The sequence below is a fragment of the Cucurbita pepo genome, chromosome 6 (genome assembly GCF_057944985.1).
Source record: "Cucurbita pepo subsp. pepo isolate OVF chromosome 6, ASM5794498v1, whole genome shotgun sequence".
NCBI classification, from domain to species: Eukaryota; Viridiplantae; Streptophyta; class Magnoliopsida; order Cucurbitales; family Cucurbitaceae; genus Cucurbita; species Cucurbita pepo.
In genome coordinates this window covers 1,436,648-1,923,819 of record NC_141803.1, presented here as the reverse complement: position 1 = coordinate 1,923,819, position 487,172 = coordinate 1,436,648, and the positions used below count along the sequence as shown (strand labels likewise).

At 36.1% G+C, this 487,172-nt stretch overlaps 77 protein-coding genes, 8 long non-coding RNA genes, 6 other non-coding genes and 1 pseudogene across 186 annotated transcripts; 44 read left to right on the top strand and 48 right to left on the bottom strand.

Moving 5' to 3' along the window:
- Positions 1 to 530: 530 nt before the first annotated feature.
- Positions 531 to 6,293, top strand: LOC111796487 (putative transporter C405.03c). The gene is made up of 8 exons (XM_023679126.2): positions 531 to 967; positions 2,523 to 2,912; positions 3,518 to 3,735; positions 4,005 to 4,072; positions 4,151 to 4,252; positions 5,184 to 5,301; positions 5,389 to 5,524; positions 5,907 to 6,293. The coding sequence occupies exons 1-8, from the start codon at positions 887 to 889 to the stop codon at positions 5,967 to 5,969; spliced, it is 1,176 nt and encodes a 391-aa protein (XP_023534894.2). The 5' UTR covers positions 531 to 886; the 3' UTR covers positions 5,970 to 6,293.
- Positions 6,294 to 7,105: 812 nt separating this feature from the next.
- LOC111796579 (ER membrane protein complex subunit 7 homolog) lies at positions 7,106 to 10,649 on the top strand. The gene is made up of 7 exons (XM_023679266.2): positions 7,106 to 7,331; positions 7,494 to 7,537; positions 8,435 to 8,543; positions 8,831 to 8,894; positions 8,987 to 9,103; positions 9,230 to 9,338; positions 10,262 to 10,649. The coding sequence occupies exons 1-7, from the start codon at positions 7,249 to 7,251 to the stop codon at positions 10,354 to 10,356; spliced, it is 621 nt and encodes a 206-aa protein (XP_023535034.2). The 5' UTR covers positions 7,106 to 7,248; the 3' UTR covers positions 10,357 to 10,649.
- Positions 10,650 to 11,294: 645 nt separating this feature from the next.
- LOC111797590 (cysteine--tRNA ligase, chloroplastic/mitochondrial-like) lies at positions 11,295 to 15,956 on the top strand. The gene is made up of 9 exons (XM_023680640.2): positions 11,295 to 11,730; positions 11,923 to 11,986; positions 12,804 to 12,965; positions 13,191 to 13,361; positions 13,593 to 13,874; positions 13,961 to 14,086; positions 14,265 to 14,468; positions 15,210 to 15,311; positions 15,556 to 15,956. The coding sequence occupies exons 1-9, from the start codon at positions 11,348 to 11,350 to the stop codon at positions 15,781 to 15,783; spliced, it is 1,722 nt and encodes a 573-aa protein (XP_023536408.2). The 5' UTR covers positions 11,295 to 11,347; the 3' UTR covers positions 15,784 to 15,956.
- A 355-nt stretch (positions 15,957 to 16,311) lies between these two features.
- Positions 16,312 to 22,144, bottom strand: LOC111796514 (uncharacterized). 4 transcript variants are annotated; one of them, XR_002815366.2, is made up of 6 exons: positions 21,930 to 22,144; positions 21,104 to 21,447; positions 20,344 to 20,581; positions 20,209 to 20,281; positions 20,073 to 20,139; positions 16,312 to 16,674 (listed from the first exon to the last, which is right to left on the bottom strand). It is a non-coding gene; the product is annotated as an uncharacterized LOC111796514 (long non-coding RNA). The 4 variants fall into 4 exon arrangements; XR_015421299.1 differs by having other exon boundaries at positions 20,073 to 20,133; XR_015421298.1 differs by lacking the exon at positions 16,312 to 16,674 and having other exon boundaries at positions 20,058 to 20,133.
- On the top strand, positions 20,018 to 20,662 carry LOC111796512 (TPD1 protein homolog 1). The gene is made up of 2 exons (XM_023679165.2): positions 20,018 to 20,158; positions 20,266 to 20,662. Exons 1-2 carry the CDS (start codon positions 20,095 to 20,097, stop codon positions 20,583 to 20,585), a joined length of 384 nt encoding a protein of 127 aa, XP_023534933.1. The 5' UTR covers positions 20,018 to 20,094; the 3' UTR covers positions 20,586 to 20,662.
- Positions 22,145 to 26,483: 4,339 nt separating the features above from the next.
- On the top strand, positions 26,484 to 27,704 carry LOC111797616 (serine-rich protein-like protein). The gene has a single exon (XM_023680672.2). It carries the CDS (start codon positions 26,609 to 26,611, stop codon positions 27,254 to 27,256), a length of 648 nt encoding a protein of 215 aa, XP_023536440.2. The 5' UTR covers positions 26,484 to 26,608; the 3' UTR covers positions 27,257 to 27,704.
- A 4,739-nt stretch (positions 27,705 to 32,443) lies between these two features.
- Positions 32,444 to 35,944, top strand: LOC111797162 (protein PHOX1). 4 transcript variants are annotated; one of them, XR_002815488.2, is made up of 4 exons: positions 32,445 to 32,688; positions 32,852 to 35,043; positions 35,117 to 35,373; positions 35,588 to 35,944. XR_002815488.2 is itself a non-coding variant. In XM_023680093.2 (3 exons), exons 2-3 carry the CDS (start codon positions 32,961 to 32,963, stop codon positions 35,263 to 35,265), a joined length of 2,232 nt encoding a protein of 743 aa, XP_023535861.2. In that variant the 5' UTR covers positions 32,444 to 32,688; positions 32,801 to 32,960; the 3' UTR covers positions 35,266 to 35,944. The 4 variants fall into 4 exon arrangements, 1 of the variants encoding a protein (XP_023535861.2); XR_002815486.2 differs by having other exon boundaries at positions 32,801 to 35,043; XM_023680093.2 differs by having other exon boundaries at positions 32,444 to 32,688; positions 32,801 to 35,043; positions 35,117 to 35,944.
- Positions 35,945 to 36,204: 260 nt separating this feature from the next.
- LOC147792138 (uncharacterized) lies at positions 36,205 to 41,405 on the top strand. 17 transcript variants are annotated; one of them, XR_015421466.1, is made up of 7 exons: positions 36,423 to 36,773; positions 38,414 to 38,494; positions 39,300 to 39,418; positions 39,582 to 39,643; positions 39,997 to 40,060; positions 40,495 to 40,569; positions 41,257 to 41,405. It is a non-coding gene; the product is annotated as an uncharacterized LOC147792138 (long non-coding RNA). The 17 variants fall into 17 exon arrangements; XR_015421464.1 differs by having other exon boundaries at positions 36,443 to 36,725; XR_015421476.1 differs by having other exon boundaries at positions 36,467 to 36,725; positions 39,582 to 39,690.
- On the bottom strand, positions 40,300 to 48,140 carry LOC111797347 (neurochondrin family protein). 3 transcript variants are annotated; one of them, XM_023680332.2, is made up of 19 exons: positions 47,973 to 48,140; positions 47,698 to 47,890; positions 47,418 to 47,580; positions 46,846 to 46,982; positions 46,621 to 46,724; positions 46,393 to 46,485; positions 46,026 to 46,119; positions 45,182 to 45,302; positions 44,903 to 45,099; positions 43,956 to 44,047; positions 43,820 to 43,875; positions 43,140 to 43,229; positions 42,947 to 43,046; positions 42,704 to 42,808; positions 42,549 to 42,621; positions 42,297 to 42,460; positions 41,708 to 41,765; positions 41,410 to 41,480; positions 40,300 to 41,313 (listed from the first exon to the last, which is right to left on the bottom strand). In XM_023680332.2, the coding sequence occupies exons 1-18, from the start codon at positions 47,973 to 47,975 to the stop codon at positions 41,416 to 41,418; spliced, it is 1,908 nt and encodes a 635-aa protein (XP_023536100.2). In that variant the 5' UTR covers positions 47,976 to 48,140; the 3' UTR covers positions 40,300 to 41,313; positions 41,410 to 41,415. The 3 variants fall into 3 exon arrangements, with proteins under 3 accessions (XP_023536100.2, XP_023536101.2, XP_086981002.1); XM_023680333.2 differs by having other exon boundaries at positions 41,708 to 41,762; XM_087124876.1 differs by lacking the exons at positions 47,698 to 47,890; positions 47,973 to 48,140 and having other exon boundaries at positions 46,846 to 46,977; positions 47,418 to 47,559.
- A 4,023-nt stretch (positions 48,141 to 52,163) lies between these two features.
- Positions 52,164 to 56,963, bottom strand: LOC111797477 (homeobox protein knotted-1-like 3). 3 transcript variants are annotated; one of them, XM_023680484.2, is made up of 6 exons: positions 56,044 to 56,963; positions 54,924 to 55,044; positions 53,961 to 54,154; positions 53,755 to 53,886; positions 52,748 to 52,884; positions 52,164 to 52,661 (listed from the first exon to the last, which is right to left on the bottom strand). In XM_023680484.2, the coding sequence occupies exons 1-6, from the start codon at positions 56,827 to 56,829 to the stop codon at positions 52,622 to 52,624; spliced, it is 1,410 nt and encodes a 469-aa protein (XP_023536252.2). In that variant the 5' UTR covers positions 56,830 to 56,963; the 3' UTR covers positions 52,164 to 52,621. The 3 variants fall into 3 exon arrangements, with proteins under 3 accessions (XP_023536252.2, XP_023536253.2, XP_023536254.2); XM_023680485.2 differs by having other exon boundaries at positions 52,164 to 52,658; XM_023680486.2 differs by having other exon boundaries at positions 52,164 to 52,650; positions 56,044 to 56,962.
- Positions 56,964 to 64,576: 7,613 nt separating this feature from the next.
- LOC147792137 (uncharacterized) lies at positions 64,577 to 67,494 on the bottom strand. The gene is made up of 2 exons (XR_015421378.1): positions 67,326 to 67,494; positions 64,577 to 64,825 (listed from the first exon to the last, which is right to left on the bottom strand). It is a non-coding gene; the product is annotated as an uncharacterized LOC147792137 (long non-coding RNA).
- Positions 67,495 to 68,471: 977 nt separating this feature from the next.
- Positions 68,472 to 76,927, bottom strand: TRS120 (transport protein TRS120). Its single transcript, XM_023679583.2, has 11 exons — positions 76,292 to 76,927; positions 75,904 to 76,110; positions 75,543 to 75,725; positions 74,583 to 74,692; positions 73,734 to 73,793; positions 73,076 to 73,364; positions 72,202 to 72,497; positions 71,232 to 72,109; positions 69,977 to 70,915; positions 69,594 to 69,810; positions 68,472 to 68,891 (listed from the first exon to the last, which is right to left on the bottom strand). Exons 1-11 carry the CDS (start codon positions 76,700 to 76,702, stop codon positions 68,867 to 68,869), a joined length of 3,615 nt encoding a protein of 1,204 aa, XP_023535351.2. The 5' UTR covers positions 76,703 to 76,927; the 3' UTR covers positions 68,472 to 68,866.
- Positions 76,928 to 78,524: 1,597 nt separating this feature from the next.
- On the bottom strand, positions 78,525 to 81,954 carry LOC111797733 (uncharacterized). Its single transcript, XM_023680843.2, has 5 exons — positions 81,418 to 81,954; positions 80,065 to 80,124; positions 79,886 to 79,948; positions 79,230 to 79,298; positions 78,525 to 79,084 (listed from the first exon to the last, which is right to left on the bottom strand). Exons 1-5 carry the CDS (start codon positions 81,778 to 81,780, stop codon positions 78,839 to 78,841), a joined length of 801 nt encoding a protein of 266 aa, XP_023536611.2. The 5' UTR covers positions 81,781 to 81,954; the 3' UTR covers positions 78,525 to 78,838.
- A 3,217-nt stretch (positions 81,955 to 85,171) lies between these two features.
- On the bottom strand, positions 85,172 to 85,821 carry LOC111797294 (large ribosomal subunit protein eL39). Its single transcript, XM_023680273.2, has 3 exons — positions 85,700 to 85,821; positions 85,474 to 85,577; positions 85,172 to 85,396 (listed from the first exon to the last, which is right to left on the bottom strand). The coding sequence occupies exons 1-3, from the start codon at positions 85,700 to 85,702 to the stop codon at positions 85,348 to 85,350; spliced, it is 156 nt and encodes a 51-aa protein (XP_023536041.1). The 5' UTR covers positions 85,703 to 85,821; the 3' UTR covers positions 85,172 to 85,347.
- Positions 85,822 to 87,579: 1,758 nt separating this feature from the next.
- Positions 87,580 to 89,009, top strand: LOC111797382 (uncharacterized). The gene has a single exon (XM_023680366.2). The coding sequence runs from the start codon at positions 87,605 to 87,607 to the stop codon at positions 88,628 to 88,630; it is 1,026 nt and encodes a 341-aa protein (XP_023536134.2). The 5' UTR covers positions 87,580 to 87,604; the 3' UTR covers positions 88,631 to 89,009.
- Positions 89,010 to 90,296: 1,287 nt separating this feature from the next.
- Positions 90,297 to 92,384, bottom strand: LOC111796543 (deSI-like protein At4g17486). The gene is made up of 4 exons (XM_023679209.2): positions 92,234 to 92,384; positions 91,863 to 92,032; positions 91,000 to 91,287; positions 90,297 to 90,731 (listed from the first exon to the last, which is right to left on the bottom strand). The coding sequence occupies exons 2-4, from the start codon at positions 91,999 to 92,001 to the stop codon at positions 90,475 to 90,477; spliced, it is 684 nt and encodes a 227-aa protein (XP_023534977.1). The 5' UTR covers positions 92,002 to 92,032; positions 92,234 to 92,384; the 3' UTR covers positions 90,297 to 90,474.
- A 2,634-nt stretch (positions 92,385 to 95,018) lies between these two features.
- Positions 95,019 to 98,680, top strand: LOC111796544 (mitochondrial acidic protein mam33). Of its 5 annotated transcripts, none has more exons than XM_023679214.2 (4): positions 95,019 to 95,367; positions 95,502 to 95,833; positions 96,642 to 96,849; positions 98,515 to 98,680. In XM_023679214.2, the coding sequence occupies exons 1-3, from the start codon at positions 95,131 to 95,133 to the stop codon at positions 96,799 to 96,801; spliced, it is 729 nt and encodes a 242-aa protein (XP_023534982.2). In that variant the 5' UTR covers positions 95,019 to 95,130; the 3' UTR covers positions 96,802 to 96,849; positions 98,515 to 98,680. The 5 variants fall into 5 exon arrangements, with proteins under 5 accessions (XP_023534982.2, XP_023534981.2, XP_023534979.2 ...); XM_023679213.2 differs by having other exon boundaries at positions 98,120 to 98,680; XM_023679211.2 differs by having other exon boundaries at positions 96,937 to 98,680.
- Positions 98,681 to 100,104: 1,424 nt separating this feature from the next.
- LOC111797600 (zinc finger protein 1) lies at positions 100,105 to 100,862 on the bottom strand. Its single transcript, XM_023680656.2, has one exon. It carries the CDS (start codon positions 100,771 to 100,773, stop codon positions 100,165 to 100,167), a length of 609 nt encoding a protein of 202 aa, XP_023536424.2. The 5' UTR covers positions 100,774 to 100,862; the 3' UTR covers positions 100,105 to 100,164.
- Positions 100,863 to 106,694: 5,832 nt separating this feature from the next.
- On the top strand, positions 106,695 to 110,918 carry LOC111797227 (two-component response regulator ARR12). The gene is made up of 6 exons (XM_023680177.2): positions 106,695 to 107,149; positions 107,611 to 107,763; positions 107,955 to 108,335; positions 108,419 to 108,495; positions 108,572 to 109,828; positions 110,581 to 110,918. Exons 1-6 carry the CDS (start codon positions 107,020 to 107,022, stop codon positions 110,650 to 110,652), a joined length of 2,070 nt encoding a protein of 689 aa, XP_023535945.1. The 5' UTR covers positions 106,695 to 107,019; the 3' UTR covers positions 110,653 to 110,918.
- A 140-nt stretch (positions 110,919 to 111,058) lies between these two features.
- Positions 111,059 to 113,963, bottom strand: LOC111797228 (brassinosteroid-related acyltransferase 1-like). The gene is made up of 3 exons (XM_023680178.2): positions 113,476 to 113,963; positions 112,552 to 112,992; positions 111,059 to 111,556 (listed from the first exon to the last, which is right to left on the bottom strand). Exons 1-3 carry the CDS (start codon positions 113,905 to 113,907, stop codon positions 111,059 to 111,061), a joined length of 1,371 nt encoding a protein of 456 aa, XP_023535946.2. The 5' UTR covers positions 113,908 to 113,963.
- Positions 113,964 to 117,866: 3,903 nt separating this feature from the next.
- On the top strand, positions 117,867 to 120,815 carry LOC111796731 (stromal cell-derived factor 2-like protein). Its single transcript, XM_023679475.2, has 6 exons — positions 117,867 to 118,238; positions 118,802 to 118,942; positions 119,042 to 119,182; positions 120,123 to 120,172; positions 120,260 to 120,389; positions 120,497 to 120,815. Exons 1-6 carry the CDS (start codon positions 118,134 to 118,136, stop codon positions 120,578 to 120,580), a joined length of 651 nt encoding a protein of 216 aa, XP_023535243.1. The 5' UTR covers positions 117,867 to 118,133; the 3' UTR covers positions 120,581 to 120,815.
- Positions 120,816 to 121,499: 684 nt separating this feature from the next.
- Positions 121,500 to 126,913, bottom strand: LOC111796730 (U-box domain-containing protein 4). 3 transcript variants are annotated; one of them, XR_015421305.1, is made up of 3 exons: positions 126,111 to 126,913; positions 123,117 to 125,291; positions 121,500 to 121,890 (listed from the first exon to the last, which is right to left on the bottom strand). XR_015421305.1 is itself a non-coding variant. In XM_087124509.1 (2 exons), the coding sequence occupies exons 1-2, from the start codon at positions 126,683 to 126,685 to the stop codon at positions 124,370 to 124,372; spliced, it is 1,497 nt and encodes a 498-aa protein (XP_086980635.1). In that variant the 5' UTR covers positions 126,686 to 126,913; the 3' UTR covers positions 123,065 to 124,369. The 3 variants fall into 3 exon arrangements, 1 of the variants encoding a protein (XP_086980635.1); XR_015421306.1 differs by having other exon boundaries at positions 123,121 to 125,291; XM_087124509.1 differs by lacking the exon at positions 121,500 to 121,890 and having other exon boundaries at positions 123,065 to 125,291.
- A 2,042-nt stretch (positions 126,914 to 128,955) lies between these two features.
- On the bottom strand, positions 128,956 to 134,949 carry CLPB4 (casein lytic proteinase B4). The gene is made up of 10 exons (XM_023679473.2): positions 134,532 to 134,949; positions 133,874 to 134,092; positions 132,813 to 133,050; positions 132,515 to 132,710; positions 132,383 to 132,437; positions 132,043 to 132,193; positions 131,568 to 131,876; positions 131,127 to 131,392; positions 129,468 to 130,397; positions 128,956 to 129,390 (listed from the first exon to the last, which is right to left on the bottom strand). Exons 1-10 carry the CDS (start codon positions 134,814 to 134,816, stop codon positions 129,079 to 129,081), a joined length of 2,961 nt encoding a protein of 986 aa, XP_023535241.2. The 5' UTR covers positions 134,817 to 134,949; the 3' UTR covers positions 128,956 to 129,078.
- Positions 134,950 to 139,886: 4,937 nt separating this feature from the next.
- On the top strand, positions 139,887 to 142,700 carry LOC111797220 (uncharacterized). Of its 6 annotated transcripts, none has more exons than XR_015421552.1 (6): positions 139,892 to 140,005; positions 140,719 to 140,799; positions 140,981 to 141,100; positions 141,640 to 141,769; positions 141,851 to 141,933; positions 142,154 to 142,700. It is a non-coding gene; the product is annotated as an uncharacterized LOC111797220 (long non-coding RNA). The 6 variants fall into 6 exon arrangements; XR_015421553.1 differs by having other exon boundaries at positions 139,893 to 140,005; positions 140,724 to 140,799; XR_002815500.2 differs by having other exon boundaries at positions 139,887 to 140,005; positions 140,724 to 141,100.
- LOC147792136 (uncharacterized) lies at positions 141,612 to 142,256 on the bottom strand. The gene is made up of 2 exons (XR_015421554.1): positions 142,120 to 142,256; positions 141,612 to 141,974 (listed from the first exon to the last, which is right to left on the bottom strand). It is a non-coding gene; the product is annotated as an uncharacterized LOC147792136 (long non-coding RNA).
- Positions 142,701 to 142,865: 165 nt separating the features above from the next.
- Positions 142,866 to 149,770, bottom strand: TAF5 (TBP-associated factor 5). The gene is made up of 19 exons (XM_023680170.2): positions 149,469 to 149,770; positions 148,203 to 148,284; positions 148,035 to 148,113; positions 147,851 to 147,948; positions 147,700 to 147,756; positions 147,455 to 147,542; positions 147,244 to 147,353; positions 146,809 to 146,916; positions 146,504 to 146,655; positions 146,263 to 146,373; positions 146,102 to 146,171; positions 145,984 to 146,023; positions 145,148 to 145,312; positions 144,982 to 145,058; positions 144,202 to 144,318; positions 143,574 to 143,839; positions 143,389 to 143,484; positions 143,228 to 143,303; positions 142,866 to 143,137 (listed from the first exon to the last, which is right to left on the bottom strand). Exons 1-19 carry the CDS (start codon positions 149,636 to 149,638, stop codon positions 143,075 to 143,077), a joined length of 2,025 nt encoding a protein of 674 aa, XP_023535938.2. The 5' UTR covers positions 149,639 to 149,770; the 3' UTR covers positions 142,866 to 143,074.
- A 4,411-nt stretch (positions 149,771 to 154,181) lies between these two features.
- LOC111797305 (CBL-interacting serine/threonine-protein kinase 5) lies at positions 154,182 to 155,970 on the top strand. Its single transcript, XM_087125077.1, has one exon. The coding sequence runs from the start codon at positions 154,521 to 154,523 to the stop codon at positions 155,850 to 155,852; it is 1,332 nt and encodes a 443-aa protein (XP_086981203.1). The 5' UTR covers positions 154,182 to 154,520; the 3' UTR covers positions 155,853 to 155,970.
- Positions 155,971 to 159,847: 3,877 nt separating this feature from the next.
- Positions 159,848 to 161,982, top strand: LOC111797242 (putative WRKY transcription factor 40). Its single transcript, XM_023680199.2, has 5 exons — positions 159,848 to 160,006; positions 160,078 to 160,146; positions 160,424 to 160,777; positions 161,255 to 161,371; positions 161,474 to 161,982. The coding sequence occupies exons 1-5, from the start codon at positions 159,926 to 159,928 to the stop codon at positions 161,840 to 161,842; spliced, it is 990 nt and encodes a 329-aa protein (XP_023535967.2). The 5' UTR covers positions 159,848 to 159,925; the 3' UTR covers positions 161,843 to 161,982.
- A 1,878-nt stretch (positions 161,983 to 163,860) lies between these two features.
- On the bottom strand, positions 163,861 to 172,568 carry LOC111797345 (formin-like protein 18). 8 transcript variants are annotated; one of them, XM_023680327.2, is made up of 17 exons: positions 171,965 to 172,564; positions 170,943 to 171,643; positions 170,249 to 170,470; positions 168,315 to 170,164; positions 168,107 to 168,236; positions 167,701 to 167,772; positions 167,458 to 167,556; positions 167,244 to 167,285; positions 166,587 to 166,667; positions 166,444 to 166,494; positions 166,265 to 166,346; positions 165,746 to 165,840; positions 165,122 to 165,193; positions 164,918 to 165,034; positions 164,727 to 164,795; positions 164,577 to 164,643; positions 163,861 to 164,492 (listed from the first exon to the last, which is right to left on the bottom strand). In XM_023680327.2, the coding sequence occupies exons 1-17, from the start codon at positions 172,035 to 172,037 to the stop codon at positions 164,320 to 164,322; spliced, it is 3,996 nt and encodes a 1,331-aa protein (XP_023536095.2). In that variant the 5' UTR covers positions 172,038 to 172,564; the 3' UTR covers positions 163,861 to 164,319. The 8 variants fall into 8 exon arrangements, 4 of the variants coding, with proteins under 4 accessions (XP_023536095.2, XP_086981016.1, XP_086981015.1 ...); XR_015421483.1 differs by lacking the exons at positions 163,861 to 164,492; positions 164,577 to 164,643; positions 164,727 to 164,795; positions 164,918 to 165,034 and having other exon boundaries at positions 165,122 to 165,215; positions 166,265 to 166,341; positions 171,965 to 172,568; XR_015421482.1 differs by lacking the exons at positions 163,861 to 164,492; positions 164,577 to 164,643; positions 164,727 to 164,795; positions 164,918 to 165,034 and having other exon boundaries at positions 166,265 to 166,341; positions 171,965 to 172,568.
- Positions 172,569 to 178,281: 5,713 nt separating this feature from the next.
- LOC111797067 (eukaryotic translation initiation factor 5A-4) lies at positions 178,282 to 180,514 on the top strand. The gene is made up of 5 exons (XM_023679958.2): positions 178,282 to 178,509; positions 179,247 to 179,369; positions 179,455 to 179,511; positions 179,887 to 179,961; positions 180,152 to 180,514. Exons 1-5 carry the CDS (start codon positions 178,387 to 178,389, stop codon positions 180,254 to 180,256), a joined length of 483 nt encoding a protein of 160 aa, XP_023535726.1. The 5' UTR covers positions 178,282 to 178,386; the 3' UTR covers positions 180,257 to 180,514.
- Positions 180,515 to 181,004: 490 nt separating this feature from the next.
- On the top strand, positions 181,005 to 184,517 carry LOC111797066 (chorismate mutase 2). Of its 4 annotated transcripts, XM_023679956.2 has the most exons (7): positions 181,014 to 181,149; positions 181,255 to 181,393; positions 181,683 to 181,917; positions 182,819 to 182,905; positions 182,986 to 183,129; positions 183,968 to 184,060; positions 184,160 to 184,517. In XM_023679956.2, the coding sequence occupies exons 3-7, from the start codon at positions 181,690 to 181,692 to the stop codon at positions 184,388 to 184,390; spliced, it is 783 nt and encodes a 260-aa protein (XP_023535724.2). In that variant the 5' UTR covers positions 181,014 to 181,149; positions 181,255 to 181,393; positions 181,683 to 181,689; the 3' UTR covers positions 184,391 to 184,517. The 4 variants fall into 4 exon arrangements, with proteins under 4 accessions (XP_023535725.2, XP_023535723.2, XP_023535724.2 ...); XM_023679957.2 differs by having other exon boundaries at positions 181,005 to 181,393; positions 181,688 to 181,917; XM_023679955.2 differs by having other exon boundaries at positions 181,005 to 181,393.
- An 828-nt stretch (positions 184,518 to 185,345) lies between these two features.
- On the top strand, positions 185,346 to 190,366 carry LOC111797381 (DNA-directed RNA polymerase D subunit 2b-like). 4 transcript variants are annotated; one of them, XM_087124795.1, is made up of 7 exons: positions 185,346 to 185,663; positions 186,250 to 186,605; positions 186,756 to 186,962; positions 187,637 to 188,195; positions 188,315 to 188,430; positions 188,647 to 188,765; positions 189,069 to 190,366. In XM_087124795.1, exons 5-7 carry the CDS (start codon positions 188,338 to 188,340, stop codon positions 189,283 to 189,285), a joined length of 429 nt encoding a protein of 142 aa, XP_086980921.1. In that variant the 5' UTR covers positions 185,346 to 185,663; positions 186,250 to 186,605; positions 186,756 to 186,962; positions 187,637 to 188,195; positions 188,315 to 188,337; the 3' UTR covers positions 189,286 to 190,366. The 4 variants fall into 4 exon arrangements, with proteins under 4 accessions (XP_086980921.1, XP_086980920.1, XP_086980923.1 ...); XM_087124794.1 differs by having other exon boundaries at positions 185,349 to 185,663; positions 187,637 to 188,430; positions 189,069 to 190,360; XM_087124797.1 differs by having other exon boundaries at positions 185,352 to 185,663; positions 187,637 to 188,430; positions 189,103 to 190,366.
- Positions 190,367 to 190,611: 245 nt separating this feature from the next.
- Positions 190,612 to 200,644, bottom strand: LOC111796778 (uncharacterized). 9 transcript variants are annotated; one of them, XR_015421448.1, is made up of 12 exons: positions 200,302 to 200,643; positions 200,057 to 200,178; positions 199,633 to 199,924; positions 199,243 to 199,400; positions 193,638 to 193,717; positions 193,528 to 193,546; positions 193,350 to 193,443; positions 192,471 to 192,627; positions 192,075 to 192,137; positions 191,826 to 191,981; positions 191,641 to 191,737; positions 190,621 to 191,332 (listed from the first exon to the last, which is right to left on the bottom strand). It is a non-coding gene; the product is annotated as an uncharacterized LOC111796778 (long non-coding RNA). The 9 variants fall into 9 exon arrangements; XR_002815425.2 differs by having other exon boundaries at positions 190,635 to 191,332; positions 191,826 to 191,911; positions 200,302 to 200,642; XR_015421453.1 differs by having other exon boundaries at positions 190,612 to 191,332; positions 191,826 to 192,137; positions 199,243 to 199,365; positions 200,302 to 200,644.
- Positions 200,645 to 201,295: 651 nt separating this feature from the next.
- Positions 201,296 to 206,228, bottom strand: LOC111797613 (uncharacterized). The gene is made up of 7 exons (XM_023680667.2): positions 205,999 to 206,228; positions 205,662 to 205,866; positions 204,832 to 205,033; positions 204,319 to 204,512; positions 204,067 to 204,220; positions 203,297 to 203,461; positions 201,296 to 201,975 (listed from the first exon to the last, which is right to left on the bottom strand). Exons 1-7 carry the CDS (start codon positions 206,174 to 206,176, stop codon positions 201,514 to 201,516), a joined length of 1,560 nt encoding a protein of 519 aa, XP_023536435.2. The 5' UTR covers positions 206,177 to 206,228; the 3' UTR covers positions 201,296 to 201,513.
- A 1,945-nt stretch (positions 206,229 to 208,173) lies between these two features.
- Positions 208,174 to 211,722, top strand: LOC111797022 (transmembrane 9 superfamily member 8). Its single transcript, XM_023679871.2, has 7 exons — positions 208,174 to 208,376; positions 209,124 to 209,288; positions 209,379 to 209,488; positions 209,590 to 209,695; positions 209,782 to 209,894; positions 210,004 to 210,157; positions 210,380 to 211,722. The coding sequence occupies exons 1-7, from the start codon at positions 208,257 to 208,259 to the stop codon at positions 211,535 to 211,537; spliced, it is 1,926 nt and encodes a 641-aa protein (XP_023535639.1). The 5' UTR covers positions 208,174 to 208,256; the 3' UTR covers positions 211,538 to 211,722.
- A 749-nt stretch (positions 211,723 to 212,471) lies between these two features.
- LOC111796525 (uncharacterized) lies at positions 212,472 to 214,370 on the bottom strand. Its single transcript, XM_023679183.2, has 6 exons — positions 213,904 to 214,370; positions 213,764 to 213,819; positions 213,624 to 213,678; positions 213,446 to 213,526; positions 213,108 to 213,356; positions 212,472 to 212,890 (listed from the first exon to the last, which is right to left on the bottom strand). Exons 1-5 carry the CDS (start codon positions 214,109 to 214,111, stop codon positions 213,124 to 213,126), a joined length of 633 nt encoding a protein of 210 aa, XP_023534951.2. The 5' UTR covers positions 214,112 to 214,370; the 3' UTR covers positions 212,472 to 212,890; positions 213,108 to 213,123.
- A 515-nt stretch (positions 214,371 to 214,885) lies between these two features.
- Positions 214,886 to 219,137, top strand: PGR3 (proton gradient regulation 3). Its single transcript, XM_023680651.2, has one exon. The coding sequence runs from the start codon at positions 215,228 to 215,230 to the stop codon at positions 218,570 to 218,572; it is 3,345 nt and encodes a 1,114-aa protein (XP_023536419.2). The 5' UTR covers positions 214,886 to 215,227; the 3' UTR covers positions 218,573 to 219,137.
- A 638-nt stretch (positions 219,138 to 219,775) lies between these two features.
- On the bottom strand, positions 219,776 to 225,134 carry LOC111796946 (eukaryotic translation initiation factor). 2 transcript variants are annotated; one of them, XM_023679762.2, is made up of 9 exons: positions 224,719 to 225,134; positions 223,571 to 223,642; positions 223,284 to 223,379; positions 222,887 to 223,066; positions 222,501 to 222,598; positions 222,327 to 222,414; positions 221,884 to 222,234; positions 221,546 to 221,788; positions 219,776 to 221,187 (listed from the first exon to the last, which is right to left on the bottom strand). In XM_023679762.2, the coding sequence occupies exons 1-9, from the start codon at positions 224,863 to 224,865 to the stop codon at positions 220,150 to 220,152; spliced, it is 2,313 nt and encodes a 770-aa protein (XP_023535530.2). In that variant the 5' UTR covers positions 224,866 to 225,134; the 3' UTR covers positions 219,776 to 220,149. The 2 variants fall into 2 exon arrangements, with proteins under 2 accessions (XP_023535530.2, XP_023535531.2); XM_023679763.2 differs by having other exon boundaries at positions 222,887 to 223,063.
- On the bottom strand, positions 224,185 to 224,290 carry LOC111797796 (small nucleolar RNA snoR103). Its single transcript, XR_002815621.1, has one exon. It is a non-coding gene; the product is annotated as a small nucleolar RNA snoR103 (small nucleolar RNA).
- A 1,173-nt stretch (positions 225,135 to 226,307) lies between the features above and the next one.
- Positions 226,308 to 229,308, top strand: LOC111797053 (putative phospholipid hydroperoxide glutathione peroxidase). The gene is made up of 6 exons (XM_023679930.2): positions 226,308 to 226,703; positions 226,967 to 227,043; positions 227,152 to 227,213; positions 227,992 to 228,110; positions 228,193 to 228,360; positions 229,059 to 229,308. Exons 1-6 carry the CDS (start codon positions 226,434 to 226,436, stop codon positions 229,086 to 229,088), a joined length of 726 nt encoding a protein of 241 aa, XP_023535698.1. The 5' UTR covers positions 226,308 to 226,433; the 3' UTR covers positions 229,089 to 229,308.
- Positions 229,120 to 234,596, bottom strand: LOC111797052 (Myb/SANT-like DNA-binding domain protein). 3 transcript variants are annotated; one of them, XM_023679927.2, is made up of 9 exons: positions 234,450 to 234,596; positions 232,818 to 233,158; positions 232,586 to 232,736; positions 232,157 to 232,491; positions 231,934 to 232,084; positions 230,932 to 231,308; positions 230,692 to 230,842; positions 230,257 to 230,594; positions 229,120 to 230,163 (listed from the first exon to the last, which is right to left on the bottom strand). In XM_023679927.2, exons 2-9 carry the CDS (start codon positions 233,148 to 233,150, stop codon positions 229,648 to 229,650), a joined length of 2,352 nt encoding a protein of 783 aa, XP_023535695.2. In that variant the 5' UTR covers positions 233,151 to 233,158; positions 234,450 to 234,596; the 3' UTR covers positions 229,120 to 229,647. The 3 variants fall into 3 exon arrangements, with proteins under 3 accessions (XP_023535695.2, XP_023535696.2, XP_086980740.1); XM_023679928.2 differs by having other exon boundaries at positions 230,932 to 231,261; positions 231,944 to 232,084; XM_087124614.1 differs by having other exon boundaries at positions 232,839 to 233,158.
- A 600-nt stretch (positions 234,597 to 235,196) lies between these two features.
- UBP22 (ubiquitin-specific protease 22) lies at positions 235,197 to 238,607 on the bottom strand. The gene is made up of 3 exons (XM_023680758.2): positions 237,561 to 238,607; positions 237,074 to 237,192; positions 235,197 to 236,373 (listed from the first exon to the last, which is right to left on the bottom strand). The coding sequence occupies exons 1-3, from the start codon at positions 238,310 to 238,312 to the stop codon at positions 235,595 to 235,597; spliced, it is 1,650 nt and encodes a 549-aa protein (XP_023536526.2). The 5' UTR covers positions 238,313 to 238,607; the 3' UTR covers positions 235,197 to 235,594.
- Positions 238,608 to 239,521: 914 nt separating this feature from the next.
- Positions 239,522 to 242,927, bottom strand: LOC111796567 (uncharacterized). Its single transcript, XM_023679241.2, has 5 exons — positions 242,579 to 242,927; positions 242,040 to 242,193; positions 240,957 to 241,054; positions 240,802 to 240,867; positions 239,522 to 239,867 (listed from the first exon to the last, which is right to left on the bottom strand). The coding sequence occupies exons 1-5, from the start codon at positions 242,762 to 242,764 to the stop codon at positions 239,829 to 239,831; spliced, it is 543 nt and encodes a 180-aa protein (XP_023535009.1). The 5' UTR covers positions 242,765 to 242,927; the 3' UTR covers positions 239,522 to 239,828.
- A 4,241-nt stretch (positions 242,928 to 247,168) lies between these two features.
- Positions 247,169 to 247,853, bottom strand: LOC111797541 (VQ motif-containing protein 11-like). Its single transcript, XM_023680574.2, has one exon. The coding sequence runs from the start codon at positions 247,793 to 247,795 to the stop codon at positions 247,274 to 247,276; it is 522 nt and encodes a 173-aa protein (XP_023536342.2). The 5' UTR covers positions 247,796 to 247,853; the 3' UTR covers positions 247,169 to 247,273.
- Positions 247,854 to 249,126: 1,273 nt separating this feature from the next.
- LOC111796478 (DnaJ/Hsp40 cysteine-rich domain superfamily protein) lies at positions 249,127 to 252,552 on the top strand. Its single transcript, XM_023679112.2, has 3 exons — positions 249,127 to 249,567; positions 250,288 to 250,437; positions 252,068 to 252,552. Exons 1-3 carry the CDS (start codon positions 249,334 to 249,336, stop codon positions 252,143 to 252,145), a joined length of 462 nt encoding a protein of 153 aa, XP_023534880.2. The 5' UTR covers positions 249,127 to 249,333; the 3' UTR covers positions 252,146 to 252,552.
- On the bottom strand, positions 252,245 to 257,220 carry LOC111796477 (spindle/kinetochore-associated protein). Of its 2 annotated transcripts, none has more exons than XM_023679111.2 (6): positions 256,997 to 257,220; positions 255,259 to 255,354; positions 254,419 to 254,544; positions 254,048 to 254,087; positions 253,508 to 253,591; positions 252,245 to 252,513 (listed from the first exon to the last, which is right to left on the bottom strand). In XM_023679111.2, exons 1-5 carry the CDS (start codon positions 257,129 to 257,131, stop codon positions 253,524 to 253,526), a joined length of 465 nt encoding a protein of 154 aa, XP_023534879.2. In that variant the 5' UTR covers positions 257,132 to 257,220; the 3' UTR covers positions 252,245 to 252,513; positions 253,508 to 253,523. The 2 variants fall into 2 exon arrangements, with proteins under 2 accessions (XP_023534879.2, XP_023534877.2); XM_023679109.2 differs by having other exon boundaries at positions 253,508 to 253,597; positions 256,997 to 257,218.
- Positions 257,221 to 258,126: 906 nt separating this feature from the next.
- TIC55-II (translocon at the inner envelope membrane of chloroplasts 55-II) lies at positions 258,127 to 260,459 on the bottom strand. Its single transcript, XM_023680825.2, has 3 exons — positions 259,869 to 260,459; positions 259,514 to 259,616; positions 258,127 to 259,395 (listed from the first exon to the last, which is right to left on the bottom strand). Exons 1-3 carry the CDS (start codon positions 260,291 to 260,293, stop codon positions 258,277 to 258,279), a joined length of 1,647 nt encoding a protein of 548 aa, XP_023536593.2. The 5' UTR covers positions 260,294 to 260,459; the 3' UTR covers positions 258,127 to 258,276.
- Positions 260,460 to 260,911: 452 nt separating this feature from the next.
- TRNAI-AAU (transfer RNA isoleucine (anticodon AAU)) lies at positions 260,912 to 260,985 on the top strand. The gene has a single exon. It is a non-coding gene; the product is annotated as a tRNA-Ile (tRNA).
- Positions 260,986 to 261,839: 854 nt separating this feature from the next.
- On the top strand, positions 261,840 to 263,827 carry LOC111797430 (peroxidase 46). Its single transcript, XM_023680417.2, has 3 exons — positions 261,840 to 262,182; positions 262,409 to 262,588; positions 263,059 to 263,827. Exons 1-3 carry the CDS (start codon positions 261,895 to 261,897, stop codon positions 263,638 to 263,640), a joined length of 1,050 nt encoding a protein of 349 aa, XP_023536185.2. The 5' UTR covers positions 261,840 to 261,894; the 3' UTR covers positions 263,641 to 263,827.
- On the top strand, positions 262,274 to 262,347 carry TRNAI-AAU (transfer RNA isoleucine (anticodon AAU)). Its single transcript has one exon. It is a non-coding gene; the product is annotated as a tRNA-Ile (tRNA).
- Positions 263,828 to 268,541: 4,714 nt separating the features above from the next.
- Positions 268,542 to 271,596, top strand: LOC111797105 (aspartyl protease family protein At5g10770). The gene is made up of 3 exons (XM_023680006.2): positions 268,542 to 268,774; positions 269,951 to 270,394; positions 270,475 to 271,596. The coding sequence occupies exons 1-3, from the start codon at positions 268,624 to 268,626 to the stop codon at positions 271,299 to 271,301; spliced, it is 1,422 nt and encodes a 473-aa protein (XP_023535774.2). The 5' UTR covers positions 268,542 to 268,623; the 3' UTR covers positions 271,302 to 271,596.
- A 1,323-nt stretch (positions 271,597 to 272,919) lies between these two features.
- LOC111796680 (protein ENHANCED DISEASE RESISTANCE 2-like) lies at positions 272,920 to 274,232 on the top strand. Its single transcript, XM_023679408.2, has one exon. The coding sequence runs from the start codon at positions 273,137 to 273,139 to the stop codon at positions 274,070 to 274,072; it is 936 nt and encodes a 311-aa protein (XP_023535176.2). The 5' UTR covers positions 272,920 to 273,136; the 3' UTR covers positions 274,073 to 274,232.
- On the bottom strand, positions 273,860 to 276,956 carry LOC111796681 (uncharacterized). Of its 4 annotated transcripts, none has more exons than XM_023679410.2 (4): positions 276,797 to 276,956; positions 276,584 to 276,712; positions 276,393 to 276,487; positions 273,860 to 273,998 (listed from the first exon to the last, which is right to left on the bottom strand). In XM_023679410.2, exons 2-3 carry the CDS (start codon positions 276,677 to 276,679, stop codon positions 276,428 to 276,430), a joined length of 156 nt encoding a protein of 51 aa, XP_023535178.2. In that variant the 5' UTR covers positions 276,680 to 276,712; positions 276,797 to 276,956; the 3' UTR covers positions 273,860 to 273,998; positions 276,393 to 276,427. The 4 variants fall into 4 exon arrangements, with proteins under 4 accessions (XP_023535178.2, XP_023535179.2, XP_086980654.1 ...); XM_023679411.2 differs by lacking the exon at positions 273,860 to 273,998 and adding an exon at positions 275,331 to 275,703; XM_087124528.1 differs by lacking the exon at positions 273,860 to 273,998 and adding an exon at positions 276,011 to 276,286.
- A 1,732-nt stretch (positions 276,957 to 278,688) lies between these two features.
- Positions 278,689 to 282,558, top strand: LOC111797692 (putative protein phosphatase 2C 59). 3 transcript variants are annotated; one of them, XM_087125042.1, is made up of 10 exons: positions 278,689 to 278,833; positions 279,114 to 279,357; positions 279,609 to 279,751; positions 279,948 to 280,075; positions 280,675 to 280,773; positions 280,848 to 281,006; positions 281,623 to 281,709; positions 281,790 to 281,881; positions 281,957 to 282,031; positions 282,189 to 282,558. In XM_087125042.1, exons 4-10 carry the CDS (start codon positions 280,003 to 280,005, stop codon positions 282,333 to 282,335), a joined length of 732 nt encoding a protein of 243 aa, XP_086981168.1. In that variant the 5' UTR covers positions 278,689 to 278,833; positions 279,114 to 279,357; positions 279,609 to 279,751; positions 279,948 to 280,002; the 3' UTR covers positions 282,336 to 282,558. The 3 variants fall into 3 exon arrangements, with proteins under 3 accessions (XP_086981168.1, XP_023536554.2, XP_023536555.2); XM_023680786.2 differs by lacking the exon at positions 279,609 to 279,751; XM_023680787.2 differs by lacking the exon at positions 279,609 to 279,751 and having other exon boundaries at positions 278,692 to 278,833; positions 279,240 to 279,357.
- Positions 282,559 to 284,181: 1,623 nt separating this feature from the next.
- On the bottom strand, positions 284,182 to 284,960 carry GDU4 (glutamine dumper 4). The gene has a single exon (XM_023680554.2). It carries the CDS (start codon positions 284,838 to 284,840, stop codon positions 284,364 to 284,366), a length of 477 nt encoding a protein of 158 aa, XP_023536322.2. The 5' UTR covers positions 284,841 to 284,960; the 3' UTR covers positions 284,182 to 284,363.
- Positions 284,961 to 289,718: 4,758 nt separating this feature from the next.
- Positions 289,719 to 294,274, top strand: LOC111796712 (uncharacterized). 2 transcript variants are annotated; one of them, XR_002815406.2, is made up of 6 exons: positions 289,719 to 289,861; positions 290,175 to 290,334; positions 290,409 to 290,594; positions 291,510 to 291,574; positions 293,075 to 293,354; positions 294,136 to 294,274. It is a non-coding gene; the product is annotated as an uncharacterized LOC111796712 (long non-coding RNA). The 2 variants fall into 2 exon arrangements; XR_015421287.1 differs by having other exon boundaries at positions 294,104 to 294,235.
- LOC111796711 (histidine kinase 5) lies at positions 292,985 to 301,864 on the bottom strand. The gene is made up of 14 exons (XM_023679452.2): positions 301,589 to 301,864; positions 301,273 to 301,437; positions 299,676 to 300,594; positions 299,157 to 299,213; positions 298,750 to 298,977; positions 298,484 to 298,577; positions 298,184 to 298,390; positions 297,680 to 297,810; positions 297,230 to 297,279; positions 296,319 to 296,659; positions 296,125 to 296,228; positions 295,219 to 296,004; positions 294,178 to 294,330; positions 292,985 to 293,348 (listed from the first exon to the last, which is right to left on the bottom strand). The coding sequence occupies exons 3-14, from the start codon at positions 300,393 to 300,395 to the stop codon at positions 293,214 to 293,216; spliced, it is 3,006 nt and encodes a 1,001-aa protein (XP_023535220.2). The 5' UTR covers positions 300,396 to 300,594; positions 301,273 to 301,437; positions 301,589 to 301,864; the 3' UTR covers positions 292,985 to 293,213.
- Positions 301,865 to 310,396: 8,532 nt separating this feature from the next.
- On the top strand, positions 310,397 to 316,517 carry LOC111797035 (ubiquitin carboxyl-terminal hydrolase 18). Of its 2 annotated transcripts, XM_023679902.2 has the most exons (11): positions 310,397 to 311,106; positions 312,155 to 312,359; positions 312,455 to 312,543; positions 312,652 to 312,737; positions 312,826 to 312,988; positions 313,099 to 313,222; positions 313,310 to 313,467; positions 313,982 to 314,066; positions 314,506 to 314,718; positions 315,183 to 315,244; positions 315,347 to 316,517. In XM_023679902.2, exons 1-11 carry the CDS (start codon positions 310,814 to 310,816, stop codon positions 316,110 to 316,112), a joined length of 2,244 nt encoding a protein of 747 aa, XP_023535670.2. In that variant the 5' UTR covers positions 310,397 to 310,813; the 3' UTR covers positions 316,113 to 316,517. The 2 variants fall into 2 exon arrangements, with proteins under 2 accessions (XP_023535670.2, XP_086980919.1); XM_087124793.1 differs by lacking the exon at positions 314,506 to 314,718.
- Positions 316,518 to 318,865: 2,348 nt separating this feature from the next.
- Positions 318,866 to 321,094, top strand: LOC111797036 (F-box only protein 13). Its single transcript, XM_023679903.2, has 2 exons — positions 318,866 to 319,175; positions 319,641 to 321,094. Exon 2 carries the CDS (start codon positions 319,665 to 319,667, stop codon positions 320,904 to 320,906), a length of 1,242 nt encoding a protein of 413 aa, XP_023535671.2. The 5' UTR covers positions 318,866 to 319,175; positions 319,641 to 319,664; the 3' UTR covers positions 320,907 to 321,094.
- Positions 321,095 to 321,948: 854 nt separating this feature from the next.
- Positions 321,949 to 326,853, top strand: LOC111796698 (uncharacterized). 6 transcript variants are annotated; one of them, XM_087124622.1, is made up of 8 exons: positions 321,950 to 322,292; positions 322,473 to 322,541; positions 322,621 to 322,678; positions 322,860 to 322,893; positions 323,621 to 323,683; positions 324,602 to 324,773; positions 326,398 to 326,579; positions 326,703 to 326,853. In XM_087124622.1, the coding sequence occupies exons 1-6, from the start codon at positions 322,109 to 322,111 to the stop codon at positions 324,746 to 324,748; spliced, it is 555 nt and encodes a 184-aa protein (XP_086980748.1). In that variant the 5' UTR covers positions 321,950 to 322,108; the 3' UTR covers positions 324,749 to 324,773; positions 326,398 to 326,579; positions 326,703 to 326,853. The 6 variants fall into 6 exon arrangements, with proteins under 6 accessions (XP_086980751.1, XP_086980750.1, XP_086980749.1 ...); XM_087124626.1 differs by having other exon boundaries at positions 322,154 to 322,292; positions 322,388 to 322,541; XM_087124625.1 differs by lacking the exons at positions 326,398 to 326,579; positions 326,703 to 326,853 and adding an exon at positions 322,996 to 323,084 and having other exon boundaries at positions 321,949 to 322,292; positions 324,602 to 324,689.
- Positions 326,854 to 326,892: 39 nt separating this feature from the next.
- Positions 326,893 to 330,857, bottom strand: LOC111796697 (3-ketoacyl-CoA synthase 10). Its single transcript, XM_023679438.2, has 3 exons — positions 330,395 to 330,857; positions 328,983 to 329,611; positions 326,893 to 327,641 (listed from the first exon to the last, which is right to left on the bottom strand). The coding sequence occupies exons 1-3, from the start codon at positions 330,803 to 330,805 to the stop codon at positions 327,080 to 327,082; spliced, it is 1,602 nt and encodes a 533-aa protein (XP_023535206.2). The 5' UTR covers positions 330,806 to 330,857; the 3' UTR covers positions 326,893 to 327,079.
- Positions 330,858 to 333,043: 2,186 nt separating this feature from the next.
- On the bottom strand, positions 333,044 to 335,368 carry LOC111796452 (Ubiquitin carboxyl-terminal hydrolase family protein). Of its 2 annotated transcripts, XM_023679059.2 has the most exons (3): positions 335,216 to 335,367; positions 333,670 to 335,146; positions 333,044 to 333,326 (listed from the first exon to the last, which is right to left on the bottom strand). In XM_023679059.2, the coding sequence occupies exons 1-2, from the start codon at positions 335,266 to 335,268 to the stop codon at positions 333,898 to 333,900; spliced, it is 1,302 nt and encodes a 433-aa protein (XP_023534827.1). In that variant the 5' UTR covers positions 335,269 to 335,367; the 3' UTR covers positions 333,044 to 333,326; positions 333,670 to 333,897. The 2 variants fall into 2 exon arrangements, with proteins under 2 accessions (XP_023534827.1, XP_023534823.1); XM_023679055.2 differs by having other exon boundaries at positions 333,670 to 335,368.
- A 1,996-nt stretch (positions 335,369 to 337,364) lies between these two features.
- On the top strand, positions 337,365 to 338,058 carry LOC111797736 (uncharacterized). The gene has a single exon (XM_023680846.2). The coding sequence runs from the start codon at positions 337,425 to 337,427 to the stop codon at positions 338,025 to 338,027; it is 603 nt and encodes a 200-aa protein (XP_023536614.1). The 5' UTR covers positions 337,365 to 337,424; the 3' UTR covers positions 338,028 to 338,058.
- A 1,307-nt stretch (positions 338,059 to 339,365) lies between these two features.
- Positions 339,366 to 345,631, bottom strand: LOC111797749 (uncharacterized). The gene is made up of 11 exons (XM_023680871.2): positions 344,548 to 345,631; positions 344,039 to 344,209; positions 343,379 to 343,780; positions 343,066 to 343,129; positions 341,829 to 342,046; positions 341,627 to 341,740; positions 340,975 to 341,080; positions 340,585 to 340,796; positions 340,349 to 340,452; positions 339,664 to 339,923; positions 339,366 to 339,571 (listed from the first exon to the last, which is right to left on the bottom strand). The coding sequence occupies exons 1-10, from the start codon at positions 345,370 to 345,372 to the stop codon at positions 339,779 to 339,781; spliced, it is 2,361 nt and encodes a 786-aa protein (XP_023536639.2). The 5' UTR covers positions 345,373 to 345,631; the 3' UTR covers positions 339,366 to 339,571; positions 339,664 to 339,778.
- Positions 345,632 to 345,747: 116 nt separating this feature from the next.
- Positions 345,748 to 349,001, bottom strand: LOC147792135 (Tetratricopeptide repeat (TPR)-like superfamily protein). Its single transcript, XM_087124667.1, has one exon. The coding sequence runs from the start codon at positions 348,816 to 348,818 to the stop codon at positions 345,825 to 345,827; it is 2,994 nt and encodes a 997-aa protein (XP_086980793.1). The 5' UTR covers positions 348,819 to 349,001; the 3' UTR covers positions 345,748 to 345,824.
- Positions 349,002 to 349,141: 140 nt separating this feature from the next.
- On the bottom strand, positions 349,142 to 353,146 carry LOC111797380 (polyadenylate-binding protein-interacting protein 7). 2 transcript variants are annotated; one of them, XM_087124669.1, is made up of 7 exons: positions 352,868 to 353,146; positions 352,541 to 352,635; positions 351,420 to 352,300; positions 350,484 to 350,934; positions 350,338 to 350,408; positions 350,128 to 350,252; positions 349,142 to 349,806 (listed from the first exon to the last, which is right to left on the bottom strand). In XM_087124669.1, exons 3-7 carry the CDS (start codon positions 352,206 to 352,208, stop codon positions 349,503 to 349,505), a joined length of 1,740 nt encoding a protein of 579 aa, XP_086980795.1. In that variant the 5' UTR covers positions 352,209 to 352,300; positions 352,541 to 352,635; positions 352,868 to 353,146; the 3' UTR covers positions 349,142 to 349,502. The 2 variants fall into 2 exon arrangements, with proteins under 2 accessions (XP_086980795.1, XP_086980794.1); XM_087124668.1 differs by lacking the exon at positions 352,541 to 352,635.
- Positions 353,147 to 356,565: 3,419 nt separating this feature from the next.
- LOC111797685 (uncharacterized) lies at positions 356,566 to 357,703 on the top strand. Of its 3 annotated transcripts, none has more exons than XM_023680783.2 (2): positions 356,566 to 356,919; positions 357,051 to 357,703. In XM_023680783.2, the coding sequence occupies exon 2, from the start codon at positions 357,072 to 357,074 to the stop codon at positions 357,516 to 357,518; it is 447 nt and encodes a 148-aa protein (XP_023536551.1). In that variant the 5' UTR covers positions 356,566 to 356,919; positions 357,051 to 357,071; the 3' UTR covers positions 357,519 to 357,703. The 3 variants fall into 3 exon arrangements, with proteins under 3 accessions (XP_023536551.1, XP_086980872.1, XP_023536550.1); XM_087124746.1 differs by having other exon boundaries at positions 357,000 to 357,703; XM_023680782.2 differs by having other exon boundaries at positions 356,567 to 356,919; positions 357,039 to 357,703.
- A 3,142-nt stretch (positions 357,704 to 360,845) lies between these two features.
- Positions 360,846 to 365,484, bottom strand: GCR1 (G-protein-coupled receptor 1). Of its 2 annotated transcripts, XR_002815560.2 has the most exons (10): positions 365,130 to 365,483; positions 364,245 to 364,276; positions 363,992 to 364,161; positions 363,679 to 363,773; positions 363,147 to 363,248; positions 363,007 to 363,063; positions 362,486 to 362,629; positions 362,145 to 362,215; positions 361,304 to 361,522; positions 360,846 to 361,214 (listed from the first exon to the last, which is right to left on the bottom strand). XR_002815560.2 is itself a non-coding variant. In XM_023680647.2 (9 exons), the coding sequence occupies exons 1-9, from the start codon at positions 365,307 to 365,309 to the stop codon at positions 361,417 to 361,419; spliced, it is 957 nt and encodes a 318-aa protein (XP_023536415.1). In that variant the 5' UTR covers positions 365,310 to 365,484; the 3' UTR covers positions 360,846 to 361,416. The 2 variants fall into 2 exon arrangements, 1 of the variants encoding a protein (XP_023536415.1); XM_023680647.2 differs by having other exon boundaries at positions 360,846 to 361,522; positions 365,130 to 365,484.
- An 899-nt stretch (positions 365,485 to 366,383) lies between these two features.
- Positions 366,384 to 368,303, bottom strand: LOC111797154 (serine/threonine-protein kinase RIPK). The gene is made up of 5 exons (XM_023680076.2): positions 367,786 to 368,303; positions 367,569 to 367,704; positions 367,347 to 367,483; positions 367,133 to 367,256; positions 366,384 to 367,054 (listed from the first exon to the last, which is right to left on the bottom strand). The coding sequence occupies exons 1-5, from the start codon at positions 368,188 to 368,190 to the stop codon at positions 366,594 to 366,596; spliced, it is 1,263 nt and encodes a 420-aa protein (XP_023535844.2). The 5' UTR covers positions 368,191 to 368,303; the 3' UTR covers positions 366,384 to 366,593.
- A 5,706-nt stretch (positions 368,304 to 374,009) lies between these two features.
- LOC111796505 (guanine nucleotide-binding protein alpha-1 subunit) lies at positions 374,010 to 379,170 on the top strand. 4 transcript variants are annotated; one of them, XM_023679154.2, is made up of 14 exons: positions 374,010 to 374,288; positions 374,573 to 374,765; positions 374,849 to 374,921; positions 375,586 to 375,623; positions 375,717 to 375,806; positions 376,046 to 376,123; positions 376,241 to 376,348; positions 376,861 to 376,962; positions 377,168 to 377,223; positions 377,304 to 377,438; positions 378,325 to 378,418; positions 378,515 to 378,574; positions 378,664 to 378,743; positions 378,828 to 379,170. In XM_023679154.2, exons 2-14 carry the CDS (start codon positions 374,679 to 374,681, stop codon positions 379,003 to 379,005), a joined length of 1,179 nt encoding a protein of 392 aa, XP_023534922.1. In that variant the 5' UTR covers positions 374,010 to 374,288; positions 374,573 to 374,678; the 3' UTR covers positions 379,006 to 379,170. The 4 variants fall into 4 exon arrangements, with proteins under 4 accessions (XP_023534922.1, XP_023534919.1, XP_023534921.1 ...); XM_023679151.2 differs by having other exon boundaries at positions 374,010 to 374,349; XM_023679153.2 differs by having other exon boundaries at positions 374,010 to 374,353.
- Positions 379,171 to 381,020: 1,850 nt separating this feature from the next.
- On the top strand, positions 381,021 to 384,786 carry LOC111796503 (hybrid signal transduction histidine kinase M-like protein). Of its 2 annotated transcripts, XM_087124686.1 has the most exons (3): positions 381,021 to 381,153; positions 382,931 to 383,230; positions 384,127 to 384,786. In XM_087124686.1, the coding sequence occupies exons 2-3, from the start codon at positions 382,989 to 382,991 to the stop codon at positions 384,599 to 384,601; spliced, it is 717 nt and encodes a 238-aa protein (XP_086980812.1). In that variant the 5' UTR covers positions 381,021 to 381,153; positions 382,931 to 382,988; the 3' UTR covers positions 384,602 to 384,786. The 2 variants fall into 2 exon arrangements, with proteins under 2 accessions (XP_086980812.1, XP_086980811.1); XM_087124685.1 differs by lacking the exon at positions 381,021 to 381,153 and having other exon boundaries at positions 382,824 to 383,230.
- An 819-nt stretch (positions 384,787 to 385,605) lies between these two features.
- On the bottom strand, positions 385,606 to 392,325 carry LOC111796501 (LRR receptor-like serine/threonine-protein kinase ERECTA). Its single transcript, XM_023679142.2, has 27 exons — positions 391,805 to 392,325; positions 391,402 to 391,540; positions 391,258 to 391,329; positions 391,098 to 391,169; positions 390,952 to 391,023; positions 390,810 to 390,881; positions 390,655 to 390,726; positions 390,497 to 390,568; positions 390,324 to 390,395; positions 390,167 to 390,235; positions 390,007 to 390,078; positions 389,803 to 389,874; positions 389,600 to 389,671; positions 389,440 to 389,511; positions 389,291 to 389,362; positions 389,140 to 389,211; positions 388,978 to 389,049; positions 388,836 to 388,907; positions 388,674 to 388,745; positions 388,509 to 388,580; positions 388,222 to 388,290; positions 388,062 to 388,133; positions 387,509 to 387,588; positions 387,192 to 387,320; positions 386,771 to 387,118; positions 386,294 to 386,670; positions 385,606 to 386,191 (listed from the first exon to the last, which is right to left on the bottom strand). The coding sequence occupies exons 1-27, from the start codon at positions 391,878 to 391,880 to the stop codon at positions 385,832 to 385,834; spliced, it is 2,943 nt and encodes a 980-aa protein (XP_023534910.2). The 5' UTR covers positions 391,881 to 392,325; the 3' UTR covers positions 385,606 to 385,831.
- Positions 392,326 to 395,488: 3,163 nt separating this feature from the next.
- On the bottom strand, positions 395,489 to 405,528 carry LOC111796502 (copper-transporting ATPase PAA2, chloroplastic). Of its 2 annotated transcripts, XR_002815361.2 has the most exons (18): positions 404,709 to 405,528; positions 404,356 to 404,433; positions 403,923 to 404,020; positions 403,756 to 403,809; positions 403,514 to 403,600; positions 402,545 to 402,709; positions 402,240 to 402,350; positions 402,039 to 402,107; positions 401,405 to 401,514; positions 401,037 to 401,142; positions 399,751 to 399,817; positions 399,115 to 399,194; positions 398,495 to 398,946; positions 398,006 to 398,180; positions 397,471 to 397,602; positions 396,811 to 396,961; positions 396,499 to 396,673; positions 395,489 to 395,853 (listed from the first exon to the last, which is right to left on the bottom strand). XR_002815361.2 is itself a non-coding variant. In XM_023679143.2 (17 exons), the coding sequence occupies exons 1-17, from the start codon at positions 405,376 to 405,378 to the stop codon at positions 396,582 to 396,584; spliced, it is 2,697 nt and encodes an 898-aa protein (XP_023534911.2). In that variant the 5' UTR covers positions 405,379 to 405,528; the 3' UTR covers positions 396,072 to 396,581. The 2 variants fall into 2 exon arrangements, 1 of the variants encoding a protein (XP_023534911.2); XM_023679143.2 differs by lacking the exon at positions 395,489 to 395,853 and having other exon boundaries at positions 396,072 to 396,673.
- A 779-nt stretch (positions 405,529 to 406,307) lies between these two features.
- LOC111796500 (uncharacterized) lies at positions 406,308 to 407,034 on the top strand. The gene has a single exon (XM_023679141.2). It carries the CDS (start codon positions 406,562 to 406,564, stop codon positions 406,919 to 406,921), a length of 360 nt encoding a protein of 119 aa, XP_023534909.1. The 5' UTR covers positions 406,308 to 406,561; the 3' UTR covers positions 406,922 to 407,034.
- Positions 407,035 to 408,434: 1,400 nt separating this feature from the next.
- Positions 408,435 to 410,018, bottom strand: LOC111796499 (uncharacterized). The gene is made up of 2 exons (XM_023679140.2): positions 409,656 to 410,018; positions 408,435 to 409,277 (listed from the first exon to the last, which is right to left on the bottom strand). Exons 1-2 carry the CDS (start codon positions 409,723 to 409,725, stop codon positions 408,673 to 408,675), a joined length of 675 nt encoding a protein of 224 aa, XP_023534908.1. The 5' UTR covers positions 409,726 to 410,018; the 3' UTR covers positions 408,435 to 408,672.
- A 260-nt stretch (positions 410,019 to 410,278) lies between these two features.
- Positions 410,279 to 417,949, bottom strand: LOC111796498 (F-box/LRR-repeat protein 15). Of its 2 annotated transcripts, none has more exons than XM_023679139.2 (17): positions 417,819 to 417,949; positions 415,303 to 415,555; positions 415,075 to 415,207; positions 414,383 to 414,482; positions 414,055 to 414,252; positions 413,692 to 413,962; positions 413,495 to 413,593; positions 413,316 to 413,404; positions 413,090 to 413,189; positions 412,825 to 412,995; positions 412,551 to 412,703; positions 412,292 to 412,452; positions 412,008 to 412,206; positions 411,427 to 411,890; positions 411,274 to 411,337; positions 410,749 to 410,835; positions 410,279 to 410,669 (listed from the first exon to the last, which is right to left on the bottom strand). In XM_023679139.2, the coding sequence occupies exons 1-17, from the start codon at positions 417,917 to 417,919 to the stop codon at positions 410,589 to 410,591; spliced, it is 2,724 nt and encodes a 907-aa protein (XP_023534907.2). In that variant the 5' UTR covers positions 417,920 to 417,949; the 3' UTR covers positions 410,279 to 410,588. The 2 variants fall into 2 exon arrangements, with proteins under 2 accessions (XP_023534907.2, XP_023534905.2); XM_023679137.2 differs by having other exon boundaries at positions 417,030 to 417,912.
- Positions 417,950 to 420,000: 2,051 nt separating this feature from the next.
- CKX7 (cytokinin oxidase 7) lies at positions 420,001 to 423,630 on the bottom strand. Of its 2 annotated transcripts, none has more exons than XM_023679451.2 (4): positions 422,836 to 423,628; positions 422,440 to 422,715; positions 421,353 to 421,615; positions 420,001 to 420,602 (listed from the first exon to the last, which is right to left on the bottom strand). In XM_023679451.2, exons 1-4 carry the CDS (start codon positions 423,529 to 423,531, stop codon positions 420,260 to 420,262), a joined length of 1,578 nt encoding a protein of 525 aa, XP_023535219.2. In that variant the 5' UTR covers positions 423,532 to 423,628; the 3' UTR covers positions 420,001 to 420,259. The 2 variants fall into 2 exon arrangements, 1 of the variants encoding a protein (XP_023535219.2); XR_015421303.1 differs by having other exon boundaries at positions 420,468 to 420,602; positions 421,047 to 421,615; positions 422,836 to 423,630.
- A 3,001-nt stretch (positions 423,631 to 426,631) lies between these two features.
- TRNAD-GUC (transfer RNA aspartic acid (anticodon GUC)) lies at positions 426,632 to 426,703 on the top strand. The gene has a single exon. It is a non-coding gene; the product is annotated as a tRNA-Asp (tRNA).
- Positions 426,704 to 426,935: 232 nt separating this feature from the next.
- On the top strand, positions 426,936 to 427,007 carry TRNAD-GUC (transfer RNA aspartic acid (anticodon GUC)). Its single transcript has one exon. It is a non-coding gene; the product is annotated as a tRNA-Asp (tRNA).
- Positions 427,008 to 427,244: 237 nt separating this feature from the next.
- TRNAD-GUC (transfer RNA aspartic acid (anticodon GUC)) lies at positions 427,245 to 427,316 on the top strand. The gene has a single exon. It is a non-coding gene; the product is annotated as a tRNA-Asp (tRNA).
- Positions 427,317 to 427,389: 73 nt separating this feature from the next.
- On the top strand, positions 427,390 to 432,122 carry LOC111796990 (peroxisome biogenesis factor 10). Of its 2 annotated transcripts, XM_023679833.2 has the most exons (12): positions 427,390 to 427,712; positions 428,081 to 428,112; positions 428,326 to 428,415; positions 428,794 to 428,888; positions 428,999 to 429,188; positions 429,474 to 429,543; positions 429,640 to 429,718; positions 429,957 to 430,090; positions 430,551 to 430,642; positions 431,331 to 431,422; positions 431,517 to 431,638; positions 431,983 to 432,122. In XM_023679833.2, exons 1-11 carry the CDS (start codon positions 427,526 to 427,528, stop codon positions 431,617 to 431,619), a joined length of 1,164 nt encoding a protein of 387 aa, XP_023535601.1. In that variant the 5' UTR covers positions 427,390 to 427,525; the 3' UTR covers positions 431,620 to 431,638; positions 431,983 to 432,122. The 2 variants fall into 2 exon arrangements, with proteins under 2 accessions (XP_023535601.1, XP_023535600.1); XM_023679832.2 differs by lacking the exon at positions 431,983 to 432,122 and having other exon boundaries at positions 427,392 to 427,712; positions 431,517 to 431,865.
- On the bottom strand, positions 432,047 to 435,452 carry LOC111796987 (serine/threonine-protein kinase CTR1). 2 transcript variants are annotated; one of them, XM_023679829.2, is made up of 6 exons: positions 435,232 to 435,452; positions 434,360 to 434,742; positions 433,621 to 433,914; positions 432,963 to 433,473; positions 432,694 to 432,836; positions 432,047 to 432,214 (listed from the first exon to the last, which is right to left on the bottom strand). In XM_023679829.2, the coding sequence occupies exons 2-6, from the start codon at positions 434,558 to 434,560 to the stop codon at positions 432,047 to 432,049; spliced, it is 1,317 nt and encodes a 438-aa protein (XP_023535597.1). In that variant the 5' UTR covers positions 434,561 to 434,742; positions 435,232 to 435,452. The 2 variants fall into 2 exon arrangements, with proteins under 2 accessions (XP_023535597.1, XP_023535596.1); XM_023679828.2 differs by having other exon boundaries at positions 434,360 to 434,680.
- Positions 435,453 to 437,334: 1,882 nt separating this feature from the next.
- On the bottom strand, positions 437,335 to 443,782 carry LOC111796989 (protein BIG GRAIN 1-like A). The gene is made up of 4 exons (XM_023679831.2): positions 443,504 to 443,782; positions 440,485 to 440,536; positions 440,241 to 440,329; positions 437,335 to 439,280 (listed from the first exon to the last, which is right to left on the bottom strand). Exon 4 carries the CDS (start codon positions 439,062 to 439,064, stop codon positions 437,748 to 437,750), a length of 1,317 nt encoding a protein of 438 aa, XP_023535599.1. The 5' UTR covers positions 439,065 to 439,280; positions 440,241 to 440,329; positions 440,485 to 440,536; positions 443,504 to 443,782; the 3' UTR covers positions 437,335 to 437,747.
- Positions 443,783 to 444,465: 683 nt separating this feature from the next.
- LOC111796991 (omega-amidase, chloroplastic) lies at positions 444,466 to 449,542 on the bottom strand. Its single transcript, XM_023679834.2, has 11 exons — positions 449,402 to 449,542; positions 447,984 to 448,346; positions 447,780 to 447,896; positions 447,431 to 447,655; positions 446,987 to 447,080; positions 446,770 to 446,844; positions 446,171 to 446,249; positions 445,588 to 445,603; positions 445,113 to 445,193; positions 444,910 to 444,992; positions 444,466 to 444,830 (listed from the first exon to the last, which is right to left on the bottom strand). Exons 2-11 carry the CDS (start codon positions 448,260 to 448,262, stop codon positions 444,752 to 444,754), a joined length of 1,128 nt encoding a protein of 375 aa, XP_023535602.1. The 5' UTR covers positions 448,263 to 448,346; positions 449,402 to 449,542; the 3' UTR covers positions 444,466 to 444,751.
- On the bottom strand, positions 449,254 to 458,199 carry LOC111796985 (25S rRNA (cytosine-C(5))-methyltransferase NSUN5). 2 transcript variants are annotated; one of them, XM_087124598.1, is made up of 14 exons: positions 457,859 to 458,199; positions 456,927 to 456,985; positions 456,750 to 456,800; positions 456,207 to 456,342; positions 455,852 to 455,937; positions 455,478 to 455,576; positions 455,312 to 455,365; positions 454,875 to 455,019; positions 454,560 to 454,621; positions 454,178 to 454,265; positions 453,991 to 454,071; positions 453,740 to 453,901; positions 451,222 to 453,642; positions 449,254 to 449,657 (listed from the first exon to the last, which is right to left on the bottom strand). In XM_087124598.1, the coding sequence occupies exons 1-13, from the start codon at positions 458,103 to 458,105 to the stop codon at positions 453,380 to 453,382; spliced, it is 1,533 nt and encodes a 510-aa protein (XP_086980724.1). In that variant the 5' UTR covers positions 458,106 to 458,199; the 3' UTR covers positions 449,254 to 449,657; positions 451,222 to 453,379. The 2 variants fall into 2 exon arrangements, with proteins under 2 accessions (XP_086980724.1, XP_023535594.2); XM_023679826.2 differs by having other exon boundaries at positions 453,325 to 453,642.
- On the bottom strand, positions 449,682 to 451,224 carry LOC111796992 (uncharacterized). Its single transcript, XM_023679836.2, has one exon. It carries the CDS (start codon positions 450,982 to 450,984, stop codon positions 449,938 to 449,940), a length of 1,047 nt encoding a protein of 348 aa, XP_023535604.1. The 5' UTR covers positions 450,985 to 451,224; the 3' UTR covers positions 449,682 to 449,937.
- On the top strand, positions 452,552 to 453,220 carry LOC111796993 (17.9 kDa class II heat shock protein-like). Its single transcript, XM_023679837.2, has one exon. The coding sequence runs from the start codon at positions 452,552 to 452,554 to the stop codon at positions 453,020 to 453,022; it is 471 nt and encodes a 156-aa protein (XP_023535605.1). The 3' UTR covers positions 453,023 to 453,220.
- Positions 458,200 to 458,960: 761 nt separating the features above from the next.
- Positions 458,961 to 462,837, top strand: LOC111796994 (nuclear speckle RNA-binding protein B-like; annotated as a pseudogene). Its single transcript, XR_015421330.1, has 8 exons — positions 458,961 to 459,111; positions 459,827 to 459,943; positions 460,009 to 460,326; positions 460,579 to 460,640; positions 460,867 to 460,948; positions 461,370 to 461,693; positions 461,786 to 462,098; positions 462,504 to 462,837. The product of XR_015421330.1 is annotated as a nuclear speckle RNA-binding protein B-like (transcript).
- On the bottom strand, positions 462,668 to 464,649 carry LOC111796986 (protein ANTAGONIST OF LIKE HETEROCHROMATIN PROTEIN 1). The gene has a single exon (XM_023679827.2). It carries the CDS (start codon positions 464,395 to 464,397, stop codon positions 462,922 to 462,924), a length of 1,476 nt encoding a protein of 491 aa, XP_023535595.1. The 5' UTR covers positions 464,398 to 464,649; the 3' UTR covers positions 462,668 to 462,921.
- A 2,394-nt stretch (positions 464,650 to 467,043) lies between these two features.
- LOC111797379 (uncharacterized) lies at positions 467,044 to 471,812 on the bottom strand. 5 transcript variants are annotated; one of them, XR_015421310.1, is made up of 6 exons: positions 471,450 to 471,812; positions 470,725 to 470,902; positions 470,604 to 470,648; positions 469,209 to 469,346; positions 468,653 to 468,826; positions 467,044 to 468,575 (listed from the first exon to the last, which is right to left on the bottom strand). It is a non-coding gene; the product is annotated as an uncharacterized LOC111797379 (long non-coding RNA). The 5 variants fall into 5 exon arrangements; XR_015421311.1 differs by having other exon boundaries at positions 471,494 to 471,812; XR_015421313.1 differs by having other exon boundaries at positions 470,725 to 470,836; positions 471,494 to 471,812.
- A 255-nt stretch (positions 471,813 to 472,067) lies between these two features.
- LOC111797081 (conserved oligomeric Golgi complex subunit 8) lies at positions 472,068 to 477,293 on the top strand. The gene is made up of 12 exons (XM_023679977.2): positions 472,068 to 472,365; positions 472,549 to 472,701; positions 473,195 to 473,343; positions 473,946 to 474,023; positions 474,114 to 474,207; positions 474,292 to 474,366; positions 474,511 to 474,807; positions 475,131 to 475,198; positions 475,293 to 475,347; positions 475,491 to 475,629; positions 476,478 to 476,662; positions 476,751 to 477,293. The coding sequence occupies exons 1-12, from the start codon at positions 472,240 to 472,242 to the stop codon at positions 477,042 to 477,044; spliced, it is 1,713 nt and encodes a 570-aa protein (XP_023535745.1). The 5' UTR covers positions 472,068 to 472,239; the 3' UTR covers positions 477,045 to 477,293.
- A 357-nt stretch (positions 477,294 to 477,650) lies between these two features.
- Positions 477,651 to 482,126, top strand: LOC111797082 (S-adenosyl-L-methionine-dependent methyltransferases superfamily protein). 2 transcript variants are annotated; one of them, XM_023679978.2, is made up of 13 exons: positions 477,651 to 477,807; positions 478,156 to 478,271; positions 478,356 to 478,417; positions 478,683 to 478,754; positions 478,835 to 478,861; positions 478,993 to 479,097; positions 479,269 to 479,376; positions 479,500 to 479,571; positions 479,676 to 479,726; positions 480,113 to 480,175; positions 480,258 to 480,382; positions 480,842 to 481,043; positions 481,186 to 482,126. In XM_023679978.2, exons 2-13 carry the CDS (start codon positions 478,172 to 478,174, stop codon positions 481,888 to 481,890), a joined length of 1,692 nt encoding a protein of 563 aa, XP_023535746.1. In that variant the 5' UTR covers positions 477,651 to 477,807; positions 478,156 to 478,171; the 3' UTR covers positions 481,891 to 482,126. The 2 variants fall into 2 exon arrangements, with proteins under 2 accessions (XP_023535746.1, XP_023535747.1); XM_023679979.2 differs by having other exon boundaries at positions 477,652 to 477,807; positions 478,683 to 478,733.
- The last annotated feature ends 5,046 nt before the right edge of the window (positions 482,127 to 487,172 follow it).

Sequence of the window (487,172 nt, the reverse complement as noted above, 5' to 3'; positions counted from 1 at the left end):
AATATATGAGAGGTGGATGGATGATTTTTGTCTATATATTGACGATAAAAACATTTTTAAACTTTTTTTTTTATAGAGGTTAAGGGTAATCTACGTTTCAAATTTTATGTGTATTTTTTTAAAACTTAAAATTACCCATAAACATATTTTGAATTTTTTAAAAATAAAGTATTAATAATTTTTCTCCAAAACTAAGAAAAAGATATTTCGAGAATCTTTTAATGTTTAAAGGTATAATTAAAAGTTTTAAAAATTTATCAGCTTTTCTAGAACGACATAACTAAAATTCTCCTATTTTAATTAAAGATATTATTGAAAATTTTAAAAATTAATGATATTTTTTTTAAGATAAAATATAAAATCTAAGGAAATTTTAATTAATTTATCCGAAAATTAATTAATCATTGCGAATATTTATTAAACTGAGATAAAAAGAAAAGGTATGATTTCGCTTTATATTATAATACCAAATAAAGGAAGAAAAAAAAAAAAAAAAAAAAAAAGCTAGAAACGCGGAATTGAATGATCGCCGGTTTTTTGGTGCTGACGAAACTACAATTAAAAGCCGGGACAGGTTGGCGGAACGGCGACCGAGCGAGCTAAGAGAGGGATAAACCGGAAGTAACCACCGATAAATTAGTTCATAAATCAAATCTTTTCTTCATTCTTCAACAATCCATCCATTAGAACTTCAACCTTCACCCTCTTCAGGCCCTCATTATTCTTCTCACCAACCCATAACACTTTCCCCACATCCTAGATCCGTTTATTTCACGTTTTCCGATTCTTCATCACTTAATTTGAATCGAGCTCGGAGATCTGCAAGAAGGTCGCGGATCCCTTTTCGAATTTCGTGGTTTTTCTATCTGGATTTTGTGTTTTTCGAATGGGTTGGAGGTATAAGGCTGGATTGTTCCTCATAGTGACTGTTGTGATTATATGGGTAACCTCTGCCGAAGTGACTCAGGTTTGTGTTCGCTCCCTTTTTTCGTTTTGGTTTTGTACTCGAGTTAGAAGTGCAAGATCTTGAGTTGTTTGCAGCTTAGTTGGGTTTTGTAATTGTGAGGTGGTTTCGTTTTGATTCTTAGCTTGGAACTCTGTTCTGCATTTTCTTTTGGGATTCTGTTTTTATTAAGTATTTAGAGCTTGTTTGCGGAATGGTTTGTTGTTGGTTGGGGTTTCCATTTACTCTGTTGTAGCTAAGAGACTTGGACGTGTTTTCAATGATTTGTTGACCTGCTTTGGAGATTCTGAAATCAGGACACTCCTCAGGTCTTGATATTCTCTGCTAGGACTTCCATTTGGAAGGTGATAACATATTGTTGGTGGACTTTTAATTTTTTAAGGAGTTCTTATATGGTTATTTCGAATAGTTCATTTGTGAGATTTCTCGTCGGTTGGAGAGGGGAATGAAGGATTCTTTGTAAGGGTGTGGAAACTTCTCCCTCAGTGAGGACACTAGGGCTCGAAGGGGGGTGGATTGTGAGATCCCACGTCGATTGGAGAGAGGAACGAGTGTCAATGAGGACGTTGGTCTCGAAGGGGGTGGATTGTGAGATCCCACATCGGTTGGAGAAGGGAACGAAGCATTCTTTATAAGAGTGTGGAAACTTCTCCCTCAGCGAGGACACTAGGACCTAAAGGGAGTGAGATCCTACATCGATTGGAGGAACAAGTGTTAGCGAGGATGCTGGTCCCGAAGAGTGGTAGATTGTGAGATCCTACATCGGTTGGAGAGGGGAACGAAATATTTTTTATAAGGGTGTGGAAACCTCTCCCTCAGCAAGGATACTAGGCCCCGAAGGGGGTGAGATCCTACATCGATTGGAGAGAGGAACGAGTGCCAGCGAGGACGTTGGTCTCGAAGGGAGTGGATTGTGAGATCCCACATCGGTTGGAGAAGGGAACGAAGCATTCTTTATAAGAGTGTGGAAACTTCTCCCTCAGCAAGGACACTAGGCCCTAAAGGGGGTGAGATCCCACATCAGTTGGAGAGAGGAACGAGTGCTAGTGAGGACGTTGGTCCCGAAGGGTGGTAGATTGTGAGATCCCACATCAGTTGGAGAGGGGAACGAAGCATTTTTTATAAGGGTGTGGAAACCTCTCCATCAGCGAGGGGGTGAGATCCCACATCGATTGGAGAAAGGAATGAGTGCACTAGCGAGAACGCTGGTCCCGAAGGGGGTAGATTGTGAGATACCACATTGGTTGGAGATGGGAACGAAACATTCTTTATAAAGGTGTGGAAGCCTCTCCCTAGCAGAGGCGTTTTAAAAACCTTAAGGAGAAGCTCGAAAGGAAAAGCCAAAGAGGACAATATTTCCTAGCGTTGGGCTTGGGCCGTTACATCATTGATGTTAGTTAGCTGGTGATTCAATAGTGAAATTTGAGGCATGAAGCCGTTCAATGTTTCTAAAACTTGATCAACTTTTGTTATTCTGCACTAATCTGCGTGTATGCAGGCTAGGACCAAGGCTTTACTTTTGTTTATTTTCTTACTTTTCGTTTCCCTTTTATTGCAGGACATTTTTACCGCTTATAAGCAGCCTTTTGCCATAACATACCTCGGAGCTTCTCTCATGGTAGTTTACCTCCCAATAGCATTCCTTAAGGATTGGTTTTGTAATTTGGTAAAAAACCACTCTTCTAAAAGTGGTAAAAATGCAGAAAGCTTCGGTGAGACTTGTGCTCTAAAACACAGTGGAGCGGACACAAACTTGGATGTGGAACTTCAGGGGAGTTTCACTAGAAAAGACAGTGATGCTGATTTTTCAACTCATGCTGAAGAAGAAAGCCCCCTGGTTTCTAGAAACAAAGATGATCCATATATATTGAAACAAGAGAAAGAGCTTACTAACAAGGAAATTGCTGCATATGGATTTTACATTGCCCCCATCTGGTTTGTAACCGAGGCAAGTTAACATACAACTCTAGCTTTTTTTTAAAACGCGTCTGCTAGGGAGAGGTTTCCACACCCTTATAAAAAATGTTTCGTTCCCCTCTTCAATCGATGTGAGATCTCACCATCCACCCCCCTTCGAGGCTCAGCGTCCTCGCTGGTCCACTGTCCAGTGTCTGTCTCTGATACCATTTGTACATCCCAAACCCACCGCAAGCAGATATTGTCCTCTTTGGGCTTTCCCTTCCGGTTTTCACTCAAGGTTTCAAAACGCGTCTGCTAGGGAGAGGTTTCCACGCCCTTATAAAGAATGTTTCGTTCCCTTTTCTAACTGACGTGGGATCTCACAATCCACCCCCTTTGGGGCCTAGTGTCCTCGTTGGCACTCGTTCCCCTCTCCAATCGATGTGGGATCTCACAGATGATGTAGTGGAATCTTATTTGGGAAACCTCAAATTAACATGGGATAATGTCAATCTCGGACTGAGCCGTGTGGAGGCATTGGCATTAATCATTTATGTTTCTTGCATTTGCATCCTTAACGCATTTGTAATGCATAAATCTCTGCAATCACAATAAGAATCTTCAATGGTAAGTCCTAACACTCTCTTTTTGCAGTATCTATCAAATGCTGCACTTGCACGGACGAGTGTCGCCAGTACAACAGTTTTATCCTCTACTTCTGGACTTTTTACTCTGTTCATTGGTGCTGCTCTTGGCCAAGATTCATTAAATATGATCAAAGTCGTTGCTGTCTTTGTCAGTATGGCTGGTGTTGTTATGACAACTCTCGGTAAAACTTGGGCTGCTGATGAGTCACAACTAACTGCTTCCGAGTATGTATCCGATCTTTCTTTCGTGTAATTTTGTCTCATTGCTCCTCACTTGAAATATATAGCTATGATTCATTGGTAAAGCATGAGGCATTTAAAATTTTGTAACATTTACCTAAGAAATTACACCATCCTTATAACCATTGCTTGGTAGTGGAGTCGAGCTAGAGCCTCTGTCATCGATAACTCGAGATATCTCGTTTCTGATGAATTTATTAGCCTTGTTATGTGAGGAACTTCTTTCATCCTTGATGGTTAATATTGTGGTGCAGCAACGAACACTCTCTCATTGGAGATCTTTTTGGTTTACTCTCGGCTGTGTCGTATGGGCTATTTACCGGTAATAAATGCGTATACTTCTCGCTATGTTTCAGATTGGCGTATAACTATTGATTCGACTACTTCATTTCTTCTGTAGTGCTTCTCAAGAAGTTTGCTGGTGAAGAAGGAGAAAGGGTTGATGTGCAAAAATTGTTTGGATACATTGGTCTTTTCACACTCGTTACACTTTGGTGGCTAGGTAAGTAAGTTTATTGATATTCTTTCTATAATCCATTAAGTAGATTGCATAAATTTATGTCATGTTCTCGTTTCCACTGTGCCATTTAAGATAGAAAACTTGGATTTTGTCGTATTGGATTCGGAAAGATCCTTTAGCATTCTTTAAATGTTGGCTCATTAGATTGTGTGAGATCCCACGTCAGCTAGAGAGGGGAACGAAACATTTCTTATAAGGGTGTGGAAACCTCTCCCTAGTTGACGCATTTTAAAATCGTGAGGCTGATGTTGATACGTAACGGGCTGAAACGGACAATATCTGTTAGCAGTGGGGCTTGGACTGTTACAAATGGTATCAGATCCAAGTTCCGGGCAGTGTGCCAACGAGGACGCTGGGTCACCAAGGGGGTTGATTGTGAGATCCCACATCAATTGGAGAGAAGAATTGAGCATTCCTCATAAGGGTATAGAAACCTCTCCCTAGTATACGCATTTTAAAATCTTGAGGCTGATGTCGATATGTAACGGGCTGAAACAGACAATATCTACTAGCGATGGGCTTCGGTTGTTATAAATGGTATTAGAGCCAGACTCCGGGCGGTATGCCAGCAAGGACGCTGGCCCCCAAGGGGGTGGATTGTGAGATCTCATATCAGTTGGAGAGGGGAACGAAGCATTCCTTATTAAGGGTGTGAGAACCTCTCCCTAGTAGGCGTATTTTAAAACCGTGAGGCTGACGACAATACGTAATAGGCTGAAGCGAACAATATCTACTAGCAGGGGGCTTGGGGACATAGCGTCTTTCATTGAGCCACAAATGGCTGAATCAAGCATTGTATCTTTGAAACTTTTACTAACAATCATTTGATACGTTATTCAAGCAATCTGATTTGAGACAATGTGTTCAATTGAGGTTCCTTCGTTCATGTCTTTTTTCTTCAACTTTGTTTCAGTTTGGCCATTGACAGCCTTGGGAATAGAACCCAAGTTTTCGATTCCTCACTCTCTTAGAACAGAAGAAGTCGTTCTCGCTAACGGGTTTATCGGAAGCGTACTTTCTGATTACTTCTGGTATGTCGAATCAAGTTAAGCCTACCAAAGTGTTATATTCACTTGTCACAATGGATCCTCACACCGAACCTGTTCTATTGTATCCAGGGCACTCTGCGTCGTTTGGACTACACCACTGGTGGCAACGTTGGGCATGTCGCTCACCATACCGCTTGCGATGTTGGCTGACATGTTGATCCATGGTCGTCACTACTCAGCGGTTTACATCCTTGGCTCGACCCAGGTAACTACCTACCTTTATGATCTTACCATTGATGTACCAATAGATTAGCATCTGTAAACGTCGAGGTTCTCGAGTTCTATAAAATGACTGTCTTTGAGTCATGTCACGATATATTCACTACTTTTGGGATCTCTCGAACTAAAAGAATCGTTACAATCAAATCTTCAAATAGTGTAGGGATCTGGTATTATCTTGTATCGATATCGTGTGGAAATGAGTTATTGTATATGTAACAGCCCAAGTCCACTGTTAGCAGATATTGTCCTCTTTGGGCTTCCCCTTTCGGGATTCCTCTCAGGATTTTTAAAACGCGTCTTATAAAGAATAGTTTGTTCTCCTTTTCAACCTATATGGGATCTCACAATATACTTCTGGTTTGCAGGTATTTGCAGGATTTGTTATCGCCAATCTTTCGGGATGGTTCTCAAAGAAGCTGGGGTTGTAGCATTTGACAATGATCATCGTCTTGGCGTTCTCAACACGGAAAAGTAAGATTCTTTCATGAGTGATATGAAATCCTCTCTCCTTCATCAATTGAATTGCAATGTAAATTCTGATTGAAACCTGTAAAATCTGCAATTTTGGGTCAAGAAAATAGCATTTGCATAAACCATAGATGATTGAATTCTACTTGTGTTTTATTTTACCAATGGTTGTGTAAATTAAGTTGAAATTTGGCTCTTTTTGGTCTTATTTGGGTATTGAGCCCTTGATGTAATAAGAATGTTTCTTTGCTTTAATTCAAAATTTATGTCATTAATTTCCTCAATGTAATCTTTACCTTTAACCAATTGATATTGCTCGTCTTTTTTAGCTTTATGTGCTCTTTTTTGAGCTCAACTCATAAATTATTTTTTTGTTGAATATCGGGCGAAAAAGATAATATAGATGAAGTTCGGGGTCTATTCAGTAAACAACGAAAGATTTAAACATTTGATCTTTTGATATATATCAGACGTTGAAATTTCTTATATATATCATTGAAAGTAAATGTCATTTAATCTTTTTATTCTATTATAAATTTAAATTTATATATTAATCTTTTTATTCTATTATAAATTTAAATTTATATATATTAGCTTCTAAGCTTCAATATTTAGTCTATTTATTATTTAATAATCTTAAAATATCAATTTAGTCTTATAAAGTTTGATTCTGCTAAATTTAAATTATAGAAACTAAATTTTAATAAATAATTTTATTTTTCATTATATTTGTTAAATTTTTTCAAAAAAGTCACTTAAAAAAAACAAATCTTTTAATAAGCAAAAGGTTAAATTGTAGGTATGTTTTGAACTTTTAATGGTGATTCATATATCATTGAATTTTTAAAAAAATATTTAATAAATCTTTAAATATATAATTTAAAATTATTTAATTGATATATTTTTTTAAATATATGACCCTATTTAATAAAAAAATAATAATAACATATGAGATATTTGAATTTTAAACTTTTTGATGGAGATTATAATATTTTAATGTTTAATAACTTGAATTATTGTTTTATTATCATGGTAAAATATAATTAAATACAAAATTATATATATAATTAAAAGTTAAATTAATTTATCCCTCAAAATAAAATCAGATGGGATCGAGAGGGAGAGGGATGGAGTAAAATCAGGTATCCGTTCTTTCTTTCTACAACACTCGGCAAAGAACAAGAAGAACCGCGAGATCTTCCCTGTTCCGAAGCTCCCGCCATTGCAGAATCTTCAATAATGCGATCTCAAGTTTTCATTCTCTTGCTTTCACTCCAATTATTCTTCTCTCTGTTATCTCCGTCGCATGCGATTTCCCCTGGGTAGGTCTCAGTCCTTTGTCTTTAATTCACCGTGACTTTGTGCTCGACTCGTCAGGAACATTAATTGATGAAGATTGAAACTAATGATCGACGATTCCGTGGAACTAGAATGCGTCATTATTACTTTCTATTGTCTTTTAATCTCGTTGTTGCATTTCGCAGGTCCGGCGATGGATACACTATCTATGGTCGGGTGAAAATTTCAAGTACGTTGCTTCTTTTTCTTATTCTACAAGTTGTGAATGTATTTTGATATTCAGCTTCGAGGTAGTTGTAGATTTGTTACTTCTTTTTTTAACTTAAAGAAAGTTATTCATTGGAAAACGAGAATTACAGAAGCGAAGTGAAGTGAAGATATCTGAACCTAATATGGAGGAGATTAAAAAGATTCTTCCGTTGGTATTGATAATTACCAGAAGTACTTCTTAGTTTGGCAATGGAAGAAATATTATCTTACGACTGACCAAAATTCTACAAGTTTTGAATAATTACCAGAATCTTTTTCCTAATGAGCTAAATTTAAATTACTCTGAATCTTTCCTGCTATAGATTACAAAAGTCCTTACTGCTAGGGTCTCCTGGAAGGTTAAGGTATAAGTTGTGAGCCAAGAATTGCAGCATGACCATAGGACTAAGCAATGTGGATCCTTTATCCTTAATATAAATTATTTCCCTCCACCATGTACTCAAGGTCTCCACATGAAAATAGTGATGCTGCTTTGATAATTCTGGAATATATTATCTGCATCTGGGTGTCGTGTTAGCATAGATTTGAAACGAGGAAAAAAGATTTGCAGACCCCTACCTTACTATTGTAGGTCCTCATAAAGCTCTCCTTTTGGAGGAGAGGCAACACAACTATGTTTCTTCACCCCTTCACATGAGGCATGTACGCACCTACTTTTTACTTAGCATTTTCCTCTTACTTTTGTCCATATTGAATCCCTAGGGGTGACTAGTATGTTAGAAAAATCTATCCGCTTTACAGTTCTGCATTGCGAAGATGAAAATGTTCAAAATGAATGTTATATTTGCTTGAGATTCTATGTTTAGATGATTGTCGTTGTACTATGAACTAATGCATACTGTTGAATTTTTGGCAGGGAACGCACTTAAAGAATATGGACTTCCTGGAAAAATATCAAACATTAAAGTCATACTTAATGGTGGACAAAGAGTTACCTTCCTGAGGCCCGATGGATACTTTTCATTGTATCCTCTTTATGTTTTTAGTTAATTTAAAATGCTTGAAGTTAATGAGTTTTATTACTTTTAGGCTTGTTTCCGCGCAGGATTTCATTTTCTGCTTTGCTCTTTTTGGGACTCGAATGATCTGCTCGGATCATTTATACAATCCTCAACTGGATGTAGCATTTGATTTTATTTTGTTCTTTGCTTCCTAGTGGTTAGTGTTATTATTATTTTGGATAGTTAAGCTAAAAAATTTGGCTTTCCAATTTTCTGAGGTTTCTGTAATTCCTTAACTTCAGTTCTTAAAGCTATAATGTGCCAGCAGGAACCCATCTGCTTGAAGTGGCTGCATTGGGCTATTTCTTTTCTCCCGTGGGTTTTCTTTATCATCCATCGGGTATCAGTTTTTCTACAAATCTGGTTTCATGTGACTTTTTTTTTTTCCTTTTCTATTTATTCCTTAGGTTCGAGTTGATGTGAGTGCCAGAAACCCAGGTAAGGTTCAGGCAGCCCTAACAGAGAACAGGCGGGCATTGAGTGAGCTTGTTTTAGAGTCTTTAAGGGATGAAGAGTATTATGAGGTTGGTTTAACATAAGCTTCTCTTTTTTTTTTTTTTTTTTTCCTTTTTAATCCACTTTTTAAGGACTATAAGTTATTGAATTTTATCTTCGATCTCACATTATTACTCAATCTCTTTGTATTATAGATTCGGGAACCGTTCTCCATAATGTCTGTTGTGAAAAGTCCTATGGGTCTGATGGTGGGATTCATGCTAATTGTTGTATTCCTGATGCCCAAGTTAATGGAGAACATAGGTACGTACTCATTTGCTCATCCTATTTATGCCTCTAAACCTTTTACTGGCTGTTGAATGGCAAATTCTTGTGCTGCTAATAGTTCTTTCTTCCTTTATGTTATTATGAACTTTTTTGGTGTTCATTTGGTCCCTAAATTTTCAAAAGTGTTTAATAGTCAAAACTTTCATTTAATGTCGGTAGGAACCTAAGTTATCAATTTTGTATCGAGTAGATTCATGGATTTCAAAAAATATTAAATAGGTCAATTACCTATTAAGCACAATTTTAAATTTAAGGATCAATTGGACACAAAATTGAAGTTCAAGGATATTATTAAATACTTTTTAGAGTTAAGGATCTTGGTGGACACAAAATTGAAATTTCATGGATTTATTAAATACTTTTGAAAATTTAGATACCAATAGATAGATACAGACTTGAAAGTTTCGGGACTAATCTCGTCATTTAACCTATTATCGTGTTCTTATTCTATCTTGGGAATGTATAGGGTAAGCTGTATTATTTTCATATACAAAGGGTTCTATGTCAATTCTCTCTTTGAAATTTCTTTGGCAATGTGTTGATGAAAAATTCTTCCAACGTTTCCACTTTGCACGAGACTTGGCAATGCCATTTCAATTTTATTACTTTAATGGATGAGATTTTCTCATGCCAAATCTGTTGGTGGAAGTTATGTTGCTCTAATTGCTTGCCCTCTCGATGAAATTGCAACTTCATTCGATTCATCATAAGAAATCAAATGGGGAAAGTTCATATTATTGGTTCCACTCCCCAATCCATTAAACTTCCAAATAGAAATGTCTTGATCGAATTCTCAATTCTTTCATAAATGAATGATTGTCTTTCTGCCCCCCAAACCCCCCAAAATAAAGGATGATTCTGTCTCTAACTGCGTGATTTTGCGATATTCTGATGATCAGATCCTGAAGAAATGAGGAGAGCACAAGAAGAAATGAGGAACCAAGGCGTCCCAACCTTATCAAGCTTGCTACCTGGGGCTGGCCAGAGCAGCTAAAAGGATCGATTTCGATATCGATATCGACTACATCCCCAGCTCAAACGCATCTAACTCCTGAAGGGACTCGGGATTTCTAACAGTTGAAGCAAATGAGCGTAATGTTCTAGTTTCTCTGATGTTGCCATTCTGAGAAATCATTTCTATTAGGTATTACTTTGATCTGGATTTCATTATTATTCTTAACGAGTCTCTTAGCAGAGTTATGTAAACGACCATCATATTTGTTACCCAATTGGGACTAAACATTATTTTGATAGTTCAGTTGTAATATTTCTTCATATTTCACCTTATCCAAACACAGCCAATCTCTCTTGATGTTTATCGTGTCTGCCGGTTACAACCCCAGATAGTTTACGTTATGGTCGTCAAACTCGTGAAACGCTAGATCCCAGTTGGTCTATTGTTTATCGAATTGAATGATTCAACTCGTTCCAACCCAAAATATAAGGGATGAGGTGAATTAAATTGTCCTCTATAATCGAGTTACTCATTCTCCTAACTTGACCCGACTCAAGTGCGTTCCAACCCAAAATATAAGGGATGAGTTGAATTAAGTTGTCCTCTATAATCGAGTTACTCATTCTCCTATCCTAACCCAACTCAAGAGAATCCATGTGTTCCAACTCAAAATATAATGGATGAGTTGAATCAAGTTGTTCTCTATAATCGAGTTACTCATTCTCTTAACCTGACACGACTCAAGAGGATCCATGTAAAAAAGTGAGTCGGGATCCAATGTAAAAAAAAGGTGAATATATTCGATCATAAAAAATAAAAAAATAAAATAAAAAATAAAAGTCAACACTAATTAATTAAAGGTGTTAAATAAAAATAAAAGTTCCATGAAGAAAAGGCGAACCTCAGAAATGTGGGAGTCAACTCGTGAGTTGAAAGTCCGAGTTCACAATTGCGGATAACGTATTAAACCCGCGCCGGAACCAGAAGAAAGGCATACGGGGCAGCGACAAAATCCAATAACTCACCAAAAATGGCTTCCCTCCTTAAGTTCTACAACCCATTATCGTTCACTCGATTCTCCCCAGTTTCAATCTCTCAGGCGATTTTCCGCAGAGCTCACCGCCATTCTCATTTTCCATTCTTCAAGCCTGCGAGATGTTTCGCTTGTTTCACTTCTTCTCCGAGCTCATCTCAGCCCCCGGTCAGTGCGCAGAACCACAAGGAAATCGGCGGCGTTAGACATGAGAGTTCCTCGTCGGAACTGTGGCTGCACAATACAATGAGTAGGAAGAAGGAGGTGTTCAAGCCCAAGGTAGAAGGCAAAGTAGGCATGTACGTGTGCGGTGTCACTGCCTATGATCTCAGCCATATCGGCCATGCGCGTGTTTATGTTACATTCGATGTTCTCTACAGGTAGTTTCTCTTTCTAGGTTTTGCCTGATTTTTTTTTTTTTTTTTTTTTCCCTCAATTATAGACACTCGTGACTGCTGAGAGAACAGACTGGTAAACTAATTTACCATTTTATTTGTCTGGATATGATGAATTAATGTTCTTTTTTTCCCGTTTTTGTAATGATTTGGTAGTCTGTGTTGAATTGTAACCAGATATTTGAGGCATTTGGGATACGAAGTTCTTTATGTTCGCAATTTCACCGATGTGGATGACAAAGTGAGTGAATTTGCTAAAATGGTGCCATTTATGTAACAAACTGCATTTTTCCTTGCTTAAATTGTTGCCGCCCTTGCACATACTTTGCCTCTTCCTTCTAGGGAGTGAGATTAATAATACCAAGAAGACCGAGAACGAAATTGGGTTGAACTTCTTTTTCCCCTTTCAATTACTTTTTGCTTGATTCTGTAATTTGTTAGGCACATCTGCTGTAGCGATGGCTTTCCTTTTCTTTGCTCATATATAGTTAACGGGTGTGTCTCTCTAGATGAGGTTATTGAATACTGCAATTGGTTGCTGAATTGGAGTGCCTAATGAAGTTTAATTTTCAGGAAGAACATATATGTAAATAATGATCAAGGTACAAAATTTATGGGATTAAGTCTCTGCTTTGTGATGGTGAATGAAAATACATTATGAATTTGAGCTACTTTCTATGGTTTCTTTCATTGTTGCTATCACATGGCTCCTAGTTTCATAAGCAGTCGTTCGCTACATAATTGCACCATCCTTTAGTAAAGAGGGCTAAATTTCTCAGCTTAGAGTATACCTTGGGCACCATTTCCATGATATTCCTCCATTGCGTAAGTGTTTTCTCGTCAAATGTAACTTGTTTTAGTCTATCTTCCTCGTTGCTAAATCCTACATCTTAGGAGATAGATTCCCATTGTCACTTTTGTTCCATGTAGCCAACTGGAACCTTTTTCCCTTGTTTAATACTTGTTCGTATGATGTTTTTTCTTTTTAAATGTTGGTACCAACTTTTTTTCACAATGCTATGACAGGATCCTGAGTCTGCACTTTTCAAATTCTGTAGATAATTGCTAGAGCAAATGAGTTGGGGGAAGATCCGCTTGATTTAAGTAGACGTTACTGTGAAGAATTCTGTCAGGATATGAGGTATCTTCATTGCGTGTCTCCTTCAGTTGAACCCCGAGTTTCGGACCACATGCCCCAGATCATTGACATGATAAAGCAGGTAAATTTTTTGTTGATTGGTCGTCCTCATTTGATAGAAGCTATCAGGCAATCATATTATCTTGATTTTCGCCATAAAACCATCTTTTGTTTTAATAAGTATATCTTGTTCACTTATTGGCTTCTTTTATGCTCTGTGTGTCTTTCTTGTCTTACACTTGATTCTGGAAGGGGAGGCAGGTGTGTGTGTGACAAGCCATTAAGTGTTTCTCTTGTGTCTTGACAGATTCTTGATAATGGGTATGCCTATCGTGTCGATGGTGATGTGTACTTTAATGTGGACAAATTTCCAGAATATGGCCTATTGTCTGGGCGAAAATTAGAGGATAATCGAGCTGGAGAGCGGGTTGCTGTGGACTCCAGGAAGAAAAACCCGGCTGATTTTGCTTTATGGAAGGTCAATCTGGTTGCTTTGTATTATTGTTAAGTGTTGCATGCATAGCATCAATCAATGAGATTCACTAAATGAAAGGGTTGGATGAATCTTAGGTACAGTTCAATTGCCTCATCGGTGTAACCGAAAAAGATAAACACAAAACTTTAAAATTTTAGGATAGTTCGCCTTACGTATCGCTCACAAATGTGTCCTGTTTATGTATTATTGTTGAAGTCCTGTGATATCATGCAGTCTGCAAAGGAGGGGGAGCCATTTTGGGCGAGTCCCTGGGGTCCTGGGAGGCCTGGATGGCATATAGAGTGCAGTGCCATGAGTGCAGCTTATCTAGGGTATTCTTTTGATATACATGGTGGAGGGATGGATCTTGTCTTTCCCCACCATGAAAACGAAATAGCTCAGAGCTGTGCCGCTTGCAGAACGAGTAATATAAGCTACTGGGTCCATAATGGTTTTGTGACTATTGACTCGGAGAAAATGTCTAAATCTCTTGGGAACTTCTTCACCATTCGGCAGGTAGACCTCGAATTTTTTTTCATTTAGACTCCCCCTTCTATCACGTATTTCGTAATCGGGTCCATAACATAACTATAAATTTCCAGGTCATAGATCTTTACCATCCACTGGCTTTGAGGCTTTTTTTGTTGGGGACACATTATCGTTCTCCAATCAACTACTCTGATTTACTGCTCGAAAGTGCTTCGGATCGCATTTTTTACATCTATCAGGTACTACAGCATACAGTTTTCCATGATGAGAAATTATAGTTATACAGCCGTTGCCACTGCTATCATGACTAAGTAGAAGCTTCCAAGAACAGGCGTAGCCAATGCACATAGATGCTCAAATGTCTTTTATCTTAGAAATCAATATCTTTTTAATTTCACTGAATTTGAATGGTTGCAGACTCTTGATGACTGTAGAACTGTTATTAGCCAGCAAAATGAATCAAGTTTGAAGAGTTCCATCCCTCCGAGTTTGGTGGAAGAAATCAACAAATTCTACAACGTTTTCCTGACCTCGATGTCCGATGATATTCACACGCCTGTGGTTTTAGCAGCGTTATCGGATCCGTTGAAAATTATCAATGATTTGTTACATACTCGCAAGGTATTGGATATAAGTGTAGCTCAATTTAATCTGATAATGTCAATGGTTAGCTTTATGAGTATATAGTACAGCTTCTCGTATAGAAAACTTGCTTATCTTAGGCTTCAGCGAACCTGTGTTTCATTCAACATTATCTTTTGGTTGACGTTGCGGTATGTAATGGTCCAAGCCCACCGCTGACAGATATTGTCCTTTTTGAGTTTTCCTTTTCGAGCTTCCCCTCAAGATTTTTTAAAATGCGTCTGCTAGGGAGAGGTTTCCACACCCCTATAAAAAATGTTTCGTTCTCCTCCCCAACCGAGGTGGGATCTCACAATCCACTCCCTTCGGGGCCCAGCGTCCTCGTTGGCACTCATTACCTTCTCCAATCGATGTGGGACCTCCCAATCCACCTCCCTTCGGGACCCAGTGTCCTTGCTGGCACACCGCCTCATGTCCACCCTCCTTCGGGGTTCAGCCTTCTCGCTGGCACATTGCTCCATGTTGATATCATTTGTAACAGCCCAAGCCCACCGCTAGCATATATTGTCCTTTTTGGATTTTCCCTTTTGGTTTTCTCTCAAATTTTTAGAACGCGTCTGCTAGTGGGAGGTTTCTACATTGTTGTCATCTATTCACTTATTTATTTTATTTATCTAAAAAAATTTTGAGCCTGAAAGCAAAACGGTTAATATACACTGACGATGCTGCTTTGACATATGTTTCTATTCTTTGTAACATGTGTAATTCAAATCCATACAGGGAAAGAAGCAGGAATTTCGAATGGAATCTCTTGCAGCTCTGGAGAAGATGATAGGAAATGTGTTGTCCATCTTAGGGCTGATGCCTGCAAGTTACTCCATGGTAGAAACCGATTGGTGTCACTGTAATTCAATCTTGTGAACTTCAATATATAGTTAAATCTCTTACAACAAGCGGGTAGCGAGTGGCGGGTGGCGGGTGGAGATTTGAATCTCCGACCCCAAGTGAAAGAGTAGATCTCACCCTTCAGAAACTGATAACTTAACAGAAACTTCTTGCCTTATCACTCTCTAGCTGGCTTTGGTACGTTTATTTGGAAACGAACTGAACAATTTTGTTGGCACAGGCTCTGCAACAGCTGAAGGAAAAGGCCTTAACGCGCGCAAAGATGACGAACGAACAAGTTGTACAGAAGATAGAAGAAAGGAACGCAGCAAGAAAGAATAAGGAGTATGAAAAGTCTGATACAATCAGGACTGATCTAGCTGCTGTTGGAATTGCTCTAATGGATGGCCCTAATGGAACAACTTGGAGACCAACTGTTCCTCTTGCACTTCAAGACCAGCAGCTTTAGTTTCACTAATTCTCTTAATTTAGTTCAAATTGAACCGAACCGATATGATGATGTTATTTTGTTCTTAAAAAAGCTCTTACCTTTTAGGTTGTGTACGATTCCAAAACTCGAGTGAGATGAGACATTATGCCAAGTTTCTTATTGGAGTAGTTGACATTGTTCTCTTTTCCTTTGGTCGGAAGTTCAAATCTCTATATCTCTACATTTGTTGAACTAAAATCAATAAAATCAAATATTTCCTCGTACAAGTAAATATGGTAGAAAATATAGTTTATCGGTGACTATAAATTTACTTCGGTCTAATAATGTCATTAATGAAAATATTGGCGTTTCGTCTCATCTAGAGGTGCTAGACTATTTTATACAAGGCTAAAGTCAAAGAAATTGATACGTGTGCGTGACCCACTTGAATTCAATATATTCTTGACAAGTTAATAAGGTTAAATTTTTTATATGCTCAAGTACAACAAAGACATGGGATGACGAAATTTAAAATTTTTAGTCAAAAATATATTATAGACTAAGATATATATTATAAACTAGTTGAGCTATATTTAAATTGACAATAAAATACACATCACATTGTAATATTTCGTCTAACAATTTCAATAGAAAATCTAAACATCTATGTTTAATAAACAAAAAAAAAAAGTGAAAAGATTCAACTCATAGCTTCAAGACTCCCTCCCTCTTAAATAGAAAACGTTGATCGTCTTAGGGCCAAGTAGCGGCCTCACCCCGAATGACCATAGCATGTTGAAATGGCTGCCTCCATCAATGGTCAGCCAATGCCTTTCCTTTCACTTATGCTTTGGACAATGCCTTTCCTTTCAAGCCTTTTACCTCTCAAATTCCCTGTTCTTGAACTTCTCCTTCCACTTCTCAAACTCTCTTTATGTAAAGAGTGATGATCAAAGTCTATTGTTTTTCTTTTTTTTTCATGTTTATGAAATGAATTGAGTAAGATATATTCTTTCGACAAAAAGTTTAGGTTGACTCTACTGTCATATTCTTGTTGACTTTTCTCCTCAATATAATCTCTACTTATTGTCATTGAATTCGAGAAGAAAAGAAAAAAAAACCTCAATGTTTAATGTATATTGAGTAGTTATAAATAATGGAAATTGGTTGAGTGTTCCTTTCACCATAGATAAAATTAAGAGATCTACTTACTATATATATTTCTGTGTATTTATTCTTTTCCCTTTCCTCAGAAAATAATAACTTATTTCTTAAAAGGAGAGGAAGAAAAAATAAATTCCCTGTAAATGGCTGTCAGCTTCTTCTCTCTCCTTTCCAAAGGTATAACAAAATGATTCTCTTCCACAAACTTACATCTTTTTCAGCCAAAATCATAAATTTTAAAAAGCTTTTAAAATAATATTCTCAAGAAAAGAAAAGAAAAGAAAATTTTGATGGTTCTTTACGTCTCTACTCTTTTGCCTATCTTTTCTTCTTCTTGATTGAGTGATCCTTTAATCCATTATTCCTTTGAAAAAAATAAATAAATAAAGCATCCTAATCCAAATATATAAGGAATTGATTTGACAATAATTTTAGTTTCGACTTTATTTCTACTTTTCAAATGCTCAAAAAAAAAAAAAAAAAATTAAGCATTAAAACGGCTTTTAAACACTTAAAAAGTCATTTTATACCAGCTGAAGCAAACAGAAAACGCTTTAGAAAAAGGTTTTTTTGTTATCCAAACCAACAAAAGCTTCAAAAGTTGAAAAAGAAAGGTTATAGGGTTCACTAGTTTAATTAGTGGGAGGTAGCTTTTTCAAGGCTTTATGTCACCACCTATTAATACTAGCATCAACCTCCACACCTCCACACATAGCCTTCCAGACTTTTCTACCCATGTTTTCATTTATTTTTTATATGAACCAAGACACATCAATCATACAATATACTTCAATCAATATGTGAACAAAATATCGTAGAAATTATCAAAAGATATTTCAATTCATGCCATATTGGAAAATAATGAAGTTTCATGTTATAAATTTTGGGTGGATTAGTTCCAATATCTTCTTGTCTGTCATTTCTCCCCCACTTCCTCGCTCGCTTTTTTTAAGAAACAAAAAGGAGCCGGAGTTCAGTTCGTTCAGTTTCATCTGGCTTTAGGCTTTCTTCTGATTCTTTCATTCTCGTCAGGGGGAATATCGGAAAAGAAGAATACAATTTAGAGTAATTTAGAGTTATTGTATTTCATTAATGTATTTTAAGACTTTTTATTTTTTATTTAATTTAAGTTACAATTACATAATTGTTAATTATGGTCATTAAGTATGAATGTTACAACTCTTCGGATGTCTTTAATAGTTTCATTTTGAGGCTATATAAAGCCATGTATGTTGTATTTTTAAGTAGACTTGGAAAATATGTGTTTTTCTTTAGCCAACGACTAAGTTTCTTTTCAATTCTATATAGTTTAGGTTGCATGTAGAATCATTCAAGCTTGATATGATCGATCTTGCTTGTGGAGTGATCCGAATCTCAAACAAGTGTCCTTGCCTTGAGATATTTGATCAACAAGAATCATTCAAGCTAGACATGATCGATCTTGTTTATGGAGTGATTCGAATCTCAAACAATGTTCTTGCCTTGAGATATTCAATCAACAAGGTAATTCGAATCTTGCTCCCCTTGTAGTGATTTCCACGTATCATTTTTCATTTTAACAAATTTTTATTGTGAATTAATTCATTTATTTAAATAATAATTACCCAAAAAGAAAGTTAAAAAATATTTAAGAAAACAAAACCCAAATTGTAGAATCAAGGGAGTTTGAAATGCTCTATGTATGGCAATGGCAAAAAAGAAGGGAGAGTTACAGAATCAGGAATGAATGCCAAAATTGCACTCAGGTGGGTTAGTCATCAAACCCACCAGCTTAGCTTAGCTTAGCCAAGTTGGGGGATCAATGTGTGTGGTTAATGGTGGCTTTCCAATCTATTATGTTGTTCCCCCTTATGCATGGGATGGGACCCTTTCATTTAAGTTCAACCCTTTCTTCAACCAAGTTGCTTGTTCCTACTTACTTACCCACCGTCTTTGCTTTCTCTTTTCTCCAACTTACTCCTTTTACAAGCTATGAGTCGAGGTTTAAGTCTTATTTTGGTCTTATTTTATGAGTTAAGTTGGTCGAGGCCGGGTAATGTCGAGGTCTGGCTAATCCTGATTCCAACTTTCAATAGGAAATATCATTAAAAACGGATTTTGTTCAAGTAACTCGACAATTGGTCTGAATTTACTGATGGTCTATTGGGTATTACAAAGAGTGTGGGAGATAGAGGGAAAGGAAAAAGAGTAGAGACATGCATGCAAGAGATAAAAAGAATGTGGGTCTTACATGTTAAAAGAGAAACAGAGAAAGATTTGGTTGTTGCATGTGAGGAAGAGAGGAAAGAAGGATGGACATGATTGGTGCATGTTACAAAGGAAAGAAAGAGCACTGAAAACTAATGGAAGAGAGAGAGGAAAATGGAGACGAGAAAATAAATCCACCCCTAGTAGATATTATCTGTTTTAGTCCGTTACGTATCGTCATCAGCCTCATAGTTTTTAACATGCATCTATTAAGAAGAGGTTTTCATGTCCTAAGAAATGTTTTGTTCCCCTCTCCAACCAACCGGAATCTCACAATAACAAAAGGTCAAGGATAATAAAGGAAGAGAGAGATTGGATGTGACATATTCTCTAACTAAACAAGGGGTTAGTTTTCGTTATGGATTTGAACGGTTTTAATCTTTTAACAAGACTCACCTACTTCTTGTAACCATACCCCTCAAAGTTACAAAATTGTAGCAATTAACTCGAACTATTTAGTAAACTAGAACTTAAATTTTGATGGCTCGGGGATAATTACGGGAAGTTTACGGATGCAATTACAACAAATTAGAAGATTTTACTAAGAAACTAAATGCCCAAAGAGAACTTAAATGCAGAATCAATTAGATGCAAAAAAAAAAAGAAAAGAAAAAGTAACAAAAAAATCCCATCACGATTTGCATCTTCCTATTTTTGTTCTCAACTACATAGTGTTCAAAAACAGTCAACCCAAATGAAACATTATGTTGACAGCACATCACACTTAAGACTTGCGTGAGAGTCTTGAATTAATTTTCTTTTTCTTCTAGACCATTATTAATTTAATAATTATTGCCATAATAAACCAATGAGCAAAGCCGTTCAAAATACAGATATGAAGACAGACACTAGCAAACCATAATTTCCAAGAACAAGAAATCATAAAAACAGAGAATTTGGTTTCTAAACTCACTTACCTCAAAAGCACTCCCTTCTGCTATGATCAACCTCTCCGCCATGATTGCAGCAATCCTCATCCTATTCCTAAGTTTCATCAATGAAGGTAACAGTATTTGATTAAAAAAAACGAAGTCAAAATCAAGAAATCTCTACCTTTAGAGCTTTCTTTCTCTCCCCTTTCTGGGTTTGAGTTGGTGGATTTTGTTGCAGGGTTTGGTGCTGGAAGCTGCAGTTTGGACACCATTAACATAGGAACACAGAGAAGTGGAAGGGTGATTGGGGGCCAACCTGAATGGAACGTGCAAGTGATTAACAACTGCGATTGTCCTCAGAAGCAGATCGTCTTGTCCTGCCCAGGGTTTCAGACTGTTGAGCCTGTTGATCCATCGATTGTGTCAAAGCAAGGGGACGCTTGCCTGCTCATAAATGGAGGAATTGTTCAGCCTGGTTCTTCAGTTCAATTTTCCTATGCTTGGGATCCCCCTTTCATCTTGTTCCCTCGTTTCTCTGTTTCTCAGTGTCATACCTGAAGCAACAACAAACAATATTACAAAGTTGTCAATTTAGTCTGAGTTAATCGTGAAGTTGAGGAAAAATTTGAAGATAATCGTTCTTTTTTGAGTTCGTTTGCTTCGCCTGATTGATATGTTAAAGATGGGATGAAACAGCTTCTAATTATTTGGTACAAGGCAGAAATTTTGCATATATTGCTAACCCTGCTTGAATTTGACAATAGAATCTTCCTTTTGAAAGATTGATAGATATGAGCAGCTTGTATAGCTTGCACAGTTTGATTTCCCATTCAGGGTCTGTGCCTGTTGGAAAGATGGAGTGTTGTGGGCACAGATAATATAAGCAATTGCAATATTCGAGCATTATCATCTTAAGCTACACACTCATTTTGGCTCACATGAACATGAACATGAACAATTTGTTTTTCGTTAACCTTAGTTAATGGAGAACTACAAAACAGAACAAGATTGGTTTCATGATCCTAATGAAAGCAAAACACATACACAATCATAAATGTAAATCTTGCGCAACTAACCCTTTTGTAACAACCTAATCCCACCGTTAGCAGATATTGTCCGTCGTTCGTGCTTCGTTCTCTTCTCCAATCAACGTGGGATCTCACAATCCACTCCCTTGGAGGCCCAGTGTCCTGCTAGCACACCGCCTGGTGTCTAGCTCTAATAACAACTTGTAACATCCGCTCATGGACCGCTTGATTCACATAATGTTTTGTTTTATGACTGGTTTCCAAAGCAAAATATCTATGTCAATGGTAACTCCTGTGAATCGAGCTATCGATGAGCGGGTTTTACAAGTTTAAACTTGTCAATTGACATGTAGAATGGGCAGTGCACCAATTCCTTTAGGAGCAGCTTCAATCTGTAAACCCAAACTATATGTTAGACTTAAACAGTAAGTAAAGAGAGAAAAAACTTTGGAAGTAGATTGTAATCTTGAATATAGAATTAGAAAACAGCAGGAAACGACTACATACAGAACTTTCAATCTCCATCCATGGTGTACGGATGGTTGCATATAAAGAGGAAGATTTCAATTAGTTTAAGATAAAATGAATAACACAAAAACACAAAAGGAACCAAACGGAATCGTTATAAAGAATCTCCAGAGGCCAAAATCAAAACAGTAACTCGGTTATCAAAACAGAACGCATTCCAAAATGTACCAAATCAAGGAGCCAAGAGAATCCAAATAAAGCTTCACAGCGGGAAATTCAAAAACACAGTGAATAAGCTGAAGAAGAACCATTCGAACTACATTAAGTTAAAACAACAGTGACTACACCATTAATAAGAAGAATACAACGAATGCTGGAGAATCAACGGCCGTCTGAATCGACTCACCATTAATAAGTAGTACGGCGGAGATTTTGCGATGCAGCGTCGCCGGAGAAGTGACGGAAGAATCGATCATCTATACGTTCAACAAAAGATTATGCCATTTGAACTCCAAAAATGCAAAATAGTTCCGATCAGACTCTACAGTTGCAGAGTGAAGAGTAAAAAATCGTAGGCATTTTTGCTCCGTGTTCTGATGTGTTCTTCGTTTTTTTCCCTCCATTAAGTGGCAGATTCTATCTGTCGGTAATTCTGAAAATTCCTGAAAAAGGGAAAAACAATGATCCTACGTCTTGGGCCGAACCTGAAAACTTTGTGCTAATGGGCTCGCAATTAGGCCCATTTAACGGATACACGTGTAATTATGAGAATAAAAAAAGTCAAAATATAGTTCATCTGAAGTTTTTAGCAGAATCTTGTAATTTTATTAGGACGAAAATGCCCTCGGGTGAATATATATTATAAATTATTCAAAATAAATATTTAAAATATAATATAGAAAAACAGTCTTTTTAAGTCTTAAATATTTATTTTGAATAATTAATATATATTCATCCAAGGGTATTTTCGTCCTAATAAAATTAAAACCCAATGTTGTTATTAAAAACATTTTAAGATAAAAATTCGAAGGTAGTGAAATCCAAACGGTATTTTACGAAGCTTGAAGGTAAGACCCGTGTCGAGAGTCCACCGGTTATAACTTAAAAGTGAATGATAAGTGGGGGTCGAGATTGGAGGTGGCCCCAAATTTTGAGCTATAAATGCTACCTTCTCCGACCACCCTTTTCACCCCTCTTTCATCGTTCCTTCGCCTATAATAAACACCGTCCACGGTAGTCATATAATGACGTTGGAGCTACCTTCGTGAATTTACTCCTATTTATTCCACTTGATTATTATTATAATTAATCAACTTAGGACATGATTAAACTAATTATTATTATTTTTTTTTTTTTTTTTTTTTTTTTTTTTTTTTTGTATGCAGCTAAAATACTACATTGTAAATATTTTAAATCGCAATAAATATAAATATTTGCATGGCAATTTCTCCAGCGAATTATAATTGGGCCTCGATGGGAACATTAATTGGGTCAAATTGGATCCGTACCCGACAAAAGGCCCATTAGTAAACCTTTTAATGGGCCTCTCTTCGTTGGCCATGAGGCCCACAAACACGATACATGCGTGGGGTCCACCAACCGAAAAGTCAAAGACAAAAAGTTTGAAAATCAAAGACTAGAGACGTCCCATTAAAAGAACTAATAAACAGTATTTATTTAAAATTTAATTGTCTATAATTAATGGAATTTAATTTATTTTAATTTTGTATTGAAATTTCTCTATCTTATTTTAAGAAAATAAAAATCAATTTGTTGACTAATGGACGCGTTGAAAATTAAAATTATGAGTTTAGACGGTTACATAAGTATTAAGTATTAATGAAAAATTCAATGGCTCGGGTACATTGGGCCCACATTAATTATGTTTTAACATTTTTTAAATAAGATATAAATTCGATAGTAAAATAATTAATGCTTTTACGTATTTTTAATTCTCGTAGGGTAATATTTTAATTCTTATACTTTAAAATTGAGAGAATTCCAACATGATAAAGTACTCGTTTTTATTTTAGGGGTGGTTGATTGGATTCTTCACTCCTCATTATTAAACTAAAAAGATCGAGACGTTTGCAAAAGAATAAACATTTTAGGCTTTTATCTATGTGATTCCTCTCAAGGTTTGAAAATGTGTCTAATATGGAGAGGTTTCTGCACTTTACACGATATGTTTTGTGATATAGGATCTCACAATAGATTTGTTTTAAAATCGTGACGCTTATGACAATACGTAACGGGCCAAAGCGAAAAATATCTACTGGCGGTGGATCTTGAGCGGTTACAAATGGTATTAGAGCCAATCACCAGATGCTACGAGCCACTTGTCGCAATAGGGCTAGACACTGTCCGACATGTTTAAAAACCTTGAGAGAAAGCTCACAAGGGAAAGCCAAAAATAAGATAATATCTAGTAGTGATGGCTTGAGCTGTCCAAATGGTATCAAAGCCAGACACAAGACAGTGTGGCAAAAAATAAGATAATATCTACTAGCGATGGCTTAGGTTGTCACAAATGGTATCAAAGCGAGACATTAGGTGGTGTGCTAGCAATGACGTTTGGTCCCAAATGGGGTGGATTGTGAGATCACACATCGGTTGAAGAGAGAACGAAACATTCAGCGAATGTCCAAAAAGACAATATTAAATGAAATAGACGTGTCATAATGAATTGGTTCGGTATGAGGTGCAAAAGTTAGAGTGGTTCCGTCCTTTTGGATAAGCCAATTGGGGTATGACAACATTTTGCTTCCCAATCACCCTACCACTCTTTTAATATCTCCAACTTCCATCCCATGTGATTTGTTCTCTAATCATTTTCATCCCCCTCCCCTATCCACTTTTCTCCCAATCTTTCCCTTATAACATGAATCAATACTATATATTTATAATAAAGTTTAGACCTTAATCAATCATATATATTTTAATTTAAATTACTTATGCGTATTTTCGATATTTTTTTTTAATTTTAATTTTAAATAAGTATAATATATATAGGGGTAGCCTTTGGGGAAATCAAGGGCCAATATTAATTTTTATTTACAAATATAAATATTTTTGTGTCTTAAGACTTCCAATATACAAATAATTACAATTATTGTAATTATAATAATGTAATGTTTGTATTGACAATATGAATGTCAATATATTGTAAAATACTATGCTGTTTAATTAAGTTGTTAATTTTAAGTACGGGCCCACTTTATTTATTTATTTTTTTTAATTTATAAAAAGAGCATTGATTTACCTCTTTAGATTTTATATTATACTTTTATTTAATTTATATAGTTTGTGACATTGATAAAATGCTAATATGATGCATACGTTTATTTTATTTAAATAATTTAATAAAAAAATTAAAGTTGATGATCGAGAAGTCAGTGTATATTAATACCACTATTCGCTTTAACTCTAAAATAGCATAGATTTGTATTTAGTCATACTTTAAATGAAATAAATAAATGTAATATTTATGAGAGTTATTGATTTAAACTTAAAATTTTATAAAATAATTTGGAGTTATTTTTTCGATTTTAATTAATATAAACTCAACTCAAATTAACTAAATAAAATATTTACAAAATTATAAAGCTTAAATTGGTTAATTTATACCATTTTAATTAATATAATTTAAGAATATAAATTATTCTCAATAAAAATAAAAAAAATGAAAGAGTTATTAAAAACATATAATTAAATTAGACAGCTGTCAATCCACCATCTTTAATTAATTACGGATTTCCCGCCTCTCTTGGATTTGTCAACTTTTTCTTTCTTCAAATCCCACTTCTGCATCCTTACCTTTATTTCCCCTTTTTCGAACTTCCGATATGTCGTACGAAATGCTCTAGCCGGCAAATAGCGACCAACGACTCAATCAATAAATGTTCGTCAACAATTGCAGCTGAGCCGACGGATCGTTTCAAGTTTACCGCGTTTTTCAACGAATTTCAAAGCCTTTTTACCAAATCTCCCTCTACCAAAGCTTCTAGATTTTTTTTATTAGAAGTAATTTCAAGCTTCTAGATTAAAAGTAAAAACACTAGTAACTTTTTTTTTTACCGTGAGTATATTAAGTATTGTCTGTTCTGCTACGTACAGTTTTAGCTTCACGATCTTAAAATGTGTCTACTAGAGAGAAGTTTTCACACTGTTATAAAAAATGTTTCATTATAGTTTGCAACCGATGTGGGATCATTGTCTATTATTGTGTCTCTTTTTTGTATATTAAATCAAAATGCAGTATCTCATATTTAGCTATTATTGGAACCGTATTGAGTTTTAAAGGTTATTTCGTGACATCCTTATTTTATTTACTCGTTATAATATATACTTTAATTGTCTCGCTATAAATGAAAATAGTTGGATTTATTTATTGGCTAATTAAATACGAAAATATAAATAAGGAATAATATCTATATTTTTACTAGCATTTTTTATTTTTTTTGAAACTAAAAAGAAAATAAAATTGAAAAACGATGATATTTACATTACAGTTTGGTCGTCACCAATCACAAGCAAGAGAAATCTTTACAGTTACACTACGTGGAGTTCACGCAATGGATACCGTGGTCACAACGCATGTGGCTCCACCATATCCTCATCCGATGGCAAATTGTAATTAAAGATTCTGGACCTGGTTTTTTCGTACTTTCATACTTTTTTCCTGTCAGAAGCATCTTAACACGTGGCAGATTCTGCCTCTCCTTAAAGTTAGATAAACGGCTCCCATTTTCGTCTTCTTCCTTCGCAAATTCCCCCTTCAGCCGTTAGATCAAGAATCCCAACGCTCCTTTAACCCAACCCTACCCTTAAAACCCTAAGCACTCTTTAACCCTACCATGGTTAAGTCAACTGACTCCACTCTTTCCATAATTGCCCCTGGTTATCCTCGTAATTACGATCTGATCCCTTTTTCTCTTATCTATAAAATCGGCCTTTGAGAATCGTTAGGTTTGCCAAACTAACGCCTCGAGGGGCCCCTTGGAGGGAACGCAACGCCGAAGCCTTTTTTTGTTCTTCGCTCTCTTTCTCTCTCTCTGACTCCTCTTTCTCTCTCTTCTATAACAAATGGTGACTTCTTCTTCTTCCTCGAAAACCAGATCCAGCGGCCCGGTGCTCCGATCACACTCGCCGGGCGGCCGGTTCTGCAACTCTTCTTCCTTGTCTTCTTCTATGTCCGCGTTTGCTTCATCTACAAGTTCAAACTTTTACTCGTCTACTTCTACTTTTCGTGATGATGACCATCGTGGTTTTCGTAGCCATCATCATCAACCTCGATCCACCTCTCCTAGCCGTGTCAATGTTTATTCATCTCCTTCTCTTACTCCTTCTGTCCGTTTCTTCATTGATAACCGTTCGAGTTCACCAAATCGATCGGCTATCGTTTCCAGGAAGAATCGACCGGTGTCTAATGTCAAGAGGACTTGTATGTGCTCTCCGACGACACATCCAGGCTCGTTCCGGTGCAGTCTTCATAAGAACGTCTCGAGCAGCGGCAGCCATAGCCAGTCGTCGTCGTTTCCTTCAACCAGGTTGAATATGTGGAGATCGGCCATGGCGAACTCGATCGTTCGAATCGGCGGCGTGGAAGGAGAATTGGTGAAACGAGCATTGACGACTCTGATTCGACCTTCTTCACACCAGCAGAGGAGGAGAGCGTCATTTCAACCTAGATCTAGTCGGCTCTCGGTCATGTCCAAAGCGGACGATGCTTGAAATCGCAGCAGAAGGTACGGTGATGTCTAAAACTTTACGATCTCAGGTTCGATGAAGAGCATCGGTTTGTGAACGTTTCTGGTTAAGATTTATTGCGAAAAAATACAGCACGCATAGTTCATATTCTTCAAGGCGGTACCGGAGGTGAAGTCTAGTAGATTTACAATTCAGATCGTGTTTGTTGTTTGCTGAGTTTGTGATTCGTGATGAGTTCAGCTCATGATTTCGAAGCGCGGGGGACTGAATCGGCTCGCCGAGTTTTGTACGCAGAGAAGAGAAGGTTCTCGAAATGCCTCACTGTGACAGAGGATCGAAGAAGCTAAACCCAACCATTTTACTCCCTTTGTACATATACATCATTTGCTGTGGAAGGAGAATTTCGGACATTTTTATTTTGAATTTGGACCAAACGAAAAGAAAAATAAAAAGATCATAATTCGAAGATTAATTTCAAGACGAAGTAATCTGTAACTGCCATCAATTTGCAATCGGTTCATAACGCCGTTGGATGAGAATTACGTCCCGTTCAAATCCGTCGTGTGCAGCGTTGGGATTCCGTCTGTGCCGTCGTCGGCTCCGTTCGTCGTGATTCTCGTCCCCGTCGTTTCACGTGTTCCGTTTACTCCGTCCCGTTCATTCCGGGTCCAGGTATTTTTTTAATTTTATTTTCCATCCGTATCAGTTTATTTATTTATTTATTTATTATTTATTTTGGTGCAGAGTGCAGGACGTGCCGCCTGGTGATTATTATGCCGTCATGGTTCTTTGGCTGAGTTTCTTTGAATTCTGAGATGAAATCTGAAACCCATGAAACTTTGACCTATGACTTTCTTGCTGGTGATTAACTGTGACCGAACTTACTGGGCCCGGGTCGGGCCCATTGGACCTTATTACTCTGAGGGGACTTTTAGAAATAAATAAATTAATTAGGATAAAATATTATTATTAAAAGAAAGTTGATGGTGATTAAGGGAAGCTCGAAGAAGGAAAGCCTGAATAAATTTGACAGCACAGAAATAGGGTGGAAAATAATTAAGCGTGGAGGTATAAAGAGAAACTAACCAAAGGGGAAACCATAATAAGGAATTTTTTTTAAAAAAAAATATAAATAATAGGAATTAAAAAAAGGAAAAAATGGGACCATTTTGTGCTGGATATGAGTGTGATGGTTGAACGGACAAAATAGAAATGGTGGGGTACACTTAATATGGGAAATGAGTGGGACCCACCCAACTATAAGGCGGTGCCCCCAAGATTCTTGTGACCCTAATGGGAGCAACTTTGTGGATCTGTTCAAAATTTTATTAATTAAAAAAATATTCTAATTATTTTCATTTTAAGAGAGAATTTTGTAGATACATATATTATATATGTACATTTATGATTTGCTGTTGGGAGTTGGGTTTGGTAAAAATAACATAAACCCAATGAAGGTGAGGTTTAGGATTGTTTGAGAAATGCGAGATTACACGTTAGTTGGAGAGAGTAACGAAGTATTCTTTATAACGATGTAGAAACTTCTCCTTAATAGATATGATACTGACGGCCATACGTAAAAGAGCAAGCGGACAATAATTGCTAGTGGTGGACTTTGACGGTTACAATTGGTATCAGAGCCAGACACCGGACTGTGTGCGAGTGAGAACATTGAGTCTCTATGATGTGGATTGTGAGAATCCACGTTGATTAGAGAGGGGAATAATGGGTCCGTAGAGGTGGATTGTGAGATCTCACGTCGATTAAAAAGGGAGAATAAAGCGTCCCTATAGGTGAATTGTGAGATCCCAGAAGTTGGAGAGGGGAATGAAGCATTTATGTGTAAAATTGTGAGGCTAACTGTGATACTGTAATCGGTCAAAGTGAGCAATATTTACTAGTAGTGTGACTAGACCCTCGAAGAAATGGATTATGAGATCCTACATCGATGAAAAGGAGAACAAAGTATAGTTAAAGAGAGGAACGAAACATTTCTTATGATACTGTAGTATCACGGGATTATAAAGTGGTTGAAACTTGATTTTAGAATCCGAGCCTTACAGTATTTATTTATGTTTGTTTCATACAAGTAAATACAAACTTTTTTTTATCTATAAATTTAATCCATAAAAAACACCCTATAAACAATATTTTGAGAAAAAAATTAAAGCAACGATTATTGCATTATTTGAGTGGAAAAAAAAGTAATGACGTGGAAAAGAAAGGAATAATAATAGGGAAATTAAAGTGATAATAAGGAAATAATAATTGAAGAATAGCATGCGTTAGTTTGTATACAATGGGCGGCATTTCAATTCCAAATCAACGCGCTTTCGCTGAAATCCCACCCAGCTGGCATCTCTATTTCATCTCAAATAAATATAAAATTTTAAAAAATTAATGTTAAACATAATAAAAGCACTTAATTCATCTCCAGCTGTCCCCTCCTTTTCTTTTATGGAATTAGGTCTACAACTTACTACAACACTTTCGTGTAAGCTCAATTATACATATCTTTTTTAACTTAATTTCCTCAAAAATAAATAAATAGATAAATAAAAAACCTCTGCCAAAAATAATAATAATAATAATAATAATAATACTGTTAAAATTTTATGAATATATTTTTTTTTAAGTATAGTACGAGTTTTAATTTAAAAGTTAAAAGAGCATTTTTTTTTTTTTAAGTTTAATGATATTTTCTAATTATTTATATTATAAAAAAAATTAATTTAAATATATTATTGAAATATTTGAAAGTATATATATAATTTATTAATTTAATTTTATAATTAATAAGTTAAAAAAAAAAAAACAACATGCAATGAACTCTACAACAGACACTTTAAAGTTTTATATATTAAATACACAATTTATATAATTAATACATTTAATATTACGATTATATTTAAAAAACTAACGAACCTAACCCCTCTAAATAATTTAATGCTTTTTTAAAAGAGTAAGTTATTAAATACGTCTATTTTTCTCTTTCTTTTTACCATAACTCACGAAACCCGACTCTAATTATTTAATAATTAAATTAGGTCACTCAACTCCTAAACCAAATTTATTTTAAAATTATATATATATATATGAAAAAAGTGGATTACAAATAATATTTATTTATTGTGTATATAATAATATTTATGTTATATTTCGTAAACTACGCATTTAATTCGTGGGCTGGGCCGAATGTTATCATAGTTAAGTCCAACAATTTCTGGCCCACAACTAATTATTAGTTATTTTATTACTTTTGCTAATTTATTTCTCCATATGCACCCGAGATGTCGATTTTACCTGCGAGGTGAACATGTCTGTTCGAGAGTTCATATTGGAAAACATATTTTTAAAGGAAATTTGATTGTCGCAAAAATAAATAAAAATTTTGAAAAAATTGAGAATGAAATAGGAGGGAGGGATTTACTCGCTCCACCTTGTCTTGTCTTGTGAACATCTCTACTCTACCGTCATCTTAAAAAAAGTCGACAAAATTAAATGTTTAATTTTAATTACAAATTTATAAAATTAAATGTTTAAGATTAAAAAGTGTCACATGTTTAGTTGTATTATTGTTTAAATTAATAAATTCTCGTAAGTGCGCAGACAAGGTACGGCAAATCAGGATCATATTCCATTTAAATTATAAAATATTATTCCCATTCTCCCACGTGTCTTGGGACAGCCATTCTTAATAAGAAACTACCACAAAAATTAAAATTATATAAAACACTTATTATTATTTTAAATATATACTATTTTAATTTTTCTTTTATATTTCCAAAAATTAACTTTGAAAACAATATTTATATTATGATTTTTTTGTGACGACCCACGCCTATGATTTGAAATATGTATTCGACAATCGACACTTTATGGTCCAAACATTTTCTTGCATATTCTCGACATGATTATGTTCTTATTCTTCTTTCTAGGGTGAAAATTATCCTTACAGACAGACATGAGTTATCCGTTGTTTTTATTCATATATGGTATTGAATGCAAATACATTTTATTTATTCGAGAATGACATTTTTATTCAATAATAAATATTGTTTTTATTTTACAAAATTTAAGTTTAATATTTATTTAGAGTGAATGAAATGAAATGACTAAATAATAAAGTGAATAAAATATTATTCTAACTAAATTATATTCTTTTTAAAAACCAACTGTAAATATAGCATAAAGTAAGGAAAATCCTGACTCGTGATCTTTCAAGAATCATTATATTCTCCATAAAGAAAAAAATAGTGATATTCAATACTTAAATAAAAAATCAACTACTTTATTAGTGTATAAATTAAATTCAATCAATAAAATACTTTATTTATTTATTGTTAAATAAATAAAAATAATAATTACTACAAAAACCAATGTTGTGTTCATTCAGCAATTATTTAACCAATAACATTAGGTAATAATATATATATATATATATATTTTAAAAGAAGATTGACTTGTTGAGTAGTTCCAGGTTGGAAACTCCAATCATGGGCCAACCCGACCCGTGTATGTCGCTGTTTTTAATATTAAGAAAAAGGTTAAATTTATCAAGTTTTAAAAATTAAAAGGCCTAATGATTTATTAAATTTAATTCAAAAAAATTTATTAAAATTTAAAATTTTAGTTCTAGAATATTATATTATCGACTCAATATAAATATATACACCTTACGTTGATGACTTATTAAACATTTTCAAATTTGAAGGTTTGTGATAAAATTAATTAAAAATTGAAGAGATAATTATATATTTTTTAATTAACACGTGGAATAAATCAAGCATAATCTATTTCATTACTAATAATAATAATAATAATAATAATAAAAATATATATATAATATAATTTTCTCAATATATTTTGGGTTTTTGGTATATGTAATTTAGTTGTCAAATTTTAATTTTTGTATTTTAATAATTATTGCATTTATTTAATTTACTACTAATAAAATAATAAATAAATTTTAAAACTATTTTAAAGATTTAATATAAGTAATAAAAATGTAATTAAAAAACGAAAATAGTATTTAAAAAAAAAAGTTTTTTTCTTATTTCCAATGTTATTGGGTCGGTCAACCTGTGTTTGTGCGCGCGCGTGTTTTGGCGCGTACATATAAGTTATGTGTACGAAGAAGGAAAGTTCCGCTACGCGCGGAACGACAATTTGGGATTGACAGGATCATTTGAAAAGTTGACCTGACATTCCCGTAACCCTAGAAGAATAGCCATTTTCCCTCTCAAAGGCTCCTTTTCTTGTCCTTTCCTTTCTGGCTTCCTCCTCCTCTCCTCCTACTGTTCCTGAAATTATCGCCTCACCAATTGGATATCGATTGGCTCCAATTTCTTTCCATTTCGTTTCGTTTTCGAATCCGAATTTTCAAGTCCGGAGCAGTCGAGAGGAAGCCAGATTGATTGAACGGTTCTTCGTTTTTTTCATTTGTTGTTCGTCAAGTAAGATTTGAATGAGTTTTGTAATTTCGATCTTGAAGTTGTGAGACGTGTTTGATTGAGATTTCCATTTCTTAATTCAGCTTTTGTTCTTGTTTTCTCTGGCTCTCTGCAGTTTGTATGCTTTTGATTTGTATTCTGTTTTCGACGAATTTGAAATTTCCAGGCACGGATTTCGATGCAGTTTTATGTGGTTTGAGGATTAGAGAGGAAGAGGAGCGAGGATTTGATTTGAATATTGAACCAACAACTTTGTGATTTTTTGAGTTATTTCAATGGGGAAGCCTACGGGAAAGAAGAAGGAAAATGTTGGCGAGAAGCCTGGAAATGCTAATTCGAAGCCGGCTCGGCCGTCCGAGCGGAACACGAAAGCGTTCGATGAAGACACGGCGATCTTCATAAACATGTCTCATGAGCTCAAGGAGGAAGGCAATCGGCTATTCCAGAAGCGAGATCATGAAGGCGCGATGTTGAAATATGAGAAAGCTCTGAAGCTTTTGCCGAGAAATCACATCGATGTTGCTCATCTCCATAGCAACATGGCTACCTGTTATATGCAGTTAGGGTTGGGCGAGTATCCGCGGGCGATTAACGAGTGCAATTTGGCGTTGGAGGCTCATCCGAGGTATAGCAAGGCGCTGCTGAAGAGAGCAAGGTGTTACGAGGCTTTGAACCGGTTTGATTTGGCATTGCAAGATGTGAATACCGTTTTGAGCTTAGAGCCTAATAATCTCTCTGCGTTGGAGGTTTTGGATAGTGTCAAGAACACAATGAAGGAAAAAGGCGTCGATATCGACGATAAAGAAATCGGTCTGGCCAGCGTGAAGCTGCGCCCTGCAGAGCGTCTGCAAAAGGTAGTTAGAGAGAAACTAAGGAAGAAGAAGAATAAGAAAGTTGAAGCAAAGACAGATGATAAGCTGGTTGTGGAGGAGAAGCCTGATCAGCTGGTTCATGTTGAACAGGTCGAACAGGTTGAACAGGTTGAACAGGTTGATCAGGTTGAACAGGTTGAACAGGTTGATCAGGTTGAACAGGTTGATCAGGTTGATCCAGTTGAAGATAAGGAAGTTACAAAAGTCACCATTGAGGAGGACAAATTGTTCGTTCAACCGATCGAGGATAAACCGGTGTCGAAGACGGTGAAGTTGGTATTTGGAGAAGACATAAGATGGGCGCAGTTACCTACAAACTGCAGCCTGCAATTGGTGAGCCAGATTGTTCGAGACAGATTTCCAAGCTTGAAGGGTGTTCTTGTGAAGTACAGAGATCAAGAGGGTGATTTGGTTACAATTACCACAACAGAGGAGTTGAGGTTGGTTGAATCATCATGTCAGCTGCAGGCTTCACTTAGACTGTATATTACAGAGGTCAGTCCTGATCAGGAACCCATCTACAAGGAAACTGATAATGATGAGAGGCATCCAAAGCTTGATAAAAGAAGAAGTACAGTGGTGGTGAATGATAAAGAGGTTACAAGGGGTATGACTACCGTTGAGGATTGGATAGTTCAGTTTGCACGATTGTTCAAGAACCATGTCGGGGTCGATGCCGATTCATACTTGGATCTTCACGAGCTGGGAATGAAACTGTACTCGGAAGCGATGGAGGACACCGTAACTGGAGACAGTGCACAGGAGATTTTTGAAATTGCTGCAGAAAAGTTTCAAGAAATGGCAGCTCTGGCATTCTTCAACTGGGGCAATGTTCACATGTCCAGAGCAAGGAAGCAGGTTTTCTTCCCCGAAGACGGTTTGAGGGAAACGTTACTTCTTCGGATTAAGGACGCATATGAATGGGCACGAAAAGAATACAAGAAAGCTGAAATGAGATACGAAGAAGCTCTTAGTGTAAAACCAGATTTCTATGAAGGTTTCCTTGCACTTGGGCAGCAGCAGTTTGAGCAAGCTAAGCTTTGTTGGTATTATGCAATTGCTAGCGGTAGCCAAATCGGTTTGCTATCGAGCTTTTCGTCGGAGGTCTTACAGCTTTATAACAAGGCTGAGGACAGCATGGAGAAGGGGATGTTGATGTGGGAAGAAATGGAGGAGCAGCGTCTGAATGGTCTCTCCAAAAGTGAAAAATACAGATCTGAATTGAAAAAAATTGGATTGGAAAGCCTGTTTAGTGAGATTCCTGCTGATGAAGCTGCAGAGCTGGCTTCAAACATGAGATCTCAGATATATCTTTTATGGGGTACCTTATTGTACGAGCGTTCTGTCGTGGAGTATAAGATCGAGCTTCCGACATGGGAGGAATGTTTGGAGGTATCAGTCGAGAAGTTCGAACTTGCAGGTGCTTCCCAAACAGATATTGCTGTTATGATCAAGAATCATTGTTCCAATGAAACTGCACTGGAAGGTAAACTACAAGCAGCCTCTTGGTGTTCCATCTTTTCACAATGTTTTTGTGTTATTAATGGAGTATCTTGCAGGGTTCGTCTTCAAAATCGACGAGATCGTTCAGGCATGGAACGAAATGTACGACGCCAAAAGGTGGCAGTTTGGTGTTCCATCTTTCCGCCTCGAGCCTTTGTTTCGACGCCGGGCTCCTAAACTTCACTTCACTTTGGAGCATTTTTGAGAGTTTTGTTGTTGATGGATGGGGCATTCTTTTTAGACGCATTTAAGCATTATTTCAGTTCTCTTTGCATCAAATTTTCTGGTGTTCTGCTTCCCTCATACACAAAAGGTAAAAGAGCCTCTTAGTTATAAGCTTTCCATATGACTTGTTTATAATACAATCTATATGAACTTCAATTCTTGGACCTCCTTCAGAGTTTTGGAGCGAAGAACGCCGTCTCGGTTTCTCCCAAACTCGATCCTTGCAACTTTCAGCAGCATGTTTCGTGTTTTCCTTTCGATTAAACTTACTCATGTTGTGTTCTTTCTTTTTCTGGTTGCAGCATTGTACACCAGCCGTTACAGTTTCAATTCAATTCGTCGTTTGCTTGGTCAGAGTGTAAGTTTGTTTATACTATGATTCTTTCTTTCATTCAAGAGAAGATTGGCCATTCAAGAACAAAGATATAGTTATATAGATTTATTCATTATTCATCAATGATTATCATTTATAGGGTGGAGGAAGAAAATAAATTCATTTTCAATTCCATTTATGAGATTGAATAGAGAGAATTTATTGTGTTGTGAATTTTGAAGAGCTGTTTGGTTATGTTGTTATAGTGATTCTCAAATTGATTGTTTTGGACTTTGAAGATTGATGGGATGAATTATTATAGAATTACACCCAATTATTTTTGTTATATTCCTCTCCTAATTTTCTCTATATAAGTATATATATATATATATATATATATATATGTATGTATATGTTTGTTAGATCTTCTTCTACGATTAGCCCTTAAAATATTACTGATATTTATTGCAAATCGATCAATTTTATAATTTGAATCTTAAATTTTTGACATCTATATATTATAATCTTATATTTTAAGATTAATTAATTAATTATTGCGGAACTTCAAATTTCTATCTTTTAATTGCAAAAAAGAAAAAAAAGAAAAAAAAAGGGGACAGTGGGACACGAGGTGAGAATAATAAGATAAGGGAGTCATTTTCCCTATCGATGCGGTACGTTACCTGTTATACTCGAACGGGATAGATGTTGGCCATTACCCAAACACCAGTCTTTTAGTGGGCCCCACGTAAGTTAGTTTCATAAAAACCAATAAGAACCGAACACGTGTTAGATTGTTGGCGGGAGCGACCCAAACACCCGTCTTTTAGTGGGCCCCACATAAGTTAGTTTCATAAAAACCAATAAGAACCAAACACGTGTTAGGTTGTTGGCGGGAGAGCCAAAAGCATTTCCCTGTTTTTATTTTATACGCTGCATATATGCTCCGCCTTCGTCTTTTTCTCTTGTCGAATCAAACGCTTTGGAAAAACCTTTCCCGATCCATCATCGTCTCGAAGAAAGTGATCACTGATTCTTGATCGAAAAGACTTGCTCGGATCGTCCTCGATCAATGTTCGCTGATTCTCTCTTTTTCTCTGCGGTTTATCGATGCCTTCCGGCTTGCGGTACGATTCTTCTTCGTGTACATTGCTGGAATACATTCCTCGATCTATGTAATTACCTATTCGAAGTCGTTTTACATTTAGGAATCCGTTTTTGGAATTTCTGAAATTGTTTATTGTGTTCTACTCTCAATGCTTCTTCTTCTTCTCTATATTTTTGTTTGTTTTTGATACTCGCATTGCTTTTCTAGTTAGACATTGTTGTCATATTCAGTACAGTGTTGAAGGATCCTCTACGGTGTCGGAGTTTCCGGCGGTTGAAATAGGTTCTCGTTTGTTTTTTCTTCCTCGCTATTTATGGCGTCTATTTTCCTCTTCTTGATTCGGACTGTGTTCCGGATCGAGGAATCTGTAATACCAGAATGTGACTACCTATTCGATGTCATTTTACATTTAGGAATCCGATTTTGGAATTTCTGAAATTGTTGACTGTGTTCAACTCTCAATGCTTCTTCTTCTCTATATTTTTGTTTGTTTTTTATGCATGATGCTTGAATCAGTAGGTTTTGCTTTACTAAGGTGGAAGAATGGTTTTAGAAGTTTTAAGTGATGGATTACTACTCGCATTGCTTTTCTAGTTAGACATTGTTGTCATAAGCAGTACAGCGTTGAAGGATCCTCTACGGTGTCGGAGTTTCCGGCGGTTGAAATAGGTTCGCGTTTGTTTTTTCTTCCTCACTATTTATGGCGTCTATTTTCGTCTTCTTGATTCGGACTGTGTTCCGGATCGAGGAATCTGTGATACCAGAATGTGCATTATTGAGAATGATGATTGATCGGCTCCTTCGTATTTGTCTTATGGATAATGTGTTTTCCTTTAGGTATTGAGTAGTGTCTTGTTCGTATGAAGTTTCTCCCTGTGAATTAATTGTGGCACTGGAGCTTGGATGCCTCTATTGCCCTCTGACTGCTTTACGTTGATCTGACCCTGTTTGGTCATGCAGTTAGCTCGCTGTGTGTAAAGCTATGGAGAATCTACCAAACTATCAATATGCGTGTTTTTTTTTTTATGGTTGGGAGCTATCATGTTTTGATGTCGTGTATTTCTAATTACAGTCCAAGCTGTTTTAATTGACTTTAGATCTCTTTGGTTCTGTTTTGATATATGTTCAATTTTCTAAACTCAGATCAATAATTAGGCTGCACGCAAGAAATATTGATCATGTCTTTGAAATATTGCAATTTGGCTTAAAGTAAAAACATGCAACTAGTCAAATATACTACTGGATGATTGGTTGAAATTATTTTACTTAAACCACGTTTCATGTTTCAAATTTTAAATGCTTCCCTAGCCTTCTCTTGCATCCTGACCAGTTTCTGTTTTGTTTTGTCCTACATTCTCTTTTTTTGTTTATTGTTTTTTAAGAATAATACTTACCTACTACGCGTTTACCTTCTCTTTCTCTGCTTTTTGTATTACTCTCCTCTAATCAAACCTTAGTTAGTGAGTATTATTCATTTTTGTGTATCCAAGTATAGGTTATGAATTAGACATCCATTATCATCTAATGATTAATGATTCAATCTACGACTCTACCATTGTTAAACTCAAAAAATAAGTACTTAGGATTTATATAGGTTAAAAAGATAGTTATTAGTACCTTTGCACTGTAGCATATAACCTCACGTTGGTGCACGTAAAATGCGGTTTTCTTATATTACTCTCTTCTCTCTTTAATTTGGATTGCAAGGTCTTCTTATATGCCCTTTTAGATGGACGGAGGTGATACCCGCCTTCCATGCCCGTGTACCAGCGGCCGATCCACATAGAGGTACGTGCCCTCCTTCAACTTCAAGAGTATATAATATTAGTTTACCTTAGCTGATTCTTTAACAAGTTTGATGTTTGGTTTGTTGGAAATTATCCTATTCTACTCTAGAGTGCCCCTTACCTGATCCTTGCTCCGATTCCAATCATCAAGACATTTCCATTATTTTTAAGTTTTCTCCTGGCTGCAGTCCCCTCAAATAATTGTTATTTTATATGTTATCTTTTGTTTCAGCTTAGTTTTCATTACAAGTTCTTTGTTTGGTTGAAGAGGCTTAAATTACCTCATCGAGCTTCATTTCAAAATGAGAGAAGTGCAATTTTTTTTATTAAATTTTAATTTTCTAATTTTGCAGCACGTTTATTTTTATATTATATTAAAAAAAATATGAATACTCTGTAAATTTTAGTTGATTACTGTCATCTTCAAACTTCAGGTTCATACTTGCTGCATTTTTTTAAAACTCAGATCAAGATTGTTTACAAGGATATTTGTTACAAACATTGGTTCTGGTTCTTTCTTCCGAATTTCAAGAGAACGATCGTTATCTTGTGTTTCACTGCAGTCTAGAACCCAGTGCATCCACTGCCAGAACTTTTTTTTGAACATTTTAAGACACCCTTTTTCAACCTGTGGACCAGCTCCATCGGTTGAGAATTAATTTCTGATCTGACTTGGTCTTTGATAAGAGAAGAGTGCATGGCTGTCGGTTCTTGAAACAACGCAAATATTTGCTTACACAGACTAATTATGTTGGCATGCATGATCTTAATATTACTTGGCCACTCAAAGTTGCTCTTTGGTTCAGGCTTTTGCTCTCTGTGGTTATGGAGGTAGAGCAAAGACCAGAGCTTTAATAAGCCAAACAACTTTAAGAAAGTGAAAGCTTTCGAGATGGACAAAGCTTCCGTTTCCGAACGCACAACTGTGAGATCATTAAATATCAATTTACTTGTTTCCTTTTCGGTATAAAAGAAAAGATATTCATTGAGCAAAACGAATATGCACAATGTGTTGAATGTTGCATGTGGTTCTGTTTATGTTAATAATTTAGAACATGAACTGGCTGATTCAAGTGTAACTGGTGCAGGACTCATATCTCGACTTTGGACTCCTCAGACGGTCATTACGAAGGGTGGCTTCCACAAAAATGTAACGTGCCTCACGAACGTCGATTCATATTAATGTCATGAAATCGGGTAAACTTTCCATTAGAATTTTATTGTCGGTTGTGTGTGAAGTTCTAATAGTGGCAGTTAGTCCGGTTTGATTGTTACTCGAAGAAAAAGAAAAAAAAGAGGAAACTCAATAATGAGTGTTCAAACTGGATAAACCGTCAATATTAGAACTACGAACACAACCCAAGATTATATTCTAAAGCCGAAGTTTACTTAGACAATAGGATGCTGGATGTTTCAAATGTAGGGCTTGATACTATTTTGATGTTGCACTTTTCCTGATTTGGATTTTAATTCATTTTAAACCATGTATTTCTTTTACCGCAGCTGCAGGAATTTATGGACTTTTTCTAAACCAAATTGCTCGATTCATTCAACATTCGTGTTAAAGGTATTTTCCTTGTGTGAATACTTCACAACTATTATTTTTCCATAGTTTTTGTTTTGGTTACTAAATTTTTAATCTTTTGTTTTTGTGTTAGTTTATAAATTTTAGACACGTCAAATAAGTATTTTTATTAGACACAAAACATATAATAAATTAGACACTTCTAAATATTAAAGTTTAATAAGACCCAAAATTGAAAAAATAAAAATATAAACTCAACTTATAATTTACTATAAAAACTTTTTAAAATTGCAAATAGAAGGATAGGTACATGCAAGCAAAATTTGAATAACTGTTGCTAAACATTTGGAATCACCAATGATATTGTTCTAATACACTAAAAATATAAGCTTCTGGTACATTTTCTTAGTTTAGTTTTCATTATTTTTTTCCAATTGCTCAACTTTCATGATCCCGCAACTTAATTGGGAATTTAGTTCTTGATTTCTACAATGTGCATACTACAAAGGTACCCGCCGGCCTTCGTGGACGCAACTTTCCTATTACCTCTGGTAAGGTTCACATCCTCTTTTAAGAAAGATTTTGGAATTCTTTTTTGGTAAGCTTTCGACTAAAAAATAATTATGTTTTCCTATTTGACTTACCTATGACAAATTTGACTACGTTATATTATAGTTTTATGACTACATACTTCTTAACCTTTGAATTTAGATTATAATTTTAAAACTTTTGAAGTAAAAAATATAATTAATTAATTTTAACCTTTCTATATTTCATCTAAATGAAATTCTATAAAAAAAAAAAAAATTTGCCTCTAGCAAACCTAACTAAACTCGTTTAGATCTCCAATCTTCTATAAATATAATATAAAATCATTGTTTTTTTTTTCTTTCAAAACCAATAAAAAATTTTACAACAGTTACCGAGAATAAAAAAGAATGTTGATAAGTTCTAAATAATGTGCCAAATTATGTAAGAAATGAATGGATGTGAGTACTAAAGGATTTCTCGCCTCAAATATCTCTATACTTTATCTCCATTTGTTTTCTAACATGTGCATCTTTTATACTAACTAATTTTTAATTGTAGTTAAGACTTTAAATTTGTTTATTTCTCCCTACCTTTATCCTGATTCTCTAACTTCTTTTTAAAACACATCTAAGTCTTACCTTTTTAATAATATTTAAAATTTGTGTACATTATCAACACCATATAATTAAACTTCACTTGTGGTGCAGACTACACTTACTCCAATTAATGGCGTGCAGAAAGGAGGGTTCTTTTCCTGATTACATCTGTATTCCAAAAAATTCGAAAGTCAACGAAAAGGAAAAGCCTAATTAAAAAGTGGTAAAAAAAGCAATTACAGGATTTTCTTATTTATTCATTACCGATAATCACAATGGTGCAATCCCGATTGCCTTTTGAACACGCGGGAACCTATCTCCCCATCGAGAATATCCTGCCCATCAAAATTAATCGCCTTTTTCAACGGTTCCAAATAAGTATATAAGGAAACAACCCTCATCATTCTACTTTTAAACGTATATATAACTTTCTTTTCTAGGCAGCCAGCCATGTTAAGAATGATGCAAGTACACAATACTTATTTATTTTAAATATTATAGTTGAGTATGAAATTACCAAAAAAAAAGGAGTGATATAATTTACGTATGAGTATGCACAAACCTGCCGCGATAATCTCGTAAAGATCCATCTGTGCCATTTCATCATCGTTCATGCTCTGCTGCAATCCACATAAATTTAACATTCTCTCAATTTTATATTTGTTTCCAATAAATCAAAGATGTTTAATAAATCTTTAGACTTTTAGTCTTAGTCCTAATAAGTTTCCAGTAATATTTAAGAGATTTGGAATAAACGGATTCATTGGACAAAGCAAGAATTGTAAAAACTAATATTCTTATTATAAACAATAACTAATTTAATATATAAATCTATTAAATAGATTCTAAATAATTAGAAAGACAAAATAAAAAAAAAAGAAAAAAATAATAAATAAACTATGTTGTGCAATTTTTTTTTTTTTTTTTCGAAGAATGAATCATCTTATAATGCCCTTTATTTAAATTTGATTCCAACTAATTAAATTTAAAATATCAGATATGTGAATTTGAAAAAATATTGAGTAGGTTCCTTTCAAGTTTAGAAATACTTTTTAAAATTTAGAGACCTTCAACAAGGACCATGCTTTCAACAAGGACCATGCTTCTAATTTAAGAGGGAAAGAAAAAGAAAACTTTTCTGAAGAACGTACCTGTTCGGACAAAGCGAAGATTCTTGAAAAGAGTCGGCATAACTTATCGAGAGATTTATCAGCAAAATTCGGATTGCTTAGAAGAGCATTCTCTGACGTGTAATCAAATACTAAGGCACATATGCTGGCAGCCATCATTATAACAGATGGCTCATGGGCATCCTCTACAACCATCATGAACAATTTAAATTAGAAAAGGTCAAGAATTTGATAAAAAAAAATGAAGTGTGATACAAAGAAACGTAAACATACCAGTTGAATTTGCAATTGCTTCCAAAAGGTGAACAAAAGATGATTCCCCACATAGAAGTCCAGCTAGCTCTTTCTGCAACGAAGAAGTCCAACTACACCTTAGCAATAAACTAACCAACACAACTTGATACTCTTGTAGATGACAAGATGAATACCTTCAGAAGCACATTCAAGATGGTATCACAAGCCAAGAAAATGGATCCATCATTGTCAACCCACCCACCGTGCTTGTGAATCAAATTTATAAGGCATTTCACAACCTGAATGCAAACCCAAATGCTAAATGATTAAGAACTTTAGCTTCGCAAAAGTACTAAGAACGTAGAGCGCTTCAGTGTATGATAAGTGTCCACAAAGGCCATTTATATATAAGAAAATTCGAGATTGCAATTACTTACAGCTGCAAGACCTCCAGAAGAAACCAAAGTTTTACATCCTTCAACATTCATTGTTATTTGACATAGCATGGGAAGCAAGAAGCACACAGAGTTGAAGGGGCTGTCGTTCGTAAACAAATATAGAAACAAAATCAGGTATTTCATGAATGTTTAATGAATATACCATATTGTCAATAACTGGGAGCTGACAAACCTTTGTTCATCTTCTCCTTCAACAGAGAGCATATAGTCCAAGAGTTCCTTGACTTTTTCCGTCCATGCATCGGGGGTTTGTGCGAGAAAGCTGGAATGAGAAAGAATAATGTTGACCAGAGGCAATCTAAGTAAACATAGAACTCTAGTCTAGTTTAGGGAGACCAAATCATAAACGATCCACTGTTCCAAAAATCAGAGTACCCCAGACCGTCAAACACTATCCGTGCATGAAGGAAGCGTGATTCACACATTTCACAAACACGTTATACTAACTGAATGAAGAAACTTCACGTTTAATGTATTTTGATAGTCCTTGTAAAGGAATATCGTTCATTGTTATAAAGTAAACACCTAGACACTCCTCAATTATCAAGCAATTCACTGCAAAGGCACAGGACATTGAAGACGTTCTACGTTCTTATGACGTTTATATCTAGCATCGAAAAATATGCAACCACAATATTAATTGTTCAAAATTCTAATTCTAAGCTTCTAACAAAGTACATATTCATAAAAGAACAGATAAGGAGTGTTTCGCTGTATTTAAAAAAACGTATATATTTTAAGAATGATCGAATAGTTCTTTCAAATGCGTTCTGTTGTTTTAAATTTGACAACTACTATAAAACTTGGCAGCCGTCTCACCAAAGGATTTAATATTAATAATGAATATCTTACCTCCCAATAACCCGTACGGATGCTAAGATATCATCTCCTTTTCTTTGTCCATGCTCCTGTAGAATCATAAATCAAAATTCTAGATAAGGAACAGTAACGCCATATCTTATCACAGCTATGAGATGCCCATAATTACCTTTGCATCTTGCAAATATTCTAGCACAACACCAGTAGTCTCATTTAGTCCTCTAAACACTTTCATCAGTGTGTTTTCATCGATAAGATCACCTACAAATAATTTCAACCAGGTATTCAAGATATTATTTGAGTATGAAATAATTAAAAGGGCAATAACTCGGCATTGCTGAATATATTGGCCGAAGGCCAACATTGAAGCACAACATCATATCAAGGTTAATATACGTTAAAATAAGTGCTGCATTCACACAAGACCAATCAAGCCAAAAAGCAGTAGCAATATCGAGAAGCTAATAATCCTACCATGTGTGCCCCGAAATGTCACAGAAAGACCAACTACTTCACAAACACAAGAAGCAACATATATGTCCAAGACTCAATGCTTCATCAACCTTCTTCAAATTTTATGTAATTCTATTAAGATGAATTCAAATTTCCCTTTTACTAGAGCAAACCACTTCGATGCTTTTATGGTATCCAAATTGTACAAAATCTGAATTTACTCGAGAATAATCTAAAATTGGAAACTGTTAAATTTTAACCAAATATAGAAAAGCCAATTCATATCGTTGGTAGGGTAAGTCATCGATTTCATCTAACTAAGCATTTATCATCAGAATTAATTAACTATCCGAGTGATTCTATCAAGTAAGCTAAATGGGATAGACTCTTAAACCTACAATTAGAAACATGGAGAATGCCTATGGAATAAGGAAAACCTCAGCAAGAGGATGCTACTGCCCTATATCATCCTGCCCCATCATGGCCCTTACTCTAACTACCGGGCCCCATGCAAAAACAATGAAAAAAACTACCCTTCACATGTCCCCCTATTTTTCACATGCTTACATTCATAAAATTTTGTAATTTGGGGCCTATAAATCTCAATGTCAATAAACGAAATGCAAGACTTAGCAAATAATTGACATCAAATAAGTTATCCACCTTGATCTTCACCGACATTTGATACTAACTTAATTATCTTTTCCACCAAAGAGAAGGCAGTTGCTACATTCCGCTGCTTTACAATGATATCCTCCTTCAAGGAAGAATTCTTGGAAGCTTCATATTTTGCATAGGCCAGTTCATTCAGCATCACAGCAATCTCAACTCTTGACTGCTCTAAGACAAGTATTAGACACCTGAGATCAAGATGGAAGAGAAAAATGAAAAATATAATGAGAAGTTAATAAAGCAACATTACTGGTAGCAATCACTAAATACCTGTCAGATGGAATAGCATCTTGAACATCAGGTAATTCTATTTCGCCTATCAGCCAACCTTCTCCTCTAATAGATACCATAGACTCGGCCAAACTAAGAGCCTGAAGCTTTTCGGCAGGCGCTGCATAATGGACAGCAAAGCAAGAGATTCAATAAGTAGCGTCGAACAGATTCTTGTGCACTAGTGACTACGAGGATAACTAAAGTAAAGAGAATATACTTGAAACGTTTTCCTCTAATTTTTCACTTTTCCATTGCAAGAGCAAATGAACATCTAAATCTCAATCGAAAGAAAAAGAATAATCTCGCCATATAAATCTGAATATGTATGATTATCTAAATAAACCCAACGGAATCAGTTTGCTTTTAAAGGAAAATGAAAGGTTTTCCAACATATACTGCATTCAAGCCCTAACATATACTTCATTTTATCTTCACGCCCAAAAGAAGATAGAAGAGGGCTAAAGTGCAAGTATCCTTTCAACTATCCTTAATGTCTCCTTCTATGCCACCAACTCGCAAACCAAGTTTCACCAGCCTACTAACATAAGATTGCTGCTTTCATAATCAATCAAACCTTTCTTGTGCCTTCTACTCAAATGAACTTGTAGATTGTAAACACCAAAAATAATCAACACACACACACACAAGCACAACACCCAGTAATTTGACTATATGTCAAACACATTATAATCAAGCCAAGTAGAATACTGATAATATGGTATTTTAGAGCCAAATTGATTAACGGTGACATGGAGGGAAAAAATACAGCTACATGTTGATTGCCAGAAAATGGAAAAGAAAGGGTAATGTTCGGCTTTGAAGAAAATGCAGCTCAGGATACCTGTACGGTTATGAAGAATAGCTGAAACTCCATTACGCATGTGTTTTGACCAAACATCAGAAGGCACTTGACGAAGGGCATCATAAAGTGGTGTCTGAAAATGAAACATCATTGGCAAAACATACAATGCATCAGCTAAACAATAACTGTGATTATGACAGATCCAAGAACTAACAAGACTGAAAATTCTGTAAGCAGTGAAGGATAATTAAAACTAAAAAAGAATGTCTAACTGGATAAATTAACCTACAATTGATGCATTAGTCAAGACTAGGCAGTACGCAGCCTTTGACAGAGGAAAACACATCCTAACACTTGCAAAAAATTACTAAAGTAATCTTTCCTGATGGCACCATTAATTGCCTACCAAATTTGAGGACAGGATGGCAGAAAGCAGGTGAAGTGCTTCAAACTTCATAGCATCGTGGGACACTCCAAATTCCCTCGCAATATCAACAACCTGATTTGATAGCATTTACTCAATTATGGTGGGAAGTAGAATTCTTGGTCTCCCTATAAGAATATGTGGTTGAAACGAACCAAAACGATTGAGTTCTCCTATTAGATAGAAAATAAAACAGAAAATTTAACTCACAATATCAGTTAGTTCAGGCAAACAGTCGATGATGATGATGTCCAGAGAAATCTTACTAATGATCAATTGAACAAGTTGCATGGAAATCTTCATTGGATGGGAACCTGCATACAAAAGCTTATACTGAGATATTTACTGACCATAATTTGAAAACACAGCAAGATTCAGATTAACCGCCAACAGCAAGGTAATCAATGAGATTAGACAAACAATGAGAAATGCTACCATCTGCCAACTTTGACATCCAAGAAGCTATAATTTTAAGGCTTCCAGATTTATATAGAACCGTAACACCAGCATCAGAAGTAGTTGATACCAGATACAGAAATTCAAGACACTCCTCCAAAACAGATGATCCTGACCTTGCATAGACAACAAAAGAAACATCGACCAAAGATATTAGAACAGAAAGAAAACATAATGTACATAGCTATTTAGAAAATCCAGTCCATGATGCAATTAACTCTTTCTTAATGGTAAGAATCTAAATCTTCAGAACACAAGCAATTTCAAGAATGAATTAGGAGTATGAATAAATTTATGTATTGCAATCTGAAAGATAGTCGAGTAAGTACTTGTACTGCAAATCTGAAGTCATGTTTTAAGATCAATCTCTAAATCTCCTCAACAGAACATCAAGAATAAAAGGAGTAAGAAGAATACAAGTGAACAAAGATATTTTCCTTCAATGTCATCTCGTTCTATTAAAGGATAACTCGTCATTCTAATTCGTATCGATAATCAACTGATTGATGTAGAAATGTAAGAAATAAAAAGTTAACCGATAGCGGACGCACTGGTTGGATAAGATTTCCAGTATCAGTGGAATCTTCGAGATCATCTCTTCTGAAGCAGCAATATCAGGAACGTGACAAAACGCAACCAGAATCCTAACCGAAAGCTGCAAATACGCATCGCGATTTTCCTCTCCAGGTCTACTAACAGTTCCTTTGCCCATGCCTAGAAGTTTAAACACATTTTCAGAGTACATACATAAACACTAAGCATGTACGTCTCAAACTGTTCTAGTTCAACTAATAAGTTTCCAGTGATCGCGAAGTGTTAAAAAAAACATACCAGTTCTCAGAAGCCGATCAAGAAATTTCGCTCCAACCGCATTGTAAACTCTAGTAAGCGAGGCAATATCATCCACCTTGCAAATTTTAGTAACCAAGAAAAGGCCAGCGAGACGCTGCTCGTCCTTCTCTCCTTTCAAGAGCTTCAAGCAATCTTCTATGGATACCGACGGAGTTTGCTCCTGCTGTAACTCCTACAAAAACAAATATGCGTACAATGAGAATACTAAGAAAAGCAATATTGAGATCATGAAGAAAGGAGAAGAAGATATTCACCATGAAAGCGGAGGACTCGAGACTGGAGAATGAACTTGAAAAATCGAATAGAGAAGATGATTCGTAAGCCTTTTCTTGCCTTCGGTTTCGCGGCTTCTCTCTGATGATGCTTGTTTGAGGTTATGGCTTCCAGAAATGGATGCTTCGAGAGGGCTCCCGCCTTCAATTCCGAAGCCCCAAAAAGTGAACACTGTAGCAGAGCCCACCTATTTATACTTGAGCCGGCCCATTACCTGTTTTCATTATTTATTTGGGCCCAACATAATCGAGACGACCGAGTGGTGGTCGGGGTTTAGAGCAAGTATACGTGCACAACCAAACAGCACAAATCGAAACTTTGAAAACCCCGACCCGACCCGACCCGACCCGAGTGGAAATTTCAATTTTTTCGGCTTACAAAATTCATTTTAACTATTAATAAAATCGAAAAATGAGCCATTAGGCAAAAAGCAAAACCCTAAAAAATTTATTTTTTAAATTATCCGGTTTGATGTACAACAGTACTTTTAAAGTTTAAGAATCTATTAGTTATAAAATCTGTGTAGAAATCTCTCCATAGTAAACTGTGTTTTAAAAATTTTGGGAGAAACCCGAAGGGAAAAGTCTAAAAAAGACAATATCTGTTAGCAGTGAGTTTGAGCCGTTACAAAATAAACAATATCTGTTAGACACTGAGTGGTGTGTCAGTGAGGACGTTGGGGACCCAAGGGGGTGGATTGTAAGATCCCACATCGGTTGGAGAAGAGAACGAAACATTTCTTATAAAAGTGTGGAAACCTCTCCCTAGTAAAATAATACCTGCTAGCAGGGAGCTTTGATCGTTACAATGTACTTAATTCATTCACTCTGTAGCAAAAATAAATATTCCTATCTTTACTGTTGTAAAAATAAATATTTTTAATATAAAAAATAGGATGAAATTTGAACCACAAAATTTAAATAAAAGATCTACATTATCAAATTTGAACACTAAAAAAAGGGAGTATTTGTCACACTCCAAGTGTATTAAATTGGATTCATGAACCTTTCGAGTATAACAGGCTGCCTTTTTTATTCATTAATTTATTTAATACTATTATGATTAATTAATGAACTATTAACAAACTGTATATCAACAGTCGGTTTTGAGTACACACCTATGAAAGCCTCAACTAACGGTTGCCTAAAGATATTTATTCATATTAATGCCAAAAAAAATTAAAATTAAGACCGCACGTTAGTTTAACAAGGAAATGAAGTATTTTCTTATCAAGGTGTGAAAGCTTCTCTCTAGCAAACGCGTGTTGAAACTGTAAGGCTGACGACATACGTAACGAGCCAAAACAGACCATATCTACTAACGATGGCCTCGAGGTGTTACAAATGGTATCAGAGCAAAACACCGAAGAGTGTGCCAACGGAGGACACTACACACACCCAAATGAGTGAATTGTGAGATGTTATATCGATTGGAGAGGAGAACGCTTCACCATTTCATGTCACGATTTTGTTCGATATTTTTACTGTAACGCTAAACGCCCTATATTCAAGAATCAAATCAGAATTTGGATTCACATTTCTAGCGACTAGACATATTATCGGTTTGGAATTCAAATTTAGCACCACATACCCCTCGCTGATATTCTGCTACAACATGACCACGTTAACTGCTTGTTGCTTTTAAGAGTGAATACTACTCTACATACAAACTAACACCGGTCATTTTAGCATTAATGTAATAAATTGCTAAAATAAAAACACACTTAACTTTGGAGTTTCTATATTTAAGTCTGTTAGATAAACACAACTCTCCACAATGGTATGATATTGTCAACTTTGAGCATAAACTCTCGTGACTTTGCTTTAGGTTTCTCCAAAAGGCCTCAAACCAATGGAGACAGTATTGGTTGATTATAAACTCATGATCATTTCCTAAATTAGCGAAGGTGGACTTTCATCATCCAACAAAGCCCACGGTAAATATAGGCAATAACTTCAACTAATTTAAATCATTTTTAACCGTCTTATCTCCAATATCACTTTCATTCAAATGTAATCTCGGTTCATTTATATGTCCTTTTCGGAGACATAAATTTTATAAAGTTTATAAAAGAAAGAATATTATTCATAGTTTAGTTATACTCTATAAATCCTTTATTTACTGCAAGTGGGAACGGGAACTTGGAGTTCGAACCACAAATGGTCGGCGGGTGGTGGTTGGTCACGTGCACTACAGAGAAAAATATAAAATTATTTAAAGACAAAAGGTGACGCGTGTCGAGCTCCGATTGGCATATTCTGCGGAGATTTACAAATACCTTCCTTCAATGTCAAAAGGCCAAAATAGTCCAATTATAAAGCATTGATGCATTGCATTTGTAGGCTTCCAATGAAAATGCTTATGCCTATGCCGAATTGGGACTTGTGTTGACTGTATCCATTGACACGTAACTCGGGTTATTGGAGCGTTATAGCTATATAGCTCTCGTTTGATCTCGATGTTTATTTTTTAAAAATCGATTAAATTTATTATTAAAAAAAGAAAAAGACTTACAAATAATTATACCGGAGGGAGGAGGGAGGAGGGTTCAGTTAGATGAAGATTAGTTGCTTGATTAAGGACTCGTGAGTGTGTTCTCTCGAACTATAGGACTAATCACAAATTACATAAAGGTTACCCTTTTTCACGGGGATTTACCCATCACAAAAATGACTAGAAAACATGTAACAGCCCAGATCCACCGCTAGCAGATATTGTCTTCTTTGGGCTTCTCCTCACGGCTTTAAAGGGCTTCTCCTCACGGCTTTAAAAGACGTCTGTTTCGGAAAGATTTCCAAACCTATAAATGTAGTTTTTTGTTCTCCTTCCCAACTAATGTGGGACATCACAAAACATAATTAACTTATCGTATTTCTTTTCTAGTCGACTCATAAATAAAATGAGACGTTATTCCATATCATTCTCGAGCAAATAAGTCATGTAACGGCTTCTATAGACTTAATTTTTTATTTATGAAAGTTAAAAGTTAATAAATAATTTTATTTATTTATTTTATTATAGAATGATTTTCAAAATTTTATGTTGATAAGGGGATGCCACGTAGGTCACACGCTTTCCCCGCTCCTTCCTAACCCACTTTGGACAGCCCAACAGCCGCAAAGCTCTCTTCCGTCTTATCCGTCTTTTCATTCTTCTTCTTCTTCCCACAAATCTCTATATATATCTCTTCCATTTCCCTCGCTCAGCATCATCACTTCTCAGTTCTCACTCATCTCTCTCTCTCTCTCTCTCTCTAAAATCACTCAAATCAATGGCGCCAGAGCTCCCCAAGCTCCGAGGACTTTGCCGGAATCTCGTTGCTAGGATCGGCAGGAGTTGCCGACGGTACCATCACTCAACTGATTTCCGTTATGATCCTTCGAGCTATGCCCTTAATTTCGAGGACGAACAGGTTCGCGACGATGATGAGTGTCCAATTAGGGATTTCGCTTCCAGATTGCCGCCGTCGCCGCCGGCTTCTCAGAGATTTATGGCGGCAAAATGAGTTGTAGCGATTGGTATAAATCTCTTGCGATTTTGAAGCGACGGGATTGAGATTCTCCAGAGTGACTCTATCCATTGATTGTAACTGTATAAGGTAATTTGATATGGCGTTCTTGTCGAGCAAAATGTATAAATATCTAAAGCTCGATAATTATTCATTCTATTAGAAGAAAATGAACAAAGTTGGCTGATTATCTCATCTCGTTTGATTTCGATAAACTTGAATTCAAATTTGTTTGCTAGAACTTAGATTGTTACGTGCATCTATTGTCGGGTGGGTTAAGAAAAACTCGACACAACCTCACCCACTCCTGTAAGGGATTACGCACTCCATGGAGTGAAATTATGAACTCCGAACCACCAAGGGTTGGTAGGCTAAAAAACTCAACCCAACTTCACTTACTTCTCTCCCCAAACGCCTCTACCTGATTTGATTATATTATGTTAGAGATTATTCATATGGCACTCTACGGAGTGAAAATTATGAACTCCGAACCAAACCAGGGGTCAGAGGGTTAAAAAAACTTGACCCAACCTCACCCACTCCTCTCCCCGAACACCACGAACGCCACAACATGATTATATCATGCAAGGAATTATTCATATTTCTACTCGACATCAACTAAATCAAATAAATTAAAAGGGGATCATAATAAATATATATATATATATATATATATATATATATAAAAGGGAGCTATAATGAGATGTATTATATATTGTAAGGAACAATGCACAGATTATTAAAACTGTACACCCATCTTATTCACATACATGAAGAAGCTTAAACAAAAATTACAACTCCATTCCATGTGGAGTATCCAATTCATTTCCACTAATATACTCCTAATATCAACTTCTAATCATATCATAAAAAACCCTTAACACATTCTTCATATTTTTAAGTCGAAAGCACGTTTTCGACGCGACACAGCATATATTCCTCCATCCCCGTCCCCGTCCTCGTCCCGTTTTCTCATCCCTAACTTCTTTGGTCAAAGCAATAACTACGTACGTTGGTTTTGCAAGCTTAAAATGAATACCTTCAATGCTCGTAAAATAATCAGTATGGGGTTTATATGCTGCTGCAGCAAAGTGTTGAGAACATGATTTTGTTGGAAACAAGTCATTTGAAACGGTCGCTGCTGTTTTCACCTGCATTACTTCTTTCAAATTAAGGTCAACTATAAAGAAAATCAGCACACAAACAGACAGACATGTTTTTTTTTAAGGAATTTATGTTATATTATACCTTTTGCGTTTGCTTTTCAAGTTGGTAGAACTTGAAGGATTGTTGTGCCAGTTACGCTTCCTTTGGTTGATGAACCAATTGTTTATCTGTTTCAGCTGCAGACCAGTTTCTTGCACTAACCTTGCCTTGTCTTCCTCCTGATCATGATCATGATCCAAAGAAGGATTAAAGCTTGGACCAGCTTTGAAATTTGTCGTAAATTATTATTACGTGTACATAATTGTAACAGCCCAAGCCTACCGCTATTAGATATTGCCTACTTTGGCCCCTTACGTATTGTCGTTAGTCTCACGGTTTTAAAACGTGTATGCTAGGGAGAGGTTTCCACACCTTTATAAGGAATGCTTCGTTCCCCTCTCCAATCGACGTGATCTCACAATTATTGTCCTCTAAGAAATATTTTATTAGTACTAACGGAAAGATGACGTGACGTAAGGTAAAAAGAGTAAAGAATAAACAGTAGCTCGATGTGATTGTGTAACAGCCCAGATTGTCCTCATTGGATTTTTCCTTTTGGACTTCACCTCAAGGTTTTGATTGTGTAATATCTCAAACCCACCACTAGCAGATGTTGTCTTCTTTGTCCTTTTAAAATGCTCAAGCCCACCACCAAGCCCTCAAGGTTTTCCCTTTAAAACGTGTTTGTTAGAGAGAGGTTTGATATTGTTCTCTTTGGGCTTTTCCTTTCGGTCTTTCCCTTAAAGTTTTTGAAATTCGTTCGCTAGGGAGAAGTTTGGTATTGTCCTATTTGGGTTTTCCGTTTCGGAATTCCACTTAAGGTTTTTAAAACGCGTCTAGAAAGAGGTTTCAACACCCTTATAAAGAGTGCTTTGTTCCCCTCTCCAACTGATGTGGGATCTCACAGATTATTTATCTCGACGTTTTCATGGGAAAGCCGACTCTAGCCATGTTAATGTTTCAATAGTGGGTCTTGTAGAGATATCAAATAAGTGAATAATTGAGAATGACTTTTAAGTAATAGCATGAGGACAAAACCCCCAACATACCGTAGGATAAGGCCACTTTGAATGTGATTGCCACCATTGTTTGAGGACAGAGGTGGTGTCACCAGGGAGTTTTCCAGCTCTCCTCTTTCTCAGAATTTCTTCCCTAATATCCACAATTTTCTCCTTGTAACCCTGTCGGAAAAAGCTTCAGTGACAGAACATGTCCATTATAAAACAAAAAACACTGCAAATGTTACATCCATTACCGATTTTAGCTCATGCTTCAGCTCTTGCCTGACCCTCTCCATCAAGGACCTCTCACTCTCTGTGGGAATAAGAGGGCCAAAACCCATAGTGTCTGGACCCTCTAAACTCCCATCAAATAAATTTGCATCGCTGTCGACCTGGTCGTCTTCGTCGTCCGACATTGTTGCTCCCGTACCTTCACCGGGCGAAACTCCTGGAATAGAAAAAAGGATGCAACTTTGTTCTTAATATGATCACTTGCTACCCAACTTCAAAGAAAAATGCAAAATACGAGCTCCATTTAATAACTAGTTTGGTAAGATCATGCTCGTTTTCTCGTAATTTCTTAACTATAGTTTTCATTTTTTCAAAAATTTAAAATTTTAGCCAAATTTTAAAAATAAAATCGAAATCGACTTTAGACTAGTTTTACATTATAAAATATCCACGGAACAAGCTTCCTCAATGGTCCGTGGCTCTCCCAATGGACTTGCACACATTTGCCTTCCTCTCACTAATGGGCTATTGGGCCCTTCCTTTTTGTTGTTGCCAGAGCTTTCCCAGGCCCGGAAAGAAAAGAAGCGGGCATTTATGCTTTCAGACACAATCTCATGACCTCGAGACAGTTTCGCGCCACAAAGCTTAGGGGAGTTCGGTCAAGGGGCACAGAAGGGAGAGTGGACCGGGTTTCAAGCCTGGTTATGGAGGAAGAAAAAGCGGTTCACCAGCCACTACATCTATAGATCAACGGATCAAGGCCAGTTCATTCGAGGAAGCAAACATTTGATCAAATCACAACTGGTTCACTCTTCAGTTAAAAAACACTTTAATTTTCAAATATAAAAGACCAGTGGTGCACTCAAAGTATTTGACAAGGCAAGTTCTCTAAAACTTGGCTATAATTGGCTAAAGCTAAAGTTCCATGAATATAATAACAGAACACAATTGGTCAGAAAGATCAGCACACAAGGCTACAACAATACCTGTTAAGCTTTGAAGGGACTGCTCAATGTCCCAGCAAGCCATTACAGCTTCCATTGCATGGACACGAACATGTTGTTGGAGTTGTTCTTTGAAAGAACAAAGCAAAAGAACATAATGCGTCTGCAACACGACCACATAGAACACATTAAGATTTAGAAAGGAAAATCAAAAGAAAAAAAGAGGGATGCAGAGTGTACAGCAAACTTCGCAGCAGAATTCCAGGTAAAATTATTCCTTTAGTTAACTTTTTATGTATTTAAAACGCTTTTAAAAGCTTCAAAACCATAACAAAACTTTGAAATTTCATCCATAAACAAGAACAACTCAGAAAATGGCTTTAATATGGTTGAAAACAAAATAAGAACCATTTAAGCTTACATCACATCTACAGTACCCTTTGTCCCAATTCTCAGCCATTTAAATGTCCAAATAAATGTCAATAAATCAATATCAGTATATGAGAACAGATTGAAAGACAAAATCTATGGCGACTGTTTCATTCCAAGAGAGTCCAGAAACCAGACAGGGCAGCCTTTTCTCAGCTGCACTGCAAACAACATAAATTTTCTCGACCCAAACAGCAGGACTGTACGACTGAAAGAAAATAGACCAAGTGACAACCGACATAAAGATATATATATATATATATATATATAATTGTCTTGAAAATTTGTCCATACGTTGTAAAAACTAAAAAGCCTGGAAGCACAATTAAACGCAGATTCTAGTTTATTTATTATTACCATATCTTGGCTTACTAATTATGGCAGTACTCAAATTTGCAAGCAAATACATAAAATGTCTACCCACAAGTGAAATGATGAAGACATTTATTTAAGAAACAAGGAACTACTCAATATCCAATACCCAACTCAAATTACCTACAAACACATAGCATTTCATTACCCAATTAACTGAAGCAAGCCAGAAAGATTGAACAATTTCTGGGAAAAAGAAAGGAAAGAAAACCATTGGATGATGGGAGAAAAGGAAAGCATTCATATAGATTGATAGCAATAGCAATGAAATTTCAGCTCCCTAAATAGCTAATCCAATAGGAACAGATTTGGAAATATGGTAAAAAGAAGAAGAAATTGGAAGGATTATGGAGGAATATACCATGAATTGATCGAGCTCTTTGTCATCGCCAACCATGGGCGGTGGAGCGGTGTGGGTTAAAGCGGAGTATTTAGCGACGACATTCTGAGATTGAGCGAGCTGGGCGTCGATCCTCGGTAATTGATCGACGGGTGTTGCGATGCGAAGGCAAGCGACATGAGCGGAGAGAAGCTGCTCGTAAAGAGGATGAGTGAGAATCTCGGCTTTATAACGAGCATTATGCCAATTCAAAACCCCCTCTCCACCGGCGCTAGGTTCCATCACCATACCCTCGCTCTTGTTCATTCCATCGCCGCTATTAGCGTCGTTCTTCATCTCACCGGAATCGTGAGAGAGCGCGGCGGTCGCGGCACCGATCATAGCATCACCGGCGGAGGCGGTGACATCGTCGATGACATCGCTATGGTTGCGGTGGAGGATCGGACGGGAGAGCCATTGGTTTGAGGAGTGAGAGACGGTGGAATCCGATGCAGTGGTGTGAAGGTTGAGGAAATTGGTATTGGCGGCTGCGGCAGCGGCGGCTGTGGTGACGGTGTCGGTAGAGTAGTGAGAATGGGGGTTTTGGTTGCGTAGCAGTGCGTTGTTGAGCCAATTCGGCGCTGTCTGCAGCGGATGATGGTGGTGATGATGGTGGGACTTGGGGTCCGGCGAGGAGTGACCGCCGGCAAGCTGGTCCGGCAGAATGGTACGCAGAGAGGTATCAGAGAGAGGCTGATTTTGGTGGTGTTGTTGGTGGTCAGAAAAGTGGAGGGGAAGGTCCTGTGAGAGGTGATTGTGATACGCCATGGAAGCCCACAGAGATGGAGAGAAGAGAGAGAAAGGAAGATAGAGAGAGAAAGAAGATGATATGATTATGAGGTTCTACTTCTAGTCTTCTACTATAACCATTATAGGACTCGATTCTTTAAGAGAGAGAAGCTACAATTTCTTGTTCACAAAATTATTAACCAAAATCACACCCTATCTTATAATATTATAATTACTTCCCCATATAAATTTTATAAATATATTCATTATAATATATTCTTTTAAGTCTTATTTTTACGAACTAATCATAAATATAATTTTTTTTTAAGAATTTCAGATAAAAATTTTGTAGTGTTAGAGTGGGAAGAAGGCCCCTGTCTAGGGTGCACGAGCCATTAGCGAGATACCACTCTGGAAAAGCTAGAATGCTAACCTTGAGTCAGGACTTACGGGTCAAGGGAGAGTCTCACATAGACAGATCGGTGCAGGAATTCAAAAGCCCTTTCTAGGGTGCACGAGCCATTAGCGAAATACCACTCTAGAAAAGCTAGAATTCTAACTTTGTGTTAGGACTTACAGCCCAAGAGACAGTCTCAAATAAACAGATCGGTACACTGATTCAAAATTTTGGTCAATCATAACTTAGCTTCTGTCTAAAAATTGAAAGATTATTTAATATCGAAAGGAATAATTTATAAAATTAAAAGATATTATTTGATGATTGGATTAAAATTTGTATTTTTTTTTTTTTTTATCAAATATGTAATTATTTTTATATCTGTAAATAAATAATTAGTTATTATTTTTTTTTTAATTGGAGACGAAAAATATTTACCGAGAAATAACTGAATCCGAGCCATTATTCTTCCGGATTATCGCAATTCACGGTCATTGACTTGAAAATATTAAATCAATAAAAAAAGACATTAATTTAAACAAAACAGTTGACGTGGACCAATAGGAATCACGTGTTAATGGAAGCGAATCCAACGGTGGAAAATCGTCAACGTTGCATAAAACGCTTGAATTCAACGGAGAGGATCGAGAATTTAGAGCGCGTAGCAGACGGACACTCGCGCGTGGTACATGTCGCAGTTCCGCGGTACAAATCGTTATGTTAGCTCAGACAGGAGAAGAAAACCGAACGGCCACGGAGAAAAGCGCGTGACATACTGTTCCTTTCGGTCACCTTTTTTAAAAATACAATAAATAAATAAATAAATAAATAAATAAATAAATAAATAAATAAATAAATAAATAAAACAATACCCTCCCCGGCTTCTCACTGCAACATCTGGTCGTTGATTAAAATAATATTTTTTATATTATTATTTTAATTATACTAAAAATATAAATAAATAAATAAATAAAGTGGTTGAAGAAAAGGGAAGATTTTTGGGTTGGATTTAATAGTTGTAAAATAATCGTGTGCGCTACGTGTTTTGAAGATACCCAACAGCCACCTACGGATTAATTAATTATTTATTTATTTTAAAAAAATTGGAATCTTGGTTTGCTTTTTTTTCCAAATGGGTGCATTACTTTTTATTCCAACTTTGTTAAGCTTAGTCCTAAATTTATTTAATTTTTATTATAAGCTATTAATCTCCCTTTAATTTGTCACACCCATCAAACTATATACTTATTCTTTATTTAACATAAAGTTGTATGATTATAATAAAAATAAATGTGTTTCATGAAAGCGATGTTTATAGGTTAACTTTAGTTTTTAATTCATGTTGGTAGTTATTTAATTGTGTTGTACAAATATGTATTAGGTTGTCTATATGGAAGTCGCATTCGTGGGTAAAAATGTCATCTAATTTTGGTGTATTTTTTTTTAAAAATTCAATAATTGCCGTCCGTAAAGTGTGAGATCGAATTATTGAACTTTGGAATGATAATAAATATATATGGTTGATCGAGCTATGGTCAAATTGGCTTTAAATTGTAGTTATTGTTGTAATTTTGTCTATGAATCTATCATACTGAAAGCTAACTGTAATAGTTCAAACCCACTGTTTTTGTTCTTGTTAGTCTTACGTTTTTAAAACGCGTATACTAAGGAGAGGTTTCTACACCATGTTTCGTTCTTTCTCTTCAACCGATGTGGAATCTCACAATCCACTATCTTGGAAGTCCAACGTTATAACCATGATACCATTTGTTATAGCCAAAACCTACGGTTAGCAAATATTGTCTGATTTTGTCTGTTATATACCGCTGTCAACCGTACAGTTTTAAAACATGTCTACTAGGGAGATGTTTCTACGAGGAAATGAAAAGCAACACGTGGGAGGTTAAAAGCAATTATTATGGGAAAATCACGGATTAAACATAATTATTTTAAGATTAAATTAAGTTAAAATAATGATAAGAAAAAAAAAAAAGGGTTTAGTAAAAGTAGTTCCCATTCCATAATAAAAGTGGACAGTGTGTACTAGAAGGAGGCAGTGGAAATTCGTTAATGTCAGCCCCCATGTCTTGGAGCGTGGTCTCCACGTCATCTACTCTGGCGTGAGTGACCGAACAAACCCATAAATAAAATAAAATAAAATAAAATAAAAAGAATTTAACGACCCATGTAAGCAAAAATATCGTTGATTGACCTAATTTTACCCTACCCGTTCCACCTGCTACCGGTTGAGGGCGGTGGACAGTGGCCGGTTTTCACGTTAGATAAAGTGACCGGCAGAACCGGTGACAAAGGAGAGAGAGAGGGAAAAATAAAAAAAAGGTGTAGGGGACCATTGATTACGTCGGTTCTCTCTCCGCCACTCGCAAGACAACGACCGGTTGACACGCGTCGCGCTGTGCTGGTTTGGACCACTTGTGGGGACCGCCAAGCAAGCACGCTTGAGAAAAACGAATAAGAAGAGGACACGTGGAGGAAGGAGAACTGGGGACCACGAAAGAGGGAATTCCTTGATCAATCTGACAGCCGCCGGCTTAAATGAATGCGAACCGTGAGGTGGTCCCCACTTCGGGACGCTCTGCCTAGACGGGGCCCATGCGTGAAGATTGGAGGCACAAACAATAGGTGGGGCCCCACTAACTAGGCCCCCCCCCAACTCCTAAATAATTGTTTTTTTAAAGCGATACCGTTCGGTTTTAATGACGGTCTACGTGACAAAACCATGGTCCCCCACAACTCCGTTTACCCACACTTAAAAGATCGTCTCCATCCAATTATATATATATATATATTTAAAATTATATTTACTAATTTAAATATATATTTAAATATTTATGTTATTTATTTATTTATTACAGTATTCGGGCAGTAGAGTCGGGCCAAACTCAGGGCAGCCTAGAGAGAGAAAGAGAGGAGGAGAGAGATAAGAAAGTGGTCCACACCATTAGGTGAATTAAATGTGCGGTTATTTTCTTTTACCTTTTTTTTACTTTTTAACCTCGCGGATTAATTAATAGCATTGGCGTTGAATTTCCCGCAAGGTTTGGAAGAGTCTTGCCGGCAAGTTTACTTTATTATTATTGTTATTATATATATATATATATTTTAATGTAATATAATTTTCAAAGTCTTCGGGGGTGTGGGGAATATAGCACTTTTTCTAATGTCCTTTCCTTGAGAAAATTGGGAATTCTTCTAATTAATATATCTATATAATAATGCCAACGAGGGTGGAACTCTCTGTACCCATCTAAACTACATCCACTTGGGATATTTCCACGTGGAATTCGGATAAGGCTATTTAAATTTATCTTTTTTTCAATTAAAACTATTTATCTCTAAACCAAGAGAGAATAAGTCTCAAAATATAAAATATAACTGTATATATTTTTTTTTTAAGTTTTCATAATATAAATAAATCTTAAATTCATATAAATTTTATTAAAATTGATTAAATAATAATTATAATTTTCATGCAAGAGAAAATATTGTATGAATATGTTAAAAATCATAAATATATATATAACAATTTAAGTCTATCACTAGCCAATATTGTTCTTTTTAGATTTTATCTTCTCGACTTTTCCTTAAGTTTTTATCTTCTCAACTTTTTCTTGTGATTTTAAAATGCATTTACTAGAGAGGGGTTTTCGGAATGCTTCGTTTTCCTCTTCCCTATGCAAGGGACAGTCTCAGGTAGACAGTTTCTATGGGGCATAGGCCTCCCAAAAAGTAACGGAGGCGTGCAAAGGTTTCCTCGAGCCAGACAGAGATTGGCCCTCGAGTGCAAAGGCAGAAGGGAGCTTGCCTGCAAGACCCACTCGTCGAGCAGAGACGAAGGTCGGCCTTAGTTATCTTACGGTGCCGAGTGGAAGGCCGTCGCTCAATGGATAAAAGTTACTCTAGGGATAACAGGCTGATATTCCCCAAGAGCTCACATCAACGGGAAGGTTTGGCACCTCGATGTCGGCTCTTCGCCACCTAGGGTTGTAGTATGTTTCAAGAGTTGGGCTGAACCGATGTGGGATCTCACAATCCATCTCTTTTGGGGGCCTAATGTTCTCGCTGGCATACTGTCAGTTGTCCGACTCTAATACCATTTGTAACTATTATTGTCATTTTTGAAGTTGAATCTTAAAAAAAAAAAAAAAAAATATATATATATATATATATATATATATATATATATATATTTATTGGAAGAATTTATTAAATTAAAATTGAATGAAAAGACATTTAAAAATTGGGAAGAGGAAAGAGAACAAAAAGGGAGGAGGCAGAAGGAAGAGCAGAGTTGGGAATTGGAATTTTGAAAATCCTAATGAAAAAAGGATAAAAAAAAAGAAAAAAGAAAAAAAAAAAAGAAAAAGAAAAAAGAAAGAGGGCGATGGGACATTGTTTTAGAGTTTCTGATTCTCTTCGGGATTGGGATTGGGAAATAATTGTCTATTTTTTTTTTTCCTTTCCTAATTTCTTATTTGCAAAATTATACATTTCATCATCATTATTATTACAATTATAATTTAAAAGGATTATTAAATACTTTAATCCATCAAAATAAATAGCTAAAAAAATCAAGTAGTAAATAAAAAACAGAATAAATAAATAAATATCCATAAAAAAAAAAGGCGAGAGTGACGTGTGAAAATAGAACACTTAAAAAAAAAAAAAAAAAAAAAAAAAAAGAAATGGAGGAAAGGGTTTCGTAGGGCATCCGCCACCCTCTTGGCTTTGGTAATTAAAAAAAAAAAAAAAAAACGACCGAGTTTTTTTCGCTCTATTTGTGTATGTCACCGTCCACCAATCACGCTCCGCCAACTATCGTCCCTTCCACGCTACTGTTGGCCCCACACGTTTCACACGAGCTAAACACAAAATTCTTCTCCCTCCCATTTTCCTCCAAACTATTCATTATTCATTAATTTCTCATCCGCAACAATTCAATGCCCTAAGCTATAAAACCATGGGGGTTATTCGATAGCTTCATATGCCCGACCCTATCCTCCTCCTACACTTCTAAATTAACGGTATTCTATAAACCTCTTCGATGTAAAAAGACTGTTCAAATTACATGCGAATATTGTATAATATAAGAGATTAGAAGGGATTCTTTTGAGTGGACAACTTTGGTTTGATTTATGAATATATCGAAGAAAGCAAGCATATATCTATCCCCGTCAACCCACTTGTGCAAAAAGGAAAAGGAAAATCATTATCGTATACCACATGATATGATATGAATTTTATCGAGATGTACATATTTTTTTTTTTTACGACTTGAATTATAAATCGACGGAAGTGGGTGCGATGATTGATTTGTCTTTATTGCTAACACCATTATTAATGGTATATTCGTGGTCTTTGGTGCGCAACTTTAGATGTACGGTAGGATGAAATAAACGATGGTAATCCATCATTAATAGAATAACCTAAGATGTCGAGTACATATAGATATAGGTTTGGTCAAAGATGATTTCAACTATGATTCGAACTCGATAGAAATGAGGCGAGAATGCTAAGGGGAGGAAAATATGTGATAATTTTGTAGGGATAAGAAGTAGGGTAGCATTCCAAATGGAAGAGGCCTTTTCAAAAGAGATCACTAAGGTAAGAAAGAAAAGCAGATGAAATAAAAGGCTCTCTCTCTCTCTCACCCATGCTTCAAAGCGCGCCCACACACACACACACACACACACACACCTCTTTGAATTCCCATCTCATCAACATTGCATTATTGACACTCCTTCCTTTTCAACTTTGACCAAACCAAAATGATTTCACTTGCTCTCTCAAGGTTTTCTCACTTTTTTCAGCCCCCACTCCTCCACAACAAAAGCAATCTATATCCAAATTGGTTTATATTTTATTCGTTTAGTCTAAGATCTAACGTGGCTGGATACGGAAACAAAGCGTTTCTAATAAGAGTGTGGAAACCTCTCCTTAATAGACGCATTTTAAAACCGTGAGGTTAACGGCAATATGTACCAAGTCAATATCTACTAGTGATGGGCATGGGGCCGTTACATTTAAGCTAGTTAGGAAACACCTTAACTAATCTCATAAGACAACTTGCCTGACTCTAAAACATTTGAGTGTCAAACAAACTCGAAGGATATTAAATCCTCAATATGAGTAGCCACGAACCCATTCCTCCTAAACCATTTATTTATCATCTTGTCTTATTTGAAGAGTTCGAAAGACAATTCCTACCTTTCAAACCAGTGTAGAACATTTGAATGTTCGACTCGATTTGACTCGACTCGACTTGACTGGTCAACAACAATTAGTAATGGGGAAAAGAAAAGAAACGATGTAAGAGTTGTTGGGTAAGAGGGGTAAGGACAATGAAAATGAGTAATTGGTGAAATGAATGCAAGGGAGGGATATAGGTAGGTGGGTGTTGACCATTGCCAATGGACAAAGGCTCCAAACCCCACCACTCTCTCTTTCCTGAAGACCCAAAGGAGAAAGGACAAAGGGGCAGTAGAGAGTACACAACATTTAGAAGGGTGTGCGTGGTGTGTGATTAAGTAAACCATGGGAAGGAAGGCATATCAATTGGGGTTTTCTGCAATGAACAGTAGTGTTGATTTGTTGTGTGTTTGATGAGTTTGTCTTTATAGCCCACATCCATTCATCTTCTTCCTATGTCTTCCACACATATGTTTCCCCCCTTTGCGCTCCAAATTAGGACCACTGCATCACTAAGACACCAAAGCCACCATTTTGAATGGACCACACAGACCCACTTATCTATCAGTTTTTGTGATTCCACACGCAAAAAGCTTTCAAACTTAGGACCCCAAAAATGATGTCCTTCAGGAACTTCAACGCTACTTTCATCTATGGCTTACTCAAATTATAAGATATTTTGTATGAATTAACTTTCACTTTTTTAATTTTTTTAATTAATGGTTTTTGGAAGTTAGTTAGCAACCAAGTATGTTAATTCAAGAGAGGGTAAAGACAAAATAATGACTAGAGGTTGATCCATGTGGCAAGGTATCGTTGGTCATTATAAGCATGCTTGGCTGCTTTTTCCCGTTTGGTAGCTAGTTGAATGGAATGAACTAGGAAATCTTAGACTCACCATTTAGTCCATACGATTTGATAAGATAGACTCCTCGTAAATAGCCTCAAATTCAAACTTTTAAATTCACATGGATTAACTTTTAGCTTTTAATTTAACAAAAAATTAATCGGTAGCAGGTATTCTCCACTTTGGCCCGTATTGTCGTTAGTCTCATGGTTTTAAAACGTGTCTGCTAGGAAGAGGTTTACACCCTTGGAAGGAATGTTTCGTTTCACTCTCCAACTAATGTGGGATCTAACGTATGAGAAATGGGGTTTCAAATGGAAGGAGAAGCAAAATGCAAACAATTTTGGCTTGAACAATTACCTATAACGAACGTCCTCCATCACAATTGATCCTATATGTCTTCAAATGGCGAGAAAGACAGAGACAGAAAACAAGATCATAAACAAAACAAAACCTCACTTGGATGTCGCTAAAAACTGTTGAGCAAAACCCTCAGTGGCAGATCCAAAGCTTGAAGAACTGTTAAAAGAAGAGAGGAAAAAAGGGGCCAGAATGGGCAAAAAGTAGTCCATTCTTTCCAGCTGCCCCACCATTTAATGTAGGCGATAAGAAAGATGAGGAAAAAAAAGGGAAATAAAGGACGTATGCTATGAACAAACATGGCCTTGATGTTGCGTTTTCATTGCTATTCTTAAGCGGTGTCAAACCAATCTGCTCCATCACACCCCCCCCCCCCCCCCCCCCCCCCCCCACACACACACACATTATTGGTGGGGCCATCATAACATTTGAAATTAAAAAAATTTATAAAGACAAACACTAGAAGAAGAGAAGCATATTTCCCCAATGCATGACATAGATTGCACTACACATGGAAAAAGAACTAAGAAGGATGTTGGCATCATTCTATGAAGCTTGGATAGCAGCCTCCAAAGCCATACACTCAATCCACTATGGGACAGAACTGTTCAATAATTCAAGGCAACCAGAGAATATTGGTCTAAGTGTTTTTCATTACTTTGCAAAGATTCAGTGTATAAATGGTTTGGGGATTGTGAACAAGGTGAGATGAATAAGGAATTCTAGGATGGGAGTGATGTACCCAAAGGGCAGAAAAAGAACACCCATATGTTTATATTCATAGTTCTTTACGCCCCAACAACAAAAGAAAGAAGAATAAATCTTGATGAGGTTAAAGAAAACAAGGATTGATTGTGAAAGGACTTCACATCATTATACAGAGAAGCCCGCCGTGTGCGTTACTGTATAAACCAAATATCAAAGAGGTATAGGACCACATCTTGTCATCCTCAGAGTGGAGTGACTAAGATATGTCCTAAACAGGGGAAATCAACTTGTTTAAACCTCATATCTTACTCTATTTGTTCCATAACCTATTTCTAATCTTCAAGTAACTTGTAGGATTGGAGAGATGGAATACACATAACAATGCATTTTTAGGTACTTGAAAATGTTGAAAATGAAGACAATACTATTACATTTGACATTTCATTAAGATTTCAAAATTACCTCTTCCTTTTAGAATTTCAAATGGGGACTGATATCTGAAATCGTGAAATTCTACGTCGGTTGGAGAGGAGAACGAAACATTTTTTATAAGGGTGTGGAAACCTCTTCTTAGCAGACGTGTTTTACAACCTTGAGAGTAAGCTCGAAAAGGAAAGCACAAAGAGGACAACATCTATTAGCGGTGGGTTTGGGCTGTTACAAATTGTATCAGAGACAGACATCGGGAGATGTGCCTGCGAGGAAACTGAGCCCCAAAGGGAGTGGACACGAGGCGGTGTGCCAGTAAGGACGCTAGGCCCTAGAGGAGGGTGGATTGTGGGGTCCCACATCAATTGGAGAAGGGAACGAGTGCTAACGAGGACACTGGGCCCCGAAGGAGGGTGGATTGTGAGATCACACATCGATTGGGGAGGAGAACGAAACATTTTTTATAAGGGTGTGAAAACCTCTCCCTAGCAAACACGAGGAAAAGTCTGAAAGGAAAAGTCCAAATAGGATAATATCTACTAACAGTGAGTTTCGGCTGTTACAGAAACGGTGTGGCAGTGACTAGAATGGAGTGACGATCTAACTTTCCATTCTAAGTAGCCACTCCATTCCCAAGTCTCAATTTCCATAAGAAATTCTAAAGGATTCCAAGTCAAGAGTAGTTTTTAAACATTTCCGAAGAGATCAGAAATGAATTAAAATATGAAAAGGTGGGTATCGACAATCATTGTCACAAATGTGCTTGGAGCCCTTACATTTGCCCACCATTTGATTCCAATTTCATTTTCAATACAGTGAATTGTTTCCATTTTTTCCATTCCCAACTCTGTAATCAGAGAGCGACAATGTCCCAAAGCTTTCCAACTACCTACTACTACCACTATTACCCCACCACCAGCCATTATAACAACACCCCCCCCCCCCCCCCCCCCCCCCCTCCTCTTCTTTGTTTTCAAGATACAGTCCCTTGACTTCAAGCCAAATACAGTATTAGGTAGACAAGAATAATTGGAGACAAAAAAGACTTAAGCAAGAGGGAAACAAAAAAGAAAAGAAGTAATAATAAAACCTAGGCTCTTTCTCCTTATCATAGTCACATGCTGTCTACATTAAGGGATGTTTTTAGTATCAAATTGGTGCACACAAAGCAAAGCAAAAGCAGTCGACCAAATTAAATTATTGGTCGGAATAACAACGAATCGTTTTCAGATGTCGCAATTTTAAGAACCTAATGTCCAAATGCCTTACTTATCTCTGTTGATTTCTTCCTGGACCCAAAAGGAAAATTCAAGCCACCGACACGACTCCCAAAGTACAATCGTCCAATGAACAGGAAAACAACAAGAAAAAAAACTAAAATAACGAAAGTAGAAAGATGAGTGGAGATGAAATGTGGCAACATCAAGAATCAAGAGGTCAATTATTGAACGATAAAGCTATTTTTTACAGCTTTTAGATAATTATGAAGAAATGCTTGCATTCTTCATCACTCAATTCGCCCACTTCCGCAAAAGTAAAAGAATGTCAAAGCTTTTAGAAGAACAATTGAAGCATCTGGCGTACCTGGCAGAGCAGATTTCCAGAGCCGTCGAGAGAAAATATCAGCGGAATCTGTTGATCTTTTGGAGGGGAATTTCAATTTTTCCGCGGAACGATCGATGCTTTCGTTTGTTGGAAGAGCGCGAAGGGCTCTTCTTTTTGTGTGTTCGGCCCAATCAAACTAAGCCCATCAATCACCGTTGATTACCTTTGCAAATTACTTTTGAAATTATTAAATATATATTCTTACAGAGACTATCTGTAGAGGAACACGACTCTCTACAATCATGTGACATTGTCCACTTTGAGCATAAGCTTTCATGGCTTTGCTTTGGGCTTACCCAAAAGGCCTCATACGAATGAAGTTAGTATTCTTCACTTATAAACTCATGATCATTTCCTAAATTAGCGGATGTGGGACTTTCATCATCCAACAATTACAAGTTTTTGAAAGTAATAATTTTAATTAAAAAATATTTTTAAAAAAAATCAAAAGTACTTTTTAAATATTTGTAATTTTCTAATTTTTACATTTTGAATAATGGGTAGAGAAGATCGAAACTCGTTTAAACTATTCATATAAGTTTTCACCAGGATCATAATAATTCGTGAGTGTACGCTTTATCTCTAAAATAGGAAAACAAAAATTGATTTCGAGGGTCGGAAAAAAGAGGAAGCATATTTTAAAGTAACGAAAAGAAAAAAGGATTGAAAGTCGAGAAATGGAAAGATTACGATTTGCAAGAATACAACCGATTCAGTCGAACAATGATGGTCCATTGGAATCGACATCTTATGGAGTTAAAAGGTTATATGGGGTATTCCTGTCACAAAAAATGTCTCAATCCCATTATGGAGAATGGAAATATATAGAGAAAATTAAATTAAAAAAAATTAAAAGAATATTGCATTTATTTGATATAATGTTTTTTTTTTTAATATAAATTAATATTTAAAATGGTAATTTTAATACATGAGATAATTAAAAAAAAAAAAATTATGGAAGTGATAGTCGAATAATTCCTCTTCACTTCAATGTACTTTATGTCAATATTGACTTAAAGGGTACAAAACATGTAAAAAGAATAATATACATTCCTTTCCTTTTTAGTTCTTATCCAATTCTTCGTTTTTTTTTAAATAAATAAATATTATATTATTAATAATATATTTAAAAAAATAAATGATAACCCATTGTACTATTTTTAAATGAACTTCGATTTCAAATATGTCAAGTCAAGTATTCAATATTTTAACAATCAAGCTCGAAAGGAAAAGCCTTAGAAAAACTTAAAAGAACAATATTTGCTAGCGGTGAGCTTGAGTGATTACAAATGATATCAGAGCTTGAGTGGTTACAAATGATATCAGAGCAAGACACTGGGCGGATATACCAACAAGGACTGAGCCTCAAAGGGTGTAAACACCGGATAGTGTGCCAACGAAGGTGTTCGGACCAGAGCCCAGAAGGGTGGATTGTGAAATCCCACATCGAATTGAGAGAAATGAGTGCCAGCAAAGACGTTGGGCCCCAAAGGAGGTGGATTGTGTGAACCAACATTTCTTTATAAAGGGTATGAAAACATCTCCCTAGCAGAACATTTCAAAAACTGTAAGGTCTTTTGGAAAAACCAAAAGCAAAACCATGAGAGTTTATACCCAAAATGGATAATATCATATCATTGTAGAGGTATGTGGTTTCTAAGTCGAACCATGAATTTTTACCACGATAATAGCTAATATAACGATATTTTGGCATAATTCTACACAAAATGAATGTTAAATATCACAAATACAATGGGTTATAACCTATTTTGGCATGCAACCATTAACCTATTTATATGCCATTTGGTGATTTCAGTCAAGTACATATCTGCTAAGATGATGAAATCAAGAACATGAATCAGTTTGTACAGCAAAACAAAACTAGGCGTCAAATTGAACAAATATTAAAGCATTAAGACAACTCAAAGTGTTTCTTTTTGGAGTGATCCTCTCAATAACAAAGATAGTTGAGAAACTGATATGATGCAAGTGTAAACTAATCACAGCCCCATCCCACAAATCAAGAAGATTGGACAGGTTTTCCTTTTTCTTTTTTCCCATCTTTTTGCAGAGCACAAAGGTAACCAATAGAAGAAGAATGAAAAAGAATTGTCGACGTACTCGTGTTCCTTACCGAATAAAAGCTCAGGTCCTGTACTTTCGAGAGACGAATCCCCACAAAAAACTGATGTGCTAAATGAGCTAACTAACCCGTTGATAGAGATGAAAGAAGAAGAAGAAACTCACGTAGTCCCGTTAACGCAGAGGTGGTATGGAGGTCCACAGCAGATAATTGGTTCATCAGGTGAGCTAGTTCTCGCACGCGCTCGGAGGATGTCGGTAGCATCATCGATAATTGCAGCAGCAGACAGTGTGTATTCGCCGGGAATAAGGAAATACAATGAGAAAGAATGTGTGGTTTCTTCAAGCGGAGGCACTTCCAGGGTAATCCCACTTAACACACCTACCAGAAAGTAACCAAAATTTTACATTGTTAGACAGGATGGAGCATGCAGAAGAAGCATAGCATAAGGCATGAAGAAGGCGTCCGAGTAATATATATTAAATTTACCGTAACGTATCAGCTTAAGCTTTTAGGTTCAGCGATGATTTTAAGACAAGTAACTTACCGTTCCATAAGACAGTTGATTTCGGACCCTCGATGCAAGTCTCACCAGCGACGTCTCTGCACGTTATGTTAAGACTCATTTTGATAATTTCCTTGGTGTTGTTACGGACAATAACTTCCAAAGGAGTCATTTCATGAGCTTCCAGAGAGCTGTGGGAAGATCCAGTGTGAAGATTCTGAGTTGGTTCTTTATCTTCTGAACTATTGCTAACTGTTCTGAACCCAAAAGTCAATGGATCTGGCAACAATACATCCATCATTGACGATTGCAAGGCTGCAAGAACAGCATCCTTGATGTTTAATTCTCCAAAGCTATTCCGTCCAGATTGCCACTTGACCTTAATTCTAGATGTTAAATTCTTGATCGAAGCATTTAGTTCAGCTTTCGTAGTCTTTTCCGAGAAGCTTAAGTTTCGGAAATTCACCGTTCCATCTGCTGCAACGTTTTTCCCAAAGAACGAACCATCAAGAACAGGCAATTTACAGTGTTCTAAGGGTATCAGCACTCTTGCAGAGAAATCTCTGTCTATTCTTGTTTTATGATAACTATATTCTGTAACGCTTTGGTCAGCAGATGCATTTTCCTCCCGGCCAGAATTTTCGACCTGGACAGAAACACTAATTTCAAACAATATGTCGGTTGGATTCGACAACTCAAGTTCAAGAAACCGAAGACCCCAACTTCCCCGGAATGGATCAATCTTCACCAATCTGTCAATTTTGCTTTGAGTCTCAACGGGTTGGTCTGTAGAATTATTATCAATTTCAGCTGGTTTAGGAAGGTCTTCACCCACATGTGCTGGAATTTCCATTGAAAGAAATTGTGCTTTCACAAAAGATAAACCCTGTAAAACACAAATTTGCAGCGGAATAACCAGGCGTCGACCAGGGGGTATAGCAGAACCATTGGGGAGAACGCCTTCAGTATTCGCCATAGGCCCTAGAAAGAAAAATAATGGCTGAGAATATGGACAATACGTAGCCTTAAAACGTCGCACAACAGAAGAACAGGGGGAAAAAACCAATGCTTGGACTGATATTTATGAGTTTGAGCGTTATGCAAGGCATTAAATTTAATTTGATCATGAACTTCACTAAAGGAATTAATTACAAATCAAGGGCGTAAACCAACGCAACGTAAACGATCCCACCAGAATTACGAAGTAGAAGTTGAAAAGGAATATCCGAGTTCTATAATTTTGTGAAACATTGGTTATCATCATTAGAGGAAAGAAAGAAATATGAGAAGTAAATACCTGCATAATGTATAAAGAAAGTAGGGCTGCTGCCATCCTTGGAATGCCTCAACATGATTGGAGATGAACTCCTGCCACTAACTGTATCAGAATCGAGTACTCCAAGCTGCCAAGCTTTTAAGGTCACAGGTATGATCACTTCAGCACCAGGCTTCAAAGGAAGAGCAGATTTTAAAGTTTCAAAAGCAATGGAGATAACGGAATCTTGGTGTTTTCCAGATAATGATATGTGTGCCTGCTCGACTGGGATTGTACCTGCATTAGCCAGATGTATCCATATATCACGAATTTCACCTTCATAGAGAATAATGGCACCATTACCACCAACAACGTGTGAAACTAACAACGGCAATGGCGATATCACAGATATATTTGGAACCGATACATTCCTCAACTTCATGGACCCACAGCTCCTGAATGGGTCAGAAAGAACAAGTCCTTGAGCTACTCCATTGAGTAGATTGTCAACATCCTTGAAAAGGTGTTCAGTTATTGCACCAAAGCAATGTACAATACACCCAGGAATTCTCACTGGCCCAACTGAAGTTGGAATCCCAGACAAAGTAACCACCTTCGATGAATTGGGAGGAAGATTCACAGAAACAGGAAAAGCATCAAAATTTCCCGAATGCACAGAAAGGTATATACTATCAACCCTCAACTCAAAGCCGCATGGATTGGCTAACTCCACCAGGACCTGCACTGGTTCTCCAACAACCCAAACCAGTTCCTGCTTGCTGTTATTCGACGTGTCTCCTTTGCTGAATGGAGTATAAATGAAAGGTCCAGAAGGGGCAGATCCGGCCCACCAGTCTTCCTTATCGGGATTGCGTTTTACAATGTCCAATTGTGAAGGATGGAGAGGAAAAGAATGCAACCTAGAAAGACCAGTTAATCATTAACAAACTCCCAAAAAGTACTCAAATTTGAAAGGGCATTGGAAAGTATGAATATTAAAATGGCTAGTCACCTTATGAAAGGTAAGGCGGGATCGGCACAGCGAACACCTGATGGTAACCTCTCTGCTGAATTTGAAAGGGCACTTGCCAAGCCATTTTGGCCCGCTGGTGTTATTAAAGGATAATAAGATCTAAGTAGCCGTGCTGCAGCACTCCACGCAGCAAGAGGATCACCAGCACGGACAGCAGACAGTAAAATCTCCCTTAACACGACCATTTGCAAAGTACTCCATTGAGACTCAAATAAAGATACTAATGACTGATGGTGCATTTTTCCAGAATCAGAGTTACTCAGGCCAGCCTTATTCTTTAAGGATAAAAAAGAAGAAAAATTCGGTTAAACGAACAAAACATCTAAAAAAGGATATAAGGGAGGAAAAAAGAAGGAAAGAAAAAGAAACTGGCAAGATTAGTTGATCAATATGAAAACTGAATAGAGAATTTTAAGTAAGGTCATATCCATGGAAAATTAAATTGACAAAAAAAAAAAAAAAAAAAAAAGAAAAGAAGTTAATCTCCATAGCGCTTGAAGTTGGAAATGACAACTGCAGAGGACAATTCAATTGTATTAAGAGACAGAATTTTCAGCAGCTAGAAACAAACAAGTACATCACCATCAGCCATCGTAGCAAATGGCAGGGTTTATATCTGTTAGGCCCCCATTTCTTACAATATCCTTCACGAGTCAAATAATCGAATAGCGTTTGTACTAAATGCATAACATTATTTAGAAGGAAAAAAATATCTGAACATACAACCGGGGCACGGTGTCTTTTTCTCTTCTTTCCTTTTAAAATACGAAAGAAAGTTGCATTAAAAAAGTTGAAACACAAAGGCAAAAGCCAGAGGAGTTAGGAACTAGATCTTTATCATCTAGCTACTCACATGGGAGAAAGAATGATCAGTCTCGGATGATCGACTTTGAACACGATAAGCTTTTGTTGTCAGGGCCAAGACTTGCAAGGCGCTAACAGCAGCATGTCTATTTTCCTGTTGCATGTATAACTGAGCAACCTGCCTTGAAAAGAAAGCAGCTTTCCGCTGGTAACCAAGAGAACCAAATAAACGAGCTATTTCAACATATAATATTAATCTATCACTGGCATCAATCAAAGATTTAGCACCATCTGCTGCACTGGTTAACAACTCTGCAACCTCTTTAGCCAGCTCTCTCCTGTGAATCAAACCCCCCTCGAAAGAGTAGATAAAGTTATTTATTGCATAACCAAAAGTCAGAAATATGAGTTAATATATATGTATTCATCACTCAAATTAGAAAAAAAAAAAATCTATACTAAAATGCAAACTAATTTTTTTTTACTGTAAATTCTATCTTAGTGAACTACTAACTTTCAAAACAATAGAGATGCATCTTCTGGAAGAGATTCACGCATACAGATTCGCACAAATAAACTGATGACCAATGTACTACTTGTAATCAGAGAACATATTATCTTGTCTCTTCTCCTTCAAATCAACCACATGGTCACCTATACACAGTAAAATATATTCAGTATTCAAGTACACAAATCATAAAATATACCTGCAAAGAAATCTAGCCAACTTCAAAGTAGCCTCGAGTTCAAAACTTAGGGGTGAAACCCTATTGAGGAGAAAAAAATGAAAGAAAGAATGTTAAAGGGGAAAATATATGAAACAACATAAGAATGTTAAAGGGGAAAATATATGAAACAACATATCAGAGATAGGTAAAATGAACAGCACATGCAAGCACTCGTATATATTAATTGGTTTGCAAAAAGTGAATTTCGATCAAGAACAACAAAATATTTTTCCAAAGAAACACAATTTCGTTTTACTTGTCCTATCAAAAACATAGTTTTTATCATGACAATCCACAATCAAACACGTAAGAGAAAGTCTGTAGTCCAACTTACACACGTTTTAGCTAATCTCAGGGAGCAATTGTCTAATCTTACTAAATTTGGTTATAAAAAAACTTGTAGAATTTTATTAAATCATAGGTAAGCGACCATGTGTGCTAAAACTTCATTCTCTCAAAAACCATTTATTGCCCCAATACCACTAGGCAAACTCAATGGTGGGAAATTGTTTCTTTCTTAAGAACTAGCTATGTTAATATTTTAAATAATTGCTTAAAATTGATGTCATGCTTCTCTTTAGGTTAATTTAACTTTAGGCCTTATTTTGCTTGATTTTAGTCCTTTTCTGGGTTAATTGGGTTCCTCTTGGGGTATTTTCTTGCATTTATTCTCAATGATAGCTTGGTTTTTAACCAAAAAAGGCTATTGTATGAATAAATTATAAGAGATGAAACTATTTTTAACAATATCAAACTTAAGCACTTTACTTTCAAATGATTTGCTACAATATTTATTATTATTTTTAAACAGAAAAACCCGAACACTACCTTTGGGTGTTATCTTGTATAAATGACTTCCTGTAATGCAAAATAACACTATTGTATCGGTATCTGACTTCTTCCTCCAGAATTGCATCCGTTTGACCCATGCGATCAATCTGATATTCAGAAGTATAAAGTAAACCAATTAAACAAAAATACGTCAAGACATACACACCACCAAAAGTATAGAAGTATGCCATGAATACCAACAAGTTTCAAAGACTCATGATTTAGGCTACTTTATTTCTCGAGAAGAATGAGAAAATAAAGGATTTTGTTATATGTATAACTGTTAGAAACTTAAACAAATTTTCTGTTGACTCAATAATAAAGTCCAGTAGATGGGGATCTCAAAAAGACCCCTTACTCTCCCTCAAATCAACAAATTTCAAGCTGCCTCGTTTATATGATATATCACGTATTTCTCATCCTTGCTAACTATGTTCCGACTTAAGTCAGTATTCCAGGGATCGATACTCTGCCGTAAGTAAGAACTTCCGTTATTCTAATTATTTCTCGACTACTACTCTCTTAACCCCCTGCAAAAAGTAAAATACAAGGGGATCGCAGCATTTATGGGAATGCTCCGACCATCTTTATCCATGGTGGTCAATTGGCAGAACTAATACCATAGTGATGTTTTGAAATCAACAAAGAAGTGAATCTAATGATGATATTCCAATTATGAAACTATCCCTCGTATGGTAGCACCATACACAATGCCTTGACATGGAGTTTCGGTAAAAATTAGGTGTATATATATATTCTAAGCCGCCTCAAACCTGGAAGTTATAGCTGTCTTTGATCATAGAAAATAGCTACTTAAACTATGTGGACAGAACCGGAAATCACGAAGAACATCATCAAATGAAATTTCTAGTTCTGGATGCAGATTATTTTACTAAAGAAACTAATACTGTATCCTAGGGGGAGGGGATTAAGGAAATGCTAGAGAGAGGAAGGTACCAGTAAGGCACAGACACTTCCCTCCAAAGCCCCCGCGTACCAAAAATAGTCCCCGGTTAACCGAGCAAGATCGATTGCAGTAGAATAGTGAGCGTTGGCATCAACTGGCGATGCTGCCAGCAGACAATAGTCACCAATTGTCTTCTGTGCACGCCCAAGCCTTCTCTTTTTGGCTTTAATAACCTGCATTTTTCATCAGTTACAAACTATTAAGTTGCAGTGTTTAGAACATCCTTTCGCAGTGTACTTACAGTTCTCCATTAAATGTGAGATGCGAGCCGTATCTAGATAAGAAATGACATAACAGCAACGATTGTAATAAGAAAACTAAATCAATTAATTAGGACACCTAAATATAAACCTCCTCTGAGCTGAGACTTGCTTGAGAATCTAAAGGCGTTTTCAAAATAGTTCCAGCAGACTCCGCTTGAAGGACCCATTTCTCAAATTCCATCAACAAAGAAGCTGCAATATCTTGCATCATTGTGTTCAGATGAAATTCCTGAGTTTGCCGGTCAGCTGGAGGAAACAACCTCAGATTACCTCCTTTTTTGCTGCCTTCTTCTAGCTGCAACAAATTCCAAGAAAGAGAGAAAAAAATTAGATGCTCAAAAGCTTTAATTGATCATAAATAACTATTTGCAAGTCTTACGACTTAACATTCACGAAGATCATGGATATGCGTTTTTTTTTTTTCAGGTGAGCATGGTCAAATCAAAGTTAACAAAGAGCACAAAGCAATTCCCTGCCTGAGAATCATCGGGGCAAAAGGCGAAACAACGTTCGACGAGCGCCGAAGTGTAACCCTTGCAGGCGGCATTGAACTGCTCAGTAGCAGAATCAAGATCGGGGGAAGAAGGACAGTGACAGATACCAATAACAGCAAGGATCTTGCGGTTGGATTGGAAGTCTTCCCAAGGGCTAGGCGGATCTCCACCGAGAATAAACTTGAAACGAAGACTACCAGAGTCCCAAGGCTGATGAGCAAACGGCGATTTCTGGTGCTCCGTGTAGAACGAACTTATGGCGGAAAGTGGAATCAATTGGTGCCGCAGAAGCATCGACAAGTAGTCCCGCAGTTGAGTCGGCGGAACCGAACCGATCGGCAGCACCGCCACTCTGATCATGGAGCTCGTTTCGATGCTCACATCGGGCTCCATTGTGGGATCTGGAGCTGACCGTGAGGCGCAATGCGACGAACACAGCAGGGAGAGGCGAATTGAATCAGTTCTAAGCCGTCGAAAACTGTAATCGAAGGAGGAAGACGATCAAGATTTTGGTGCGATCGTTGGTTGAGCTTCGAGGACAGTGGAGAGGTCTGTTTGGCTTCGGCGTTATGCTGCTCCGTCCAAGTCCTGTAATTATCCTCTCCAATCCTCCATTATAATTCTTCAACTAATTAAAATTCCTCGCCGTAAAAATATTATTTATAATGTAATAAATGATGAATTTATCCATGGATTTTTTTTTTTATTTTTCACTTCAAAAAGAAAAAAAAAAGTTTAAATTATTAGCTCATATATAATAAATCTTAAATTTGTTGATTTTCCTAAAATATTTTTTTTAAGTTTTAAGAATATATTCATAAATTGACCAAAAAAATGTTTGAAATATTAAATTTAACATTTAAAAATTATATAATTTTAAAATTTTTATGTCGGGTTACTCTCAAATCTTATATTTTATTATTATTAATTATTTAAGTTTACTTCAACCAAAATTGTCTTCAATTTAGAGATTATTTTGACAATATTTAATGTCAATAAAGATTTTGTGACTAATAAATTATTATTATTATTATTATTATTGTTAGAAATATAATTAGGTTTAAAATTAGAATAGAATTTGTAAATTCGGAGCGTGCATATAAATATTCGGACCGGGAAGATCCGTTCGGAAGAGATTACATCTTGGCCTGTCGAGGCGACCAATACTCCGCCGCGCCGGAGAAGAGGCACGACGGCCTGAAACTTTGAACCGCCAGCGGGCAACAGCAAACAACTCGTATTATTATCAGAAGGCCGATTATCACTGTATATCTAAACTTATTACTAGAACATATGGATTCTTAATTTTTAATGACTATATTGATGATTGTGAATAATTATCAAAATCCATGGAATAGGAAACACAAACTATACTGGAGTTTTGTTGAAGAGCAATTTGCAGAAGTCGTATAACGAATGGCTTCTACCACTCCGAACGCTAGCGACGGGGATAATGTTGGAAATCAAGACCGACTATGATCAAATTACAGTGGACATGGAGTGTGCCTTCAACCCAGTCAAGCTCGTATTATATCATTGCATCGAGCTTGTTGAAAGAGAAGTTGAGATGAATCTTAAGAACTACTGGAGACTGTTGGAGAGATGGTGTCCAACAGTCTTCATTTCTTCTACACACAATGCTTCATGAGTTAAAAAATGAAAACAAAGGACACTCACTTGGGAAGCCCATTTCCCAGTTTTGAATCACTTTCTACGTTCCCACGTTCTTCCGTTCTCCCAGGGATTTTTTTAGACCAACCCAACTCGAAATGCTAATCCAACCTAACCCAATCCAACCCAACTCCTATAGTTCGAGTTTGGTTGGTCTGGATTGTCAAGTCGAATGTACACCCCTAATATATATAATATAGTAAAATGGTTACTTAATATCAAAGTTTAAAAGATGTTCGATGCATATAAACTTATAAACTTATGTTAATTCTTTTCTAAAGTACTCCCAAAATGAGTATAAGGATCGAACAAGCTAGCAGTTAAACCAATATTCGAAATTCAAACTATATTGATAAATCTAATACACATTCTTCTCAGGTTTGAATTTTACAGCTAGAACCAAACTAGCTGTGATTCAACACTTATTGTAATCAAACTATGCCGCTGCTACCCATTATGGCACTTTTGAATGAACATCATGAGTAAGAACGCATTAACAAAAGGAAGGAAGGCGCGGTAAAAAGAAATATTAAGATCAAAGTCATGATGACAAACAAATTCATTGATTATGTAACTATTATAATAAACGCTACAACGAATGAATCAAACCCTACACCATTCTAGAGGGATTCAACAATTGGTTTTACCCACAGGATTACAGCCTGAAGAGCTAATAAAAGTCTGGTTGGTTGGGCCTACACTACAAGACGGCAAACTTTCTTTGCCATCACCAAGTTGTAGGGTCATAGGGCTCATGACCTTACCAGTGACTGCCAGGTTTAATCCCACATAATCCTTTAACCATTATCATATTAGAGAGAGAGAGAGAAAGAGAGAGTCAATGTATTTTCACCTTAGTCAATAATCCTCTGAGGGTGTCATATTCAAATCTGGTAGTAAAAAGACAGAGTCTTCTTCGGTTGATTTGCTCTTCTTTTGTGATTGAGCCTCGGAAGAACCTGATCCAGTGAATGGTAATGTAGGATGACTTGTTTCAATGTTATTAGAGCTTTCCCTTTGATGGGTAAGTGTTGATGAAGATTCCTCCGGCATCATATTGGAGTTTGTACTGAATTTCTCTGGGTATTTCAAGTTGAAATCAACCTGCATAACGTAAGATTGTTTACTAAGTTATGGATTTGAGTCAAGGGCAAGTGGAGAATCTTGGTTTTGAAACGTCAACATCTTTGAAACTCTCATTCTTGAAAGAGTCAAAGGCATTCATGGAAGAAGAAGAAGGCAGAGTTACCTTCATTTTCTTCAAACTCTCATTCTTGGCTCTTTGTTCTTCGAAGCTTGCCTGTAGAGTGGCCAGTTCCTGTTCATAAAAGTCATCAAAAACAGGATAGTGCGGACAATAAATAAAAGGCATCTTCCCCTAATCTGACCCCATTTCAAATTGAATTCTACGTCCAAAGAAGACATGATCCCAATCGGATACTTGACATGTACCCTCTCTTCCCGGCCCATCACAAGGAAAACGAAAACCAAGATTTTCTTTATCCAGTATCAAACACGAGCTATGAGAAAATAGAACAACTTTCAGGAGTATCAATATCGTACATGAATCGTAAATGCATGAATATAATGTACCAAGAAAATCTGCAATTCCCAACGTAGGTAACAAAGCAACTTTGCCGCCCACGGCCATTAAATCACCACCCCCCAAGTCAAACTAGTGCCTGTTGTTGCACTAGGGGCCGTTATACTAGGTACTAAAGCATGGGTATTTTGTATCCATTGAGCAAAGACGGACTGTAATTGTATAAGAAAACATAGCTTGGAGACACCCTAAAGCACTCATGATATCATTACGAATGTGCAAACCCAAAATGGAAAGAGTTGTGTATATATATACATATATAGATATGAAGCTTGATCAAACTTTTTAGACGAATATCATACCATTTTTAGATGAAGTTTCTCCTTCAAAAGCGTGTTTTCCTCTTCCTTAAGCTCAGCAAATGTCTGGAATACAAACAAAGAAGAGAATACATTCTTCAAGAACAAGGCAAGCCAACAACTGAATTAAAGTCAGCAATAAACAAATGCATGATTGATTTTCTTTTCCCTACAAGAATTACCTTCTTTCGTCTCAATCTCTTTGTAGTGGTACACGCCGGCGACTCATTAGCAACAGCACCCTGAAAAACTAATCCCAAAACATATTAATAAGAATCAATAGGATCAAACAGAACATGAACAAGAATGAATCAGGATTACATGATAAGCAAAACAGCAACAAATTTTGAACAGTAACAGGCCCGCCACGTCATGACGTCCACGTGGTCACTTTAAGAATGTGACCGTGACCACACCCAAACGATTTCCTGTTATGGTCACGTGGATCTTCCTTTTCCTCTTCTCAGCCCAACGACTTGCAGGCAATTCTTCATTTATTTATTTATTTATTGAAAATATTTCAGAAAGCAAACACAGGAACCAACCATGTACCATCGCCACACCTGATAATTACTCCAAGTCTGCATCAAACCTAACGCAGACCTATCTCTTGCGACCTGATCCGAATTGGGCCCTCACTTTGTAGCATCGTCGATGGTCGTATCAGGGCCCCGGTTCGACCAGACCGGCTCTGAATTTTTGCATGTGACCGGAATACCCTCGCGATTTACGCGTCAAAGAGGGGGAAATGAGAGAAAAATGGCTGTAGGGAAGTTTCGAGGTAAACCGACGGCGATGGAAGAGAGTTTGTGTTGGAAAAATCTCGTGCGTGACGAAACAGCGACTCGGCGGTACGATTTGGAAAGCGTTGGAATCTAGTGAGGGATTTGAAGGGCGTTTTGGTCAATTTGGAGAAATAAGGGATTTGGAATCGTAGACGAGGTGAAAAGAGGCGAGAAGAAAACGCGAAGTATTTTCAACCAGTGTTCATTCTCTAACAGTGAACGTGAAAATTTTGGAGAATCTAGGAGTATACCGGGGATTTGATGAATTAAAGAGCAGTTTCTCGTCGGTGATTTGTTAGGATTGTCCGCCATTGACGGAGAGAAGATGAAACTGTTTGGTGAAGTACAGAGCGGTTATGGAATTGAGAGATTTGCGGTTGTGTGAGTTCTGACTTCTGAGAGAGGAACTCTGTTTCGCTAAGCGGATGAAGAAATGAGAACATCGGAAGAGATTTCACGATACGGAATCAGATTCTTGGAAAAACAAATGGAGAAATGGTGACGATTCAATATACGAGGCTTCTCGAGATAAGAATGTTCTATCTGAGAATCCACGGTGCCACCGACCGCCTGAAATCCGCAGCCGACACCACCGCCGAGAGAAAACGCAATTAAGAACGCCGGCGTTAAGATTTGAGAAATCGTGGAGAAAAAAAAAACGGACGCACAGCCGATATAAGAGACGAAACTACAAAAATCCGAAACAGACGAAACAGAGAATGAGACGAGAGGAGAGAAAGAGTCGAGAACCTTAAATCTGGAAGCAACGTGCAAGAGAGTAGCGTGACGGCTAGACGCTTCATAACCATCAAGCGTAGCGGAAGGAGAAGCACCGCCGCTCCAGGAAAGCGGCGTCGTAGGACTGCATCTGGTGGAGTCAACATCCTTATTATTCCTCTGCAAGACAACATCGCCACATCTCACAACCACCGCAGCCATGGCTGCCGCCGTCCTGGACCTCGGTTGCCTAACCCCCCAATTAAACGGCAGCTTCATGGGACGAGGAGATTTGGAAGGCGACGCAGCCTGCGACTGCTTCAACCGCACCAATAAGTCAGCCACCACGCTGTCCTCGGCCATGGCGGCCGTAAGCCATTCGTCCTCCACCATCATCGCTGCAGAGAAAAGGGGAAACAGGGGAGAAAAAGGAATCAAAAGAGATGAATGGAGAGAGAGAGATGGGGTGAAAAGATTGATAGAGAGAGAGAGGGAGAGAGGGTGGCGGAGAGAGAGTAAAGGAGAGTATAAATATTGGGAATTAAGATTAGACAGAGAGAGGGAGAGAGAAGTGGGGTTTATAGGTGGTGCTTCTTCAGGTTCCTTGTTCCACTTCCTTTGTCAGCTTTCTTTTTCCTTTTTTTTCTTTTTTTTTTTTTTAATTTCAATTAAGTCTTGGATATGTGGGCCATACGAGTGACAGCTCCCATTTCTGTTTCCAATTTTTTAAATTTAAGATTCCAATTTAATTTGGTTATTGTTTTCTTCTCGAGATTTGAAATTAGTTTTATTTGCTTTTTCTAATATTTTAAAACGTTTTTTTATTTCTAATTTCTCTCTAAATTTTAAATTATTTTTTAATTGATCACAAAATTAAATTTAAATTTTTGTGTGTGTTTATTTATAAGTTTGAATATATTTGACATGCATATTTGTCTCGAGTAGGCAAAGGAAGATTGTAATATTTGATGTCCAGTAAAGGTCAATCCTCTGCATCAGTAAAGGTCAATTCTGTGCATTGATCAGATCCACATTTAGTGCCCAAATCAAGTAAAGGTCAATTATATGCATTGATCAGGTCCACATTTAGTGCCCAAATCAAGGTTAGATCAAATATGTGATCCTTTCAAGTCAATGTAGGTAAGGCATATGAGTAGGGGCTTGAGAGAAATTCTCGTGCTCACAGCTCTAGTACCCTATTACACTCGATTTTTTCTCAACACATTGGCTACAATTCACTATATAATAGAATCAGCTTATTAATACTCTTAAAATCTTATAAAAAAAATAATAATAAAAAAAAAAATAATAAAGTAAATCCAATAAAATTGATTGAGTCATACTTTACAAAATTTAAATAGGACAAAATGGATTGAAAATAACCTTCCAAAATTGATTTTGAAAGTAGTGTAGAAATTAAATATTTAATTTGATTAATTATAGATTTTTTTAGTATAAGAACGAAATTGGGTAGCATCCTTACCTTAGTCCTCCACTTAACCAACTTGTTGCCCAATCACCAAAGTCCTCCAATCACAGACTGCCACGTTGTGAGTAGGATGAAACGCATGTCAGGTTGTGGTATTGAAGAATTAATTAGCCAATGACCACTTCCCATTTAAAGATGGGCCTAACAATTGGGGAAAAAAACACCTAAAATACCTCGTAATTTCAATACCATCCCCAAATTTCATTCAAATTAATTTACGGTCAAAAAATATCTCCCTTCTTACACGCAAGACCCGAGCGATTTAAAAATATCCTAAATTTATTTAACCAAAATATATAGTTTTTTAAACTAAAAAAATTAAATGTAAACATAAAACTATATTATATTATTATTCCGTCATCTAAGTATATTCATTTTGGTGGTCACGGGGATCCAACCGCAACATTTATGAGAATATCAATATTGGCAGCAACTAATATTGTCGTACTTAATTCAACTCACTTTATTGCTCAATTAAAATTCCATAAAACCATTACGATGCATTTATGATTTTTTTTTTTTTGCTTTTTGTCTTTAATTTTAATATATAGATGTAGACAATATTTGACAAAGGGTATGATATATTATGCTATTTTATGAAGTCTCCACTATTCTTATCCGTTTCTTCTTTTTTTTTATTTTTTATTTAATTTTAATGATCTAAAATTTGTAAACTGAATTTTCCTTTCCCAAGTGGAAAATGTGAGATATTTTCAAATTTTATCACATGGTTTTTAAGTTTAAAAATATTATATTTTTACCCTGAATTTCACTTATGATCACTTCTGATCATCAATTAATTAATTTAAAATAATTACAACGTAACATTTTTTTTTTATTAATTTTAATAGCGATGAAAAATGAGTAAAACCTAAATTGATTATCATTAATTATTTAATAGGCATTATCATTAAGAACAGAAAGTGACTATTTAGTGAATGAATAAATAAAAAAAAACAAGGGCATAAGCATAAATTTTGAAACCTGAAAACCAAATGAAAGTTAAACTCAGGAACTGAAAGGTGAAATTGTCACAATATGAAACCGAAACTCCACTAGGCCCAAAAGAGCATTTGCAAATTAATTCTAAATTATCTCCTATCATTACTATTTAGCTCATATAATTAATTCTATGTATAAATTTATTCAAAATAACTGACTAAATAAATAAACCCAAATTCTAATGTTATCTTTATAATTTTAAATTCAAGCCGGAAATAGGACCTTCCTTCCACACTGCAAATCCAAATCATCTCCTTAGTTGAAACAGAGACGAATTCTTCGTACTTTAAACTCCCTCCTCTCGACAACCAAACCATACTATTGAAGCCTTCAATGTTTGCTTTACACTACATGGAAATTCCCTCAAAGAAGGTTCATCTGCGAGCTCGAAATGGTTCTAAGAAGATAGCCATACCTAACCGACCTAACAAACGCAGTCTAGACAAAGAAGAGGTTTGGTTAATATGCAGTGATTAGTAAGCTAAACGGGTGATTAGTCTACTCAACCATGTCGTCTGGCGTCTTCCACCATCAAGTAAACTACCTCTACCGACTTTCTAGACGAGACTAGTCTGTTTAGATCAACTAAAGTTGTAGATGCTATGGAATTCAATGACACAGCTGTAGAACCTTAGAACATTTAGATCAGTTCTTGTTGAAGGTCGAAATGATATTAACAAGTATTCTACAGAAGGGAATCTCAAAGAATTTTCTCTCCGGAACCATCAACAAAGTCAAAATGATCAACTAAAGTTCTTTTCGGAACCATCGACCAAGTTCTCTACCTCTACCGACTTTCTAGACGAAGACTATTCTGTTTAGATCAACTAAAGTTGCAAGTGCTTCAGAATTCAATGACACAGATGTAGAACCTTAGAAAATATAGATTGGTTCTTGTTCAAGGTCAAAATGATAGTAACAAGTATTCTACAGACGGAATCTCAAAGAATTTCTCTTCAAACTCGGATAAGCTAGTTGGATCTACTATATTATCTTTCACTGTAAATGAAGGTCAGTATGAATTCTAAGTATATTTTGGCCTCAGAGTTTTATGAATTGGTTCAACCCAAACTACTCAGATTTATCAGATTAATCGATAAAACGAGTACAAAGCTAAATCCTAAAATAATTATAACGTTGCTAGGAAGTGGAAAATGGTTATTTGTTGATTTGAATAGTTTTCAAGAATCTCTAGACTTCGATCAGTTTCCCAAAGAATGCCTATCGATCACGTTTAAATCCTTGGAGAACAGGAGCAAGCAAATGCCATTAAGGTTTATACCACAGACAACCATCGACAGTAAATTCACTCCATTCGAAAGCACTTCAAACTTGAGTGTAGTGATGATTAAACAAAAATATCAGATGAACTAGATTTCAGTTGCTCAACTACAAAAATTGTACGAAAATTCAAGTTCTCAATCTTAAAAAAGTCAAGGTAAATGAACATTGAAAATTAAATCGAAAGCACCTCAGAACCCTAGCTTGGTGCGACGCCAGTGCCTGCGCTTCGCATTGTATCTGTAATCCGATCGAAAGTAGAAATGGAGAGAGATTAGAATGAAATTAAGCAGATTCAAATAAATTAGGTTTAATACCTGATCGTGTTGTCAGTTCTCAGGCGGATCCAGTGCGGGATTGGCCTGTTCTGCCTCATCTTCTTCGCGAGCTTCTTCTTGATTCTGAAAGTCTTGTGAGACGGCTGCGAATTGGAAGAGAAGAGAAAATCAAATCACAGACACAATTTCAATCATCCATTAGAAAACAATGATATCACCAAGTTAAAACGGAAAAACATTTAGAGAGTCGAATAACAACGCGTACCATTTTCGAGTTCCGGCAATCGGCGGCGAGCTTGGAAGCAGATGGCGGGATTATAAAAACCCTATTAGCAGCGAACAAGCTTTATACGCTCTACTGAGAAGGGTAATCGAGATTTGCCCGCGGGCAGCCCAGCCAGATGTTTACTTTCAGTAAATGGGCCTTCAAAGTTAAAAAGAAATTGGGCCCACCTTTAAAACTCATGGCCCAAAGGTTAGGGCCAAGCCCACTAATTATTTTATTTTATTTTTTCCTTTTTATTTTCTTTTACAAAATTCTTTTCATTATACTTATAATTTTTGAAATACAACAAAAGAAAATAATATTATTGTGAACATCTAATTTATGTCTTAAAATTTTTCTCATACATCTAGTTTTTATGTATATGATAATTAATTTTAAAGTTTTAATTAATACAAAGAATTTTTTATTTTAATATATTAAAAAAACTTTAAATAGTAAAAATCATTTAATAAATTTTATGTGACATGACGTATGATTGTGATTGATTGAATGCAAAACATTAAATTTCCGTGTTGACATGACGTAAGTGTTGAACTATAAATACATTTAAAAATAAAAGCACAGAGAAATAATAAGTCAAAGCGGGCAATATCTACTAACTAGGTTTGGGTCGTTACAAATGGCATCAAAGTCTGACATCGAGCGGAGTGCCAACAACGACGTTGACCCCAAAAAAGGAGTGGATTGTGAGATCCCACATTGGTTTGAAACGGAAACGAAACATTCATTATATGTGTGGAAACCTCTCCCTAAAATACGTGTTTTTAAAACCGTGTACGTAAAGTATCAAATAAACAATATTTACTAGTGGTGTGCTTGAGCTGTTACTGCTACAATTATATGTTTTATTGTTCTTTGAAACTTTGATATGAATTTTCGTGTTATATTATATAGTTAATTAATTAATTAATTTTGAATAGAAGGTATAGTCCCTGAACTTTTCTGTATTGCATCATTCAACATTAAACTATATTGTTAGTCAATTATTTTAATTAATAATATTACTATAATGTTTTAACATGACATGTGAAATGTGTATCATATTGTATAAATTTTGACCAAGTTGGTAGATTATGACAGATAATAGATTATACTAAAGCAAGTGGGTAACCAAATAAAATTAAGGTTTAAATGTCGTCAATTTTTAGAGATTAAGATAATTTAGCACGAAGAGATTCAAAAAAATATAAATTAAATTTATAATTTAATAAATACGAGCTTAGAAGCCCATTATAGCATTCACTCATTTCCATCCGACCTAGACGCCAGTGTCCTCGTTGACACACCGCTCTGTCTCGAGCTCTAGTACAATTTTTTAACAACCCAACTCCCCTGCTAGCAGATGTTATATATTACCATCAGTCTCACGATCTTAAGACCTGTATTAGGGAGAGTTTTTCACACTCTTATAAGGAATGTTTCGTTTTCCGTCCAATCGATATGGGATCTAACACAATTACTAGAGGATATACAGACATCGTGACGTGGGTTGCAAAACTGATCGAGATGGGATCATGATTTTCTTGGAAACGAGCATTATTTATATATATTATAGGATATGTTCTTACGCGTTTATTGTTGGTTTCTTTTAAGGCCTTTTCCAATAGGAATCCAATTTCTATTATTCTATGCCTTTTCCCTTCCTTGACTTCCTTAGTTTTATTCCTATAAAAAAAAATGTAATATATGTTACATTAATAAGGTTTTATATCATTTTAATTTTAAATTTATAAATTATCAACTTTATAATAATAATAATAATAATAATAAAATAACTAAGTTTAAAATGTCCATCGGAGGCCATGGTCTAATAAGGCGAGTCATATTGGAAGGGGATTTCGTTTACAAATCTCTGCAAATTTCAGTTCTCAATTTCCCCCTCCAATGTCCGCCTGCTTCCGCCCATCATCCGCCAATCGCCGCCACTCTCCGCCGCCAGATTCTGGCTTCCCCAATCTCACCACCTGCATTTACCACACTAATTTCGCTCTCTTTACCCTCTCATGGTCTCAATCCCTCTTCTCTCACTCCCTTCTCCTTAACTTTCACCGAAACCTTAATCCCTTTGATTCACCTCCAAATCCTTCTTCTTCTTCTTCTTCTTCTTCTTCAATCTCTTTTCGTCTCCTTATCAGAGCTTTGAATCCATGGAAGAAACATGGCTGTGAGAAGCTTTCAGATTGTATCCATGTCTTTTGGGATCTCCGGCGAGCACGTTTCTCGTCGTCGCCGGAACCCTATTCCGGATTCTTCATCGCGGTGGTTGTGGAAGGAGAAATGACGCTTCTCGTCGGCGATATGATCAAAGAAGCCTCTGCGAAAACCAGAGCGGCGAAATCCGAAATCCCCCAAACCCTAATTCTCAAAAGGGAACATGTGATTGCGAACAAAATCTACACTACGAAGGCGAAATTCGGCGGTCAAATCCGAGAAATCGAAATAGACTGCGGCTTATTCGAAGGAAACGACGACGAATTAGGGCTGTCGTTCAGTGTTGACCGGAAAATGGTTTTGGAAATCAAACGGCTGAAATGGAAATTTAGGGGAAACGAAAGAATCGAAGTGGAAGGGATTCCGGTGGATGTGTATTGGGATGTTTACAGCTGGATTTTCGAATCGGAGAAAGAAAACAGAGGAAATGCGGTGTTTATGTTCCGATTCGAAGCGGAAGAACAGAGCAATCCGGCGGCGCGACAGCAGAATCTAAACCTGGGATTGAACGAATTGGAGTGGAGGAGGATGAGAAGTAGCTTGTCGTCGTCATCGGTGTCGGTATCGGCGTCGACGTCGTCGGTCGGATCATCCGCCGGAGCTAGTTCATCGGTGATGGAATGGGCTAACGGCGAAGATAGCGATGTAATCGGAGCTCCGTCGGGATTTTGTCTACTGATTTACGCTTGGAGAAGATGAAATTGAGAACCCAATTTCTAATCTGTTAGATAAAACGTCACAATCGTCCATTATCGATTATCTGGTTTGAGAGCAGAGGAGAAAGTGGGAGATGGGTCTGTGTCGTCTTCCCGTTTGAAAGGGGGACAGGGGTAAAATGGGTAATGAAACTGAAGCTGAAAAAGGATGGACGCCATTAAAGCTCCGTCCGTTGGGAACAGTGAAGAAGAAGATGATGAGGTTGTGGAGAATTCTTTTGGGAAATGATGAAATTTAACCCCACACCACAAAATGGGGGCGAAATTAAAAGTTTTATAATTTCATTTCATTTCTCTTCGTTACTAATTTCTGTAATTATTAGAATATAAATTATTATTATTATTATTATTATTATTATTATCTCCCTTTCTAAATTTTTTAAATCTTTTTATCTAATAAATAAATAAATTCACAATCGCAAGTAAGAGAGGAGCAACAACGGCTCTCGGGAGAAGTTGCGATTGATATATATATATATATAATTAATTTGAAACTAGTTGAATTATATTGTAGTTGGAAACATCGAATATAAATAATCTAATATAATAGTTGAAAAACGAGAACGACCAAAATGGACCGAAAACCAACCGATTTAAAACCTTAGAAAATTCCATTCATGGACGTACAAATAAATTTTAATTTAAAGTATTTGATAAATTTAGTCGTCAATTTTAATTTGACAACCATTTTCAATCACACAAATAATACTTTCTCGATTGTGTCGTGTGTATATATATATATATATTAAATTCCTACCAATATTTGACTCCAGGACTCTTTCGATGTAAGTTCACATTTGAAAAAGTTGGCCCTAAACAAAAGTATTTTTCTTCTACTTCTACATTTACCTAACATCACTTAATACCTTGATGGCCACAATTGTGTCTATTAGTTAGGTTAGATTTGAATAATCGAACGTTAGGAAGTTCAACTATAAAAACAACTTTATTCTTCTACTTCTAGTCTTACCTAATATCGGGTCGTGTTATAGATGAACAGCCACAATTGCAACTCCGAGTTAGGTTATAATATAAATATCACATATCCTAACGATGGATAACACAAATTAAGAACTCGTACACTTCATACAAACGACACAAACACCAATTTCTATAATCAATATGTGAGATCATACATTGGTCGAAGAAGAGAACGAAACATTCATTATAAAGGTGTGGAAACCATTTCCTAACAGATGCGTTTTAAAACCATGAGTCTGATAACAATACGTAACGGGCGAAAACGGACAATATCTGCTAGAAGTAGGCTTGAACTGTTACACAATACTTTTGAACAATTCAAATATCGATAAGGCACCTTCGACCTTTCAAACCCATAAGCTTCGTAAATCTCGAGCCAAACCGAATAGGACGAGAGGTGGAAAAGAGGAAGGGTGTCATTTCAGCTTGGTTTTTACCACCGACATTGAAAGATGTATACATATTTGAGAGAAGACTTTGGGTCCATAAGAAGTGAATGGAGGAGGAGGGAGGCTCCACCAGCCAATCCCCACCATACCCACTTCCATTAATGCCATCTCCACTTGAGTTGACATCTTTCCATACAATCCTTCTTCTTTACATCCTTCTCCAACTTCCCAAGAACACCATTTTTTTTTCAATCTATAAACCATTTCAATGATAAAATCTCAATCAAACTGCACAAACGTACACTGCATTTCAACACAAAACTGCTCCACCACAACTTTTCTTTCTTTCTATGGGATTAGTAGAAGCAGAAGACCAGTGGAAAGGCAAAAAAAAATCATGTTATTTTGCCTGCCTTCTGTTAATTAAGCTCTTAAATGGCCTATAAAACAGTCACTATTACAGCTTTACAGCTTGGGTTGTGGACGGTGAAGAATGAATCACCGTTGACGATGGCGGGATACATCGTTTTTGTCTACTTACTTTGACGGTTGAAGTTGGAGGATTGGAAACAGAAGAAGGTTTATCATTATACCTACTTGGTTGGCTTTTCAATTTCTTCTTTGCACCATTGTTGTTGAGCTTATCTCCCGGGCGTACTTGCCGAACCTTCGCTTCGTGCAAACTCGCTGGAAGAACGCAGTTGCAGAAAAGACCTGAAAAACGTATCAAAATAACATCACAAATTGTTGCAAGTTCCAATCTCAGAGGGAATAAATGAAGCGCTCGTAACATTATCATTCAGATAATTAACGTCTCATGAGTCATGTCGTGCTCCTAATTATGCAAGGGAAGACAAAAGTTTCATAAGATCAGGCATAGAAACACAAGTTTGTTTGTAAACTAGGATTCTATGTCACAGCAAGAACAAGCAGGATTATGGAAAAGAAAACAGTCAGCTGGGAGTATAATCGACGATCTTACCAAGTCGAGCAAGACGGTTAACCCAGCTAGGGATTGGTTTCCCTACCAACCTTAAGCATACATCATTGCAAAAATGGTTGCAATTTTTCGTTATGAGATGATAAGTGTTCCCGGAGTATTCTTCGGCTACTTTCTCCATAAACGAGCGAACATCTTTCTGATCTAGATTCGTTCTTCCGATACAAATTGATTTCCTAAACGTAAAACCAGGACATTGTCTTGGTTCTACCTCAAATATCCCTGAAGTAGCACGTTCATGTGCTCCAAATGCATATTCAACTCCATGAACTGCAAAAAAGGTTCACCCCAATGAGATATTTGAGCTTTGAACAGCCTGTTCTTGATAAAATACATTAAAAAAACTGGATTCACTAACATTGACTGCTTAAGTCATCAAAAAAACTCTGAAAATGCCAAACACAAACGATATAGATGTCAATAGAAAATCATTTAAGCAATCAGAAACAAAGAAATATGCAGGAACTCATCAATTTCTCAGCCAAATCAAGCTAGCCATTACAGAATCATCTTTCCATAAACTGAACAATTAGCTCATAGAGATAAATACACAACCAGAAACAGAAAATTTCACAGCACAGCCATAATACAATCCTCATGTTCCTCCAGTTTCTCAAGTAGCACAAATTTCAGCCAAAAACAAAACGAATTCAACCTCAGATCTGAAGGGGAAAAAACGCAATGAAGAATCAAGAAAAAAAAGGAAACAACGATTTGAAAAAACCTTCGGTTTATATGACAATCATTTACAAAAAAACCTAAATCCTCGTCGCCTCTGCTAACAACATACTAAAAATGGAAGAAGAAGAAGAAGAAACACAGAAAAACGCCATAAATTGTCTAACCTTGCACGCCGGAGTGGTAAACCCCAAGACCGAGCCAATACGCATAGCCATTGATCGGCGTTAAATCATACACATTCAAATAAACCGGCACGGTTCCGCTCTTCTTCTTCTTCGACATCAAAGTAATTTTGCAGAACATTTTCCCCAAATCCACCTCTTCTTCTTCTTCTCTGAAATCGAAATCACATAACACATAAGATTCACTCCGAAGAAATTTGGTTAAAGAGAACGAAGATTAAGAAATCCAAAGGAAGAAATGGAAAATCAATCATCAGTGAATTGAGAACAAATTTCAACAAAAATCCAAAAGAGATTAAAAAAAAAAAGGTTCTCCGGTGGGATTCGGGACGTAGAATTATCGAGCAACGAACCTTGGATTTCACCGGCGGCCGAGAGAATCTTCTTACGCCGATCCTCGTCCTGCACCAATTCCTTTTGCCCCTTCTTTATAATACATTCATGTTAATGGAATTTAATTAATTGTTTTTTAAAATTAATCCATTTATTTATTATTATTATTATTTTTTTAATTTGGGATTTGTGATTGTCATGTGGATAATGGATAGATGACCCCCAACTAATAAACAACTGAAAAAAGAATGCCTCCAAAAATCTCAATTTCGCCTGTCAATTAATTGGAAAAAAACTATATTTTATCCATTTCGTTTTAAAATTCTAAATTTATAATTTTTTTAAGGAAAATAACAGATGTATTTTTTGTAATTATTATTAGAATAATTAATGTTTAATAATAATAATTATTATTCTCTTTAATTTAATTATAATTTTTTAATTTTCACGTCACTTTCTCAAAATTCTAGTATACATACAATTTTTTAATAAACTAATTATATCAATGATTTAACATAGTATGCAATTTGGACCATATGGTATTTTTGCGTGACATTAAATATAATATATAGTTTATTATTATTATTATTATTATTATTAGTGCCTATTGGAATCCAAATTTGGTGATGGAATAAAGTGAATAAATATTTTAAAGGTGGAATATGAAGGTGTGTGAAAGGAGCCACCTTAAATTGCATTAATATAATATATTTCATTTATTTATTTGTTTATTATTCAAATTTTCCGACCTATAAAGTATACTCGGGTGACCCTTTTGTTACCAAAATCACGACAAACCGAAAAAAAGACCTTGAGAACTGAGTTTGACTATGAAATTTATCTGGGTTTCACTGAGTTGAGCTCGAGTTGGTTCGGAGATTAGTTAGAACCGAGTTCAATCAATTTAGTTTCGTTTAGTCTTTGCTCGAGTCAAATTTTTTTTATTAGAATCATCGGGACAAACTTTCAACTCGTTTTTGCATCAACAATCAAACCGAATTCAACCCGGTCGAGTCGAGAATAAAATACGCCACGTTTGAGTAAGAAAAAAACAGCTTTTTTTTTTTTTTTTTTAAATATTATATATATTTTTTTCCCCCAAATGGTGCAAAAAAAAGGGGTCAATTTGCCTGTGAAGGAGTTAACAAATGGCCTTTTCTTGCGGTGTCTGGCCGTTTGATACCCTTAAAATTTGGCCCTTTTATTTTCCTTCCAATTAAAAAAAAATTAATTTTAATAATTCGATTAAAAAGTTATTAAATTTTTAATAAATTTATGAATTTTAATTTAAAATTAAAGGTTCAAGAGAAATAAAAATTGAAAAGTTGAGGGGTAAAATTGTAATTTAATGAATAAAAAACAAGGCCATTTATTTTGGTATGAGGTGTCCATATTACTTTGAGTTTCGTAGCCGCTTCCATTTAATATTATTTAATTTTGTTGTGCTTTTTATTTGTGGTGGTTTGTTTTGTTGCTAAAGTAATCTTGGATCTTGTGTTCGAGTCTTCATTTGTTATGGTGTGAAATTTTTGGATGTGTGTGGATGGAGTCACTTGGATGCCTATGAGATGACACCCGTTTTGAGGCTGTTGTTTCGTGAGAATGGTCGGTTTTTTATTTTATTTTTTATTATGTACGTTATAACATCAGTAGCTACGCTACATCGATTTAAAATTTTGATAGCCACTAAATTTAAAAAATTCGATGATACAAGAAACTCGATTAACCCAACCCAATTCGTATGGTTTGAGTTGGTTCTGTTGGATGATGAAAGTCCCTCGGCTAATTTAGGGAATGTTCATGGGTTTATAAACAAACAATACTATCTCTATTGTTATAAGGCCTTTTGGAAAGCCCAAAGCAAAGCCATGAGAGCTTATGCTCAAAGTGGACAATATCATACTATTGTGGAGAGTCGTGTTCGTCTAACATGGTATCAAATGTTGAACAAAAGACTCCAAAAGAAAAGGAGTCAAGCATCCTCGAAGGCAGTAAAAAATGACTAAGACTCCAAAGGAGTCGAGCCTCAATTAAGGGAAGGTGTTGCATGATGAAAGTCCCACATCGGCTAATTTAGGGAATGATTGTGAGTTTATAAACAAATAATACTATCTCCATTGGTATGAGTCCAAGCCATGAGAGTTTATGCTCAAAGTAGACAATATCATACCATTGTGGAGAGTCGTGTTCATCTAACATGGTCGGGTTGGATCTAACATGTTCATTTTATAGAATTATTTAGTCCTTATTTCATATCGACATACGGCCTTGTCTATGCTCGAGCACATATGTGTATACATATCGGGATTGTGAAGTTAAATGTGAACACGACATGCCACGTGGCATGGATGTTGCTATTGGTTGTTGGGTAGCATGCCATTCATCATCTCCTCAAGGTTAAAATTTTTTACTGCGAACATTCTCCTTTTTTAACCTCACCACTTTCACTCCTTATTTGTCTTACTTACCCAACTCTTGTTATTATTATTATTATTTAATCAATAATGTAACTGAAAATAGAATGATGGGAAATAAAATATTTATTGAAATTAAAAAATTATTTAATGCTTCTAATTTCTTTATTGGGCTTCGTTTTGATAGTCTGGGCCGGCCCAACCCCAAAGGAAGTTTGGGCTAATGTGTGTTTACACAAGGCCCATATCCACAGTTTAGATATGGGCCGTGAATTAAAGAGATTAGATCCAAATAAAAGTTTCAAATATCCGAATTTTAAGATTTTAAGTTATAAATTTTTATTTTTATTTTAAAAAAATGTCTAATGCATCTTAATATTTCTAATAAATCTCTAAACGACGTCGTACACGGGAGCCGAGAGACTAAACCCTGTTCCGTCGATTGGTTCCAACTCTGACCGAAGCTCAGAAACTGAATATTTTTACCGCCAGAATCTCTATTCATGGCGGGCGTTTTCCGATCAGCTCACCGGCGGATTCGATCATCCTACAGTAAAATCCTTACTCGTCGATTATGGCGGCGCCATTGTTCGCCTTCACAAAGCACCATAATCTCAACATCGCTCTTCACCAGGTCATTTGTTTCCGCTGCCAATCCCAAATCTCCCTTCGATGCCATCACTCTCAGAATACTTCGTAACGAGATCGAGTACCAGTCCGATTACGCTCCTCCCCATCTGGTTCGCCGACTCGTTTTCTTCTTTATTTTGATCCATTTCCTCGTACTACTTTTTGCAATTTGTTTCACCTAATTTGAGATTTGGATTATCGTTTAGAATGTTTGCTTTAATTTTTCTGCTGCGGAATTTTACAGCCTGCAATGAGGTTCAATTCATTTTCTGTTGAAGACCGACCGGGAATGCAGTGGATTACATTGAAAGGAAAATTTGGTGACACTGAAGATATTAAAATTGAAGCGACGATGTTTGATGGCTGCAAATCTGTTCCTAAACTTGGAGACGATAGCGATGGTGAAGAAGACCTTCGTCTTCACAGTAGCGTGCTTGTTGACATTTCGAAGAGGGATGGTTCGGACTATTTGGAGTTCGTGTGCTCGGCATGGCCTGATTCGTTGGAGATTCAGAAACTATATGTTCTTAAACGAGATAGAATGCTTTCAAGACCCTATATGGGGCCTGATTTTAGGTATCGCTCATCTCAAATTCAAAGCTACTTGTCATTTATGTGAATTTGTTGCTACCTTGGCCACTTTTGTTGGTTAATTACAGATTACTGCCCATTTTGGTCTGGATTTGGATGCTATAATATGTTGCCTCTAATAAGTGATCCATGCTAAGTGCAAGTTCAAAATCTATCTGCTCTTTTCATCTACTCCATATAGGCTTGAAATATAGTTTTAAAATTTTTCTAACTTACATTCACCGGTATTGAATTGTCAGCCACATAGTTGTAATCCCTCAAATGATTTCTCCAATATCGGTAAGTGCTTCAAAACACTTTTTTCTTACGGTTATAAACACTTTTTCAGGACTTAGAAAGTCATTCCAAACCAATAATTTGAGGTGACCAAGGTGCGCGCCTCCTGCAAGGCGATGCTGCCTAGGGTCACCTCGCCTCTGTCTAAGTCAGGGCAAGCGTCTTCAAGAAGGCACTCGCCCTACTGTGCCTTCACGTGCCTGTTGGCGCCTTTGTCACACACCGGATTACATTGAATGTTTCTGATGTTTTAATGTTTTTCTATTTAGTATCAATCTTCAAAGCTTTGAAATTTGGATGTTTTTACAATGTATGGTCTCAATATATAATTTTACGCCTCGCCGTTTTGTCACCTCTCCCCTTGAGGCGATCGAGGGGTTTGTTGCCTTGAGGTTCACCTTGCACTTTGAAAATAGTTCCAAACAGGCCATAAGTTAACTAAAGTTGAGGATTAAGCTTGTTGTGCTTTAACTCCTGTTGTCTACAAATGGTCTTTTTGGGTTTTTGTTGATTTCAGGAAATTGAGTGGCGAAATTCAGACGGAATTTCGGGAGTTCTTAGCAGAAAGGAGGATAGATAAGGAGCTTGCTGTATTTTTGCATGAATATATGATGAACAAGGACAGATGTGAACTTATTCGATGGTTGGCAACTGTCAAGACCTTTGTGGAAAGATAAATCATACGCTTCTTTGGCACCATCAAACATGGTTGTTACCATTTTAAGGTATTCAAGGATTATGTTTTTCTTCCTTTTTATAATCAATTGCTATCCATAGTTCATCAATCATGATTAGTTTTAACATATGTACAGTTGTTTTCTCTTTATGGGGTCATCAGTGAGATTGTGTTAATGGAAAAAAGAGGTGACAAAAAGGTAAAGGAAAATTAGACAGTCGAGTGATTACAAACAGGTAGAACTTAGTGTCTATGGTAAATTTCAAATGCTTTCTACCAGTTGGCCAAGAACACCCCGAAAAGGGAAAAGCATGGTTACAACTTAAAAAAAAAGTCTTGAAAATTGGTCCTAGTATAATCATTGCAAGAAATTACTGCACTATTGTTTGTTTCCTCAGATTACTACTGATTATATGGTGCAAACTATGTGGTTTTCTGCCTGTGATGTTTGTTATCAATGTTGTTTGACTACTATTGCTTTGCTGCAATTATTATATGTTTGAAACAAAAATCATGTTAAGGATTTAGGGTCAAGATTTTTTAGGCTCATCTGAAAACCTGTAACGTTTATGGTTTTTGAAAATTAAGCTGTTGAACACTACTCTCATTCATGAGCTTTGTTGATTTGTTATCCACTTTTGACAAATGATTTCAAAGTTCGAACTAAAAAATAGTTTTTTACGAACTTGTTCCTGTTTTTTCAGAATTTGACTAAGAATTCAAATGTTTCTTTAAGAAACGTTTAGAATTTTCAGAATGTCAGTCACTTTGAAAACGAAAACTAAAACAGCTCACATTTTGGGAATGGCAACCGTTAAAGGGTGTGGCCAAGTTTCTCTAGCTAGTGCTACTCATAATAATGTCGAGTTAGAAAGAAAACCCTTTTTGAAAAAAGGTGAGACTTGTAGAAATCAGTTCTCAAATAACAATTAGAGACAAAAACTGATGTCCTGTTTCCTTTTCTTTTGATTCACACGGCTTTCCTCATCCCATGTCCTTCTATGTATGCGAAGGGGTGTTATTTTCACTGCTTCAGCATGCTTTTCAAAAGCTAAATGTCTAAAATAATTATGTGAAACTAAGTAAAATCATGATTTTGATTTTGATTTTGATCCTGTTCACATCTGTAGCTTTTGGCTTCTGTTCTTCCTCGCATGTGGCATCATAATTGAATAACCATCCCAATGTTTATTTTCTTGCTTTTATGATTTCTCCCTCATCTTCAACATCAGTTCTCAAACTTGAATGTAAAATGCGCTTTATTGTTCTTTCTTTCTTACATTTAAAGCCTGAGTTTCTTCCTGCTTTCAAATTGGCAGAGATTTGAAAGGTGGCTTTGTTAGTTCTGTTGCTTTCACATCTGGGCTTATGATTTAGGTTTGTCTAGTGCTGACTTTGCTGTCTGCATGAATGTTAACGTGTTTTTGAAGTCATGACATGGTCTGGATCTGACTGTTCTTCCAAGATTTACCGCCCATATGCTTTGTGTTTCTGCTATGGAATTATGCTCATAATCAAACCCTTTTCTTTCTTTTTTTTTATTGAAAGTAACTTGCATTGTTAATTATGCAGGAGGCAGCAACAGCAAAATGAATTTCAATATATTTTAAACTAATTCTAATTTAGACGCATTTATAAATCATTACGTGTGAAACTTATGCTCTTCGGTAAGGTAACTTTTTCGGGAGTATTTAACTTCATTGTTAATTTATAGGATATGGGGCATAAAGTTGAGTGAAGTTTAGTGCAACGAGGTATTTTTATATCCCCTTTGTCAACTAGACATGTTCGTATTGATGTCGATAGAGAGTTTATGAGATTGTTGAAATTGAGATGAATGCATAGTAGAATGCACAAATCATTTATGAATTACTTGTAAATTCTCGAGCCTTATGATAGATACAAAGATGGACTATAAGTATGCATGAACTCAGTTTTACATATTTAATATTTGACCTAGCTTGTCATTTATACACTTGGAACTCTCTCGACAAAATAGTTGCGTCATCCTACTTATTTAAAGTTCTAGAGTATATTGTCGTTACTCTTGAAAATTTAATGATCAAATATACACGTTGTTCGATGTTTATGAACGAAGTTGGATTAATTTAATACATTTAATTTCAATTGAAAAGATATTATTATAATTCAACAAGAATAAATATGATCCAAATATCTTATTTAGCTTTTGGTGGCACATAAGGGCATAACCGACTCAACCAAGTGTGAGTTTATTATATTAAACAATACAAAAAAGCAGATCCTCCTTGGATTTTGTTTTTCCAATGGAAAGCGACACATTACACGCTATTTCTACTTCAAATATGACAATTTTACCCTTTTAACTTCCCATTATTACTTTTTACTATAGGGAATAACCCTTCTAGTTTAATATATTCCTAAATTTCATTAATATATTTAAATTTTTCAATATTCTATTTCTTAAACTATGAATTTTAAAAAATTTCTTATAGGAATTTTAATTTTTTATTTTCTATCTGATAACATTAAAAAATATATATATATTAGATATATTAAAAATTTTAAAAATAAAATAATAAATTTTTAATTTTAAAAAAATAAAAATACTAAATGAATGACTTTCCAACCAAACCCAAATATTTTTTATTAAACAAAAATTATAAAATGCAATTAAATGTGCGCAAGTGGCGTGCTTGCCTTCTAATTATATCTTATCGTCATTCTACAACCTTAATTAAAATAATTAAAATCTAAACACATTCATTAGCGTGGGCCATTTCTGATCTGTCCATGTTAATAAATGATAATCAAATCAATCAATTAATCTAATTGGTTAATTACCCTCCAATTAATGTAATTAATGCAACAGATAAAAAAAAAATTAAAATCTTTCCATCTCTAATTACTTTTATATACATATTAATAAAAAAAGTTAAATTAATCTAATTTTTTCTTCAACTCCTTTCCTTCTATTTAATGATTATAAATTTAATATATAAATACATTTCTCCACTTTATTTACATTTAATTTTCATTTGTATAAATTTTTTTTTAGCACAAAATAGAATATTAAAATTTATTGCTTAGCTATGTTCATAAAGGCGCGTAATTAATTCTTTATTGAAATAAATTAAATAAGAAAAATTATCAATCCCGTCATTGTATTGTGTCATATTTATTCTAAATTCTTTGATTTAACGATTAATGTTCATGAATTTGTATTTTTTTTTATCTTACACCCAAAATAAAGATTAAATAAAGAAATTTATATGTGATTAAATAGATAAATCCTCAAAAAAAAAAATAATAATAATAAGAGCAATTTAACCTAATAATAATAATAATAATAATAATAATAATAACAACAATATTTTGCTTAAGGTTAGAGCTTGAGAGACAAGTCAAGGAAATTGGTCTGATCCTGATCCTGTTTGGTCTGAGAATGAACAATACTAACATTATTGCTACGCTCGTTACCGGCGTTTGAGCTTCCAATCGCCGGCCACCCAGTCACATCATCAAATCTTCCAAAATTCCGGCCGCCCAACTCCGGCGTCAGGCGCCCCACCGCCGGCTGTTGACCCATAAACAACGGCCTCGGCCACAGCTGAGAAGTAGGCCCAGGTCCACTAAAAAACCCAACAGGCTTCTGAATTTGCTGAGAGTGGGCGTGAATTCCCAAGGACCGTCGATCAAACGCGCCGCCGTGAAGTGGAATCGCCGCCCCCCAATCGAATCTCTGAACCCGCTTGGCCAAAGTCCTCTCCCGTTTATGGGCATTTTGATGCCCTCCCAAAGCTTGGGAGCTGAAGAATTTTCTTTGGCAATAATTGCATGAGAAAACTCTGGGCTTTGTTGTGGCGTCGGAGGAGTTGGATGAGAGTTGAAGATCCAGAAGGGTGCTCCGGTCGTCGGAAAGCTCCGCAGGCTCCCTCTCGTCGTCTTCCTCGCCGTCGCCGGAAAGTGGGTTCCGGTCGGTGAGGGGTTCCATGGGAAGATTGGTTTTTTTTTTTTTGTTTTTTGTTGGTGAAAAAAAAAAAAAAAAAAGAAGGGAGTTTTAGTATAAATGGATAATGGATTGGATTGGATGTTGGAAGAACATTGAAAGTGGACATAAAAAGGCTGAAACTGTACTGTTCATTACCCAAACAAAACAACTTGAGGCTGTCTTCAATAAAAGCATTATCATCACGTTTTTGTTCATGACGTACCTTGTTTTTTTCAAATTTTCAAACAAAGATCTTACCTTTTTTTTTTTTTTTTTTTTTTCTTCCTCACTTTCTTCTACTCTTCATTTACCGCTTCTAAAGCGTTCTCGATTGTTATTTAACTATAGATTAACGTGTAATAGTCCAAGCTCACGGTGAGTAGATATTGTTCACTTTGGCTCGTTACGTATTGTTGTTAGCCTCATAGTTTTAAAACGTGTCTACTCATAAGAGATTTGCATAGTCTTATAAGGAATGTTTTGTTCCTCTCTCCAATGAATGTGGAATCTTACTGTGATGTCCCACATTTGTTGGAGAGGAGGACGAAACACCCTTTATAAGGGTGTGGAAACCTCTCATTAGCAGACGCGTTTTAAAGCCTTGAGGGAAGCTCGAAAGGAAAAGCCCAAAGAGAACAATATTTGCTAGCGGTGGGCCTGGGCTGTTACACTCACGATCCACCCCCTTTTGGGCCAGCGTGCTCGTTGGCGCACCGCTCGGTGTCTGGCTCTGATACTATTTGTAATACCTAAAGGCCATCGCTAGTTGATATTGCCTATTTTTGGCATACCATCGTCAGCCTCACAGTTTTAAAACGTGTCTATCATGAGAGATTTCCACACCCATATAAGGAATGTTTTGTTTCTCTCTACAATCGAGTGGGATCTCATAATTCACCCCCGTAGGGGCCAGCATTCTCGTTAACCCACCACTTGGTGTATGACTCTGATACCATTTGTAATAGCCCAAGCTCACCACTAATAGATATTGTCTGCTTTGGCCCGTTACGTATTACCGTCAGCCTCACGATTTTAAAACGCGTCTACTAGGGAGAGATTTTCACACCCACATAAGAAATATTTCAGATCTCACATAACAACTTCAATCTCAAGTGAAAAGTTGTACTCATGTTAAATTGTGCCCTCATAAACGAAGAGCTCCCGTTAAAAATCTTTATTTAACGACCCAGTTGAGCCCGACTCAAATGGGGTGAAAAATCTTCGTGTGTATACCGGAATAAGAAAATATCTCTCTCAGTTAGTGGGAGACGAGAATAATAATAATAAAAGCTTTGAGAAGACGGTGTGAGGCAGAAGTGACCTAGTTCTTCAGGTGGGTTATTGATAATTGATGATAGAGGAAACAATATGGGACCCTAGTCAAACAACTACGCCCATGTACTTGCAAACTTATGTACCTATTAAGCCCACCCTCTCCTTAACTCTTTCTATCTGTGGGGTACCCCTCAAAACTTCGGACCTTTCTGTTCTCAGGCTTCTACTCCATGCCTATTATCTTGCTACCTGCCCTACAAACACCCGACCTTTCCTACCTGCCCTACAAACACCCGGCCTTTACACTTATTCACTCTCACCGCCCTTTCTAAGAGTCTAAGTCCACCGCTACTAAATATTGTCTTTTTAAAACCTTTTCATCTATCATCCCTCAAGCTAACTTGTACATAGCCAATAGTTAAAATATAGCGAATTTTCCAATCAAAATTGTAAGATCTCTTGTCGGTTGGAGATGGGAACGAAACATTTTTTATAACGGTGAGCTGATCGTAGGTCTGGACGGTTACAAAATGTCCCTAAGCTATTCTATGTCGAACCTATTTAATATTTTAAATAAATAGACGTAGCAATTATTCAAAGAATAATTACTAAAAAAGAAATGTGGGCTATTTCTCTCTATCATTTATATGGGTATTTAATAAAAGAGAGTTAGGGTTGAATTTTATGAATTATAAATAGGAGAAAAATATATAATAATAATAATAATAATAAATAATAAATAAAATATTGAAATTGAACTCAAATGGTGTTATCCAAAGGGACACATCATGTGATTGCATGAATCATTTACTTTATTTATTATATTGAAACTAAATCTCTTTTTCAGATTTCTTTGTCCTTCTACCATTTCAATATCTATTTTTTATTAAAAGAAACTCCACTATTTTTATTTTATTTTATTTCATTTTATATTCCACTTCATCACTTCCAATATTTTTTTATTTTTATTTTATTTTATACGGTGTATACTCGATACAAAGCCAATCCAATCGGGTTGTCGGGATTATTTTTCTAATAATATTTTATTATATTAATAATTAAAATTTCATAAAATTCAAATATCGATTACAGAAGACATTGTAACTCGTTGGTTGGATTGACTTAACAAAACAAAGTCAACCATAATTTTTACTTTTTAAAAAAATTAAAATCTCATAGTTTCCCGATGGGCCATAGTCCTTTGGTTGGCCCATAGGCCCATAAGCCCTCACATTGGGCTTGGGCTTAATATTGGGCCTCCACGTATTATTATAAAATAAAATTAAAATAAAGCTATTTATTTGCTAAATTCAATGAATAATTAATTAAGACATGTCGATTCCTTAAATATATTTTAATTAGATGAACTAATTTTAATAATATTATTGGTCACTGGCAGACAACTAGGCCTATTTCAGCACATGTGAGAGAACTAATTTATTTATACATATAAAATAATAATAATAATAATAATAATAATAATAATAATAATAATAATAATAAATAAAAATAATTATTGAGACTCAAAGTCTGAAGTGCATGCATTTAAAAAAAAAAAAGTAGAAGGCAATTAATGTAAGTGGGAAGGCACAAAATCTGAGCAAATATGGTTTTGGCTACAACAACACAAGAAGGTGGGAGGAAGCTACTTCTAATTATTTTTATTTTTTATTTTTCATTTTAAATATTATTCTATTTTTTTTTAAATTTAAAATTATTAATATTAAGAATATTTGATATTGGTAACCGATGTTAGTGATGCATCATAACTTGTAAATGTTTGATATTTAAGTTATGCGAAATTTTAGTTATTGTTGTATCGTGGATAAATAAGATTTTTTTTTTTATATAAAAAAAGCCGAAAAAATAGAGGGTTGGGTTGGATTGGGTTGGATTGGGTTGAATGATGACCTCTGTTCACGTTGTTCAATTTACCAATCCAATCAACCCGAAAGTTTGTATTAGTTTAAAATGTTTCTCCAACCCGACCCAACTCAATCCCATTTATATACACCTTTTAAATAATAATAATAATAATAATAATAATAATTCATCGTCAATTATTGACTAGCTAATTAAAAAATAATATGTAACTATATAATAATAATATTTTTTTTTTGTCTATTCCATCTATACCCCTATTTCATTGCACTAGAAATGATCTAAAATTGAATTCAACCACATGTATATTTTTTTTTGACCCTCAACAAACAAGGGCAAATATGTAAAAACCATATCACATATAGAAAACATAAATCAACCATATCATTAAATTTAAATATACATGTCTTATCAGTGTCTGTTCGAATCACTGTTAATTTTTGACAAGACCCGAGAACAAATTCACTGACGTATGGCTGATTAACGATTACTAACAATTCCAACATCATGCATGCAAGTTTACAACCTATAATCTAAACTGAGGACGAGTTTTGGAGTTAGCTCACCCTCATATAATCATGACCTGTTGTTCCAACTATTGTAGCACGTGTGCTGCCCGCGACATATTTACTATAAAATAATTATAATACCTTGTAAAATTCCATAAAAATCACGAGAAAAACGAACAAAACTCTAATTAATTACTATATACTTTCGATAAACTTTCTAGAAATAGAATAGTATAATTTTACCACCACAAAATAAAAATTATAAATGGCTAAGAAAAAAAAAAAAATGATATGATAAGAATCTTTGATTTACAATATAGTATCCTCTCCACACCCACTAATATATATGAGAAAAAAAAACATATAGTATAAAAATGTAACATCACCATATCTAGGAATATCTATTTAATTTACAAAAATATTTTAGGCGCAATTTCCAATTAAACCCCTCACTCACCCCTTATAAGGCCCCAACCTTTTTGTCTTTTTCTTAAATTCCAAGACCTCCTTAGGGGTAATAATGTCAATTTAGAGAGAGAAAATAAAAATAAATTAGATTAGTTAGAGAGAGATTTAAGAAGAAAAAAACAAAAAGATTCCAATCACATCAAGTAATGATTTTAATGTTTTTTTTTTAATAAGTGACATCCAAAATCAGCATGCACAAACAAAAATTCCCATTTTTACCCTTTTTTTTTTATTTATTAAAAAATTTATATATTAATAATATATTATTACTATTAGTATTATAATAGTCAATGTCTTTTTTATTCTCATATAATATGTGAATTAAAATAAGGAATTGAATGAAAAATTATTTGAGTTTTTTTTTTTTATTATTAAAATGAATGAAAATTACATATTTTATTTTTACTAAAGTTAATAAAAACATATTTTACTTTTACCGTAAGGTCATTTATCAAAATATATATATATATATATATATATATATATATATATATATATATATATATATATATATATATATATATTTAGATTTGACATAAAGATGGTGGATTTTTCAAATCTTTTACCTAAGTCACTACAAAATTCAAAAGTTCAAGTTAAAAAGATTAATATTTTTGATATTATTACCACCTTAATTTTTTAATGGATTACATTGTAAAGTAGACAAACTTTAATATGAAATCATTTTATTTTGGCCTATTCAATTGATGTTCGGTTCAAAAAGCATTTCGAATAATAATTTGAAATGCAAAATCTCCTACCTTCATATTTAAGAAAAAATATATATTATTTTCATGTAAAACGTGGAGTTAAACCAGCTTTTAACTTAAAGTAAAAGTTTGCACGCTAATAAATCATTTTAAAATTTGAAATCGATCGAAACCCGTCAAACGGAGTTAGGTTTTGGTTGAACGGGACATGATTTCTTGGTCTTGGAGAGTCAAAATGCACACTTGAGTTGGGTTTTCCAAGACCATAACCCCTTCAAAATTACTCAAAACTTTGGTCTCAAAAGCATATCCCTTTCCCACTTTATAAAAGATAAAGCTGTTAAAAGGCTTAAGCTTTTTTAGGGTTTTTTTTTTTTAGATTGTACCCTCATCAACGGCAATGATCGTGACACGTGTCTCCCATTGCAGACTTGCCGTGCTTCTGACTGCAGACGATCCTGGCCTTCGGAATCTTATACCTTATTCCTTGTTTGGGAATCTGCCAATAAAACGGTTTTTATTCCCACGGTTTTTAAAGGAATTGAATTTGATGCCGATCTGTAGGCTCATTGGTTGGCTCATGTTTTATTCTTCTTTTTTTAATACAATTTTAAGGTAATCTAAAAAATTAAATCCAAAATAATTAGAAATTTTGCATTAAAAAATTAATTAATTTCTAGACCTTTCCACAATGGTATGATATTGTCCACTTTGATCATAAGCTCTCATGACTTTGTTTTGGCTTCCTACAACTCTCATTCCAATAGACAGAGTATTCTTTGTTTATAAATCCATGATTATTATCATCGTGTCTTAATTTTTTGGTTTGAGTTTTTTTTTTTAAGGTTTTAGAATTAAAAATTTGAAAATTATTTATTATATACTATCAATTATAATTTTTACTTTTTTTTAGTTGAATAATATGGAGTAGAATTAATAGGAGTCTAAATTCGGGCTATAATGTAAAATAATGGCCAATAATTTTAATGGAAATAAAAAAGGAAAAAAAGAAAAATTGGAGGGTCAACCCCTAGTGTTGGCGTATAAGACACGCGCCAGAATTCCAAATCGCAGAAACGAAATTCCATTTCTTTTCGCATCCGCATCGAAAGGAGAGTGAGAGTGAGAGGTTCCATTTTCAGGGAAGCCTACAGAGACCCTCTGCTCCCAGAGCCCGCGTGCTAGTTCTTTCTCTCTCTCTCTCTCGCTTTCATCTCTGTTCGTAGATAATTTCAGATTCCAATTCTTGTTTCTCTCTCTCCTTCCCTTCACAGAGACAAATTTTGTGCAGAGATTCGTTAATTACGCAATTTTCAATCTCTTTCCCCCAATTCTATGTTTTAAACTCACTCAACTGATCAAATCCTTCCCCCAATCGAAGTTTTTGTCTGTTTGAAGTTGAAACGATGACGGTTGAGCCTAGAATCGATGATCCAAATGACCAATTTCCGATTGGAATGCGTGTTCTCGCCGTTGACGATGATCCTACTTGTCTTTTGATCTTGGAGACTTTGCTTCGTCGATGCCAGTATCATGGTATGGACTCCTCCTCTCGGTGTTTAATGTTTGTGGTTCGTGGATCTCTGTTCTGTTTGTAAAGATTTTGCCTCTCCATTTTGATTTTTGCTCTTCATTTTGTTGAGATCTTTTCTTGGATTGTCAAATTATTCGATCCGTTGACTTGATTGAATGCTTGGGAATAAGTTTGATATTGAACTTTAATTTGGAATTTCGGATTCCCTTCTTATTCCAACACACTTTTATTATGATGTCCGATAATTTGATTTTCATTTATGTGTTGCTTGAGATTGGTTCTTGAATTCGGTTCTGGGATGTTCATGTCTTGGTCGCATTTATATTTGGTACATATTTTTGGAAATTTTTTTCTCAGCCAAATCAGATTGGTACATTCCATTCTGGAACTTTCCATTGGTTGGTCTATAGTTGAATGATGAACTTGTAAATTGTAAGTGTATTGTTTTCATTGGATGTTGCAGTGACTACAACTAATCAGGCTATTATGGCACTCAAGTTACTGAGAGAAAACAAGAACAAGTTTGATGTGGTTATCAGTGATGTCCACATGCCTGACATGGATGGATTTAAGCTGCTAGAGCTTGTTGGACTGGAGATGGACCTGCCTGTTATTAGTAAGTCTTTCCCCTATAATCATGCCCGGAAGCTTCAATGAAAATTTTAAGGTCTATTTTGAAGATACTCTTAGTTACTTCTCTGCAGTTTTCTTACTAAAAGTGGTCTATTATGCACTTCAAATTTAAGGTAAAACGACAGGATACTTATCTGTTGTTTGTTTCAATTTGATCTGTCAATGTGTTTTTAGTGCTCTCTGCAAATGGAGATCCCAAACTTGTTATGAAAGGAATTACTCATGGAGCGTGCGATTACTTGTTGAAACCTGTTCGCATCGAGGAGCTAAGGAACATTTGGCAGCATGTAATCAGGAGAAAGAAATTCGATCCGAAGGACCGAATGAATTCTGGCAATCAGGACAAGGTTGATTCTGAGAATGGTGAAGAAGCAGCAGATCCAAATGGGAAATTTAATAAAAAAAGGAAGGACCAGAACTATAATGATGATGATGACCAGGACTATAATGAGCAAGAGAATGACGACGCGTCGACCCAGAAGAAGCCTCGTGTTGTTTGGTCCGTGGAGCTGCATAGGAAGTTTGTCAATGCTGTTAACCAGTTGGGCATAGACAGTGAGTTCTCGTCCTCTCTCCTTCTATAGTTATGTTGATTTCTTTCCCTTATGTTCTTTCTCTGCCCATCTTTTTCGATACAGAGGCAGTGCCTAAAAAGATTTTGGATTTGATGAACGTCGAAAAGCTCACAAGAGAAAACGTAGCTAGTCATCTCCAGGTAAATGGTCCGGTGAATTGATTATCGATGTCGATCATTACTTATAGAAGCCTAATATTAGTTCTATGGTTCACAGAAATACAGGCTTTATCTAAAGAGAATCAGCTGTGTGGCAAACCAGCAGGCTAACATGGTGACTGCATTGAGCAGCGGAGATCCTTCTTATTTGAGAATCGGTTCTCTTAGCGGAATTGGGAATTTCCATTCTTTGACTGGACCTCCGCAGTTTCCGAACACTGCTTATAGATCCATCCCAACGACTGGGATGCTCGGTCGATTGAATACTCCTGCTTGTATGGGTATGCACGGCCTTTCGTCCCCAGGAACAGTTAAACTGGGTAATATGAACAATTCAAACAATGATCAATCCACATTTCAGCCAATCATGCTTTCTGGAAACCGCAGTGGGAATATTTTCCAGGGAATTCCTGAGCCATCAGAACTTGATCAACTACAACATGTTAAGCACGGGACCCATGTGGACAATCTCTCTTCTGCTTTTGATGAGAGAACAGTATTTCCTGCTTCCATTGGCCTACCAAATGCAAACATGTCTTCTGGAACTTTGAGTAATCCTCTTTTAGGATTAGCTAATGATCCCATGATTTCAGAAGTTCAGCATCATGAAGTGAATGTTGGCAGAAAATTTGGATCTCAATCATCGATTTCGGTACTATCTTCAACTTCCGAAAGCTCACGTCCTTCGCTCGATAATCTTAGATGCACTGGTGAGAATTGGCCGAAAGCTGTTCATTCATCTCGGGTCCACTTGAATACAATTCCATCTAGCAACCTCTCGAATATTGCTACTTCCTACCATAGTCAGTTGAGAGACAATACTACCAGTGCATTGCATATAGGAAATTGTCTTTCTGACATTTCGTCTATTACTTCAATATCTACTCCGTCCCATGATTCGAGAACCGATTCTCAACGACAAGGAGCCACAACTAGCAACAGATATAATCAAATGATCTCGAAGGTTCCTATTCAAGATTGGAATGATCATAAACAGGATGCCTATTGCCACACAACTATGGCCCGTAGTTCATCAAATTCTTTGATACCAGTGAATGGTGCTGCAGAGACTTTGCCCAAGCATTTGGAAAATCAGAACACCTTCTCTGGTAGCAAGGATTTCAATGTGACTAATCAAGCAATCGTTCTTGATCATGCAATGATGGAACATGATAGATTCAAGAAATCCACAATGGAGACATCGCTCATGTTGAAACAAGGTTACCTGTACGATCATCAGCAAAAGATGCAACCCAGATTCTCTTCAAGTAACTGTGGCTCCTTGGAAGACATAGCTTGTGCCATGATGAAAGAGGTAACTTCTTTCCCTTTTGTCTTGTTAGTGTTTTTAGGCTTCATTCATTGAACTTATTGTCTTCAAGTGTGAGATTCTACATCGGTTGGAGAGGGGAACGAAGCATTTTTTATAACAGTGTGAAAACCTCTCCCTAGCAGACGTCTTTTAAAACTGTGGGGCTGACGGTTATACGTAACGAGCTAAAGCGGACAATATCTGCTAGCGGTGACTTGGTCTATTACAAATGGTATCAAAGCCAGACACTGTGCGGTGTGCCAGCGATAACGCTGAGTCCCTCAGGGGGATGTATTGTGAGATTCCACATCAGTTGGAGAGAGGAACGAAACATTCCTTATAAGGGTGTGGAAACCTGTCCCTAGTAGACGCGTTTTAAAACCGTGAAGCCGATGACAATACGTAATGGGCTAAAATGAACAATATCTGCTAGCAGTGGCTTGAATTGTTACATCAAAGTTCAGTAGTGCTCTGCTGAAAAGGAGAAAGAGTGACAACTCTTTTCCTGCGTATCCTACAATTTCTTTCCCCTTATGTGATTGTATCTGATGAAGTAGGTATCATTTCCCATTTGATATGATTATCTGAATATCCTAGAATTGCATGGAAGGGTATTTCCTTATCAATATTTAGTCTTTTTTTTTTTTTCATTTTCGATGTTGATCAAAACTCAATACTGTCAATGTTATTTTCATCCGAGCTTCATTTATGCGAAGTATTGGCGTTCGTTACAGTAACAATACGATACTCTACAGGAACAAGATGATGGAAAATTATTGGAAGGGGACTTTGGATGTGATAATTATCCCATTGGAACATGCATGTGAAGCCCAACCTACCTGAAAAACGAATTCTCGAGTCGACAGCGAGCGTTATCTAGTTTTGCCTCAAGCAGATTTTAATGTATTTACTTCCTGCAGGTTTAGCTCTCTGACCATGTTCTTATTTAGCTTCCTACATAAGCTGTTAAGGAAGTCTCTGTTTCTCATTTTGATTCCATGACTGTTTATTTCTATTGATGTTGGCCAACAATTGTACATTGTAATTCATATGGGTAAAGATTTTGCTTCGCTATACTATAAGTGATTTGTTTCGTCTTTTGTTGACTTTCGGATCGATATCTAGTTCGGATTAGATCAGAAAAGCTCGCTCGGGCTCTCTTATTCTATGCAGAAATGACATTGTTCTTCATGGTAATGAACAAACCCTTATGCTATTCAAACTTTGTGAAGCTTACTGCATGCTAGTCAAAAAGTAGGTTGAAAAAGCATCAAGAGTTTGCGAGAGCAAAGTGACCCGAACATCGATCGCTTGGCTATCTGTGGGGTTCTGCAGAAAGTAAGCGACGTCGAGGATCGGTGGCTTCAAAGGAGATGCATAGGCGGCTTCTCCATGTAAGAACTCAATCTTATGGAATGGCATTCTGGTCCAATCTGATATGACAGTGAGCTCCTTGAGAGGAGGAAGTGAAGCTTGAGGGCCATCAAGGCCGAGTTGGTATGCATTGACATAGTCGTCGTCGACCTGAGACTTGGCGTCTCGAATCATCTCGATTATTGTTTTGTAGCTTTCTTCCTCTAATTGTTTTGCAGGTAAGGCCACAGAAGCGAGCACAAAGGAGTTGCCGCTGAAGCCTTTGGGCAGAGGAGGCTTCAGCTTGTTCCTGGCGTCCACTGCGAATTGTAAGCACACCATCTTTTCTTTGCTTACAGACAGAGCCTTGGTCCTTGCCTGTACTCACAATAATAGACATCAAAATCTCCAACCAATTTGCCTAAATTAATTCCAAATAACAACAAATCCATGCAAACACACATTAATTAACTTCAAATGATACCCTCCACAATCAATTTGAGAATAACTTACGGTGGACAAGGAGAATGAAGCATTCTCCGTAAGGGTGTGGAAATCTCTCATTGACAGACGTGTCTTAAAAACCTTGAGGGAAAACTCAAATAGGACAATATTGACTAACAGTGAGCTTGGACTGTTATAAATGGTATCAAAACTAGACACCAAGCGATGTGCCAGCGTGGAGGTTGAGCCCCGAAGGGGATGGCACAAGGCGGTGTGCCTTGGAGCGGATTGTGAGATCCCACATCGGTTGAGGAGGAGAATGAAGCACTCTTCATAAGGGTGTGAAAACCTCTCCCTAGCATAGCTGTTTTTAAAGCGTGGAGGTTGAGCCCCGAAGGGGGTGGACACAAGGCGGTGTGCCTTGGAGCGGATTGTGAGATCCCACATCGGTTGAGGAGGAGAACGAAACATTCTTCGTAAGGGTGTGAAAACCTCTACCTAGCATAGCTGTTTTAAAAACATTGAGAAGAAGTCTGAAAGGGAAAAAGTAAGACAATATTTGCTAGCGGGGGCTTGAGTTGTTATAAATGGTATCAGAACCAGACACTGGGCGATGTGCCAGCGTGGAGGCTGAGCTCCGAAGGGAGGTGGACACGAGGCGGTGTGCCAGCAAAGACGTTGGGCCCAAAAGGGGGTGGACATGAGACAGTGTGTCTGCAAGGACGCTGGGCCACGAAGGGGGTGGACATGAGACAATATGTCAGCGAGGATCCTGGGCCTCAAAGAGGTAGATTGTGAGATCCCACGTAAGTTGAGGAAAAGAACGAAACATTTTTATAAAAGTGTGAAAACCTTCCGTGACAGACATGTTTTAAAAACCTTAGTTTGTAGGAACTTTCCCACTAGTTTTGAAAATAAGTTAGAAGTACCTTCCATAGATGAGCAGCAATAACATCAAATGAAGAACAAGGAAAGCCACCATTTTCCCGAAAAGCCTTCTTCTTCAACGTCTCAATCATCCCTCTGCTCACTCGAAGTGTTCTACAACCATACTCCTTTTTCTCCATTTCCTCATTCCCCATGGCACTTTGCATTATCAACTTGTACAAATGATCGATTGCCACCGCCCCCGCTCCCGACCCAGCTGCTGATCGCTTCCCCGAGCACCGATTCGGGACGCTTCCCATCAAAAGCCTCCCCCTCTCATGCACGGGCTTCTGCAACTCAACCCCATATTGCTCCTTGTCGTCCTTGAAAATGGCCGACTTTGTCGCCCATGCACTTAGAAACTCGTATGCAGCTGGTCCATCGAATAATGAATGGCTTATTCCAGTTCCAATGGAGTATCCTCCACACCCAAATCTTGTCACCTGCTTTTAATATATGAATCAAACCTTGAGTACCATATTTCAAAAATACATTACAAATTTTCACAACAGTAGGAAGATACCAGGATTTTGACCGTGTGCCTGTTGAAGAATGAGCTGGCACTAACGCTTTAAAAGATACAAGAGTATTAATAAAACATTTTTTTTTTGTAAGATTCAAACGTATTTTTGAAACAAAATACTAACGTTCCCATTCAAAACTAACGGTAAAAATATTTTGAAACTTTTTTTTTCCAAACGCTTATATTTTTAAAACTACAAAAGATTCGGTGTTTTTATTAATTTAGCTAAATTTTTAATGCAATATTATTAAAAATAATTGGCCTTTACAGACTGTGGAATGTGTTCATTGTGTAATCCAAAGGTTGTCTCTTTGTCTCTTTGTTCCATACAATAAAATCTGACCAATAAAAACCATGTTTTTAAGGTAAAATTTAACAACAAAAAATTTAAACAGCCTCTCACCTGAGCCACAACCAAAGGGAACTCACAAAAATCCCCATCCAAAACAGGTTTATGAACCAACTCCTCAAAGAACTCATTATAATTTGAGAGATCCCCAAGTTCTGATATCTTCACATCCGTGACCGCCTGAGCTAGAATCGCACCGCGGTTGTCACACCGGAGGTTCAGCTTGCCATCCGCCGGGTTCGGCTCCAACCGACCAGCCGCCGGGGACCAGACCGACAACGTTTCTTCTAGACCAATCTTCAGTTTGGTGAACACTGAATCAAGTGATGAGTTAGTGTAAATAGAAGAAGGATTGTAGAAGAAAATAAGGTACATATGTAAAGGACACTGCCTGTCTAAATTTGAGAGCTCCAAAAGTTTCGAGGGGTTTAAGGTTTTGGGGAAGACAGCGAGAGACTGTGTCAGAGAAACATGGGGAGTGGCCATTTATGGTGCTGTTTTATTTGAAGGGCTTTGTCTTTGTGTGTGGAGAAGAGAAGAGGAGTTTGTTGGGTAATTATAAGGAGTTTGGGGTTTCCCCTAAACTTGTAATTTAATTTGTGAATTCTTTTCATTAACTTAGGTGCTACGTTATCGTTGGTAATTAACAATTATAAAATTCTTTTTTATTTATTTTATTTTATTTTATTTTATTAATGATATCTATACACCTATTCCGAATAAATGTATACAATACGTAAAAAGTAGGTTGTATATATCAACGGCTAAGAATTCTAGGGTTCGTATAGCTTTTACTCGTCCGTTAAATACTTTTTTCGTGAGAATAGAGGGATTTGAATCTTTGATCGGTAGAGTTTAGGGTTTACGGTTAATAAATCCAATTTTGTAATAAATGTAAAAAGTAGGTTACGTATGTCAACGACCTGGAATTCTAGGGTTTGTATAGAAAGATTTGCATTTTTAATCGGTAGAATTTAGGGTTTAGGGTTAATAAATCCAACTGACAATGTAGGTTGTATACGTCAACGACTAGGAATTCTAGGGTTTATATAGCTTTTACTTATCCGTCAAATACTTTTCCGTGGGAATAGAAAGATTTGAGTATTCGATACGGAGAATTTAGGGTTTAGGGTTAATGGATCCAACTTTATAAGAATACATGTACGTAATACGTAAAACGTAGGTTTTATATGTCAACGACCAGGAATTCTAGGGTTTGTATAGTTTTTACTTATCCGTCATATACCCTTTCGTGAGAATAGAGAGATTTGAACCTTTGATAAGTAGAATTTCGAGTATTGGGTTAATAATGTCTTATTAATATCGAGCTTCGTTATCGACATGTTAACCTATAAATTGTATTCGAACCATAAAAACACAATGCATTAGAATAATGCGGTTATAAGTTAAAGTTTAGAGACTAAATCATTAAATTTATGAAAGTTTAGGGACCAAAATGTTAACGTGCACTTTAGTACGTTGGAAAAACAGGTTGGATGGGCACATAATGCATAAAATATTGGTAGAGAAGAAAGAAAGAAAGAAAGCAGAGTGATTTTGTCTAATTGATGTCTCCAACTTTGGCAACACTTAGCCTTATATTCTGCTCTTTACCTAATGATAATAATTCCCCAATCTTTTGCTTCAATCTTCTATTGGCTCATAATGTATTGTTTTGCCTAAGATTCCACACCCTCCACTTCCCCTATTCTATGCCAAATCACTATATATAATCAACAATTTCTTGTGTTTATATGCAGCTAAGCAAGCAAATTAATGGCTTTACACATACCCATTTGGTAGATGGAAGACTAGTTTGCTCGAACTTTATGGTTTATTCGGGTGAATTATACGTAAAAAGTTCATTTTTACGCACACCCACATGACAAAATGAAGATAATTCGTTGGTATTCTATAAAAAGATAAGAACTTTTGGTTTATTCCGGTGAATTATGCTTAAAAAGTTCGTTTTTACATACACCCACATGATAAAATGAAGATAATTCGTTGGTATTCTATAAAAAGATGAGAACTTTTGGTTTATTCTGGTGAATTATACGTAAAAAGTTCGTTTTTACGCACACCCACATGATAAAATGAAGAGGATTCATTGGTATTTTGGAAGAAGATGATAAGTTTTTGGTTTATTCCGGAGAATTATATGTAAAAAAAGTTCATTTTTACGCACATCCACCAACAAAATGAAGATGATTCGTTAGTATTTTCGTAGAAGATGATAACTTTTTGGCTTATTCCGATGAATTATATGTAAAAAATGTTCATTTTTACGCACACCCATATGATCAAATGAAGATGATTTGTTGATATTTTCGAAGAAGATGAAAACTTTTAGATTTATTCCGATGAATTATGTAAAAAAGTTCATTTTTACGGTACACCTAGATGACAAAATGAAGACATAATGAAGACAAAATGTGACAAAATGAAGACAAAATGAAGACAAAATGAAGATGATTCATCAAAAAAGACGATGAATAGGGTTTTTGAGGGTTGTCATCATAATTTGTTGATTAATAACAATAAGCCAAACCGACCAGACATTTGTTTAGTGGAATTAATATGAGTGGTGGAGGAGCTTTAGAAAAGGTATATCCATCTTTTGTTTTTGGGTTTGGAAACTGTCGGGAAGGCTAAGTGGAAGAGAAAGGGTGTTGCCTCCATTATACCCTAATTCTTAAAGCTTAATGCATGCATTAAACAATTAATGCCTATCTTTAGTGTAATTACTATCACATTAACCTTAATCAAACTGAATTACTCAAGTACACACTCGAGTTTCTTAGTAGGCGTAATAGTTCAAGCCCACCACTAGTAGATATTGTCTGCTTTGGTCCGTCGCGTCTATTAGAGAGAGGTTTCCACACCCTTATAAGAAATGTTTGGAATGTTTCGTTCCCTTCTCCAACCGACGTGGGATCTCACAATCCATCTCCCTTGGGGGCCAGAGTCCTCACTAGCATATTGCTCGGTGTCTGGCTTTGATACCATTTGTAATAGTCCAAGCCCCAGCATTCTAGTTGGTACACCGTTCAGTGTCTGGCTTTGATACCATTTGTAACCGCCCAAGCCTCAGGCACACCGATGAGTGTCTAGCTCTGATACCATTTGTAACAGCTCAAGCCACACTGCTCAGTGTCCGGCTCTGATACTATTTGTAACAGCCCAAGTCCTAGCGTCCATACTGGCACATTGCTTAGTGTCTGGCTCTGATAACATTTGTAATGGCTCAAGCCCACCGCTAACAGATATTGTCTACTTTGACCCGTTACGTATCGCCATCAGCCTTACAATCTTAAAACATGTCTATTAAGCAGAGTTTTCCACACCCTGATAAGGAATGCTTCGCTCCCCTCTCCAACCGATGTGGGATCTCACAATCCACCCCTTTAAGGGCCAACGTCCTGCTGGCACACTGCTCCGTGTCTAGCTCTAATATCATTTGTAATAGCCCAAGCCATCGCTAGTAGATATTGTCCGCTTTGGCACATTACTTATCGCCGTCAGTCTCAAAGTTTTAAAACGCATCTATTAGGGAGAGGTTTTCACACCTTTATAAAAAATGTTTCATTCTCGTCTCTAATCTACGTGAGATCTCACCGTTATACATGGAAGTAATATATGTATAGTAGTTAATTGTAAATAATCGATAACGTCTGATCACGTTTGTTCTCGAGTTGAGAGATGTCCATATCAACTTCTAGATTTGTCCATATCGCACGTTTTACACTTAGTGCATTAATCGTTAGTTATAAATAAACGATCGTGTTTGTTATTGGGTTAAGCGATGCTTTGGATTGACATAATTATCCGAGTCGTACATTTGTTGGATTCAGATGTTTCTCGTTAGCTTCATAAATTCGCTCCCGCACTGAGAAAACTCTCACTCGGTTATTCTATACTCTTAGTTGGACTCGATTGATTTTTAGGGTTTCGTGCTTAACTCTCACTCGTTTGTTTTTTTTATATATATATAAATGTTTTTTATTTGACAAACAAACACAAATTTAAAAAATAAAAAATAAGATTGTTATCAAATATAATTTCAATTTTTAATTTAATTTTTATAATTTTTTTAATAAATTCATTATTGATTTTTTCTAATAAAATAAAAGGTGCAAGTTTAAAATTTTTAATCCATTAAATTGGAAATACTAAATCACATAAATAAAATTAAAAAAAAAAAAGGCCTACGTGGAAATAAAAATAGAGATTAAAAATTATAATTTAACACTGAACGACACGTGTTGTGTGGACCCAGTTTACCAGAGAAAGACTCCTTGCATCCAATAAAAAAGCAGCCACCTCATTGAATGACACGTGTACAGTTCGGATTAGTTCAGACTCAGTATTCTTACGTGTCATCCAAACCACGCCGAAATCCCAAATTCACTCTAATTTCCGCGACTTCATAAACAAAAAAACAAATTGGACTATTTCTTTAAATCCAATTCTCAGTTCTACCGGTCGAACTCAGAAGTGAAATCGCAAAATCGCCGTCGGGTTTTGGCGAATTCTTCCGATCAACCGTGGCTTCGTCAGGATCCTCAGGTCTGTCTCGGAGAAAACAATCGGCTTCCGCTTCTACTCCGCCGTCAGCGCCGACGAGGATCGTCTACAGAGAGAGAGTTTCGCCGTCGCATCCCGATTTGCCTTTCTGGCAGCGTAACTGGTTCATTGCCTTGCTTTTCGTTATGGCCATCGGTTTCTTCTCTCTTGCGCTTTTGCTCTTCCTCGGTCTCGATCTTCACCAGGGCTCCCCGTCGTCCGCATCTGCTGCGTCCTCCGAGGGCGTTGAGGTTTGAATCTGTTTACCTTGTTTATGTGCTTTGTTCGAGTTCGCATTTGAGCCATTCGCGCTGGATTCTCTGATATAGATAGATTATTGGCGAAGAAACGATCAAATGAAATGAATTAGGTAACGTTATGATTTACGTGTGAGGAAGTGGACAGTTTTGATTTGATCCGAACTTAGGACCATAAAAGATGAAAGAAACTCACTTAAACACTGGTGGATCGTACATTGAAAATCCATTGAACTTTTCAACCTCGTATTCATTTACTGTAAAACACTCGTGAAGCCATCTCTTAAGAATATTTGAATTTTCTTTCTGGAAACTCTCTGCTTGGCTTAGAACTGATCAAATTAAACGAAATTCGAAATTATCTTATAAGCATGAAGTTGAAGGAATCTGATCAAACGCAGTTAGATAATTCGATGGAAATCGCATAATCTCTTCAATCTTGTGCATGAATCTATCTCTTAAGCAGATTTTGGTTTACTATTCAGTAATTTCATAATTGAGCAACTGAATCCTACGATTGGAATCGTGATGTTGATTGGTGTTTTTGTTGAGGACAGATTACTTATGGAACAGTTCTAAAGCTAATGCACGAGAAAACTAAATTCCGTTTGCATTCCCATGACGTGCCTTATGGTTCTGGAAGTGGGCAACAGTCGGTCACCGGGTATCCAAATGTTGATGATGCCAATAGCTACTGGGTAAATCTCTCCCCTTTTGAGTTCTTACTCTTTTTACATTTCCGTGTGGAACAAATGTTGTTATCTGGTTTGCAATTGTAATGAGTCTATCATTGGCAGATAGTAAGACCTGAACTTGGGACATCAGCGAAACAGGGCGACCCCATTAAAAGTGGGACAATTATCAGATTGCAACACATGGGAACAAGGAAATGGCTCCACAGCCACTTGCATGCATCCCCAATATCGGGAAATCTAGAGGTCATTGAATCACATTCATATTTAACAAAAAAATTTTATTGGATAATCTCATGATCATATGTCCATTGCATTGCAACACTTTGCGTTGTCTGCTGGCTGCTTTGATGTTCCTCTCGTGTTGAATTTTGTTAGTTGCTGGTGTTGACTTCATGATGATTGAAATCATAAAAAAATTTCAACTCTGCCATTGTTCAAGAGCATTCATCGAGCCAATATTGTTTGCATATAGTGGAACTTGGGATTATATTACTTAAAATTCAGTTATTAGTTACCAAAAGGAAGCTATATGGACCGTGATGTCCCACATTAGTTGGGGAGGAGAACAAAATACTAGTTATAAGGGTGTGGAAACCTTCCCCTAGCATTTCAAAGCCTTGAGGGGAAGCCCGAAAGGGAAATTCCAAAGAGGACAATATATGCTAGTGGTGGATTTGGGCGGTTACAACATGCTTGATATTGTTTCTTATTCATTTTTTTTTTACTTGCACGAACTTTTCTAGCATATGAACTTATCCACGGAATGTTTAGTTCATTTAGATGAACATATACCAAATTTCTGGCATTCACAAACTCCAAAGATTGTGTTGGTTGAGCAATTTTATTCCGCTATTAGAAATGTTTGCCTGCGCTAGATTTCTGTTATTGAATATCTCAAATAAACCAAGTTTGGATTGTTGACCGTAATATTGTAAAAGACAATTCATTTCCTTTCTTCTTCTTACAAAACGTCAGTTCGTGCAATGAGTATCCACTGACAATTACAAAATCACCATTTCTATTAGTGGACATGAGGATTTTCTTCTGCTATTGGTGGTTAAGGGATATGAGGATTTTGCTTCCAAATTATGGCCATGGTTTCCAACTCTCCATGCTTGCTAATGATTCCTAAATCTAATTATGCTTTCTATGCTTGCTAATGATTCCAGACTCCTTGGTGCAGGTTAGTTGCTTTGGCGATGATTCGAACTCCGACACTGGTGATTACTGGAAGTGAGGAACCATTTACTTTTAAAAAATGTACAATTACGCATCTTGATTCATATGTATTAGTTGCTTCTCACCTGCAAAGTTGTACAGGCTTGTGATTGAAGGGAGCGGGAAGACATGGAAGCAAGAACAGAGGGTTCGGCTTCAGCACGTCGATACGGGTGGCTACCTACATAGTCATAACAAGAAGTACAGCCGCACAGCCGGAGGGCAGCAGGAGGTGAGAACTATGAGCAACAAATCTCAATAAACCAGAAAATGTAAACATGGTATGCTTAGTTATTTGTAAGTGACAATTTCGTAACCATTTTCTTTATACCTTGGCAGGTCTGTGGAGTCCGGGAAAAGCGAGCTGACAATGTCTGGCTGGCCGCGGAAGGTGTTTACCTCCCTGTTACGGAGTCAAAGTAGAGGTAACCGTGTATTTAACTTTCAAGATTAGGTTACTAGGTTTTTGAAATATTGATAAATTTTTTAAATTTTTTACCGTTGAGTTGATTATTTAACTTAAGAAAACTTAAGAACGGTCGATGAAGTCACGACCTTACTTCAACAGGATCTGTTCTATAGGTTGTATAAGGTTGTATAACGTTGTTCTTAAGTTTTTATAGAACGACCATAGCTACTTTTGTTTTCCCTGCAACAATATAGCGTGAATCCAGGTCGTCACTAATTCCAATTACGGTAGATTTATTATTGCCACCAGTAGGACCGACCTTCATCTTAATGCACCTAGTGACCAAATGGATTGATATCATCAACATGATTATCTTCCTCCCAAGCCTCATTACAACAATAAGTTTGAGAGCCTTATCCTCTGAAAATAGAGAAAAAAAGAATAATATAAAAAAATTTAAAAGATGAAATAAATGATATTTTGGTTCTCAATGTTTCTCCATGCCCAACGAGATGTGTCAACCTCGGGATGTTTTACTCTTAATCCCACAAGGTTTCAAGATGGAGCTTAACCTGAGTCTCGATTAAAAATGGCGATGATCTACGTTTCACATGACACACGATTCTATGAATAGTTTCCTTCGAGATTGTGATGGAAGACATAGCTTCAAATGACACACAATTCTATGAATAGTTTCATTCGAGATTGTGATGGAAGACATAGCTTACGATCATCGGCTTTGATCATGTCACTAAAAGAAAAAGAAAAATTTTTATATTATTTGAAAGAAGTTTTCAATTGCAAAATTTACCTTGGAAATGAATTCTAATTTTTTATTTACTTCATTTATCTTTTAAATGATTCTTTTTTAACTAGGATTTCACTATTTAAGTTTGTAGCGTTTATTGATTTTGCCATAACCCCCTCTTAAGATTCACCAATTCTTTTGAGTTTCATTCTTGCAAATGTACTCTCCAAATAGGATACTTAAAGTGTTAGCTACAGTAATGCACGACCATTGCTGAGCAATCTAGACTCTATCGGGAGCAGAGAATAAAATGTCAAAGAAGAAAAGAAAATTAAATCCTAAAGCGAAGCAAAATAGGAGCGTGGTGGTGTGAGAAAATATACATGGTCTTACAATGAAGGTAATAGTCAACCATTTTTCATCAAAACTACTTTAACTTTAGAGATATACCCCAACTTCTCATATTATTGCAAATCCCATCAACTTTTGACTTCAACACCAAGAACTTCCAGTGTGCGAGTAAAATATATACTCAAGCCTTTGGGAAAAGCCTGCACTTCATTATGTGCTGAAGACCTGTAATAGCTAAAGTTATAAGGAAAAGAAAGAATGAAGCTTTTTCGCAGACCAACTTTAAATATGTTGGCAATTGTAGGCTTCAAATTCAATAAAAACAGCCCCTCATTGCATTAAAAGAAGCACTGTTTTAATAATGCTACATTTGCAGTATCCATGTTCTCTCCTCAGCCCACACAATAATTTACAAACAAAACTGCATCTTATTTTATTTCATTTTTGGATTGTAGAGACTGAAAATTGAACTATCATCATGCTTTGAGAGGCTTATAGTGAACGAAAATGATTTTGGGACAATTTCAATCTGTTCCTAATGATTTTGAAGTTTTGACTGATACACATGCTTTGTAGAGATGGATATGGGCTCTACTTATAGATACTTAATGCCAAAAAAAAAGCAACAAAAGAAAGATCAGTCAACAGAAGCCTTAAAAGCAGTAGAGAGTAGGAAATGGAAGAGCATTGAATTACAAATACATGGCAGGCCGCAGGTGAAGTAAATTTAAAGCCATAAATGCCTTCATCTACCTCGTGGAGTGAGCTCAGTTCTTTCTTTTTTTTCAAAAAAAAAAAAAAAAAAAAAAAAAAAGAAGAAAAGATCTAAACATTACTAACATATTTATGATGTGAGAGTTAAATAGCAAGAGAAAAGGGAGGGATCCATACTTTTCCAAAATCAAACTATATAACGTCAATCTCAAGTAGGTAGTAGGTTGGGAGGAGAACGAAAATTCTTTATAATGATGGAGGGATCCATACTTTTCCAAAATCAAACTATATAACGTAGTTTTGTGAGGTCAATCTCAAGTAGGTTGGGAGGAGAACGAAAATTCTTTATAATGACGTGGAAACCACTTTCTAGTAGACACGTTTTCCACGAGGAGAAACTCGAAAGGAAAAATCTAAAAAGGATAATATCTGTTAACGGTGGATTTAAGCCGTTACAAGTTTAGTCCCTAAACTTTTAAAATTGGACAAACTTTTGTATTCTAGTATTGAATTGAACAAACTTGTTCAATAATATACTATAGATTTCACCTACCCTAATCTTTAAAGTCAACATCATGTTCACTCTCTAGTCAATCGGAAATAAAATCGAGGGTTTAGCTCAGATACCTATTCAAACACTTCAAAATTAGAAGCTAAATCAATACAACCCTAAACTTTACATAAAAGTTATAATTTAACCATATATTCAAATATAAACAGAGCAGAAGAAGACATACCCACGTTGATGCGGTTAATTGCAAGAAGTAAAGTCTATCCATTGCAGTTTTAGAGATCCAAAGAACTGCAGAGAGTAAAATATTAGAGAGCCACATGTTATGAAATCATAAAAGTAAAAGATTCCGAGACAAGAATCGGCAGTGAGGCAGTCACAGTTTGAACAAAGCCTTCCAATTTCAAAGAACACTAAAATAGATAAATATCTTTCTCTGGTTTCCTTCTTTCTAGGAGGAAAAAGGAAAAGAAAAAGTGTGACCGACAGTGTTTGAGACAGAAATATGTGGCGTGTAAATATTAAATTCTATAGGGGCCTGCATCAGAGACAAAGGGTACCAGTAATTTATTACAATACTTGGATCTCGAAGCCTTCCATTATTTTCTATCACTAACTCATCCACAGAGGTTTCCAGATCCTATGGTACGAACTACTGCTGATTCGACTGTGGGATTTCGTGGATCCCATTACTTTTGGTTATCAAATCTTGTTCTTCACTTGGATTTTGGATTTCATAATCTAAAAGATTTTTCTTTTTAACTTCACAATTGTCCCGTGGGGGAATCGAACATCGACTTTCGGGAGGGTAAATGGTAACTATCAATTGAATTATGCTTGGCTTTAGGTGGCTTTAAGATTTTTGTTTTTTAAGTGGCTTTATGTGAGATCCCACATCCGTTGAAGAGGGAAACGAACCATGAAGCTAATAGCGATACGTAACAAGCCAAAGCGGACAATAGGGTTTGAGTTGTTACAATGGTATAAGAGCTCAACACTGGGCGGTGTGCCAGCGAGGACGCGGGCCCCGCAATGGGATGGATTGTGAGATCCCACATTGGTTGGAGAGGGGAACGAACATTCCTCGTAGGGTGTGAAAACCTCTCCCTAGCAGACGCGTTTTAAAACTGTGAAGTTAACGCAATACATAACATATCAAAACAGACAATATATGTTAGTGGTGGCTTAGATGGTGGTGAGTTGGATTGTTACCTATTGATAAGGGTTGAAAGAGACTCAATTGAAACTGAGGGATTAAATTGCAAAAATACAATAGGAACTAACATATATTTGACCCAATCTACCAAACAAATCTTTAATATATTTGTAATATTTTAACTTTATGATAAACAATAAAGGCCAATTGATCAACCACCAAGGTTAAAGAAAAAAAATCAAGATACACAATATAGATGGATTTATGAAGGGAGACTAACTTGAGAATCTTCAATAACACCACGACTCCCTGTAGTTGAGCATTCAAAATGGCAAGCTCTTTGAAGTGGAGCTTGACGTGAGCGACTTGAAATGATCAGAAGGCACAAAATCCTGAGGCAAATTGGCTCTCTTCACAATTCTCCTCATGTTGTTTTGCAAACTCTGCCGCACCAATTGCTTCACAGCCTTCTTCTCTTCACTCACCAAATCATCCAATCCTTCCAAACCTTCAGCAGAACCTAGAATTGGATTAGTAAAAGAAGATGAAGAGGAACCACAAATTGGAGCAGAAGAATTTCCCCCAAAATGATCAGGGATGTGTTTTCCTTTATCAACCCTCAAACATTCCAAAATCCTAGAGGCCCTCTTCTGAGCCAATGTACTGCCCAAAAGAGTTAGTTCCAACAAAGCTGATGAAATCCCAGCTTCAATCATTGCCTGTTTATCACGGTAAGATTTGTGCGCCATAACCATCAAAATGTAGGATGCTTTCTCTTGACTGCCAGGAGAATCAGCCCAATTCAAGACATCAATCAGTATTGGAAATGAATTAGGGAAAGTGCTTATGGCCTTTCGACCTTCTGGGGTTGATACCACATTGCTTAGAATTGAGAGGGCTCTTTCACTTACTTCCATGTCTCCCAACGCGTTTAGAAGAAATGGGATCAACTTAGTTTCTAAGATAAATGGAACATTTGAGGGGAAAATAGAGAGGTTATAAAGCGCACGTAGAGCGTCTTGCTTGACTTGTGAACTACTTTTATGATCTGGGTCGTGTAAGTTCTTTACCAAGAATGGAATTGCACCCGATGACCCAATTACCAGTTTGTTGGTATCCAATGCACTCAAGCCGAGGAAATTCGCAACAATGGCTTCTGAAACAGATGGATTTGGGGAATTATCAGATTCGATCAGCTTAAGCATTTTGTGTACAGTACCCGCTTTAACAATGGCCGCCTTGTTCCTGAAAACAGAGTGAAAAATTAACCAAAATCCGAAGAACTAATAACTCCGGAAATAAATATATCAATCAATGCACGTAAATTGGACAGAAAAAAAGGGATCATCATGTGGCAAGAATAAAAATTTCTAGACGGACCAAAATAGGGATCTCTAAAATGATAGTCACAGGTTGAAATTTTCGTTTTAGTTCAATGCACAAATTTACATATGAAGTTCAAGCAGGGTGAGTAATATTATAATTTTTATTTTTATAATTGTAACCCATTTTTAATCGTTGCTGTATCTTCTCATTATTTCTGGTAGCGAAAAGGAATTAGAATAGTGAGTACATAAAAGAGGACCCAACTACCCAATGCCTTCAGGACATTTCATATAATTTCACCATCCTTCCTTTTCATTTTTTCTGTCTCGTTTTGAGAGGGAGGGAGGGGGTGGAAGTGTGGTGAGGTAGAGACAAAACAAGGACATAGACATATCAATCACTGGAAAAAAGAGCACAATGGAATCAGAAATTAATAGAACTTGGAATTGGAATAGAAAACAATAAAACAAAAAAAATCGGTGCAACAACAAATTAGCGGAATGAAAATGACTTGCGAGTACCATTCCCGCACCAAAAAAAAAAAGAAAAAAAAAAAAGGAAAACGGGAGGATCACAAACCTAACGCAAAATGAAGAACAAATAGAGATTACGAAAAAAACAACTGATACCAAAAAATGCGAATTAAGTAATAAACCATGTCAAGAACAAGCAAACAGAGAGAACAGAAAGCAAGAAAAAACAATTCATAGTCGAAGGATTGGAAGGAAAAAAACCTACAAATCGTTTCCAATTCCAAGATTGAGCAATGCATAGAGCGAGGCGATCTTAGATTCATCGTCTTCCAAATCAAGCATTTCAACTAGCGGCGGAATGGCTCCCAGCATTGCAAGCATTCCTCTCGCTTCTGCATCCTCTTTTGCAAGCAACCTTACTCGACTCGCAGCCGTTCTCCTCTCCGCCAAATTTTCATCCTGCAATTTTTTCACTACGCATTTGAACTCTTCCAGCACCTCCTCCTTCTTCTTTGACTCCGGCTCCGCTTCCGGCGACGACTCCAGTCTAAGAAGATCGAATAGCTTCTCCGACTTGGCATTGGACCGTTTCGGTCTCACTTCCTCCTGTTCCTTCACAATCTCGGACATCGACCTAATCGCCGAGGAAACAGTACCATCGCCGTCGTGGTGATAGCGATAGCGTGAACTTCCACCACAACTTACAGCATCAAAAAATCTCCTACGGAATGAAGCAGTGGAGAAGGAAGTACAGAGACGGAAATGTCCGGCGGCGGCAGTGGAAGTGGAGACTCGGTCAAAAACTACAGATCCAACGTCGTTTCTTTGACACTTGGCCATATCGGAAACTGCAAACGGCTTTGGAAACTAAATTGCAGGGAAAAGAACAGCACGAGGAATCTCCGGTGCAAGAAGAAGAAAATGGCGATTCATCATTGATTCGATTTCGCTCTGTTCTTCAATCTCTTGGAAAAAGAAGTTTTCGTTTGGTTTCACAGAGCTTCACACTACAAACTCAAAAGCAGAGTGAGTGTTTAAGTTTAGCGGCAAAAACGATGGCTTACTTTCCACTCTACCCTTCTTTATATTCAATTATTTTTATAATTATTATTCAATTTTTTATATACTTTATATTTAAAAAAATCAATTTCATTTAAAATTTTAAAATCGGCCAACATTTTCATATTTTTAAACTAATTTAATTTCTTTTTATTTTGTGACTATTTATTACAAAAATGTTTAATAAATATTTAAATTTTCAATTTTGTCAAATTTTTAAAAAATCTTTACTAATTTTTTAAAATTTTTAATTTTATTTTATGTAATAATTCAATTAGTTTTTATAAATTTTTAAAACACAAATTTAATAATATAAAATTTTATTATATACAAAATTAAAATTTTAATTTAGCTAACATTTTCAATAAAAATCAATATAATAAAGTTTTAAAACTATGTAATAAGTCTTCGTGTTTAATTAATTTTTAAAATTTTAATTTTGTGTCTAATAAGCTTTTAAAAAATTAATAATTTAAAATATTGAAAAAAAACACATGATTAAAATTTTCTTTCTATAACCTTAAATAATTATTTTTAGTAATTTTTTTATTAAAATATTATATTATTATTATTATTATTTATAAAGATGTTCACATCTGAATTTTTTCTAAATACAAAATTGTAATAAATATTAAACACGATTCAAAAATAATTTAAACCCATACTTATAAATTTAGTTAAGTTAAAAAATAATTACTATGGTCTCTTCAATTAGTAAAAAAATTATTACTGTGTGGAAAGAAACAAAAGTAAACTTTGTCAAAAAAATAAAAAATAAAAAATAAAATCGGAGGCCCCCACTTCAATGTGACTCCCATTCCTCAATAGTATACTGCTTGGCTGTGGGATGTGACAACGCCCATTGCTATTCTTCCATTTAGACCAAAGTATTTGACTTTACTAAATGAATTATTTAATTTACTTTATAAATAGCTTATTAGGTTCGTGTATTTCATTATATAATTCTATTCAATGGAAACCCTAACCAATTTCGATAACGCGATATTGAATTTATACAAGCAGTTACGAAATGTCTCAATTATTTATTCATTTCAATAGACGCCTAAGTAATAGAGGAGTATATGAATGAATTCAGACCACATCTAAACGAAGTAATTATGAAGATATGATGGTTAAAAAATACTTAAAAGAAATTGTGAGATAGAGAGGAGAACGGAACATTCTTTGTAAGGATGTGAAAATTTCTCCCTAATAGACATGTGAAAACTTCTCCCTAATAGACATGTTATAAATTCGCAAAGTGTAACAAACCAAAATAGATAATATCTACCAGCGATGAATTACTATTTATACTAACAGATATATCTTTCTTTTCTGTGGCGATATCATAAAAACTTTAAAATTAAACCTGAAAATTAAACCTGCTTGACTTTTAGTAATTTTATGTTGAATGACCTTCAACTTGCAATACAGTAATTTTAAGAGATTACCGGATTATCGAACAAGATGTCACCAAAAGTATGTAAAGTTGGTCAAATTTTGCGTCGGTGTGTTGCCAGCACCAACCACAATAAGACAGTTCCCACCAAACTTTCATAAAATATCTGAAAGCAAAGGACAATGTGGCCATCCGTCCCTAGCAAAGGACACTCATATCAACGTCTGGTTGTTGATTGCCTGCATTTTGCTGCTCAAGAATCATACACTAAATCTTATTTAAACTAACGAATAAAATGATACCCAAAGAGGGATTCATTTCATGTACCTTACAGTCTTTGATCATAACAATTCACAATTGTTTGCCAAAATGGATGGATTTCATGGTTGATATGTTCTTGAGAAGCAACCATTCATGTTTTGGTGCGGAAATGACGATCATGGACATATTATTCAAGACAACGGAGACGGTTTTTACATTACTCTCTAGACGTTCTCAATACCGAACTCTTTTTTGCATGGCTGACTTACTTCACTATCACATCTAGTAAGATATTATTAGCGGAGACGAGAGATCAAGTGAGAAACATATGGTTACTAGCTTAATGTCGGTATTGACGTTTATTTTTACGACCCAAAAATTTCAAAATTCTAGCTCCAAACATATTATTTTCATTCACACAAAATCATTATTGCAATTTCTAAACAGTTTCTTATAATATAAAGAAATCAACAAAAACCAAACTATCACCTACATACATAGTTTGTACCTGAAATCAGTCGTGGGCAACCATAGCCTCCGAGTTAGAATCGCTATCTATCTTCTTGATGCACAGTCTCTTTTGGGGAGGCAAGTCCTTGGCAAACGACGATCTATCGACGTCGAGAATGATCGAGTCATCTTCTTGAAAGTCGCCTCTCAAAACTAGCATTGCAATCTCGTTTTCTACTAGTTGTTGTATTACTCTCTTAACTGGCCTTGCTCCATAATTGGGGTCAAATCCCAACGTCCCTAAAAGCTCAAGAGCTTCTTTGGTATAATGGAGATTAATGTTCTTCTGTTTAAGTCTATCACGTAACCGTCCGATCTGAAACACGAACACAAAAACCATACGCTAAAACTAAATCTAACTCGACGTAACAAAAACCAAAGTGTAGAAATTACCTGTATCTCAACAATCTTGCATATTTGGGTGGCATCCAAAGGCTGGAAGACGATATATTCATCTATACGGTTCATAAATTCAGGTCGAAAAGTTTGCCTTGCCAATCCTATAACTTGTTTTTTCATCAAGTCATAGACTGCATCTTTACTATCTGTTGTATTACTGAGAGTTTCAAGGATGTAGTGAGAACCAATATTCGACGTCATTATCATGACGCAGTTCGTGAAACTAACGGTTCGGCCCTGAGAATCAGTTATTCTTCCATCATCCAGCAATTGAAGCAAAATGTTGAAGACGTCGTGATGTGCCTTTTCAATCTCATCAAAAAGTACCACAGAGTAGGGTCTTCGGCGAATAACTTCAGTCAACTGACCGCCTTCTTCATACCCGACGTAGCCAGGTGGTGCCCCTACCAAACGAGAAACTGCATGTTTCTCCATGTATTCACTCATATCAATCCTAACAAGAGCATTTTCAGTGTTGAAAAGATATCCAGCCAAAGCTTTTGCAAGCTCGGTTTTTCCAACACCAGTCGGACCCATAAACATGAAGCTGGCTATGGGTCGGTTGGGGTCGGAGAGTCCTGCTCTCGAACGTCGAATGGCATCTGCAACTGATTTTACTGCAATATCTTGACCAACTATCCTTTGATGGAGGACTTGTTCAAGTGAAACCAGTTTATCTCTTTCGGATTGTTGGAGGTTGGCCAATGGTATGCCAGTCCATTTGCTTACAATCTCTGCAATATCAAGATCTGTGACCTCCTCACGAAGCAAAGAAATTCCGGACTTTCGAAAGTCTTGAAGATTGTTTTCAGCCTCTTCTAATTGGCGGTTAAGGGATATTAGAGTTCCATACTTGAGCTCAGCAGCACGATTCAAATCAAATTCTCTTTCAGCTGCTTCCATCTCAAGGTTAACTCTATCAATCTACCAATGAAAAAAGACACGGTTGGAAATTACCATAATTTTCTAAATTAAAAACAATAGGTTAAAAATCACGAATATGATATTGTCCACTTTGAGCTCGTGACTTTGCTTTGGGCTTCCCCAAAAGGCCTCATACCAATCGAGATGTATTCCTTACTTATAAACCCATGATCATTCCCTAAATTAGCCAATGTGGGACTCCCTCCCAACGATCCTCCCCTCGAACAAAGTACACCATAGAGCCTCTCTGGAGGCCTATGTAGTCCTCGAACAGTCTCTCCTTAATCGAGGCTCAACTCCTTTCTCTAGAGCCCTCGAACAAAGTATACCCTTTGTTTGACACTCTAGTCACTTTTGACTACACCTTCGAGGCTCACAACTTCTTTGTTCGATATTTAAGGATTCTATTGACATGGCTAAGCTAAGGGCATGGCTCTGATACCATGTTAGGAATTACAGGTCTCCACAATTGTATATATTGTTCACTTTGAGAATAAGCTCTCATGGCTTTGATTTGGACTTTCCTAAAAGGCCTCTTACTTATAATCCCATTGATTTGGGCTTTTCCAAAAGGCCTCTTACTTATAATCCTATGATCATTCCCTAAATTAGCGAATGTGGGACTCTCTCCCAACAATCCTCAACACAATAAGGCCATTGAAACTTAGGAGGGATTAGAAAAGAACATGATATGGAAATGCACATCAAATTTAAGTAATTTAAAACTACCTCTTCCTTGATCGATCGTATACGAGTCATGAAAGACTTCTCTCGATCCCATTGTTCAGTCAATTCTTTCTGCTTTTGTTTAAGTGAGCTCAGATCTTGCTCTAATTTGCTTAACCTTTCTTTGCTGGCTTTATCCGTGTCGTTTTTTAAGGAGAGCTTCTCCATCTCCAACTTCAAGACCGCTCTATCAATCTCGTCCAACTCGGTAGGCTTAGAAGTAATCTCCATCTTCAACTTTGCAGCAGCTTCATCAACAAGATCAATGGCTGCAAAGAAAATTGACCTTCATGAACTCAAGGGAACAGCGCAAGAATTTTAACTATTTTTCTAGTAAATTGTGTATCCTACTTTAAAAAGCAATCAAACCATCCATAAAAAAATATGAAGGCTTTGGTTGGTTTTTCGTTCATAAACCAAACTTAGTGTTAAAATTTTAGTAACCTTTGTCAGGCAAAAACCGTTCAGTGATGTATCTGTCTGCTAGAACTGCTGCTGAAACAAGTGCACTATCAGATATCTTTACACCATGATGTAGCTCATATCGCTCACGTAACCCTCGAAGAATAGAGATCGTATCTTCAACGGATGGTTGGCCACAAAACACTTGTTGAAATCTACGTTCAAGCGCAGCATCTTTCTCAATGTATTTTCTATACTCCTTCAATGTAGTTGCACCGATGCATCGTAGTTCACCGCGACCAAGCATCGGTTTCAAGAGGTTGCCAGCATCCATTGCACCACCAGTAGCTCCTGGATGAAAATCATTAGCCAACTATGAGAATTCATGATCTGACCATCGACATCACCACGACAGCTTCATAAACACAATAATGAGATGAATACAGGACAGTGATAAATAGATTGGCCAAATGAATCGGAAAAAAATGCTTGAAGTTCAATAGAAACAAGAAAAAACCTGCACCAACAACTGTATGAATCTCATCTATGAACAAGATAATTTGCCCATTTGAAGCAGTGACTTCCTTTAGCACAGCCTTCAATCTTTCCTCGAAATCCCCTCGGTATTTCGCACCAGCAACCAGTGAACCCATGTCCAGAGATATCAACTACAAATGCAATCAAAAGAAAAATAAATAGTGAATCGACATCTAAAGTACATCATTTATTCTATACTCGAGAACAATTGGCCCCGAGAGAACTTGGAGCAGCCATAGTGAGACATGGAGCACAAACTTTATAGAAAATTTATATGAATATAATTAAACATGAGTTCTAATATTGGTTAAATAAGTAACCCTTCTATTCAACAATGGTTCTGGAACATCGCCGCGAACAATTCGTTGAGCTAATCTGCAAGAAGAAGAGTTCAATTACCATATCAATAAACAACTCAAAGCTCAGATTTCTTAATATGGGCAGTAACATACCCTTCAGCGATTGCAGTTTTTCCAACACCGGGTTCACCAATGATCACGGGATTGTTTTTTGTTCTCCTTGATAGAATTTGAATGCATCGTCGTATTTCATCATCTCTACCTATGACGGGATCGAGCTTACCGCGTCTAGCAAATTCAGTTAAGTCAGTCCCATACTTGTCAAGAGCCTCAAATTTTCCTTCAGGATCTTTGTTCAAAAGAAAAGACAAAGATACAATCAAATGAAAAGAATGAACAAACAAATAGAACACGAAATATGTGACAAACGACGTTCAACTTGAATTTTTACTTTGATCGGTCACCCTCTGATTTCCACGAACAGCCTGAACAGCATCCTTCAAATCTTTTTCACTTAGTTGCAAATTCTTAAACAGTTGCTGCCCAAATCTCTTATCTGAATGGAAGGCTAACACAAAATGTTCCACAGATAGAAAATCGTCTCCCATTTCTTTTTTATATTTTCGAGCATTGTCAAGGATCAAACCAAGATGTGTGCCTATTATTGGACCACTAGTTTCGCCCATTACCTGTTATAAGATTGATATGAACCAAGAGACATCAATAATACAATATACTTCAATGAAGATGTGAAGAAAATGTTGTCAAAATTATCAAGCAATTCATGCCACATTGAAGAGGAATGAAGTTTGATTGTTATAAATCTTGGGTGGGTTACAATTTAGAGTTATTGTATTTCATTATTGTATTTTAAGACTTTTAATTTAGTTTAGGTTACAATTACATAATGGTTAATTATGACCATTAAGTATGAATGTTACAAACTCTTGGAATGTCTTTAGTAGTTTCATTTTGAGGCTATATAAAGCCATGTATGTTGTATTTGTAAGCAGACTTGGAAAATATATTAAAAGAAGCATTTGTGCTTTCTTTAGCCAATGGCTAAGTTTCTTTGCAATTCTATGTAGTTTAGAACTTGCATGTAGAGTCATTCAAGTGGTAATGATCAAACCTCTTGTGGAGTGATTCGAATCACGAGTTCAGAAACGAGTTTTCTTTACTCTTGATCTTGATCATCAAGGTAATCCGTTCCATACTTTCCCTTGGGTTAATTAACCATTATGTAATTGTAACCTAAACTAAATTAAAAGTCTTAAAATACAATAATGAAATACAATAACTCTAAATTGTAACCCACCCAAGATTTATAACAATCAAACTTCATTCCTCTTCAATGTGGCATGAATTGCTTGATAATTTTGACAACATTTTCTTCACATCTTCATTGAAGTATATTGTATTATTGATGTCTCTTGGTTCATATCAAAGATACATGATTATGTATTGTTTTTTAACTTAGAAAATAGGTACATCTGTATAATCTAGATGTACCTTTGGTTGTTGAGATATAAAATCAACTGTAGCCTGCAAAACTGACGAATTGTCGAGTCCGGCCTTCGAAAATATTCTTCTTGCCAAACCATCCTTCTGTTCAAGAAGAGCTTTCATTAAATGCTCACTCTCCACAACTTGTTGCTTATTCATCCGTGCAGTATCAACTGCACCAACTATGCCTTCCCATGCCATCTCAGTGAAATCTGTCGGATTTATCTGCTTAAAAAGAACATTCATCAACTTAACATACATTGACATTTTCTAATTGATCATAAAAATGGATGAAAAAAAAAAGAGTTCCCTACTAGATTTCAAGTATCTCTCATGAATGATTTCCTCGTCAAAACGGAAACATTTTGAATTGACAGTGATTTCCATTTTTCAATTTTCAAAACTTCGATTAAGTTTGAAAACACTCCTAAACTAGATAATCGAACAAAGAAATCAATGAGCGAAGCTGAAGGTGTGTTGATTTGCTCTCTTTGTGTATAAAATTTTGCGATACTTACAGCAACAGAAAAGCTAAAACAGACTAGAAAGAGATTGATTTACAAATAAACAAGCAGATAGATAGATGGATGATAAACAATTAATTAGGTATCTTATTTTTTTCACTTTCAATCAATGCCGAAATTCAAAAATCGCAAAATCAAACCTGAGAGGAAGCTGTAGCAGAGTAATTAGAAGGAGGCGTAGAGTGGAAATTTCGAGTGAAAATCGTAGCCAAATACTTGGCCGACGCCATGGCACCACCATTAACTTGTCTGGAGCAGAAAAAATTGTGCACAGAAAAGGGAGCAAAGGAGTTACCGACGAGAGAAGATGAACAACGCCAAGACGCAGGCCAACGAGAGGAAACCGAGGGAGAATAAGAAATCCTGTACGCTTTAGCAGTTGCTAAAGCCGATGAGGTGAGCTTGGAAACTCTTCTAGTAGCCATTGTTACGATCAAAGCGAAGAAATTGTTCCGATTAAAGAGGAGCAGGAGAGAAAGAGGGCGGGACAAGATGATATACGGCTATGAACCATTAGAATGAAATTTTTAGAAGCTTCCCGTGCTTCTTGAAACTTCGAACTCACGGAATTAAAATTCGGAAATATTTTATAATATTTATAAAAATATTTTTTAATGGTTAACCTAAAAAATATGATAAAAGGGAAATGGGCTATTGGGCGGGTAAGGTACATTATTTGGGCTTAGCCCACCAAAAAAATGGTCCAAAAGGTCAACTTTAAATATATTATTTATTATTTATTAGTGTTTTTTTTTAATGGATATTTTGGTCGGGATTCGTTGACTTTGAATGTTTGTACTAAATTGACTTTGGATTGTTCCCACAAATATTGCTTCTTTACAATTTGCTGTCCTTCATGCTCCACTAAACAATGTCACCACTTACTTCTTTGACAATAAAAAGGTTTTAGTTGGAGGGTTAGTGGCCAAATCCGAACCCGAATAAGTAGTAAAAGTAATACCTCGAAACTAAATAAAAAGAAACGTGTCTAAGAACAGCTAATCTCGTCCTTATAGGTCTAAATTAGCCAATGTGGAACTCACTCCCTCTCAACAATCCTCATCTCTATCAAAGTACACTATAGAGTCTCTCCTGAGGCCTATGAAACCCTCGAACAAAGTTTCATTCTCATGGTTTTGCTGTAATCTCGCCCTCTTGAATTGACATGCATAAGCTCTCATGGTTTTGCTCTGGGCTTCCCAAAAGACCTCGTACCAATGGAGATGTATTCATTACTTATAAACCCATGATCATTCCCTAAATTAGCCAATGTGGGACTCCCTCCCAATAATCCTCAACGATGGTCTATCAACCTGTCGAGAAAATAAATCTCATCAAAGTTACAAGAAGGTCTGTGAACCTAACCTCTTGACAAAAACAAGCATGTCTAAAAACAGTTAATCTCGTCTCCACAAAAATGCGTTTAAATCCAGCAACAAATGTCTAGATGGCCTAGTTGAAAAGCCTCCAACATGTCGAGAGGACAAATCCCGTCAAAGTTACAAGAACGTCTATAAACCCAACCTCTTGATCGAGTCGGGAGAATAATATCTAAAACTAACCCTAAATATGTATTTTTAATAATGAAAGGTAAGGATGAAGATCATTTTGTCTATACCAAAAGGGTAATATAAGAGAGAGATGAATAGGACACCCCATAATTGATAGTGCTACAAATACTTTACTCTCCACTTCAATTCAAAGTACTTGTTTGGAGACCATGTGCTTCTCTTTCTGCCTTTCAATTTAAGATTCCCATATCACTCTCATCACTCAAAAAAAAAAAAAAAAAAAAAAAAAATATTAATACTTTGGTTTTGTTTAATTAATTAAATATTAATTACAGTTGACTTCACATACTTCAAAATTAATTTTAAAAATGTAAATTTGAATAAAAAATTATATATGACAACATTATTTTTTATAATTAAATTATTTATTTTTGTAGGGTCAACTTTTGGTCAAAGGTGGGTGGTAGGTGGAAGCTGATGTCACATAGCATTAAGGAGAGAGAAAGGAAGTTAAAGGTAGGGTTGGGGAAGAAGGTTTGGCTCTAAATGACATATATATATATATATATATATATATATATATATATATATATATATATATATATATATATATAATCGATATTTTAATCTTTTTATTTGGTATAATAATTATGAATTTAAAAAATTTATAAGAAAAAAAATTATCTAACATCATTAAAATAATCTATTTAGGAGCATTTTTATTTTAAGTGCTTTTGATTTGTAAGAACATTTTTACAGTAAATTTCAAACACGACCACTTCTAAAAATATTTACTGTATGGGTCGAGATTAAATTATTGACCTTTGATTTGAAATGATATAATAAGTAATTTTTGTGGACGGATTTAAACGATATTTCGAAATTTACGAAATGGTTAAAAGATGGGAAAGAAAAAAGGGAAAGTAAATATATAATGTTAAGGTTTATGATGTTGGAGGCATGATCCGACACATTCTCACATGGGGTTTGCCGATCCAATTCATTTCTCTTCCCACTTGTGAAGATTCCTAGACAAAGGATCCCATGGCCATGGACACCTCAAAATATTTTTTTAAATCTCAAATCATTTTTATATCGAATCAAATTAAAACCAAACATTATTACGACATATATATAGGGATAGAAACTCGAACCTATGACTTTTGCGAGGATGCTGACGTTTAAATTTAGAGTTCGACAATCTTTTTTGACATAGGCGAAAAGTATTCCCGAGATAAATATTGTGAGATTTCACATCGGTTGGAGGGGGAACGAAACATTCTTTATAAGGGTGTAGAAACCTCTCCCTAACAGATATGCTTTAAAACCGTGAGGCTAACGACCATACGTAACGAGTCAAAACGGATAATATATGCTAGTAGTAGACTTGAGCTATTACGAATATATTTCTCACTAACCCCTTAATGTCTTTTCACACGTCTATTAGATTTGAACGTTGTTTGAATTAAGATGAGTATTAACCTTAAAAGATTGGTGTTGTGATGTCCGAGGGGAAGTGTAACGGCCCAGATCCACTGCTAGCAGATATTGTCCTCTTTGGGCTTTCCCTTTCGGGCTTTTTCTCAAGGCTTTAAAACGTGTATGTTAGGGGAAGGTTTCCACACCCTTATAAATGGTGGTTTGTTCTCCTCCCCAACCAATGTGGGACATCACAATCCACCCCCTTTGGGACCCAACGTCCTCGCTGACACTCTTTCCTTCCTCCAATCGATGTGGGACCGCCTCCAAATCCACCCGCTTTGGGGTCCAGCGTCCTTACTGGCACACCGCCTCGTGTCTACCCCTCTTCGGGGAACAGCGAGAAGGTTGGCACATCGTCCAGTGTCTAGCTCTGATACCATTTGTAACAACCCAGATCCACCGCTATAAATGGTGATTTGTTCTCCTCTCCAACCAATGTGAGACATCACAGAAACTCGAAAGGGAAAGCCCAAAAAGACAATATCGACTAGCGGTGGATTTGGATTTGTGCAGTTACACGTGTATGTATGAAACACGTGAGAGAGAGAGAAATTTAGTTTGGTGACATAAAATGAATTGAGTAATAAAGGAGTGGTCCATGCATGGCAACCAACACTTAGTCCCTTAATAGAAAAGTGGGACTCAATGGGAATTAATAAAGGCTTTTATTTTTATTTTTATTTTTATTTTTATTTTTTTAATTCAACATAATATAATATTTTAATTTGTCCCTAGGAATAACCCTAAACCCAAAGGACTAACCTTTAAAGGTTGGAAAGGGCAAGAGAAGATGGGAGGGGAGGTTCCCTTAGCCATACATAGCCATTACCAAACACTTTCCTTCTCTTTCTTTCTTTAATTTCTTTATTCATCATAACAAAAGTGCCCTTGCTTTTAACCTTACCAAATTAAACATTGGTCCCCAAACCCTACTCTTTTTTTTCTTTTTTCTCGAGAATAGTTCTATTCAACGGTTTGAAAAGATACGGTGACCTCAAGAATTCGATCAACGTAATCGTCTAAGCCCACCACTACCTTTAGCTCGTTACATATCGTCATCAGCCTCACCGATGTAGATATTTTTCACACCCTTCTAAACAATGTTTCATTCCCATCTCCAACCGACGTAGGATCTCACAATGTTATCAATTTATTTGAATTGGGTTTGTTCAAACAAATGAAAACTTTATGAATTAGGTTGGTTAGTTTGACCGCTTTGGCTCGTTACGTATCGTCGTCAACCTCATGGTCTTAAAACGCATCCAGAAAAGAGAGGTTTCCACACCCTTATAAGGAATGTTTCGTTCCCCTCTCCAACCGATGTGAGATCTCACAAGGTTATCAACTTATTTGAAGTGGGTTTTGTTCAAATAAATGAAAACTTTATAAATTTGGCCGGTTCATAAATTCCTCGAAACACAGTTGACCGTTTTGGCCCATTACGTATCGTCGTCAGTCTCACGAGGAGAGGCTTCCACATATTTATAAGGAATGTTTCGTTCTCCTCTCCCACTGAGGTGGGATCTCACAAGGTTATCAACTTATTTGAAGTGGGTTTTGTTCAAATAAATGAAAACTTTATGAATTAGGTCGGTTCATAAATTCCTCCCCGTTACGGATCGTCGTGAGTCTCACGAGGAGAGGTTTCCACGTACTTATAAGGAATGTTTCGTTCTCCTCTCCAACCGATATGGGATCTCACAAAGTTATCAACTTATTTGAAGTGGGTTTTGTTCAAATAAATGAAAACTTTATGAGTTCGGTCGGTTTATAGATTTCTCAGAAGATAGTTCGGGTCAAACCGAATCAACTCAAATTCATCTTATCCCGCGCTTTCTCTTCTCTCTCTATCACTCTCCCAATGGAGGGAGGCAATGAGCATCACAATTTGTTGTCAGGGAAATGAAGGTTGAGGAACCCATTTCATCCACACACACACACACAAAAAGCACCAACAAAATAGAAACACAACAAAAGAATACCCTAAAACAAAGAAAGAAGGAAACTGACTTCTCTCTTGACGCAGTCCCATCGAGCCCAATTCCCAACAAGACATAAAAACTCTCTAATGGTACAACCAAAATCCAACGGCAGGGATTCATTATCCATCTCTTACTCTCATTTCTTGTACCTTTTAAAGGACAACGCTGGCTCGAACATGAAAATTTGAACATCTAACGTTGTTCAAAAGATAAATAACAATCAAATTTTTAATAATGGTGAGCCGAGATTCGTGACCGGTGTGTATTGGTAAGACGTTTTTTAGACCTATAAATGCATGATATGAAAATTTGAACTTCTGACCTTAAATGATTGACGGGCTTCTTTAGGCCCTTTAAATGGATGATATGAAAATTTGAACTTTTGACGTGAAACGAGAGCGGTTTATACCATATGGGTAAATGAAAAAGCTTTTTAAAAAGATAAATAGTTATCAAATTGTTAATGATGATGAGTCGAGATTGGTGACAGACTTAACCCTTAAATGCATGATCCAACCACAACTTTTAGAAAGCTTTAAAATTTCTCTCTCCCCTCTCTTTGTATGAACTGATTGAATGCTTTGAAGAACATCAAGAACACAGTGTGATTGATAAGATGGCCAAAGCCCAAAGCTTTGTGTACTTTCTCTCATCTCAAAAGCTTTCATTTTTTTTTTTTTTTTTTTTGTTTCTGTTTCTGTTTATGTTCTTCCAATGACCATTTTATGGCGAAATGTTGTATCTGCTTCATGTTTGTGACCATAATTATGCAAAAAAGAAGAAGAAAAGTTTGCTTTTTTGGTCATCTTTTTACCCAAAACCCTAATTTATTAAGAACATCCATATGGGTGTGTGAGAATTTTGATACTTTTTGACATTTTTGGCAAATTTCCTCATCTGGGTTTCTAGATTTTAGTGATTTGATTGGACCCATTTGGCCAAAATTTGATCTTTGATGTTGTTGTTGTTGTTCTTGAGGAATGGTGTTTGTAGAATCGAAGTTGACAGAAGAGAGTGAGCACACAGAGGCTTTTGGTATAACAATATGCCATTGCTCTTGCGTGCTCACTTCTCTGTCTGTCAGCTTCCATCGCCAATTCCTTCTTTTTTCCTCCCCAAATACTCAATTTTCTTCCTTTTTTTTTGTCTAATTTTTGTTCATTGTTCATATATGCTTCAATTATGATGGTTCATGTGAGAATTGAGATGGGTTTTGTGATGTTGAGATGTAAATCAAATTTTTGGGCTCAATAATTCTCATTCAATTGGTTTTGATCTGAAAGTGGAAACCTAAGTCCATGTCTTGTTGTTGTTGTTCTTGTTCTTCTTTGGTTCTTTTGTTTGAGGTTTAGAACAGAAGCTAATGGGGGAGGATCTACAAAAGAAAAGCACAAGATGATTCATTTATGCAGGTTTTGTCAACAATGAAACTGGTAATTTTAAATGTTTTATGTTTTAAGACAGCCGTACGTCAATTGCAGTGACAAAAAAATATTATTAGTGGGATCTTTTTTTTTTTTCTTGCTTAATTTTGGAAATTAATTATGACTTCATTGACTGCTTATATATCTCCTTTTGTTTTGGTCTTGTTCATCATTTTCATTTTGGTTGGAGGTTGAATCTCGGACACATCGAGCTTGAATAACTATAGATTATATAAGTCAGGTCGTTTGAGAGATTGGCGTTTGTGGTATATATTACTAGTTACAGTCTACAAGCTTGTGCAAGCTCGAGGTATGTGATAAGCCTTCTCTATCAATGAAATAATGAACGATATTTTTTTTTTTTTTTTTTTAGTTCAATAAGTATGAAGCAAGAGATCGAACATTCAACCGTACGGAATGTTTAATGTGCATCTTATTCATGTTGAAGAATGTTTTTCTGAACGTAAGTCAGAGTGATTTTTCATTTGAGCTTTATCCATCATCTTAAATAATAATCTTCGATAAATTAAGTATTAAACATTTCTTGAGCTATTGAGGTTTATCCTTGCTTATTCATAGTCTTTCATCACAAGAAAATCAAGTACTTGAAAGATCTTGTGTGAAAGTTTGTTCTTCAATGGTGGATGATTTTATGAATATATTGCTTATGCCGCAGTTGAATCAATATTTCTTGCTAAAATATTTTGTTATTAAGAAAGTTCTAATAATTTATTTGGGTATAACTCGAAGAGTTCAATTGGTTGAATACTCACTTCCAGTTTGATTTGAAAGTCAAACACACTACCATTGCATCACAGATCTCATGATAATGGCATTTTCTTGATTCAGACTTATATGGTGGATAAGTAAGGACAATGAAATATCGATCCCTGAATAACGGATGGAGGTCGTCTCAAAGCCCATCGCCCCATCTCAACGAGGATGAAACTGAAGGAGACAGGAATTAGTACATCAAATGGTAGAATCATACGACAAACACATTCTACGGATAAACCTTGAGAAAGGGTTCAATGAACTGATGTCTACTCTTCTAATGCAGGGCATTGAGTTGAGCATTCATCTAAAAAGGACTATTGGTTTTTGGACTTCCACACTCAGATAAGTAGCATTTGATCATAAAATGTAAGCCAACAACTTCCTTTGCCAGTTGCCTGTTGTGGATTCTGTGATGATCATAAAACGAAATATATTAGCATCCGACTCGGATAATGTCAAGGTAATTGTAACATCCCAAGTAGATCAGTTCTCATCTAAAAACAACAATTCCAGTCAACAATTCGTCATTATAAGAATTCATGTTAGACATACATATATCTTTTGGTTGAATAATGGTGTGCTGCAGCCTGCCAAGGAGGAGCTCAAGAACCGAGAAGACGATGGAAGAACACGTAATCTCATCGGTTCGTGCTAACATAATCACAGACATTAGAAGTATGGATGAAATTGCAGTATAAACAACCAATGAGAGTGAAGTTTGAAGCTCCAAACAAGAGAATAAGATGTGTAAACATATGATGTAATGTATGAAAATGGCCTATAAGTAGTAGGGCATCCAAAAGTGCACTGCTTTATACTTTATACTTACTGAGCTTTAGCAGTAAATGTGCACTGCCATCTCCAACCCTGATAAACAGTTAACATGAGAATCATTTCTTAGCTTGCCTCTACCAAGTCAGAATCTACTGTTCTAGATGGGCTTCCATGAACAGTTCAATTTTTCATGAATGCCAAATGAAGAACAAGACTAAAAGATACAGTACAATTTGAAACTGAAATGGCAGAAGTAGTAAAACAGATGCCATCAATTCAGGTATAATACTGTACTCTACCTTTATCAGCCTGTTCACTACCCTGAGTAACAGTGAAAGCTTGGCACTTTCTTATCTGTACTTACACTTTCTCGTCGTCTTTTATCTATGCACTTGTTTTTCCCCCTTTTCAAAGACCCTATTGAACAAACAGTTCATATCCTTTTACACTTTTCTTATCTCAAAATTCTTTTTAGCTGCAAATTTTCTCGTCTTTATTCCCATTAACAGTACAATCATTTGAGGTGAGGTAAGCCCTGCAGGTACGAGTCATTTCACTTCAAAATTTGGAATGAACAGAATAATTCTTACATGGATAAGATAATGTCAAGACGTCCTTTTGCACAAAAAGTTTGGCTGGAAATGATACACTATTAAATTGCCAATAAATGGAACGTTAGAAAAGAGATCTTATCAGGAAAAGTTTATTAAATATGGACTACAAAGGAAGAGTGTCAAGCCGTTGATGCACTTTTGGAGAGAGCCCCAGCTGCAAATAAGAGATTCCTCCGAGAGAACTGAATCAGAAAGAAGATATAATTATTTAGGGAAATGTTATGGGAAGAAATAAATTTTAAAAAATGCTAGTTTAGTCTGTCGATTGATACCCGCAAACTGTAAACTGGAGTTGATTTGGTTGGTAGAGTCTTCAAGGATCTAAGTCTATTGGCAGTTCCACTTTTGCTGTTAACGAGAACAGAGACGTTTAATATGCAAATGTTAAATAATTATAACTGAAACATCTTAAACTATTTTAGGAAGAACTCACTTTTCATCTGTTCTAGCTGGCTTTGTGCTTGAAGTTACGTCCCATAATTTCACTGTGCAATCGGCAGAGCCAGAGGCAAGGAGAGAGCCCTCACAACTGAAATGGAATATACATCAAATATTGGATAATTACTTGCGTGGATATTGGGTGAGGTGGAGAGGGGGTGGAATTTTTCTTTTATGTACCTGAAAGCAAGGCTCCAAACGCATGATGTGTGTCCAATCAAAGGTGTAACACAGCGACCAGTTGATAGGTCCCACATCATAATCGTACCATCTTCATCACCGGATGCCATGAACCGACCATCAGGTGACATTGCCAAAGACAGGATCATGCTCCTGTGACCGATGAAAATTCGAACACATTCCCCACTCTGGACATCCCACAATCTAACCGTTTTGTCACTCGACCCAGTTGCAATGTAGTTGCAGTTGGCATGCCATTGAACACACTGAAGATGTAAGATTTGTCATGGATCATATTATACCAGAAACACTAGGATCAGACAACAAAAAAGAGTTGATCTGGAAAAGCTTAAATATTTAATTCTTGAAGATGAGGTTTTAAACTACGGAAATCAGTGTAAAAACTTCCATCATTAAAGAGAGAGGGACCGATACAGAAGAAAACTAGTTACAAATAAGAACACAACTGTACGCAGGGAGAGAATAATGCTTAAATTTGAGGGGGAAAAGACAACACAGGTAGGAAGAAAAATGGTACTACTGTCTGCTCGAATATTCTAACGACCGCTCCCAACTTTATATATAAGCAATTAAAGATCAGAGAAGGAATAAAGAATGAACTGCTCACATCCACATCGGATAGATGTCCTGCCATGATCCTTAGAGGTTGAATTCTGTCCATAGACCAGATCCTTGCAGTTCGATCATGTGAACAACTAGCAAAATAATGTCCAACCGGACTAAACTGCACCAGGAAATTAAATATAACGACGAAATCTTTCACATTGCACAAAATATCTAAAAGTAGAAAAGTCCAAGTACCACATGCAAATTAAAATGAAGTATAAACAGAAAAGTCTACTGAAGCTTGAGAAAAAAAAAAAAAAGAGTGAGCAACCTCTCTACTCATAAGAATTAAGAAACTAGAATTTGAAAACAAACAACAAAAGCGATAAGTAATGACATTAGAAATACAGGCACGACACCTTGAACAGACGGGACCAGCATTTGAAGGAATAAGTAGCAAGACAAAACTCTTTTAGATACGGTGTCATCCCAGTAATAAACCATGTACTGACCCAAGCAAAGCAAATGCCATTCACTTCAACTCATATATCTTAGAAATATATATATATATATATAATGAACATTTTCTTGCTCTGTCCAAGACTTGATCGTTTAGAAAAATGCATCTGTGTTTCTTTGCTTGTGTTGTGACTTTTTCACCTAGTGCTTTGGTTTTTTTCTTTAAATACTAGAAAAAGAAGTCAGAATCCAACCATAATCAAAAGTTGTGGGTATGTGTAGAGGCATTGCCAGACATTCCTTCTTCCTCTAACTAATACAGGTAACCTACATACCAGTTAACCTACGCCACAACCATAGATATCTGATATAAAATGTTTACCTGAACATCCCATACTGGGTAATTGTGACCTTTGTAGCAAACAAGACTGGCATTTAGTTTTGTGCTCCACAATCGAACTGCAGCAGGAAAACAGAAACTTTCAAAATCTAAAAAAAGAAAATCATAACCAAACTTCAAAGAAAATAGAGGGCCAGTACGATCATACTAGTTGTGTCTGCAGAGGATGAAAGAACAAAGTCCCCAATGGGACTGAAAGTGGCAGAGTGAACAGGCCCAGAATGACCTTGAAATAATGTATAAGACCTCTTCCCACTTGTATGCCCTGTAACTGGATCACTAGTAGACATGTCGTTTTCATCCTGCAAAACAGCTGATAGACGTGATAGTGAAAGTCAAATTCTCTTCTCAAATGTCTGAGCAAAGGAATTTATTAGAAAAAACAATTCATGATGATGATTAGTGTGACACCAAGAGGAAGCAAGCTGTTCTATTTGATAATGAAATCTGGGAAGGGGGAATGCTAAACAATTGGTGACTTAGCTCAAAGCTGGAATAATGAAACGACGAATCAATTCTCATGAAGTAGGAGATAAGAAATTCCTCAAGAATTAAGGAAAAGGGTGGAGGGAAAATCAGAAGCACTATAAAATTTTATACAACTTCAGTACATATTATGAAAAACCAGAAAGATCTCTACTGGCATTCCTTTACATAAAGAGTACACATGAAATAACAATAACATGATATCTTTAGTAATGAGTATAAACTTGACATTTGAGCATGAGTTTATATTCATAAATCTACACCAATTTACTAGGATAAACACAAATGCCTTGAAATAACCAAACCTAATCTGTGTTCCAGAGCCCCTGGCTATTGTTATATCACATGAATATTGAAATGAGCACCAACATACATGAAAAGGTTTTTATATATAATTTTTCTTAAAAGCATAAGATATTAACAGTATGATAATAAAAACTAAAACCCAGAAACAGAAAAGACCGCCCATGGCAGCTCAACTTATTTTAACAGACTTACTATTGCCAGCTTGTTGTCCCAGCTTTGCCATGTCCCAAACCTGCAGAGAACCACCAAGATTTTTTAGGTGAGCAAATAATAATTAGGCCACCCTAAGAAACTTAAAAAGAAGACCTACCTTCAAAGAAGAGTCTGAAAATCCACCAGCAACTAAAGCTCCATCATGAGATATTGATGAACAGTTTAAACTACATCAGAATAAATGATATCAACTGCATGCGCATTGAGACTGAATAAACTGTTGACATAGCAGAAACAGAAAGAAAACTTGATGGATACCCGTTGTGTGTATTAATGAAGGTATAAAAGCTGACTGATGGCAGAGCAACAGAGCTCAACTGCACACGGTTTCTCAAGTCTTCAAGAATAGATTGTTCCACCTCTGTTGTACTGGAAGCAATCAACACGACAAATCAATAGCAAGGAAGAGCAGTGTGGCTGTAGTAGTACAGTAATCACTTAGCTAAGAGCTATATTTTATGACTGTAGCAACAAAATAACATAAGATTCAAGAAAATACATTATAGGTAAAGCAAGCTCTGGCTTCACTCGTGGCGCCATAGATGCAGAATTAGCTTCAGCCCTCAGAGTTTTCCCAGGTGCACCGGCAGTCTTGTCCTTCTTGACCTTCTTAATTGAAGCACCTTGCTTTCCTCCCTCGGTTGTTCTTTTCTAAACAAGCAAATGAGGACATGCAACTCATGAGATTTTACAATAAACAATAATACGATGCAGATTTATAAAATAGTAGCAATTTAATAACAACTTATAGATAAAAGACAGTATATCCGCTAAAGATAAGAAGCACAGAATCACCACAGGTACCTTATTCTCATCCACATCACCATCCTTGGTTTCTACCTCAGCCTTCTCAGAATCTGAAAGCAAACCAGCAGCTTTCTCCAAGCGTTCTTCTAAAGAATCTTCAAGTAACTATTACCAACATAAATTTAAATATAACAATCAAGGAATTTGAAATTGAAGAGGATGTCAAATCAGAAAAAATTAAAATGAAAGAAAGGAAGAAGAGAGAAAAGAAAACCCATAAACAGCACATACAGATTGTTGCCGTAATTTACATTTTGACATAATTTTTAATTCTTTTAGAGAAAACTTCTACATTTTAAATTGAGAAAAGGACCAAAGATGTCACAGCTTATCAACAAAATAATAATAGAAAAAACCACAACCAAGCATAATAATAAACAACCCAAAGATCAGAACGTATAGGCTAAGTAAGTTGGTAGTTTGCCCACCCACCCCCCATTGGACTTCTTTTTTATTTATCTGATTGGCAGTCTCCTGGGTGCTTCCCGAGAGTGTCACAAGTTCAGCATCATCAGATATTGAGCTAGGCTGACCAGGGGAAACTGCAAAACCAGATGAAGCTTATAATAGAAGCAGAAGATAAAACACTTACAACTTGCATAAAAACTAGACGATCTGAAGCAAGTGTTAAAAGGAAACAGACCTTGGAAGTTGATACGCTCATTGATAATCCCAAGTATCACTGTGGTTTGGGTCTTATGAAGATATTGGAGTAGCATCTCATAGGAGTACTAAACAACATAATTGGAAAATAAAACCTTTCAGAAAATATAGTTTGATTAGTTCAGTTCTGTTCATGAGAGATCTAAAATGACCGATAGATAATCGAGCAAATGAATGATAATCATGAACATGATACTAAATAATGATTGAAAACCTAGTGATTACCTGGCATATTTTTATGTTAACTTTGCTCTGCCTTAGAGAATGAGCAAATTCCATCTCCTAGAATATATTATCATCGTAATGTCAAAACCAGTGTCATCGCCACAAAACAATGACAGGAACATAAGAAAGTCATTACTGGTTAACAACAAACCTCCAAATGAGAAGGAGATAGTACGCCTTCCAACTTTTGTAGATCTCGTAGGTGCAACATTTCATGGTCTTCACGGAACCTATTGAAAAAGGTTCGAGCTGGAAGATAACAAGCAAAATAATAAAAAATTAATCATAGGTATCTCCATTACATGAGATTATAAAAGAAAGATTAGTTTGCAAACCTTCTTGAATATGTCCTTTAGCCACAAGATCCATGAAGCAATGGATAAACACAGGATATAGCACACGAAGCAACTCATGCTGAAATGCAAGAATTAAAGTTCTCATTATCGGAAGGAAAAGTTTAGAATGAATCATAAATTCAAGGAAAAAATTAAACAACTACTTACCTTGTACAAATCTAGCGAGTTGTAAGCCCAGGACCTAAGCTTGCTATATCCTTCAAGGTATCTGGCTGGAATATTCTCTACTCTGGAAACAAAAACAATAAAGAGCAAAAAAAAACTCTATAAATACTTCTGTTCAATAAAATACAATATGTTAATGAAAGAAGCAAATAAACAAGAATGAGGATGGCAACCATGATATTATTGCTATCCTTCTAAACCAAAAGCCAAGAGAGATCTCAAAGAAAATTTCTAAGTTACATAAATGAAAACATGTGTAATGAGAGTGTGTGTAGACTATGTTACATATTCTAAGTGATTTTGAATTGGCTGCTTTAGATCTGGCTGTAGACTATGTTTGGCTTTCAACCTATTTATCTTTTTGGCAGCTTGTGATAGAGAGAGCTCAACATAGAAACATATTTCCATATCAAAAGGAGGTAGGTACACTCTTATACAAGCTACCCTTTCTAGCATGCCTCCATACTACCTTAGTTTAAATTACCATCAAAGGTGGCAACATCTTTGGACAAATTCATTCCACATTCCTCTTGGAAAGGTTCAAAAGGAGATTTTGGCTTGCATAACGTCAGTTGGGAGATGAACCAATTATCCCATCTCTTGGGAGGCTTTGAGATTGGAAATTTCTGTTTGAAATTCAGCACTCTTGGCTAAATGGATTTGGAGGTTTTGCATGGTTTGTGAAACAAAATAATATGGAAATATGTGGAATCATCCTATATTATTTTAGCTAAATGGATATGGAGATTTGGAGGTCCCACGAAGTTTATTAAAAAAAAAAGTCCAAATTCCAGGCTCCATCATGGACTCTCTCTAACTGTTACTAAACAGTAATCTTTTGTAATTTGCTTCTAAATGAAGTGGTTTCTTGTAAGCTCCTAATCCTCCGGAAAAGTACACGTCAATTGATAATACGCTACCCCACAAGATATGATCAGCATTTTCGAGTAAGTAGCTCTCAAGGGATGAACATTAGCTAGGGTACAAGTCTAGTCGTTATAATCAAAAGCATTTAAAATCAATTCATCCTACAAGAAACCATTCGCTCTATTTCTTAAACCCATCGTCCGTAACACTCCACAGAAAATTCTACTTAGATCCTTAAAAAATACATTTCAAACTTTTTAATTTCTCAACATACAAAACAAACAAAGGTTCGACTGATTCAAAAGTTCGCACAACATAAGAACTAACAAAATGCAAATGAAAGTTCGGAATCGAGATGAATTACAAGGGGAGAGAAATTACTCGGAGAAGGAGAGCAAGCGCTTAGCGAAGTCGAGGTCAATGGAAGAGGCTGAAGAGGATGAATTAGTCTTGTTATGGCGTAGCTCATCCTGAAAAGCTTGTTCCGTTTCTTTGAAACCCTTCTTCTTCAAGTACGCTGACACAAAATTCGCTATCTGTTCTTCGTCCATTCTGCAACGTTCTGCAATTCACCTTCTCGCTCCACAAATTTGCCCCTTCCCGCACTTCTCCACGTCTCTCTCTCTCTCTCTCTCTCTCTCTCTCTCTCTCTCTCTCTCTCTCTGGAAGGAAGCTGGGAGAGGAGGGAACTGTAACTGGACTGGGCGCGGGCTATGAGTTTTATTAATGGGCCTGAAAATATCGGAAATTCTGAAAAATATCAAATATATTATGTAAAAATTAAAATTAGTTGAGATAATATATTGGATAAAAAAATTCTTAAAGTTTAAAACATTATGGAGTAATGTGAAATTACCAAAATCCTCTGATTAAAATTCATAACTACGAAAGTAGAATCTTAAATTCGTAATAGTGTAATTAAAAACAAATAAAAATACATTGGAGTTGGAGCTCAATGGACCTATCTCGGCCCATTTTTTATGGGCTTCACTGTTCCAAATTTCGTTGGGCCCATCTAAGCCCACTCAAATACTCCAATAATTATTATAAATAATGAAAAGGGAATATATATATATATTTTATTTTTTTTAAATATATCAGATTTGAGTATATAATAAGAATAATATTGCAGTTTTTTTTAAATAATATGACAGTAATTTTGAAGGGTAGTTTTCGGATTTTAACCTGAAAAAGGGTAAATTAGTAATTTTCTTAGATAAATAGCTTTTTCCATCTTAAATCATAGTAATTTTTTAATTTTAAATATTTTTAAAATTAAAAGACATATTAAGTGGAAGCTTGAAAATTTTCAATTTTGTAATTAAAAATAAAAACTAGACACTCAGCGGGTGATCAATAGGTTAGAGGTTTGAATCTCTAAATTATCCGCTAAGAATCATTTACATGAACTCGAGAAGCTTAGCTGGGCCAACTCTACATAAGCTCGAAAAATTTAGGTAGGCCGACTTTCCTCCATCCAAACATTAAATGACGAATTTATTGTGAAACATAAGTTAACGATACTAAACAACACATATCAAACATAAACTCAACTTCAACCTAACGGGTACCTGCAAAATCTTGTATCTATCATTGGAGTGGCACATGGGGTGATGTATGGGTCGAAAGCAATGGAAAAAATGTCATTGTAGCTTAAAAGATGAATTATTGGTAGTGGTGACGATGACGTGGCAATCATGCCCACTGTCTTTGCCCATGAAAAAATTGTCCAGCTGGATTTTAACTGGGCCACGTCGACACGCTCAACAGAAACAAAATTCTCAGGTCCCTACGTGGCTTGCCAAATATTCAAAACTAATATATATATTTCAAATCCAAATAATGGCTTATCATATCGTTTTCCCTGTATGTGGGGCCACCCAAATATGCTCTAGCACTCTAAACGAATTAAAATTTTATTTGATAACAATTATTTATAAATAAATAAATAAAAGTAATGATTTATCTGCTTTTTTGTTTTTTAATATGTTTTTAAAATATTTTTTAAACTATAGCTCAATTTGAAAAATAGGAGTAAATTCACTTACTAGAATATTCCTCACAAAATAATATAATTTTTGTATTTATTAAATAAAATAATAATATAAATAATATGACTGCGTTCTATAATTATTTTATATGTTTTAAAATAATAAAAAATTCATAATTATAATTTTGTTTCTCTTCGTATTTTTTTTTTTAAACATAAAAATCAATAAAACCAATAAAAATTATCAAGTTATTTTCTTGGGACCCATTTGAGGATATATTTGAAATTACACTATTCTTTGAGGATCAAATTGAAATAAAAATAAATAAATTATTTTTAATTAAAAAGAAAGAAAGGTGGGGGTTGTAGTACGTGGCTCGACACGAATGGAAGCTTTCACACCAACCATTACCAAGCAAAAATGAGGTGTGGTGCGAAACCATTGGCTAGAAGGTCGCTGCCCATGCCCTGCCCTTTAAGTTGCGTGGCTAGGTTATCATGACTAACTTTTATGGGACCGTCTTAATTAACTTTAAAACCCTTAATTATTGGTGTAATGGAAATAGAGTTTAACCTAAATTATTAATTTCCTTAGCTAATTAAGTAGTTGGAGCTGCCTCCCACTAAAAAGGCAGAAATTCCTCGCGATAATATATTTTTTTTGGAAATAAATAAACCAATCAAAACTCGCCATGTGGATTATTATTGGAAACATCTCAATTTTAAATTTTGAATTTGGCATGTATTTAATTATTTTTTATTATCATTATTTTCCGTATAATATAATTTTGCTCCCCTCAGAAATAAAATAATACAATGATTAATAATAATAATCTTTTAAAAATTTTAAAAAATTGAGCAGCCGCTAATGGAGCGGCTAAGCGCCGGGTAATCTTTATCAAAGTGAGCCGCGCCAGCGGGACCTGATTTATTTATTTTTATTTTATTCCAATGATGCCCCTTGGAGGCAACGGGGGCGCTTTACTTTGCTTTGTCCTCGTTTCTCATAAGGAAAAGTTCCAAAATGAAAATGAAAATAAATAAAATATTACATTTAAACTTTAATTATAAATAAAATAATTAATAGCTTGACACAATCGCACTTTTAATGACAGCAGACTTGCGATTGTGTGGCACACACTTCCCAGCAAGAAATTAGTTAAGTCAATTCGTTCTTGCGTCGCCTACGGCCAAACGACGTATGTTCGAGCCTCTAGCCCCGATTCAAGAAAAAAAATTTAGAAAACGAGTAGAGAGATTTCGAAAGGGAGTTGCAAGCAAAAAGATAACATCAACCGCTTACAGGTAAGTGCATATTTGCCATTTTTTTAATTTTTCAAACAAATAAAAAAGCCACGACATTACCAATAATTAGTTTTATATAATAAAAATAAATATAATTTAATCCTATAAAATTATAATAATATTTTTATGTAGACTAATTTTATTTTACGTGTTATTTTAAAATATATTTTAATTACCATATATCTATTAATTCTGAAATTAAATGAGACGTAAGAGAATAATAAAAAAATTTAAGACTAAATAATCCGCGTCGGCAAACCCCCATGCTCCGGTCGGGATTACCGCCGGTTGTTTCGAGACAATGCTTGATTTCCAAGTCCCACGCGCTCTTGACTTTTTCCATAAAAGAATTTGCTTCCGACAAGCTGGTGGGGTCCATCGCGTCTAAATTAAGTGGAAAAAAAAAAAAAAAACAAACAAATCAATCAAATCGATAAATTGAAAAATAAAATTTAAATTCCAATATTCAAAATGTATTTATAACCTTACCAAATCAAATAATTTTTGCACTTTCAACAGAAAAGTGCAAAAATTAATTATTATTTTTTTTGTTAGTTTCAAATTAATTTATCCAATTATAAAAGGTACATTAATAATCTTTAAAAAGAAATTTACATAAACATTTATTTTTTAGCCTAAATTAACTATGTATCGAAACTATACAGCTAGAATATAGTATGTTCTAAAATACACGATGAATTTTTATATATATATATTTTAATAAGTTCAATTTTCGAGCTATTTAATATTAATTAAAAAAAAGTAATGAAATTGTAATTTGATAAGTATTATTTTTAAATAAAATTTATATAATTTAGTAACTATATGATTTTAAAGTTACAAAGGAATTCTATTTACAAACATTAAATTTTATAAATTTGAATTATCCAAATTGCAAAATAATAATTTAAAAAACAATAATAAAAATATTTTTTTATTTCCCCTTTGAGTTGATTTCGAAATTATATGGTAAACTTTATTTAAATTATTCAATCACAAAACCAACAAATTAATTATAATAAAAAAAACTTATCAAATATATTAAATTCTAAGATACCCACAATTATATTTTTATTTAATAACGTAAATCTATTGTTCATTATAGTCAATTGCGAGCTAAGTTAGGAGTATGACTCTCACGGGTGTTTTAGACAGCTTTTAAACTTTCTTTTAGATTTTGTTTAGTATCAATATAGTGTTTAAGAAATCTTAAAACGCTATTATAAGGACTAACCCGTCACAATCAACCAATTTTTTATATAAAAATAAATTAAATGATAATTTAAATTAATAGATGACAATTAAATAATGTTTGTATAATAAATATATTGGTTAATGGTTGCTAGACATCATTGCTAGCAGCCAAATTACAAAGGGTTGATTAAACCAAACTTCCAAAAAAATAAAAATAAAAAAGAGATTAGTTAGGGGAAAAGCCAAGTGGGCAAAGATATTTGATGGTTTATAATTATATTATAAAAATATTAATTTTAGGTTAATATTCACATTTTTTTAAATAAATAAATTTATACACATACAATTTATTTTTAATTATAAAATTTAAAAAATGTCGTTAATAATATTTTTTATAAATAAAAATTTTTAAATTTTAACACTTTTATATATATTTATAAAATTATTTAGTTTATTAAATACTAAATTAAAATTTTAATTTAATAGGTATTTTTTAAATTTTAGAGAGGGACTTATTTTAAGAATTTAAGATTATTTATATTTTTGTCCTATTATAATACAGGTAGTGTATATGCCTACTTTTGGGGCTCATGGGCTTCTCCTCCATGTACAAAAACCACGGTAAGGAATCCTTTCTGTGTGCTCAAGAACCAGGAATCGCGGCGGTTCCCAGTTTTTACCTATTTCTCTCTTCTTCAGTCAACTATCTCTCCCAGTTTCAAGCCTTGATTCTTATAATTTCACACACCATCTCTAGATTTCCCCGATGGAATCCGTCGGAATCGGTATCTACGCTGTCCTTTCCTCGATTCCGTCGCTGTATTTTTCCACGATTGTAAGTGAATTTCTGATCTAGATTTGGAATTGGCCTTGATTCAAATTTGTGTGTGTGTGTTTGTGTGTGTGTGTGTGTGTGTGTGTGTGTTTGGGGATTCTCTGTTTTAATGGAGGAGAGGCATGTTCTGTTTGGTAAATATGAGATTGGGAGGTTGCTTGGGAAGGGCACTTTTGCTAAGGTCTATTATGGAAAAGAATTGGAGTCTGGAGAAAGTGTAGCGATTAAGGTTTTAAACAAGGATCAGGTCAAGAAGGAAGGGATGATGGAGCAGATCAAGCGCGAGATCTCCGTTATGCGTCTTGTTCGTCATCCAAACATTGTTGAGTTGAAGGAAGTAATGGCGACGAAGACGAAGATCTTCTTCGTTATGGATTATGTTCGCGGTGGTGAGCTTTTTGCCAAAGTTGCAAGAGGAAGACTCAAGGAAGATGTGGCTCGGAAGTATTTCCAGCAGTTAATCAGTGCCGTCGATTACTGTCATAGTCGTGGAGTTTCTCACCGCGATTTGAAGCCGGAGAATCTTTTGCTGGATGAGAACGAAGATCTCAAGATCTCCGACTTTGGACTCTCCGCTCTACCGGAACAGCTTCGGAACGATGGTCTTCTCCACACGCAGTGCGGGACTCCGGCCTACGTCGCACCGGAAGTACTAAGAAGAAAGGGCTACGATGGAGCCAAAGCCGATATCTGGTCTTGCGGTGTGATTTTGTATGTTTTGTTAGCAGGATTTCTTCCATTTCAGGATGAGAACATCATGACTATGTATAAGAAGGTTTTCAAAGCCGAATTCGAATGTCCGCCATGGTTCTCCGCTGAAGCGAAGCGTTTGATTTCAAAAATCCTCGTCGTAGATCCAGAAAGACGAATCACAATCGGAGCAATCACGCGAGTTCCTTGGTTCCGCAAAGATTTCTCGAGATCGCTCTCGTTCACGATGAAAGAATTGGTCACCGCGAAAACAGAGGATTCCGATTCCGAGAGTCCAAAACTATCGACGCCAAAATTCTTCAATGCGTTCGAGTTCATATCGACGATGTCATCGGGATTCGATCTATCGAGCTTATTCGAAAACAAAAGGAAGACGGGATCCATATTCACATCGAGATGCTCAGTGTCGACGATCATGGAGAAAATCGAGACGGTGGCGAAGAGACTGAGCTTCAAGGTCTCGGAAGTGAAAGACTTCAAGCTCCGGCTGCAAGGTCCAGGGGAGGGGCGAAAAGGAAAGCTATCTGTGACGGCGGAGGTGTTCGAAATAGCGCCGGAAGTTGCCATAGTGGAATTTTCAAAGTCGGCCGGGGATACTCTGGAATATTCGAAGTTCTGTGAAGAAGACGTTCGGCCGGCGTTGAAGGACATCGTTTGGACGTGGCAAGGTGATTGTGTCCCTACCGGTGACGGACGTCACGGCCAACTTGACGGCGACGGCTTTTTGTGAAAAAAGGGAGATAGATGGTGACAGCGTGTGTGAAGATTGGTTTCTGTTACAAGTTTTAACTGCTTTTTCTTAAACACAAATAGCCTTTTGGAGGGAAAAGAGTGCTTTTTTGCTGCGAGTTTTTGTGAATACTAACTTTACCAAATACAATTATAAAAACAACATCTAAACAGTAACAAAATTTAAAATACAAATACCAAAATTATATTTTAATTAAATATGATATGGGTGATTTTGTACTACACAGTTAATTGGCTACTTGAATTTCAATTATCATTCACTGAAAATTTGATGGACTTCGACGTTATACTCGGCCCAAATTGAATTCGTGTTCGGCCCATTTATTACTCGGCCCATATTGAATTCGTTTGTTCGGCCCATTTTCACTGTCAGGCCTAGGGGCCCAAAACCAGATTCGAAGCAAGTTGCAAATATTTAAATATATATATTTTTTTTTAAAATCAAAACTTCCATCATAATTTATTTGAAATTATTAAATTATTATATATATATATATATAACTGGCAGGTTCAAATATATCACTAATATTTTTAATAAGTGATTTTGAAATTTAACATATATTTTAATAAAGTTTCCGAAGGCAACATTCTTCCTTTTTTTATTCCTTTTGATACACAAAATAATAGCAATCACTTAATTATTGCATGCCAGCACATTAATATTTTAGAATATGATTCTTTTTAAGAAAACATTAGTGGACGATAATATTAAACTGCTGACGTGTGAGCCATTTTTTTCTCAATAAATAAATAATCTTCAATTTGAGTTGAAATTCATTGTAATAATATCTTTTATTCATTTAAAAAAAAACTAATTTAATATTTGAAATTGAAGTTTATCACATTAGTGAAAGGATTTATCAGTTTAAAATTTGATTTTTATGATTTTTGTAATTAAATAAAACAAATTCATATGATTTTTGGAAAGGTAGATCTGGAACTGAATTTATCACAGTTGTCTAAAACTAAATTCAAAACTATTATAATTTAGAATAAATGCAATCACAGTTTTCTCGATTATAAAAATATTTATTTCTAAAATAATTTAATTAAAGAAAAAAAAAAAAAGCAACAGCATATGATTCTGATTCAGAAGAAAAAATTGTAATAATAATAATAAAAAAAAAGGTATAAGATAGAATGAAAAAGAATATGAACTAAATATCAAATCGTCATTCTTACTGAGTTTGACTAAAAAAATTGAGGAGAGAGAAAGAAATTTGAATTTTTTTTCTAATTTTCCACTTTTTTTTTTTTTTTTTTTTTTTTTTTTTTTTTTTTTTTCAATTCGGTCCAACTTAAAATATTATTTATCTCATTTATTTTATTTATAAATATTTTCAAAATTTAAGTTATATATTTTTACAGCTTAAAATTAAATTATTTTTATTATTTTTCCAATAAATTGAATCCATTTTCTTTAAATGTGAAAACATGATGGAGGAGTAAGCCATTCTTTAATATAATATATTTTGGAGGTGCAAATAATTTCATAAAAAATATATAATAAATTATTATTATTATTATTATTATTATTATTATTATATATAAATATAATTTCTATATAATGATTTTATTTTATAATTGGCGTGAATCGTTTTAAATCATACAAATTGGTTAAAATATTAGTTACTTTTTTAAAAAAATGAATCTAAAATTTATTAATAATAATTATTAAAATTAATAAACGATTTATAAGTTCAAAACTAATTTTTTAATTAAAATTTTAAAATAAATATACACAATTTAAAATCAATCCAAAATTCATAATTATCCACAAAGTGTACATGTAAACTTTTTCGAAGTATTAAAAATTAAATATGTTAAATATATATATTTTTTTGTTTAAATTGGGACCTCGACAAATCGAATCGAGCATATTGGTGCAAAACGAAAAACTAAGAACCAAATCGTTATAAAAAAAAAAATACTTCAATAGTCAATAAAATTTGGTGAAATTTTAATATATTCCACTTTTTGAAAGACGTAAAGATGCTTTTAAGTATTTTAACCATTAGGTTAAGATTAGTATCGTTTTCAAATTTAAACTTTACATTTCTTGTATTTTTCTCACAAACTATCCGACCGAGAATTTCTTTCTCTATACCTTTTTTTTTTTCGGGAAAATATTATCTCTATAAAGTTTGTTAAGATATGTCTGAATATAAAATACGAAAAAGTATTTTTTTTTAGGAATAAAACAAGCAGTTTTCTAAACAAAGAATCATATTCGTCATCAAATCAAAATTAAGGTTATTATTATTCTTGATTATCGTCAACTTTAAGGTTATTATTTAATAAATATTATAATAATAATAATTTATATTCACGTAATATCGTCGTGAATTATTGATATTATAATTAAAATTGGAGCATTTAAAAAAAATTATTCTCTCATGCATGAAAGAATTAATTTTTCTAACTTTTATTTAATAAAGGTTAGACATGACAAAAGTAGTATAACATTAAAGGTAAAGGGACCATACATTTTGAAATATATCCTTAATTTCTTTAAGTACTACGCCATAAAAAAGACATTCTTCAATAGTAATCGTATAAATATTTCAATAAATCTACTCGTACTCTTTTTTATTTTTACGAAAATTTCAAAAATCATCCTACTTTATCTTTTGAAAAAGCAAAAAGAGTTCGATAAATGACACCGATATGTGGTCCATTGCCAACCACAAACCAACCATGGAGCTAAAAAATGACGTGTTTGGCTAATCTTTTGAAAAAAACATAAATTTGAAAACAAGTTTAGTCCCTAAATATTGAGGTTTGTGTCGGTTTGATTCATGAACTTTAAAAAAAAAATGTTTAATAAAATTTTAAGCTTTTGAAGTTTATGTCTATTTGGATATGTCTGAAGTTTAAAAAATGTCTGTGTGATGTCTGATGTAACAACCCAGATCCACCGCTAGCAGATATTGTCCTTTTAATGTCTGTGTGATGTACGATGTAACAACCCAGATCCACCGCCAGCAGATATTGTCCTTTTTGGGTTTTCCCTTTAAATGTCTTGTGTGATGTTCGATGTAACAACCCAGATCCACCGCTAGTAGATATTGTCCTTTTTGGGCTTTAAAACGCGTATGCTAGGGGAAGGTTTCCACACCATTATAAATTGTGGTTTGTTCTCCTCCCCAACCAGGGTGGGACATCACAATTCACCCCCTTTGGGACCCCAACGTCCTCGCTGACACTCTTTCCTTCCTCCAATCGATGTGGGATCGCCCCCAAACTCCACCCCCCTTTGGGGTCCAGTGTCAGGCTTTAATATCATTTGTAACGGCCCAGATCCATTGCCAGCAGATATTGTCCTCTTTGGGCTTTCCCTTTCGGGTTTTCCTTCAAGGCTTTAAAACGCATCTGTTAGGAGAAGGTTTCCACACCGTTATATATGGTGGTTTGTTTTCCTCCCCAACCAATGTGGGACATCACATCCGAATAGATGGAATTTATAGATAAAATGATCATAACGAGAAATACTTACATAACGAGGTTGAGCAGAACCTGTCCCAGTAGGATGTGGTTCGGGGGACGAACCATGTTAAAATCTCTCGAGGTTTAAAAAATATTTTTTCAAAATTAGAGAGAAAACTTTATTTTTATAAATTTATTGAAAAACAAATATTAAATTTGAAAATGTGAAACTACAAGAAGCGAAGTGATAAGAAATCAAACTTTCTCCTTCCCATTCAAAACAAAATGAGCAGAAAAGTAATTTCATTTTCAAAAGCGCGTGGGACCCTTACACACTCAAGTCAACCATTCCACTCCACTTTCAAAGTCAACGCAACCACAAAACAAATTTATTTATTTATTTTTAAAAAAGAATGTAATGTTTTATGAATGAATGTTGGACCAATAAAAGAATTCCAAAACCGAATTCCAGAAAAATGGGACCCTCTTCTGCAAATTTACCTTTTTTATTTTTTATTTTTATTTAATTTATTTAATTTTTTTTTTTTACCTCTTCTCTTTATATATAACTCTTTTTTCTATAATCACTCAGTTTTGTGCAAAATCCTTCTTATTTTTGTTGTAAAAATGGATATTTTCTTGGATCTTAACATGGATCCTTCTTCTTCTTATGCTAATTCCGCCATGGATGACCCTCTTCATCCTTCTGTGAGTTCCTTTTGCTCTCTCTTTTTTGGCTATTTTCATGGTGATTTCTGATCTATTATGTTTTGAAGCAGAAAAAACACAAGTTTGAAGAAGAAATGTATTGGGATAAAGAACATCTCTCATTGAGCTTGGCAAACAAGGTGAACCCCATGACCCATTACCTTAATTTTGTGTGTTTTTTTTTAACTACCGAGCTCGTGGTTCAAATCACTCTACAAATGGTTCCCGATTTGAGCGAACCCCATGAGCCATCGAGCTTAGTTTATTGGGTACAATCTTACTTTTTTTTAAAAAAGTAATGAGCGACTGTATGAATGATTTCCAATTTGAGCATAGGTCAAAAGTTCAAATTTTGAAGATGTTAGGGTTTCGTGTAAGGGTACGTGAATAACCCGAGTAGTTTTGTGGATTGTGAAGGCGCAGGGAAGTGATTCGAGTCGGAGATTGGAAGAAGAGTTGGATAGGAAAATGGTGGAGAATGGGAAGCTAAGTCAGATGTTGAGAATAATGTATGAGAAATACATTAATCTTCAGAAGCAAGTGATGTGTTTGGTGAGCCATCAAAAGCAGAGCTCAGAAATGGAAGCTCTAATTTCTTCAAGGAAGAGAGAAGAAGAAGAAGAAGAAGAAGAAGAAGAAGAAGACGAAGAAGAAGGGATTTGCAGCACAAGAGATGAAGATTTCAACAGGTGGCTTAAGAGGCCAAGACTCAATGGAAACCCTAAGGTTTCTAAGGTTTTTGTGCACAAAGATGCATCTGATCCAAGCTTGGTAAGTTTCTTAGCCCTACAAAACCCTAGCTAGCTAGGTTTTAGGCGTAACTAATTAGGGTTTCGGTTCGGGTTCGATAACCCGAGACTCATATCTGAATACTAAAAGAGAGAGAGACTCGTCTTGCGTATTGGATTGAGTACAGGGTTGATGCTTCTGACCGAACCACGGTTTGTTTCACCCAACTTGGTTTTGTTGTTCCCTTTCATAAATTTGTCCATAAGGTGACTTTTTAAAGCTCGGATTTAGCCGTTTAATTTGTTGAATTTGGGTAGGGAGACCTATAAAGATTAACACTGAATTCAATATGAAATAGCTCAACTAGCTCAACTATAATTGACATATACTTCATTTTATGAGGTCAGAGATTCAAATCCCTGTTCCCGTTCAATGATTAAAATTAATTTTGGAGTCGTGATTTGAGCTAGAGGGTTTGATTTAGAAACCCTAATTGGTATGAATTTTTTTATGAAAAAGGTGGTGAAAGATGGGTATCAATGGAGGAAGTATGGCCAAAAGGTCACAAGAGACAATCCTTCTCCAAGAGCTTACTTCAAGTGTTCCTCTGCACCAAATTGTCCAGTAAAAAAGAAGGTAAATTTTGTTTATAATTTTGAGAACAGTAAATAACAAAGTAAAAAATGGAAAATAATGTTTTAAAAATTACTGTGTTTTTTTTTTTTTTACTGTGTTTAGGTGCAAAGAAGTTTGGAAGATCCAGCAATTTTGGTGGCCACTTACGAAGGAGAACACAACCATGCCAGCCATTTTCAAACTGAGCTTTCTTTAAGGTCCATCAATGGCGGGAAAGGCAGCGCAGTCCCGGTCTTAGCCACGATCAAGCCGTCGTGCGCCACCGTGACCCTCGACTTGATTCATGAAGATGGGCTGTTTAAGAGTCCTAAGGATTACGCGTCGTCGGAGTCGGCGGTGTCGACGGAGGCAGCGGTTTGGCAGGAGTTTTTAGTACAACAAATGGCTTCTTCTTTGAAGAAGGATCCTGAATTTGCTGGGATTGTTGCTGGTGCCATTTCCGACAAGGTTTTGGGAAACCAAACAAACTGAGAATAAACCTTAAAACCTTCAAATGCTAAAGGCTTTGTGTTCTATTTTTGCTTTCTTTTGTGAATATTTGTTTGTTTGGATTATGTGTTGATTATCAATTTTGTTTTGTCAAAAAAGAAATTAACAAGCCATTTTATTAATTATATAATCTATAAATAACACATAAATTAGAGTGTGTCTCTAGGATATATATATATATATATATATATCGTAAAAAATGTTATTAATTTCGTGCATTTTTTTTTAATTTTTCTTAACCAAACATTTGAATTCTTTGATCAAATTTCTTTTAGTTATCAAAATCTGACTTCATTTTATGAAAACACCGTAGAAAATGAGATGAATACGACTCTCCATAATAATATGATATTGTTCACTTTGAGCATATTATCTCATGTCTTTGTTTTGGGCTTCCCAAAATATCTCATACTAATGGAGTTAGTATTCCTCACTCACTTATAAACACATGATCATTCCTTAAATTAGCTATGGACTTTCGTTGTCCAAGAATTTTCATCAAGACCAAGTTCATGTTTTTTTTTTTTTTTTTTTGTGAAAATTAATGTTTAGCAAAGAAATAACGTTAAAAAAAAAAAACCTATAATTTGAGATAGAGAAACCTAAATCATAATTTTATCAATTTGGTCCAATTTGATATCTAATTCTTTTTTTTTTTTGGATTTTTAAAATTTCAATTGGTCCCTCGCAATCATGCTAAGTCTTTATTAAATTCGTTACACGTTTTCTAATATTAGGTGACAATAGGCCGCTATTTTCTCTTTGATGGAATGTATCGGTTGAATTTATTAATATCTATAACTACTTAAAAAATGAAGAAAATAAGAACGGTTTAAAGTAGGTAAGAAACACCTAAACATAGCTCGACATTTCGAGACGTGACATCTTCAAACAAAAAGTCAAAAGTTCAAATTCCCACTTTTACATATTATATTTAAAAATAAAAAATTTAACCATAGAGACCAAATCGAGAATTAATTTTTTTAAAAAAAAATATATATATTAGCCGTATACTCGAGGCTGAACAAAATGATAAAATTGTGTATCCCTCGACTAAATAAGTTAAAAGTTCGAATTTCTCGATCCTCGACCTAAGAAGACAAGTATGGAAAGGGGGAGGGAATGGGAACAAAATCGTCCGCAAAAGTTGACTGAAGAGGACAAGAGTTGAAGAAGATAACACTTAACTTGTCGTGCGTGAAAAGGAGTTGGAGTTTGTAAATTGATGGATTAATAATTGTTTGAATTCCAATGCCCATTGACTTCAAATTTCTTTGTTTCTCATCTTTTTGTTCTTTCTATTATTAGTCTTAGAAGCCCATCATTTTTTCCATAAAAAACTTCCCTATCAGACATTTATATCCTCTTTTATAATGCATAAAGAATGTGAATTTAGTCTAATACCGACTTAATAAAGGAAAAAATTCATAGGTTCACCTGGTTTATATCTCGTAGTACTTCCAATCTATTTTTTAAGCCCATCTCGAACATGATGCAGTATGTACTCGTGACCCATTTTTCAAGCCCATCTTGAACAAATGATTAATTAGGATTGGTCTTATGATGAAACAATTCGGGTGTCAAATCTAGTCTTGTGAGTCGAAATAGAAACACATGTGCAATTCCATCTCCAACCGAGGCCACTCGAACCTTATGAGTTGAAATAGAAAACACGTGCAATCCTATCTCCAACTGAGACCACTCGACTGATCTCATTCACTTTCGAATTTGTGTTCTTTTATCTTAAAGTCATTCTCCATTCCAATTTTGAATAGCAAACATATGCCAATTCTACCTAGAAATCTCTGAAGGTGAGCAATCAAGTCCCCTTTTTCGGTAGATGAAAGACCAAAAACAAAAGTTCGAGGTAGAGGACCAATTAGACACTTGACGGAGGAAACTAGAAACGTGGATTAGATCGCAAATCTTCAAACTCAAAAGGCATTTTTATGTTATTTCAAGAAAGAATGAAAGATGATAACAAAGTAATGAGGAAAGAATTGCAGGGTAATGAATGTGTTAAATGGAACATGAACAAACTACTATTACATACAATATATTTTACAGCCACAGCTCTAATCTAACCAAGTCCTATTTGAGTGCTTCTGCGCCCCAACACTCTACCATCCTATCAGTAACTCAGTTACACAAACATGACAGCAACACAATGGCTGATGAGTTCCAGATCCCTGTAATTATTTCTTCTTTTGTTAACAAATTATACACGTTTGGTAGCCGACTTGCTGCTTCTTAGTTTCATCCGACACCCGCTACTTATTCTACATCCTGTGCCACTGAAACGTTCTTCAATCCAATATGAGCGACGTTGACGTTGACGTTGGCATTATTCGATTGCGCATGATGGGTTATGGGTTACTTTGATCACAGTGTATGTAGAATAACTTAGTATGTTGCAGACATGTTTGTTAGGACACTCCGGATCGTTCGATGTCGCTACGCTAGGTTGGTGTCTGCATGAAGAATCGTGACTCCTTTTTCGGGGTACTGACCTTTAACTTATCCTTTTCTGCAGCTTCCTTCTGTGCTTTCTTCTTTTCATAATCAAGCTGCTTACAGTTTTCTTCATGCGCTCGCACGAACATCCTCACGAAATTGAACAGTGTAGAAACAACTGATTCCAAACAAAGTTGTTCGACGAATAGTAAGTTCTATTTCTCGATCGGGACAATATAGCTCAGAGGGTAATAGCAAATACCTTGCTCGAAAGGGCAACGTGCTGGATCTTCGCCGAAATAAAGAGCGAGTGCATCAGCATTTCTACCCTGAAAATGTCCAAAGTTAAGAGAATTTATAATGCTGCTTTCAAGATATAAATCAAAAACAGAGGAAAGAGCATCATACATACCACATTAGAATAAAGAAAGGCAAGAGACCTCACTTCGGCCTCAGCATGAGAAAGGAAGTTTTTTAAAGTCTGAGTATATCAAAGTAAACAATATGATATCAGCAAGAGGAGAAGCAACTAAAACTCTTAATTTGAAGCCCTTCTTGAGCAAACTATTATAGAACTGTCCTTCATTAACGGCTAGAATTTACCTGACAAAAATTTTCTGAAACGTGCCCGTCGTTCTCGGAATTAGCTAATTCCTGAACGACCTTCTCCAGCCCTTTGCTTATGGCTTGCATTTCCTCTGCCAAATATTTCAGTTGTATCTGCATGATTACTAAACGATTAACTTCAAAACAACACTGGAAATTGGTCAGAACTACACAGGAACGAAAGAATTGAAGAAACAATACCTTTGTAGAAGCTTCCAAACTCACAAGGTCCTTTGGAAAATCTAAAAGTTCTGGCAGCTTTTCAGCAAGCACCTGTGCTCAATCACGTAGATATCTTACAAAACAACATTTGCACGTATAAAACACGACATCGAAGTTCAATCCTCATCAACATAAACAACATTTCTTCAATTCAGCAAGTTCACTTCACCAGCCATTTAGATATATATATATATATATATATATATATATATATATATATTTTCCTATGAGCGTGCTAAATGCTACCTTTATAAAGATCCGATAGTCGGATTACGACTAATCTTTGTCACTATATTAGAACCCTTCCCTGGTTCATGCTCAGGGAAGGGTTCGTGCATTGTCATTTTTACGATTTACGTTGAAACTTCCTCACCCTGCAGAATCGTCAAGAAGAAAACAATGTATGTGGACTACACAAATAGCATCGACAATAGAAAATCATTTGTACTAAGTGCGGTGAGACGGGAGCGTGCTTCACTGGAAGAGAAAAAGGGTCTTGCTGAAATACAATTCAAAGAAGACTGCAACACTCTGAGTGCAAGCCTAAGAAATTATTTGACAAGCAAAATAAGAAATGTATTGAACAGAACAGGAGAAGTCTACCTTACATAGATAATGCATGAGAGTCATCTTATTGTTCCTCGCTCGTGTATCAGTGAGTTTGAGGAGACTATCAAGCCGAAATCCAATCGCCGAACCTACATGAAAAATGGCAAGAACCCATAAGAGCAGCACACTTGAAGTCTTGGTAATACCCTTCAAAAGTTGTAATAACAAAGCAGAAACTAAAGACATTGTTACAGCACGAATAAAAATATTGTCAGAATCAGTAAACACTAACGCTTGTTAGAAATATAATTCTTCATCGTTACAGCATGAATTTATTTACTTCTTTATAAACATCTTTAAGGCTTAAAGAAGTGACTTTATAAGTCAAGAGTTTTATCTAGAACAATTTATTAAAAAATCAATATTAAATTCATAAAAGATTATTACAAGTTAAAATAGCTTAAGATTTAAAAGAAGTTGAAATTCAAAAATATAAATTATGAAAGTGGTGTAAGAACATGTGTAACTAGTACTAATCTGAGATGCATATATGAAAGGGAAAAAGACTCTCACCTCTAGCCGTCCCGTGGTTCAAAGCGTTACCCAACGAAAGGATAGTTTGCATTACCCTTTTCAACTTTACCGAACTTCTGATCTGACGAACACATAGAGAAAGGGTTTAAAATGTGAAAACGTCCAAATTAATAAAAATATGCGCCAAAATTAAGAAAATTCAGATTAATATGACTTGCCTCATCAGATGTCGAATTGATAGTGTTCAGATTATTTCTAAGGTCAGAGGCCTAGAAAGTGAAAATAGTGAAATTGGTGACAAGTAGTATAAAAATGGAAAGAGGAAAAAGGAATGGAATAATTAAATGGATTGTCGCCTCACCTGCAAATGGAATTGTATCTTGAAAGAAAAAACCCTTAGCTTGGACTCTACTCGTGGGACTTTCATCAATTCTAAAAAGAACTGTTGGGGGAAAAGAGAGAAGCAGGTTAACCTTTTTTTGTGGCAAACAAAATCTCAATAACTAACATAAGAAACTAAACATATAATGGAAGGGTTGATGGAACAGCCCAAGCCCAAGCCCACCGTTAGTAGATATTGCTCGCTTTGGCCCATTACGTATCGCTGTCAGCGTCACGGTTTTAAAACGGATCTACTAGGAAGAGGTTTCTACACCCTTATAAGGAATGATTTGTTCCACCCTCCAACCGATATAGGACCTCACAATCCCACCCTCTTGGGGGCCTAACGTCCTCGCTGGCACACCGCCTGGTGCCTGGCTTTTATACCATTTGTAACAACCCAAGCTCATCGCTAGCAAATATTGTTTGCTTTGGCCCATTACATATCACTGTCAGCCTCACGATTTTAAAACACGTCTACTAGGGAGAGGTTTCCATACCCTTATAAGGAATGCTTCGTTCCCCTCTCCAACCGATGTGGGATCTCACAGTTGAATTGATGATAAGTTGACTATGAGATTAAAAAAAACAAAAGCTGGAAGGGAAGAGAGAGAGAGAGAGAAAGGTATTAACACACCTGTTCACATTTTCCCAAGTTCTCCTTATCCCCACTGTACCCCTGAATGTAAGCAGCAAAAAAATTCAATGTCAGAAAAGGGGCAAGAAAAATTTCCAACAAAATTCAGGTAGAGATCAAAGCAGACCACAAAGAATTAGTGCAAACTACAAGAAAATACAATATGATTCAGACCACTGAATTTAGTCACTTGCACAGAAGGAAATAAGTACACCTTAAGTAATTCCATTTCTTCCTTTGTTGGACAAAACTTGATTAGGTTCTCAACCTGATCCACATCTAATGCCGACTCATCCAATGCAAGTACTGAACACTGAAAATGGTAATACCAAAACAAATAATCAGGAACTTTGTAATGCATTATGATTTTGACGACGTGATTAAGATGTTTACTGTCTTGTTCATCTATTGTTCAAAACCCTCGTTTTTTTGGCTTCGAGAAAGATGAATAACTCACCATCATATCGGGCAAAGGAATCTTAACTTTAGAGAGCATAATTTCGCAATTATATGCCCGTCGAAGTTCAATCTGCCAGAACAAGTGAAAACATGAAACATAAGTAGCTTTCAATGGAAATATTTAAAGATGTATAAAGGTCAGTGTGTTAGCCACAATTTTCATATTATAACTACCAATGAGATATCCAATGACGGGTAGATGTAATTATATTCGTACAAACTTAGAAAAGAATGCATGCTATGCACTAGTTGATACCTAAACGTAGGATAGTTCATATATATTTTTCACTTAGAGAATCAATGAATGGGATTGAACTCCTTAGACGCCTAAAATTATGTCAAAACTGGCTTGAATCTTCAATCAAAAGAAATAAACGTGATAATAAGTTTAATTCTTTGTTTACCAATTGAACTTTCTCTGATTTCGGCCCTGAGGCTGGGCGATTTGAATTTCCACCCAAACCTCCAGATTTTGAATTTGGTGCAGCTGCAGAGAAAAGACTTTCAAGTTCGGACATGTCAAACTCCGGAGCTCTATCACAAGTAGATTAACTAAATTAAAAAGAGGAAGCTTATAATATATAAGAGACAACTAAAATATATGATATGTACTTGGAAGCTTCATCACTTTTTTGTGTCTCTGCCCACAAGCTTCCTTGCATGGCCCTCGTTAATTTTAACCAGTGATAAGGCTTCAAATTGGACCTTTTAGGTTGAGACTGGTTTTTGGAGTTCAAACGTCCAATGCATCGTGCCTTTGCACTGAATAGACCACTGGAAGGTGGTCCAGGAATAGAAGGTATGTTGCTGTTATTAGTGCCAACGTGAGACTGTGAGGAAGTACCATTGACATTTGAAAGTTTATTACCGTTGAAACCTGGGGGAGGGGGTGCAGGTGGAGCAAGTGTTGCAGACTCCTTCATTGAAAAACCTGGAGGAGGTGGAGCAGGTGGAGCTGACGTTACAGCACCTGAACATAAGGTGGATCCAGAATTTGCAAAAGGTGGTGGAGGAGGAGGAGGGGGGGCAGAGACATTTGGTGCAAGACTAGGAGGGGGTGGCGGGGGTGGCACTGAAGATAGAGTACTAGGACTTGAAGAAGAATGAGATGGGAGAGGTGGGGGAGGTGGAGCGCTAGGTACAACCGTTGAGTTCCTAACTACCGTGGCAGAATCTTGTGGTGCAAGACTAGGAGGAGGTGTGATAGTAGAATCACAAGTAGGTGTTGAACTCAAAAAAGATGGAGGCAAGGGTGGGGCGAGAGGTGGAGATCGGGGATCATGCATGACTGTGATTATAGAGTCCTTCAATGAAGGAGGTGGAGGTGGGGGTCGGGGCACTGATGTTGGCGAGACAACACTAGCACCCAAGTTAGGGGTACAACATGGAGGAGGAGGAGGAGGGAAGGGAAGGGTAGAGGCACTCGTCAAGTTCTTCGTAGAGGATAACAGTACTGTCGTAGAAGGAGGTTGTGGTGCGGATGGGGAAAATGAACCATTCGTTCTACTAGTACATAGAGATGTTACTAAAGCCGAAGGTGAGGGATGAATGGGAACAGAAAATGATTCCTTAGAAGAGGATCTTGAAGGTTCACTCTCATTGAAAGAGGGTGGGGACTCCCGACGAAAAGAGGTAGGTGTTGGTTGAGATGAAGAAGGTGACAATTGACTTCTCCCCCGTGGAGCGGTTTGAGGAGGTTGAGGATGTGAAAATTTTAGAGGTTTCAAGGAACGTTGGTGAAGTGTCAACGGATCAGTAATGGTTGAAGTTGGCAAAATAGGAAGCTTACTAGGTTGAATATCTTTCAGGGAGTCTAGAGCACGCATACTCAACAGACCAGATGAAGGTGAAGACATTGTTGGTTGTAGGACTTCTTTACCACTAAATGTGGAATGATCATGTAATAAAGCTGTAATGCCAAGAGCTGAGGGTGCACTGTGATATCTTAATATTGCGCGAGGTGAACCTTGCACAGAACTAGGGAAGGAGTCTGGCGTCGACAATGGAGGTTCAGGTACTCGTTGGGTGATGATTTTAGACTGAACTGGTAGTTGGAGAGCAACCTGCAATTCTGGGGGTTCAATCTTTGATCTCGCTGAACTTGCAGCGTGGGATAGTTCAAAAGAAGGCTGATATTGATTTGTATGCATCTTCGATCGGGGACTTGTAACATCGTCTTCCGTTGTCTCTGATTCCATAGCTAGTTTATCAAGAGATAAGTCGAGCATCTCGGTTCTCTCTAAAGGGCTGGAACTAGCCAGTTTCTCTGTAAGAAAATTCGTAGCTGTTATTTTCTGGAGCATATTAAGAGCTGCATTAGCCTTTGGGCTTAGCCAGTCCTCAGTGCTAAAGATCTCTTGAACTCTAGCAAATGCTTCAATCGGAAGGCCATCTTTCTCCTCAATATTTGGCAATTCAATTGAAACAAGTGGTGCGGAAGCATCCATCTCTGAGAAAAGAATCTTCATCCAAACACAATTTATTTAGTCAAGAGAAGATAAACACAAGAAACAACTAATAATAAAAGAAGTAACAATTGAACATACCTCTGCTCTGAAATCCTTTGGAAATTGATCGTTTGCATGCCATACGATATCAATGTCGTCACGGTTAAGTATCAAAATATTTGACCTTATAAATGCTGTGTTAAACATAACTCGAAACATCATCTCCTCCCTTACCAGATCATTGTCCAAACTTATACATTCAAGAACAACATCACCTTGTATATGGCAATGGATATCAATTTTAAGTAGTTCACAATCTACCTGTAACAAAGTAAGAAGGAATTACAGAAACAGCCAGAACCTACAAACGGTCAGCAATATGCATCCAAAAATCAAGCGATCACCGCTAGTAGATATTGTCCTCTTTGGACTTTCCCTCAAGATTTTAAAATGCGTCTACTAGGGAGAGGTTTCTACACCCTTATAAGGAATGCTTCGTTCCCTTCTCCAACCAATGTGGGATCTCACACAGGCTTCCCGCCACAGACAAAACTATGAAAGTTTACTTGCATAGTAAAATACTATTCGTCTTCTCTTACATGGAACACATGACTAAAGAGAAAAACGTTTCGAGAAAGAACTACCGATCCGCAGAAATTAGTAAGTCTTGGCATTGAAAAACTCGATAAACAGAGAAAGCAATTCCCGAAAGAAAGTTTCAAAAAATATGGACAACCAAAAAGTGGGCAATATCCGCTCAATCCTCTATTTATAAGGGAAAAAAAGAGGTCACCTGCTTAAACTGACGAACAAGTTTACTCTTTTTGGGGGTTGAGAACAATACTTTGGAAGTTCGATCCGCCACCAAAAAGGGATCCTGTCCATATATCCTGAATATTGGGCGGCAACCACCCTCCCCATCCATATTAGGAATCAATCTAATAATAATGCAGTCTAGAGTGAGCGCCCTGTCGAGCGGAGGCCATTGTGAGCCCACATTTCTTCTTGATACATATTGAAGATACCTCAACTGTGAAGGCAATGGGTTAAGAGGTGACATCAACTGCAAAAGCTCCCGAGGCGCTTGCTTGTAAATCATGTCCAAAGTTTTCTGCTCCCCTGCGTATTGCTTCCTGTAAATCAGAAGAGCGGCCAACATGAAAGCCAAGACAGGCCACCCCCCTCTTTCACAATGCATCAAAAGTACATTTTGCTGCCCAAGTGAGAGCCAGCTTTCACTGGATCTTAAGAAGTGGTGGATCATCTCCATGGTGAGTAGAGGGCAGCCTTCATATTGTCTCGGATAATCCATGACGGTCATGTCATATACAGATAATATACTTGTAATGAGGCTATGACCCTCCCCTTCTCGAAAATTAAACACCATGAACGAAGCGTCGGTGAGACTCTCACGAAGCTTTCCTACAATGCCTCCAATATAGACCTTGTATTCATCCTCTTCCAATACCTCCGTCGTAAAGCAGCTATCGAAAACTGCACATACATTCACTTGTTCATCCTACTTCCCAATCATCTACAATCAAGCAACACTACACATGCATTTACAAGAAATGATTCATAACTTGGAAAAATTTTCATTCAATACTCACAATTTAACGCAGAAGTGTGTTGAATTTGCAGTATCTTTAAGGGGAAAAAAAGTGGAACATACACAACCTCATTCAATACTCAATGATTATAAAGGCCCACAAATACAGCAGCTATAGTGACTTTTAGCAACAAATTCTCATGTAGAATACCATAATGTTACTTGAAATTAAACTTCAATCAACAGTTAATCGAAGTAGGACATACCATAAACCCTTTCGGATATCTCTAACAGCCCGTCCGGTGGCTTCCGATAAAAGAACTTGCGAAATAGGGCCATTGTGATATTGTGGTTAAGATCCAAATGAGCACAAAACCGCGCTCCTACAAATCAAATCCACAATTAGAACAAGCATTAGGACGACACATTGCAGCTAATTTCACCCTCGCGGACCACCAAATCCCCGGCGAGGACGATCAATTGCAGAATCTCATGATTGTGTATGGCAGAGAGTGTAAATTCCGGAACCAAAATGGAAACGGATTTCTTTATTGGCCTTGAAGCGAACACTTTCTTTCGGTGAGGCCGTCGTTGCCGTCACGTTCACACTTGATATCTCAAGATTGACTTAGCTTTCAATCAATTCAAGCTTCCATGTCCGAAGAACACAAAAGAAAGAACCAGAAAGAAATTGAGAGAGAGAGAGAAAGTAGTGGAATATTCCAACAAATTTGGTTAACGAAGAAAAATTAGAATGACAGAGAAAACACTGTAAACAAAGAAAGAAATGGATATGGCGGTCGTTAATGGAGGATCTGAGGTTTGTCTCTATCTGTCTATCTCCTCTCTGTGACGCTTTCTCTAATTTTTTTTTTTTTTTTTTTAATTAGTAAATCAATGTTAGTTGTTAATTACGATGACGATGATGTTTAAAATTTTGTTTTTTTTTTCTTTAATTTCTATTTCCTTTTTGTTCTTTGCGTGAAATATTAAAAAACAAAATTATGGAAGTTAGATGAGATCTGTACCTGTTCAGCTTTTTACACGTGTGTTCCTCGGCCACATTTAAAATATTCGCTGTATTTTAATCAAATATATGAATTTAGTTATAACATTTTACTAATATTAGCAGCTTAAAAAAAAAAAAAAAAAAAAAAAAATATATATATATATATATATATATATATTTTTTTTTTTTTTTTAATTTTGTAACCATTTATAGCAATGTAATTCCAATTTTAAATTTTATATTAGAATTAATTATTCGTTTTCATTATGTAATGGTTTTAATTTTTGTAGTGTATTTAGTCTTTAATTATATTATTGTTATATGTAAATAGAAAATTATTAAATTTTAGTTTTTTTTTTTTTTTTTTTTTTTTTTTTTTTTTTTGTGATATAAACTAAAATGTTATAAAAGTTAAAAGTATATGTTAAAATTAAATACTTTGAATCTAACCTGTCTTTTAATCGAATTTAAAACGGCCAATCCATTAATTTTGCTTAAGAGAATGACAGACGAGATCTCATATCGGTTGAAGATGAGAGCTAAATATTTTTTAATAAGGATGTAAAAATCTCTCTCTAGTAGATGCGTTTTAAAACGCTGGAAATGCCTGATGAGGACAATATTTGCTAGCGGTGAGCTTGAGTGGTTACAAATGGTATCAGAGCTAGACACTGAGCTGTGTGCGGTGAGTTGTGAGACCCACATCGGTTGGAGAGATGAATGAATCCTTATGAACGGTGTGGAAACCTCTCCTTAATATAACACGGAACGAAGCCTAGTGTGTGGTGGATTGGGTGTGAGAGCCTCTGTCTAATATAACACATTTTAAAACTCGAACAAGTCAAAAAAGAACAATATCTGATATTTGTTACACTATATAATTTACTGGGATGTCAAACTAGGGTTTATGTTCGTATTAGAATAGTTGGAGTTGTGTAACGTAGCTTACACGTGTCTCTATTTATTGGAGTTGACTTAGGATTTATGATTGTTGTCTTCTTGTTCGACTCACGTAGCTCGAACGAACACATGCAATTAATTAAAATTAGGCTGGACCCTAAGATCCTAATACCCTTGGTCGTCCTCTTTTTTGAAATAATTGAGCGCCAATTCTCCATTATCAGACACGACGAAGTTATTGAAGATCTTAATCAAGCCTGGAGAAAACGAGGACGTCCGAAGTGATCGCATTCTCTCTTATGAAGTTCCTGCAACGGGACGGGCCGTCTCTTCTGAGTGGTTGATATTCTCTGAGTAGAAGACGAGGACGGCGATGGATTTGCCAGAGATTTTGGTTTGTCCGACACCGGAGAGCGCCTGCCGGCGAATTCGGTGGGAGCTTACCGAAGCGGAGGAGAGCGGAGGAGGAGGTTAAGAGAGGAAAGAAGACGGAGGTCCGATGATGTGTAGTAGGTGCTCGAGGATTGGAGTTGACGGCGGCGCTTCGTCATCTTCACCGGCGGAGATTTTAGGGCCAGGTGAGCGAGTATGATTGAATCGATTTCGAATTCGTAATGCTATTGTATATATCGATGTTTGGCTGCGTTGATTGAGAATATATTCAAAACGATTAGGAACTGAAGAAATGGTAATGTTCCAAGTCCGAATGGATTGTGCATAGCTACCTCTGAATCTGGCAATTCGTATGCAGTCTTTGAAATTTTCGAAATCCAACAATCTAAAATGTTCATAAAATTCATAAGATAGCAAACATTTCATTAAAATTCTTTCATAGCACTTAGTCCATTTGGATGGTTCAAATTGTTTAAATCATTTTTGTCTAAGCTAGCGAATGTCAGGAACAGATCGACGAACTCGAATCTGAGTTTGAGGCCGAGTTAGAACGTTTGCAGCTCCCCTTGGATGTTGAAAGTTCATCGGGACTCATAGAAAATCTAAGAATTAAGGTATGTATGAGAGAACATTCTAACATTTCTTGATTACTTTTTCTTTTCAAGTAGATTTGATTGGAAATAAGCTCAAACTTAAAACTTGAGGTGTATCGTTAACGATTTTCTTATGCCTTGGTTTGATCTGCTTGTTTTTTACTATTTTAGAATTCTCGTTATCTTTGAGACCATGTCACTTGATTTTGTGAGATTTCACATCGGTTGGAAAGTAGAACGAAACCTCTACTTAGCAAACGCAGTTTAAAACCGTCAAGCTGATAGTGATACGTATCGAGTCAAAGCGGATAAACTATATGCTAACAGTGAACTTAAAATGTTACAATTTCTGGACTTTTTTCTATATAACTTCAGTGATACCGCTCAATTTCCTATAAAGATGTACATGATATGGTTTGACTATGGTAGTTCGTGATGTGATCACTCATCCTACTTAAAAGTGAAAAAATGGTGGATGGTTTTATTACCCCGCATTGGTATCTTTAATTTCATGGAGTACAATTCTATTGGCCCAAGCTCAAGCCCGTAGCCAGTAGATTTTTTTTTTTTTTTTCAAAGTTTTAAAACGAGTTTGTTACGGAGAGGTTTCCACACTCTTTACTAGAAAGGAATGCTTCGTTCTCCTCTCTAATCGACGTGGGATCTCACAATCTACTTTCCTTGGTAGCCCAGCGTTCTCGCTGGTACACCGCTCAGTGTCTAGCTCTGATACTATTTATAACAGCTCAAGCCCATTATTAGTAGATATTGTCCACTTTCTCATATTTATTTCGAGACGTTTTACATACTATGTGTAATGGGAATGGTGCATTCTGTTGTCCGTTTTGACTCATATTGTCGCCAGTCTTACGATTTTAACACCCGTCTATTACGGAGAAGTTTCCACATCCTTATAAGAAATATTTTGTTTTCCTCTCTAACCGATTCAGGATCTTACAATCCACTCCTCTTGAGTGTCCAATGTCCTCATTGGCACACCATTCGGTGTCTGTCTCTGATACCATTTATAACAGTAAAATTCTATTACTACTACATATTGTCAATTTTAGCTCGTTATATATCGCCGTCAGCCATACGGTTTTAACATGTGTCTACAAAGAGAGGTTTCCACATCACTATAAAGAATATTTCGTTCTCCTCTCCAACCGATATGAACACATAGAAATCAACATTGAGAAAATTTTGTGTTATATATCACGTGTTCATGCCCTTCTGTTTTTTCCTTACTCGTGGACTTGTAAATTTGCATACGACATGTCTCGACAAGAGAGAAATCAATATTATTCAAATAGAAACGATTACTATAGGAGTTGGAACATATAATATTGTTGCAGCTTTGGATTATGTTGATTTAACCCTAAAATGTGAGGTTGGAATGATGATGAACAGGGATATGGACATGCCGAAAGCAGGGGTGTAGGTTACTTTATTTTGAAGATGCGCACCGAAGACCATGAGAGGGTGGAAAGAATTGTCAATTCAAAAATCACAACCGACCATGCAATCAGATTCCTTCTTATCTTAATCAGGTACTGTCCCATTGCAAATTCTCTTGCTCAAATTTTGCCAAAATCCCCCTCAAGTCTCAAATATTTGGAATTTTGCCAAAATGCTTGCAAATATGCCAAAGTTCGAGTCTTAGGGCCTCCTTTTAAAACTTCTTTTTACTTTTTCTTTAGATTCCATTTAATCCCTTTAAAAACCTTAATTAATTGCTTTTTTAAAAAAACAAAATTCCATATTTGATTTTTTTAAATTTAATTTATAAACACTCCCTCTACTTATTAATTTATTTATATTTATTATCTATGTTTTAAGAGGATTTTTACAACAAAAAAAAAAAAAAAAAAAAAAAAAAAAAAACCCAAAATCTGAAAACTAAACAATTATATATATATAGTTTAACTACAAAATTAAATATTAGTAGGATAAGATGAAAACAGTGCAAAATTTATAAATAATAATAATAAATGGGAAAATTTGAAAATGGTTGCTTTTTTTCATATTTGATTTTAAAAAATATATATAATTTAAATGAGAATCACGTTATTTTTTTATTTATATGAAGTATTTATGCGTAAAAATTACGCATAACGACTTTAAAGTAAAATTTGAATGAACGGTCTATTTGGTTGATTCCCTTGGATAAACTTCTTTCTATTAAATTTAATTTAACTATAACTTAATTATTTATGAAATATCAATTATCTCCTATAACATGCAGAAAATAATAATAATTACTATAAAATGTAAATATGGTAACACAATGTTTAGAGGGCTAACCAATTAATAAAATAAACTAACAACCGTCCAATCACATAAAAAGAAAATTTAAAAATTAAATATTTTTCAAAATTGGCCTTTTGAATGATTCTGTCAATTTCTTTATAATATTTAAAAAAAAGTCGGATCCCATTCATTAATGGTAAGACTCAAAAGAGAGGTTGACGTCCACAAATTAAATTTGTATATATAATATATTGTCAAAAATAAAATATAAAAAGGCAAAAAGCATCGCAAAGTATCTTATCGTTTAAAAAATAAAAAATCCCCATTAAAAAATATATATATATATATAAATAAGAGATAAAAAGTTCACAGATTTATGGAATATATTTATTTTCGTGAAAATGGGTTATTTTAATTACTAAAAAATAATTGCTTGGTAGGGTTCATTCATAAAAAGATATACAAGATTTAAAAAAAAAAAATTAAAAAATTAAAATAAAGGATTCAAAAAGGAGGGAGCAAAATCATTCCCCACTGATCACGCTTTGATAACATTTTTGTTTATTTTATTTATTTATTTATGATATTTTATTTTATTTTTTATTTATGATCGTTTCCAATCACCATACAAATAAATTTTTAAAAGCTGTTTTTTGTAAATTTTGTAAATTTGGCTATTTTTAAAACATGAATAAAAAATAGATAATAAAACAAATAAAATTTTAAAATATGTTTATCTCTTAATTACGTTGCATGATGAAATGTTACCTCCCATTTATTAGAAAACGATAATTTTATTAAAAAAATAAAAGTGGTTTTATTATCCACTCGATTATAGGTTAAATTTTTCACGGCGTGACATAATCAAACAATTAGGTGAATTTCGACTATCATTTTTATTAATAATTAAACCCTAACTCTATCTAACTATGCTTGGTTTATAATTTTAATGATAGCTTTGAAATTAAACGATTTGGTTCAATTTTTTAAAATATTTATAGATTAAATAAAAGTTTAATTAAATGTAACCGCATCATAATTTGACTTTAAAAGATAATCGAACGGTTGGAGATATTTAATATAAACGGTTAAGATTAAAGTGTAGAGATTATTATACTTGAAAGCTAAGTGATAGGTAATGTAACATTTAATAAATAAATAATAATAATAAATTAATTGATTAAAAAGAAAAGAAAAACTGATAGGTCATTTGACAGATAAGGAAGCATCTAAATAAAAATATATTTAAAAAATGTTGAGGATAATCTGACCGTCAAAAGGTATAACAAAAGAAGCGACGGCTGAGATCGTTTTCGCACAGAAATTGGGGAAAAAAGGAATTACCAAAATTGTTTAGGGGGCTCGCGTCAGAAACCCTAATTGGTACATACGTGTCCACTTGAAACGGGATGCTATAAATTGGCCTCGTCCTCTTGACTCGTACGCTCCTCCTTCCTCTCGTTTTCCTTCTGCTTCCACCGAATCGCACTGTTTGACACAGAAGAAGAAGCTCGGAAGCTGCAGAAGAACTAAATCTTCAGCCATGTCGGACGAGGAGCACCACTTCGAATCCAAGGCCGACGCCGGAGCCTCCAAGACCTACCCACAACAGGCCGGAACCATCCGGAAGAACGGTTACATCGTCATCAAGAACCGTCCATGCAAGGTGATTTGTTTTTTTTGTCTCTTGCCTTAGTGTGTTTGTTGCGATGGTTTGATTTTCTCGTTTTTTAATCGTTGGATGTTGTTTTGTGTGGTTGGATTTGTGATGTTTAGGGTTGAGTTTTGTATGGGGCGTTTAGATCTTTGGTTGATTTGAGAGTTTTATTTTGCCCGATTACTGATTGTACTGATTTCCGTGTGATTTATTGCGTATGATTGAGTGTTAGATTAGGAAGAATTCATGAATCTGATGTTGAAATTACCATTGTCGATTATACCGACAATATTTGTTCGGAGTTTCGAGGTTTTTTTTTTTAACTATGACTTCGAAGAGTCTCTTGATGGTTGGGTTTCGTTTGGTCAACGTTCAACAGTGTGCTATTTTCTCCTCCAACCTTTCCTGAGAGGACGCTGGTGTTAACAGTTGTTTCCAGTGTAGTTGTAATTGAATCTTGATTTTATCTGGAGAACATAATTTTATCGGTATCATATTTACCATTTGGGTATTTTCTCTTCACTAACCACGTGGCGCGCTTATTTTATTGGAAGTGTTCTTGCTTCCAATAATTCGTGTAAAAGTCTAACGAGGCTTCTAGAAGACTAATTGAATAATACTACTAAATTATAATTTTAGGCATTAAAGTGGATAAGCACGTAGTCTTCAAGCGTACTCTTTAAGCAATGTTTCTGTGGGTCCAAACCCACTTTTTGAAATTTTTTTTCTCTGGTTTGGTAATGCAGGTGGTTGAGGTTTCAACTTCTAAGACAGGCAAGCACGGCCATGCGAAGTGTCACTTTGTTGGAATTGACATCTTCACTGCCAAGAAGCTCGAAGATATTGTTCCATCATCCCACAATTGTGATGTAAGGACTCTATTTAGCTTGCGAATCATTGTGCTGTGTTTGATTTTACCATTTACACTAATGGCTTTTATTTCATGCTTTGCAGGTGCCTCATGTTAATCGTACTGATTATCAGCTGATTGATATCTCTGAGGATGGATTTGTGAGTAATTTGGTTATATGAGTTTGTTTGAATTAAATTGGTCTTGATGATTTCGATATACTTGTTTGTAGAGTTTAAATATGTTTGTATAGATACCTAGATTTTTTTTGGAAGTACACATGTTTCAGTTTGTTTTCGTAATCAATTCCAGAGGTGAATCTCTGTCAGATTGTCCTATCTACTTGCATAGATTTGTATGGGAAGGAGCCGGGCAATTGGTTAGTCACGGTCACGTGTTACTTCCAGACGGGGATTTGTGTGTGTGCTGGGGGGGTGCTGATTATTAACCATTGGAGGAAGCAATGGGTCATTCGTGTATTCTGCAGCGTGTAAAGCTGGTTTCGTTAATCGAATGATGGTTTTCTGTTGCTGCAGGTGAGTCTTTTAACTGACAATGGCAACACCAAGGATGACTTAAGGCTCCCAACTGATGACAGCCTGCTCTCTCAGGTAAATGCACAATCAGATTCGATATTGTGTAGACTTGAAATTTGACGTTAGTTAATCAAGCAGGCTTAATATTCTGTTCTTAAGAGATTTTTGAAGATATGGCCATATGGGTTTAATCTTAATGTTCTGTTTTTGTAATGATCTGACTTCCTAATGAATACAAACTGAATCTGTTGTTTGAAATTCACAGATTAAGGATGGTTTTGCTGAAGGAAAGGACCTTGTTGTGTCGGTGATGTCTGCCATGGGAGAGGAACAAATTTGTGCCCTGAAGGATATCGGCCCAAAGAATTAGCTGCTTTTTACACCAAGTTAAGTCGTCGTCGTCGTGTCAACTGCTTTTGTCGCCAAAATTCCTCGATTGAATCTTGAAATGATGGTATAATTAATTAGCAGAGACTTTGTATCTGTTAACTCTTCTTCCCCACCTCACCTTCTGGCCCTGGATGTATGGTTGGTTCGTGCATCGTCACTGTGTTTTATGTTGTGTTATTTTATGAGATTGGGTTTTTGGATGCTTACTTTGATAATCGAAGTGAATAATTTTTGCGAATGCAGTTTGGCTCTATAATGTGTTTGTTTGATCATTCCTGAAATTTTCACCTGTCAACTGTTAAATGGAGTTGCTGATTCACCCATTTTCCAAGCTTTGAAGACCGAAAAGAAGTTCCTTTTACCCTTGTAATTTTGTTTTTACTTGTTAAACGAGCCTATTTTTACCGCTGTTCCAACATTTTCTTTTGAAAGTTTAAAGTTTAATTGTTGTTAAAAAAATAGCCCAGAAAAAACAGTTACAGTTTCTTTCGTCATTCTTTCGTCGGCATGCTACCAAAACAGGAGGGGTTAATTTTACGACATGTCGGTTTGCGAAAGAAGATATATTTAAAAGGACCAATAATTATGGTAGGGGTTAATTTTACGACATGTCGGTTTGCGAAAGAAGATATATTTAAAAGGACCAATAATTATGGTAGGGGTTAATTTTACGACATGTCGGTTTGCGAAAGAAGATATATTTAAAAGGACCAATAATTATGGTAGGGAAAAAAAATGAAAGATAAGGAAAGAAAATCTGCTTCACCAATTTGGAATTCCGCGTGGGGCCACGTCACTCCCATAGAGCAGGCAATCACGCCGCGCCGAATCATCCCGTCGCCGGAAATTACGGCCGATTCTTCCCCACCGCAGGTCCGGCCTACCGTCACCATCCCCACTTCTTTCTCATTAATTCATTTTTCGTAGGTTAGAAGCCATTTCTTCTTTCGCTTTGTCAATAATTCAGCGTCGTCTCAGAACGTTTCCTTGTTTTCGGTCCTCGTCCTTCCCTTGCCACAAGTTTTCGAGCGCTGGCATTTATCATAATTCTTCTCGGATCTCGAACCTCTATAACTGGAAGAGCAAACTAGCTTCAGAGCCGAATCGAAACGTGCAGGTCAGCCGTTTTTCTTAATCGATTTATACTTTTTAATGCCGTATTTTTCTCTCCTTTCAAAGCGATTTGTGAACGCAAGTTATTTTAAGGCATGGACATTATTTCTTGTTTGTTCGTGGATTTTTTAACGGTGATGTGAATTTCTACTTCCATTTTTGGCTGTATTCATACTTCCCGCTCGTTTCTTTGGATTTATAACCTCCCAGCGATTTCTTCATTTCATCGTTGAGGCTGACAATATTCTCTTGATCATGTCGTTTCTTATCCTGTTTCTTTTGGTATTGGCTAGAGAAGCCATGGCGGATGTTAGCTCTAATCCAATTTCGGCTTCGGATACATTGACGCTTGACGGAATAAGAGACTCTTTGATCAGACAGGAGAATTCTATTGTTTATAGTCTCATCGAGAGAGCTCGGTTCCCTCTCAATCGGCAGATATACCTTCAGAATAATGCTTCAATTCCTGGATTCTCTGGTTCTTTGGTCGAGTTCATTGTGAGAGAAACTGAGGCCATTCAAGCCAAGGTAAGTTCGTGTTTGTTCATTTACGTTGTATGCTTTCTTAGCCGATGTTCATCTCTTCTTAGCCGACTTGTTTGCGTGAGTGGAAGCATGTGAGATCCCACATCGGTTGTGGAGGAGAACAAAACATTCTTTGTAAGGGTGTGGAAACCTCTCCTAACAGATGCGTTTTAAAAACGGAGGGAAAATCCGAAAGGAAAAACCACAAAATGACAATATGTGGTAGCGGTGGACTTGGGTTTGGGCTGTTACAAAGAAAATGTTGCATAACCGCTCCATGAGCTTTGTTGATCTTCTTAGATTAAAGTATTGATATAATTAAATTTACTATAATCCATCCGTTTAAGCTTTTGAGTAGATTGATGGTTTAACATGATACATGTGATGTCCCACATTGGTTGGGGAGGAAAACAAACCACCATTTATAAGGGTGTGGAAACCTTCCCCTACCAAACGCGTTTGAAAGCCTTGAGGGGAAGCCCGAAAGAGAAAGTCCAAAAAGGACAATATGTGCTAGCGGTGGATTTGGGACGTTACAATACAAGAGCAAAAAGATATCTTGTTTTGAACACTTTGTAGCGTCACTTCTTCAAATATCGATATCATTATCTTAACTCATCAGCGTAACCGATGAGATACAGAACATGCTGTATATTACTGTAATGGCTTGGTTGCATGGGAGGCTAGACCATTGTTTAGAATGGTGAATCATATTGTTCATAAATGGCTGTAAATGAGAAACATCAAATCCCATTTGTAGAAACTTTCAAACTTTAATTACAGAACAGTTGTAGCCCAGGCTGGTTCTTATTGGTTCGTTTGTTACTTCTTTTTAGCTGGATTTGAGATTCTCGTTCAATTTGAATGTTTTCTTCTGATTATCTGTTTGGATTTTTGTCAACAGGCTGGTAGATATGAGAATCCTGAAGAAAATCCGTTCTTCCCTGAGAGCTTGCCTCGTCCATTGGTGAACCCTCGCAAGTATCCAAAGGTGACAGATTGTTTTGGAATTTGTGAAGGTTGCCTTTTCTGGTTGCCAATTTGTCGCAAACTAATCCAAGTTTTTTCCAGGATTTGCATCCTTCAGGCGCTTCAATTAATATGAACAAAGCCATATGGGAATTCTACTTCGACAAATTCTTACCATTGTTGGTTGCCGATGGAGACGATGGAAACTATGCAGCCACTGCTGCTAGTGATCTTGCTTGTTTGCAGGTAAACACACTTTGTAAACTTCTTGTACCTTGTTCTAGGTTCTTTATGATAATACATACAACCATGTCGAGACATGTCTTGTTAGCTACGGTAACATAATATTATTTCTGTGAGATCCCATATTGGTCGGAGAGGAAAACGAAACATTCTTTGTAATGGTGTGAAACCTTGAAGCCTGGAAGGGAAAGGCCAAAAAGGACCGTATCTGTTAGTGGTGGGCTTGAGCCGTTACAAATAGTATCAGAGTTAGACATTGAGCGGTGTGTTAGCGAGGACACTGAGCCCCGAAGGGGGTGTACACTGGGCCTCGAAGACACTTTGTATAGACACTTTGTAAACTTCTTTGTTCTAGGTTCTTCATGATAATACATACAACCCTGTCGGAGAAATGTCTTGTTAGCTACGGTAACATAATATTATTTTTGTGAGATCCCATATTGGTTGGAGAACAATGTTTGTAACTGTAGTATACGCGTTTTAAAATCTTGAGGGAAAGTCTAGAAGGGAAACGCCAAAGAGGACGATATCTGTTAGTGCTGGGCTTGAACCATTACAAATAGTATCAGAGTTAGACATTTGGCGGTGTGTTAGCGAGGACACTGAGTCCCGAAGGGGGTGTACACTAGGCCTCGAAGGGGGTGGATTGTGAGATCACACATTTGTTGGAGAGGGTAACGAAACATTCTTTGTAAAGGTGCATGAACCTCTTCCTAGCAGACGCGTTTTTAAATCTTGAGAGGAATCCCAAAAGGGAAAGTCCAAAGAGGACAATATCTATTAGCGGTGGGCTTAGGCTGTTACAATTTCTTTCACGTATAACAATTCAACTAAGTCTCAGGCGCTTTCGAGGAGGATTCACTGTGGAAAATACGTAGCCGAGGTGAAATTTAGGGATGCTCCTAAAGAATACGAAACTCCTATTCGCTCTAAGGTATCGTAAATTTATTATGATTGAATTAGCCAATAATATATGAAGTAGAAGAGGAGGAAGGGGTTTGGTAAAAACCAAGTTCATTGACTGTTTTTTCAGGAAAGAGATACTTTGACGAAGCTATTAACATTTGTAGCAGTGGAAGAGATGGTGAAGAAGAGAGTAGAGAAGAAGGCTATGGTGTTTGGGCAAGAAGTTACCCTCAACAACACAAACGAAGGAGGAAAGCATATGATTGATCCATCGCTCGCATCTCGCCTTTACAGCGAATGGGTAATTCCCCTCACGAAGGAAGTCGAAGTCGAGTACCTTCTATGTCGCCTCGAATGAATGTATTTGCAAGGATCAAAACCAACCGAGATTTTTGAAAAATTTGTAACGGTAATCCTGTCGTCATTTCAGATCAAAATAATAATGGAAGCCCATTCCGAGATTTAACCCGTAAATTTTTAGTGAAGTTCAACTCAACTCATTAAGACATACGCTCCGGTCCAAGAGACTAAAAGTAAAATTCTCACTTAAACAATATTGATATTAAAAAATAAGTAGTAAATTAAAGTTATTTTGATATACAATTAACTTAATTATAGTAATTATACAAAAAAAAAAAAAAAAAAAAAAAAAAAAAAAAAAAAAAAAAAAGTCAACTAAAAAAATATATTTTCACTAGAGAGGTATTATTTTCACTAACAAAAAGCTTACGTAAGAGTCTGGTATTATTTTATTTTAGTTTTTATATTTTAGTTTAATTATTTTTTAATTGTAATTAGTCAAATAAAAATAATAATTTTCATGTCACTAGATATAGAAGGGCAATAAAATACTAATTAAAAACACAGATACTATTCTTTTAAAAGGTAGAAAATATAGAGGATTAAATTGCTATTTTGATAATAATAACAACAATAATAAATAATAATAAGTAATATAATAATAATAATAATAATAATAGTAATTTAATAATAATAATAATAATAATAGTAATTTAATAATAATAATAATAATAATAATAATAATTTAATAATAATAATAATAATAATAATAATAATAATTTAATAATAATAATAATAATAATAATAATAATTTAATAATAATAATAATAATAATAATAATAATAATAATAATAATAATAATTTAATAATAATAATAATAATAATAATAATAATAATAATACCAGAGAAGCCCCCAATCACAACCAAGCACTGCCTTGGAATAATGAATTTACAATTAGCCCCCTCACATTTCTTCCTATTTGCCATTCGGACATACCACCCGTCTCCCGCCTTCATTATCCCTCCCGCGAAATATCCCCTCTCCGTAATGTCATTATTCAAAGTTCTCTCTCGCTCTCTCTCTCTCTCCTTCCTCAGTTCTCTACTCCATCCGTCTTTTACGCTTTTGTCTCATCGACAACGCTAATTCACTCCATTTCCTTGCGATTCATTGCTTCTGCAGCAGAGAAAGATCGTCTCCTCTCTGAAACTGGCGTCTGGCTCGAGCAAGAGCCGACGGCATTTTGTGGATGCTATATTCCGATATTTCTTCCAACGGATTTAGCAGGAGGAGGAGTCCGCAGGAGCTGGCCTAGGGTTTATTCTCTAAGGTATTTGATTCTGTTACTTGCTTGGTCGCAGGAAGTGATATTTGCTGCTTACGTTTAGGTATTGTGGACTTTTGAGTCTGTGTTTCGAGCATCGTAGCGTGAGAACTTTTTTCTTTTGGCGAGTTCAGTGTGTGTAGCGTGTATGTGGACTGATACTGGTTAGTGGCTTAGCTTTTACTTCAGATTTTGTCTCTATTCTTGTTTACCAGGCCCTACGTATGTAAAAATGTTGATTAACCTTTATCCACGAGCAACGTTGTAAATCCGCAGATTGTTTGATAGACGCTTCTGGTCAGTCTGCCTGTTTTACTTGGAATACTTGAGTATGCCTGTCTGATAGACGCTTTGTGATACGCTTCTGTTTAGTCTGATAGTCGCTTTGTGATACGCTACTGTTTAGTCTGCCTGTTTTACGTAGAAAATTCATCAGGCTTTTTGTGATACTACTTTTTGATAGACTCTTTGTGATACGCCTCTATTCCGTCTGCCTGTTTTACGTAGAAATTCAGCAGGCTATGTGACACTACTTGTTTGAGAAACTTAAGCATTTGTATTTGTTTCTTAAGCATGTCTTTATTTGTTATAGACCTAGAAACTAATGGAAGCATTAGGCGCAAAGGACGATATAGAGTGGAATAGTGAAGCGGAAGACTTATCACCTGAAACAGGTATGGATGCAGATGATGATGATGATTCTGAGCGAGTCAACATACAGATCTGGGGGAAACGTTTCTAAAAGATTTTTGTAAGAAGACAGCAATGATATTTTTCAATCAGACGGCCTTATCAGTCACCAAATCAACTCGTACAATGACTTCAAAAAAAGTGGTCTTCAGAAGGCCTTTGATTGTATGCTTCAGTGAGTATAACATGCTTCCTACGCATTCTCGATTTCAGAATATGACTTGTTCATCAAGGATGAAAAAGAATATCAGTGTAGAGGTGCTTAATTTACTGTGTAATTTTTACAGTCTTCGTGTCTTTTCTTATCCTTCATACCTAATAAATTGCTAATATTTGTTTGATGACTTGTGGACCCTGAGTTGGTTGAATAAATACCTAATTAGTTATTGGATACTTGTAATGTACTAGGTATATACTCAAAGGTTAGTTACAAGCGACAAAACTTGAAAAGATCAATATGTCGACGAGGATCTTATAAATCAAGATAACAGGGATTTCTTTATAGGAAGGCTACCTTTGATGGTGAATTCTGACCTTTGCTGGATGAAGGATGAGCAGAAACGTGACTCTGAATTTGATCATGGAGGTTATTTTTTAATCAAAGGTGCAGAAAAAGTGAGTACACTTCTCTCCCTCATTTGTCCCCTTTATAGTTGTGTATTATCTGTAAATAGAATTCACCGTTTTCTTAAATTCTACTGTCACCAAACAATCATTTCAAAACTTTTAATGGATTGTTTGTTTGAAGAGTTTTTTATTACCTTGGACAAGTTGACATTAATATGTATCCAGGAGTTCACATTATCTATAATAGAGATCATCCTGGTTCATGGTTAATTGGCTGCCTTTTTAAATTTGCATACACTAAAAATATAAATAAAAAGCCTGTGGCAAAGTATTGAGTTGTGTTCATATTTTTTGAACTTTATGGTATTGAATTATGTATTGGTTTTGTTTAATTATTTTTTTAACACACCATTAGCATGCTTATTTTGAAAATCATGAGTATGGTATTTCTTAGAAAATAGTTGCCTTGGAAACGAGAGCTATTAGGCTTAATTATTTGATCGATGTTCAGGCATGTGATCTGCCTCCTGATGGGACATAAAATTTAGTCAAGAAATTTTAGTTCACTACTAACTATATTTTGTAAAAATGATTAATTGATACCATCTTTTTCTCTGTATTGCAATTTTGAATATATATTTATTTCTCTTTCTGCATGCATATTAATCCAAGTGGTTAACTTTTGTTCCTTTTTAACCACTTTCTTTTCATGTTCATTCCAGATATTTATTGCTCAAGAGCAAATTTGTTTGAGAAGACTCTGGGTTTCTAATATTCAAGGTTGGACTGTGGCATACAGATCAGAAGTTAAGAGAAACAAACTAATTATTAGACTAGTTGAAAATTCCAAGCCTGAAGAACTATAAAGCAAGGAGAAAGTCCTCAATGTACATTTTTTGTCCACAAAAGTACCTGTGTGGATTTTATTCTTTGCACCTGGTGTTTCATCGGACAAAGAAATAGTAGATTTGATGGATTATGGCAGAGATGATCCCATTGTGAACTTGATATGTCATTTTCGTGTGGATACTTTAACTCACCAGTTACACTATCCACAAAGGCACTTTTATGTACAATGACTGCTGATTGCCTTGGAACACCGGGATACCTGTCATCCCACACCGGCATAGTACCAAAACCCGAGTTCTATGATGGTCAGAATGCTATTATGGCAGTCAATGTTCACCTGGGTTGCAACCAAGAAGATTCATTGGTAATGAACCGGGCCTCTTTGGAGCGTGGCATGTTTCGGTCTGAGCATATCGGAGCTACAAGGCTGAGGTAGATAATAAAGAATCTTCGGAGAAGAGGAGAAACTCTGATGGTGCAATAAATTTGGAAAAAACTCAAAAGTAAAATTAGACGACAATGGCTTCCCTTAAATCGGTGCAAATTTGCAGAGTGGAAACATTGTCATTGGAGGATGTGCGGAATCTGGAGCCGATCACAGTATCAAACTGAAACACACTGTGAAGGGCATGGTTCAGAAAGTTGTGCTGTCGTATGCCTGAGACAGGTACATAGATCTGATTTTAGATGGGCCTCGAACATATTGCGTAGCTAGTGTGTAACTTAATTAATGGTGCTTTCTATCTTGTATAATTAGAAGCATTGTCTCTTTCTCCAGGTTTGGTCTCCTTGTCTTGGAGTCCGAAGAGAATTTCCCCTTCACCATCCAGGGGATAGTTCCAGATATTGTTATTAATTCACATGTTTTTTTCCTTCGCGACAGACTTCTGGTCAGCTATTGGAAGCTGCTCTTGGGAAAGGGATTTCTTCTGGTGGTTGTTTGAAATCTGCGACTCCTTTCTCCACTCCTTCTGTTGATGTCATTACAGACCGGCTTCACAGGTAACTGTTTACCCTTGTCGTCATTACTGTTAATTTTTAAATTATTTCGTAGAAACTCTGGCTTTAGTTGATTGAGTAAATGCTTACCGGAACAACTTTCTGACTTCAAAGCAGATTAGTTTCTTTTAAATAAACCTATCACTAAAGTGACTTCTTAAGAAAGTGTAGGGACTGAACAGAATATTTAAAAGTTGGTGAAGAACTAAAATATAACATAATAGAAATCAAAATAATATAACCGTATAATGATAAGAGATTAGAGGAGAGAATCCAGCTGATTTTTTATGTTGAATTTATGAGCAGCCTTAGTGACTCTTCCCAGATGCATGTTTGTCAGAAATGCAAGAATGCTGCTAGTGTGATTCAACAATCGGTAGCTAGTGATCATAAGATAAGGGGTCCATATTGTCGGGTTTCCGAGTCAGTCGACGACATTGTGAGGATAAATGTACCCTGTGGAGCCAAGTTGTGCCAGGACCTCTTTAGCATGGTCATCGAGTTCGAAACACAACTGTGTTGATCATGACGCTGGAGGAAATAATTGGTTTCCATTTCCTTAAATCGTTTGACTAACTCTGAAGTTGTTTTGTAGGGGATCATGTGCTGCGATTTTGAAAGAATCTCACGACGGAAGGTGTTATTGGCCTCTCTTTGGGAAGGTAAGTTGTTCCTTGTCTCTGCTTAATGCTAAAATGAAGGGAATTAGTGGTGTCGATTGAATAGAAGTGAGTTTGGGATGACTTTTATTAGGGTAAATATAGAATTTTGGTCCATTTAAAAGTAGTTTTGAAAATCTTACCACTGAAAGATAATTTGTTAATTAGTCCTAGTTTTTCTTGAAGACATGTTTTCCAAAAAAATACCCCCAAACTAGACGAGATAGATTTAGACTTGATAGGGAGATTATTTATGCTTCCAAATCGAAAGATGGTTAAATTATAAATTAAATCACTAAACACTTGAGGAAATAATTTTTAAAATTAAAATTTAGTATGGAATGTATGTAGAACTTCAATTTAAAAAATATAAATATTTGATGAAGTATTCTTGAGATACTTAAAAACATAAACATAGGCATCAAACACGGAGGAGCTATCTATTAAAGGTGTATATGGTCCAAGTTAGGATGGTTGAGGAAAGTTTTTGGACCCATCCAAAAATTCAAGTTGATTAAATTGGTAACTCAACCAAACACAAAAATAGGTTGGGTTAGGTTGTTGGGTTAAATAAATTAGTTTTTTTTTTTCAAAAAAAATTATTTATCTACCATTCATAATTATTTGATATAATTGTAGATAAAAGATATTAAAAATTTACAAACAAGCACAAATTAATCTATAATCACTTAAAAAGTAAATTCTATCAATAACAAAGAAATATACTTACTTAAACATGACATCAATGAAATTGAAGGCTCTAAATTATTAAAAACTCATTATTAAAAAATATATATATAAATTGTAATATAATAATATTGTAACAAAGTAATAAATATGTCAAAAACTTAGAATTACCTATTGCAATCTTAGAATAAAATCTTTAAATTTATTAAAACTAATATATAAATTGTAATGTAATAATATGGTAACAAAAAGATAATAAATATGTCAAACTTAGAATTACCTATTGCAATTTTAGAATAAAATCTTTAAATCTATTGAAACTAATATATAGATTGTGATGCAATAATATCCAAATTAATTTTCTATCAATTTAATTTTGTATTCACTATTTTAGGCGTTAACTATTAAAACAATCACGAATCTATTGTAAATATTTGACCAATTAAAATATTTAAAACATAATATTTAAAATCATTTCAATGAAAAAAAATGGATGGGAAGTAAAAAAAAAAATTCTAAAAAACTTTAAGTTATCCAATCAACAAATATAGAAATTCTCAATTAAAAAATTTATTTAAAAATCTTAAAAACGAAAAATAATATGCTTTAAAATTATTCATAAAACACAGTGAGCTATATAAATGAAATATTAAAATATTTTTCTCAAACAAGAAAATAATAAAATAATAAAAACAATAAAATATTATAAAACTAAAAATAATAAAATAATAAAATAATATAAACAAAATTAAACAAAATAACAAAAAGAAATAATGTTCCTAGTTGGAGTCAAACCTCGGCATGAATATTTGTACCCTAAACTTCTTAATATATTTTAAAAAATTTTGTTTGGTTTGGGTCAATTAGAAGTTTTTATCCAAGAGATTTAAAATCGAACCCAATCATTTTGGATTCAAAAAAATGAACTCAATCCAACCCATCAAATTGTGTTGATTCAGTATATCGGGTTGAATGTACACCTCTACTATCTATTAAGAAAAATCGATGGGCTCATTAAAAACGATAATATATTATATGAGAGAAAAAAAAAAGTCATACCAAAATGGTCATTGACAAGATGAAATTCATCCTCTAGACCAGAGAAATTGAGTGTCTGAAACAATAATTATGGCACCACCAAATAGACGTCGGGTATATTTTTGCTTCTTTACCGTGAATTTGGTTACCGTAACGCAGTGGGCAGCAATAGTTCAGGTAATTCACCTGCCCGTGAAAAGTGGCAGTCCACCATATTAATTATTTTACCTCACACATTTCTTAAATACATCAATTTCAAAATCCTCTAATTTGATAAAAAAAAAAACATTTTTGTTTTAAATTCTTTTAGAGCTCAAGAAATAAAAATAGACAGTTTGAAAGAGTTGTTAGATAGAAATAAACTTGAAATTTTAGAAATTACGAACAATTTAATAAAGTAAAGGTTTATCGACCTCGAACACCCTATTGATGATAGAAATAAGGCGTCAGATGACAAATTTGAACTGTCCAAATGAATTTAGTAAGTTAATAACCTCATAGAAATCGGGAGATGCCTGCTTTAAAATTCCGATGAGGGATATACTGTATTCACGAGCAAGGCATTGGCCGAGACTTCGAAAACTCACAGATCTACAAATACGATGGGATAAAATAAGGATTAGAGAGTTAAATGTATTCCAAGAGAATAACAGACGTGTACATAAACAAGAAAACTCACAGATTTTAGAGTAACTTTCAGCTCAATGGCGGCGAGGCTTCTCTAAAATAACTTCAGGGTTGAAGAATACCATTCATCACAAGACTCTGCAGCCCCGTGTGGATTAAAACAAAAAATACTTCCGTGAAGTTTTGATTCTTAGTAGAGGTCAGCAAGCTATACACTTGATTGGTTAGTCTATGAATTCTACAAGTTGAAGTGTCCAACAGCATCATAAAGGTTTAGAAAAAAACATGATACAATGCTTACCAAGGCTTCCAAAATTTCCTCAACAGTGTCGTGGCTAAAACACACCTAGCTGTTGCATCGAGCCTGTGGAACAAGAAAGGCTTGGAAAATGATAAAGATCTAGAAGAAAAGAAAGAACACTTAAATCGTAATAAACCACAATCATTTGTGTGTGTGAGATGAATTCTATCTTATGGTTGTTAAAATCTAGTGTGCTAGTTGATGATTTATGACGAAGCTCACTATTTTACTCAGCCGACTGTTCTCGTAGCATAGCGTTGTTAATACTGCCCCAGGAAGTACAAAATCTCAAAAGTAAAATCAACTTCCAGCAATTTCTTTTGTATTAAGTTTAACATACGAAGAGGCTAGGACTTAAAGTAAACAAAGAGGAAGGTGTAGAAGAAAGAACAGTACTTGGAAAGAACGCTCCTGTTATCGGGAGCCTGAACTGGCGAAACGAGGTCACTTTTGGAGGATCGACAAGATCACCGAATGCAGCAAGAGATGATTCTATGACAGAAGGGTCATCGGTTATCATTTTACCAAGGCGTTCTTCAATTCCACCAAGTCTCTGCCAAAGTCATAGATTGATCATTACAAGCCATGAATGAATGAGAATGAGAAATAAAAAAGAATGAAGGAACAGAAAACTAACGGCATTGAGCGAATAGTGTCTAACAGAAGAATAAGAACTTCCACCTAACCACACAGCTTTACCACATTGATGACGTTCAATTTCCTTCATAATTTTTGGCTTTTTAATGCTTCAAGGGAAGCTATCCATGAGAAATTCTCATCCGTGCACTAATTATGGGATTTTCTATCTCTAGGTTTTATTCAGTTCGTGAAAAATGAATTCGCATAGTGCAAACCAGAGCAATATACTTTGAAGTTAACTCTATAAGTTTTATCTTCCAAATGAACTAATTTGAAGCATCCAACTTAAAATGGAATCCAAAATTGTTGCCACACCCGCAACTTAAATCAATTATTAATGTACTGTGTTCGATCGGGTCGTACATAGGACATGTAACTTTTAGTATTAAATAGAGGATTGTTTACTCGGACAATTTTTGCATCTTTTCATCAATCAATGAAAAGTTCTTTCCTGGTTTAGCTATCAAACATTTGTTGACAATCATATAGTTCTATTAAATTTCTCTCTTTTCAAATATTTAAATTCATTTGTTCAAACATCATGTTATGATAGTGTGTAATGAGCAATGTCATATACGAATCATTTAAATATCTGGATAGAAAAACATCACAAAAAGGTGATTGCAAAAATTGCACCTGTATTTGCAGTTCTATCAGTCACCACTTTGAACATGCCTGGAAGGGTAATCCCAGCCCCACCTCCCATCATGATACCGTCCAACAGGGCCACCTGATAAAAATAATAATTACAGGCTACAAAGTTTTATACACAGGATACTGAAGATCAGCAAATGCACTTACTAACTCTCTTTACCTCAACAGAATCATTAGGCCTGGAGAAAAAATATAAAGCACTGATGAGCTCCCTGTAGTCAATCTCTATACGAAACATCTCAACAGACAACATGAAGAGTTGTTACTTACATGTGGCTTCAAGTAAGTTCATTCAAGATACACAAATCTGTATAATGTCTCAAAGAACTTCTTGCAGTTTTCGATTTTCCCTGTGCCCAAAAGGAAAAGGGAGTGAGTTGAGGCTCTAACTTATTTGCATGAGATAATGAATGTAAGATGATAAAAAAACCTGTTAGCCATTAGTGTGAAAACTATACAAATCAATGGACGTGGATTATGTTGAAATATCATCACTAGCCCAATAGAGTCAAGCCCAATTATTGTATGAGCTCAGTATATTTATTTTAGTAGAGATTTTAGGAGAAATATTCAAATTTGTTAGGTCTAGATTCAAATCGGTTAGGTCTAGATTTAGATTGGTTAAATATAGATTGCTTACTCTTAGTATAAATACCTCTCCACCCTACCTAGGTTATTCATCCAAGAAATCCAAAAACAATAAAAAGCAGTAGTATTCTACAGAGTGTCTTGTATTCTCTTCTCGATTGGTGTTAATAAAGAGTGCGAGTGTTTCCCACAGTGAGTTGTGTTCAACATTTGGTATCAGAGCGAGGTGAGTGTAGGTTATCTGATCTCTTGGAATTCTTAGTATGCTCTGTGGTTGCAGCTCTGTCTGATCTTCCACATCAGAAACGATTTCTTAAGATTAGTAGTGAGTGAGTTTCTTTTGTATCGTGAGAAGTCTGTGACTCTGCAAGTCTTGTGTCAAAAGAACTTGTTTGGTATTACTGAGGTATGGCCAACACGATGGGTGATTTCCAAATCGTTGGAGGAATTAAGAAACTCAACAACAACAACTACAACACATGGGCAACATGCATGATGTCCTATTTACAAGGACAGGATCTTTGGGAGATCGTTGGCGGGTGCGAAACTACGCCGCCAGAGGATGATTCCAACGGCGCCTTGCGCAAATGGAGAATCAAAGCAGGCAAAGCAATGTTTGCCATGAAGACCACAATCGGAGAAGAGATGTTAGAACATATTTGGGATGACAAGACACCGAAAGAAGCATGGGACACGTTCGTGATGTTGTTCTCAAAGAAGAACGATACGAGGCTACAACTTCTGGAGAATGAGTTGTTGTCAATTACACAACGTGATATGACAATTGCTCAGTACTTCCACAAGGTCAAATCAATCTGTCGGGAGATTACTGAACTAGACCCAAAGTCCGCCATTGTAGAATCTCGAATGAAGAGGATTATAATCCACGGATTACGACCGGAATATCGAAGCTTCATTACTGCTGTACAAGGATGGTCCACTCAACCAACACTTGTAGAGTTCGAAAATTTGTTAGCCAGCCAAGAAGCCATGGCTAAACAAATGGGAGGCTTCACATTGAAGGGTGAAGAAGAAGCACTCTACACGAGTGAAAGTCGGAGCAATAATAGGCCGTCTACCAAACGTGGATACAATGGTGACAAAAGAAGCCACCAAGGGATTGCACAACCTGAGAGAGCTCAGAAGAACGACAACAAGAGTTTCCAAAGAACGAGATTTGGTGGTATTTGCTATAATTGCGGGAAAAAGGGCCATATGTCTAGAGATTGTTGGTCCAGGAAAAAGTCCATTGAAAACAATGTGGCAATATCCAAAAAGAAGATAGAAGATGAATGGGATGCAGAGGTACTATGTCCCATAGAAGAAGACGAGCTAGCACTCATGGCGACAATGGAAGACCATATCAACTATGAGAATGACTGGATCGTTGATTCAGGATGTTCAAATCACATGACTGGCGATCAGAGAAAATTGCAAGACAAGAAAGAGTACAAAGGAAGTCGTATGGTACGTACAGCAAATAACACACAGTTATCAATTGCTCAAATCGGCAATACGACAATCATACCTGGCAATAAGTCTGATACAGTGTCGCTACATAATGTTTACCATGTACCGGGTATAAAGAAGAACTTGTTGTCAGTGTCACAACTAACAACATCAGGAAGCTATGTCTTATTTGGGCCAGAAGATGTAAAAGTTTATCAAGATGTTAAGATAATAGGAAAGCCGACAATAGAAGGACGAAGAGTGGAGTCTGTCTACGTCCTATCTGCAGAGTCTGCCTATGTTGACAAGACCCGAAAGAATGAGACGACAGATCTATGGCATGCAAGATTGGGACATATTAGCTACCATAAGTTGAAGCTGATTATGGAGAAATCTATGCTCAAAGGTCTACCTCAACTTGAAGTCAAAACAGACGTTGTCTGCGCTGGATGTCAATATGGTAAAGCTCATCAATTACCATACAAAGAGTCAAGTTTCAAAGCAAAGAAACCATTAGAGTTAATTCACTCTGATTTGTTCGGCCCAGTCAAACAAGCATCGATCAGCGGAATGCGGTATATGGTGACATTTATTGACGATTACTCAAGATATGTGTGGATTTTCTTTATGAAAGAAAAGTCTGACACGTTCTCAAAGTTTCAAGAATTCAAGATGATGGTCGAAGGAGAAGTAGGAGCGAAGATCCGTTGTCTACGTTCAGACAATGGCGGAGAATACACGTCAGATGAGTTCGATCAATATTTACACGAGTGTGGGATACGACGTCAATTTACATGTGCCAACACGCCACAACAAAATGGTGTAGCAGAAAGAAAGAATCGACACCTTGCAGAAACCTGTCGAAGCATGTTACACGCAAAGAACGTTCCAGGAAGATTTTGGGCTGAAGCTATGCGAACTGCTGCCCATGTGATCAACAAGCTTCCTCAACCAAAGCTAGGGTTCGTCTCACCATTTGAGATACTATGGGATATGAAACCTACAATTAGTTACTTCCGAGTATTTGGCTGTGTTTGCTATGTATTTGTGCCTGACCATCTACGTAGCAAGTTTGACAAGAAAGCAGTCAAGTGTGTATTTGTTGGATACGACAATCAAAGAAAAGGATGGAGGTGCTGTGATCCAACAAGTGGAAAATACTATACATCAAGAGATGTAGTTTTTGATGAAGCATCTACATGGTGGTCCTCGGAGAAGAAAGTCTTACCAGATTCAAACATCGAAGAAATTCTACAACAGAAGCTGGGGGAGCAAACTACACAAATTCAATCAAATGTCGATGCACCTGAAAATCCAAGTGACATTGATATTGACAAGCAAGAGGTGACTCAATCAAGCGAATCTGATAAAAATGAAACGACACATCAACAACTTAGGCGATCAAATAGAATCCGAAGGCCAAATCCTAAGTATGCAAATGCAGCTATTGTAGAAGATAGAGTTTACGAACCAGAGACATATGAAGAAGCATCACAAAACTCGGTTTGGCAGAAAGCGATGGAGGAAGAAATTATAGCCTTGGAGCAGAATCAAACTTGGGAACTAGTGCCAAGACTAGGAGATGTCAAACCCATCTCTTGCAAGTGGGTCTACAAAATAAAGCGTCGACCGGATGGATCAATCGAGAGATACAAGGCTCGACTCGTGGCTCGAGGATTTTCTCAACAATATGGACTAGACTATGATGAAACATTCAGTCCAGTGGCAAAGATTACTACCGTACGAGTCCTGCTAGCACTCGCAGCAAGTAAAGATTGGAAACTGTGGCAAATGGATGTGAAGAATGCCTTCTTGCACGGAGAGTTAGACAGGGAGATTTATATGAACCAACCAAAGGGATTTGAGAGTGCAGCTAATCCTAATTATGTATGCAAGCTTAGAAAAGCTCTTTATGGACTGAAACAAGCACCGAGAGCTTGGTATGGTAAAATTGCTGAATTTCTTACCCAAAGTGGTTATTCAGTTGCGCATGCAGACTCTAGCCTATTCATCAAAGAAAGAGAAGGAAATTTAACAATTGTGTTGGTCTACGTGGACGATTTGATTATCACCGGAGACGATGAAAGAGAAATTTATCAAACAAGAGAAAATTTATCAGTACGCTTTCAGATGAAAGAGCTAGGAGAGCTTAAACACTTCTTAGGCCTAGAAGTTGATCGCACAGATGAAGGACTGTTTCTCTGCCAACAAAAGTATACAAGAGATATGCTTCAGAAGTTCAACATGTTAGAGTGCAAGCAAGTTTCAACACCGATGGAGATAAATGCCAAGATTTGTGCACATGAAGGCAAAGAGTTGAACGATGAAACAACGTACCGACAACTAGTAGGTAGTCTTATCTACCTAACTTTAACTCGACCTGATATCTCTTATGCAGTTGGGGTTATGAGTCGATACATGCAAAGTCCAAAGAAGTCTCATCTGGATGCAGCTCGACGGATCTTGAGATATATCAAAGGTACAATCGACTATGGTCTTTTGTACAAAAGAAGCAAAGACTGCAAGCTAGTTGGATACTGTGATGCTGACTATGCAGGAGACCACGATACTCGGAGGTCAACCACTGGGTATGTGTTCAAGTTTGGTTTGGGAACAATTTCTTGGTGTAGCAAGAGACAACCAACAGTATCATTATCAACTACAGAAGCAGAGTATAGAGCAGCGGCTGGAGCAGCTCAGGAAAGTACATGGCTGAAACTCTTGATGGAAGATTTGCACCAGAAAATTGACTATCCAATATCACTTCTTTGCGACAACCAATCTGCGATTCGCCTTGCAGAAAATCCAGTGTTTCATGCTAGAACAAAGCATGTGGAGGTGCACTACCATTTCATTAGAGAGAAGGTCCTAAAGGAAGAAATCGAGATGCAGCAGATCAAGACAGATGACCAAGTGGCAGACTTGTTTACAAAAGGGCTGAGTACTGGCAAACATGAGAGTTTTCGCTGTCAGCTCAACATGGTGCAGCGAATGAGGACTAGTGCTGAGGGGGAGTGTTGAAATATCATCACTAGCCCAATAGAGTCAAGCCCAATTATTGTATGAGCTCAGTATATTTATTTTAGTAGAGATTTTAGGAGAAATATTCAAATTTGTTAGGTCTAGATTCAAATCGGTTAGGTCTAGATTTAGATTGGTTAAATATAGATTGCTTACTCTTAGTATAAATACCTCTCCACCCTACCTAGGTTATTCATCCAAGAAATCCAAAAACAATAAAAAGCAGTAGTATTCTACAGAGTGTCTTGTATTCTCTTCTCGATTGGTGTTAATAAAGAGTGCGAGTGTTTCCCACAGTGAGTTGTGTTCAACAGATTATTGTCTTAAAGAAGGCCAACCAAGGGAAAGATTTCCATAGTGTGAACTGTCTAATTCACTAAGTTTAAAGAACTTTCAATTGAAGTTTTCTCTATTTCATCCAACCAAACCGGTCGGGAACATTAAGCCATGATTTCTCTTCTTTATCCAAATAAAGAGTGGTGACAATGGCTTCCGAATCTAAAGTATTAAAAGTCGTCACATATTTCCTTTAAATTACTTGAACAATCCTTAGCACTCTAAAGTGTGTGACATGTAATGTTGATCTGTGAAGGGAGAGAATTAAAGACTAATTGTGAGGTTTCCTACGATAAAAAGGGAGATCCATTGAGTTCAATTTCTCCTTCCCTCTATCCCTCCAGGATTTTCCTCTCTAGTCTCAATATAGACAATGTGGAGGTTTTCCTCTTCATTCTATTTCTTGAAATATGAATTAGATCAAATTTTGAGATAAACGGATAAAGCAGAGAAGGTGTGGGAATGAGTGAAATCTTCTTACTACATTTTGGCTAGTGGCCGCCTTTCTTACTTTTGACCAGTTGAAGAATGCTTTCATGATTTCCCTAATATGCTATAGGTCTTGACTTCCAGTCATCTCTCGTCTCCATTTGCATCTTCTATCCTTTTCAATACATTTGTTTCATATTGATAAGTTTGCTGAAATGACAATCATATAAGTTTCCCTGAGAAACTGATAAAATTTACAAATCATAACGAGAACAAAATTAACATTAAACAAGTAATGTCAAAGCCTATTGATGCCTTCGCGGATTCTCAATGCTCCGTAGCTAAACAGAATAGTATAAAATTGCATGATCGTATGAACGCCTTAACCAATGCGAATGACTAGTTTGTTAAGTTCCATTCGAAACATCAAAAGACCTCTCACCTTCATTTGAGAAATGATTAAGCGCGACAACATCTGCACCGGAGCAAAACGCCCTGCCACATAAAATGACGCTGCACAGATACGTCGGTAGAACAAGTCCTAATGATAAAAACACGAGCTAAACTTTCAATTAAGAGGTTTCTGACACTGGAAATATAACAATTAAATCGGAGAAAGTGCTCGACGTTGAACAGCCGTGAATGTACGCATAAATCAGTCCACATCTTCATTAAGACAAATCCGATATCAGAATTTTCCTCCACGATTCATACAGATTGTTCAGCGGGGCTACCTACGACAAATACAACTCGTAGTTGAACATTTTTGAATGAGGACGCAATTATCAACCAAACAACCAAACAAAACAGCAAACTAATCTCACAACACAGAAAGGAAGCAAAGAATAAAAAAATAGGAAAAGAACCATGGAAGTAGTGAGCATTGAGAGCCGATGGTCTATTGAGGATAGCTGCTCTAGACTTCGGTCCTCCTTTCACTAGAATCTAACGATCACATAAACACCTCTTCAGAAACAAAAACCGGTACCTGCACAGTAGGCTCCTCCACCGAAAATGAATCGAGTTTAGGAGAGAAAAAACAGATAGAAAGAGGCGCATTTCCGCGTTTGATTGCTCGTTAACAAACTAAAAAAGAACTCCGAATACAAACCTGGTCGAAAACATCATCAGTTTGAGCATAGTTTGGTAGAGAAGAAAAGCCTCTCTTCAGGTTAGAAAAAGAGCTAAAACGCTGAAATGAAGATCTCCTCACAGCTTCCACTGCTTTCAATTTCTGCATCTCTCCCTATCTGTCTGGAAATCGGTGTGAATTCTTCTACACTCCACAAGGTTTGTTCTCGTCTCTGGTCATTCGAAGTTAAGAACAGACCTTCAAGTTTCAAGCGAAGTTCCGAAGCGCATACAATATTCGAGCGACTCGAGAAATCTTGCTCCCTGCTGCTGCCAAGCGCTCGTTCTTGATTCAGAGATTTTGAGACCATCTGGTGTTTAGTTGGAGGGAAAATAACCAATTTCATTTGGCGCTGATTCCAGATAAATGGGCCGAAGACTCCTTTGTGGTGAGGCCCAATCCCAACCATACAATGGCCCAACAATTTGGGAACCCGGTCCAGCAAACGGCCCACGTGGATTTGATACCATTTTAGACATTTTTCTGATTATTAACATTTTTTTTTTGTTATTTATATAGCATACTTATTATTTTTTAAACCAATCTATAACCTAATTTATTTGTACCATAAAAAAATTTAGAGATTTAAACATCTGACCTCGAGATAAAGAGTATATATTAATTACCTATAAACCACGCTCACTTGAGCATATAACGTAAAATTTAATTTTACTTTTTATGATAAATACAAAAAAATAGAAGAAATAAGTTTAAATTTTCTCTCGAGCTAAAAATAAATAAAATGTTTGTATAAATTACTGCTTTTTTTTTTTTTTCCATTTTTTAGTTTTACTAGCGAGAGAGGTCTGTTCCTTTCCATTTTTTAGTTCGACAACATGTGAGAGAGATCCGAGCCTCTGGTATATACCTTAACCAATTGTAATATGTTAACGTTAGTGGACCATTTATTTTTGGAAGTCAGAGGATTTGTTAGGACGGAGATTTTAAAAAGTATTTTTAAGCACTTAGAAAGTCATTTCAAACCGACCCTAACTTTTAAAACTTTCAAATAACTCAAACTTGAGACAAATCAAAGATGTTTTCAACTCTATTTCGAGTACGAGTAACCTAAATAACACAGACTAACAATGTCATCCTTCAACACCAAATCTAAACTGGATTTGTAACACTAACAATCAAGTGAAGAGCTCGTTCCTTGCAGTTTCATCAAACCTTTCACTCAAGGGCAAATCAACTGGAAAATGTAGGGCCGTCCTGTAAGGCTTCAACAGGGACAGTATAAGGAGAATTCCAGTCAGCGTCGAACACTTCTTGAAGCTGCTTAACAACAGCTGGGTTGTATGTTCCAAAGCTAACACCAGAGGTTGCATAAAAGTAATCCCACGCAAGATTGCTTGTTCCTATGTGGGCTCTAACGTTACTAACTGCAAACTTTCCATGTTGAACTCTTGTAAAACTGGGATATGTATTGTTTGTTCTAGTTCCGTTCGGATAAAGTGCTGGTCCTGTTCGGTTGTATCCGGGAACGACATAGTACTTGATCTCAACTTTTCCAAAACAATGATTGAATTTTGAAGAGTTGCAGAGGATGTTCGAGTAGAGAAGAGACTTGAGATATGGATCGGTGTTCTCGACAAAATGTGTCCAGTACGATACCAATAACTTGACGGTTGCATTTTTCGAGAAGATGACCTATAAGAATAAATGGTTTTTGTCAAGATTCAAAATCTAGAATGCACACCCTTTTCTACCAGGCTGTACAAAATAAACTCGGAATTGAAAGGGTTGTGGTTAGAGTGCAGAGGATACCATACGTGATATGAACCAAGACATCAATCATGCAATATAAACTTCATGGAAGATGTGAAGATGATGTTGTGCAAATTATCACAATATGTTACAATTCATGCCACGTTAAAGAAGAATCAAGCTTCATTTATTCTTAGATGGTTACAAATTTTGGGTGGATGATAATTTTGAATTACTGTGTTTCTTTAATGTATTTTAAGGCTTATTTACATAGTGACTAATGATGGTCATAATGTAGACCGTGGCTAAGTATGGTCATAAATATGAAAGTTACAACTCTAGAAGTGCCTCATGGAAGGCTAAGGTTTTAATTTTGAGGCTATATAAGCCATGTATATTGTCTTGGAAAATGTAGTAAAAATAGCATTTGTGCTTTCTTTAGCAAATTACTAAGTTTTTTTTGCAATTCTATATAGTTGAGGTTGCATGTTTAGAATCATTCAAGCTTGACATGGTCAATCTTGCTTGGGTAGTGATTCAAATCTTAGTAAAGTGTTCTTCAGATATTTGATCAACCAGGTAATCCGAATTTTACTTTCCCTTAAGTGATTCCTTATCATTAGGGCTAAGTGTTCTTACCTTTTCCTTTAGACAATGACTAAGTTTCTTTGCAATTCTATGAGTTTAGATTGTATATTTAGAATCATTCAAGCTTGACATGATCAATCTTGCTTGTGCAGTGATTCGAATCTCAATCAAGTGTTCTTACCTGAGATATTTGATCAACAAATTAATCCGAATTTTACATTCCCTTTGGAGTGATTCCTTATCATTAGGGCTAAGTGTTTTTACCTTTTCCTGTATTGTAGGGCTAAGTTTTTTTTTTTGCAATTCTACGAGTCTAGATTGCATCTTTAGAATTATTCAATCTTGACATGATGCAACAGCAGCACCAGCTCTACGAAGTCAGAATCGAATCAAGCTCAGAATCGAATCTTTGAGTGATTCAAATCTCAAACAAGTTTCTTACCTTGAGATATTTGATCAACAAGGTAATCCAAATCTTACTTCCAGTGATTCCTTATCATTTGGTATCAGACCTTTCCAATACGATTTCACATCATTTCAATACTTGACATGAATGCTTAACCATTGCTTACTTTTGCGTTAAATGTTTTGCAAATATCAACAACCGCACGAAAAATGGCAGTACATCATAACATTAACCACATAAGCAGGCAAGTAAAGTCGAGCTAAAACTTACCTCTGATATTGCAGAAGACAAGGACGACCAGAAAATTGTTGGTGTGGTAAATTCAGACTGACCCAGCCAGTCCATGGTACTAATCCTAACAATTTCTCCACTGCTCACGGATTTAATTGTGTCCGACCATGCCTGTTCATCAGATTGGTACCTGCCAAATAATAACTGTGGACTGCAAATGATTTCAAAGTGGAGGATGAAATTAGTTATACTACATGAAAAACTAAATGTAAACCGTAGCTATTGAGTATCATTACCCTCCAAAAACAGTATCATCTCTCAGCCCATACAGCAAACAATGGATACCAGCCCAATTCTTTTTATTCGTTCTTCCTAAAAGCTTCTAGTTAATTTTGGCTTGGTGGGAATCTCAAACGCCTGCCCCTTGGGCGTCTGAATTCCTCGTGTTTCGTGGGATTTTCTGGTATAAAACGATGTCGAGGCATCTTACATCCTCGTCCTAGTAACCATATTTCAGGGAAGTAAGGATTTTTAGGATGCCTAATTGACATCAAAATCCGACAGAAGTCCAGAAAATAAACATTTTACTTGAAGCTAAATGGTAGTTCGTAGAACATGATAATAATTCACTACAGTAAATTCGGTTCGCACCTAAAACTATGATGTTAAATTAATATTTGGTAAAAAGAATTTGTAATATTTATTAATTCACTTCACTATTTCCCAAGCTCTATATCAGCTATTTTAGCCATTAGACTCCATATTGCGGAAGAGAAATAGCCCAAAAAGGTGAAAATATTGGCAAATACCTCTGGAGGAGCGAAAGATAGATAGCAAGAGTGAGGCAGCAAGGTTGAAAAGCTGCTCCCAGGAGTTTGGATTGATAAGTTGAGTGTGGAAGGATCTGATATAAATGGATATCCTAACGTATGGGGAATGTTCACATATGGTGGAAGCGGTGACCTGCAAAAAGAAGAAAAAATATCTACTGCCAATATTGAATACACTACAAAAATACATTATTCTGTAAAAAGAAGGAAAACGAGAATTGTTCGACATGCCTGCATCTAGACTCGGGATCGATAAAATATGACCAGCAAGGAACTTTTCTCTGTATCTGCCATTGGTGGTCGAATACCGTTCTTGTGTAATCCGTGTGATTAAGAAATGAGAGTTTCAATAGATTGTCAAAATAGACCTTGACATGAGCTGCTATGCTTGGACAGCCAGTTAGATATATTCCGAGTTCCTTCACCTAAAACCATCAAGTGATTGGGGCATCAACTTAGACTGTAGACTCCCAGCCCGAGCCCACTGCTAGTAGATATTGTCTTTTTTGGACTTTCCTTTTCGGGCTTCCCCTCAAGGTTTTTAAAACGCATATGCTAGGGAGAGGTTTCCACACTCTTATAAAGAATGTTTCGTTCCCCGAAAATCAGTATTGTATATTTCACCAATAAATAAGAACCATTATCAGAGATTTGGAGCTCTATCTGTTTTAAACTCTCCTCGTCAATAAACAATGCGGTTGAAGTAAGTTCTTAATATAAAAAGTACTTCCAGAACCAGCTTACCTGTGAGAGAGATTTCCAGTCCTGGTTTGCAGACCCTATATACACATCTTTATCATCAGATATCCAAACTTTGGTATGGACTATGCCTGACCCATACCAATCACCGAGTAATAACGTTACATCCTGCACGTTTGGCCTTCCAGAAGCTAAGTCAGCCGGTTCCTTTCCATAGTTAGGATATACCCCCGAGTGAGATACGAGCCTACCTAATGAAAAGTTGTGAAATTAATTAACGTAATGAAGAACTTCTGATATGAAATAAGTATGAAGATTTCATTCGGGTTCACTCAATCACTTGTCCCTTAACTAATGAAAGTTTCATAATTATGCTTTTTAAGCCATGAACTTGTTCCGTTGCAATTTCTTGTGTTTAGATTTACATGCTAGAGTCATTCAAGTAGTCTTGATCAAACTATCTTATATAGTGATTCGAATCAAGAGTTTTCTTTACTTTTGATCTTGATTATCAAGATAATCCGTTCCAAAACTTTCCCTTGGGTTATTCTTATCGTTTTTGGGATTCTTGGATAATTTAGAACTACACATCTCGTTCTTTAACAAGGTTGTTACATCAAATCCCTAAGTTTTTCGCAATAACTTCAAGATTATACAAATGTGTATCATCTAAAAGACAGAGTAATAACTTACAAATTCAGCTCATCATCCTCAAGGAGTAAAATATGCATATTTTTATCTACCAACCAAGTATAGTTGAATACTACAAGTTTATAAAGTCAACGGCAGAGCAGTTTACCATTTGGATTTAAACCATTTCCATCTCCAAGCCCTAAATTATTGTCAAAGCAACACCAAAACCAAATTCAATCTACCTGACATTCACATGGCGATCAGCAGCTTTCTCAATGGCAGAATAAACATCATAACCTTGATAAGCCCCAAATTTCTTCAAATCCTCATTTGAATATCCATATTCCCCCGAGCGAGAATCATCGGGAGCCGCTAGTAAGTCCCAGTATTGAGCAATGATATCCAATCGCTGCGTCGAGTTCCCAGCTAACCATACAAATACATCTCCTGATAATCCACAAACCTAAGAACTAAGTCACGCTTTCTAGGTATCCAAGCGGAGATAATCGGAGCAAAAAAATTAACGAAGATCATCAAATGAATAAGAAATGCAAATGACAAAAAGACTATGAGATTTACGTGTAGATAAGACGCCTTGAACCCGCTGTAGCTGCGGCATATCGGTAGGAATCGATTGTACAAGCCAAGCCTTGCATTGTGGTTGGCTGAAGGAGAGAACAGGCGGGAACTGGCTGGTGAAGAAGAAGAGCGCGCTGAAAATGGTGGTTACAGTTACAGTCACAGTCTGCACTTCCATTTTCCCTCCTCCTGTTTGCGCGTTGATCTTCCAAATTTCTAGCGCAAAGGATTCTTTTGTCCTGAATTAATTAATTTATTTTTTATTCTTTTTATTTTTTTGATATGAAAGTAAATCCGATAATTAACTTATAGTTTTATTGATGAAATTATAAGATGGTTATAATTTACATAATTAAAAATAATAATTATATTAATTTGATTAACCATTATGCATTTAGGAAAATAAATAAAATTTAAAATTTAAAATTTGGACTAAAAAATATTAAAAATTAGATTGTCATTAAAGCCATCCTAATTGATTTTATTTTTTATTTTTTTAATTATTTTGTAAACTGTAAAAATTATGCATAAAAATGAAGAAACAAGATAAGTGACAGAACACGGACTAAAGTCAACCAGGTGCAAATACGTTCTTTTTTTTTTTTTTTTTTTTTTTTAATAGGACAAATTAGGGTAAAAATGAGTGTCGGTGGGAAAAAAAAGAAAAAGAAAAATAATATATATCTTTCTATAAAAAATAATATACACTTGATTGTAGTCCTTTTGGATTTTTTTTTTTTATTATTATTATTCAATAATAAAATAATGTACTGGAATGAATATGATAATTATAATGATTTAAATCGAGTTAATATTTGTATATAATATAAGTAATAAGACAAATTATGACAGCTAATTATTTTATTACACAGGCATCAAAGGAGCCTTGAAATAAACTCATCTCATTTAGAGAGTGAAATTATTGTTAAAAATATTTAAATAAATTGATAATTGTCAATTATTTATAACAATTCAAAAAAATATAGCTAAAATGAGTTTGTAAAGTAAAAATGGTTTTTGTTAGATGATCTTCCTTCTCACCTATTTAAAACAAGTATCTAACTTGATTATGTTACAAGAGATGTATAGAAACGTCTTTTAACTTCATTAAATTGCACATGAAACATAGATTAGTGTTGTAATTTTAGTATGTCCTTTATTTTTTTTTTTTTAATTTAAATATTTAGTAAGTTTTGTTTCGAAGAGCATTAAAGAAAAGTATGTTCATACGTGTTTAATAAATTACGAAACACACATATGATACATAATCGATAAGATTTCACATAAAGTACTAAAACTAAAATTTTATTAGTTTTTATTTCGTGATTGAACTAAACTCAAATTACAACACTCTGTTTATAATTTAATTGGATAAAAATAAAATTTTATAAACAATTTTTTAAAATATTTACAAAATAATAATTTTCATAATAATAAACAAGATCGACGCTTGTGTTCCTAAAAAACTAGGAACAAGAAACGTGAAACCATAAATAAAAACATTCTTAAAAAAATCGACAGGTCATTAAAATTTTAAAATATTTATTTTACATACTTAATTTGATGGTTAAATTTTTTTTTCTTTCAAAAGTTCAAAATAATTAATTATTTTAGATATTACTATTTATTTTACCACATAATATTTATTTCTCAATATATTTAAAAAATGCTTATATTCCACGACAACCGGTTACATATATAAGAATTCGTTCAAGACCAATCTAAAAATAAATGGTGAAAAATAAAATAAAATAAAAAAAGACTAATAAAACTTAACAACCAATCTACGCTTAAACCGAAAAAGAAAAGTGTAATTTTGAAGGTTTTTGCACGTGTTTCTAAAATTATTTACTGAATTTTTCTTGGAATAATATTTTTAATTAAGTGTTTTGACAGATTATTAGCCGGGAAAACTCGGATGCTAATCACGCAATCTCCACACCAAAAATTCAATGGATTTAAATACTACCAATTTTCATTAAATAAAAAAAAAAAAAAAAGCAAAAAGGAAATTGTACGGTCGAGATTGTTTCTGAATGATGACGTGACAAGATCAGGTCGTATTGGTAAAACGTCACCGTAACAATCACGAAAGGATGGGAGGTAGTAATCTGGTGTACTGCCACTATCTGATTGATTTTGCACTCTATTTTCTTCCTTTCCCATTTCCCTCATATGTACAGGCAGAGATTAAATCCTCCCCTCTTGGATCTATTGCGTCTTCGTTCCCTTCTCTCCCATTTCTTCTGTCCTTCGCTATGGCGACTCCGAGATCTCCATCGATCCGGAACTTCTTCATTGCTGCTGTTCTCTTGTTCTTGATTCATGGAGTTAACTCTTTCTACCTTCCTGGTGTTGCCCCCGAGGACTTCGAGAAGGTTAGTTGTCGCGAATACGCTTGTTTGTGACTTGTTTGTGTTCATTGTTTGCATTGTTGTGGTTTTTCTGGATTGGAGGGTGTAATTGCTGCTTGATCCGTGTTGTATCGTCGGATCCGTGCTTGATGTTGGGAGCTGCTGGAATTACGCGGGTAGTGTGTGGAATGTGATGAGTGTGGTGGAATCTAGATCTGGAAATCTCGTTTTGTTGTTTGTTGTTATTTGTAGTTTTTGCATCGTGGTAGATCACCTCAATCTTGAGCGGGAATTGTTTGTGTGGAAATTTTGAGTGCATCGTACCAAAATGCAAGTGTCATGTGATGTAGAATATTTATGTTACGGATTAGAGGACGCTTACTCCTAGATTCAACTATTGTTTTGAAAAATTGTATGAATCGTAGGGAATACGAAGCATTCTTAGTGGCGAGTCATCTCTTTGTTTTTATCAAATGTGGTGTGGGGTATGGTGAGGGTGTAAGTCAGCTGGGACTATTGATTCTAGATGCTCTTTGAAGGGATGAAGACACTGCATTTTCACTCTCATTCTTATGTCGTATATAATGTTTACATATTATGTTGGATTTTGCTATTGTTTTGCTTGAGTTGTAAAAATATTTCAAAATACGCTGGAACGTTTTTCGATCTCAGTGAGAATAGAATCTCGTGTGTGCGAGTGGCATAATACCTTCGTCATAGTGCGTTTCTGATCTAAGAGATCATTGTGGTATTTTTCATGTTTGGATGCAGGGAGATGAATTGAAAGTGAAAGTAAACAAACTGACATCAATCAAGACTCAGCTCCCTTACTCGTATTATTCACTCCCATTTAGTCGTCCAGAAAAGATTCTGGACAGCGCAGAGAACCTGGGTGAAGTTCTTCGAGGTGACAGAATTGAAAATTCCCCCTATGTGGTGAGTTACGATTTACCTGAGCATAGGAAACTTCCCTTCTGTTTGCCATAGTTAAGTTCTTGACCCTATTGGATTTGGAACTTTTTGCAGTTTAAAATGCGGGAGCCTCAGATGTGTAGTATTGTTGGTCGGATTAAACTCGATGCTAAAGAAGCAAAGGAGTTCAAAGAGAAGATCAATGATGAATATCGGGTCAACATGTACGACATTTCTCTCAGGGGAATAAAAGCATATTATTGTCTTCTGTTGTTTATTGATCGCTTTGGGGTTTCACATCTTGAATCTGCCGTTTATGTGACAGGATCCTGGATAACCTTCCCCTGGTTTTTCCCATTCAAAGGCAGGACCAAGAGTCACCTGTTTACCAAATGGGTTATCATGTTGGGCTTAAAGGCCAATATACAGCGGCAAGTTCTTTATTTTGTCATCAGCAAATTGATGTTCATATTTATTACACAAAATTGATTGTAATTTATTTTCTGATTTTGTACAGAGCAAAGATGAGAAGTACTTTATCCATAACCATCTAGCATTTACAGTCAGATATCATAAAGACATGCAAACTGATTCTGCAAGAATCGTGGGATTTGAGGTCAAACCATACAGGTTATTACTCCATCCATTCTACTCGAGCATCAAGCTTTTGATTTTCCAGGTTTAGTAGTAGTTTGTAATGCAACCTGCTTACGGTGTTTTGTTGCTTTGTTGCGTTCAGTGTCAAGCATGAATACGAAGGGAACTGGAACGATAAGAATACTCGGCTCACAACCTGCGACCCCCATGCAAAACACATGGTTGTTAATTCCAACTCACCGCAGGAGGTTGAGGAGGGAAAGGAGATCATATTTACTTATGATGTTGAATTTCAGGTGCGCTTGCAGATCTTTTAGTGCTATAACCTTTATTAGCCGCTTTCTGTCGCTAGGTACACGTAATTCATTTTGAGGGACCAGAACACCCATTGAATTAGATTTTTATTTTCTCACTGCCATGTCCTTTTCTCATCTATAGGATGTCAAGGATATTTAGGCTAAACTTACTAGGCCATGAACTCATGTCTAGATTTACGGGCTACTTTTTATTTCCTTCAGGAGAGTGAAGTGAAGTGGGCTTCTAGATGGGATGCGTATCTTTTGATGAGCGACGATCAAATCCATTGGTTCTCAATCGTCAATTCATTGATGATTGTTCTTTTCCTGTCCGGCATGGTTGCAATGATTATGCTCCGTACATTATACCGTGATATTTCGAAATACAACGAGCTTGAAACCCTGGAAGAAGCACAGGAAGAGACGGGGTGGAAGCTTGTTCATGGGGATGTTTTTAGGCCTCCTAAGAATTCAGATCTACTATGCGTGTACGTTGGAACGGGAGTTCAGTTCTTGGGAATGGTTGTTGTAACAATGATGTTCGCCATCCTTGGGTTCCTCTCCCCTTCAAACAGAGGTGGACTTATGACGGCCATGCTCTTGCTCTGGGTCTTCATGGGTCTTTTTGCTGGTTTTGCCTCAGCTCGTCTGTACAAAATGTTCAAGGGTACAGAGTGGAAGAAGATTGCCCTGAATACCGCAGTCATCTTCCCTGCGACCATATTCGCTCTGTTCTTCGTTTTAAATGCCTTGATTTGGGGCCAAAAATCATCCGGAGCTGTGCCCTTTGGAACAATGTTTGCTCTAGTCTTTTTATGGTTCGGAATCTCGGTCCCCCTTGTCTTTGTGGGCAGCTATGTCGGGTTCAGGAAGCCAGCCATTGAAGATCCAGTGAAGACAAACAAGATCCCCAGGCAGATCCCAGAGCAAGCTTGGTACATGCACCCAGCCTTCTCAGTTCTTATCGGGGGAATCCTCCCCTTTGGAGCCGTTTTCATTGAACTCTTCTTCATCCTTACCTCAATTTGGCTAAATCAGTTCTACTACATTTTCGGCTTCCTCTTCTTGGTCTTCATTATCCTCCTCATCACTTGCGCTGAAATCACCATCGTGCTCTGCTACTTCCAGTTGTGCAGCGAAGATTACTTATGGTGGTGGAGATCTTACTTGACCTCAGGCTCATCTGCCCTCTACCTCTTCCTCTATTCCGCCTTCTACTTCTTCACAAAGCTTGAAATCACGAAGCTGGTATCTGGAATATTGTACTTTGGATATATGCTGATCGTCTCGTACGCATTCTTTGTGCTTACCGGTACCATTGGCTTCTATGCGTGCTTTTGGTTCACAAGGCTCATCTACTCATCAGTGAAGATCGATTAATGAACTCGAACCAGATCGTTGTCGACCATTATTTTGCTCCATTTACTTTTGCAGGATGCTGAAATTATATTCTTCTAAGATTTTAAAATTGAAGTATTACTATGATGCCTTCAAATGTAGTTGCCTGTTGTACTCAATTTTGAATGATGACAATTCTGTTGCTATAGCCAGATCATTTGTTCTCAGGACTTCTGTTATCTACCTTGTTATCTACCTTCATATTGACAAAGGATTTTCCATCTTTTGAAAGAAAACGCGTGTAGATCTTTTTTCTTCTTCTTCTTTGTCAGATTCTTCTTTAGAATGAATAAACGTTATCAATAGAACCTCATTTTCTTTCTTTCCTTTTTTGATCTGGAAGACATCTTCTATATGCTTTGACTTCCACATTTTTGTATCAAGTTTGTAAATGAAGGACACGGGTTGGGTGATCTGAACCAAGGCATGGGACTAGAAGTCTTCAGGTTCTGCGACATTCTAGCAACGATGGCTCCGACCAAGAGACCAGCGATGGTCATGGTGACGATGCTGTAGGGGATTCAATAAGTTTTGCAATGTTTTGAACGCCTAAACCGTCGTGCTGTTTTCAAACTTGAGAGTATTGGTGGTTGTCTTTGGAAAAGACAGGAAGCTGCAATACTTGTCATATCTCCAGTAAAGAACATACGAAGGCTAAAAACCATACTTCGAGCTCGGGTCTGAACTTGATTATGGGGCGAAATGTTGTTGTGAGCTGCAAAAGAAACAGAGATTTCTGGTATTTCTCTAGCCTCATCTCCCACCAAGTCCCTGCTCCGGTGGTGGCAGCTCTGTTAGCCCCGAGCTCTGTTGTAGTCTCATCCGGTCGTAGCTCAATGGTAGCTTGGTAGTTGATCAAAACAACAAATTTAACAGAGCTCATAAATAAACACAGAACAAGATTCTCGTAGGTAGGTTATCACAACGATCATACTATTATTAATTTATGGCAAAAAGGCAAATCAAAGTAACAAGATGATCACTGATATACAGATAAAAAAAAATCTAAAAAGTCAGCTACCAAAGTAGGCTAGATCATGTCTTGTTCATATGATCCCACTAGTTCAAAAAAAACAAAATTTGGGGTGGAAACAACCAGCAAAAACAGCCCATGAGAGAGAGAGAGTAGAGTGCCAAAATCCCAACCAGGTCCTGTCCTAATAGCAACTAGCTCATGATGGGGCTGAAACTCCCAATGCATATATATATAAAGACTTCTAAAGTAAAGGGAAAACAATTTAATGCTCCAAGGAGACCCAAATCCAACCTCAAAATGGACCAATTCTTCAAGAGTTGGGATAATTAAGAGCACAAGTGAATCTGGCTTTCATACTCCTGGAAGATGTAAAGGTGAGGAAGTGTTAAAACATGAAGGAAAGTTTATACTTCCATGGAGTGAACAAAAATCATTCAGTCAAAACTTTGGTGCAAGAATGAGCAATAGAACTAAAATGGCAAAATTTATTAAGAACATCAAAATTATTCAAATGGAAAAGCATGTGATTATTAAGAAAGGACGCCAAAATTAGACATAAATGTGATAAACAGGTACCAAAGTGGACGAGAATTCAGCCCTCCTGCAGTTCATCATCTGAAGCAACCCCACATAATGGTCCTTGCAAACCTCCATTACTATCACCAAGAAGCTCCCGCGCTGCTTTCTCAAGAAATTCCTTAGCAGCAATTTGAACAGATTGTTTTTCAGAAGACTGATACTTCCTCTTCTTTTGTAAGTTCCTCTCTAATTGCTGCATTTTTGGCCCCTTCCCCCTACTAATATCCCTCATACTCTGCTTTTGATCTGAAAGTATTGAAATATTTCCTTGATCAAAGGGAATCAAGCACAGAAATCCCCTCCCCAACACAAAAAAGCAAACAAATTCAGCTAACCTTGGGTTAGATCGGGTAGAGAATGTTCAATGAAGCGAGTAGCTGCTTGATAGTTCAAGGTAGTGGAACGCTTCAATGGTTCTTCATGAACAAATTTGAATGCAAAATCATGAACAAATTTGAATGCAAAATTATCAATCTAACATGAAAGGACGTATGAACAACAAAGAAACAATACCTTTACTCAAGCCTATGAACCGTTCTAGTTTGTCTTGATACAAGCTTAATCTCTCCTACATGCATAACAAGAACATAAGAACGATTTTTTTAAAAACAATGGAAGAATAATCACCAGATTCAAGGAATGAGGATAATTACAAGCTCTGTGTTGATAGGATGATCATCGGGGTGAACTCCGCTACACCTCACCTTCACTGCAAAACACCAAATCAAACAAAGATTTCGCCTCCATAATCCAAAATAAAAGAGAGAAAAAATCAAGAACTCTCGTATTTTACATGCGAAGAGAGTGGTAGTGACTCTAGCAAGCAAAAGCATAGACTGAGCTCGTTGGAGAGGCTGCATTTGGGCAAGGACTTCCGGCTCGGCGATAGACAGGAGGGAAATCAGGTGCGTTTGGACTTGTTCTACATTTTCCAATGTCGTCTTCACTGAATCCATCACTTTCTCGGGCACCACGGCGGAATCTCGAACACCTCCCTCCATATTTGCCCCCAATTTTGAACTCCGTCTCTATCACGAGCACTCACAGAAACCGAAGAGACGAGATTCAAATCCTTAAAAAGGAGACGATTTGGGATGGCGACGGCGGAGGGGAGCTCGGACCGCCGTCGTTGAATTGTGGAGGGGAAAGTGAACGGGTAGGGCTTTTGGGTTACAACTGGAGGAGGTTTATGGCGGCAGTTTGGTTCGATGCACCGCCGATCTCCATGTGGAGATTTTTCTGTTTTTTCGTTCAATTATTTGGAAAAAAAAAAAGAAGGTTAAATTATACAAAATAAAAATGTACTTTCATATTCTTAATTCGTTCAATTATTCAAAAGATTTTATTTGTTTAATTATTCTTGTATCTTTTTCACATTTTTTTTTTCCAAATTTACAAATATATTTTACAAAAAAAAAAAAAAAAAAAAATTATTATTAGAAAATGTTAAATTAATTAAAATAAACATTGATTTTTTTTCTCTGTCTAAAAAATATTTTAAATTTCAAAAATTTTAACAATACCACACTTTCAAAAAAAAAAAAACATTGTATTGTTTTTTAATTTTTTTCTTAAAAATGATTGGTTTTGACGGCATTTATAAAATTAAAGGTAATTATATATATTTATTTATTTATGGAAAGTTTTTTTTTTTAATTTTTTTAAAAATATGTGAGAGTATTATTAAAAATTTTGAATCTTTGAAAATATATATTTTTTAAGATAAAATGCAAAATTATTAATTTAGGTGGATTTTCCAATTTAGGTTCGGAGGGCAGCAGACCAAAAAAAAAAAAATCATCCATTCCCGAAGAAATGAAAAACCATGGCCATAGGCTTCGCACAAATACAAAATATCCAAAAGCGCCAAACCGCAGAGGAGTTGCATATCTCAGGAGCCCATTGAGGCTTGCAGTTTCCGACTTTTATCTAAATTCTTTCGGAACTCATCTCCAATCCAGCCGGAAAATGCTATTCTGAAGGCTTTAAGGTAATGTAAATGTAATTTACTTGGTTAACTTTCTGGAGAGTGAGGTTCCTCAACCATCCAATCATCCAATATCTGAATCCTTTCGGAACTCAGCTTCTTCATTCATGTTGTTGATTGAAATGTTCTGATGTCACTTGTAATCGTTAGCTCTTTGAGTATGTCCAGCACTTGTTGCAATGGTGCTTTTAGTAATTGTCAGATATACGCTTCTAGTTGTAGTGGATCATCGAGAGGATTGATATCGGAAAATCTGGGGGATTTTCGAACTGCGACTTTGTCTATGGCGAATTGGAAGAAGCACAGGAAGAAGCGGAAGAATGTTTGCCGGTTTGCGTTGCAAAATCCGGAGGAAGCGACGGTGGCGGTAAAAGAGAAGACGAAAATTCCAGTGTCCGAAGAGGAAATTCTTCGGGCTTTGAAATCGATGACGGATACTACGCGTGCTCTTTCTTATTTTTACTCTGTACCTGATTCTCCTTGTGTTCAGCATACCACTGAGACGTGCAATTTCATGCTTGAATTCTTAAGAGTTCATGAGAAGGTGGAGGATATGGCTGCTGTTTTTGAATTTATGCAGAAGAAAATTATTAGGAGGGATTTGAGCACTTATTTGACTATCTTTAAAGCTCTTTCCATCAGAGGTGGGCTTCGGCAGGTGACGATTGCGCTAAAGAAGATGAGAAAAGCTGGATTTGTCTTGAATGCATATTCATACAACGGATTGATCCATTTGTTGATTCAATCAGGATTCTGTAGTGAGGCCTTGGAAGTTTATAGAAGAATGGTTTCAGAAGGGCTTAAACCGAGCCTGAAGACGTATTCGGCACTTATGGTTGCGTTGGGAAAGAAGAGGGACTCGGAAACGGTAATGGTTCTGTTGAAAGAGATGGAAAGTTTGGGATTGAGACCAAATGTTTACACTTACACAATATGCATTAGAGTACTAGGAAGGGCTGGGAAAATCGACGAGGCGTATGAGATATTTAGGAGAATGGACGAGGAAGGTTGTGGACCCGACCTTGTTACGTATACCGTCCTCATCGACGCTCTTTGTAATGCAGGACGGTTGGAAAGTGCCAAGGAGTTGTTTGTGAAGATGAAAGCTAATGGTCACAAACCTGATCAAGTAATCTACATTACTTTGTTAGATAAGTTCAATGATTTTGGAGATTTGGACACTGTCAAAGAATTTTGGGGTCAGATGGAAGCTGATGGATATATGCCCGATGTCGTTACCTTCACTATTCTCGTTGACACCTTATGCAAAGCCAGAGACTTCGACGAGGCGTTCGCTACCTTTGATGTCATGAGAAAGCAAGGCATCTTGCCAAATCTTCATACTTATAACACACTTATTTGTGGACTTCTAAAGGCAGGTAGAATTGAGGATGCACTAAAGCTTTTAGATACCATGGAATCCTTAGGTGTTCAGCCGACTGCTTATACGTACGTTATTTTTATCGACTATTTCGGAAAGTCCGGAGATACTGGCAAAGCTGTTGAGACCTTTGAGAAGATGAAAGCTAGAGGAATCGTTCCAAACATTGTAGCGTGCAATGCATCGTTGTATAGCCTTGCTGAATCGGGGAGGTTGAGAGAAGCAAAAAACATGTTCAATGGGCTAAGAGAGAATGGTCTTGCTCCAGATTCAGTGACCTATAACATGATGATGAAGTGCTACAGCAAAGTAGGACAAGTAGACGACGCCGTGAATTTACTTTTCGAGATGATAAAAAATGGATGTGAACCTGATGTGATTGTGGTTAACTCTTTGATCGATTCGCTTTACAAGGCGGGACGAGTTGATGAAGCATGGAAAATGTTCGACAGAATGAAGGACATGAAGCTTTCTCCAACAGTTGTGACGTATAATACGTTACTCTCTGGATTAGGGAAAGAGGGTCGAGTCCAGAAAGCCATTGAATTATTCGAAAGTATGATTAAGCAAAGGTGTTCTCCGAACACGATATCGTTTAACACGCTCCTGGATTGCTTTTGCAAAAACGACGAGATTGAATTGGCTTTGGAAATGTTTTCTAAAATGACAGAAATGGACTGTAAACCTGATGTCTTGACTTACAACACTGTTATTTATGGGCTGATCAAAGAAAACAGAGTAAATTATGCATTCTGGTTCTTCCACCAGTTGAAGAAATCGATGTACCCCGATCATGTCACAATATGTACCCTCCTTCCCGGTATCGTGAAGAGCGGGCGGATAGGGGATGCTATAAAGATTGCAAAGGATTTCATCAACCAGGTCCAGTTTCGTGTAAATAGATCCTTTTGGGAAGATTTAATGGGAGGTACTTTAGTTGAAGCTGAGATAGATAAAGCCATTATATTTGCTGAAGAATTGGTATTGAATGGGATTTGCAGGGAAGACTCATTCTTGATACCTCTAATTAGAGTTTTGTGTAAGCAAAAGAGAGCACTTTATGCTTATCAAATATTCGAGAACTTTACGACGAATCTCGAAATCAAACCGACAGTGGCATCATATAATTGTTTGATAGGTGAGCTTCTTGAAGTTCATTGCACCGATAAGGCCTGGGATCTGTTTCAGGATATGAAGAACGCCGCCTGTGCTCCTGATACTTTTACCTACAACATGTTGCTCGATGTTCATGGAAAGTCGGGGAAGATCGCCGAACTTTTTGAACTGTACAATGAGATGGTTTCGAGGAAATGCAAGCCGAACGTCATAACTTACAACATCGTCATCTCCAGCCTTGCAAAATCTAATAACTTGGATAAAGCTTTAGATTTTTATTATGATCTTGTTAGTAGTGATTTCTGCCCCACTCCTTGTACGTACGGCCCTCTGCTCGATGGACTAGCAAAAGCGGGGCGCTTAGAGGAAGCGATGCAGCTCTTCGAAGAGATGCCGGACTATGGATGCAAGCCAAACTGTGCAATATTCAACATTCTGATAAATGGATATGGGAAAACAGGTGACATAGAAATCGCTCATCAGTTGTTTAAAAGGATGGTGAAGGAGGGTATAAGGCCAGACTTGAAGTCATACACCATTCTGGTAGAATGCCTTTGCCTTGCTGGAAGAGTAGATGAAGCCTTATACTATTTCGAGGAGCTGAAATCAACCGGTCTTGATCCCGACTTTATCGCTTATAATCGTATAATAAACGGTCTAGGAAAATCGCAGAGGATGGAGGAAGCGCTCGCTTTATACAGCGAAATGCGAGAGAGAGGCATTGTTCCTGACCTGCACACATATAATGCAATGTTGCTTTATCTTGGGCTTGCTGGAATGGTGGAAGAAGCCGAGAGGATGTATGAAGAGCTTCAACTTGCAGGGCTAGAACCAGATGTCTTTACTTATAATGCTCTCATTCGAGGGTACAGCGTGTCGGGGAACCCCGAGCATGCTTATACGGTCTACAAGAACATGATGGTCGATGGCTGCAACCCCAACGACGGTACGTACGCACAGCTCCCTAATCCATCTTGAAATATCATGCATACTATTGAGAGTACAAATTGTACATATTTGAAGAGGGTTCTTTAAGATTCAGGAATACAAGTGATGGCACTTATCTGTTTTCTTGCCCATTTTGGTTGCTTCAAAGTCTGGCTTTTTAGAGCAGACCTTGATAAGTGACTATTGGAGAACATTATTTCTGACATAAACTATAGCATATATATATATATATCGTAACATCATAAACTGTATAAATCTTTAACTATTATATTAGTTTATACAAATGTTCCCTCTCGTAAGCAAAAAGAAGGGAAGGGGAAAATGTACAACTTAGAGGAAATCAATCGTACCAAAAGCACCTTAGCATGATCCTGGAAATTACATGGGAGCTACAAGTATTTGGCAGTTGTAGTAGTTTAAATTCAATAAAGGAGTGAAAATTCCACAAAGGAGTGTCCAAATGACCCGAGAACTCGACCAAACTTGAACTACCCAACTCAAACTATAAATGTTAGGTTGAGTTCGACTTTTTTTTTTTTTTTTTTTTTTTTTTTTTTTTTTTTTTTTTTTTTTTTTTTTTTTTTTTTTTTTTTCAGTTTGAATTAGATTAAAATTTTAGAAATTGAATATTCAGGTTAGTTTGCACAAGTTTACTTTTCTTTTTTGTCGAGTGAATCCAACAAACTCGAAATTAAGGTTGAACTCATAAATATTAGAATGTTTGTTTGAACTTTACATGATTTAGTAATTACTACAACATATAAGTGGGATGGGTATGATTGTTTAAAACTCTATTCGGGATTTGTGATTCACCAACACAACCAACTTTAAATTTCAAGTTTGTCCAAAAAATTTCTTCCTACACCAACCGTCAATGTCAGCAGATCTGAACTTATGTTATAAACATGCAAGTCTAGTGTATCACATATTCATATCATTATCTCTTACAAAATCATGCTTTTTTTCTTAAATAGTTTTAAGAGTATAGTTATAGACATTGGGCTAATTAACAGCAGTTTTAAGATATTTTCGAAAATATTATAACAAAACAGAGACTAAATTAAGAACAAATTAAAATCCAACACAAATTACATAAACTAAAATGATAATCTAACCTACTTGGAAAAAGAAATCAAAATTCAAAGCAAGTCCTCAGATGCCATCCAAAAGATGAACCTTTCATTATAATATTCATTCAATAGGCGAACTGAAAAAGGAACAAAAGGAGGAAAGGAAACAGCAAAACAGAGATTATTAAGGTGAAAACTGAGGGGCCACATAAGGGCTATAAAGTACAACAAACAATGTATTTGGTACATCATATAACTTCAAAATCTAATGTAACTGGACCCATCATGAATTCCTGTTATTCTCAAGCCGCCCGAGACGTCTTCGATGAGCTGAGCGGGCGAGAGAAGCGCAAGAAACTTTTGCTCCTAATTACTCAACAAAGTTGATACTTGATATGACCCAAAAAAAAAAAGAAGAAGAAATATACAACTCAATATAAATGATCAGTTATTTGTCTTTTGCAATGGGAACGTAAACATGGAATGAAATTTTTTTGATCAAAAACGTAAAGGGAAATCAATCCCACGTGACTCGATTCATGCAAGTAAAGTTTCACATGCCTGGATCTCAGCACTTTGAGTTGCCAGAATTCCCTCTCCAGAAGGGCTAGAGTTGAGGCTCTTCATAGCACCACCAAAAATGGATTTCTGGAAGTAGTTATCTTCCATCTTCTTAAGAATCTCCTTCACGACCGCAAAATCCAGGCCCCCAATCAATATTAGCTTCCCGAGAATCTCACCGAAATTGTTCGGTGCCTTCGGTAGATCGATGCCGATATCATCCATTAATGACCCGTATAGAAGGCACCCCGTACCAATATCCTTTGCAGTAAAGACATTCTTGTGAAGCAAGTGCTCAAGAAGCTTAACAACTGGGTCTACACATGGTGGAATCTTTTCAAGTGCTATGATAAGGGATTCTTTAACAACCTCTGGGTGATAAGCTGGGGCTTTCAGCTCCTCTACACACTGTAGAGCTTCAGCAAGAATCCGTACGCTGAAGTATTCCTCGAGCAGCGAAACGGTTTTCTTGTGAAGATCAGCAGAATTGGATACTACAGAAGGAGCTGTAGGCTTCTGAGGAGAAGGTATGACTGATGCAACTGGAGCAACTGGTTTAGGGTTGTGGGCGACAGGCTGTGTTCCAGGCACGAAACTTGGTCGGGCAGGAGATGCAGCAGCGCTACCCTGTAGCAAAGCACTTGTTTTCCCAGTTATAACACCACCACTTCCCTGAGGTAAATATTTAGAATTAATGGAAGGTGTTTTGCCAATTAGTGATGACTGGACACGCGAAGAAGCCTGAGTATGACCTCCGCTTTCGCCCCTTGGCATTGATCGGGATCTAGGAACCTCCCAATTGTCTGAATCAAGTCCAGGCATACCAGGCATTTTCCTGGTTCCAGGCATTCCAGGCATCATACCCCCAAACCCAGGTCCAGCAACAGGAAAACCACCAGGACCCCCAAGTGCCTCAGCATTACGGCCATTTCTCATGATTGCAGTCGAACCCGGACGAAGCCCTAAATTCTTTTCAGCCTCAGAATGAATTTCAGTGATGGTTTTTGCTTTCACCTGCACACCAGAAACGAGCCACCAGATTTGTAGGTTGACAGGCATCACAAAAGTTATGTCAGAGAAATAAACAGCCGCTTTCTTGCCACACACACAACCGCTTTTTTATTCCTTGAATACTAGAAGCTATCATAAACGAGGAAAAAGGAGCAAACAGAAGGGTCAGCAAATTGGTCCTCAGGATTTTTGCCTAAAATAACATTGAATTAGTTTGATGCATAATATATATTAACCAATCGTAGCCACCAATATTATACCAAGGCCTACAGGAATAAGGAACTGCAGAAAGACACAAGATAAGCGCACCATACAAAGTAACTCGAACAAAGAAATTGAAACCAGTATAAAAAATATTCACCTCTTCACGTCTAGGTACCCATTTATTGGCCCGTAAATCAAGAACATCACGGACCATAAATCTCAACCTAGGTGCTAGTTGGGTGTTTGCAGTGAGCTCCTTCAATCGGCTGAAATACAAATCATTGACCCGTCGAGATTTTGGGCTCTCATCCAGTTGCTTACCTATTGTGTTAAAAAAATGACTAATAGCCTCAACATTCTCCTCAGCAGGGCATATTTTGGGGTCAGGCCCCAACAGCTCCTGAAATGTTAAAAGAATCAAATTAACACCAAAGGCCATTCACAATGAAAAACAAAAAAAAAAAAAAATGTAAGTGGATCAGTACTGATGATTACCAGAACAATATGGTGAACAATCTTTTCAGGCACCATCTTCTGTTTCAGAAGCTCACCTATCAGGCGAATGTTTCCTAGAGTTCGAAGCTTAACCATTCTTTCTTTATCTCTTCTTTCCATTTCCTGATCAGGATTAGTCATCTGCCTGATTTCTGCCCTCAGGTTATCAGCACCTTCAAACGCTTCTTGGCAAATATTTAAGAGAACTCGTTTAAAAGTGATATCTTTCTCCCCAGGCACATCAGATGTAAATGAAGGAAGCTTCTCATTAAGGTCGGAGCACAAAAGTGCATACATAGGGCAAAATGTGGGCTCATACACGGCCTTCTCAAATATAAGTGAAATAACATCCTATATTCCATACCTTCAATCATGTTAGTCCATCATCTAACAAAGTGTATCAAAGCAGGAAAAAAAGATACACTAGACGCAATAGTAGGTACCTTCAAAATATCAGCAGATGTAATTCCAGAGTCAATCAATTGACCTTTGAGTACGTCAAACTTTTCTGGAGTCAATTTATTGAGTATACTGCAAATAAGGAAGAGGCAATACTATCTTTATTTCCGACGTTCAATGAAATATATGAAATAATAAATCAGGGGAATGATAGTTACCCTTTTACTGTCTTCAAAACACGATCCTTTTCTGAGATATTACCTCTTCTAACTGACCAAGGAACTTCAGCCTTGATAAGAGCAGCTGCAGTACCCACCTGTCGGCACAGAAAAATAAGAACAATGCCAGAGCCAGCAGATATACATCAATGGGTAAAGGGGATCATTCAAAAGCTGGAAGTAAAACGTAAACTACCGTGAATGGAATAGATGGAGGATCCCATAATACACCTTTACGTCTAAATATTCAGAAAGGGATACCCAAGAACGACAATTGGTACATATAGTAACAAATTGATATCTCCCCTACTTAAAAAAATGAAAAATAAATATGATTTCAATGATTAACCTCAAATAGATCAAGTAAACTGATGGGAAGTTATTACCCCTTGGTTACCAGAAACTTGAGTCCTATTATTTGAGTCTTGCAAAGATTGTCCTGTCAAGTCCTTGTTGTCGCGAATTGCCTCCCAAGATCCTTCCTCTGTGGTGGGTAACTGTCCTGATCGACCACGCCAATCTCGACTGTCCGGCTCAAAGTAACGGCCTTGAGATTGTGGTTGCTGCTGAAGAGAATAGGAACACATGTATTTAACGTTTGAGTGAGGTTGTAAGAGCATATGCATGTGTGTGTTTGGAAAAGTATGATGTAAGGGAATGATTCATGGATGATTATGATTTCAGATCAGTAAATCCATGAACAGATCGATACCAAATGCATAGAGAAGTCAAAATCAATTTGTACCAACTGAATGTTATGAAATACAAAAACAATAAACTTACATTGCTTTCAGCACGAGCCCATGTTTGATCCTCCCCAAGTATCTCAGTCTCAACTTCTAGTTTGATTTTCAAGATATCCTCAGAGACCGTTGCAACCTGATAAGAAAAATATGTTAGTTGACTTATCTATACATGTGAACAATGAATAAGATGATAATTATGACCGAGACAATGCCACAGATATAATTAAATATGACATTAAAAAAATATGATTTTAATCTTCACCCATAAAAAGCATCAGCCAATCTAACTATATGAGGATTGGGGACAGAAAAACGAACAAGTACCTCCCTAAGTTGCAGAAGCTGGTCTCGAGTGTACTGGATTCGCTCAAGACCTTCAAACCGTAGATCACCGGCCTAAAACAAGTATACAGCATATAATCATTAGACTTGATATGCTATTACACAAGATATAAAAATTGTAAGAAAAAGAGATTGGCTTAGACCTATGACACAAAATGGACTACTAGACTTCGCACTTTTGTAAAGTTATACAGAAAAATTCTCGTGCCTGATTTTTAATTATAATCACGAGTGCTTACACCAGCTTATGCACCCCCCAACTAATTTGAACAACAACCTGACTGTATAGCATTTGGAAATAAACCATAAAACACTCATAAAATGACTGTCTTCATGGTTTGAACTTTGAATGCACGACCCAAGAGGCATCTAAAAATACATTTCTCACTTTTGATTACCAATCTAACCCATGATGCAAAGTTAATTAAATATAATTTTTTACTCGTAAATTATTTGATTAAATATTCTACGCATTTCAAGAAATACAATACAAAAAAATTGGGTTTTTGATCCACTCCATCAACATACAAAACTATTCCTGATTGAAATCAAAGGCCCATATCCTATCATCCCGCTGAAAGAAATTTAGTAAATCCATATGTAATGTAGGTTCTTTATGGGCATGGTTAACTCAAGCTATGCCCACCTAAAATCCTACATAATATTCTATGTCCATATTTACATCAGGTACGCGTACTTGAGTGCCCTGACAAGAATTAGGACAATAAGACATGAAAAAAACGATTAACATGGAATTCTAGAAGCTATAATCTGTATCAACTAAAAATCATTAACATTCAAAATGCAAAACAATGTCAGCCAATAACTAAGGACAACCAAACATTCATCAAATCTAACAATACCAGGTTGATTCACTCCAACGGGTATTTGAAAACAAGCGACATCGACAACGGGAAAGTAAAACACAGAGTGAAAACAACATCAAAACAGGAAAAAGATTAAAGTTTTATAGATTCCAGATCTATAAAAACAAATCCGCACACCCATAATCAATATAAAGAACACAAATACACCAAGAAAGCCCCAAAGATCGTCCATACGCATAAACACATATCACGAAAACCATATCCCTAACGCTCTTAGTAAAATAAAGAGATATGGAATTCGACCTTGAGGATTGAAGCAACACCGCCATGTGGACGAAGCGACGAAGAATCAGCGGAGGAGGAATCGAAGCGAGGGGTAACAAATCTGCTTCCGCGAAGGCCACCGCCACCACCTGGTCTCAAACTTATCACCGTCTGATCTGCCTGCATAACTCTACCGATGCAATCCGTTGTTGAGCGTTCACAAAGAGGGATGAGGAGAGAGAAAGCTGAAGAGAGAGAGAGAGAAGGAATCGTTCGAAGCGGAGAAAAGAGAGGGGATTGAGATGGAGGATGTTCGATTTTGGAGGTTATTTTCGACGAGATAGAGACAGAGTGGGATTCTATCTCTACCTGCGTCTCGCTGTATCTCTTCGCAGCTGCAAAGAGAAAATGGGGTGAGTGAGGAGAAACGCGACCTCCAAGAAACCCTTATTGTTCCCCTCATTCCTTTTTATTTAATCATTTTCTTTTTATTATTATTATTGGGCGATTAATTTTATAATAATTAAAATCTATGCTAAATTAATTTTAAAAAATACCTTAAATTTTGTATTTTAAACAAAATATCCTAAAATATTTTTACCAAATATTAATTATTTGTTTCAAAATACAAAAACTCTTTTATAAACAAAATTTTTGAATTTTTTTTTACATTTATTTGATACTTAATAAATTATCTCCAAACATTTTTTAAAGATATTAATAGATATTTTTAAATACTTTAACTTTTAAAATTATTAAGTGTATTTTTTAATTAAAAAATATTTATAAAAAAAAAGAATGTTAAAATGTATTTTTATTAATTTATCCAAAAATATATTATATTTTAGGATTTCAATCTTTCATTGTTGTGGGAAAGCGGATTCCAAATTCAATTAAATACTTGAGAAATAAAAAACAATAACTATTTATGTGCTGAATCTAGAAAGCAGTGTATGGGCCCCATGGCCCAGTTAATTTTATTCAGGCCCAATAGATATTTTATAGTCAAACAAATGGGCCTGCCCTATGATTGTGGGCTCATTTACATATTTTCAAACGTGTCTAATTTCATAAGGAATGTCAGTTTTCTCGATGACCACATATGAAGCCCAAACCACTTTAATTTACTTTATTGCCCTTGTATATTAAAAAATTGAATAAATGATCCAAACCGTCCAAACGATCTTAGCCCAAAAATTGTATGGTTGAGTTGAGTTCATTATTTAATAAGGATGGTTTGTGTTGAAAAAATTTACAACCCGAACAAACCGTCCAAACTAGTCAATAATTTCACGGCGTAATGAATATAATTCAATTATTAATATATATATATATTAAATTAAAGGGTAAAAAAGTCCACTCAAGTTTAACTAACAACAAAAGAAAAATTCCACATCTACTTTACTAGAGTTGTTGAATTAAGAGTAAAATAAAACTTTACTAAATGCAAAGTACCATAATTATTATTTTTATTTTCTTTTAGTTTATTTTTAAAAAATAATAATTAGAATGAATTATTTTTTTTTTTTTTTAAATAATGGACCATTTTGTTTGATACTAAATAAAATGGACCAGGCAATGACACGTGTAACCACATCTTCCACATTAAATCGTTTCATTGCCTCTCAGGTGCTTAGGCAAATGTGCCTTTCTTTCACACAGGCAATCGGAATCTGCCTTTCTACTTCAAGAACACTCCGGAACTCACGGACCAAATTCTCGTCTTCCCAATCCACTGCATTAACAGAGCTTCCATGTCTTTCTCCGCTACTTTCTCGCCTCCTATCAATGTCTGTGCGCAAATCAGAACAGGTTTCTGCTATTCCGCTGCTTCCTGGTCTTCCATGGCACCTACCTTGATTCCCTCGGTGAAAACCTCGCTTGGCGCTTCGAAATCGGCTTTTCTATGCCATAATTTGCCTCTACAGTCGTCAATCTCTCGCCGTGTTTTCTCGAAAGCTCAATTTTCTGGTGTATCTGCCAGAGCAGCTACGGAGAAGAGTATTCACGATTTCACTGTTAAGGTGCTTTTCTGCATACTCTTGTTCTTTGTATTCTTACCTGTAATTCTTCAATATTGTTCATCGGGAGCGGTGAAGTTTATCTGAGCATATATTAGATTTATGGTGAATTTCACTGCGGCGATATTCATTTCAGCCAGAGTTCAAGCTGAACCGTACGAGTAAAGAAGCTTTGATTTGTGGAATGGCATTAAAAACACTTTTATTGCTCTTAGAAGCACTTGTTTAGGATCCTTGTGACATCTGAAGAGTGTTTTCTGGTGCAGGATATTGATGGCAAAGATGTTTCTCTGAACAAGTTCAAAGGGAAGGTTCTCCTGATAGTAAACGTTGCTTCTAGATGGTATTCAACCCTAGCTAACTTTGGTTAGACGATACTTAGCTTTAAATTGTGCAATTGAGTTCCCTGAAAAACTTACTATGAATTTTGTATTTCTTTTGTTGATGCCAGTGGCTTGACGACGGCAAATTACTCAGAACTGTCACACTTGTATGAGAAGTACAAAGCTCAAGGTATCAAAATTCTTTGGTAGGGGCTGCATTATCTATTAGCACTCCGAAGAACACCTGACAAACAATTTGAACAAGCTAGTCTGATATCATTTTTTTTCCTTTCTCATCAATGGTTGTGTGGCATTCTTTTGCTTATAAGACGGTTACAGCATGTGAGATCTCACATTGATTAGAGAAAGGAATGAGTGCCAGCGAGGACGTTGGGTCGTGAAAGGGATGGATTGTGAGATCCCACATTGGTTGGAGAGGGGAACGGAGCATTCTTTATAAGGGTGTGGAAACCTCTTCCCAGCCGATGCGTTTTAAAAACCTTGAGAGAAAGCCCGAGAGAGAAAACACAAAATCTGTTAGTGATGGAGCTTGAGCTGTTATACATCAATTGGAGTACAAGATTGTTTGGGTCAATATGAGTTGAAATGACTTTTCAAGTGCTCATAAAATGATTCGTGCCCATGCTAAAAAAGAATTTTAAGCACTTAGAAAACCATTCCAACTCGAGGGAAGAGAAGCGAATGATGGAAACCTTAGTTCTTTGCGATTCTTTTTACTACTTGGTGTATATGACATAAAGAAGGTTCGGGCTGTGCACGATTGAACTTGTTGAATTTATGGAGAATCGATATAGATTCAGGCACGATATTAGCTTGATTTACACATGTTATTTGGTTAACTTTCATTTAGATTTGAGTTGTATCAGTTGAATCCAAGAAGAATATGTCAGGTTCAGCCAAGGGAGATTTCACAATCTTAATTCTTTTGTGTTTGTTTGGGAGGGCAGGATTAGAGATTCTGGCTTTTCCATGCAACCAATTTGGAGGCCAAGAACCTGGGTCCAATCCAGAAATCAAACAGTTCGCGTGCTCAAGGTTCAAAGCAGAGTTCCCAATTTTTGACAAGGTACACCCACTGCGTTTATTATCATCACGGACCACGATTTAATGTGAACATAGCATAATAGTGATAGAATTGCTGCACACAGGTTGATGTTAACGGTCCAAATACTGCCCCAGTATATCAGTTTCTCAAATCAAGTGCTGGAGGGTTTTTGGGCGATCTTATCAAGTGGAACTTCGAGAAATTTTTGGTGGACAAAAATGGTAAAGTTGTTGAGAGATATCCACCAACAACATCACCTTTTCAAATTGAGGTATGCCCGATTTTTCTTTTTAGGTGCACCATTCTGAATTTGGTCGTGTTATCTAGTTTTTGCAAGCTTCCGTTGTTCTTTAGCTTTTTTTTGGCTTTTACCTTGTTTCTTCAACTTTGTGGTCTAGACAATCGAATAATTCAGTGCTTCATTGAATACACGAGAAATTTGCCCTAATTTTAAGTGAATCCTAAAGATATCATAGAAACCGGTAATTTTCAAAAGTTAACAACGTTTTTCTTCCCAACATGAACATAGTTCGACAATTATTGATATATATTCTTTACCTTGAGGTTGAAGCTTCAAATCTCCATACCTTCCCGAACTCTTTTTTTTCCTTCAAATTCTTGTCGGTGATAACTAGAGATATGCACTCACAGCTTGCTTAAGTTGTGTTCCTCATCTTTCCATGTTTCTTCAACTTTATAGACAAGCCAAGTCAAAACAAGATAATCTAATGATTCGAACGCTTCATTGAATACACAGAGAAATTTTTCCTATTGTAAGTTTGGAAAGTTTACTTTTTTTTTTTTCGTCCCAACATGAGCATAGTTTGACAGTAATTAACATAGACTCCATGACAGCGATCTATCCACTCAACCAACCAGGGTTGCCATTAATAAAAAGGAAGTGCTTTTGAGTTGCAAACACTTCCCTTTTAACTTTTGCTATACTGATTACGTTTTCCGTCTTTTCAGAAGGATATCCAAAAGCTTGTAGCCGCCTAAAAGCTAGAGACGATGAAGAAGTTTGTAGAAGCTGAATCATGGGAGGAAGAAAAGAAAGGGAACAGATTGTACATACGTTTATCGTCGTAGAGGCTCATCGAATTGTGTTGGTACTGTGAATGATTGGAACTTCTATTTATTTCATCTCCTTTAATTATCCGGTGTTCATAACAAAATAATATTAGTTATTATAATTATATAATTTGGGAATTTCGTGTTCTATTGTGGGATTTTTCCCTGCCAACGTCTGCTGCATTAGAGCATTGGTTTAGAGAGTTGTGGATGCAATACTTCAAAATTTAAGTATATAATTGTGTAGACACTTGTCTAAGGCACAATTTGATAAAATTAAACTGTCTATGGTAAAAATTGAAACAATCAACAAGTTTAGGGGTCAAAATTGATTTTTTTTTTTTTCTATATTTTTTTTAATCTTGACCACTAAATACCATAACTTTATCTCTTTTATATATATATATATATATATAACTTACAAGAAAGTTGACAAAATACTTACTAGTTACTGCAAGGGTGATGAGTTGATCCCTGTCAATGCTTTCTATTGAGAACGAAGCTTTCTTAGCAACCATTTCTTTCGCAGGGTTGCATCCAAAGCCATAAATGTTTTTGCCTTCCTTTCATCTTCTAAGAGATCACAGGCATCCAACATAAGTTCATCATCGATGTCGGGTATAGCCTGAAGTGCATCGATGGCACCTTCGCCTGCTTTATAGTTATGGTGCTGTCTCATGCTCACCAATCTAGTGACTACACCTGCCATCTCGGACAGAGCTTTCTGCACGTCGTTCTCGGTTCTATGCACTTTCTTCGAGAGCTCCGTGTCCAATGATATCATCTCTGCAGGACGCTTTCTATGCTGAGAAATTTGGAACTCTCTTGATGTTAGGAGTAGGCGTTGTTCAGTTCCATCCATCTTTATCTCCATATTGTCGTTATCGATTTCACCTGTATACCGACTGTTGACTTCTTTATCTATTACGTTTCCAAAAATCTTGCACAAGTCAGCATAGTAGCCTAGGAATTTGTCTTTGTACAAGAGGGCACTGGGGCGTTCCTGCAGAACGTTCGAAACATCGATAAATGAAGTAACTTAGAAATGACATTTAAACACAGATTCTGTTCTATATTGAAAATTTTGGTAAGTCACCTTTCCATAGGCTTCCCAGAGATCATCCTCAGCAGTAATCAATTGTTGAGATTCATTCCACATGAACCCACCGTGATTGAGAAGATCGTAGATTTCGCCGTATTGCTTCATCCACCAGACATAACGATCTTCTAGAACAGATCGGCCACATTGAAGTTTGAACCTCTCATTGAATGATATAATCACGTGACTCCATGCTTGCTCGCTAAACGCTTGGCCGAACATACTTCCTTCTTGCGAATGTTCAAGCATAAGATCGATAAAAGCGCGATCCATCTGTGGTGTCCAATCTATCATGGGTGAAGGTCCAGCAGGAACTTGATCATTGTTCCTTTCATCTACAAAATACAAAAACATAAAGTATTCAAGCAACATATTTTCGAGTCTCCGAGCAACAGAACTCGTAATTGAGATGATATCACTAATTATACGTACCAGTCATAAGAACAGGCACTTCATTACTCGGATCGGTATCATGGGCCAAACGGCTATATCTTCTGTCAGAACTCTCTTCACCAAATATAAAACACAACTTGTGATAGCTTGGTACAGTTTTAACTCTATATGATCGGGCAACAGGGTGATCCTGTTTATTTAATACATAAGCACAAAAGGGAAAGGGTTAAAAAAAAGGGGTAAAAAAACAGAGAGCTATTCAGAGAGAGCAGTGAAAACCTTAGTATAAGCATCCCAAACATGGTCGTCAGCAGTAACAATTTCACGATTTTCATCCCATGAAAATCCTCTCTGTTCGAGAAGAATCTTTATTTCATTATACAGCCGTCTCAAATGTTTGTATCGATTTTTCAACACATCCTTGTCATGGTGAGCTCTGAATTGGGCATTGAAAGCGGTAACCATGTCGATCCAAGCATGACTTACAAACGTTTGGCCTATTTTATTGCCCCTATTCACCTGTTCAAGTAGCAAGTCTATGAGGTAACGATCCATTGGGGGCGTCCAATATGTTCGGGTGCGGTCGCTGACAGTTGGCATTTGATTCTCCTGCAGGTGCGTAATACTTTTATGACAAAATTCACTTCGAGTTTGAACTACACACAAAACATAAAGAAGAAAAAAATATGAAGTTCAGTATCGGTATCGTCCGTCAAGAATTTCTAAAACTACCAGCAGAGCTAAAATGTTTATCTAACCTAGTTCATTAAGAAAGCAGAAGGATAAATGAGTTTATTTCAATTGTACATAGTCTAGGTTGCAACATGCGGATAAGCATCGATTAAGTTCCCTTTCTGTAACAGCCCAAGCCCACCGTGAGCAGATATTGTCCTCTTTGGACTTCCTTTATAGGCTTCCACTCGGGAGAGGTTTCCACACCCTTAAAAGGAATGCTTCGTTCCCCTCTCTAACCGATGTAGGATCTCACAATCCACCCCTCTTGGGCGCCCAACGTCCTTGTTGGCACACAACTCAGTGTCTGGCTCTGATACCATTGGTAACAGCCCGAGCCCACCACTAGCAGATATTGTCCTTGGGCTTTCCTTCCAGGCTTCCCCTCAAAGTTTTAAAACGCGTTCACTAGGGAGAGGTTTCCACACCCTTAAAAGGAATGCTTCGTTCCTTCTCCAACAAATGTGAGATCTCACATTTTCCTTCGGTAATCTCCAATGTAAGGTATCAATTGGTTCTCGATAGCTTTGTAAAGAACTCGTGACTCACCACCCTTTACCTCTGATATATCGTCTGGAAGGTTCTTATCTAGATGCAAATGATTCTGGTTCTCACTGTCAATTACGTTCCCATATATGAGAACCAAGTCATAGTAGTTCGGCAACTCTTTCGTTCTATAACTTCGTGCAAACGGGTGCGTCTGCATTCAATAAAGTCCATTAAAACACTCGAAGAAAATGAAGATTACGTTTTAAAGATAATGAATATATACCTTGACATAAGCATCCCAAATATCATCATCAGCCACAACCATTTGTTGTACTTCATCCCAGCAAAATCCATTTTGTTGAAGTAGATTCATAATATCACAGTAATATTTCCATAATTTCTTAAATCGATGTCGTAACACCCTTTTACCATGTTGGGGACCAAATTTAGCATTAAACAATACAAGCATATCCGTCCATGCTTGCTTGTTGAATGTATTAGACACCTTATTGCCTCTTCCTACTTGATCTAGCATAAGCTCAATGAAATACTGATCCATTTCGGGTGTCCAATCCGTCCTCGGACGATCAGGAGGGGCAACACAACCAATGGCATCACCTGAAACTCGAGGGCAAGTCCGGGAATAGAGTAAATGATATTGAACAGACCGGGGATAGAGCGCCATTACTCATGTATCAGAAACCATTTTTACCTGTATTTACAGCTTGTACTTCGTCATCAAAGTCTATATCGTGACTCGATCGACTGTATCTTCCATCAGCATTAGTGTAACCATATATCAGACATAAATCGCTAAAATTCAGTACCGCTTTAGTTTTATAGGATCGTGCATCTGGATGCGCCTGCAAAATTACATCGTCGTTTAAAATCATAGCAAGATTATCACACTTCATATTATTTCTTCGTAAGTAAAAAATTTTCACCTGGATGTAAATGTCCCATACATGATCATCAGCGATTACCATTTGTCGACCTTCGTCCCACGAAAAACCATCATGACCTAATAGATGCTTAACATCATTGAATTGCTTCCACAAATTTGTATAGCGACTCTTCAAAACGTCTTTATCATACTGAGATCCAAATTTCGTATTAAACATTGTAAGCATGTCCGTCCATGCCTGCTTGTTGAAAGTGTGGCCACTCCTGTTTCCTCTGTGAAGCTGCTCCAACATAAGATCAATGAAGTAACGTTCCATTACTGGTGTCCAATATGTTCTGGAGCGTTCATGGCTTGGAATAGTTTGGGTACCCATTGCTTCTTCTAGATATCACAAAAAATCTAAGATTACTCATCCAGTGAGTAGCAAAAACTCATAATACATGATTTATAATTTAGTCATATGAACGACTTAACTAACAAGTTTTAACTATGCTCGTGAGTAAATAAGGACATGAGAGAATCAAGTATTCAAAACTCAAAAAAGATCATTGAGTTCTCAAAGAAACAAAAGAATTCTAATAGACACTACGGATTCTGTAACAGTTCAAGCCCACCATTATCAGATATTGTCTTTTTTGGATTTTCCCTTTTGAGTTTCTCTCGAGGTTTTTAAAATGCGTCTGCTAGGGAGAGGTTTCTACACCCTTGTAAAGAATGTTTTCTCCTCTTCAACCAATGTGAAATCTCACAATCTACCCCCCTTCAGGGTCTAGCGTCCTCGCTAGCACTCATTCCCTTCTCCAATCAATGTGGGACCCCCCAATCCACCCTCCTTCGGGGTCCAGCGTCCTTATTAGCACACCACCTCGTGTCCACCCCCCTTCAAGGCTCAGCCTCCACATCGCCTCATGTCTGGCTCTAATACCACTTGTAACAGCCCAAGCCCACTATTAGCAGATACTGTCCTCTTTGGGCTTTCCCTTTCGGGTTTCCCTTCAAGGTTTTTAAAACGTGTCTTCTAGGAAGAGGTTTCCACACCAAGAATGTCTCGTTCTCCTCTCCAACCAATGTGGGATCTCACAGATTCCATGTCAATCCCTTAGGAGATTTTAAAAGATTTTCACACCACAAGCAAAACAAAAATTGGCCATTAATCTGCAATTGGTAATAATTTTATAGATGCAATGAACCGCTAAAAGTCATGAACACTGCTAACGAACGTTAACATGCAAGACGATGCAATGGAGGATCACGAAGCAGCTGCGTGCAATAAGAGTCAGAAAATGGAATCCAAAGATAAAAACTAGGTATTCATTTCAAGAGGAACTTCTACATTATCTCCATGCAACCCTGCCTGATCAAAATCCTTCAGAATTCTAAATCCATGACGAACTAAAATTAACGAAAACATGAACAAATTCTCCAAAATAACGTGATCATGAACAAATTCATCTTCTAGATTGCTACAGTACACAGTTTTGAAGATTCCGATCATATTCAATACAATGCCAGAACGTTTTCGTATCACAAAAACACTCAAAACTCGCAGTCGAACAACAGCATTGTCCGACGGCGAAGAGAAGAACAAGCAGGGAAAGAAGATAGAACAAATGCAATGGAAGATTTGAAGGGAGAGATTTAAACGGCGGGACAAATGGTGGTTTGCTTTTACCTGTTAGTTGTTGCTCTACTGAGAAGGAATTGCAATGAGTCAGTTGGCGCCTAAGAAATCTTGTTTGTCGGAAGAGTTAACCCTAATCCGGGATAGGAGCGAAAAACTCCAGAGCTGTTTGGTCACGGAGGCAACTTGTGCCTATTGCCATACACGGCTCTTTATATTCTTAGGGCTTCAAATTAAATGGGCCAGACCCATTTCCAGCATTCTTCAGCGGCGTCCCATTTTTTCTTTTTGAAAAAATAATATTATTAATATATTTAAAGTGAAATAATTAAGTTTACTATTTTAATTTTGGAAGTTAAATAATTATTTTGAATTTCCATTTTTGTATTGAACATACTCATTTAAAAAAAAATATTTTTGCAATTAATTTTATATCTAATTTATAAGTTATTTTTACACAAAATTAATATATATATATATATATTGCCTTAAAAGATAAATGATTTAAAAGTAGTTATTTGGTGATTTTAGGTTATTTTTAAAAAATCTTAATAAATAAAAAATTAGTTAAAAAATTGTATTAATTGAAAAACATTTGAGAAATATATAATCTAAAAATGTTTAATTGAAAATTTTCAAGATATAGGGTAGAGATTAAAAAAAACATATTTATAATCGTGAAGGCAAATAAATTTGTCATTTAAAATAAACTTTAAAAAATAAAATAATAATAAAATACCCAAAAAAAAAAAAAAAAAAAAAAAAAAAAAAAGCATTTTTTTCAACTACCCTCGTGTCTGCAATGAACAATTCTCTTGATGAGCGAGGCCTTTAATAAACTTGTATGAAGTTTTAAATTTTGACATACACATGACCATTTTGTAGCACCCATCTTCATCTTTCAAGATACCAATCCGCAACGTTTTTCGATATTTCGATATCATATCGTCCTGTCGTTTGAGCCTTAGCGACCAGCTTAACGTCACGTTAGTCTCCTGTGACGAAATTCTGGCGCTGCCTGCACAACAGCAGAAACATTCAGGGTAGTGATTTCTTGAAGAGAATACGCGTCAATCACGACAAAAGTCATTTTCTGAAAGTACTGATCGTTCGACCTTTCATTTTGATCCTTAGTCGGCCTTGAATGTGTGATGCATAATATGGAAAACTTCGGCGAATCTCGACGAATCCCGCTGTTAACAGCAACCAGCAATCTGTTGGAACGCATCGTTGCGCGGGGAAATAGGAAGGCAGCTCAAATCCTCATTCGGTTTGTAGTTCGGTATTTTCTGTAGATAAAACATCATATAACACTGAGAATTTCTCACCATTTCTTCATCGACTTCGGTGATCCAGGCATCGTCGCACTTATACCATCGACTTCTCAGACGCAAGTATGTCACATAATGACCAGACTCAAGCGTCCCCGAATGAGAAACCACAGCGAAAATCTCAAACTTCGACGAAGGATCTATTTCGTCACCCTCAGAAGCAAAAATCCTATTCCCATATCTGTTTCTGATAATCGAAGACGACAAATACGGGATCATGTCGAGGGAGAAAGGAAACTGCAAATACCGATCAATTTTTCTCGACGTTCGTCTGACAAAAGAGTGCTCGAATCGTTTGATATGCAAACACAAGACCAATGGCAGCCTTCTGATAGACATTTGCTTCACTGAACTTCTCATTTCTTGACAATTCTGGCAGAAAAGTTTCTGGTCCGATCCCAGCTTTTCGGGTCTCGTAAAAAGATCCAAACAACCAGATAGCGTAGATTTACTGCTGGAATCCACGGGCTTCGTCGACTTGCTAGCAATATTTCTAGACGAGAAATCGTGGGTGTCCAAGTCAAGTGAAATATCCACACATGGATCATAAGTTGTTGAAGTGAATCCACAGGTCATACAGGTCACGTCTGATCTCAACTGCCCAGAGAAGGCCTTGTGAGCAATGCATTTGCAGTCCCCATTCTCTGTTGAAAAGGAATCCAAAATTCAGATGATCTTTACAAGTTAAGGTAAATGCATTTCTAGTCTCTACTCAAACTTCAAATACCCATTTTTATCTCATCTTAGTTCGACTAAACACCGTTCCGAACGAACGAAGAACAATCGTTTCTATTCATTAACTCAAAATGGTACTTATTTCAAAAGCATGAACGTGTTCTTCACAGAGAAATCTCTAACCACCCAAAACTTTAGAGCATTCGAAGCACTCCGAAGCAGCCAAATTAGATGTGACAGGCATAGAATAAAGCTTAAACATTAATGTAACAGCCCATGTCCACCGCTAAGCATATATTGTACGCTTTGGCCCATTACATATCGTTGTCAACCTCACGATTTTAAAACACGTCGACTAGGGAGAAGTTTCCACACTCTTATAAGAAATGCTTCGTTCCCCTTCCCAACCGATATGGGATCTCACATTTGGTAGCAGAGCTATGACGTTGAGAGGTGTGCTAGCGAGGACATTAGGCCCCCAAAAGGGTAGATTGTGAGATCTCACATCGGTTAACGAAACATTCCTTACAAGGGTGTGGGAACCTCTCCTAGCAGCAGACACGTTTTAAAATCGTGAGGCTGACGGCGATACGTAACAGGCTAAAGCAGTACTTGGGCTGTTACAATTAAACACGAAAAAGAAAGAAAGAAAGGAAAGTAACATATCACCTTTCTCTTGGCTCCTCGATTTCCATTCTCGCTCGTGGATTCGGTCTAGAACTGAGATGAAGAACTCATGGGCATCCTGCTGCTCATAAAATGCTAAATTTGCAGAGTGCTGCCACCAACTTAGAGATTTGAAAACAACATTTGAAAAGTTTAGAAAATACCCCAAAATCATCAGATTTGAAAGCAGCAGATAGATCAATCAAAACAATCCAGGCAATGGCATGGCAGTAGTTCAACGTATAAACTCGACATCGATACACGTTAATCCCTCGTTAACTTAAAAGTTTAAGCTAATAGATTAGGATATATACATAATTGCAAACCACCCACCCGCCAGAACTCAACTAGTTAAGACATATAATCTTGACCAAACGGTCAAACCGTTCGAACCCTAAACCTAACCGAGCTAAAAAACTTAGAACCAGGCACAGATCAGTAAACTCACAAAGAAAATTAAGAAATTGAGGCAAATGATACAATGGCAGACCTGTAAAGAAATTGAGCTGGACTATAAGGCATATGATCACCAGAAAACACAGCAGAAAAAATACGATCAATGTCACAAGGTAAACACAGCTGCCCAATGGGTCTTTTGCTGCAAGTTTCCCTGTTGTGCTGATCATTCAAGAAGTAATTGCTCAAAGGCGGAGTATGAAGAAACACTTGAAGAACAGAGTTCATAAAACAAGTATTCCCCAAGTTATTCAATCCCCTCAATCCCAAAGGATAGCACGATTTCGACCGCTGATCTTTAACAGACATCAACGGTTTCAATTTCTTCAAATCCAATAAATCTATCGATCCAAATCTCCTCCTCTTACTCGATCTCTCCGCCGATTGCGATTTCTCCAGTACGGCGGCGACGATGTGCTTCGACATCACCGTCCGATCAAAATCCGGGTCGTAAACCTGATCGGAGCAAGCATAACAATAAAGCTCCGCTCTCTCAACGTCGACGGCCAAATCATGGCCGTTTTCGGACTGGTTATGAAGAAGGGTATGATTTGAGCAAGAGATTGAAGCACAAATCAAGCATATGTAGAGCCTCCCTTCATACCCATCACAAGAACCGCATCTGGGTAGCTTCGAATCGGGGTTTTGAATACTGGTTCTTCCATTTGGGGTAGTTTTAAGGTGATTTTGAATGGATTTATAGCCGTTTAAGCCATATCTGAGCTTGTAATCAGCTAGATGATTGCATGGTGTTGGGTTAGAATAAGATGGGTTTCTTTGAAACATGCTCAAAAAGAGATGCACAGAACCACAGATTTGTTTCTTACAAATCAAACGGATGATTTATATTAAAATGGGGGAAAGAAATGTGATGTGTTCTTAAAGAGGAAATTTAGGAGTTGGGGTTGAGGAATCAATCTCCCACGTTTTATGAAGGGAAAATCGTGGAGAGGGGAGGTGAGGGGAAAACAGAGCTCGTGTGTGTTTGGATGGAATGAAAATGGAAGGACTCGGCGAAGAAGGAAAGGCGGTGCCTTTTGACTGGTGGGACTTCGTAATACAACCATTCCATTATTTCCCCTTTTCAGGCCCATCATATAATGGGGCGAGTTTCTTTGGTCTCTCTTACAATCCCTAAATCAAACCTAGAGGAATTTCATAATTGTGTCATAAATGTGAATTTGAGGGTAGTTTAGTAAATAAAAATACTCGTTATTTTCTTAACGTGGAAGTTTTGAACTTCACGTGTTGTACTAAAGAAGTCTCTTCCACTACTAACCCAATGTTTGTTGAAATATATAGAAATAATGTATCACGTATTGTACTAAAGAAGTCTCTTCCACTACTGACCCAATGTTTGTTGAAATATATAGAAATAATTACATTACCAAGATTGAAATATTCTAAACTAGCTACAGTACTAAAAGAGAGTAGCTCATGACCCCCACAAAGTGAACTGGTAGTGATATGTGCGTGTCCCCCATCAAACCACATCAAGTGTTATCATGATCAAAGACAACAGTACATCACCTACTACATGAAGAAAAAACTCGATTGTGAAAAAAAAAAAAAAAAAAAAAAAAACCCTTAGTAAGGTCGAAGCTATCAATGGTAAAAAAAAAAGCGTTTTAAGTCCATTTTAAGTCCTCTTAAGAATCGAGGATAAAAAAAAATTCACGCATTTCTATTATAATCTGTATTTTTTATTTTACTCCAAAAATATCATATCAATAATTGATTATTGTTCTCACTTATAATTTATAATCAATTTTATTCCATAAATTTATCTACAAAAATTTATTTGCAGCATTACAAATCAAAGATTTAAAGGCTCATTGATAAAAAATAATTATTATTATTATTATTATTATTATATATTAAGAAAAATATTTATAGAAATCAGTTTTACAGAAAAATATTTATTTTTTGGAATATCTGTTGAACAAATGGACCAAATAAAAACGCTAAAACTATGTTAATCATAAGAGAATAAAAAAAAAAAAAATCAAAATATGTTAATCGTATTCCAAGTAAAGCATTTTGTTCCCGGGCCTACAGAGACCAAGGCATATTAGCATACCGTGTGAGATGGTTTTACCAGTCAGTAACATCCTAAGTAAAATAATAGCTGTGCCTTCAGCACACATCTGTATAGCATTGTTCTTGATCAAGCACAATCCATCCAGGAGTAATATAAAGAGATACCATCATGTTCTTGCACAACACAAGCAATCCGCCCATGATATTCAATCTTCAACGAGCAGCTCCTATTTCCTCGGTCGGTTTCAGAGCGGTGTGTGTCTTAACGAAGAGAAATGCCACCACCAGAAAATTCGACCTCCTGAGAAAGAAGATGATGAATCTTTAGCAATGGTACCGAGGATTGAAGGACTAACATCAAAGTTCCAAGGTGATGGCACTGATCAAAACTAGTGTTATCTTCGTACTCCAAACGAATGAAAAAACGTGACAAATTACTATTGTTTTGTTAAGCACACATCCCAACTATGTCCCTGTTTCATCAGCTTATGAGTTTCAGTGCCAAGATTGACTCAGTGGAGTCTTCGCCCACAAATAGGATTCGAATCTCTGACCTTTTGGTCGAAGTGATAATGCCTTGACCACTTGAGCGATAGATCAGATTCATTTCTCTCCTAACTTATTCTTCCCTCCTATTTTCCCCCATCCCACCAACCTAACTAAATTGAGTCTGAAGTAAAGCTAACTACAACCGACCTTTCCACTGCCGATCATTAATAATCACAGCTCAATCCACATTAGAAACGCGTTAACTTTCCTTAAAAAAGTGCAATAGCCCAAGCTCAAGCCCACCGCTTGTTCACTTTGGCCCGTTACGTATCGCCGTCAGCCTCACAGTTTTAAAACGCGTCTGGTAGGGAGAGGTTTCCACACTCTTATAAGGACTATTCCGTTCCCATCTCCAATCGATGTGGGATCTCACAAGAAGTATGCCAAATAGATGACCTAGAAATTCTATCGACTGAACCAATTGTCAAAATATTTCTTCTTGATTATTAACAATAGAAATTGCATTCTAACAAAAATTAAAGCATGGAGAACTTGCATCCTAACACTGTATCTGACTACCACGACATGTTATTGAAACATGAAGCCTATGAGCTGCCAGGGTATGAAGCTATTACAACCATTGAACAAATTCCATATATCATTTCTGAAATTTGCGAATAGTTTAGGCGACATGCTCAAGCCTGGGCAAAGGGGTAATCATATTAGCATAAGAGTAAGATTCTAACCTGAGCAGGCGGTAGAGACGAAACCCAGTCGGATACATGAGTTGGCAGAAGCCCCAAAGTGTTTAGCTGCAAGAGCCACATTTGAAACGTCGGAAAATTAAGCAGCGATCGATAAATACTAAAGAGATGCTGAGAACAATAATTAGAAAACTCACCTTCCAAACACCTAATGCTAAGCCTCCGAGGTTAAGGGCAATAAACAGCAACTTAGGTCCAAGAAGATCAACTTTACTGTCCTTGTAAGGCTCAAAGACTGCAGGGAAAAGGAATATCAATCCAAACAAGCAACAATATGATCAACCAACTTAAATCAATTCACTAACATCCCACAAGTTATATAATTTTTCCTAACATACTTCAAAAATGTATAGCTTATATAACATCATTACGCTCCTAACGTGCCTCTTTGCAGAGCCTCAATGAGGAAACATAGATGCATTGGAAGATGATAAGGAATCAACCCAAGAGAAAGTTCTAATACTAAATGGTATGGAATCACTACAAGGGAAGTAAGATTAGGATTATCTAGTTGATCGAATATCTCAAGGCAAGAATACTGGTTTGAGATTCGAATCACTCCGCGAGCAAGATCGATCATGTCAAGCTTGAATTATTTTAAACATACAATCTAAACTACATAGAATTGCAAAGAAACTTAGCCCTTGGCAAAACGAAAGCAAAAATGCCTTTTTACTACATTTTCCAAGTTTCCTTGAAAAATACAACATACATGGTTTTATATAGCCTAAAAAAGAAACTCTTGACCTTCCATTACGCATTTCAAGAATGGTAACATTCATACTTTATAACCATAATTAACCACTATGTAAATGTAACCTAAAATAAATAAAAGGTCCTAAATGCATTAACTAAACTTCATATCTCTAAATTATGATCCACCCAAAATTTATAACAATGAAGCTTGATTCTTCTTAAGTGTGGCATGGATTGAAACAAATGTTGATAATTTTAACAACGTTTTCTTTACATCATCCTTGAAGTTTATATTGCATGATTGATGTCTTAGTTCATATCAGAAGATCTCTCCATCTTTAACCATGCACAATTTAGCAAAAAAAAAAAACGATACCAAGTGGGGAAGAGGAAGGTGAGACATTCAGATTGGCCAAAACAAGCCAGCTTAATGCAAAATCAGACAAGGAGAGGTACAATAGTCAAAAATAAAAATGGAAAAAAAATCCCAATGCTAAATAAATGAGAATGGATATTAATCCTACCCTTTCCAACGCCTTGCAGGGCGCTTATGGGTTGCCAAAGAGCTGAAAATGTGATACCAATGCTAAATAAATGAACAGTGCTACCAGCCATCCACATCATGAAGCCCATCATGAACAAATTCTTCAAAGGCGCCTGGGCCACTTCCCAAGCTTTCTGCTCGTATATTCTACGGTTAGATTACTACATTTGACAATAAAATTCATGTTGACGGTAAAAAACACCAGCAGGAGCGCAGAGACGTAGAATTAAACATCGTGGAACAAAGATTCATCCTTAGAATTTTATTAAAAAACATAGAAAGAAAGCATTGTGATAGTTCGTTAACATTTGAGCATGCTTAGAATTTACTCCAAAACTCAAACTACTCACAGATCCAACAGTCGATCGGAAATGCTTAAAAAACGGAAATACTACAATCCAGCGAGATACGTGAAAAATTAAGCACGAACAATCTCAAAATAACATCCGAGTATGAAATTAAATGAATCAGAAACCAAAAAACCCTAATCGACCGAAATAATAGAATTTCGAGTAACACCTGTGCCTTCCAGTTGGATTCGGCATCCTTCTTTTGGCGGCTGAGAGTCGAATCGTCCTGATCTTGAGAAGCACGGGTGAAACCAGGAGGATCAACAATGTCGCGAGTCGAGTTCGACGAAGAATTGTCGGAGAAATCAACGGCCCATCGCCGGCCGTCCACCATCAATCCTTTGCCCTTCTCCATTCAGAATACTATTTCCAATTATAAGATGGAGGAGTTGAGTTTAAACTCGCTCAGTCGCCTACGGTGTTCAAGATTCAGATCCTTTTGCAGCGGTTCTTTCTAATCGTATTTGAAGGCTTATTTATGTTCAAGAAATTACAAAGAGATTAATATCCTTCCGCCATTGCAATTCGGAATCAGATTAATTGAAATTTCAAAAGGAAATTATAATTTAGGCCAGTTTTTGGTTATATATATAATTCTAATCCATATGTTTTTCATTTCTTTCCATAATTTTTGGAGCCAAATTTGGGCGGAGGACATCCGATGTGGGTTTCGGCCCATTGCCATAAATCAATTTGTTCGGCCCGACCCATTTGTAAATAAAATGAAAGTATATATATAATTAAGCCAAGTATCTATAGTTGTGTTTTTGGGTTAAATTAATAAAATATCCTTAAATTTTTTAATTTATTTCAAATATATATATATATATTACTTCAAAGAAAAAATTATATATATATATCTTACTTCCAAAAAAAAAAAAATTAAAATACTCTTTAAAAAATCTCAAAATATAATATCTGGGACGAAAAGTATTTTTTTAAAAAATACTAATGAACTTTTTACATGTTTCAAATATAATTTTTAATTTTTTTATAAAAAAAACACTAACATGGTTAAATTTTACTTTAGTGAAAAAGATATATATATACATATTACTTCCAAAAAAGATTATATATATATATCTTACTTCCAAAAAAAAATTAAATACTCTTTAAAAAATCTCAAAATATAATATCTTTAAAAAATCTCAAAATATAATATCTTGATTTTGGACGAAAAGTATTTTGTTTTAAAAATACTAATGAACTTTTTATATGTTTCAAATATAATTTTTAATTTTTTTAATAAAAAAACACTAACATGTTAAATTTTACTTTAGTGAAAAAAAATATATATATATATATCTTACTTCCAAAAAAAATTTAAAATACTCCTTAAAAATTCTCAAAATATAATATTTTGATTTTAGACGAAAAGTATTTTGTTTTAAAAATACTAATGAATATGTTTCAAATATAATTTTTAATTTTTTTATTAAAAAAAAAACGCTAACATGGTTAAATTTTATTTTAGTGAAAAAAGTGTTTTATATATATATTTTTTTTTTTTAAGTTTAAAAGTGTTATTATTGAAACTTTTCAAAAATGAAATGTATTTTTAAAAATAAAGTGCAAAATTAATGGATATGTTTATTAATCTAGCCATTTATTTTATGGCTAAATATATATAAAAAAAGGTTTAATTTTAGGTCGTCCATATGTAGTAATAATTTAAATATATTATTAAAATTTTAATCAATTAACACGATTATTAATTATGTGATCCATTATTTTTCCATGGAAAAATTATCAATCAAAATGGAATAAAAAAAAAAGTTAATAATTAAAAAAATATCATAATAGTAATAGAAAAATTCACTTAGAAAAAATAAAAACAAAAACAAAAAGGTAGTGGAATTTTTGAACAAAAGTGGCAAGAATCATAACCCCATATGCTGAATTCCACAATTTAAGAAAAGGTTCAAAGGGCATATTATTACGTAGAGAGAATGTCTTTTGGTAGCAATCATTTCAAAGAATAAGAACAAATCCCCCAAACACTCCATCATAATCATGATGCCCTTCCCATTTTGCCCCTTTGTGGTGACAATTTTTGACAACTCCTTTGACCCTAATGTGCCTCAAACCCCCCCTTTTTATTCTATTTTTTAATTATAAAAACACAAAAAAATACTTTTTTTTTTTATTTTATTATTATTTTATATGTCAAGATTTGTTTGGGGGACATCCCACGATATTAGAGGATATGTCTATTAATTAATTAATTTATTATTATTATTATTTATCATAAGAGAATTTAAAGTTCTTTGTCCAATATTAATTGTTGCATTTATATTCATATTCTATTTATTTCAATCATAAGGTTGAATAAATTCTCCCTATATTCTATTAGTTGTCAATCATTAACGTGACATAATTATTAATATACAATTTGTTTGAAAATATTAATTTTCAATATTTATCTTATAGTTTTTTAACAATATTTTATATTTCTTAATTTAATTTTATCCACAATTTTATATTATTTAGATTTTGAACCCTATCATATTTTATTAAGCTCTTTTAACTTTTAAATTTTTAATTAATATATTAAATACATTGTAGAAAATTAAAATTTATGTCAAATCAAACTTAAGACTTTGAGTGTCGTGTCAATAGGTCAAGAAAAATTTTAAAACCTTGAATAGACGTAGTCTCGGTTCATTCACATACCCCTCTTTTACTCGGGTTTCAGTTCAAATCTAGTTACTTTCAATTACTTATTGTACTAAATTTATTTCGACAATAAATGTTCAAAATTAAACTGTCAATTCAACAAAGTGTTCGAGAAATTGTAGCGATAATCGACACGTTTTCTTCTAAACCAAAAATTCAAATATCGATACTCGAATGCACGATTTTAGTTGACACTACTATTTTTTATTTCAACCATATATTTGTTGGTTTACGCTAATTCATATAAAACAATCAATTACTCCAATTTTACATTGCTTTCGATGAATAGAATTGAAGTATCAATTATTAATATCCATCTACCCGTCCATTTTTTGTGTTGACATCTACTTTCCGTCTTTAGCTTGATTACGTCTTAGTCTTAGAGTGGAATGTTAGTCTTATATTATAGGTCTAACGGTTACGCAAAGCGACGGATAACATTAATCTATTCAAAAAGCAAACACAAATGGTCAATAACAACAACCAATTTATCTATTTTTGCATCCGTACATTTTAAAATAAAAAATTTATACTAATAATAATATCAATTTCAGTTTAAATCCAACCAATTAATTTTGATTATATTTCAAATAATCTAAAAATCACGTAATTATTTAATTGGTTATTCTCTAAGAATTCTATCAAATTAACCATTAAATTTATAATGAAGGAGAAAAAAACAATAATGCATACCATCCCTAGTATCAATAAAAAAAAATGTTTATTATTTATTTGATATTTTTATTTTTTTTAATAATTTGTTAATTTATGCATTTTAATAAATCTATACACGCGTAAAAATTATGCGTCAACCAAGTATGGTAGTCAATGGTGGATGGCAGTAGCCAATAGCGATGGTCTGACAACAATCATGAAATCATGAAGTAAAGATAATCGAAGACATTTTTATGACTTTCATATATTAAAAAAACATGAAGTGCACGACAACTTATTAAAATAATAATAATAAACTTATTTTCAAAATTAAAAACTTACAAACTAGGATTGACGTAATTGGTAATAAAAAAAAATCGAATTGGGACACAAGTCAGTTGAAAAAGCGTAAAGAAATGAAGTCAATTTTCCGTGTGGAATTCCTGTCACCAACCATACAGAAAACGACACGTGTACAGAAAATCGTATACCGTGAGGTGCGTTTGTCAAGATTGGAGGATAAGCTACGAGCTCTCGAACGGTCCAATTAGACACGTGCCGTGTTCAGACAAAACAGCCGCTATCAAACTTGACATCTCCGCCGTTCAATGAATCCATCCAACGGCTCACGCCCCCCACAACACATATATTCCGTTTACGAGAACGACAGCGTCAAGTCCACTACAAAGCCATGTCAATGTTCTTTCTTACAGCTAAAGGGTGGGACCCACTAATGTGTCGTCGTGGACTTTTGTTTTCAATGTCTATTGTCACATTTATTTTTTTCTTTGACAAAATTTCGTGTCCCAACTTATTTATCTTTTTCTTAATTTAATATTTATCTCTATTTACTTCCATTTTTCTTATATAGATGTTTAATAAATATTTAAAAATTTAAAAATGATTATAAATTTAATTTTAAAAATTGAGATACTAAATAGAAGTAATTTTTTAGTTTAATGATGAAGGAAATAAAATAAATATCAATAAAAAATTAGATTTTAAGAGTTCAAACACAATATTTTCTACTCATATTTTAATATTAAACTCATTTCAACTTTAAATATAACAACAAAAAATTAATAATACAATCACATGTAAAATGTCGGTAACAAATTGAACAAAAAAAAAAAAGGGATATATATTAATTTAAAACTTTAAAATATCTATTAAAATTTTTAAAATAAAAAATTTAATCTTATTGAAATAGACAAAAATAATAAAACAAAAAACTTTTTGATAGGTTTCAACCATGATGGAATCAAACATTTCAAACAAATTTATCCTAAGGACACTTTGAAATTTGAAATGTTGAAAACTTACATTTAAAAAGCATATTCTTTTTTTTCCATTTTATACAATTAAATTAAATTAAATTAAATTCAAGAACTACAATGGATCAGCTCAAAGATCCTCGAAAATAAAAAAGAAAAAAAGAAAAAATTTGCACTAAAATTAAAAATATACAGAGACATTACTTGAAGAAAGGAACCCCCAATTTTCATTTTCGTTCTTTTATGCATTTTGAGATTGCTCAATTGGTGAATTTAGACGGGAACAAATTCAAGAGCTCCGGCGGCTGTGAGCTCCTCGGAGACGGGTGAAGGTAAAAGCCGCCGTCGGCTATGGCTTTATCCTCCGCCGTTACTGGCGGCGTCAGTGGCGAGGCTACGCCGGGCTTCCGTAAAAACAGGAACTCGGCGGCGAGAGGCGTAACCGGACTCGGAATGGGCGAGTCGAATCGGCGAGGGTGACTCGGCGAGTTTTTGAAAATTCCAGTGGGGCCGAGTTTGATCTCTAGCTTTCGTATTGTGTGCCGGCGCTCTTGGAGCTTGAACGGAGACCGGCGGGGACCGGTATGATGGTCTGTGGCGGGAGGTAAGGAATTCGAAGAGGAAAGTTTGGAGAGGTGAGTAACCGGAAGCTTTTCGGAGTGACCGGAAAAGCCGGTTAGCTTCTGGACGAGGTCTCTGAAGGAGTTTGGGTCGGCTTGGACGAAGGTGGTCGGAGAAGTTGACGGCGGTGGCGAAGAGATGGTGGTTAGATGTTTTTCCATCGGAGAGAGAGAGAGAGAGAGAGGGAGTGGAGTGCTTTTGAGCTTTTGGAAATTATTTTCTGACCTCCGAGGATGATCTTTATAACGGTACCTATAAGCTTGCGTCCTGTACTGTTTCATTTTTTTAACTTTTTATTTATAAATTTGTAGCTAAATTATATATATATATATAATAGAATCGATTTTATTTCTATATATTTTTTTTTTCATTTTTTATCTCTCAATTTTGAAATTTATACTGAAAATTATATTTTCAATTAAAATAAGAAATAAAAATTGACGAGTGACTTGTAATTTCTATACAAAAATTAAGAGAGATACATTACCATTAGATTATTTATGCTTATATAAATACTTAAATTATTGTAGATATTTATTTCATTTCAAGTTGTATTATTAAAAATATCATTTTACACCGTAAACTTGTACGCGTCAACTATTGTATTAAATTATGTGAATGATGTCACATGAGTCTTTCTTTTTTAAAATACTGGACATCATGTCAATTGTCGTTTTAATTTGAATAACATAGCCTACGACTTCTAATATCCCTGAGATGACAAACAAGAGAATAATAAGCTCGATTTCATATATAAAAGATACCGGTGGGATGACTAACAAAACCTTGATTATCCAATTCAAAATATAAGGATCAGATTGGATGAGATTATTTATTGATTTGGGTTGAATTAAAATTTTTATTAATAGAAAAAAAATTGGTTTTGTTTTTGGGCTGGAACTTTTATTTTATTTTTTATATTTTTTTATCAATCTGACAAACTTGAAAATAAGGTTCACACCTCAATTCAAATATACCCTAAAAATTTAAAATATGAAAGGAAGAATTTATCTTAGAGATCTTTAATTAATAATTTTTTACCATTAAAATACAAAAATTATCTTAAATGTCATTTTTAGCCCTACCTAATAAATATTAGGTAAATAGAAATAATAACATTTTATTTTGTTCAACAATTATGTGCCAAGTCGAGAAAGCAATGGTTTGGCTAATAATATAAAGAGCAATATATTAGATATTTCTCGACATATATTAAATTTAGAAAAAAAAATAATTTGAAAACTGGTTAATGTTAAAAAATAACCGTAGCTCTGAATGTTTAAATGTTCCACGTGGATTCAAATTTACCGGGAACAATAATTAAGGAAGTTCACGTTGTGGTTGTAGACGAGAGCTTTAAAATGTCCGACGTGTCACGTCTTAATGGGCCGAAGAAAGGAGATGGGCTATTAATGGGCCTAAGTAGGCCCAAAACGATGGTTGATTTGAGTTGGAGGGGTTAAAGTTGGACACGATAAGAAGAAGAAATCAAGTGGAGGGATGCAAAAACGAAATTTCTTTCGTCGAAAATGAGGCGGGCCCGAAAGAAACCCTCCAAGATATCTTCCACTTTCTCGACTCCGTGTCTTTCTTTGAATATCAGAAAAAATCTCTGGCGGTTCGTGTTTCGAACGAGATCGCAAAGGAAGGATCCGATTGCTTTGGAACGTGATTGAGAGAAGAGAAGTAAAGGAGAGAAATGACTAGTTCTGTGTGTTTCAGGCCTGTGATTATGGCGAAATCGATTGACGGCAGAGGATTTTCTTCTACGAGAATCATACTAATCGGCTCAGAGTTTGCTGCGAATCGTGTTTCGTTCACCGATTCGAGGCTACTGAGCTCTAGGATTTGTGGCGCGCGAGCTTCTATGGTGAATTCTTATGGAAGCTCGGATTTCGTCAAGAGGATGGAACAAGCATGGGAGATCTCTCAGGTACTCGCGATCTTCTACACTCCTCGTAATTTCCTTTCATTTCGTAGCTGTTTCATTTAGCTATCTCTCTTTCTGTCCTTGAGCGACGGTAGAATGAGTAGATGATTTCTTCCTGTTTCTTAGGCCCTGTGTTTCTTTCCAACGAGATTGCGATATTCTTTTTCTTTAACATTCTGCTAGCATTTATGCCGATATTTATGAACCTAATCGTGGAAATTAATCCTGATAATTCAACGAGTCTGTTTGCTTACATTCCTTTCCTGTGTGACGCGGTCAGGAGGAGGAATAGGAACCGCAAATTTCCCAATCCTAATCCGCTGAACCTAGCTTAGTCTGTAAGGATTTATGGCAACATTTGCTAGTCTAATCGAAGAAACCAGTCCTCATAGCATAACACGTTGCCTGTCCGCTTATGTTCTTTTCTGCTGTAATGCGATCAGGCTTAGGAGCCGATGATTTCCTTATCCTCTGGTTCTTCGGTTATGCTATGTCAGCTTAGAATTAACGTTTGTCTTCACGAACATAGTGGTAGAATATTCAAATCCTTTCGATCTCTGCTTTCCACAAGCATATTCATAGCATATATATGTTACCTGTTCATCATATTATTGTAATATGATTTAGAATGTTCAAAAGAAAAATTATCCGGTGTGTTTCTATTCGAACTTGAGATGATTTCACATCATGAAGAGCCTAACAGTCCTAATTATATGTTGACAGCAACCAACGCCTATTTGCTGCTCTTCTTGCCACTCAAATGGACATGTGGAGTGCCAATGGTGTAAGGGAACAGGCTTCTTTATTCTCGGAGATAATATGCTTTGTCAAGTTCCTTCCAGAAACACTAACTGTGTTATTTGCGCCGGCAAGGTATTCATGAAACTAACTTTATCTCTTTTTTTTCTTTTTCTTTTTTCTTTTCATCCTAGAACAATAAATTGCAGTACTCGTATTTTTTTGGATATGTTTGGAACCAGTTTCACGGTGGCTTTTCTGGTGCTAGGAAGTGTTTTTATCCAAATATATCAGATAAATACTTAATAAAACGTGTTTAATGATAAAACAATTTGTTGAGTTTTTATCTAACGGAAAGTATTTTTTAATAATTATATATACTTACTAAGTTACTATGATTTCGTGCATGAAAACATTAGTGAGATGGATATATAGAAGCATGAGCTAACGTTAGAAACTGTGGTTAGCAAGTATTTAGGAATAGTATGCGTTGTGTTGGATGAAACTAACAATAGAGGCTTTCAAGTCAATATTATGAAAAACACTTTCAAGTGTTTTTTGTTTTTTAGATAAGCGTTTTTTAGCATGTATTCAAATATAAACATTTCAAGTAGGTCAAAGTGTTTTTAACCACGAAAATCAACTTTTTTTAAAGCGCTTTCGAATACTCTGGGGCTCCTATATTTTATGAAGTACATTTTTAAAGATGGAATTACTTTGTGCTTCTTCTATTTTTGACCTAAATGTCTGCTACCTAAATTTTCACTGCACACTTTCCTTTCCTTCTGCATCTCCACTTCTTTTTGCAACTCGACATATACATTTTATCGCATTCTCCCCTATTCTCTGTATACTTTCTAATTATTAACTTCCTAAACACTCGCTTCTTTTTTGAACTGAGGAATGTGTTTGTTGTACCCAAGCACTTTTTCTTTAAACACTTTTGATAAAATCATTTTCATATTTTACCTTCAAATATTTTTTCTTTTTTCTTTAAATATTTTTAATAAGAATGTTTTCATATTTTACCTATTGCAAATATGTTTTCTTTTTCTCACCATTATTTTTGGATATTTTGAGTCAATCGCTTTAAATTCATTATCTCTCATGTATATGGATGAAAAATAGTTTTTAAATGAATCCTTTTTCTTTTGAAGTATTTTTTTTTCTTTCCTTCAAATTTGACCGTACAAGTGTTGTGGTGTTTTCTTTTTTTGCTCTGTATTCTTTTTTTCTAGTTAACCACTTTGATTAAAGATAGTTTTTTTTTTAAAAAAAGTAATCCAATTTCTTTTAGTTTTTTTTATTCTTTGACATTTTTTTAAAGTAATACTTCAGATCATCTAGACACAATTTTAATTTTCTTTTTCATATAGTTATAAAAAAAAAAACAAAAAAAAAAAAAAACCAATTTCATTCAAAAAGCATGTCTTTCGTAAAGTTATTTCAGATGCACTATATTGTTTCTTTAAAAAAGATTACTTGTAGTTAGTTGTTAGATACTTTCATTGAACTACAAGACTTTGTTTGAAACTAACTTTTAGATAATCCAGAGAACAACAACAAAAGAAAACAACAAGACTTTGTTTGAAACTAACTTTTAGATAATCCAGAGAACAACAACAAAAGAAAACAACAAGGCTTTGTTTGAAACTAACTTTTAGATAATCCAGAGAACTACTACTTGGCCTTTATTTCTCCATAATTTATGAACTGCCAGATAGAGTAGTTTAATTAGTATGGTTAACGTGCCATTATTTTTCAGGGCTCTATCCGATGCTCCGACTGCCAGGGAACAGGTTACCGGGCCAAGTGGCTGGGTGAGCCCCCCATTTCTAAATAGACCGAAACTTCAGCAAAAAAGAAAATGCCAGAGTCTGATCTGGTGCTACCAGGTCTAATCAAGTCGACTATAATTTGCCATTATTATTTTTATTAAATCTCATAACCAACGTCTAGTGCAGTTTTCATTAAAATCGAGCAGCCAGCTTGCGAATGGATCGCAGGCCTTTTGCTGCTTTAAGATTCTTTGTATATTGTTTCAGAATCAGTCAAATTCATGTTGTTCATTGAATGTCATAGTGAAGTTACATTTGGCTCACAAGGTGTGCTAAGCATGCCATTTAACTTTTAGACATCTTTAGCGTCGGCAAGTGAATTGTGTGCACAGATTCTCCTTCATGGTCTCAGTAAACGATGTCATGAAAACACCTGCATGAGCCAACAGAAAATTTAATATTTCTTTTTATCTTTGTATTTGTTAATTATTTTATCTTTGTTTATTTTCCTTAAAAATATGAATCATTTCAATAATGTTCAAAATCTAAAAAGTATAAGACATGTAAAGCAGAAGACAAAGAAATGTTAGTTCTGTGTCTTTTGGCAGCATATTTTTTACTTCAAATAAAAATCTGACCTGTTTTTGGTAAAAATAGAAGCCAAAATATCTAGTTTTATAAGTAAAATTATAAAAGCTACCTATTAATTTTTAATTCTTCATAGGTAGAAAAAGTTTGAAGAGTTAATAACGAAAGTGAGAGAGAGAGAGAGCAGAAACTTTAAATTCTTCATAGGTAGAAAAAGTTCGAAGAGAAAAAATAACGAAAGTGAGAGAGAGAGAGCGGAAACTTTAAGTCGGAGAAAAAGAATAAATTTAGTTAATTAAAAGTAATTTTAAGTGCGCGTCATAGAAAAAACGCTTTAAGAGTCAGAAAGATGCATATCTACTAAGAAAATTTGATATTTTGAAGAATGATCTTTTTTTAATTTTAAAATTTTACCTAGAATTGAGAAATTAAAAGTTACACATTATTTTGGTTATCAAATAAACAGTCCAGAATATGAAAGATAAAAAAAAAGTGATACTAAACCACAATCATTTGGATAAATTCATGTCTTAAAATATAACATCCAAGAAATCACTTGGAAGTATTGGCATTTGTTTTAAAGCATCTGTAAATGGAAAGCTTTGATATTAATATTTTCAATGCATCACAAAAATATAAAGAAAATGCCCAAATTATTATCAACACGTACATACTATCATTTCGTAAGTAAATGTTTATTCATTAATTTTAAATAACATTTGCATGAGGTTTCTTCATGGTTTTTTTTTTTTTTTTTTTTTTTTTTTTTTTTTAAAGAAAATTGTCAATATTGATAAATAAGTCGATAATTTGGATTTTAGTAGATGGAAGGGAGATACCTGGCATAGTTTGGAATTATTCCTGCACTACAGCCGAGAAGAGCAACTTGTTGACGTCACTAGACTCGGCGTCCTCTTGGCCATCTTCCCCTACATTACCTCTTATTAATACAACTTTGAATGAAAAACATGAACCAATTCAAATCCAAATCCAAACTCAAGAGATCAATTATTAAATATTAAATATAGTAGTTGAACAAATTCAAATCCAAATTCAAATCCAAATCCAAACTCAATAAATAAAACATCAATTATTAAATATTAATTATATTCCTTATGCTAAATAAGAAAAAAAAAGTCAAACTACCTAACTTTCTAGTTTCTACACAACAGCAAAGGCAAACATTACTACTTTTTAGAGTCATCAACACGAAATCTATAAAAATTAATCTATATATTTTTAAAAAAATTCATAAACTAAAAGATTCGTCATTAAAATTAATATTAAGACCAAACAATATTTTAAGTATATTGTAAGCTAGAATTCAAAACACAGGTCTAAACATCAATTGCAAGAAAGCTTGAAAAGAATCCTCTTACCAATTTTTGATTGAACTTGTGTTGTCCACTCTTCAGTGATCTGCAGAAGACAAATTCAGGATATGGTTTAGCATTGAAAAATGACACTGCAAGTACTACAAAACACGACGCTTCTACATGGAGAGGGCGAGACATATGATTGTGTAAGCTTTATCCAAAAGATCGAAATACCCACAGACCATCTAATGTGGATATCCAATCGTAAGTAAAGCCTTTTGCATATTTAATATTGGATGCTTGCTGGCAAATGGTACAAAAACTATAAGCACCACTTGGAAATTGCAACCCTTTTAAACCACATAAAGCAAATGACAGAGCACTTGAGAAAAAAAATTCCAAGAATGTCCATTTCACTGTGTTACAATGGATACCTGCTTGAATTGCACAAATGCAGGATCATCGTCATCTCTGACAAAGGGTTTGCCCATGGATGCTTGCATTTTGTGTAGCATGTTTCTGTTCCCAACAAGAACCGTCCGAGCCTTATCAATTACATCCTGCATTTGAACAGCGCGTAATCTTTGCATAATTTAGCAATAGGTAATGAAATCACTCAATCTCAGTTTCAGAACAAGAATAAATACTGTACTTGCTCCCCGATAAAAATGCAAAAGAGGCACCGATGAACAAGACATTAACTCAAACACACTACTTTGTCATCGGTAAGTTATTTAAGAATTTAAATGTTACTATTTTACTATAAAAGAATAGTGAAAACCACGATAAGAAAAATGGAGAAAACAAGCATAGATTTCAAAAACAAACTAAAAACTAAATAGTTAATAAACATTAGGATTTATTTATTTGAAATTCATTGTAGGTAATATATTGAACAAAATATTCTCGATTTAATTATATCTTATGAAAAATACCATTATATTTTAAATTATATATAAATCAAAATCAAAGTCACATTTCCACACACCAAATACATTCATCCTACTATCATCAGACATCACATTTCCTAAGCTCAAACTTCATATATTCATTTTTTTTTCTAAGTGTAATATATCATTTCATTGCATGGAATCTTAGTGAAATGGAGAATTTATTTATTTTTGGACATATAAGTGAATCTTTGGAGTTGCAGAACTAATTCTTGAAGAAAAAAAAAACAACTTAGTATGTACAGAGCACGAAGTCTTGCAGGTTAAATGCGTGTGTTTCCTCAAGTCAATACCTATCTGGAAAAGGTAAAGGCAGCAAGATACCTGTTTGGCCATCAAAACTTCACGACACTGCTCTTTCAAGGTTGATATATCATCCCGTATCTTCTTTATCCTTAAAGCTAACTTCATTGGATTCGCCTGCAAATAATGTACAAAACCTTGAATGAAAACCACCAGTTGAGCAACAACAGATTTGTATTCATGTTTTCCAGAAAGAATATGAAGGATAATCTGAGATAGAATTCAAAATAAATCCGTGGTTAACTTTGTGCCGAGACGATGAATACTTTGCATAACGAGATAGCCCCGTCCCCACTACATGTTTTAAGAGGCTTTCAATCTCAACCGTCAAACAATGACTTGACAATCGCTGTCATTAAGAGTGTTTGAATCCAATATCACTGTCACATGGTGGCATGCATTGTAGAGAAACCAACGGAAATTTTTAATCACACGTTTTATCAAAGATCAAAAAGCTCAATATAGTCAGAAGTTCGAAAATGAAGAAAAATTGTGGATGACTAAATTCTCCGAAAACTTCAATCTGAAAGTTCGATAGTCCATTCTCAGAACAACAATATTAGACAGCGAACCTTTTAAAATCAAGAATTACAACAAATTTTTGGCTAGCACTATGAAATAAACTGACGCGCAAGAGAGGAGGAAACAATTCTACGTTAAGCTCAAAATCTTGTAATAGTACTGCGGTTCTAATTGAAAAATGAAAGGACTCCTCATTAAGCTCAAGATTGAGTACTTCCTCCTCAAACCAAATACTGAAATGAAAACTAGTGACTCGACTCTTGAAAATAACTATGTTGCCCAGACTCTATCCGGATTTATTTGCTCTAACATTGTGGAACAAAATAATTCATCGTTAAGCTCAAGATCTTGTGATACTACTAATCAAATGCTAATAACAAAAGATAATGAAATAACTCTTCATTAAGATCGACATCTTGTATGTCCTCCTCAATTAAAATACTGCCTCCGCTCAGAAGTCTAGAAGCAGAGAAAACAAAATAGTTCAATTCAAACGTATGTTGCTCTTACTCTGTCAGGATTGACTACTTGCTCCTACGATGCAGAATTGAACAATTCTACATCAAGCTCGAGATCTTCTATTAATACAGTGAATAACAGCAAAGAGAAAACAAAATAGTTCGACATTGAGCTCCAGATTTTGAACTTCGTCATCAAACTAAACAGTACCTCGACTAAGAAAATAGAGAGTCTATGATGCTCTTACGCTGAAGAATGATATAATTCTACATTAAGCTTGTGATCTTGTATTAGTACAGTGAATAGCAGCAGAGAGAGAACAAAATAGTTCAAAATTGAGCGCCAGATCTTGAACTTCATGCTCAAACTAAACAGTGCCTCGATTAAGAAAATAGAAAGTCTATGATGCTCTTACGCTGAAGAATGAAATAATCCTACACTAAGCTTGTGATCTTGTATTAGTACAGTGAATAACACAAAGAGAGAACCAAATAGTTTAAAATCGAGCTCCAGATCTTGAACTTCGACCTCAAACTAAACAGTGCCTCGATTAAGAAAATAGAAAGAGCCTATGATGCTTTTTTGCTGTAGAATGAAATAATTCTACATTAAGCTCAAAGATCTAGTACTAGAACTATGAATTACCAACAGCGAAGAGAGACATAAACAATTCTACATTCATTTCGAGCCTTAGAGCTTCCTTCTTAAACCAATAACTGCCTCCATTCAATAAACGAGAAGAAGAAGAAGAAGAAGAGGAAGATCGTGTTGCTCTTACGCTGTCAGGATAGATTTGCTGAAACTCCTTCTCGAGCCTGTATTGAACAACCGAGAGATCGTGATTGGCCTTCGTGAATAAGTTCGTCAATCCATCGGCTGCTTGATGATGTTGATGAAGACGATCGAGCGCCATCCTCGCTCTGCTAGGGTTTTCGCGCTCTCTAAATTTGAAGCTCCTTCCGCGCCAATGAACTCTGTATTTGCCTTATTTAAATGAAAGACTGGGTGGTGCGTTGGATACATCTACTATCCGCCACGTGTTATGTTGATATTTTGAGAGAATAAGTATAATTTTAAAAATGAAATGATCATCTCCAGAGTTCTAGAAACGAAAAAATGTAATTATTAAAAATTTTATTTTTAAAATTTAGCTAAAAATTAATATGTTACCTTACAAAGCATAAAATAGGACACTGACGTCTTTGAGAAAATAACTACCATTTAAAAAAATCTAAATGATTATTAAATAAGATCGGTGTTGAGTAAATTAAAAAACCGGAATATTGTTTATAATATATTATTAATGAATAAAAGTTAAATTAATCAAAATTATTTTAATAAGTTAAATTCATCCAATATTATTTATTTATATAAAATTAAAAAATTTGATAATATATTGAATGCAAACGTGTAACTGCCAAACCTACTGCTAGAAATAATTGAATAAATTTTTAACACATTTAGTAGAGAGAGATTTACCCACTTTTATAAATAATGATTTGTTCTCCTCCTTAACCGACACCGAATCAATCTCACTTTTATAAATAATGATTTGTTTTCCTCCTTAACCGACACGGAATCTCACAATCCATCCCCTTCGGAACCAAGCATCCTCGTGCTACTCGTTCCCTTCTCCAATCGATGTGGGACCCCCCAATCCACCCCTTTGGAGACAGCGTCGTTGCTGACACACCGCCTCGTGTCCACTCCCTTCGGAGCTCAGTCTCCTCACTAGCACATCACCCGGTATCTGGCTATGATACCATTTGTAACTGTTCAAGCTCACTGGTAGTAGAGATTGTCCTCTTTGAGTTTTTCCTTTCGAGTTTTAAAAATTCGAATGCTAGGGAAAAGTTTACACACCCTTATAAAGAATGTTTCGCTCTTCTCTTCAACCGACGTGGGATCTCACAAACACCAAACATAGATATTTAATTTTCAGACATTTTTTTTACAAGCATCACAAGTAAGATCTTCAACAAAACCGCCCCTAAGAAAATGAAAACCATGAGGTTTAATCACTCTGTTCAGTACTTAAATCTCCCTATGCATGTAATATCACAACCTTCTGTGAGTTCTTATAAAATTAGTGGTATTTAATGCCACAATAGCTGAGCATGCATAAGCTCCACCATAGCACAATGCTGCAGACAACAGAATGAGGGCCTTCCATTGCCTTCCACTCACCAAAATGGCCAATGCAACCAAAGTGACGGCAATGGCAGAAAGAGCCTTATTCCAAGTTTGAAAAGATTTGATGACATTACTGCAACTCCTGCAATGAATGATATGTCGAAAGTATCGGTTCGACAAGTTCGGAGAATGCATCGTGCCGATCCCCCCTTTAGCCGGAGCAGATGCTGAAGCTCCAGCAACTAGTCCCACCGGGGCGTGTTCAACAACAGCAGGCAGTTTAGGCAACGAAATTGTAGCATGTCCGAAGTAATACGGCATCCCGTGCCCGACCTTGTCCATCCAGCGTCGATACTCGAGAACCCAAGTATCGGAAGATCGTAAGTTGAGGTAGAGCTCTTTGGTGGGCAGTTTTTCTCTCATTAGAACCTCATTTTGGGATGAAAGAAATCCCATATCTTGCTCAAAAACCTTGCAGGCATTTTGGTGGATAAACCATGAAGGCAGCAATTTCAACAGAGAGGAAGATCTTGTGCTACCAAATCTCACTATAAGCATGGATTTCCCCTGGCCTGTAGGCCTACAGAGGAAAAGTCCTGTAAAGTAATCCACAGCACCTTTTTCATTGGGAATTTCCTTGTTATTCTGAAGGACACAAGGAGCTTCAAACCTTAAGAAGTTTGACAATGACTGTTCTTTAGAACGGCCCCATCGACCAGCGAAACCACGGTTCGTACGCTCGGTAACTTCGAATCCTAATGGCTGAGCATCTTCCCTTCTGGCACTAAAATCTGTTCTATCATGGGAGATAGGTACATGTGCAGGATCCATAAGGTTCTCAAGAAGTATGGAGTGATCATAAGGAAGCTCATGAATGGTCGAATTGTCTCGGAACCCGGGCCGCTCGAAGTTGTCGAACCACGGTATCTTTTTGAGGGTTGGAGGCTTTTCCAAAGACATCCACACCCATACAACTCCCTGTGAGTCCCTTACCTCGTATGTTCTTAGACATGCTGATCTAGGAATCTTGGCATCTGAAGGAAGCTGTATAACACAATTCAAGCCTAAGTTGAATGGATTAATGCAATTCAATTTATATTCAACTCGTTTCTAAGGACTTTTTAAAGGCACTTAGAAAGAGATCAAATTCATTCAATATTACCTGAGGAATCTTCACACATTTCCCCTCGCCTTCAAATTGCCAGCCATGGTAAAGACATTCCAGCTTGCCATCGATTAATTGGCCTTCAGAGAGCTTTGCTAGCCTAATATCAGACTAAAGTAAGTTAAGCAGATCCATTTTAAGTTATACTATGAATTCTTATTATCCCTTGATTAATTGTTTATCCAGAAACAAGAACAACAAATGCATAATTAACAGGAAGAACAAGCTCAAAATAGAAATAGATTAAGCGTTAATCGGATGAATTTTGGTCTTAATGAGTTTATTTCGAACTGGCTAATAAAGCGAAGGTCGCAGATTCGAGACCTGCATGGGTCTTTTTTTTTTTTCATACCTATGGGGGCACCTGTCTTCGTGACATCGGAGCTCGCCGGTTCCATCGCGGTACAGAACCAACTGCTTATCGAACACAGTGAGCCCTAAAGGAGCATCCTCCGGCACATCTCGCGTAAGGTACAGCGGGTACCACTCTTCAGTCCAGTCGTACTCCACCGAAGATCCACCGCTAAGCTCCTCGTCGGTCGCCGGACCCAAAATGACCGCCTGATCATCATCGTCCTTCAGATCGCCGATTGAAGCTGTAGTTCCGGCGTCTACAACGGCGTCGCCGCGAACCACGAATCTCTTCCTGGCGGCGACTAATTTGAACGGCAAAGAGGAAGCGGAAGGCGATGGAGCGTTAAGGACATTCGCGAAGCGCGTGCGCTTAGGTGCGTGGGAGAAAGGGGAAACGGAAAGAAATGGGCGGAGGGAGGCCATGGCGGTGGTTGAAGTGAAGGAGGAGTAGAGGAATTTAGGGATTTGAAGGAGTGAAGATTTGTTTGGTTAGAAGAGTGAGGCAGTTCTGTGAACCACACATTCAATCTTTCAACAGAGATGATCGGGAAATTAAGCGCGGGACAAATGGCCATGATCCCTTGTAGAAACGACATGTCGGTTTTTCCTCTTTCCTCTTTTAGTACGCAACGATTAGAGAAACATGAACAAGTAAGTCTATAAGTAGAGATCCGATGATTGAGACGTAGACGACTTCTCCGTCCCCATCTTTTCCAGCATTCATTTTCATATTAGCTAGAAATTTCTTAATACTTTTAATAAAAATAAATTAATTTAAACTTTTTAAAATTTTGACCTTCGCTAAAATAGTATATGCTAATTACTGTTAAATTATATTAACTTGTTAATTATGTTCTCATTATACTAAAATTATAATAATAATAGTAGCAGCCCAATGTTTAATTAAACATATTTAATTTATAAGCATATAATATGAATTTAAAAAATTATAATTTAACCACTAAACCTGCGCAAATGAGTTTCCAATTTGATTTACAAAGTGTATGAATTTATTAAAACAATTTCACGTTCTTGTCAAATGGCCTATTAGCTCAGTTGGTTAGAGCGTCGTGCTAATAACGCGAAGGTCGCAGGTTCGAAACCTGCATGGGCCAATTTTTATATTCCTTTTTGTTTTTATCATCTTTAACGTTACCAGTGGGGGCAGCTTATCTGCGTGACAGTGGAGCCTCAGCACACTGTGAATCTCTTTTTAGCCGCAATTAATTTGAACGGCCAATAGGAATTAAGACGCAAAGGAGCGTGAAGAAGAAGCTGAGTTCGTGACGCCGAGGGAGTTGGTTTGTGGGACAAGGCCAATAAATCCATGAAATAATATGGAAGTTGAAACTTTACTCGTAAAAATAAATAATATCTTACTTTGAAAAGCAGCGGATTTGCGATTGTGCGGCACTCACTTTTCAACGACAAGTGAGCTAAGCCAATTCGTTATTGCGTCGCCTAGGCCAAGCGACGCATGCTCGAGCCTTTCGCCTTGATTTTAAGAGAAGGTTTTAGAAAGCGATGACAGATAGAAATATTCGAAAGAGAGATTTTTGAAAGAGACGTTATATAAGTGAGCAAGAGAGAAATAACAACGGCTTACCGTCTATAACCTTATATAGGGGATACGATTACTTCTAAATAATAATAATAATAATTCAATAATGACAATGATGAACAAAATTAGAATAAATAATATTAAATAATTAATTATTTAAAGCAATATCTTTAACGATATTCTCCATTTATGAATAAAATGCAATAAAATACACAACTTTTATTAATGTTTTTTACACTCAAATCTGACTGGCACATAATGGGGAAGAAGAGCCATAAATAGGGCTTAATAAATTTCCCATGGGCGGCGAAGTGAAGGAATAGCTGTGAAGTAAATGTCGTGCATTAAGGGCCAAACATGTCTCTTCAAAGACGTGTGACTTTCAACACTCTGCTACCACCCAACTTCTTCAATGCCGCTTTAAATTTCTCTTGCTTTCTCCCTTTTATTCTGTTTCTTTATAATGCTTAGCGAAGACCAAATCCTTTTATTCCCAGTTAGCTTCTCAGATACCACGACAGATTTGTTCATGGCGAAAACGGCGTCGTGTAGCGATATATGCAAGTCGTTTTTGCTTCTTCTGGTTTTGTCTGTTCCGGCATCGACGGTGGCCTTGTCGTTCGGGTTTTACGCTGCCACGTGTCCTGCGGCGGAGTTTATGGTCCGGAATATCGTTAGATCGGCTTCCTCCGTTGACCCCTCCGTTCCCGGCAAGCTCCTCCGACTTCTCTTCCATGACTGTTTTGTTGAGGTCAGAGTAACCTGGTTTAGTCTTCTTTTTGTAAAACGACGCCGCATTAGTCTTGTTTTAATTTTAATCTTGGAAGCCGATCTTGTCAACTGGCCTATTAGCTCAGTTGGTTAGAGCGTCGTGCTAATAACGCGAAGGTCGCAGGTTCGAAACCTGCATGGGCCATTTTTTTTTTCTTTTTGTTTTAATTTTATATTGAACTGCTGTAAAATCTCAAAATTTCCAGGGCTGTGACGCATCTGTGTTGCTGCAAGGAAATGGAACGGAAAGAACTGACCCTGGAAACAAGTCTCTTGGAGGCTTTGAAGTTATTGATTCAGCTAAGAGAAATCTTGAATTTTTCTGTCCCCAAACTGTCTCCTGTGCCGACATTGTCGTTTTGGCCGCCAGAGATGCCGTTGAATTCGTGAGTTTTTCGTCCATTTATCTCTAAAATTTAAATTTTAAATGTTAAAATTTGTATTTATATAATATTTAAACTTTAAAAATTACAGGTTTTTTAATTTTAAAAATTGTATTAAATACATTAGAAGTTATTTGATTAATTAGATAAAAACTTAATTATTATTATTATTTTTTGTTAAAACTCCAAATCTTTAAGTTTATATTTAGGAAAACCATGAATTTTATATAATTTGAAAGTTTAAAAGGAAAAGGATTCTTTTTTTTTTTACTTAAAAGGCTTAGTTTCTTTCTTTCTTTTCTTTTTTTTTTTTTTTTTTAAATATGGGTAGGGAGTGGATAAGAAAAATATTGTAATTTTTAAAAAATAAAATAAAAAACAAAATGGTTGGCCAAACTAACAATAATCTCGTTTGAAAAGCACGTCCAAAATACTTGTCTTTCTCAATCGCTCATCTCTTATCCAATGCACAGACCGGCGGGCACTTCGTCCAAGTCCCGACCGGCCGGAGAGACGGAAAAATATCGGCGGCGTCAAACGTCCGACCAAACATTGTCGACACAAGCTTTTCAGTCGACCAAATGATGTCTCTCTTCTCATCAAAAGGTCTGTCGGCGGACGATCTTGTCGTCCTTTCTGGGGCCCACACCATCGGATCGGCCCACTGCAGCGCCTTCAGTGACCGCTTCAGAAGAGATTCAAACGGCCGAATGAGCCTCGTCGACGCCTCTCTGGACGGCTCATATGCCAACGAGCTTATGCGGCGGTGCTCCGCCGGTGCCGCCTCCGCCGTCACCGTCGAAAACGATCCGGAGACGGCGGCTGTCTTCGACAATCAGTACTACAGAAACATTCTGTCGCACAAAGGGCTGTTTCAGTCGGATTCTGTTCTGATTAGCGACGGCCGGACCAGGGCCCGGGTGGAGAGCTTTGCAGAGGATCAGATTGGGTTCTTTGAAAGCTGGGCTCAGTCGTTCTTGAAACTCAGTAGTATTGGAGTTAAAAGTGGGGACGAAGGGGAAATTAGATTGTCGTGTTCTTCTAATAATGTTTGAAATTTGGTGGGAAAAAAAAAAATGTATAAATATTTGGCTCTTTGAAAATGTTTAATTTTTCTTCTTCCCATTAATTATAATTTGGGCTTGCATTAAATGGGCCTACATTTGGGCTTGCATTGTAGGCCTAGTCAGCACAATAACGAGCCTCCTATAAAAAAAATGTTAGATTTACCATTTTCACAAATTTTAATTAAATATATCTGTTATATATATATATATATATACATACATATATATAATTATATTTGTTAAAAATAAAAATAAAAATTAAAAAAAACTTGATTTTCAAGTTGCTGACGTGTTTCTTCAAGTGTTTTAATAAATAAAAAATAAAATTTGAACTCCACACGTTTGCGCAATAAAATTCTCAGCTGAAGCAACAAAGAAAGAGAGGACAGTCTCTATTTTTAAATAATTATTTTTTAATTGTATTTTTCCAAAATAATCTCAACAATATTTTTTAAATCAAAGTTTTTTTTTTTTTTTTTGGTAAAAAAAGAAAAACAATTTATTCCTTCTTATTCTTAATGTATACAATTTGGAGGATATAAGTGTAATTTTATTATTATTTTAAATTTAAAATAAATAAAAAAGAAAAAGGGGAATTTTCTTATGGGTACAATGTCGTGTGAGAAACTTCCAAGCAATGGGGAAGAAAAAATAAAAAGAGTGTGGAAATTAAACTAAAAGGCTAAAAAGAAAAGGAAAAAGAGTGGTTAGCTTTCACAAACAATAAAGAAAATAGCTAAAAAAAAATAAAGCTGTAAGCTGCCATGACAATGACTCTTTGGTCCTCAAAGAGTCTTAACCGCTTGGAAGAATAAATTTTGAGGTTTTTTTTTTTTTTTTCTTATGTTTAATTTATTTTTCTATTTTGTCGTACTTTCCTTGTCCAATAATTGGTCGTGTCACTGCAATTGTCCCACAAATTATGATAAAATTAGGAGGAAAATACTACGTTTTTTTAAGGCATGTTTAATTAATATATTTTTTTTAATAATTGAACTAAAAATAAATAAATAAATATATATATATATATATATATATATATATATATATATATATATATATATATATATTTTTTTTTTTTTTTTTTTTTTTTTTTTTTTGTCTAATAAGATATTATATTTTTAATTTGTATAATTATCCGTAGTGTAGAATTTGAAGAGGAAAAGAAAAGGCATGGTGCGTTCATATGTCGAATCGAGTTTGATGTGGAAACAACTATACGCAATTAGTTGGGTTTTTCAAAAAAGTCATGAGATTTTCGTTCACATCAGAGACACGAAAAGGAAAGGAACAATTTCCAATAAATAAATAAATAAATAATTATATTTCTTGATTAAAGAAAACGAAACCCATTAATTGTGGAGAAATGAATGGGTGGAATTAAGCCAACCTCTCACGTTTGTGTATTTCCTTTCACTGGCCACTTCAAAGTGCAGAATTGACCCACTAAGACCCATTAATCTTTTTTTTTTTTTTTTTTTAATTTAAAATTCTCAATTAGGTCATTTTTTTGGGTTAAAATTAAAAAAATTGAAATTTATTAATAAATTGGTCGGGTTTTGAAGAGAAATGATCCGTCTACAGTGGAATTAATTAAAATAATTCAAAAAAATTATGAAGAATTGCTGAAAATAGATTCGGTTATTTATTTATTTTTTATTTTTTATTTTTTTTTTTACTGGGGGGAGATGGGGAGGGCCCATAGAACCACTGAGTTGATACTTATCGGGAATAAGCATTTGCATTTTGGGTCCTTTTCAGCTTCTCTTCTACGCACTCTTGATTGGGACATTCTTTTGTTTCTCACAACATTTATGAACCTTATTCACTCAACATGGAAATATAATTGGATTTCCACTTTCTAATACTATTTCCACTAAATATCATATTTTCCCTAATTATTTGAGTATTTTGTGGATAAAATTTATATAAAATAGTTTGAGCTATACAAGGTTTTGTTATGAATCACGGATCTCCACAATGATATGATATTGTCCACTTTGAGCTTAAGCGCTCAGGAGCCCTCGAACAAAATACACCCTTTGTTCGACATGATTAAGTTTAGGGCATGGCTCTGATGCCATGTTAGAAATCACGGATCTCCTATGATATTGTCCACTTTGAGCATAAGCTCTCGTAGCAGTGCTCTAGGCTTCCCTACAAGGGCTCATACCAGTGAAGATAGTATTTCTCACTTATAAACCCACTATCTTTCATTAAATTAACCAATGTGGAACTCACTCTCAATAATCCTCAACCGGTTTTAATTAAATTAAAAATATTCAGTAAAATAATTGAATGAAAATTATGCAATATCCATTTTTTACCATATTTTTGTTCAATATTTTCTAAAATGTTCGATAATTCTCTTTAACACGTGTCCATGTGTTTATAAAAAGAAGAATTTAAAACGACCTAAGTAAAAATTATTATTTTTTTAATTTTTAATTATGTGGGTAACATATTAATTAATTAACAATTATATTATATTATATATACATGTGTACGTATGTACGTATGACAAGTGTCCATGGTATTCTAATGGAGCGTTGTCTCTGTCGAGTAGATACTATATATTTTTTCCTGAAAAGTTTTAAGGAAATCTGATGTAAAATATACACTAATGGAATTAAAGGTAGAGAGCGAGAAAAATAAATAAATAAATAAATTTAATTATTAGAAATGGACTACACATGTTGAGTTGGGAAAGGATCGATTTCACTTTTGGTTTTGTATTGTTTTTTTTTTTTTTTTTTTTTTTTTTGTATATTAGACGAAAACAAAATAAATAAATCAATATTATTTTATTTCATTAAAAATCTTTAATTTCGGTGATCTAAATCGAGTGGCTATCTTGGCTTTTCATTTGGATTGATAATCATTATAGTTCCATATAAACAAAGTTCTAATTCTAAATAATTTAAGGTATTTAGATAAAATATTTATTACCCTTCAAAAAAGTAATAATCATTGGTCTTTTTCCTCTTTTTACTTCGTCATCTTTTCATGTTTAGTCCTAAAATATGCAAGTACTTATCTTTTGTTTTTTTGTCTTATTATGAATTATTTAACAAACGGTAAATTTATCTGAAAATTTAGTAACTTTAATTTTTTAATTTTTTTTTACAGAATATTCAACACGCAACCTACTAAATGTAAATTCACCATCAATTAAATTTTTGCCAAATAAATAAAATCGATACAAAAAATATAAGAAGGTCAAATTCAAGAACGGAAGAATTTGTTCTATTCCATGTTTCGAGTAACCTAGTCTAGAGCATAAAGATTATCTTAATATACATTCTATAAGGGTCAGTTTTGTTACCGTTATTTTTTATTTCTCAAATTATTTAATTTTCTCTATATTATTATTATTTTTTTTTAGAGTTATTTCTTTGTTTTCATTGCTACTTTTTTTAATATAATTTTTTTAAAAAGTTCAACTATTTAAGCTCATTATCTTTATAACTATTTTAACTTTTTTTTGTTATAGACTTTTTATCCATGGGTTGTAATTATTAAAACTTATTATCAAAGTAAATTCTAAAGTATATGAATAAAAAATTTAGTCAACAATATTTAATTGTTTTAAATTAAATCGGGTTAGAAATATTTTATTTATATGAAATTGTGATAATATTTTTAATGCAATACCAAATACCTTGATTGTCAAACAATTTTTTCTAGGTATCATAAACAACACGGGAGAGTTTAACCATTTTTTGAACATATTTCCTCACATAAATGAACTAGCGGGTCGATGAATCGATTTAATAAATAATTTTTTTTTTCATATGTACAATCATAGTAAAAAATAATAAGAAAGATAAGATTAACAACATTAATATAAAAAAATTTAAAAGACTAAAGATGTCATACTTCTATTTTGTAGGTAAGATGTTTAAATCGGGACCTCGCATGATTAATTAAAAAAAGAATACAAATAAAATAATGAGAAGTTTTTAAATACTAAACAAACATTAAAATTAAATACTAATTTATTTGTTATTATTTTTTTTAGGAAAAAAACAGCGTTTGTATTTACGGCTTCCGTAATCAATGAATATGACTACTTTCTTTGGTCTAATTTGGTCAAGTGGGAGTGGTGGGTCCCACCTTCCATTCCAACAAAATTTTATTCAACCGTTCAAATTAGCTGGCCACAACATTATGAGTGTAATCCCAAATTAAGACCCAAATTATTTAATTATATATTTTTTATTTATCTTTTACAAAAGTTCTGATAAAAGGAGGACGTAATTTTTTGTGGAAAGCGTGAATCGTCCCTCAATTGAGCAAACAAAATAATATCTTCTTTGATTTTAGATCCAATAAATTCTAAACTCTCAATAATTTCAAATTAATATCACCACCTTCCAACACTAACTTATTAATTATTATTATTATTTAAAAGCCTTACTTTTCTCTTAATTATATATAAATTAAAAGTTTAACAAATAAATAAATGATATGAAATTAATTTTGATCGTAGGTTTAAAAATGTAAAATCTAATATTAAATGTTTTAAATAATTTTACAATAGAATATAGATGATATAGGCGGTGCCAAATTTTTATGAATTAAAGAGTGCCTAAAAGAAAGGTCAGATTAGTTAATGAAAATGTAATTAAGTTGATGGAGGGCACATAATTTTGGTGGTTGCATGGGCTAATCACTCCTTTTCGTTGCTTTGAATGACTGAAATGACTATAATACCCTCTTCATTCCACGTGTTCGTTTTCTATTGGATATCTCTAAACGGAAGTCCACGATAAGGTACAGGGGAGGACAGAGTTGAGCAATAAACGTGTGACGTAAATCCATTTGAAAATCCACAATTGTACTGTGGAGTGGTGCTTATCGTCTCTTGATATAAAAAGGGCTTAAGCGTCCTTCCACTTCCGCCATATCAACAAATAAAAGAATCTCAATTTCTCAGTAGAGAGCTCTCGAAGCTCTCAATCTTCATCCATGGCGCCTCTTTCTTCAATGCTTTTCTTTGCCTTTTGTTTCCTTTTCTTTCACTCTTCCGCCGGGAAAGTCTCGCCGGATGCCCACCGCCTCACCGTCGAACTCGCCGACCTTCGGCCGTCCGCCACTTGCAACCGCCGCTCCGTTCAAGGTCTCTCTCTGTTTCTCTAATTTCCTTTCGATAGAATTTTCCGGCGTTATTAATTAAATTAAGATATATATATTTTCTTTAATTTGATTATAAAATTTTATTTCGGTGAAATTAAATTTTATATAAGCACGAACCAACATTAATTTCGCTGTCAACTATATCATTACGTGTCCTAAACATAGGGAGGGCTGTTTCTTTCAACCTTAAATGTCTTGTTTTATTGTTCGCCGATTTTTCTTATTCACCTTTTTAATTATAGATACGGGAAAATTAAAAGATTCCAAATTTTAATAATTTCACAAAAAAAAAAAAAAAAAAAAAAAAAAAAGACCAATTGGGTCTGTCTGTCTGTCTGCCTCTCAGCCTTTTCTCCGTTGAAATTGAAGAAAATTGTATGGGTGGGGTTGTTGGTTTGTGGCTTAAAAGTAAAAGGGGAAATTATTTATTTATTTTTAATTAAAAGAAAAAATCAAGAAAAGGGTCCAAATTTGTGATAAAGAAGTGACCGATCGAATTATTAACATGTTATTAAAAATACGACAAAAAAAAAAAATAATAATTATAGAAATTTGTTTCCTTTTTCATAAGGGAATTGCTTTTTTTTTTTTTTTTAATGTTTTTAAAATTCTACTTACCTGCTAATAATTATAATGTAATTCGAGAAAAGAATGTATATTTTTTTAATTAAGGAGAAAATCTTTCTAGAAATCTGGCTAAATATTTTTAATGTTCTTAAATCACGGAAATAAAAAATAAAAAATTGAAATGAAAACTGGTATTAGATGAGTTTGAGTTAGACGTCATCGTTTTGAAACAAGTCAATGAATGATGGGGATAGAATCATTATTTTAATAAAATAAAAATTATTATATTTATAATTAATTAGAATTGGGAAATTAATTCTTACGTAGAGAGTCAAAAGTAGGAAAAGACAAATAAGTACACCGTCAGTGAGTACAAATATTCCGCAACCCCATACGGCTGTGATGTAAAAATGTAATTAAAGCGCCAGCTGAAGCCGCCGCTATAATTGCGAAACTATCAACTACTTCATGTGGGCCTCCAAGAGGCCCATTAATGAACAGCCCATTGGAAGCCCAAAACTGTAAAACCATATTTTACATTTTTCTTCATTATTTATTTTTTAAAACAAGAAAATGTCATTTATGGGCCCAGCCCAAGATTCAGGTCGGAGAACGCAGTCATCACTGGAAGTGATTCACCGGCACGGGCCATGCGGCGGCGGAGAATCGAAAGCACCGACGGCCGCCGAATTATTCGTTCAAGATCAGGCTCGAGTGGATTTCATCCACTCGAAATTCTCAGGGGACTTCAAATCCGTCGATCGTTTACGGCCGTCGAAGGCCACGAAAATCCCGGCGAAGTCCGGCGCCACCATCGGGTCCGGGAATTACATAGTGAACGTGGCTCTGGGGACGCCGAAGAAGTACTTGTCGCTTATATTTGACACCGGCAGCGATCTGACGTGGACTCAGTGCGAGCCGTGTGCCAGATATTGCTACAGCCAGAAGGACCCTGTTTTCGCCCCTTCCCAATCCACCACTTATTCCAACATCACTTGTTCTTCGCCTATCTGCTCTCAGCTTGAATCGGGCACAGGTAATTTCACTTTAATTACTCATTTACAATAAATTTCATGTTGAATTTCAAGTTGAATTTCATGTTGTGTAAATATGCAGGGAACCAACCTGGTTGCTCCACCGCGAAATCCTGCATTTACGGAATACAATACGGCGATCAATCTTTCTCCGTCGGATATTTCGCCAAAGAAACCTTAACCTTAACGCCCACCGATGTTATCAGCAATTTCCTCTTCGGTTGCGGCCAAAACAACCGTGGACTCTTCGGCAGCGCCGCTGGTCTTATCGGCCTTGGCCAGGACAAAATCTCCATCGTCAAACAGACCGCCCAAAAGTACGGTCAGATCTTCTCCTACTGCCTCCCTAAAACCTCAAGTTCCACCGGCTACCTAGCCTTCGGCGGCAGTGGCGGTGGCGGCGGTGCTCTGAAATACACGCCGATCACAAAAGCACACGGCGTCGCGAATTTCTATGGCGTCGACATCGTCGGTATGAAGGTTGGAGGAATTCAGATCCCGATCTCGGCGTCGGTCTTCTCGACCTCCGGCGCGATCATCGATTCCGGCACGGTGATTACGCGGCTGCCGCCAGATGCGTACAGCGCCTTGAAATCGGCGTTTCAGAAAGGAATGACGAAGTATCCGAAGGCGCCGGAGCTTTCGATTCTGGACACGTGTTACGATCTGAGCAAATACACCTCTGTAGAGATCCCGAAAGTGGATTTTCTTTTCAAAGGAGGAACGGTACTCGAACTGGACGGCACCGGAATCTTATACGGAGCATCGACGACTCAGGTCTGTTTAGCATTCGCCGGAAATATGGATCCGAGCACCGTCGCCATTATTGGGAACGTGCAGCAGAAGACTCTGCAGGTAGTTTACGATGTCGGTGGAGGGAAGATTGGGTTTGGTTATAATGGTTGTTAAGACAGTTCGCTGTGGGGCTAATGATTGTGAAAAAAGAAAGAAAAATTATTCAAAATAAGGGTTTGAAAAGTAATGAAAATTGGATCACTCATGAATTGTGTGAAAACAAATTTAAAAGAAAAAAAAAAAAAAAAAAAAAAGGCTTAAAAGAAGTTTGCAAATGTTTAAGGTTTAAAGGCCTTTTGTTTGTTGTTTCATATATTGTTGTAATTGTAATTTGTAACCTTTCCCACTTAGTGTTCCTTTTTTTTTTTTCTTTTTATTGCAATAAAAAATGATAAAAACTTGGTTCGAAGGGTTTTAAAATCGTGGTACTGACACCAATACGTATCAGGTTAAAGTGGATAATATCTATTAGCAGTCGGTTTGAGTTGTTACAGATGGTATCAGGACTAGACATCGAGTAGTGTGCCTGCAAGGTCGTTAGGCCCCCAAGAGAGGTAGATTGTGAGATCCCATGTCGGTTGCAAAATGGAACGAAATAACCTTTACAAAAGTGTAGAAACCTCTAAAATAGACACGTTTTAAAATTATGAAATTGACGTCGATAAGTATATGGCCAGTGGGCTTGGGCTATATATTTTTACTATAAGATTGTTCTATCATATAAAAAAAAAAAAAAAAAAAAAAAAAAAAAAAAAAAAAAAACATTAAAGTTTCTAGTTGTAAATTGAGGCCCAAATCCAATTCTATAAGATGGCAGCCTAAAGAAAACAGGGGATTAAAGTATTTATCTCAATTAATTAATATGCAAGTTAACTATTAATATCTTATTTTCTTTTTATAATAAATAATCATTAATCTCTATGTTGACTAAATAACATTATCTACTTAGTTATATTTACAACCATATTTTTGAAAAATATAAACCTAAAAAATGATTTAAGCTTTTTGATAGAATATTTTGTTCTCACAACATTAATAAAAATACTCATCAATTTTACAAAATTTATAAACTTTTAAAATTTAAATAATACCTTAAACTTAAAAAAAAAATTAAAAATATATTTATTGCGAGTTTGGGAGGATGGTTCAAACATAAACTTTAGTTAACATTTTAAAATATTAAAAAAATAATTTTGAACTTTCAAAAGTTTCGGTAATACCATTATCTTTATTGTAATATATGGACGAAAAATACTGATAACATTAATACTTCCAAACTTTTAAATAAAAAATAATTAAAAAGTCTAAGATGATCTATGAAGTATGGATAGACGATTTTCGTCCCTATGTTAATAACAATTTTTTTTAATTCTTTTTTGTAAAGTTGAGTATTAATGCTAATTTTAAAAATTTATGAGTATTTTTAAAGAATAATATTAATGGTAAAATAAAGAAAAGTAAAGGGTGTGTTGTAAAGCCTATGTGATTTTTCTCCGAATTTAGACCACTAAATTTGATAGGTTAAATTAATGTATGCATTAACTATACTGAATTTGTGATACGTTGAATAGTTTACGTAGGCAGTTAGGTAACAATCTTTTTACTTTTAATTTATTAAAATATATATTTATTTTGCAAAAATATTATGAAATGTTTGTCCAATTCAAAATAATAATTTTATTTTTGTTTTCATTTATTTTTTTTAATTTAGAAATTAGGCAAGAGCTATTAAAAATCACATTTAATTTCCATCATAAAATAAATAAATAAATAAATACAGGAAAATCGGGGATAAAAGGCAAAGGATATTTAAAAAAGAAAAAAAGAAAAAAGAAAAAAGAAAGGAAGGCAGAATCCCGTATTTTGCTTGAAGCCAATGCTTCCTTCCTTTCCCTTTTGCTTTTCCCCCTCATAACATACTCCATTGCAGCGATTTGTATTGAAACAGAATGATTACCATTCCTCAGAACCATCAGAGAAAATTCCCCGACGCCGAAGATTGGATCTCCGAGTCCATCAACGGTGGATCCTTACGCCACGTCGACCTGCAAACTGGAACCAACGGCTGGGCTTCGCCTCCCGGCGATCTTTTCTCCATCCGCTCCAAAAACTACTTCACGAAACGGCAAAAATCGCCTGCCGGCGATTATTTGCTTTTCCCTGCCGGAATGGACTGGCTGAAATCAACTTCCAAACTGGAAAACGTTTTGGCGCGTGAAGACAATCGCGTGTCTTTATCTCTCCTTAGAGCACAAGCCGAAGGAAAATCGCTGAAGAGCTTCATTTTCGCCGTGAATCTTCAAATCCCAAGCAATATTGACCAATACAGCGCCGTGTTCTATTTCGCCACCGAAGATCCGATCCCGACTGGTTCGCTTCTCCACCGGTTCATCCACGAGGACGATACCTTCAGAAACGAGCGGTTCAAGATCGTGAACCGGATCGTAAATGGACCGTGGATTGTGAAGAAAACCGTCGGAAATTACAGCGCCTGTTTGCTCGGAAAGGCGTTAGCTTGCAGTTATCACAAAGGTACGAATTACTTTGAGATCGATGTCGATATCGGGAGCTCGGCGTTGGCATGCGCGATTCTGCGATTGACATTGCTTTACGTTAATTCCGTAACGATCGACATGGGATTTCTGGTCGAGGCAGTTACGGAGGATGAGTTGCCGGAGAGATTAATCGGCGCCGTTAGGGTTTCTCAGATCGAGATGGAAGCGGCGGCGGTGGTAGAGTCGGTTACTGGACCGCCGCGTCCGTTAGAGAACGGTAAGGTGGATCAACTGCTGAAGTCGAGCAACGACGATTCTGAAGAAAAAATTTGTGATACAATAAATGAAATTCTTCGGATTGAAGATTCTGCAAACGTAATAAAAGCATGAATTCTGCAACAGAACAAAAACAAAACATCGGATTCTCGAAGTTTCGAAGTTTTTCCATTTTTTTTTTTTTTAAATTAACAAAAATTTAATATTGAGTTTTTTAGTGGCAAATGCATTGCTCGCTATTAGATTTCGATGGAAATGGTTTTTGTTAGCATTATATATATATATATATATATATATATATATATATAGCGAGATCTACAATTTTTTTTTTCTGGTTTCAATTTAACATCCCTTTCATAATTTCCATATTTTCAAGTATTTCTTGGTTCTTCCTTTTAACCATATTTTCAAGTGATCTTCCACAATTGATTGAGCTCTTTGTTGTTCTCTTCAACAATTCTATATCTTGGTTTGCTAGCTCCAATTTGATTTATGAATGAACAGTAGAATACAGTTTTATGATTTTATGTCTAATAAAAGCTTAAACTTTCAATTATGTATATGGTAAGTCAGTACAAGAGTATCAAAATTAATAGTTTAAATTTGTAATGTAATTAAATATCATTCAATATACTAAAAGACTAAATAAAATAAACATATAATTCTTCCTCTCAAATGGTTCGGTATGTTTAAAATTTTCAATTTTTCAACTAACTCTCGTACAATGATATGGTATTATCCACCTTAAGCATAAACTCTCGTTTTGTTAGTTTCCTAACAAAAAACCTCATATCAATGGAGATGTATTCCTTACTTATAAATCTATGATCAACCCCTTAATTAATCCACGTACTCCTCGGTTAATTAATTAGTTCATATGGGACTCCGCTCCAAGCAGTCATACCCACACAGCCCCTAATATTTAAAATCAACTGGCCAGCTAAGTAACAAAATTTGCAATAACAATAAGGTACAAACTTCTTCCTGATATATGTGTAATGGATCAACACATTCAAATTTTAAACAAACTTCTTCCTGAGATACGACTCGACGACTAGCTTAGCCAATCTTACGAGTCAGATGATTGTGGAAATTAAGAAATGATCATAAGAAGACATTTAAAATAAAGAAATGCTAAGAAGCCACCGTTGATACGCTACTGAAAGGAAACTAGTATGGTTTATGCGAGGCATAACAAGTAGATAGAGCTCTTAATCGTTGTTTCCAAGCGAGCTTCAATTGAATTATTTGCAGTACTTTACTTCTTCTGTGTGTCCCTAAATCCTACATGAATACTGCTACTGACATACTCTAAAGTCTACAGCAGACACTATAGTTCAACATACTGATATAAATATATCGAACAAAAAAGTGATAGAGAAATAGGAACAGGTATTCATTTATTAACAAAGAAACATATCCATGGAAGTAGTCACATATTTGCTATCTCCATCTATGAAGCTTTTTGGGAAAACTAAAAGTAAAACCACGAGAACTTAGGCTCAAAGTGGACAATATCATACCATTGTGGAGGTCGTGGTTCCTAACATGATATCAGAGTCATGCCCTTAACTTTCATGCCAATAGAATCCTCAAGCGTCGAACACAAGTGTCGAACAAATAGGAGTCGAACCTTGATTTGTTTGAGAGATCCAGAGAAGAAGGCTCTAAGGGGAGGCTCTATAATATACTTTCTTCGAGGGTAGGATTTTTGATGATTATTGAGAGAAGTAGTCCCACCTTGGCTAATTAAGGAGAAGATCATGAGTTTATAAGTAAGAAATAGTATATCCATTGGTACGAGACATTTTGAAAAAACCAAAAGTAAGACCATGAGAACTTACGCTCAAAATGGACATATCATACTATTGTAGAGGTCGGAGTTCCTAACATTACTTATCAATAAACTTTTGAGAAATGAGATCTAAAAGCTTTGTGCCAACCTTGTGCATCTTGGGTTTGAATAAGAATGTACATGTGCAAGTGAGAACGTAAAAAGTGCGTCAATATGCTTTGTTCATTACAATCCAGCTTCGATTTTAGAACTCCCTCGACATTGAATAGTTAAGTATAACCATTCATTGAATACAGCAATCTTTGTTGACGTTTATGAGTTTCTAACATTGCTCCTACTGATGTACACTATTCACTATTAGTTTACTGTATAGCATTGGCTACTGGAAATTAACGTTTAGTGTATCTCTACGAAGCATGGCGGAAAGCTACAGAACCAGCTATAACTAGACCGATCGATTAGATCAAAGAAACAGAGGAGGCAACCTATTTCGACCGACATTGAAGAAAAGATCTGCTGTGTATCATTCTCAACTGTTAGGTACAGTAACCAGTAATAGAAATGGTATCAAACACGTTTTTCTGTTAGCATTGCAGCTATGAGCTTCGTAAAGAATCAAGAAATTAGGGTTCCACTAACCTTCTTGTCTTCCGCTAAGTAAATCAAACTGTTCTTTAATGTGCTTTCCTCCTTTGAGGCCTGTTGTCCGTCGCTAATCTGTAAATCCAGTAGACCTGAGACAAAACTTCGAGATCAAATGATGAATTTCGCACTTGAAGCGGCTGTGTGATAGAATGAAAACGCGAAGGCTGGTGTTGAAATTGAAGTACCAGTGCGAGAACATGTGCGGCAATTAGAATAACAACGATAAAAGGCACGACATCGAGAATCCATGGCCTTGAATCAACCTGTTGCTGGTTCGCCATTGCAGATAGAAATCGATCGCGACTACGATACCCCTGGCTTGCAAACACTTCGATTTGTTAGGTCGGACTAGAAAGTAAAGCTAGTGAGAAATGAAACTTGAGCAATGATGAACTGACCAGGTGAAGAAGAAGCAAGGTAATGGATCGTCGTTAATGGAGTCCGATCCGACCGCGCAAGAGCCACATGTCTACACGAGACTCCACCGCCGAAGAAGCTCCATAGAAATCATGGATTAGGACGCTCTCGCATGGCCCAATCAAAACGAGAATTCGGCCCGATTTCACAGTCCCCATGACCCATTTACCGCCAACATTAATTTATTATATGTGCAATTAACTAAATTTAAATATCCATTTTGAAAAATATATAATTAATAACGAAAATATTCAACTTAGAGATTTAGAAAGAAATTAAAGCTACGCGGGCAATGTGCAATTAACTATGGCTATGGTGACGTGTACTTGAGGTGCCAGCATGATAATGCTGTCCCTATTGTTTCATACTTGCTTCCAAGTAATCACTTGCAATTCAATTAAGCAATCTAATCACAATTAATTAAAGGTGAAATGGTTAATTAATTTGATTACTAATTTCACTTAGTTATCTCTTTGACTTAATTATCTTATAATTAATCAGATTTTAATGAGCTTTATTTGGATTTCTAAAACTTTTGATAAATATTGTCTATTTTTTAATTTTCGATATTTATAATTTTATTTTATGTTCAATAAAAGAGGTTTAATTTATATTTTTATGTTGAATACGACACAAAATCGATAAATTAAAAGATCATAACCTATTTAATATTTTTTAATTTAAAATTTTATTACACACAAATTAAAAAATTTAAAGGATATTAAACATTTTAAAAATTTTAAGAAGTAAATATACACCCTTTTTAAATTTAATTAATTATTTTACAAAATAAAAAACATGGTAAATTTTATTATTTTTTAAATATGCATATTTTTAACATTTCTTATATAGATTTATTGGATAATTTTAAATTTATATATATATATATATATATATTTAATCTATAGGATTTCATTGTATCTAATAAGGCATTAATTTTTTATTTTTTATTTTTTGTTTATAAAAAAGTGAACACATATATGGCCGCACGGATGTAAAAGAAAGGAAAATATACCATGTAGCTAAGGCTCACAAAAAGAGTGGTGTACCTTTTTTGTATGTGCGCCACGTATGTGTTATGGGCCCGAGAAAGAACGGGTATGCCTATTCCAACTGCTCTTCAAAATTTCTCACGGTGGCATTGACTCAGTCCTACCGTAAGCTCACCTCTTCCTGCGGCGACGCCTAATTCTTCGAGACTATTAACCCCGGCTTTCCCCCTTTTCCGGTACACCAAACAGGGCTAAATTAATAAAAATATTCTAAAATTATATAAATTATTTTTAATTATTTTTAAAATTTTCAGAATTTCACTTATACATTTAAGTTTTAAAAAAACATTTGTTTGGAATAAAAATAGGTAGTATTTAATACACTTAATTTTTTATTTTTTTTATTAATACCCTTTAATTTTTTGAACCATTTAAAAAGGTAAAAATACTCTTAATCTTTGTAAAAAAAATTGAAAAAAGTGTTTATCGTAAATACATAGATAAAACCGTTCATAGGCACATTGTAGATTACCTCCCTTTCTGATATTATTTTAAGATTTTATTAGTATTTTTTAAATACGATATTATTAATAGTAAGGATATTTCTACCGTTTTAAAAAAATTTAAAAGTATTTTGAAGTTATTAAAAAAGTTTATGAGAAAGTTAATAAAACTTTTAAAAACTATGATGTAATTTTAAAGTATTTTATAACCAACATTTTTTAAATTTTATTAAAAATTTAAAAGTTTATGGATATTTTTTATAAAAGAAAACAGTCTTTATTTTATTTCATTATTACTATTTTTTCTCTCGTTTTAGTAAAATAATACCAAATTTTAAAATATCTGCTCTTATTTATCCCCAATCTTCAAATTTCTTTTCCGAAAAAACTATATAATAATTTTTTTTAAATTTAGATTTTCCTCTTAGCTGCCCCAACAAACCAGCATCCCAAAAAGTGCAACAAAATCCTCCCCTGTTTCGTTTTCTCCCTTAAACGCTTCTTCTTCTTCTTCTTCCACCAGGTATTCTTTCTCTAGAAACTTCTCTCTCTAAGACTTTCTAACTTAGTCTTCGTGTTTGTTGGTTTATGTTGTTGAATCATTTGCTATATGGTTGTAATTATTGGTCCAATTATCATCATCGCTGTCTGATGTTTTCGCCGAAACTTTTGGGTTTCACATGGCGTCCGTGTTCTCGAAAGATATAAGATCCGTGTTATTGCATAATTTTTCAGGATTATTTCTGTTTATTGTGAAATCTGAAACCGGAGGGTTGTGGTTGTGGTTGTGGATATAATTTCAGGTTCCGGTTTGATTTCGGCGGTTCCGCGGGCATTCGAGGAACGCCTTGTTCCTTCCACTTCTGTAACCATAGCTACGAGAACTTGTTTGTTAGTTTTATTTTTTCTTTGTTCCATTTTGATCGAAGGGATTGGAGCTGGCTATATTCAGAGCCTAGACAACATGGGCTATCTGGATTCAGTCTTGTCTTGCTCGAGCCAGATTCATGCTGCTGAGGAGGCAGCTGTTAGCGGCGGGGGACTTAGGTATTCGTAGTTTTTTGTTCGTAAATCTATCTGGTGGTTCCAAAGGCGTTTCGATTGATTAATAAATTCTTCTGTGAATTTGTGGTTTCGTTTTAATTTTGATGTCAAAAGAACAGAATCATATTAAAGTTTGGTCGTGATTTCTGAGTAATATTATTCCTTAATTGTGTAAGCGATTGTTAGAGGTATCCTCAATCGATTGTTTTTGTAATATTTCGTTGTTTATCCTTGTAAATTGCCTTTAATTTTAGATTCCTTGACGATCGCCTTCTCTGAAATTCATGCATAGTCCGTTCATCAATTCAATTTTGCGATTGACTGGCAATGATGACGTTGACTTGCAGTACCTCTGGCTCCATTTGAAGGATTAAATCTCAATTTCAGGGCTGTGGAGGTTGAAGTTTTTCTTATGGTTTTATTGTTAGTAGGGAAGTTGATTGTGCTGATGTTCGATTTTGATTGTCGACGTTATTGGATCGTGCTTTAGCTTCTCTACTTATTGAAGAGTTTTATCGTTTCCTCTTTCTGATTAATTTTCATTTGTGACTGAAGATACTCAATACTGAAAATATATTTTTACTCAATGTCAGTCAGAATGGAAAGTTCAGCTATGGATATGCTAGCTCTCCAGGAAAGAGATCTTCGATGGAAGATTTTTACGAGACACGAATCGATGGTGTGGAAGGAGAAATAGTTGGTCTATTTGGTGTTTTCGACGGTATGTGGAGTTTCCTCTTCGACATCAATGTTTATATCTAATTTGCATTGCAGCTACAATGGTTACTGCCAAAAAATTGTGATTTCTGGTGATATGCAGCTATATTTTGATAAGTTTTGGTAGTACAGTATTCGGTGGACCGATATATGGACGAGAATATTTATAAATTTTGCGTTTGATTCTTCCTCATCTTACAACAAGGTGATCCTGAGTTTTAGGATTTTATTCATTAGATTTTTCATTGTATTTTGGATTCACATGACTTTTTCAACGCATTCCGGGTTCTGTAAATTCTTTTGACTTGTGTTTCTGGTCCACAAGTGTTATTCATTGGTATTAAAGATGGCTCAAGAACTATGCACAAGGGTTTTTGTGAGATCCCACATTGGTTGGGGAGGAGAACGAAACATCCTTTATAAGGGTGTGGAAACCTCTCCCTAGCATACGCGTTTTAAAAACCTTGAGGGAAAGTCCAAAGAGGAGAATATTTGCTAGCGGTGAGCCTGGGCCGTTACAGTTTTTCCTGCTCCCTATTGTGGCTGCTCATGTACCTGGTAATTTCAAGGAGGAACTCTAAATATCTCCTTTTTGTTGTTTAGGTCATGGCGGAGCACGAGCGGCAGAGTATGTTAAGCACAATCTTTTTAGTAATTTGATCAGGCATCCAAAGTTCATTTCAGATACCAAATCTGCTATAGGTACAATCTTCTTTGATTTGCTCGCCTAACTAAATTTTTCTGCTATCTCTAATCAAATGACTGTTTTTGTGCAGCCGATGCATACAACCACACAGACACGGAATTTCTGAAGTTGGAAAATAATCAAAACAAAGATGCTGGATCAACTGCTTCCACTGCCATCCTAGTTGGTGACCGTTTACTTGTTGCAAATGTTGGTGACTCTAGAGCTGTTATTTCCCGGGGTGGCACTGGTAAGAACGTTCATTCATTTCTGTGTTGTTTGGCGGAGGGTTTCCCGACCCGCTCCTCTTTTTAAAGTTTGGTTGATCGTAGTTTGTAAAGTTATGCCATTAAGTTTTGTGACTCGATGTTTCTTATAATTCATATTTTGGTAGTCCCGTTCGGTTCATGGAACTTCCTCTTTAAGTAACGTGGTCGATTTTTTTATTCTATGGAACGTTGGAACGAATTTGGCGTTGGTGATAATTAGCTATAGAAAAGAATTCTTGCATTGCAGTTTTAGTATAGATGCAAAACCAGATCTGATTGCTTCAATAATACTTTTACTTGCGAATTAGAGGCTATCCTTGTTCTTTCTGAGTAATACGGGGAACGGAACATGAACGCGTTTTTAAATTTTGATGGAGGAAAGCACGGTCTTCTCTCTCGGTGGGAGTGTTTCTAAAAGAATTCTTCTTGCTTATAATATATCATATATTTATAGTTTCTGCCATTTCTGATATAGAACTATATGACAGTTATTATCTCCATGCGAGTTGAGGACTTGTTGAACTTGAATGATTAAATGCTCACGACTCTTTTCCCTCATTTTCGATTATTTTACCGTATATCTTTTATTTCATATAGCCATTGCTGTCTCTCGAGATCATAAGCCTGACCAAACTGATGAGCGACGACGAATCGAGGATGCAGGAGGATTTGTGATGTGGGCTGGTGAGGTTATCATACCCTCTATCATAACATTTAAAGAACGATGGACTTCACATTTTACTGACTGGATGTTACATGAACAGGAACTTGGAGAGTTGGAGGTGTTCTTGCTGTCTCACGTGCATTTGGGGATAGGTTGTTAAAGCAATATGTTGTTGCTGACCCCGAAATTCAGGTGCATTTTACGTTGTTGGCAACCGAAAAACGAATACGCTATTAGAAACCATGTGTCTAAACCATTAACTTACAGGAGGAAAAGATTGATAGCTCACTCGAGATTCTTATACTTGCAAGCGATGGACTGTGGGATGTCGTCTCTAACGAGGTTTGCAAAGTCCTTTCATTTCATTTACCATCGGTTTACAACTCTCAATTTCGATGTCAAATTGCAAGTTCTATAAACATCCATAACTCATGATCTGGAAGGCCAGAGCCCCATCTTAGAACTATAAAGTTTACCAAACGTTCAATACCTTCTTCAGGAAGCTGTTGCTATGACTAAACCAATTCAGGACCCAGAAGAGGCAGCAAAGAGGTTGTTACAAGAAGCATATCAGAGAGGCAGTGCCGATAACATTACTTGCGTCGTCGTCCGTTTCTTGGCGAATCAAGGAAGTTCCTCAGGGTAAGACTGATTTTCCTAGCTTTTTCGCTCTCCGATTCTGAATCGCAATGTTCGGTGGCTTATAGGAAATTCCTGTAACATTGTCGATTGTACCATAAAAAAGGATATAGACATAACGAGAAGTTGTCCGGTTTGTTCTTTAGCTTCGAGACTGGTGGTTGTAGAAATTTGCATTTCTTAATTTGTAAAGAGTCTTAATGGAAGTGTAATTGTTTGTGTTGTCTTCATCCCGTCCTTGTAGTATCATCTTTTTTCTTCTGGTCAACGGAATTTGATCCACTTAGTATTAATTTTTATTTATTAGTTATTTCATAAAATGTTAATTTGGAAAGTGTTAAAATCATTTATATAATTACCAAATTAGTATAAATGTCTATAACTCACTTTTTTTTTTTCTGTATTTGGCAATTTCCGAATATTCCAAATATTCCAATCTGTTTGTTTAGAGTATTATTCCTGTCTCTCCACACTAATAAATGCCGTTTCCTTGAAAAGCAAACGCGGCTTCACGTCGCCGCACGCAGTTTTTACCGATGGTTCGGTGCACTACAGCTCGTTTTCCAACGCCAAATGAAATTCCCAAGTCTAACTTACCTGTTTTAGCTTTTCTTGCCTTCCAAGAATGTCGACATTTGCTGTCATGCCCTCGCTCAATTTTCCATTTGTCAATGCCCCCCTCCTTCATGGGCCCCACCTCCACCTCGTTCCACTTCGTGCCAATCTTGATTCTCTCATTTAGATTACCAAAAACTTTACTCTCACAATATTTAAAAAAAAAAAAGAAAAAAAAAAAGAAGAAGGAATTCCCATTCTATGACCCTGTTTGTTAAATGATTGTAATTGTTTAGATCCACCTCTAGCCGATATTGTTCTCTTTGGGCTTTCGAGCAAAACGCGTCTTCTAGGGGATGGTTTCCACACCATTATAAATGGTAGTTTGTTCTCCTCCCCAACCAAACAATCCACCCCCTCCCAGGCCCATCGGCTGACATTCTTTCCTTCTTCCAATCGATGTGGGACCGCCCTCAAATCCACCCCCTTTGGGGCCAGCGTCCTTACTGGCACACCGTCTCGTGTCTACTCCCTTCGGGGAACAACAAGAAGGCTGGCACATCGTTTGGTGTCTGACTCTGATACCATTTGTGACGGCCCAGATCCACCGCTAGCAAATATTATCCTCTTTGGGTTTTCCTTTTCGGGCTGTCCCTCAAGCTTTAAAACGCGTCTCTAGGGGAAAATTTCCACACCACTATAAAATTGTGGTTTGTTTGGGCTTTCCCTCTCAGGCTTCCCAACCAATGTAGGACATCACAATTATGTTGGCAGAAAAATTTCGAACATTTTTTACCATTTGATTTGGCCTACTGAATGTCAATTATCTCAAAACTTTTATTAAATTTTTAGGGGTATCTATTTATTTATTAAATATAATATTATAAAAAATGAAAATCCAATAAGAAAATATTTATTAAAAAAAAAAACTATTTTCTTTTTGTTCCCAGCAACTGGAGGTGGGAAAATGGACACGGTTCGTTCAGAATATATCTCTTCTCTCTCGTCTGCGTCATTTCATTTCTTAACGCTTTATTCTCCTCTCTCTAGTTTTCCCTCGGACGACATCCAGCAATTAAAATAATAATAATAATAATAATAAATAAATAAATCACTATTCGAAGTGACCTTGATTAACTTACAATTAATGAAAAAGAAATACGATTATTCTCATTATTGTCCATCTGTTTATGTTTTGTTTAATCAAATTTCAAAAAGCATTTTTCTAGAATTGATTTTATTTATATTGATCAGATTGATGATATTTTTCTTTAATAAACGTTCGGTTCTTACCGAAATTGGTAAAGTGGAAATGTGATTTCAATCTCAATCAAACTGGGAAGAATATCGGATAATAATTTCCATCGTAATTTACAAATTTTTCTTGAGAAAAAAAAAAAAAAAAAAAACAGAGCTCGATTAGAACTCTACAAAATTGGCGGCAAAATTTCTCGATCGGAAAACAATTTATTTGAAAAACTCACTCGTGTTCTTCCTCGCCGGATTCCTGAATGACTGTGTTCGCTTCAGAAGAAACTTCTCGATCATACACTTTGGTCGATTTCTCCGAATTCTCCGCTATCTTTTTCTCCTCAACGGCGGTTTTCACGGCGGAGGAAATTCGTACGCACACAGGCCTGGCTAAGAACGTCGGTTTCTGGTTTCCGGCCATTATGACCAGAACGTTCTCGTCGTAGTTAGCCTTCTCAGACTGCATCTCCGAGTCGATTTTAGCTTCGTTACTGCCGCCGTTCTCCAAATCGTCGCTGCCTCTGTTCCGTCGGCAGAGGTTCCAGTGAGAACAGACCAAAAGGACGAGCGAAAAGGTAATCAGGATCATCATCGACGCAAGGCCGCCGAAGAGATACGGCAACGGAGAGTGCCACAGCGATCGCTCTGCAATGTTCGGACTGGTCGACGGCGAAGAGTATTGTGCCGACGGCGAGATTCTCTCCATTGATTTAAGCTTCTTTCTGCTCTGTTACTGAATTCGTTTAATCTCTTCTCTGATTTGATCGGAAGAAACAATGGAAACGGAAATTGAAATGGAAAAGGAAATTATTAGGTCTGTGAGATGAAAGAGCGTGAAGAATGAAGTATTTATAGGAGGAAGACAGCAAGGTGGATAGGGACGAAGGAACGGAGCGTTTTTTTTCGCCTCATTTCTTTCTCTTTTCCTGCGTTAGCTTTTCCTGATGGGTCACGTTTGTCGGTTTGTTTAAGAAGGGAATATTCTCTTTTACTCGCCCGAGTCTCAACACTTTTATTAGATCACGAATTTGTCCACTTTATAGTTTATATGCACTCATGCTAAATAATTTATCGCTCCTAAAGGGTAATAATGTCAAATTAAATTTAAACCATATTTTTTCACTATCAAAATTAAATTATTAAATACACTACAAAATATATATATATATATATCTCGAGATATACATGTTTGCCTTGCTTGAAAGCTTTTAATACTGCAGTTATTAAAGTTGTGATGGATCAATATCATGATTAGAATTTACCGTCAGAAACAATTAAGTCAAACCTATTTGCTCTGAATCTGTTGGCCTAGCCTAGATGTTTGAATTTATTCCACTGCCAATAACTAAATGTAGTATTAATATTATTGTTCTTACCTGTCTTACTCCACACTCTGGTTGGGACTATAACTACTTTCGTGTCTGACATTCCTCAACCTTTTTTCAACTAGATTTAAAATTTGGTCGTGTATCTAAAGCTTGTGTTATCTTTTTGAATTACCCAATTCACTGGATTTTAAACCAGTCCTCTAGAGTTAATCGACCCGTTTCAAGAAGACTCATTCAACGGGTCGTCTAGTGTGTATATTTTTCATTTAATGTTTTAGGAGATCTAGGTCATGGTTTAAAAAAATTAACTTTTGAAATATACTTTAATTTACGCTAAATGTCAATTTAGATAAGAGCGGAATATAAAATTTATTATTATTATTTTTTTTTATTTTGGAAATTCAAAGCTTGTACAAACAACCTATTTTGTCTATTTCGTTGTTGTGCCTCTTTACCTTTTTGAATCAACACTGAAATTTTAGTTAAAAAGGACATGGAATTGACCTTTGAAAACTATATTTGTTCTTTTGAATTTTAGCTATGATTTTAAAATTTCTAAAATGTCGATTTGTTTGAGAAGTGAGAAATAAAAACGGTTAAAGAAAAAGGAAAGGTTATGGTTATCTTCCCAATTTCAACTTAGCATACAAGTTACTCAATATCATCTTTTACACTGACTTTCTAATTATTGCAATTATTGCAACTAACGAATTAAAAATAATTAAATTAATAAATTATTGTATTCATAATTAAAAAAAAAGTATCTATTAAATACAAAATTAAATTTAATGTCTAATAAACCTTAAACTTTCAATTTTGCGTGAACGGGATCTATGAACTTTTTTATAAAAGTGATTTTTTTTTTATAATATTTACTGACCAAAGAAACAAACCCTACAAATTTAGAGACCAACTCGATGACATTCGGGTAAAGGAAGGTATATGAATGAACTAATACTGAGGATAGGATGACTGTGAAAGGTTTAAAAGAATTAAAAGTAACTACCTATACCAATAAGGTATAATTTTTTTTTCCAGTGGCTCAATCGTAGGAACTCTATAGTTAAACATGTTTTGTTTTAAGCAATTTTATGTTGAGTGACTTCATAAAACATGCTGAAAGAACTTATGTTAGTTTGTGGTGATAGTCTTCGCTCTTAGAAGCGAAAAGTAGGTAACTTGACCATATGTTGCAAGAGATACAGGGAAATGTCGAAGCCATTAGGTATCAAAGCTGTATATAATTAAAATCCTGGCTATACTATCATTATAAATGGTATCAAAGCGGTACCTCTCCCAATATGATGTAGTTCGGGAATGAATCAACATGAAATTTGGTGAGCATGTGAGCCCGAGTAAATGATGGAGATATATGAATGAATTGAGATCGTGAGTTGCAAATTTTATAATTTAACTTTATTATTTTTAATCACCATACGTGAAATGAAAAACCTGCCGCAGCAGTCAACAAAGCAGGTGGTGGCCCCTCATACTAAAATACACTACAAGCATCTTGGTTTTAGTAGGCCCACTGTCCTGACGCTGGTTGGTGGGCCCTATATGGGCCCACGAGAATTCATAGTGGGCCCATTTTGTGGACCTACTGAAGACCCGCGATTTACGCCTGTTTCCCGCTATTATATTTGACCTTCCTGTATTCATCGAGTTTAGACGGTGATCTTTGTTTTATTATTATTATAATAAAATAATTATTATTAATTTTTTAATATGAGAATATAATGTATTTTAAAAACATACATGAAATGGCCTAGTTGTTTAGAGGTATTCCTAAAAGTTTTTTTTTTTTTTAGTTTATTATTTTCTGATTCTAATTCTACAAAGCATTAATAAAGCTGTTATTTTTATAACTTCATATTTGCACAGTAAATAATAAAAAAAACAATCAAATCACAGTAAATTTTGAATATTTTAATTTTAAAATTGTGAGTTAATAAATTTATTTAGTGGCTAATTTGTACAAAATTTGATATTATTGAAATTAGTAAATTTATAAAATAATGGAGGATAAAAATTGGTCAATTTTATTTAAATTAAATTGCTATGGACAAGTTTATGAATAAAAATTTAAATTGATTTTTGTAATTCAAAACTTTTAATATTTATTTTTGACTTTTTTATATTCTTTTTTTTTTTAATTTAAATTTTTAAAAGAAGTCAATACATACCCACAACAAATTTTATAATACTTTTTAAAAGGTTTTTTTTAATATAAAAAATTAAATATAGTTATGGGTTGTAGTTTTAGGGTTATTATAGTAGGGCATAAGCGCCAATTTTATTTTTAATTAAAATAGAACCAAATCTAATTGGACAAAAAAGCGAGATCTATAATCGTGGTGCATTTTCGGACACCTAATTTTATAAATGGGATAATAAATTTTATTTTATTGGGATATTATAAGAAATATATCCGTTTATGCTTTGGTTCCCTACCTCCACTCTGAAGAGGCCTACACACCCCTCGTGGGCCCCAAATCAAAATCCATTTTTGGACCTTTTTGTAAATAAAATATTTTGGAGCGCTAATTTTATATTTTGTAATTTCTTTGATCAATAATTTACCTCAACAATAGAAAATATTTTATCTATGTTAAAAAAATCATATATTTAATAAAATGGTTCAAATTCAATTAAATCGTTTTCATAATTTCCTTCCGGTTGATATAATGTTGAAAAAAACCGTATATTATACTTTCATAATTAGGGAGTGTCGAGGATTATTGAGAGTGAGTCCATATTGGTTTGAAGATCATGGATTTATAAGCGAGGAATACTATCTCGATTGGTATGAGGCTTTTTTAGCTTATGTTTAAAGTGGATAATATCATACCATCCTACAGAATCGTGATTTCTAATCATGCCCTAAACTTAGCCATGTCAATAGAATCTTCAAATATCAAGCAAAGACTTGCGAGCCTCGATTATAATGAATCTCCAATGAGCATTAGTCACATAGGCGTGGTACAAACGCTCCAATGTCTCTTTCTTATTTATCAGAGCTTGCTAATGTTCATACCATTTTTGTACAACCTAAATTCTTGTCTGTTTTGGCTAATTACATATTGTTGTCAGTCTCACAATTTTAAAACGCATCTACTAGGGAGTAGTGTTCATACCATTTTTGTACGATCTAAATTCTTGTCTGTTTGTGCTAATTACATATTGCTGTCAATCTCACCATTTTAAAACGCGTATATTAGGGAGTAGTGTTCATACCATTTTTGTACGACCTAAATTCTTGTCTGTTTATGCTAATTACATATTGCTGTCAGTCTCACCATTTTAAAACGTATCTATTAGGGAGAAATTTTTACACGCTCTTCAACCGATATACAGTCTCACAAAAACTTATAAACAAATGTTCCAGCTCAAGTGAAGAAGTGCCATAACCATAGCATGCCACGTCATTCTATCATCTCTAATTGAAAAATATTTTTATGCAATTTTTAGCTTAACGATAATGAGTATATAATTACAGTGTAGTTCTAAATTTGCGCATAATATTTGAAATTTTGTTGTATCGGATCTTTTGAAAAGCTTTTAATTTAGTGCAAACACGTGCTTAATTATACTAACAATCAATATTAATCATGATCTTTTGGAAAACTTTTAATTTAGTGCAAACACGTGCTTAATTATACTAACAATCAATATTAATCATAGTAAAAGACAGTTCATCTATATACTTCTTAGCTCTCACTATCAGAAGAAATATCAGAAATGACGAAGAATATGAGGAATCATTTGATAGAAATATAAATAAAGAACGTGAAAGGTTAGATTCGTAATTAAAAAAAACCTTATATTATAATTTTCCAAAACATCTAATTTTAAAGAAAGAGCACTACGTAAAAGAATTACAGCATTTGTGAGGAGAGAATAATATCCGATCTAATCAACAATGCTTTTTTTTTTTTTTTTTTTGTGCAGTTTTTTTTACCATTTAAATCCAAAACTAATCATTTCAAATTAATTTTTTATCGGTATGCCGTTTTTAAAAAGAGCGGGAAATTAATTTCAAATTTTTTTTATCAATTAAAAAACAAATTTAAATTTCCAAAATATTGAGTTTTAAAATATTTTAGGTTCCAAATAAAAATTAAATTTAAAGTTTGATATTTACAAAATTAGAAACCGTAACTTGTACGGCCCGGGCATTTCGTCTTTTATGTACAGCCTGGCGCTACTATAAAAGCGGGTTGGGACGGAGAAAAGGAACGAGATCCGCGTCGGAGTCTTTCTTTCGCGCTATTTTCTGTTTCTGAGAGTTACAATATGGAAATCAACTTCCTTAATCTACACTCTCATTTCCAATTTTTCTTCGTCGTGATTTTGTATAAACGGATCACAGACACGGCGCGCGGACCTTCGATTCTAGGTATTTTTCTTCATTCAGAATCGTTTATTTTCATCCATTTACGTTCAGCGACAGATTAATCGCTGTTCATATTCCTTTTAGTTTTCTACATTTCGTTTATAAAATCGTAGAGTATATCTGTTTCTCGTCGACAGATTAGTCGCAGTTCATATTCTTTTGAGTTTTTCTAGCAGTTTTCTGCACTTCATGTACAAAATCGTTGAAATATGTATTTGCATTCGTCATCTTCCAAGAGATGATTGTAAAATGTTGAATGTTCATCTAATTTCATGTCGATTTTTCGTGTTTCGCGTCCGTGTTTGGATTTTTTCAGGACGAGGCTCGTAGCTCTTGTTCCGCAAGAGGTTTCTCCGTAGAAATTGCAATGGCTACACACTTGGCATGTTCAAATCTCTATATGCTCTTCGATATTATAAAACGCGGTCTGAAGCTCTCGCAATCTGCTAATATATTACGCATCATTCGTTGTAATGGTAAGTCGGCTTATATGTTAAAATCGGCTGGAAGAAGACAATAATCATCTAATCTAATTTTGTTTATTAATTAGATATTTGGAGGTCTATACTGCAAGATCTCGATTAGATTGTTGTTCGCATGGACTGTTGCTGATTTTAGACGATGACTATTTCATCTTTGGCGCTGTTTTTGGCGATAAACGAGTCATGCTTACCGCTAAGATTACCGTTTAAGCTATACAATGCACGCGGAGGTGGTTTGTCTCTGCAATTTGAAGGTCTTTTCTCTTTTCATTGATAGGATAACATTTCTGTTGCTATGAAATAAAACTGCACTCAAAGATTTAGTCTAATCAAATCATAAGAAATTCTTTGTCATCTTCACGCTTCATAGTTTTTGCTCTCAAGAGTTAGCTGTGTTGAGGAACTTATGCATTTCATGAGTTTTCAAGCTAAACCAAAATTCTTTATCACTGCTTGGTTTTGTCTTACTTGAGTGCATATATCTTCAGGAAGTCAGACGATTTATACTAGTGCTATCTCCCTTCGACTGAATTTCAATGTTAAGACCATTATTCATAACTGCGCAGCTTTTTGTTTGGCTCACAGTATAATCTTCCTGCCTAAAACTGATTTTAAAAAATGTGTCCATGGAAAATAAAGGTTATCAGCTGGTACATCTTGAGCTGAATGTATCCATTTTCCAGACATGAATTGAATTTGAGGTGTAGTTTTTCGTCAAAGAAATTTGTGGAGCAGTTTGTGTGCTTGTTTTTATTCCCTCTGTTCTATTGTCTTGAAAATACTGTAGTTTGGCTGCATAATTTTTTGCTAGATTTCTTCTGTGTTCTGTCTTGCCATTTTTGGTGAAAAACTGTTGCTACATAGCTCAACACAGTCCTATGTTTATCAGCTGTATTCTGTTTCTAAAGGTTAACGAAGCATGTAAATTGGCCCTTTGTAACATCTAGTTACTCCATATCCAATGTGACATGTTTGTTCATTTCGTTGTCATCCCCACATTTAGGGCATATTATTCCACTCAGATGTGTTTCTACTTCTGCATGTCATTTGGTTTTAAATTACTTGGCACTATGACTACTGTAATTAATCGTGTGAAATGTATCTTCGCTGTAGTTCTCCTAAATTTATTATGTATCTAATTCGAACGATATCTGAATGTTAATTGACAGTGCAAGGATGTTGGGAGTCTAATAATCAACTCGTCCAAACGGATGTTGAAGCTTTGGACCTACAGGTTTTCTCACTCTCCTTCTGATATTATGTTTTACCGTCTTCATTGATCTCGCTATTTACAGTTTGTTTTTTCTATGCTTGGACATCCTCTAGGGAAGATAGGTGAATATGTTATTTGATTAGGTTCCAAGGGTGGTAATCTTACCCTAGGGGGTAAAAGATTTTAGTGCTTAGAATGGATAAGAGATATTAAGGGTTGATATTTTCGTTCTTTTTTTCTTCCTTCAATTTGAAACACATGCATTTGATAAAATTGGTTTTTCCTTTTTTTCCTTTTTTTTTTTTTTCCCTTTTCTTTTCGTCTTGTAAGCAAATTTCGTGCCAATTTTTTAAAGCATTTTCTTTTAAACCAACTCAATTGTTTGATAATGAACCAAACAGTGAAACATTTGACTTCGATTAGTTAGGAGGATTTGTGTAATTTATTACTTTTAGAGAGTGAAATATTATATCTAAAATATTTATTTATTTTCAAATATAAAAATAAGGTTGGTAATTCGATTTCAATTTATATTACAAAAAAATTAGGTATTAAAAACTATATATATAAGAACAAATAATTATAAAATGTATGACTTTACTAAGGCATTTATTTGAACTAAACTTAATCTAAACCATATGAGTTGGGTTGAGTTGGGTTGAGTTAATTGATTTTTTTTTTTTTTTTGGTTAATTGAATCTCCTTAACCATTTTGGAATAATAAATTTAATTTATTATATTTTACTTGTTACAAATCCTTTTATTTTACTACTCTGTTTTTAAAAAAACATTTCTCAAAAAGTAAATTTTTGTTTTTAATTTTAGAGAATAAAATTTAAGATAAGGCATTCTTTTTTCATTGAAAAAGTGGTAAAGAATAAAAAACGATGGTCCGACCTCTAAATTTTGTTTTTAATTTTAGAGAATAAAATAAGATAAGGCATTCTTTTTTCATTGAAAAAAATAGTAAAGAATAAAAAAAAAAATGAGGTATGAGTTCTTTTTTCTTTTTGCTTTTGAAGCATAAAAAAAATAAAGACGATATTAAAAGTTAGCGTCATTCTATGTTATATGAGGTGTGTTTGTTTTATTGAAAGATATAGTACTATCTCTTGGTCCATTCCTCTCTCCTGGAAAATTTAGAACGGAATAGAATTTAGGCTATAAACAAAAAAGCTTCTGAAAGTTATTTATTAAAATATTATCTCATGTTTTTCCAAATATTTCCAGACTTTTTAAAGTCACTGTTCACACCTGTTGTAATATTTTGAATTCCCTAGATATTCTTGATGGAGCCAAATAGAGTTTTACATTTTAACATGATTGAGTTGAGATGTTAGGCTCTTAAGGTAGCTCGATCACCCTCCAATTAGTAGGAAACATATAAAAGAAGATTAGTGTCCATGTTGACTGAAGTGAAGATTTAGCTAATTCTCACGAAAGCAAAATGTGTTAACTTTATTACAGATTTTCTCTGGAAATTAACCACAGCTTTTACTGTACAATTTACAAATTGGGCAGGTGGTAAGGGTAAGAGGATATGTTACAATGATTACATTACTTGACCCAAAAAAGAAAAAGAAAAGAGGTAAAGGGAAGATTACAAAACTTTCCTACTGAACTGTTTCTACCATTACCTTTCTCAAAACAAACCATACATTTACAAGGGAGGTTGTGGTAAATACCGTTCCAGACATTCTTTCAACTTCTGGAAGGAGATTGGCTTTGATACGAACGAGTCCATACCATTTTCATAACACTCATCAGCGCTTTCTGACATTGAATTTGCCGTCATCTGCAGGTACAACACCCCCATTCATTTCATTACTTACACTACTAGTAAATTATTTTCTTGCTCAGAGACCAATCCTAAATTAATGATGATTTCAATTGTTAAGGGTCTTTAATATTTTTTTATATGAAAATTATGTTTATTTGTTAACCCTTTTTCTTAATACTAATTTTCTAAACTATAGTTAGCTTTTAACATCAGGTAAAGTAAAATTTTAAAACTTGTTTCTTTGTTTTTGAAGGCTTTGTTAAGATTTTAAAGGTGTTTCCAGAAAGTGGTAAAACTAAAGAAAATGTAAATTTATTTAGCTTTTATTATTAAACAGGGTATTGATTTTGAAAAATTTTATATAACATTTTTAAAACTATATATTATAATTATATTCATGATAAAAAATAATAAATTAACTGGTCTTTCTACGTGAAAAAAGTAATATTTAATACATTTTTGAAACTTCAAAGCTGGTGCGTGAAAAGAAAAGTGCATGGTAAGTTTTATTACATATTTCATACATTTCTAAAAAATTTCAAAATTAAATTGAAAGTTTAAAATTTTATCATATCAATTAACTTTGAAATTGTTTGAATATATTAGGGGCTTATTAAACACGTTTAAAACAGTAGTTTAAAAGTTCATAAACTAATCTGGTAATTTAATCTATATTTTACCTAGTATTACTTATGTGACATGGTGCATACGCATAATAGCATAGATATATAATTTCTTTTAATGTTTTATTTTGATTTATTATGTTTTAGTACGCTGTTCGCATAAATGATTAATGATTAAGGCCGTTGATTAAAAGAAAAAAGGAAAGGGAAAAAGTACTCACAGCAACGATGGGTATCCTGCGGGAGGAAGGAGTCCAATAAGGCGTAGTTGGCTGGATTCCAGCATTTACAGCTGCCTCCCAGCTGCCTGTTTCCTCAAAAGAACGAATTAACCTTGTAGCTTGAAGGCCATCCATAACTGGCATGAATACATCCTGCACGAATCGACCAAAATTTCCTTCATACAATTCCCACACGTTTAAAACCCTAATTTTCAATTCCTCCTTTGATTTTAATCCCTCGAGCCTTCCAGATATTTGGTGCTAATCTCTATGTCAATTCCACTAATAATTCTAGTGCCTTCTGGTGTTTTTATTAAGTTAATAAGTAATCCTCATACACCACAATGATGCAAGCAAACAGAGTAAATTACTGAAATAACGAATTAAAAACATGTCATGTAATTTACGAAATATAACAAAACTTACAAAGTAAAACTGAATATATTTTTTAAAAAACTGAAGATTAGATGTTTAAAAATCTGCCTAAAAAGTATTGCCATTGGGTATAAATCCGGATGAAAGTGGAGTCGAGAATCTTCCGAATAAAAATCAAAATGCATGCCTTAACAAACAAAATAAAAATGTCATGCAAAATCTTGAAAATATAGTTAATTCCACAAATAGAAAAATAAAATAGTAAAATGATATAATATTTACAGCAATAAATTATAAAATTTACAAAAAGAAAACAAAAATACAAAGGCAGCTCAAAGATGTTATTTTTAAAAATTATAAAAGTGATGATATATATTAAATAAATATAATTTTGTTAAATCAAAATGCATGCCTTAACAAACAAAATAAAAATATGTCATGAAAAATCTTGAAAATATAGTTAATTGCTCAAATAAAAAAAATAAAATAGTAAAATGATATAATATTTATAGCAATAAATTATAAAATTTAGAAAAGAAGAAAAAACAAAGGCAACTAAAAGATGTTATTTTTAAAAATTATAAAAGTGATGATATATATATTAAATAAATATAATTTTGTTATGCACTTTGATAAAAATTATGTCGAAGAGGCAGAAACACATACCATGAGAATGAGATCGTAAGAACGGCGTTGAACTGCACGAACAGCCTCAATTCCGTTAGTTACAACGTGGATTTTTTGGCCGAACTTCTTCATCATGGATTGAGTAACCATAATATTGGTCTTATTATCCTCAACAAGAAGAATTCTGGGTTCCAATCCCATTGTGACTTCAGAACCACTACTACTGCTACTTCTGCAATGGTTACTTCCATCATCGGATCTCTCCTTCCCCTGTTCTGTTTTTAGAAGTTTATTACTTGGCTTTTCCAATCCATTTTCTTGCTTCATTGTTTCTGATCTGTGAACTGAATTCACACCAACATTTTGGGACCGAGCATTAGTGTCTGGTTGGTCTTCACTGTCAAGATCTGAGTTCATCCGACTCGATGAACATTGTGATTCGCTTGAGGTTACCGCAGCAGCATTGGCATAACGGACATCTCTAAGAGAAGCAGTCTCTTGTGGTGTGATGTTGTTTGTGGGAATAGGAAAAGAAGGTTCAGAAAATCCATTGAGTTTGGTTGAGGTGTGATACCCAGTTGTATGTAACATTGAGTTTGGGATGATCCTTGTGCCATTAGAAGATGCTAGAGAACTGAAACTGTGGGGTTGGAATTGGAAGAAGCCCTCAGTCATTTCGTCATTTGTGGACTCGTCGTCGGAGAGATCATCGGAATCATCCGAAGGACTGCAGGTGGTCGAAACCTTGTATGGCAAAACAAATGTAAATGTAGATCCATGGTTCTCTCGGCTGGAAACGGTGAGATGACCACCCATCAATTCAACCTGCTCCAAAAGCAAGTGCATAATGATGGGTTAAGCAAGCAAGAAAAGGAAAAAGTTGGATTATGATCGGAATAACCCCCTCAAAATTGAGGCAAATTTTAACATGAAGGAACAGTTTACCAGCTGTTTGCATATTGCCAGCCCAAGTCCAGTCCCTCCATACTTGCGAGCATGATCGGCACTAGCTTGCATGTACTTCTTAAAAAGGGTTGGTAATGCATTCTCTGTTTCATTCCAAAAGAAATCAAATGAACATTACTACTCATAATTGTGTAATAAGTATATTAAATGATCAGAAATATAGGCAAGCAGACCTGGTATTCCAATTCCTGTGTCGAAAACGTCACACCGTATCCATACCGTCGTTTCTGGTGAACAAGATTCGTTTTCTCTATTTCCATTCTGTGTGGTTTCACTTTTACTAGGGGTTCCTGGTGCATCAAAATGCAAGTGATTTCTGTCACCGTGTTTCTGGCCACGCAAGCCATTCTGAGGAGCTGGAGGACATGTTCCTTCTTGCCAACCATTTACCGGAACTGTTGAGTTATCAGCCGTTGATTTCTTGGGGCTTTCTTCTCCTTTTCCGATGGGTGGATAGGATAGAACATAAAGGTTAATTCCAACCTTTCCTTGATGAGTGAACTTGATTGCGTTGCTGCATCGATTAATTATCTATTTAGAGGACTATCATATGATGATGTGGGAATGGAAGCATTAAATTCCTTCTGCATTAACCCTTTAGTGCTCTTTCTATCAACTATATAAGGCATTCTACATGAATATTTTGAATATAGTCTTGTCCGTGATTTATGCATGTGTTTATCACGGATTTCATGTCACATTGGTCAACCATATTACCTCAATGACGACATGAATGCCTACTTCCTCAGGACAAGTGTATATATTACTTGTACCCAAAACTAGGCTATTCTAACTTCTAAGATGCCTTTCTTAGCTTCTTATTATCGGAAAAGAAAGATAACATTTGGTAATTTTGTAAAACAGGGCAACCGGCACCAAGTCAACAGATGCCAGGGGAGGGAAGGCATTAGAGAAGGAAGAGGAGTAGACCTATAACTAAAAATTGATCTTCCCCAGTGTATTACCAAAGAATTGAATTCTCAATTATTAACTTAGAATTTGGATGGAAATTCTTTGTGCAACATACTGTAAAGTTTATGCAGTCCATATATGATTTTATTCAAATATTTACAAAATTCAGTACCTGATCAAGTTGGTGAGGATTTGGCGAATCCTAAGAACATCTCCGATGACCTGAAACGTTGCACCGTTTAATGGGCAGTTTACACATCAATCAAGTAATGGAAGATAGGGATAGGCAGGGATTGCAAAAAATTATATGGGTTCAACTATCAATGGATGATATGTGAATTAAGCTATGAAGCTACATGGCTAAGGTTTCTGAAAAGGGGACTGAATAGGGTGCACACATTTTTAGGATTAATGCACATCTCCAGGCACGACCCTTTCTACATCAAATGTTTGAGGCATAAAACTATCCATATGATGCCACCAGCCTAGGTTGCTCTGGCGTATTAAATTAAATGTCATACGTACCTATTACTCGATTTTTAATTGCGATTCAGATGCATACTTAGCATACAAAATCCAACTAATCAATTAAAAACATTTAATATTCGTCTATAACCCTCACCTCTATAGGGACATCATCTGCTATACGTCCCTCCAAAACTAAGAATTTTCGCAATGATGCAGCAGCAGTCTGCAGAACATGCTTCACAACCTCTCTTGGACGGAATTTTGTAGCTTCCAACTTCATTACTCCTAATAAAAGAAGGCAAAAATATCATATACCTGATCAGCTTACATTTGAAGTAGAACATAAATTGGCTTCCGTTAATATGCCACTAGAAAATAATCCTTCAAGTGAGAGGAAATTGTAAGCATAAACAAGTGAAAACAAACACCCAGTTACATCTGTGTAGTCCTATTGCTCGTTGTCAGTTGTTATTGAATATCGTGTGGACTAAGAAAAATAAAAAAGGCCTACCAAATACATCATAACATCTCAGAACACCAAAATTGACACAAGTTTACATATAATAGTTGAGTATTTTTTTCGTTACACATTAATAACTCCATGAATGTGGCTGAAATGCTAGAATTAAAACCATGTTCTACGCAAAGAAATTCAGACCTGACTCGACCTTAGAAAGGTCCAAGATATCGTTTATAAGTTGAAGCACCAAGTCTCCTGAAGACAGCATAACATCCAACAGATGTCGCTGCTCCCGATCAAGTTTCGTGGTGGACAGAATCTCAGCCATACTAACCACTCCAGACAGTGGAGACCTAATTTCATGTGACATGGTTGCTAGCATTTGCTTTGCTCGCATTGTCTCCTCTGCAAGAATGAGGAAAGAAAAAAACAATGAAAACTTCAGCAGCTAAATTGAGCAGAAATAGATAACCAGATAGGTTGAAAGAAGAAACTAACCCGTGATGTGAATTGTTTTGTTCAGCTCTGACTCCTTGGCTTTTTGTACTGCAATCTCCTCGCGAAGCTTTGCCATCTTCTCTCGTTTTTTAACCTTTTGTAAAAGAAAAAGAAAACACATCACTATAGATGACAGAAATAAGATATGTGATATTTTGATTAGAAGTATATATACATACACACACACACACACACTGTTTACATGAATGACTAACATGTAAAATGGAAAAGGAATTTTACACAAATATACTGAAGCGATCAAGCACCTGATCGGTTATGTCCATTCCCACATAATTTATTCCAATTGTTTCCCCAGCCTTGCTGAAGACAGGTTCAACGTAAATCAAAAAGGTCTTAAGCCCAAATAATTCCGTATCAAACTGAATCTCCCTCTTTGCAGGTAGCCCTTTCTCTAGCACTTCTTTCTTGAAATCTTGAGATTCTTTAACACCAGCACCAGTAAAAATCTCAACGTCTGTTCTTCCTATAATATCCTGGGAAAAAGAATACCCTTTGCATTACATAAGGAGCAAAAAAAGAAAAAAAACTAGAGGTCGTAGTTTGTCCTGATACATTGAGTTATTCGATCTAATTTTAATGAAGTCATACAACAGCATGTTGAGGAAAACGATGCACAATTCCTTTAGACCTGATATGTGAAAGAAATGGTTACCTCTTCTTGCAAACTTGGAAAATGATTGTAGATAAATCGGTAGCGCATTTCTTTGTCCTGAAATGCAAGTATTCAAAAAATCAGTTCCTTATGGTTGACCTGAACAATAATGATTGCAGCATGCAATTCACACAACCATGGAACAAAAGATGACTTCACTATGTGGAGCAGAACAATGAAGAATCTACAACTTCTAGTAGTTGACGGCATGCACAAATTGCGTTACCTTTGCCATTATTTTACCATTCTTCTATTTCGTGTATGTATTTAAAGAAAATCAGAAAGACCAACAAAAATAATTTTGTTAATTTTATAATTAAGGATCCACAACACACTTAAGAAGTTGAGCTGTCTTGTATGTTCTATTACTTTCTAAGCCAAGGATATGTTTATTCTAGAGACTATAGCAAAATCCCTTAAAACAACTGAAATAACTAATGCAGAAGTCCAAACTGACAAACTCAGGAGAATCAGAAATTTCGACATCATAAAACTAACATTATGAAGTTGAAATAGTACCTGATGACCAAAAACCACAGGTGCATTCTGCAGCACAAAATGCAAAAAATTGTCGGCTCTTTTCAGAATCTGTGACAACTCCTCAACTGGTGAGGACTGCTTTTCAACATTTCTTATGTTTTCCCTGAGCTTCTCTGCAAGCATCTGCTCGCGCTGTAGGCTTGCTTCCAACAGTTTTTCCAGATCTATGGCTCGCTGCTTCCAGTATGTCACTGTATCATACGCTGCATCAATTTCAACTCCCTTACTTTGAATGACGAAATCTGTTTTCCTCCTTGGAATATCTTGCCATATATCACAAGATTCTTCTAAAATAGAAATTGGACGTTTATCACCAGCATATCTTTCTTCCTCAAAAAGATGTTCCTCTAATATTTTCAATTTCTTAAGCTCAACTTCTTTCCTCTGCTTGCTGAGGATGTCAAGTTCTTCTCTAAGGAGACGCACAGCATTTGCTTGCTTATACTCCCACTGTTTTGCGAGGTATTGTAATTGTGAAGATCCTTTCTCAGTATAGTTAGTTAACTCTATAAGTCTCTTGAAATCAACAATTGTCGGTTCCTCTATTATGTTAACTTCTTCCAACATATCTTGATCTGCTCTTGGCCTTTCTACGTTGAACTGCTTTCTAACATCTGGTCCAACGTCCTCAGGCCACATAGAAGGAACAGCTTCGATGTCCATATCTTCAATAACCTCAGTCTCCATCTCGCAGACCATGGCAATTAATCAGCAATTTCTTCCAACTTGCACAAGAAAGTAGATGACAATTCTACTGCAAATAAATTCCTTGAAGACGTAATACGTCGTGCATCTTAGCTCATCCATGTTCCATCCAGCGCACACAAGACGGTGCTACCAGATGAATAGGAGAAAACCTTCGAGACTGTCGTAGATGGACGTAGTTATAGAGCAGGTCCTACATATGCAGAAAAGTTCAATGAATTAATTCATTGCACGACTTCCCATCAATAGATCAAAACTTAACATCAATCAAAGTATTTATACATATGATAGTTTCAGATTGAAATAAAGTGGATTTCTAATTTTCGAAAAATGAATTATATCAGAAATAGGCGCCAGCGTACGCTTAACTAATTGAATTGCGAAGATTTTTCAGTTTCAAAGCGGAAGATGCACATCTTTGGATTTAGACGATAGCGTACGCTTAATTACTCGAATAGCGAAGACTTTTCAGTTTCAAAGAGGAAGCTGAATATCTACCATCAAGAAATTAAAAAATTAACAAAATGCAAGCCTGAAAAAATTTTATACTCAGCGGAAGCTGATGACGCTCAGAAATGCAATTAGAAAGGAAATCCAAAGATAGTGAAGGTACTCTTCCAAATTCATTACAAAATCTCCAAATGTGAAACGACTAATAAGAGAGGCGAAAAGATGACTCTGAACTCGAATTCCAATTCGCGATGATCAGATTCAAATCGATGAAACCAAAGTACTTCGCAAGAAGCAAGTCAAAACGTAGCTGGAAGCTACATTTACGAACGAAGAGGATTGAACTGCAGAATGCGAGATTAAACGGATCGTGCTTCACAATATGAAAAGAAAACACCGGATTACAGTTCAATAAGCTAACCTCGTATCCGCAATATCAAACGCCAAGCGGCACCAAACCTCCGAAGTCCGAATCACTGGAAACGAAAACTCAAAAACAGCGAATGGCTACAACAATAGATCTGAGGAATCTTTGCCGTTGTTTATCAAAAGTTTCTGGTGGAAATAGAAAAATCAGAGCCAGCCACTGCGCGCACAAGAGAGAAGAGAAATGATTGAATGCAAGAGAAGAAAGCATGTGACGGAAAAAAGAAAACGAAAGAGAGAGAAGACAAGCCTAGGAAGCCATGTGCATTCGGAGGTAAAAAATATTAGAGAATTCTGGCCTTTTCGATCACCTTTTTTGTCCATCAATTTTATATAAAATCGTCTTTGATTCCTCTTGCGACGACTGAATTCTTTGAAGCTCCTAATGCAAAATCCTGAAGAACAGCAAGAACAAATTACACAGCGTTTTCTCTCACTACGGTGTCAAGTATTTTCTCACTGATTCTCTCTCTCTCCCTCTCTCTCTCTATCCTCCGGAAAGTGAAAATGAATCAACAAAAACTCATAAACGAACAACGAAATGGCAGATTTAAAGAGAAGAGGGAAGAGAGAAGAGAGAGAGGTTTGGAAGTGTACGATCACTTTGAGAGCTGGAAAATAAAAGATTTAAAAACGCTGAACGTTTTTGTTGTTCCCCGCCATTTCAGCGGTGACGTGTTTACGTTACGCGTGCACCTCACGCGCCAAACGACGTCGTTTTTGCATCCCCAAATCTCTAATTTTGCGTTCAATGAATATTGCGCTGTTTTCAGCAAACGTCTACGTGGTGCAAACTGGATTCTAATTCAACATGTTTTCATTTTATATTTTCAACCTTTAACCAACCAAAAAACAAAAAAAAAAAAAAAAAAATAGTCGTACACAAGTTTTAGAACATAAGATAATGTCGTAGACTTCAAAAAAAATAGTCGTACACGAGTTTTAGAACATAAGATAATGTCGAAAACTTCCAAGAATAAATACCAAATTGAAAACTAAAAACTTTAAGACTAAGTAACGATTTGACATATTTATCTTCAACGAAAATTAAATTTTAATTTTTTAAGAGATTGGTGCTTTTTTGATATACCTAATATTTTTATAATTAACAAACATATCATAAATAAAATTAAAATGGGTGTATTAAACACAAAATTTAATTTGATAATTTAATAAATATAAAAATAAAATTTTAAAAATTTATTAAATATAAAAATGAAAAGTTTTAAGAATTTATTAATTAATAAAATTTCCTATTTTTTTTAATAATAAAGGTAAAGGGAAGCTATATGGGGATTGTGGTTCAATTAACTTGGGCATCATTGGTTACGTTGCTAGTGTTCGATTGTGGAGTGGGTTTATTTTTTTAACCATGGTTGGAACTTGAAAATCATAAATGGATTTTTTTCGTACAGTTATCCTCCAATGAAAAGAGCCCACGTGGATACAATTGGGCAGAAATTGTCTGAGCGTCCACATGGTAGCAGAAGGCAAAAACATGGCTAGATCGAAGAGAAAGTCTCGCATCGTCAACGACTCCGTAATTACTAATTAAAGTGCTATTCCCATTTCCCTTTAATTAATTTTCCTCTATATTGTTCATCTAGATCCCAACGTTGTAGGAAATAAATAAATTGATGAGGGTAAAAAGGTCATTTTGTACTAATATAACTGTAAATACATCAATTACTATAACATTAAGCTTGAAGGAAAATATATTTAAAAGTTATTTGAATTACATATAGAATTATAAGTATATATTACCTCTAATTTTCTCAAAATGGTAATTTAGTGGTTAATAAATCATTTATATTATTTAATTTTTTAATAAATTATATATATATATTTTTTAATTGATTGATTTAGGATTAGAATAGTGGTATAAAATTTAATTATATTTAAAATAAATATTGTGATTTTTTTAGATTATAATTATGAACAGTGCACCATCAATAACAAATGATTTGATTATATATTACTCGTCATCAATTTTGATTAGGCTACACACAATGAATCTCATCCGACAACGGTTTGATTGTGTTACATTAACGATTTAAATCATATTCAACCATTTATACTTGATTTATTGATTGATTTAAATATATTTTTTTTTTTTTTTAGTTAATTTATATCAAAAGACGAGAGTGAACTTCTTATCAAATAATTGTTTGGTAAGAAGTTTACTTAAGTCAATGATTATCGACATGTTTGGATCTCTTTGCAAAAAGTCTATTAACGTTTTTTATTTGTATCGAGAGTACAGTCAAATCAATTAAATTACAAAAAAAATTAATTAATAACGAAAAATCATTTGATTTTAATATTTTAATATAAATTACATGTGTAGCTTTGAAAGTGATTCTTAAAAGTATGGACAATTATGATTCAATGAAAAACGCAAGGCTAGCTATCGTTGTCAAACACTTTAGTCCAATTATTAATAAGATACAATAAACGTTTTATCAAATGAACATTAATATTATATATATATATATATATATATTTATGAGATTTAATATAATATTTGATTAGGTGGACATATACACTCGTCTTTCAAGGACGGCTGATCAAGTATTTTAGACTATGCTTTTTCTTAGTGGATAATAAAACATAATTTTATATTTTCAAATCGATGGGTTGCCAAACATGTTCTAGATTCCCGAATTTGTGGTGGGGAAGGCTTTGGTCTTTTGTTTTATAACCCAAAGCCATTTTATGTATTTTTTTTTTTTTTATATTATAGTTTTTATTTTTTAGAACGTCACCTAATTACATGTATTAATTAAGTAGGTCCATTCCATAACTTTATTATTTATAGCTTGCTGTATTATTTTCCGTTTTTAGTAACGTTTCATGTTTTTTTTTTTTTTTTTTTTTTTTTTTTTTTACAATTTAAACACTTTTAAAATGGAAAATAAATACAATATATACAAAATTCAATATTATGGAATTTTAAGATTTTTTTACCATTCAAAGGGAAATAACGAGAAACAAAAATTAAAATATATCATTAAAGTATAAAGAAACTGTTCATCAACCATATTGGATTATTTATTTATTTATTATTATTATTAAGGTTCCAATATATTATTATTATCCTACTTCTAATTTAGTATTTATTAATAAATATTTTTACTGTCTATTAGCTCTCGTGATTTTTAAATTGTAGGGGAAAGATACATGCATGTCACACGTGAGAGAGACAATTGATCGGATGAGCATTAAAATATTTTCAATGCACATTAAATGCCCTATATAAATTATGGATAATAATAAAAATTCACATTTGTGAATTTCCTTTTTTACCCTTTTCAAATAGATTTATACTACTACTACAAAAAGGATTTATATTGTTTAAAGACGAGGTTGAATTTTTTTATTAAGAGAAAATTAAATTATAAGCATAACTATTATTTATTTGTTAAAATTATTTGTAGTCTATTTTTTTAATAATAAAATTGAACTCGTAAAAAGAGGTTAATAATCATGGATCATCTACGAATATTTACACTAAAAGACAAAAAAGGCAATAATAAAATGTCAGGAATAAATTATAAAACTTTATAATAAAATATTTGTATAATTAAAAATAGGAATAAAATAATGGTAGTTAAAAATATTAATAATTTATGTTAATTTGAGCGATGGATCGTTGAATAATGGAATTAGTTGGAGAGACATGGGTATGACTTATGAGAGAAAATTGGCCAAGTGGTCTAGGTTTTATTTATTTATTTATTTATATTAAATATTATTTAAATAAATAAAGTTGAAATAAGTGATATAATTGTTATTTCTTTGTACAGCTCACCATCCCATATCTGTATTTTTCTTTCTAACCCACTTAGCAATTCCGCCACGTGATGGTTGCTGACTCAGCCATGAGCATTATTTGACTGCCACGTGGTGTCGTGGGTCCGCCAAGTGAAATTCTTTTTAATATTTTTTATTTCTTTAACGATATTAAAAGAATTTAAAACCATGAATGAACAGAGAAGAAAAATATATTTAAAATAGATTAATTGAAATTAGTGAAAAATCTAAGGACAGCTATCCTTAATTTTCGGATTTACTTCAATTGATTAGTAAAAATATATTTAAATAATTATTTAATTATAATTAACGTGATTCCGTCCCCTCTTCACTGGGTTCCATGAAAGAAAACCCCATCCGCTAGCCAACACGTAGCCAATCAAAATTTACATCGAGAGGGTAAATATGTAAATTACTTATTAAAAAAAAACCCAATCCGTGTTATTTAACAGCCAATGAACAAATTTGTTTACACGTCGTGTCAAGGAAACGCTGACGTGGGTTGTGGTTTTATAGGCATACACGAGGGCAAAGGGAAAAGCCACCATTTTTTTAATCCAGAAAAAATCACCACTGTTTTTTAAAAATAATTAATTAATTTATCGTTTTAAAATTTTGTTTATTTATTTATTTTTTACTTTTTGCCGGTGGTCGATCACATCAGGGAATAAAAGATTTCGGGGGAACCCCGCGCAAATGCGACGACAGATTGGGTGCAAATTATCATTTACTTAAGAATATAAGAATATTGCATCATCGTAATTAAAAAATAATATATATATATAAACGTTTTTTGTATTTTTTTTTTCTAGATTTTATTTTTTAAATAAAAATACTGATTATGTTTATGATGTTAGACGAACACAACTTTTGTATGATAATATTATCATAAGCTCTTATGGCCTTGGTTTGGACTTCTCTAAAATGACTCATACCAATAGAGTTAATATTAATCGCTTATAAACCTATGATCATTCCCTAAATTAGCCGATGTGGGACTTCCATCATCCAACACCTCCCCTCGAACAAAGTGTGCCTCCCCTTAATCGAGGCTTGACTCCTTTAGAGTCTTAGCCATTTTTTACTGCCTTCGACGAGGCTTGGCTCCTTTTCTTTTGGAGTTCTTTGTTCGATATTTGAGGATTTACCAATCTATTGGCACGATTAAGTTTAGGGCATGGCTCTAATACCATGTTAGACGAACACGACTCTTATGATATTGTCCACTTACTAAAAGTAGAGGAAGAATAGGGTGAAAAAAAATGGTTTGTTTCTAATTATTGGTTAAAGATATCATAGATATTAAAAGAACAAAAAAAAAAAAGATTGTTACTTAGGGATCTGAGCCCGGTGACTAAGCCCAACACCGCACGCACTGGATAGGTCACACAGAAGCGAGAGGCGATTTATGTTGGAAATGGGTCCCAGCGGGTCCTGTCTTTCGGGACCTTTTTTGCCTGGGACAGCTAGCTCGCTGGCTCGGTCACTCTTCCACTTTCCTTTCAATCACGAGTCATCCCCATAACATAAACAAACAGACAATCAACCATATGCCTTCCCTTACTCCAACTTCATTGTCTAAGAACAAACATTATTTTGTGGGGTTTATCCTTTCTTTCTTGGAAAACGAATTCGTTTGTATTTGTAATCTCAAATTCAATAATCTTAAAGAAAAAAAAAAAAAACCATTCAAGAATTTTAACGGTTATAGTTAATTTTTCATATTACAAGAAGAAAAAATAAATAATTTAATTCGAACACTACTGTAGTTTTTGAAATAATGTATTGGTTCAACCATTGGAGTGTTACGGTTGCAACATTACTTGCAAAAAGGTAACTACAACCAATAGTAAAATTTTAGATTGTCTAGTGATCGAGTAAGCTCATAAACTTTTTTATTAATTGATGTGTACACATTGTAGCAAGTTTTTGATGGCATAGATAACAGTTAAAAAAATATCATGTCACAAGGGAATAATGTAAAATTGAAATTAAAGGTTGACGAGTCAAGCATAATTCAAATATTATTAATTCAAATTGTTGTATCTATATTTAGACTCTAATTATTAATTTTTATTTTTTAATATTAGTATTAATTAATTTGATTAAGAAATATTAATTAAAAAGTGAGAATTTCCTATGATTGGATGGGTGTCATTAGCTGTCTGGTAATTATAGTGACACATTCACTTTATGTGCGCAGGAGACGGAGTCGGAGACGGGTCCCCTTACCCCACATATTATTTGCATAAATAGCCCATCCCCTACCAACCTGTAAAAAAAATAAATAACACCACTTGCTACCAAAAAAAATGCATAAAATAACACATAAAAATTAATTAATTATCTTTTTTTAATAGGTATCTAAATTTAAAAAATGCCAAATATTCAAAATTTTAATTAATAAATCTATTAAATATATATATATAAATGGTACCATATTGAATAGATAAAAATATCGTTAGACACAAAATTTTAAAATTATAGATTAACTCGAACAACTAAACTTTTAAAATTTAACTAAACTATGAGTAAATTGTAAAAGTCTCGAAAACGTATGATTCCATTCCAAAAACCTTTAATTTTTTATTTTAGTTTTTTAAAGTTAAAGTTTAAAAATATATTATAACCTAATATTTTATTTTCTTTTAATTATTATTATTATTATTATTGTATGGCCTTTTTTTTCTAAATAAAATAAAACTCCCCCGGTTGTAAACTTGGAACTTTGGCAACTGACTTTATAACTGTACGATGGGTGACACGCGGCAGCATGTGTTGGGTAATAAATGTACTTTTTATGGAAAAAAAGTGGTGCAAATTGCAATAAAACAAAATAAAAGGTTTCGAAGGTGCAATTTTGTGGCAGTGAGTAGGTGGCATAATTTTTTTTTGTTTTCTTTAAGGTTTGGTCCTTTGTTTTTAAATAATTGACGTCATATGCCCCATACTCTTTCATGTGTTTGTTTAATACCAACTTATTTATAAATTAGAAACTTGCAATTTATTGTGTCGAATGGAAGGTTAAATCATGAACCAAAATATAACCATATTATACGAAAATTAGATCGAACTAACAATTTTGAGTGGAAGGGCCAAATTCAAGTAGTCTAATGCAAACTAGGGACTCCGGTTGAATTACCTTCAGCCAAATCCCAAGATGCTAAGTTGACCTAGCTTCCCCAAAATCGAAGCCGACCCTAGCTTCCTTGTGGTGAGCTATTCGGGAACGACTTAAATGAGTTTGGTCCTATTTTTGTTTGATAAAAAAATATATCTATGACTCTAAAAAAAAAAAAAAAAAAAAAGAAAAAAAGGCAAATTCATGCTAATTATAAAATATCGAATTTAAAATTAAAATATGACGAATTTAATAGATAAAATATTAATTAAGTTTCTAAAACCATAATTAAAAAATGGAAAGAAATAATAATAGTAATAAAGGATTATTTATTTGTTTGCAAGTTGTCGAGGTTTTTTTTCTTCCAAGGCCCATTTTACAATATGTCAGCTCAGCGACAACTTTCTGGCCTGCTCTTCCGCCACTATAAACTTGAAACTTCGTTGAACCCTATGGGCTTGGGCCGTCTTTCATGATTCGGCCCACAAAATGACTGAAAATCTTAATTTTCAAATAATATGTCGGGGTAAATCACAATTAAAAAAAAAAAAAAAAATACTAGTTTAAGTTACTTACTTCTCTCTGATAAACGTGTTATTTCATAATTCACTTTTTTTTAGGGCCCAACATCCTCACGAGCACATCGGTCAGTGTCTAACTCTAATACAATTTGTAACGATTTAAATCTACGACTAGTAAATATTGTACACTTAAGTACGCTACATGTCGCCGTTCGCCTCATGGATTTAAGGCATATATTAGGGAGAGGTTTCTACATCTTTGTAAAGAATATTTTGTTTCCTTCTCCAACTAATGTGATATCTCGTATGATTGACTCGTGATTTTTTTTATACCTCATGAGGATATATCGACCTTTAAATTAAATTCTATGTTTAGAGCTTTATTTGGTTAATATTTTTATTCTATTTTGTTTCATTTTTTATTACGTAGGATAATATCTCAATATTATTTATTAAAAATATAATTTATAAGCTTGCAATTGTAATATTTTAATTAATTATATCAACTTCCAATTATGCAGAGATAAAAAGTGGAATAATCATGAAATTTGAAGGATGAAAATATCATTTCAGCCTAAAATATAATAAAGAAAATAAAAAGAAAAAGAAAAAGAAAAGAAGTCAAGTCAACGGGGATGCTGACTCAGGTATTTTAAATGTTTTATTTATAATAATATTAATTGGGTGGCTGGAACAGTTCGACAAAATTATATTGTTTCTTCAACAGCTATCAACTGTCAGCCAACGCCAAGTCAACTCTAATTAAATTTCATCCAATATCAATGCATAGTTTTCGTACAGACCTGTAATTTTATAAGAAAAAATGACGTTTATTGTGAAATTAATTAATTCATATTAATACTCGATCATATAAGAATTGAATGGACAGAAGTGCGTTAAAATTTACTTAGATGGATTTTGTGATGATATTCTTTCTTAACTTTTTGAATTTCGATCGTGCTATATATATTTTTTTAAATTTAATATATTATCAAACAAACTATTTAATATTAAATTATAAGTTTACCTCATTAATTATTTTTATAACTGTGTTAATTAGGTGAACAAGAATTTACAAATATATAATAAGTTTTAAAATTTTAATTTTGTAAATTTATATTTTATATTAATGTTAGTAGAGAACTATGACGGTCATTCTCATACATCAAAGACTAATGTGATTCGAACACGTGGACAAACTTACGATTCAATAAATGGCGTGGACTTTTGTGACCCAATGCTAAACGAATTAATGTCAAATTGTCATATTCATTGCTGGTGATAAACTGATAATTAAATTAGTTCGAGAGAAAATTAGAGGCGTGCACAAAAGATTAAAGCAATATTTTGAAAAAATCAAGTAAAACGTTTCAAATTTCCTTTCAATTTATCATAATTAAAAAAAAAAGAATTATTATGGATTAAATATTTGATTAAACTAGTTTGTAATTTAGGAGTGTAATTGATGAATTTAAAATTAAAAAAAAAGTAATTAATAAATTATATATCAAGTTAATAAAATTTTAAAATGGGTAAATTTTAAAAGTTTTTGTGGGTAAATTTGTAATTTAGGTTTAATACTTTATGATTTATTTGAAAATTAATTATTAGAAACTTTAGGTCCAGTGGGAGTGGGAGGAGGGGATATAAAGACCGGGAAAAAGTTATTCGGGAAACGAACGGAGAAACTTCTACATAAACAAAGGTTCATTCGGTTGTTCATTTCAGTTTCAAAATTTTGTAAATTAACCCTAAAATCCAGTCCGAAGAGAGAGTTTCGAAGAAATAAAGGCTGTCCCGATCGTGAAATTGCAGTTTCGTCGAATTACAGAGAGAGAAAGAGGAGTAGGACAGAAACAGCCGCCTAATTTGTACGAACTCCTCACCGTTTCGGCTTCCTGGGTTCGACGATTCGATCTTTGAAACAGCCCTAATAATTTCTTCTTCTTTTTGTATCCTTCTTTTAGTTCTTGCTTTGTTTCACTGGAGGTACTTATTTTGAGGTTCAGTTGTGTGTAAATTCATCGATGAAAAGCGATAGGATCCGCGACGAATCTTGGATCAACGGCGGGGCTGCTTAGATGCACGTCTCTGGAGTAACCTTGGATCTTAATTGGTTCCTGCAATTGATATTGACAGTGTTTTTGATCATCTTCGGGTTGCTGTACTTGGTAAAGAATACGGCCTCCAAATACTTTGAGGTCGACGCGAATTTCGAGGCTTCGGGTGGTGGAGGAATGGCGGGAAAAGGCGGAGGCGACGGTGGCGACTGCAACTCAATGTCCGGTGGCGGTTCTACGGGCGATGCTGTATGCGTCGTCTGTGGGAATTTGGGCACGAAGAAGTGCTCGCGGTGCAAGGCCATTCGATACTGGTAAGTGGTAGTCTTTTCAGGTGCTAAATTCACATCAATTACGATGGCCATTCCTGTCGAGTTAATAATTTACCTTTTATTATCGGTTATTATTTATTTGTTATAGTAGGCAAGTTAGACAAAAGCAACCCTTTATCGGCAATAATTGTTACTTGATCGACCTTTTTTTTTCCTTCTTAGTTTGCTTTTCTTCTCTTTATTGTTAGGCGTTCTTTTTCCCCTTTGCAGCAGTTTATAAAGCTTGTGAAATTGTTGAAGGCGTTGGAAAACTGAAATTATAGGGATTTTTCTTTTAGTTTTGCTCTGTGTTGATCTCTGTTCCAACTATTTATAGGGATTAGTTATGCTCCAAAGTTAAACAAGAGAGCCTTTGTTTTTGACGGTCTAGTTCGTCTACAAGCAAATTACACTGTAGCTTCAAGGATGAAGTGTCTTTTATTTGAATTTGTTGACTTATAATGTGAGATCTCACATTTGTTGTTGGAGAGGGGAATGAAACATTACTTATAAGGGTGTGGAAACCTCTCCCTAACAAACACGTTTTAAAACCGTGAGGGGTAGCCCGAAAGGGAAAATCCAAAGAGGACAATATTTGCTAGCGGTGGGGTTGGGCTGTTGCAAATGGTATCAGAGCCAGACACCGGGAGGTGTGCCAGCGAGGACGTTGGGCCCCCAAAGGAGGTGGAGTTTGAGATCCTACCTCCGTTGGAGAGGGGTACGAAACATTCTTTATAAGGCTGTGGAAATCTCTCCCTAACAGACACTTTTTATAACTGAAAGCCCGAAAGGGAAAATTCAAAGAGGACTATATCTGCCAGCAGTGGACTTGGGCTGCTACAAATAAACTGCTGCATTATCTGCTTGACATTGTTGATTTTTAGTAACCAAAATGATTGTCTTGCTTTTATACATGAAGATCAAAGCTTTCTTAAATGGGCTTTCTTTTGTCTTACGCTTCAACTGCTTCTGTATTTGTAATTCTCATTTGCTTGTAGACTATATATTTGTTTTGACGTTTTTTTTCTTCTTAAAATCGTTTATTGTTTAGTTCACCAAAATGTCAAGAAATTCATTGGAAAGCTGGTCACAAGACGAAGTGCAAGGATTTTCTAGCGCGTAGGAATTCAAGTGACTGTGAAACTGCAAATGCCGACAGGGGTTCCAAAGCTTCTACTGTTGGGAGCAAAAGTTTTTCTTCAATTTCGCTGATACCGTCTCATAGGGCCTCTAAGCCTATCAAGCAACCAAAAGATGTATGTTATCTTCCTTTTTATCCCTAGAATTGAGCATTATTGTTACTGATATCATACCTTCTAATAAAGTTCATCTTTATGCTTGGATGACTTAGATTCTTTTTCCCTATGATGAGTTTCTGGACCTTTTTTTCTGGGATAAGCATCAGTTTCATCCTTGTGGACTCTTAAATTGTGGCAATAGGTTAGTATTCACTTATTTCTAACAATTCTACCCTTCATGAATTACTTTCAAAATTCAGTCATTTGGAGTTTGATTTTACCTTATCGTCTTGATTCCTATTTCTTGCAGTTGCTATGCAAATGTGGTTCTTCAGTGTCTGTCCTTCACAAGACCACTTTTTGCCTTCCTTATGGAAAGAGGGCACAGAAATGAATGTAAATACCGTCGAACTTTTTTCTTCCCCTCCCCCTACTTGGGCCTTAGTCCTCATGTGTCCATAATTTTGCGTCCTCTTTTAATCAGGTGTACGTGATGATTGGTGTTTCTTTTGTGAGTTTCAAACACATGTTGAAAGAGCTAATCGAAGTGCCCAACCCTTTTCACCTAATAATATTATCCTTCGGTTGCCTAATATTGGTGGAAATCTTGGTTATGGAAGGCAGGAAGATGCCCATGAGTTCATGAGGTATTTGTCTTGCTTTTCTTTTTGTAATTTGATATTCCTTGCTGAATGCGTCGAGACAACATTGACTAGTTAATTATTTAGTTATCTAAGGGCCGACTTCTGTTTTGCAGATTTGCTATTGATAGAATGCAACTTGCGTGCCTTGATGAATTTGGTGGAGAGAAAGCTGTTCGTACTCCTTCCCGAGAGACGACCATTATACAACACATTTTTGGTGGCCAACTTCAGTCCCAAGTAAAGCATTTAAGCTGGCCTTCCATACTATCTGCCATGTTGTGTTTTGTGCTACTGACTGATGAGGGTTTGATCTTGACACTTCAGGTGATATGTACAAATTGCGAGATTGTCTCCAACCAGCTTGAAAATATGATGGATTTGACTGTTGAAATTCATGGGGATGCTGCATCATTGGAGGAGTGCCTCGATCAATTCACGAAAGTCGAGTGGCTGCATGGTGATAATATGTACAAATGTGATGGGTACGTAGCCAACTGGATTCTGGGTTCTTTTTTTTATTTCTTTTTAGTAGGTTCACTATGCCTCCAAATTCATTTCGAACCCTTTAGAATTAAAACGACCATCATTTGGAAGGTGGCTCTGTAACCTTGATTGTTCCCTTCTGTTATCCAGAAGGTATTTGATTAGTTGTGTAGGGTCACTTCCTGCTTACCTGATGAAACTATTTCCCCCAGTGAAATCTGGTTGTTTGATAGGTTTTGTCGACTGATTAGTAATTGCTTTTTCCTGGTTTTTAGTTTTCGATATGATGTTTGCATTTTGAGTTAGATCTTAATCTAATATACTCATCTAGTTTGTGAGTGTGGAGGACACATGGCATATTTATTTCGTAGTTTTTTTTTGATAATGAACAATATTTTAGGTGATGGAGGAGGACGTAGACTGTGAATTTTGTCCTCGAATAATTTACTTCGTCATTACTTTTTAAGTCATTCTATACTCTTTTATATGATATGTACATTTTTGTGATTGTAGGTGCAATGACTATGTCAAGGCATCAAAACGTCTTACGATTAAACAGGCTCCTAACATTCTTACAATTGCCTTGAAGAGATTTCAGGTTGGATCCCTTCTTTCATGTCTGCTTTGGTGATTATGCCAATATACCTTTATATTACTGCCCATGATTAGAGTATTTACGTCAAATGTTGCATGGTCACCTGAATGGGAGAACCTTGGGGTAATGGATTAAGTCGATGGACATCATGGGATTTTTAGACCCAAAGAAAGAACTTCATCGATGAACCAAAAAAAAAAAAAAAAAAAAAAAAAGAAGGGAAAAGGAAAAGAGGCTTCTCAGCTAGTCAATAGCGAAAGAACAGGTTATTCACACTACTCTCTGGTGTGGAAACAGAGTAACACACACCTTTACTGGTAGTTCATCTTTAGATTAGTTGAAGTTGTGCTTGGGAACACCGTTTATTTTGAACAATGAACAAAGACAGTTTTGTGTTTGTTTTTTTTCCTTCCCCTAAGTTTCTGTTTGAAAACTTTTGCAGAGTGGAAGGTTTGGGAAGCTCAACAAGAAAGTAACATTTCCAGAGACTTTAGACCTTAGTCCTTACATGAGCGAAGCAGGAGATCGTACGGATGTGTACAGGCTGTATGCTGTAGTCGTTCACATCGATATGCTGAATGCTTCATATTTTGGACACTATATCTGCTACATTAAGGACTTCTCTGGAAATTGGTACAGGATTGATGATCGTAAGGTCGGTCCCTTTCTCTCCTCCCACTCACACAGATTGACACAGACACAACAAATGCTTGTGTGCACTGCAAAAATATCCATATACCTGAATAATTATCTTCACTCGCACGCCTATTATGGTGGTTCATATCCCTTGTTATTACCAGAATTATATTTGATGTAGATGCGCGAATATGAGCTAACTTTACGCGGCGATAATTTTCAATTCTCATTATTTACAGTTCTCATATTGTTCGATCTTGCTACTGGATAATGTTGGCATTGATTTGTGAGGTCCATATAGGAAAAGTTTTTTTCTTTTTTTTTTCTTTTTTGTATGATTGATGTTAAAGCTGAAGCTTATTCTGGGGTAATGCACGAGCCCCGATAGCAGTTCTTTTGTGTCGTTTAACATCTCATTGGAATATATTATTTGTTCTCCAAGACTAACTTATTTTCACTTTCTTGGCTGCCACATTCCTTCAGGTTGCTAAAGTTGATTTAGAAGAGGTGCTATCTCAGGGAGCGTACATGATTTTGTACTCCAGGTATCTTTCCCGCTTCAGGAGTAGATCTTTTATTAGTTCTTGTTCACTGTATTCTTGACGGAGTAGACATGTCTAACGAATCCATTTGCTGATTCTTTGCAGGGTTCGCCCGCGATCTTCAAGTCTTCAAACTATTGAATCTATGGGAAACAATCAGCTACAAAAAGAGAATGGAGAAGCGGATCTTTGCACAAACGAACGAGTTGGAAGTGCTAAACTAAGTCTTTTGGATCACGTTTGTTCGTCTAACTCCGAGTCGAGTGATGGCTGTATGCATTCTGATAATTTTACTGGGTCCCCTGACATTCAGCCACAACCCCTGAGACTGTGTTCTAAAGATGATATGGATGGAGACGTACTTGAATCGTCTACTTCAAGCGGGGTTTCTGCGTGTACTCGCAAAGCAGATTTCGGAGTATCTTCTGAAGCGATAACGGATGATGTTCGGGAGATAGATCTGCTTGATTTTGGAACTAGTTCATCCGTTCCAAGGGATATTCCTTCTTTTGAAAAGGATTCTCTTTTGTCGTTGAATTACGAACCTTCGATAACAAATCCACTGGATACAAGAACAGCAAGTGGAAATGATCATTGTCGTTCAGCCATTTCTATGGAGGTTTCTTACGGCGAGGACGTTTCGGTGAACAATCTCAGAACTGCAAAAGACGATTCGGAGGATACAAATATGGTTAGTTGCGAGGCGAGTTCTCCTCTAGAACAAGATGTCAATGTTCTTGTCAATGGACACATACATGGAGATGAAACCGTTCCCCTCGATACAAATAATCAAAATAATTACTCATTCAACGAGACGTCTGCTGCTGAATCCCACAAGATGAATCCGGGATCGCCCTGTCTGGGCTATTAGTTTGAAGATGCAAGCGGAACAAATCAAGTGGAGTCGATGGGTGATGTTTAGGCCACTCGATCGATCGTTCATAGATCAATCAGTCATCCTTAAAACGAGGTTTGAGCTGATATATTTTTTCTTCTTCTTCTGAGGTTTCACTATTAGCAGAGATCTCGGCGTTGATTACAAATTGTGAAAGTCCGTAAACATATCAAAGTATTGTTTCTCACTGTGCTCTTATGCAATAGGGATTAGGCTCTTACAGAGATTATCTGGATACCTTGTTTTAGAGTTCATTAGAGATTAGGTTCTTAGCTTCTTCTAACAGAAATTAAAACTCATTTCTAAATGTTGACCTTGTGTGTTCCTGATGCACATTCATTATAAAATCTAATGAGAATGAGCTACACTTTTTTCCCGTGACATTAGTCTCCGAACTAGAAAAAGAACGTATCTACTTTCTCTCTATTTATTTAATATAACTCGTTTCTAACCTATGTTGTTTTTAAAAGGTTGGACGTAATATCCACTTTCCCTCGTGGAGTGAAGTGGGATGTGAAAGACGGATCCTATGGTTATTAGAGGTATATTAAGGTTTGGTATAAGCTAAAAAATCACACACCTTACATCCGTCAAAGCTAAAAATCTTCCTGCCCTGACTACTTAACCAACTATGTCTCTAATTAGAGGTATATTAAGGTTTGGTATTAAGGTTTGGTATTTGACTCGGGAGACTACTTGATGTATTATTATCTGTATTGGGTACTTTTTCTTTTAGATGGACCAAATTGATTCACACCCGACATTGGACTCACACCCTAGAGGAAGCTAGCATAAATAGGAGGGTTAAAAAATTCCAAAGAAGACATTTTTGAGCATAGAATACGGTAAGGGAAAGCAAAAAGAGGGGGTGGGCAAAGGCAAAACGGCGGAAGGCGCACAAGGTGGGTTGACAAAGAAGAGGACTGTAAAAGGCATACATAGGCGTGTAGTAGTAGAGATTGAGAGTAGTAAGCAGTAGGGAGCATCGAGATCTCTGCCTTTGTTTTTGTTTTCATACCAATTTGCCAATGCCATCAAATTTGGCCATTACTCCCAACAAAAAAGCCAAAAGAAACGCAATTTACGGCTTTTTCTCCCTTTTGCCCCCCTCTTTTGTTTCTATTCTATTTACTTAACTTCAATTCTAATTCTCTTTAAAAAAAAAAAAAAAAAAAAATATTACAAGTCTATTTCTTCGCAATAGTACAATATTATCCACTTTGAGTATAAACTCTCATAATTTTTTTTATATTAATAGAGATATATTACTTATGAATCCATGATCACTCATTAATCAGTCGAGTTTAGAATTAAACTTATAGTTTAATGTTTATTTAATTAGTTAAAAAAATGTGTTAGTGACAGGGGTAGTAGGCTAGCTCTAGCTATTGCTCGTGACCTTAAAGATTCTGGGTGTTTTGACTTTGAAGCCACAAGACAAAAAAGGAGAGAGAAAAATGGCATTTTGAGAGAGAGATTCCCTCTACGAGGAGAAGTGTGTCGTCAAAGCAAAGCCCCAATAAGTCTTGTATTTTTTATTTTTATTTATTTTTGGGTGTGAAAATGTCAGCTATCGAACATATCCCAGACAAAACCCCCCAACAATTTGTAATATAATCCACAAAATATATATATAAAAGAAAAAAAAAACACCCCACTTTCTCTTACTTTTAGGCAGAGAGAGAAGGCAGAGTCACATGTGGGAAGGCATGGATTTTGTTTCATTCAAATATGTGTATTTTATTTTATTTTATTTATTTATTTATTTATTCAAATTATAAACTATGAATTTGTGAGCTAATTTCAGACACTTGTTATCGAGCCTTGAGACTGATTTTTTTTTTTTAAAAAAGATTATTCTACTAATAAAAAATAGTTAATATTTTTGTTTTCATAACTAAATTTTAAAAATAAAAATTATTTTTGGATGTCACTTTCTGGCGAGTGGTGGCCATTTGAAAAAATCGGACTAATTGGGTATCTCATTCAAGTGATAAGGGTTAAGGATTGCGATGAGCTGAAGCTGCCCCTATCGACTTGCTAGTTCATGTTACTCGATTTTCAGCCTCTTATTATAACACATATTAGAACTATGATTCATAATATCATGCTTTCCAATTTGGAAAAAAACAACCCGTATGAGACTCGTTAAGAGAAAACATGTTTTTTTTTTCTGTCTTTCTCTTGCATTTGTAGAGCGAAAAAAGCAGGCTTTGCTCGTTTGATCTCAAATTACTCACCCTATACTTTGGCTACTAAATATTATTCAATAAGTTTGTTGCGCCTGGTATAAGGCTTGTTTACTATAGAAACAAATAGTTAATTTTGAAATAACTTATTATCAAAGCGAGTCTAATCACAAGGCTTGTTTACTATAGAAACAAATAGTTAATTTTGAAATAACTTATTATCAAAGCGAGTCTAATCACAAAAACTATTTTTTCAATAATTAGATGTGTTTTGATTTTATGAACAACAGTTAATAAATGTCAACTTGAGCATCGTCAACGATCTAAACATCATATGAAGTTCGAATCTCGGGTGTCCGGAGTAAATAAGCTAATAATTTAAAAAAAAGAAAAAGAAAAAGAAAAAAGGAGAAAGAAAAAGAAAAACCCACCAAACGAATCCAAAGCGAAGAACACTCGTGAACAAGAGTCAACTCGTGTTTTCTCCTCCTCTTTACTTTCTTTTTTGTATTTATAATTAAGAATCGTATTCTTTTGACATTTTTTTCCCCCTTTATTTATTTATTTATTTATTTATCCGCTCGTGTATTCGCCTCCTCCGTCTCTCCTCCTCCGCCTCCGCCTCCGCTCTGTAACAAAGTGTCAACGCCTATAAAAGTCACTGACCCCGAAGCTTCCCTCTCTTCTTCCTCCATAGCTCCCTTTCTCTTTTTCCCCTTCCTTTTCTTCTTTTCTCTCTTTCCCTTTCCCTTTCCCCATTTATAAGGCCTCTTGACACTCCACTTATCCAGTTGCTCTTAACTACTGCCCCATCGTTTCCACCTTCGCCGCCGCTGAATCATCCATCCAGGTGCATTATCTGATTTCTGGTGTTGTTATTTGATTTTTGTGTTCGGTTTTTGTTGATTTCCTGTGATTCTCTTTCGATGTGCTTTGTTTTCACGCTGAGTTTGGATTTTTGTTCAATCGTGAGGTTTGAGGGTTTCGGATCATGGCGGAGGTATCTGCATTTTGTTCGTGGAACTTTTGCCTTCGTTTCTGATTTATGGAATCCTTGGCCTTCGTGTTTTGTGTTCATGAATTTCTCTCGAGATTGGCTTGATCTGTTTATCAGGGTTTTGCGGTGGTTTTTCAAAAATAAATTGAAATTTCTCTTTATGTTGGTTCGATCCACTGAGTTTTTCTTCTTCTTACGGATTTGATTTGAGATCCTTATTCGTGCTTTATTGTCTGGTTACTATTTCTGGATTATTTGGATCGATTCAAATTAGCTTGTGATTGAAACTAACAGGCTTATGTTTGTTTGATATTGCAGTGATTTCTCAGATTATTTCTGCCAATGGAACTTGGTGATGTTCATGGTGGTTTGGGGGTGACTCGGAAGAGAAAGAGAAACGATGGAGAAAACAACATGTTGAGCAACTTCTCTTTGGATAATCTCAATCAAGACATTCTGGAAAGGGTGCTTTCGAGGCTACCGACCTCGGCATTCTTTCGTCTTTCTTCAGTGTGCAAAAGATGGAAATCAGTTGCAGCTTCTTCAAGTTTCAGGTCTGCTTGCTCAGACATTTCGGCACGCGACCCCTGGTTTTTCATGGTCGATTCACATCTCAACCGCTCGATTGTTTTCGACTCGACTGAGAAAAATTGGAAGAAACTTAACTATCCACACCTCCTTCAGAATCGTCATCTCGATTCGATCCCCGTTGCAGCCTCTGGTGGTTTGATTTGCTTTCGCAATTCGGAGGGAAACTTCATAGTGACCAATCCTTTAACAGGCTCTTGTAGTGAGCTTCCTCCTGTGGATCTTGACCAGAAAAAGCAATCTCTTCATGCCATTGTGATGAATGCAGACCCCGGCGGTTGTAAGGGCTCTTACAAGATTGTATTAGTCTATGGCCAGCTTCCTAAGCTTCGGTTTAAAGTCTACCATTCGACCACGGGTTGTTGGGACGACGATGTTACCTTGAGTAGGAAAGTCGACGATTCTATCGACTTCAACTTCAATGACGATACCGGTGTGTACTTCCTGAGTCGAACAGGAAATGTAGTGTCCACAAACATGCAGAGAAGCCCATCCAAGCAATACTCATCCGTGGTTACGAACAAAAGGGGGGAGGACACCGTCTATTTCATTGGCTCCTCCGGGACTATCATGGCTTGTAATCTGAGCAAGAGATGCTTCGTTGAGTACCCCAGGCTCATGCCCGTCTTTTCAGAGTACTCAATCGACGTTGTTGCGTGTCAAGGCGAGATGCTAGTTGTTATGTTGTCTGAGTTTCTCGAAACTGCAAGCCTTAGAGTTTGGAGATACGACGAGGAATCTCGAACTTGGCATCAAATTGCAGCATTGCCTCCTGCAATGTCGCACGAGTGGTACGGCAAGAAGATTGATATCAACTGTGTAGGAGCTGGCGACGAGATACTCGTATGCATGAACTCGAACGAGCATTGTACGTATCTTCTATGCAATCTCGTCGAGAATCAGTGGACCGAATTGCACAAATGCTATATGAACGGTGAAGCTGTAGAGTTTATGTCTGCCTTTTCGTTCGAGCCGAGGATCGAGGCTTGTGTATAAACGAATTGGTTATTGATTTATTTTTATAAACGAATTGTTCAATAGCTGTTTAGTTCTTTGAGTAAGGCTTTCCTATTTGTTTTTGAATTCTTTGTATTCTTAGCTGACTTAGCTAATGGAATTCAAGAAGATGAGAATAGATGTATGTAGATTCCTTCTTAATAACCTTCTGCCAATTTTACTGTTCAGCCTGTGACTTTCTTTTGATTTTCAGTAGAATGAAGGCTGTTTTTACAGAGAAGGTAAATGCTTTACCTTTTGCTGTAAAAATGGACTGCTCAGTTGAGAATTTACCTCAACTCTGCTCTGAATCTGCTTCTCAGTTCCTCAGTTGTTCAAATTTCATCCAATGGGTGAATTGCAGCATAAGGTTGTCCCTTTACTCTGAAAAGTCTGCAGAGTGAATAGGCAAATTTTATTATTTTTATTATTATTATATATATTATAAGAAATGAATATTACATATACTGTTTTTTTCCTTTTTATTATTTATTTATTATTATTTATTATAGGCGTGCTAATATATTAATATGTAATTTTGATTTTTAGTATAATATGTAATTTTAGGTAAATGTTTTATTTTATATTATTTCCAAACTAAAAATACAAAAAATCAAAACTTCGTTTGGGGGCAAATAAAATTGATTAGTGTTGTGCGCCCAGAAGCGGAACAAATGTACTCACAACACCAATGAACCGAAATTACACAAAGAGATACCAAGATATTTACGTGGTTCGGAGAGAATAAGTTCCCCTGCATCCACGGGTAGCAACCAATCACTAATAAACCAAAGTGTTACAACTGAATACCTCACTGTCACACTACAAACACTCTCACCAATATATCACTCAACCAATACAATGTGACCCAAAACTCTCTCAAATCCCGACACCACTTGTTAGGAATGGAGGGAGAACTCTCTCGTTATATAGCATTACACAATCAAATCTGTGACTGAGACTAAATCTAATTCAAATAACGGAATCAAATTTAATTCAAATAACCAAATAAAAACATATCGGCAATTTACAACCATTTTCCTTCGGGCTTAAAATTATCCAACAAAATGAACAGACGCAAATATACTCTCTAAGAGAGGAATATCGACGATCGTTTTCCCTTTTTCACTGGATTTTCAGAGCGAACTTTTATATATTAGTCTCGAAAACTTCTTCTGCTTCGATGAAGATGATGGTCTCGAATGGATATGCCGGCGGAGGAAGCAGTAGTTATGGATACGATGGTAGAAATTCGATTAGAAACAAGATTTACAAGCGATTGGAACCTTGTTTGGTGTTACCGCCGCCGAGAGGTAAGCTGCTTGGCGCTATCATTAAGTTCCTCGATGGCGCTATCATCGGAGCTATTCCTGAAGTCACTTGCAGGTTTTTTTCTCTTCCGTTTCTTCGCTATCATTTGTATTTCGATGTAGCTACTTTATTTGAGCTTTTGGCAAAGGAAGGGTTTCTGATAATTTCAGTACCTTATAATTTGACTTTCGATCATGACATTGCTGCGAGACAAGTATTCGAGAGGTTTTAATGGCTGTTTGGATGCCATTTTAGCGTCCGGATTGCTCGATGAAGATGTTTCACATGCTCAACTTGTTAACCTTTCTCTACCGTGGATCATAGGTGAGTCAACTCGTGATTGTTGTCTTCATTTCCACAGGATGAAATGCTGAGGTAATTTCATTTTGTTGTTTATTGGTAGCAATGGCGCGCTTCTGCAAGTACTCACATGGAGCTATCTCGCCGCGAAGATACCTAAGGTTTGGATTCTTACTTTTCTTCTGGTTGTTTTAGTCTTTTAGTTTACTTGTGGAAATGAATTGGACGCAACTGACTAGCTAATCACCGAGATGATAATTTTCTTATCAATTTCAATGGTTGTGTGACATAATAAATATTCTCGTTGTGGAAGGATAATGCTATAATCTCCTTCAACAACAGGCCAGCAATAGAGGCTGTTCCTTACTTTGAGCAGGTAAGGCTGGCATAGATCACTGTTCATATTTTGATGGATTTCATGGTTAGTTTGCGTGGGCTTGTGCATGCTCAAAAGAATCAACTCCTTTTCACTTCTAAGAGCGATCGCTTATGGAAAAGATATCAATTCCAATATCTGAGACAATTTGCATTTTACCTCTGGAGATGTTTGTTTGGATTGTACAAAAGGTGAGAACCTGGTGATTTTCATGATCTTTCTGAATGAACAGGTTTTGGAAATTGAAGTGAAGCATGATCTTGAATTTTCAGTTTGAGGGAAGGTGTTTAATCTTTAGGGGCGCTCGTTCTGAGTGGATCATTTATTTTTTTGGATTCCATGAACCAAAGATAGGACGTAGCGATCATTCACTTCTAGATTTTGAATGATAGCAGTATAATAACCCCTAATTGAAGCTAACTCACTTTGTTCTTGATTTCTTTCATGTATTGGACATGGCATTGAGAATAGATAGACATCAAAGAAGACTGCATAACACGAGCTACTGTATTCCATTTGAGGATATTGATTGAAATGCTGCTCTAATCATTTGAGAATATTGTTTGATGCCGATTCACATTCATCCTTGTCATTTTCATTCGATTCAAATACTACTTGCTACTTGTGCTATAATTTCTTTCTTTCTTGAATCATGCAAAAAATCGTATCCTTGATCTTTGATGCGTTCATGAGGAAACTTCCATTTATTATCCTTGTTTGTATGCAGGGGATGTGTGGAAGATCTTGCTTGATGCTGCTGGAGCTATTGTTCCAGACAGAGATTAATCGAGTAAGTCTTGAATTCTCTGACTAAAATTTGTTGATCAGCTGCCCTCAGTTTTAAACCAGGTAACCCTTAACATTTCACGTCTGCTTCTTTACTTTGTCTCTTGCTCTTTAGAATTGAAGTAGTTAGGAATTACGGATCTTCATAATAGTATGATATTGTCCCCTTTGAGCATAAGCTCTCGTGGCTTTGCTTTGTGCTTCCCAAAAGGCGTGATACCAACATACATGGTATTCCTCACTTGTAAACAATGGTCATTTCCTAAATTAGTTAACGTGTAATTTACTCCCAATATCATGGGTACTGGGTTGACTGAAGAAGAAGCCTGGTTGACTACTACTGCTTTTTTTTTAATGTGATTGGGTTGGGTTGGGTCGGGTTGACTCAGTCCTTTGCCCATTGAAAAATTCAACCCATCTCGAAATGCTATCTAGCCCCGTCCAACCTTTATTATTCAAGTTGGGTTTCGGATTCTTGGTTGACTACACACCCCTACTTGAGGATTTTAAAAATTAAGTGTATCAATACACCTTTTTAAAGTTTTTACATGAAATAGATCCATTAGGTCTCATTTGATAATCATTTAATTTTTTAATTTTTGAGTTTAGAATTGAGTTTTTAAAATCTATGAAAACCAAAATTTTGTTAATGAAAAATAAGTGTTTTTAAAATATATTTTTGTTGAAATTTGGTTAAGAATATATTGTAAAGAAATTGTCAAAATTTTAAAACTTTTTTAAAGACTAAAAAAAGAAAAAGGAAACCGAAACAATTTGAGAGAGGAGAAGGCGGGGAAGAATATGGGAGGGTCGCGGGTGAGATCAGAATCAGATGATCCAATCATTTGTTTCTTTTTCTTTTTCTCTCTCGTTCATTATCGTTTGATCGTTCTGCTATTTGCTTTCTTGGCGATTTCTTCAGTTCCATTACACCTGTTCCTGTGGCTGTGCGGCGCGGCTCCCATGGATTATTGGAAAACGTGGTTGCTCTTCTTCTCTGTCTCTGCCTTTTGCCTTACCCCAATCCGAAGAGCCTTGCGAGTCTATGACCTACGCCATTGCGCCATGAAACACCACATACAAATGCAACAAAGGCACGTTTCCTTTTCCTTGCATCATTTCAATCTCTCTCTCTATTTCTTTTTTCCCTTTTTGTCGGCTCTTCTGATACATGTAGGAGTAAGATTTGTTCTGCGGTTCTTTTTTTTTTCTTTTGCCCTAAATTTTGTTTTCTTATGATTCGCATCATCGTTTTTAGTTCATTTTTATATGAATATGCTTTGTTCTAAATTTAGGATGGTTTCTGCTACTGTTGGAGTCGGTTCTGGGCTTTATTTTTTAGGCTGAAACTCTGTTCATTTTAGTCAATGTAATGTAAAATTTTACAAAGTTGAACCCAAATTCTATGCCCAATGAAAACAATAAGATAAATGGACCAAACTAGTCCCTTAAAAGTACAAAACCGAAGCTGAAACTATGATAAAAACAAAAGAGTATTTAAACTTTGGATAGACTTTTGGAATTTGGTGTCTACTTCCTCGACATTGCAGGAAATGGGATAAAAGTCTGTCTCGGATTTCAGTTCTAAAAAATTGTCTTAACCTTTTGAACTCACAAATTGGGGTTACTTCAAACCTGTATGAAACTCCAATTGCCTTTTCCAATCTGGAATGGACTTTTCAGATCTTCGAATTTAGTGGACTCTTTTCTTTAGGCAACCATTTTAATATCGAGAAATTTTCTTTTCATGTAAACTTGGACTAACTTAGCAAGTTATTGATAATTGATAAACCGCAAGAACCTACTTGCCATGTGGCTACTACTGTCTGGAAGAATAATATTTCCTTAATCACCGGACGTCAGAAACTTCTTACTGCTCACCCTGAATTTTTTACAGATGGATCTGAGAGAAATTTTCTTTTCCTTTTAAGTATGAATTAGTGGTGGTTCACAGAAACTAATTAGCCACTTATTAAGTATTGAGAACAGCAACAAAAACAGGATCAACAAATTATACGACCACTTCATGTAACCGCCTAAACCCGCTAAGAGATATTATCCTGTTTGGACTTTCCTTTTCAGGCTTCCCCTTAAGGTTTTAAAACGCGTTTATTAGGGAGAAGTTTTGACATCCTTACTCTTAGAAGGAATGCTTTGTTCCACCTCTCCAATTGATGTGGGATCTCACAATGCACTTGCTTAGAGGCCCAGCGTCCGGGTTCTGATACCATTTTTAACTGCCCAAGCCCACCGCAAGTAGATATTGTCCATTTTAGCCCGTTACATATAACCATCAGCCTCACGGTTTAAAATCCATCTACCGTAAAGAAGTTTCTACACCTTTTTGAGAATGTTTCGTTTCTTTCTTCAATCAATGTGGGATCTTACACTTATGTGGACATAAGTCTAATTTGAACCTGAAGGAAGAAGAAGGAAATCGAGGAGAAATCCCAGGATATACCAAGGTGGCTCCTGTGATTGCTCATTTTGTTTGGAAAATGGGTCGGCCTTTGTTTCTTCTCCACCTGTTTGCACAGAATCTCAATACAGAAAACCCTATGCAAAATTTAGGTCCGAATCTCAATTTTGATAATAATTTCAAACACTGTGGATACTCGTTCAGCTGTCTGTGACAACAGTTATTCATTTTATTCACTTTCATTCTGGTCCCCATCCTCATATATCTGTCCCACTGTTTCTTTTGCTGCTACTTATCAGGAAGTTCCCAAATCAATTTCATTATCCGAGGAAGAAGGGATCCTAATGGCTTCTGATGTGTTTTGGTCCAATAATGACCCAACTGGAGAGAGCGAAAAAGGCATGCAGCAGGGTGATCTTTTGCAGCAGCAATCGAATTATCAGTGTGCAGAGGATTACCTACAACATCCTGATCTATCCTGGTATGATTTTAACTTTTCTTAATATTAATGAAATTCGAACACAGAGAAAAAAAAAAATATATATATATATTTAGGAGAAAGCATTTTGGATTAATGAATTGATTTTGCAATTTGGATTTGCAGCTTTGACATTGGGGAGATTGAAGATGTCGGCGGAGATTGGTTAGGTTAGCATGATTCTTTGGTTTTATCTCATATCATGCTTTTGAATCATGAGAGAAACATTATCTTTTTCCCAATCAATCAATATATATATATATATGAATCATTAGTATTTTATGAATATTTAGAAGAAGAAGAAGACTACATTCAATGATTTTGAAACCAAGATAGGATCTTTTTATGGATACCGTTCACAGATTTTACAACATACAAACAGAGAAATATTATATTTCCTAAAAAACCAGAAAAAATCTAGTTTACCATATGGCTTAGTTCTTAACAGCCTTCTTTTCCTTCGAAAGAAACTGATTGAGTGGCCGAGTGAGACGAGTGGTGGGTTAGAATTGAAGCGGGTATCTGTCAATGCAATCCAGCCATGGGCTCCTGGCGGGCTTGCGGTTGCGCCTCATTGAGCGCCAAACTAAAGAGTTGCACTTGAACCCAGACCCAAAAGCCAGCTGCCAAATCCGATCCCCTGACTTGACCCTGTCTTTGGCCTCCAAGTAAGCCAATTCGTACCAAATGCTGCTGCTGGAAGTGTTTCCGAATCGGTGAAGTGTCATTCTAGAAGCTTCCATGTTTCTCTCGCTAAGCTCAAGGTTCCTCTGTAACTCATTCAATACTCCTTTGCTGGCTGCATGCACACAGAAGTGTTCGAATGCTTGCTTGTAATCTGGAATGTATGGCTTCTTTGTGTTCGGTACTCCACTGCCGCCGCCGGAGGAGAAGAATTGCCTCCAGACTAGAGCTGCGAAGAAGAGGAGCTGCTCGGAGAAGGGCAAAACGAGAGGTCCCAGGGTTGTGATGTTGGTTTTGAGAGCTTCGCCTCCGATTTCCATTAGGTCTTTGCTGACTTTTAGGCCTTTGAATCCTTGCTCGTCTTCTTCCTGGTAAACACACCTGCCACCCACCATGGAACATTAAAGATCAAAAGCAGTTGACTGTTTAGTTATTTCATACCTAAAAAGGAACGAAACTACGACATCGCTGATAGCATTAACTATTGATTTTATAGTACATCAATTACCACTAAACTATATTAATATTGGTAGATTGATTTACAAATATCTTAGTGATGAACACTGAAAAAATGACTATCAAAACAATGATTTAAAATTAATTGACCTAAAATTACTTCGTAACATACGAAGAAACTTTTTTTTGTTATGATTAACAGAATTTTCTTTTAATGTAATGCAACTACACAATTTATCATCGATAATACTTGAAAAAAAAGAGAAGTATAAATAATTCCTTGAATACTGTATATAGAACAAATGATTCTATTTAAAGATAACTTTTTTAACATTAGATGTATGGAATATATCAAATGATAATTAAAATTTTTAAATAAGATTTTTTTTTGTCACCCCTAATCAAATACTCTAAGACATAAATATTTCATGTTGGCAGTTGGATGATATAATGGACCTGAAAGAATACAGCTAGACAACATAAAAAGCCAATGAACCTAATAACAATTCTTGTTGGCAGTTGAAAGATGTCATCGGCCTGTAAATATACAGCCATATGACAAAATAAAAGTCCATTGACATTTAAGGCAACCACTGTTATATGGACCAAAAAAAACAGTGTGATTTTTACTATTTAAATATAATATTTTTATTACATTTGAAAGGAAACATTATATCTAAAAAATAAAACTAATAGCATTTTTGGCCCTCAACTCTTATTAGAAATAATAATTTAGTTTTTAAACCTTAATTTGTAACAATTTAATTTCTATAACTTTGTAAAAATTTTAGCACATAATCTATAATCTATAATATGTAACCATTTAATTTTAATACTTTAAAATTTGTAACAACAGAAGTATTGTTAAAATTTAATGGGTATAAAACTATAAAGATTAAATCATTATTATAAAAATTGACATCAAATTTTTTTAGGAACTTTTACAAATTTTAAAATGTAGAAACTAAAATATTTCATATTAAAATTTATTTACTCAATTGTTACAAATTTAAAACCACCAAATTACTATTTCAACAAAAAATAATTTTTATTAAACTTTAAAAATATTTTTTTTGGAAAATATGCTTTAAATATATATATGTTAAAATTAAACTCTTTACTTCCTTTTCAAAGTTAAATGAAATGAAATTATTTAACAAAACAAGTAGGAAAGAAAAGTGATCCCATTTCTTACGCCTTCCCTTCTGAACGCAAATAAAACTGAAAAAGACAACAAAGGGAAAACGAAAATGGAAAAGGAAGTACCTGAAGCTGCGATCATCAGCACCTTTGTGTGTACGAACGACGTGTTCGAGGCGGTACTTGGCACGGCGGTAGTCACGGCGGCGATTAGACAGGAGCACGGCAGAGCAGCCCATACGAAAATAGCAATTAGGAATAAGCATAGACCTGTCACGACCTTGGTACCAGTTATATCCTACAACCTCCGTACTAACGACGACGGCGTAATTATTAGGGTTAGACTGAAGCATATCGCGAGCCAAATCGATTGCAATAACACCGGCACTACATCCCATTCCGCCAAGGTTGTAACTCAAAATATTTCCCCTCATCTTGTAGTGGTTGATGATCATAGCTGAGAGAGACGGCGTCGGATTGAAGATCGAGCAATTGACGACAAGAACTCCGACGTCCTTTGTACGAATACGAGCCTTCTCAAAAAGCTCGTCGAGAGCGCCGAACATGACGGCGGATGCCTCCGCTCGGCCTTCTTTCATAGTGGCACAGTTATCGGCGGACGCGATCACCGATTTTGGAATGTAGGTTTCATCGCCGATTCCCGATGACTCTAAAATCCTCTTCTGGAACTCTAGGCTTCCTTCGTCGAACTTGCCCGATTTTCGTGCTAGCTCTATGAATTCCTCCTTTGATACCTGTAAAATGCCAAGATTTTTTTAAAACAATTTCTAACACATGATTCTATTTAATTCTCATAAATTTATTGTTTATATTTTAAATTCTCAGGTTCCAAAATTCTACAAAATGTATTCTCAACTCTTATCCTCATCGAACGATTTCTACATTGCATGCATCATCACGCTGTTAGCTATAACTACACTCATAAATTAAAGCATCTTATTTCCTTTTTATGTAATGAAATTTAATTTAAATTTTAAAAAGAATTATTATAATTGATGGATGGACAATTTTCATCAAGTACTTTTACAAATACGTAAAATTTCTAAATCAAAAGTAATTTACATGCTGACATTAAATAGTATTAATTAATAGGGCGAAATATCTGTTAAATTTAACACAAACAATAATAGCAGCTAACAATACTAATGTAATTTAAAAAGAAAAAGTGAAAGCTATCTATATATATTTTCCACCTAAAAAACACAAAATTAAGCAAAATATGCAAATAAAAGAACAATTGAGTACACACCTACCAATGATAGTCCTCTACTTGATGTGCCGTAGTTTTAGCGGCTAAAAAGTTTTAGTAGGAGCAATCAAAATATATCGCATCATAAGAAATTCATTTTGTTATGAAAACAAAGTTAAAGAAACACGACTTATTAATTTAGTTACAAACCAAACCAAATCGAAGCATATTGTGCAGTTCTCAAGAATGTTCAAATCCTTCACCACATTAAACAATAATCAATCAAAAGAAAAGAGATAGAGAGAAACGAAATCGAAAAGGAACTAACCTTGAAATCATCGGAAGGGTGAAAGCATGAAAAATCGATAAGATAGATAGATCTAGGGCGCGACATGAAGTAAACAGAGAGAGTGAAGACGAAGACAGCGAAGAAGGAAAGAACAGTTGCGAGATCGTAGCGAGCATCTTCCCAAAGCTTCCGCCAAATCTCCTCACGGCTAAGGCTTCCGACCTCGGCACTGAAGACGAGTACAAGGACTGGAACAGTAGCGAGATAAATGGCGTGGTTGATCAAATAATGGTAGCCTAATTTGACGTACTTGAGATTGACAGAGTGGAGAAAGTCCGGGAGACGGCGGCGGACTCTGACGGAGAAGGTGAGGGAGCCGGCGTTGGGGCCGGAGGATTCAATGCCGCGATTGACGATCTCGGTAGACAGAAGGTCTTGTTCGTTAGCCATGAGAAGAGCGTGAAAGTTCGTGAAAGAGAGAGATGGATTTGGGATTTTTGAGAGAGAGAATATAAAGAGGGAAAATGAAAAGAGGCGGGTGGGAATTAGTTATTGCTAACACCAACTCGGCGCCAAAGCAGTTGGGACGCATTCAACTCCCATTAATTCTACATTACTTCCCAACTCTTTTCTTTCCCCCCACCTTTTATATTTTAAATAAAATTTGTATTTATAACTTAATTAATTGAAATTTTTATTTTAAATAAAAATAATTAGAAATTCAAATCGATTGAATTAAAAAATATACATATATATATATAATTTTATAAAACAAAACCTCATTTCAATGAAAGTACTTAATGCCACTAAATGAACGTTCATAAAGAGAAAATTTATTACTAGTAGCCTAAACATGACCTAAAATCACATCGTGTCGATGTTTCTTATGTTTATGAGTTCACCATGGTGAATCATTATCTTCTCGGTAAATAAAATTTCTATCTTAAAAGAAATAATCATCAACATCCCTACTTGGTTGATATTTCTATCGACACTGACATCCACCCTCCACTTACTCGAATAGTTTATTCGATAGGTCCGAGGAAGGTCTTCAACCAAAAGCAAAGCAAACCACTAAGAATTTCTCAGCCACACTTCATAACTTGTTAGCTACTTAACAATGCATCAATAATTTCTCAAAAGGTCAATGTTCAGAGTAAAGTTTCAAAGAGAAAAAAAAAAAAGGACTGAATTTAAAGCCAACCAGATATCTACCACACACTTACTCAGATAGTTAGTTCGTATAATGGCCGCCTTCACGGTTTGACAAACAAATTCTATGCATTCAATTTTGTCAACCAACGACAGTTGTGACCAGATGGACAATGAGTAAACTCATAAACACTATGTATTTAACCTCATTGTTATGAGTTAGGACACATTTTGTATGGCAAGAAATGCACCAAGAAACAAGTTTATCCACTTAATGTATTGCCATATATGCATCGTGTTGAGGATGGTTGGGAGGGAGTCCCACTTCGACTAATTAAGGGATTGATCGTGGGTTCATAAGTAAGGAACAGTATCTCCATTGGTACGAAGCTTTCTAAGGAAACCAAAAGCAAAGTCGTGAGAGTTTAGGTTCAAAGTGGACAATATCATACCATACATAGAGGTCCGTGATTCCTAACACATCTATCCGTACATTCTTTCAAGTACTTGATGATCATCCGGGAATTAGCTTAACAAATATATGGCAAACAGCCTAGATGATTTGTTTCTTCATTTGTCTAGTAAATAAACAGCATATATAAGAAACAGGACCACGGACCTTTCGGGTTGTTTCGACGCAGTAAATAGTCTGGAAAATTGCAGCCATCTTACAGCACTGTTTATGGAAGGTTTTGTTGGTTTTGTTCTTTCTGACTCGTGACTGTGGATGGCCGCATCTTTAGCTTAATGGTTGAATAATCTTACACTAACAGGTCAAAGAAGATCTTTAGAACGGATCCTGTTCAAATTGTAACAGGTAAGAGATCTTGCCACAACCCATTGCGCCAAGGAAGAGGAAAAACCGTTTGAGAGAGCCTTTTCTATGCTGGAACGGCCCAGCTCTATATTGGCCCTGCCCTATCCCGGCCCAGCTCTATCAGAGAGAAGAGAAACAGGACAGTCTACACGGTTGATCAATTGTTAGGAATCACGGACCTCCGTGATGGTATGATATTGTCCACTTTGAACATAAGCTCTCGTAGATTTCTTACTTATAAATCCATAATCATCCTCTACTAGCCAACGTGGGACTCCCCCCAACAATCCTCCCCTAAAGTCTATGTAGCCCTCGAACAGCCTCCCCTTAAGAGGCTCGACTCCTTTCTCTGGAGCCCTCGAACAAATTTACACCCTTTGTTCGACACATGAGTCACTTTTAACTACGCCTTCAAGGCTAGCAATTTCTTTGTTCTACATTTGAGGATTCTATTGACGTGACTAAATTAAGGGCATGACTCTGGTACCATGTTAGAAATCACGAACCTCCACAATAGCATGATATTGTCCACTTTGAGCATAAGCTCTCACGGGTTTGCTTTTGGTTTCCCCAAAAATCCTCATACCAATTGAGATGCATTTCTTACTTATAAACCCCCTGACCATCTTCTAAATTAGCCAACGTGGGACGCCCTCCCAACAATCCTCAACCCAAATTATAATTTTGAATAGAAAACCAATCCAAAGTACTCAATAATCTCACCAACATATTAAACCGATTAATTTTAGGACTTCTGTACAATACTTCACCTCACAAAGAAATGAACCCAATTCATTCTGATAATCAGTAAGAAAAAAACCTGAATGTCGAGATATTTATGTGGCAGATCCAACAACAAACAGGAAATAGCTATCAGCTATGATATGCATCTTCCCTCACTTGAGGATCCATTTCGCAGACATGACATGCAGCTCCATCCTCTGGTCACTAAATGACTCTGCAAGCAATTTGAGGAGTGAGGATCAAACAACCCATTTATACCTGTCAGAAAATCATTGCAAGTCCGAAATAAAACATCAATTATGTCAGTTTGACAGCATTGTCTTTGCATATGCATGACGAACTGAACAAATCCAAAGATTAGTAATTTGAACCTATATATAGATCTGTTCATTCTGCAAATCAAGTCATCCAAAACAATTACTTTCAATGCTGACTTAATATAGTACGTTATATCTTGTGCTTTGGATGGTGGATCACGTTCGAGATCTTGCACATGAATACAAACTACTCATCCATCAAGTAGTTTTTGAAAATCTAACACTGAGTTTACTTCATATTACCATTTATGGAAACTTCATAAAAGATTACAGAATTAACATACCTCAAGCAACAGTGAGATTTTTGGGAGAAATGTTCACTTCATGGTTCTGATCAAATGCAAGTCCTGCTGCTGGAGGGCCGAGCGTAACGTTGATAGAGCATAAGTTATCTGTTAGTATGATAAGATACATAGATTGTTTCCAAATAGAACCGAACTGTTGGTTTCTTTCCTCCAGAAATCAATAAAGAAGATAGATTAAATTGATGCTCATGAAGATGCGGAATCCTTCTACCCACTGACAAGATCCCTAGTTTCCATTTCAGTTGTATTGGCATCTAATGCAGCCTCCTCTGAACAATCAGTATCCTCCATATCCTGCTCAGAGTCATACTCAGCCAAAGCCAAACTGTTGTCCTCCATTTCAGAAGTGTCGTCAAAAGTTTTAATCCTTTTTCGCTTTCCTCTATAACCAGCGAGGCTCAAAACCTTCTCCTTCCAAAGAACCAAAGGGCATTTATCAATCAACTCCGGCCCTTCATAAGCTTCTGTCAAGAAAACACTAAATCTTTTACCCCTCTCTGAAACATAGAATATCCCAACATGCTTCAAAAGAAGTCTCATTAGCTTCTGAGGCATCACAAGTTCCCGCCTAAAGTGGGTAAGGTGATCAGTAACTAGTCTCTTCTCCATGGTGAAGTTAAGCAACTCGTGCATAACAGCAACAGCCCTTTTATCAAATTCTAGTGAGCCAGCTTTTAGCTCCCTTGCATCGGCATATGGAGATAAATAAGACCTTTTCTGGAAGTGATCAATTTTCCCTCCATATCTATACATCTTCTTGTAATTGGAAGGAAATTTCAAGGGAAAAGGAAGTGAAAGCAAACCTGGGGTATGAGTTGCAGTGCTCTCAGTCACACCCATCAACTTCTTCTCCAGCTCTGTTATAGCCCAGGCAGGATTCCAAGAAACAAGCTCCAAGTATTCACGTTCATCTTCACACTTCACCAACTTAAATAGTTCAGGGTAATCATTCACCCATTTGGCTCGAAAATCAATTGGAAGCCCAAAATCTCTTCTGAAATGAGCAATCTTGTCCACCGGAAGCCGCTTATTCACTGACATCATCAAAAACCTGGTAACATACTCGGCAGCCTTGTCAGCGTGTTGTTCAATTATCGTCTCCTCCTCTTCCATCAAATCTTCGGCTTGTTTAGTCATTCCACACCACAATATGCCCCTCTGATCCTTGTACAGTTCAAACAGTTTAGGGGATTTTCGAATGAAGTCCGCGATCTTGTGCGGTTTCGGGAGATTGATTTGTCTCCGATATTGCTCTAAATTCCTAACTGGAATTATCATCTCAGGCTCTTGCTTGAGGGTTTCGATCAAGAAGAGTACCTTGTAAGCTACCTTCCATTTTTCCGTCGCGATTTCAAGAGCTTGCACCCTCTTCAAGCGGCTTCTATCTTGAACGCGTTTACTGCTTGTCATCGACCGGATTTGTGACCACGACGACCACAAGTCCACAAAACGATGTCTGCATACATAATTTGCAAACTCGTTCAAGCAAAAAAATGGAAGATGACGAGAAGAATTCACATTGTACCCATTCGAGACCAAGGCCTTCGAAGAATTGGCAATCCGAACAGCCATAAACATGGATGAAGTCTGCCAATGCAACGTCCCTCCCAAAGTGTTTGAGAAAATGCCGAAGAGAGAAGGGCGATTGCTTTAGCAACCAGTAACGGCGGCTTCGCGCCTTAAGTTCGATTCGACAGGGCGAGTAAGGAATGTTCGCAAAAGGCCGAGTAGTAAAGGCCCATTTGAGACATGGGCCTCAACTCTTCACTACGGCCTGCTTGAATTGAATTCAATAGTGACGTCACTCCTAGGAATATTGCCCTTTGCCTTTAAATTTCTTCCACATTTGGTCCCATAAAAACATTATAGTTTTATTATATATAAATGATAAAATGTTAATACTGGATGATGAAACTCCCACCTCCGCTAATTTAAGGAAATGATCATGAGTTTATAAACAAATAATACTATCTTCATTAATATAAGGCCTTTTGGGAAAGTCCAAAGCAAAGACATGAGAGATTATACTCAAAGTGGACAATATCATATCACTGTGGAGAGTCGTGTTCGTCTAACATGGTATCAGAGTCATGCCCTGAACTTAGTCGTGCCAATAGATTGGTAAATCCTCAACCCTATCCATAATTTTAAAACGTGTCTATTATGGAGAGGGTTAACCCTACTCTGACTAGTATCTCGCACCGTCTGATGACTAACTCTAATACCATTTGTAAACCTACTGTTAACATTGTTCGTTTTAGCCCATTACGTATTGTTGTCTGACTTTCGTTTTAAAAAACATCTCTAGAGAGAAATTTTCACACGCTTATAAAGAATGTTTCATTTCCCTCTCCAACCAAAAAATAATTTTACAATTCACTCTCTTATGAACCTAACGTTCTCGTTGGTGCACTGGCCCGCACATAAATCCTAAATCCTAAACTCTACGCCCTAAATCACATCGAGTATGCTTTTGATTTTTAAAGTTTAGGGCGATTTTTTGTTTTAATTTTGAAATTGTGGGATAAAAACAGAAATGTCCTGAAAATTGAAAGGGTCAAACTTATAATAATGGGTCCGGGTCCCGTCTTAGTTGGACTTAAATTTTGATCGCCGCAACGCAAAATAGCTGCGCGGCTTGGTCGTCGCTGCCATTTTCATATTTGGACTGTTGACACTCCAAATTAAGCACGAGTTTTTATTTTATTTTATTTTATTTTATTTTATTTTATTTACACTTCACCACCTCTTCTCTTTTAATAATATTACAACAACCATTTCCACGTCATCCATTACCCTTCTTCCTTTTTCAGAACCGTCACGCCTTTTCTTCATTTTTGGCACCGTCAAAGTCCAAAGTCCTTCATCAAATTGACATATATATATATATATATACATAATAGAATAAAATAGAATAATTTGAAATTTATTGTCGACATGTCAATATATATATATAATTTAATTTAATAGAATGATTTGAAATTTTGTTCGACCTGTCACTATATTCATTACTATTTTTCGTAAACGAGTATTAAACATTAATTTTAGAAATTAATTAATATTTTTTATATTTTTTTAAACATTGTAGCACACGAAGATTATTTAATATAAATAGATATAGTTGTTCACTTCTATTTAAAAATATATATAAATAAGAGATTTAAATTAAGCTACCAAAAACTAAAATAAACGAAAAAATCAATGAAAAAACGAGTCTTTTAGAGTTGATTTTACCTATTGAAATAGCGGTTTATTTATTCCGTAACTTTATATTTTTAAGGTTATAGTTGACTCTCAGTAAATATATATAAAAATAAAGAGTAATATAAATATACGTATTGATTTAATCAGAAAATAAAAATAATTTATTATTAATTTTAAAACTTTTTTTAATCAGATAAATATGGATGGATAACGATATTTCAGAATATTAATATTTTATTTATTTATTTTATTGACATAATAATTTAAATAAAAACAAATAAATTGAAAACATTTAATATGATGGTTATTTTTAAAACTCACGTGGTAATTTAAATCATTGTTCCGCGTTTCTGTTTACGCCATTGTCGTCTTCTTCCTTGAGCTCTCTCTCTACTCAAAATCTACTCGTTTTGTCCATTTCCTATTTAAACTCCAAAATCCTCTCCCCTTTTTAACTATCTTCAAATTGCCCTTACCTAGCTACCGAACCTGAACTCGAACCCGAACCTGTCTTAGGCTCGGATTGGGTAATGGAGGACCGTCGTAGCTCGGGCAATGAAACGGACGACAAGTCGGATCAGAATCTAAAGTACAAAGGCGTTAGAAAGAGAAAATGGGGGAAATGGGTGTCAGAAATTCGGCTACCCAATAGCCGTGACCGAATTTGGTTGGGTTCTTATGACAAACCCGAACAGGCGGCGCGTGCTTTCGACGCGGCTCAGTTCTGTCTGCGTGGTCCCCGCGCGAAGTTTAATTTTCCTGACAGTCCACCGGAGATTGAAGGTGGGGACCGACTTACGGCTCAGGAGATTCAGGCCGCGGCTGCCAAGTTTGCGGGCGAGCACGGTGGAGACGAAGGAGGTGATGGGTATTGTAATGATGAAGCTGTGGCGGGGGAATATTCTTGTGGGGCGGTTGATGGCGGAGACGGGGGCGGCGGTTGGCCGGTTTGGGACTTGTTGGACGGTGGTTCGGGATTGGGGTTTGATAATATTATGGGTGGGAACGCAATGATTTGTGATGAAGATATTAGTTTTGGGGTGGAAGAACATATGGAGGAGGATGAGTTTGGTGATGGTGGAGGCTATTTTTATCACGAGCCTAATTTCCTATGGAACTTTGATGATCATTAACCCTATATTGCCCTTCAAACGAAAATAAAAAGATGCCTATAAGCTAGGGTTGGGTCATTGGCAAAATTTAGCTTTTATGTATAATATTACACCAAAACTAAATTCAAATATACCAAGATTATAATTTTTAAAAAAAAAAATCACGTAAACCTGTGTGTTCATAAAATTTTGGGTCCACTTCCACTAGTGAGACGATAGTTGCATTTTGTCATATTCGAGTTAAGTCAAGATGGTCACCGTAGTCGTAGTAGTGTGATGTGTGTTATTTTTATGTTTAAATCGAATTAAAGTAGCTGTAACATGAGAGATAAATTAATATACAAAATTATTAAATAAATGGTAGATCACTTTGGATGATGAAAGTCCCACCTCGGCTAATTTAGAAAATGATCACGAGTTTATAAACAAAGAATATCCGCTTATATTCAAGATGGACGATATCAGATATTGACATTTTTTTTTTTTTTTTTGTGAGTAATTCTTGGTAAGTCTCTTGGACTTTGAATACACAATTATCAAGGAAAAAAAAGGTTTATTGGTTAAAAAAACACTTTTTGTTATTAAATTAAGCACAATTTAATTATTAAATTTTTGTTGGTAGTGATTTATTTAATTAATTTTAATTTTATAACAATTTAGTATCTAAGTTTTTGCATGTAACGATTTAATTTTTATGATGAAAATTTTCATCAAGTATCAAATTTTATCATATAATGACTTAGTTTATTAGTAAAATGACTAAATTGATATTTTTATAAAAGTTGATAATTAAAAGTTGTTTTTTTTTAATACAAAATAATAGTAAAACAAGTCACTATTTTTAAAATGAAATTATTAGAAGTAGATTAGGATACAAACAGTTGGATTTTGTCATTGGTTAAAATTATAACTTTTGGTTTTTAAAAAATTTGTAATATTATCTTTATATTTTATAAATATTTAAAAACTATTACTATAAGAATGTAAAATTAAGACTTGGAATAGGTGTTAATAACCTAAAGTGAAAATTGGAACTCGAGGACTGCACCGTCTTAGATTTTCCATCTAAAATTAATTTCTTTCTTAAAATATTTAGAAATTCGGCCAATTATTGTCATAAATTCTCAATTTTTCAGTCATGTGGAGAAATTTGACCAGTAATTGATTTGACCATTGACAATGATATTAATTTCCCTTTTGAAAAAAAGTCCATGTGCACGTGTCAACAAACATTTTTTTTGTTTTTTCGATAATAATATAAAATACTATAAATTATTTTTCAGTTTTATTAATTTACATTTTAAACAATTTTTCGTTAAATAATATTAACTTATAAATAATATAAAAATCAAAGAGACCCTGTCACAACATTAGTTATTCAATTGAATATCAAGGGATTTTTCATTTTCCTTTCTAAACTATCAATTTAACAATAACTCAATTAATAAAAAATATCAAGTTACCTCGACGAAAGAGGACCAAATAGTATTCGATAGGAAGTCATCTTCGCGACACAATTACGACCATTAGGTGCCAACAATATTGGCATGGTTGGCAAGACAAACCTTGTAAAGCAGAAGCAGTTTACTATAATCAGATGGGTATCTAAAATGGCTATCTAAAAGAGGGTCAATAGTGGTTAAATTGTTGAACTTACGTGAATCTGCAGATTTGATTCAGCCGGAGCCACAAACAGTTCTACTGAGCCCATTTCATTTATGCAGCGGTTGGAGAACGTGAGAGAACCATCCATTGGGAGTGTGGTGAACAAATCAAGATGACAAAAGCGAGATCATGGCACGGGCTGAGTCAGGTCCATGATTATTCACACTTGGTATTATGTTTACAGGAGAGACAAGCTTTACAAAATCCTTCAGTTCTGAGAAGCTGCTATGCTCACTATATGGCACTTCGTATCTGTATAAAACATAAACACAGCTCTTGTTTGATGGTTAAGACTTGAATATGAAGACCAATTCAAGTTAGTTATCAAATCTATCTTTGCTGAAATGAAGCAGCAGAGAAGTTTTTAAGCATTCAATAGTAGAGTTAAAAGATGTAAATTTGTAACAGTCCAAACCCACCGATAACAGATATTGTCCTCTCAAGATTTTAAAACGCGTCCGTTAGAGAGAGGTTTCCACGTCCTTAATAAAGAATCTTTTGTTCTCTCTCCAACCGACTCTCCAACCGACGTGGGGATCTCACAAAACTTCGCATCCGTTAGAGAGAGGTTTCCACATCCTTAATAAGGAATCTTTTGTTCTCTCTCCAACCGACTTTGTTCTCTCTCCAACCGACGTGGGATCTCACAAAACTAGACCAAATAACGAAGAGATTACCTTATAATTGTACCTTGCTGCGACCTTCTTCCAGGAGATTTCTTCTTTCCTTTTGAAAGTGCCCAGCCGGTGGGAGAGAAAGCAACTATAAGACTGAATCGACTCTGAATGCAACAAAATCAACCAATTAGTAATTAGATGCAATGGAAATCGGTAGGTGAATTGCAATAATTTGAAACATGCAAATGGGGATACTATAAATCCTACTAAAACGAGAATTTTATTGCTATACTCACTGCATATTGATTTGATAAATGCTTCAGTCGCTTGAAGCTCGCAAGTGTCCACAGAGGTACGACATGTATGTGACTTTCCCGTTCATTCACTGTAAACCACTGCATGTCCTCCGCTGAGAACCCCAAGCATTTCAAAATGCGTAACTTTGCTGAACTTACATACACCTTCTTGCGCAGAACGCGGGCAACTTCCAAAAAAAGTTGTTCCTTTCCTGTTAGGAATAGCTGAAGATATTTAGTAGTCCGTGCCACCTTTTAAAACAAATTTAGAAACAGAAAGAGAAGCCATAAGTATATCCCATGACCAACAACATGAAGAAAAAAAAATGCAGGCCATGAAGTCACAGCACGAAGTTAAAGCTAAGACTGAAATTTAAAGCCAAATTTTACCGATGGTATAACATCCAATCAGGAAAAGGGTTTTAGGGTTGAAAGCTTCAGCTTGAATGGCATCAATTACAAACTGTATAACGGTCTCCTGCTTTGGGAAATCATACTGCAGCAAGTAATCCAATAAAGCGAATTAAATGGTAATCACAAATCATAAGAAATGGAAAAAACAGCACTACACTTGTAGAGGCCCGTGGGGACCTTTGGAACATGGGCAGAAGTACAAGGAACATTATATGTAGATGGATACGTCTGATAATGTGTGTGTGTGTTGAAGAAGAAGAGAAACAATTTCATTGATAAGTGAAATAACAGGGTAAAGATCTCCAAAACAAGCAATAAAATTTGAGTCCACATAAACTCAAGGATGGGGTTTTAGTTGAGCAATTGCATCAATAACTGTTCGGCCTTTACAGAAATATTGGACAGTCTCCATTTACTCAACGCTATGACCATATACATGCTGATTTGCAGACTCCCACCTAAGATTAATGACTTTGACTTCAGACTCGAAGCACAGTTTTGCATCAAACATTATGATTCTAAGCCTTACTTTAGCTAATAATTCTTTTGAGACGAGAATCAAAATACTTCTAAATATGTCAGTAACCAAAGTAAAAAAGCTAACCCCATTCCCCAATAATAGAGTTACCTGTGGATCACAATACGTGGTATCAAGGATCAGAGTATGGATACGACATGTTTGAAAAACCGACAAGCTTCCCATTTGCTCGCAATATCGGAAGTCCCCTGTATGTAGAACAGCCTGCATGACGGAAGAAAAGTTGATCACCAAATAGTATATGAAAAGGGATGATGAGTGATTAGAATAAAAAAGGTAATTTGGACCACACCTTACCACTGGGTGGTTCAAAGAGTATGATTATTGAACCAGGGCAATGATTAGCATCAAAACAGGTTACATCTGTTCCCGCAATGTTAATTGTTTGGTTGAGAGGTAAAACTTGTAACCTTTCCCATGGGATTCCAATCTTCATATTTACCAGCTTTGCCGTAATAGGCGAACAATAAATCATTCCATGACGAAATGACTTTGTTAAACCTTGATAATCTGCATAAAGATCACATTTGATGTCGGAGAAAAAAAAAACGATTCTGTTAACAAAAATTTGGACATTTCCTATCCCTTTAACACATTAAGACTTGCAGCTTTAAATTTGTGGGTAGAAAAATGAAAATATCCATCTCAAAGTTGTTGCAAACATTAAGGAATCGAATGGCGATATGTGACCAGAAATATAAAGATCTAACAAGCTAACCTCATTAATCCGTTGCAATGAGACACATGAGTAATACTCAAAATGTATAGTACAACACAGACACGCGACAACCAAGTTTAAAAAGCTATATCCTTCATGCATATGATAATATTCAAAAAACAATTTCATAGAAGTTGGAAATATGGTAAATGCATAGGCAAATTAATGGTAGAAACTTGTTTCATAGTTTATGAAGAAAACCCAAACTAATTAAACGAACAAATCAACGTCTTATAAAAGATATTATTTTTAAAATAAAATAAAAATTTGACAAAATATCCTCTACTCAAGATAGCAAGCCCTTATTCTTCTGTACATCTTTTATTATGTGAACAGCTAATCATAACATGACTACAGATATTTGAACACGTGCAAGATGTATTCAAAATTATAAATCACCTAATACTCGACAAAATAGACATGTGTCAAAATGTAAAAGCATCTTATGTGAGTAGCTCGCGAAGACACCAGGCATATTAGAATGTATGATGAGAAAAGGGTCATAGATACACTACTCAAAATAAAGTTTTCATGCTTCATATTTTAACCATATACATCATGACAGAGAGAAAAGAAACAAAGAAATAAAGGTTATTTAACAAATCTAAATTCTGCACATGGTAAATGTAAGTTTAGCCTGATTATTGAAAAAAATTATGGAGAAAGCAACATGTTTCACACACATACTCAAACAAAGTAGAGAAATACCGATTATGTTGGATTTCTTCAGCAAATTTCCATTTAATACTAAGAAGTGACCGCCTCAGACTAAAATGCAACAGTGAAAAAGAAAGAACTAATTTCAACTTACGATCCATGTGAAAGTGAGTAAGAAACCAATGGGAACAGTCTCCTCTAAGATGTCGAAAAGCATCCTGCAGATATAACAATATGTAGCACTTAACAATGGAATTTGTCATAACCATTCTTTTAACAAGAAGTAGTAATATCGAAATGTATTGAACAGGAATAAAGACGATCTCCATAAAGACATTATTTTCTTTCTCACCCAAAGGCCATGTTAATCCAATACATACAATTCCTATATATATATATATAGATATATCAACGAATAAAGCATTAACGGACAACAAACAACTGGTCATCAAATTAGAATTACTCACCACTCTAAATGGTGTCCCTGGTATACAACTCCAGACTGGAACATTCCCAAGCTTCTCATTTCTAACATTTCTCTTTGCAGTTTTACTTTTATCTTTGTTAAGAGAGTCAGGTAACTTTTTTCCCACATCTCTCTGACCAGTAGAAATGCTGCATGCATTCTTCTTATTAGTGGCAAAGCCTGGGAAATAATCAGTAATCAACTTGTTCGTAGGTGTTCTATTAGTTCCATTGGTTGATCCTTCACACCCATCTGAACCATCGTTACTATGTTGCCCAGTACCAGAAGGGGCATGTGTATTCGTGCAAGTTTCAACTGCAGAAGATTCTTTTTTGAGTTCGGACAAAGCACGTGTGATCTTCCTTCGGGGGCCAAGTGCAGTAATACCCACATTATTGAGATCCTTCAAAGTAGAGATTAGCAAAAATCAGTGTCCAAAAACAAAGAGATTGATAGAGTGAATTGGAGAATGCTCACCCAAAAAGGAAGGGGAATTTTTTTTTTTTTTTATATATTTAGATGAACTTTATCATGAATCCATTTCTTACGATGAATGAATGACTATCATGAAGTAGCAATTAGCTGCTTATGACAAAATAAATTAACCATGCAGAACATCTCAGGGACAACAATTCATACAATAAACCTTGAAGAAGCACACCTCATCAGTCAACCACTGTAATGTTTCCCAATCGATCTCCTCTCTAACAAAAATATCTTCATATTTCGATAAACCGAGATCATGCAACCATTTGAGAACAGTTGAAAATCTGGAATTATCAGCATATTGTTGAGGCCCTGAAGCTTGCTTTTTATCAGGGGTGTGAGCAGTCTGCACGTGAAATTTCAGATTCAAAATTATCAAGACATGGACATATGATAGCTCATAGTGTAATCCATTTCCAATAAACAAGCCTTAAGTGACAAAATATAAACGTTTAAGCTGAAGTTTGCAAAAACCCCATCCCATAAGTTCCCACTAGTAGCAAGCAGATAGAAAAATGGCAGGGAAATACTGAAGCAAGAAGAAATTTACATCACGGATAGGAGCATCGTTCAGCAAAGGATTTTGTATAGGCACCCAATAGCATTAATTTCAAAATTATAAAGAAGAACAAAAACCAAAAAACAGTTCAGACTTGTAAAGTGGATAAAGTCATATAGACTCACAGTTTGAGCTTGGGCGTCCTCTTTGTCAATACAATCATTTGTGTGTACAAGACGTTGCTCGTCGCTAAGATCAGAAATATCAACTCCACAAAGAGGACATTGAATCAGATCTTCATCCACTGGAAAATATGATTCCTCAGTACCAAATCCCACTCCACTAATACGGTCTTCCTCATCCAGTTGCGAATGCAGATTAAGCAACAAGTCTAGCTCCTTATCCGACTCAAAATCATCACTGCTCTCCTTGTCAACTCCACTGCCACTGACTCCAACATCGCAATCTACTCTCGAATTCATCAACCTAGATTCAATCGAATTGAGTAAGTAGCCCCCCTTTACCTTCGACCCCTTACATTCATCCGTACCACCAGAAAAATCACCATCCCCATCAAATATCTCCTCTACCGAGTTTGCATCATGAGTTTCGTAACTGCAGCCAACCATGCTCGGCTGTATCAAATCCAAACTGCAACCCAAATCCATTTCCGACGCACCGAATACTTCACCATCATCCAAAGCAGCAGCGACATCGTGTCTATCAAAATTTGGCTTAAATCCGACATCGCAATGTGTTATAGAGGGAATGTTTACCTGTCCAGTGGCCGTCGGAGCAGAACGCTTCGGCCTCTTGGAAGCGCGAATGTGGAGCGATAAGTCGGAGGTCGTTAAGGGTTTTTGCGAGGTTGAAAATCGCGATGAGAGAACTGTCTGAGTGGAAGGAAGAAGATCGTCGTCATCGCCAGCATTAGTAGGTGTGTGGAATTGAGGTAACTGGGATGCAGAGGACTGGTGACGGCGGTGGACGGCGGCGTTGACGGGGGGCATGAGAACTGAGCAACAATCTACGAAGACTAAATTGAACTGAGGGCGAAGGAAGATGGAACCAGAGAGGGTTGTGGAAATCGAGTATTTTGAATTGGTGGCGCAGAGGAAGTGGAGGGAAATTTGGATTTAGAGCCAATTTTGCAGATGGCTTCTCTTGGACGCTTCAACACTTGAAAGCAAGGATCCGCCGCGGAGATGGACCAACCCGCCTTCTAATTTATAAATTAAATTTTAAAAAATGTCAAATAATTGTACATTTATTTTTATAATTTTATGAAATTTTAAATCTAACATTTTTATAATCTACAAATCCTGTTTCATAACTCCATAATGTCTATGGATGGAGAAGAAAAATGAAAACAGGAGATGATCGTGTTGAATGACCAGTAACCGAGAATTGAGATAGTTAGTCCAAAGAACAAACACAAATAATTTGAACTTGATAGTCGATACTACCAGTAATCGCCACACGAACAAATTCCATTCCTAAAGTGATGGAATCTGTTCGCATCTCTAAGAACGATCTCCCTCTGAGTGAGCTTCGATATGCACTTTATAGCACTATGACAATCACCACAAACCCTCAAGTTCTTTATCACACGAATGGTTGCCGTGGGAGGCATACTGATTAGACCGAAAGCTAATGCCAGTTTCTCACTATGATAGTACAGCGCACGTTCTTTTTCCTCTTCTTCAACGTCAAGCAACATAAAGTCTGTGTCTGGGACGTAAGATCCTTCCTCTCGTATTCTTTTCATCAGATCCTCAACTTTCTCGTATATCAAATCAGCTTGCGGGTGTGATCTATCGTCAACCACGAACAAATGCACTTTATTTTTCACGTCGATCCAGCTAAAACCCGGGTCCTTCTTAACATTCTTCAGCTTCATCATGTTTCTAGCATCAGTAACATCATCCCATTGTCTGGAAGCAGCATAAATGTTCGATAAGAGGACATAAGCTGAGGGATCGGATGGATCCAAGGCTAGGAGTTTATCAGCAACACGTTTTGCTGTTTCTGTATCTCCTTTAGTCCTGCAAGCACCAAGCAACGCCCTATACATCGAGGCAGAAGCTTCGAATGGCATCGATGCTATTACACGTTCGGCCTCTTGAATGCGTCCTGCCCGACCAAGCGCATCCACCAGACACGAGTAATGCTCGATCTCAGGTACGATCCCATATGTTTCGAGCATTGCGTCGAAGTATTTGTAGGCTTCAGAGAACAAACCAGAATGGCTACAAGCAGAGAGAACGCCAATGAAAGTAACTTTGTCAGGTTGAATACCACTTGATTGCATACTTTTGAAAAGATTCAAAGCTTCATCAGCATTGCCATGTTGGGCTAAGCCTAATAACATGGCATTCCAGAAGGCAACTTTCCTGACATCCATCGTCCCAAATATACGATAGGCATCTCGAACGCTTCCACATTTGCAATACATGTCGACTAGGGAAGTACCAACAAAATGGTCGAAAGAATAATCGAGCTTAATCACGTTAGCATGAATCTGTTTCCCTTGTTCGAGAGCGGTTAGACAAGAACTCGCTTTGACAAGGGTAGCTAAGGTATATTCATCCGGTTGAACTCCAGACACCCTCATTAAATGGTACACAGCAAGAGCACGATCCTCGTCGCCATTGTCGACGTATCCCGAGATCATAGTCGTCCAAGCAACATCATCAGGTCTGCTAATTTCACCAAACAATTCACGAGCATTTGGCATGTCTCCACACTTGATGTACATATCCAAAACACCACTACTGACCCATAAATCATTGCTGAATCCAAGCTTGATTGCATAGGCTTGAAGTTGTTTCCCTACCTCCAAATTGATCAAGCAACCAGAAGCTTTAATGGCAGTAGCCAGAGTGATTTCATCAATCAGCAGCCCCATTTCATGCATCAGATTCAAAAGTTCCAATGCCTTTCTACTTTTGTTACTCTTTATATACCCAAACATCAAGGCATTCCAAGAAGCTAAATCAAAATCATATTTGTTACGCAACAGAAACTCAGCCTCGTCCACTTTCCCGCTCTTCGAGTACACGTCGATAAGTGCTGTCGATACAAAACTGTCGTTAACAACGCCGCATTTTATGGCATAGCCATGAACCTGTGAGCTGAGAGTGTAATACTCTCCTTCATCACCTGTGGAGCAAGCTCTCAAAAGACTTGCCAAGGTAAATTGATCTGGTCTCATGTCATTGCGCAATAAATCTATGAACGTGCTGATCGCCTCCATTTCGAGATTATTCTGCGCATAACTCGATATCATCGTGTTCCACGAGATTAGATCCAAGTTTGGTGAGTTGATGAACATCTTTTCTGCAGCATAAACGACCCCGGCCTTCGAGTACATGTTCATGAGACTATTCGAAACAGAAACTACTGAATCATAGTCTGTTTTTATAACAAGCGAGTGAATTTGTTCGCCCAAGTCGAGATCGTCCGTGCCGACAACTGCAGATAAAACAATGACTAATGTTACACTATCATAACCCACTGTTGATCTGAACAGGCTCTTGAAACAATCAATGGCTGCTAAATTTTGGCCTGCTTGTAGATACTCAGACAACTTCTTGTTCCAAGAAAATACATCCGAACCGTCTTCGAACCGAAACATCTTCATTGCATAGGCCTTAACCTGCTCCTTGTACCTCTTTCTGAGATCAGAAACACCATTCTTACTGCCATTGAGAACACGATGCACGCTTGAGAAATCAGGAAGAAACCCACTTTGATGAAGCTCGGAGAAGAACTGAAGAGCTTCGTCTTCTAAACCATTGTCAGCATAAGCCTTGAGCATTACATTCCACAACACAGAATCCCTTTCAGGCATTTCGTCAAACAGTAAGCGGGCTTCACCAACCAGGCCATATTTGCAGTATATATTCACAAGAGCCCCTGAAACAAACAGGTCCAATTCCAATCCGATCTTAGCAGCGTATCCATGAATAGCCTCAGATACCTGGATGAAGCCAGACAGCACACACAGCTTCAACAATGGCGCCAATGTAAGTCGAGTTGCTGAAAAACCAGACTCGCGTAGAAGCCGAAAGAGGCGAAAGCCCTCGAGTAACTTCTCGAAACTAGAATCAGCAGAGTGGGCGTAGGCAGCCAAAATGGAGTTCCATGTAACGAGATCACGGTCGGAACTTTGATCAAACACCTGGCGGGCGGAACACAGAGAGCCACATTTGAAATACATTGTTATGAGATTGTTGGTCAGAAACCGGTCTGGAAGGTCGCCGGAGGTTACGATACATCCATGAGCTCGTTTCCCGAGCTTCAAGTCGGCCTTGACAATGGCGGAGCGGAGAAGAGAGAACCATTGAGAAGAGGAAGAAGGCGACGACGAAGGTGACAGAGAGGAGAATTGGGGATAGGCGAAACTCGTACGAGAGGAAATGGAGGATACTTTGAGATTGGCTCGCAAAAGCATTTTCTAAGCGCATCCTAATCAATTCCCTCCAAACGTCAAAATCCAGGAAATTTGTTTGATGAACATTCCGCCATTGCAGCTCAATCGTCTTGCTGTGATTAAAAAGTCGAAACTCCGATATTTGAGAGGGTGAAGCTCCATTTATAATCGAATTTCTTGAAGATGAAATGATTTCAGTTCTTAAGTTGTACTTAGATTCGGAATTCCAGACTGACAAACTGATTCAAAACGTAATTTTTGATGAACTACATGATAATATAAATCGATCCGAACAGATTCATTCATCTGAGAATAAGAAAAGATTCAAAGAAAGAACGAAGAACTGACAAAAATTCAAGGTACAATATAAACCTAATAAAACAAAGTTACAAAGAGATTTGCCGATTCAGGGCTAAAAAATGTTACATCCCTGTCAACCGGATTAAACTTAATACAATTCTACTTGCTTTGATCTTCATTTTCCTCTCCTAATTCTCTTTTTTCTTTTTTTCTTTTTTTCTTTTTTTCTTTTTTCGGATTTGGTCTGAATAATCCTTTCCCCACCTCTAACCATTCACGGTACAACACAATGCTGACTATCACGAGTATGATTTCATGGCTTTTTTTTTGTTTTTTGTTTGGTTGAGTCAAAAAGAAAAAACTCCTACACTTCACTGTGTTCTCTTCTCATCCTCCCTCCATGGCTCAATATATCACAACTCTAAGCAGCCCCGGTTGCGGCTCACTGAAGTCGAGGCCTTCTTCTTCGATCAAATATCTCTGTACAGCCACTGGAAGTCTAGCAGGAGTGCGGGAGCCGCGGGTGTGGTGTCCTGTTCCAACACAAATATAAACTTGCAGACGTTGTCCTGCAGCCCGAGCAGTACCCTTCAGCACACTCAGCTCGTGCTTCAGGACATGAATTGCTTCGCTAACATGCAGCCCGTGCAGGTCGATCATGCGTTCGTGTCCCCTTCCATTTCCCTGATTGTCTGCGCCGATTTGATTCCTGAAGAAACAATGTCCACAACAAGCAGCAGAACAGAAAAGAACTGTAAGCCAGTAATCAAGCAATTCAGGAAATTCCTGTAGTCGTGGTGCGTGTCTTAAGAAAAGCGTATCATCGCTCTTCGAACCGTTCATTGAATGATCGGGGCCATGCCAGAACAATAGGATGATTCAGTCCAAGTAATCATAGATAGAACATTCATCAGGAAGTGAAATGAACTGATACACTTTCTCGACGACGATAATAGGAAATAAAAAACATGAAATTTCACCTGAATCGACCTTGTTCGAGTCTAGACAAAAGCATCAAAGGGAAACAAACCTCTGGCGATATATAGAATCTTGGGCCCTTCCATGAGCTGCCTTCATGTGCACATTATGAAACTGTCCCTTAACACTTAGCTCCTTTGCTAAAGCCTTATTACCAATGAGGTATGCTTGCCGTGCCTAATTTAAAAGATAAGATAGAGTAAATCCCTGAGCCAAATTGCATTTCGAACAAAGAATAGAATCAACAACCATTATTACACACCTGCTCAAAATATGCATTTCGAAGGCGTGCATGATCACGTGCTTCCTCACGCTGCTCAGAATACATGTTTCCTGCCAAGTTGATAATATTAAAGCAGAAATGCATTCAAAAGTTCGTTCCAAATCACATCAGTAAATAGTAATTACCAACTGATTCGCCTGTTTCAAGCCAAACGGGTGCAGCCCGAGCTGAACCTCGGTGTAGCAACCTTTCACTATAGGTGTCTTTCCCATGACCACCAGTAGAGTACTTACCGCCTAAAATATGAGAACTTCTACTTGATCCAATAGAGTCATCAGCAGAACCGTGTCCATTGTACTTCCACATACCAGAATCCTGAGATGCTAACTTCCTGACAGTGGAAGCAAAATCAATAGCACCTCGAGATGGGGCGGTGCTCGGCTTGAAGAAAAGCATGTCGTCCTTATCAGAAGAAAGATAAGGACTGGTGCTTTGTTGAAGATCAGCCCCATCAAATTTTGGATGACCATTTTGACCACCCGACACTGTAAGTGCAGGAAAATCCATTCCACTAAGATTGGGGGCAGACATTGTCTTGGAATTCAGATTTTGACTTATCCCACCATCGACTTGAAGCTACAGTGTAAACGAGTACAGTATGACAACTATTGAGTTGTAAATGCAGTAACACAAAAGATAACGAGAACACGGTGCAGACAACGAAAACTGGCTGGCAAACTCTTCATACAACGAGGACATCGGAGTTCTTGACAAAGCAAAAGCATGCCATAAAGATCAAATAGTTTAAACTATGATATGAATCATCAGAAAATTTGTCACAATTATTCTTTGAAACGTCTTTATAGGTTCAACTCTATCACAAAGCTATATCACTTCAACAATCACCTTTTCATAATAGCAAGAAACGACCATTGAAGTTGCAACTTAAATTAACTTGCCGTCCAAACTATTGAACGAAAAACATGCTGTTTGATGTTAAAAAATGTTTTGAACATAAAAAAGATGAAATGCTACTGCCCCTTGATGCTTTGAAAAGTCAACTTACCTATAATTGACTTAAAAGGTTACTTTATTTACACATCGTTCAAAAGTCAACTTACCTCTAATTGAGTGAGCATCTCAACAGTCAGGTTTAAGTCACCTCCATTGGCAAAGTAAACTTCTGCGAGGCTTTCAGCAGCAAAACCAGGGAACTGTAAAGCCAAAAAATCAACAGGGTTCAGAGTATCACTTTCATCCAAAGTTGTTTGCTCACTCAAGACTTCCATGGTTGATCCCCTCACAGTATTTCCGTGATAAGGAAGGTGCCGCTCATTGCTAACCAGTAGATTACTGTTGTGAACTGGCTTCTGCCAAGGTTTATTCGAAATTTGGAAAAGACTAGCTGCAGATGGATCTTCTCCATACGAAGCAGTCGAGAATCTGAACCTATCAGCAAATTGATTTCCATTAAAGTGATTCAGATTTGAATGTTGCTGATCATTCAACAAATATTCACTGCCAACAGTAGCCGCGAATAAAGAGGCTTCGTTGTCATCATGCAACGATAAGCCTGCCAACGAAATATTTCCAAGAGATAGGTTCTCATCTTCTCCCATTGACTTGAAATCAGGTATGATATCATCAGGGAGCTGATGCCTCCAGAATTGACGAGATTCGTCATCGGAATTATTAGACACAGATGACTCAGTCCTATCTAGAACAGCTTTTCCTAACGTCCCAGAAGACGAAAATCTTTCAGTCAAATCTGAGACACTACTACTTCCAACTGAAGGTGCTCTGAGGGCGAACGGAATAAACTCAGCGGCATTCGGATTCAAAGCTGTCACCTTGCTTCCAATGCTTAGGTTTGCCTCGTTGGTTTGCGATCCTTTCTTCGACACGTTCATTATTTGCTAATACAAAATAGAATGCTCACATGCACTTGAAAAAAGGAAAATCTGTAGGGAAATGCTCAAGTTTCTATAGCCTCAACCAAAACCTGCAAAATATGATTTCACTTCGTCAGGCACGTTAGAAACTCAAGTAAACCTTATTCATAACCATTAACAAGATATATTTGTTTGTTTAGAAAACAAGAAGAAGTTCGTTAGTTTCCAGACATCCTCTAATCTGAAATGAATTGAACGGCAAATATTCAATAAACCTCCATGAAGAAACTGTACGAATTATCCCCTAGAAAATTAGGCATGGAATCATCAATATTTCAAACTAGAAGAACCTGCATCGTTTAACTACAAATCTTGCATCGTAGACCACGAACATAAACTACCATACTTCATAACTGAGGTAACCAGTAAACCTTAGCCGGAAAATCTGAAAATACCCACAATCAAAAACGAAGCGCACAGAATCAGAATCTTGTAACTGAACATCCAAGTTATAGAGATCTCGATAAATTCAATGCACAGAACAATCGGAACAAACAAGAAAGAAAATACAGAAATTTCCAAACTAGGCAAGGAATTATTGCTACTGTACACAGCGATGACCTAAAAATAAATCCATGGATTAGAAAACCAGCTAAAGAGAATATTCTCCTCTATACCTTTCCGAAACAAATCGAAGGGATCCATGGAAACGGATCGGATGAAGTCAGAAGGCTACAGAATTACAGATAAGGCCTAACTTCTATCTTCAATTCCGAACTCTGCAACTCTCTCTCTCTCTCTCTCTCTCTCTCTCTCTCTCTCTGTGTAAGTCTATCTCTCTCTCTTCAGTGTTCTTAACAGCTTTCAGAAATTCGTCTTCTCTCCCACTTCTCTCTCTCCCTCTCCTCTCTGCTCTCTGTGGGAGAAACCCTCTTTGGCTAATACCAGCAACACCACCACCATCACCACCACAAAATATACATCTCAAAATGACGATTATGCCCTTCGTCACTCAATTTGACCTTTTATTTTATTATTATTTTTATCTCAAATAAATTGTAATTTGTTTTTTTCTTAAATAAAATCAAATTTTCAAATTTGTGAATCGTAAAAAATATCGAATAATATATTATTATGAAATAAAAATTTAAAATTAAATAGATAAGCCCGAAATTGGAATGTAAAAAGCTTTCACTTTACTAAACAAAACAAAACCTCCACTAATTCTTCTTTTTAATTATTTAATTTTGACACTCATTTTATTTATTTTAAAAAATTTGTAGATGCAATGAGAATAATAAATTTATATAAAATATAGATTCTTTAGATTTTGCGCCGCTGTCCATCTAAGTTGATTATAAATTATTTAAACTGTAAATATTCGGCCCATTTATTTCGGTCCAATTTCAAATTCTGAATTTTATATTATATTATATCAAATATAAATTATTTTATTTAAGTAATTATTAAAATTATTTTGTTTCCTTAAGAAAAAACCATCAACAATTTATTTAGAAGAAGGGCATTATTGGAATGATCCAAATTATTTAATGAAACCTATCATCGGTCTCGAGCGAGACAATAACCCAGATCGAGGGGGATTGGGTTGCATATCCAAACTCGAAACGTGTTCGATGAGGATACAAGGTTCGAGGTCATGACGACATGACTAATAATAACTTGTCATTGTACGTAACGTCCACGACCAACAATTTTGAATAACGTACACGGATATGTACAATCAATGAATAAATGTCATAATTGTCGTGTAGCGTCATAGTGTATTAACAGATACATTGGATCGATATCTTAACTATTTTGTCGTAAGTAATCATAGCATTTAACAGTATTAACGTACGTTATATTAGGTTGTCATGTTCACAACTGATCGAGTAATTTAAGAGTAAATTAAAATATTAATGGATTTTTTCTTTTTTTTACCAAATGGGACGTGTTACGTGAGAATCATTTAAATAGTGATTTATTTTAAATTAATTTATGTTTATGTGGCATTCATTGTGTCTCTTGGTGTACATCAAAGGTCATCTAGTTGTTCTCAAAGCATAAATTTCTCTCTTTTTTTTTTTTTTAAATATATATTTTTTTAATTTTTTTTTAGAGATGAATTTGAGAAATAACCGATTACTGCTCGGGAAGAGCTAGCATTCGTTAAACATCTTAGAAGAACAATGAAATTAATTATAATCTATTTTTATTTATCGAATGTGCGGGCTATTTAACGGGTCGTTTTAAAATTTATAAATTTTATTTTATGGTTGAGTTGAGTTATATAAACCATAGTTAAAATTTAATAATTATTAAATGATATTAAAAAAATAATATAGTGGATTTCAAGGGGGAAAACAGGTTTCGCCGTGTAATTGATAGTTGCTTCAGTATTTATAGCAAAATTACAAAAGAGGGTCGACATTTGTTGGGCCAAAATTTTGATAAATGGTATGGGCCGGGTGGCCCAATTCTACAGATCCACGCTCCTGTTTTGCGGCTATAAACGGGCGAAACGGTGTCGTTTTCTTAACACTCTATACCTGCCATGCAGCCACTTGCGGGTCGCCACTTGTTCATGTGGGGACCACAACTACTAGTACTACGCGCATCTCACGCGCTCCGTCAACTCCATTTCTCGAGTTTTAACTCTTTTCGATTTAATAGATTAATAAATTGAGATAAATATTCCAACTTCAAATTTAATATTTAAAATATTTAATAAATTTCTCATGTGTTAAATAAATTATAGACGGATGAAAAAATTAAAAAAGAAAAAAATATATATTTGGATCTTTTTTTATTCGTAATTTAAAAAGAATTTAATAATTAATTTGTGTATTAAATACATACAAAAACTTTATTTAATTGAAATTAATAATTTTCTCAGTGGGCAAACTGGAGAAGTTGAATTTAGGGAAAGTTTTGAAATATTTATTTAAGTTAAAAAAATTTAATTTTCGCTCCTCCATTAAAATTTAAATAAAAAAATAAAAATTGGTCTTGCCCTAATAAAATTGATAGATTCCCCTCTTGCTTATTTTGGACCAATTTTAATATTAAACAATTGACATGGAAATATTATTAAAACATTTAAAATTATTATTTTGGTACAAAGTTCAGTACTGTTCTATTTTATACTTTTAATAAAGTTTAAAATGAGGTATTATTTGAATAAGTAATATTAATAGTTTTTGTATAAAATAATAGAATGGGAATATAATTTCAAAAATTGTAAAATAAAAACTCCTGATTTTTTAAAATTTAACCACAAATTAAAATTAGATAAAAAAAAATATATAAAATAAAAAAAGTATGGAGATTAAATTTCAAAATAATAATATTACGCGAATTAAAATAATAGTTTAAATTGAGGCAGACATATATTTATAACAATAATAAAAAAGAAATAGAATGGGTAGAAGTGCATTTTGGTAATTGGAGGTGGGCGATTGTGGTACAAGCGCTTGGGAAAGCGAGTAAGAGAATAAGGGAAAGAGGACAAAAATGAAGAAGCAAGGACGAGAGGGTTATTATCAGAACAGCTGGCAGAAAATGGCAATTTGGGAAGATGAGAACAAAACAGGTTTCACAAATCGGCCGCGATTTTTCGAATCAAAATCCCGAAATTTGATTTTTTTTATTTAAATTTAACCCATGAATAATATATTTATTAATTTTAAAAAAAATTAAAATTGCTTCCATACAAAATTATTTGTTTTAATACAAAAATTAAATGATAGGGATTTAAACTTTTAACCTTATAAAATAAATACACGTTAATTATTATTTTAGGCCATAAAATTAAATGTTGCAAAATCGTTTTAACCAAATGTTAAATACAAAATCGAAAGATAAAGAGATTCTTTTTTTATGTTTTTAAAATTTTAAAGTTCCCTTAAACAGGACCAATTGAAGTTTCATATACTAAATTCGTAGATTGACACTTTTTATGAATATTGAACGGATTTTAATCTTCAAATCTCTTCCTTTATATTGTTTTTGTATTTCGTTTTTAATGTTATTTTTAAATCATTAATCTCCAAACTCTAAGTGATCAAATTTTACTATAGTGTGAAACCATTATTTACTGCAAATCTTTTGTCTCGGTTTTTTTTTACTAATAATCCAATTATTTATTGAATTAAAAGAAGGATATAATCACAAAACATTATAATAAAAGTTTAATGAAATTTCTTGATTATTTTTTAAAAATTTTATATTAAACAGTTATTTACCAAAAATCGGGTAAATCTATAATTTAGTATAATATTAAAGGCGACTTAGACAATGACGTGGAAGAATTGTGCAGTCACGTTGCTTGGGCGTCAAAATTCTAAGCCATCGTCTATATAAATCCAAAGGGAAGCCCATTTTGACAGGTGATGAAGCCTTCTTCTTCGTCTTTCTTCTCTGTTCTCTCAACTTTCCGGCTTCAGTGAGAGGCAAATAGGAGCCAATTGAGGCTCTGAAATGTATGTGATATTTTGGAATCTGCTCATCGACGGCGAGAAAGTGACGGTGAGAGAGTGGGAGAAGGAGAGATAAAGAAACAAAAGATCCGATTCAGTATCAAATTATCAAATTCAAATCCATTCACATCTTTTATCCAAATCAAATCAACTTTTTCTCGGAATTCCATATCCTCTTCATTAATATTGTCGAGAATATTACGGAAGAGATCAGAGAAAACGATCCGAAACATCCAGAGAGAAAATTCCAGGTAAGCTTGAATTTCTGTTGAATTGTTACCTTCACTTTTTCCTTTCTTTCTTAGATTGTTAGTTTGAGATTCAAAAAAAGATACCGTCCGGATTTTGTTTGGATTCTGAACTTTTGCAGCCATTGGAGCAGAGCTTGTTGGAGAAGACAACAATGGCGGCGAAAGTGACGAAGGCGATCTCCGGCATCGAGCAGACGGCTCCGGTGACGCAACACAACGCGCAAGTAATCGACGTGGAGTCTGTAAAATGCGAGTGCTGTGGATTGACGGAGGAGTGTACTCCAGCGTACATCGGTCGTGTGCGCGAGCGGTATGAAGGGCGTTGGATTTGTGGACTCTGTGCGGAGGCTGTGAAAGACGAGTCTCTCAGATCTCAGAGCAATATCACCACCGGTGAAGCCGTGAAGAGGCACATGAAGTTTCACAAAGCATTCAAATCTTCAATTCCTCCTCTGAATCCGACTGAGGATTTGATTTCGGCTATGAAACAGCTTCTCCGGCGATCACTCGACTCTCCAAAGAAGGACACTTCGCGATCGCTTGGCCGTTCCAGTAGCTGTTTCTCCGCCATGCCGGGACGGCGAAGTCATTATGATTAGACGCTGGCCGCCGTTCACGGCGAAAAGATGAAAAATAAAAAGGACGCCATATCTCGTGGATGTTAGCCTAAATTTCGGCTGTAAAATTTTTTGTTAGCGGTTTTTAATATTTTGGAATCCGGAGAAAATTCTCCTATTAACTAGGGACCTTGAACGATAATTGAATTTTTGCACTTGCATGGCTACAGAGATCTTTTAGTCGATTTTATTTCTATACTAAAATGAGGTACGATTGTTATTTAATATTAAATCAACCTACGGACATTAAGCATCCCAAATATTTTTTTGAACCTAAACGATCGCATAATAGACAGCTGAATAATGCATATTTATTCCGCTGTCTTACGAGAATGATGGAAGTGATGCTTTGTGGGAGGCTAGAGGTAAAATGTTGAAGTTTCTCGCTCTCAAAAGGATCTAAATCTAACCCAATTTGAACCACTTTCGGACTTTGGAACACAATTGATAGGTTGTATTCCTTTGACATTGTTCAATAACCTTTTCTATCGGTGTCCCAACCCTCATTGCATAAGAGGAAAAATACTTTGAGACATATCCAATATAGGTTTTGGAACACATTTGGTAGGTTGTATTCCTTTGACGTTGTTCAATAACCTTTTCTATCGGTGTCCCAACCCTCATTGCATAAGAGGAAGAATACTTCGAAACATATCCGATAGATTGTGTTCCTTTGACACTGTTCAATAACCTTTTTTATCGGTGTCCCAACAACCCTCATGGTATAGGAAGAGAAGACTAGTAGTGAAATTCGACAGTTAAAAGGAAGGATGAAAGCAACCTCCGATAAGTTGGAAGTGACTACTCAGGTGGAGGAGGAGCATCTGAATTCTAGTTGTCCCTTATCCCATCACATGCAGAGATCTTTTCTTTATCAAACAAAATCAATTGGAAGAATTGGTAGGCTGCTTTTTCTTTTGTTCTCGTCTTTGGGTAAATAATTTTATCAATGGGTGATAAGAACTTTGTTTTCAGAGAGGATTGAAGTACAAATGAAGCAACTGGATGGAGCTCACAAGAAGATACCAATATCTACACTATGCTCATATAGACAAGCATACAGTAATTAACAGTGCTACGAAATAATTTTAAATAATTGTTGTATATAAAACAGATTCCAACTCTTAAAAGCTTCGTGTTACCAAATGGTCTATGATTTCCAACAATCAACATCATAACCACCGCACAATCATGGCCGCCAAATTGCCACGTTATGCTTTTCCTCTCTCTCCCTCTATCCTTCTGCCAGCACCACCCCTCAAGTGTATTAATATGGTTAACAATTCGTACTAAATTCATAAACATATCATGTTGGCTTTCCATTAAATTTGGGAAGGTATTCACTATGTGCAATCCAACACTCTATCTAAAGTTCGAATCTATCTCTAAATAATATTTTGAGCATTAAAATAATTATTGAAGATTTGTTCGTCCAATTCTGTACTCAACAAATAATTAGTTAAAGGTTGGGAAAAAAAAGGAAAAAGAAAACCCTTCTCCTCATTGAGATTGTTTGGGTGGGAGATTGAAAGTCATTCATGAAATCTGACTCTATATGTTCCAACAGAGCATGGTCAGATATGACTAAAATTCATGTCCTCTAAATCTAAACCCCAACCACAAACTGACATAAGGGTCTTTAAAGCGGTCCATAGCATCTCAATAAAAATTATGATTTGCCTAAAAGAAATGCATGAAAAGCCAGACCCAAACACATGCCATGGTTTCTCTCTCTCTCTCTCTCTCTCTCTCTCTCTCTCTCTCCGGGCACTAGCAGATCTAAAGCCATTGAACACTAATTGGTCTGGAAATGGGAGTCCTGATATAAAACGGCCCAGTGCAGGTGCTCTGCTAGGAGCTCCGGCAGAGTCAAATTAGGGAAGGAAAAGAAAGAGGAAAGCAGAGTTGAGGGGGGGTAGGGCCAAGGAGTTGACAGTCCTAAGGCCAATAGGGGCCTGGTGGTTGAGGCACTCGTAGCACAAGCAAACAATGAAAAATATGTCCAATCAATTAGTAGAAGAGAAAGGACAAGGGGTGGCTGGTACCAAGCACATGAAAAAGGCATCCCATTCAGCCCCACCCCTCTAACCTGCGTTATTATGCCTAAAAAACAACACCTTATGCAAAAGCAGACAAACTCACCTTATTCATTGTGTGAATCAAAGAAAGGCCTGCCTGAGTTGAGTTGGTGTTGATCTTATCGCCAAAGTCTCTGCCTTCTATCTCCCATCCTCCAGAAGTTCCCCTACATTTTTACTGTTTCGTATGCAGAATATTACTTGTTCTAAAAGTTAACGCATTAAAAGATATAAATTCTTCCAAAGACAATCGAATCTTGATGTTTCAACTCTTTTTCAAAGTTCCAATCTGTTCAACCCAAATATGTGTGTACAAACAAACCCAGATTTCCCAATTTCAAGTTACCCTTCATAAATGGGGGGACCAAAAGACAAACACCTTTTCCTTTTCCAGGGTTCATTACCTAGATTTGACGTTCAAACAGCTAGGATGCAAAATCCAGGCATCAACATGTCTTTATAATTATATGAATAGGTGCTTGTCTGTGTCAAATCCCTCCGCAGTGAAACGTGTGAAAGTTGGTTTACAGCAAAACTATTCTTTCCCCAATCATTATCTGCTTTCTCAAGTTTGCATACTATAGCAAATACTACTACTACTCCTCCGAAAGTTCCCATCTAAATTCAAATGCTTTTCACCATTGATTCTTAATGGTCGAAGTTCGAGAATTTTAAAGCTTTTATCTGTTTTTAAAAACAATGATACATGTTAACTTTATTTTTCCCAATTCAAATTTATTTTCTTCTTTTTTTTCCCCTAAAATCCTCGCCAAAATCTGAAAACTAAACAGTTGTTTATTTTTTTTCTTTCTGAAAAAGTGAAAAACTAGAAAACTAGAAAGAAAAAAAAAAAAAAAAAGTAGGTACAGTAGCTTCAAATTTCATTTTGGAAGACAGTAAACCCAAAACAAAGCAAAAAAGACAGCATTTGTAATTTAGTTGAGAACAATTTTGAAAATCTAATAAGTAAAATGGGCGAGAATTTAATTTCAAATTGAAATGGCTTATCTGAAAAATTGGGTCCACAGAAACGGCAGCATGCTTATCTGCAACGGGAAGCGATCGCCTCCATTGATATAGACCACCGTCCTATCCACAGACTGAATGGCTAAAGCATGTGCTGCAATTGCGGCGGCCTCAGCTATCAACCTTGCAAATGATCTGGGATTGGTGATAAGTGCTTTTTTATGGAAATTGGAATTATCAGAAGCCACAAACGAATCCCACTAAATTGAATAAGAAAGTACAAGATAAGATAAAATTAAGTTGTCAAATCAGAATTTTGGAAGACAATATCCATCACTAAACGTAACCACACAATTTTCAAATCAGACCTGGTGCAGTGTGTGGCGAGAATGTCTAATCTGAACTCGCAGTCAACAAACATCGTAATAAAGTAGAAACATGCAAAAAGTTAGAAGCATCATTCTATGTGAGGGTCTCTATGACATATAATATTAAAGCTGCGTGTTCGCTTAGCAATGATAAATTGATAATGAACAGCGCATAAAGTAGCATACAGGAATTCTGATCAGGCCGCTCAATCTTTTTCTGCAATGTATTCCACCCCTGATCACCACTTGAGAGACTGCTAAATTCTCTATCATGTTAATCAGAGAACAGTGAAGATCAGTAACCACGTAAAACAGCAGATCATAAAATCACATCAACAGAACGGATGATCGTTACCCTACGCACAACCAATTGCTCAGCTCCTATTTACACGCCCTCCAAAGAAAATGGGGGAAATAAATCTTGTAAAGGAAGGCTTGACGGTGGAGGCACATCCATTGACTAATTTGCTATGGCTGATCTAGACTTCTCAAGGAAACCAGTTCACCTTCTTGTTCTTGGTTCCGGAACCTTGAATTGTTGGGGAGCCATCTTCGAAGCTTCTCAGGCCAAAACCTGGTTAAAATATGCAAAAACAAGTAATATTATTTGAGACCAAATGGACCAAGAAAGCTTTTTCCCCCTTTACCTTGGGCCCATACACATTGTATCAGGGACTCAAGACTAAGGAAATTGCATGAGCAAAATATTCTCAATTCACTTTTGAACTTAACGGTTACTGAAGGCCAAAGTCCCGTGACAGTAACTACATGATGAAGTACTTTCAGATACTCGATAGAGTTTACTAACCATGACTTCAGCTACTATCACTATCCATTGCCAAAGTATTGAAGTGATAATTCAGACATTTTTCATCTTGGCCCCAAATCACTCTGTTATTAAGTACAAATTTTATTTCTATACTAAAAGTTAAAATTTCTTAATATGAGCTCTGCAACGAGATGGTCAACAGCATTTAAGAAAAAATAGCATTAAAAGATAGCACACATTAGTTTTATAGTGAAGGGTTATTTATTAACTTCATTCATTTTTCCTGAAGAGCAGAAGGGGTATTATCAATCCTATACCTAGTAGAATTCCATGATGATAATTTACCACAACTATAGCGATGGATAAATACAAATGAAGCAGAGAAAATGTACAAACATTTGGATGTCCAATTGGCAGATTTACTTACAAGTCCAATCTTTCATAAATTGCCCGCCGTACAGAAGAATTCAGACCATATGCTATTGAATTGAACAAGCCCTACAGAAAATAGGCAATCACAACTAGCTTGTTAATATTACCAACAAAATCTAATCATATCTCATAAATTTGTGGAAAAGTTAAACGAGAGCTACTTATGAATCATCCTTCCATCATTATTGGTTTTTGAGTAATTGATAAAACCAATAACGACAAAACCTTGCTGTCTTTTTACGTCAATGACATCTCAAAACCTCCTTAAAACCCCACCGAGCATTCAGAATCATATGCTCAATTAAACACTATTTTCAAGAAGAAAAAGTTGGTTACCATTAGTGAAGCCATCCCAACATCAAGAACTGACAGCCAGAAGAGTTTATGACCTGGCTCAATAAAATCATGAATGCGGTTGATTGTACCAAAAGCCCATGACCCTATGAGGATGAGCGGATAATATCCCCATCTGTTTAAAGCCTAAAAGGAAGAAATGACAAGGAATTTAAGGTAACTAATCAGAGTCCACGTAAATGCTTTAAAAAAGAAAATATACATATACGCATATATTGCTGCGATGATGGCAGACTAAAGTATGATTCTGGATTACTGACAAAACAACACATTGAGTGCCTATAATTTAGTATTTTAGACAATTTTCTTAATTTATTCATTCAGGTGTCCTTAAAGCTCGTGTGAAGAGAACCAAAAACAAAACCATCATCTCCCCTAATGCAAAATAATAATGTGACAATCTTTATTCAGTCTAGTTCTTAGGACATTCCTTTTCTTTCTCAGTCATCATTATTCGTTTGGATCTCTCTAAATACCATCAAAGAAAAGAATGAAAATCAAACCTTCATGTCTGCTCTTGCATCTGACTGGTAAGCCCTATCTGAGATGCCAACTGCCATCTAGAAATTCCACAACAGAAGGTTTTATGAATTGCAAAGATGATCACAGCATATTATTCTTCAGAAAGGATTTGAGTACATACACGGGTAGCATTATTAAGCATGCGTATCACTTGAAGGTAAGTAAACCCATTGTAGAGAATTGCACCCCAGAGTGGCATGTAAAATGTTATAAAGTGAACAGCCTGCATGAAAGGACATACTCGAGTAAGAGCAGTATGAAAATGCAATCACAACTAAAGTTGAAGATTTATAATAAATAAGAAATAGTCTTATCTTTTCCAGTTTTAGACACAAATCATAATCTTTAACCATTTCTAGCAACTACAATTACGTACAGGTTAGAACCTACAATGAAGTGGATTGTAAATGAAGATGGAAATTTTATTCTTTATGATGAGTAAATTTCATGTTAAGTGCATTTCTAAATGAAAATTGTAAGTAGAATGGAAGAAAACTTAACAAGTTCCCATTTTGGAATTTACCTAATTATCCTGGGTTTGCAGTACAATATACATTTTAATTGGAGTCTCATCCCAAAGAGATATTTGCGTCCCAGTAACCAGTTTTAACTAAAACAGTCTCGCTTGAAGGAGCTGATTCAAAGTTACTCACCTTTCCAGTACGACTAGACTGTGCCCAACACCAGGTACCCAAATGTCCATGGTTATTACCAATTGAACGTATAACAGTCAACACTAACGATGTTCCTGAAATAAAATAAATATTTAAATTAACATCCAAAATTATAAAATAAGTTTAGTAGCTCGTATCTATATTAGATGAAGCCGTACTAGTTTGGGAAACCAAAAAATGATCAATTCAATGTTGTAACCGTTGGTCATAGCCAATATTTAAAATGTATGAAAAAGAAGTAAAAAACCAAAAGCTATATGAGATGCCATAAATGTAACAGCTGAATTCGTACCCCATACATATAAGTGAAACATAGCCTCCAAATCTTCAACGTCGGTTTTGTGTCTAACAACAGTACGGTGAAGGGTGAATGCAATTGTTGTGGTCCACAAGAACGATGCCACACAAAAGAAATGAGTGCTATAGCCCTGAGTATAACAGTAAAATCCTGTAGCCGGATCCCTAAAATCAGAACAATATTCATCAGTAAAAAGTTTTGGAATTAGAGTAAATCCATTTGGTGAAGATGACGCCAGGAATCCTACCCAATCATAGTGAAGAAACTGCAAAGCATATCCTGCATCCCAGTAAATTGCGATTAGTAAGCAAGCATTTTGCAGCTAAACATATTAGCTGACAATTAGAGGAAGTCTATGGCTCCAGAAACTGCCTTTTCCGTGTAGTTCTATTTCTAATTGCAAATATGTTCATTTCAGTTCGCAGGAGGAGAAAATCAACCGGCATAGTGATCATCCTCATCACATGTACTTGTTAATAAAATATTAGACTAGCTGGTCAAATTTCACTGTTATAACGTGTCTCAGAGAACTTAAGATTAATGACTGTCCATGGCGCTAAATGAAATCAGCTTATCTACTTTGTTCGGCGCACACAAATCTGGCGGAATATGAAGTGGTTTTACTGATATTTATGAATTACTAGCAAGCAGACAAAAATCGTGAAGTTACTGAGCCTAGTGCTGCAAACAAATTTTAAAGATCCATCTCCAAAATGTATTCCGGGCACCAAAAATTGAGGATAAAAGTAAGCAGTTCGAAATCAAACAAAACAATCAAAACTAAATCAAATTTGGTAAAATAGTCTTCACCGAAACACCCTAGTAGTAACGATAGACGCTCCAAAAAGAGACGCTGATCAGAATCTAAAAGTTACGGCAAGGTAGATACAAGACAAGAATCCTAAATTTCCAACGCTGCGCACATGAACAGTAAGTAACTACTAAGAAATTCGCGGCTTCGTTATTCAAATCTCACGTTGATTTTAGTCAAGTTCAATTGCAGATTCAGTGTAGCTTAATCTTCACGGTCAATAGTCGAAATCAAATAATTAGAAAACCACTGATTCTAGCTAACGATTTGAAACGACGAAGTAGTAGATCTAAGAGAAGTAGAGAGGAAGAATGTGCGTACGGAAAGGGCAAGATAGAAGACAAGCTTGTAGGAGAACTTGCGAAGTTCTTTGAAGAGGACGTAACACAGCACTATGAATCCTGATCCCACGAACGAAAGACTGGACGCTCCGGCAATAACCGCCGTGAGAACTCGATCGCGGCCGATAATACTCCCGGCAACTCTCACACCGACTGCCATTTTCCGGCGTCGGCACTACTTGATTTCAATCTCCCGGGAAAATCACCAACGAATAAGCGAGTTCTCGAGTCTAAACCTTGCGTTTCCGCCGGTTTGTAAATTTGCGGTTCCCTAATCGCGCCAACACACAGAATTGTTTCTTTACTATTCCTTGATCTCATTAGTGTGCCGTCGAGTTGGTTCACGCGTTTTTACGAACCAATGTCCGGTTCAGATCGATAGTATTATCCGAATTCCGAATCGCCATCATTACCCAATTTTTAAATAGACATTTAATCCGCATAAGCGAATATATTTATTTATTGCTTTCACTTATTTGAGTTTAATTTTGTATAAAATATCTTGATAGACATTATATTATAAATTTAGTTTATGAAATATTATTTAATATATTACGACATTTTATATTTTAAAAAATATATAAACTATCTCAGAAATGTACAAATTATCCGTAAAAAATATTATTTATTATGAATAATTAAAAAATATATTTATTTATTGCTTTCACTTATTTGAATTTATTTTTTTATAAAATATCTTGATAGACATTATATTATAAATTTAATTTATGAAATATTATTGAATATATTACGACATTTTATATTTTAAAATATATATAAACCATCTAAAAAATGTATGAATTATCCGTTAGAAAGTTTATTTATTATGAATAATATATATATATATATATATATATATATATATATAACGATAAAATATTCTCTCAATTCTCGTGAATACTTTTGTGAAAATAAATATTGAAACAAGAGGCGAGATAAAAATAGGAAAGGTAACTTCGCCTACCTACAGACCACTTTTCCCATTTTCTACAATATGTTCGGAAAATTTGAGTTATTACACCTCGTCTTTTACGATGTTGACTTTATTTATTATTAAAATTATATATATATAAACTATGTGTTAAATCAAAATTTTAAAGCTACATTAATCAATTGCAGTCAATAGGAACTAATAAAATTCATTTTAAGCGTTCCAGTTGACTTTCCTAAGTGAAAGTCAACTAACTAATGTCAGGTAATTTTAGATTATTATTTTTGTTAATTAATCAATCTGTTATGCGAAAAAACATTTAATTATGTTTTTTTTTTTTAACACTAACAATTTTATGTACAAGTATTCCGTACATTTCTCAAAAACCTTCTTCCATCCCCTCGAAATTCCTACCAAGGACAAGAAGAAAGGTTCATACAAGAATAATAATTATAAATAAAAAAAAAAACAAATTTACAGGGATTTTCTTTATCCTAATTCACTTATTTTCCATCATACAGAGATGGGCCTCCAGTTTTTCCAATTCAGGCCTAGGCCCAGCCCACCAAGCCCAAGCCCATTCCCTTCAATAACTCTCCCATCTCTCCCCTTCTTCTCCTCCTCCTCCCCGCCGCAGTCCTCCACCACGTAAACAAACGGCTCCGTGCACACGTCGTTAAAGTCTTGCAACGACTTCAACACATTAACGACTTCCGTCACGGAAGGCCGTCGCTTGGGGCTGCGGCTCAAGCATTTATGAGCTAAGGCGGCAGCCTTACGTGCGCCGTCCGCCGAGTACATGCCCTCGAGCTTTGGGTCCATGATCCGGTAGAGCCGTTTCGAGTCCTTCAGAAATGGCTTAGCCCAGTCCACTAGAAACTCGCCAATCTTTCGGTCCATTGACCGCTTCCCCGTCAGCAGCTCTAGTAGAACGACGCCGTAGCTGTACACGTCACTCATCGTCGTCAAATGGCCTGATTTAAAGCGGTAAAGTTATTTCCAACCCAATAATTATCCGACAATTAATTAAAAATTAAATTAAATTAACTTACCAGATTTGACATACTCGGGAGCGGCATAGCCTTGAGTTCCCATAATACAAGACGTGTCTGGTTGGTCTTCACAGTCAACGTCATCTTTAGCTAACCCAAGATCTGAAAGCTTCGTTGTATAATCCTGAAGAACACAAATATTAATTATAATAATTAGTTTCTAATCTTGTATTAATCTACTAAACATAAAATTAACAAAAGATTAAGGACTTACAGAATCCAAGAGGATATTAGATGTTTTGAAATCCCTGAATATAACGGGTGGATCGGCTCCGTGAAGGAATTGAAGGCCTTTGGCTGCTTCTAAAGCAATTTTCATCCTCGTTGACCAAGGTAAAGCAGCTGAATACTCTGCGATTAATTCAAACTATATTCGTTTAGTTAATGATAATTAATTAATTAATTAATTAATGATTAATTTCTAAACTGCGCTTACTTCTAAAGAGCTGGTTTTCTAAACTGCCTCTGGCCATATACTCGTAGACCAGAAGTCTGTAATCTTCTTCCCAACAGTAACCGATTAGTTTCACCAAATTTTGATGCCTCATTTGCCCTAGAATTATAATCTCTGCCTACAAAATAAATAAATAATTGTAAGGGACAAATTCGTAATTTTACCCGACAAAAGGAGCAGTACATTTAAAGCAACCTACCAGCCATTCTTTATGGCCTTGAGATCCATGGAGGTCGAGCAATTTAACGGCGACTGGCTGAGCTTCCAAACCCGGTTTGATTTTATCATCCACGAACCCTTTGTAGACCGGACCGAACCCGCCTTCACCAAGCAAATTGGACGAAGCGAAATTGTGAGTGATGGTTCGAAGTTCCGCAAAGGAAAAAACATGAAGCTTCGGTCCGACAAGAGAATTCGACAAGTCGTCGATCGACAAGACCGAACTCGGGTTACTGGCGTCCGACAGCGACAGCCTCTGCGACGAAGCTTTTTTAGTAACCCGCCGCCGCTCGTCATCGTCGGACTCCGATAGACGGCGGAGCGCCGCCGTGTAACAACTCGGAACGATCATCGATTTCCATGTCAACTTCCTCTTCATACCCATAATCGCATCTGATTCTGAAACGAATGGTATAATTATTTTCCTTTTCTAAAAATAGGATTTTAAAATTAAAACTAAAAAAAAAAAATTGGGGTATTTTTCTTTTCACTCACCTACTCCAGAGGGGAAGTGGTATTTATAGAGATTGGGTCTGCCACGTGGCTTCATATGGGGCCCAGTTCTATGGAAATAATTAAAAATCTTTTAAGTGAATTAAATTATTAAAACAGGAAGCAGCTCGCAATTTTCCTCCACGTTGAATTTAAGAGAGGAACAAATAATTCATTTAATGCGTTTATACTCAATTAAAAAGCATTGCCTTTTTTTCCATTTTTTTTTTCTTTTTCAAAAATTAGAAACAATTGGGAATTTGATGATTTTCCACGTTTAAAAGGATAATTAATGCTATTCTAAAAATGGGGGAGAAATTAATTAATTGAATTATATTTATAAATGTAACACCTAACCTTAAGAAAGCTAAAGTTTATTTATTTAATTAATTTTTAAATTTTCTTTCCCTATCTATATATTAAAAAAAAAAAACTCCCCTTTTTATAAATTTTCTCTTCATCAACCGTATGGTTGACATTTAATGCATTTATAATCTATATACGAATTTATGCGGTTAATATTTATAAAATGCATATGAAAAGCGGCTTATAAGTTTGGAATGGACATTAAATATGAATTGTGTTAATTTAAATGCGTGACGCATTATGTGGCATACACGTTGATAGTTTTTATATATATATATATATATATTATTTATTAATAAAGTGCATGAAATTTGATGTAGAATTAATACGATACAAGTTGGTATTCTGGTTGGTGGGGTAGGGATCGGGTAATCGATAAGGATAAGTTTTTTATTTTATTTTTTAATTTAATTTTGTTTTGTTTTGAAAAAATAATAAATAAAAGTACAACTGTAGAAGAGAGTGTTTGGCTTTTATTACTTCTGCCTAATTGTTTAATTTTTAATTTTATTATTCATTATAAATTCCGAATCTAAACACACCCTTTCTCACGCCATATTCGAGACTTCCCAGAGCGGCGTATATTGGGTTGTAAAACTTAGGGTTATATTCAATTATTTAATATACCTGACATAAATTAATTAAAATTTCGAATTAAATAAGTGTTAAGTTGGGGAGTCCAAATAATATATATATTTATATATACACACATTTTTTTCAATGGGTCGGATTGGTAATATTTGGATTATTAAAAACCTAATTGAATTAAATTAAAAATGGGGTAGAGATGAGATGAAGAATTATTTGGGTAGATTTTGACAAACTTTAAGTTTGATTGCGTAAAACGCAAGAAATTCTAGAACCAAAGTTAGGAATTTAATTAATTAATTTTTTGAGTTGGTGTTAGGTAGTAGATATTAAAGGGTTAAACTAATTTTATATTCATTGTAAACAAAAAAATAGTTAATTTTTTTTATTATTATTCTAGAATAATTGTCGTACAGGTCAAGAACAAGTCGAGATTGACGATTTAAGCAAGATACGTGAAGTTATTAGAACTACATGAACTATGTATTGATTGATCATAATGTGCAAGAAGGAGACGTTTGTGGTCTTTTTCAGCTATGCAATTAGGATTGAATATTGACAATCCTCACTCTCAGATAGAGAATAAGAGTTTGGAGCAGTATAGTGTATTAGTATGATATATGAATAAACGAGGGGTATACAAATGAAACGAGATTGCATCTGTATGAGTGTGATCGTGAGGATAAGATGACTAAGAAATGTTTAAATGAATTGAAAGTTACTAGCTATACTAACGATGAACCCCTTCTGTTTTTTTGTAACTCAATCATAAAAACTTCATAGTTAAACATGTTTTGCTTAAAGCAATTATATTTTTAGGTGACGTTCTGAAATTTTTTATAAAATGCATGTGAGTGAGGACAGAATATGTTGAAAAAACTCGTATTTGTCTGAAGATAGTCTTCACCCTTGAAAAGTGAGTTGTATGGGAATGTTAACGTCATCATGTGTCAGATCTTAATTTCGAATCCGTTACAATTAGGGACCGCGATCATAGGGTTTGATATTTAATATGTTTCCATGATTTAATTAAATACAAAAAAAAAAAAAAAAAAAAACATGAATTGTAAAATAATAATTATGACTAAATGACTTTAACTGAAAACGTGCATTATAAAATAATTCCGACCACAAACTAATTATTTTCTTAAACTTTAATCTAAAATAGACATGATTTAAACACATATTAGAAGTGGAAGTTCAAATACGATGTACTTTTTCGTCCAATAATATGTCAACTAAAACAAAACGAAATTTTTTAAGGTCAGCCATAGGGCGGCGAACGCCGCCTCGACACGGCGGCGTCGCCTCCGCCTCCTGGGGTCTGTCGTTTGGCAGACACTACCAAACAAATGGGAAGGGTTTTAATTTGGCCTCCTCCTAACCATAATAAAATATGATTAATTAAAATTCTTTTGTTCCAGTTGTTTACACACGATAAGGAGTAAACGACGCCGTAGCAATATAAAATAGCTAAGAAGGCATCGCAGTTGGCATAAATTTAATGTCTTTTTGTTTGGACAAAACCATATCTGGTTTTGTTTGTCGGATTTTCCGAAAATTGTTAAGTGCATTGCACGACCATGGAATCTAAGATCTCTCTGTGTGTTTGGCTGGTTTTTAGCTTCCTTATTTTTTATATCTCAAATTTTTTAAATATTAATTCTCTTTATTTGTCTCGGATGTTCCCCTCCTGGAATGAGTGTTCCTCACTTATAAATTCATGATCTTCCACTAAATTAACTACGAATCCACTCCCAATAATCCTCAACATTTTTAAATTAAATAATTTATAATTAAGGAAAAAGGGATGATGTTTTTCAAGTTGAACTACGAGTCTGTGGATAAGAAATTTAATACAAATTTGTTATGCAGACGTGGAATTTGGTATTGATCGTATTGTATTTAGCTCTTTAATTATATATTTTTATATTTTCAATTTTTTTTTGGACGAAGACTAAAGACTAAGGTATGAAATCGATTAGGCTAGAAAAAGAAAAAAAAATAATCTACTAATATTTTCATTTAATTATTTAATTAAATAATATATATATAATATGCCGTCAAATACCACACCCAAAATTATAAAATTAAAATTAATTTCAAGATATTCTAAAACAGCTTAATTAATTAATTAATTAATTAATTTTGCCTGTTGTTGAGACGGTCAAAGAATCTATAGATTCAAAATCTGTTAACCTACATTCATGAAGCTCAACAATACATTCGAAAGTCGCCTTTTAAAGTATGAAAAATTAATAATTAATATATTATTTTTTTCTTCAACTCAAATAATAATTTTTAAAAAATGTAAAATTTATAAAAATATTATTAATGAGAATAATAGGAAGATATTAAGAGGGGGTTTCTAGAAGGCAGGTAAGTGGCTATACATTAATAACAAAAAAGACAAAAAATAAATAAATAAAGCGAAATAAGGAAAAAGGCTTCGAGAAGGGTAATTGTGTAGAGAGAGAAGAGGGGAAAGAGGTTTGGTGAAGGATTGGACCGGCGGTCCGGCCGTCCCCATCGCTGATGAAAACGAAAACAACGCCCACTTATTAATAAAAATAGTATATTAATATTATTAAGGAAATGTCCCAATTTTTCTTCAATTTTAAACAATATAGCAAATTAAAAAAATTCAGTAAGTTCCAGCTCAAAAGATTTCTTTTAAATATTTTATATTTTTACTGAAATAATAATAATAAATAAATATGGTGGTCAGAGAGTTGTTCAAATTTTAAAGAATTATTTCATGTTATAATTAAATAATTATAATTATAATTACTCGTTGAATCCATATTTGATTGAAATTGCAACCCTCCAGAAGAGGGTTAATTTCGGGAATAATCATATTTGTAGTAGTTTTCAAAACAATAATTTAAATAATGTTGAAAAAATCAAATTACCATAATAACCATGATGACCGGAAATGAATTATTGAGATTTGAGTTTTTAAAGCATTTTTTAGTAAATTCGTATTTTTTAAAGCAATTTTTTTTCGTTTCCATAATTATGAATAAAATTATCCAAGTAGCGGCCTTGCAATATAGCCCAAAATCCATCACCGGCCCTTGGGGCCCAAAGCCCATTTTCAGGCCCAAATAAAGCTTTAGCCACACGTATACGACATCGTTTGAGTAACGACAAATAAATATTACTAATTATGTCATTGAATATATTTATGGTGTTTTATTAATAAGTAATAAATTAAATTTGTAATTTAGTTCGATTTAATGATTTGAGGAAAAAGAAAAAAAGAATGATAATAAATTGGACGATGCCAGAAAAATTTATCTTATTTAATTTAATAGTTTTTCATTGCCACGTGGCGACAAGTCTGGTTGAAATAATTTTATTCTTTGAATTTTTTCTTACTTTTATTTAACAACCTTTCAAAAATATAATAATTATATATGTTTTTTTTCATAGTCGTGACAATGCCACGTTGATTGCATTTTCTTTCTCACCATTCAAAATAATTTTTGGCTAAATTATGAAAAGCACTCACCACTAATAAATATATTTAAATAATCTCTATAAACTCTAAATAAATTTATTATTATTATTTATTGGTTTTCGATTAAAATAAATACGAAAACAGTGCAATAATCCATTGAATGAGAAAAACCTCGATTAAGGGAATAAACAAAATCATTCCTTATTTTAAGTATTTAAACTTATAATTATTTATTGAGATAAGGAACATTCAGTGCCTAAGGTGTGGAAATCTGTCGATAGTTGGATCATAAAAGTCTCGCATATGCTAATTTAGGGAATGATCATGGGTTTATAAATAAAGAATACTCTTTCCATTGGTTCGAGGCTTTTTGGGAAGCCCAAAGCAAAGCCATGAGAGTTTATGCTTAAAGTGGACAATATCATACCATTGTAGAGAGTCGTGTTCATCTAACATCCATAACATGTGCATTTTAAAACCTTGAAGGGAAAGTATAAGGAAGACAGTATTTGCAAGCGGTGGGCGGTGGGCTTGGACTGTTATAAATGGTATCAGAGTCGAAGATAATATTTGCAAGCGGTGGGCTTGGACGGTTACAAATGGTATCAGGGTCAGACACGAAGCGGTGTATCGATGAGAATGTTAGGTGGCTATAGGGGGTGGATTGTTGGACGGTTACAAATGGTATCAGAGTCAGACATGGGAGCGATATATCAGCGAGAATGTTAGGCGGCTATAGGGAGTGGATTGTTGGACGGTTACAAATGGTATCAGAGTCAGACACGGGAGCGGTGTATCAGTGAGAACGTTAGGTGGCTATAGAGGTGGATTGTGAGGTTCTATATCGGTTGGAAAGGGTAACAAAATATTTATTACGAGAGTGATATTGTTAGTTGGGACGACCGAACAAATTTGAGACTAAACGGTAGGTTTAGAGGGGAAAAAAAATAGGAAGTTTTGGGTTATGGGACACAGCAGAAAGACAGGACAGCTCAGTGTACAGTGGACGGTCCACGGTCGTCGGTCCACGGTCCACAGACCACAGACCACAGCACATCAGTCATGGAGAAGAAAACCAGACGCAGAGAGCAGAAAGAAAAATATATATTGTATTTTCCCAACACCATCCTTATAGAATAGATACACACTAAGAATTTTTTTAAATATTATTTTGAAAAAAAATAAGAAAAAACATATTTTTGATTCTAATCAGACCTTGTCTTTTGAATTTTTTTTACAAAACCCCGTCTTTTTCTCTGTTTGACTGTGGAGAGCAATTGAAATTGAAATTGAAATTGGAAATGAAATTGAAATTGAAATTGAAATTGAAGGCAAAGGCATTTTGGTTCTCAGCTTTCGTCTCTTAATTATACTCTCTTTGCTTTCACTTATCTCTTCCCCTCCAATTCCTTGTTTTATTCTTTCAATCAATTTAATACGATTCTTGATTAAACCCCTCTTCACCCAAGAACACGACGAGTTTGTTCACTGCTTCTTTCCGCCAAATCTAGGCGGCGCTTCGATTCCGCCACCCTTTGCGACGGTCCTCTTTTGAAGCAGATCTTTACTTTGAGGTCGGATTTCACTGTTGCTGTCTCGTGGGGATTCTTCAATTTGATCCAACAGTTTTTTTTTGTAGGTCATCCGTATGGAATTCTGTACTTTCCCTTTTGATTTCCTGTTATTTTATCTGGGTTTTGATTGGATTGCATTTTATCTTCATGTTCTATGTGCTCTGTGAACTGTTTATTTGAATTGCAAGTGAAAATGAGAGGCGAGATTGAATCAAGCTTGAAGTTCGTCGTTAATGGGTTTTGATTTTTTTACTGCATGCTTGAAATGGGGTTTTGATTTGTAGGCTGGCTTTGAGGATTTCAATATGAGCGAGCATTTTCGAAGGCAATTGGAAGTCCATTTGATTGCGATGAATCTTTGTGTGTATCACTAGTGTTCTTCAGTGTTCTATGCTGTCTCATTTGAGTAGAAATATGGGTTTACTCTGCAGCAGAAGTCGTCACTACAATGAACAAGATTCTGAAGAGAATGCGCAGGTGAATGAACATAGTGGTTTTGGTATCTTGGATTATTTGTTGAATCTCGTGTTCGATATGATCGTAGTCGTGTGCTTTTTCAGGCTGCTGAAATAGAGAGGCGGATTGAACAAGAAACAGAGGCTGAAAAACATATACAGAAACTTCTTTTGCTTGGTAAGTGTATTTTGATGTGAGATTCTACGTTGGTTGGAGAGGGGAACGAAACATTCCTTATAAGGGTGTGGAAACCTCTCCCTAGTATACACGTTTTAAAACTGTGAGGTTGACGGTGATATGTAACGGGCCAGAGCGGACAATATCTATTAGTGATGGGCTTGGGATGTTATGAATGGTATCAGAGCTAGACATCAGGAGGTGTGTCAGCGAGGATGCTAGGCCCTCAAGAGGGGTGGATTGTGAGATCCCATATCTGTTGGAGAAGGGAACGAAGTATTCCTTGTAAGGGTGTGAAAACCTCTCCCTAGCATACGCGTTTTGAAACCATGAGGCTGATGGCAATACGTTATGGGCCAAAGTGGACAGTATCTGCTAGCAATGAGCTTGAGATGTTACAAATGGTATCAGAGCTAGACACTAGGCCGTGTGCCAGCGAGGACGCTAGGCCCCCAAGGGGGGTGGATTGTGAGATCCCACATCGGTTGGAGAGGGGTTAAACGAAACATTCCTTATAAGGGTGTGGAAACCTCTCCCTAGCAGACGCGTTTTAAAACTGTGACGATACGTAATGGGCCAAAGCAGACAATATCTACTAGCGGTAGGCTTGGGATGTTACATTTGATCTCATGTTACCTAATTGGTGAGGAATCAACTTGTGTAGGTGCTGGAGAGTCCGGGAAATCCACCATTTTTAAGCAGGCAAGCCCGTTTATTCTTTACCGTCGTAATCCACAAGGCCGTAACGAAGTTGGTTCACTAACATTTCTTGAGTTGTTGCTCCATTTTTTTCAGATAAAGTTGTTGTTCCAAACTGGCTTTGATGAGACAGAGCTAAAGAGCTACATTCCAGTCATTCATGCAAATGTGTATCAGACTATAAAAGTATGCAATATTTGAAAGGGTGTGTTGGTTATTTCCCTTTCTGCACGATTTAACGAGCAAATGATTTTGTCCAAAATTTTTAAAACATAATATCAGAACCCTTTGATTCGAGACGTGTTCATCGTGTATTTTGATCTTTGAGTGCCAAAAACTCTTAAATCTTTTGATGCGAAGTGTGTTGATTTTGTACTTCTTGTTAAGTCGAGAGCTGTAACCTCTTATTGAACCCGATGTTTCAGGTATTACATGACGGTTCGAAGGAGCTCGCTCAAAATGATAAAGAGTTCTCGAAGTATGTTTTATCCAATGAAAATAAGGTATTAATTATACCTTCCCAAGTTTTGAATTAGGAAAGTTTTCATGAACTAACCAATAGATCACATAATTTTAAGCTTTGATGCTTATTATTATCCCTGCATGTGATTTCAAACTAGGAAATTGGCGAGAAATTATCGGATATCGGAGGTAGATTGGATTACCCGCGTTTGACTAGGGAGCATGCAAAGGATATAGAGACTCTTTGGAAGGATGCTGCGATTCAGGTAGCTACCGCTTCATGTAGATTAGCTAGTGGCATCTTTAAAATGAAATCAACTATGATGCTTTGTGAGATCCCACGTCGATTGGAGAGGGGAACGAAGCATTTGGTATAAGGGTGTGGAAACCTCTCCCTAGTAGACGCGTCTTAAAACCGTGAGGTTGACGGCGATACGTAACGGGCCGAAGTGGACAATATCTACTGGTAGTGGGTTTGGGTTGTTCCAAATGGTATCAGAGCCCGACACTGGGAGGTGTGTCAACGAGGACGCTGACCCCCAAGAGGGTGGATTGTGAGAGGGGAACAAAACATTCCTTATAAGGGTGTGGAAACCTCTCCCTAGTAGACGCATTTTAAAACTGTGAGGTTGACGGTGCTACATAACAGGCCGAAGTAGACAGTATCTACTAACGATGGGCTTGAGCTGTTACATGCTTCTTATTTAAACTGTTTTTTTTAAATCTTCTTGAATTAGGGTCGAACAAAGTGAGCTCAGTGTTCGTATTCTCTTTGTAGGAAACGTATTCACGTGGTAATGAACTACAAGTTCCAGATTGCACACAGTATTTCATGGAAAATTTGCAAAGATTATCTGATGCAAATTACATTCCAACTAAGGTATTCAATTTAATGATATATCTATAGCTCAAGGGGTTAGAAAAGGCTCTAAATGAAGTTTTAGCTTAATCAATATCTGTTTCTTCTGCCATTATAGATTCTGGCTCGTGTTTGAGCGGTCTTTTTCACTGTAATTAGAGTATCGAGATTTAATCGTTTGTGTACGTATCAGTTGGCTTCCTTTCTTATATGCTTTTGATTGCAGGAGGACGTCCTATATGCAAGAGTTCGTACAACCGGTGTTGTTGAAATTCAATTTAGGTAAGCCTTCATTACACTTTTTCCTTAATCGTGAAATCTTAGCGTTTTAGTTAATTACGGTATCGATTTGATTTTGGCAGTCCCGTTGGAGAAAATAAAAAGAGCGGCGAAGTGTATAGACTCTTTGATGTTGGTGGTCAGAGAAACGAGAGGCGAAAATGGATTCATCTTTTTGAAGGCGTTACAGCAGTCATCTTTTGTGCTGCTATTAGTGAGTAAGACCTCGTTCTTTTAACCCGTTTATGATTCTGTGGCGGTCTCGATAAATGTAGAAGGTAAAAGAAAAGGCTAGACATTGGAATCGGAAAATCTATGCCCCTCTCGTTGATGTTACGGAGTTACGACTGGGTTGTCGTTGTCGGGGATGCTCCCAGAAGCTGATGGGATATACCATTTTGGAACATGTGATTGTGCAATAAAGTCTTTTAGTACCTTCTTTTCTCTTGTTTTCTTTTCATCTGTTTTCTTTTGGAGTGGGTGGGACTTGGTTGGAAGGTAGCTCTTGGAAGGTAATGAAAAGATGAATTAAATAATTAGCTGCTGATCTAACAACCCATGTGAAGATAGTGGTGACATGATGAGACTCGTCTATTTCACGTGTTTTCTTTTGTTTGGATGGTCGGGCTATCGAGCGGTTCCACTCTTTGTATTACGTTCATAACCCATCCCACTAATGTCAAGAGACATTTTTTATGTGAGATCCTATGTTGGTTGGAGAGGGGAACGAAACATCTCTTATAAGGGCGTTTTAAAATTGTGTGGCTGACGATAATACGTAACGGGCTAAAGCAGACAATATCTGCTAGCGGTGGGATTGGGCTATTACAAATGGTATAAGAGCTAGACACCAAAGGGTGTACCAATGAGGACGCTGGGCGGCTCCCCAGGGGGTGGATTGTGAGATCCCACATTGGTTGGAGAGGGGACTGAAACATTCCTTATAAGGGTGTGGAAACCTCTCCCTAGTAGACGCGTTTGACGGCGGTACGTAACGGGCCAAATCATACAATATTTAAGGGTCACTCGTGTATTCTTGCATTAAATTTAGTGCATTACCATGAGGCTTGTTAGATTCAATGGGTTAACTAATAACTATTTCAGGTATGATCAAACACTTTTTGAGGATGAACAGAAGAACCGAATGATGGAGACCAAGGAACTTTTCGAGTGGGTTCTGCGACAAGAGTGTTTTGAGGTTATCTTTTCTGCATTGTTACCGTTTGCGTGATCGACTGTATTTAATTTGATAATGTTCTTTTCACGAGTTGATATGGTTCTATTCCGGGTGCAGAACACGTCATTTATGCTTTTTCTTAACAAGTTCGATATCTTCGAGAAAAAGGTTCTAAACGTAAGTGTTGATGGAGGGTATTACAACGACGAGGCCATCTTGGATAGGTACTCGATGAGATACTAACACGAATTAGCTTCTTGTGATAGGTCCCTCTCAGTGTATGTGAATGGTTCAACGATTATCAGCCGGTTTCGACTGGAAAACAAGAGATCGAACATGCCTATGAGTACGTATCCATCACCCGGGACAATGCTGCTGCTTTTTTCCTCTGCAGTTTTTCTAAAATAACTTTACAATCAATGAAATTCAGGTTCGTGAAGAAAAAATTTGAGGAGTTGTACTTTAAGAGCACGGCACCAGATCGAGTAGACCGGGTGTTTAAGGTATACAGAACAACTGCTCTCGATCAGAAACTTGTAAAGAAGACGTTCAAGCTCGTAGATGAAACATTGAGGCGGCGAAATCTGTTCGAGGCTGGGTTATTGTAACCTTGTTTAACAGCTTCCTCCTCACCACACAAAAAAATGGAAATGGTTGCTCTTGTTTGATGAACAAACTTATATTGGATTGTGATTTAAGCGATTCATTGATTTAAAACATTGTGTTCAAATTAAATCTTACCTATTCTATGAAAGTTGAAATCTTTTTAACTATATGTAATTTGATATTCCAAATTGTTGTGAGTTTGAATGTAAGCTATCTATGAACATGATTTTGGATTCTCTCAAAAATATTTAAAATGTTATTTTCGAAATTAAAATTTTCATTTTATTCATGAGATGAACTATAAATTGAACCGACGAAGATCGCGAAGAGGGCTCGTTTTTGCGCGCGTAATGCCTTTGATTGCGAGGGAACTGCGATCCGCTTCCAAAATCCCCGTTGCATCGCATTGGTTCCTCTCATTCTAGAGAATCGAAATAGCCTTTTCAATTCCCGACGACATTGATCTCCTTGTGTTCTCACGCTTTCAAGTCTCTAATTCTTTCGGAATCGATTACTGACTTCCGCTCAGGTGAGGTTTTCTCGATCGTGGATCTGAATGATTTTCTTTCCGCATTGAATCTTCAGGCCGTTACATTGAACTTTACAGTGATGTTGATTTTGTTGGTTCCGATGATAACTTTTTGGCCTGTTTATTGTGATTCATGATTGGTATGGCAATTTTTTCCTTTCATATTTTCTGAATCTGCATCGTTTATGTTCTAATCGGTGCACTTTCCATAGAACTGTCTGTCATGATGTTGCTTTATCTGATTGATAGTCTTCGGCGAACTTCGGAATAATTAAAATGAGCGTGTTCTGTTCATGGCTTAGAGCATGGATATCTATTGAACGTTAATTTGCCTATTTTAGGTTATTCGCAACTTAGAAGCCATACATCTCCGAGTATCAATCTCTTTTATGAATCTCTTCTGTGGAAAATCTGGCATAATTAAAGAGATCGTTCATCGTTGTTCTTCAGCTTCATTGAATCTCTCCTGGCGCTGGTTTTCATTGATCTTGATGGAGGCTCACCTCATATGCTTCCAATCGAGCTCTTTACATCTCATAGATTTGGAGGACATCTATTTTCACATATTAGTTTATTCATGAAGCCTTTAATTGCTTTTCATTTCAAAGATCGCTGGTGCACTACTACTATGGAGCTCAAGAACACTGGGAGCAAACGTGACTAGGGCGGGAGATAGCCGATGATCTAGATGGACCAAATTCTAGAAGCTACAGAAACTCTACTGAAGTTAAGAGCATTCCACTTTAGCTTTAATTTGGATGAAGAACATTCCAAACCAAATTTTCTTGGCAAGATCGGCAGTTCTTCATTGAAACTCCTGGGTGGATCCTTTGCTCTCTAACAACTTGTAAGCTGTTACAGTTGAGTGAGATGAATGCGATGAATTTCCTTTTTGTTCTAAGAAACCTTTATATTCTTACATTCAATTGTTTGACCAAACTTGTTCTTGCATCAAGGGCCAGCAGATCATCAGATGTAATAGCTGATCCATTGGCGTTGAATTTGCCACGATACTGTGATAACATCCCAGCTCGAGTACACAGGTGAATGCTTATTGATTGTAGCCTTAAAATTCATTGTCCTCCGACATTATTCTACTCGATTCGTTGTGAACCACAGCTGCAGGTTCTTGTTGGAACAGGATCCAGAATAATGAAAATACTCAAAATATTCATTGAATTCTTTTACATGGTACGTCAAATTCATCCGCATTCATTCGTTGGTTTGTTTTTTACTTCAATTTATTCCCATTTACCATCTGTTTTCCTAGATTTCTTGCAGCCTTTGTTCCATGGAATTGGTTATGGTGCTCATTGCCCATTATATATCATGAGATTGGTTGGGAGTTCCATATTTATTCTTTTCTTTAATTTAGAACAGTTTTTTTTTGGATTGGTTGGTGGGGAAGACTTGGCTTAGAATTTTGTTTATGTGGCTTGCACTTTTTTGTAATTCATTGTTGTAGTTGGTTGAGTTTATTTAATGATGATTATTTGGTAGGGATTGGTGGTAGAGATCTCCACGTGTAGAGATGGGGAAGCTTTGCTCTTCTCATCCCGGACACTTATTTCATTTTTCATTCCCGTAAAATTCCTCATCTATTGTTGCGGGGATCGAAAAGGTACGAGAATTTATTTATTATTATTATTATTATTTTACCTTATTTTAAAGTTTTTATTTTAATCTTCATTAAAAAAAAATCCTAATAAATCAATATATTTTATTAACATCTTTTATCCACACAATTTCTAAAAATTTAATATTAACATAGGTTTAACCATTAAAAAAAATTAAATATTACAATTAAATCTTAAAATTAACTAATTTATTTTTTTTATATAGGAATATATATATAGTTAAAAATATATTTATATTAAGGGGAAGAAAAATTGCATTGGAACAGGAACGAAGAATATAATCCCGTTTTCGGCCCCTTTATCTAACGGGAAAAAAATGTTACTCATTCTTTGTCTAAATGGAGAATCCCCTCCTTATGGGGCTCTGGCTCGGTGGGTCATTTCTAGTTTGATTTATTTTTTATTTTAAAAAATAAATTACAAGAGTTTAGATTTTTTTTTACAAAAGCTTGAGGATTATAAGTATTTTTTATAGTTTGACCTAATTCCAATACTTAGCAAGTGCGGTTGTCTTTTCAGTCTTTTTTACTGTATTTAATATATTATTTAGCTTAAAGCTTCAAAGGTTATAGTTAATGTCATATGTGTGCTTCACTTTTATTTAAAAAAAAAAATTGAATTTTAAAAAAGGTTGTGGATAATTAAAAATAGTACTTTTATTAGTTAATTATTTAATAAAAGCTCAATTGTTCCTTCTAAGTTACGTAGAATTTTTTGTTATTCCCTGTGCCATTCATGTTTATTTATAACACAATTACCCAAATACCCCTTCCCTATCCATTTCCCTTTCCCTTTCCCTTTCCTTTCCTGATTGTGATTCTTCCCCCAACTACATGTCGTTTTGTCTTAGTCATTAGATGGCAATGCAACGAAAGGTAGGATCGACTTGTCGCTCCTTCATCCATCATAATCTGGCTCCCCTCCCTCGGGAATTTCCCACTCCCATTTATTATAATTAAATTGCATTATTGATTACTTACGTGGCACGTGGCACCCTCCAATTTAACGTCGGAAATGACCACCTTATCCTATCCTAATCCTATGATGCTGTCTCCCTACCCCAACCCAGCCGAGCCGAGCCGAGCCAGAGCCGGATTTGGAAGGGACAAAGATCGTCTCCGAATTTCTATAAATCTCTCTCTCTGGGCCCCACCACCTCTTTTGGATAAGCATCGCAACACACCACCCGATTTTATGCTTCCGACTCGCCACGTCATCGCCTTTATAATCAGGTGCCCTCAGGTCTATTGTAATTTTCCGTGGTCGCCACCATTCTGTGGGTAAGGCAACCCACACCAAATAAAATAAAATAAAATTAAAAAGAAAAAAACAGCTAATAAATGTTAAGGAAAGTTATCCGGTATATTAAATAACTAGCAAGTGGATGAGGATAAGGTTTTTTTTTTTTTCCTTTCTTACCTTACCTTGCCTTTTCATTAAATTATTCTTCTTTTATACTATTTTTTAATAAAGAAAATTATTTGTTATCATTTTTTTTCTCCTAATCTTATCATTATTTATTTTTTTCCCCAATTAATATCTTTCATCCATTTCTGATCTTGCCGGTTCTCCACGTGATTCCAATCTCGTCCGTCCATTTTTTTTATAATCCAAAATCCCTTCGATTCTTTGTTTATAAAAACCCATTTCCTCTTCCTTCTTCTTCTTCTCGCCTGTGTTTTCTTTTTTCTCTCTCTTTTCTTTTTTCTCCTTGTTGTCACTGTTCAAATTTCAAGTCGTCATGTCGATTACTTTGGATAGGGTTCGGCGGGTTGATCAACCCTCTGGATTCTCGCCGGATGATTCGGGTTATGGATCTATGTTTGAGAGGTTGGAGACTGGGGATGTGGATCGCGGTGTTGAAGGGTTTGAAAAGGAGGCTGAGGAATCTAATACTTGCAGCTCAGCTTCAACTTCTTCGTCTTCTTCCATCGGGAGGAATAGTGATCAGTCCGCGAGATCGTCGGATGATGAGGATAGCGGCGAGAATGATGAGGTTCAGAGCTCCTATAAAGGCCCGCTGGATATGATGGACTCCTTGGAGGAGGTTTTGCCTGTCAGGTTCGTGTTCTTTCTGTTTGATGATCTTGTTTTTCATTTGTTTTGGATGCTGTGAACTCGTACTTTCTTCCGCGAATCTTAGTTTGGTCATTGCAAATTGCAAATCGAAATCATTCATTGTCTCTAGTTAAATTTGATGGATGATCTGGAACGAGCGTGTTGAATATACGGTTGGTGAGGCTGAAATGTTTAGGGAAGGCTTAATTGAGCTTGAATATTTAATACTCTTGTAGTACAATGAACTCGGGAGTGGAGATAGTTAATCTGCCCTGCAGAATGATGGAGTCATTTGATCCATGCTTCATCAATTGCTTTTGCTTCGTTTTGGACTTATTACTGGGGATTACGTTACCTGCTGGCGGTGACTAGTAGTTATTGCTGATGAACAGATAAAAGATTTACATTCGACTCTTGGTAGAGTAATTATTCTGGGCATGAATAAATCATGGCCTGTAGAAATCTGTTTGTTTCTTTAATAAAGATTAATGCAATGATGAATTCGAGATTAACTATATGTGATCGGAGGCTTAATAATGAGAAAAGAGAGCATTCCGAAACTTAAGATTAGCAAATGACACCATTTTTAAATACACTTCAATCATGAGTTTCCGGTCGAATTCTTTATTCATCTTTCTTGCCAATCTCTGTAGCGGAGATTGTGTTTCTGAGATATTCTTAAGCTAAATCAGAAAGAAATCATTGCTTTGCAGTGCTTTATAAAAATTGTTCTGCGACACTGCAAAACATTAACTACTTTTAATTTTAGCATATAACTTTAGAAACACTCTGCTGTTGAGATTGGGAAAAAGGATCGAGTACCTGTTATACATTCAGGTTTTTATGCGATTCTGCACTAGATTGTTCCTTTATCTAATAAGAATTATTGGTACATGCAGAAAAGGTATCTCAAAGTTCTACAATGGAAAATCGAAGTCTTTCACGAGTTTGGCCGATGCGTCCACTGTTTCCTCAGTGGAGGAGATTGTGAAGCCAGAAAACGCCTATTCCAAGAAACGTAGGAATCTTATGGCTTTCAATCTGGTGTGGGAGAAGAACCGGAGTTTCCCCCTCAAGAATAACGGTGGTGGGATATCAAAGAGACCCATCAGCTCAAGCAGAAGCTCCTTCGCTTTGGCCGTTGCTATGAGCAGCTCCGAAAGTAACAGCAGTGAGGACTCAAATTGTAGCTCATATTCAAGCTCTCCACCGCCTCGCCCACCTCTGCACCCACAATCCAAAGCGTCCAACAGCCATCTGGCTTCCATTGTGCCACCACAACGAAATTTCTCCACTTGGCGTTCATATTCCTTGGCTGATTTACAAGAGTGTGCCACCTCTGCTAATAAGGCCAACCTAACAAATCTAAACTGACCCGGGGAATTTCCTTCTCTTGCATAGGTACGCAAGAGTCTTTTTAATTATTCTAGGGACCCTGAAATAGGAGGTTTTTTCTAGTCTGATTTTAGGTCTTGTGGTCGTTACTGTACTCTATATTAAAGACCAAAACTTTCATGTCTCGTTGTTTATAATGAAATGGGGCGAGTCGCATTTTTCAACACCTGTCTGGATTGGCCCAAGACAACCATACCATCCATACCTACCCAATGCCTGATTGGTTCACCAAGATTGATAGCCTGATTGGTTGAGCAACTTCTAAGAGCGTTCTTACGCTATATCGAAACATTGAATGAAAAGATACAACCACAACAGATATAGCGACCTTCCACAGTCCATCTCCCAGTAACATTCAAGGACATCTGCACGTTTCGACACATTTAGTTCAGTCCCTCGTATTCTTAGTTTCCCTTGAGCTTCATTTATGGTTAGATTTAACTACGGCTTCTTTGTTATAGACCTTGAGAATGTAAACATGCTCAGTGCTGCAATTTGCTCGTTGCCTAAGCAATTGTAAGCATTCCCAATGGCATTGATGAGTTTCTTTTGCTGATTGCCGTTTAATGTAGATGAATTTTCTTCTGCTGGGTACCGAGATGCGAGAATATTAATGTTGTAGTTGTAGTTATATATTGTTCTGCTCCTTTAAAGACTATATTCTTCTGCCGGGTACAAGTGATCCACACTCTTCGACAGACACTGCCTTTCAAACCAGTGGCCAAACAAAACTGTTGGCAAGTTGGTTTATTGCCCTTGAAATCATTGGCTAGTTAAAGTTAATTGACAAACCGTACACTAAGCAGAAACATGAAGCCCCAGACCAAGTGAATTATTGCTGCCTTGCTGTTAACACTTTCAAATGCCATCATCCTCTCAACTCATCATCAACTACTAGCGTGAGAACATGAAAGCCCATGATAAACACAAGGCCAGCCCCAGTTTTCAAACTCAATGTGTCCCACACCCCAAAAATCACTCAGTTAATTGAAACAATAATTCTTTCCTTCCCAAAATCATTTCTACATCTAGATCAACCAATACATCATGCATATATATGTCCATGCTTTGCTGCTTCCTACTTTTATAGCTTACACTACACATTAAAACAAGATGGTTGTTAAATCTTTTATACAGGATTTCAAGTCTTACCCACAAAGCCAACCCTTCTTGGATGGCACTCTAAGTTGTAGAGGTTTGCCTAGCTTATTACTCACTGTTTTGTGATATAACCTCTCCAAACTTGAGGAAAAGCTGGGCATCTGACGTGCTCATGGATGGGCAGTTCAGCACGTGCGGCGTTTTTAGATTTGTATACTCGTCCCTGTAGCAAGGGGATTTTGCAGATGGGGGCATGGTTGGTGTTTGTTTTGGCACTGTGGCAGAGGGCAGAAGACTCTCAATGACACGCGTTACTTCGTGCATCGTCGGTCGATCGGATGGCTGCCTCTTGGTGCAAAGGAGAGCAAGCTGAAACGCCTTCTTTACAGCTCCAAGGTCCTTGCAAGTTGCAGTTATTTCAGGATCAACTGTCTCCATTACAGCATTGTTGGCTGCTTTTGATAAGATCTGAGATATATGACAGAACAAGAGAAAAGAACAACATCAATATCACGGCACTTAAAAGAACTACAGTTAGTAAAGTAAATCGTACAATAAAGTTGTACTAACCAATTGGTGGAGATTTGATTCATTGTCCACAGCTTTCCTTCCTGTGAGCAATTCAAGTAACACAATGCCAAAGCTGTAAACATCGGACTTTTCAGTAAGTCGGGAAGTACGAGCATACTCCGGATCAATGTATCCAATAGTTCCCATGATGTAAGTGGACGTATAAGTCTTCGAGGTACATAAACTCTTGGCAATACCGAAATCAGTGAGATGAGCTTCAAAATCCTTGTCTAGCAGAATGTTTGATGACTTGACATCCCTGTGGATAATGCGAGGGCTACAATCATGGTGTAGATATGATAGCCCTTGAGCTGCTCCATGTGCAATATTGAGCCGAGTGTCCCAGTCCAGCTTTTTCTTCCTGGTAGAGCTAGAGCCTGTACAAATCTAAGATTCAATACTCTCATTTTATGCAGATCAACTGAAACATGTAAGGCATAGTTTTGACAATATAACAACTATTAAGTGGCATCTTACAATGCAGATGATCCCAAAGACTGCCGTTTTCCATGTAGTCATAGAAGAGGAGATTCCCAGAGGGAGATAAGGAATATCCTTGGAGGCTGACCAGATTTCTGTGCTTGATGCTACCCACGGTTTGGAGTTCGGTCTCGAATCCCTTCATGCTATGTGGCTGGTGAGAGTAGAGCTTCTTGATAGCCACAGGTTTGCAGTTCTTGAGTACACATTTGTAGACTGTGCTTGAAGCTCCATATCCAATAATGTACTTTTCACTCAAATTTTCAGTCATCCTCATAATATCCTCATACACGTGAAGTGCCATGTTCATGTGAAGCATCACTAGCTTGGGAGTTGAGTAAGTAACTGAGCATAATAGAATGGTTTAGTGTTCAATTATTGAGAGCTAAAAATACATTAAAAACCACATTCAAAGCACCTGGTTTATCAAGTGATCCATCTGGAAAAGGTATTGTGTTGTTTGGACGGCACACTGTTAGAAGGATCATCAGAAGGATCGCAATGACACCAAGAGCAATTCCCAGGATAACAGCTTTAGATATTGTCACTGCATTCAAAGCAATAAATGGCAGATTTCGTTATTCAATCCCTCCCTCACATTACAGATACAACTACATTTTCTTTATTATATCGGTGACTGTTCAGGCCAGCTTCAGCTTACATGCACCTCGACTATTCTTAATTCTATTACATTTACAAATATAACTATCAATACCATTCAAACAGCGTAATTACCTCGCTCTGTCGTCTGAGCCACATGACAGGGATAGTTGTTGCTATTCCAATATCCACATAGAGCAAGATTTCCAAGAAAACTGAAAGTAAACACGCAAAAAAAACTGAGATTTAACTATAAACATGAGATCCCACGTCGGTTGAAGAAAGGAATGAAACATTCTTTATAAGGGTTTGGAAATCTCTCATTAGAAGTTTTGTTTAAAACTTTGAAGGGAAGCTCAGACCCAAAATGGACAATATATGTTAGGGTTTGGGCCATTACACTAGGCAATGTGCCAGTGAGAACGTTGGCTCCCATGAGGGATGGCTTATGAGATCCCACATCGATTGGAGAAGGAAACGAATCATTCCTTATAAGGGTATGAAAACCTCTCCCTAGTAGACGAGTTTTAAAACTTTGAGAGAAAGCCCAAAAAAGACAATATTGCTAGTCGTAGGGTTGGCCATTACATTAAACGAGTATCCAATAGATTTCTTTAGTGTTTCTTTTCTGCCTTTCTTCTCGTTTCAAACTTAATCCAAATATGGAAATCAACTTAAAAGATTTTACCTGTCAGACGAGAACCTAGAAAAGTTGTTGCTTGTGGGAATATCACCACCCAGATTGTTGTAAGATACGTTTCTGTAAGGATCAGTTTAATGACTTAGTAACACATCTCTTGTGACAACATTATCCCGACACTTAATGTTCGAAAGTACGACAAACTTACAATTCGGTAAGGCTTAGGCAGCTAATCAGCGACGTCACGTCCCCCGATAAATTGTTGTTTTCAAGTCTCCTACATCAGTTTCATCATGAGTAGGACACATACATAAATACTTCAAACACTTAGCAGATGAAACTCAGGCCATAGCGTCAGTAGAACGACGTGATAGCAAAAGGGGGGAGGAGATATCAGTTCATGACATGACCAAGCCACTCGAGGACTCTTATGATAGCTCCCATTTCATCTTTTGGTAAGAACAATTGATAAAAAATTCCAATTTCAGAACTTACAAGGAGAACAGATTTTGAAGTTGACTCAGTTCTTGAGGAATGATCCCAGAGAGCTGATTGTGTGAAATATCTCTACAGAATACCAACAGAATTAGAATAAAAAACTGAAGTTGCTGCATTCAGATCTCCACTCCCCAACCAAAAGAAGGGACAAAAATATCTTACATTTGCATTACACTCCTTAGATTGCCAAATTCAGCTGGAATAGACCCCGTTAATTGATTCCTACTTAAATTCCTAAGAACATTTAAGAACAAAGGTCAGTCAGTAATTTCAGCTCAAAGACATGGTTGGTGATTAGAAAAATGAGTTAAAGATGATACATACAGCTTTAGGAGATGTTCGAGATCGCCAAACGATGAAGAAATCGTGCTGCTAATTTTGTTATTTGAGATGTCTCTGTGCAGCAACGATGATTTAGTATGAGAAAATGGCAAAGGGTGAGTGAATTGAGATCCTTTATACTTACAGCGTATCGAGATTGCCAATGCGAGATAGCTCGACTGGAATAGGACCTCGTAGAACATTAGAGGAGAGATTCCTGCAGATAGACAGCCAAATGAAGCAGATTTTATGGTCCGTCCTAATGAACGCAGAAGAAGCTCTTAAGCTCTTAAACAACTCGACTTACAAGTACGTCATACTCTCTAGCCTCTCGAAAGACGGCGGGATAGTTCCATTCAACTTGTTGCCATGAACATTTCTGAAACCAACAGATTTTAACTGTCTTAATGAATAGCAGATGGTTCTGAATGGAATCCGAGTTTGGATTAGATTCTTACAGGCTGTTGAGATTTGTGCAAGAGCTAAGATTATCAGGGATAGGTCCTTCAAGATTGTTATTAGCAACGTTTCTGCAACGACGCTTCATCAGTATCAGAATGAGGGATTGCAAAAGGCAGTCATATAAGAACAGTATGATGAAGCTTACAGATCGAACAAATCGGTGAGTTTCCCGAGCTCGGCTGGAATATTCCCAGTAAGATGATTATCATTCAGTTCCCTGCAAAAGAACAAAGATTACAACATAATGGAGCTTTGTCATAGAGAGATCCACATTAATAGGAAGACAAATAAGACAGGAATGTTACAGATAATGGAGCTTTGTCATATTCCCAAGCTCGGCCGGGATGGACCCGGTGAGTTTGTTGCTATGCAAGTACCTGTATGCCATCATCGACGCCGCTCACCGGAATTAGTACGCATAAAATGTGAGTTATATTACATTCTTAGATACATAGATAGCAAAAATAATGAGAAACAAGCATACTAGAAGCAGTAAAAGTATGCTTACAGTTTCTCAGTATAAGTCAAATTCCCTAAGATAGAAGGGATTGGACCAGATAACATGTTGCAGCTCAAATCTCTGATTACGACATGGAGAAGTTAGAAACAAAGCCATAAACGAAACGGAGAGCGCGAATCGAGTGATAAAGATTCTCCTTAGAAAAAAAAAATGGTCCATGAACTTGGTTGTGAGAAAGATTAAGTTGCTTACAGCACGGCAAGCGCCTGCATCAGACCGATTACCGGTGGGATGGGACCTGATAGCTGATTACCCTGCAGGGACCTGAACATAACAATTGAACATTGAAACACACACAAGGGGCATAGCAGCCAAAACAGTACAAAAATGAAAAATCGCTTCACGAACATACAACGTGGCAACTTGAAGAAAACCAATGTTGAATGGTATCTCTCCAGTGAGATGATTATACGACAGGTCTCTGTCGAGAAACACGAGAACGAAACTTCAGCTAGTTGTGCACATAAGATCGTAACCATAGTATTCAATGAGAAGGAGATAATACATACAAGACCTGGAAGGCTGTGCAGTTGCCTATGGTTTGAGGTATGCTGCCTGTTAAACTGTTGTTTCTCACATCACTTCAAATGGAAAGAGTATTATGTGATGGAAAGAGTATTATGAGGCTAAGAACAAGCTCAAATGGGTAAGGAAAGAAATAGGATAGCTTTTGATCACTTACAAATACCATAAGCCAGTGAGCTGACACATATCTGGAGACAGCGCGCCCACCAAATTGTTGCCGCGCAGACCACTGACATGGAGTAGATAACAAATGAAGCATTAAGAACCAACAAAAACAGGGTGATATCTGTAAGAACATGAGTAAAAAGTACTCACAGATATTGCAACACTTCATTCCAGTAAATTAGTCTTGGAATTTCCCCGCTGAGATTGTTCTGTGCTAGATCTCTACAACCATATCCTTCACTTGTTAGTTCATTATTATATGAACATTGGAAGGCAGTGGAAAAAGGGATGCCATGAAAACTTACAAAACCTTCAAGTTTGGAATCTGAGATAATGTCGATGGGATCGGACCAATGAGTCGATTGTTCTTCAGAACACTGATAGCATACAAGATAATTAGTATGTCACTGTGTAAGCCATAGGTTATAGACATGTATTAGAGCTTACAGCATTTCCAGCTGCTTCAATTTCGATATGGAAAAGGGTATGTCTCCATATATTTTATTAAACGATAAGTCCCTACAAAGATCGATCGGCTAACCGTGAGCTTAAGCCAAATATATTGCATATTCCCTAAACTCTATATGACTTACAGATTTGTTAATGAAGAACAGTCACCAATCTCATCTGGGATTTGCCCAGAAAGGCTATTCCCCCTCAAATCCCTGTTCAAAGAACACCACTCAGCCATGTAAGATATGAAAAGAAGGCTTAGAAAGTGGGAAAATGTATAGAAAAGAGAGGGAGGAGTACAAGGTTTGCAGGCCCTTGAGGTTGCCGACTGAAGGAGAAATTTCCCCATCAAGATTGAGGCCTGAAAGATTACTGGAACAAGAAAACAATTGGAAAAAGGAGATGAACAAGTAAGAACAAGCTTGGTTTGTTTATGCAACTTACAGAGATATGACATTGAGAGTGTCATTGTCGCAGGTGACACCTCTCCATATACAATAGTCTGATGAAGGTGAGCTTGTCCAATCATATAGAACATTATCAACATCCCTGAATGATTTCTTTATGTCCAACAACGATGCTCCTTCATCACAACAAAACATGTATAGCTTAAGATCTGAAGTCTCCATAGCCATTAGAGATGAAGAGTTCATTTCTTAGCACTGGTTTCAAAGATTTATAAAAGAAATGCATGGGAACTGTTGAAATAACATTATAAAAACATTAGGCCTCTTTGAAACATAGTAAAGGGTGTCCGAAAAGTCCATAACAACGTTCACCCAACCTTTGATTATCAATGACATTATAGAGTTGAAGTTCTTCATCTCATGTGTTAATGGTGGCTTACCATTATCGGAGTTCACCACGCCGACGGTAGCACAGAAGAGAAAACCCAGAATAACGAGCTCGACGGGAAATGCCATGGCTGCCGTCTTCCCAGGCTTCGTTTTAACCCATTGCTGGAGCTTCCATGGCTGGGTAGTAGCAAGAATCTTCAAAACCCGTTTCTAGCAACACCAAAACGAAAGAAATGATGGAACCCTCCTCTTGAATTTGGGTGAATGGCGTTAAAATGCTAACGTTGTTGAGAGTTGAAGAGGAAAAATATTTGAATTCCCCTTTTTAGTGATTGGATTCTTACGATGAAGCAAAGAAAAGCGATGGGCGTTCAATCACATCGCGAAGCAATACATAACAGTATAGAAGTGGAGAGAGAATTGGGGAAATCAGAGAGTATGAAGAAATGAATTATTTCACAGATAAAGAGAAAAACCCATCTCTGCCACAACTCTGTAACAATCTCTGCAACATCACTCAGCCACACCCCGCCCCCTTCACCCCACCACCTCCCTTTCTCTCTCTACATCTCCTCCTTTTCTCTCTCCTCATTTCCTTTGCAAAATTTGCAAATGGCCTCTCTGAGTAATAAGGGGTCGCTTTCTTGGCGAGTTTTTTTTTTTTTTTTTTTTTTTTTTTTTTTGGGTAATGGAAGGAACCCATTTGAGTGCCGCTGACAAGGACGCTATTCTGTTCTTTGGCTGCAGAATTGAGCCTTAAACTCAACAAATTATTAGATGATTTGTAGTTTCTTTTGTTATTTCGCTGTTCATAGTTTGTGGTTTGCACAGTGAATCTGAATTTAGTCGCTTGCATTCCTTTACACTGCACCTCCTCTGTCTCTTCCTATTCTCTTTATTTCCTGTGATGTCCCAATGGGTAGTCTTTTCAATTACTTCATAATTTTGGATGAAAAAAAATCTTGTTTTCAGTGGTTTTGCCTCCAAGTTCATACCCTTTTATAGCACCACCTCTTTTGATTCACTTCTTTCTTTCATCATTTCGTGATTCGTGGTAGTGTCTTATCGATCTAAATATAATTTACTTGATGAGTTATCTATACGAGTATATTGTTTTCGATTGCACGAACTTATATCCTAAGTGTGTAAATGCAAGCTTTGAAAAAAAAACAAAGCACATATCATACATAGAACATCTTCTTAAGCCCCACGAACAACAATGTACCACTTTCTCTCGGAGCTACAAAACCATACCTACAAATCCTACCAAAGTTTTAAGATAGAATACACATTCTTTCGTCACGTGTTGCAGATACGTTTAAAAAATAATAATAATTAATTAATTTGGAGGTCCCGAATTTATAAATAATTTAAAATTTTTATAGCATAAGATAAATGTTGATTAAATAAAGGAATAAAGTGTTTGGAGTCAAAATGAAGATATATAATAAAGAATCAAAGAAGATGTTTCTATTCCAATCAACAAAAGTTACAAAACAAAAGAATCATTCTTCATAAAGCCTACAAATATTAATAAATTAACCATAGACTTAGGGACCAATCAAAACCAAGCATTTAGATTTTACGGTAACTCCAAAAAAAAACAATAAATATATATATCCATAATTAAAAGTAATATTGTAAATTTAAAATAATTCAGGTAATTATAAGAGAGAGTCGAGGGTAAAACGGGAACTTTAGATGAGGAGCGCCAGAGGATCTGGCAGGAGCTGGGCCCAAGGCCCATCAAGAGTTAAATTACCAATAAATAGAGAAAAGTAATCCATTTTAGGTTAAATTACCAATACAGCCTTTATGATTTCATTATACTTCCAAATTGTCTTTTCTTCTCCCTCTTTATTAATATATATATATATTAAACCATTTAATTTTATTTATTTTTTAGAGAATGTAATCGACGTGACTCGATTTGGTTTTATTTTAATAAAAAAATAATATTTTTAAAAATTATCCAAATTGATTTATAATTAATGAAAAAAAAAAAGGAAATTAACCTCGGGAAAGTCAATTGGTCCCGTCTACTCATCTCTGTGGAGCTCTGACACGGTTTCTGATTGATTTGGTTGGGGCCCACGCTTTGTCCGAAAAGTCTGACAGTACCTTGGACGGCGAGGTTAACGCCGTTAACGTCGCCGTCGTAACAAATTTAAAATACCAGAAAATAATTTGAAAAAAAGAAATTAAAAAACTGTCGTTTACTGTTATTTTTGGGGGTAGGTGATGTTTGTTGTTAAACAGTGTTTGGATAACTAACTGAAGGCTGGGTTTTGTATTTAATTGGGTGTAATGACATGTCTCCTGGGCTATGGTGTGTTTCTTTTTAGGGTAACAGGTCGGTCACGTTAATAAAACTTTTACCATTCGAGTTTTGTGGGTCCCGCTACCTTTCCGTATCTGCCAGCTGGCCATCCCTCTGCCACATCGGGAACTGTTTACAAACAATACTGCCAAGTGTGTAAATGGTTTTATTCGGTTAATTTATTGTCATTTTCATCCATTTAGAATTTGGTTCTTTTTCTTTTCTTTTCTTTTCTTTTGGAAATTTAATTAGGGTTCATAATTAAATTCAAAAAATAAATAATACAATAATATTAAAAACTAACAGGATTTGAGTCTAGTCAGCAATCCCTTTTGAAATTTGGGTGTAAACGTTGACTTTATAGTTGACTTATTTTTAGTTTAGTTATTATGATTTTAAAAGGTTTGTCGGTATTGGTTAATAAAATTTCACAATTCATCAATATCGTTAACATGTTGATGTAATTGAGTTTCTTTCTATTTGGTCATTTTGTTACTTTAGTACAACAATGCAGTAGTAGAAGATTGAACTTTCGACCGCTATATTTCATCTACTATGATATGATTATATAGTCATTGAGCTAAATAGATTGTATTAGAGATGTTAATTTTACTCGGTGGACAGGAGCCTCACAGAGACCTACCTCGAATTGGGAGGGAATTTTCCATTTGAACGGGAAGTGGAGAGGAAGCGAGGAACGTTTTTTTCGTTAAAAATAAAAAAATTAATTAAATTATAAGTTTTGTTTTATAGGTATAAAGGGGTATTTACCCTTAAAATCGTTCCATTTGTGGCCCATGCTTAACCAACACCCTCACCAGAAAAAGAAAAGAGCATTGAAGTGTACGGCGTCACCCCCATGCGGGAGAGCCGGCGAAGGACAAAATCAATTTATGATACTAATTATGAAAAACGGGAAAAGGGAGTTAAAATCTGTGATTGGTGGGTGACGGCAGCAGAGGTGCAGGGGAGGGTGATGATAGGAGGCCCACCAATCACATGCAAATGCGAAAAAGCCCATTTCCAAGTGCATTACCGAACTCAACCAAGGCAATCTGCCTCTTCTTTCTTCCACGACGACGCTCACGTGGCCATTTAATTCTATTATTAAATATTTTAAAAAGCCCTGTCGGCCCCACCTTTCCCCCATCTCCTAATTTAATGCTTTTCTTTTTTTTTCCCTCTTCACAAAAAAACAAACCCCACAAATAAATGCCAAATTAAATTCACAGTATTATTTATTTTTATAGTTCGGATTTAAATTTTTTTTATTTTTTTGGTCGAAAATAGTCCAACACTACAAAAGATAATAGTTTACAGTCATACTTCTAACAGATGCAATAAAAGCATGAGTGACCACAAACAAAATATGTAAGACTCGGACTCGACCAGTAGGTACATTAAAACGCTTAAATAGTTGAATAATTTGATTTATTTAACGTGCATAAAAATAAATAAATCAGATCCTTATAAATATTGTACATACAGATCAGTAGATAAGATGGATAGTGCAGTTTAAGCGAATAAAGTACTTGAACAGAACACATTTAAAGTTAAAAAGAAAATATAGAAACATCATGGGATGCATTTTGAAAAATTAAGGGGTAAAAAGAGTACAAATGAAGATGAAGACAAAATGATTGAGAGAATATCCTTCAAAAGTGGGTTTCATAAAGAAGGTGGGTAAATCATACCAATAAGATCTGTTACCAAGCCCACTTGCGCTGCTAAAAACATCCATTCAAGAGAAGCATCCTTTATTAAAGGCAAAAGAATGTCCTAAATTGTTAAATTCAGAAATCAGAAGTCATCTAAATTGTTACAAATGTATGCACAACAATCAAGATGATTAGTAATGCAAATTCGATGAGATCATATTGATCACATGCAATGAAACTATTCATACTCAAATTTAAAGCTGGGCCTTTCCACTTTCCATTACCCATATATATGCGAAAACCTTGGTCAGAGATAGAAACAGAAAAAGCACTGAAAAGTGAGGAATGATACTTCGAATCTCTACATAATGCATTTGCATATGAGATAAATTTTTAGGACAAAACAAGATAAGCTTTCAATAGGGAATATTTCTTTTACCAATCAGGCAATGGCCCATTAAATTCATTAGTTTCAATATCAGAAACAGGAAGAATCCCATCGCCCATTCTGCCATGCCAACCTCCCTCCCTCCCTCCTCATCTCGAGATGGAGAAAAAAATGAGCAATAATATGGTATTTTATGGTTGAAGTAAGACATTCTTTCAACTCATGTGACTTGTATTTTATTTTATTATTATTAAAAATGTGGATTTGTTAGAGAGAGAGCTCCCTTGAAGCACAATACTGTCAGGTTAGATCCAGGTTTGTCCAGGGTTATTAAGAAATTAAAGCACAGAGAGAGTCATGGATATGCACTTAACTGACCCGTTTGATGTGGTCTTTCCCTGATGTTCGGTTGACTCTATAATTTGTTAAAATGAAGCTGGTTGACATCTTTTGTATGCCATTCAGGTAGATTTTTGAGGTTCTTTGGGGGCATGGATCTGCAGAAGTAATGAGTTGGTGACCACGAATATTGAACTTAAAGCCATAAGACCACCTGAGAAACCAAAAAAAGAGCAGTCATTTCTTATTCATAGAAACATAATGTTCTTATTGTTACGAATCAGAATATAACAAAATAACTTTGGGAGTGCTTAATTTTAATATTAAGTGGAGGGATTTGTATGCATCCACCTGAAAGGGAAGGAGTCATTGCAAAGTCAAATCCTGGGAGCAGCACTCCAGCAGCAATTGGAATGGCAACGGCATTGTAAGCTATTGCCCACGACAAATTTTGGTACACCTTAGACATTGTTGCTTGTGCAAGTTCCATTGCGTCAACAAGCTGTCAGAAAGGGCATGTGGCGTTTTCAAAATACCGAAGAAGATAATATTTGTGATTCATCTTCTCTGATGTTGGTGTTTTGTTATACAATGAAAAACTCCTACTATCTTGATAAGTACGATTCCCCTAGAAATCACCGCACCTAAAGACCAGCACAAAAGAGGCTGATGGAAACATACCGTAGAATGAATTGTTCCTGGCTTCTTGTGGGATAAACACCTTTAAACAGTTGAAAAGGAGCTAAAGAAAAATCCCCTTTCTAAAGAAGGTAATGTCATATATTAAACTATGAATGCTGAACAAAACCACACGGAAGGGAGTATCCAGCCTCTATCCTTCGCTATAACTGTACCCCAATGTGAAATATGCAACGTCTATGATATTACATATAACTCAGTTTGATGTTGTTTACAAGAGCAATAAGGAAAGACTTCATATATAAAATATTATGATAAATTAACCCCGAAAAAATGAAAAAAGAACAAAAAGTATTGAGAAAATGGCAGTACCTGAGATATTCTATTTCCAAGAAGTAAAATGGATGCGGCATTCGAAGCAGCATTTTCATGTGCTTCAAGCTGCAGAGCGATCCCAACATCGGAAGAAGCCAAAGATGGTGCATCATTTATGCCATCACCAACCTATGAAAAACCAAAAGGCAGGTGAGATATAATAGTTTTGGCCATACAAGATTAAAAGAGCAGGGCTGGTTGGTTGTTGAGGATCCTATAGCAATTTTTACATCTGATAGCCTAGGGCATATTTGGGACTTGCAACACATATCTCCAGGAAATATTTGGTTGTTCAAATGAACGATTAAGATAGTATGGAAACTTTAATGTAAATGTCTACCTCACTATGAGTGTTTGAAAGTCAATGATAAACAGAAATCAGGAATAAGATAGCAATTTCAAATCATTCAATGGGAAGAACATCCACTTTTTCATAGTGCCACAGTGAGCTTAAAGATTGTGAATTGCAAGTACGTCAGTAACATGTGCAAGTAAACTCTAGAAAATAATTCGTCAACTTGTAAGACAATACCATAGCAACTCGATGTCCAGCAGTTTTCAGAGTGGAAATAAGGTCAGATTTGTTTTGAGGAGTCAAAGATGAGTGAACAAATTCCTTTTCTATTCCAACTGACTTGGCTACACTTGCAACTGCCTCTTCCCTGTCTCCAGATAAGAGGACCGTTCTGATTCCCTTCTTCTGGAGCCTTTCCAATCAAAGCAACAGATCAAGCACGAGGAAACAATGTTCAGTATAGCTGACAACCTATTTTCAGTATTCAAATAAAAACAACATCCTGGAAAAGAGTTGAGATTCCAAAGCAATTGGCATAATGATAATAACATTTTTCACTTTTCTCAATTTCACACGAAAGAAAAGCGAATATCATTCATAAATTCATTTGGATCTCAAGCAAAGAGTTGGCGCTAATAGCTGTTACTGCAAATTACTACAAATTTTAGGGAATAGACCTTCCGTAGCGGATTTGTCAGAAATCCAATGGATGAAAATGAAAATTACCTATTAACAGTGGATTCAGCATCATAGCGCAACCGATCAGATATTACAATAGCACCAATGATGCCCTCTCCTTCGCGCCCAACGTAAACAACTGTTTTTGAATTATTTGAAGATGATATCCACTCTAATGACTGAAACACAGAATGCTCGAGATTCTTGAGATCAGAGGTACTTGCTTTTTGCTCAAATCGATCATTAACCCATTCTAATGAACCAACTGCAACTAGTCGCCCATTTACATTGGCAAAAGATCCGAAGCCAGGTTCTACCAACTGCCCTGTTGTGCCTGGAATGGTCAAATTCAAAGATTCTGCTTTATCTATGATAGCTCTTGCAATGGGATGTGAAGCAGTTTTCTCCACTGCAGCAGCAACTTGAAGTATTTCTGCTTCTCCATAAACAAACGAAACCACAGAAGAAACTGTAGGCTTTCCTTCAGTAAGTGTTCCTGTCTGAAAGTTAAGAAATTTGGTGAGACTGTGAAGAATATTGCCTATATGATCTAGGAAAACTTGCATTTCAAACTTTAAGAAGTAATTTAGGAGAATTTTAGCGAGAAGTTTCACGTGGTTGTCTGAGGGAGAGTTAAAGTGCGGATTGTAATATCCTAAAGCAATAACCTTGTCCAAAGCAACACAATCTATGCCTGCCAGGCGTTCCAATACATCTCCTCCTCTTATTAGAAGTCCTCGTCGAGCCCCTGCTCAGTTTGTAGTGCACAACAACATAAGAACAATAGGGGTATTTATTTATTATTTTAATAATATGAGATTTAGTAGTAGGAAGGTGGAAGTAGAATGAGATATAGTAATCTCAGTCGGGTGTTCATATGAAAATATGAAATAAAGAGAACAAACTAAGACATATGATTCAAATACGAGCAATCAATTTTGACAGCATCAAGTTAAATACAAGCATGAAACAAAATTACAAAATGTGCCAGTACATCCATCATATGTGCAAAATCTGTGCTCCTTTTAACTTCAATGGAAAAAAAGAGTCTCTCTATCCCTTTTTCGCTTATTGGATCTTCTCCTAGGGTTTTCTCTCATTTTTTTGCCTGTAATACATTTTATTAACTTCCAGATTCCACTTCTAGTTGGATTCACGTCATCATTCAAAGTTCTTAAGAAGGCAGATCAAGAAGAGAATATGAGCACTTGACATTGTCTATATATATAATCAATTCAAATTTCATGGAAATGTTAACCATCCCACTAATTTCATTGTTTTTATGAAAAGAAATTGAAACTCACCAAGGGAGGTGCCAACTAGAATTGCTGTGGGAGTGGCCAGTCCAAGTGCACATGGACAAGAAACTACCTGAAGAAGTACCAATACGCCAACAGTAAAAAAACCATGCAACTTTATTTTTCTTCCCCAGGGTAATTAAAGTACATAAAGTTCACCACATTAAGGACTAAAATGTGATATGGGTTAAACCTAGAGTAGGAAATGCAAATTAAATTTATGAGAAATATGATATCATGACTGTATTATGATTATCCTCCCATAATCTTTCCGACATAGATTTCCCATTCCTAAATCATGTGAAAATCCAATTTGGTAATGGTCACAGTTATTTTTATTTTTATTTTTTTTCCTTTTTGGTGTCTGATTGAATGTGGGTAAGGCGAGTTTGGAAATATTTTTTGCATGCACTTTTACTGAATCACTCGTATTATGGGGGATATCTATTGGGTTCTTAAAATAGTGATAAAAACTTATCAAACACAATAATTTAAAAGGAATTTCACTCATCATATATTTGGTCCACAATGAATATGATATTGATAAACCTATAAAAAGAAATTTGTTTCTTTGAAGAAAAATAAGAAATGAAAGATCTTAACAATAAAATTGGAAATATCACAAATAATAACAACCAATAAAGAAACAACATATTTTAACAAAGACATGAAAAGATAGTTGCAATAAGGAAAAAAAATAAAAAATCAACCTACATTGGCATAAATTAGGGAGCTATTTTATGACACCTTGTACTTTGGATGTCTTATGCCCTTCCTCCCTCTCTATATTTAGTTTTATATTTATGAAAAGCACAAGAACAATTGTAGATCAGAAGCCAAAAATCAAATCAACCAACATAAAGAATATAAAAAGACAATTCAACCAAAAAAAAAAAAAAAAGAGAGAGAGAGAGAGAGAAAGTAAAAAAAAAAAAGAGGGATAGTAAATTAAAAAAGGTCGACAATTTTCTGGAGCCCTACAAATAACATACTCCAAAGAATGGAAGAGTCTTCTTTAGGCAATTCAACTATTAGACCAAAATAGCATCTAGTAGAACTTTGTCAATTAGTCCAAACTAGAGAAGAAGGTGCGTCTATACGTAAAAAACCAAACCAGGACGCAATAGAGGAGGCACTAGAAAATGTGGCATGCCAATAATCTTGAACACCCCCCCCCCCCCCCTGGTTTACGTATTAAATTTGTGCACTCATTATAAAGCAATCATGCATTTTTTTGGCAACGAAGTTTGGCACTCCAAAGTCTCCCGTACAAAAGCTCAACATCCACTTACCAAGACATCAACTGAAAGTTTCAAGCTCAAAAGCAAGGGGTCTCCATCTGGTCCAGCAATATCATTCATCAAAACATCGGGAAAGATATGGGTACCAAAGCAGTACCTGGAAATTAATTGTTACCATGTAAATAAACAAGCATATCGCAGCAAAACACTCTTTGTAGTTGAGTTAACTAAACAGATAGATAAATTGTACATTTCTCAAGGAACCTCCATAACAATAGTAATTATCATCTTCAGATCATGTTAGACATATACAATGTTCATCATGAACTGACCCAAATTCTTCTTAGGCCCTTCACCACCCTTTCAGGCATTAAACACCAGAGTTTCATCAAATAGAAAAATAAGAATCACATGCTTACCAAAATGCAAATGTTGCCGCTGAGAGAGTTAATACAGTGTACACAAATGGCCCAGCTATGGAATCGGCAAGCCTTTGTATTGGAGCTTCATGGCCTTGCGCATCCTCAACCTGATGGTTATGTATAAAGTTTTAAGTATGGGTTCATCAGGGAAATATCTGTCCTTCCTTCACTCAGTAGTTAAGCAGCAATCTTTTCAATGTATGTGCAGTGGAAATGAATTCATATGCAAGGAAAACTCAAATCGAGCTGATAAATTTTGTGATTTTTTTTTTTTCCAAATCCAAGCTAGTTTTTAATTAAGTGCGCCTAAAGCAAAAACATTTTCCTTTTTAAGCAACCAGAAATATCTGTCCCTCCTTCACCCAGTAGTTTTAAGCAGTAATCTTTTCAATGTCTGTGCAGTGGAGAGGAATTCATATGCAAGGATGACTCAAATTGCAACCCATGTAACAGTGAACCCTCCAACTGTAGACCTGATAATATCTTGAAATTGTAGTAGATGCCCAAAAGAAAATATTACTATTGTGGTCGTTAATTTTACAAGGTAGCCCATTAAGAAAAGGCAATTTACCACTATGCATACCAATGTAATTCCTGTAGAAATATAAATTTAAGAAAATGGTTCACTTACCATTCTCACAATCTTGGAGATTGTTGAGTTCAAGCCAGTAGAAGAAGCTTCAATTCTCAAAGGGCCATCCTAGAAGATATCGATTTTGATTTATTCCCAAAAAAAAGTTGCCTTCTTGAAAATAAGGTGGCAAATCACACTTGTATGTAAATCTGAATAAACACGCAGTTTGAAATCCTAAACATCAAGGAAAAATCATACCCAGTTCACAGTTCCAGCTGAGACGATAAGGCCTGCTTCCTTAAATACAGGTAGAGATTCCCCAGTAAGCATTGATTCATCTACAACACTTCTTCCCGCAAGAACCTTTCCCTGTTCATCAATATTATTGTTAGCCAAGCATTTTCAAATCGCCCCTCCTTAAGGTAGGGCAGCATCTATTGATAATGGAGATCTTATAGAAGGCAGAGGAAGATGACATGTGTGGTTGATAAAAATAACTATTGACACGGTCATTTGGGCCATCAAATAAAGAGGCATTGTTCACTAATAATCTCTGATCTTACATCCACAGGAATAGTCTCTCCAGGCAAAACTAAAACCGAGTCTCCAACCCGAATGTCATCGGTAGACACCTGAATGCACATTGCATCTGAGCAAAGCACATCATCTGTAGAGGAATTGCCTTCTGATGGAGTAATCACAAGTCGTGAATGGGAAGAGATCAACGACTGCCAAAACGTGAATATTTAAATAAATAAACAACTTGGGACACGCAACTAGGAGAAAAGGGAATGCTAGAGCCACATGTATCACACCCTAACAAGTTACATAGTCTAGTTCATGTGTTAATAAGCACAAAAGTAATTATTGGAACAATAGAAGAAACAAGGAGCCTAATACGCTATAGAGAACCACGATTCCATACAAACTCGCTAGATATAACTTCCGACTCAAGGCTGATCAACATATATGTTGAATCAAGGAGCCTTAAACTTCAACTTTGTACTTATGATAGGCTGAAGCTCTGAAGTTTGAACCATAAAAAATCTTTGGAATTTGTGAAATTTAGTTGTCAAAATCTTGACTGCCTTATAATTTCAAACTGTCTTCTATTTTGACACTTTCTAAATGATGTCTTGAACGTTGAATGGCCTCCTCTGGGTGTAGGAGTTTCATAGGCCTTGGCTACACATAGGCTGACTAATTTGGATCCAACTTTCACATGGCTAATATATTGCATCACATAGGCATAAGAAAGACACATGCCATCTTTTGGTTTCCAACGTCATGTCATCTGATTTAATGGATGATTTTGATTAACACCTGCTAAATTTTGGAAGGTCACATTAACGACATGTAATTTTCTCATTGCTTTATGAAATTTTTTAATTGGTTAAGAATTTCTTTTACGACAGCAATAGAATATCCCAAGGAGAAAGCATGTAGCAATAACTTGATATTCAACCATGATAACAATCCAATAGATACATGCATTGTAACATTTTACTGTTTAAGATTCATTTGAAACTTACTAAAAGCTCATTCATATCACTAGAGGCCTTAGCCCTTGCTCTTTCCTCCAGAGAGCGCCCAAGAAGCACAAAACCAAGAAGCATGACCTGCTCACTAAAAAAGGAGTTGCACTGAGAAATGCAAAATCAAGAGCCAAATTCCTTCATAGCCCAGAAAATTTAATAAACCAAATTGAATGTGAACATAGAGGAAATATTATCAATTGAATCAAGACAATACAGCAGAAGGTCGAGCAAGTCACCGGCTCATCAAAAAATGAGGCATCCCAGTCTAGCTCAGGATTAAGAAGTGAGACCTACAAGAGAAAGTTTAAAATTCGTTCATATTAAACTACAGCAATGCTTCTCTAAAAAAATAAATAACCAAATAATAGCCGGGGAGAACTTGATATCTTTGAAATCGCCTTACCGCACTGATAATAAATGCAGCAACTGCCCCAAAACCCACAAGAGAGTTCATATTAGGTGATCCCTTCCTGAATGCCCTCAGACCGTCAAAGAGTAGTTCTGCAGCAAACTATCATTTTGAACATCATACAAGATCATAGTAGCAAGTTTGGGTGGTCTATCATTAGCAGTAAAGAAACACTACTATCTATCCAAAAGGCCCGAAATACTAATAACTGCTCAACAAAGGCCTTTAAAATGACTCAGTTATTTAGTAGTCAAACAGAGTCTCCACACTCCAACGGCTAAATGACACGAGGAAAGGGAGAAATAGAAGAAAGAAATCTAATGCTAGCTTAATAATCTTGTGTACTAAGCAATCTTTCCATGATGCTAATCGATTTCTTTTCAGAAAGTAGCAGTATAAACAGTTAAAATAAAGTGGATAAACAGACCTCGTCCTGGTCCTAAAAGAGCAACCAAAGCAAAGCAACCCTTCGCATACGAGTTATGAAGTATCTCCATCACTGGTCCTGAAACGTCAAAATAAGCCAACTTAATTCAATTTGACTTCAGCTACAGGCTGCACTTGCGTTATACTCCGAAAATGCTTAAACATTACCAGAAACATTTCATATTTGCTTCAAACCACTATTATACAGGTCCCATAGTTTACGACTCAAATTAATGAATTCAAAACTTAGGAAAATCCGGACTGCCTATTAATTCTTGGTATTTCAAAATTGAGCCATCCATATGACATACATTGAGGTTGAAGCAATAAATAGTTACAAGATTGCAAAAATACCGTGGTGGATGTGAATCCCAAAAGTGTGCAAGATATGCGATGCGTGTGAGCCACAGCATAAGGCAACCAAAGTCCAAGCAATAGCCACTCGATTCCTACTCTTAACCAGCATTTTTCTTTTCTTCTCAACCATCTCCTTCCATTTTCTCACATTCTCCGCCACTCCAACCTCCGAATTCCTCAAAACCGTCGGAAAGCCACAATCCGTCAGTCTTCGCGCCAGACTCTCCGCCACATTCACCGCAGAACCAACCTCCGCGCCAACTTCATCCGATTTCAACCGAATCGCTGCTGTCTCAGTCAACATATTAACCACCACAGAGTCAACTCGGTCGTCGGACGAGAGAATGGATTTGACTCGGGAGACGCATGCACCACACATCATTCCAGAGACATCAAGAAGAACAGAAGACTCATCCCGCCGCTCCTGTTGAAGGACCGTGTTCTGAGCTCGAAGTTCGGCATCAATAGTATTCGAAACAACGAAACGATGACCCAAGCGTCTTCCAAAACGACGTGGATACTGTTTCCGTACTAAACTCTGAGGTCGATGCCGTATGGGGAGAAATCCAGGCCTAAAGTCAAACAAAGAAGCCTGAGATTTAGAGACGGAGTGAAAGAACTGCCTCTGGTGAGGCCATAGAGAGAGCCGCGCTAAATCGGCCGCCATCAGAGCATCGGACCGGCGCCGGAACTGATAGTTTCAGAGAGGGAAGAGAATTGGTGGCCAATATTTCAACGAGGAGAGCATGTGGTAGTTGAATTGCAGACTCTCTTAGCTAAATTTTCGGTACGAACTGCAGCTGCCACGTCATATACTCTATCCATGGTCGACCGGTATTTTAACACAAGCGAACGCAGAAAAAAAAAACACGCGCGCGATTTTTATTATATTTTAGGAAAATACATTTTTAATAAATAAATTTTTACACTTATTAAATAAGTAAAATAATTAGTATTAAATTATATTGGATTGCGCATTCATTACTACTAAGCTACAACTTACCTAAAAGTCCCGTGAAATAATTGAACGATAATCGATTTGACTTTCCGACCACCCACTCAAAATAGGGAGAGCGCACTACCGCACCTGTCCCTGACCTATCTTATCTGAGAAAACGAGATCATCAAAATAAACACTCACTCAAGGTATATGGATTTTCTTAAACGTTCGACTTGTTTCTAGGCTTAAGGAGAAAGACAAGAGCAGGACCAGTTTTCAGATCATTTGCTCTCGATGAAAGGCCAGAATTGGAAGTTATAGATTGTCAATAGCTTCTTTTGGTTCTAAGGAGCTTGTACCTAATCTGCCCGAAACTTTTTATCTGCACTAAGAGTGACCATCATAGATTCAAAGTTCGATATAAGAGTCATTCATCTTCTAACCAGCTCTTGGTTGGAATCAATCCATTAAGTTAGTTTTCTGTGTGAACATTTTGCAAGAATTCTAGAAGGATCTGCACTTATCATTTGGTATTAGAGCATTTGGTCGACATCTTGGCTCGGGTTAAGGCAGTTAATAAAAATCTATTTTTTTTTTTAAAATAAATAAACAAAAATAGTAAACATTCTCCAATTTTTTATTTGTAAATTTCAGTTAACGGCAATGGAATCAGATACCAAACCAAAATAATAATAACAACAATGAACGGAAGGAGGCACTGTTGGTTAATGGCGAATAATTCTTCTAAAAACTAAGCTTCTTTAAGACTCATTCATCTTCAGAATAAATTCCCTCTTCACTAACCAAAAACTTTCCCATAGAACCAACCATCAAACAGTTAGTTCCATTGCTGCAGAGCAGCAACCACGCGACTTCAAGGGAGCCGGGACTCGATTGGTTTTCCATCTCCATGGAGGTCGGGATCGGGGCTACGTCGAGGAGGAGCCGGTTTTCTTCGTACGACCGGTGGGTGGCGGTAGGACTTGGGATTCTTGCAGTGGTTTCGCCGCTGTATATCGACCGGAGACCGAGCTTTGATGCGGAGGAGGAGGAGGAATCATCCATGAATCTTGGGTTCTGGTTGCCTGCTCTTCTCATAACCTTGATCTTCATTATTGCTGGAGTGCTTCACTTGGAACAGAGATGCGCCAGATTTGATGCTTATTGGATTCACAGAGTAGGTGGCTCTTCCTGTGGCATATTCATCGTTCTTCTGCTTCTTGCATTTGTTTTGAAGTGTAAAGCTTCTTTAATGTTCTGGGACCCTTGAACGCTTAGCTTTCTAAATTCTTCTTTCTCTGTTCTTAACTTTCAGCATACCTTTTACTTTCATCAATGGATAGTAAGCTTAGAGTTGAAGAAATCTATACCTTTTGCCGTTTTCTTTTCGTTGCATAAATTTATGGCGTATTCGGATTGAAGCGTTCTCTGTTTCATATGAGTATTTGGGATGTAACGAACCAAGCCCACCGCTAACAAATATTGTCCTCTTTGAGCTTTCCCTTGAGCCTCCTCTCAAGGTTTTAAAACACGTTTGCTAGGGAGAGGTTTCTACACCGTTATAAGGAAAGTTTAGTCCTCCTCTTCAACAAATGTGAGATTTCATAATCATTGTGAGGATTTGCCCTTCTTGTTGTGGTTTTGCAAGAAAGTCAAGTCCTCACATCTATTGGGTAGTGAAACCAAACATTCTTTATAGGGGTGTGAAAACTTCCCCATAGTATACGCGTTTTAAAATTTTGAGGAGAGGCCCAAGAGGGAAAGTCCGAGGACAATATTTGTTAGTGGTGGGCTAGGGTCGTTACAAATGGTATCAGAGCCAAACACCGGGCGGTGTGCCAGTGAGGATGCTATACTCCCCAGGGGGTGGATTGTGAGATCCCACATCTGTAACAGAGATGAACGAAGCATTCCTTAAGGTGTAGAAACCCATCACTAGCAAACTTGTTTTAAAACTTTGAGGAGAGGCCCAAAAGAAAAAGCCCAAAAAGAACAATACTAGTTAACGGTGAGCTTGGGTCATTACAAATGGTATCAGAGCCAGACACCGGACGGTGTGACAGCGAGGACGTTGAGCTCCAAACGAGAGTGGATTGTGAGATCCTATATCTACTATTAGAAAGGGGAATGAAGCATTCTTTATAAGGGTACGGAAACTTCTCCTTAGCATACGCGTTTTAAAACCTTGAGGGGAGGCCCATAAGTGAAAGCCCAAAGAGGGCAATATTTGTTAGTAATGAGTTTGGGTCGTTACAAATGGTATCAGAGCCAGACACCGGACGGTGTGACAGCAAGGACGCTAAGCTCCAAACGAGAGTGGATTGTGAGATCCTATATCTACTATTGCAAAGGGGAATGAAGCATTCTTTATAAGGGTACGGAAACTTCTCCCTAGCATACGCGTTTTAAAACCTTGAGGGGAGGCCCATAAGTGAAAGCCCAAAGAGGGCAATATTTGTTAGTAATGAGTTTGGGTCGTTACAAATGGTATCAGAGCTAGACACCGGATGGTGTGGCAATATTTGTTAGTAATGAGTTTGGGTCGTTACAAATGGTATCAGAGCTAGACACCGGATGGTGTGCCAACGAGGACACGCTCGGCTACCAATAGGAACGAGGACACGCTGGGCTACCAACATGGTAGATTGTGAGATCCCACATCCATTAAAGAGGGGAACAAAACATTCTTTATAAGGGTGTGGAAACCCCCCCGAGCAAACGAGTTTTAAAATCTTGAGGAGAGACAAGAAGGGAAAGTCCAAAAAGGTCATTTCATCATCATAGATCAGCTAAAAAAAATCTGATTCATTTCAAACATCACAGTACTTAATACACTGAGACTTTCTATATCAGCTCACTGAGAAAAATGGCTCCTATGAGATCCATGAATTCATGAGATATTACAATATATAACGACTTGATAACAGAAAAACACGAATCGGGCACACCGAAAACAAATCAAAAACCATAGAATCAAACAAAGAATACAAGGTTTTTTCATGTTTGGATGAGAGCTGATGATCATAAACCAAAGACATATGTTATAGCAACCAAAGATGTCAAAGCTAATAGCAACATACGTGTGGTTAAGAATTGGCTATTGGCTTTGCTGCATTGGTCATTAGCCCCACTGTAGCAACCAGGCCGCGTTAACTTAGCCACACCTCCCTCAAAGGCAAAGCTATTAGAGAGGCTGCCATTGCTGAACAACACACACCAAAAGTAGGGCGAGCCCCCATCAGTGCCAGTTACAGCAGCTCCAACTTCTGTGTTGTTCTTGTAGTTGAGAATCTCCAAGCTCTTCTCATTCAGCATCAAAACATCAGAAAATGCTTCAGGAGCATGAACATATTTAGACTGGCAACCAAGCAACCGCCCCGTGATGGGAGCAAGAGAAGAGACAAGTACTCCACAATTGGGAGCAAATGTTTCAGTAAATGCAGAATTTGGAGGCTTCATTCCGTCGGGACCTCCGACCGCGTCGCATTTCCCTTGGTATGCCTTGATATACTGAAGAGCAAGGCATGCCAAGCCAGGATTGTCCTTTAGAGCAGGCAATTTGTGAGCAGTTCTGTTCTTGTTAAGCACGACTACTAGTTTATCAGCAGGGTTATCTGTCACATTTGCTGCAATTGTTCCAGATCAACAGCAGGTAAGTTCTCATACTCTCAAGAACACAAACAAAATCAGAAACTAAGCAATCAGCAGGAAGAGGCAACAGATCTGAACTTAGAAATGTTCGTGGCTGTTACCAATCAATCATTTAGGTAAGAATGCAAGAACCCAGTAGCAATTATTGGTTGAACATTCAAAGAAGAAGAAAAAACAGAAGCTCCCAGATCAAATGCAGATCAATTACAACATACCCAGAAGAGAGTCTTCAAATCTAGAATCAAAAAATACACTATACACAGAAGAACTTGAAATCATAAGCTTAAAGAGACAAAAATGGCTATTGAAGTAAGAAGAATGAGCAAATGGGTACGAGAATAATTTCGACTTACAATCAGCTGCAGAAAACACAGAAACGAACAGAGCACAAAACAAGAGACACCATAGAATCTTGGTCGCCATAGAGCTGTCTTTCGGAGAGAGAGAGAGAGAGAGAGAGAGAGAGAGATTAAGTCAGAATGAGGAATGAAGAAAAAGTGAGATTTAAGCGACGGAGAAACTTCTGTTTCACTCAAAGGGCAGCGGCCATTGAATTGGTGAGTGAGTAACTAAAGACCACAGGATTTCATTATTAGGGCCCAAACCAAACAGATCGGCAGCAACCACCATCGGCCATTTCATTGTATTTGTTTTGTTGATAACATTTTCACGTGTTGGTTCCTGAGGCATTGTCGGTGGCTGTTCGTTCATTTCTCAAACAAAGCTGTCTCGAATGTCCTCATCTACTCTCTCCATTATAATATTCCATGTATGTTTTTGAATATCCGAACAAATTTGTCGCGTGGAAGTGCTCAAATTTGAGTGTCGGCACCACAACAATGACCCATTACAGAGTTTTCCATAAAGGCGCCAACAGGCGTCCATTAGAACATTTTTCAGGGTAATCTTCTAAAATTAAAGCATGAACTTTAAAGACATCGGTGGCACTAATGGTTCAGAATCAGAAACGTAATAATAGGATGAACAGTTCACTGATTGTATCCACAGAAACTTGAAAATAATGTGTTCACAATCACTCATTTTTAATCTCTCATAGACACTGCAAAACTGAATTAAAGATGGAAGGCTAACTTGGGTGGTAGCAATATAGACAAGAGATAACTTATTTTTTAAGCTGTCACAAAGATAAACTAACTATATACCCCAAGCAAATGGAAGCTGACAGAATTCAAGACCATCCATGTACATAAAGCGAAACTTGGGTCGTCTCCCAAACTCGGAATTAACAGGTGGGAGGAAAATTTTGTAGGGAAGAGAAGAATTAGTCATGTTGGAGACAGACTGCTGAAGATCCGCTTCAAACTTGCACAAGCGACACGCAGTTGTACCATGCTAATTGAGGAGATCTGCCGGTAGAAAGAAATATTTCAAAGTCAGCAAAAACTATCAAACAATGTAGAAAAGGGAAAGAGAGACACCCCCCACCTTTGGACAAAAGCGGACATCCAACGTCTCGAGCATGCTACATTTAGATACTGCAGCAACAACCGCTTCTTCCTCGATGTTGCAAGACTAGGGAAACACAGATCTAGTTAGTTTCATATCATATGCATCTCTTAACTCCCATTTCTTTTGTTCTTTTTCATGTCTTTTGGTCCTTTCTTTTTTTTTTGGGGGGGGGCTTCAAACATCATAGATACAGACACATAAGGTGTATAAAGTTTGAAACCTAAGTATTGTTCAGACAACAAAAGAGGAAAAGTAGAAATCCAACAATTTTAATCAAATGATTCCTACAATGGATGACTTCCTATCCCAACAAAATTTCAAGTGGAGAAGGGTCCTTAAAACCAGAGGCCGGCAGAGGGGGTCTGGGTGGGAGTTCAACCCCCGTCTTGACCCCATCTTTTACCCGCCCGCGTTTCAGTTTACTCGGAAGACAAGATTCTGGACTATTCAGAGTGGAGTTGTATTAACATCCAAAATGTACATGGAAGAAGAAATAAATACCTGAAGAAAGAGACTGGTCAACTTTGGGCAGTCGAGTTTCAAAACTTCCAGAGAGCAACAATTACTAGACCACAAAAACACGGATTTAGCAAAGTAGACCAAAAAATACCCGACTAGCATTGTTAATGGAGCAAAAGGGTGAGGAAGTATGACCTCAAATTAAGAAAGCATAGGTTGTAACAAGAAACGTCGACTTCCTTGAGATTTGAAGACAGGGATAGGTTTAATGACGATAAATGAAAACAACGTGCAGCTGGAGGAATGAGAACCTTCCTAATATTCTGACAGCCTACACAGTTAAGATTCTGTAACAAACGATTTGGCTGTGCAACTGGTTCCTCAATCTCATCAAGAGTGGCTTGACCAAGAGGAATGGGGATGCTGGACAAAGAAAGCTGTCCAATGCTACAACCCCAATTTAGATCATGCATGTTCACACATCCATTTAAGCTCACATGAGTCAAGTGTGTGCAACAAGCAAGAAGCTCTTCTATGGCAGATTGACAGAGCGTCCCGTAAGATAAGTCCAACTCTTGAAGAGCTGGAAGAGCACCTTCCTTATACAGAGGCTCTAGCGATGAGTCAGATAAATACTTGCATGCTTGTAGTTTCAATACCTTCATTAAGAGTATAAGGAAAAAAGCATCAATACAACAGAAGATCAGACAGGCTCATAATAATATTTGAGTAAAATCTAAACTGCCTGAACAGCAATATATCTAAAAAAAGGTTACCTTAAGTTGTATACAAGACTCAAAGACCGGCTGCAAGCTCATCAAAAAGGTATATGATAAATCAAGCACAACCAACTTCAGAAGACATCGTAGAGAGTAAAGGCCCTCTGAACCAACCGAAGGGCATGACATCAGTATTAACAACTCAATCTGTGGACATGAGGCAGTCGTTGCAGACAAACACTCGTCTTTCAGTTGCCTGCAAGCGAAAAAGAACTCAATGACATAAGCAACAAGTATCTATCAAATATAAGTTGCCATCCAAATAATCATAACAAACTAACCCACAAAAGGAAGCATCCAATGATGTTAGACGAGGACAATTGATGGCCGCCTCAGACAATCCACCACAACCTTTCAACTCAAGTAAATCCATACAAGGGGCCTCAAGTCTTAACTCATTCAATTTGGGACAGATTCCCAAGTTTAATGACCGCAGACCAACCTTACAAAAGAGAGATAAAGAAGAAACCTCAATCCTAAACACTAGGCAAATATTTATAGAGATTGAAAAAAATTCACAAATAGGCAGCTTTCACATACCGGGGAAAACGATGCTCTCTCGAGATGATCACAGCCATCTAGAGAAACCTGTTCAAGATTAGGACATTGAAGTTCAAGGGAAGTGATTGCCCGGCAACCAACAAGGGAAAGACTGCCCAAAGAACTGCTACAGAATTGAACAGCAGTCAAACTCTGAGCAAAAGAAACATGTTCACATTAGAAATCAATGGAAAGTCAAAAACAAATCATTTGCAAATTATGAAACCACAAGGAATAATACCATGATACTAAGGGGTAGCACCAAGCAACTTACCTCGCAGTTATCAAGAACAAGCGATCTCAACATAGGGCAGCCACCACCATCACTAAAAACCTCACAAATAGAATTCGTTAGTGATTCACAGTCTGTGAGGTCCACATCTTGCAGACTAGGGCACTGCAAAACCAATTTGGCCAAGCTCTCTTGTTTCTTCAACACTAACTTCTGCAAGTCCACAAAAGTACAGTCCAATGTTCTTTTATACCCCTATAAGATGAAGTTAGTAAGGAAGACAACTTTAAGATCCATTGTGACATACTTGAAGAAAATTGGAAGTGATGTTGATCCGGTGAAGTGATGGACAATTAGAGACCATTATGGATGATAATTTAACACTCTGTAAACTCAAGTCAGAGAATCTGCAAGAATAACAAAACTGATTCAACTCAAGGAAAAGAAGAGAAGGCCCAGTCCAAAAGTCATTCTACATGAAATTAATCACATGATGGATGCACTAAAAGTCGCGTGAAGTTGAGAAGACATACTTGCGGCAATGGACAAGTCTGATATTCTGCAAATGGGGAAGATCCAGAGAGACGGAAGTCAAAAGACTGCAATTATCAAGCTCCAAAACCTGCAATAAGTCTCTAATCCATTTTCAACTAATTCAGATATAGCATCGGGCAAGTAAAAAACAGAAAAGGTAGAAATAGGTTAGTTTGACCTTCAAACTAGAACTACTAGATATTGCGGTCATTGAAGCTGATGTGATGCCCTCACAGCTGTGAAGCTTAAGCACAGTCAGCATTGTCAATCTTACAGACTTCAGGAAAAAAAAAAAGGAACAAAAATATCAGAAAAGAAGTCTGAAGGGGAAAATAGTCACTTTCACTTAAAAGTTTAACTAAAATGGTATGCCACCTCCAAAGATATATTTGGGCAGTATGATGCATTCAGAAGCTGGAGATTCAGGCAGTTTGAGGAAATTTCACGTAATGTCTCATCACTAACACATGAACAATTGGACATATCAAGAGATTCCAACTGTGGGCATGAAATAGCGGCTGAGCGAATAGCAACATCTGAGAGCTTGTGGCAAGAGCCTATATCTAGGTCATGAAGAAGAGGGCAGTTAAGAACAGCCTGTGCCATGTTGCTGCGCTTCAACGACAATGTTTTAAGTTGTGGACATCTGCAAGAAAACATACTTCAGACCAAAAAAAAAAAAAAAAAACACTCAACAATCAAATACATTTAGCATTAAGATGCATAGACAGTAGCAACCTAACAGATACTCGCATAACACGACATTTAGTAAGATGAAGATGACGCAGTCTATCATGGCTTATAGGTATCTCTTGTGTAACATTAACTAGCGTAGAATCATTGACAGTCAAGCTCTTCAACAAATGGCACTCAGCCAGGGCGTGAAAAAAGGTATCTCCCAGTTGTCCTCTCCCCAGAGTTAAAACCTCCAGATTTCTGGAACAATGATAGAATAAAGAGCAACAGCAAAAAGATTCAAGATCAGGATAATAAAATAATAATAATAATAGTTTTATTTTTTTATTTTTTTTTTTATTTAAAAAAAAAAACAAATTGCGGTCATTACCTTAAAGAAGAAACTGCTTTCATGGCAAGCAAGTGAACAGCAGGTACACCAGAGATATTGACCTCAGTGGCATTTGGATATCTTCCACACATATCCTCAACTGCAGTCAAGATTTATAATCAATCAGAATGATATTGGAAAGTAAGGAACATAGAGAATATGATAGGATACTTGTTAATACAGAGGTACATAGATATATGACCAGATAAATTTATACTATATGGAGGCCCGAAAGAAAAATGTGACTGGATAAAAGTAGGTTAAACATGAAATATAATTGAAAATGTCGCATTGGCACCAAAAACTGCTACAGTGATTTGTCACATCCAATCACATTTATGTAATTATGTCCAAAAATCATTTAAAAAATCAAAGCAATTTCTGAAGCTAAAAATAGCATGCAAGAAGTTCTTTCCTCTATATTATATATACCTAGTCAAAAAGATTTAGGGAGAAAAATCATACTGGGTGCTGAACACAAGCTCCATATATGTAACAGTCCTAGACTTTAACATATCATGAGTGCTAAAGACATTCCAGACTCCGAATACTGGATCCTTCACGTTTTGAAGTTCGTCATAACATATTGCCTCTATTTCCAAGAGGCAACCAAGATTTTTTAAATCATCTCAACTACTCTGGAAAATAAAAAGAAAACGCAGCAAATCAACCACTTGAAAAACAAAACCTACATTGTTCCATGGATATGTTCCTATTTTCAAAATTCAAACACCTCCAGAAATCTTCGTGAGCACTAGCAGCTTGCCACTGCCTGCAGACTATAGCAGCTCGACAAAGATTGATGTGATCCAAGAAAGAGAAAACCTGATATTCATTATGAAATAACTTCATGTGAATAAGAAATCCAAGAAACAAAAAGATAGGCAAGAAAACAATCATAAATCTCTGGAGATGCATACCATATGCAGTAAATCATCTGTGAGATCCATCCTTACTTCAAATCCTTCCGATTTACAGGTGTCATTCTCATTTATCCCATCATCTCTATCAAAACTAGATTCCAAGTCTTTGTCGGCATCAACTCTGCTTGATGTAGTACCATGGCATAGATATTCGTTCCTAGTCATATTTGAAGATGATCCATTACTAAAATCAAAATCTCTCGCAGGATTTCCAGCACCCAAAGGCCATGAAGTTGCAAATGAGCTCTCACTGGGGAAGAATGAAAAGAAAAGAAAATAGGCAACAATCATTAGAGGTGAATAACAAGCATCCATTCATATTTTGCACTTATCAACTGGTCTAACTTCTAAATTGTAGGTAACTAGATAGGGTGCTAACTTGCAAGAGCTAAGCGGTTGAGGAGAATGTGAATTATCCAGAATGAGAATTAGTGCACATACTAACAGTTTAGTTAACTCAGAGTTTACTCTTTTCTAAACTAGAAATCATAATCAACCACCGTGTGAAGGTCAGAGTTTCCAACAAAAGATCATATTTGGCAGAAAGACAAAATCACGAAAGATTCTACAAGTTCTGAGCCTATAACCACCTGGTTGAATTACCATTACGCTCATCCGTCAATGATAAACCTTACTGAAGACATTTTCTTAATTAGTAATGAAAAAATAGGATCAAAAATAGGTTTGCAAATGAGTGTGATAAGTATATAACCAAGGTTGACAATGCTTGAAAATAGGACTCGTTTGGGCATATCCTGAAAACAATTTAAAAAGAACAGATATGACAAAATATTTCAGATATTGTTTACTATCCAAATGGAGAAAAAGTTATGACTCAAATCTCATACACCTTTGATTTCCTGGATATAAATAAATCATGTATTAGGAGCACCTATGTGCATTGAAACGCCCTAACTATCGTTGTACATGAAGGGTTGCTTAACAAAAACAACTAATAAGACGATCAAAAACAATAAACATACCCAATTTCTTTACTTTTCATTTTTTTTTTTTAACTCATGTAAGAGGCAAAATAACAAAGATTGAACTTCCCAAAAATAAATAATTTTCTACTTCATGTAAAAGGAAACTTTTGCATTGTAAAGACTCACTCAGAAGACTTGAAACTGAAAGAGACTTCGAGATATCATCTTTGCACACATCTTCGAGAAAAGCCAAGATTTTTCAAGCAATACCTCACTTTTGATTAAAAACAAATTTTTTATTTTGCAATCGAGAAAAGATATGGAAAATACATTGACAAGACAAATAGTCTGCTAACAGCCTAATACATACACAATAAAAGATGCATGTTGGATAAGGTCGATATAAAACCATATTGCTTCATATAGATTCCACTTCAATTATTCAAGAAAAGAAAGTGCTATGCGATATAGATTTATATACAGAAGCGAAAATATAACAACAAAAACAGCAAATTATTCAGAGACTGCCGCACAAATATAACAACAAAAAACATGCGTTGATAGCTATGTTACGAAGAACCCCGTACTCGTAAATGATAACATCAAAAAATGCTAACGATATCCATCCTAAAATACCACAAAATCTAGTCCTAAATCCCACTAAAAATAAAATTTAAGAAAAACCCCAACACCCCTTATCAAAAATGGGGAAAAGAAGAAAAGGAAACCAAAAAAAAACGCCAACGTCACGACACCTTAGCATAATTCATATCCACAAGCAGTCTACTAGTGACTCACATGAACATGGAGTGAACTTTAGCGCGCTTATGGTGGGCATCCCGATCGCGTTCCTCATTAGAAGTCTCCATCGTAGAAGACAAGGCCAAAGCCGAGGCGCTACTGCTCTCTCCTCCCTCAGACTGATGCAGAATTCCAAAAGAAAAGTTCCAGGGATTGACAGCCCCACCACCGCCGCGCAGCTCATGGTCCCAATGAACACCACCATCGCCGTCATCGTGCATTGCTCTGACCATATCCTCAAACAATCTAAGCCGATCACCGTCGTGGCGGTCAGGCCCATCAACAGCAATCGCAAGTGGGTTACTCCCACCAGAATCATCGCCATTTCGCATAATGCGATCAGAGTCATCCTGGTTCTCAAAATCCCCCTCACTCATCATGGGTTTCATTTCACCCTCCTTCTTCAGTTCCTCTTCCCTTTCGTCTTCTTCTGGAACGGTGAAGCACAAGCAGCACCAATTCGTCATACACTTGGACGCAAAGGCAAGGTATTGACACGAACCCTAACTCACGATCCCACACATTTCCAAGTATCCAGTCCCCCTCAAACCAAACAATTTCAAAATTAACCGAAATAAACAAAGCCCAGAGGCAGTGAAACCCTAGAAAAGATCAAAACGAACCCCACCAAGGAAAAACAACACCCCGAGAATTGGGCGGCAAATCAAAACAGAAAATACACAAAATCAAGAGGGAAAAATAAATGGGAAACAAGAATTGAAAAACGGGGGACAAAGATAAGGAAGTGAAGAAGAAAAGAAGAGATTTGAATGGATCTGATCGGACCTGAGAGATGCTTCCGTTGTTGCTAGTGGTGATGTAATAATCCCAGAAATCCCAAATTTTAACAACAACGAAGGAAGGAAGGAAGGAAAGAGAGAAAGCATGGGGGGTGGGTATTTCGCGAGAAACGGCGTCGTACGGGTTGGAATAAAAAAATAAATAAATAAAATGGAAAAATAGGGAAAAATTAGAGTGTGCGCGTGTGTTCAGATTCACAAAATCTGGGGCGTGGAGTTTGAAGAACACGCGCCAATAATTCGAACTAAAAATAGGAAAAAGATTGGGCGTTTGAAGGACAGGTTTGGCGTGAGGCAGCAGCGTTCCTTGCCACTTCCCCACTCTCCCAAGTCAAACTCATTTCTTCATTGCCCATATCACTTCCATATATTTATAAATATTTATTAAATAACCCTTTTTTTTTCTTTTAAAAATTATTTATCTTTTTTTTTTAAATACACTTTTAATTCACTTTAGATGATTAAATTTAATAAATTAAGAAAAAAATTAATTTAATAAATTAAAAAAAGTCTGAGTATCATGTAAATTCATTTAATTTTTTAGAGAATTCAGACCTACTTAAATGTATTTACATATCAAACTCGTTTTAAACGAACGCCAGTATGGGTCGGATCGGAGATGAAGACGAGCACGAACAAGAGGGGCCCATAAGAAGAGTGATAGAGAAAGGAGTGAGTGAGTGTGGGTGAGTTGATTTTAAGCATCCCATTTAAGAAACACACTTCATAGGTTGGGGTACACTATAACCTATACACACTTTTCTTTCCTTATTTCTTTCCATAATTTATATATATATATTAAAAAAAAAACGTTACATTATAATATATCTCAGAAGTGAACGTTCTTTCTATTTAAAAAAAAAAAATGAGTTGATCTAGTGGTCAAGTGTTTTGGTGGTCACTTAATTGTCTGTATTTCTCAATACAGTAGAGATGCGTAAACTAAGCTATGGTCACGTATTCAACGGTTTCCACATTCTTATAAGAAATATTTTGTCGTGACATTGATATGTAATGGCCCAAAGTGAACAATATATGTTAACGGTGGGTTTGAACTGTTACAAATGGTATTAAAGTAAAAAGCCAGTAGTGTGCCAACGAAGACGTTAGAGATGGATTGCGAGACTCCACATCGGTTGAGGAGGATAACGGAACATTCATTCTAATGGTGTTACAAAACGAGTCAAAGCCGACAATATTATAAATAAATTATGGAAAGAATGTGTTGGGTAATAAATAGACAGTGATAATTAATGAACATTTAAGGAATTAGCAAAAAAGGATTAAGGAACAGAATAATTACGGAACAAGCCACTCTCGCTTTTTTTCTTTATTTATTATTATTATTATTATTATTATTTATCTTTTTTAGACAATTCAACGGCTGGCAAAAAAGGGGACAAGTGGGACCCACTCTCCATCCTTTTCAAATACGACGCCCAAAAATTCAATTCCACACTTCTTTCCCTCTCCTTCTCACCCCATATACCAAATTACAGATATTTATATTGTAAATTTTTTTAAAAAAAATTAATAAATAGTGAGATATTCGATTTCCCGTAAAAATAAATAAATAATTTTGCAAATAAAATAGGTGGCGAGGACGAGAAAGGCTTCCCCATCACCGCCCCGTTGACATATGTAGCCGAAATGGTCGACAATTTCATTTTAAACCCTCCCATTTCTCAATTTTTATTTTTCAATAAAATAAATTTGACTTTTATTATTTCCTTTTTTTTTCAGGTCTCATCAAAATTATTATTATTATTATTATTAGTTGGACTTACACCTAAATCATACAGAGGACATGTTTAGCAAATTGGGCTTCGTGATTTCTTCTAGGCCCAAGCCCAATAACATCAAACTCGGCCCAAATTCACCGTATGGGCCTCACAATTCAGCCCAGTTTAAAAAAAGAAAGAGAAGCCACAACTTTGGAATTGGAATAATCTCATAAAGTTCCTATTTTTTTTTTAGGTATTTATATACTTTAAACTACGCGAATCAGTAGACGAAACTATTGACATTTAAATTTAGGGAGCACGTTTATAACTATCGAAATTTTTTATAGTATTTTCTGCACTTACTTTTTGTTTATACGAGAGATGCGATCCAAATCAAAATCCAAGCTAGAGAGCCCGACCGAACGCACCAACTTTTGGAAGACGAGACATGTAACCACCAAAGTTTCGACTCAACAAAGCTATAAGGTAAGAGACAAAAACATGTTGTGGCAATGGTGGCGCCTACCATTGAATTGCATTGATAGGCACCTTGAGCCAATGAGCTCTCGACAACATTTCAATTGGATACAAAATCCATGGCACTATTTGTCTTTTGGGTCAACTTTTTTTACAAAGGAAGCATGCTATCCAAGTCAAATCACTTTGCATCTTTGAGCAAAAGAATAAGCTTCAAGTTGATAGGCTAAGTTTGCTTTTGAAGCCAACAATTCGAGATCAAGAAATCTCGAGCAAAGATCTTTTGACCTGGAGCAAGGATGGCCATTGGATCAAACAATGTTTTTCTCTCCACGAATCTGCTCCATTGATTTCCAAAGTGAAGCTTCCACTCTTTTTCTGAATAGTAGTGTGGCAAATAGAGCTTGAAGTCGATGCAATTCACATGACATATATTGACAATTTCTCGATTTTGTTCCACTAACTTATCAACCAATGCAAGTCTCGGATTTGGTGGAGTGAATCGTAGTAACGCCACTAGGTAGAACACTTCACCTTTTGGTAATGCCACCGAGGTCCGAGAATCCCACCTATTAAAAATTACAAAACATATAAGTCCAACGAGGAAAGAGAGAGAAGATCGAGATGATATGAAGTGGACCAATGAGAGGGTTATTTAGGAAATTTTGGTGGAAAATAATAAGAAAAATCTCATATTCCTCAAAAGGTAATATTCTCATTACCCAATTTACCCCTTCCCTACACTCCCTCACCTATAAAGGTAAGTCCTTTATATAAACACCCCCATTACAAGGTGAGTCAATTTCCAAAAATTCTTCAATGTTTTTACACTCCAAAAACATGGGACTCACAAGTGTCTTTGTCCCACAAGGACGCTATTTTTTCTATTATTATTATTATTATCCAACTTAAAAAAAAAAAAAAAAAACAACGTTAATGGGAATGTTTAAAGATAATGGCACACGTGCGAGAACTAGAGTCACACGTGCGAGTTTTTGAGGTGTTTGACCTACCTCAAATCTTAACCACCCAATCCTAAGACGTTCAGCAATTTGGTCAGCAAATCAGATCGAAGGGATCAGGTGACTTAAGGTTTAAGCCAAAACGTGACCGTTTTGGGTCCCATTTCCCATCCCTCTCCCTCTTGGCCCATGTGCACAGAAACGTCGTCGTTTAGCACTAAATCCCGCCTGGACATTTGCCCCACTCTTACGTGGCAGTAAGCATGCTTTGATCCCGTCGTACATAATTTCCCCCATCCTTTTCTTTTATGAACATTAAAAATAAACAAATAAAGGGAGGTGGGGGGTAATACTTACCTGCTACGCAGAAGAGGATAGACGAGCATGGGCCCACCGACTCCATTTTTTAGGAGGGTCTTGAACACCGCACGATCAAAATTAACGATGTCTGATTTCGACACGAAGAGGTTAAGCCAAGGATGAGGAGCATCCCAAACGCCGTTGGCGATTGCTTCCTCCTCCGCACGCTTCACACGTGACAAAAATTGTACGTAGCTGAGGTCCACCTGGAATCTCAGCCCCTTCACATACCCAAGCCCACTCAACAACCTCTCAACATCCTGCCAAAAAAAATACCAAAATACGTGGGGAGGGGCATTTTCGTCATTCCATTCATAGCAAAACGACATCACTCGATTTACAGATTCCACAAAATGATGGCTTTTTGGCCACTTATATGAAACTTATAGGGACCCTTGTGTCAGCAAAATCTCAAATAATCAGTGTTTTTACCAAACACTCCCTTCCCTCCCATTTTACGATTCTACCCCGCAATCTCGCTTGTAATTACCAACCTACCCCCACAAATATAATTAAAAACAGTGCCATCCTCGTAATTTGGAATAGATACTCTGGGCAGTTATGGGAGCTGCCCGATGTCAGAAAATCCAATGGAAGATACATTAATATCGTATTGTCAGTTTTCGTTTTTTGTTTCCCCCCAAAACTACATAACAGCCTCACAATATATTAAATTAAATATTACGCCCCCATCAATAAAGGAAAGGTCGTCGTTTTATGGTTTAGATAATGATGACTAAGACCAACAAAATAAAAAATCACAAGCTTTATACGAGTGAGAGCTCTTATGACTGCCTTTGACCTCGTCACTGTCCGCCGCTGGAATTTTAATTAAATTATTCAAATAAAATTCCACCTCATCCCCTTAAGGGACCCACTTACCCCTATTCCAATGGTCAAAATCCACTACCTTCACTAAAGTCAAAAACCCAGTCATTTTTTTTACGACAATTATACGTGTGTGCCTCTGTAAGCATTTACATACCCGACCCCACAGATCATCTCAGTATCCGACGGTCACAAATTTCTTCATCATTAATATAATTATAATAATAGTAATAGATTTTATTATTGTTTTTTTTACCGTGTCCACGGTTGAGACTTGGTCGTTGTTCCGGTAGTGGACGGCGACCTCGAGGCAGTAGAGAACCGAACCGGCGGTTTCCGGTAAATGAGATGAGTCGAAGATAGCACCGGAGGCTAACGGCACTGTGGATCTTCCGGTCAATGGGTCGTCGTTGTTGGAAAAAACGAAGCCTTCCACGTAATCAAACGAGTCGCCTTCCGGCAGCCGTACTAAGGATTCAGCATCGCCGGCGAACGTTACGAACTCATCGTAAACCAATCTAATCCACCGTACCTAATTAAAAAAACCCATTTAATTAAACCCAAATTACGTAACGTAAACGAGTAGCTCATGCAGCTAATAATGGGATTAAACCAAAAAAAGACACGAAATTAGTGGTAATAATGGGATTACCATATCCGGCGCTGGCTGAAGCAAAACACGAGCTCTTGTGATGATTCCAAACTGACCCAAACCGCCGAGAACGCTAAAAAACAATTCCGAATTTTCATGTTCGGAACAGATTAGAATATCTCCTTTTCCAGTCACGACTTCTAATTCAGCCACGTTGGAAATTTGTGGGCCGTACCGGAAGGCCTGGCCACTAACGCCGCCGTTCGACAAAGTCCCACCGACGGTTAAGCTAAGGTAATCAGTCCAAGACCTGGGAGCCAATCCATAACTCGAAACGCAGCGTTTCAAGACGTCTTCCCATAATGCCCCTCCCGATACGTCGGCGTAGGTCAGTCCATTAATCTGGACGATACGGAAATGATCCTCCATCGCACGCATGTCCACAACCAGCCCTTGATCTGCCATCGCCTGGCCGTTGATTGAGTGACCGTTACCCCTCGCCGCCACCGTCAGATTAGATGACTGTAAAGCCGATTTCACTACCTTCGCCACATCATCCGCGCCGGCTGGTCTCACTAAAGCCAACGGTGTTATTGAATGTAGTCCCCCGAAATCCTTACCGGCTAAACCAGTGTCCCGTGAGTCGGTGCTGACGCCGCCTTGTAGTTGAAGCTCTAGAGCCTCGCACAGAGAGGACCCGTCGTGGGGCCGGCGGGAATCGGTGTCCTGTATAAACGGTTCCAGGTAAGCAATCATCGTCGCCGGCGTAGGGCTATAAATAATGGATTTTTTTTTTTTTTTTTTCTTTTCGGATTTTGTGAATTGTGCTACTACTAGTAATGTTTTAGGAACATAGGCGCTTTAAATAGCGACCCGAGGAAGAATTGAGGCTTTATTTATTATTATTATTATTATTTTAATAATTATAATAATAATTTATTGTTATTTTTTGGGGGTTAATTCCACTGTATTTCTAATGTTCTATGGCTTCATCTTACCTTCAATATTTCGTTGAATTTCTTGTCCTATCGACATCTCTGTCTGCCACTCCCATATTCCCACATTTTTTTCTTCTCCCTTTTAATTAATAATAATTCTTTTTAATATATTTATCCCCCACCCCTAACTCTTATCCTTTTAATCTTTAAATTAATACATAATTTATATTAATAAACACAGTTTACTTGCTGTAAATATGTTTCAATTTTACCAATTATTTATATTCACACTTTTTTAATAAAAAAAACAAATTCGATGAATATCTCTTCTTATCAGACACTGGTGAAGCCTGGTAGACCCATAATCTATAAGTCCCAAAATCACATAAAAGTTCGATAAATACCTCTCCGTAACAAACGGTGGTGAAGCGTAGTGGACCCATAACTCACAAGGTCTTAAAATTACCATTTGTAACAACCCAACTCGGTAGTCGATAAATTTAAGAGATGGGTGTCCTGTTTTGTTTTATTTGGGTGATTTAAAAGTGCTTTTAAATCTAGAGATTAAGGCCTAAATTGAGGGATTATAAAAATATAATATAAATAAAGATAGAACAATAGTTTCAACTTTTTGATTTATACTTTACTTTGGTCGTGTCGTCATAGGATTTGGCCAATGAACACGCGCCACGTACTCGTGTTTCGTGAAATTGAATTTGGCTTTTGGCCCTTCATTTTCCACTCAATTTACTTATAATATAAATTTAAAAGCATATTATATCATATTATATATTTATTATTATCACGTCAACGCAAATACGACATTTCAACTACATTTGTCGACCAAACATTTTTATTTAATATCATTTAATTTTCCCCTTTCGTCCCCTCTCCTTAAAATAAAAATTAATTTCTAGGACCCATTTTTTCCCTTTCTTTTTTATCATTATTATTTTTAGGAATCACTTAATTTAATAACAAAATTTAAATGTTTTCAAAATGCTACAAGTAAATACCATGCCCATTTGCATTTTGCACATAAAATATTTGTAAGAAGGCATGCTCGACATCGAAATCGTTAAAATAAAATAAATCTCAATTAAAAATATTTATTTATTTATTATTATTTTGATATCAATTTTTAAAATGGATGAATTTGTTCGGATTTTTTTAATCAAATATATTATTTATTATGAAATGAAAAAAAAAATATAGTGAAATACTTTAATAAAAGTTTCCAGTGATTAAAGGCTTTGTTTTATAATTAAGTTGAATTATTGAAAGTCAAAGGGAGGGGAGAAAGTCAACGAAAAAGAGCCATGGGAGTTGAGAAACGATGTGCAACAAATAAAAATTCAAACAAATACGTGAGCAGATTCATAGAAAAAATGAAAATAATTTCAAGTCAAACGTCCTAAAGAGATGAAGAAGAAAAGTAATCAAGATCAACGGATGTAGTCGGTCAATGCGAACCGTTGATTTTCCATAAATAAATAAATGGAAAGTCAAGGGCAGGCGTTGGGACGGCCATGAGTGGCGTAGGTCACTTGATAGTGTCACTCGAACTGATTTCTTCCGCTATTATTTTTATAAAAAATTATTTGTCAATTAAATTATTTTTATTACATCAATAATTACACTTTAAAGACTCGAGATGACGCTAAGAAGTATCGTGAGAACGTTAAGATCATGACGACGCATGGTTCAAAAAGTATGACCGTGAAGAATTTTATATTACGATGTAATTTAAATTGACCTGTAAATTTAATCAAACGATATAATGCACTAAACTATTTGTTACGGGTTCGAACCAAATCTGAACATTTGTTCAATTGGGTATCAAGATGTTATAGTCTAACGTAACGTAGGTCAAATCCACTTTGACTACTAAACATTCTATAGGACGGGGCATTTTTTTTCTCTTTTGAAGAGTAATGTGCACGGATCTTGCATGAAAACGCTTATCCATAGTCAATCAACTTTTCTCTCCAACCAATTTCGTATTAAATATATAATTAAAAAAAAGAATAATAATATGGTGAAATTACAATAAAGTAAGGTGGAGAGAGAGATTAAAAAAAGGAAACTCTTTATGATATATATATAAATGATTTAAAAATAGAAATATATGTACATATAAAAAGGGCAAAATGGGGAGAGGACAAAATGGAGAATAAAAGACGAGAGAACAGCCAAAACTAGTATTTCCATGTCCGTTTGTGTTGATTTTACGAAAATATCCTTACAATTTTTTTTTTTAAATTTATTATTTTTACACCTTTTTCCTTTTGCAATGTAACGCCAATCCCACATAAGAATCCGAGGCATGCATTACACCTTTATAAAAGTTGAAACTTTTTTTTTTTTTTTTAATAAAAAAGATTTTTTTTTTGTTAACTTTTTTTTCTCAAACAGTTAAAGACAGCTCTCCCTTTTTACACCTTATTTCCATTCCAATACCGATAAAACTCCCATATTTAAGTTAACTCCCGGTCTAGGGGCAAAACTGAAATAAAAAAAAAATAAAAGTTGCCCGACACATTTAAATGCATACGACAAACAAGGGACTAGTCCACGTCTTTAACATAGATTTACCTTTATTAACTAACATGACATTATATTTCTATATCGCTAATTAAAAATGTGAGGACTAATATGAAAATAAAAAGGTATAATTTATTAAAAATGGTAAATAAATATTTTATATTCATAATTATATTATTATTATTTTATTAGAATGAGCAGGAGCACATTACTAAAATGTTAAAAGAAGCAAGTCACTGTAGTACAGTGGTAAGTACTGCGTGACCCGGATTCGATACTAGGCAGCTGTATTTATATTTTTGCGAATTCTTTTCGAAACGACGTCGTCTCAGATTAGCTTGGATTTCTTAATGGTAACGTTGTTATATCAACAAGTCGTTGTAGTATAGTGGTGAGTATTCCCGCCTGTCACGCGGGTGACCCGGGTTCGATCCCCGGCAACGGCGTTTTAATGGATTATTTTTGAAACGACGTCGTCTTAGTCTAGCTTCGGCTTTTTGATGGTAACTTCATTTAATCAACAAGTTGTTGTAGTATAGTGATAAGAATTCCCGCCTGTCACGCGGATGACCCGGCTTCGATCCTCGGCAGCGGCGTTTTATTTTAGCGGAATATTTTTTAAACGACGTCGTCTTTTCAAGCTTTGGATATTTCTTGATAACTTCATTATATCAACAAGTCGTTGTAGTATAGTGGTGAGTATTCCCGCCTGTCACGCGGGTGACCCGGGTTCGATCCCCGGCAACGGCGTATTAATTTGGTGGAATGTTTTCAAACGACGTCGTCTTGCTCTCGCTTCGGTTTTTTATGGTAACTTCGTTGTAACAAAAAGTCGACGTAGTATAGTGGTGAGTATTCCCGCCTGTCACGCAGGTGACCCGGCTTCGATCCCCGGCAACGGCGTTTTTATTTTTGCGGAATATTTTTTAAACGACGTCGTCTTTGTCTAGCTTTGGATTTTTGATGGTAACTTTGTTATATCATCTAGTCGTTGTAGTATAGTGGTAAGTATTCCCGCCTGTCACGCGGGTGACCCGGGTTCGATCCCCGGCAACGGCGTTTTTTTTTTTAAATATTTTTCTCACTTTTCAAACGAAACGACGTCGTCACCGGGCTGGCTTCCGTTTTCCGATGGTAATCCCTCTACTGCCTCCCACCCAATCTGCTTTCCCGTTTTCTGAGTTTCAGTGTGTCTCTCGGGAGGAGGAACTGGAATCATGATCTCTTAGACATCATTACGAGTCCGTTTACTTGCTCTGGCTACAGAAATGGAGTCGTCCTTATCGGGGGACTCAGGTCCCATCTCAGAACTTGGGCCCTCGCATTCCCTGCCGGCCGGACCTCACCGTTTTCCTCTTGCAGCTCAACCGGAGATTATGCGAGCAGCAGAGAAGGATGATCAGTACGCCTCTTTTGTTTATGAAGCTTGTCGCGACGCTTTCCGCCACCTCTTTGGTCTGTTATGCACACGCCTTTACTTCTTTGTTTCCTTTACAATTTGATTGTACAGCTCGCGGTCTTCGAAATTGCCATTTCTTCCTTCAATTTGTTAGTCTATTCGTCTAGGCTAAGCCAATTCTTAATTATATGTTTTCAGATACTTGGTTATCTCCCGTTTATTCTAGTTTCTAATTGTACTAGTGCGTCGATTATAGCTCCTTGTCTTGTACTAGTAGAGATTGAAATTAACGACTGCAATTAGTTTATTAGTGTGAAGAAATTTATATTCGTATAACGCATTTGATGCATAGTTCTATGTTACGAATTGAGGATGAGTTTAGTCTGGTTTTAATTTGTTGAATCTTTGTTTTTCTTCATTATAGGCGCTCGGATTGCCGTAGCATATCAGAGTGAGGTTAGTTCTGGATTTGTTTCCTTTCAATTTCTAAAATTGTAGGGCACATTCAACTTCTCTGTCCATTATAAAAGGTTATTTTCTTAATTCATTTTACTGCAGAAGAGATCATGAATTCTTGCTAATTTCTTCTTGCTCTTGCATGATGATCAAGTAACTTTATTGCCAATTTTAGAAGGATATTGTGATCACCACTTTTTTTCCCCTTCGCAGACAAATCTCCTTGGACAGATGTTGTATTATGTGTTAACAACTGGTTCAGGAAAGCAAACTCTTGGTGAAGAATATTGTGATATCAATCAGGTGGATAAAGATTTGAATCCTATAATTATGCATGAATATTTGGTTTAGCTTATTTCAAGCGAATGATAATTCGTATTCTTTTTCTGTATTGATTTTTAAGCATGTTCTCCTGAAGATCTTACTGTTAGGAATTACGGATCTCCATAATGGTATGATCTTGTCTTCTTTGAGCATAGCTCTTGCGACTTTGCTTTTGGTTTTCCCAAAAGGCCTCATACCAATGGAGATGTATTCCTTACTTATAAACCTATGATCATTCCCTAAATTAGCCAATGTGGGACTCCCCTCCCAACAATCCTCAACACCTACAACTGCCAGGGTTAATTTAATTTAATTTTATTTATAATGTTTAAATTTACGTTTCAAACGATTTTCTAGGTTTCTGGACCTTATGGACTTCCTCCAAATCCAGCAAGACGTGCTCTTTTCATTGTGTATCAGACAGCAGTCCCATATATTGCTGAAAGAATTAGGTTGCTATCACAAATGTCCCTGATTTTCAGTTGTAACTATGTTTGGCTTTAGCTATCTCTGAGGCTGCAAGTTCCAGTTGATGTACTTACAACAATTGTATGTTTTTCAGCTCTAGAGTAGCTTCTCGTGGCATCATGCTTGCTGAATATGGAGAGACGGCATCCGGTAATGCATCTTCTCAGTCTTCAATAACCATGGAAATCCAATCTTCATCAACCCCAGGGTCTGCTTCTTACCTAATGAGATTGAGGGCAAAAATTAATCGATTATGGCTGCAAACAGTTCGATGCTGGCCTTCGGTACACTTACTTTCTTCATATGTCACTCATGGATATCATAGTTTCAGTATTTTAAGGTTGTTGGAATTTGAATGTTGGATATGAAAATTTAGTGTTTTTGTCAGTTGAGTTATATACTAAATTTTTTATTTAGATAATACATTAACTCTATCATTGTTTATATCTTGTCTCTAGAATTTTTGTTTTAGGAATGAAATCAAGGAATTAAAAGTTCACTATTTAGATCTGATTTATCTTGCTTTTTTGTTTTAATTGTAACAATCATACTGTTTTAATGCCTCACAGGTTTTACCTCTAGTTCGTGAATTTTTGCAATTGGCTATTCGTACAAACCTTATGTTTTTCTATTTTGAAGGTGATTCCTAGTTGTAGAGATTCAAATACTATTAGATGTTCATGTAAACAGTTTTGAGGAAATTTTATTGGTTAACATTGGAATTTTAATTTGCAGGACTGTATTATCATATATCCAAACGAGCTGCAGGCATTCGCTATGTGTTCATTGGAAAACCATCTAATCAAAGACCCAGGTGTTAAACACAAACTGACTTAATCTCCTGAAATTTATGTTTCTGAGTTTCAAACGGAGTTTTGTTTTGAGTAGCAAGTTTATGTTATTATCTTTAATGTCTTCACCAATACTAGTTTACTATCCCCAAAAAATAGTTAATGATATCTGAGATATTTTAGTCTCTTGTTTGTTACTTGTTTCAAAGTATGTCATTTGGGTTTAGCACATTCACTCTCTCCAAATTGACATTGACTTAGATACCAGATACTTGGAGTATTTCTACTGATTCAACTTTGCATTGTCGCTGCCGAAGGCTTAAGGCGTAGTAGTTTATCATCTGTTTCAAGCTCGGTTAACCCGACATCCTTTGGAGTACATTCTAGTTCAGCAGGTACCAGGCTATCACGTTATGCAATTTATTGTTGAAATATTCGTATGTTTAATTTTCCATGGCACTATTTTGCTTATATTTTTTCCCCCTTTGTATGTGGGGGTGGGTTAATGGAGAAATTCATCGTAAAGGTCGTACAATCTGATGGGACAAGCCTCAAGAGAGCAATACATTATCAGGGTGGAGCCATAAATTTTTACAAAGAGGAACAAGAATAGATTTGGGAGATTACAAGAAAAACTTTAAATTCTTAAATTTTTAGAAAGGTTGTTTATAGGTTAACCAAGCAAGTGTTCAATTTTGTGTAACAATTTTATGTGTTTCTGTAGCTCTTGTGATATCCCACCCTACGCAAGAAAAAGAAAAAAAAGAAAAAAGAGGAAGATAAGAACTAATTGATATATTCGTGAACTTTTCATGGACATGGGTTATTTAATTCCGTCTACTTTCGTTATGGCAGGTCGTGGTCCGCCTGTTTTAAATGAGGAAGGTAATTTAATATCGGTTGATGGTGACTCTGGAAATTGGGTCTCTGATTCTTCACACTCTGAGGTACCATTTCAATTGCACTGACATAGATATTCAATTTTTTCTTCATTTTGCAGTACTTTGTACAGATAAAAACAGAGGAGATGATAAATAAGTTTAAAAAAGGTTAATTAGATCGAACCCTTATGGGAAATAAATGCATGATAACATTAACGTATGAAGTTTACTATTATTGCTTAGAATATACAGTATGAAGCTCATCATGGTGCAAGGAGCAGTGGAGTTAATGGAATTTATAGCATTTCCAACCATTTCAAAATCACTTTTAATAATATTAGAACTAGAGTGGATAGTTTCATTTTATGTTCAATATATTAGTCCATTTTTAAAAACGTTGAATATGCTGAAGACTTTTTTTAGACACAAAATTTAAAGTTGAATGTGAGATCTCACCTCAAATAGAGAGAACGAGTGCCAGCGAGAACGCTGGGCTCCGAAGGGAGGTAGATAGTGAGATCCCACAACGATTGGAGAGGGGAACGAGTGCAAGAGGACGCTGGGTCCTAAAGGGGGTGGATTGTGAGATCCTACATCAGTTCAGGAGGAGAACAAAACATTATTTATTAGGGTGTGGAAATCTCTCCCTATCGAACACGTTTTAAAACTTTGAAAGGAAGTTCGAAAGAAAAAACTCAAAACATATAATATATGCTAGCGGTGGTCGAGGATATGGCTTTACTTTTGTGTGCAGTCTAACACAAGCAATGGAATAAGCAAATGCACGCTGTGTCTGAGTAATCGCCAACACCCAACTGCCACACCTTGTGGCCACGTATTCTGCTGGTACTCTCTCTGTCTTTGGATCTGCTTCATTCAGGTTCAGGTTCAGGTTGATCCCTTTATGTTTATTTTGTTTTTGGGTATTCTATAAAAACAGGAACTGTATCATGGAATGGTGCAATGAAAAACCTGAATGCCCGCTTTGCAGAACTCCCATTAATCATTCAAGCTTAGTGTGTCTCTATCATTCTGATTTCTGATGCCCCGTTTTTCAACCAAGTATGATCACATTAGAAATCTATACCTTTATTCTTTGTTTTCTTCATCTTCTAGATTACAAAATTTATAAATAGCCATAGTTTTTAAGGATAGAATATTTGAAGCATTAGATATTACCTGTTGTGTCCTTTCTGATCTTGAGTTGAGTAAATGTAATGTAGTTGAGGGAATAAATGCATCTTAACTTTGTAATAAGCAAATAATAGCATGAAACAGGCTTTGAAACATGCATCTTATCATACATATTTGAGAATATAAATATACACAAACAAATGATTAAAGTCTACATAGCAACGGCCTGTTTGAGCATAATTCAACTAATTATGTATATTTTTTTGTTAAAGTATCATATAATCGAATCTCTTCGCCACACATTGAGCTCGAAGAAGAAAATGTTGTCATTGAGGCTTAGTTCTGAATTTTTCTCAAACGAGCCGTTATTGTTGCAAAAGATGGTCTATCAGCAGCATTCCCATTCCAACATGCACATATCAGATCTAACAGCTCTTTTAGATCCCCGTTCTCGTCCACTGGAAGCTCCGGTCTCAGCTTGCCTTCTCCAACTTCCATGGCAATCTGTCCTCAAAAGCATAACATACCATTTATGTCCCATTCTTTTATTCTTCATTGAACCATAAAAATAGTAGATAGATATTTTAAATTAGTGCACCCAAGTTTGTGGGTTGAGCATGGCAGAGTGAATAATGCATTTATTGTTGTTTTTAAGGTTAAAAAGTAAGTTTCATAACGTTTTTAGAAGAATTAATTGCGAAGCAATCATAAATAAATTGATGTGTCCTCCTTAGGATTCAGTAACCTTAATGGTTATATGAGCTGAGTTCAACTAACAAAAAAAAAAATATGTATTATTGACTAAAAGATTGGAGAATTGAAATTAGTTAACGAAGGTCAAAGTTTAAAATCTATACCTTATATTTACTAAACTAAAAAAAACTCTAAAATAAAAGTGTTGTAAATTAAAGTGGGGCTGAGAATATGACTGCTAAAATACAATAAATAAGGATAAATATAGAATGGGTATATATCATATATACCTTGAAGGGAGAATAATCAATCTCAATATAAGGATATTTTCCTATTATAAGTTCGTTCAATATGATACCAAAACTATAAACATCGCTCTTTTCTGTGTAAGGCTCGCATCGAATCACCTCTGGTGCCATATAAACGTAGGTTCCTGCTTCATGATTACATATCAAAAGGTTATAAGTTTCGAATGAATGCCATGTAAACAAACGATTAATGTCCGGTTTAAGTAAGCTTATAAACAATAATTCTATTATAAAAAGCTACCAAATCTTGCCTGTTTCGCCGGTGAGAGCCATCTCTCTGTCGTGGAGGAAGCGGGCATGGCCAAAATCAGCAACTCTGACATGCAAAGCATCGTCCAAGAAAATGTTGCTGGGCTTCAAATCACGATGGATGACTCTAGGCTTCTGTTCATGAAGATACTGCATCCCTTGTGATATTTCAAGTGCCTTCAACAACCTCTCTCGAAATGGAGGCAGAGGAATTGCCCTCTCTTTCTGCCTCTTCCCTGGCCCGTGCAGCCACTCTTGCAATGTCATCCTTAAACACTCCGTTACGACCCACCCGCAACCTGGTGGCTGGAGACATGCCCCCATCAGTTGCAGCACGAACCGATGGCGTTGTCGACAGAGTGTCTCTAGCTCCTGTGCGAAGTAAGATACTCCGCACTCGTTCGAGCAGAAGAAGTCTTGGTTTAGGCATTTCACTGCTACGTCAAGACCCCGCCATGTTGCCTTGTATATGTTAGCTGTTGTCCCCTGCCCTATCTTCTCCCTCAGTTCGATCTGTCTCATTTCAGTTCATGAATTTAATCTCTTTTACTTTCAACAGTTTCAATCATGTTTATAATTTTGAATCGTAATTCTATGAAGTACTACCCCTAGAAAACAAATGTTGGCTCATGATAGAACAAAAAATAAAGTAATGTAGACCTCATGTGGCTCGATGTACCATCCATGAAGCTTGGCCTGCTCGATGAGTGGCTGTAGGTCTGCAAACGGGTGGCTTGGGGAGGGTACTGCAGGGCTGGAAGCGGCGCTTTGAATGCAATTTGGGCTGCCATCGCCATCCACATTGTCTCTGTTCCCAATTATGAGGTGCAAGAATCCATGGTCCTGGGCTTTCTCAAGAAAGCATTTGAGAGAATCTTGTGCTCTATCCATTCTCTTCTTAAACATGAGCTGGATTTCTTTCTGCTTCAGCAGCTCCCTCTCCAACTCTGCCACCTTCAATGCCACAGACAAAAAGAAAAAAGGGTCATTGGGCTCATCTCATTCCCAGCCATTTATCTGAGAATTGGGCTGCCTACGTTCCACAATAGGATCAGGATCAATCTTTATGTCTAAGAGTGCTTTTACTATGACCCAAAAAGACTTTCCTTTTATAGTTTTCATGCTGAATATAAAGTGCTTTGAAGAAAAATTTAAAAGCACCTTATGGAGAGAGCACTTGAATGTTTTGAGCTCAAGTTATCGATTTAAGAAGTGCTTCAAAAGCACTTTTACTGTTTACCAAATCACTCTAAAGGACCCACTAGTCCAAATTGTTTATAAGTATCTTGGACTTGTTACTGACACGAGAATACGAGTATAAAACAGGTTAAATTCTTGCAACCATGCAGCTAGTGGTAGTAAGGAGAAGCCAATATCAGCTATCCAAGAAGATGGGTACCTTCAATTCCAGCATCTCAGACGAGCGTGGTCGTCTAGAGGTTGAAACGTTTGATCCCATCCCTACACAGTCGCACAAGCTTGGAGAATATCTGCGAGATTGAGAGGTTCCTCTAAGTTGGAGATTCACCTCCGATGAGTTCTGAGATACCCATGGGTTTGGTCTACTCTGCTGGTTGTTCTCCTTCCTCACATTGTTCATTGTGGGGGTTCAAAGAAGCGGGAAACATGAATAAACTTTTCAAGTCCCTTATATTGAGATTCAATTTTTGCCTTCTAGTGATTGGAGACGAAAAAATTGGCGGACTTCTTGAAGATAATGCTGTCAAATTCATGCCATAAGAAAAGAAGAAAGGTGAAATGAAGTCCCTTTCTAACACCAGCCTGCACATGGAGGGAAAGGCGTAGATGCCAATGATATCCATGAAGTTAACGCTTTGATGGGGCATTTTATCAAACACTTAACGTTCGTTTCTCAAAAACTAAAAAACCACTAAATATTTGGATGGGGCATTTTATCAAACACTTAACGTTCATTTCTCAAAAACTAAATACCACTAATATTTGGATGGGGCATTTTATCAAACACTTAACGTTCATTTCTCAAAAACTAAATACCACTAATATTTGGATGGGGAATTTTATCAAACACTTAACGTTCATTTCCCAAAAACTAAAACACCACTAAATATTTGGATGAGGCATTTTATCAAACACTTAACGTTCATTTTCCAAAAAGGAGGTAAAACCCCACCATTATCAAGGATCGAAATTAGTTTGAAGAAGAAAGAGAAAACGGGTCTTAAGATACAAAAAGACACGAAACAATTGGAGCTTTATGTCAGCGAAGATTGCGATTAGAAGATTGCTTACCCCATGTGATTGATCTCATCTCTCACTTTGTAGAAGAAAAGAAAAGGGCAGTGACGATCAAATCAAACACAAACTCCCCTCGGGATCGCCGATCTTAGATTCTTGTTCCTAACTCACAAGGCAAACACCAAATTTGGCTCTGGACCACTCTTAAACCCCTTTGAAAATCCCTCCTTTTGTTGTTTCGTTTTTTCCTTTTCTCTTTTTTTTTTTTTTTTTTGCTTTTGCTTTTCTTTTAAGATATGAATATCTGATGTATTATATTATAGTTCTAATTCTTTTGGGAGTTTATTTTTATTTAACAATAAAATATAAATATTTAAAATATTAGAAGGTCGTTAATTTAATCGGAGATAGTTTTAACTCTTAGAAGCAATAAGCAAGTAATGTGACCATGTCACAGGAGAATGTCGGGACCATTAAGTGCCAAATTCAGATTCTAAATCCTGATATGAATTCTGGACATAGATCGTTACATTTAACATTGAATTTATTAAGTATAATCAATAATTTGAAACTAAAAAACGGTAACGTTAAACATAAAATTTGAAATTGCAGGGCTAAATTGATCGATGAAATAATGAAAAAGGGGTCGAGAAATGAATAATGATATGAAGGAATCTGATGCCTATGGTTTTAGATTTGTTGTGAATATTAGGTTATGCCTATTAAAACACCAAAAGTCTTCTATAGTCTTTGTCCCAAACACACCTAAAAAATCATTGCAACTTTATTATTAAATTATTTTCTTAAATTATTTCTAAAAATTGTAGTCCATACCTCATAAATTTATTATTCACAGATTAATAATTTTGAAAATAAATATAAAATTTACTAAATAATAATTTAACATAATTAATTAGACGGTTAGTTGTTTGAAGTAAAATATAAAAAATAAAGTTGGTAAAAGTTGTTATGTTATTTAAATAAAATAAATAATTATTATGAATTAATGGGGAAGTGGGGGTTTGGTGTAATTTTAATTTAACAAATGCAAACTAATGATTGGAATTTGTTTGATTTTTTTATTTTATTTTATTTTATTTTATAATATCCTACACGTTTGTGAAATTCGTAATTAGGTAGATGTATGACTTGAACAAACTTAGAATCCACCGCCTCCTACGTGGAATATAGTTTTTTTTTTCTCTCTTTATTTATTTTTTCTACCCTCTTTTTGGCTGTTTTTAGTTAGATGCTCAAAAAATTAATTAATTAATTAATAAATACTACCTGCCTTTTTGTTTCATATTGTAAATTGCAATAAAAAAAAATTATGAATAGAATATTTGTTGGAATATGTTATTATAAAAAAAAAAAATATTATTCCCGTTGCTTACCAATATTTGCTCACGAAAGTGGTCGACTTTCATAATTTTATTTTAAGCATCACCGGGTTTAGAGAGCTTTTAAATATAAAAGTGTTATTCCTAAACTTGGAATTCAATTATTATGAAACAACTCAATTTAAGTTTTATTAAAAATATAGAGATTAAATTAAATTATTGAAATCACTCATACTAAAATTTAATAAAAAGCATCGAGAGTAAAATGATATATTTATTTTATTAATTATTAACCGATCATTTTTTATTTTTAGAGTAAAAACTCAAGTTTAGATATAAAATATGATAATAACAAAATTGGAGAATTGTAATTAAAAGTTCAAAAGCTTAATGAAATGAAAATGACGTGGCAAGGTAAATTATTACAAACCAATGTTGTAATGCTAATCACCATTTACTAAATTTAGATTAATACGGTTGCTAAAAGGATTAGATAAAATATTTACCAAAAATTGGAGGATTATAATTAATATTTCAAATTAAATCATTTAAAATAAAAGTTTTAAAGTTTAGATATTAAAATTATAAATAAATAATAATAATAATAATAATAATAAGGGGTTTGTACCCTACCCATAGGAATATTTGGTATACTTTAATATAAAATAAATAGGTTTGCTGTGTAAAATTAAATATATATTTTTTAGAAGAGAGGGTAATATTGGTATGTTTTATTTTTTTGGGGGAAAAAAGGAAAAAGAAAAAGGGAAAAGAAAGAGAAGATGTTTGATTGGGAAGGGGAAGGAAGAAGCAAGAGGGGCCAACACATTAGAAATTGAAGACAAAATTTAAACACTATAAAAAAATTAAATAAAAATAAAAATAAATTCACTTTCTCTGTTCCCATGGGGATGAAGATTTGCCTTTGCCTTAACCATCACATTCTCTTTCTTTGTCTCTCAGAATCTTTCTTTTCTTTTCTTTTTTTAATTTTTTTTTTCCATAAAAAAAAAAGAAAAAAAAGAAATTAGCGTTGCTTTCCTCCTCTGTCTTCCCTTTTCTTTCTACATTTCCAATCCATTACCCAAATCCCTCAACCGAGTATGATCAAAATTACCCTTTCCACACTTAATTTAATCCTGAACGAAAGAGATTCCTCAATCAAGTAAGAACAAACGCATTACTATAACAAAATTTATGGCTGAATTATATTACCTATTACAAATGGAACTAACCTAATTTGCAATGGCGGATGGCCCGATTTGTATCCACGCGAGTGGTTGTTTCGTACACCGGAAGCTCTTCCCGGTACCGATCGCCGCTCATTACCGTCAGGTGATCTAGTTCAAACAGATCTGAACTCGAACAACTTGCTGTATCGTCTTCTTCTTCTTCTTCTTTGTAGAGATCATTGTCAGGATGGTGGAATTTTCTAATCAGGAAATCGTTCTTCTTCCTGATTTGCTGGTAATCTGTTACAATTTTCCTGACTGCTGCTGTTGCTTCTGCGGTCTCGGCCTTGTTCTTGACTTCGAATTTAGGCTGTTCTTCGCACAAGGATTTGTGTCCGCAAGGTCTACTGTATTCGTCTACGATTGTACTCACCGGATAAAATCGAACCGTTCTCGTGTCGGCATTGCGCAATTTTTCGCTAGAATATGGCGAATTTTTGCTCAAACATGATCTTGAAAACGATGCAGCCGAAGAGCAAGTCGAAGTTTGGCCGGATTTTGACTTTCTTTCTGAGTTATGATCTTCAGAGGCTCTGGTTGACGTAACGGAGTTTCCTGTCTTCTTCGGAGTTCCTGCGGTGAAGATAGAATTGAGAAAACTTGAGAGGCGTCCTCCTGGTGAAATCGGTTGCTTCACCTTCTTTAAATTACTGTAAATCTTCAACGCCCTCGATTTCGACTTAATCATAGCGCTCTCGTCGAAACCTCGAGATTTTTCATTGTTTTCCACGAATTGACTGATCTGTTTAGACGGTGGCTTCTCTCTGCTCTGTCTTTGCTTTTCCTCCGTCTTCTCCGGCGGTGGAGCGGAGACGCTGGTCCGAACTGGCTTTGGTCTGAACTTTGCGAAACAAGACGGCGTCAAGGATTTCGAACCATACACTGATTCAGTATCCGAAGATGAAAATCCGCCGAAACTCGAATCGGAAGAGCTCGAAGTTGAACTAAAGAACAGAACGTCCTCTTCCCGATCCTGCTGGTACAACTGAAATTTTATCTCAGCTTCCGTCAGAGAACGTCTCCTTTGAGCGCTCACCTTTTCAGCAACCTTCTTCTCGATCCATCTCTCTATCAGCAAAGCACGATGAAGACTCGCGATCTCCTCATCTTCAACATCACTCTGCGCTTTCCCGATCATTTTACCTTGTTTCTTCAACACCTTCTGTCTGTAAAACTTCAATTCTCCACTTCTCTTATCCCCTCCATCGTCAATGGAACGGTAGATTTCATCAAGCAAACTCGAAGAGAAGGACTGTACAATACCTCCTCCATCCCTAAATCTCTCACCTCTCGCCCTAACTTCCTGCCCGCTCATGATTCGAAAGAAACAGCAGGAAAGAAAAATGATAATGAAAATGAAAATCCAATCAAGAATGAGAAACAAAACGATGATGAAAGGAAGGAGAGAAAACGACAATGGCGGAATACTCCGTCACAGTATAGCACACAAGAAGTAGGGTTCGGAGCCGTGTTTCAACTCTTTCTTGTCTCCTTCTGGAGGTCCAAAAGCTGCCATGGAGGGTGACAGAAACTGTTGGAAAAGAAAACCAATTACACGTAATTGGATCAATACTACTTTTCCACTCTCCCTCAAAATTCTCTGGAAGTTTGCTGAATCGAAGATGAACAGAAGATTAAGAAGCAATTGATTGTGGCGGTTCTTTAATTTTAGATTCTAGAGAGAGAAAGTAGTGAGAGGAGAAAGGGAAGGGAGCTAATGAGAAGGAAGAGAGCACGCTTCGAAGGCAGAGCTGAAGGTGGAAGATAGAACAGGAAAGAGAGGCTTTATAGGATCCCCACGCGGGTACTTTTAATTTTTCAATTTCTCAATTCCCTGACGTGGCATTATCAAATTCTCCATTTTGCCCCTTCCCTTTTGTATACAACTATAACGCTTTATTCTCCCCCTACGATTTCCATTTTCTGACGCGTTGATCAGGCTTTTGATCGCTGTGATAACGGGTGAATTATTTATTTATTTATTTAATCCCTTTTAATTGACATCCGAGGCTAAAATTTAAATTTTAATCCCTTTAATTTAATAAATAAGTGAACTAAGATGAAACCAGGTATACAACTATTTAAACATAACTTCTTAGCAATTGAAAGACGTCTTTGTTCATACATGCCCTAATAATCATTAGTTCATCAAGTTAATGTGTAATTTCACCACTCGAGAGGTCAGATATTAAAATTCGTTTATCCCTAAGTGTTGTTAGCCTAAAACAACAATGATAATAACATCAACATGTCCAAATTTCTAATGATGGCAAGCTACCCACCTCAAACAAGGAGATAGGAGATAGGAGAGCTGCATACTTCACTCTACTTCACTCTATCGTCCTAAATTGTTAGTAGTTAACACTCCCTAGAAGATAGGTAGAATACTCAACAAATAAAAACTAAAATTAGTCATCCAAACACATTCAATCCTAACAAGGAAATTTGTTAAAGTCGCCATTAAACTTTAATAACAAGTAGAGATCTGTACCTCTGAGCTCAAATGAAAATTTGAGAAAGGAAGCTCGAAGATGTCAACCTCATCATCAAACCAAGCCAACTCGTTCTTTTGCATTTTCCCTGTACCATTCACGTTTTCCATAAATATAAAAGTGGAATTTTGTTTCTAGCTTTTGTTATTTACTAATAACTTTATTCATTTCAATCTACATTCTCTTCGATATATATTTTGAAACTTTTGTTGATATGAATTTTAGGAAAAGAAAAGTTCTTGCCTTCGCTTGTCCCTTTCAGCTTCTATTCCCATTTCATTTGGATCTCCGTGAACTGTTAAAGAACATGTATTTGTAGCTAATGTAACGTGACGTTTACGTTAAATACAACTTAATCAAAATTCAAGGACAAAAACAAGAATAAAATTAGCTTTTAATAAACTAGAGGGACCAAAGGAAACCATTTCAGAATATAAAGACATAGGGTTAAACAAAAAAGGCTGTAAAAGCTATAGTTTACTAAAGTAAGGAAATGAGTAAGCAAAACTGTTACTAAAGAAGCCAGAAATGTGAATACAGACTATACTAATGAGTCCCAACCCAAATGGTCCAAAAAGGTAAAGTAGGAAGGTAAGTGTAATGTAAGCCCTTATTGCATTGAGGAAAGTAAGCATCTATGATTAAGCACAGCTGAAAAGGAAGGAAATTCAGGGTCATTAGATTAAATTAAAGGAAGTTGAGACCCCAAACTGCAAAAAACACAAAACAAAACCCACCACACAAGTGGGAAAGGATGGGTGTCCCCATAATCCTTGCCAAAGGCACATGATTTCCATATCTGTTTGCAAAATGTTAAATCATCTGAAGACAAGAAGAAAAAGAAAAGAGAGGCAGCACAGAAAGAAGGCTGCACCATCAACGGGTCTCCCCGCTTCAGTTCTAGATTGGGTTTGTTTCTAATGGCCATTTTTGGTTGCTGAAAGTAAAAGGGGAAATGGCAAATGTGAATGCTGTTTCAGACAGAAAGCTAAACAATAATCCCAAAAGAAATGTTTTAACATAAGAGAGAAATGAACATAGGAGAGGACATGTGCAATTAATGGCAGTCCTTGCCTGTGAAGGGGGAGGGCTACCAAATATGGGTTAAAAGAGACCAAATAATATATTGTCCTGCAGACACCCAGCAGGTCCCTTGCCCCAAATTGAATGATAATGCAATACAGAGGTCGCAAATGTGAGACCCACAACTTCAGCTGAGTTCTTAATGTTCATGTATTACTTTTAACCTTCTAAAAAATTAAAAAATATTCGAACAAAAACATTTTATCCACATCTCATCACCTTCTTCTCTTCTTCCAATTTTTCTCTCTCATCTGAATTCAATTTATGAAACACTTCCTATGTTCCCTCTCTTCTTCAACACCTTCTTACTCCCTTTCTTCCATTCTCCAATATCTAAAACTATCCTCTTCAATCAAGGTATATAGGCTATAGCAAGAAGAATAGAGATAGGGCCCTTTTCCCTTAGGACTTGAGTATTTTAACAAAGTTTAACATACGTAGTTGAGTGTGAACTAATGCATTGTTCGAGCTTAATATACAAAGAGAGACGTTGAACTTTAAGTAATAATTTTGAGAACAATCAGTGAAAGAGAAAAAGAAAACATGTGTTACCAAATACGTAACAATGTACATTTTATTAATTCATTTTGCATTTTAAATTAATCTATTTGTTGTGACCGAATAAAAAGGTTTCTCATGATACAAAAGGATATTTCTTTGTTGGCTTTTCTTTTACCAATTTTGGAGAGGAGATTTTGATTTTGTGGAATTTTATAATTTACATTCAAGTTTTGGGTAAGGTTTGGTTGCTGAGAAAATTAGTGTAAAAATTAGAAAAATCAAGATAAATGAGAATATCTATGTGAAGTTGTATATAAAAGTTGTTCTCTAACTAAAAAAAATTATTATATTTATGTTTGAGCCTGCCTAAACAAAGTGAAGACTCCTATTTAATTGAAGTCGGGATATTTAAGAAGAGGGAGAGAAAAAAAAGAATAGAAAAGTTTTAGAGATTGAAAAATTGAAAGGAGATTAAGAAAGTGTGACATGAAGTAAATAAAAGAGAGTAAATGGAAGAGAAAAGGACCTAAAAAGTGTAAATAAATAGTTTCTTTTTCCGAATTATTTTTATTAAGAGGTAAGGATATTAGTGAAACTTTTAAAATTTTGAAGGAACTTTTGAAAAATACTCTTAACATTAACAATTTTTGTTTATATACTAAAGTATTTTATTTCAAACTTCTGAAGTATTTATAAAAAAAAGTATTTTAACATTTTCTCGTGTTTGATTACATTATACTTTTATGCCATTCAAATCATAAGAAATTGTTTGAACTACATCAAAGTACAATGTAATCACATTAGATGTCATCCAAAATATCATAAGGTCAAATAGTGTCCTATTAGACTATTTAGTTTAGATGCAACTCTCTTATCGAAAGAAAGAGAAAAGAGGAAAAAAAAAAAAAAAAAAAAAACGAAAGATAAGGAAAAGACAAGACCATGATGACATTAGAGTGTGAGTGTAAAAATCCTTGACTGCCAGACATCTAACATTCCTAAGAAACAAACCTTAAGATTCCAGCAAAACAAACCTTAAAAGTCAAAGAAATATATATATATATATATATATGTATATATATATATATGTATATATATATGTATATATATATATATATTTTGGGTGCAAAAACGTTGAAAAAAAGAAGTTTTTAAATTTAATCTCTAAAACTTTGTTATTCTGTTATTGAGTTTTCCGTAGGAACTTAGTTTTGATCTCAACCCTGCATTCTTCAAAAGTCTCATCTACTCTCCTTAAAAACTATCTATTAAATATAATAAACAAACTTTACAGCAAAAAAAAAAGTAAAATGAAATACTTAAAGCCCATTTGTTGAACATTTGATTTTTTTTTTTTTATTATTTTAAAATTGTGTATAAGCACTATTCTCATTCATGAATTTCTTTGTTTTGTTGTTGCTTTTTAGAAAAATTTGAAAAAAAATCTAAACTAAGTTTTGAAAACTAAAGAAAGTAGTTTTTAGAAACTTGTTTTTTTTTTTCCTTGAAATTTGACTAAGAAATCAAAGGGTTTCTTGAGAAAGATGAAAACAATGGTAAAGAAATGGGGAGAAAAGAAGCACCATTTTCAAAAACAAAATATCAAATGAAATCAAACATGACATAAGATAATTATAAAAGTGAAAATAAAACAAGGAATAAAGGTTTAGAAAACAACCAGGTGAATACTAAATTCCAAGGGCCATGATGCCCATTCCCTTTGGGTTTCCATACGCTTTAGTGGGCCACCCTAGGATTGCAAAGTCTTTTTGTTGATATGTTGAAACAGAGATTAGTCTCAACAGACAAAGATAATCAGAGTTCATATTAATCAAATTGAAGGAATCGATGAGCACCTGCATTAGCTGTTATTTGTTAGATTCAACATCACTTTAGTCAAGTTTCTCCCTTTGCATTCAATTCAACCCAAGGAATTGTCTGTCATTTAAACCCTGGCCTTCAAGGTAATCATAAAAATTCAGAGAGTTAAAAAGGCATCCTGCAAGACAAAAAACGTTATTGAACTAAATGATCAATACTGCAGTTGATCTAACATGGTTACGCTTATTGAGGCACCGTGTAGTGGGACCATGGAGTTTCGGTAGGCATGTGATCCGTTTACTCTCTGTTCACTCTAGAATCTAGGGTTAGAACCTGCCCCCTTCCTCCCCCCAAATGATTAAAAGAACTTCTTGGTGGCTCTACAACGTGGTCCGACATTTTATCTATGTGGGATGATTTTCCTTTTTTCTTTCTCTCTGAGAAAGTAACAAATCAGGGATCAAATACAAGTATTCTAAAGTACGGATTGGGATGAGAGCTAAGATTTAAAAAATAAAGAGAACGAAAGAAAGAAAAAGAAAAAGGGAAAAAAGGATGCCATAGTTTGGCTTAAAAGGGGTGGGAGATGGTGGAGATCCCAAGAAAGGGTTGGGATCGGAGACAGCGTCCAAAGAAAGGCTCTAGTCCCAACAAAAGCCAAAGAAATAAAGACTATGGACTAGAGCGCATTTGGCTCATGACTTCTTTTTCTTTCTCTCTGTTGAAGGGCTTGACGAATGACAGGGGCAAAGCTGTCACGGTAAGGATAAAATAGTTTTTTCCTTTTCAACCCCATTTTGCATAATTTAGAACGGAGGGTAATATTGGTCCTACATAAGCCTTTATTAGTTAAATTTGTGCCATTGCCAACTGCTGAACCTTGATGAGTTATGTAAAACATACAGACATGGAGCGTTACTCATCAGCATAATGGAACTTTAAGAGGGAGGTGCCTGTTCACACAAATCCGCAGCAGTACAGCACCTACAGTCGTAGTCTGTAGTGGAAGTATTTCGAAACAAGTAGGGATTGTGCGGTAGCAGAAAGTTTATTCTAATCCGAAAAAGTTTAAGCAAAAGAGTGTTCAAAGCAGTCCTTGCACCTTTCATTCGGATTTCAGCCTCTGAACATCTACCAACTGGTAAAGATCCCCACGTTTTTGCTTCAGAAGTGGTAGGTTAGTCCTGAATGGTTTTAGCATAATGAGAGAGAGTTGAATAATGAATGAAAAACACTTCTTAAAATGTCTGAAAGAAAGATCACCTTCGAAGCTCAATAAGCGAATAATCAATCTCAGATATGATTATTGCTTCATCATGTTCAGTTGTAGCCAACACTTCCCCAAACTGCAACATGCATTATACCATGACTAGAGTTGAGATGTGGACTTTCGAAACTCAAAAATATAATGGCTTAAGTTGCATGATATAAGTGAATAACAAAGCTGGACTACAGCATCGACTTACCGGTCCAACAAGGGATGAGTGGCCCCAAGCTACATAACTATCATCAACATCTCGAGCACGTGAACATGTTGCCACATACAACTGAACAACAAAAAAATATCAATGTAAAAATGTCATTTAAGATTGTTCTGTTCACAGACGAGATGGAAAGATTCTTCCTTAAGTTTCTGGAAACTATGCTACACTCAATGACGTTATATGCAAACCATTTATCAAGCATTAACTATTTGTAGGTTGTGGTTTGGGACTGCCCTTATTCTTCTTTTTTCTTTTTTTTTTCTTTTTTGTATGCCCTTTGATATCCTTTCATTTCTCCTAATGAAACCTCGGTTTCCACCCACTCTACGCACCCCCCCCCCCCCCCAAAGATAAAAAGAGCTATGCAGCATTTTTATTTTTATTCTTTTAAACTATGAAGTATTATGGATTCAGCTACACAACCAATCATGCCATATTGATATCACTCGTAGAATACCAGATTATCTACAGCCCTGCATAAAACATCAAAGCACAAATATCAGTTAAAACAATCAAGTATGTCAATAAGCTACAATATAGTATACAATTTCAAACGCTTCCAAAATTAAGTAGATCCAATACAATTTTATCTAAAAGAAAATGGACCAAAAGAATCAGATTATTGGATGGACAAACAGCAGACTACGGGGTTGTCACAATATAATGAAAGTTAAATTTTCCTTTTCCCCCTTTTCTTAAAAGCCGACAATGGTTTTCTGAAGACCTGGCTGCCTAGGGGAGGGAAGGGGCACTCAAAGGAAAGGCTTTGCTAGATAAAAGATGACCCTTATCAGTAGATGGCCCAGTATATCAGGTCCCAACATACTATGTACTCACAACTGTTGGTAGTTGTAGTAATATATCCCAGAAAGAATCTTGATCTGCCTTTTGAGGCATCATGTACAGAGTATCAACTAAAACTCACCCATCTTGGAGATCAAAACCATCTTTATACTATTTAGCATGTACACAACATCAAGACATGTAAACTACCATTAGCAACAAACCATAAAGGCAGAAATTAATATAGAAGCTTATACCTTGCGCGCTGCAATAACTCCCAGTGCAATGGTCCAGTGGTCATGTTAAATGCCCCAGGATAGCAAATCAAGTGAGCACCTGATGTTAACAATTTGTTAGTGTCAGCACCAAAAATGGCCCTGATAGTCCACATAAAATTATCATGATTGATTTTGTATGGCCACCACAACAATCTACGAGATGCCAGACGAGTTAAAGAATACAATCAGATTTACACGTCAAAGATACATCTTTTATTAGATCATATTTATCAAGCCAAATACACACACAATTTATCTCTGCTCTGACCAACATAAGAGATGACTAACATAAATACTGAAAAAGTTAAATCCTCATAATCAATATCTGACAATATTATAGATGGAAACTTGAGCTTAAAGGAACGAATATTACAGCAGAATACACCATTTACTGTATAGGATTAATCATGTCACAAGGAATATATTATATAAGAGGGAGGTCACTACTATTGGCATACTGTAATTGATTATTCATTAAATGTAATAACCTAGAGTACTAATGACGGTAATCTTCAGTATTAGAAGACATGACAAGATGTCATAGGAGACTGGAAATTTTGGACAAGAAATAGCCAAACCTCTTGCAGCATATATCATGGCTAGTTCTGGAAAACGAATGTCATAACAAATTCCAATACCAATACGTCCAACTTCTGCATGAACCAGCAAATAGTTAATTTCCGAAAACATAATAGTCACTAGGAGTACGAAATGTAATTTTAGTTAGGTTTATATTAATCACATGCCAGTTACAAGAACCTCCATGAAAAGTAAAAAAAAAAAACACATACCGACCTGTGTCCACAACAGTAGGTGTTTGACCTGCTGCGATGGCCTTGGACTCGATAAAAGTGATTTTTCCGGGGATATCAATATCAAAAAGATGTATCTGTAGTTGAAAATGGCACAATAAACTTGTGAGTGATGAACTACCAACAAAGAAACATCCTCTAGATTAGTTAGATTAATCTAAACAACATTAACAGTTTCTCCTGTAAAACACTTGAAGCATTGAATTACCAAATCCATCTCCTAACAACAAAATAAAAACTCAAACAGAAAAATGTATCAGAAGACAAACTGAGGAATACCCTAAAAGTGATTTTACACCAAATAACCAAATAGAACCATCAAGGCCTCCCGTCATCCACAAGCAAATCAGGAAATATCTTTAGTGCCACATTGAATGCCAATGCCATCAAAAGACTCAAAAACTATGCATTAACATCATTTTTTTACCTTCCTGTGTTTAGCTTTCATGTTTCCGTCAGTGCCAAAAACACAACAAGTATTATATATTTTATCCCCCGAGCGCTCTACAATTGAGCCGCCGACTATTGTGACTTTTAAACGACGCGAAACTTCAGATAACATTGCTGTTGAAGGGGAGGCATCACCACCGGCTTCAATGTCCTCGGCATAAAGTGATACGGTATCCTGTGAATAAGGAACATTCCATATTTCCTGTCACAGAAATATGCGGGGAAAACAAGTCACGAGCAGAACGGAAGGCCTAAAACCACGAAATACCACCAGGAAAGCTTAAAATACACCAAACTAACAATAACTTTCAAACTTAAGAACTCACCGGCAAGACAACAAGCTTGGCGCCCTTTTCCACAGCCTCCTCAATGGCCTTACGAGCATGTTCAATATTCCTTTGCTTATCAGGCGTCGCCATCAATTGACATAGCCCGATTTTAAACTACGTCGAAACAAGCAAGAAATACCACTATAACATTAATTAACGAAACAAAACCGAGGTGAGAATGAGTAAAGTAGACAAACTGACCTTGGTGACTGGAGGTACCGGCGGCGGAACTGCAGGCGGAGATGTAGCTCGCTCGGGATTGAAGGATGAGGCCATAATCGGCGAGGTTTTCATAGAGGGGAAACGGAACTTCTGGTGCAGGCTGGTAAAATTGGCGCCGTTGGCCTTGGCGTCGGTGGATACGACCGGGAACTTAGACGGTAGAAGAAGAGGGAGCTGCCGGAAAATAGAGCGGGAGAGGGAAGGTTCGTGGAGATCGAAATTTCTGAAGCTAATCAACGAAGAAATGGCCGCTTTCATCTCCAGATCAAACGACGACGTTTCAATGATCAGCTCTACCAAGTTTCGCTACCACGTCGTTTTGAGATGGAACCGATGGATAATCTGTCCATAGTTTAGGGAACAACGTAAAAGTGCTTTTTTATAAAAAGTGGAATAATAGAAATTACTTTTTAAAATTGGTAAAAAAAAAAAAAAAAAAAAAGTTTATTTAATTACTTTTACTAAATTGCAATAAAATAAATATTCTGAAACTGCCTGGTGAATATAATAAATTTTTTATTTTTAATTAATAGTTTTTTTATTTTAAAAAAATTGTATAATAAGTCAATTTGGTGCTAACTTCTTTCGAAAAACCCAACCGCCCGCCAGCGCCAACTGCAATAAACTACTTCCCGCGCTTTAACAATTATATCCCTTCACTCAGAATCCCGGCGAGTTCCCGTTAAGGAAATTCCATCGGAATTACCCTCTATTCACCGACGACAATCTCAGTTTCACACCCTTCTTCCATTTCTGATGAAGCTGCCGCTGCTGACGTGGATTATCGGAGTTCTACTGTGAGACCCTCCAGCCATTACTTCTTCCCCGGCGAAACCCGTCAAAACCCGTCATCGGGAACGTCGAGATCATGTAAAAATTAGGATTTGAAAGAGTATAATGGTGACCCATAACAAAAATTGAGATACGAATACCCTCGCACTTGAAGAGGTTTCTACACCCTTATAAGGAATGTTTCATTCCCCTCTTCAACCGACGTGGGATCTCACAATCTACCCCGCTTGGGGCCCAACGTACTCGTTGGCACACAGCCCGGTGTATGGCTCTGATTACATTTGTAATAACTCAAGCCCACCGCTAGCAGATATTGTTCTCTTCGGACTTTCCCTTTCAAGCTTCCCCCTCAACGTTTTTAAAACAGGAAGAGGTTTCCACACCCTTATAAACTGAGAACCTTCCTCGTAACCATGCTACCAAAAATGTTTCCAAATGGGAACACAAGAAAGGAGAATATCCATGGAGAAAGTCCAATAAACATCAAATTCAAAAGGCAGTATGCACCACCATCCTCCAGACAAACAGACGATATTAAGGAAATACGTAATCACTTTAGAAGATAAACACCAAGCTTAAGGACATAAACAACAATGGATTCTCACTTTAGAAGATGTTAAATTCAGAGAAGCTTCTGAATTCTGTAAACTCCACATCTCTTAGCGTCGGCCCGGCTCGAAACATTTGAAAATTTCTCCAAGTTCCTGTTAGATCTTCAGAGAGAAAAGTTAACAATTTATAATCATCAACACTCCTCGAACTAACCTTAGAGTGAATGAAGCCTCCCGAATCGATCCGTGGGGTAGACCACGGGCAAGAGGCAATAATCATCAATGCTCGAGTTCCTCGCCCAACAACAAACTTCGAAAAAGAAGCTAGATAAGATAGGCCTAGAAGAAGATTATATTTCTTGGAAGTATATAATACAAATCATTGATAACTAGTTTATATTAGCACAAGCGTGTGTACAAGAGAAATGAAAGGAAAAATGAAGTGCCTTATTGATGAGGTATGAACATTACAAGTTTTCATGCCATATTCAGTATGATCTTGAACCAAGTCTACCCAGCAATACAGGAAAATGGCAATCATGTAACTTGCAAAGTATCCTTTGTATATCTGTCATCGTCTGCTCGAGCGATCAGCTCAAACGATCTTGGTTCTTAGCAGATAGCCGTTTGAGAAACTCATAGGTTGTGATCATGGTGGTTGCAGACATAGCCATGGAAGCCCACCTCGGTCCAAGCCCTCTATAACAAGCATTCAGACCGCCTTCCTTCACCAAGTTCCTTACGGTCTGCAACGCCGTTAGAGGGCGTCTCTGGCCATTTTCTTCTCCATCCAAAACTTGCAATCTAGTCTTGATGGTATCCAATGGCATTGTTATCATAGCACAAACCCCACTGGCAAAGGTTGCACTCAACCCTTGAACTGCCACTGTTGCCTTAGAATCTGCTTTAAAACCATAGCCACTTATACAACTCTCATCCTTCTTACTTGTGTAGTAGCTTAGACCACTCCAAATGAATCTATGAGCTACAGAGTAAGAAGCCCACCAAACTGCATTTGATGGAGCATATGTCAATATTGAAATCCCAAATCCCCTATATAATCCTCGCAAGCCATCAGCATAAATGATCTTTCTAAACGCGTCGATACCGTTTTTATAAACGCAAGAATTAAGATTAGAAACACTGTTCTTAGCATTGATACAGCTGCCCTGAACCATTAGTCGTTGGCTTACAACATCTACTGGAGTCCAGACCAATTGAGCAGCCATGGCAGAGCTCAACCCTGCAGCTGCATTAGCTATAGCCATGGCTGTGGTGTCTGAAAGACCTAGCCTAATAGTTGCACTTCCAACACCACTCTTGGTAACTTCAAGAGCTGCCATGTAAAAGGCTCGAGCTGGGATAGTTCCCATTAAAGAGGTTCCAAACCCTCTGTAAAATCCTCTTAAGCCTTCATGGCGCATGATAGAATATGACATTTTAAAGCAGGATAACTTGGTAGAAGAAACCTGAAGTCGAGTTTTCAAAACAACAATAGGATAAAGGGCGGTTGATACACCTGAAAATAAAGCAGCACCCAGAAAAAAGAATTTGGATTTGTCTAACATATCCCAATCAATCTCTGCTGGAATATGAATTTCAGAGGTGGATTCATCCTCAGCGGCATCTAGGCTCATCTTAGCCAGTTCTAAAGCTACTTACAAACCACCCCAGAAACCAGATGAACCGTCTTCCTTCTACAAATTATGTAATCAAAGCTCCTATCTCGTGTAAGAGAAGTAATTTACAGAAACAAAACTTCAAAAATGAAATACAGAAAAGACCCAAATGAAAAGGGTCATCATAGAAACAAAAAAAGGGAGATCAGAAGATGAACTACAAGAGACAAAAACAGCAATAAGTGGAGTATTTACGTTTGTCTGGAAATGGATTGTGAGATGGCAGAATCCAATACGATCAACCCGCGTAGGCAAAGGGGGAGAAACGGGAAATCAGGTGATTCCAGCGCCAAACAAACACAAACCCAAATCGAAAAAGGGTCTGTAGAAAACCCAGAAAGCAGCGAGAGCGGAAATGGAGGCGAAGGAAGGAATATAAAGATCTGAAGAAGAAAGAAAGGACAAGATTTATGGATTTTCGCGAGGGTTTTGAGGATCGAGGAGGGTGGACACGTGTCCATTACCATGTCGAGGTCATTTTTAGATATTAACCTCTTTTAAGGATGAACCAAAAGCCGAAAACGAAAGCCAGAGGCTAAGCATTCTTAGGTTTGATTGAAATCCCATTGTTGGGGGCGGTGAAGAAGCAGGGACTCGGGCAACAGAACCGGATCGGCACATAGTTTTTCTCCGACACACATGCCAATAGCTCAAGGCTTCAGTTTTCATCACTTCTGTACAGTCATGTTCAAAAAGGTGACGGCTTAGCTTTTGATCAATCCATTTACAAATCCATGGCCGGCTTTTGTGCGATCAACGGAAACCATTGACTCTTGGTAATGGTTCACATTTTATGGGGGAAATGGAATTCTGTGGGGTACCGACCTACGAAACATGGGCCGAGACTGCCTCAGGCCCATTTGTGCCAATCCATTCTCAAAGCCCATTACGAAAGTCAGTCTTTTTGGGCCAAGCATCTTCGTTAGTCCACGTCGGAGAATTGCTTTCGGCTGCTAATACCACGTCGTTCCAGGTTCAAGGCCACGTGGAGAGTAGCTTCCTAGATGGACAGCCACGTATGTAGCGCCGTTGGGTCATCTGTGCATTGGTTAAACTTATTTGTACAAAACTTTATTTTATTGAAATTAAAGAGTTTAATTTATGAAATTGAAAATTTAAAATTAAATGAAATGTAAAATTGTAGAAATTAAAATTTCAGGTAAAAATCGCTTTATTTTATTTTTTTCTGAGAAAAAATTAAATTATTAATCCAAATAAAAATTTCCCTCCGTAATATTCGCAAATGACAAGGTCATTATCGTCTATTGACTCCGTTAACTTCCAGAATCCAAACGAGGAATGCGACAGAAGCTCCTGGAACCTCCTTCCAGCTCTTCTCAATACTTCCAGAAAATTCCTCCTTCGGTTCCTTAAGTTCATTCACGACACATATAAAACCGAACCAACCGGTCACCCTTCCCCTCAAGTAAAACATCTCTTCCATAACGTTTCCTACAACAACATTCTCCTTTGCGCCAACATTCCTTCTCCTGTGTTCTTTCCCTAAGCATCAAACAAGAGAAAGATGGATCTCAGAGTCATGGGCTTGGACTCCCCACTCTTCTCCACCCTCCAGCAGGTGATGGACTTCGCCGACGACGCCGACAAGTCTTTCAGCGCCCCGACCCGTACCTACGTCCGGGACGCCAAGGCCATGGCAGCCACTCCGGCCGACGTCAAGGAGTATCCGAATTCCTATGTTTTTGTCGTCGACATGCCGGGGTTGAAGGTTGGTGACATCAAGGTTCAGGTAGAGGAAGACAATGTGCTACTGGTAAGTGGCGAGAGGAAGAGGGAGGAGGAGAAAGAAGGGGCTAAGTACGTAAGGATGGAGAGAAGAGTCGGCAAGTTTATGAGGAAATTTGTGTTGCCGGAAAATGCCAACACGGATGCCATTACGGCGGTTTGTCAGGACGGTGTGCTTACTGTGACTGTGCAAAAGTTGCCACCACCGGAGCCTAAGAAGCCCAAGATCGTTGAGGTCAAGGTCAATTGATGGGGCGGGAGTATTATGGATGGATTCCTACTTCTGAACTTTGGATCATGGGTTTTCAAGATATGGCACCATGGTGTACGTGTGTGTTTTATTTTCCCTTTCCTTTTTGCTGTCGTAATAGCCGATATGTGGGGGTTACCTCTGTAGTGTGTGCTTGAAATGCTTACTTTAATGAAAATTTTAAGGTTTTATAAGAAATGTCTATCGTATAGATATGAGACACAGTCAATTAGACGCTATGCGATGTTCTAAACATAAAGATAAACAATGAAAAGCTAGGCTTGAATTGTAATTCTACTAACCTGAGCGAAAATGTTGAAACTTTGAAGATTTTACTGTGCTCTGTTTTGAGAATAATCAAGATCTTGTTCTGGTTTTGGATGGAGTGTGGATTTTTCTCCGTCGTGTCCTCTTTGAATGTGCATACATCCACATTTTGAACATGCTGGTAGGAAGGCACGCAACTGCCCGACTGTTCCTGACGTTTCCGCCATGATTTCTGGAGCTTTTATCTCTACTAGAAATTTGGGGAAATGGGTGCGTCGTGTTCTGCTTCTTAAATAGTGCTATGAAGAATCCTTCTTTGTCTTCGATGGGGTCGGTTCGAAGCAAATGGTTAGCTGCATAATGAGAAAATAATCCAAAAGTTCTCTAAATAGCTCTAATTTGAACAGGGCGAGTTCAAAAAAAGACGCCAAACAATCTGTTGATACTTACCGCCGGCGAAAACTGGGAGACCTCGCCGCTGCCACTGTGGGAACGGAGTTTCCAGTTGAAAGCCATGCGATTCAGCCAGAGGTAATAATGAGTGGACAACATCTTCGTTTTCAACTTGATGAACAGAACAAGTGCTGTAAACAATTCTCTCTACGGCAGGAACTGCGAGGAGATGACGTTAGTCATGAGCAGCGAATAGAAAAAGGATTGCTTTATAGGAGAATACATTGCTCATAGGAAACTGAACTCACAGGAAAATGCATGAGCTAGAGCCTTCCTCTGAAAGGCAGCGAGTTTTTCCAGTCGTTCAAGGTCATCCCCAGAGCTCTTCCCTGCACAATTCATGAAGACAGATGAAGGTAGCACTAACCAGAAGAAGATATAGCAGATAATAGATTACGAATTGTGCTAACTATTACACGGCTAGGAGTGAGTTACCTTCAACATGTGACGGGAGCAAATGATCTAATCTAGCAGCTGCAGTTCCAGACCCAGAGCAGGAAGGATCCAAAAGAATGGCACGGACCTTGAGAAATCAAAAGAGGATGATGCAAGAGTGAACATTTTCCAGCTGAATATCAGTATGCCGTGGCAAAAAATAGAAATCGCAAACTATTCTAATTTCTAAGCAATAATGGCTGTGGTTATTACTTATTATTTCTATAGTTCTGTCAAAACCAAGGGGCAATGGAATTGCCTTGTAAACGCTTAAAGCTGTAATGCTTGGCTAATCTAACCACATCAGAGAAGCCATCGTTTAAAAGAACAGGAGGGTGTAACTGAACAAAAGATGATCAGTGCGGATCGGAGCAGAACTTACTTTGGACAACGAAGGATCTTTTGGATCAAGAGCAAGGAAATCCCCATGCAAAACTTCTATATCTTGCACCAAGGTTAAGTTGAATCAAGGTAACGTACAATTTACAGGAACATGTTGGAATCAATAAAGGAACTATCCAGGAAATTAGCTGGGCATAAACGGGGACATCATGTTACTTTTTAGTCTCCAACCCATTAAAATGAAAGGCTCATATGCAGAGTGATTTATCTAATTCGAGCAAACAACATGATGTAAAATTGCAGATGGATAGAGAGTTGCTAGTTACGAAACCCATATACTATCGACAAAGGATACTAGAAGCTCCCGATAGTTTGATTGTATGTTGTAAGCGTTTGACCCTGTTTTCGTTCAATTCACATGCAATGATCCTTCCTTTTCCGTTCATGAGAGAGGCAAGGTGGACAGTTTTGTTACCCGGAGCTGAACATGCATCAAGGACCTTCAATAATACAAAATATCAGAACGGAAAGTATCAACGCTAAAGTAATCAAGCTACAGGGAGGATGAACAAAGATGAAACAGGTGATAAAGTGGTGGAAAGAAAAGAGGCAATAAAACACGAGTTCATACTCCATAAAGGATGTTAAGTTGTTCGTAAAACAGTAAGTTGTTCGACAGAACTTGTAATATCAATTAAAGGTGGAAAAGAGCGAGGAGAAACCAAGAAACCATAGAAATCGATCCAAATTATGAAGTGAGCTCGACAGTAAGTACAGGCTAAGTGATCTTACTTCCCATCCTGGCTTGGGATCAAGGGCTACTGCAACCATAGAACTAGCCTTCCCCTACAAACATCAGTACTAACTTGTTGTTATACAATAGAAAGAAAGAACAGCAACCCTTGACCTTTAATACATGTTTCGTGATAAATTGGACTGAAGAAAACTAGGGACTTACTTGCATGAAGATACTCCCATCTGCAACCAATGGATGATCATGTAAATCGCTGCCTGGAGGAAGTACCAAGAGGTCAGGAACCATGTCATCCTTCTGAACCTATTTGACATAATAACCAGCACCTTTAAGGAATTCTTCTGAAGTGTCCAAATGGAATACAAACCTTACCAACAATAAAACTCGGGACAAATTCTATCCCAGCATCCATTATGCATGTTTTAAAAGGATTAAAGGGGCTAGGAGGCACTTAGAATAATTAATAATTTACAAAATGATGAAGTGTGCAATAAGTGAAGATAATTCTGCTGTGGCTATTGAACTCTACACTACTTTTAAACACATCAACAACAATTCGGAAAGATTTTGGAACTCACTGCATATCTTTTGCCTAATTCTTGTATTGCTGTGTGAACATCCATCTTCAAAGTATTCACACGGATAAAACGAGGCCTTGAAACACCTGAATTGAAGATCAGAGTTGGCATAATAACTAAGAACCCGTTTGATAACCATAAAAATTAAGCTTGTAAACACTACTTTTACTCATAAGTTTTTACATTTTGTTATTTGTTTCTACTCGTGTTTAAAAAACCAAGTCAAGTTTTGATAACTACGAAAAATTGTTTTGTTTTTAGAATTTGACTAAGAATGCGAGTAAAAAACAGAAAACTAAAAAGTTCTCGAACCGGGCAGAATCAGCACAACAACATAATCATAAAGAACACTTACCAGGATTATCACCACGAGCTATTAAATCTTCAATATTATTTGCTTTTCTCTTTGACAAAAGCTGTGTAACCACAGATTGTAAAGCGCTTTGCTGCCGCATAAGAAACTTCTCTGCATCGCCAGCTAAAGGAGTTTTCTACGCATAGTTCCATAAAATATTGCCAATCATCACCAAATGTAAAATAAGCAAGCTGCAGCAGTCTCAGTAGCAGAAGTTTTTACATATTCATTAGACACATTATTGTAACAATAATTTATCCAAGGTATTGAAATACATGATCCGACCTCCAAACTCCCAGCGGACCCAGTAACTCTTGATGATATAAGTTACTATTGAAGGTGGACAAAACTGGTTTCGAGTAAATAAATTTGAAATGGACAAAACTGGTTTCGAGTAAATAAATTTGAAAACATCTTGATGGCCGACACAGAATTTGAGCAACAATAAATCTACCCCCGCTTGTTCAACTATCAAAAAACATTTTCGGAGTCGACCTTTGAATGATAAACTGATATTGTCTTGATCTAAGGTGAATAAAATACCTGGCCTAGGAGGATATCATACATGATGACATAAATTAATTCCTTCTGCCTCTGCAACAATATTAGATTAATGTTATGGTATGTTTGTGGTAAGTGAGAAAGCTATCAAGACAGAATTATCCAAGACTTAAGAAATATGTATGAAGCAAATGAATTACAAAGAAGGTGCAAGAGTACCTTCCATTTGTTGCTCAATAAATCAGCAGCCTCCAGTACTTCCTTGATTACAGGGAGGTCTAATAATACAACCAAAGCAAGAGAATTCAGAAAGCTACAAAATGGACCTTTTTAGTTATGCTACATCACCGCAGCTATCACCACTGAAGGGCGAGGAAAGAGATGATTTACCGAGCTTGTCACATAATCATTCACATCAAATAAATAGGATTTCAATTTCCCAGATAATCTATTGCTACGCTATCAATACAGTTCGAAGTTGTAGAGCAAAAACTGTTGCAATACAATATAAGGCGGTTGAGGATTGTTGGGAGGGAGTCCCACCTTCGCTAATTTAGGGAATGATGTTGGGTTTAGAATTGAGGAATACATCTCCATCGTAACGAAACTAAAAGCAAAGTCATGAGAGATTATGCTCAAAGTGGACAATATCATACCACTGTGGAGATTCGTGATTTTTAACATGGTATTAGAATGCCCTTAATTTATCCAGAGAATCCATATCAATAGAATCCTTAAACTTCGAACAAATGGTGTACTTACTCGAGGGCTTTAGAGAAAGGAGTCAAGCCTCAATTAAGGGGAGGCTCTCAATTAAGGGGAGGCTGTTTGAGGACTACATAGCTTGTGGAGAGCCTCTATGGTATACTTTATTCAAGGGGAGGATTGTTAATGATTGTTGTAATTGTTGGGAGTGAGCCCCATTTTGACTAATTTAGGGAACGATTATGGGTTTATAAGTAACGAATACAAGAAACCAAAGCAAACTCATGAAAGTTTTTATACAGTGGGCAAGATTCCTAGCACTCCTATTCAATCGCAAAACAAAATGTTGAACTAAAACCAATATTTTCTTCTGATACCTACACGAGAATCGTTTGAAAATCCTTTTCAGCATTCATGGCGGGAAAGAGTCGTTGTTCAGAACTTACACTTGAGAGTCTTGCAAACAAGAGCGAATGTACCCTTCTTATTCCGAACAGACGGAGCATAAACGAGTGACTTAATGGAGGCGACGGCTCGACGGTGAGCATCACCCTCAAGAACACGCCGCAATATCTTCGCCGCCTCTCTCCTAGCGAAGTATGCCGAACGGTCCGCGTTGCTCATCCGCCGACTTTCTGATTTACCGGCAGTTCCCGCCACCGATGGCTTGGTTCTGGGGTTAACGCGCCCCATGGCTACCAAGAAGGCACACTCCAAACTCCAATCGGGACCCTGTGAAGGTCGCTGAGCCCAATTGTGCTGTGAAGTGACGTCGTATCATAGGGCAAAGTCATGGGCATAAACCAGCGTGTTAAATTCCAATTAAGACCTCTTGTACTGGGTTTACTTAGGTCAAATAGTACTTGAAAAATAATTAAAATATTATTTTGCGAAAATGACTTATGTTTTAATTAGGATTTATTAATTATACTCTAATTGGGATTATATATATATATATATATTAGGGTTTCATTCTATTCGAGGATTGATATCTTATTCGATACTCCATTTCTAGCATTTAAGGTAGCCGACCTTCGTGTTGATGATGTTGAACCTGCAAGACATTGAATCGCTCTCTCTTACTCACTTGATAAATGCAGTCTTAGTGAATGTAAAACCCTACGAATCATATTTGGGAGGCAAACGAAAATAGCTATAACTGATATGATTCATAATATTATATTATTGTTCTAGATCAATTATAACGATCTAAAATTTTATTTTATTTTATTTTATTTATTTATTCGGAGAAACAGAATTTTGTTAAAAAAAACTAAAAAAGTTAAATTTAATAAAAATAAAATGAAAATGGACAAAAGTATAATTTAAAGGACATAAGTAAAATAATTTAACAATTAATGTTGAAGAATCAATCTTTATAAAATATTTTGGTGTGAAATAAATAGTAATAATGGTATTAATATTCCATATAACTATAAATAATGGTTAATTTTTATTTATATTCTAAAGATTTGTTATTTATTATTTTTTTTTTTTTTCTGAAAACAAAAATAAATTTTGTGAAGGATATAAGATATAATTGAAAATTTAATGTTGGAAGTATTTTGGCCAATTTAAGCATTTACGGAGAACCGGAGAAAGACGAGACCGCGGGAAGGTCGCAGTTGCAGCGGAAGCAGAGCAGACGGCCAAGCCATGGGAGAGGATGCGTATACCAGATAGCAGATAGCAGATAGAGGTACTCATCTCATATGGAACCCTAGTTCAATGACCTCTTGTATTTCTTCCATTTACTCGATCTTGGAACAAGATTTCATTGTTTAGAATCACTGCTACACTTGATCGGAAGAATATTGGCAGCATGGAACGAAAAGTAGCTCAGGTGAACGAAATCGAGCTTAAAGAGAAAAATTAAAGTAGAATAAGCTTTTGGCCAGTTGCATTTGTACTGAATATAGGCGAAAAGATAAACCATCAACTTTCTGGGTAATCGTTGCGTTAGAGGATGTCTGGATGAGGTACCATAGGGTTGATCATGTGAATTGTTCCTTGTACTGCTCGATGACTGTAGTGTATTATTTTGCTTGGAAAATTTTTATGATACTGTAGTATCGGCCTGTTGAATCATTTATATGGAGCAATTGCAAGGCTAGTTTCTGTTGAATCATTTCAGCTGCTGTATTTTAGGATACGAGTGGTTCAACCTAGTCATTCCATAAAATTCCCTTGTTCATTGCTTATTCACACCAATATTTAATTCTATTCACGTACCTCGTTTTTGGGTCTGGCTTGGAAGAATCTGGGGCTAATTGATTTTCCTTAAAGAAAAAGATGGGAAATGGAAGTCTCCCTTCTCCTTATGCGATGTGAAGTGTGGAGTACATGGTCTATAGATTTAACCGATTCTGTGAACAGCATACTTCAAGCTAATGTTCAATTGTTGGCTCATGCAGCAGGAAGTGTAGCGAGGTCTGGCCTTTCAACCTACTCTGAAGCACCTCCTTTGACATCTTACCCTAATTCAACCTCTATTGACCAATGGTACATCCCTCCTGATGATTTGCTGAAACATGTAAGAATTTTATCTTTAGCATAAAATATATTTATTTAATGAGTGCTTTGCATGACTTGTGACTGTCGAAAAATTCATCAGGACCGGGAGCTTATGGATATACTGAAGTAGGAACCATTAGTAATCACCCGGAACCAGTTATTGGGGGCAGTTCGAGTGCAAAAGGCTACAGATCTCCATTTGAAGATTCATTAGCAAGTCAAAGACAAGATATTGCAGTGGGCAATAGTCCAGGACTGATGGATATGGCAGAAATAGGTCATGAAAGGGCCAATTCTCTTGGTCTCAGAACTGCTGATTGCGATCCAATTTCGTCTCGGGAATCAAACATTATTTTCGTTGATGGACTTCCTACAGATTGTACTAGGAGAGAAGTAGGCCGTATCCTTTTGCCTCATGTGCTTACTTTTGTTACTATTTCTCCTGTCTCTCCAACTTTATTTACACCCTGTGCTTTAACTTTCCTAGGGTGTAGGCAGCATCCCAAACAAGTTGAGCTTCTCTTAAAACTTAAAACAACCATTGTTGTCTTCTTGATGTCACTTTAGTCAAAGAAAATAGGACGTAAATTGCAATAGACAGAACTATTGTCACGTAGTCATGTTTTGTCATATCTTAACTTCGAATTGTAAGATCTTTTCCGCCCATTTATTGGCTATAAAGACATCAGAGTTGTTCACAAGGAGCCCAGACGGGTAAGTTATCAGGCTCCCTTTACTTTAAAATTTAAACTATGGAGGCATGTTTTACTACGATAAGGCCTTCATTGGCAATTAACAACTGCATGCACTCTATGGTGGAGGTCCTGTTTATAATTATTGTGTCCTTGTGCTCAGATTTTATGGTATTATTTTTCTTCTGTCATATGTTCTTAAACGTCATTGTACATTTCTTCTGTTATAACGAGTATTTGAACTGCAGCGTGGAGACAAGGCTACGGTATTATGTTTTGTTGAGTTCATTGAAGCAAGATATGCCCGGGCTGCAATGGAAGCTCTTCAAGGTATTGTATGATTTATTCCTTTCTGTACGGGTGATAATCTAAGTCAAAACGTAAAGATAAATGCTTGAAGAAACTGAAAACGTGCAGCAGTATTTAGGGATTCTTATTGTGTATTGCTTGGTACATAAAATTTATGATCTAGTATTTAGCTAAGTATATCTGGCACTACAATTGCGCCGGATTCTAAGACAAAGGATGGCCAAACTGTATGATAAACCAAATGTTTCAGGTACTTGGGCACTCCTAAATCACTCACCAAAATAATGCCTCCGTTCTCCTTTCCCACTACCTCTTTAACTAATGATGCCATTGACATTATTTATGAACGGACACTCGATCAATGAATTTCTCTAAATGAACTAGGACAACTCTTCAAATGCTTCATATAAGTTTAGATAATCTGATGTATGATTTTCTGCAGGTTACAAGTTCGATGACAAAAAACCTGATTCCCCTGCTTTGAAGATTCAATTTGCACATTTTCCTTTCCGCTTACCATCTAACCACGATGACGGGCGATGAACTTACAAGTATGATTTCCTGTTAGGTGCCCTGTGGATCCTGTGAAATAGTAGAAGTTTATTCCCAGACAGAATATAGAATAAAATGGTTCAAATGAAGCATTTGGCAAAATGGTGGTTATCACCATATCTGATCTTACAACAGTTTTCAGTTTTTGATGTGGGCCGAGATGAGCCCAGAGAAGAATCAAATAGCCATTTTCCAAAAATAAAAATCATGTTTGGTATTGTCATTGATCAGTGCGACTTTTTTTGTTTCTGTTTTTGGCTAGCAAGTTGTAGTCAGATGACTTCTTAATCTTGTTCTGCCTGTCAGGTTTCAGACATCTTCTGCTTTGGATTATGAAAATGACATAGGGATAAAGATTCCTGACGAAGGTAATAAACTTTATGTGAATGATGATTATTTTCACATAAAACCAACCCACACCCAAAGTGGGGTATTTCTGAGTTACAAATTTATAACCCATGTGAATATATATAAATCTTTTGTCTCAAGAATAGTTTTACAGAGAAAGGGGGAGGACAAGGGGTTAAAGTTCACATTTTTCAAGCTTGTGGGGTTTGAAAGCTTAGAATTTCCGATCATAAGGGATACAAAGTTAAATCCCATTATCGAGTAATAATAGGTAAAAATCAACTCATCTACATTTAAGATGATAATTGAAGTTTTATTGACTAACTTACGTTAGAGTTATAGTTGACCTTTAAATATTGATATGGTTACGTGCTCATTTTTAAATTGTTTTATGTTATTTTTTATAATTTTTTTGTGACACTATTTTTATTAATAGTTTATGTATAGATCTAGTTTATATATATAATAATTATGAATGAGCAATTGATTGAAAATATAAGGAAGATAATCTTTTTAATTTATCTCTAAGCTAAATGCGCTTAGAAGCTATGTATGGAGCATAATTTAATCTCATAGGTTTAGTCTTACAATCGTGTTCTATTTGATTCCAAGATCATAAATTTATTGGTATCTCAAGTTTGAATTCAATAACTCTCCGACTTTTGATTATTTTTAGATTATGCAAGTTTCAAACAAGTGCTTCAAGACCTGCCTTGGGGCTGGGGATACCAATTAAAGCTGTTCCAACTAAAGCATTGACCGTGATGGAAACCCCAAAAAATGGAGCTGGTGCAGGTACGTACACACCCACATAAAAAGGGTAAAGAATAAGAAGGAAGCTTTAAAAAGAATTGAACATTTCATTTAAATTCCATTCTGTCTGTCATGTCTAGTAATCTAACCTGTATATGGCTCTAAACTACAAATATTTCTTTGTGATTTCAATTTCATAACAAGAACATATGAAAAAATAATTTAGAGAAGGGAAAAAAAAAAAAAAGAAGAAGAAAGGAACCCCATTAGTGAAATGGGCAACAGCTTCAGGCTGTGAAACGAACAGATACCCAAAAAGGATTAGATTCTGAGTTCCTTAGCTAAAGAAAAGAAGTCCCTGCAAGGCCATGGTGCAGCAGATTATGAGCAATGGCATCTCTGGCTTTCATGGAGGACACTGACCTCAAAGCAACTTCAGGAGCCATTTCATCATCTTGAAGCTCTGTTGAGAGTTCTCTATCCATTTCCTCATTCCCCAATTCACAAATATTGTGGAGAACACAGCAAGCTCCGAGCACCACCGGCAAGTCCTGAAGCTTCACCTCCGTCCGCTTCTGCAGGCAGCGCCACCGTCCCTTCAGCCGAGCAAAGGCATCTTTAGCCACCTTCTGAATCTCCCCAATCTTCTCGTTGAAAGCATGTTGAGTCCAGGTTAAATGTTGCTGTGTATAAGGTACCAAAACCCAGTCCAGTAATGGGTAACTTGAGCCCCCAACAATCCAAACCCCCTTTAATAGTCCCCCGTTTGCCCTTTGAAACAGAGCTGATTTCTCTAGAACTTGATCGTCCGGCATTGATCCCGGCCAACCGATGCACACGTCGGTGAACACCCCTCTCGGATCCACGACTCCTTGGACTGTAATTGAATATGATGTTTTTTGATTTCTCTCTGTGTGGCGCTTGTTGAAATAAGCTGCGACGCTGATTTTGGGGGCGATGATCGGAATGTGTGTGGTGTACATTGAACCAACGACGTTAGGGATCCCGGAAATTGATTCGTATTCCTCTTTGATTCTTCTCAGAGTTTCTTCCTCCGGCCATTGCAGGTGCTTCGGCATTAGCACTGTTCTAATGGCGGTGCAGACCTCGAGTATCAGTTTATGGCAGGTGGATATACCTAACCCGAATTTCTTTGATACGACTCGAAGGGGGTCGCCGGTGGCTAATCTCCATAGACAGACGGCGACTCTTTGCTGGACGGGAATGGCGGTTCGAAGAGTCGTGTCCTCTTTGGCTATGGCGGAATTAAGCTCTTCACAAATCATATCAAAAGTTGCCCTTCCCATTCGGAATTGCTTCTTGAATTCTTCATCGGGATAATCCGGACTGTTACATTCATCCCACCAGGCTTTTGACCTGTCTTTTACCCATAGTCTCCGGTGATGTCCGCCGCCATCGCCGCCGCCGCCGCGTTTGTTTGATTTGACGATTTCGATCTTCTGTAATCCATCGGAAGCTGCTGCAACCGCGACGGAGTTGGCTGCTAATCGCGATTTCTTTCGCTTCAACCGGTCGGATTCTTCGACTTCAGAGTAATAATCTTGAGCTTCTGAGTAGAAATCATCCATGACTTTCGTCTTCTTCCTGTGATTAACCTCCATCGAAACCTTCGCCTCCATGGAAGCTCTATCGTGTTCTTCCTGCTCATACTTCTCCTGTTCATCCAACAGCAACAGAGAAGTAACCAGTCCCTTCAACTCCTTCCCTCTGCCATTTTTTCCGATTGAACCATCGTCTTCATCGGCTTCATCCCCTCTGTTCCTCTTCCTCGCACCGCCGTTGGTGGAATCATTCATCGGGGAAGAAGGGTCAAGAAATTTGAAAGAAACGAAATGAATTACGGGTTTGGTGAGAAAAAAAAAAAAAGGGTTTAGAAATGGAAAAAATGGAATTGTGGTGAGGGTTTTGTTGCTAATTCTTCTTCAACACCTTCCCTTGGAAGTTCATGATTACAGGTTTGACTCACCAATGTGAACACACAGATTACAGACCCCAAAACGCCGAAACAAACCCACAACGCTTTTGAAAATCGAAATACAAAATTATAATTTTATAAAAAATTATAAACAAAAATATATGAATAAATAAAAGATTGAAGAAGATGGGTGGATCGTCATCGTATGGCGGAAACCACATAATTTATCTGTGGTGGTCGGTGAGGACACAACTTTGGTTATTCCAAATCCAAACTCAACGTCCTTTTATTATTTTTTTTTTATATATTTATTTTTATTTTTTTAATTATGGAATTAATTAGCATTTTGGATTTTTCCCATGATGTGAAATATATAGTTTTTATTTTTGGTTTGCGTATGATTATATTACTTATATTGCAAAATACTATATAATAAGTATGATAGATGTTTGTTGATAGGGGGTCTATGAAATTACATCTTAAAGTAGGGATAAATTATGGGATTTAAGGTAAAGTATAACCATTTTTATTTTATTTTCCAAAACTCCGAACGTATTTTTCATATAATTGTAAAGATGTCCTTCGTGTTAATCTTGTTAAGTGCCAAAAATGAAATATCTGAAAAAAAAAAATACCAAACTAAAGATTTAGTAGATATCACTTTATAATTTCATAGGTCTTTGGTATTGGATTAAGGATGGTTTTGAAATAATAAAAAAGTTAAAGGGATATGTAAAATCTTTCCAAAGTTTTTAGAATCCATTTTTTTTTTTTCTAAAGGAATAATACTATTTTATATAAATATTTTAACTTTTAAAATTGCTAATTAAAATTGTATATTTGTGTGAAATAAATCTTTAAATTCTTAAATTTTTATATTTGTAATAATAAATCATATAAATTGTGAACTCGAGCTGTGAAAGTCAATTGGATTCCCTCCATTTTATTTTATTAATTTAAATAGAAACCGGAGGCGTGGGGCCCAACAGTGTAAAGATATAAATATAATGAAAACCTGCCAAATAAAGGAGAAAAAAGTAATGGAATATTTAAAAAAAATAATAATATAAAAAATAATATAATAATTAGTTGTTTGATTAGGAGGGTTTTGAAGATTGACAAGTGTGAACACGGAATGGTAGAATATGGTTGTTTACGGCTTCCACTCAGGGCGGTCGTTCGTTGGAAGCGGTGACTTGGGATTGCCAACACGCGGTTTTTTACTTTTCTTTTTCCTTTTCCATTTATTTTTTTCTCCGGTTTACTTAACAATTTTAAAACTCTATACAATGGTATGATATTGTCCACTTCCAGCATAAGTTCTCAGAACTTTCCCAAAATGCCTAGAGAGTATTCATGAATTATAAACCCATGATCACCAACACTTCCCTTTGAACAGCCGCCGATGTGGGACTAACACTTCCTCTCGAACAAAGTGCGCCTCCCCTAATCGAGGCTCGACTCCTTTGAATTCTTAATCATTTTTAGCCTCCTCTTCTTTTGGAGTCATTTGTAATATTTGAGAATTGACCCATCTATTGGCACGACTAAGTTTAAGGTATAGTATCGATAACATGTAACATATTATAGCGGACGATATCTATTAACCTAACAATTATAAATGGTATTAGAGTCCGTCACATTATCTACAAACAATTGACACAGTTGAGTAGTTACAATATTCAGTATGACACAGTTGAGTAGTTACAATATTCACTTGAAGTTTGTAGAAATGATCAGATAGTACTCCACCAAATTTATTAAAAAAAGATCGTAAATCTTTTTAAGTTCGTAAATTTATTGCTATATTTTAATACAATGTCATGTGAGTCTTCAACTTTATCGTTTACTGTGACATTGGTTTGAAAATGTTTTAAATCTTGTATATCTCACTCTCTTTAATTTTATGTTATTTAATGTCAATAGAAATAATTAAATATAAAAATTTTACCATATGAAAGCATAGAAATATATACAATGCCCAAATTTCAATAATTATCTATGCAATTATGCAATTGGAACCAAATGTAGCATTCAACTGTAACACCATAACCTTGTTAGAGTTACAATTTTTGTTTCAAGTTATCTACTCATCAATTCAATTACTATTTTTCGTACAACATTTTAACAAAATTCTACTAAAAAAAGGAGTAATTAATTAAATTTTGAAATTTATTTTAGGTTTCTTCCCAAGTATATTTTTTTTATCAATGAAAAATGCCTACGTTGACACTAGACACTATTATTATTATTATTATGCTATAAGAATGGAATTTATTTTATTATTTTCTGATGTGTCATCAGTCATCTCATCAAGAGGGAAAAAAAAAAAAAAAAAAAAATCAATGTCAAAACTAATAAAACTATGAGCATTATCTCAACAATCATTTTCCTTGAAATTAGAAGTTCAAAATCATTGTTGTGCTAATAAGGCTATTATATAAAGAAATTTCCATACATGAAATAATTTTATGAGAAAATAAAATTCCTATCGAGGACTACAGAGTACAGAAGTGATACCATCTAATTTGGTACGAGTACAGAAGTGATACCATCTAATTTGGTACGAGTACAGAAGTGATACCATCTAATTTGGTACGAGTACAGAAGTGATACCATCTAATTTGGTACGAGTACAGAAGTGATACCATCTAATTTGGTACGAGTACAGAAGTGATACCATCTAATTTGGTACGAGTACAGAAGTGATACCATCTAATTTGGTACGAGTACAGAAGTGATACCATCTAATTTGGTACGAGTACAGAAGTGATACCATCTAATTTGGTACGAGATCTTAAGCTACAACGATTGTTTTTTTTCATAATTTTTCTCTCTCTAACTCTTGAGAGGGAAGACCATATGACGGCTTAGTGGGCCATGCCTAGAAGAAGATTGAGCCACAAAGTTGAAAAAATTCAAACTTATACGCTACCTTTTGACTAATAGAGAGGCCGTGTGGTGTGGCACGCCCCCCTCCGATTAAAGTTTATAAAGACAAAGTGGAGATGGAAGCAAAACAATCAAACAAATCTCCTTTTCTCCCCTTAATTTCTCAATTTTCAATTATACACAAAAGCAGCGTAAAGCAAACGGTAATTGTGGGAACCTTTGAGCAATTGTGTGTAGAACAGAAGAAATCATGAACAATAATGATAATAATTGCAGAATCACACAAGGGAAATGTGAAATTCGTTTCAAACAATCCCTCTAAAACCCACCGTTCACCTAATTCCCAATACCCTAAATAGTGTGAAATAAATTGATGAACTTAAAGCATTAATATGAACGAAACCCAGCCAATCACAAAGTCAAGGAATCTAATAATAGAGAGTGGGGGGTTAGGTTAGGCTAAATCCATTTCCCTCTCCCTTTCCCTTCCCCTTCCCCTCTCTCTCTCAACCAACTTGAATGAGCCGAATTTGAATAAAGAAGCATGGGAACGAACAATAATTTTACTCAAAATAAATAAATGAAGAAATAAAACTCACCATGATTTTTCCCACCAAATTAATGAACGGTTGGGCCGAGTCCTATTTGAACCAGTCAACTTCCCACCAGTATGGCTGGCCGACTATCTTTGCGCGTCTGGTGGCAGTAACGGCTCTGTGAAGAACATGTGCTGTTGAAGACTTTCCTAGTCCGAATATGCGGTACAGAAGACAGAGAATATGATACTTTGAAGAGCTCCCCCTGAATAAGACTGCCAACAAAAGGAAACTGGTTTATTTCTGCCCAAAGAATATGTAGTTCCTAGTTTCATGTCTCAACTTATTAGAATCATTTTTACGATGAGGGTTGGCCAAGTCATAAATCATAGGCTAAAAAAGCTTCAAGGACCTCCATATCCCTGCAATTTGTATCAAACAAATCTAGAACTTAACCCATTGCAAGTAATTACATTTGACGGATGGGGTTGCCTTTTTCTCCAAGCTTTATAACTAAATTCAAAGGAAATTACGGACGAAGGATACGGCGAGATGTGTCGAGAGAGGTTGTATATTGTTTCTTTTTCCAGATCCAGAAACTTGCATGTCCGAACCAATTGGCTCCACCATTCTGTGGGAATAGAGATGTATTTTTGATCAATTTCGAAAGTAAAAAATGGAGCCAAGTCAATCAGGAATTTAACCTACTCTCAAACCCATGTCCTGCGTCCTGACTAACGAGTCAAGTAAGAGATTTGCCCGCCCATTCCCGTTCACGTCGTTTTGTTTGGCTTTCATTTTGTTAAATTTCTCTTTCCCCTTCTCGAGAAAACGTTCATGCACAAAGTAGTCGTTTGGATCATCACCACGAGACATGCAGTCCTGCATGATCCATGGTGAAAACTAAGTAATGGATAGATGAGGATTACAGTTCAAACATTTTTCCATTTGCAGTAAAGTACAAGTTTGAATGATTAAACTATTTTTTAAAAAATCGGACAAAAAGAACCAGAGGAGAAATTCATAACTGGATGGACATAATGAATTTATAAAGCAAACATAAACATAGCATATACTTCATAATCTCCTGTCGAGCAAGGGGTAATGTTATGGGCAGATTGAAATATTTTACAATTTGTTTATAGGAATATTAAGCTAACTTTTTTCTTTTGGTAGGAATATTATGCAAAATTTTCAGTCCATTGAAGTGTTAAAGGGTACGAAGTTGGCATTTAAGCATGTCAATAAACTCATAATTATTTACCTTGCAAGGCTCTGGTGTGAATTCTAACCAACAGATTTCCAGTCTGACAAATCAGCATTGCCACCCCCAGATTCAGCGCTTGAAGTTACTGGGTTTTCCAGAAATGACTTTCTCAAAATTCGCAAGTTTTTCCAAAACCTGTAACAAAAAGAAAAAGTAATTACTTTACTTGCTATAAAGATTGGAGAAGTAAGAAATGCGAATATCCATGCATGAAAAGATGCAGACAGAAGTTCCTCATTATGCAGAAGATATTAAAGTCACAAACCAACAATGAGAAAGGAGAAAGGGAAAGCTTTGAGATCTAAGCTTAAGAGCGTAATAAAGTTGAGATTCATAATTTGAAATTTTAAATGTCCTTTCATTTTCCTGGTGTCTTTGTACCAAAGGCAAGCTAAACAATGAAATAAGATTTTTTAGACTTGTGGGATGAGATGGCTCATCTCCCAACTCTGTTATTTTTCTCAATATCTGTCGACGCATTCGAGCATCAAAGTTAGCTCCACTGTCATTACTATTGCAATATTGAAGGAGATTAGAATTTTCAGAATCTGAATCTCGAGTGTCTTGTTTATTTGATGCTAAAGTTTCTCAAACAGATAGCTGCATCTCCCTCGTTCTTTTACTGTCAAACGAGTTCTGCACTCAAAAGGTTCATCATGGTCAGTTAGAAACCAACAAATATTCTGAATGTGCCATAAATGATCTCAACTAAGTTTTGCAACTACCGCAGCTTCAAAAGTGAATGTTAGAAGAAGATATTATTGACACTTATCTCAGATGAACAGACCTCGTATGAAAATCAAGGGGTTTTTTTGGGTAAGAATTGAGCTTGCAAGGGGAAAGTTGAAATGAGGCATTCAGAAGATGATTACTTGAAAGTTGTTCAGATCAAGATAGCAGCAAGCTTATACTAATTCATTTTCCCCCTAAAAAGTTTCTTACTTTATTTTGTTTGTTTATTTACCGAAGCACTGCTTGGAATCTCTTCCAATAACAGACGTGGATCATCCAATACATCATGACTGTTCCTATTTTTTTTTTTTCTCTTCAAAGCTGTCAGTTCTTTCTCATCATCTTCAGCTTCTTCTCCAAATGATAGTAAATTTCGTTTTCTACAGTACGCAAACATACCAAGCAACAGAGAAATCAGGAGTAACCAAGGTATGTATCTCCGAAGAGAGTTCTGCAATGTATGAACTCTAACTTCACAGCTTTCTTCTTAGTGTCCATGTTTTCAGAATCAACATCGTCTCTAATCGATTCCAAAGTACCTTAAAGATTCTTTTTACATAATAGAAGCTTATAACATTAGGGAAACATGAAAGGACCATCAAAAGTAAAAACTATTATGAAACTGCAACCTAGTTCAAAACTTCTATCATTAAATCCTACCTCAACTGATTTTATCTTGGGTGGATCCACAGGATCCCCATTGACCTAAAACAACCAATGAACTCCATCATTACATTAGCAAGCAATATCAAAATGGTTGCACAATAAGAATCATTGTTACCTTTCTTTAAATTGATGCTTCTTGTCAAGTTCATCACATCGACTCGAGGTTATAACAACATTTAGTTCCATTAGAATGAGGCGACCCAGCATTTGCACATGCTACCGAGCCCCTGTGCTTGAATCTAAGCCGTGAGTAAAACTCCTCGAGGGAAATACCCCATATATACTTTCATCACCTGTGTGAAAATGCAGATTGCCGAAAAATAAGAAAAATAATGATGCATACGCACGATTTTGGAAATTTGGACATTGATGCCCGACATTTTGGCTCGCGTCCCTCTTCCCTGTTGTTATCTATTTTCCTAGTCCCCTCCTTCAGACAACGGACTAATTCCGTGCCTAATACCTTCCCATCTACATGGTAGCAAGGCAGCCTGATCTGCTTGATTAGCTTCTCCACTTCTCCTTCTATTGTTCTATCATGGTGTTCATAAACACTATGAAGACACTATCCCACATTGTCTTAGGACAGCATAGCCAGTGACTACATGCCACAAAGTAACATAACATTCTCGATAACTTAAGAACGCTATCCAAATATCATTAGGCAGATAATAATAATACATTCTCGAAACGTCATTAGGCAGAGAATGATCGAGTGAACTTCATTAACTACCAATTCACTTGAACTCTCTTTAATTTCTCCATGCAAGCACTCAACGATCAGCTTCTCTAACAAATATCCACTACCAGTAGAATACAGAGCTTTACAAAAACACTAACCAATAAATGCAGCCAGAATAGAAGCAAGACAGAAATGGATGGACCTGTGCCACTACCGGTAGGATCACAGCTCTGAACAATGAAATCCGGTATAATCCGGTGAATGGTGGTGTTATCGTAGTAGTCATCAAGACAAAGCCGAACGAAATTTCTGGCGGCTTTTGGAGCCTCCTTAGGCCAGCGCTCGATATCGAGCGATCCAACGTGGTATTCAACACGACCTTCCCCCTCGTCGGCGGCTCTAATACGTTAACTGCCGACATTATCACTCAATTATCAGAGAATCCATTCGCCGCTGCGAGCGATACCTTCCGCTCAGTCGAAATATTCCCGCGGGGAAGAAGGAAGCGGGAGTGAAATTTTTTTTTTTATTTTTTTTATTTTTTTTTTTGGTGAAAATTTTGACTTGTCCGGTGAAAATTGAAGAATGCGGTGAAAATTTCACTTAAATGCCATCAAATTTTTTTTTTTACCCAAGAGGGTGAAAAAAATACTGTTTTGCTTAACTAGCCCTCTATTCCTAAAATTGCACTATCGGGTATTTTTAGACCGAAAAGTGAGTAAATAGACCATATTACCCCTCAAAGAACATTGGAAAAGTAATCCTCACTCTCAGTCGTCAAAAAAACTGAAGTCATTTCAGATCCAAATAGTAAAACGATAACCGGTTTCGCTAATGAGCGGGGACGGAGCTCTTCGGCTCGCCGGCAGATCTGTGACTCGACGTGATTTTCTGAACGCAAGTTTCTAGATCCGGGCTGTCGTACCAGTGACTACGGAGGTCCGGAAAATGGAGACCGAGAATGCGGAGGAGCTCGCATCGTCGACGGCTCCCACTCTCCTTCCACTCGCCTCTGCCGCGCAGCAGCCATATGTGTCGGAGCTCCTTTCTTTCACACTCGATCGTCTAAACAAGGTTATTTTTTAACATCTCTCACCTGTTGTGTGTTGCACTAGGAAATGGAGTGGTTGAATGCAATCTAGCTCAGAAATAACAATGTCTTGATTTTCTTCTGATTATTTAATTGATTGGTTTGAAGTTGAAAGCAAGTGCCTCAGTGTCTATTCTGTAATTAGTGACATATCTCGTCATGTATAGGAACCGGAGCTTCTTCAGGTGGATGCGGAGCGAATTCGGAGGCAAATACAAGAGGTGGCAGTGGGCAACTACCGAGCTTTCATTGCCGCCGCCGATGCGTTGCTTGCAATTCGAGAAGAAGTATCTTCCATCGATAAGCATCTTGAAACTTTGGTAATTCCGAAGTCCTATTGCCTTTCCTTCATTTACTTGCATATGTTCATGGTTTGAGATCTTAATATTAGGGGAAAGTGTACTTTATGCCGATAATTGTTCAGATGATTATTGCTAATTGACTATTGACAGTGTGGTAGTTAATCAATTTCTGCACTGGACTTCACATGGCAATCAAATGTTTCAATCAATTTTAACTTTCTTGGCTTGATAGATTGTATACAAAGTGAAATCACTTGGGTTGTTTCATCTGTTAAGAGATCACCTCTCTGATGTTCCTCTTCTCATGCCTGTTTTATAACTATTATTGTCGGTATTATAATCGTTGTTCTTGCGAGGATTAAAATTGTTTATTTACTACAACATTCTCCTTATTATTAGCTGTGGGAGGATAACACTTATGATGAGGCAGTAAAGTCAACGGATCATACTGTTCTTACATTTACACATGTGACAATATTTGATATTGAGATATTAATTTCCTCTGTTACAGATATCTGAGATTCCAAATTTGACATCGGGTAGCACAGAGTTTATTGAATCTGCGGAACAGATTCTGGAGAAGAGGAAGATGAACCAGATATTGCTAACACATCACAGTACTCTGCTTGATTTACTTGAAATTCCTCAGCTTATGGATACGTATGTAATGCAACGTTTGACCTATGCACTAAAATTTTACCTCGTGTTCTTATTTTTGTTACAGTGTAAGCTAAAAATATGTTAAAGCAATTCCCCTTGCTGACTGCTAATATATAGTTAATAAGAATATAATTTTTAAGCTATTGCTGGCATGTACCTTTCATTTACTTGGTACTGTTGTACAGGAGCTGATATGTTTTGTTGTTGGTTTTATTTTTTTGTTTTACATTCTAAACCTATTTTAGCCCCAATTCTTATAAAAAAAAAATCTATTTTAGCTCAATACATGTTCACCCTATAAACTTTATGGAGCTTAGTTTGGTCGGATAAGTTTTACTCTGCACACGTGCTGAGCCAAGACGCCCACTAGACAAGGATTAATGTGCTTCCATCTCTATTTAATTTTCTTTAGTTAACTGCTCTAGACTTGAAAGATTATAATTGTAAATATAACGAAGAAGAGCATGCATGGTAAATTTGAAGCACGAGCTTGCTTCAGGAATTAATGATAGCATGAATTCAAAATCTTTTTCATATTATTTTGGTCCTATATTTTTAGAACATTACAAAAGAGGTATTTGGTGATTCCGTTTCTTCTGCAGGTGTGTAAGAAATGGAAATTATGATGAAGCTCTTGACTTGGAAGCATTTGTCGCAAAACTTTCAACTATGCACCCTAAGTAAGTTTTTCACCTATTATTCACAAAGTGATTTTCTGTTTTGGAAGCTACTGTAACAAGCATCTTAACTAGACTTTGTTTTTCCCATAGAGTACCAGTTATTCAAGCACTGGTGTCAGAAGTCAGGCAAACCACCCAATCTCTTCTTTCTCAACTTCTCCAAAAACTTCGCTCAAATATTCAGGTAACCTTCTTGAATTATGATTATGCTAGCACATGTCATAAAAATCATGATATAAGAATTATAATAATTTCTTAAATACTGCAGCTGCCTGAATGTCTCCGCATCATTGGATATCTACGTCGAATTGGAGTATTTAGTGAATATGAAATGCGTTTACAGGTAAAAGTCTTTCATTTGTTTTAAATCTACTTTGCGTGTTATCTATTCTCAACTTGAAAAATTATAAGAAGTTTTCTGTACTAGATTTTGTCATCTTCTTTTCAATGGAGTTAATTATATGGGATTCCACTAATCTTCTTTCAGTTTTTAAGATGCCGAGAGGCATGGCTTACTGGAATTCTCGAAGATCTTGACCAGAGAAATGCTTATGAATATTTGAAAGGAATGATCAATTGTCATAGGACACATCTTTTTGACGTTGTTAACCAATATCGAGCTATATTTGCGGATGATACGTCCGGAAATGAAGAAAACTATGACAGTGGGCTTCTTTTTAGTTGGTCTATGCATCAGATAACTTCTCACTTGAAGACACTCAAAATAATGCTCCCAAAGATAACAGAAGGTGGATCTCTATCAAATATATTGGAACAGTGCATGGTAAGAATCCCTTTTGCCCAATATTTGATTAATTTATGAATAGTTATCGACTTATAGTTCTTGGAATCTTTTAAGAGTTTGAGGTTCAAAATACTGCGAAGCCTTTTGTGATTATCCTTTAGGTTTTGTTTTACTTGATTCGTTTTTATAGTTTTGCCTCCCTTTTTTGTGGGCTTTATTTTTATTTGTTCTTTTACTCTTTCAATTGTTTCCAGGAAGGTTCAGTTATTCGTTAGGTAAAAAAAAAATATTCAATGTAAAAAAAAAAACTTGGAATTCCAGCTACTTAATTTGTTTTTAATTATTCATTGTGTTATTTGCAGTACTGTGCTATGGGACTTGGCTGGGTTGGAATGGATTTTCGTGGTTTGCTTCCTCCACTTTTTGAAGAGTAAGGCAGCTATTATATTTTTGGTTTCTTGTTTTTCAAACTCAATATTAATGACATTATTTCTTTATAATTATTTAACTTAATTACTCTACAGGGCAGTTCTCAATTTATTTTCAAAAAATATGGGTACTGCAGTTGATAATTTTCAGGTAACCATCTGAAGCATGCTTTCTTCTAGACTGAAACTCCGCAATTCAATTTTTCTAAGGAAGACTGGTGATGTTGCTTGGCTGCAATCAATATCACTATCATGGCTCATGACTGACTGACTGACCATGTATTGCCTATGCAGTTAGTTCTGGATTCCCATCGTTGGGTCCCACTACCAGCTGTTGGCTTTCCGGCAACTACTATTGGTGAGGAAAGTCAGGAAGACGTGACTCCACCTTCATATTTGATGGAACATCCACCTCTTGCTGTTTTTGTGAATGGTATGTCAGATATTTGCTTCATATACTGTGAAATAGTTTTTCAAGTTTTCCCAGAAAACTTGTCATATATCTTCGAAAATGAAACAACACTTTTCATTTATGAAGAAGGCAGACTACAAAGAGTAGACTGAAAAGAAACAAAGATACACACGATAAAGAAGTGCAGAATGCATAAATCTAATAAAAAAGAGTTCCCCTGTTATAGTTGACTCCTGTACTGACTTTTGCTGCCATCTTGAAAATTTTGATAATATTGAGAAGAGCTCTCCAATTATGTTGCTATAGAATTATCTTTGTGCTTCTTAGAAATGGTGGAGTAAGCAATCAATTAGCCTGTTTGTATTGGAGGAGAATTAGTCTTTTGTACGAAGATTCATTTCTTGTCGAAGCAATCCCAGCTCTCCATCAAGCTGGGCTCTCCAACCCGATAATTTATCAATTGAATCGGTACTCGACTCCATAAAAGAAGCTTTAACTGTAAGGCACAGAGGAATAAACCAGAAGAAATAATGCCTTTAAAGAGGAGAAATCATATTGAACTAAAATGAATATAAAAGTGGGAACAATGCAACTTTGTTCTGCTTTTGTATAACCTGATCCATGTTAGTATTAATGCTGCATGCTGATAGATTCGTTTGAAGCTGAAAAAAGAAATCGGATGTGGTTTGCTTGCCTTTTGTTGTTTTTCATAGTAATGCTAATAGTTTGCTACATGGCTTGGTACAACTAATTTATCCGACCATATTTCAACCTATGAGCTCTAAGTAAGAAATTTGCACTAGAACTAGAAGTTTATTTTGTTGCAATATGTTAGGTTCGTTAACGACATCTCCTTTCGGTGGTATTAGGTGTATCGGCAGCTATGAACGAACTTCGCCATTGTGCCCCTTTGAGTTTGAAACATGTGATAGCTCAAGAACTAATAAAAGGATTGCAGGCTGTTTCGGATTCTTTATTGAGATACAACACAACTCACATGCTAAAAGATAATGAGTCTGGACTTTTCCTCCAGCTTTGCCGCGCATTCATAGAGGTGTTGTTTTCAGTTTTTTGCTTTGCCATTGCCATCTGAGATTTCCCTTCTAAAAGACTCCTAGCTCATTTTGCACCATCTTCTGTAGGTTGCTTATCCCCATTGTGCTACTTGTTTTGGCCGCTGTTATCCGGGCGGGGCGACGATTATATTGGACGCGAAAAGTTTGTATGAAGGCATCGGCCGCCTATTGACCGTCTCTTCCTCAAGAAACCTCCCGAAAATGGTCAGTAACGCCGAAGAGAATAACGCTACAGAAAATGGTGATATGCCTGCGCTGGACAATGGAGCTTCATCGGATGCTGATAAGGACCAGAAAAGCCCTTCCTTGCAGAGTAATGAAAAACATAGCGAAGGTGAAGAAGCAGAGCAGAGCAATTAAATTCAACAACCTACACTTGATTTTGCATCCCTACACTTGATTTTGCGTCTATTCTTTTAAACCTTCATTTGTAATTATTTTCAGTAAAAGTTAGCAGTTATATAGTGTATGTTATAGGAAACAGGGAGAGTTCATTTCCAAAAGGGAAAAAGCTGAAAATAAGTGTTTGATTCTTGAATCGTCCTAGAAATGCTTTATTTGATTGAATTGTTCGCCTTGATTCGTTATGTATTGTCAACAGTTTCACGATTTTGAAACGTGTCTGCTAGTGAGAGGTTTTCATATCCTAACAAGAAATGTTCTGGTATCCTCTCCAACCAAACCAATGTTTGATTTCACACAGACAAATAATCCAACCAATAAAGCAAATAACTCGTAAAGCAATATTTGAATGTATTATTTCTAAGAAATAAGTTCATAACATTCTCAAATAAATGATGTCAAAATTCATAAATTTCAAAAAAAAAAAAAAAAAATCTAATGTCATTTGTCGCTAAAATTTAAAGGGCGCAGCAGTACGGTGCGTTTTGATCCTTCCTTCCCGCCTGGCTCAGTGACGGTTAATCGTCGGTTTCCAGTTACAAATGTCCCCAAAACGCTGCGTTTTAAGTTATAAAAAAAAAAACCTATGCTGAAACCCTGATTCAGCTCCGTGTCTCCTCGGTGCAACATAGGTGACGCTCTATATTGGCGGCAAAGACGTTGTTGCTTAAACAGACTCTGCAACTCTCCTCGTGCAGCGCTTCGATCTGAATCTCAACAGGTTAACATGAATATTCTGTTTACGCTAGATTCTTTGCGAACTTGTATTTCATCCATCTCCTCATCATCGTTAGTGATTTTGATTGATTCTCAATATTCTGGCATTTTCATCGAAGTCTGTATTGTTCTTATTGGAATATTTTCTACTGCTTCCCGTTTTGGAATTATGAATCGATGCTCATATGGTTGTAATTGGAAGAGGTAGCTCAAGATTCCATGAAAGTTGTTCTTCGAGGGATTATGCTTTGAAGTCCCCTTTCTTTTCCCCGTGGAGCAAACTTAATATTAATGTACAGATTTTTCGTGTTCTCTGAACGTTTCTGTTCTGAAATGTTTTTTCTTCTTGCAGTTTTGCGGGAGAGAGTATGGATTTGAATGGACAACAGGCTGTGGAGCAACAACGGGAAACTCAGAAGATTCAGATATACTCTACCTCTACTACTGGAGTTTCTCCTTTCTGGAGAGGTCTCTCTCTCTCTATCTCTATCTCTCTCTCAAGCAGACGTGCAGTCCCTCATATATCACATTAACTCTCTTTCATTCTTGCAGAGAAGTATGAAAAAGATGCTAAGAAGTACTGGGATATCTTTTATAAAAAGCATCAAGACCGAGTAAGTTACTGCTTGGCTAAAATCATTTTGAACTTGGATTGATTCTTGGTATCTGGAGTATTTATTTGAATAGCATTTTGAAAAGCTCATCGCTCAATTTTTGGCTGATTTTCTTTTTGCTATTGTGTACAAAGCTGCTGATGTAATTCACTCACCTTCAGAAAATTTTGAAATTTACTCAAATAGTTTCAATTTTGTTCTTTGGCTATGCATAAGCTTTAGTTATAGCATGGTAATGGTATTTGCTTCCATTTTCACTTTTTAGTTTTTCAAGGACCGACACTACCTGGACAAAGAATGGGGCCAATACTTTTCTGTGAGTTCAGCATGTTGCGAGGTTTAGTTGTAGCATTCTTTTTTTCTTGTGTTATGGAGGCCTCAAATGAACTCAATCGTTGATATTTTGTGGATCTTCAGGGAGAAGAAAGAAAAGTTGTTTTGGAGGTAAGTGATCAATTCTTGTCATTCAGTTCAATGTTGCCCGATTATCCATATCTTAGAATAAAAAGCTCCCTACCATTATCTTTCTTTAGGTGCTAGTTAGTATTTCAAATTGTTTTTCTTTTCCCGTTCAGGTTGGCTGTGGAGCAGGAAATACTGTTTTCCCCTTGATTGCTACATACCCAAATGTTTTCATTCATGCATGTGATTTCTCACCACGAGCAGTGAATTTAGTCAAGGTTTGGTGGCATAATGACTTCACCCTAGCAATTTTTGCTTAAAAGTTTTGCCTTTTTGTTGCAGCCCTGTCTCATTGCCTTCATGTTCTAACTAGTATTTTCTTAGCTTTTGGAATTTGATAATGATAAAAGTGGCTTAGGTTGGCTAAATGGATTAGCTTGCTCATGCAGGCACATAAAGACTTCAATGACGACCGTGTTGCTGCATTTGTTTGTGATCTTACTGCTGATGACTTGAGCAACAACATTTCTCCATCGTCGGTTGATGTAGTAATGATGGTAATTCACTGAAAATTACGACTTGCAATCTCTATTGAATATATCATCGTTATTTTACTAGCTTTGTATGTTGATAATAATAATAATTATTACTATTTTTTAAGTAGCTAACTTATTAAGCAGATTTTTGTTTTGTCTGCAGTTTCGCCAGAGAAGATGTCCCTGGTGTTGGGAAATGTGAAAAAAGTTTTGAAAGTAAGAACTCATTAGCACCCATTAACATTCAATTTTTGTTTTTAATCGTGTCTTGTTAAGAACGGTTGATGATCCAATGAAATTTCATCTTTCGTTTTTTTCAGCCTACTGGATGCGTTCTTTTTCGGGACTATGCAACTGGTGACCTTGCTCAGGTATCTAGAATATGTTTTATCGTTTCTTTTGTCTGCGTGTGCTATTCTGCTTTTGTTCATCTCATGCCAACTGCCACATCTTATTATGTATTATTTGAAGGACCTCTTCCTTTTTTATCAAAACGCTGAAAGAAGAGTTTACAAATAACAGTGTTGCTATAATATATGTTCAGTTTCCTTCTAATTGAATCTATGGATGAGTTGCCGAGTCTGTTTAATCAAATATTATTTGATAATTCGATAATTTCCATGATGGAAGCTAAAGCATCCTTTTTTCTGTTACCACGTCCCTCTCTTTTTTGTTGGTTTTTATACAAGATGTTTATGTCCTTTCACCATACGGTTCTTAAGTACATATGCTCTTTATCTCGGGGTCTCATTGACAGGAAAGATTTGATTGCAAAGATCAAAAAATCAGTGAGAACTTTTACGTCCGAGGAGATGGAACTGTAAGTTACACTCTTTTCATGCTTACAATAATATGCTCTTTTGTTGGTCAGTTTTTAATCTCGATGCCTCTACCTCGGTCAGCGTGCTTTCTACTTCTCTAATGAGTTTCTTACAAGTACATTTAAAGAAATTGGATTTGATGTTAAAGAACTTGACGTATGCTGCAAACAAGTTGAGAACCGATCGAGGGATTTGGTCATGAATAGGTAAATACTTTTGTACAAATATTTCCACCTTTTTCTTGAATAAATTAATTAATTTCCTGTTGGTTTCCTCAGATTGGATCAAGTCTTATTCACTTCATGCCCAAAATTATGCCTAATTCATATTATCCACAGTTTTGGTTATCATAGTTGTTAATTTAGTTGTTTTGTCAAATAGCCACTTAAGTGAATTTGAATTGCCAGGTTCAAAGTGCTGTAACCGATTATTGCCCCACGCATTAGGTGATGGGCATGTTTTGCTTCATATTGAAATTCAAACTCATTATATGGGTGCATGCGTGATGTCCTAACCTACGTAAAGAACTTGCTGAATCTGAAGTTTGATTTAAAACTCATTAGATCTGAAATGTTTAAATTGATTCTTTGCTTTTTATGTTACGAATTTAGTTTTTAGGGCGAGGCATTTTCTCTAATAGTAACTCTTTCTATTTATGATTTAAGGCGATGGGTCCAAGCTGTATTCAGCCTTTCTGAGTTTGCAACTCCAGAAGCTGGTCTTAGGGCAGGCTTGCCCGATAAAGCTAAAACCCAGCCTAGGCCCACGGAGAACCGTTCAGAGGTGCCTGTCAACGATTTTGAACTCGACTTCTCCGAGGGTGTTGCAATTGATATGTTTGGAATCTCACCTTCTCAGGATAATGAGGTGTGTTTATCCATGATAAAATTCTAAGATTGCCCCCAAATATTTTATGATCATACAAACTACTGTTCTTTTCATTTATTTTCAACAATCTGGCCACCCATATTCTAAACTCTACTTGCGTCCAATCATTTGATTTTCTTAGATTATCAAGGTGGATGTTAGAGGATGTAATTTCAAAATTAAAGTTCTCTCAAAAGAGTTCCAACATACCTGCAAATCCACTGGTTTGATGCTGTGGGAATCTGCTCGTTTGATGGCCTCTGTCCTGGCAGAAAATCCCGCTATATGTGCTGGAAAGAGGGTGTTAGAACTGGGGTGTGGCTGTGGAGGAATTTGCTCTATGGTTGCTGTTGGCTCCGCTAATCTTGTAGTTGCCACCGACGGAGACCCAAGTGCTCTAAACCTATTATCTCAAAATGTAACCTCAAATCTTGAGCAGCATTGCCTCACAAAACTAATTACAGAGAGACTGGAGTGGGGAAATAGCATCCATATTGAAACTATCAGAGAAATAAGCACAGGAGGTTTTGATGTCATCATAGGGACAGACGTCACGTATGTTCCTGAAGCTATTTTGCCACTGTTTTCAACTGCAAAAGAGCTCATCTCGTCTAGCAAGGATTCCGAATGTGCATTGATTCTTTGCCATGTCCTGCGTCGGGTCGATGAGCCAACAATCATTTCCGCTGCTCGTCAATTCGGTTTTAGGTTGGCTGATTCTTGGACTGCAGGAGTGTCGTCTAAGTCATCCCAAAACATTGTGAGTTCTTGGTTCGCTAAAGGAGATTGGGAGCATTATATCCCAACTACTGCTTTGAACATCATGTACTTCCTCCTAGAGAAGTGAGCATCAAGCTTCATATCAGCTTTTTCTATCAGAATCAGTATGCGAATCCGCTGTTTATGATATTCCATTTTTCAAACAGACGATATTGTATTAATTCTGGATGGCTTTGAGTTATTATTTAGGGTTTATCTTAATGTTTTAATGAACATGAGAAGGGATTTGTTTGTACAAGTGAAACAAGGGAGTATACTCGTGGAATTTATGAAATACCTATTGCACTTGTGGATTGATGATTATAGATGCTTCTTTTGTAAACAAACCTAAAAAGCTTAGAGCAGTGTCCACCCATGGAGGATGATCTTCGAGCCAAATTTCGTTCGATCTATGCCACTGCACGTGAGAAGCTAACTCGTGAGTCACTGACCTCGTTCGCTTAGCGAGCTTTACCAGTCAAAAGATTCCAAAGAATTCGAAAATCTGTTTCACCTCGAAACGAATTGCTGCCTCCAGTGCTTTGGTGGTTCCATGGTGTAGAGCTATCGTCTCAGCAAGCTCAACATATCCGATCACGAATCCTACTGTCGTTGAGCACAGCCTTATCGGATTGACGATTATAGTTGATGCATTACATCATTTTACAACGGTCCTAAGGTGATTTTACTAATATAGTGAATACTGAAAATGTGAAATTTTTTATTTTTCCTTAGAAAAAACACGTAATTTCTTATCTCATCATTCGAAATCGCTCTTTGATACCACTTCTTCGCTAGAAAACCAAATAAACAACGAGCACTTTTCATTCAAAATTTTGAAGAAAAACCACATTTGAGGAAGAAAAAAATCTTCTTTGATGGGGTCGTTTTGTTTTCTTTCTCTAATAATTAAATCTTTCAATGAAACTTATGAACTTCTTACAAAATAATGGCTTCATTCAATTCTCTTCCTGCCTTTCAAGTTCTTGAAACAAATTAAAGTTCAAATTTTTAACATTTTTTTCTCAGAATCGTACGTCCTTTAACTTGAGAAGAAGAAGTTTCATACATATTCTAATAATAACATTAAATATAAACTCATATTGTTACATGTGAAGAGCATAATCAAGGAGTAGGACTTCTTTTGTAAGGATAAATTGTTTAATAAAACAGTACTTGTTCTAACAATCTCTTACAAACCCACTTCAACAAAACCCTAAAATATTACAAAATTTGAAACATTAGATCACTAAAGAAGCAAAACAATGATCTTCAAGAACAAATTCTTGATGAAACTTGTTTGTAAATCCAATACCAAATTTAACTAAATGTTTTCCATTTGCAATCACATCGAGTTACGACCTCAATAAGAAGAGAAAACGCTATATTTCACTCGTTGAATTGTTGCGAGCGAAACAAACAGGGCGGGCTTTGGAAGAAGCGATCTGTTATCAACGAAAACATCTTGACTAATAATTCAAACTCTTACATATTCCAAATCTCTTTCTTTTAGAAGTATTTGAGAGATTGAACACGAAGAACAAGAATTCTTGATATTCTTTACCGATCGTTTAAATGCGTGACGTATATCATCTTCAACCCCCAACAGAAATAGATCTTCACAACACATAGAATTGTTCAGTTTCTCCATTAATTAATAGTTTAAATGATGGTAATTACATCCAATTAACCTACAAATAAGAACCAACAGATTAGGTTAAGAAAAAAAGGTAAAGATCAGATCAAAGAACAACCCAAATCCATAAAAATTTCAAGAAAAAAAATGTTCAGCTGCATGTTACATCAACTGGGTTTGTGTTTTACAACAAACCCATGTGGTTAATTGCTTGGATTGATGAACTGATCCTTTGAATTTGATATCCACAATGGAAAAAGATTGGATCTTTAGAGCTAGCTACACCAAAACCTGTAAAGCTGAGTAAGTAATCAATAGATGGAATCAAAACGAGTAGCAATTTCAAAAAAGATCAAAACTTTAGCAAACCCATATGAGAAAAAACAGAAATTGTAGAGAGAGAAGAGGCAAAAACGGATTGAAAGCCAAAAAAATAGAAAAAAGAAGAGAGAGAAACGGTGGGGTGACAGATAGAGAGTAAGCACAGAAAGCTTCAAGCATGAACCCTAGCATGCAAGAAAGTGCCTTATGTGCTCACTCTCTTCTGTCACCTCCTCCTTACCCTAAATTTCAATTCCAAAAACATTGCTAAAATACCCTCCAAATCTTGAGGTGAGGGGTGGAAATGCAATTTTGTATGTTTGGAAGGACTTGGCCCTAAAACCCAAAAGCTGTTCCACTTAATTGGAACAATTTAGGGCTGTGGGTGAGTTGTTGTGTGGAGAGGGAGAAGTACTGTGGGGTTTATATAGAATTCAAAAAGGGGAGGGAAAATTAAATAATTAAATTAAATTAATTAATTAACTAAATTAAATTAAATTAAATTAAATTAAATTAAATTAAATAATTAAATAATTAAATAAAAGGGGAGGTTGCATAATGGTGTGGAATTTTAAAAGTGTTTATCTTCTATTGGATGAGTTTCTATTATTTTATTGCCAATTCACAGAGCAAAAGTATGGAGTGAGATGGGAAAATGTTATCCTTTTATTTATTTATTTATTTATTTATTTATTTATTTATTTTAATTTCATTTATTAATTTTTTTTACCGTTTCCAATGCATTCTTGTAAATATAAATCTTATTCTCTCTCTACATTTACAGTGCATCTAAGCTCTCCCATGCTTGCTGATCCCAATATGTTTTTGTTTTCATTGAATATTCTAAGGGACAAAACAACCTTAGGATTTGCAAACCTTGATCTTGCTTGCCGGACGACCAACCCTCCTCCTCAGATAAAGATATCTCCGATGTGTCTCTCCCGGCTTGAAAGAACTGGTGTACCAAACTTTCGATCACTCTGTTAGATGGTGGGGCTGACAACCTGACCAGCTAAGAGTAACTCCAAGGTTCGGTAATCTTTTTCTACTTGAGCTTTCTCGGTTTGGGGATTGGATGCCCGAGAACCATATCGAAGAGAAATACATGAATAAACTAAGATCGCGGTTTAAAAAAATTAACAGTATGTACTGTAACAAGATAAATCTACGCCATTTTTACTAACTCAATTATAGAGAACTCTCATATTAAGTATAAGCGGACTTGGTAATTAATTATATGGTAAATGGTTTCTTACATGTGAGTAAGAACAAAACATGTTAACATAGACCTTTCACTTTTAGAAACAGTTCGAGTTAAGTAAGTAATGTGGTCATTCGTAGGGTAAATGTCGGGTGTGTTTTAAAAGCCAATAATTGGGTGATATGACTTCTAAGTCATGATTACAAAAGTCGATTAGATCGTATATAATTCAATTAATTAATATATATTCTGTAGCTGCTCAATCTCACTGCTAGTAAATATTGTCCGCTTTGACTTATTACGTATCACCGTCAGCCTCACGGTTTTAAAACACATCTACTAGAGAGAGGTTTCCAAACCCTTATAAGGAATGTTTCGTTTTTCATTTTTCTCTTTGACGGATGTGAGATCTCACAATCCACCCTTCTTGGGGTCCTGCGTCCTCGCTGGCACACCACTCGGTGTCGGGCTCTTATATCATTTGTAACAACCCAAACCTACTGCTAGCAAATATTGTCCGCTTTGGCTTGTTACGTATCGTCGTTATCAGCCTCATGGTTTTAAAACGTGTCTGCTAAGTAGAGGTTTTCACACCCTTATAAGGATTGCTTTGTTCCTCTCTCTATCTGATGTGGGATCTCACAATCCACCCTCCTTGTGGTCCCGCGTCCTGGCTAGCACACCATTTGTAACAACCTAACCCCACTACTAGCAAATATTGTCCGCTTTGACTCATTACATATTGTTATTAGCCTCATGGTTTTAAAACACATCAGTCTCATGGTTTTAAAACACATCAGTCTCATGGTTTTACAACGTGTCTGCTAAGTAAGGTTTTTACACCTTTATAAGAATTGCTTTGTTCCTCTCTCTAACTGATGTGGGATCTCACAATCCACCCTCCTTGTGGTCCCGCGTTCTCGCTAGCACACCATTTGTAACAACGTAACCCCACTACTAGCAAATATTGTCCGTTTTGGCTCGTTACATATCGTTATCAGCCTCATAGTTTTAAAACGCGTCTACTAGGGAAAGGTTTTCACACTCGTTCCTCTCACATATTCTCTCGACTAAATTGGAAATGGACACAGGAGAAACAACCCTGAAAACCGTGAATGTATTTTTTTCTCGATATTCTAAGAAATGTCCACAAATTGGAAATCGACAGGGGACGGCAAATAATAATTAAAAAAATGAGGGTAAAGTTAAAAGAAGAAAACATTTGATGCTTAGGGATTACATAATTGAGATTAATTAGGGAGATTAAAGTGTGTATTAAGAGAGAAGCAATTAGCGTTTAAAGAAGGGATTAAGAAAATGAAAAGAAAAGAAAAGTAGAAAGGAAGATGCAATGAATGAACCAATAAGGGTTAAACACAAGAGGGGAAGCCCACGCAACGGCGCTAAAGTATATATGCTTTACAATTTATTAATCCAATTATCTCATAAAGCAAAGAATCGTTGACTATTTTTATTATTATTTTCTGCAAATGCATGCGACTGCGAGTGCTTCACCTTATTTCTGCAGATGCCTTTTTTTTTTTTTTTTTTTTTTTTTTTTAATTCATTTTTCATTTATTTTCCATAATAATTATCAAACTAGGTGAGCATTATCAAACTAGGTGCTCAACGGGCGACTGTGCGACCTTCAACTGGCATACATCCAGCAAGAAGTGTCGTGATGCGATCGAGAAGCAGAGTGCATCATCCAATACAGTGTACGTTAGGGTTTTGATAACATCATCCAATGAGATCGAGAGAGATAACATGTTTTTTTTTTTAATTTTGGAGAAATTAAGAAGAGGGTTTTGTTTTCCGAAAGGAGAAAGTGTGTGTGAACTTTTCATAGTAGGGTTACCCTTTTGGGATAGTGGGAAATGAGAGGATGCTTGCGTATTATGATGATTATTCTTCCCCAACACCCAACTTCCAAGCCAACAAAAGAAATGACAAAGCTTATACCCACTTTCAATTTAGCCTTTAATAATGCTGCCTAACCTAACTGAGAGGACAAGTGGCAGACAAATACCCCGAGTCGTCGTGTTCGTCTACTCGTGTCTCTTTAGTGTCACTCTTCTTTGACCGAGTCGTTTATTTTTTTTTTTAACTAAATACCCGTTTGAACTTCTTGGACTCTGGAACACCCAAGTCGTCGTATTAGTCTACTCTATCATTTCAACATGAGATCCTCAACATCTAGAGTAAGTCACCG

Bases quoted from the DNA above. Each gene is read 5' to 3' on its own strand.
- LOC111796698 (XM_087124622.1), top strand. From the start codon at position 322,109: ATGGATATGCCGGCGGAGGAAGCAGTAGTTATGGATACGATGGTAGAA. The intron at 322,293-322,472 runs GTTTTTTTCTCT...ATGCCATTTTAG, and splicing joins ATTCCTGAAGTCACTTGCAG to CGTCCGGATTGCTCGATGAA. The intron at 322,894-323,620 runs GTAAGGCTGGCA...GTTTGTATGCAG, and splicing joins CTGTTCCTTACTTTGAGCAG to GGGATGTGTGGAAGATCTTG.
- LOC111797749 (XM_023680871.2), bottom strand. From the start codon at position 345,372: ATGCCCCCCGTCAACGCCGCCGTCCACCGCCGTCACCAGTCCTCTGCA. The intron at 342,047-343,065 runs GTAAGTTGAAAT...ATCTTTATGCAG, and splicing joins TACTCACTTTCACATGGATC to ATTATCAAGGTTTAACAAAG. The intron at 341,081-341,626 runs GTAACTCTATTA...TACTTGCTGCAG, and splicing joins CCACGTATTGTGATCCACAG to TATGATTTCCCAAAGCAGGA.
- LOC111796512 (XM_023679165.2), top strand. From the start codon at position 20,095: ATGATCAACCTCTCCGCCATGATTGCAGCAATCCTCATCCTATTCCTA. The intron at 20,159-20,265 runs GTAACAGTATTT...ATTTTGTTGCAG, and splicing joins CCTAAGTTTCATCAATGAAG to GGTTTGGTGCTGGAAGCTGC.
- LOC111796505 (XM_023679154.2), top strand. From the start codon at position 374,679: ATGCTGTCTCATTTGAGTAGAAATATGGGTTTACTCTGCAGCAGAAGT. The intron at 374,922-375,585 runs GTAAGTGTATTT...CAACTTGTGTAG, and splicing joins ACAGAAACTTCTTTTGCTTG to GTGCTGGAGAGTCCGGGAAA. The intron at 376,124-376,240 runs GTATTAATTATA...ATTTCAAACTAG, and splicing joins TTTTATCCAATGAAAATAAG to GAAATTGGCGAGAAATTATC.
- LOC111796502 (XM_023679143.2), bottom strand. From the start codon at position 405,378: ATGGCGGCCGATTTAGCGCGGCTCTCTCTATGGCCTCACCAGAGGCAG. The intron at 404,434-404,708 runs GTATTTTTGCAA...TTGACGTTTCAG, and splicing joins TGGGATTCACATCCACCACG to GACCAGTGATGGAGATACTT. The intron at 398,947-399,114 runs GTTATTGCTTTA...CTTAACTTTCAG, and splicing joins ATTGTGTTGCTTTGGACAAG to ACAGGAACACTTACTGAAGG.
- LOC111797081 (XM_023679977.2), top strand. From the start codon at position 472,240: ATGGAGACCGAGAATGCGGAGGAGCTCGCATCGTCGACGGCTCCCACT. The intron at 472,702-473,194 runs GTAATTCCGAAG...CCTCTGTTACAG, and splicing joins ATAAGCATCTTGAAACTTTG to ATATCTGAGATTCCAAATTT. The intron at 474,024-474,113 runs GTAAGTTTTTCA...TTTTTCCCATAG, and splicing joins CTTTCAACTATGCACCCTAA to AGTACCAGTTATTCAAGCAC.
- LOC111797082 (XM_023679978.2), top strand. From the start codon at position 478,172: ATGGATTTGAATGGACAACAGGCTGTGGAGCAACAACGGGAAACTCAG. The intron at 479,098-479,268 runs GTTTGGTGGCAT...TTGCTCATGCAG, and splicing joins GAGCAGTGAATTTAGTCAAG to GCACATAAAGACTTCAATGA. The intron at 479,727-480,112 runs GTATCTAGAATA...TCTCATTGACAG, and splicing joins CAACTGGTGACCTTGCTCAG to GAAAGATTTGATTGCAAAGA.
- CLPB4 (XM_023679473.2), bottom strand. From the start codon at position 134,816: ATGGCTACTAGAAGAGTTTCCAAGCTCACCTCATCGGCTTTAGCAACT. The intron at 131,877-132,042 runs GTTTTTTCTTGT...ATTTTCATCCAG, and splicing joins TCATACAGTTGTTGGTGCAG to GAGCTACTGGTGGTGCAATG. The intron at 129,391-129,467 runs GTAATTTCTACA...TTCGTGTTTCAG, and splicing joins GCAAGATTGTTGAGATACAG to ATCGGACGGTTACGTGATAG.
- LOC111797036 (XM_023679903.2), top strand. From the start codon at position 319,665: ATGGAACTTGGTGATGTTCATGGTGGTTTGGGGGTGACTCGGAAGAGA.
- LOC111797600 (XM_023680656.2), bottom strand. From the start codon at position 100,773: ATGGAACCCCTCACCGACCGGAACCCACTTTCCGGCGACGGCGAGGAA.
- LOC111796503 (XM_087124685.1), top strand. From the start codon at position 382,911: ATGTCGATTACTTTGGATAGGGTTCGGCGGGTTGATCAACCCTCTGGA. The intron at 383,231-384,126 runs GTTCGTGTTCTT...TGGTACATGCAG, and splicing joins GAGGAGGTTTTGCCTGTCAG to AAAAGGTATCTCAAAGTTCT.
- TIC55-II (XM_023680825.2), bottom strand. From the start codon at position 260,293: ATGGCCTCCCTCCGCCCATTTCTTTCCGTTTCCCCTTTCTCCCACGCA. The intron at 259,617-259,868 runs GTATGAAAAAAA...GTCTGATATTAG, and splicing joins GAAGACAGGTGCCCCCATAG to GCTAGCAAAGCTCTCTGAAG. The intron at 259,396-259,513 runs GTAATATTGAAT...TGTGTTATACAG, and splicing joins AATGTGTGAAGATTCCTCAG to CTTCCTTCAGATGCCAAGAT.
- LOC111797154 (XM_023680076.2), bottom strand. From the start codon at position 368,190: ATGGGTATGAAGAGGAAGTTGACATGGAAATCGATGATCGTTCCGAGT. The intron at 367,705-367,785 runs GTAGGTTGCTTT...TTTATTTTGTAG, and splicing joins AAGGCCATAAAGAATGGCTG to GCAGAGATTATAATTCTAGG. The intron at 367,484-367,568 runs GTAAGCGCAGTT...AATTAATCGCAG, and splicing joins AGAAAACCAGCTCTTTAGAA to AGTATTCAGCTGCTTTACCT.
- LOC111797613 (XM_023680667.2), bottom strand. From the start codon at position 206,176: ATGGAAGTGCAGACTGTGACTGTAACTGTAACCACCATTTTCAGCGCG. The intron at 203,462-204,066 runs GTATTTGCCAAT...TGCAGTCCACAG, and splicing joins TATCTTTCGCTCCTCCAGAG to TTATTATTTGGCAGGTACCA. The intron at 201,976-203,296 runs GTAAGTTTTAGC...TTATTCTTATAG, and splicing joins TGTCTTCTGCAATATCAGAG to GTCATCTTCTCGAAAAATGC.
- GCR1 (XM_023680647.2), bottom strand. From the start codon at position 365,309: ATGGCAGTCGGTGTGAGAGTTGCCGGGAGTATTATCGGCCGCGATCGA. The intron at 364,162-364,244 runs GTAGGATTCCTG...TTCTGATTTTAG, and splicing joins AGTTTCTTCACTATGATTGG to GGATCCGGCTACAGGATTTT. The intron at 362,630-363,006 runs GTTTGATTTTCA...TCTTCCTTTTAG, and splicing joins ATGCAAGAGCAGACATGAAG to GCTTTAAACAGATGGGGATA.
- LOC111797381 (XM_087124795.1), top strand. From the start codon at position 188,338: ATGTGCGGAATCTGGAGCCGATCACAGTATCAAACTGAAACACACTGT. The intron at 188,431-188,646 runs GTACATAGATCT...CCTTCGCGACAG, and splicing joins CTGTCGTATGCCTGAGACAG to ACTTCTGGTCAGCTATTGGA. The intron at 188,766-189,068 runs GTAACTGTTTAC...ATTTATGAGCAG, and splicing joins ATTACAGACCGGCTTCACAG to CCTTAGTGACTCTTCCCAGA.
- LOC111797242 (XM_023680199.2), top strand. From the start codon at position 159,926: ATGGATATTTTCTTGGATCTTAACATGGATCCTTCTTCTTCTTATGCT. The intron at 160,007-160,077 runs GTGAGTTCCTTT...GTTTTGAAGCAG, and splicing joins ATGACCCTCTTCATCCTTCT to AAAAAACACAAGTTTGAAGA. The intron at 160,147-160,423 runs GTGAACCCCATG...TGGATTGTGAAG, and splicing joins CATTGAGCTTGGCAAACAAG to GCGCAGGGAAGTGATTCGAG.
- LOC111797380 (XM_087124669.1), bottom strand. From the start codon at position 352,208: ATGAACGTGTCGAAGAAAGGATCGCAAACCAACGAGGCAAACCTAAGC. The intron at 350,409-350,483 runs GTAATTACTATT...TCAACTTGGCAG, and splicing joins TGAAACAGGCGAATCAGTTG to GAAACATGTATTCTGAGCAG. The intron at 349,807-350,127 runs GTTTGTTTCCCT...TTGTTTCTTCAG, and splicing joins GATTCTATATATCGCCAGAG to GAATCAAATCGGCGCAGACA.
- LOC111797616 (XM_023680672.2), top strand. From the start codon at position 26,609: ATGGTGACTTCTTCTTCTTCCTCGAAAACCAGATCCAGCGGCCCGGTG.
- GDU4 (XM_023680554.2), bottom strand. From the start codon at position 284,840: ATGGAGAGAATCTCGCCGTCGGCACAATACTCTTCGCCGTCGACCAGT.
- LOC111797105 (XM_023680006.2), top strand. From the start codon at position 268,624: ATGGCGCCTCTTTCTTCAATGCTTTTCTTTGCCTTTTGTTTCCTTTTC. The intron at 268,775-269,950 runs GTCTCTCTCTGT...TTATGGGCCCAG, and splicing joins CAACCGCCGCTCCGTTCAAG to CCCAAGATTCAGGTCGGAGA. The intron at 270,395-270,474 runs GTAATTTCACTT...GTAAATATGCAG, and splicing joins TCAGCTTGAATCGGGCACAG to GGAACCAACCTGGTTGCTCC.
- LOC111797477 (XM_023680484.2), bottom strand. From the start codon at position 56,829: ATGGCGTATCACAATCACCTCTCACAGGACCTTCCCCTCCACTTTTCT. The intron at 53,887-53,960 runs GTAATGGATGTA...TTTTTCCGACAG, and splicing joins TGAAGCATGAGCTAAAATCG to GGTTACAAGGAGAAAATTGT. The intron at 52,662-52,747 runs GTATAATATAAC...TTAATTTGAAAG, and splicing joins TTGAAAAGCAAACGCAAAAG to AAGTAATGCAGGTGAAAACA.
- UBP22 (XM_023680758.2), bottom strand. From the start codon at position 238,312: ATGTTTCAAAGAAACCCATCTTATTCTAACCCAACACCATGCAATCAT. The intron at 237,193-237,560 runs GTCTGCCATTGT...CAAATCTCTAAG, and splicing joins CCAGCTCAATTTCTTTACAG to TTGGTGGCAGCACTCTGCAA. The intron at 236,374-237,073 runs GTGATATGTTAC...CCTTTTCAACAG, and splicing joins ATCGAGGAGCCAAGAGAAAG to AGAATGGGGACTGCAAATGC.
- LOC111796477 (XM_023679109.2), bottom strand. From the start codon at position 257,131: ATGGCGCTCGATCGTCTTCATCAACATCATCAAGCAGCCGATGGATTG. The intron at 254,545-255,258 runs GTATCTTGCTGC...GTTCAAATGCAG, and splicing joins AAGTTTTGATGGCCAAACAG to GATGTAATTGATAAGGCTCG. The intron at 253,598-254,047 runs GTAAGAGGATTC...GAGGTAATGTAG, and splicing joins ACAAGTTCAATCAAAAATTG to GGGAAGATGGCCAAGAGGAC.
- TAF5 (XM_023680170.2), bottom strand. From the start codon at position 149,638: ATGGACGAAGAACAGATAGCGAATTTTGTGTCAGCGTACTTGAAGAAG. The intron at 147,543-147,699 runs GTAATCACTAGG...TATGTTGTTTAG, and splicing joins TTAACATAAAAATATGCCAG to TACTCCTATGAGATGCTACT. The intron at 143,840-144,201 runs GTGAGCAGTTCA...TTACATCTTCAG, and splicing joins GACATCTATCCGATGTGGAT to TGTGTTCAATGGCATGCCAA.
- LOC111796987 (XM_023679829.2), bottom strand. From the start codon at position 434,560: ATGAACAATGTGAGGAAGGAGAACAACCAGCAGAGTAGACCAAACCCA. The intron at 432,837-432,962 runs GCAAGATTTGGT...ATCATGAAGCAG, and splicing joins GGCTCTCACCGGCGAAACAG to GAACCTACGTTTATATGGCA. The intron at 432,215-432,693 runs GTATATATGATA...TTTTGAGGACAG, and splicing joins TTGATTATTCTCCCTTCAAG to ATTGCCATGGAAGTTGGAGA.
- LOC111796989 (XM_023679831.2), bottom strand. From the start codon at position 439,064: ATGAGCGGGCAGGAAGTTAGGGCGAGAGGTGAGAGATTTAGGGATGGA.
- LOC111797228 (XM_023680178.2), bottom strand. From the start codon at position 113,907: ATGGCCACTCCCCATGTTTCTCTGACACAGTCTCTCGCTGTCTTCCCC. The intron at 112,993-113,475 runs GTGAGAGGCTGT...TATTAAAAGCAG, and splicing joins TCCCTTTGGTTGTGGCTCAG to GTGACAAGATTTGGGTGTGG. The intron at 111,557-112,551 runs GTACTTCTAACT...TTGTGAGTACAG, and splicing joins TTGCTGCTCATCTATGGAAG to GCAAGGACCAAGGCTCTGTC.
- LOC111796478 (XM_023679112.2), top strand. From the start codon at position 249,334: ATGACTAGTTCTGTGTGTTTCAGGCCTGTGATTATGGCGAAATCGATT. The intron at 249,568-250,287 runs GTACTCGCGATC...ATATGTTGACAG, and splicing joins AAGCATGGGAGATCTCTCAG to CAACCAACGCCTATTTGCTG. The intron at 250,438-252,067 runs GTATTCATGAAA...ATTATTTTTCAG, and splicing joins GTGTTATTTGCGCCGGCAAG to GGCTCTATCCGATGCTCCGA.
- LOC111796711 (XM_023679452.2), bottom strand. From the start codon at position 300,395: ATGGTCTGCGAGATGGAGACTGAGGTTATTGAAGATATGGACATCGAA. The intron at 298,391-298,483 runs GTTAGTTTCTTC...TCATTCTTGCAG, and splicing joins CAAAACAATTCACATCACGG to AGGAGACAATGCGAGCAAAG. The intron at 297,811-298,183 runs GTCTGAATTTCT...TTCTTTTATTAG, and splicing joins CCTTTCTAAGGTCGAGTCAG to GAGTAATGAAGTTGGAAGCT.
- LOC111797035 (XM_023679902.2), top strand. From the start codon at position 310,814: ATGCACGTCTCTGGAGTAACCTTGGATCTTAATTGGTTCCTGCAATTG. The intron at 312,544-312,651 runs GTTAGTATTCAC...TATTTCTTGCAG, and splicing joins CTCTTAAATTGTGGCAATAG to TTGCTATGCAAATGTGGTTC. The intron at 315,245-315,346 runs GTATCTTTCCCG...GATTCTTTGCAG, and splicing joins TACATGATTTTGTACTCCAG to GGTTCGCCCGCGATCTTCAA.
- LOC111796993 (XM_023679837.2), top strand. From the start codon at position 452,552: ATGGATCTCAGAGTCATGGGCTTGGACTCCCCACTCTTCTCCACCCTC.
- LOC111797052 (XM_023679927.2), bottom strand. From the start codon at position 233,150: ATGGGTACCCAAACTATTCCAAGCCATGAACGCTCCAGAACATATTGG. The intron at 232,492-232,585 runs GTAAAAATGGTT...CTCGAGTTTCAG, and splicing joins AGTACAAGCTGTAAATACAG to GTGATGCCATTGGTTGTGTT. The intron at 232,085-232,156 runs GTATATATTCAT...TATTGAATGCAG, and splicing joins TTTGGGATGCTTATGTCAAG to ACGCACCCGTTTGCACGAAG.
- LOC111797345 (XM_023680327.2), bottom strand. From the start codon at position 172,037: ATGGCCCTATTTCGCAAGTTCTTTTATCGGAAGCCACCGGACGGGCTG. The intron at 171,644-171,964 runs GTATGTCCTACT...ATGTATGTGCAG, and splicing joins GATATCCGAAAGGGTTTATG to TTTTCGATAGCTGCTTTACG. The intron at 166,347-166,443 runs GCAAGTCATATT...TGTGTTCGTCAG, and splicing joins TCAATTCGACATCTGATGAG to ATCAGAAGTTCGGTAAAGTT.
- LOC111797227 (XM_023680177.2), top strand. From the start codon at position 107,020: ATGACGGTTGAGCCTAGAATCGATGATCCAAATGACCAATTTCCGATT. The intron at 107,764-107,954 runs GTAAGTCTTTCC...ATGTGTTTTTAG, and splicing joins GATGGACCTGCCTGTTATTA to TGCTCTCTGCAAATGGAGAT. The intron at 109,829-110,580 runs GTAACTTCTTTC...GATACTCTACAG, and splicing joins CTTGTGCCATGATGAAAGAG to GAACAAGATGATGGAAAATT.
- LOC111796946 (XM_023679762.2), bottom strand. From the start codon at position 224,865: ATGCAGGCAGATCAGACGGTGATAAGTTTGAGACCAGGTGGTGGCGGT. The intron at 223,067-223,283 runs GTAAGTTTATTG...TATTCTCTTCAG, and splicing joins GGGCTCGTGCTGAAAGCAAT to CAGCAACCACAATCTCAAGG. The intron at 222,415-222,500 runs GTAACTATCATT...CCTTATTTGCAG, and splicing joins GTTTTGAAGACAGTAAAAGG to TATACTCAATAAATTGACTC.
- LOC111796697 (XM_023679438.2), bottom strand. From the start codon at position 330,805: ATGGCTAACGAACAAGACCTTCTGTCTACCGAGATCGTCAATCGCGGC. The intron at 329,612-330,394 runs GTTAGTTCCTTT...GGCATTTTACAG, and splicing joins ACCCTTCCGATGATTTCAAG to GTATCAAAGGAGGAATTCAT. The intron at 327,642-328,982 runs GTACTTCCTTTT...GGTGGGTGGCAG, and splicing joins GCTGATGATCGCAGCTTCAG to GTGTGTTTACCAGGAAGAAG.
- LOC111796680 (XM_023679408.2), top strand. From the start codon at position 273,137: ATGATTACCATTCCTCAGAACCATCAGAGAAAATTCCCCGACGCCGAA.
- LOC111797736 (XM_023680846.2), top strand. From the start codon at position 337,425: ATGGAGGACCGTCGTAGCTCGGGCAATGAAACGGACGACAAGTCGGAT.
- LOC111796991 (XM_023679834.2), bottom strand. From the start codon at position 448,262: ATGAAAGCGGCCATTTCTTCGTTGATTAGCTTCAGAAATTTCGATCTC. The intron at 446,845-446,986 runs GTCGGTATGTGT...TGGTTCATGCAG, and splicing joins ACCTACTGTTGTGGACACAG to AAGTTGGACGTATTGGTATT. The intron at 446,250-446,769 runs GTTTGGCTATTT...TGTTAACATCAG, and splicing joins CATGATATATGCTGCAAGAG to GTGCTCACTTGATTTGCTAT.
- LOC111797022 (XM_023679871.2), top strand. From the start codon at position 208,257: ATGGCGACTCCGAGATCTCCATCGATCCGGAACTTCTTCATTGCTGCT. The intron at 208,377-209,123 runs GTTAGTTGTCGC...GTTTGGATGCAG, and splicing joins CCCCCGAGGACTTCGAGAAG to GGAGATGAATTGAAAGTGAA. The intron at 209,696-209,781 runs GCAAGTTCTTTA...GATTTTGTACAG, and splicing joins TTAAAGGCCAATATACAGCG to AGCAAAGATGAGAAGTACTT.
- LOC111796498 (XM_023679137.2), bottom strand. From the start codon at position 417,499: ATGACGAATTGGTGCTGCTTGTGCTTCACCGTTCCAGAAGAAGACGAA. The intron at 414,483-415,074 runs GTAGGTTTTGTT...TCTTGACTGCAG, and splicing joins GAACATATCCATGGAACAAT to TTGAGGATATGTGTGGAAGA. The intron at 412,996-413,089 runs GTATGTCACAAT...GTGGACTTGCAG, and splicing joins TCACTTCCAATTTTCTTCAA to AAGTTAGTGTTGAAGAAACA.
- LOC111797053 (XM_023679930.2), top strand. From the start codon at position 226,434: ATGTCTTTCTCCGCTACTTTCTCGCCTCCTATCAATGTCTGTGCGCAA. The intron at 227,214-227,991 runs GTATCAAAATTC...TTGGGAGGGCAG, and splicing joins TGAGAAGTACAAAGCTCAAG to GATTAGAGATTCTGGCTTTT. The intron at 228,111-228,192 runs GTACACCCACTG...TGCTGCACACAG, and splicing joins AGTTCCCAATTTTTGACAAG to GTTGATGTTAACGGTCCAAA.
- TRS120 (XM_023679583.2), bottom strand. From the start codon at position 76,702: ATGGAGCCCGATGTGAGCATCGAAACGAGCTCCATGATCAGAGTGGCG. The intron at 76,111-76,291 runs GCAGGGAATTGC...AATTTGTTGCAG, and splicing joins TTTGCCCCGATGATTCTCAG to CTAGAAGAAGGCAGCAAAAA. The intron at 69,811-69,976 runs GTAAGTTACTTG...ACTTTCTGGTAG, and splicing joins ATCAACTGTCTTATGGAACG to GTGTGTTAAGTGGGATTACC.
- LOC111796544 (XM_023679214.2), top strand. From the start codon at position 95,131: ATGGCGGGCGTTTTCCGATCAGCTCACCGGCGGATTCGATCATCCTAC. The intron at 95,368-95,501 runs GTTCGCCGACTC...GGAATTTTACAG, and splicing joins ATTACGCTCCTCCCCATCTG to CCTGCAATGAGGTTCAATTC. The intron at 95,834-96,641 runs GTATCGCTCATC...TGTTGATTTCAG, and splicing joins TATATGGGGCCTGATTTTAG to GAAATTGAGTGGCGAAATTC.
- LOC111797692 (XM_023680786.2), top strand. From the start codon at position 279,275: ATGGGCTATCTGGATTCAGTCTTGTCTTGCTCGAGCCAGATTCATGCT. The intron at 280,774-280,847 runs GTACAATCTTCT...GTTTTTGTGCAG, and splicing joins AGATACCAAATCTGCTATAG to CCGATGCATACAACCACACA. The intron at 281,007-281,622 runs GTAAGAACGTTC...TATTTCATATAG, and splicing joins TATTTCCCGGGGTGGCACTG to CCATTGCTGTCTCTCGAGAT.
- LOC111796499 (XM_023679140.2), bottom strand. From the start codon at position 409,725: ATGGCGACCAAGATTCTATGGTGTCTCTTGTTTTGTGCTCTGTTCGTT. The intron at 409,278-409,655 runs GTAAGTCGAAAT...GAACAATTGCAG, and splicing joins TGTGTTTTCTGCAGCTGATT to CAAATGTGACAGATAACCCT.
- LOC111797305 (XM_087125077.1), top strand. From the start codon at position 154,521: ATGGAGGAGAGGCATGTTCTGTTTGGTAAATATGAGATTGGGAGGTTG.
- LOC111797590 (XM_023680640.2), top strand. From the start codon at position 11,348: ATGGCTTCCCTCCTTAAGTTCTACAACCCATTATCGTTCACTCGATTC. The intron at 12,966-13,190 runs GTAAATTTTTTG...GTGTCTTGACAG, and splicing joins TCATTGACATGATAAAGCAG to ATTCTTGATAATGGGTATGC. The intron at 13,362-13,592 runs GTCAATCTGGTT...GATATCATGCAG, and splicing joins CTGATTTTGCTTTATGGAAG to TCTGCAAAGGAGGGGGAGCC.
- LOC111796985 (XM_087124598.1), bottom strand. From the start codon at position 458,105: ATGGGGCGCGTTAACCCCAGAACCAAGCCATCGGTGGCGGGAACTGCC. The intron at 455,577-455,851 runs GTGAGTTCCAAA...TATGTCAAATAG, and splicing joins AATTAGGCAAAAGATATGCA to GTTCAGAAGGATGACATGGT. The intron at 453,643-453,739 runs GTAAGTATCAAC...CTCATTATGCAG, and splicing joins TCTCCCAGTTTTCGCCGGCG to CTAACCATTTGCTTCGAACC.
- LOC111797294 (XM_023680273.2), bottom strand. The intron at 85,397-85,473 runs GTATTAAACCTA...ATCGGATTACAG, and splicing joins AGAACTGACAACACGATCAG to ATACAATGCGAAGCGCAGGC.
- LOC111797066 (XM_023679954.2), top strand. From the start codon at position 181,645: ATGTCGTTTCTTATCCTGTTTCTTTTGGTATTGGCTAGAGAAGCCATG. The intron at 182,906-182,985 runs GTGACAGATTGT...AGTTTTTTCCAG, and splicing joins ACCCTCGCAAGTATCCAAAG to GATTTGCATCCTTCAGGCGC. The intron at 184,061-184,159 runs GTATCGTAAATT...CTGTTTTTTCAG, and splicing joins AAACTCCTATTCGCTCTAAG to GAAAGAGATACTTTGACGAA.
- LOC111796681 (XM_023679410.2), bottom strand. From the start codon at position 276,679: ATGGCGAACCAGCAACAGGTTGATTCAAGGCCATGGATTCTCGATGTC. The intron at 276,488-276,583 runs GTACTTCAATTT...GTTTTGTCTCAG, and splicing joins CCGCACATGTTCTCGCACTG to GTCTACTGGATTTACAGATT.
- LOC111796567 (XM_023679241.2), bottom strand. From the start codon at position 242,764: ATGGAGAAGGGCAAAGGATTGATGGTGGACGGCCGGCGATGGGCCGTT. The intron at 242,194-242,578 runs GTGTTACTCGAA...ATATACGAGCAG, and splicing joins AATCCAACTGGAAGGCACAG to AAAGCTTGGGAAGTGGCCCA. The intron at 240,868-240,956 runs GTGAGTTTTCTA...TGGCTCTTGCAG, and splicing joins TAGCATTAGGTGTTTGGAAG to CTAAACACTTTGGGGCTTCT.
- LOC111796543 (XM_023679209.2), bottom strand. From the start codon at position 92,001: ATGTTCTGCAAAATTACTTTGATGTCGAAGAAGAAGAAGAGCGGAACC. The intron at 91,288-91,862 runs GTTAGACAATTT...CCTTTTTTGCAG, and splicing joins TTACCACTCCGGCGTGCAAG to TTCATGGAGTTGAATATGCA. The intron at 90,732-90,999 runs GTAAGATCGTCG...TACGTTTTTCAG, and splicing joins TAACCGTCTTGCTCGACTTG to GTCTTTTCTGCAACTGCGTT.
- PGR3 (XM_023680651.2), top strand. From the start codon at position 215,228: ATGTCACTTGTAATCGTTAGCTCTTTGAGTATGTCCAGCACTTGTTGC.
- LOC111796730 (XM_087124509.1), bottom strand. From the start codon at position 126,685: ATGGCCAAGTGTCAAAGAAACGACGTTGGATCTGTAGTTTTTGACCGA. The intron at 125,292-126,110 runs GTAGGTTTTTTT...CTCTGTTTTCAG, and splicing joins CTTGGAATTGGAAACGATTT to GAACAAGGCGGCCATTGTTA.
- LOC111797685 (XM_023680783.2), top strand. From the start codon at position 357,072: ATGGCGGCGAAAGTGACGAAGGCGATCTCCGGCATCGAGCAGACGGCT.
- CKX7 (XM_023679451.2), bottom strand. From the start codon at position 423,531: ATGATTGCTTACCTGGAACCGTTTATACAGGACACCGATTCCCGCCGG. The intron at 421,616-422,439 runs GTAAAAAAAACA...TTTTTTTGGCAG, and splicing joins AAGTCTCAACCGTGGACACG to GATGTTGAGAGGTTGTTGAG. The intron at 420,603-421,352 runs GTAAGTATTACC...AATTTTTAATAG, and splicing joins TATCCTCTTCTGCGTAGCAG to GTGGGATTCTCGGACCTCGG.
- LOC111796501 (XM_023679142.2), bottom strand. From the start codon at position 391,880: ATGGCATTTCCCGTCGAGCTCGTTATTCTGGGTTTTCTCTTCTGTGCT. The intron at 391,330-391,401 runs GTAAGTTGCATA...TTCTTGTTCCAG, and splicing joins ACTCTCAATGTCATATCTCT to TAATCTTTCAGGCCTCAATC. The intron at 390,882-390,951 runs GTAAGCTCTAAT...GTATGCTATCAG, and splicing joins TTGAAGCAGCTGGAAATGCT to TGTTCTGAAGAACAATCGAC.
- LOC111797733 (XM_023680843.2), bottom strand. From the start codon at position 81,780: ATGATGGTGGAGGACGAATGGCTTACGGCCGCCATGGCCGAGGACAGC. The intron at 80,125-81,417 runs GTTCTCGACTCT...TTAGTTTTTCAG, and splicing joins ACGTTGCTTCCAGATTTAAG to GGTGCTGTTGCTAATGAGTC. The intron at 79,949-80,064 runs GTAATTCTTGTA...TTTGTATTCCAG, and splicing joins AGAGATTGAGACGAAAGAAG to ACATTTGCTGAGCTTAAGGA.
- LOC111797347 (XM_023680332.2), bottom strand. The intron at 43,230-43,819 runs GTAAGATATTCA...TTCTCATTCCAG, and splicing joins TCCGTACGGGTTATTGGGAG to CTTTCTCGCACAAACCCCCG. The intron at 42,622-42,703 runs GTATTCATCTTG...TCTTCGTTGCAG, and splicing joins TCTTGAATGTGCTTCTGAAG to AAAGAGCTAGCTGGACTTCT.
- LOC111796579 (XM_023679266.2), top strand. From the start codon at position 7,249: ATGCGATCTCAAGTTTTCATTCTCTTGCTTTCACTCCAATTATTCTTC. The intron at 7,332-7,493 runs GTAGGTCTCAGT...TGCATTTCGCAG, and splicing joins TCGCATGCGATTTCCCCTGG to GTCCGGCGATGGATACACTA. The intron at 9,104-9,229 runs GTTGGTTTAACA...TTTGTATTATAG, and splicing joins GGGATGAAGAGTATTATGAG to ATTCGGGAACCGTTCTCCAT.
- LOC111796525 (XM_023679183.2), bottom strand. From the start codon at position 214,111: ATGGAGGGAGGTGTTCGAGATTCCGCCGTGGTGCCCGAGAAAGTGATG. The intron at 213,679-213,763 runs GTAATTATCCTC...TTATGCATGTAG, and splicing joins ATCCTATCAACACAGAGCTT to GAGAGATTAAGCTTGTATCA. The intron at 213,357-213,445 runs GTTAGCTGAATT...CAATACTTTCAG, and splicing joins TCTACCCGATCTAACCCAAG to ATCAAAAGCAGAGTATGAGG.
- LOC111796500 (XM_023679141.2), top strand. From the start codon at position 406,562: ATGGAGGTCGGGATCGGGGCTACGTCGAGGAGGAGCCGGTTTTCTTCG.
- LOC111797430 (XM_023680417.2), top strand. From the start codon at position 261,895: ATGCTTAGCGAAGACCAAATCCTTTTATTCCCAGTTAGCTTCTCAGAT. The intron at 262,183-262,408 runs GTCAGAGTAACC...CAAAATTTCCAG, and splicing joins TCCATGACTGTTTTGTTGAG to GGCTGTGACGCATCTGTGTT. The intron at 262,589-263,058 runs GTGAGTTTTTCG...TCCAATGCACAG, and splicing joins CCAGAGATGCCGTTGAATTC to ACCGGCGGGCACTTCGTCCA.
- LOC111797541 (XM_023680574.2), bottom strand. From the start codon at position 247,795: ATGGAAAAACATCTAACCACCATCTCTTCGCCACCGCCGTCAACTTCT.
- LOC111796452 (XM_023679055.2), bottom strand. From the start codon at position 335,268: ATGTTTATGGCTGTTCGGATTGCCAATTCTTCGAAGGCCTTGGTCTCG.
- LOC111797382 (XM_023680366.2), top strand. From the start codon at position 87,605: ATGTCCGCCTGCTTCCGCCCATCATCCGCCAATCGCCGCCACTCTCCG.
- LOC111796986 (XM_023679827.2), bottom strand. From the start codon at position 464,397: ATGAATGATTCCACCAACGGCGGTGCGAGGAAGAGGAACAGAGGGGAT.
- LOC111796992 (XM_023679836.2), bottom strand. From the start codon at position 450,984: ATGAGCCTAGATGCCGCTGAGGATGAATCCACCTCTGAAATTCATATT.
- LOC111797162 (XM_023680093.2), top strand. From the start codon at position 32,961: ATGGGGAAGCCTACGGGAAAGAAGAAGGAAAATGTTGGCGAGAAGCCT. The intron at 35,044-35,116 runs GTAAACTACAAG...AGTATCTTGCAG, and splicing joins CAATGAAACTGCACTGGAAG to GGTTCGTCTTCAAAATCGAC.
- LOC111796731 (XM_023679475.2), top strand. From the start codon at position 118,134: ATGGCCATCGGTTTCTTCTCTCTTGCGCTTTTGCTCTTCCTCGGTCTC. The intron at 120,173-120,259 runs GTGAGGAACCAT...AAAGTTGTACAG, and splicing joins GACACTGGTGATTACTGGAA to GCTTGTGATTGAAGGGAGCG. The intron at 120,390-120,496 runs GTGAGAACTATG...ATACCTTGGCAG, and splicing joins CAGCCGGAGGGCAGCAGGAG to GTCTGTGGAGTCCGGGAAAA.
- LOC147792135 (XM_087124667.1), bottom strand. From the start codon at position 348,818: ATGCTTTTGCGAGCCAATCTCAAAGTATCCTCCATTTCCTCTCGTACG.
- LOC111797067 (XM_023679958.2), top strand. From the start codon at position 178,387: ATGTCGGACGAGGAGCACCACTTCGAATCCAAGGCCGACGCCGGAGCC. The intron at 179,370-179,454 runs GTAAGGACTCTA...CATGCTTTGCAG, and splicing joins CATCATCCCACAATTGTGAT to GTGCCTCATGTTAATCGTAC. The intron at 179,512-179,886 runs GTGAGTAATTTG...CTGTTGCTGCAG, and splicing joins ATATCTCTGAGGATGGATTT to GTGAGTCTTTTAACTGACAA.
- LOC111796990 (XM_023679833.2), top strand. From the start codon at position 427,526: ATGGAGTCGTCCTTATCGGGGGACTCAGGTCCCATCTCAGAACTTGGG. The intron at 427,713-428,080 runs GTCTGTTATGCA...TCTTCATTATAG, and splicing joins CGCTTTCCGCCACCTCTTTG to GCGCTCGGATTGCCGTAGCA. The intron at 429,189-429,473 runs GTACACTTACTT...AATGCCTCACAG, and splicing joins CAGTTCGATGCTGGCCTTCG to GTTTTACCTCTAGTTCGTGA.
- LOC111796487 (XM_023679126.2), top strand. From the start codon at position 887: ATGGGTTGGAGGTATAAGGCTGGATTGTTCCTCATAGTGACTGTTGTG. The intron at 3,736-4,004 runs GTATGTATCCGA...ATTGTGGTGCAG, and splicing joins TCACAACTAACTGCTTCCGA to CAACGAACACTCTCTCATTG. The intron at 5,525-5,906 runs GTAACTACCTAC...TCTGGTTTGCAG, and splicing joins ACATCCTTGGCTCGACCCAG to GTATTTGCAGGATTTGTTAT.